The sequence below is a fragment of the Armigeres subalbatus genome, chromosome 3 (genome assembly GCF_024139115.2).
Source record: "Armigeres subalbatus isolate Guangzhou_Male chromosome 3, GZ_Asu_2, whole genome shotgun sequence".
Classification (NCBI taxonomy): domain Eukaryota; kingdom Metazoa; phylum Arthropoda; class Insecta; order Diptera; family Culicidae; genus Armigeres; species Armigeres subalbatus.
Window position 1 is genome coordinate 305,409,836 of NC_085141.1, and position 456,922 is coordinate 305,866,757.

General features: G+C 41.7%; 7 protein-coding genes, 1 long non-coding RNA gene and 1 other non-coding gene across 15 annotated transcripts; 5 read left to right on the forward strand and 4 right to left on the reverse strand.

The window, feature by feature from the left end:
- Window positions 1–19,724: 19,724 nt before the first annotated feature.
- On the forward strand, window positions 19,725–399,246 carry LOC134225108 (igLON family member 5-like). Of its 6 annotated transcripts, none has more exons than XM_062704890.1 (11): window positions 19,725–19,864; window positions 21,196–21,479; window positions 337,634–337,864; window positions 370,992–371,190; window positions 371,260–371,401; window positions 371,462–371,627; window positions 371,751–371,819; window positions 372,012–372,259; window positions 372,338–372,499; window positions 396,393–396,460; window positions 396,548–399,246. In XM_062704890.1, exons 2-11 carry the CDS (start codon window positions 21,413–21,415, stop codon window positions 396,789–396,791), a joined length of 1,596 nt encoding a protein of 531 aa, XP_062560874.1. In that variant the 5' UTR covers window positions 19,725–19,864; window positions 21,196–21,412; the 3' UTR covers window positions 396,792–399,246. The 6 variants fall into 6 exon arrangements, with proteins under 6 accessions (XP_062560874.1, XP_062560878.1, XP_062560875.1 ...); XM_062704891.1 differs by having other exon boundaries at window positions 19,835–19,974; XM_062704892.1 differs by lacking the exon at window positions 19,725–19,864 and adding an exon at window positions 20,015–20,201.
- Window positions 121,686–123,282, forward strand: LOC134220629 (uncharacterized). The gene is made up of 4 exons (XR_009981984.1): window positions 121,686–122,366; window positions 122,429–122,522; window positions 122,583–122,798; window positions 122,855–123,282. It is a non-coding gene; the product is annotated as an uncharacterized LOC134220629 (long non-coding RNA).
- LOC134225110 (uncharacterized) lies at window positions 124,698–129,735 on the forward strand. 2 transcript variants are annotated; one of them, XR_009983169.1, is made up of 2 exons: window positions 124,698–124,868; window positions 129,099–129,735. XR_009983169.1 is itself a non-coding variant. In XM_062704897.1 (2 exons), exons 1-2 carry the CDS (start codon window positions 125,358–125,360, stop codon window positions 129,152–129,154), a joined length of 942 nt encoding a protein of 313 aa, XP_062560881.1. In that variant the 5' UTR covers window positions 125,262–125,357; the 3' UTR covers window positions 129,155–129,735. The 2 variants fall into 2 exon arrangements, 1 of the variants encoding a protein (XP_062560881.1); XM_062704897.1 differs by lacking the exon at window positions 124,698–124,868 and adding an exon at window positions 125,262–126,243.
- Window positions 204,934–223,856, reverse strand: LOC134219722 (secreted protein C-like; the record flags this gene model as incomplete). The annotated part of the gene is made up of 2 exons (XM_062698560.1): window positions 223,803–223,856; window positions 204,934–205,779 (listed from the first exon to the last, which is right to left on the reverse strand). Coding segments are annotated over exons 1-2 (900 nt in total), but the record flags the coding sequence as incomplete, so codon positions are not given.
- LOC134220630 (uncharacterized) lies at window positions 262,570–265,387 on the reverse strand. Its single transcript, XM_062699731.1, has 4 exons — window positions 265,220–265,387; window positions 264,060–265,037; window positions 263,194–263,511; window positions 262,570–263,102 (listed from the first exon to the last, which is right to left on the reverse strand). The coding sequence occupies exons 1-4, from the start codon at window positions 265,271–265,273 to the stop codon at window positions 262,875–262,877; spliced, it is 1,578 nt and encodes a 525-aa protein (XP_062555715.1). The 5' UTR covers window positions 265,274–265,387; the 3' UTR covers window positions 262,570–262,874.
- Window positions 274,793–277,135, reverse strand: LOC134219727 (uncharacterized). Its single transcript, XM_062698564.1, has 6 exons — window positions 277,024–277,135; window positions 276,796–276,913; window positions 276,503–276,630; window positions 276,146–276,439; window positions 275,508–275,691; window positions 274,793–274,872 (listed from the first exon to the last, which is right to left on the reverse strand). The coding sequence occupies exons 2-6, from the start codon at window positions 276,911–276,913 to the stop codon at window positions 274,793–274,795; spliced, it is 804 nt and encodes a 267-aa protein (XP_062554548.1). The 5' UTR covers window positions 277,024–277,135.
- On the forward strand, window positions 357,988–358,061 carry Trnaa-agc (transfer RNA alanine (anticodon AGC)). The gene has a single exon. It is a non-coding gene; the product is annotated as a tRNA-Ala (tRNA).
- Window positions 384,906–395,833, reverse strand: LOC134219742 (uncharacterized protein K02A2.6-like). Its single transcript, XM_062698605.1, has 3 exons — window positions 395,241–395,833; window positions 393,514–393,961; window positions 384,906–386,357 (listed from the first exon to the last, which is right to left on the reverse strand). The coding sequence occupies exons 1-3, from the start codon at window positions 395,306–395,308 to the stop codon at window positions 384,906–384,908; spliced, it is 1,968 nt and encodes a 655-aa protein (XP_062554589.1). The 5' UTR covers window positions 395,309–395,833.
- Window positions 399,247–415,164: 15,918 nt separating the features above from the next.
- LOC134220636 (uncharacterized) lies at window positions 415,165–416,478 on the forward strand. Its single transcript, XM_062699739.1, has 2 exons — window positions 415,165–415,734; window positions 415,789–416,478. The coding sequence occupies exons 1-2, from the start codon at window positions 415,302–415,304 to the stop codon at window positions 415,884–415,886; spliced, it is 531 nt and encodes a 176-aa protein (XP_062555723.1). The 5' UTR covers window positions 415,165–415,301; the 3' UTR covers window positions 415,887–416,478.
- The last annotated feature ends 40,444 nt before the right edge of the window (window positions 416,479–456,922 follow it).

Consider the following 456,922-nt stretch of genomic DNA (forward strand, 5'->3'; position numbering starts at 1 on the left):
CAAGGTTTTCCTATACAAATTTCTGAAGGAATACGTGGAGAAAATTCCGAACTAATTCTTAAGGGAAAATACAAGAAATACCCGAAAGATTTTCAGAAAGACTTTCTGGAATTCGTTTTCGGAGGAGTTTTTGTCTAACTCCTTGAGGCAATTTCTGATGGATTTACTGGACGAATCTACTAAGGATTTTCTGGAGGAAATTGCGAATAGATTACTGGAAAAAAATCGGAAGGAATTCTAGGAGAAATCTAGGAATTACGTCAGAAATACCATAAGACGTTTCCTCTGAATATTCCTTATATTAGCAATTTATTCTTAAATTCCTTTGAGAATTGCTCCTAAAATTCCTTCAGAAATTGTTTTGTTGATTCATTTAGGATTTCTTTTGGAAAGTCTTTTAGAAATACTTTCAAAATATCTTCAAGCAGTTCTTTCAGGAATTGTTTTCGAAAATCCTTTCAGGTTCTCTTTTGGTAATGCCTTCAATAATTCATTTGGAAATTCCTGCACAAAGCCTTCCATGATTTTTTTTAAAAACTCCTCCAAAAGTTCATTTGAAAACTGGTCCAGGGCTTTTTTCCTCAATTATTCCAAAAATTACTTCCGTTACTAATTCAATTTTTAAAAGAATTCCGAAAATAAACACTAAAAGACTTTTAAAAATAATTGTTGAAAAAAAAATCTGTGTGTATTACTGAATGATTTTAGGAGAGAACTTATAAAGGCATTTTCGAACTGAAAGAAATCATGAAAATATTTTAGGGGAATTGCTGGGAGAAGTACTGACGAAATTCTTTAGCGAAATTATGAAGGAATTCCTTATGCAATATTTTGAAGAATTTATTTAACCCGTTTCGACCGGGGTTACGATTTCAAATTGCAAAATCCACCGTTCACTTGTTTTTCGACCGATTTGCATGAAATTTGGAGGAAAAAAGCACCATATTTTTGTGTAGATGTATTGATTTGGCGATTGGGTCCTTGGGTACGGTTTAATTGAGGAGGTCCCCTGGGTCTAATGGGGTCAAAAATAGGTCAACTACCTTTTAATCGTAGATAACTAGTAGTAAATGCTCTCAATAATGATGCAATCGTTTTTATTCATCATTTTGCAATAGTGGGAATGGAAACTGCACGTTTGGACCTCCAACATCCAGTTACAGATGTTCCGGGAACCAGGTTCCCTCAGGGAAGTGGTCACTTTTTGAGTGGTTCTGAAACCCAGCTTTCGACACATCAAACTTCATAATTTTGCAACACAAATACATGTGAGGATTTTATTGAACACCCCTGCCACGATTCCTCTATTTTATTACTATAAGCTACTATGATTTGTACTCCTCTTGATTGTATGTAGTTTCGGTTCGGATGCCAAGCTGAATGCAGCTGGCTATTATAATAAAAAGATTGAAGTCGTTTCGATTGTGTAATCCTCAGCGATTAGAGAAATTCCACATACAATAGGAGGCATTTGCAGAGCATCTGTGCACATTCGCCACTTCCGGAGGTTTCCTGGGAACCTGGTGCCCTCAGGGAAATGGTCACTTTTTGGTTGATTCTGAAAACCAGCTTGCGACACATCGAACTCCATGATTTTGCAACGCAAATACAATAGAAGACATTTGCAGAACATCTGGGCACATTGGCCACTTCCGGAGGTTGTCTAGGAACCTGATGCTCCCTGGGTGGTGCGGATAGAATCGATTTGGTTGTCAAACTGAAGCCAAAAGTTTCTATTGTGCCGGAGCCAAACATTGAAGATTGTGGTTATGTACGTTTAAGATCTTATATTGAGAAGTATTGTTATTATTTGGGAAAAATACAAAAATAATCTCAGTTTGAGTTTTATATTCTTTGTAACAAATATTTTCACATTATATTTCGAGTGAAAAATTAGTAAGAATGCATTCAAAAAGCATTCGTTATAAAATTTCGCGAGATTAAACAGCTGACTGGAGCAGGAATGTATGTAAACCATCATAAAGTCACGTAGAGTCTCGCGCATTTGAGCGCCCTCAGCATGGAAAGAGGAATTCGAAGAGCGGGAAATGTTTGACAGCTAAGTAACTGCAAAATAATTTTGCTTATGGGAGTGATTTCAAACTATCCCTCTACTTGCTTGAGAGCAGAAAAACGGCTTTATCCGCAGCACCAACTTCTTGAGTGGTTCTGAAACCCAGCTTGCGACACATCAAACTTCATGATTTTGCAACACAAATACAATAGTAGGCATTTGCTCAGCATCTGAGCACATCGGCCACTTCCGGGGGTTCCCTGGGAACCTTATGCCCCCAGGGAAGTGGCCAGCTTGCGAAACATCAAACTGAAAGATTTTGTTTTCCCCAAATAATCTACTGTGTGTTTCGGAGCATCATTTCCTGCATAGGCTGACCATACGTACCGTATTTAACGGGATAGTCCCGTTTTTTAGGCCTTATTAAGCTGTCCCGTCGTAATCTAAAAAATCCTCAATTTGTCCCGTTTTATCATTGATTCTTCCAAAGATTTTTGAAAACTTTATTTTCGTGCTTTTTTATGGGTATAAGTTCTTCCAAAGAGATCCAAAATATTATTCAAACAAATTCAACATTTTAGGCAGGAATCTAAAGCTAAATACAAACAAAAGTGGACGCAACCCATAAAAAGTGTGAGATGTTATAAGTGTTGCTTTTAAAAGAATGCTATTTATGCCGTTATGTATTTTGAATGGATCGACTTTTCTCAAGGTTTTAGACAGTTAATGACAACAGGTGACAACGGGAGATTTTTTCATACAGTTTCATTCCAATTACCTTTTTCTGCTCATTTCGAAGGCGTTAAAATTTGGCCAATTTCATGAGTGGATTGATTGGAACCAGTAACTTGGTAGGAAGTTTATCCTGAAAATCAGGTCAAATTGAGTCAATATAATGATGCGCAGGTACATCGATTTCAAACGATTGATTCTTTTTGAAACATTAAGAATTATTCAAAGTCTTCCCGAATAATTCTGAATATATTGAAATCATCCACTGTGAAACGACGACATACAAAAATAGTTTATAGGTGAATCAGCTGAATAAAATCGTATTTAAGGCAGTTTCAAACCGAGGGAAAAATTGTTCGGATTTCGGACCTTACGTACTTTGAGGCTAGTTTACAGATCAAGAGCTTGTCTGCAAATTTCGCTTCCATATGTGTGGGCGGGATTTATGGGATTCTGTTGTAGAAAATTAGAATTTCGGCCCGATTCAAAATACAATCCGGCGGAAATCTCCGAGAGACCGAGCTGTAAACCCTTCTATAAATTAGCCACGGTTTGTTTTACTTTTCACCTCGAAATTGCACGAGTCCCGCCTTTTTGGAAGCACATGGGAACAAAATCAATGGACAAAATTCCCGAGGTGTGAGGCTACTTTTAGCGTCATTTAAACCAATTTCGATCAAAAAGGACTAAGAATTGATTAGATTCGACATGTGCCTACCATATTCTTGGAAATAAATAATATTACATTTTATTAAATTTTATTAAAGTTCATTCCTTGTTAAGATTCTTCTTATTCTTATCCGTAGATTTTCCCGCACTTATATTCATGAAGAAGGATTTCAGCACGGGAAATCAATATTCCACCCTAGGGGCCATCCACAAAGTACGTCACGCTCCAAGGGGGGAGGGGGGGTTTCGAGCCGCGTGACGACTCATACAAAAAATTTAGATGTTTCATACAAAAAGTGTGACGAAGGGGGGAGGGGGGGTTGAAAATCGCCATTTTTTGCGTGACGTACTTTATGGATCTTCCCCTATTGCTCTTCTCGCATTTGTCTTTTGACATTTTTTTTCTTAAAATTATTTTTTCTTATCTCTCTAATGTCCAGACCTGCTTTCGACAGAGTTACTTTGACTTTTTTTTATCATTTTCAATTGTTTAGAATTGGAAAAGTTTTATATTGGTCAGTAATAAAATCCATGTTCAAAAAGAATAAAATAAAATATTTCAGAATACCACATTTTTTACAATTTTTTGAAAAATGCTTAATATGTTGTTTCTTTGTGTTTTTTCCGCACCCTTTTGAAGAGTGAAATGTTTGTAGTTTAGTATTTTTCCACAACTAACTTAACCCTTAAGTCACTCTAAAAAACTTCTTAAACGAAAACTGAAAATCAAGCTCAAAGGTTTTGAAATTTCCACAGCTCTTGAATTTTGTCACAAGTTTTTTTTGACATGTCCCGTTTGCAAGTGCGTTTGTCCCGTTTTTCCGCCGAAATGATCTGGTCAGCCTATTCCTGCACCTTTCCAGCTTTGTTCAGCATGGTCTTGCTTTTTAGCCGCGCATCTTATCGCACGGCTAAGGAAGGCCCTTAAATATCATATAGCATATTTACCGGTAAAAATTAGTGGCCAATGTATCTAGACGCTACGTATCTTTCATTGGATCTGTGTTACAAAACCATGATATTTGATGTATTGCTATATAGCTTTCAAAACCACCTAACAATGTCCACTTACCTGAAGACCAGTGGCGTAGCCATGGGGGGGGAGTTTTGGACATAACCCCCCCCCCCCCCTAGAGACAAATTTTTTAGAAGAAAATTTATTTTCGAACCCTCCCAAATAATATTTTTTCAGAACCCCCCACAGCACAGATGCTCTGCAAATGTTTTCTGTTCTATTAGTGTTGCATAATCATGAAGTTCGATGTGTCGCCAGCTGGGTTTCAGAATCACTCAAAAAGCGACCACTTCTCTGAGGGCATCAGGATCCAAGGGAATCTCCGGAAGTGGCCAATGCACTCAGATGTTCTGCAAATGTTTTCTATTGTATTTGCGTTGCAAAATCATGAACTTTGATGTGTCGCCAGGTGGATTTCAGAATCACTCAAAAGAGGTTCCCAGAGAACCTCCGGATGTGGCCGATGTGCCCAGATGCTGAGCAAATGCCTTCTATTGTAATTGTGTTGCAAAATCATGAAGTTTCATGTGTCGCAAGCTGGGTTTCAGAACCACTCAAAAAGTGACCACTTCCCTGGGGGAACTAGGTTCCCGGAACATCTGTAACTGGATTTTGGAGGTCCAAACGTACAGTTTCCATTACCACTATTGAAAAATGATGAATGAAAACGATTGCATCATTATTGAGAGTATTTACTACTAGATATCAACGATTAAAAGGAAGTTGACCTATTTTTGACCCCATTTGACCCAGAGGACCCCCTCGATAAAACCGTACCCAAGGACCCAATCACCAAATCATACGTCTACACAAAAATATAGGGTGTAATGCATCTTTCCTCCAAATTTCATGCGAATCGGTCAAAAAACAAGAGAATTGTGGATTTTACTATTTGAAATCGTAGGCCGGGCCGAAACGGGTTAAGGAATTCATGGAATAATTGCCAAATAAATTTCAAAAATAGGAATTTCCGAAGGAATTCTCAAGGAAATTTCCAAAGGAATTGCTTGAAAAAAAATATAAGCAATTTCTTAATTTCCATAAGTCCTCAACCTTTTAAGTATACATTCCTTAAAGAATTCCGAAAAAAAAATCGTTAGACTCCGGAGAAATTTCGTAAGGAATTTCCGAAGAAATACATAAAGAAATTTCCGGAAGATTTACTGAAGTAATTTTCTAAGGAAACTTTTCGGAGTAATTTCTGGAATATTTTCCATAGAAATCCCTGGAGGAAATTCCGAAGTATATCTAAAAAAAATGTCAAAACGACTTATTTGAATATTGTCAGGAATTCCAGGAATTGGAAGCTTTTTTAGAAACATTTGTCTTAAACAACTTTAAGACAATAAAATATACACTCAACCCTCATTTTACGGCAGTTTTTCATACGTCACTTCATTTTATTTATACCAAGTGGTTTTGTCAATCATATTTAAAAATTGATTTCCTAATAAAAATTAGTTATTCGGGACAAAAAAAGCTGGAAAAGCATTCACAAGGGATTTAATTATTTTGCTAAATTTGCTAAATTTTGCTGCCAAATAAGTCAACTGTCCTAATAACACAAATCTAAAAACAAAGAAAACTGGCCAGGTTGATTTTAATAAAAAATAAAGCAAGGCCGTTACAAATATTTATTTAATTTTTTGTCCTACTGGTCTCCGAAAGGTCAAGGGGAGGGATAATAAAAAATAAATATTAAAATTAAAAAAAAAAAACAAAAAACTCCTCGGATTTGTTAAAGAATGTTTTGAAAAACCTCAAAATTATCCGAATTTTATTTTGTTGCCCCCTCAAAAATATCATTTTTTCAAAATCGACGGCGGTGGCGGCGTGAGTAAAACCACCGGCGGCGGCGCACAGGTCTAATCCTGTTCAGGGGGCATTCAATTCTAAAAAGCAATCGTAGAAGCATGTAGACCAGCACCAAGATCACCAACGGTCTCGGTTATGTGCATAATAAAGGCACCACTATCGCTAGGGGAATTATTCAGGTTTTATTTTACAATAAATCAAATCGTCTAAGAAAGCTTCTGCAAAAGTTAAGTGGAGGGTGCGGCGGTGATTGTAACGTTAGGATTTACAATCAAGTGCTCTGCAAATTATTATTCCTTTTTCAATAGACATAAACAGCTTTAAATTAATGATTTTGTGTGTGTTACTTCTACGTGAAGTTAAACGATTTACAATGATATGGAAATGCTAATATCATCTTCCAAACTCAGACGTACATGTTCATGATAGAATTGGAGGCAAAAGTATAGAATTGATAGTTCTGTTAGGATACGGCAGGCATGAAGAATGTTTTTATAGAAGTCGATTTGAAAGCGAGCGGAGGGCAATATTTGTGATGGCACATATCTCACACGACCTTCCTTCTGCCAAGCTCCCGTATGAATGGGGAGGGAAGAATATCAGTGTGGAAGCTGGTATATATCCACTGGCAAAAAGAAGGTGGTTTGACTTGCTCATATGCCATCGCGTGCGAAAGGATTTTCTATCGACGAGTACTGTCTCCAAATTTCTAATATGACATCAGCATCTAGTCGAATAGGATTTCTATTGCACAGTTCTGTTTTCTCATTGCGTCCGTCTCGTCGAAACCAACTTGGCTGCCTCGGAGAGAACAAAGCAGAGAAAGGCACTGCTGCTGTACCGTCGACCAATAACAGCTGAATTGATGGATGCCCCACCAAGGGTAGGGTAAAAGGGTAAAAACATTCTTCATGCCTGCCGTATCCTAACGGAACTATCAATTCTATACTTTCGCCTCTAATTCTATCATGAACATGTACTTCTGAGTTTGGAGGATGATATTAGCATTTCCATATCATTGTAAATCGTTTAACTTCACGTAGAAGTAACACACACAAAATCCTTAATTTAGTGTACTACCCTTGGTGGGGGCATCCATCAATTCAGCTGTTATTGGTCGACGGTACAGCAGCAGTGCCTTTCTCTGCTTTGTTCTCTCCGAGGCAGCCAAGTTGGTTGCGACGAGACGGACGCAATGAGAAAACAGAACTGTGCAATAAAAATCCTATTCGACTAGATGCTGATGTCATATTAGAAATTTGGAGACAGTACTCGTCGATAGAAAATCCTTCCGCACGCGATGGCATATGAGCAAGTCAAACCACCTTCCGACGAAGGTCCTTCGTAGCTTAGTTGGTTAAAGCACCAGTCTACCGTACTGAGGGTCGTGGGCTCGAGTCCCATTGAAGGGAATGCGGTTACCCCCAATCTTCTTTTCTTATTGGCATTACATCCCCACACTGGGATAGAGCCGCCTCGCAGCTTAGTGTTCAGTTCATTAAGCACTTCCACAGTTATTAACTGCGAGGTTTCTAAGCCAGGTTATCATTTTTGCATTCGTATATCATGAGGCTAGCACGATGATACTTTTATGTCCAGGGAAGCCGAGACAATTTCCAATCCGAAAATTGCCTAGACCGGCACCGGGAATCAAACCCAGCCACCCTCAGCATGGTCTTGTTTTGTAGCCGCACGTCTTTCCGCAGGCTAAGGGGTAACCTCTAAAACATTTTGACGTTGGACAACGTCTTACCCGAAGGTATTGGGTGTCAAATCAGAATCTAAAATTGGAGACCGTCACGAAATCATGTAAGATTTTGAACGATAATACAACCTTTATCTTTCAATGGATTTTTGAGATTTATATATCAATCGACTCGGAAACTTGTCATCTCCCCGCCCGAGGAAAGGGGGGAGTCGCATGAGACGAAGACAAAATAGGTGGAAAGAAGGTGTACTGATACTGGTCCCATTGATCCACTTACCAATTCTGCCTACAAACCTGGTTCGAAATAAGTACAGCGAAACCAACAAAAAAGAAGACGAATCGAGTCATCGTGTTCCAAAGCAAAAGTATAAATTTTACATGCAAAACTGTAGGTGATGTTTATTAAAGTGTTACTTATATCCTAGGTGTACTTACATTCTAAGTTTTAGTACTTATCCTACTGTATGGTGTCCGTGTCGTGCGTGTATAGTGTAGGTGGATTACAAAATGGTAAGAAAATTGACCCATACCTTCGTTCCGTACACTAGACTAGAAGCTCAAAAATTGCTTCCGCGGTACAAAAAAAAATCAGTAGTAGTGCGCAGGTTACAATACCCCCACACCAGACTGCAATATGGGATTTGTCTCAATATAGCAGTTACTTTCTTACCATGAGCTATCCATTCATGCATTTGACCCATGTCGACCGTGTAGAATAGTGTATGGTGTCGTCAAGTATAATCAGTAATTCAATACAAAGATCATTCTTGTCAGAACAACTTTAAACTCTCATATGCTTGTGGATGTTTGCCAGACGGCTCTTAGTTTCAGTGACTAGTTTAAGTACATTTTATTCTTTAAATTATTGAAGCAACCATCAACCAGGAACAGATCATTGATCATTCGTAGTTATTCGATGGGCTCAGTTCAACGCAACATGTTGAGCTTTATGGATGATGCCTATCCGCATTCAATCTCTGCTTGTATTCCGGACTCAAATACACATTTCTATAATATTTTCACACATTTCCCTCTTAACATTCAAACAATTTTCACATTACACTTTCATTTGGCTTGTGACTGCGTGCACATTCTTACTCGTTAACTTTCATTCTATAATCACACTTACCCATTAATTACTACGCGAACACTATTCTCAATTCAATTTCTCTCATTTCGTTTGCTTCCCAATACTCCGCAAACAAACATTTTCCATAACTTAAACGAATCATTTCACTTAGATACTACGCAAACACTTTACTCGTTTCCTATCCTTTCATAACCACGCTTCCTTATACTACGCAAGCTCTCGGTGATCACCATTTCCTCAAACATTCTAACATAATTCTCTATGGCTTATTCACACATGACTATAATTACACATCTTCCAGTCCACCACTCTAATATAACTCATCCTTATACACTTTTCTTAAACATTATTCCGGAATCAAATCTTGCGCGGCAAACAACCCCAAATTCCTCCCTTCTTCATCTTCTAGCTCATACGATGTTGCTCCTCTTCGGGCTATGATTTTACACGGGACATAAACAGGACCAAGTTTAGCTGAATAATGATCAGCTGCACTTGAAATTTTAAAATTCCTTTTGTATACCTTTTGACCTATGTTGAAGGTGGGTGGTAAACCTTTGTGCCTGTTGTCATAGTTCTTTTTATATTTTTCAAACTGTTTTTTATTGTTCCTAATGACTTCTTCATATACATGAGCCAACACTGTATTCCTGCTCTGAATGAACTGGTCAGCTGATGGATCAGAAGTGCACCTATCTTGAAGATGGTCCCTTCCATCAACTACAGATTCAAATCCATGAGCTAAGAAAAACGGTGTGAATCCTGTCGAAGAATGTTTGGTGTTATTGATAGCAAATTCAATCTCAGGGACCTGAGAATCCCACATGCGGTGATCACTCTGGCAATATGTTCGAATGCACGCCAGAATAACCCTGTTTACCCGCTCTACTGGGTTGTTTTGGCAATGTCTTCTAGTATTTTTGAAGTGATGTACATGGAATCTTGATAACAAATCCTGGAATTTGTTGGCCAAAAACGTGACCGCGTTATCGGAATCCTCCTTTAATTTTCCCTTCTCTGATTTTTTGCCTCACAAAATGGACATTCCTCGTAATGGAACTCAGGAAGACCACATATGCAGCAAAATACATTGCGCCTCGAGAAACATTTCGTAAAATGATGACCACTTTTCCTACAATTAAAGCAAATTCTTCGATCTGGAATTCTGTACCGCCGCAAAATCTCATCTACTGACAATTCTCTCCACCCTCCTTCTGCCTGGCGTTCTTGTTGAAAATTTTGATTCCTGTCAAAGTTTGGATTATTCCTGGCTCTATCGTTTTGACGGTTTGAGTATTGATTTGTATTTGCTTGATTATGTCTGCTATTGCTTGGATATGGAAGTTGAATTTGTTGTGGATTTGATTGATTGCTATTTCTAGGTGGAGTTCTGGCATTGGAATTTGTACTTGATCTTGTGTTACAGTTAGTTTCGATAATTTCGTTGATCTTCTGATTTTCGAACGAAAGTACAAATTTATTCATAATTGATTCACTACTATTGTCAATCCTGCTGCACAATTGTTCTAATGTGTGCAAATCCTTGACGTCTACTAAGGCCAGTCGGTCTCGGTAGATGGGCCGCATTGTGTGCCACATTATATCAAATTTGTCTTGATCAGACATTGGAGTGGTTCTGCATAAAAAGAATTGCTCCATGCGCACCAAAAAGTTTGAAAAAAGTTCATTTTTCCCCTGGAACATCGAAAACGATCGCACTTTCACGTAGTGATCGATGTTACTCGGCAAAAATTGGTGCCTTAAAGCATTGATAAAATAGTCCCAATCCTTGTTGCGTAATATTGGCCATTTCGCAACGAACCAGTCTTGTGCAGGTCCTATTAAAAGAAAATGGGCTGATTCAAAGAGATCTTCTTTTGACATTTTCTCAGAATGAGCAAAAAACTCCACTCGTCGAAGAAACAGATTCAACCCTATTCCGTTGTCATTGCCGGCATACTTAATTGGCCATTGCGAAATCGGTAATGATTTCCTATTATTCATATGACCATTATTAAAATTAAAAAATAAAGGATTATTCGCCAACGCTGGATTTGAAACCTGGGAATAAATGTTGAATCCCGGCGGTCGAAAAATATTTGAATTTTGCTGTTCATTCTCTAACATCACATTAGGATTCAAATTTAGGTCTAAATCCGGTGCACCACTTTGCTGTTGAATCTCCGGTGTCCTATTTGACGCAATCTTCTTTTTCGTACCTGTGTACGTTTCACACAGTCTTGCTCGATCATTATTGCTATGAACGATTTCACTTTGCGTATTATTAACACTTGGCATTACCGGTGGAGGAGGAATTACCTGTCTCCTATTATCTGCCATTTCCTCTCGCGCGCGCTCATTATTATCAGTTTTAACCACCGAATCAACCGTTTGTTTCGCTTTGTTTTCATAAACTTGGTTTAATCTGTCCCTAAAGGAGGGAGAGATTGTGAGTCTTCCCCAGTTCGAGACAGCAACACGTACGGACGTGTTTTTTGCTCGCGCATTTTTTTCGAAGTGTTTTTTCTCGTTCGTTCGCTGTTTACGTTTTCGCTTGTCGCGTTGGCGTTATTTTCTCCCGGACCCGTCATGGGAGAGTCGGTGGCCGATTCGGTCGCTGGAAAAGTGCCTAAGCGCACTGCTCTTGGAGGCGCGGGTAACCCCTCCAAGCAGCTTTTGCAGAGCAACGTGTTCTCGCCGTTGCCGCTTGATGACGCCGGCAATCCGCCGAAAAAGAGGAAGAAGCAGCAATCGCAGCTGCCGCAGGTGCAACCGGAGCGGAAGGAGAAGTGCCCGCCCGTGTTTGTGAAGGGCGATCCGCCGGATTTACGCTAAAAATTCGCCAGCTGATCGCTAAGGGGCTGAAATGTACTTTTCGGCTCTGCAGCGAGGGCGTGAAAGTGATGCCGGCCAACAGGGACCATCATCAATCCGTCGTGGAGTTCCTCGAGGTCCACAAGTATGAGTACTACACTCATGACCACCCCGGCACGAAGCCGCTCAAGGCTTTGCTGCGAGGACTTCACGAGATGAAGGAGGAAGAGCTCCAAGCAGAGCTTGAAAGTTGCGGACTGAAGCCAGTAGCCGTCCACAAGATCGCTCGTCACGACAAGGCGAGGAAATATCGCGACCAGCTTTACCTGATCCATCTGGAGCACGGCTCCACTACCTGGAAGGACCTGAAGCTGGTTGGCGTTATAAATTACACCGTCGTTGACTGGGAGCGATATCGGCCAGTGCACCGCGATGTCACGCAATGCACCAACTGCTTCAATTTCGGGCACGGCACCAGGAACTGCCGCATGAAGCCGCGCTGCAACAAGTGTGGCGAACCCCATCCGACTGACGAGTGCGACAAAATGGAGGTGGCCGATCCCAAGTGCGCCAACTGTGGCGACAAACATCAGGCCACCACAAAGGGCTGCCCAAAGCGAGCCGAGTTCCTGGAAATCCGGAAGAAGGCTTCCACCAGGACCATTCCGAAGAAGAACCGTGTTCCTGTAATCAACGAGGTTAACTTTCCAGCCATCCCGGCTCCCCGTCGTGTGATTCCAATACTCCCACCGCTACAGCCGCATAAGCGACTGGCAGCGGCAGCTGCATCGGTCCAAGCTCCAGCATCGTCGGTACCATCCACCAGCGAATGGCCCCCGCTTCCTCCTCCTGGGTTCCGTCGGCAGTCGGAGAACGAAGCCGTCCCACCGGAAGAATCTGCCCCGCTGTACACTCCGGAGCAACTGATGCCGATCTTCGCGCAGCTCGCCACTCGACTGCGCGGCTGCAAAACCGATTCGACCAGGTCTTCACACTTGGCATGTTCATCATTGAAAATGGCTGCTAGGGTGGGCCTGGTCAACTGGAACGCTTGCTCGCTAAAGAGCAAAACAATCGAGCTGAAGGATTTCCTTGAGGAGAAGGAAATAGACGTGGCGTTCATCACCGAAACGCACCTAAAACCGGAGGTGAACATCAACATCCCGGACTTCCGCATCGTGCGACTCGACCGGCCGACCAGGGGAGGTGGTGTGGCCATCGCTCTTCGCTACAACATCAACTGTCGTTTGCTTCCAAGCTTCCAGCTCAGTGTCATCGAGGCCATCGGTGTCGAAATCACCACTTCGGTCGGCACAATCGCGCTCATCGCGGCGTACTGTCCAACGCAAGCCAAAGCCGGCGATGGATCATCGGCTGCCCTTCGGAGGGACATCGTCAAGCTGACGCGGAGGCAAGGCCAGTATATCATTGCCGGCGACTTGAATGCCAAACATCAAGCCTGGGGCAACAGTCGCGGCAATCGAAACGGCACCATCTGGAGCAACGACATGGAGGAAGGCCACTACACGATCCTGAGCCCGGATTCCCCACTCGGCTGAGTCGGTCCGGTGCCCACGCAACGCTCGACCTCTACGTAACAAACCTGAGTGACCACGTCTCGCAGCCGGTTGTATACCAGGAGCTCAGTTCGGATCACTATCCGGTGGTGGCGGAACTGGGCTCCTCGGTCAATCGGCACCAGCAGTTACGGCGGAACTACCACCGAGTGAACTGGCAGCGTTTCCAGCAGAGCGTCGATAACACCGTCGACTACGAGGTGCGTCCGGAGACGCCGGAAAGTATCGACCGCCAGCTGTGCGCTATCGAGGAGGCGATCACGGCGGCCCGAGAGCAACACGTACCGACGGCTCGGCAGGTAAGCAACTCCTTAAACATCGATACACTCACCAAAGATTTGATTCGATTGCGGAATGTCACTCGCAGGCAGTTTCAGCGTACTGGACTGCCTGAGCTTAAGGCACGCTGCAATCGAATCACAAAATTATCAAGGCCAGAATGGTGGACCTCAAAAATAACGACTTCTCGAATAAGATCCGCACTCTCCCAGATTATGCTAAGCCGTTCTGGAAAATGACCAAAATTCTAAAATCCAAGCCTCGGCCCATTCCACCTTTGATCCCACTAGACAATAATGGCTCTAAGGATCGCTTGATAACTCCTGCAGAGAAGGTCGCTGAAATAGGTCGTCACTTCGTCAGCTCACACAATCTTGGGCAGAACATCGTCAGTCCACACGAAGCAGCCGTCAACGAGCATGCTAACAACATCCATTTGATTCCCAACGACTTCTCGGAGGAGTTGGAGATCTCAGCTGACGAATTGACGGCCTATATCAAATCGTCAAAGAACATGAAGGCCCCAGGCTTCGACAGCATCCTGAATCTCGAGCTCAAACACATGAGTGCTCCGTTCTTTGAGCACCTCTCGCTGATCTTTAATCAGTGTCTCCGGCTTAGCTACTTCCCATCGTCCTGGAAGTCAGCGAAAGTCATCCCCATCCGGAAGCCTGGGAAGGATCCTTCCTCCCCCAAAAGTTATCGACCCATCAGCCTTCTCTCAGGGTTATCCAAGCTATTCGAAAAAGCTATTCATCATCGGTTACTTGAGTCTGCCGAAAATCTCAACATCTTGCTCGAGGAACAGTTTGGTTTCCGACGCGGTCGGTCAACTGTACACCAACTGACCCGAGTTACCAACGTCCTCAGACGGAACAAGTTTGTCTCGAAAACATCCGCCATGGCCTTACTCGATGTCGAGAAGGCATTTGACAATGTATGGCATGATGGCCTGGTGTACAAACTACAACGCTACAATCTTCCCAGCTACCTGGTGAAAATCATCAACAATTACCTGTCGGCAAGGACATTCCGGGTCTCAATCAGCGGAGCGAGTTCCAATGCGCACAACATCGTCGCAGGCGTTCCCCAGGGCAGTATCCTCGGGCCCCTGCTTTTCAATCTGTTCACCTCCGACATGCCAGAACCTCCAGAAGGCGGCATTCTGTCTCTGTTCGCAGATGACACATCCATCGTCTACAACGGTAGAGTGATCAGAGCGCTAGTGGCAAAACTCCAACGAGGCCTGGATGCCCTGACAGAGTACCTCACCAGCTGGAAGATCTGTATCAACGCGGCGAAGACCCAGGTCATCATTTTCCCCCACTCCAAATCCCCTAAACTTGTTCCGCCTGGGGACTGTAAAATCATCCTCAATGGCACGACCGTGGAATGGGCCAACGAGGCCGGCTACCTTGGCTTGACCCTCGACAGCAAGCTTATTTTCAGGCAACAGGTTGACAAAACGGTGACAAAGTGTAACGTCTTGTTGAAACTACTGTACCCTTTGATCAACCGCCGGTCGTCATTGTCCCTGAAAAATAAGCTTGCTGTCTACAAGCAAATCATCCTCCCTGTGATCGAATATGGCATGCCGGTCTGGGAGAGCTGCGCTTAAACCCACCACCTCAAACTTCAACGGGTCCAAAACAAATTTCTGAGGATGATCCTCAACACCCCTCCCAGGACAAGAACATCCGAGGTCCACCGTCTGGCCGGAATAAAAACCTTACATGAACGCTTTGGTGAGTGTAAAGAAAAGTTTAGGGTCCGTTGCTTGCACTCGGACCAAGAAGCGCTTAGGGCGCTAGTTCCAATCTAGGTTATCAAATTTTTATTGTAAATATTAGTGTACATAGTAGTTAGGTTATCAAATTTAAAAAAAACACACTAGCGCCTCCTGAAGGCCGTCATGATACATTATATTTTAAAAATTTAAGTAGAAACATAAAAGTAATAATAATAATAATAATTAAAATTGAAGTTGGAGGGCCAAGCCGGCCGATCACTGTACATGTCAAAAATAATTGTAGAACAAAAAATGTGTAAATAAAGAAGAATTTTACTACTACTACTATTGTGAGTCTTCGTATTTCGCGATTACTCATCTTTTTAATACTCATTACCGGACTCTTTTCGTCTTCAAAACCAAGTAATTTGTCCGCGATTTCTTCACATTCTCTGCTGTACGCCATTAGTGTCCTTTCACTTTCACGATTAGTGTCCTTTCACTTAATTGATTCTTCAATAATATTAAACGGTATGATTACTTTTGAGATCGGCCAATCAACATTATCCTAAAATTTGTAATATGTAATATTATGGAAAGTGTGAAAAAATCAGTGAAATGCAATAAAAATTCAACTAAATCTAAAATTTCAATTAACTAATTCAACAAAATACACTATCTATTTAAATTTCTTAAAGGTATTAATTTATGTACATATTTACAATTCCTTGCATAAAAATTCAACTAAAAATAAAAAAGCAGGAATCCAATTTAAAATCATTTCAAAATTCATCTCAATTCAGAAACCATTATGTGTGAACAATAAACCTAGAATAAAGATATATACAATAAACAATAAACATCCACCATTGCATGTGAAAATCTAAATTTGCTTGTTATAAGCGAATGACTCCATATCTGAAAAACCTCGTCAAGATGGTTATCCACTGTACAATCATATTTACGTTGGGCGCCATTTGTCATCTCCCCGCCCGAGGAAAGGGGGGAGTCGCATGAGACGAAGACAAAATAGGTGGAAAGAAGGTGTACTGATACTGTTCTCATTGACCCACTTACCAATTCTGCCTACAAACCTGGTTCGAAATAAGTATAGCGAAACCAACAAAAAAGAAGACGAATCGAATCATCGTGTTCCAAAGCAAAAGTATAAATTTTACATGCAAAACTGTAGGTGATGTTTATTAACGTGTTACTTATATCCTAGTCCTAGGTGTACTTACGTTCTAAGTTTTAGTACTTATCCTACTGTATGGTGTCCGTGTCGTGCGTGTATAGTGTAGGTGGATTACAAAATGGTAAGAAAATTGACCCATACTTTCGTTCCGTACACTAGACTAGAAGCTCAAAAATTGCTTCCGCGGTACAAAAAAAATCAGTAGTAGTGCGCAGGTTACAAACTCTCCAGCAATTTGTCAATTTCATTGAAACTTTTGATTATTCACGATAAGCTACACTGAATTCTGTTTTACACGATTTACATTTTCTCAATTTTCTACTCATCCCAAATGGTCAACGTATAATCATTATCATGTGATTTTTCTTTGATTTATTCTGGATTTTTTGAAACATGTTGCGAAGAGTTTGGTGGCAAATTGAAGCCACACGATCAAAAATACGAGCGAAAAAAAATCGTGTAAAAACAAAATCCTGTGTATTAGAAATTTAAATTCTTGTCCTACCCAGTAAAAATATCAGAATCAATCAATCCCGTTCATGCATTCCCAATACGGACATCAGAATGATATAAGTCACGGACCTTTTGACCCACCGTTTAATTTTCTCTGGGTATAAATAGACCCGTGTTTCGCGCCCGCGCGTCATTTCGGTTCGAGGATCCACGGAGAGCGGATAGAAAGATGGCAGTGAAGTGCATCTGTAGCGGCTCAGCGGCAAACAGACTATCGTCGGCGTCATTGGCACTCTAGTGAAAATTTCTCGCATGGCTCGGGAACTGGATTTGTTGCAGTTAATTTGGAAGGCGCATTACTCGAAATTAATCGGTTCTTTTCAGAACCTCAATTTTCCAAAAGAAAAGGTTGAGCAGAATACATTTTCATCAAAGACAAATCATCATCGCTTGGCCACAGCGGAAATTGACTTCGGCAGCAGAATCACAAGCGCACGTCGGACTATTGAGTGGTTGCTGTTAGTAATTCGGAAGGCGCATTATTTATATTATTCGGTTCTTCTCAGGGAGTGAAAGGAAGAATTTAGTTCAAAGTGAAAATTAATTGCTTGTCAATCGCAGAAAGTTTCCGTCCATAGCACGCGTCGGAGGGAGATGCTGCCGCATGGATGACATCAGTATCAGTAATGTGTAATTTTATTTCAAGATACTGATTTGGTTTTGTTGCTATTAGTGTTCGGAAAGGCGCTTTATGGAGAATAATTCGGTTCTTTTCAGAACTACAATTTCACAAAAGAGAAGGTTGAGTCAAGAAAATTGGTCTTCAAAGTGCATATCATGATCGATTTGTGATGACAGAAAATTTCCGTCTGTAACAGAATCACAAGCATGCGTCAAAGGGAGAGACTGCAAAAATGTATTTGCATGCGGAAATGTACTCCACCGCGCTGCTTCCACAAACGCCAGCGGACTAAGCAACAGATACAGTAGACGTTCGATAACTGCAATGCTTTTTAACTGCAATTCGATAGTTGCAACAGTTTTGCAGTTATCGGACCGCTACACTTCAAACTGACGTCAAACTCAATTACAGCTGCATTGCGCTGCACATTTAGATGCACTTTTATTGCATATGACGTCGATTGACAACCGTTTGACGTCTAAAATGCGTTGCAGTTATCAAACGGCATTCGTTAACTGAAAAGTAAACATTTTGCAGTTATCGAACGGCTACTGTAGTCCGAATGCTGCGAACGAAATGGTGCAACAAATTCGAACAATGAATGAAGTTCAAATCGGTAATTACCCTCTTCCAGTGATTATTAGACAATCAATCCGCTTCATTTTCTCAGCGGCACCAAGCTAAATGTAACTCGAATGCTGATGCCCTGTGAGAAAACCGATCTATATTTTTTTCAAGTTCGTTTATTTGGTAGGCTCAGGCGTGTATAACACTTTACGGAGCCACTTTTCTTTGTGATATGTACAATCGACATATCTTATTATTAGATTAGTAAGAGAGGGAAATAAGCCAACGTACTCGTGGTGACTCGAGGTTAGGTTTATAATGTTTATGGATGGACGGGATTTATGATTCGGGAATCAGGGAATCATCGTAATCAAGGAATTTCAGCTCATCCGGTCATTTGGCGTCAGGATCGATGTGGTGTGTCGTCGTGCTCGAGGAATGGTTCGAATGGGAGCATCTTCCGGACAGCCAGAGCAACGGCGCTCTACGGGACACAAATACAGAAAAAAAACAAAAAACAAACTTTGAGGAAAAGAAAAAAACAAAAGTATTAGACATTTATGTCAGAGGAACAAAGAAAACTAAAAATGGCTTGCATATAGACCACATCACGATTCCCCAAAACACCTCTTATCTCCTGGAAGGGTTGTTTACCTCGGGCCACTAGGGTATCAAAAATTCAAAACCGATCTATATCGGTAGACGTATTTTGATTTCCTCCTCCAGCGCTTCCGCTTCTGCTTCCGCTTGCTGTTCTCCAAAACTGTTGCTAGTTCCTTGCGCTTTTCCTGCTTACGACCACTCATTTCGCAAGAAGTGCACGCGTCTGATCGCATAAATAACGTTGTCCAAAGTCTACCTTGCGGTCGTGTCTTGTACACAACCCTTCTGATTTTTTCAAATCAAAATCTTCTACATAATGTACATATTCACATCTGAGTTTTCAGAACATTGTAAATTAATGTCTAAGTCGGGTGGTTTGATACCCGGAACATAGGAAATTAACTTTGATTGAAATAAATCTGCTTATTTCCATGAAAACACTAAAAATTCCCTTGTGTCTTTAACAGTTGCACGTTGCACATGTAGGGGTATGACTTTTTTGTGTGTACGAAGTACTATCGTGTATCAAAGAAGCTCAGCGTGCAGAGAGAAGAGCAACCATTCACGTTAGTCTCTCTTGTGCCTCTCTATCTATGTTGAGGCGCATACCGCGCGCGTACAGCGTGCCGCGTGACTGACTCACATGCTGCCGTAGCTCTAGGTGCAAACAACCGTCTGATTTTGAATGATCGCCGTGGCCACACCACGCGAGTTATTAGCAAAAGGGGATTCGCGCGCTCCCACTTGCTCGCTCGCCAGTTCACGTCCACAGCACGCCTCACACTTCACTCTTCGTTATTACATACGGCTTGGAAACCGGTGGCGGCATCGGCACACCAACGTTAGACGAGTTAGTTTAGTGTCAATTTTCCTCCCGTGCGGATCAGTTGGTTTGTTCGGTGCTGGCTGCACAGAAAATCGGGTTTGTTGTTTCGCAATATTTATTCTCGGACTGTGCAGTGTGACCTTTTCTACTGGCGTTGGAAACCGTGCGGAACGTTCCGTGGCTCGCGCGGGTTCGATACAGTTAAGGTCCGAGGAAATCGTTGGGAATTAATCAACGACTGGACGGGTGTGGGGCAACTCCGTACTTTTATTGCCGCACCTTCCAGAGTTCCGTTGGAGAGTTATCCTTGGCGTGGACTAATTGGCGACTTCATCGGGAGGACGAGTTATTGAGAAGAGGGGACAACTGTATTTTTTTGCGTTGGGAGACTGGTGAACTAGTGTCTAGTTGTGTGCTAAGCTGGGCAGACGCGGTTTGTGAAGTGTTTTTCTATGCAAATTAATAGTTATTTAAATCTGTGACGTGCCGGTGGTAATGAAATAACACCGTGTTACAAATTAAAAGATTTAGTGTATATGTTCACGGACATTTAGTAGGTCTTTGGCTAATAAAGTATATCCTGAAAACGCAAGTATATCCTGCCAAGTAGCTACAAAAGCTAATTAAGTGTATTTGTGCTTATTCTTTAAAAGATATTGCGATGATTATTATATAAAAAGGGATCATATTATTATTTAAAAAATAATTATTTTTTAAATTTTGGAGCACATATGTACCAGAATAAGAATTCATTTTATACTAAATAAAAGTCTAGGGTACTTAAGAAAACTTCTTTTCGTAATATAGAATATACAACGTGTTTTACTAAATTTGTGTTTCATACTTTGAAAGCATTTCAATTTATTTTGTGCCTTGCGGCAATAGAATGACTAGTTTCACAGACGATTCTGATCAGAAAAGCGATATATGGTTTTCAGACTGTACTCCTACTAGCCGATAAAATCTCAAACAGCCCGTTCCAAAAGTCTAGAACCAATGTAAAACCGTGAAAAGAAGTGTGACCAGGACTAGAAGCCGCATATTCTAGGCCGTTTTTCGCTGTGGTTGTTTGTACATATATCAATGTGTTCAGTGTGGCGTTATTATTAGAAAATTTGTCTAGTTCTTCCCGAAGAGTGGTCTCCCAACGAACTACGTAGTGCATTGCTGCGGGCCAACGAATGCCAAGATCGTGCATCAAATTTGTGGATTGCGAGAACCGAGAAGAAGGATGCTTGCCGCAAAACGTGCAAATTCACTATCGTTATTAAAAATCTGACGAAAAGCGCGAGTGCAGTTTGGGGATTTGGTTACGCTCGTGGATCACGAAAACTTGATCGAGTTTCTCGGCCCAGAAGACGACTGTCGATTTCAAGATCAAATTAATGCCTTCAACATTTTATGTTAATTTTCGATTCTGTTCTTAGTTTTCCTGTTTCAGTTCGTCAAATCGGATAAAACATATCGCGAGTGAGTGAAAAAGAGAGTGCAATACCGGGAAAAGGGTTCTTTTTTTTTGGAGCGTTTGTGAGTGTCATCAGTGATTCCCGCGACCGAGGTGATTAACGTGATACAAACTGCAAAAAAAAACACCCAGAGGCAGAACAACCATCATCGTCGGCAACAAACAACAGCACGACCAACATGTGTCAAGATCGAGTAATTAAGCTGCTAATATTCGGCATTATCGCCGGCTTCCTGCTCCAAGAATGTAAGTTGATCGTTCTCATAATTCTACTCATTTAGTAGAGGCGCACATTGATATATAAAATGGGTTGTTGGATGGGTGCGGCGCACTTATGTGTTCCATATGGTCGCGTCAATCGCACTCAGTTCATCTGAAGTGTGGAGTCAGCATTTAAGGCCAGGGATGATCCCCGGAGAACGATGGACTAGTAGGACTGTGTGCCAGTGCGATTGCAATGCGGTTTAATGGGATTATGTCACATGAAAGGTCACGCTCGATGTGGGCGACTGATGCACTTTTTCCTGATGCTCGTAATTGATGCGATGACTGAAGAGTATGAAGATTAATTGGGACCATTACTGTTTGGATAAAGATAAAGGCTACGTCAGTTAGAACTACAAATTCCACCGTTCGTTATGATAACTACATTTAATATGGGATAACTTTTGTGAATGTATTATTTAGATGGAAGGCTAGGTGAAGAGAACTACTCACGCGGTATTTTTTGTTTATGCAATTATTTTGTTAAATTTAAGAAGTGTTTCTTTAGTTGTTTGGATTCATTGCAATTTGATGGTAAGTAATCAAAAAGCAATAATTGTTTCATAATTTCGCCAATTTGGCAAAAGTAAGTAGTGCATAGTCCTAGCATAATATTAAATAGTATGAGCAGCTATGGATATCTGCATGTCAAATACGAGATGCTGAGATCAACCTTACTGTTGAAATGGTCCTCTCCATTACCCTGAATAAGGCACTACCCCGAGAGATCAGTTCAGTTTTTTTTTCTGAGAAAATTCCAAGTCAGATAGTCACTCAAAGCTTCGTCAATGATTCATACATTTAAATGATCGAAGTTAAACAAAGTATCGAACTGCATTGTAGTGAACTCACATTTGAAGTCGGACAAAACTGTTTCAAAGCATAGTTTGATTGGTAACGCTTCATGGGCCTAGCCAGGATTTCGAGAAGGGGGGGGGCAACTTTTTTTGGTCTTCTAAATCGTAGTTTTATAAAAACACATGAATATTAACACATGAAACCAAATCCAAACCAAATCGAAACAATAATGGATTTAAAAATGCGTGATTTATTGCTCATCAGATATTTTTAAATAAAGTGAGAAAAATATTAACGAACTTAGTATTCAGAAAGAATATAAAATCGGCTATAACAATTATTATAAAAATCCTGCGTTCTTCCATAAGTTTAAGAAAACTAAAATCATACATCTGAATTTCTAAAGAAATCCTCTCTGAAATAATATTTATTACAAAATAGGCAGACAAATTAATATGCAAGCTTTCTCCAGGAATTCCTTCGAGAATTGCTCCTGGCATTCTATCCGAAATTCTATCAGGGATTCTTTAGGAATGCCTCCAGCAACTTCTTCGGCAGTGTCTTCAGGAATTCCACCATAAATTTTGCCGGGAATTGATCCGAAAATTCCACCATTATTTACTCCAAGGAAATCTTCACGAACTTCTTTATAAGTTCTGCAGAATTCTCTGCAATAATTCAAATAATTTCGTGCGGTTTCCCATAATTTTTAAGAATAAGAATATTCCGTGGAAACTTCGCAGAATCAGTGTTGGTAAAATCACTCATAAATCTCAATCAACGAGCGCTCCCGTGCGAACGAAATCGCCTGCGATTTTAAAGGAATGCATCACGCTTGAATTTTTCATGCTAAAACGCATCATTTCACTCATTTGCCAAAAAATCATTTTGGTTTAAAAACGCATTCGAAATCAATTTGGGGGCAATTTATTGCTTATACATAAAAGAGTGTCTAATATTTTATGCGACAAACGTCAATTCACTGTTTTTAACGAAGGAGAACAAAAGAAACCCTTATTGATGATTCAAATGGATGATTCAACTCATCCATGAGTTTTTAGATGCTGAGTTGGATGCGTTTCAACTCACGCTTGATTTGAATCATCCATGAGTTTTGAGATTTTGAGTTTTTACCAACACTGCGCAGAATTGCCAGTAAACATTCCTGAGAATTTCAAGAAATATTTTGGAATTTCTTGTGTGAATTCCATAAAATTTTCCGTGAATTGTTTCGAATAATTTCTTGTGAAAATTTCAAAGAATTTCTCCAGGAATTCCACCGGAAATTTATACAGAAATTATACCGAAAATGAAATCAACAATGGAATTTTCGGAGGAATTCCTAGATAAATTCGCAATGAAATCCTGAAAGAATTCTGGTGGAAACTTCAAGATTTCCACTGGGAGATCCTCCAGGAGTTTCTCCGAAAAGAAAAAAACTTATACATCGCATTAGCCACATACATTCCAAAATTTATACTTTTCATTAACTTATAAATGTTATTAGCTTTTTGATATGGGATCATTCATTAGGTGGCATAATGAAGAGTATAAGTATTTTCGAATGGGTTTTTGCCATAACATATAAGGTTATTTTTTTACGTGTAGGAGTTTCCGGAGATATTATCAGAGGAATTCTCGGAGGAACTGTCGGTGGAACTTCTGGAGGAATTTATTGAAGAACTACAGGAAGAATTTCCGGAGGAAATCCTGGAGGAACTCTCGTAAGAATTCTAGGATGAACTCCCAAAGGAACTTCCGTAAGAATTCCAGGAGGAACTCCTGGAAGAATTCCTAAAAGAACCTCCCGGAGGAATTCCCGTAAGAACTCCCAGAGAAATTATCCGAAGAACTTCTGGAGGAATTTGTAGATGAATGCCTTAAGAAATGCTAAATGAATTCCTGGAAGGAAGCCTGATTGAATTCCCGAAGGAACTACTGGTGGAACTTCAGAGGAATCCGGTGGAATACCTAGAGGAAGAGAAAAAATATTTCTGAAGGAACTTCCGAAATCCCATTTCCCGTGAAATGCCTGCCAAATATCGTCCAGGAATTCCCTGTGAAGTTCCTGGAGGTATTACCGGAGAATTTCTTGGAAAAATTCCTGGAAGAACTCCCGGAGGAACTCCCACAAGCACTTCCGGAGGAATTCCTACATGGTAGTCCTGAAATAATTCTTTGGGAAGTTCCTAAAGGAATTTCCGAGAAAATATCTGAAGTAGTTCCCAGAAAAATACCAGGAGGAATTATTGCAGAAATTCCCAGATGAAATCCTGAAAGTATTCCCAGATGAATTGCTGAAGAAAATACCTGCTGATTGTTCCGAAGAAATTTCTGGAAGAACTCTTGGCAGATATCAGAGTAAATTCCGAGTGAAGTCCGGAAGGAATTCTAGTACACTTCCGCGGAAAATCTCCCGGAGAAATTTCTGAAGGAATTCCTGGAGAAGTACCTGAAGAAACTCCCGAAAAAATACCTGGGGGAATACTGGGGGAATACTTGGACGAATTCCAGGAGAAATTCATGAAGATATTTCTAGAGGATTTCTTGAAGGATATTCTGAAGTAATTGCGAAAAGAATTCCAGATTGGAATGCTAGATAATTTCGCTATTGTATGGTTGGAGGTATTCCCGGAAATTTTCCTGGAAGTTATCCCGGAGGAATTAAAGGAAGAGTTCCGAGAGGAATGCCCGGAGAAGTTCCTAGAAGAATTTCCGAAGGAATTTCTTATAGATTTACAAGTGAAATTATGGAGCTAAATCGGAGGATTTCCGTCATAAATTTTTGAAGAAACTTCTGGTAGAATTTTGGGAAGAAATTCCGTATGTATTCTTGACGGAACTCTCGAATGCATTCCTGAAGGAAATGCCGGATTCTTCCTGAAGAGAGAATAGCCGAAGAAATATCTAGAAGTAAATCTTGGAGAGAAGAAAAGAAATCTTCAAGGAATTTCCTCGTGAATTTCCTAAAAAAATAGTGGGGGGCTTCTAGATAAGGAGGAATAACAATTACATGAGAAGGATTTTCGAACGATTTTCAGAGGAATTTGTGGATAACTTTCCGGAGGAATTCAGAAGTTCCCAGGGGAGCTTCTAGAAGGATTTCAAGGAGAATTTTTGAGCCCGAAATGTTTCGAGTTGTTTACCGGTTGAGTACCGGTTTGGTTACTAACTACTTACATTTGGTTACTAATTACTAACACTTAAGGGGCCGATCACAAATTACGTAACGTAAGGGAATCATGCGTTATGGTTATTACATATAAATAAAAACCTCCTCAAAAATGGAGAAGGAGAAGGAGAAGGCTGATGGGACAATATTCATGGCTTCCAGACGTTGATGACTTTTGTTGACTTGCAGGATTATGGAAGTAGTTGAGTCGAAGGCACTGATTAAACATTAGCAAGAAAATCAGGTTCTGGTTGCTGTCGATGCCTAGGGCTTCATTTTTTTTTATTGATTCGATATAGGTCAACAGTTTGTTAGCGAAGATCTTCAGCTTCTCCGAGAAGTCATTGTGAGTCGAATGAATGTTGTTCGCAAGCTAGTTACCTACTGCTTCATGTGGACTAACGATGTTCTATCCAAGATTATGACAGCTGTCATATTGACGATCTATTCCGTTGGCATTCTCTGTAGAAGATATTAAGTGATCCGTAGAGCCAATCTTAACTAAAGGAATCACAGGTAGGATGGTGCGAGACTTGGATTTCGCACAGTCTGGGAGAGCGCGGATCTTATTGGAAAAATCAGTATATCTAAGATCCTCCATTCTGGCCTTGATAATTTGTGTCATGCAATTGCAACGTTTTTTTTAGCGCAGGCAACCCAATACGTTGGTACTGCCTGCGAGTGACGTTTCGCAGACGAATCAAATGAATCAAATAAGTGTATCAATGGTTATAGCCTATTCAGATTGGGCTGTTTATGACTTTGTTAAGTGAGAGGGTATCCAATTATTACGAGGTGTTCAGACTGCAGCAAGATAATATATCTTGACGTTTCCATGTTTCCTCATTTGCACGCTAATACAGGGTTGAATTCAAGGAGAATTTAAAATTTAATTTGCGAAATCAAGCATTTGTGTGGCGACAATCGAACATTGTTTTCTACAAAGTTTCTACGAAAAAAAATATAAAAAAAATATGAAAAGGGATTTTTGAAGAATATTTGAAGCTCTCATTAAGGATAATGAGCGAAGCTACATTCATTAGATGGGTGCGCCGTTCTTCGGGGAATCAGACTATTCCTCAATTTATTTTTAAGTTTAAAAAGTATTTTGATTCTGTACTATGATCGAACGGAGATTTGATAGAAAAATTTAGATACTTTTGGGAATTCTCACAAATAAATAAAAAAAGGACGATTGGACCAATTTTCAAGAAATATTATCGAACTAAAATGTATTTCCACCAGTATCTCCATGTATGAAGGGCAACTCAGCAATTTTTTTTTTTTTTTTAAATGGAAACTGAACCATTGCGTTCTACTCGACAATCAATGATACAGTTTCTAACAAAATCGAATCGTGTGAATGTGAAAAATGTTGAAATCCAAAGTATATTAAGCCATTCAAGGAGCAGAATTGAAAAAAATTATGAAATCATGTTTATTCATCAAATATATTCGTTTTACAACCATTCCTACGTTTTAAATTGTCTTCCGCATTGGCCCTTGAACTTTGAAAATTTATTCGATTTGTTCTATTAGATCTAGGTTTAAGTTAAATACTTCATGTTAATTCTAGAGAGCATCTGTTTTTTAAACAATTCATATTGAATAAGTGGAGAATAAATAATTATCATCATTATTTTTCATCATATAAAATGCTTTCCACAAAACCATCACAATCCGAGTTATTCTTCAGCGCTCAGAAGATTTCCATCTAATACTATCGACAGACATATGATTTCCGCACAATGATTTTCGTATCACGCTGTACGCGTACAGTAACAAGATGACACACATATTTTCTTTCCAACCGTTGTATCTTTTTGACAGCTTGTTTTGAAGCTGTTTCTACCGCTTTCCAAAACTATATTTTTCCTCAAAATGTATAGAAATCATAAACTGTTACTGTAATGTTTATGAGTATTACACAATATTTACCCATATTTTTTAAATAAATTAGCGTCAGCAGTTCATTCATCGATATGGAACGTAATAGTTTTCCAATTCTTCGTATGGTATTTTAGCAGAAATATGCGAGTTCTTGTAAATATTCCACAGGGCAATTATTTCTGCTTACGTTAGTCACTCTATTCTATGGATTGGGGTGATTTCAGTGCAAACGGCACTGATCGTTTAATTCATTTGGACATTTTGAAGGATAAAGCCATTACCGTTCAATTTGGTCATAGATACAATTTCAAATTTGTCCAAAACAACGGTCAAAAATATTCGTCCCATCTAAAAAAGTAGATGCTGACCAGTGTTGTCCTACACTCAGTGCAAAAAATTCTGCTCTTTGATTTTACTCCATCTAAACGATTTTATAATCTTATCTAAGTAAGTGTAACTAATAGAGGGATATTTGAATTTTCTAAATGTCATATCAAACTATTGAAAAAATGCACACCAGAGCCTCAGGAGCGCGCGCACTGAAAATACACTGGACTGTTTCACTGGAGTGTATTTTCAGCGCGCGCGCTCCTGTTGCTCTTGCGTGCATTTTTTTGACAGTTTGACATGACATTTAGAAAATTCAAATATCTTTCTATTAGTTACACTTACTTAGTTAAGACTATAAAATCGTTTAGACGGAGTAAAATCAAAGAGCAGATTTTTTCGCCCTGAGTGTAGGACAACACTGATGCTGACTAATGGCAAATCAAAGATCCCGCATCCTTCCCAATCCCCAGATCTCATTCCAATTAAAACCCATGGGATCCTTGCACAAAATGTTCGAAATCACACGATAAAGAACTCAAACCATTGAATATCATGCAAAAGTGATGGTAGATCTTCCCGGAAACAACCTAAGAACTGGCAAAATCAATAGGAAGACATCTTCAGAGCGTAATTGTAGCAAATAATGGGCTTACGAATAATTTGTTTGCCAATGTTGTGAAAAGTATCATCGGAAATTGCAGAAAAACAATTTTTACTCAGTCAACTTGCAAATGTTTGTTTTTATTTCGTATGTCAAACGGCGTATTTGACATTTCAAACAACAAATTATGTTCTGTTTCGTACAATACAACGGTCGAATGGCAGGGTACAGAAATCATCGTGCTATCGTGATACCAGCGTGATTTTGGGTGACAGACATATGATTTTATGCTGTACAGTGATATTGGTATCATATATGTGTCACAAGTATAACATGCATTCGACCCTGCTGCGACAGAAACAGCATGACTGTCAACTACGAAACGAAATGAAAACAGAGAGAATTTTCTCTCTGGCAAAGAGAGCGTGACGCTTGTCAGTTTTGTTTTGTTGAATTTCTCCCTGCATCCCAGTTAGAACGAAAGCTCTCTAGTAATAATTGTTCGTAATAAATTCTTTATGACTCTTTTTAGCGAGTATCTTTTGACAGCGCAAAATGTATGGAATATTACGTAAATAATGACATCATAAAGCGTATTTACCCTGAAACGCCAATTATTATGTCATTAATGGCGTAATCTGAATAGGCTATTAGGGTGTTGCTTGCTTGGCGCAACGTTCGTTGATACGTGTTGCTCACAAGCTTGTGAAAGCGCCTTTTAGATGGTGTGGAGTTGCTTATCGACGTCTTCAAGAATGACCGTGTTAGGCTGGCAGTCGTTGCTGTTCACTCTTGGAACTGAGCCCAGACCCTGCCGGGATAGCTGACGCCGACTCACCGAAGTCCCAACTTCGTTCACCACCGGATAATGATCCTAGCTGATCTGGCGAACTATCGGCGTGGTGATGTGTTCGTCCATGCTGGAGATAAAGATGTCACGCGTTGCATGGGCAGGACATCCGTTTCAACCGGGTGGAAGTGTCAATTCTCAGAATTGTGTTGCGACCCACCAGCTCATCGTTGCACCAGATCATGCGATTTCGATTGGAGCGAGAGTTTCCCCATGTTTGTTGTTTGACGTTGACGTCTTCTGCGGTGATGAGCTGCCATGTGAACTTGACGATGTCCCTTCTTTGATCATCCGATGTTCCATCGTAGACTTTGGCTTGCATAGAACAATCAGTCAGTATAAACGTGATGATGTCGACGGATGGAGTATCTTCCACTCCAACGACTTCGATGAAGTATAGCATGAAGCTCAGCGGCAGGTGGCAGATGATATTGCTTCGTAATGCGATGGCAACCCAGGTAACCAATAAGTATTAAAGTAAGCATTTAAAAAACCTGTCTATTCTAAATAAGCATTCTCAAAGAAATCATGAGAAGCATTCTTATAATAGCATTTTGAATGCACAGTGTTGTTTTTCGTGAAGTACAATGAAACAGCTACATTATTGCCACTTTAAAGCGTTTAGTGTTCATACGTCGAACGTTTTTCAACATGGAATCATATACAATTCGAGAATCTTTAGAACTAATATTAGGTTATTCTTTTTCAACGGCTCAATATTTGGGTATCGGCAGGTATTGCCGACAGGAGTCGTTTTCACAACATTCACGACTTAGAATACAATTTCTCAAGAGTTTACGAAACAGTTTGTTGACAACATTATGTTCAATGGGTGTTTTGACCCTTTCAGGCCCACGGGGTCATATATGACCCCAACAGAATAATGGATATATAAAATCGCACGATGAATAAAAGTGAACACTCTCTTCAGCAAAATTACTTGAAATTAACTCCCCTATCAGGGAAAAATATCAGGCATGGGCGATCAAGGCCTAACGACAACCTAGAACGTCATGAACAAGGTAAAGTTACGAAAGAGAAAATTTTAGGTGTATTGGCAGCGAATTGTATTGTTTGTATGCGGATTGTATCAACATTTTTATTCAAACGTATCCGTAGAGTTACTATGATGTACAATACACTATTTTTTAAGTTCCTTCAAATTTCAAATCTTCAGCTGCAAGAAAATGGTTTTTCAGTACTGAAAGCTTCAATATGCATTCAATTATATCCATTACACCTCCCGGGAGGACAAAGGATATCCTAGGATAGTTTTGAGATATTCTCGGCAATCCAAACTGTCTTTGAGTTTGGAACTTGAGATCTACAGCTGCTAAGAAGCTATTTTTGCTACTCAAAGCTTCACTATTCAATCGATTATATCCATTACACCTTCCGGGAGGTCAACGGATATCGTAAGATTATTTTAAGATATTCTGGGCAATCCAAACTATCCTTGAGTTCGGGACTTGAGATCTACAGCTACTTAGAAGCTCTTTCGGTAATCAAAGCTTCAATATCCGTTCAGTTATATCCATTACACCTCTCGGGAGGTCAACGGATATGGTAAGATAGTTATGAGATATTCTGGGCAATCCAAACTGTCCTTGAGTTCGGGACTTGAGATCTACAGCTGCTTAGAAGCTCTTTTCGGTAATCAAAGCTTCAATATCCGTTCAATTATATCCATTACACCTCCCGGGAGGTCAACGGATATGGTAAGATAGTTATGCGATATTCTGGACAATTCAAACTGTTATTGAGTTCAGGACTTGAGATCTACAGCTGCCTAGAAGCTATTTTCGGTACGTAAAGCTTTAATATCCGTTCAATTATATGCATTACACCTCCCGGGAGGCACTACTGTAGCTGTTTTATTGCACCTGGGTATGACGTTTGTGATTATTGCATGCTGAAATGAGTTAGATTAAGTTTCAATGTTCCTGAATGTTTATGCTGGGCGGCAAAATTATTCCCACTACCACTTCTGTCTTATGGGCCAGCTTTTTCTTTTTCTTGAGCAAGGGTAAACGGCAAATAGACACCTGAGGAGGTTAACACAGGTAGTGTGAAGATGGGATCAACCGACCCTCTAAAACCAAAACCCTTTCGCCAGTCCGTATTCCCCGGCCCCGGTTGTCCGGGGTTGTATCCATGCCGCTGACAAGCAGCATGGCATTGCGTTCAACATCAAATCGTGGACATGCAAACATCACATGCTCTGCCGATTCTACCTCACCTACACATCCCGAGCACTCCGCAGAATCTGCGAACCCGAACCTATGCAGGATCTTTTTAAAGCAGCCATGTTCAGACAACACCTGTGATAGGTGGAAGTTGATCTGACTATGCTTCCTACTAATCCAATTCGATACCTCCGGAATCAGTCTGTCGGTCCAACGACCTTTGACTGCAGTGTCCCATGCTCTTTGCCATTTGAGCAACGAAGCTGCTCGTCGCACTTGCACCGAGTCCCCGTCGTTGAAGCACTCCACATCTTCCTCCAGAAGTATGTCTATCGACATCATCCCAGCAATGACGCATACCGCCTCATAAGATATGGTGCGGTACAACCCGCAGACACATCAGCCGGTGTACCCTGATTAATTTCTTAACATTGCACCCGACCTCTAGTGCTTTGAACCATGCTGGTACGCCGTATCGGATAATAGACAATGCTACACGCGCTATAAGCCTACGCACCTGACTTTGCACCGCCGATCCGTTGGACATCATTCGCGATAAAGATTTTATTGTCAATGACGCCCTTTGACATACATAATCGACGTGGCTCGTAAAATTGAGCTTATCGTCGATCAACACGCCCAGATGCTTTAATGACCTCATGGAGTTAACCGGCCAGGTCCCTACGTTTATCCTCGCTTGCTGCAACCCATGGTGGTTATGTACCACAACAACCTCAGTCTTGTGATGTGCTAACGCCATCCTCCTTGAGTTGAGCCATTCTTCGACTCTGCTAAGCGCATACGACGCTTTCAATTCAACTTCGTCGAGAGTGTCGCCCGTGACCTCTAGCTTTACATCATCCGCAAAGCCTTCTATTTTCACACCAGCCGGGAGATTTAAGCGTAATACTCCGTCATACATGATATTCCACAGAACCGGTCCGAGATCACCTGCTGACACTTCAATCGACTGCTGACCAGAGCGTCGGTGTCAACTAACAATATCCTGTTCTGAAAATAGCTTTTCAGAATTGCTTCGATGGCAGAACGGTTGGTTGATAAGCCACCAGCACACTCCGTATAGTCCGTCAATCTATTCAGGATCACCTTCTCTAACAACTTACCAGTTGTGTCGAGTAGGCAAATTGGTCTGTATGCCAAAGGCTCTCCGGGGGATTTCCCAGGCTTAGGTAATAGCACCAACTTCTTCCGTTTCCAACGATCTGGGAAGTTCCCTTCGTCCAGGCAACGTTGGAGGCAGCTCCTGAACATATCTGGAGCGGCAAGAATCGCGTGCTTAAGGACCAGGTTAGGAATACAATCCAGAACTGGTGCCTTGTTTAGCTTTTGTTTTCTTGCAACGGCGATAAGCTCATCGTTAGTCACTAGCGGTACCACGTTCGCTGACTCGTACGGTGTGGCCGGCCAGTCCGATGAGTCATGCTTCGGAAACAAACCTTCAGCGATCCTGGCTAACGTCTCGGGGGATTTTACAGGAGGTGTGATTGGTCCTAGCCATCACTATCCTGTATGCATCCCCCCATGATGTATAATTGACCATCCAATACAGCTCTTCAAAGCGGGTCCGCGACGTTAGGCATAAGTACGTTAGGCATAAGTACGTTAGGCATAATGGATGTTAGGCATAACGGACATTAGGCATAATGTACGTTAGGCATAATGGACGTTTGGCATAATTCTGCCTTCTTTATGTCATGGGCTGTTCTTTGGGTAATTTTATGCCTAACGTCCATTATGCCTAACATACATTATGCCTAACGTCCGTTATGCCTATCGTCCATTATGCCTAACGTACTTATGCCTAACGTTTTTATGCCTAACGTACTTATGCCTAACGGGGTATACCCCTTCAAAGCAGGCTCTCTTACTATATTTGATTTCTTAGGTCTTCCGAGTGCTCCCGGCGTCTTTCTAGCCTGTCCGCTTCGATTCTAGTACGTCGCAACCTTCTTTTAGCTCTAAGACAGGTTCTGCGAAGATCAGCTATCGTGCTCGTCCACCAGTGCACCGGTTTGCGGTTGCCGGTTGGCATAGTCTTCCTGGGCATTGTCACGTCACATGCTTGTGTTAGGACATCGGACAACTCATCACCGCTAACCCAACTAACAATTTTGGTGCTAAAAGCTTCAACTTCTAGCCTTTGGCTGTATAATATTTGAATAAAAGCAGCCAATGCTGAATAATAGAAAAGCCTCCGCAAATAATCCATTAAACTTCAACTCGACTATTACCCAAATATCTATCAGCTAGTCAGTTTGTACCGAATATATTTCATCTTTTATCGTTTATGCAGCTTTTATATATTCATAAAACAGCTATGTCTGAATTAGCAACAAAGCTCATCGGTTAAGAGCTCATGTATGTAATTGAGTTGCTTGTTAGTAACTTCCCATATTACGGTGAGTAGCATTCACAATGAAAACGTTTTCGTTGTTGTTATAGCACTAACAATATTGCGTAATGGCGCTATAAATGAACCAACGAAGCTTTCAGGCAACTTCTGTATCTATGAAGATTACACAACGTTTAAGTAAACCTTATACTGCTTCTTTTAATAGCTTATCAGTATGGAACGTCAAAACCGCAATGTTTACATTTGATTTTTGTTGCCGGAGCTGTGTATGAGCTATTGATTTCTGTAATGCAGCTACAAAGGTTTTCACCTGCTCTTATAGCAACTGACAAAGCGCTGTCATTAATGCTAGCAGATAGTGTAAGAAAACAAGCCACTTAGAAGCGATATTTCTGTTGACGGCTACTGTTAAACGATTAGCAGCAGAGTAGCATCTATACAGATCGAGAAAATGATGCCTAAAAACAATTTCAGCGATTGATGATGCATAAAAGTAGCCAACAGAACATGCTGATAAATGTTTGAATAATGGTTGAAATAATGCTGAAAGCAGCTTATGTGCTAAAAGCAGCATGTAGGCCTCTTTCTAACATTTATACAGCATGAATCCGAAAATAGCGTTAGCAAAATAACCTATAGGATATGCTAAGAAGCACATCCATAATTTTCTTTGTTATTTACATATGTCAAACTGACGGTGATGACAGAGCAGCGGCCATTGAATCAGGAGATCAGGAGTTCGAATCTAGGTAGCAACAACATTGATATTGCAGTTTTCACAAAAAAAACATTAAATAAACTCCGAAATTTACTCTCCAATCAAATAATATTTAATCAAATTGAATTCAGTGGCTGTATAAAACTTATTTAACAGATTCAAAAAATCTGAATAGGCGCCATTGAAGCGAATTATATTACTGAATGGTTTAGTAAAGATTGAGAAAAAATTGTGTAACATGCTGTAAAGTAGTTGTGCAGGCACGTCAAATAGATTCGCCAGATTTGCTGGTAAAGGAATTGAATAGAAGTTCTTGATCATATGTATAGCACACATATTCAGCTTGAAGCCGTATAGACGAGTTGAAATAACATTTACATTGACATTAAATGTTAGTTGGGAAGGCCTAGAGTCCCATTTTCCCACCGTAGTGATTCTTCTAGCAGTTCTGGATCGAACTACGAGGTACGACATCCTAGATCAACCTTACTGACCCGCCTCGTGGTTCTGTTGGTGGTTCTGTTGAGCGTCTGTTCACCAGGAGATGCGGTTCAAACAGCGTCTGCCTGGTACCCAGCGGCTGATCAACGAAATGCTGTATCGCGTCAGCTATACCTAAGGTGGCAGCCCCACCAGCGCGATGTAGGTAACGCGACCCCGGTAAGGTAGCTTACTGAATCCTCTAAAATACCACGAAAAATGGAGTTGGGGGTATAACTGAAAATAAAACGTATTTCCTTATGGTCACTAGCAGTATACCCTTCGTGAACCCTTCATTCAGGCACCTCCGTCCATCCAGCGCTGCAGGAGGTCACATCGATGCATGACTCGCCATTCGGTCCTCTGAACGTTGACGCTTGGCCCTCGTTCAGCAGGACTACGTTCAGTACCGCTACCCGAGTAGCACACGCAACATCTTCCAAAAAGCACTTTGTTTCTATTTAGTTTCATTAAAGGCATTGAAAAAACATCAAAGTTCAAAAAAGTTGCATCAAGATGTCAAAAACGTTCGAGTTGTGAACAATGTTTCATTAACATTGCATTGCAATGCAGCACGTGCTTGACATTTAGAAACAAACAACCAAAGAATACTGCACTTTATGTTGCAAACACGAAGAAAAGTCATCAAGTTGCATTTCAAGACAAAATTTTTAAAACGACTTATCTGCTTTTGTAAACAAAGATTCAAACGACGATTTGACGAATCTGATAGATCTCCCACGCAAACCAACACCACCAATAGATAGGTGAAGGATTCCGCTACCTGATGATGGTGTTGGTTTGCGTGGGAGAGCTATCAGATTCGTCAAATCGTCGTTTGAATCTTTGTTTACAAAAGCAGATAAGTCGTTTTGAAAATTTTGTCTTGATTTGTTTTACCATGTAACTTCAATGCGTCTTTCAAAATTTATTTGTTTGTTTAAATTACGTTGCAGATAAGTTGAGTGTGTCTTCATGTTTAATTTAGCATCGTTCGACGTTTTGACAACTCATTTTTTTTCCAGTGATGGTGCAATCAAATAACGGAAAAGCCGAGTACAAAACCTCATAATCGTATGGTTTTTATGGCGAGTCAACATGCAGTCCCTTCGAAGTGTTAAATGGTGCTGTGGTAGAGTGAAGGACTATCAATTACAAGTACCATAAATCGAATCCAGGGTTAAATTTTTATTTTATTTTTCTGCTAAAGTATTTTGCAACATTATTACAATTTTACTGCAATCGAAGGATGTTTGCGTATGCTCCACCTCTTGCGCTTTTTAGATTACAAGAGAGTTATATTTGATGGCACATACGCAAAGATGGTTTCTTTCCGAATAGTTGCAACACAGTGAAATGTTCAATAGTGAAACAAGTTGTGCTGCTTGGGGATATGACCTCTAGCGTTAGTGAACCGAGAGGCCCAATCCACGTCACCTGCTACAACTAATGGTTTAAGACCAGTTAGTCTCGCTACAAGATTATCTAACACCCTAGTATACTGCTCTATGCTCCATCTTGGAGGACAGTAGCAGCTGTCAAAATAAACTACGTTTACCTTCCTTCCTTCCAAGAAGGCGCATCCCTTCTTGACCAATCGCGCCTTATGAGCCAGCTGGAAAGGGCAATGTAAGCTACAGCGCCGGGTGGCAAGAGCGCGAGTTCGAATCCCGCTCGAAGAGAGTAAAAATTGTATTGAATATAAGATATTAAAAAATTGAAATGAATATGAAAATATTTATAATAACGATATAATATAAAAAAAACCCTGATTAATCCACCTAGCGGTGATGGTGCCTTTCTCGTCCATTATAAAAAAAAAAGCCTTATACCGGGCATCCGCGTTCTTTTAAAGCAGGTATTATCAACTCCTTTCGCCTTATACCGGGCAGATGCATTCATTTAAAGAAAGCGTTACTCCTTGCTTCGCCTTATACCGGGCAGACGCGTTCTTTAAAAAAAGACATTATCAACTCCTGTCACCTTACACCGCGTAGACGCATCCATTTGAAGGAGGCATTATCCCTCCCTTCGCTATATCGGGCAGACGCATTCTTTTAAAGAAGATACTATCAACTCCTTTCGCCTTATACCGGCAGAGGTAATCGGGTTTGGTTCGGGTTTGGTTGGATTCGAGTCGGGTCCGGGTTTGAAGGAAATTTACTAATCGGGTTCGGGTTCGCAAAATGCGAAACCCGACCATCTCTAAGGCAGACGCATTCATTCAAAGTAGGCATTATCTTTTCCCTTTGCTTTATACCGGGCAGATGCGTTAATTCATAGAAGGGACTACCTCCTTCCTTTTCTTTCTACCAAGCAAACGTGTCCAATTCAAGAAGGGATTGTTTTCTCACTTTGCGTTATACCGACCGGATGCGGTCATTCAAAGAAAGCATTACCTTCCTTCATTATTTAAATCACAATCCAAAAGAATTTAACCCGGAGCCCGGTAATTAAGCAGAAATCGGTAAATATTTCAATGATAATTATTCTAACTGAATTCCGCCAAATGGCATTCCGCGGAATGGTTTTCGGTGAAAAGGTACATTCCGCGAAATGTCTTTCGGAAAAAAGGTGCATTCCGCGAAATGTGTTTCGGAGATTTGGTACATTCCGCGGAATGTCGTACCGCGAAAAAAAATCCGCTAAATGTTTTTCGGCGAAATAGTATACAACCATGGGGAAGGGTCGTTTGGCCGAAACCCATTCTGCCGAATGCCACTAGGCCGAACAAACCATTAGGCCGAAACCCATCTGGCCGAAAGTCAGCTTGGCCGTCGTCCGGCCGAATAGGTCATTTGGTCGAAAAGGTCGTTTGGCCGAAAAGGTCATTTAGCCGAATAGGTCATTTGGCCGAATAGGCCATTTGGCCGAATAGGACATTGGTCCGAAGACGTCTCACTAGTCACTTCTCACTATAAAAAGTCAGTAGTGCGAAGTGAGAAGTTGGACGTCTCACTTCGCATTACTCACTTTTCAGAAGTATGAGATGAGGAGTGAGTAGTGAGACGATTCACTTCTCACCCCTCATTTCTAACTTTTTACTTCTCACTGCGTAAAGTGAGAAGGGAGATGTCTCTCTTCTCACTTATCACTTCTAACTTCTTATTTCTCACTTTTCACAGTGAGATGTTAGATGTGAGACGTAATGACACATTCGGCCGAAAATTCAGCAAAATGACATTTTGGACAAATGGTTATTCGGCCAAATGACCTATTCGGTAAAATGATTTATTCGGCCAAATGGCCTGTTCGGCCGATTGACTTATTCGGCTATATGGCCCTTTCGGCCAAATGACTTTCCTGTCGTAATCTTGAAAAGTTACGTAACAGTCATTTTAAAACATGCATGTTTTCCATTTTTCTGTTAAAGAGCTCGATGAGTAGTAATCGTTAACACCATTTTTGGAAAATGGCGTATACGTCACTTTTCCAAATTACGGCAGTATCGGCCTAGTGGCCTTCGGCCAAATTGCATTCGACCAAACGGCCCTTCCCCGTCGAATTTGCCCTTATCAGAATTTTACTAGAGGACAATGATGGGTGCTTTATTCGATAGGATATGAGAAGAATCCGCAAAACCTAGTGAGAGTATGATACTATTGAAAAATGAAGCAAGCATCTAATATGTGAACCCAAGCAAAAGAGAATAACAAATTTTATATCTTACTGTATACTAACTCGGGAATTTTTTACCGAACAGTTGCGGAAACGGAAGCAGAATTTTTAAGTTCCATCGTATTTTTACATTTTTCTGATTAACTATTGCATGAACCCAAAATTGTTACAATTAAAATTGCAGCTGGGTCACAAGTCCCCCACATGATAAGCAACTAAGATAAGCTGATGTTGAATGCACTTAATATCGTTGACCCTGCAAGCTTTTTTAATCATCATTGTATAGAAAAATAATGCATCAGTTTCCACAGAAAATATGAAATTTATTCCATTCTTTGTTGAAGGTTTCGTCTATCAGTTTTTTATATTGTTTATATTCTTTATAGTTTTAATCAATTGTAGTCAAACAAAACTTTTCCATGCTCCAATAACGCCATAGGAATTGATATCTAACTACCTGCAATTGATAAAAATGAGCTTGGAACTAACACATACACTAAACCAGCCACTTTTAATGCCAGTTACTGGAATCGTACGATAGTCTTCTGCTCAGCTGTGCCGTTTCAAAGGAAAGTAAAATCTATATCTAGTTCAAGCACATACCATCCAGCCCCGTTGCATCATCGAGCGCAGCCAGTTCATGATAATGGGAGACACGGCCGTAAAATTCATTTATCATCGTGGCAGGGAGTGAACTCTCCATACTAATAACAACTGCACCAGTCCAGTCGGTCGAAGGGAAAAGGGGTGCCATACCCGAATACGGCCGCAGCTCCCGAAGGGCACCCATGCAGCGAAAGTTAATGCCGAAAGGCCCAGCACAAAAGGGGGAAATAGATGTGTATTAATTTATTTAATGTATTTCTCCAATAAAAAGAAATTAAAGGCCCTGAACTACCCATCGGAATTATTTATAGAGCACACGCGTGAGGAGCTGCTGCCACCGAGGAAGGAAACGGTCGGCATTACGCGGCGCAACGTAAACTTGGCGTGTCTAATTGGGACTTTCTGAATTGTTTGCAAACCTCTCCCGAATGAGAGGTAATCGCCTAGAAAGTGATTCGAGTTCGGCAATACTTACTCATACTAACATATTCTTGCAATTAGAAGAAACTGTTCTGCTGTTGTTATCGCGATGAAATCAAACAATCTGTCTTCTAGATAGGAGCAGTCTTTGCCGGCAATTCAATGAAATTAAAAGCACTGATAAGCGACTGCGAGCATGTCGATGATACATCTGGGGATTACAGGCGACCCGGAGTACAAGTTTGTTCTTCCAACTTTTGTACAACTGTGAACAAACAACGGATGTGTTTGTTTTACAAGCATCGTCAGCAGCCAGCCAGCCATGTGCTCCATTCGTAATAGAGGCGCCTAAGTTGCGTCATTTAAAAAAGATGTTTCTATCGTAGATATTTATTTGTGAGACCATCAGAGCAGTTGCGTTGGTTGTACGCAGGTGTATTGTCTAAATTTTGGGACCGCATTTTTCAAAAAACCCGATGGAAGCAGCTCAACGCCCATGTAGAACACAACCATTGAACGTCTGGTAAGACTCGGATTGTTGGTAATTGCAGGCCAGACTGTCGCTTGGCCAGGCTCGAAATCGTTTTCCAGTCGCGTGTAATCGAGCGCATCACTTACAGAGTAGCAGTTTCCATGTCAGACCAGACATTTATGGAAGTGCAAACAGGCAGCGCGCGAACGCCGTTCGGTCCGCCCCGTAGTGGGAGCATCGTTTTGTCGTAATTGAGATAAAAATACGATATAAATACCATCCGTATCCGTATTTCATAATAATAACGCCCACCAGTTTTGACGTCGGCAATCATCTCCGACCAGAAGTCGAGAGTACGGTGAACATTTATAGGTGAGGTGCACTGTCGGGGATGCCTGACTTCAGTAGGTCGGACGGAGAGTGGATGACGCGTTTCGGCGCTATTCATTTATTTTCGTCCACTGGATCACTTGACGCGGGGCTATCGAGTGCTGCGCATGAAGGAATGCCGATTCACATCTGGCTTGTCTGCCGCTGGCGTTATCTTCGCAGAAACTTCATAGTTTTTGACTACATGCTGTGATACCATGGTTTCAATCATTATCCAAGTGTCCACGTCATGTGAGCGTAGAAGATAGCAACAGCGCTGAAGTCTAATTCATATCAACGAATATTTGCAATCCGATCGATAAATTCATGTTTGTTCTAGTAACAAACTTAACTGAAAACAATATAATTAATAAGGTCATTACTCAAATAAGTAATATAAAAAATTCTTCCAATTACCAAAAGTAAACATTTCTTCGAAGTCTGTATCAATCTATGAATAATATTTGTATTTCAGAGGTTCTAGAATTAGTAACAAAATAGTAGAATCATAGCGAAAGCATAAATTTCTGGAAATTGCATCGGCAATAATCTTGTCATTTGAGACATCTTTCGACAATACCACGAAACTTATAACCGTTTGTAGCTTCAGCTCGAGGTTTATTAAAAACCGCCACTTCCTGAATCCGGAAGACCACCGGTCGAGTTGTATTTGCCAAACTAATTCTCGACTTCTCTCCTCAGGGGTAGACCTGTGCGCCGTCGCCGCCGGATTTTGAAGGATTTTTAAGCCAGTAGGTTTATGGGTTTCGTACATTTTGTTAAAAGTTCATCCTATTGGAAATACATATTTTCCATTAAGTTCATATTGTTCAAAAATCAACGGTGACCTACCCACAACTGTAACTAGCATTAAGTTAATTTTGCTCAAGTATGCTCGGGCAAACTTAAAAATATTTGTTCTAAGGCTGCATCTTATTTCCCGAATTATTATACTCAACTTAAATTTATAAGTGACATATGAATAAACTTCGAATAACGCTGCTCACACAACAAGTTTACTTTTGACAGATATCGAATAGTTTTGACAGATGCCTTATCGGTCTTATTGGAAAGCACCTGCGATTTTTATAACTGGGTGATTTTTTATTTCAAGTTTAATTTGATTTCAAATCAGGAAATAAGACGCAGCCTAAGAAGTTCATTGTTTTTCTGGAATTCAAGGAATTACTCCTAGATTTCTTCGATGTTTTGGTTCGAAATTTTTACAGAACTTCAATTAAAACTCCAATGAATTTAATTTGGAAAACCAAAAAGATTTTTTTAAATCTGTATATAGGGGAACTGCTCCTGGATTTCATCTCATGGCTCCGATTTTCATCTCATCAAACGAGTTTGTACAATCCCATTATATTTCGACCTCAACTGTAAGACCGTCTTCAGTGTTTCCCCTATAAAAATGAAATGGTCTGTGTTCGTATCCGCATAACTCGGAAACGGATGGACGGATTTTCTTCATTTCTTCAGCTGATATGTTCATTATAGTTTTCGACGTGTTTATATGATCTTTCCAAGTGTGGAAATCACTAGTCGAGTTTAGTAAATCGTAAAAAACTAGAATTAAGCTTCGTATGGAAATTTTGTATGCGTAGTTCACTACGCCTACTATGCAGGACAACGACTGCTGGGTCAACTAGTTTTTTACAGGGAACGGGCCATTTGGCATAAAGTCATTTGGCATAAAGGCCATTTGGCATAACGGTCATTTGGTATAACGAACATTTGGCAGTATTGTGACCAGCGTCAAAAGTGAGGGTCTTTTGGCATAACGGACATTTGGCATAATTTTTCCTTGCGTTAGCTAAATGGTGACTAAGTGGTGCGGGAAACACCCCGGAATAGTAAATATAACACCCGTCGATAACAATATTAAAAAGACGTTATCCATCGTGGAAATAATGCATTTGCAATGCAATGCTAAAGTACCGTGGGGCATCGAAATCCGTACACTTAAGCACCTTAGTATATGAAAAAGTCATTAGAAAATAGGAATCGAATGTAAATAAAACGTTTGCCATCGACACAGGAGCATGAAGGCTTCTACTTTTGAAGTGTTTCACATTTACTCATTAAAAACTACGAAAAACATGATAAAATAATGAATTAAATCAACTACTCTTGACTCGAAATCCGTCCACCGTGGACGGATTTCGAATCAAAGGATCAAAATCCGTACAGCTATTATTTAACTAAATATTTAAATTGGAACAGTCTAATTGGCTAAGCTACCACTGTAAATAGTTCGATACGCACCTTGAGAAGCGATCCCTTCGATGTGTATTCCGCTTATCTTATGTAATGATTCGCAATTAGCAATTAAAACACAGTTACTTTTGGTGAAATTATGCTCTACCCGAAAACAAAATGGCGGCACAAACTCCGCGTTTGGTGGGATGAGATTTGTTTTTGATTTTTGTTGTTTTATTATCAAAGCCGTCTTTCCAATTCTATGCCCCAAAAGCCTACTGCCAAGAATCTGAACAGGATAAGATGTATTATTTCTACATTAATTACCTTTAACCCCCTTTAATTTATTCATATCTCATGAGGTGGACGGATTTCGGTGCTGTACGGATTTCGGTCCCGCACGGTAGGCGCATGCCCGAATTAGAGTGATCCCTTCTTTTAGGATAAGCATATGCGGTATTTCGAAAAATTTCGTTTCAGGTGGTTCGAAACGAAATTCCGCGGAATTTCGCGGAATTTGAGCATGGCGAAATCTGATTTCTTCATTTCGTTTCGTTTCGTAAAATTACAAAAATTTCGCTACAAAAAACCAGCTTCTCACGAAATTTAACGGAATTCCGCGGAATTTCGAAACAAATTCAAACTTAAACCATACTTTATATTATCAAAAATTTTGGCTGCGCCGCTGAACTAAATCATAAAACTATCTTCAAAACTTTATGTTATACTTTTTGCCTTTCTCGTACAACAAAGTTGTACCGAAAGGCTATATGATTGCTTCAAAACAGAACTTTTGATAGAAGGCCCGGAGACCCATAGTGTTATATACCGATCAACTCAGCTCGACGAACTGAGGTGATGTCTGTATGTGTGTATGTATGTATGTGTGTATGTATGTATGTGTGTATGTGTACAATTTTTGTAGACACACTTTTTGGAACTTAACATTATCCGATTTACTCGCAACAAGTTGCATTCGACGGGGAATGCGGTCCCATTGTTTGCTGAAAATTGGCTCGATCGGACATTGCATTTCGGAATTATTGAAAAATGATTGTTTTTTTCCTAAGGGTCCCCCCTTGGAAAAAAAATTCAAAACAAAAAAAAAATCCCGAAAATGGAGGCGATGCATTTTAACTAATGCAAAAACATGCAAAATGATCGAAAAAATGTGATCCATTCTCTTAAAAAGCTTTTTTTACCTTTCTAATGTCATTCTTTCAATATATTTTATAATGCACGAGAAAGGCATCCTCACTGCTAGGTGGATTAATCTGGTTTTTTTTTCTATTAAAGTCACTCCTGATAGAATCCAAGTTTCAAAGTGCTCGCGGCACACCACTCGATACGGTGGCGGCGCACAACTGTCATTTTTGTTGATTTAGTTTTGCTGCTGAAAAAATAAAAATGACAGTTGTGGGTTGCTTCCGTATCGAGTGGTGTGCCCCCCCCCCCCAAAACGCGAGCACTTTGAAACTTGGATTCTGTCAGGAGTGACCTTAACGCTTACTTCTTCTTCTTTAATGGTTCTACATTCCAACTGGAACTTGATCTGCTTTTCAACTTCGTATTCTATAAGCACATCATCAGTCATTAGTATGTATCTTGTGTGGCAAGACAATGGATACATTATGTCCAGGGTGTCGAAAAAATTTCCAACCCGAAAACATCTTTGACCAGACCGAGAATCAAGCTCGCCATCTCTGGATTGGCAATCCTACGCTTTTGCTCGCATAGCTATTTGAGATGCTTACTACATAACCCCGTTCTGAGTCGACAAATACTAATACACTAATACTAATACAAATACTAAGTACTAAGTACTACTCTGGATTGGCAATCCTACGCTTTTGCTCGCATAGCTATTTGAGATGCTTACTACATAACCCCGTTCTGAGTCGACAAATACGTATTTAGTTTTCTTCTATAAAACGTCTTCAGTATTTTGTTAGAAATATCTAACAGAAAACAAAAAGTATCTGTAACTATTCTATCCTATTTGTGTTAACGTAACCAGCTATGAATCAGATCAGTATAACTATGTCAAAGATGCAAAGTCGTGTCGTGGATTCCAAGGGCTCTTTTGAAGTCATTTTTCAGCGCCTCTTATTAATAACCGATTTATTCATCTCCACTTCGGCCTCATACCATGTTTAAGAACATGGGTAAGCACCACTTAAGAGTTGAGAAGGCTCTAAGAGATAAGTTGACTGTAAGCACATGTCATGAATTGGAAACTCCGAAGCAAGTGAATAACTTTTTTTACCCAGAGTAGATTACACCCAGTTCTTTTTTTACACTGTTGATTTTTACTCGATTACGACCTTCAGCGTCAATGAAACTATGAGTTAACCCTATGAAAAAAAATCACAAAAAATTAAAGAAAATTCAGGTGAAATTAGGTTTTTAACGAAATTCCGTACATAATATAAAACCAATTTAATAAAAATTCCGCGGAAAAAAATTTAATTTCGTTTCGTTTCGAAAAATTTCGAATTGAATGGTCCCTGATTTCGTATCGTTTCGAAGACTCGAAAGTAAATCTATATTTCGTTTCGTTTCGTTTCGAATCAACATAGACATTTTAAATTTCGTTTCGTTTCGTTCCGTTAGGAAAAAGTTTGTTATCGCATACCCTTATTTTAGGAAGGCGTTTGGCCGAATTATGGCAATGGAGGATATGATCCCTTCTTAAAAAGTAGGCGCATGCCCGGATTAAGGCAATGGTAGATGCGATTCCTTCTTTAAAAGTAGGCGCTTGCATAGATTATGGCAATGGAGGATGTGATCCCTTCTTTAAAAGCAGGCGCATGCCCAGATTATGACAATGGTGGATGTGATTCCTTCTTTAAAAGAAGGCGCTTGCCCGGATTGAGGCAATGGTGGATGTGATCCCTTCTTTAAAAGTAGGCGCTTGCCCGGATTATGACAATGGTGGATGTGATCCCTTCTTTAAAAGTAGGCGCTTGCCCGGATTATGACAATGGTGGATGTGATTCCTTCTTTAAAAGAAGGCGCTTGCCCGGATTAAGGCAAAGGTGGATGTGATCCCTTCTTTAAAAGTAGGCGCATGTCCGGATTAAGGCCATGGTGGATGCGATCCCTTCTTTAAAAGTAGGCGCTTGCATGGATTATGGCAATGGAGGATGTGATTCCTTCTTTAAAAGAAGGCGCTTGCCCGGATTGAGGCAATGGTGGATGTGATCCCTTCTTTAAAAGTAGACGCTTGTCCAGATTGAAGCAATGGTAGATGTAATCCCTTCTTTAAAAGTAGGTGTGTGGCCCGAATTGTGGCAATGGTGGATGTGATCCCTCCTTTAAAAGTAGGCCCTGCCCGGATTATGGCAATGGTGGATGTGACTCCTTCTTTATAAGTGGTAGATCATCAATCATCATCAATGGTAGATGCGATCTATTCCCCGAGTAGCACAATTTAGATTGATTTGATTTCAGTAACTCATATGACTTGATTGGTTTTAGTAACTCGTCTACGACAAGTGTATTGCTTAAGTTGAGCGCTTGCCCGGTGTTGAGTATGCCACCTTTGGCGCAATTGAAACACCCATTGAAACCCTAGCAGCACGCTTGTTCCTCATTGGTTACTGCAACTGATATGTGACCAGATTTAGTCACAATCAAGTTGCTGCAACCTTTTTTGTCTGACTTGTGTTGCTCGGGAAGCAGCTTCTTGTGAGCAGCTTCAATGCTGTATATGAATAGATTTTTTTTAACAAATTTTCATACAATACAGTCGACTCTCCACATCTCGATGTTCTATATATCGATATCTCTCCCTATGTCGATGGTTTCCTCAGTCCCTTCAATCTACATACATTTGGGCTTTCTACATCTCGATAACCTCCCTATCTCGATATCTCTCTATCTCGAAGGGTTCTGATCATATTTTGTTCAGGATTCACTCTCCTTATGTCGATATGTTCAAATTTTTAGGCTACTAGACCATCTTTGGACAATAACAAACACATCAACAACAGGAAACGACATTTCTCGCTTAACTTTTCAAAAGGACCTAAGTAACATTTTTTTCATGAATTAATTTGAATACTGCAATCAATAGCTTTCATGTTGTTCTGTTGATTGCGCTATTCAAATTAATTCATGAAAAAATGTTACTTAGGTCCTTTTGAAAAGTTAAGCGAGATTTGTTTTGTTGTCGTTTTTCATAGCAACGAGCTTTTTTGGATCTAGTACCCATTTCAATTTTCCTTCCATTCCTCGATCTCTCCCTATCTCGATGGTCCCTTCAATATCGAGATGTGGAGCGACTGTATTACTTAAAACTACTTACATTTTAGTGCACAAATCGCGATTTGCCAAAGGCAGATTCGTTTCACACCAACTTTGAATTCATACTGATTTATTTTACCTTGAACAGTGTTGCCAGTTTCACAGAACTAATTACTACCCCAACACCCGGATTAAGAAAATGGTGGATTTGATTCGGTCTTAAGGCGCATGCCCGGATTGAAGCCTACTTTTAAAGTAGGCATGTGGCCGGAATAAGTCAATGATGGATGTGATCCATCCCTCGGAAGTAATTCTGCCGTTTTGTTATTTCGTTCTTCCGGAAAATGTCTACCATCAGTCTAAATTTATCAGAAAACAGCCTCGACCTACTTTATCTACGCTAAATAATAAGGCTTGATCGCGACAAAATCTGGACAAAAAACTTTGAGAACAAAAATAACCTGCTGTTGGTTTATTTTGGTACGTCTTTCACTTCAAATGGCTTCATTCCTCATCGATGCTTCGATGTATGCACGAAACCTGGTGACATTTGAATTTTCTAAGAAATAATACGTGCCGAAAGATCTGGCATCCTCAATAGAATCGTATCGAGCTCGTTTCCTTCTGGTGGCTCATAAAATCCGTTTTTGTTCCACTCTCTGACGTTTTAGACATTGTCAAACAAGCATCGACAAATTTTAAAACGCTTTGAGCAGTGTTCACATAAAAACAAAATGTTTTTAGTCAGTTTCTGGATCGAGAGACCCGAATTTCAATTGCGACTGCACACAATTCTTTCCGAACCTGCAATTCCTTCGACGCCATTATTCACTACGTACTTGTAACACTTATAAGAAATATATTTTCAGAAAGTACAGACATACATTCATCAATTTACGAAATATTTCACTAATTGATGAGCTATTTCAAAAGTTATACGTGTTTAAAGGTGTCCAGATTTTGTCGCGTACAAGCCTTACATGAAATATCCCATTCGCTTTCACAGTTCGAATTTATGCCAAATGTCCGTTTTTATACAATTGTGTTTGAAGTAATTTCCGCGAAAACTCCTGGGGAAACTCGTGGAAAAGAAGGTAGGAGTTTTTGTGGAAAAATTGTCAGGAGCAAAATTTGGGTGGAAGTGCCAGGAAAAAAAAATTAGGAAACTTTTGAAAAGGATTTCTGTAAATGTTTCAGTGAGGATGGCCGGGAAAACTTCAAATGTATAGTTCATTCAATGTTAATTGTTTATATTCCGGGTATTGAGTCACCCGGAGTGGTTATTAATTACTATGTTTGAAACTCGATTTATGGATATGCACAACATGTGATAGAATTAGGGGAAATGCTCAGTTTTCATCTCATCCCGAAACAAAGAAATACGGCGCCAATTTCGCCAAAATTGGAAATTTTGTAGGATTTCCGAAAAGAATTTTTAGAGGAATTTCCGGAGAAATTCATGGAGGAACTTCTGGATGAGGTCCTGGAGGAACTTCCTGGAGAATTCCTGGAGAAACTTTCAGACAAAATCCTGGAGGAACCTCTGGACGAAATCCTGGAGGAACTTCTGGACGAAATCTTGAAGGAACTTCCGGACGAAATCTTGAAGGAACTTCGGGACGAAATCCTGAAGGAACTTCCTGATGAATCCTTGGATGAACTCACGGAGGAAATCCTGGAGGTACTTCCGGATGAAATCCTGGAGAAACTTCCAGGCGACATCCTGGAGGCACTTTCGGACGAAATCCTGGAGGAATATTGGGACGAAATCCAGATGCAACAGCCGGACAATATCCCAGAGGAACTTCCATACGAAATCATGGACTATCTTCCGGACGAAATCCTGGGGGAACTTCTGAACGAAATCTTGAAGGAACTTCCGGACAAAATCCTGGATGAACTTCCGGATGACATCCTGGAGGAACTTTCGGACGAAATCCTGGAGGAACTTCTGAACGAAATTTTGAAGGAACTTCCGGACGACATCCTGGAGGAACTTTCGGACGAAATCCTGGAGAAACTTCTGGATGAAATCGTGGAGGAACTTTCGGACGAAATCCTGGAGCAGCTTCCGGACGAAATCCTAAAGGAACTTCCGGACGAAATCCTGTTGGAACTTCCTGAGGAATTCCTGGATAAACTTCCGGAGGAAATCCTGGAGGAACTTCCGGAGGAAATCCTGGAGGAACTTGCGGATGAAATCCTGGATGAACTTCAGGACGACATCCTGGAGGCACTTTCGGACCAAATCCTGGAGGAACTTTCGGACGAAATCCTGGAGGAACTTCCGGACGAAATCCTGGAAAACTTTATGGATGAACTTCCGGACGAAATCCTGAGGCACCTTCGGACGAAATCCTGGAGGAACTTTCGGAGGAATTCCAAGATGAACGTCCGGACGAAATCCTGTGGAACCTTCGGACGAAATCCTGATAGAACAGCCGGATAACATCTCGGAGGAACTTTTCGACGAGATCATGGACTAACTTCCGGGCGAGATTATGGGAGATCTTCTGAACGAACTTCGGACGAAATCCTGGTGGAACTTCCGGACGAAATCCTGGAGCAACTTCCGGATGAAATCCTAAAGGAACTTCCGGACGAAATCCTGTGGAACTTCCTGAGAAATTTACTGGATGAACTTCAGGACGACATCCTGGAGGCACTTTCGGACCAAATGCTGGAGGAACATTGGGACGAAATCCTGATGGACAAGCCAGACAACATCCCAGAGGAACTTTCCGACGAGATCATGGACTAACGTCCGGACGAAATCCTGGAGGAAATTCCGGACGACATCCTGGAGGAATATCTGGACGACATCCAGGAGGAACTTCTGGACGAAATAGTGGGGGAACTTTCGAACGAAATCCTGGAGGAACTTTCGGATGAAATTCTGGAGGAACTTTCTGAGAAATTCCTGGATAAACTTCCGGAGGAAATCTTGGAGGAACTTCCGGAGGAAATCCTAAAGGAATTTGCGGATGAAATCCTGGATGAACTTTAGGACGACATCCTGGAGGCACTTTTGGACCAAATCCTGGAGGAACTTTCGGACGAAATCCTGGAGGAACTTCCGGACGAAATCCTGGAAAACTTTAAAAATGAACTTCCGGACGAAATCCTGAGGCACCTTCGGACGAAATCCTGGAGGAACTTTCGAAGGAATTCCAAGATGAACGTCCGGATGAAATCCTGTGGAACCTTCGGACGAAATCTTGATGGAACAGCCGGACAACATCTCGGAGGAACTTTTCGACGAGATCATGGACTAACTTCCGGACGAAATCCTGGGGGAACTTCTGAACGAAATCTTGGAGAAATTCCGGACAAAATCCTGGAGGAACTTCCGGATGACATCCTGGAGGAACCTCTGGACGACATCCTGGAGGAACTTCTGGACGAAATCGTGGAGGAACTTTCTGACGAAATCCTAAACTTTCGGACGAAATCCTGGAGGAACTTCCGGAGGAATTCCAAGATGAACATCCGGACGAAATCCTGGGGAACCTCCGGACGACATCATGCAGGAACTTCTGCTCGAAATCCTGGAGGACGTTCCGGAGGAATTCCTGGATGAACTTCGGGAGAAAATTCTGGACGAAATCCTGGAGCAACTTCCGGAAGAATTCCTGGAAATACTTCCGATAAAATATCTGGAGGACCCAACAAACAATTTTAACTGAAGAAGCTAGTTTTTTAGCTGAAAATGATTATGTTGTGTCATATTAGTGGTTTACTCACGTCTAATGTTTGTGGGGGAGTGTCCAGAAGAATTTCTTGATGATCTTCATCGAACTCGTGGAAAAAAAGGTTGAGGTACTTCTGAAGAAATTTCGGAGAATTTTTGACGCTTGAAATTAATCCACGCCGACCCACACCGCCGCTGCTTGCTGAAAATGATCTATCACGCCGTCGCCAGTAAAATTTCAGTCGGCACACAAGTCTACTCAGGGGTCACACAAACGGTCGCAGGCTGAAACCGAAAATTACGCTTTACGCCAAGTGCTTTCAACAACTTGGCCACTTCCCAAATTATTTTACTTTCCCTTGAACTCTCAGACTCTTTCTATCCGCTTACAAATCCCGGCAGAAATTCTGCGAAGTGGATAATCGAAGTAGGATACGGAATGAAATGGAAAGCAAACGGGATGATCTTCCAGCGATTGCTCCAAAAACTAAAACGGAACTACTTGATCTTCTTTCTCAACAATTCTTTAGGTTTATTTGCTTCGGGTTGAACACAGTTTTGAGTTGGTACGGTAACGGAAATGGGTTTAGTTCATGGCCATGTCTACACACTACTCACATATCTGCGCGGGTTTTCTTCTTCGTCAACTTACTGGTTTTCGCCGGTTCGGATCGTTGACGTCGAACCTGTTCGTGGCGATGGCGGCGAATCTGTTCTTGACGATGGCGGCGACAGAAGAATCCATGCAAATATGGCCAAACTATTGTTGCGAAGTGGGTAGTTAGTTGGACGGATTGATCTTCCCCTCCGGACAAAGGCCAACGTACCTCCGCACGGCTTCGCTTTTTACGACTATGACCGCCCATAATGAAATGAACCCTCGCCTTCGGTTCCAATCCGGCACTGTGGTACGCAATTGACGACGTACTTCACACGCCGAGCGCTCTTTAAACGGTCCGTAGGGTTTTGAGCGCAGTAGGACCACCATCGATTTATGAGCTTACGACGGTTAACTTTTCGCTTAACTTTTCAAACGAAACTTCACCACACTCCGTTTCGCTATCCCGAAGAACGGGCCTTGATGAGCCGCACGGACTCCACCAAAACTTTTTTGAAGATTACGAGGCCGAAATGCCGAAAACCCCATGTCGTCGACTCCGAAAATTCCAGTCCGTACCAAAAAAAACGCCAAGCGCTGGAAGTCCAACACGAAACATAAATTAACACAAAAACAATAGTGCATCGGTCATGCATACATGAACCGATGTTATATAAATTCTGATAATAGTCTAAGTCAGTAAAAATGATATTTTAGTGTTTGAGACTTTTTAGAACATGTTTTGGACTGAGCAACGTCTGTTGATGAAAAGGAAATAACATATCAAAACGAATAAACCATCACCCCAAAACGTCAGGGCCATGTATTAACTGTCAAAGGTTGAGTCAAGTGCCCTGCGCGGTGTTTTGCTAGTGCCTTTGAATCATATTATTCCATACGTCAAACGTCAAACAAGACCGAAAATGACGAGTAGGGGAAGGGGGGGGCATTATTCCCTAGCTAAGCAAACACTGCTTTATTGTCTTATTTGTAACGCTATTCATTCATGCTATTTTTACATTATGCAACAGTTAAACAAGAGTTGATGCCATTCAAAAATTGTCAAAAATCTCAATCATATTGATAATATTCACATTTCAAAAAAGTGGTGATATTCTGTTGCCGGAAAAGTCATGAGGTAAAACGCCTTTTAGCTGGAAGCTCCTATAGGGAACAAAGCACCACGCGTCGGCGAATCAGCATTCTGGTATGAATAGTGCGTGGAGACGCAATTACATTGTAGGCTAGTGCCACTAGGGTGTTTTGCCTCGCCAAAATGTTAGATGTTTCTTCAAAATGTGGAAATTTTCAGTTTTTCCGACCTTCCCATACACTATTCTAGAACTTTTTTCGCCTAACCTACATAATTTTAGATCTAGTTTTGTTACGGCCATCTTAATGACGGTAAATGTGAGGGAAACCACAAAAGGCGTTTTGCCTGGGGGGGGGGGGCGTTTTGGGGCCTGCTTGCTTTGTTTGTTTTGGAGGAAATCAAAGGTGTTATCGTGTACTATGAACTTGGTTTGCGGTGATTTGATTTGTCATTTGGCATATAAAGCACTAGTGCGACAACTGGTGCTATAGCCACAACTGGTACACCTAGCCTATACTTGATTTTGTTTAAAGAAATAAAAACATCTGGAGTTACTAATACATACGCAAATTTTAACGAAAAACCGGAAAAATGTAAAACGTAACGTAACTTCTTCGTGAATTTCTCTTTGCATTTCAAATGAAGACTCTGAGGGCAGGGCTGATCATCTAGAACTTCCCTGTTATAGTTTCCATCAGACGATATTGCATATGTAGATTTCAGTATACCTCCTCCCCGCAATACAACGACTGTCAACTGGCAGACTGCATATCGTTTAACCGCTGAAACCAAATGTAGGAATAATAAATAACAACATCCCGTGGCAAATCCCCACATGCGATTGTCAGCATTATATGAGAAAATTGCAAACAAGCGTCGTCGCCGAAGAGTAGGAAATAAAAACAACGCTCAATAAACGCAACAACATCACACCCAAAGAATATATATTTAAGACGCCCCGATCGGAGAGATGGTGATGAGGAAACCGATCATCATCTCCGTTTCTTCCACCCGACCCCGCACTCAGCCGGTTGGTCTCCACCGGGACCGATGATCCCATGAAGACGCATCTCAGAAATTGTTATTCCCAAATACATCACCCTGCGCTGTGCACCGCATCAGCAGCGCACATGTGACAGCTCTGGTTCAGAAAGGAGGTGAAAGAAAAGGTTGGGAAAGGGTTTCCTCTTTCGGATGCTGATTGTTGTGCAATTTCTGCTGCCTGAGTTTATTTCTGTTGTTTATCCACACCGGGAAAGGCCCCGCAGATATTTTGTTTTCAAACCCCTGGGAAGCGTAAACTAATTTCCATACGAGTATAGCTTCAGGGATTACCAAAGGGAGCAGTGGATGATTGATTCATTTCACCGATTCGATCCCTTGAGGTTTTGCACAACCAACTGTTGAAAATCATTCGTTACAGAAACGGTTTTAATCAATCATATGGCCTTGATGTTCATGATTGAGGTTAATCAATCGACTTTCAAATGCTTCCTTAATATTGCTGGAGTATTAGAAAAGGAACTCCATATCATTATGAAAATATTTATTTTAATAACAAAGCTCCGTGACTTTCCTAAATACATATCGGAGCTGATAGACACCTCCCTCATTTCTGGAAATACTTTATTATATAATGAATTTGTGTTTAATAATATGGCGATATGTTTTTACGAGGACAAAGGTCTTTCGTTTATCAAATAAAATGATACAGAAGCATTCCATTTTCTAAGAACTAGCTTCGAATACTTCGTGTGAAAAATATGTCAATACAAGTCAAAACTTTTAAACTCCCAAACATTCATTCTAAGAAGAATCTATCGGTTAATACCATTGCATCGACGCCTCTACCCTCTAAATAATATGAACAGGATCAACAAGACCATCTGCCGTTTTTCATGTTACTCACAGACCGAAAGAAACTCGCCAAGAATGCAAAAACTTTCAAACCCGCTATTTATAATTCAGTGCGTTGTCGACGTCGTCTGATACGCAGAGGAATTCACCTCAAAACCTTGAGTAACCTGCCGCCCGCGGTGTGTCCACTTAAACGCCGGGAGTTAGAACGAGGTAGCCGAAAATATGTGTCATCATGCATACGTGCCATTGGGCACAGACAATTGGACTCATTATTGGGTGAATGCCATACTTCGTCTAAATTCTATAACTTTTGGATAAATTGATCGAATTTGCAATTGCAAAAACAGCTTTTTCCGTAGTACCCAGATACAATTTGCCCATTAATGAGTAGAAAATAATAAACGCCAAGGAGATGAGCCAGCCTAGGGCTGAATGTCTCCTTAAGCGTTTTTTCAAGCTGCGTGCACGTCGCGTCCACGCAAGGTACCCAGCATCAAATGTATTCGTGCACACGTTTACGTGTGCATTACTCCAGAGGTTCCCAAACTGTGGGTCGCGACCCCCAGGGGGGTCGTGGGCTGTTCAGTGGTGGGTCGCGAAAAACAAATCTTAATTCACAATTTTGTTACTATTTTGTCCCACAAATCTATTCCATATTTTGAATTAGGATCTAAGTAATGATTGGATGATTAAAAAACAACAAACCTGACGATGTCAACGGCCTTTTTTTTTGTTTTACGATATTTGGGCAAGTGGAAAGAAATCCTATACAATCCAAATCTTAACCCCGAACAAAATCCAAAACCAATCCTAATCCAATTCGAATCCAATCTAAATCAAATCCAAATCTATTTAAAATCCAATCCAAATCTAATTCAAATCCAATCCAAATCCAATTCCAATCAAATCGAAATCCAATTCAAATCCAATCTGAATAAATTTCAAATCCAATCCAAATCCTACCCAAATCCAATTCAAATCCCATCCAAATCCAATCCACATCCAATCGTCAGCCGAATTTTGGCAACGAGTGTTCTAATATTGTTCAAAAAAGTTTTGGTTGATTGTGTCACTATACTAATGAAAATAGTGAATTTAACATGAATGCTAAAATAGTGTGATTGTTATCCGTTTATCTAATGTACGAAAATAGGTAAGTCCATTCCAAAAACTACTTTACAGGCAAAAGAAAAATCTCTTGCACTGCCTGCCTACTTAAGTGGTTGCTAACAAACCGAGTCAAAGCAATTTTTCACGCAGATTTATTGCGTTTATCAATTGAAGAAGTGCATGAATCTTGCGTATTATAAATAAAGTCGGCTTGATACACTTTTTCAAAGAAGCATTGATAAATATCTCTCTACAAAACGATGTATTATTGTTGAATTATTGATTAATTTGCACGATGAGCCAACGTTGCATCCAGGCCTAACATTACATCCCGTTACCCTATGATGGGATAAAAAGCAATTTATTATGATTTGTCCATCTTACGCGAACTCATTTTTAACTAATTTCACAAAATCAATGCATTTGGTACCTGGTGGGTCGCAAGCAATATGGGATTCTGTTAGGTGGGTCGCATATCCAAAAGTTTGGGAACCTCTGCATTACTCCATTTGATGCTGGGTACCTTGCGTGAACGCGGCGTGCACGCAGCGTAGAAAACCGCTACGTGGACATCGGCCGGAAGAAAAAAAAAACGCCTATATCAATCGTAACCATTAATCTACCGTTAAAAGCTGTCAATAATAACCCTCATACTAAATCCAGATACTTACTTACTTGATACTTGATGGGCTACAACTTTTCGATGAACCTACGCCGAATGAAGTATCTTTCTCCCCTGGACTCGATCCTGGGCCAATCGCTTCCAGTCGCCCTGAACATTGAGCGCCCTCAGGTCCTCTCCAACTGCAAAAAGCCATCGTGTACACAGCCTTCCACGAAGCCTGCGGCCTCATCCGGGTTCTCTACTAAATATTATCTTCGCTTGACGTTCTTCCGGCATATGAACAACGTGTCCAGCCCACCGTAGTCTGCCGAGTTGTATAAGCTTAATAATATCCAGCCGTTTATACACCTGGTACAACTCGTGATTCATGCGACGCCGTCAGGAACCGTTCTCCTGTTTACCGCCGAGTATTGTCCGCAGCACCCTACGCTCAAACACTCCGATTAGCCTCCTTCAACGTCCATGTTTCATGGCCGTATAAAGCCACCGGCAGAATCAGAGTAGAGTATCATTCCCTGTGTCGCATCGGACCGAGTCAGACGCATTTAGTTTGGATCTCTTCACGCGAATTCGATCAAGTGCTTTTTTAAGTTTACTTTGCCAAATATGCAAACGGCACCGAAGTTTCGCAATGTGAATTCCTGGCGACCAGAAGGAAGCGGGCTGTAAATGGTAAATTACCAATCGGTAATCATTACAGCGCCGTGAATATCAGCATTCGGACAGAGCATCATCCATCCACGTACGACGACGGTCGTAGGCACTTACAAAGGCAGCAACAAAACGGCTAAGTAAAAACTTTGTATTCGCTTTGGATTGTTTGCATGCGGTGGAGTTGGGTACACTTTTTTCTCGACAGAAAGAATCGGACAGTGCAGAAAGAGTGGGAATTAGCCTGGTCCAAACAATTTTGTTTGACGTAAACTACGTCTAAGGGGAAGACTCGAATAAAATGAAAATTTCAAAATTGGGGACCGTCACGAAATCATGTAAGATTTGTATCATTAATAGGTCCTTTATCTTTCAATGGATTTTAAAGATTTATATATCGATCGATTCGCAAACTGTCCACCAATTTGCCAGTAGTATTGAAACTTAAGAGTATCAACGCTAAACTATTGAAAAATTTAGATCTTTCAAGCATCATGCATCCTCTATGCAGCGCGTTCCAATACTTGATAATTGCCTACTTTTAGGGTATTATCAATTATTGAACTGATGTGTATGAATGGGTGGCCCAGCTGCTAGACAGTGGGGTCCCTACTCCCTCTCAGAGTGGGAGATGCTGCTAAAGCTGGGTAGTAATGTCGGTGGGATAGTTCCTTCTATTTTATATAGAGCGGAATAATGGGTTCAGTGTACTATTTGATTTAACGTAGTTTACGTCGAGCGGTTGTGTCTTGTATACAACCCCAACATTTTTTCTTAAATAAAGTTTTTTTTTTCTTCTCTTTGATATATGGACGAAGTGAGTGGAGGCGTAACGCCTCCCAAAGGCAATGTCGTTCGCATGCGATTCTACCAGGTCACAACACTTGGTCTCTAGTCCATAAGCTTAACCGGAACAAACTACGTGTAACTTCATCTACATATCAGGATGCAAATCCTATCGCAAAAGACCAACTGTATAGTGTAGGATATTTGGTTTTTGTGCCCTCGCGGGATGTCGAAATTAAAGGCGTTATCAACGCAGCGAGCCGGAATTGCAAGGAAGTACTTGCTGAAAAAGGTTGTTTGAAGAATGCTTTGGAATCTACCGTGGACATTCTGGATTGCAAGGAATTGCATTCAGCAGCTATGGTAGATGGTAAAAAAGTATATTCGAAGTCAGGTTTGCTACGGGTAACGTTTGCCGGTTCGATACTCCCAAAATATGTAGATATCGAAAATATGTTGTTTCCGGTGCGTCTTTTTGTACCAACTGCAAACATTTGGGGCACACTGCCGAGTTTTGCGGCAACAAGCCCCGTTGTGGCAAATGTTTTGAAAAGCATACGGGGGAGTCCTGTCAACAACAAGCTACAAAGTGCGCTTATTGTGGCATGGACCCTCTCCATGGTTTGCTAGAATGCCCGGTGTATAAAAAGCGCACCCAAAAGGTGAAGCTGCCGTTCAAGTAAGTGATTTTTATGATGTCATTTCCAAAGAGGAATCGGAATCTGGCTTAGCTGATATGGATGATTCTGCGGCGGTACACGTACCCGAAAAGAGGAAGAAACTATCTTCCCCGGGATTGGAATATCTCTGAGCAGAGCAGCTCGCACTTCCAAAAAATGAATCCCGTCCAAGCAAAGATTGATATCTTTTAAGGACCTTGTGGATCGTTTTTTGAACTTATTCATTTATCCGAATTCATTGAGGCCAATCATTGACCTCTTTATTCCAACAGTTGAAAGATATTTCTTTATTTCTTTATTATTTATTTTATCCAACTGACATTTTATTCTTATTGAACATATTGTAACTTACAAGCTAAAACGTAATCTTAAATTCATATAACATCATCTTCATAACATCATCTTCAAACAAATTCACACTATTAAGCAAAACACATTACTACATACTATAAATCTTGACAGCAGTCATACATTTTCATTATCACGCAAAATTAAAAATCATTTTTACGGCTCCCAAGTACAATCTAAACGGTTGATAAATTCACGAAACTTTAATCCTTTTGGCCATGTAGTTGTACAAAGGGCTTTTGAATCTTGATCGTAGTAGCCCAGGCTTAATGACAAACGTGTTTTTTGCAGCAAATTTTTTTTTCGCTGTCGAGACATTTTTCGCGGCTTGCAAACACTTTAAAGTTCTCCGATACGGCTGGTGATGAATGTGGATGAAAGCCCTATGTGACCCCTGGTGAACCGACTACAAGGATCGAAGTTACAGCTTTCAAAGATGATGTTTCGCCCGGGCACTCCGTTTGATCCTGTCAGAAGAGGGACTTGACGTCATTACGACCGAAACGACAAAGAAAATTGAGCCTAATTACAAGCAAAACTGGAATCGCGATTAATACTGGAGACCTTTTAATACCTTTGGACAAATACGGAAGCTACGTTACTACGTTTGAAGCTTGTTAAACATTACTAAGACTAGAGAACTGACACGTGTTGAAGGTGAAGATACCCGCTATGACCCTTACTAATTTTCTCTGGGGCAGTAAAAATTCTGTAATGCTAAATCACCCCCTCCCACCTGTCTTGGAATATGAGGAACTGGTCAAGCTTTTGGAACTGTAATAGTGGAACAAGCGCTTGAGAGAAGATTCGATGAAGTTTCAGTATTTTAAGAAGACTTGGTGATAGCACAGCTGAACGGAAAAGGGTACTACGTTTCCGGAAGTCAGGATTCAAGATTTTTTACCTTCGAACGACTTCGGATATCTGGTTCTTCAATCAAGATATTGGTTCGAAATAAAATATACCCTCAGGATTAGTCAGATTAGGATATTTAGTCTACATCTAAACAGATAACACTGAATCAACAATTTGACGCTACAATACACGGTTCGAGGCCGCATCTCTCCATCCTCGAATACGCCCCACGCTCGCCAAGTCGTTCTGCACCTGGTCTGCCCATCTCGCTCACTGCGCTCCACGTCGTCTCGTACCTGCCGGATCGGAAGCGAACACCATCTTTGCAGGGTTGCTGTCCGGCATTCTTGCAACATGCCCTGCCCATCGTATCCTTCCGGCTTTAGCTACCTTCTGGATACTGGGTTCGCCGTAGAGCTGGGCGAGCTCATGGTTCATTCTTCGCCGCCACACACCGTCTTCTTGCACACCGCCAAAGATGGTCCTAAGCACCCGTCTCTCGAATACTCCGAGTGCTTGCAAGTCCTCCTCGAGCATTGTGCATTGTTTCATGTCCGTAGAGGACAACCGGTCTTATAAGCGTCTTGTACATGACACATTTGGTGCGGTGGCGAATCTTTTTCGACCGCAGTTTCTTCTGGAGCCCGTAGTAGGCCCGACTTCCACAGATGAAGCGCCTTTCGTATTTCACGACTAACGTTGTTGTCAGCCGTTAGCAAGGATCCGAGGTAGACGAATTCCTCGACCACCTCGAAGGTATCCCCGTCTATCGTAACACTGCTTCCCAGGCGGGCCCTGTCGCGCTCGGTTCCGCCCACAAGCATGTACTTTGTCTTTGACGCATTCACCACCAGTCCAACTTTTGTTGCTTCACGTTTCAGGCGGGTGTACAGTTCTGCCACCTTTGCAAATGTTCGGCCGACAATGTCCATGTCATCCGCGAAACAAATAAATTGACTGGATCTGTTGAAAATCGTACCCCAGCTGTTACACCCGGCTCTCCGCATGACACCTTCTAGCGCAATGTTGAACAACAGGCACGAAAGTCCATCACCTTGTCTTAGTCCCCGGCGCGATTCGAACGAACTGGAGTCGTCCATAATTTTCCATAGCTCTACGCGGTCTATATTGTCGTATGCCACCTTGAAATCAACGAACAGATGATGCGTTGGGCCCTGGTATTCACGGCATTTTCGAAGGATTTGCCGTACAGTAAAGATCTGGTGCGTTGTCGAGCGGCCGTCAACGAAGCCGGCTTGATAACTTCCCACGAACTCATTCACTAATGATGACAGACGACAAAAGATGATCTGAGATATCACTTTGTAGGCGACATTAAGGATGGTGATCGCTCAAAAGTTCACACACTCCAGCTTGTCTTGTCGCCTTTCTTGTAGATGGGGCATATAACCTTTTCCTTCCACTCCTCCGGTAGCTGTTCAGTTTCCCAGATTCTGACTATCATTTTGTGCAGGCAAGTGGCTAGCTTTTCCGGGCCCATCTTGATGAGCTCAGCTTCGATACCATCCTTACCAGCTGCTTTATTGGTCTTTAGCTGTTGGATGGCATCCTTAACTTCCCTCAAGGTGGGGGCTGGTTGGCCTCAATCGTCCGCTGAACTGACGTAGTCATCTCCTCCATTGCCTTGACTTTCACTGCCTGTACTCTCAGCGCCATTCAAATGTTCCTCGTAGTGCTGCTTCCACCTTTCGATCACCACACGTTCGTCCGTCAAGATGCTCCCATCCTTATCCCGGCACATTTCGACTCGCGACACGAAGCCTTTGCGGGATGCGTTGAGCTTCTGGTAGAACTTGCGTGTTTCTTGAGAACGTCACAGCTGTTCCATCTCCTCGCACTCCGCTTCTTCCAGGCGGCGTTTCTTCTCCTGAAAAAGGCGGGTCTGCTGTCTCCGCTTCCGTCTAGAACGTTCCACGTTCTGCCGGGTACCTTGCTGCAGCGCGACCACCCGCGTTGCGTCCATCTGTCTGCACTCTTCGTCGAACCAATCGTGCCGTCGACTTCGACCCATATACCCGACGTTGTTCTCCGCTGCGTCGTTAATGGCTGCTTTAACTGTATTCCAGCAGTCCTCAAGAGGGGCCCCATTGAGCTCACCCTCTTCCGGCAACGCTGCCTCCAGATGCTGCGCGTATGCAGTGGCGACATCAGGTTGCTTCAGTCGCTCTAGGTCGTACCGCGGCGGTCGTCGGTACCGAACATTGTTGATGACGGATAGTTTTGGGCGCAGTTTAACCATCACCAGATAGTGGTCAGAGTCGATGTTAGCGCCACGATATGTCCTGACGTCGATAATGTCGGAGAAGTGCCGTCCATCAATCAGAACGTGGTCGATTTGTGATTCAGTTTGCAGTGGTGATCTCCAGGTGTACCGATACGGGAGGCTGTGTTGGAAGTAGGTGCTGCGAATGGCCATATTCTTGGAGGCAGCGAAATCAATTAGTCGTAGGCCGTTTTCGTTCGTCAGCCGGTGTGCGCTGAACTTCCCAATAGTCGGTCTAAACTCCTCCTCTTGGCCAACCTGAGCGTTCAAATCTCCTATGATGATTTTGACGTCGTGGCTTGGCCAGCTATCGTACTCACGTTCCAGCTGCGCGTAGAATGCGTCCTTATCATCATCAGTGCTTCCGGAGTGTGGGCTATGGACGTTGATTATGCTGAAGTTGAAGAACCGGCCTTTGATCCTCAACCTGCACATTCTCTCGTTAATCGGCCACCACCCGATCACGCGCCTTTGCATATCGCCCATCACTATGAAAGCTGTTCCCAGCTCGTGTGTGCTCTGGTAGATGGTATGATTACCTCTAAATGTTCGCACCATTGATTCCTTCCAACAAACCTCCTGCAGCGCTACGATGCCGAATCCACGGTCCTTGAGCACATCAGCGAGTATGCGTGTGCTCCCGATGAAGTTGAGAGATTTGCAGTTCCACGAACCGAGTTTCCAATCGCTAGTCCCTTTTCGTCGCAGTGGTCTTCGCCGATGGTTCCGGTCCGTACTCTCTTGTTGATCGTAAGTTTTTTTTGGCTGTCTTGCAGGGCCTGACACCAAACCCTCTAAATTTCCGGAGGACCATTCCTCCTTATTAACGGTGGACCATGGTGCACAGTTTCACTTAGAGTCCCTCGCTGGCACTCGGACGATGATCAGCCGCCCCTAACATGGAGAACAGACGCTGTTGTGAGCCGATCCTGACATGGAGAACAGACGCTCAGTAAGATTTGCATCTCCGGAAAGGAGCAAACCCCCCCCTTCCCTGTCAGCATACTACCAAAGTTCCCACTGGGGTTGGTTACCCGATCTTCCTTAAGGTTGCTCGTATCCCGGCCAGCACCACGGGGAGGTAAGGATAGGAGTTGCTGGGTAAGAGGCTAAGGACCGCGAGATGGGGTCTATTTTATTCCTTCAGGTACGCGAAGTACCAATGGTACGCTTTACCCAGCATTTGACGTGCCAATTGACAAGATTGATATAGGAAGTGGAAATGTCTTGCAGACTATTTTCAAAAGAACGCATGACTTAAAAAATAATTTTCAAAAATATCGGTTCTTGTTGGCAAGTTAGTTCTATAAATTTGGAGGATGAAAGAGAAATAATTGAAATTTAACAAATAAAAAATCAATTGATTGAATATGTCAGAATCGATATCGTATAATGCTTGTAATGCCCACTTATCTATGCTTGGCGCAGCGTAAAGCTAATGGTCGCTGGTCGTCGGCCGTTCGAATGGCGTAGCCGCGAACACATTTCAGTAGTCAAAAATCATTAATTGCACTTGGTATATTTAGGCAGGGAAAGGAAGCCAGTCGTTGACCGAGTGCGGAAAGTGGAGCACTCGTCGATGTCTAAACAGAACGCGTATTTTTATCTCTATCCGATGTTTTTATGACCCGGTGCGGATAGTTTACTCCATTTGTTTTTTTTTTGTTCTCGCGCTTTAACGGGGTGTTTGTTGAGTTGTGTCCGCCGTCTCGAAGGTGTGCGACACCACAGCATGATGGTGCTTAAGAGAAAATTTTAATAAGTGCATTGGTGAGGCATCATTATTGAATTGTGCCAAAACCAAATTGAAGACATTTGAAAACATTTCTGAGCTTAATCTTCTGCCTGTGAGATTTTTATGCAAGCTTGTCATAAATCTTAGGCCTTTTCTTGTTACAAGACAAATTAATGGAGGAGCATGGTTTCTCATACATCGTTATAGATAGCACTTAGTCCGAAAAATGAAATTCAGTTTTTCAATAAACTATTTAAATAAGCTTAGAAAATCACATGAGAAGTTTAATAAATTACGTTAATATGTGGTGATTAGGTTCGAACCTCTAGTTCAACAATTCAACAATATCAAATGCATGTTTAAAACTATTGTAGAATGCAGCAAATACAAATTAATACTTTTGTTCTCTTGCAACATACATCAAGACACATTTACGGTCCCCCTTAAGATGGAAAAAGAGCCACAAATGAACGAATCCAATTAACTATACGCAGTCAACCATCACCTTAAAAAATTCAGATATTTGCGTTGTTTTTTGTAACATTTTGCTCCGAGTCGTCGCCACTACATAGTTGTTTGCATTACAGTCTATTTGTCTGTTGAGTTCTCGGATGGTTCACAAGCAAAGCAACGCACGATGCTGCGAGATAGCGATAGAGGTAAGAAAGATGAACGAGTTTCATATCTCGCCTGTTGCGTCACATGGCTGGGTGTCAAGCAAAACAGTACATAACCATTGGATGTGATAAGATACCATTTATCTGATGTTTGCTGAGTGGGTTGAAAATATACTTTTTTACAATTTACATGCGGAAGATTTCCACAATCATGCAGATTCTAGTAAAAAACATCTTGAACTGTAAATACTAAAGCTTTTTTTAAACTAGTTTGATAAATTTATTCACGCGCAATTCGTTTTAAAAATTGACATTGTTATGTTTAACTTTAAACAAGAACTACATAATATGTAATTACCCTTAATACAGATATTCACAACCCATAATTCCCACCTGCTGCATGATTGTTGTTCCCACTTCATCTTCTCTAAGCATGTAACAAATTGTTCGCGTTGTTCATCATTACCATTTGTAGCAGAGTGACAAAGTGACGGCCCTCCGTCGCACCAGTAAATGTGTCTGCGTGCCCAACCAGAACCACAACGTAATTGAATAATTGGGCACTCTGTGGAACATGCGGTTATCGGAAATGGACGCCCAGCTCTGGCCGATGGATGTCGCGTGTTTGGTTTGATGGAGTAATTGCTCAAACACTTGACGCCCGCACTCGACTCGAATTGGTCTGTCATTATCTGCGATTATCGGGTCCACAGACGCGTTGGATCTCCTTCCCGTGATCCTATCTTTGTAAACAAATGACGGCTTAATTCGTCTCCTATGACCGGTTAATGACGATGACAGGTGTGTCTTCCTACCCTGTGGTGAATTTGTTTCGCGTTTAAAGGGGAACCTTGAAATCGGCATACTCGGGGTGGGCCCTAGCGAGATCTGTTTTGTAAACGTGGCACAACGTACGGAGATCAATCATCATAATACGGCGACCATTCAGTGCTCGAACATATGGCTCATTCGAAGCAGGTTTGTGTCCGAATTGTTCATTCTAATTTTAAAATTATGAAAATTAGGTAACTGACCCCCAATTGCTTACGAATTCCTCCCAATCGTCCAACTTGTAGTGGCAGAGAAAAACGGCGGAGTGAGCGTGAAAAACAAACTTCCACCATGATCATGAGGGCTGCGAGTGGATGTTAAATATTTATAACAGAATTAGCATAAATTTGGTACGGTTGCTAATAGTTGGAGTTTACCGCTCAAGTTAATGCCTAAACGCTCAAAGTTGGTGAGAATCGGTGCTGTCTGTTTGCCTCCTGGTCGATTCGCTTCCAAGTACACTTAAAAAGTGGATTATCCACCATTCCATCGTGAATGAAGACATTCCTAATAGAGAGCGAGAGAAACCAAATTATTCCGACCACGAACTCCGGAGGCAAAAAGCACTGTTGTAGCTACCAGCTCCCCCAAACGAACACCACATTAATTCCGGTCGGTTTTGTCGCCCGCAAAACAAAGCCAGTTGTCGTCCCGAAGCCATGGCGCTGCCGCTGCTTTGTTTGCGGAAGTGTCTCTCGAAAAGTGTCCGGATGGAAAGTTCTCCGGCTACACTATGCTTGTCGGAAAAACTCTTTTCCCTTTTTTTATGGCCCAAGATACATTTATTTGCCTGCTGCACTCAAAATGGAAACGACTAAAACAACTATGGTACGCGATATGTGACTTTTTTATTCAGAGGATTACTTTTGCATATTGTTATCCGAATTTTGGGTATACGGGCACTTACGTTCGTCGATTGTTAATACTGACAATTTGTTCTGAGATGCCTAGTATCAGAAATGAATGCATCGTGTGCATCAACCACGGATGAATCCGATTCTTTAATAACTAATGCATTTGACACCCTTACGAATTTGTGCAATGTACATAAAAAGGCAGCAGGTACGTGAGTAGCTACCACACCACTATTCCACAAAGAGCATAAAGGAATCATCAGGATTCGGCCCGGTTTACCAGATCCAAACCGACACGTTCTTCTACTTTTCACACAAACGACCGACCGACCGACTGTTCCATGGATGTTGTTCGCCAGGAAGGTACCAACTCAGCTGAGCAACAACTGCGGCAGGCAGCGACAAGGACGACCAGACGAACCCGACGAGATAGGATCCGATCCGGAGCGAAGGGGAACAATCGTTGAATAACACTGGCGCCACCAGGACGTCTCCCCAACTCCCCGTTTCGACGGGCATCCTCCGCTACCGCTGCTGCCTGCTACTGTTGTTCTGCCAACGAGCAGTATTCCTTCCCCCCCCCCCATCATGACATGTTTGTTGGCTTTGCAGTGCTCTCTCGGTTGGATTCGTCCTTGCACTTATGGCAGCAAGCAGCCAGCGGTGGCGGCAGTTAGGTCCAGTGCTGAAGCATAAAGAAAATGGAAAACTTGCATGAAGTGGTTCACTGTTGATGTGGGAATTTTCCGAGCGGATATAAAACTCGGTACGGTGGTATGTTGCAGCTTTCTGTTTTTCTACGTTGGCGATAATTTTATCAAATTCATATCAATCTATTTCAATTGGATACAGCTTTCTTGTTTTGTCCTTGTGTTTTGTATGTGTTCTGAAGTGAATATTGAAAATCGAAAGAAATAAGATGAGTATTGAGCACTGCAACAAGAATGCAATTTTATATAATTTATGAACACTTCTTTCTAATGAGTAAATTTGGTATACAATTTTCAGCTCACTCTTGTTGGGATTCATTTTTATATGCGGACTTCCATACCAATTAGACTAAACATTAATATACAGCATACCGCATACATCGCTTCAAATTTCGTTGATCTGTCTATCGAATATAGATAAAATACATTTTTTTATGATTGGATCCTTGACACATGGCTATGAATAATTTATTTTTATGCATTTTCAAGAGAATTTTTCTCAAACTTTACAATAATATCAATTTGGATCAGAAGTGGTGCCAACTGTGTTGTTTTTAGTCTACAATATAAAATAGCATTTATCTGGTATTGAGCATATTTTGTATGTAATAGAAGGGGGAGGGTCGTTTGGCCGAAACCCATTTGGCCGAATGCTATAAGGACTAGGTATAGTTCATTTGGCTGAATAGGTTATTCGGCTGAGTAGGTCATTTGGCCGAATAGGTCATCTGACCGAATAGGTCATTTGGCGGAATAGTTTATCTGGCCGAATAGGTAATTCGGCAGAATATGTTATTTGGCTGAATAGGTCATTAGGCCGAATAGGTCATAAGACCGAAAAGGTCATTTGAGTCATTTCATCACGGAGAATCAATAGATGAAGTTTGGAACTAACATCATCTTCAATGTGTAAGAACAGGTGACCTAAAACTAAGCAATACCAGCGCCGACCGTGTTCGAATGCAGGTCAATTAAGGAATAGGTGAGAAAAAGTTGACATGATACTCGCGACCACACACGCGACCACACTCGATAAAAATGTTTACTTTCTGATTAATTCACTCACCCGCACAAAGCAGAACAAAACTGATGACCGACCGATCGTTCTGCTTGCTGAAGAAAACGCGACCGTACTTGATGTCAATTTTTACTTTCTGATTAATTTACTCAACCGCACAAAGCAGAACAAATTCTTGATGACCGACCGATCATTCTGCTTGCTGAAGAAAACACGACCACACTCGATGCAAATTTTTGCTTTCTCCGAATAGGCCGAATAGGATATTTGGCCGAATAAGTCATTTAGCCGAATAGGTCATTTGGTCGAAAAAGTCATTTGGCTGGACAAGTCGTATCGCGAATAGGTCATTTAGCCGAATAGGTCCTTTGGTCCGAATAAGTTATTTGGCCGAATAGGTCATTTGGTTGGACTGGTCGTTTCGCCGAATAGGTCATTTGGCCGAACAAGTGATTCGGTCGAATATGTGATTTGGCCAAATAAATCATTTGACGTCTCACTTCTCTCTTAATCATCATTTTTAATTTCTCGCTCCAAAAGTGCGAAATAAAAAGTAAGTAATGTTTAGTGAGAAGACTGGCGCCTGTTTTCTTACTTTGCTCTTCCCTCTTTTCACAGTGAGAAGTGAGAAATAATTAGTGAGAAGTGAGAAGTGAGACATCTTACTTCTCACTTCGCACTAATCGTTTATCACTTCTCACTGTGAAAAGTAATCACTACTTACTTCGGACTTCTCACTTTCCAAAATGAGAAGTGAAAAATGTGGAGTGAGAAGTGAGACGTCTCGTTCTTCCTTCGCACTAAATTCTCACTTCTCACTTTTTACTTCTTACTCTTCACTTCTCATTTTGCATTTGTTTTAGTTCTCACTCCTCATTACTGACTACACTCTTCTCATTTTTCGCAGACAGAAGTGAGAAATGAGGAAAAAGAAAAGAGTAGCTAAAAATGAGACGTCCCACTTTATATTTCTCATTTCACACTTTTTACATTCACATTTTTTTGGCCAAACCACATCGATTTTTGGCCATTGAGAGGTATTGTTCAGGAAATATAAAATTCAGTGTAATTTTTAACCGATTTCAACCAAGTTTGGTACACATATTCTTTATCGTGAGATTATATGCCCAAGGAAGGGTCATTTGTAAAAGGGGGAGTGTATGATTTCAATCAAATTTGATTTACATATTCTATATACTAAGGAGATGTTTATAGAAAGAACAGGAGGGTCATGAGGAAAAGCGGATGGATGTAAAGAGAGGAGAATTTGTTAGAAAAAAAATGCAATGTTGCTTTTTAACCCCTTGAATTATTTCTATTTTGTTTTTTTACACTCTATGCATGGAGACGATTATAGGGAATTGAATTATAATTGAGTAAGAATGAAAGAATAAGAGTTCGACTAAGGTAAAGGGCCGTTTGGCCGAAATCCATTCAGCCGAATGCCACTAGGTCGAATACACCTGATTCTTTTTTTACACGTGGGATGTGTTCCGTGTAAAAAAAGTTTTATGATTTCTCGACGAATTATGCAAAATGGAGCAACTTTGCGAAAAAATCCGGGTAAAAACAGAATCGGGTGAATACCATTTGACCGAATGGGTCAATTGACAGAACAGGTTATTTGGTCTAATAGGTCATTTGGCCGAATATGTAGGTCATTTGACGTCTCACTTCTCATTTCTCACTTCTAACTGCAAAGAGGAACGTCTCATTTATTACTTCGCTCTTCCCACTTTTCACAGTGAGAAGTGATGAGTGAGAAAAGAGGAGTGAGCAGTGAGGGGGTCTCCAGTAGAATACTAAGTTGAAAAGCAGGCCAAGTTCTAGTTGGAATGTAGAGCCATCGAAGAAGAAGAAGAAGAAGAAGAAGAAGGAGAAGAGCAGTGAGACGACTTATCACTCCTCATTTCTCACTTCCTACTGAAAAGTAAGAAGTGGGAAATAAGAAGTGAGACGTCTCACTACTCACTTCGCACTTCTCCCTTTTTGCAGTGAGAAGTGAGAAATGAGTAGTGAGATATGAGACGTCTTTTTTCTCACTTCGCTCTAAAATTTCTCACTTTCACTGTGAAACCGAGAAGTGAGTAGTGAGACGCACTACTCACTTTTCACAGTGAGAAATGAGAAATGATTAGTGAGAAGCGAGAGGTCTCACTTCTCACTTTTCACTGATCATTTCTCATCTCTCACGTCTCATTTTTCACTTCTCACTAATAATTTCTCACTTGTCACTGTGAAAGGTGAGAAGCGCAAAGTGAGTAGTGAGGGGTCTCACTTTTTACTTCGCACTACAGTGAAAAGTAATTAGTGTGAAGTTCTCACTAATCGTTACTCACTTCTCACTGTAAAAAGTGAGTGAAGCGAAGTAAGAAGTGAGATGCCTTACTACCTTACTATATGAGGAGTGAGAGGTGAGACGTTTCTTTTCTCACTTCTCACTGTAAAATGTGATAAGTGTTGAGTGAGTAGTGAGTCGTCTCACTTCTTACTTCGCATTACTCACTTTTCACAGTGAGAAGTAAGTAATGTTTAGTGAGAAATTCGCACTACTCACTTTTTACTGTAGTGTGAAATAAGAAGTGAGAAGCCTCAACACTCACTCCGCACTTCTCTTTTTTCACAGTGAGATGTGAGAAGTGACAAACTTTTAGTGAAAAATGAGAAATGAGAAGACAGAAGTGATTAATTGAGACTTCTCATTTCTCACTCCTTATTTTCCGCTTCTCGTTTCTTACTTCCCACTTTTCAATTACAGACCCCATTCGATGTTGGCAACACAAATTTTTATTTTTTTTTATTTTTGATATTGCTTATGAACCACGTAAATATCGTAATCCTCGTAAAAAAATGGTTAGACCCCTAAACCGACGTAAAAAAATTGTAAAAAATCGAGTAAATTTTTCTTTCAACATAAACGCCTAAATATCGAAATTTTCGTAAAATAAATTGGTTAGACCCCGAAACTGACGAAAAAAAAATTCGCGTTAAAATTCGCGTTAAAAAAGGTCAGGATGTGTCAAGCGTCACAAAAAGTGAAGAAATGTTGAAGTATCATGAGAAAACTAAAACCATTCGATTTTGGCAACATAAATGTTCCGAACGTGTTGGCAAAATCGAATGGGATCTGTATCAGTTTTCACAAGTAGAGGCGTGCGCTGGTACAGGAATCATCGATCGCAGCGTCTGCCGTGATGTAGCTCTGCGGTGACAAGGAGTCGTTTTAGCCGGCGTCGTAGCAATATTTTATTGAATTTGAATGCCGGTTTTTTTTACAGATTTCTCCAGGATTTTATTTTCTGAAATTTGTTGAAATATGAAAAATATACCCCACAGTATGATCAAAAACTCTAGAATTCCTTTCGAATGTGACGAATTTACCTCCGTTAGACAGTACAATCAAAACAATCAAAGCTAATTGTCTATATTCCGGGTACTGACCCCCAGAGTGGCTTATCCTATTGAGCAACAAAGGACCTCCATCGTCCTCAAACAGCTCTGAAAGCTACTGATAAGATCAAATTTCCAACACCACTCCGTTGACGGAAGCTAAACTATAACTTTCATTTATTGAACGGCTACTCAGTCTTGCACTTATTACAACGAGCTTTTTATTTACCCGTCGGGTAAATAAAAAACTCGTTGTAATAAGTGCAAGACTGAGTAGCCGTTCAACAAATGAAATTAAAACGTACAGTCGATCCATAATCAGTAAGCTAAACTATAACTTTTTATCCCATGATCAAAAACCTCCCTCCCTGCGCCAAAACCTGGTTTCAGGAATTGATCAAACATTTCTGGACGATTGACGGAAAAGCCTCGTTGTACCCATCCCCAAGAATAACGTTTTCTCCCAAGATGCGGTCGATGAGGGACAAATTATAAGCCGATGGTAGGTTCGGCTACCCCCAACACGCGTTCCGTCCGGGCTATGACACGGGAACATATTTTATATTCCGGGGAAATGTGCTGCAGAACGCCCACAACGACGGCAAGCACGTGGATCAAGTTTCCTTGGATATCTCCAAGGCCTTCAACAGGCATTGGACCTCCTACGTCCTCCAGCAGTTGAAAGAATGGGCATTTTCCGGCAACCTACTTGCTTTTGTTCGGAATTTCCTCACAGGGCGCTCTTTTCATGTTATGATTGGTAATCTAAGTTCGAGGACCTTCCCGGAGGAAACAGGAGTTCCACAGGGATCTATTCTAGCCGTCACGTTATTCCTCGTGGCTATGAACGGGGTGTTTCGTTCCCTCCCCGCCAACATATATATCTACATCAGATGACATTCTGTTGGTTGTCGTTGGCGACACGCCCGGGCGTACTCTGATCATGGCACAATCTGCTGCCAGTGCAATCCTCCGTTGGGCCAACTCGGTAGGTTATACTATGACAGCCAGCAAATGCGTGCGAGGACACGTCTACAAGTGGAGACATCAGCTGTCTGGACCGAGCCTTAAGTTGGGTGACCAGTCCATCCTCAACAAAAAAATGTGAAAGTTCTCGGAGTCTCCATTGACCGGAGCCTCTCGTTCCTCCCGCACTTCCACGAAGTCAAAGTAAATTGTCGGACCAGAGTCAACCTGGTTCGGACCTTGTTCAAGCCTCATCGAACCAACAACAGGAGGCTCCGGTTAAAGATCGGGGAGGCTATCATTGATAGCCGTCTATTCTATTTATGGCCTAAAACTGACCTGTATCGCTCACTCAGTCACTGAATTTTAATTCCTACGTTCGTGCCGCCTCAGGACTGTTACCCTCAACACCAGCCGAGTCTGCCTGTACCGAGGCAGGCATCTTGCCGTTTCGCCAACGTGCGGCCATCTGCCACAAAGCCGCCTCTTTCGCTGCAGCCACTTCCGGAGAATATAGGACCCCTCTCCTCACTGAAGGGGACCGGATTCTGCACACGATGACCGGCGTGGTGCGAGTCCACTGGCATGATGTGAGGAGCTGGCACTCCTCAACAACCACCATAAATAGCTCCATAGTTTGCAACTTCCGCAGAGGTGACAAATCCATGGCTCTTAGAAGGTCGGTGGCCGATCTCCTTAACAGAGATTTCCCCAACAGCAAAAACAGGTTTACGTATGGGTCGAATTCGGCCCGTGGAGTCGGAATTGGGGTCACCGGGACCGGTTTCACTGTGTCAGACAGCCTGCCGGATATGTGCAGCATCTTTTCGGCCGAAACAGCCGCTGCATTTATCGCAGCCACCTATCCATCCAGGAAACCAATCCTCGTACTGTCTGACTTTACCAGCTTCTTTTCCGCACTTCAGAGCGACGAGCCTAAGCACCCCGAACACGACCTTTGCTTATATTCCAGGGGCTTTGCGGATTGCCTGGAAACATCACGGGAGATCTCCTTGCCGGAGTCGGATATCAGGGCCAGTGGTTTAGGACATACGTCCCATTGGGAGACGTAAAAACCTGGATAAAGAAAGCCGTACGACAAAACTGGGAAAGTTCCTGGTTTGCCACAACATCTGGAAAAAAAAATTAAGAGGACCTTCGGAAAATTAAGAGGACCACATCGGCCTGGACAGACCTATCCAACCTGAAAGATCAGCAAATCATGTCCCGGCTCCTAACCGGACACACGCGGCTCTCCCATAACTTCGATGGGAGCCCTTTTCATACAACCTGCGACGTCTGTGATGTTCGCAACACCGTTGAACATTATGTCTGTCGATGTCCCAAAAATCAGGCTCTCAGGGATACCTACGGGATACCTGCCAGCACCGCCGCCCTTATCTCGTTCTTAAAAGATGGTTGCCTATACAAACTAATTTAACGGTTTCACCGGCTTCCCGAGGTCAATCGTGGAAGTAAGCTCCCACAACACGAGGTTTTCGGGCATTCCTTGGTTACCCCAAGGCTATAAGTCCCCACCCCTCCAGTGAGAGGGCTGCCCGGGAACCCCAACCCGGGTTCCAAGTCGCTCACAACATAAACTACCGATTTCAACAAGGACAGCAGGGCGGAGGGGGCTCGCACTTCCCCAATTCCATTCCTGTCGCCTCATCAGCATAGTCATAAATTATCTCGTCTTTTACCACAGCAATGCAAGAACGAATATGCTGCTGTCAATCAATTTCAGAGCTCTAAAGCTGATATCCAGCGTTCTGATCTTATTAAATTCCTTTTTCTGCGTTCTGCATACTTTAAATTACGGTCGGATACATCTAAACATTTTCGGAATTTAATTTCCGTTCGGAATTTGGATGACCAGAGGAAATAAGAGGCTTGACCGCGACAATTAGGATTAGTCTTCCGCCTCAAGTCGTTTCAATTATCTCAAAATTTCGATGACCGGTCGATCGTTTTGCTTACTGAAGAAAACACGACCACACTCGATACAAATTTTTACTTTCTCCGAATAGGTCATTTGGTCGAATAGGTCATTTGGTCGAATAGGTCATTTGGCCGAATATACCATTTGGCCGAAAGGGACATTTGGCCGAAAGGGTCATTAGGCCGAAAAGGTCGTTTGGTCGAAAGGCTCAATTGGCCGAAATGGTCGTTTGGCCTAAAGGGTAATTTGGCCGAAAGGATCATATGGCCGAAAGGGTTGTTTGGCCGAAAGGGTCATTTAGTCGAAAGGGCCATTTGGCCGAAAGGGTCATTAGGTCAAGGGTCTATTCGGCCTAATGACCCTTTCGGCCAAATGACCCTTTCGGCCAAATGACCCATTCGGCCAAACGACCCATTCGGTCAAACGACCCTTTCGGAGAAATGGTATATTCGGTCAAACAACTTTCGGCCTAGTGGCATTCGGCCAAATGGCTTTCGGCCGAATGGGTTTCGGCTAATCGACCGTGATATGGCCAAATAAATTATTTGACGTCTCACTTCTCTCTTAATTATCATTTTTCATTTCTCACAGCAAAAGTGCGAAATAAGAAGTTAGAAATGTTTAGTGAGAAGACTGGCGTGTGCTTTTTTACTTCGCTCTTCCCTCTTTTTACAGTGAGAATTGAGAAATAATTAGTGAGAAGTGAGGCATCTTACTTCTCACTTCGCACTAATTATTTCTCACTTCCCACTGTGAAAAGTACTCACTACTCACTTCGGACTTCTCACTTTCCACAGTTAGAAGTGAAAAATGAGGAGTGAGAAGTGAGACGTCTCTTTTTAATCATTTCTCATTTCTCGCTCTTCACTTTTCACTTCGCATTTCTTAGTTCTCACTTCTCACTCATGATTATTGACTTCACTCTTCTCATTTTTCGCAATCAGAAGTAAAAAAAGATGAGAAAGAAGAGAGTAGCTAAAAGGAAGACGTTTCACTTCATATTTCTCATTTCTCACTTCTCACTTCTCAATAATCAATGAGTATTTCACACATTTAACATTCAATTTTTTTCGGCCAAACCACATGTTTGGCCATTGGGTGGGTAACTGGGAAAACGAGGAGGGTTTGGGGGAAGAGGTATTATTCAGGAAATAGACAATTCAGTGTAGATAATTTTTGAACCCGTGGACCGATTTCAACCAAGTTTGGTACACATATTCTTCATCGTGAGATTCTATGTCCAAGGAAGGGTCATTTGTAAAAGGGGGAGTGTGTGATTTCAATCAAATTTGATATTCATATTCTATATACTAAGGAGATGTTTATAGTGAGGGCAGGAGGGTCATAAGAAAAAGCGGATGGATGTAAAGAGAGGGGAGTTTGTTAGAAAACAAATAATTAAATGTTACTTTTCAACTTCTTGAATTATTTCTATTCAATTTTGTACACTATATGCATGGAGACGATTATAGGGAATGGAATTGTAATTGAGTAAGAATGAAAGAATTAAAGAATTAGAAAGTGGATAGATTATCGTAAGTAACTTAGCGACTTGAAGAAAGGTAGAGGAAAGGTGCAAGAAAATGGAAAAAATGTTGGAAGAAGGCTGCGGGCTAAAAAATGATGAAAGAGTAACATAAAGAAAAAACCCTGATTAATCCACCTAGCGGTGTTGGTGCCTTTCTCGTGAAAAAAAAAATACTAGAAAATATGAGTGAGTGTTTTTTAGCGTGTTTTGCGCATATAAAATAGTATTTGGCCATTACTTCTGATCCCATAGTCCAATCTGGCCAATTTTCAATAGCAAACAATGGGACAGGATTCTCAGTCGAATGGAACTTGTTGCGAGTAATTCGGCCAATGCTTAGACCTGTGCGCCGCCGCGCCACGCCGCCGCCGCCGACACTTATTGACGTACGCCGACGCCGGTCAAGGTGTCGGCGGCGCGCCATACGCCGGTTGGCTCCACGCCGCCGAATTTCGTATTTCACGCCGATGTTTGGCCAACACAAAAATCACATTATGCGTTCGCATCTGCCGAACCAAGGCAACATATCAAGCATTAATTAAATAGCTATTCTACCTTTAGCAGATTTGTTTACTTTTATCCCTGTCACTTCAACCCGCTTTGGCGTGTTAAATGTTAGGTCATCCAAAAACTTCTTGGCTACAGATCTACAAATCAATGAGCGTGGCGATGAACTTCTAATCTCATATGTAACTTCATGTGGAATAATCACATTCTGGTCGCATTGGGTGGTTCATCATCTTTTTTATGTTTGAATGTTACATATCTTAATAGGTCCAGTGCTTACAAACGCGGCTACGAATCAACACCATAACGAATGTTGGATTTGCATTCCCAGTCTCGTAGGATTTTTCTAGCTTCCCTGGGCATGGAGTATCATTGTGTTAGCCTCATGATATGCGAATGCAAAACTGATCTTTTGGCCTGGAGCTGGAGCACGATGGGGCACTTGACCCACCAAATTAAACATTTCCTTCACTCTTCTTGTTATTGCTAGAATTGTTCTAAAAAAAAATTCTTTCGATTTGTTTCGATAAACAGTTCCCAAAGAAGTTTCTTGGTTTTTTTTAATCTTGCGTTTATTTGGAAGGCTCAATTGCCATTTGGCGTTACGGAGACGTATTTTTTTGTACAACTCATTTTACAATTTCTGCTAATCTTCTTATAACTAGAGTGAGTTTGGGTAACAGACGTACACGCGGGTGACTCGAGGTTAGGGATTACAAATATTATTTCTTGGTTTTCTTGAAATAATCTCCAGGAAGTCCTGGAGGAAGTTCTGAAGGAATATCTGAAGAAAATTCGGAAGGAATTCTTGGAGGAATGTCCAAAGAAATTCCTTAAGAAATTTGAGAATGTCGGTAATTCCTTTAGGAGGTCCTTTGGAAATTGCTTTAGGAATTCGTACGGATATATCTGAAAATTCGTCCTAGAGTTTTAGAAGGAAATGGCGTTGTAAATTCCGAAAGAATTACTAGATTAATTTCCGAGGGAATGGAATACCTGGTATGTATGTTGTTATCCATCACCCTGGCTTGAGTCTTGCTCTGCATGTGGCTCCACCCAATAGCACAATCGAATTTAATTACCATTCTGCTTCCAATGCACTTCTGTGTGAAGGGCAAAAAACGGAGGTGGCGGACTCGTAAGCAGAGACACTTACGCGAAGCCCACAAGATAGAAAGAATATCCTTTCAGCAATGTAATCAGACTAATAAATAGATTCGCAATCCTTTTTGGGCTTTCCGAAGAATGGCTTCTTTGAGGGTCACGTCGAATCCATTACAACTGTGGGGAAGTGTACCCATCTACATAAGTAGAAATTATTAAAAGTATTCCAAAAAAGAATTTCTGAAGGAATTTCTGATGGAATGGTCAGAATTAATCTTATAAGAATTTTTGAAGAAATTTCCAGAAGAATTCCTTAAGCAATTTCTTAAGGTCCTAAGATGTTCCAAGCAATTCGTGCGGTGTATTTCAAAGAAAAGCCTGGTTTCATTTGTGGAGATTTTTTTAAGGACTTCCTGAAGAAATTCTCGATCGGATTCCTGGCGGAGTTTTTGAAGATATTTTAGAATGAGTTTCTTAATGACTTACCGAATCAATTCCTGAATATTTTTCCTAGGGAACTATTTGAGGTATCTATGAAAATAAAATCTGTAGAAATTTTCGAACGAACTCGTGCAGTAAATTCCCAAAGAATTCTTGAGAATACAGAATATCTAGATATTTTGGGAGTTTTTCTTGGCATGTAGTCTTGATTTTAGAGCCAAAACTGAGTTTGTTTTACTACTTTCCGGACTTTCGAAGGAACTCCTGGAGAAATATGGGAATTTCTTCGTAAATTACTTTCAGAATTCTTTCGGATATTCCTTCAGAAATTCATTGAATTTTTTTTATTCTTTATTATAGAGTTAATGTGATACTTTCGACTGTTGTGCTCAATTTTGTTTGACTATTATCGGCTCTTTCAGTCATATAAAACAGCTAAAACGTTGTTGCGTCTATTTTCCGATGTTTCGGTGTATATTTCACCTTCTTCAGGGACTTAAAGGCTACTTTTTGTTGTATATGTGTGTGTCCTGTAAGAAATAACGTTGTCAATTAAACGGGTCCGCGACGTTAGGCATAAGTACGTTAGGCATAATGGACGATGGGCATAACGGACGTTAGGCATAATGTACGTTAGGCATAATGGACGTTAGGCATAATTCTGCCTTCTTTATATCATAGGCTGTTCTTTGGGTCATTTTATGCCTAACGTCCATTATGCCTAACGTACATTATGCCTAACGTACTTATGCCTAACGTCTTTATGCCTAACGTACTTATGCCTAACGGGGTATACCCCAATTAAACAGATAGATACGCCGTCACTAGTGCGCGGGCCATAAATTCACAGAAGTTTTTATCGAAAGTGTAGGTGGGAAATAGCTTGACCAACATCAATAAACATTTCAGAAGCCACAGTGAAGTGCAAAAAAATAGACGTGTGAACGCCATTGTTAATTGACAACGTTATGTCATACAAATAGAGGTAGTAAACTATAGAGGACGGTTGTCGTGGAGGTTTCCTTTCTCGTTCCCAAACAAGTTAGGTACATATCTGTCAAAATGTACTGAGTTTTTCTTTGTTGACATTTAGCACCAATTCACCACCAGCAAAAGATATTTTGCCATTGACGACAGCGACAGTCTTCCTCTATAGTTTATTAGCTCTATTGTCATACAGGGCACAAACATGCCCAACATAACCTCTAAATCGCTGAAGAAATTGAAATATACACCAAAATGTCGGAAAATAGACGCAACAACGCTGCTTTATAAGACATAAAGAGCCGATAATAGTCAAACAAAATTTATTATAGAGGTTTTCAGCCCTTGACTGGTTCACCTCTTTGAAATTCATTTAAAAATTCTGTTAGAAAAACTTTTCAGGTTCTCTTTCGGTTATTCCTTCAAGAATTGAGGAATTCCTTTTTTTTTAGTAGTACCTCCAGGAGGTCCTTAGGAAATGCCTTCAATAAACCATACAAAATTGATACTGGAATAATTCCGGAAAGAATCCTAATTTGGAGGAATTTTCGAAGAAATTTCCTAGGGTATTTGAGTGTTCAACTTATTTTCAATTAAAAAAAAAACACTTAAACAACGGTTCAAAAAAATTAAAGGAATTTACAAACGAAATTTCCGAAGATTTCTCAAAAGAATTTCTGAAGATATTCCCGAAAGAATTCTTAAAGGAATTTTAAAAGAAATTTTTGAAGTTCTACCGGAATTTCTGGAAGAGTTGCTAAAGGAACATCCGGAGGAATGTCCGAAGGAATTCCTATAGGAAATTCAGAAAGAATTCCTGGAGAAAGTTCTAAATAAATTCCAGAGGGAAATTTCGAAAGAATGCCAAAAATATCTTCTTAGAACTTCCGAAAAAATTACTGGAAGAATTTCTATTAGAATTTTTTTTAACCTTCTGTCTGTGCTCAAAAAAACTTACGTTGTCTGTGCTCTGGGGTCAAATTGACCCCAAATTGAAATTGCTATAACTTTTTTAATATTTGGCCAATTTCGGATTTATGGGGCTGTTTCGAAAGATAATTTTATCATCTTTCAGGTCGTTACCAAAGATTGACTATTGGTGAGCGGGTACATCGCGGGGAGGGGTTTTAGTGAACATAGGTATAAAATCAGTGATTTTTCATGATTATTTTATTTATATCCGAAAATCCTACCCATTTTGAACTGCACCTTTTTTAAAAAGATTATGCAGGAAGGCATGTGCTCTGGCATGAGGCGTTGATAAGTTTAAAACTCGGCCGCCAGGTGGTGGTATATTTGAATTCATTATTTTGGACTACTTAAGATATTCCGCGATATATAGAATTCTCCTCAGTGTAAATATTCTTATCGCACAAATTCAAAAATTGGAAGACGTACTCATTATATTGAGCACCGCTTTGTAGTGCTAGACATCCTGAACAATGTTGCCGAATACAACTTGAGTGTAGGTATGAGGGATCTCAATCTAAAGCAATATTTCATATATGCAAGAATATTGCAAGTACGCTAGCGCCGCCTACTTGTAAATTTCCTAATTATTTATTCCGTCACATGACAGTCCATTCCCACCAGACGAACTTTATTAAAGACGTCATCTTTACAAATTTCAAATTTGTGCGATAAGAATATTTACAATGAGGAAAATTCCATATATCGGAATTACTTGAGTAGTCTAAATTAATGAATTCAAATATACCGCCACCTAGCGACCAAGCTCTAAACTAATCAATGCCTCATATCAAAGCACACGCCTTCCTGCATAACCTTTTTGAAAAGGTGCAGTTCAAAACGGGGAGAATTTTCAGATATAAGTAAAATCAGCATGAAAAATCACTGTTTTTGTACCCTTTTTACGAAAACCCCTCCCCGCAATGTACCCGCCCACCTATAGTCAATCTTTGGTAACGACCTGAAAGATGATAAAATTATCTTTCGAAACAGCCCCAAAAATCCAAAATTGGCCAAGCATTAAAAAAGTTATAGCAATTTCAATTTGGGGTCAATTTGACCCCAGAGCACAGACAACGTAAGTTTTTTGAAAAAAGTACTCTGTAGCGCATATTTTCAAGATTTTTGAAGTGAATTTGCACATAGGAATTAGATCTCGGCGAGTTTTACCAAACTACCAAAAATTAGGAGAATCGGTTGAAAACTAAAAAAATGGCTGCCACTCAAAGTGGCCTGGGGTCATATTGACCCCAGAGCACAGACAAAAGGTTAAATAAATTCTTTAAGGAATTAAAAAAAAACTAAATCAAATTCCGAAGGATTTCTACTAAAGGGATTTCCGGATATATTCCTATAACAGTGTCCGTAGGTATTCCGATGGAAATTCATGAAGGATTTCCTATGAGTATTTTCTAAAGAATCTTTAAGGAATCCCTAAAAAAGTTTTCGAATGAATTTCCAAAGAAATTCTTAAAAAACACTGTAAAGGAATTTCTGAGGCAATCCCTAAAGCAATTTCCAAGAAAATTCCTGAAGAAACTTTTGGAGAAATTTTGGAAAGAATTTCCGAAGCAATATTCAAATAAATTTTCAAGGGAATTCTTGGACAAAGTTCTGAAAGAATTGATAGAAATCTAAATTAGTTTTCCGAATTTCTTTTTCGAATTTTCTGAGAAATATCTTATGTGCTGTGATGCGGCAATATCCTAGTGGAGCATAAAATGTAAACCCTTGCTGTGGAGATACAAGCTGTAGCTATTAGCATGTTCACCATATCAGTCTGTCTGTAGCTAGCAATTGTACAAAAACCCTAAAATTCAATAACACCATGATAGGCTTTGCTGCGTGATTTTTTTTCTCAGCCTAAAATTATTCACGCCGATTCACGCCGCCGCCGTCGAACATTGCTGACGGCGTGACGCCGCCGACGCCGCCGCCGCCGGTGTAAAAATGGCCTTACGCCGCCGCCGTTCACAAATACTTCGGCGCACAGGTCTAATGCTAAGTCTTAAAAAGTGTGTCTACAAAATTTTGTACGCATACACACACACACACACACACACACACACACACACACACACACACACACACACACACACACACACACACACACACACACACACACACACACACACACATGGGGGCAGCAGGGACTTTGTCCAAGGGCTTGACGACCCCTCCCCATGGCCACTGCGAGTCAGACCGGGACCATTGTCCCTAACCCCTAATCCCAAGGCGTCAAGCGACCCGTGCCGAGGGGATGCATGGCCAGGGGGGTGAAATAATAAGCTAGGCCTTTAACGGAGCCTGTGGGGTACCTGGGCACCCTCCACAGTAATTGTCCCTTACCGCGTCATGCTGGGCTCTGGCGTGGTGGACCTTTTTTCCCGAGCAACTCGTGGGACCAATATGGAAAACCAAGGCAATTCTTCAACTAGTGGTAGTAGTGCAGGCGACAACCCCTTCGCAAGAGGTGGGTTGTTCAGGTCTCCGCCTAGGAGGCCAGAGGCAATAGTCGGCAGCTCAGTGCGCAGCGCCAGCGTGGGTCACTTAACCTTCCTCTCGGCTAAAAAAACGCCGGTAGAGGTTATTGACGGCCCATGGCTTGTGGAGGCGATGAACCGCAAACGCGATGGGCTTTCGGCCTTCGAGGTGGCGACGGAACAGCTGGACGCCATCATCGACTTTGCGTCATCGAAGCATAATATCAGTAAGGACCTCAAGAGGAGCTTGCAGAAGCTTCGAAAGTCGATGTTGGACGCCAAGCTGGAAACGGCGGTCGGGACGGCCAAGTGCGAACCCGTGAAATCCATGGAGTCAAGGTCTACCCAGACTGAGGCCCAAGAATTCGCGGATTTGGGCAAGGTCGAATCGACCGAGGACGTGCCAGCGAAGACGGTGGTGCCAAAGTCTATCCAGACCGAGGCTCAAGTATTCGCGGGCACGTCGGGGGTGGCTGCTCCAACGGAGCAGACACAAAAACGGGGGAGCCGCCCCAAAACGCGGAGGGTTACTACCCCGAACAAGGGTAGTGGGGCTGGGAAGCCGAACCCCGGCCAGGTACCTCCAAAACCGGGGGAGGAAGGACCTGGAAAGGTCCGTCCACCCAGGAAAGACGGTGGTAAGGGGTTACGGCAGGCTGAGAGCTCTCAGCCGCCCCAGACCAGGGAAATAGAGGGGGATGACGCCTCCTGGACCCTGGTCAAGAATAAGAGGAAACCGAAGACGTCAAGGGCCGAAAAGAAGGCCCAGGCGAATGAGGGTAGCAGAAAGTCTAGGGTAGGCGCCAATCGCTCCAGGGGCGATGCCCTAGTCATCAAAACGGACGAGGCTAAGTACTCGGACGTCTTGAAGGCGATGAGGAGTGACGTCAAGCTCGGTGAACTCGGCGCCGACGTACGTCGAATAAGACGTACCCGGATGGGCGAGATGATCCTCGAGCTAAAGCGGGGCGTCTCGCAAAAGGGCGCCGCCTACAAGAAGTTGGCGGAGGAAGTCCTAGGCGAGACGGTCAAGGTGAGGGCACTCACGACGGAGGTGAATCTAAGGGTTAAAGACCTGGACGAGATCACCGAAGTCGAAGAGCTCGTCACGGCACTGCGGCGACAGTGTGAAGTGGAGGCGTCCACCGCAGCCGTTCGGCTACGGAAAGGTCCAGCAGGGACACAGGTAGCATTGGTTCGGCTACCTGCAGCTGACGCCTCCAAGGTAGTCAAGTTAGGGAGCGTCAAGGTGGGGTGGTCGGTATGCCCTGTGGGCATATACGAGCAACCCGAAGTTTGCTTCAAGTGCCTGGAACCAGGGCACAAGCAATGGGACTGCAAAGGCCCTGACAGAAGCAAGCTCTGTCGACGCTGCGGATTGGAGGGACATAAGGCACAATGCTGCACGAACCCTCCCAACTGTTTGATCTGTTCCAGCAAAGCTGCGAACAGCAAGCACCCCATGGGGGTTCGAAGTGCCCGGCGTTTAAGCGTGCTGCAAAATCACAGTGCAGGTAACGCAGCTAAACCTGAACCACTGTGATGCAGCCCAGCAACTGCTGTGTCAGACAGTTGCTGAATGGGGACGGATATCGCCATCATAGCGGATCCTTACCGGGTACCCGCCAGGAACGGTAATTGGGTCACCGATGGGTCTCAAATGGCGGCGATATGGACAACGGGAAATACCCAGTTCAAGAGTTGGTGTCTTCGACACACGAGGGCTTCGTCATTGCCAAAATCAACGGGGTCTTCTTCTGCAGCTGCTATGCGCCTCCTCGATGGTCGATCGAGCAGTTCGGTCGAATGCTAGATTGTTTGACGGCTAACTTGATGGGGCGTAGGCCGGTGGTGATAGCGGGGACTTCAACGCTTGGGCCGTGGAATGGGGAAGCCGATCCACGAATCAACGGGGCAGATCCTGCTGGAATCACTGGCCATGTTGGATGTGGACTTGGCTAATGTCGGTACCAAAAATACCTACAGCTGGAACGGTGCCGAGTCGATTATCGACGTTACGTTCTGGAGCCCTGGCCAAACGAGTAGTTCGAACTGGAGGGTAGATGATGGCTACACTCACAGCGACCACCTGGCGGTTCGCTACAGTATCGACTATACGACCAGCATTCAGCGGACGGAAGAAGGGCGAGGCTTAGTCCTCGTATGTGGAAGACATCATACTTCGACGACGAGGTGTTTAAGGAAGCGCTCCGCCGCGAGCACAATACTCTCGGTCTGAGTGGCGAGCAGCTGGTAACAGTACTCTCGCGTGCATGCGATGCCACCATGCCTAGGAAAGTCCACCCTAGGAATGGGAGACCACCGGCTTACTGGTGGACTCAAGCAATTGCGAACCTGCGCCGCGCCTGCCTACGGGCAAGGAGGCGGATGCAGCGAGCACGCACAGAAGAGGAGCGTGTTGAACGACGGGTGGCGTTCGTGGCTGCTAGAGCCGCTCTGAAGACTGAGATTAGATCAAGCAAAAAGCCTGCTTCGAGGGCCTGTGTCAAAGTGCCAACGCGAATCCATGGGGTGACGCCTATAGGGTCGTAATGGCCAAGACACGTGGGGCGATGGCCCCTACAGAGCGGTCTCCAGAGATGCTGGAGAGGATCATCGCGGGGCTCTTCCCACGTCACGACCCAAGCCCCTGGCCTCCCTTCGTGGAGCTGCCAGGAGCCAGGGTGGCCGACGAGGGAAGAGTAACTGTGGCGGAACTTGCGGGGATTGCACAGTCCCTTAGTGTAGGTAAGGCGCCAGGACCGGATGGTATTCCGAACCTGGCCATTAAAGCGGCCATTGCCGAGGCTCCCGAGATGTTCAGATCTGTCATGCAGAGATGCCTGGACGAGGGAGTCTTCCCTGAAGCATGGAAAAGGCAGAGCTTGGTCCTATTGCCAAAGGCAGGAAAACCACCGGGGGATCCGTCGGCATATAGACCAATATGCCCTCTTTGATACGGCGGGGAGGTGCTCGAGAAGATTATCCTCAACAGGTTGTTGATAGGCACGGAGGGTGCGGATGGTCTATCGAGTAACCAGTTTGGCTTCTGAAAGGGTAAGTCGACCGTAGACGCTATCTTGTCGGTTACCAAATCCGCGGAGATAGCTATCCAGCGTAAGAGGAGGGGAGTTCGCTATTGTGCAGTAGTGACTCTCGACGTGAGGAATGCTTTCAATAGTGCCAGTTGGGCAGCTATTGCAGATGCGCTCCTGCGTCTTGGAATTCCCGAGTACCTGTACAAGATTCTCGGAAGCTACTTCCAGAATCGAGTACTGGTATACGACACGGAGGCGGGTCGGAAGTGCGTTGACATAACCTCAGGGGTTCCGCAAGGTTCCATACTGGGTCCGGTGTTATGGAACGTCATGTATGACGGTGTCTTGAGGTTGAAGTTCCCGGTGGGCGTGGTAATCGTCGGCTTCGCTGACGATATTACGCTGGAGGTCTACGGCGAATCGATCGAAGAGGTGGAGTTGACTGCAGCCCACTCGATCGCAATTGTGGAGGAGTGGATGAGTTCCAGGAAGTTAGAACTGGCTCACCACAAGACTGAGGTGGTTGTTGTTAACAACCGAAAGTCGGAGCAGCAAGCGGTGATAAGGGCAGGCAACTGCACGATCACCTCTGAACGCTCAATTAAACTCTTGGGGGTAATAATCGACGATAAGCTCACCTTTGGTAGCCACGTCAATTACGCCTGCAAGCGTGCCTCCACAGCTATAGTGGCATTGTCCCGGATGATGTCCAATAGCTCTGCGGTTTATGCCAGCAAGCGCAAGCTTCTGGCTAGCGTTGCTCTGTCCATACTGAGGTATGGGGGCCAGCACGGCACGGCCCTGCGTATTAACTGCTACAGAACGAAGTTAGAAAGTACGTATAGGCTCATGTGCCTAAGAGTTGCGAGCGCGTACCGTACCGTGTCGCACGATGCACTCTGCGTCATCACCGGTATGATGCCTATTGACATCGTTATCGGTGAAGACATAGAGTGCTTTGAAATGCGCGGCACGAGAGGCATCCGCAGGACTGTCAGGTTGGCCTCAATGGTCAAATGGCAGCGTGCGTGGGACAGTTCCACTAAGGGTAGATGGACACATAGGTTGATACCGGAAATAGGTACGTGGGTCAAGAGGCGCCATGGGGAAATCACTTTCCACCTGACCCAGGTCCTTACAGGCCATGGTTGCTTCAGACAGTACCTACACCGGTTCGGACACTCGGCCTCGCCCGAGTGTCCGGTGTGCGTTGGTTTAGAGGAAACGGCGGAACACGTGTTGTTCGTGTGCCCGCGTTTTCGCACAATGCGTGACCACATGCTTGCCACATGTGGTCTGGACACTACCCCGGACAACCTAGTTCGGAGGATGTGTAAAGATGAAGTTGGCTGGAACGCCGTTTTATCGGCTATCGTCCAAATCGTCTCGGAGCTACACAGAAGGTGGCGCGTGGACTCGAGGGATGGCTAGTTCAGGCGCAAATAAGAGGTGGTCCAAGGGTTCGGAGTCGGCTTCATGGGTCATACCGGTGCCCTGTGGTCGAACTCGATCCTTTTATCGAACAAGTGGCCGCGTGAAAAACAACATGGTATCGTCGCTTTCGCGGCGTCGGTCAACCAGGCGGGTTCCGAGCCCGAGGACGGAAAGGGGTCCTCGTCAAGGCTGGGGCAGGCGTAGGCACCGCGTCGGCAAGTCCCTCTGTGTGCTGGCGAATAGGCCCTATCGCAGAAAGGTCAATTTGGGGTGCACGCGGCATCATCATTCTTGATACCAGTCGTGCAGAGGGAAGCAGGCGCGAAGTCGACCCTGCCCACCTTCCGAGGACATAGGGCGTGGTAAGGCCACCTGGAAAGCCGGCAATGCGCTGGCACGATACCATGGTGTTCTTCTAAAAAGCGAGTCACGATGTTCGATGCTGCAAGGACACGCAGCTAACCTCGAGGGTGCGTTATGCACTGGCCCCCCTTTGAAGCATTACTTTCTGGTTGTACCGAAGGGACGATGGGCTTGGCGGCAATGGAAACGGTTTAGCTGGTCGGGGATGCAGTCCTGCCTCCCTCATTGGAGGTGGCCCCTAACCCAGCACTTCCTGGTCAACCCAGGATGTCTGTTGAGCAGATTCCCCCTCCATTGTTTAGGAAGAAAAAAAAAAAAAAAAACACACACACACACACATACACACAAACAGACATCACCTCAATTCGTCGAGCTGAGTCGATTGGTATATAACAAAGTGGGCCTCCGAGCCTTTTATCAAAAGTTTGGTTTTGGAGTGATCATATAGCCTTTACGTATACTTAGTATACGAGAAAGGCAAAAAAGAAGGAATGAAGAAATGGATGAAGGAAAAATGAAAAAGGAAAAAAGATGAAGGAAGTAGGAAAAATAATGACGAGAGATAAAGATTAATCCTAAGGACAAAACAGAAGGAAAAGAAGAGGGTAGAAAGAAGGAAGTGAGAAGAAGTAAGTAAAGGTTAGTGAGAACTTCAGAACGTGCTACTGGCGAAGTCAAGCTGTGGCACGTTACCAAGTAGTTAGAATGTTTTTCCTGTAATTTGAATATATGTGCCAGAACAATGATTTTCCGCCAATTTTTAGAATCTTTAAGAAATTTCCAAAAGAATTCCTGGATACATTTCCGAAGAAATTCATGGCAAAAATTTGAAATTATTTCTGAAACAATACTTGGAGAAATTTAAGAACTTTGTTGGAATTTTTTGCGAATTTCTTCAGGCATTCCATTAGAAATTTGTTCTGAAAAATCTTCACGGAATTGCTTCGGAAATTCCGTTTTGAATTTCCTCGGGAGTTTCTTTAGGAATATGTTTTGAAATCTTTCCAGCCACTGCTTCCAACATTTCATCGAGAATTTCGCCTTTTTCTAATTCTTCCATACATTTTTCCTTCCTCCTTTAGAAAATTCCGCAGTTTTTTATTTTTCGAAAAATCCTCTCTGATTCTTTTGGAAATTTATTCAGGAAAGCAATTGTAATTTACTTCTAGAATTCTTTCGGAAATACCTCTAGAAAAACCAGATGGAAATTTTCAAGTATTATGTTGCAAATTATTTTAGGTTACTTCTGGATTTTATTAGAAAATTTCTTCGAAAAATCTTTTAGAAATTTATTTAGCAACTCTTCCGGAAATTCCTTCTGAAATTTCTTTTAGAATTCGTTCGGGTATTCGTTTCTGAATTTCTTCCTTGAATGCTTTGAAAATTCCGATAGGAAATTCCCTCAGAAGTTCATTAGGAATTTCCTTCAAAAATTTCTTCAATATTCTTTCCTAAGTTCATTCAGGTATTCTAGCTGAGATTCCTCTAAAAAATCCTTCGGAAAGGAATGTTTTATGAATTTCTACAGGAATTAAAGAAAAATTATGAAATCTCAAATGAACAAAATCATAAACGATAAAAACATAAACGCCAATTCCCATACGTTCAATTTTCTCTTTCCACTTTAACACGATATTCGACATTGTTGTTTCATAAAAGTGAAAGTCGCAAACGTAAAAATTGACTTCTTCTGCTGAAGATTAGAGACTTCTGGCGGTATTTTCCACTTCCTTTCGATAGAAGGCGCGGAGCGCCACCAGTTCCAAGTGGTTGTTAGCTGGGAGCGGTCCTAGTTTTCCAGGAATTTGCAGGAAAAGGCATTGTTTACGTTTGAGACATTCGCCCTTATGAAACAACAATGTCGATTTAGTACGATAAATGGCGTAATCTGAGTAGGCTATAATGCGAAAATTGCTGGTGAATGGCAGATAAACTTTTCCCAAATAATTTTGTGTGGGCAACGTTATAAAATTACAGATCCGTTTCTCTTAAGCCTTCATACATTAATACTATCTATGTACATGTTGCGGTAGAAAGTAATACAAAAATACATATTTTCTGCAATTCCTGTTCACAATACCTGGTTAAGAGTTCGTCTTTGAATGATAAAACGGCCTACTTTTCTATACCAACGGAATGCTGGTGCTTTACAGAATATTATGTAACTCAAATGGGTTGCATAACATTCATTAGAGCACTTATTTGGGTGCTATTTAATGAAAAATCAACATTAGGACAGTAGTAACATGACTACATTGTGCTGAATTAGCTTGGATGAGTGTTCAAATAGTGTATTCTCTGCGTCTCGTTATAAATGAAATAGTTTGATGGACATGACATCAAAAAATTTCGAAGGCAAGTTATCGCTTCATGGCTTGTTAAACTATGCAATTGATACAATAACATGGAATCTTATTGTTGTTTGCAGCAACATAATTTATTGGCATGAATGATCATGTGGAGTAAATTCGATTGTACAATTTTGGTATAGATTTATCATATTAAAGCCCATTTATCGTTATTGCAAAAAATAGCGGGTGCAACTCGATTTTTTTCAGCACTCGTAGTATTCATCGTACAACTCGTGCTAAAAAATCATCTTTTTGCAACTAAGTAGTTGCACAAACTACTATTTTTAAATTGACAAATAACTCGATTCAAAACATGAGTTTTTTTTTTCAATGTCCTTTTTTCGTATTTTGCCAAAACAGTATTTTCCCGATTAGCTCTAAACAAGAAATATTTTATCCCATCACTGTCTACGTTCTCTTTGATAAACGCCATTCGCCTCGCCTCACTGTCTCCGGAGCTTCGCGTATCTTATTTATATGGGCAGCATACAGGGAAAATAAAGACGACAGACGTTGAAGATGATACTTGTGTGTATCGTTTGATAGTCACAGAGTTGTTAACCATAAAAACTAGGGCAAAGCATTTTCATCATCGAACGAAAAATAACAACCACAAGAGAAAGAAGCACCACAGCATCTGTACAATCGTCACTATACGGAACGACCACACTAACAAGATTCCTATCGCTCCTGAATCGAAGACAAGTTTTCCTTCTCTCACGCGTGGGGTGTGCTTCTGGCCGTGGAAGCGGCAGAGGAAGAAGATGCAAAAGTGCATCGACGAGCGCCGATGATGTCATAGGATCTGCCACTCTGCCAACCCAAACCCAAACCGTCGTCATCAGATCTGGTGGTGCCAACCGAGTGAGTGAGTGCTGGAAAGGTCTCGCTGTGCAGTAATTTGATACATAATCGATTCCCATTGATGGGCGATGAGAACACACATTCCATTAGCAGTGTGAAACGGCTCTTTCCGGTCGACTTGCAGCGATCGAAGCCAAATGTAGGTCAAGTCCCGCATTGATACTCGCTGTCGCTAATAGAACAACAAGACTCAAACCCGATTCTTCCAACCCGTACTCCTAAGGATCGTCAATCATCGCCCTCGTCTCGGTCGACGTAGATGAATGAAGCTCGAACTACTCGAGAACAAGAACGACAACGGGGACTTCCATTGATGGGATCTGATCGGAGCCGGAATCGTTTTACGGTGCTACACTGCTGGCTGATGGCGATGGAATGCTCCTTTCTTCGTACCACAATTCGTTCGAACGGAGTTCGATTGCCTCTTCGGCGCAATTTGGCGTGCCTCTTTACCACTCTGTCCAGATCCAGAGCACCCTTCAGGGCAGGGAAATGCGCATCCATTCATCGTCCGGACCCGTTCGTATATTTGTACAATGAATCTCTTTCTCCTTATATCGCCCGCCACCCGATAAAACATCTCCACATTGATGCTGGTTGCTAGCTGCTAGCTGGATAACTAACTCTGGACTGGGGAGAAGTATAGAAGAAGAATCGAGAACGAGGAAATTGCATTTCATTTTGATCTTCATCGGTTAGATTGGATTGGATGAATCGAATCGGCGAGGAGCAACTGCAAAGGGTAGTATAGGCATAGAGAACGAACGTCCACTGTTCGTTTTGAAATATTTCGTAATCACAATGTGACTGATATCCTAAACTGATTGATCGTGAGCGTTTTTTTTTGCTCTAAGGTCAATTCATATTTTGAAAGAATTTTTATTTGGACTAGTATGTCTGTTATCTGTGGTATTCAAACTGTCTGTTCGGTATAGAGAAAATAAATATTTTCAGTAATGAAGAGAGTAGTCTTGTATCTACTTGCTGTAGGTTGCAAGCAAACGGGAATGGTTCGTATATCATAGGGCACAGAGTATAATACATCACCATTGTATAGCAATTGAAAGGGCTGCGAAGTGCATCAGTTCAGACGGAAGAAGACTGCCGAATGCTTTGAAAATATAATCAATAACTATCAGAAGTTTTAATTGAATAGAATCCTTGTTGAGGAGCCGTAATAGCATACACAAACGAGATATTGGTTGAAGGATATTGAAAGACTGGTCCTAAATTGGAGCTGAATTTATGTAATTTAGGCATACTCCTGTCAAGAGATGTGAAACTTTTCCGCTCTATCGGTTCTTAAGCTAAATAACAAAAAAAAACCTTTAGAAACAACGGATTGTTAACATCGGATTATATTCAATGCCGGTTATAAGATTACACAATCTTCAATGCAATCCCATTTTGCTTTCTTTGTCTTTCCCTAAACTATATATGTATTCCTGGGGACATGGACCTATAGGATTGTGGAAATTACTTGGTCCTGATTTCAAACACTAAAAACATTTTCCGTTCTCAATTTATGGGTTTCCCATTTCAATGCACTAATCCACTCAGGGATAATGAAAGATTATTCCAATTCATTGGTATTGTGAATGGAATAAGATAATCGCGAATTGTCAGGAAAACAGGTGCTTTGCGTTCACTTTTAAGCCTTTCTCGTACAATTAAGCCAAAAGACTATCATTTCACTCCAAAAACGAACTTTTGATTGAAGTTCCGCAGACGCTTAGTGTTATATTCCGTCAAATGTCTGTCTGTTCATTTGTGTCAGGCCATTTGTGAAAAGTGAGTAATAAGAAAACTGAATTCCATAATGTGTATAGCAAGAAGTGAGTAGTGACACAATTTCCACAACTCATGAGCAATACGAAATAAGAAATGAGAAGTGAGAAGAAAAAAAATGATAAGTAAGAAGTGAGAAGTGGGAAGTGAAAAGTGAGGAGTGAAATGTGAAAAGTGGAAAGTGAAAAGCGAACAGTGAGAAGTGAAGTGAGAAGTAAGAAGTAAACTAGAAAGTGAGAAGCGAGAAATGAGAAATAAGACATGAGAAGTGGGAAATTGAGCAAGAAGTGAGAAACGAGAAGTAAGAAGCATGAAGTTCCTTCTCCCTTATTCATCCTTCCTTTTTTCTTATTCTTTCTTTCTCTTTTCTTTTTATTTCTTTCTTCTTCCTTCTTCCCTTTTTTTTCTTTTTTTCTTTCTTCATTTTCCTTCCTTCATCCTTTTTACTTCTTCTTTCTTCCTTATTCCTTCTTCCTTACTCCTTCTTTCTTTTTCTTCTTTTCTATTTCTTCCTTCTTCCTTAATCTTCCTTCCCTGTATTTTCTTCTTTCTTCCTTCTGCCATCTTCCTTCTTTTATTTCTCTCCTTCCTACTTTCATCTTCCTTCTTCCTTCTTCTCTTTTCTCATTGTTTCTTCCTTCTTTCTTCCTTCTTTCTTTCCTCTTCTTTCTTCCTTCATTTTTCTTCTTTCTTCATTCTTCCTTCTTCTTCATTCTTTCTTCTTCCTTTTCCCTTCTTCTTTCTTGCTTCTTCTTCCTTCCGTCTACTTTCTTTTCTCTTCCTTTTTCCTTCTTCTTCCTTCTTCCATTTTCCTTATTGCTTCTTCCTTCTTCTGTCTTCCGTCTTCTTCTTTCTCTCTTCCTTCTTCTTACTTGTTTCTTCCTCCTTGTTTTTCTTCTTCATTTCCTTCTTCCTCCTCCTTTTTCCTTCATTCTTCTTCTTTTTTCCTTTTTCCTTCTTCTCGCCACTGCACTCATTTCTCATCTCTCAACACCTGGCTTCTCACTTCTCGACATCTCTCATTTCACTTCCCAATTTTTATCTCTTACTTCTCACCTCTTGCTTCTGTTTTTCTCCCCATTTCTCACTTCACTTGACTAATCGGCCAAACGGCATTCGGCCAAAAGGCGTTCAGCCAAATGACCATTTCGATCAAATGACATTCGGAGAAATTATCCTAAACCGTCTGTCCGTGTACATGTGTTTTTTGCTGTGGAATGCTTTAATCACACGTGCGGTGGTAGTGCCAGAATGTTCAGCCGGGAATTTGTAAGGAAATGACAATATTTGAACTGAGGGTCGTGGGTTCGAGTCCCATTGAAGGAAAAGTGGTTACCTACAATACATTTTTCAAATGAATATCTTCCACATAATGAACATATTTATTCACATATGAGTTTTCACAACATTGTAAAAAAAAATTTGAAGTTTATTGTAAAGTACAGTACTGTAAGAGTTGAAATTGTGGTCCTGAATTTCAACCGTTTCACCATTTTGCATTCTACTCACGTTTTGATCCAAAGATCCGATCCGCATGAAAGATCCGGATCATTAGAATGAATGAACCAGATCTGATCCGTTCAACGAAGTGATCCCATTTTGCCCATCTCTAACACACTAAACCAATTTTGGGCTCCGACCACTGACTGGAGGCGCTAAGCTAGGGCATGATAGGGCACGTGACCCACCAAATTGAATATGTTCCCTGACTCTCACTAACTCGATGTTCAGTAACCCGATATTTTCTCTTACTCGATGATATTCAAAGTCTCTTGAATCTAACATACTGCGTTCCTCCGTAATTCGATATTTCCCTTACTCGATAATATTTTGCAATGCATTTTCACCTCTATAACTCACTGAGAAGTGAGAAAAGAGAAGTTAGAAGTGAAAAGTTAGAAGTAGGAAGTAAGAAATGGGCAGTAAGAAGTGAGAATGCGAGTAATGGGAGGTGAAAAATTCGAAGGGCGAAGTGAGTAGTGGGATATGAAAAGTAAGAAGTAAAAAGTGAAAAATGAGAAGTAAAATATAAGAAGTGAAAAATTTTAAAATTTGAAAATCAGAAATTAGACGTCGGAAGTGAGACATAAGAAGTTATAAGGGAGAAGTGAGGAGTGAAAAGTAAAAAATGAGAAGTGCGAAGTGAGAAGCAAAATGTGAGAAGTGAGAAATGGGAAGTGAGAAGTGAGAAATTTGAAGTGCGAAGTAGTAGTGAGAAGTGGAAAGTTAAAAGTTAGAAGTGAAAAGTGAAAAGTAAGAAGTTAGACGTGAGAAATAAGAAGCTATAAGCTGAAAGTGAAAAATGAGAAGTGAGAAGTGAGAGGTGCGAAGTGAGAAGTGAGAAATTACTTACTAGTATGTGAGAAAAGTGAAGTTAAAAATAAAAAGTGAGAAATTTGAAGTGAAAGGTGAAAAGTGAGTAGTGAGAAGTATGAAGTAATACTTGAGAAGTGTGTGGTGTGAAATAAGAAATGAGAAGTGAGAAATTCGAAGAGCGAAGAAGTAGTGAGAAGTGAGAAATAAGAAGTCAGAATTGAGATATTAGAAATTATAAGTGAGAACTGAAAAATGAAAAGTAAGAAGTGAGAAGTACGAAGTGAAACGGAAGATGTTCGAAGTGAGAAGGGATAAATGAATAGTGAGAAGTGATGAGCGGGAAGAGGGAGGTGTGAAGAGAAATGTGCGAAGAGAGAAGTAAGAAGTAAATAGTGAGAAATGAGGAGTGAGAAGTAAGATGTGAGAAGGAAATAGTAAGAAGTGAGAAGTGAGGATCAAGCAACAAGAAGTAAGGAGCGAAATTCTTTCTCTTTCCTTCTTTCTTCATTCTTCTTCCTTCTTCTTTTTTTTATATCTCTCCACTCACTTCTCACTACTCAACATCTCGCTTCTTACGTCCTAATTATCATCTCTCATTTCTCGCCACTTCTTGCTTCTGTTTATCTCACTACTCACATCCTACTTCTCACTTCACTTTTCACATCTCAAGAAATTTCTTCGGAATTTAATTTGCGCATTCTTTCGGAAATCTCTTCAGGAAATCCTTTAGATTTTCTTTTAAGAATGCTTCGTAAAATTCCATTTGGAAATTATTTTGGGAATTTCTTCGAGATTTTTAAAAATTACTTACGAAGTTTCTTCAGGAAATACTTTGAAATTTTCCTTTTAAAATTTCTTTAGGATTTCTTATTTCATTCTTCCCATTTTCAATCCTGCGTGAATTTTGGAAGGAATCTTACATCGGAATTTCTGAACAAATTTAAAAAGGCTTTTCAGGTGGTTTTACAAACTCCAAATAATTTTTGAAGGAATTACTGGAAATTTTTTTGAAGAATTTCGTAGAGGCATTTCCAAATGTATTTCATGAAGAATTTCGGAAGAACAATCTGAATAGATTTGAGGCAAGAATTTCTAAACGAATTTCTGAAGGAATTATTGAAGGAATTTCATAAGAACTAATTAAAGAATCCAAAGGAATTTCCAAACAAATTCCTAATGGAATTTTCATATATTTGTTTTAGATTTCTACAAGAATTCTTTCTGGAACATCTGAAGGAATTCTGTCAGGAATTACTCCGAGAAGTCCTTCGAAAATTTGGACAGCAGTAAAACAAAACCATGTTTTGGATCTGGAATTAAAACTTGCCAAAAAAAAAAACAAAAATATCGGGTTTTAGTCGATCTATTATCATACTTCTTTGGAATTTTCGATTCGATACAATTCGAATTCATTAGGAATTTAGTTCAGGAGTTGCTTCGAGAATTTCTTCAGTAAACATTCAGGTGATATTTTATGAATTTATTCAAAAGTTCGTTCGGAAAATTTCTCTCAGGAATTAATTCGGTTAGTCGCGCAGAAAATCTTTAAGGTATACATTCGAAAATTCTTTCAGGAATTTCATCATAAATTTCTTCTCTCCTTGAATTTCTTGATAATTCCTTTGCAAACAAATCTAGAAAAACCTTCTAAAGTTTCTTAAGGAATTCTTTTGAAAATTCATTTAAAATTTGTGTCTAAATTAGGGGAACTGTTCCGTTTTCCATCTCACTGAACATATATTCATCTCATCGTGAAACAAAGAAATACTGCACCAATTTCGTCGCTTCTTTTTACTAACATGCGTGCTCACTGCTGAAAAAAATCCCAAAAATAATAAACAAATCAAATACCTTTTCATTGATTTGTTTTTTGTGAGACCAATATCGGAGCTATGAGATGAAGTCCAGGAGCAGTAACCCTATTTGATATTATTATTTTATAAACCCTTCCGGAATTTCCTTCAGAAATTTCATTGGCAATACTCCCAGAAATTCTTCCAGTTTTAAATGAGTTTTGATATTTCATCTTAACTCGCTACCATCAAGAGATAGAGAGTTAGTGTATTCTTCAAAGTTGTTTGTATTTTCATGCTCTATCACTAGAGGCTCAATTTTTTTGCATGAAAATAAAAAAAAAACAATATTTTGATCACGAATGTTTTGGTCACTCTAATGTTCCAAACGATAGCTTATTTTTTGGTAAAATTTTCTCTCGAAGACACCACCATTGTAAAATCAACCGTTTGCACGCAAATAATAAAAACACGCGTACTAGAAAGTGCACATAATAAGAAAATTGTTGCGATAGAAATACGTAGGAGTTCTTTCAGCGATGACCAGTTAACTTAATTGTTATTTTGATCAGCTTAAAGCTAGAAAAGAAGCATTTTTATTGCAAGATAAGTTTTTCATAAATTCGGTGTATACTTACATTTTAGTCTCCTTATAACTTTTCAACTACCACAACATTCAAATCCTAGGCTTAAATTTCAGCCTTTGCTTTCAATTATAATTTCAATTGCTCAATAATTCAATAATATGAATCACTATTTTTCCATCGTAATTTTCTTATCTAAAATCGTTCATTTGCTTTTCTGTCTGTCCTTAAGTCTTGACACATGACAGCTGACAGCTGTCAGATAGTGGTTCACGTTAAGATACATCAGGGCTGTTGCAGCGAACAAAAATGCTTTGATTTTATGGTTCTGATCATTTTTATGGAAAGTGGATCTTCCATCAGTAGGACAAGTCGCCGCCGATGGGTCGTCATTTATAGATGCCTACACTCAGAATAAAATGCATATTGTATATATGTGCCCCGCACTTATATTTTGACCAGTGTACTTTGCATTTTCAAAATATGTGCGGCGCTAATAGAAATATTCCGATTCAATGATCATAAGTTTTATGTGCGAATGTATTGATTTCTTCATTAGGGCTGCACTTATAATTCACGAGGAAACTAATTCGCTCCTAACCGTTAGGCTTGCACATATTTTCCATAATCATACATACTGGCTATAATTTAACAGTAATAAGAATGAAATAATTGTTTATTCAATGAATTTAGAAAACTATTTATTTTCAATTTTTTGTTACATTTTTACGTATTTATTCCCATAACGATAAAACTACGCCATTTCCCAGCCGGAAAATCCCGAACATAACACGCAAAAACACTGTATATCACATGCGGGACGCGTTTTTTGGGGAATGTGCCATCTTTTCCGTCATTTCTCGGCATGGAAAAACTAGTACCTTCGTTTTTTTGCTTCTATTTCATCAGGAATTATCTTCCTTGTGAAAATATATGCCTTTTAATGTACATTTTTTCAGATTCCTTATGATCATTGGTTATGGTGAGATGATCGACATAACTGGTCCAGTAAGAACGTGCTCAATCCGGATTCTAAAAGCAAGGAATTATTGATTCAATATTTTGTAAAATACATATATTTTACTTCCTACATACCTCACAACTATTTTTGATGATTTTGTTGATTTTGAAATGTAATCCTTGAAATAAACCGTTGAAATAAACTGTTGAGCAGCTTGCCTTTTGCGTTGTTTTTTTAAGTTTTGTTGTTGACGAAGCCACTCAAGATTCGTTGACTGCCTTCGTAATAAATTTTAAGTGCGGTGTATTATAGTTCAATTTCAATATCCTATGCACTTAAAATTATTTCAAATTAGTAATGCAGTTCAATATGACCGCACATATTTTTCATAAGGTGCACTTAACCCTACAGCCTGGTACCATAAATAAATTCTATGCGAGTTTCGCACATAGCAATTATCATTCGATTTATTTGAGTGTATCCTCTCTTTACATTGTAATTGACCCTTCAAAAATTGTTCATCATTGACAAACATTTTATTAACCTATGATTAAATTGATGTGCAAAATTTTATCTGCATACCTTTCATACAAGCTACGAAAGAAATTCAACAAAAAATGACATGATTTTAATTTCATAAGGTAGCAGCCCCCGCACTCTTAGTGCAAACAAAGACAAAACAACGAAAAATAAGCCGAAAATAACCCCTTTATGAATATTATTTATATAGAAGATGGTTATTAACAAAGGAACAAATAGCTGACAACTATAACAAGTTTTTTTTTCTTTTTTTGCAGGTACGTACTCAACAACTTGTTAGGTTTTCGATTTACATCATTATCCAATATCAGGAACGTGCCTCCTGAGCCGACGTTCTGATATCAGGTACAGTGCACCTATCTAAAATAGTCGAAACTTGAATTTCTTCTAGTTAAAATTGTGTTACATAAATGTTCTGATTGAAATTTTGTCATCATTTAGTATAAATTACTTCAACTAGCCTTTTAACTTTTAATGTAATTGAATCCTGAATACACTAATTAATCTACCTAGCTGTGTTCGTGCCTTACTTGTGCGATGTAAAGAGTCAATTACATATAAGAACTTCGAAGACGCATCATGGTTGGAAATCGTACATTAGTCTCTGTGAGGTGCATACCGGTTTTATTACGTCAGTTTCCTTACCCATGGGGATAAAACACAAAGTCAACCGACATCCGACCCGGCATCAGCAGCGAGGGAACGCAAGTGACGCGTCCCGAGCAGTCATAGCAATTCGGTGCGCAAATAGTGAATTATAATTTGTAGCGAATCTACATTGGCGATCCTGCCAGTTTAATTATTGGTATATTTGTAGAGTGTTAATCAAAAACTGGTTGATTCAAGGAATACCAGATCATCTTCGACAAATATCTATTCCCTCACTTTTTTATGGAAAATATGAACATGTCAATTGCAATAACAGATATTTCACTGATGGTTCTCGCATCAACGGATCCACTGGCTTCGGTGTTTTCAATGTAACTTCAACCACCTTCCGAAAACTTCAGGAACCGTGTTCGGTTTATGTTGCTGAGCTGGCAGCAATTAACTTCGCTTTGGGGATAATTTTCAATCAGCCAGTAGACCATTATTTCATCTTCTCGGATAGTCTTAGTTCTATCGAGGCACTCCGGTCGATGAAACCTGTTAAGCACGCATCTTACTTTCTTACAAACATAAGAGAGCAGATGCGTGTTTTGGTCGAAAGATCATTCAAGATTACCTTTGATTGGGTCCCATCTCACTGCTCAATCTACGGCAATGAGAAGGCAGACTCGCTGGCAAAGGTGGGCGCACAGGAAGGTGAGGTTTATGATAGACAATTCTCGAGTAACGAGTTTTTCCCATTAGTCCGTCAGAGTACTCTTCAAAGTTGGCAAAGGAATTGGACACACACTGAACTCGGACGGTGGCTATTTCCATAGTTCCAAAAGTTTCTGGGCGAGCGTGGTTCAGAGGTGAGGACTTAAGTCGAGGCTTCATTCGCGTGATGTCGAGACTTATGTCCAATTACTATTCACTAAACGCACATCTGTACAGAATAAACCTTGTCGATAGCAACTTATGTAGGTGCGGAGCCGGTTATGATGACATCGATCACGTAGTTTGGTTCTGCTCGGAAAATGACGCCTCCAGAGAGCGACTATTGGATACCCTAGTGGCCCGAGGTAAACAACCCTTCAGGGAAATTCGAGGTGTTTTGGGAGATCGTGATGCGGTCTATATGCAGGCCAGTTAATGTTTCATTTGTGATGATGACATAAAAATCTAATTTGTTGCTTCTTTTATCAAAGTTTTTTTTTTGTACTGTCTCTGTTTCTCTGTTCCGTAGATCTCCGTTACTATGGCCAACCGGAAGATGCTCTCAGTCGAACCAATCCTCGAGCACGACGACACGCCACATCATCCTTTACGATAAAGGCCCGGATGAGCAGCCGAAATTCCCTGATCCCGAATCCTTAGTCCCGTCCATCCTTAAATATTGTAAACTAACCTCGAGTCACCACGAGTACGCTGGCTCCTATCCCTCTCTTACTAACTGAAAAAAATGACATTGATTGTATATATCACAAAGAAATATGACTCCGTAAAGTGTTATACACGCCTGAGCCTACCAAATAAACGAACTTGGAAAAAAAAAAACTGGTTGTGGATTAAGCTATTCGATGCAAGTTAGAAGCGGAATAGGTAAGATGCTTGTAGAATAGAAAAAGAGTGACAAGAGAATGATTTTTTTTTTGTTTTCGGTAATGAAAACCGAATTAAAAAAAAACTGTTCTTTTGAATAGTTAAAAAAGGTAAGGAGGTAAGGAAAACCTCCTCATCGGTAGTGAAAACCGATGGAAAAGAAACATTTCAAATGGTAATGAAAACCATTTGGGAGATAATGAAAATCTCTTCATCGGTAATGAAAACCGGTGAAAAAAAAAAAAAAGTGGTCATGAAAACCATTCAAGAGAATGGTAGAAAAAACCATTCGGGAGGTAAGGAAAACCTCCTCATCGGTAATGAAAACCGATGGAATAAAACATTTCGAATGGTAATGAAAACCATTCGGGAGGTAAGAAAAACCTCTTGATCGGTAATGAAAACCTTCCAGGTGGTTATATAAACCTTTTAATCGGTATTGAAAACCGACAGAAAAAAAATCGAATGATAATGAAAACTATACGGGGGGAGGTAAGGAAAACCGGTATTGAAAACCAATTAAAAAAATGGACTCATTTAGAACTGTATAGTGAAAACCATACATGCGGCATTTAGTGCTTAATCGGGTAATATTAACTCAACATTTAACATGTTAAATTTCAATGAAAACTAATCTGGAGAAGAAGGAGAACTCCTGATCGGTAATGTAAACCGATGAAAAAAATATGTTGAATGGTAATAAAACCCATTTGCAAAATAAAGAAAACCTTTTGATCGGTAAAGACACCACACACACTGCTATGCTTCTGGTTTCAGCATATAATACACGATCTTATTTTGCTATAGGCTTAATTTTCTGAGACTTGTATTACCGAAAATTAAATTAGTTTCACACTTTACCAACATGATGGTAATGAAAGCTGGTTTGAAGATTGGGAATCAAACATATTTTTTAGCCATGAAATACGTAGTACATAACGATAAAAGTCGTAAATTCGATCAAAGCGCTTGATGTACAATAATCAGTTCATCCTAGAAAATTGGACCCGCAAAGGTGTTTTGTTAGCAAACGCTGAACTCCAGAGATGTTGGCCGACATGCGTTCCCATTGGAAGGATGGGTGATGCCAGTAAGGTGAGACAGCCGGTAAAGGCTCAAAAAATGGTTGGGTTAGTGAGGATCATTCAAAGGAAATTCTCTCGATCGGCACCAAGCGAAAATAATCTCCTAAAAATATGGTATTGTGTAGTTGAAACCTCTTTTGTTAAATGGTAGGAAGAACTATGTTCATTGGTTATGGAAACCCTAGAGAGGATGACTAATTTGTCTATCCATCATTTATTCAAAATAGCGTCCAATGTTTTTGTTCTTATTTCGGTAAATTAATTAATTTATCTATTGTCGGCGTAGCACCAAGTTAGAATTCGGAAGTCGGGACTTCCGAACCGAACTTTCTTCCGAAGTTTTTTCTGTCAAACTGGTTGATGCGTTGTTTAGCGCATCTTTAGGCGAATCCAGCGCACTACTTCCGAAGTTGGGAAAATTGCCTGTATCTGGAGAAAAATCCAACTTCGGTATGAAAAGTGGTATAAATTTGTTCCGGATAGACAATAAAGCTTTGAAGGTATCTACTTGCTATTATTCGACATATGATATACAAACAAAAAAGGCTCGAACAAATTTAGCTAATTGCAAGTTTTTGTCGGGAAAAACTAAATGCCGATAAATTAGCACTTACTACATACGTGCCAATGGTCCAAAATAAGTAGTTAAATTAGGGTATATATGATGTTGAGTAGAATGGCATTGGCGTTTCACCATCCTGTGGAAACCATTTGTATTCATTCAGCTCAAAATTGTTAAGTCCGTGGTGCGCTGAATATCGAAGCTTCAGATATTGTTGAAATTCACTCGTTGATCTCTTGTTAGTTAGGTATTCTCTGGTTAAGTCGTACCCAACAAGAAATTTGGGTTGAACAAGCTAGTTTTTTAGCTGAAGAATACTACACCCAATATTTTTTTTACACGGTTGGTATTCTTTAATTTCCCGGTTAACCTGATTTTTCACAGCTTTTGAAATACCACCTGAATTTTCTTTGATTTTTTGTGATTTTTTTCATGGGATTAACTCATAGTTTTATCAACGCTAAAAGTCGTAATCAACTAAAACCCACCCGTGTAAAAAAAGAACCGGGTGTATTTTTGGCTAAAATGAGCAAGATTAGCGGTAACCAAATTGATACCCGAAAACAGTGACTGGTACGGAAAAGAGTAACTAAACTAAAATGACAGCGTGGTGCAGGTGATCAAAATACTCGCTCCCGGTAATGATGCTGTGATTTACCCGTTTTCTAAAGTTGGCTGGGTAGACCGAATACAAAGTATTTTCGGATAAAAGTTTGTTTCACATTCCAAGCGTCTACAGATAATACTAGGTAGGTGGAGCCGCCATCTTGTTTCATATCTGAACGTCAAAAACGATTGCATTCCGGCTTGTTGACATTTTTATGCGCAATGAATAAACTTCAAGTTCGACAGTTTTTCACTTTGTTGTTCTCTGGTTATAGGGTTGCTAGCTGATAATTGACAAAGAGTTTTATACATTAGTTGGGATGAGATTGTCAATCAATTAATGAAACGTGTCTGTACTTGTCATGTTCAGTGAGAAATATAGTAAATTGGCGAAACATTGGCATTAGATGCCCGACTGGCTTGAAAAGGAATGACAAAGAATGCTCTGAAATTTTCAAGCTCAAAACATCGCATGGGTCCGTTCTACCAGGCGAATGGCTTGAAATAAGAACAGCAATGGAGACCTACGAAAACAAAATATCGGATTCGTTGATTAAAGGATAATTATTGGGTTGCATTTAGAAACGCAGAAAGATCCTCAATAAGCATTTATACATCCTAATATTTAATTAATCAATGATAAAAGAATAAAAATAGGAAGAGATGAGTAAATATCTACTGCACTTCGCACACTTCGGATTTTTTTTAAATATTTGATAATAGTGTTACATATGTCTATAAATTGAACCGCGGATATTTTTTTATAGAGGAGAAGGAGAATGTGAGGTGCATACCGGTCTTATTACGTCAGTTTCCTTACCCATGGGGATAAAACACAAAGTCAACTTTATTATGTTGGAATCACTGACTGACGCAAGTCGATCGCGAGCAAGCCGAGGATAACCATATCGCCGGCCGGCTTCGTCCGACCCGGCATCAGCAGCGAGGGAACGCAAGTGACGCGTCCCGAGCAGTCATAGCAATTCGGTGCGCAAATAGTGAATTATAATTTGTAGCGAATCTACAGTCTCCGCAAAACGTTCTGATTGAATATAATTCGCCGCCGTACCAAACTGACTATCTACAAACCACTCAATAAACTGGTAGTCCTCCATGGAGACGAGACCTGGACAATGCTCGTGGAGGACCAACGCGTACTTGGAGTTTTCGAGAGGAAAGTATTGCATACTATCTATGGCGGGTGCAGATGGAAGACGGTACAAGGAGCAGGCGAATGAACCACGAGTTGCAACAGCTGTTGTTGGGAGAACCATCGATCGTCACACCGCAAAAATCGGACGGCTGCGGTGGGCCGAGCAAGTAGCTTGAATGTTGGACAATAACCCGGTGAAAATGGTTCTCGACAACGATTCGACGGGAACACCAAGGCGAGGAAAGTGGATCGATCAGGTGGAAGACGATTTGCAATCTCATCTCCGCAGACTGCGTGGCTGGCGACGTGCAGCCATGTACCGACTACCGATTTGAAAGGAGAAGACTATTAAGTACTGCACAAGCCATTTCGGTCTTAGTCTGAGCAAATGTTAAATATTAACAAATCTAGTTCTACAAAACTTATTCTTCAATACTAGATATTATTCGCAGTAAAAAACATGTTTGATTTCTGCGATATTTTTATCCGTGTGCTCTTTCGATTCCACCTGAGGCATTGAAGGGTCTCACCAAAAAGTAAAAAAAAATGAAGCATTTGACCGCGATATTTATGATAATCTTGAGCCGTATCGAATTAGCCGAGCCGCTAATTAATAGCACCAAATCGAATGCTTGTTTACGAGAATCGAAATATATCCATATAAAGCGGCTTCTTCGTTGTTGCAGGCAACACAGCGCCACACCGCAGGAATCTTCTTAATAGCGAACAAGTTGGAGGAATCTTCTAGACCGGTTCGGTTCGTTAATTATCCCCATTGAAAGCATAATAGGGAGAAATAGATAGGAAGAAGTGGAATTTTTAGCGACCCCTAATAACTCAAACCGGATTTGCAAAAGCGGAATGTGTTTTTAATAAGGTAGAAAATGCGGGAAATTTCTAACATTTATTCTAAAGCAAAGCTTCATCCATGCGAATGTTCAGGCATCATAAAAATCACAGCAATGGTGAAAATTAATGGCACCAACCTATCTCCACTTACGCTTTCACCAACATTATTTCAACGTGAAGCAAACAACGACAAAAAAACAACGCGTTTACCCATTCGAACGCAAACCGAAGTAATGATGGAGGAACGTTTGAATCGCGACCAACCTAAATATTCGCTTGGCGCGAAATCATTGTGAAAGTCGCGTGTTCCGTTCACGACTCGCATAATCTAAACATTCCACCGACGCACTTTTTCCCGTATGTACGTTTGGCCTGGCGCCAATCCGTGGCACGTGGTTGGACATTCTATACGTCGAAACTCGATTTTGGGGAAAAATTTACATTGCCCGATTTGACGTAAGCTCAATGCTAATGGGATGTAGAAAATTGGATTTCGAGCGAACTATCCACCGCTAGTTCCGGTTTCATCAGCTGATCCATATATATTAAGCAACGGACCATCATCTGTGTCGATGCCCGAAGGGCATCAGTGGGCGACCTCCCGAAGGGATGCCGATGTAAATAAAACATTTCGTTGAAAAAATATTCGTATTGGGTGTTGAAAGCTTGATGATCAATTTTTATGAAGCCAACTGTGCGGGGGAAAATCCGATCATGCTGGACCGGGAACGGCGGTTTCATTCACACCCGCCCATCATCAGCGACGCCTCGTGCACAGTTTCCTTTTAGTTTCTCGACGGAAAGGTAAATAAACAGTTGGAAAATTAATGCGAGGAAGTTGAATTAGATTGGGGGAAAATATAGAGAAAGATAAAAAATGTTGGTTGATTTTTATTCGAATGTACGGTATTGAAATAAGAATACTTTTGAGCTCATCTGCGGTGGGCCGAATACGTAGCCAGAATGTCAGAGAGTAGTTCGGTGAAAATGGTTCTCGACAATTATCTGACCGGAATAGTAACAGAAGACCCAAGAACAAAATTGTCCCGACGTTCACAAATTTGTGTTTGGCTAGAAATCTGCATATAAAATAACAAATTAAACCCCACAGTCGTTTTCCAAAAAAATGGTAATAACAATGAAATCGTTTTATTAAGGTATTCAAATTAGATTCCAGGAGAGATTCTCCTGAATTAAATACAGTTCTAAGTTTTTTTTTCTCAAGATCGACATATGGTCATGTGATCATGGTTCTTTAGTCTACACAGTGTGCCGTTTGGATTCTCTCTGGAAGGAATCACCCCAAACATTAGATATGCAACTTACCCAGTCCGCAAATGAGGCAGTATGAATGCTTCCTGTTGTCATGAGCTGGTGTCGGCATTCAGTCAAGGGATACCAACATTACTGTTACTTCACAGTATACTGTGTATCATTCACTGTGCATTATTCGAGTCCAAGACAATGCCATCTATATCTCACACACAGGGATATATTTAAAATTTCAAAGGACCAAAGATAATTCTTGGAATTTGTTTTCATGCGGCTAAGTTGAACGAAGAAATATTTTTTCGGATATATCTTCTCCCTAAACATATTTTCTCCCTATCAATGACCACCAGAAATCAGGATAAATTTAAAGTACACAAAAATACAAGAATGAAATAAAATAATGGAAAGACTTAATCAAATAAATTGTATGATACTTAATGATTTTAACGGGATCTTTAATCTGAGACAATTAGGGCACTAAGGATATGTGGTATTTCGAAAAAAATCATTTCAGGTGATTCGAAACGAAATTCCACGGAGTTTCGCGGAATTTGAGCATGGCGAAATTTGATTTCTTGATTTTGTTTCGTTTCGTAAAATTAGAAAAATTTCGCTAGAAAAAACTAGTCTCTAACGAAATTTAACGGAATTCCGCGGAATTTCGCAACAAATTTAAACTTAAACCATACTATAATATATTATAAAAAAAAATTTCTGTGGCGCTGAACATCTTCTTCTTCCATGGCTCTACATTCCAACTGGAACTTGGCCTGCTTTTCAACTTAGTATTCTATTAGCATTCCTTCAGTTATTAATTGAAAGTTTTTCTATGTCCGCCATTCCGCCGCTGAACTAAATCATGAAATTATTTTCAAAACTTTATGTTATACAATTTTTTTATAACGCTTACTTTTTCTTTCTCAATGGTTCTACATTCAAACTGAAACTAAACCTGCTTTTCAACTTAGTATTCTATTAGCACTTCCTTAGTTAAATATCAACTGAAAGCTTTTCTATGCCCGCCATTGCATGAATATGTATCTTGTGTGGCAAGTACAATGGATACACTATGCCCAGGGTGTCGAGAAAGTTTACAACCCGAAAACATCCTAGACCAGACCGAAAATCGAACTCGACATCTCCGGATTGGCAATCCTACGCCTTCGCTTGCAAAGCTACTTGAGACGCTTACTACATAACCCCATTCTGAGTCGAACAAATTTAATACGTATTTATTTTTCTTCTATAAAACCACGCCTCAAACCTCAAACGTCTCAAACTTTTCTTTAATTTAAAGTAGATTATACAAAATTTGCTGCATCTCGATCGAACGATGTGTACGGTTAATCAAACTAAGCTAAGCACTTCTTTAATTATTTCCACAATATGTACGGAACATTGCAAATTCGTGGGCATTTCTAGATCTTTGCATTAAATTTGCAAAAAACAGAACGGGTTAGAAGATCAATAAAATTGCTGTAAGGACTTCACTCAAGATTGCTTTCAGCACTTAATTGAAGTTGATTGATCGGTTTTTGCATATCTCATATGCACAAATACATGTACAAGGACAAACAAACAATAGTGCCGTCCAATGAGCAGCTCGAAGTAGCTCGAAGTTGTTCCCGTCCTGCTCGTTCTTTTTTGTCAACAAATGGGCATGAGCAGGACAGGGAGAAACTTCGAGCTACTTCAAGCTCTCATTGGACAGCACTAATAGCTCAGTTCGTCGAGCTGATTGTATACACTGGGTTCTGTTTTTACTTTTGTTTACTATTTCTCAATTTTGCACCCATCCTAAATGTTTAACGCATATTAATTACCATGTGATTTTTCTTTGAATTATTTAAGATTTTTTGAAACATGTTGCAAAGATTTTAGTGCCAAATTGAAGCGAAAATTGTGTAGAAAAAGAATCGTGTGTATAAGACTATGGGCCTATAAAAAGTTTAAATTTGGAAGTAATGATAGCCTTTTGATACAACTTTTTGTATGAGAAAGGAAAATTATTTCATATCTGCTGTAAACTGCTGCCGTAAAAATGTTGCGGACACATTTGTGAAAAACAATCTGGAATACATATCTTTGTGCATTTTTAAAAGCTTCACATGATTTTTCTAGTCAACAAATGTATACGGTACACCGGGGCAAGTTGAAACGGTTTTTTCAAAGTTGAAATTCGAAGTGCTCTCAAAAAATCACCCTTTGATATATTTTGAATCCGTTTGCGGTGTTTGTCGGGCCAAATATTATACATAAAAAACAAGCAACCTTAACAAACTTTTTGACGCAGAACTACGTCTGTCTTTTTTATATTGGGGTACACTTTACGATTGCAAAAAATCGAAAAACGTCACAAAAATATGATAGACTTTGATCGTTAATATCTCAGCCGTTTCTGGACGGATTTTCAAGTTTCTTGGACCATTCGATTGAGGAAGAGTCAACGCTTTATTCCCGATGTACACTGAAGTCGTTTTTTACGCGGTGATTTTTTACACTAATTGCTTTTTATGCGATTTTTTTCACTCGAATTTTGGAATTTCTGCAGTTTAGTCAGATCCCGTAATCTTCATCTCGTAGATCTATCGCAAGCTTCTTCTTCCATAGCACTACATTCCAACTGGAAATTGGCCTGCTTTTCAACTTAGTAATCCATTAGCATTTTTTAGTTATTAATTCAAAGCATTCTATGCCCACCATTGCATTAGTATGTATCTTGTATGGCAAATACAGTGGATACACTATCTCCAGGGTGTCAAGAATGTTTCCTACCCGAAAACATCCTAGATCTCCGGATTCTGCGCCTTTGTTCGCAAGGCTAACTGGAGACCTCAAGCCAGCATAGACGTCACATTAATGCAACTTACAGGGATTTTAGCTGGTGCAGTTCGTATCTGCTAACTTACAAGCGCGTTTTCTCTCGAAAGCTTGGGGGCGTTTGATGGCAGCTTCTCATTTATGTCTATTCATGCCAGTAGAGGGGCTCGGTTCAAATGTTGCATTTACCAATGCTTCGAATCGAGATACAATTATCGAAAGATTCTTACTCTCTATAGCGAGTTTTTATCAAATGATAATTTGGATATGTGATCGCTTGAGAGTGTTGTGCATCCTCGATTATTGGAAAATTTTATTTTTATCATCCTTTTTAAATGTTGGTCTAAAAATTATATACATCACCAGGGTTCGTAATTCTCACTCAAACTCAGGAGCACAGTATAAACAACGAAAACAGATTCATCTGGCATGTACAACACTTGTTTTGGTCTCATTGAAAAGAAAAGTCGAAAACCTGTACATTATATACAGCTAAGTAGTTCAACGTCACCTTTGCGTACAACCCGACTGGGTTGCACCTTTGAGTTTTTATAATTTATTTTATTTATCATCAGACTAAGGCCGGAGTGGCCTGTGCTGCACATAAAAGACTTCTCCATTCAGCTCGGTTCATGGCTGCACTTCGCCAACCACGCAGTCTGCGGAGGGTCCGCAAGTCGTCCTCCACCTGATCGATCCACCTTGCCCGCTGTGCACCTCGCCTGGCTACGTGCCCGGCCCACCGCAGTCTTCCGATTTTCGCGGTGTGAACGATGGATGGTTCTCCCAACAGCTGATGCAACTCGTGGTTCATTCGCCTCCTCCACGTACCGTCCGCCATCTGCAACCCACCATAGATGGTACGCAACACTTTCCTTTCGAAAACTCCCAGTGCGCGTTGGTCCTCCACGAGCATCGTCCAGGTCTCGTGTCCGTAGAGAACTACCGGTCTTATAAGCGTTTTGTAGATAGTCAGTTTGGTACGGCGGCGAACTCTATTCGATCGGAGCGTCTTGAGATTTTATAAATATTTTGTATAAATAAATTATATTTTTATATGCATTGTTTCAACTTGCACCCGCGTATCGGGGCAAGTTGAAACACTGCGTTATATTCAGACATAAGCTAATTTTGCCGTATTAATAACAAAATGTATGAATTCAATGAGAACCAAGAAGCACTTGGTTGTAAAGGTGACTATAATACTGCCAGGATTCGCATAAGAGTCCCATGTAAGTTAATGACGCTTTTGATTTTCATTCAGAAATTAGCTTAAAATTGTCTCCTGTTTAAGAAAAACTGATGAAATAGTAGGCTATGTACTACAAATTCGAAAACAAATCCCACTTTAGTTGTGTCATGTTGATATTTACTCGCATAAAAATCACATTCCAGATTTTGAAAAAACGAGCAATGGGTAATGTTTTCAACATAACCGCGAGTAGACGTAGGACTTGTATAAACGTAGCGTATTTACATTTAACTTCAAACTTTTGGATCTGTGGAGTTTGATTATAGTATTGATATTGGAAACGACAACTTCCATGCTGTGTAGAATTATTAACAATTTGTTTATTCAAAGCTTCGGAAAATAAAACTAATAATTAAGTACATAATTAGAATTCCTTTGTTTCTAACTATTAAGCCCTTATTTACTCAAGCAATCGTAGTACATTTATAGATTTCTTTTTGATGATAGTATTTGAAGTTTAAAAATTCTATTTATAAAATTTTCAAACTTGGGCAAAATGAGCTAGTTTGGGGGAACTATTCCGTTTTCCAAACAAAAAAATACAGCACCAATTTCGTTCCTTATTTTTGCTAACATGCATGCTTACTGCTGAAAAATTTCACAACAATAAGAAACAAGTCAAGGAGCAGTAACCCTACTAAAATAGAGGAGGTACTGCTAATACATCAACGAAAAATTATTTAATGTTTTGATTTCAAACTCCGAGTCTATGTCAAATTTAATAATACAATTTCTCAGAAAATGAAAAACAAAGAATAAGATAAAGTTTAATTAAATATTCTTCTGAAAATTATTTTTTGCGGATTTTTTTAAAAGATTTACATTTAATACAGTGAAATTTCCTAATCTAAAATGGATATTAACACTATTGCTGATTGTGCGTCTTTAATTGCTAATGTCTATTGCAAATAAATGAAATAATTATTTGAATCAAATTTTTTCAGTGTAGTTGATTTTTTTGCTGGGGAATCAGAACGGTTATAGTATAACCATGTTTTAATGTACGTGTCGTTTAGTACCAAGCACAACTTAACATATGGTCAGTCATGTGACATGACTCGTACCAAAAGATATTTTAGTTACCAGATAAAGATTGTCGCTTCGGTTCCCTTTGTTCTGCTCCCAAGCAGCACAACTTGTTTCACTACTGAACATTTCACTGTGTTGCAACTATTCGGAAAGAAACATTCTTTGCGTATGTGCCACCAAATATAACACTAAAAAGCGCAAGAGGTGGAGCCTACGGAAACATCCTTCAATTGCAGTAAAATTGCAATAATGTTGCAAAATACTACAGCGGAAAAAAAAATAAAATAAAAATATAAAACTGGATTCGATTTATGGATCTTGTGATTGATAGTCCTTCACTCTACCACAGTACCATTCAACACTTCGAAGGGACTGCATGTTGACTCACCTTACGATTATGAAGTTTTGCACTCGGGTTTTCTGTTACTTGATTGCACCATCACTGGGATAAGTTGTGAGTTGTCAAAACGTTGAACGATTCTAAATTAAACATGAAGACACACTCAACATATCTGCAACTTAATTTAAACAAACAAATAAATTTTGAAAGACGCATTGAAGTTGCATGGTAAAACATATGTAGCTTGATGATTTTGTTTCGTGTTTGCAACATAAAGTGCAGTATTCTTTGGTTGCTTGTTTCCAAATGTCAGACACGTACTGTATTGCAATGTTAATGAAACATTGATCACAGCTCGAACGTTTTTGACATCTTGATGCAACTTTTTCGTGCTTTGATGTTTTTCCAATGCCTTTAATGAAACTGAATAGAAACAAAGTGCTTTTTGGAAGATGTTGCGTGTGCTACTTGGGCTGTCCAAAACATGTGTGGTACCTAACTGTCAAATCGTATGTATTTTTCCTTCATTGACATTCAGATCCGCTATCTTCGCCAGCAAAAGATGTTCCGGACAGCGACGATAGCGACAATCTTTATCTGGTAACTATAATATCTTTTCTAGTACCCATCCCGGATCATGTGGATTATGAAACTAATCACCTGGATGAGCAGACCAAATATCTCTAATTTTATTCTTCTTCATCCACCTCCACTGCCCTGGCTGCCTTAGCCATCATCGGCTACTAGTTGTGATCTCCGAGCGATGCGATGGGCGATTGCATCCATCGCAACCGACCCTCATCAAGCACAGAATGACAAAAAATGCGCCCACTTCTTTCATGCATATTCGCAGACCCACCGGCAGTTCTACCGCTGGTGACTGCATGCTGTCGCTGTGTAGGTAAACAGCGAACGAACGAACGAAACGAAAAATGCGCGAGCAAAAAGCACGTCAGTACGTGCTGCTGTCACAAATTGTAATGACTCGCACACGGCAGGCACTGCTTCTTTTATATACAAAGAAAATCTTCCGGTAGACCCGAAGGCCCGTGACATACCGCATTCTGATGTCCGTGTTAGGAATGCACGGGATTGGTTACATATGAAATTTTACTGGCTTTGACAAGAATTGAAATTTTCAATAGCTTATCGTTAATAATTTTAAGTTTCAATGAAATAGGCAAAATGGTGGAGAGTGTCCGAGTCGATTGATATATAAATCTTAAAAATCCATCGAAAGATAAAGGCGCTAGTAGCGTTCAAAATCTTCCCTTCCAGCGTAACGCTCTCGATTTCCAAAAATCTAAATGACACCCAGTATAGTAAAGAAAGACGTAAGTCCTACGTCAAAATAATCAGAGCAGTCGATCATTTCTTATCTAAATTACAGCTACCGTTTCAACTTACTCCGCATTTCAACTTGCCCCGGTGTACCTTACTATTATCAATTCTCTATCTGCGTATACTCACGTCGGAGTATCCCACTGGACAAAAAATAAAATCTAAGCATTTATTTTCTAATTTCAAGTTAGCTCAATACCATAAAACCACGCTGATAAGTGAATATGAAGTATGCTTCTGTATAATCACATAATTCTTAAGTGAAATAAGGTTTTTGACGAAATTTGAAACGAAGCATCACAAAATTTCTATATTTTTATATACTTACTAATATAAAACTGAACTGATCGATCAGTTTCGGAAGCACACGCTCCACGATGTATTCCATTCAAAGCGGCTCAAATGCTGGGGTATTGTCTTATCGCCAATGGTATATAAACGGGAACGTGGCGATTTATAACAGACTGCTTCTTCTGTTATAATAACTCTATTGGTCGCAAAACAGTTAGTTGACTATGAAAAGTGAAATGAAGGTTCCGTACGTAATGTGGAACCAATTTAATAAAAATTCCGCGGAAAAAAATTAAAATTTCATTTCGTTTCGTAAAATTTTGAATTAAATGGACCTTGATTTCGTATCGTTTCGAATTCTCGAAAGTAAATCTATACTTCGTTTCGTTTCGTTAGGAAAAAGTGTGTTATCGCATACCCTTATAGGGCACCGCTATTTCTCTTCGTTTATCAGAATTTTCCTCGTTCGTTCCAAAGTTTCATTCTGGATTGTGTTTACCAGGTATTCAGCAGTGTGTGGCGATAATCTTAGTGGCAAAGGTTGCATGAATAGTGATTCGCGAACTTAAGTTCTTCCTCTATGGGCTGGATTTCCGGAGTTCTGAAATATCCAAAAGTAGGCTGCAGCGTTTAACTTTTTTTGCATCATCAAAAAACACGTCAATCACGCTCTAAGTAAATATTTTCAGAATATTTACACAAAATGTAGTTTTTCGGTCACGCATTTACTGTTAATTAGTGGAAATCGCTTAAAACTCGTTGCTGTAATAAAAAGTAAACCTTTTATTGCCAAATTTGTGCCACAATTAGCGATTCCAGGAAAACAATCAAGATATTGGCATTTTGGCAAAGACATTAACATCTAAATTTCTTTCTTTCAATGACTCTTCATAAATCAATCGCATCACTTCCCACTCTGTAGATCCATTTGACTAAATAATGGGTCTTTGCTGTCGAACAAAAGACAAAATTCCTACAATATCGACATACAAACTGAATTGTATTCAGACTGTTTCGCAAATATACGCACCATTATCTCCTCTTCACCTTACTCGTGGAGTGTGGTCCCATCAGTTCGCACCATTCAGTATAATTTGAATGGCATAAAAATAAGCCCAAATGTCTTCATCAAACTCAACGGGTGTGCCTCTATTATCATCATCATCATCACCATCGTCGTCAGTTCCGTCCAACCAATCGATCCAATGTACAACAAATTGAACCGCCTGATGACCGATGATGATGATGATGATGGAAGTCCATCGTCTACCCATGGCGGGGAACTGCCGACGACACCACCGATTGACCGTCTGGAATTCGATGACGTAGCGAAAAATTTAAAGTTGACCCATGCTGGAATGGGCGCATGATTCTATGTATGTAGCCGTTGTTCGTGACATATGATCTGGATTCCATTTACGGCAGTTTGTTATTCTATGTGCGCGACTTCGTTCCCGTTGTGTCTGTCAAGTGGAATCAGCGGGTTCCTATCTGATTTCCGCTGACGCCGCTGAACTCGATTGTTTTGACGCATAGCCATAGCGATCCACCCGTAAGATTGACGCCTGGATGGTCGTTCGGAAGTCGAATGTTAACCGGCAAAGGTTTACTCATTCATCAATTAAGTATTACCCACGCGTTGTTGGCTGGCAGCAAACTGGCTCGAAAGCATAAATTCAAAATTTTATCCATATCTACGCGAAACAATTGACTGATTTCTCGGAAAGATTGTCCATTTCCAAGGTTCAAGTGATTTTAATCAACGGTGAGGCGCATGCCCGTCCATTCTGTGAAGAGTTTTTTTCGCGCTCTCATTGCTTAAACCGGGCACGTTGTCTCCGTTGTCTGTCCATGGTATGCCCATTGACTGGAAAATATTCCGCTCTGTTACATTTAGAAGCCATAAAATGTCTAGCGGATTATGTTATTTGTATTAACATCGTGGCCTTTCGAAGGATATCGATTTATATTTTTCTATATTATTACTACTATTTTTTTGACCCTTCCTTCGGAAGTGTATATAATTTCGCTTTGTATGCGTTACGCAGGCGTGTTACGTATTAATCTATCAATAAATCTCTTAAATTATGAAGTAAAATGTATGGTATTTGGAACAAATTCACTTTAATATTGAAAATATAATTATGACAAATGATATGATATGGAAATATGCATATTTTTCTTATTTGTTTCAAAGAAACAATTAATTTATATTGAGTAACATATAGAAGCATGTACCAAACAATCTTCTCAGAAAAGCAAAAACGTAAAAATTTAAAGGGATTTCAAAAATTTCTTCAGTGGAAGCTAGATAGCAAATGTGAGCATGTTTTGAGACGCTAATAGACCACTTATATGCATGTATGTGTGCGTATGTGTGCAAATTCTGAAATTTACTAACATAAAAATCTCACTCATTTTTAAGGTATTAAACATGATTAGTATTACAAAATTAGACATCCATAAGGCGAACTATATGTTATTATTGAACGCTATTAAGTTTCGTTCAGATCAATGACTGATTTAATTAGTTCTGGATTAATTAATATCGAGGTCTCTGGAAATTACGAGTATATGTATATGCCGCCAGCGTTACGCTAGTTACTAACCACGTTACAATAGCTATTCAATCCGACGAGCGCCTAATAGATAGGCAGCATGACGTACAGTGCGTTTTCATTCATTTTGTTGTCACTCTACCCAAAAAATCCGCCTTTTGGTAGGCAATTAATTTGTCACTTTATACGTTCAATCACCGTGGGAAGCTCAGTTGTTTTAGCTCGTTTTAAATATTGGAGTCTGACAATATTTTCTTATGACTAAGGAAGGGTCAAAATCTCACTGTAGGTGGATCAATCTGGGTTTTTTTTATAAATTTCGGGTAGTTCAGAAATAGTGGGTCACATATAAAATGAAGTTCCAGCAGTGAAGTAAGCTGTTGTCCATGCAAGGGGGAGGAGGACTATGTTTTTTGTGGCTCAATAATTACTGCGGCATCGAAACCTACATATGATTCTACAGCTTTTATGAAATTTTAATATGAAATACCTGATTATTGATTTCACTGGTGAAAAAAAACTTTATTTTCAGGACTAGGTACTGGAAGATATCAAATTTGTGCTTGAATAGCCATCAAAATCGGAATCGGTATCAATCTCAATCTGTCCGTTCTTGAATCCGTCCGTTTCGATTCTATAGATCTGAGAAGTCCGATCAGTTTGTTTGCCGCAAAAGCTCCTCGTATTAGTTACCACAGTTAGTTGGTCGCGATTAAGCGACACAACGTAATACGGACCTAGGATACGGGCAATCTGAGAAGCACAAACTGTCAAGCGAGATGATGGGGCAATAAAAACAAAGACAGTGCTAATAAATTTCGTCTCATTCATTTTAACGCCGAGTATTAAGTCTAGTCAGCCATTTTTGTCCTTTTCCTTTTCCATGCCGAGTGTCATAAACTTTCGACGGAATTCCACGTGAACCTTCTGGCAGAATTCTCGTATGAACTTCCGGCGGAATTCCCGGAGAAACTTCCTTAGGAGCTTCAGAAGGAATTCTCGGAGGTACTTCCGGAAGAATTTCTGGAGACTATGTAGAATCGGACTGACAGTGAGTGGGCGGCTGGCTGAGAAAGTTACCTGTAAGTCAACTCTCAAAGTTGGACACTTTTTCGACATCGAAAAGAAGAACAGCGTGCGTATAATATCCTAAATGTAACCAAGTGGTGATCATAAGGGGGAAATTTGAAACAGTACTACTTTGATAGCATGATTATTAGGGGTGTCCGGATAGCCGACCGATATGACGGAGTCATGTACCTTGAAAATCTGTTCACTCGAACTCCAATGCTGTACGACTACGTTCATCAACAAATAGATGACTAGAAAAAAGGGGCGTTATTAATTAAGCAGAGGCGAAGGAAATCGAACGATTGGATCTTGCCATTTGGAGTTGTCGTTTATGAGAACATGCCAGTTATCTAGAATGCAGCGAAAAAGGTTGATGGAGAATCACTGAATACTACGTTAATCAAGGACCTGGATATCTTGACACCCACCGTTATTGTCTGTTGTTTCCCTACCGATAGTATCGAGTGTCAGTGTCAACAGATGTCAAAGAGATGTTCTTGCTGATCTTTATCTGAAAGGCGGATCGCAGTGCTTTACCATACAGAGATTCCCCAAAGTTGGCGATGAGTAGCATAGTATCTGATGTTGCGATATTTATAGCATCGAAAGCTTGAACGCTTCAGAATAAGAAGCGGAATAACTACGCGGGGTAGCGGCAGTGAATAAAAGGCATTGCATGGATGATTACGTCGATAGCTTTAATAACGCGGCGGAAGTATTCGGATGTTGAAGGACGTCAAGTAACAGGAGCGTTCTGTTACCGGAAAAGAAGTCTAGCTTGAACGAACGGCGTCGATACAGGCAAAAGACGTCTTCTTCCGTTGCAACTTTCCGTAATAATGTTTACCCTGCTTGAAGTGAACACGATCCCAACAAAACGAGAGTTATTAAAACTCATCGTGAGCATCTGATATTAATGGTACTCTTCGGTATGCAAAGAAATATTTTTATCCAAGAAGTTTGGCGGAGCGACACAGACTGGGATTGCAAAAATTCAGCAGAGATTGCCAAGCGTTGGAAGCAATGGATTGCGTTGCTTAATAAGATGGATGATATGCGAATTGCTCGGTGTTATTTTCTGGGATACGATCTGAAGAGTTTCAAATTGTATGAGCAATAAAGCAATCGGTACTGCCTCTTGAAAGGAGGCTTCCGAGCCTCTTGAAAGGAGGCTTCCGAGCCACTTGAAAGGAGGCTTCCGAGCCTCTTGAAAGGAGGCTTCCGAGCCTCTTGAAAGGAGGCTTCCGAGCCTCTTGAAAGGAGGCTTCCGAGCCTCTTGAAAGGAGGCTTCCGAGCCTCTTGAAAGGAGGCTTCCGAGCCTCTTGAAAGGAGGCTTCGAGCCTCTTGAAAGGAGGCTTCCAGCCTCTTGAAAGGAGGCTTCTGAGCCTCTTGAAAGGAGGCTTCCAGCCTCTTGAAAGGAGGCTTCCAGGCCTCTTGAAAGGAGGCTTCCAGGCCTCTTGAAAGGAGGCTTCGAGCCTCTTGAAAGGAGGCTTCCTGAGCCTCTTGAAAGGAGGCTTGAGGCCTCTTGAAAGGAGGCTTCCAGAGCCTCTTGAAAGGAGGCTTCTGAGCCTCTTGAAAGGAGGCTTCTGAGCCTCTTGAAAGGAGGCTTCCGAGCCTCTTGAAAGGAGGCTCTGAGCCTCTTGAAAGGAGGCTTGAGCCTCTTGAAAGGAGGCTTCCTGAGCCTCTTGAAAGGAGGCTTCTGAGCCTCTTGAAAGGAGGCTCTGAGCCTCTTGAAAGGAGGCTTCCAGGCCTCTTGAAAGGAGGCTTCCAGGCCTCTTGAAAGGAGGCTTCTGAGCCTCTTGAAAGGAGGCTTCCGAGCCTCTTGAAAGGAGGCTCTGAGCCTCTTGAAAGGAGGCTTCTGAGCCTCTTGAAAGGAGGCTTCCTGAGCCTCTTGAAAGGAGGCTTCTGAGCCTCTTGAAAGGAGGCTTCTGAGCCTCTTGAAAGGAGGCTTGAGCCTCTTGAAAGGAGGCTTCCGAGCCTCTTGAAAGGAGGCTTCCGAGCCTCTTGAAAGGAGGCTTCCCAGCCTCTTGAAAGGAGGCTTCCTAACCTCTTGAAAGGAGCCTTCCCAGCCTCTTGAAAGGAGGCTTTCTAACCTCTTGAAAGGAGGCTTCCGAGCCTCTTGAAAGGAGGCTTCCGAGCCTCTTGAAAGGAGGCTTCCGAGCCTCTTGAAAGGAGGCTTCCGAGCCTCTTGAAAGGAGGCTTCCGAGCCTCTTGAAAGGAGGCTTCCGAGCCTCTTGAAAGGAGGCTTCTGAGCCTCTTGAAAGGAGGCTTCCGGGCCTCTTGAAAGGAGGCTTCCGGGCCTCTTGAAAGGAGGCTTCCGGGCCTCTTGAAAGGAGGCTTCCGGGCCTCTTGAAAGGAGGCTTCCGGGCCTCTTGAAAGGAGGCTTCCGGGCCTCTTGAAAGGAGGCTTCCGGGCCTCTTGAAAGGAGGCTTCCGGGCCTCTTGAAAGGAGGCTTCCTGGCCTCTTAAAAGGAGGCTTCCTGGCCTCTTGAAAGGAGGCTTCTGGCATCTTGAAAGGAGGCTTCCAGGCCTATTGAAAGGAGGCTTCCGAGCCTCTTGAAAGGAGGCTTCCGAGCCTCTTGAAAGGAGGCTTCCGAGCCTCTTGAAAGGAGGCTTCCGAGCCTCTTGAAAGGAGGCTTCCGAGCCTCTTGAAAGGAGGCTTCCGAGCCTCTTGAAAGGAGGCTTCCGAGCCTCTTGAAATTTGCGATTTTTGGACTGCCAAATAACACAAAGTTTGCGTTGAAACTTCGTTGAAAAGTATTTTTTTATTTATGTATTGCCTTAGAGGAGGGTATAATATACCGTTTTACCCTACGTAGGTATAAAAGCCTGGCACTTTCTTATTGGGTTTAGTTTAGGCTCAATGGTAAGATATAAAACACATCCAGAGAGAATATTCGAAAAACATTGTAACTTCCGCACTGTAATCAAACTGGTTCAACTATGGTGTGGCTATCGAATAGAGTAAACACCATACTATTTGCTAGTCTCGCCAGTTGAAGGGAATGCAACTATGATGGATCAAATTTATTGCTCATCCACCCTGCTGATAAATTGGCTTCTGCAGTAGCTCATCACAAAGTTGTGAAATATTAATTGCAAAATGCTGTTCAGCATCGCCGCCGAAAGTTCCGCCCTACGGATCCCGCTCTGATGCCAGAACAGCAACCAGACACCGACCAAAACCACCAAAGAAGGTGCATTGTGTGGTGGTGGTTGGTGATGAATAAAATATTTCGTAAAGCCAAAACATTGCTCAACTCACACATCTCAGCGCCGCACGTCAATCACATGCCCAATGTAAAGCTCTGCAACAGATGTTTGGATCCGATGTTTCGTACTTGGTTTGCATTTAGTTTAGAACCTCACGTACCTTACTGGCCTTTCAAAATTTTTGGATTTGAATGTCCATCGCATCGTATATTGAAACATTCTGCTCCCATCTTTCCTCCATCCAGTGTCATTGCCGGTCTTAGAAGGGGCACCTCTTCGTCCGACCCGCCCCATGTTTCGATTGTAACGGTACCCCCTTGATTTGTGAGATAGATTGACATCTCCTGACCAGAACATTACGGGCTTGCTGCAGTTGCCGATCATATGCATGAATAAGCCCTATTTTTAGACTTACGCGCACGCTATTGAAATTTCAAACTAGCCAGAGCCAGAGCAGTCCGGTGGGTTCAGTTTCTAATGGTCGTTCTAACACTTGGAGATTAGGGGTCTGCCATTTCTAAGCACGTAGCTACCAACATACACACCGACATGTAGCTCGTGGCTTGGGACCAGATTGTGGCCAGCAGCGTTTGAGTGGTCGAAACAAATCACAGCTGCACCGCCTTCTTCATCACCCGAACAACGGGTTGTGTATTTGATGAAGGTTTCAGACAATCTTTAGAAGATGTGTGATAGATTGTTCTGCTCGCTGTTGCTGCTGCTGCAGGTCGACGGGGTCGGTTCAAGAGCTCACACTTGTTCACAAAAGACAGCTCCTACTTCTGGCTTCTGATTTATTCAGTACGCACATTTGCTCATTTATCACATGAATGGCTCCCACCACTAATCCACACAATTGATCCTTCATGCTCTGTGCGGAAACTTCACTTCAAAGGCAAAGGAAAACATTGAATACTGGTTGTGAGCTCAAAGGAATTCCTTGCTTCCATCAGGCGGTTACCACCGCCACCCATACAGAACCACTTCTGAGCCTGGAAGACGGAATGGCAGCTAGACTCTGGACCGGCGATCGGTGCAGCGAGGCATGTGCAATGCAATGAATGCTTGGCACGAACTGGCCAATCCAGCAACAAGCACAGAACGTTATTGCTTTCATATTCAAAGTACCCAGCGCTCGCTGGGAAGAAAAAATCTTGCTTACCTTCCACATAGCGTCATTCAGAATATGTGCTGGGAGATCACTATCAAATGAATTATGCATACGATTTACGAATGAAAGGCATCCAGTTGGATTGTGGTTTGTTGAAATTCCTGATAATAGACTGTACTTTAACTTTGTAAGGGTGGTTTACACGTTGAATTCTTTATTATTTTAGTACCGATTATTTGATAATTTGTCAAGTATTTTTCAGAGGCACACATATATTCCTTGATGCTGTATTTTGATATTTTAACATCTGAGTTTCAATGTGAATTTTATTATTTTAAGTATTGATTTTCAAACAAGAATTAATAAAAAAAATTGGTAACTAGAACTTGAAAAACTTCATTCAATACTTTGATTATTGTATGAAAACTCGATGTGCATATCCACATACATGTGAAAGATTCAGTTCGAAAGTGTTTTAAGGATTAACACTTTCCTTCGATAAGATTCGAACCCACGATCCTCAATATGCTACCGTCGGCCTCTGAAACTTAGCGGCTTAGCCGTACTGAGGGTCGCGAGCTCGAACCTCACCGAAGAAAAGTGAATACCATCAACACATTTTTCGAATTGAATCTCTAAATTGGAACTCTACCTCAGGGAGAGACGCCGTCCGTGGAAAATGTTGGAATAATGAGATAATCATTTTTTGGCAATAAATAAACGATCGATGTTTAATTTCAGAAAAACATAATCATTTATTGTTGTTTTTTCAAAAACAAACCAAATCATTGCGTAAACAATAAACCCTTTTTACTGTGTCACAATGAAGGAGTGTAATAATAGTGGTAAAAAGCTATAGAGGAAGAATGTCGATGCGAATCCTTTTGTTCTCGTTCTCAAACATGTTGGGTAGACAACTGTCAAAACCAGGGGGGTAATATGCGGTGCATCGCGCCTCCTCTGCATGTAGTATGAATCAAATGTAAATAAACAATCCCACAATTTTTTCGTTTGTCAGCAGTAGTGTAGGTTACCAATATCCTACAAGATTCCAGTTCGAAAAATGTTACACTTGCCAAGCGGGGTGGCCCAGGGTGGCCTGCCTTTCCCAAGCGGCGAGGCCCGGCTGATACATCTTAGGTAGGCTTGATTTGTTCGTGGATGACAGGCTTACTCCCCCCTGGTCAAAACGTACAAACGTACTTATTTTCAACAGATTTGTTTGGACCAGATCGGATTATGTGCTTAGAAGTTATGGCCAAAATACAATTCTTGCCTTTTTCGTAAACTAAGTACAGGCACACCTCGATAGTACGTACCCTGGACCCTCGATTGTACGTACCCTCGATTGTACGTACCCTCGATTGTACGTACATTTTGTTACGTTTTAGTTTATTCGTATGTGCTAACGTAAAAAACGTAATAAAATAGTCTCATGACACATTAGAAAATAACAAAGTAAAATCAAAATACGCACTGTCCCGTGTATCACAGTTCGGACACCCCTGTTGAACACTTTGCTGAAATCCTGTCCAGCTAGCCACAGAAACATAATCGCCTCGCCACAGTATGACTGATATATGCAACACACACAAACTCACACGGATGCGCGTTCATCGAGAGTAACGAAACGCAACACCATTTATCGCTGAAACGACACCGATACAAGCACACATTCGTGTGAAGTAATGTTTGGCTGTTGTACATCACCACCGCTGCTCGCCAAACCAACACGAGAGACGGAAGTGAGAGAACGTGTGGCCAGAGAACTCTCACGCCTACCTGCACTCAGCAATTCAAGTGAGTCTCCGCTCCGACGACTAGAAGCAGGCGTCGCCGATCGCAGGTCGGCACGGACGTCAGAGCAGCGAGAGAAACAGTTCGCACTAGGCCCCGCGACAAATCGTACGTCCATTGATTTGCACGAAATTTGCAGAAAATTGCAACCGTACATTTTGGCCTACTAGCGTGAGGTGGCAAAAGTCGTGAAAACGAAAGAAAAGCCGGAAGTGGTACTTGAGGTGCCCTGTGCATGATTGTAAAGTCGCATAATTCCTTGCAAGGAATTCGAAGCATAATCGGGTCATCTTGTGTGACGGTAAGCCAAAAAATCTTTTGATCTCGACTGGAAACCCAAGGACCGGCCATTTTGTTTTCCAGAATCTACGAGCGCGTGGTCTGGAATAGGAGCCGTTTAGAGGGCACTGATTTGGAAACTAAAACCCGGACCATCAGGGAAATAGTTGTCTGACAGGTGAGCAGAACACTACTGAATAAAACGGAGCATATTCTAAAAACATATGTTGTGATTCAGGCCTCTCCACTCTCCGGCACCGAATAAAACTCCGATACGTGACGGCAGCGGTTGCTTCAGTTGCAGGCCACTGCGTAGGTCCCAATTCAGCCAAGGCAGGGAGCACGTCGGCGCTTGAGACCCCGTCAACCAGTGGATACCCGCAAGCGCACCAGACGCGAAAAGGCAGTGGAGCTTGGATTAGCATCGCCCGCAGGAAGAGAAGCCCCATCAAGGGTAAGCCCACGGTAATTGAGATCGCAGGCAGCCTATTAATGCTCCACCGTCCGCAGGGCTTCTTTCGCAGGTTTGATTTTCGTGTCGGGAGCCAAGCGGTGAAACGGGGCGAGTGGTGACGGAACGACGGCAGTAGGCCACGACCTTTGGACGATTTCGAGATTCTGTCGGCGAGTGAACCTAGCGCGAGACGGAAGGAGAATAGCAGGGCTAGCTGGCTGTGCGAACGTTCGGCATCGAAGGCTCCGCCCGAGCGGCAACGCGTGACAGGCAAGGCGCGCGCTGAGAAGAGCGCGGCCAGGCCGCTCGGTCAGGCAGGGCTGGCACGGCCCTGAGCAGCCACTATGATGCAGCAAATCGTGAGTCAGTGCACCTAAATAAGATTAGAATCTCACAGAGTAGGAGAAGTAGGAGCCCAGAGCAGGGAAAAATGAAAAGCGTTATGAATATAATGTGTTGAATCATGAGACTGTTGTTTTTTATTTGGTTGTGCCTTTAGCCCTCAGTGTTTGTGAGTAATCCACTTGGGTAGCTACTTTACCTTGCTCTACCGTAACGGGAATTTCATAACAATTTTACTTCGATAGTACGTACACCAAAAAAACTTTTTTCGCTCAATTTTCTGTACGATTTTAGAAGTAGAAGTTTGGATATGTTTTGATGGCACTTGCGTGGGGTCCTTCATACGCTACGTCTGATTTATTTATGACACTATTGTAATAACGAATTTAGTAGGAAAACTTTGAAAAAGCAGCGAGTCATAAATATTTGGCTGGGATTCTGTTGAAGTTTGTTCGAAATATCCATACAGGTTTTCACTTGATATTCAATCTGGAGTTCAGATTCAGGACCTGTGCGCTGATATAAATTTTATCGGCGATAGATAATTTCGCTGATGATTGGCGGCGGCGTGAATTCCTTCAGAAGTTCCTCCAGGAGTTCCACTGTATGCTCCTACAGGAATTCTTCCGTAAGCTCCCCCAGGAATTCCTCCGGAAGTTCCTCCGGGAATTTCTCCGTAAGTTTCTCCAGGAATTCCTCCGGAAATTCCTTCAGGAGTTCTTCCGGAAGTTCTTCTAGAAGCTTCTCCGGAAGTTCTTCCAGAAGCGCCGGTCCGAGAATTGGCGGCGGCGGCGTTTTCGGCGTCACGCCGTAAGCCATTTTAGCCGGCGGCGGCTGCGGCGTGAATCGGCGTGGATTTTTTTTACGTTCGTTTTTTGAAGATTTTTTTCGGCATTATTTTGGAATGTTTTTAAGACTTCAACGGAAGAATCTTCTGAATTTCAACGGAAAAATCTAATGAACTTCTCCCGAAAATTATTTAAGCTTCTCCAGAATATTTATTTGAAAATAGTTTTCGGATTCTCCATGGCTACTACTTTGAAGTTTTGATAATTCTTTGGAATTTCTAAGGAAGCAGTTTGAAATTTCTAAGGAAAAATGTTTCAAGTTTCCACAGGGAAATGATCGGAAAATCCAGGGAAAGTTTCTGTTAAATGTTCTTCGAAATTTACACAGAAAATTCCTCAAATTTTCCGCGGGAGACAGGTCAAAATGTGGACATTAACAAAAAAAAATTGGCAAATTGTTCGAAATTTTTAATAGGAAATTCATTGGAATTTGCATGGGATTTTTAAAATTTCTATACAAAATTCTTCGGAAACGGTTATACAACGGACATACTGCCGCATTGGTAATTTGGCCGAAAAAACACTTTTCTCTAACACGTCGTTTGGCTGAAACGGTCGTTTGGCCGAATAGGTTATAAGGCCGAAAATGTCGTTCGGTCGAAATGGTTGTTTGACAGTGTTGTGAATAACTTGAACACCCCTATCGTCATTTGAAGTCATCGCTCATTCGAGCGATCGGAACAGCCGATGGGCTTAAAACTGATTGCAATAAACGAGACGAGTCAGTTGATTCGGAACCTCCAAACGTATCAGATCGCTCTATTCCTTGTCACGTATTCACGGTTCCCATACGTCTCGCATTCTTCGCTTTGTCTTTCCACCTGGTTGGACTGTTTCGCGCTAGTTCTTGGCAGTACATAAAAGTGGCGACGTGGATTAAGTAAGTTCAACGCGTGTAAGGTGAAGTTAAACCAGTGTAGGAGGTGAAAACAAGAACCGGAGTACAGCAACAGTCATCAGCATAAAACCACATTGTGTAATTTCTTTATCGACTTTGCTTCATACGGAGTATTCAGCGAGCGAATAGTCGACGTTCTGGGAATTCCCATACACTATCCAACGGGATCAAAACATCGGAGAAGGCGGGTGAAGGTGAATCCTTCTATTGTCCTCGATTGCGAGCGAAGTTCGGATTCGGACGACTCCAGAGGTGGTTTTGAACCGGAAGGTCGGGAAAATTTTCGACAATTGGATTTCCTTTTCGTGATTATTATTTATTTATTAGGGTTTCCATTTTTTTATCTACCGTATAATGAGTACCAGTGTAGCGTATTCGTTGGAACCCTACCGCAAGGGAACATCCTTTAATGACTGGTTTACCCGGTTGAAGTACCTTTTCCGGGTGAACAATGTAAAAGAAGAAGATAAAATGGCATTTTTCATCACCATGAGTGGTCCGGTGATATTTGCCGAGATCAAACTGCTCTTTCCGACAGGCAATTTTGAAGAAGCTTCATTGGACGATATTGTGTCAAAGCTCAAAAACCGCCTGAATAAGACGGACCCTGATTTGGTACAAAGGTACAAATTTAGTACCAGAGTACAAAACCCAGACGAAAGCACGGAAGATTTCATTTTGAATTTAAAGCTTCAAGCTGAATTTTGCGGCTTTGACAACTTTAAGGGGGTTGCTATTCTGGATCGGTTGATAGCGGGTATTAGAGACAAACAACTTAGACAACGACTTCTAGGGGAAGAAGCTTTAACTTTGGCAAATGCGGAGAAGATTATTGCCACATGGGAAGTAGCTCGAGTTAACGCAGGTACGGCAGATCAATCAAATATAGGACATCCGGGAATGATAGCTGCAGTGAATTCAAGATCCTATGAACAACGTGGAGTAGCGGCGGCAAGATTGTCTCAAGTTTATGATTTATCTCGAAAATATCAGGGCATTGGGAACAATGAGGGCAACACTAACAACAGGGGACCGGTAAGAAGCCGTTTAGGGTTTAGACCTGCGGAAAGATGGCAGCAGACAAATCGAGTTGGACGCGGAAACGAAGCAGTCAATTATCGTACACAAAATGGACGTCGACAGTGGGTACGACCAGACTATTCCCAGATGATTTGTAACTACTGCGGTGTCAAAGGCCATATCCGGAAGAAGTGTTTCAAATTAAAAAATTTGCATCGGGATGCGGTGAACATAGTCGATTCTTTTAAACCGGGGCCATCGGCAGACAGGCACATTTCAGAGTTGCTAGAAAGGATGCAGACCAGAGACGATGAAGAGGATGATGATAGCGACACAGGTAATTTGCAATGCATGATGGTGGCGTCTATTAATAAAATAAACAATCCTTGCTTAGTTCAAGTAGAGATTGAGGGGAAATCCCTAAAAATGGAAGTCGACTGTGGAGCGTCTGTGTCCGTCATAAGCAAAGGACGGTATTTATCGAAGTTTAGTAATCCTTTACACAAATATAGCAAACCATTGATGGTTGTGAATGGAAAAAAAAATAAAAATTGCGGGGGAGGCAATGGTTTCAGTAAAATTTAATGGTAAAGAGTCGCTTATGCAGTTATTGGTTCTTGATTGCGACAATGATTTTTATCCGCTATTAGGTCGAACTTGGTTGGACAAGTTTTATCCGAATTGGAGACACTTTTTTACAAATGGCTTGAAAATTCATAGCATAAAGGATGAGTCAAATGAAGCAACAGTTGTCGAACTGAAAAATAAATTTAGGAATGTATTTGAGAAAAATTTCTCAACGCCTATAAGGGGTTTTAAGGCAGAACTTGTAATGAAAAACGAAACCCCTATATTTAAGAAAGCATATGATGTGCCTTACAGACTTAAGGATAAAGTTGCTACATATTTGGACAAATTGGAAAAAGAAAAAGTAATAACACCGGTAGATACCAGTGAATGGGCTTCACCAATTATTATAGTAATGAAAAAGAATAATGAAATACGCTTAGTTATTGACTGCAAAGTTTCAATTAACAAAGCCATTGTTCCTAACACATACCCTTTACCTACCTCACAGGATATTTTTGCAAATCTAGCTGATTGTAAGTTTTTTTGTGCACTAGACCTTGAGGGTGCATATACGCAGTTAGAATTAACGGAAAGGTCAAAAAAATTTGTGGTTATTAATACAATGAAAGGACTATACAAATACAACAGATTACCTCAAGGAGCATCATCAAGCGCCTCAATTTTTCAGCAAGTCATGGATAAAGTACTAGAAGGGATTGAAAAGGTTACATGCTACTTGGATGATGTATTGATAGCCGGAAAAACCGTTGAAGAATGCAAAAGCAAACTTTTACTAGTGTTAGAGCGTTTAGCTAATGCTAACATAAAAGTTAATTTTGAGAAGTGCAAATTCTTTGTGAAAGAGCTAATTCATTTAGGACACATTATTAGCGGTAAAGGGCTCAGGCCGTGCCCTGACAAAATTTCTACAATAGAGAAGGCTAATGCCCCTAAAAATGAGACAGAATTGAAATCCTACTTAGGTTTGTTAAACTACTACCATAAATTTATTCCAAATTTATCTACCACTTTGTATCCATTGTATAACTTGCTGAAAAATAACGTGAAATATGTTTGGGATGACAATTGTCAAAAAGCGTTTACAGAGAGCAAAAATTTATTGGTAAAGACGGACTTTTTAGAGTTCTATGATCCGGCGAAACCATTAGTGGTAATCTCAGACGCTTCAAGTTATGGTTTAGGCGGCCTAATAGCCCATGTTGTAGAGGAGCTGGAGAAACCGATTAGCTTTACATCTTTCTCTCTGAATTCGGCACAAAGAAAGTATCCTATTCTTCATTTGGAGGCGTTGGCTTTAGTGTGCACCATTAAAAAATTCCATAAGTATCTTTATGGACAGCCGTTTACAGTGTATACTGATCACAAGCCATTGGTGGGAATTTTCGGTAAGGAAGGAAAACATTCAATTTATGTAACAAGACTACAGAGATTTGTGTTAGATTTATCAATATATGAATTCGACATTGTGTATAGACCCTCACATAAATTAGGGAATGCAGATTTTTGCTCCAGATTTCCATTACAGCAGGTTGTTCCTGAGGAACTGGATGCTGCAGCCATCAAAAGTATTAACTTTAGTAAAGAAATACCCATAGATTCAAAACTAATAGCTGAAGCAACCAAAAAAGATGAGTTTTACAATTAATAAACAACATGCTCAATGGCTGGCCCGAAAGAGTGGAGAAACAATTTACAAATGTTTTTTCTAACCAGTTGGATTTGGAATTGATTGACGATTGTCTTATCTTCATGGATAGAGTAGTAATACCATCAATTTTTCAAAAGCAAATTTTAAAAACGCTACATGCTAATCACTCGGGTATAATTAAAATGAAACAATTAGCAAGAAAAACAGTTTTTTGGTTCGGTATTAATTCCGATATTGAAAGATATGTAACAGAGTGTTACTCATGTAATAGTATGGCAATAGTTAACAAGTCAAAAGATTTATCCAAATGGACGCCGACTACGAGACCTTTTAGTAGGATACACATAGACTTTTTCTTCTACAAGCACAGTACTTTTCTGTTGATCGTAGATAGTTTTTCCAAGTGGATTGAGGTCGAGTGGATGAAATATTCGGACAATGGTCCTCCTTTCAACTCCTGGAATTTTATAAACTTTCTAGAGAAGCAAGGGATAAAAGTTATGAAAAGCCCTCCATATAATCCGTCCAGTAACGGACAAGCGGAGAGGTTAGTAAGAACGGTAAAAGAAGTGCTCAAGAAATTTTTATTGGACCCAGACATCTTGGAGTTAGACTTGGAGGACCAGATAAATCTATTTTTATTCAATTTTAGAAACAATAACTTGACTACAGAGGGACATTTTCCAAGTGAAAGGATATTTTCATATAAACCGAAAACTATTTTGGATTTAATTGATCCCAGAAATAACTATAAGAGACATATGGAAGGTTTTCATACAGATGATGATGTCAAAATAGAAAGGCAGAGCGGATATATTCCGAAAGTATCGGAAGACGCTATTGACAATCTGATGGCGGGGGATGAAGTGTGGTATAAAAATAACAACCCACATAACCAAGCGAGATGGATAAAGGCAACATTCATTAAAAAGTTTTCTTACAATGTCTTTCAGATATGCGTTGGAAGCGCGGAAACAATGGCGCACAGGACGCAGATCAGAGTCTGTAAGGGGAACGATTCGTGGCGAGGGCCTAATGTTTGGATCACCAGAAAGAAGCACCATGACACGACGATAGACGAAGGCTTAGGAACACCTGTAATTGAGCCGCCCAATGGCGAAGAAGAATTGGAGCAGGCTCCGAAGGGAGGTAGAAAGCGGAAGCGTCGTGAATCGATGAGTGATCTAAGAAAGCCCCGAAGGTCCAAGCGGCCGAAAAAAGTGAATCGTAGTGATGATTATTATTACAATTAAGTTTTCGGATTTATTGTGAATTATTTGTTTTCAAAGTATGAATTTGATATCGAAATGTTTTGATTTTTATTAGATTAACTTCAAGTTCTGATTATAAGTAAAACTTTGTAAAGGGGAAGAACTGTTGTGAATAACTTGAACACCCCTATCGTCATTTGAAGTAATCGAATACACATAAACGTCATTCGAAGTCATCGCTCATTCGAGCGATCGGAACAGCCGATGGGCTTAAAACTGATTGCAATAAACGAGACGAGTCAGTTGATTCGGAACCTCCAAACGTATCAGATCGCTCTATTCCTTGTCACGTATTCACGGTTCCCATACGTCTCGCATTCTTCGCTTTGTCTTTCCACCTGGTTGGACTGTTTCGCGCTAGTTCTTGGCAGTACATAAAAGACAGAAAGGGTCATTTGGTCCAACAACCGAATGTTGATTACTGAACGGATAATATGGTCAAAAATATCCAAAAATTCCAAATGGGCTTCATTTATTGATAAACCGGTGAAATTTGCAATTTTTTTAAATGAAAATATTCTTTGTTTTAGATAGTGCAACATATTTTGGACCCACGTATGTACACATTTTAGACACCCCCCTTTAAGTCTTTTAAAAGTCAAATTATCAGTTCGCTCTGGTCAATTGAGCCGAAGCAAATCCTTATCTTTCGATTGGCATACATAAATAAGATGATTCCTGCATTATAAATACTAAATATCGACATGAACTTATTGTGTGCATTTTGAGATTTTCAGCTATGTATGCTTTAAAGCGTAACGCATTGTAACACTTGCCTTCTTTCCACAGGAAACTAGTTAAACAAAAGAAGAACAACATTATTCTCTTGAAACCAGTGATGGAATTAGCAACGGCATTGATTTTTGGTCAGAATTCATGAAAATGTCACCAGGAGGGTCCAAAATCTGTAGGTGTCTAAATCAAGTTGCTTGCCCTATGTCCATTTCAGCTAAATAAAAAAATGAGTACAAATGAGTTTTGGCCTAATGGTTTGTTCGGCCAAATGACATATTCGGCCAAACATCTTCCGACCTTGTGTCTATCGGCCAAATCGCCCTACCTGTCGTTTGCCCGAAAGTCAAGAATAACAGGTTAGGCCAAAAGCCATCTAGCAAAATTCCATTAGGCTGAATTAAACGTTTGTCCAAACGGTATTAGGTCGAAATGGTTTGACCGAAAATAACATTTGGCGGAGAGCGACAAACAGCCGAAAGGCTCATTCGGCCGAATTGGTAATTTGACCGCAAAAGTTGTTTGTCCTAACAGTTTATTTGGCTGAAATTGTAATTTGGCCGAAAATGTCGTTTGGTAGAAATGGTCGTTTGGCAGAAAGAGTCATTTGGCTCTACAAAACAAACATCGTAGCCAAACAGCTTTTTCTGCCAAATAACCTATTCAGCTAAACGGCTTTTTTGGCAGAGTGACCAATTCAGCCGAGCGACACTTGCCAAATGACCAAATCGCCAATTGAGGGAGGGGGGAATGACTTACCCCTTCCTAGAAAAAATAGCCCCCCCCAGGATTTGTAAAGATAATTTGAAGGTGATATAAATTTTTAACATATAGCCGAACGAATTACTGAAAAAGTTTGAAAACATATTCAGCCTATCATAATAAAATGAGTGGAGGAAAAAAGAAGTTTTTTTTTTTTTCATTTCTGAGACAGATTCCTGTGTGGCAGTGTGTGAAATTGCACTTGTTGATAATTATGAAAAGGCAATACCTATCTAATTGATTTGAAAGCATCAAAATAAGCTTAATATGAACAACAACGGAGAGCTACTAAAATATCAATCAAAGCAAACGTGATATTTTGCCAGAAAGCAAAGACATGTGGTCAACCATCACGGACTAGAGTGACAGTTTTCCAGCAGACTTCCGCTTGCCTACCAGCATGATAATTTCCACAGATCCCATCAGCATCCGAGAAGAATTCTCATAGGAAACTTTAAAGAATTCCATTGAGAATCATCGAAATATTCCAACCGGAATCCAGAAGAATTCACTTTGGATTCCTATCGGTATCGTTGAGGGATACTTTTGGGAATCTGTGGAAGGATTTGTTTCCCAATCTCTCGTTAATTTGCTTCGGAATCCCTCTGGAGTCATTCGAAATTGTTCGGAGATTTGCTTCGGAATTCCTTGACGATTTGTTTCAGAATACTTCGACGATTTGCTTCAGAATCCCTTGAATATTTATTTCTGAGTCTCTCGACGTTTTGCCTCGTAATCCCTGAATGATTTGCTTCGAAATCCTTCGACGATCGTAATCCCTCAGATGATTCGCTTCGGTATCCCTCGACGAATTGCTTCGGAATCATTCGACAATTCGCTTCGGAATACTTCGACGGTTTGCATCGAAATTCCTAGAAGATTAATTTCGGACTCCTTCAACGATTTACTTCGGAATCCCTTAAAGATTTGCTTCGGAGTCCCTCGAAGAGGGAGGATTCCCTTCGGAATCGCTGGAGAATTATTTACGGAATCTCTGGAGGATTGATTCGGAGTCCCTCCACGATTTTTTTCAGGATCCCTCTACAGATTGATTCGGATCATTCGACGATTTGCTTCTACATCCCTGGAACATTGCCTACGAAATCCCTGAATATTCTCGTCAGATTTCCTGAAGGATTTTATTCGGAATCTCTAGACAATTCTCATTGGAATCCCTAGAACATTCCTGTCGGAATCCTTGGTGGATTGCTTTCAGAATTCCTGGAGGTTCACTTCAATCATCGAAATCCTTGGAGGAATCCCTGTCGGTATCCCTGGAAAATCTACAGAAGTTAACAGAAGTTTCAATTAAATGTCCAAATGTTAATGGAAAATTCTGCGGATTGCCAAAAACTGTCGGCGGCGGCGCACACCTCTACCTCTAGGAATTCCTCCAGGAGTTCTTCCAGAAGCTCCTCAGTAAGTTCCTCCAGGAATTCCTTCGGAAATTCCTCCAGGAGTTCCACTACATGCTTCTCCAGGAATTCTTCCGTAAGCTCCCCCAGGAATTCCTCCGGAAGTTCCTCCGGGAGTTCCTCCATAAGTTTCTCCAGGAATTCCTCCGGAAATTCCTTCAGGATTTCTTCCGGAAGTTCTCCCAGAAGCTCCTCCGGATTTTTTTCCAGAAATTCCTCCAGGAGTTCCACCGCATGTTCCTCCAGGAATTCTTCCGTAAGTTTCCCCCAGGAATTTCTCCGGAAGTTCTTCCAGGAGTTCCTCCCGAAGTTCTTCCAGGAGTTCCTCCGGAAGTTCCTCCAGGAGCTCCTCCATAAGTTCCTCGTAAGTTCCTCCAGGAATTCCTCTACGAGTGCCTCCGAAAGTTAATCCAGGAGTTCCTCTTGGAGTGCCTCCGAAAGTTTCTTCAGGAATTCTTCCGGAAGTTCCTCCAGGAATTCCTCCGGAAATTCCTCCAGGTATTCCGCCATAAGTTCCTCCAGAAATACCTCCGCAAGTTTCTCCAGGAGTTCCTCCAGAAGTTTCTCCAGGAATTCTACCATAAGTTCTCTTAGTAATTCCTTGGTAACTTCCATCAGGAGCTCGTCCGCAAGTTCCTCGAGGTATTCCTCCGGAAATTCTTCCAGGAACTCCTCCGTAAGTTCCTCCAGGAATTCTTCCATAAGTTCCTCCAGAAATTCCTTTGAAATTCCTCCTGAAATTCCTTCGAAATTCCTCCAGAAATTCCTTCGAAATTCCTTCAGAAATTCCTCTGGAAGCTCCTTCATAAATTCCTCCGGAAGTTCCTCCAGGAATTCCTCCGGAAGCTCCTCCAGAAATTCTTCCGGAAGTTTCATCAGGAATTTCTTCGGAAGTTCTTCCAGAAATTCTTCCGGAAGTTCCTCCAGGTGTTCCTCGGGAAGTTCTTCTAAAAACTTTACAATGACTCAGGAGTGCGCTAGTAATATTTCTCCAAATTTCTTGAAAAATTCGTCTACAAATTCATCTACCTATTTCTTCCTATTGCTGATTTTTTTTAAACTATTTCGGAGTAGCCTCCAAAAATTCCCCTAGAAATTTCTCTAGAAATTGTTCAAAGATTCTCCCCGAAGATCCTGCCGGAGTTCTCAACGTTTCTGCGGATACTTCGCCTAAAATTTCTACAAAAAATCATCTAAAAAGCCCTTCAAGATTTCCCTAGAATTACAGGAATATCTTAAAACAATAACTCTGGACATTCTCATAGAAACTTTCCCTCTTTTTCTTCAAGCAATTCCTCAATAGAATCTCCCAAAAATTTGGTCAAGATATTCCCCAGAAATTATGTCAAGAACTCCTCCAGAAATCCATTTAAAAGTTCGGAGAATTTGTTTTTGAATTCCCACAGAAATTTCTCAAGATATTCTGCAGAAAATTCCTCCAAGAACTACTCCGGGAAGTTTCTTTTTCAGCTACCTAGTGAAAATCATCAACAATTCCCTTTCGCAAGGACATTCCGAGTCTCAATCAGCGGAGCGAGTTCCAATGCGCACAACATCGTCGCAGGCGTCCCCCAGGGCAGTATCATCGGGCCCCTGCTTTACAATCTGTTCACCTTCGACATGCCAGAACCTCCAGAAGGCGGCTTTCTGTCTCTGTTCGCAGATGACACCTCCATCGTCTACGTCGTCTGAGGGCTGTAAAATCATCCTCAATGACACGACTGTGGAATGGGTCAATGAGGCCGACTACCTTGGCTTATTTTCCGACAACAGGTTGACGAGAGGATGACGAAGTGTAACGTTTTGTTTAAACTACTGTACCCTTTGATCAACCGCCGGTCGTCATTGTCCCTGAAAAATAAGCTTGCTGTCTACAAGCAAATCATCCTCCCTGTGATCGATTACGGCGGCATACCGGTCTGGGAGAGGTGCGCAAAAACTCATCATCTGAAACTCCAACGAGTACAAAATAAGTTCCTGAGCATGATCCACAACACTCCTCCCAGGACAAGAACATCCGAGGTCTCTAGTAGCAACGAGAGTCGGACTAACAATCCTTCCATTCCTATATGACCATAAGGACGTGGCTGGCGCCATTATTGACTTTAAATATTTGAGCTCCCGAAACGTGTACATTGAGAATAAGTAGCTAATCCCAAGCCTTATTCATTGTGTTCTCTGTACAATTTCCCAGGTTCAGTCAATCACGGAGTAGCAACTACGAATTGTGCGGTCATAATGCTAATGCTCAAAAAAACTGATCCGATAAGAGATTTCTTCTATGTACAAAACATAATCGGGTAGTTGCGGCAGAAAAATCAATCGCAACGATGTCATTACGCTGGCCAACGTCTACCTTGCCTTAGGGTAGCGGTTCTCAACCTGGGGTACATGTACCCCTGGGGGTATCTTCGCTGACCCTAGGAGGTACCTCGGACAAAAATGCGTAATGACGGACGTATAACAAATCAAATAAAAAATCATTGATAAAGTTTAAATAATTGTGTATTCTTTATTTCAAAATTTTGTCTTGTACATAATATTCAATGCGATCAATAAATCAAAGCCGATTGATTCCTGCCTTCCACAACCAGTACAATGTATAAAGGGCTGCGGAACAAAACGTCGAATGAACTTTTTTTTTCTTTAATGCAATCTATATACCTGTTCGAAACAAAAGTATGAATAATATGTTAAGAATATGCTTCTGAACTAAAATCGAGAATCTAATGGCTCGGAATCATTCGTTTGAGAGACATGAAAGGAAGCCTCCTCGGAAAGCCTAGAAGCCTCCTTTCAAGAGGCTGAGAAGCCTACTTTCAAGAGGCTCAGAAGCCTCCTTTCAAGAGGCTCAGAAGCCTTCTTCCAAGAGGCTCTGAAGCCTCCTTTCAAGAGGCTCAGAAGCCTCCTTTCAAGAGGTACAGAAGCCTCCTATCAAGAGGCTCAGAAGCCTCCTTTCAAGAGGCTCAGAAGCCTCCTTATAAGAGGCTCAGAAGCCTCCTTTCAAGAGGCTCAGAAGCCTCCTTTCAAGAGGCTCAGAAGCCTCCTTTCAAGAGGCTCAGAAGCCTCCTTTCAAGAGACTCAGAAGCCTCCTTTCAAGAGACTCAGAAGCCTCCTTTCAAGAGACTCAGAAGCCTCCTTTCAAGAGGCTCAGAAGCCTCCTTTCAAGAGGCTCAGAAGCCTTCTCCCAAGAGGCTCTGAATCCTCTTTTCAAGAGGCTCAGAAGCCTCCTTTCAAGAGGCTCAGAAGCCTGCTTTCAAGAGGCTTAGGGCCGATGCCCACGTAGCGTTTTTTCAACGCTGCGTGCACGTGGCGTTGAAAAAACGCAGGTGTGCATCGGTGCGGCGACGCTGCGTTACCGCTTTTTCCCGATGCACACATGCGTCCTTTTAACGCCGTGTGCATGCAGCGTTGAAAAGACGCTATGTGGGCATCGGGCCTTAGAAGCCTCCTTTCAAGAGGCTCGGAAGCCTCCTTTCAAGAGGCTCGGAAGCCTCCTTTCAAGAGGCTCGGAAGCCTCCTTTCAAGAGGCTCGGAAGCTTTTTTTCAAGAGGCTCGGAAGCCTCCTTTCAAGAGGCTCGGAAGCCTCCTTTCAAGAGGCTCGGAAGCCTCCTTTCAAGAGGCTCGGAAGCCTCCTTTCAAGAGGCTCGGAAGCCTCCTTTCAAGAGGCTCGGAAGCCTCCTTTCAAGAGGCTCGGAAGGCTCTTTTCAAGAGGCTCGGAAGGCTCCTTTCAAGAGGCTCGGAAGGCTCCTTTCAAGAGGCTCGGAAGGCTCCTTTCAAGAGGCTCGGAAGGCTCCTTTCAAGAGGCTCGGAAGCCTCCTTTCAAGAGGCTCGGAAGCTCTTTTGAAGAGGCTCGGAAGCCTCTTTTGAAGAGGCTCGGAAGCCTCCTTTGTAGAGGTTTGGAAACCTCCTTTCAAGAGGTTTGGAAACCTCCTTTCAAGAGGTTTGGAAACCTCCTTTCAAGAGGCTCGGAAACCTTCTTTCAGAAAGCTTGGAAGCCTCCTTTTGAGAGGCTCGGAAGCCTCCTTTCAAGCTTACTTTGAAGAAGCTCGGAAGCCTACAATGGTCATCAAAGTCTTAGGGATGATTCAAATATGACGTCTACTACTTTTTGAGATTTCTAGACCCCCTCTCCCCCCTCTGTCATGCTTTTTTGTATACCTAGTATATGCACTGTCACAAAATCTTAGAACCCAAAATCTTAGATAAAATATCGAAAACAAAAGTGTGCATAAAAATTGCCTCGCCATAACGAAAAGGTGGTAGAGAATTAACACTGTTGTTTACATTTTAGAACCAAATCCAGATGTCGCACATGTCGGGGTAGGGCTTCAGTGCTCCGCGTTCTCCCCCTGCAAAAAAAAACAATGAATGTAAAATATCGAAGGGGTACCTATCAAGGAAAAGGTTGAGAACCGCTGCCCTAGCGTATTTTTTATTATAGATTCTCTAGACAAATGACCTTTATGTAGTGAGTTATTTTTTGGATTGACAACCGTATTTATTCTGCAGGGCGGTTTGTATGTTTTGACCTTCCTAAAAAAATTTTTGTTGGCCACGCAAAATTTGAACAACTTTTCATAACAATGACCAAATGCTTTCGTTTTTGCACAGCACAAAGCCATAAATATGCTTAATGATCTGTACTGATGAAAATGTCAACATTCCATCAAAGTTTTAGGATTTTTGGATTTGAAGTTATTGCCTCAATATGGGGACACTTGATCCCCATACAAAAATTTGGCGAAAAAATTCAAAAAAATATAAATCTGTTCTCAGGCTTCTATTTTTTGATGAAGGGTTGGCAGGAAAAATTATTTATTGCGTAGATATCATAGAAAGGGGATCAAGTCTCTCCAAATTTTAAAATTGCATGTGCTGTCGAATTCAATAACAAAAATCGTTCAGGTATACGCACAGCTATTCGAAAATTCCGCGTATTTTGAAGGAAAAATATTTAAAAAATCTGAGGGCACCTTTCAAATTTTATCAAAGCAAGTTCTTGGAGAGGAATCAATTAACCCCCGAATATTTTAAAAGTCGATTTTTGACAGCACTCCAAAAAATCGATTGTGTGTCAATAACAACAATAATTTAAGGACTGTCATACATCAGTAAAACTAAATATTTTATGTCTCAGAGAGTATGTGTGGAAATCGCGGATATTTATTTATTTTTGGCTGTGACATATCGGATATCAGAAAAGGGGATCAAGTCTCCGAATTGTCTGTATTGCCAATTTATTTAATTTCTTTCTCAATTCATCTCCAGCAATAAATACTCCCAATAATTAAACAGCAATAATTTACTTGCAATATTCCTGATTTGTTTGATTCGACTATCTTTACACTTATCATGTAGGATGAAAACAACTTTTTTTTCTAATTACCTCATAATAGGTAATTTGAGTCTCTCGCATGTTCATGGGGCTTTGTTTTAACTACGCTATCGTACTACTGAATGAATAGCTCATACTGATTACATCATCGTAGTTTTGCAAGCATTATTAATCTAATTTTCGAAATTCTCTTATCTTTACAGGTACGTATGAGTTTGTGACGTGTGTATCGTACAAATAAATAAACATATGCAACAACTGTGGTAAGGTAATCTGGATTAATCCCAGCGCCCACGAGTACCCGAACGGCCTACTAATCTTATCTCAATCTACATTCAAGATTGTTAAGATCTGCGTGAGTATTGCTGAGATGCTCAATGTCGTAAATCACTCGCGTGCCTCCATTCTCTCTTTGGGAACGATCGTATTTTATTCCTAATTTTACGAGCTATACAATTCGATCATCATTCTGGTGATTCACCGCAACAAACAACATATTAAAAAGCTTCCGTTATTAGAAATTAAAACAGCTCTGTTAGTTGGACGTGCTCAAACTCAAATATCCATTAGCCGCATCCATCGCTTCAATGCTAATATTTCTATGGCTAACTTTCGAATCAATCCAATCAAGATTAATTCACGTTTGCACGATGATTTAATAACCAGTCGGCAGCAGCGGTACGACGCGTTCAGATCCTGCTGGAGTTGTTGATTGCATGATGCACATAATCATTGTTTGGTTATTAATAAATAATGATAGCCACTGTGCAATTGTAAACTGACATACAAGCCCCTTCATCGGAGTCATGATTCTTACTCCAATCGGCGACGTGAGGGAATCTAATGAACGTGCGATGTCGCGACTCGCGAGACTGCCGCCATGCGATTCACTTTAAAACATCCGCCTGCAGCCCGTGCCCTTAGGAGTTTCAAACGTGTATTTTTGAGCTGTCGCATATTACTGCTATTAACACTCTGAACAGCAGATTGTGGTCCCTAATCTCCGATCCGAACGAATTAAAGTTCAACCGGCAAGTAGTTGTTGTTCAATCAGGGCTGCCCCACGCAATTAGTGCGGTGTTGGGTAATTTGTGTACATGTAATTTTTCGGAACGCCTACGAATGTTCATTTGAACACAAGTACGCGTTTAAGACTGACCACAAGGTGACATTTCGCTTGATTATAAAACTGTTACACTTTAGTAATTAAGTGAGGAAACTGGCGCGCACACACGAGCTCTGCGATAACCTTTAGATGAGTTTGAGAGGTTCGAGACGATCGAAAAGCGATGTAACCATAAAGTTGCTCGTTCTATTGAGTATGGTTATAAATGTAAATCTGGCCTTGATGTTTTACACGATGAATACGACAGAAACAGCATCCAAAACAACAATGATGATGACGATTTGATGCAGCAATCAAATTTTATGGCCCACTGTCATGCCGAATTGACAAGCTTGTAAATGGATGCCATAACCGAGCGGTGAGAATTTCCTATTTCTATTTATCTTCTGAGACAGCTGAGCCTCTGCCTTATTTATACCAATAATAACAAACTCGCGGCAGATGATTGAAGACGCGCGATCACCTTCACATTATACACAGATTGTATTAGAGCCAGCCTAACCCGTAATAAATGTGTAGGGCTTAAGCTCGGCTTACGGTTGTTCGATTGAAGTCGTGATTTGATATTGATTTGGCGGTTTTCGAATTATGGAAAATGAGAGTGTTTCGAAGAAGCTACTGCATACAAAAGCCTTGAATAGGTATATAGAGCTTGCTCTGGGCTGTTTGTTATAGAAATAATGAGGTGAAAATATTAAATTTGTATTTACTTACTCATAATGCGCAAAAGGAAGCCTTGATCTATTGCCAGATCGGATTACTGTCAATTTTTACAATATGTTATTGAGACTACAAGGATTGTTTCGATTCATATACACTTTTAGCTCTATCATTATGACGCAATTGCTATCGGTTTTTGGTCGCACCAGCGATAAATCAGGGATCTGTTGTTGAGCACCGACAATTTTTGAACTTTTAGAATAGTATACAATTCGATAAAAGGTATTTGGGCTATTACTAGAGTCAAGGCCTTTTTTGCATTCGTTTATTTTGATCGTTAGTTGATTATATTGCAGGTCTAGAAATGTGTCTTAAGCGGGAGTGCTACATTAGAAGGCTTCCGCGCGTTAGACACAAATGTTTTGGTAATTGTCGCTCAAAATGAAAAAAAACAACCGCGCCATGCCACACGTTAGCCACCGACAATTTTCAGTTACGTCGCCGCTGACATTTTGGCATCGTAATTAAGGAAAAACTTTAACAGAGACTAAAAACAATTTTCTATCAAATCTTTACCTCGGAAATTCAAAATAAATATTTATGAAAATTTTTAAGATTTTTCCGACAAAAATCAAAACAAGAGAATTTTCCGTGGAAAATTAGAACAGAAGACTTTTCAGTAGAACAGTAGAACAAAAGAAAATCCTCTGATAATTCAGGAGAATTAGTAATCACAAAGAATCGCACATGGGAATTAGAAGGAAATCCCCTTCGAAAAGTAAAGTAAGTTTCCTTAGAAATTATAAGAATTTTTATTCTTATTTTGGGAGATGGTTATTCAGTCTTCCGTTAAAAAAAGGCACGGAGGCCTCTGCGATCTACACCGATGATGTCGATGTTATCCGCAAAATCAAGGATTAATGAATTATTCTGCTTCGATAGCAGATTGAAGAGCACATTGCCATCTAACGATCAATTCGGATAACTCACCAGACATTCTGACGCTCGGTTTAGACCCATACAGCGGCGCAAGTACTTCGGATGTTCTAGAAACATGATTCATGCTTACATTCGAAGAAGTATTATCTGTTTTGTCATGGGCTCTAGATAGTCTACCAAGACCATAGAGCCAAGATCTCCCGATCAATCTTCCTAAAAAAAGAAGTCATTGAAGAATTATCAAGTTGTATTACTGCATTTTGGACTACGTCTGCATTCCAAGTTATTTTCGTTGTTGTCATTGGTCGAGTTCCATAGAGTCAAAATGTGCAGAACCCGTAACGAAGGCAGTTATTAAAGAACTAGTTTATTTGTGGACGCAGTAGCGCCCGTGGCAATATAGACGTCTGTTGTCTGCGATTTTATCATCAAATACTATGTCTGGTTGTCTAAGGTTGTTACTGGTTTTGTTTTCTGCATCTGATAGTAACAAAGAATTGAAGTGTCAAATATTTTATTTTTTGTGAGAACTTCAACGCGTGCTTCGTCTGGTTGGCTAGTCACCGGAGTCCGGACAGACAAACAGGGCTATTATATTTATGATTTGTAAAATATTAGACTCCATCTTGCATCATCGGAATTCCTGATGAATCTTCGAAGATTAGTTTCGGAATCTTTCGAAGATTTGCTTCGGATTTCCTTGACGATTTGCTTAGGAATCCCTCGACGATCTGCAACCATTTGACGATTTTCTTCGGAATCCCTCAACAAATTGCTTCGGAATCATTCGGCGGTTTGCTTCGAAATCCGTCGATGATTTGCTTCAACATCCCTGGAGGATTCCCTACGGAATCGCTGGAGGATTCTTTTCGGAATTCCTGGAGGATCATTTCGGAATCCCTCGACGGTTTGCTTCGGGTTTCCTCGAAAGATTGCTTCGAAATCCTTCGACGATTTGCTTCTACTTACCTGGACTCTTGCCTACAAAATCCCTGGAACATTCACGTTGGAATTCCTGGAACATTCCCGTTTAAATTTCTGGAATGTTCCCTTAGTCTCCAGTAGCCTTGTAGTAATATTTTCGGGTTGGAAACTTTCTTGACACCATGGGTGCATAGTGCATCCATTGTACTTGCCACATAAGATACATACTCATGAGCTTTCAATTAATAACTACGGAAATGCTAACAGAATACTAAGTTGAAAAGCAGGCCAAGTTCCAGTTGGAATCTATAGCCATTGAAGAAGAAGAAGAAAGTTGTGCGAGAAATTCATTATTCCTAAAGCTTACAGATCAAGGGCTTACATGACTATTGGATGCTTCCGAGCCTCTTGAAAGTAGGCTTCCGAGCTTCTAGAATGCGCCCTTCGAGCCACTTAAAAGAAGACTTCCGAGCATCTAGAAAGGAAGCTTCTGAGCCTCTTGGAAGAAGAATCCTGAACTTCTTGACAGGCAGCTTCCAAGCCCGTTAAAAGGGGCTTTCGAACCACTTGGAAGATGGCTTCCAAGTCTCTTGGAACTAGGCTTCCGGGCCTCTACAAAAAATGTTTGCGGGCCTGCTAGAAAAAGTTCGCTGGCTTCTTGAAAGGAGGCTTCCGAGCCTCTTGAAAGGAGGCTTCCGAGCCTCTTGAAAGGAGGCTTCTGAGCCTCTTGAAAGGAGGCTTCCGAGCCTTCTGAAAGGAGGCTTCCGAGCCTCTTGAAAGGAGGCTTCCGAGCCTCTTGAAAGGAGGCTTCTGAGCCTCTTGAAAGGAGGCTTCTGAGCCTCTTGAAAGGAGGCTTCTGAGCCTCTTGAAAGGAGGCTTCTGAGCCTCTTGAAAGGAGGCTTCTGAGCCTCTTGAAAGGAGGCTTCTGAGCCTCTTGAAAGGAGGGTTCTGAGCCTCTTGAAAGGAGGCTTCTGAGCCTCTTGAAAGGAGGCTTCTGAGCCTCTTGAAAGGAGGCTTCTGAGCCTCTTGAAAGGAGGCTTCTGAGCCTCTTGAAAGGAGGCTTCTGAGCCTCTTGAAAGGAGGCTTCTGAGCCTCTTGAAAGGAAGCTTCTGAGCCTCTTGAAAGAAGGCTTCCGAGCCTCTTGAAAAAGGAGGCTTCCGAGCCTCTTGAAAAAGGAGGCTTCGAGCCTCTTGAAAAAGGAGGCTTCCGAGCCTCTTGAAAAAGGAGGCTTCCGAGCCTCTTGAAAGGAGGCTTCCGAGCCTCTTGAAAGGAGGCTTCCGAGCCTCTTGAAAGGAGGCTTCCGAGCCTCTTGAAAGGAGGCTTCCGAGCCTCTTGAAACCAGAGGAAAAAATTCTAACTGCCAGAGGCAATTGAAATGTATTAATAATAACTAAAAGCGTAACATAGCAAATAAGGATGTTAGTGTTAAGAAAACACGGAACACCTAGTCTAAGAGATGAATGCATGTATTAGAGAATTAGCAAATAAAATTAGCTAAAAAAAAAAAAAAAAAAAAAAAAAAAAAAAAGCACTAACTACGTACGAACCATTCACCCAAAATGAGCGCTGCATTCGGGTATACTACCCAGAAACTGGGTACCAAAAACAGAAGTACCAAAAGCGATGTTGGGTAGAGTGCCAATGTACCGCGGATGACAGGCGTTTCACCCTCCTGCACACGTTAGCCACCGACAATTTTCAGTTACGTCGCCGCTGACATTTTTGAATCATAATTAAGAAAAAACTTTTTCAGAACAGAAGAAATTCCCCTGAAAATTCAGGAGAATTAGTAATCACAAAGAATCGCACATGGGAATTAGAAGGAAATCCCCTCGAAAGGTAAAGTAAGTTTCCTTAGAAATTATAAGAATAAAAAAAGGATTAATGATGATTATTCTGCTTCGATAGCAGATTGAAGAGTACATCGCCATCTAACGATCAATTCGGATAACTCACCAGACATTCTGACGCTCGATTTAGACCCATACAGCGACGCAAGTACCAACCTAATGAACAAATGAGACAAATTTGAATCGGTTTCAGAGGTTTTTTTTATAGATGAACTAAGAACTTCGGATGTTCCAAGAACATGATTCATGCTCTCATTCGAAGAAGTATTATCTGTTTTGTCATGGGCTCTAGATAGTCTACCAAGACCATAGAGCCAAGATCTCCCGATCAATCAAGTTGTGTTACCGCATTTTGGACTACGTCTGCATTCCAAGTTATTTTCGTTGTTGTCATTGGTTCTAGGGAGTCTACGAGTTTCATAGAGTCAAAATGTGCAGATCCCGTAACGAAGGCGATTATTAAAGAATTGGTAAAATATTAGACTCCATCTTGCTATATGTTTGCATTCCAAGTAGTTCTTGTCCACTGCCGTGAATCGCAAGTCAGTCCCATCTGTATATGGCATCCATATTCACGGCAGTTCAATTCAATCAAACGCATTAGCGTAAAAAAAGGGGGCTGGGGGGCTCCCTAGAAAGAAAATATCCCCCCCTAGGATTTGGAATTCACACTTCATTTCGGTATCGTTGAGGTATACCCTTTGGGAATCTGTGGGGGATACCCTTCATAATCCATGAAGGATTTGCTTCAGAATGCCTCGTTGATTTGCTTCGGAATTCCTGGGGGAATCTTCGAAGCTTGGTTTCGGTATCATTCGGAGATTTGCTTCGGATTTCTTTGACGATTTGTTTCAGAATCCTTCGACGATTTGATTTGCAATCCCTTGATGATTTAATTCCGAATTCCTCGACGATCCTCATCCCTTTGACGATTTGCTTCAGAATCCCTCGACAAATTGCTTAGGAATCATTCAACGGTTCGCTTCGAAATCCGTCGATGATTTGCTTCAACATCCCTGGAGGATTCCCTACGGAATCGCTGGAGGATTCTTTTTGGAATTCCTAGAGGATTATTTCGAAAACCATCGAGGAATTGCTTCGGGTTCCCTCGAAAGATTGCTTCGAATCCCTTCGACGATTTGCTACTCTTGCCTTTGAAATCCCTGGAACATTCACGCTGGAATTCCTGGAACATTTCCGTTTAAATTTCTGGAATGTTCCCCTAGTCTCCAGTAGCCTTGTAGTAGTATTTTCGGGTTGGAAACTTTCTTGACACCATGGGCGCACAGTGTATCCATTGTACTTGCCACACAAGATACATACTCATGAAATGGCGAGCAAAGAAAAGCTTTCAATTAATAACTAAGGAAATGCTAACAGAATACTAAGTTGAAAAGCAAGTTGAAAGGAGGCTTCCGGGCCACTTGAAAGGAGGCTTCCGGGCCTCTTGAAAGGAGGCTTCCGGACCTCTCGAAAAAAGGCTGCAGGGCCTCTTGCAAGGAGGCAACCGAACCTCTTGAAAGGAGGCTTCCGAGCCTCTTGAAAGGAGGCTTCCAGGCCTCTTGCAAGGAGGCTCCCGAGCCTCTTGAAAGGAGGCTTCCGAGCCTTCTGAAAGGAGGCTTCCGAGCCTCTTGAAAGGAGGCTTCCGAGCCTCTTGAAAGGAGGCTTCCGAGCCTCTTGAAAGGAGGCTTCCGAGCCTCTTGAAAGGAGGCTTCCGAGCCTCTTGAAAGGAGGCTTCCGGGCCTCTTGAAAGGAGGCTTCCGAGCCTCTTGAAAGGAGGCTTCCGAGCCTCTTGAAAGGAGGCTTCCAGAGCCTCTTGAAAGGAGGCTTCCAGAGCCTCTTGAAAGGAGGCTTCTGAGCCTCTTGAAAGGAGGCTTCCGAGCCTCTTGAAAGGAGGCTTCCTGAGCCTCTTGAAAGGAGGCTTGAGCCTCTTGAAAGGAGGCTTCCAGGCCTCTTGAAGGAGGCTTCTGAGCCTCTTGAAAGGAGGCTTCCAGCCTCTTGAAAGGAGGCTTCCAGGCCTCTTGAAAGGAGGCTCTGAGCCTCTTGAAAGGAGGCTTCCAGCCTCTTGAAAGGAGGCTTGAGCCTCTTGAAAGGAGGCTTCCAGCCTCTTGAAAGGAGGCTTGGAGTCTCTTGAAAGGAGGCTTCCAGGCCTCTTGAAAGGAGGCTTCCGAGCCTCTTGAAAGGAGGCTTCCGGGCCTCTTGAAAGGAGGCTTGAGCCTCTTGAAAGAGGCTTCCTGAGCCTCTTGAAAGGAGGCTTCTGAGCCTCTTGAAAGGAGGCTTCCTGAGCCTCTTGAAAGGAGGCTTCCGAGCCTCTTGAAAGGAGGCTTCCAGGCCTCTTGAAAGGAGGCTTCTGAGCCTCTTGAAAGGAGGCTTCCTGAGCCTCTTGAAAGGAGGCTTCCGAGCCTCTTGAAAGGAGGCTTCCGAGCCTCTTGAAAGGAGGCTTCCGAGCCTCTTGAAAGGAGGCTTCCGAGCCTCTTGAAAGGAGGCTTCCGAGCCTCTTGAAAGGAGGCTTCCGAGCCTCTTGAAAGGAGGAAAAGCTTTCAATTAATAACTAAGGAAATGCTAACAGAATACTAAGTTGAAAAGCAAGTTGAAAGGAGGCTTCCGGGCCACTTGAAAGGAGGCTTCCGGGCCTCTTGAAAGGAGGCTTCCGGACCTCTCGAAAAAAGGCTGCAGGGCCTCTTGCAAGGAGGCAACCGAACCTCTTGAAAGGAGGCTTCCGAGCCTCTTGAAAGCAGGCTCCCAAGCCTCTTGAAAGGAGGCTTCCGGGCCTCTTGAAATGAGGCTTCCATGCCTCTTGAAAGGAGGCTTCCAGGCCTCTTGCAAGGAGGCTCCCGAGCCTCTTGAAAGGAGGCTTCCGAGCCTTCTGAAAGGAGGCTTCCGAGCCTCTTGAAAGGAGGCTTCCGAGCCTCTTGAAAGGAGGCTTCCGAGCCTCTTGAAAGGAGGCTTCCAGGCCTCTTGAAAGGAGGCTTCCAGGCCTCTTGAAAGGAGGCTTCCAGGCCTCTTGAAAGGCCTCTTGAAAGGAGGCTTCCAGGCCTCTTGAAAGGAGGCTTCTGAGCCTCTTGAAAGGAGGCTTGAGCCTCTTGAAATGAGGCTTCCGGAGCCTCTTGAAAGGAGGCTTGAGCCTCTTGAAAGGAGGCTTCCAGGCCTCTTGAAAGGAGGCTTCCGAGCCTCTTGAAAGGAGGCCTGAGCCTCTTGAAAGGAGGCTTCCGAGCCTCTTGAAAGGAGGCCTGAGCCTCTTGAAAGGAGGCTTCTGAGCCTCTTGAAAGGAGGCTTCCAGGCCTCTTGAAAGGAGGCTTCCGAGCCTCTTGAAAGGAGGCTTCCAGCCTCTTGAAAGGAGGCTTCCAGGCCTCTTGAAAGGAGGCTTCCTGAGCCTCTTGAAAGGAGGCTTCCAGGCCTCTTGAAAGGAGGCTGAGCCTCTTGAAAGGAGGCTTCCTGAGCCTCTTGAAAGGAGGCTTCCAGCCTCTTGAAAGGAGGCTTCCAGCCTCTTGAAAGGAGGCTGGAGCCTCTTGAAAGGAGGCTTCTGAGCCTCTTGAAAGGAGGCTTCCTGAGCCTCTTGAAAGGAGGCTCTGAGCCTCTTGAAAGGAGGCTTCTGAGCCTCTTGAAAGGAGGCTTCCGAGCCTCTTGAAAGGAGGCTTCCAGGCCTCTTGAAAGGAGGCTCTGAGCCTCTTGAAAGGAGGCTTCCGAGCCTCTTGAAAGGAGGCTTCTGAGTATTTTGGAAGAAGGCTTCTAAACCTCTTGAGAGGAGGCCTCCAGGCCTATTGAAAGTTGAAAGGAGGTTTCCGAGCCTCTTGAATGGAGGATTCTGAGCGGCTTGAAAGGAGGCCCTGAGCCTCTTGAAAGGAGGCTTCCGAGCCTCTTGAAAGGAGGCTTCTGAGCCTCTTGAAAGGAGGCTTCCAGGCCTCTTGAAAGGAGGCTTCCTGGCCTCTTGAAAGGAGGCTTGAGCTCTTGAAAGGAGGCTTCCAGGCCTCTTGAAAGGAGGCTTCCAGGCCTCTTGAAAGGAGGCTTCCTGAGCCTCTTGAAAGGAGGCTTGAGCCTCTTGAAAGGAGGCTGGAGCCTCTTGAAAGGAGGCTTCCAGGCCTCTTGAAAGGAGGCTTCCGAGCCTCTTGAAAGGAGGCTTCCGAGCCTCTTGAAAGGAGGCTTCTGAGCCTCTTGAAAGGAGGCTTCTGAGCCTCTTGAAAGGAGGCTCTGAGCCTCTTGAAAGGAGGCTTCTGAGCCTCTTGAAAGGAGGCTTCCTGAGCCTCTTGAAAGGAGGCTCTGAGCCTCTTGAAAGGAGGCTTCCAGCCTCTGAAAGGAGGCTTCTGAGCCTCTTGAAAGGAGGCTTCCAGGCCTCTTGAAAGGAGGCTTCCAGCCTCTTGAAAGGAGGCTCTGAGCCTCTTGAAAGGAGGCTTCTGAGCCTCTTGAAAGGAGGCTTCTGAGCCTCTTGAAAGGAGGCTCTGAGCCTCTTGAAAGGAGGCTTCCGAGCCTCTTGAAAGGAGGCTTCCGAGCCTCTTGAAAGGAGGCTTCCGAGCCTCTTGAAAGGAGGCTTCCGAGCCTCTTGAAAGGAGGCTTCCGAGCCTCTTGAAAGGAGGCTTCCGAGCCTCTTGAAAGAAGGCTTCCAGGCCTCTTGAAAGGAGGCTTCCGAGCCTCTTGAAAGGAGGCTTCCGAGCCTCTTGAAAGGAGGCTTCCGAGCCTCTTGAAAGGAGGCTTCCGAGCCTCTTGAAAGGAGGCTTCCGAGCCTCTTGAAAGGAGGCTTCCGAGCCTCTTGAAAGGAGGCTTCCGAGCCTCTTGAAAGGAGGCTTCCGGGTCTCTTGAAAGGAGGCCTCCGAGCCTCTTGAAAGGAGGCCTCCGAGCCTCTTGAAAGGAGGCCTCCGAGCCTCTTGAAAGGAGGCTTCCGAACCTCTTGAAAGGAGGCTTCCGAACCTCTTGAAAGGAGGCTTCCGAGCCTCTTGAAAGGAGGCTTCCGAGCCTCTTGATAGGAGGCTTCCGAGCCTCTTGAAAGGAGGCTTCCTGTCCTCTTGAAAGGAGGCTTCCTGGCCTCTTGAAAGGAGGCTTCCGAGCCTCTTGAAAGGAGGCTTCCGAGCCTCTTGAAAGGAGGCTTCCGAGCCTCTTGAAAGAAGGCTTCCGAGCCTCTTGAAAGGAGGCTTCCGGGCCTCTTGAAAGGAGGCTTCCGGGCCTCTTGAAAGGAGGCTTCCGGGCCTCTTGAAAGGAGGCTTCCGATCCTCTTGAAAGGAGGCTTCCGGGCCTCTTGAAAGGAGGCTTCCGGGCCTCTTGAAAGGAGGCTTCCGGGCCTCTTGAAAGGGTGCTTCCGGGCCTCTTGAAAGGGTGCTTCCGGGCCTCTTGAAAGGGTGCTTCCGGGCCTCTTGAAAGGGTGCTTCCGGGCCTCTTGAAAGAGGCTTCCCTTTCGCTTGAAAGGAGGCTCTTGAAATTAGGCTGAACAGCGCCTTTCGAGCCTCTTGGAAAAATAATTTCGAGCTTCTTGATAGGCAGCTTCCGAGCCCGTTAAAAGGGGGCTTTCGAACCACTTGGAAGGTGGCTTCCAAGCCTCTTGAAAAGAAGCTTCCGGGCCTCTTGAAAGTAGGTTTACAAGGCTCTTCCAATGAGGCTTCCGTGTCTCTTGAAAGGAGGCCTCCGATCCTCTTGAAAAGAGGCTTTCGGGCCTTTCAATAGGAAACTTCCGAACCACTTGAAAGGAGGCTTCCGCTCCTCTTGAAATAAAGCTTCCGGGCCTCTTGAAAGAAGGCTTCCGAGCCTCTGGAAAGGAGGCTTCCGAGCCTCTTGAAAGGAGGCTTCCGAGCCTCTTGAAAGGAGGCTTCCGAGCCTCTTGAAAGGAGGCTTCCGAGCCTCTTGAAAGGAGGCCTACGAGCCTCTTGAAAGGAGGCCTCCGAGCCTCTTGAAAGGAGGCCTCCGAGCCTCTTGAAAGGAGGCTTCCGAACCTCTTGAAAGGAGGCTTCCGAGCCTCTTGAAAGGAGGCTTCCGAGCCTCTTGATAGGAGGCTTCCGAGCCTCTTGATAGGAGGCTTCCGAGCCTCTTGAAAGGAGGCTTCCTGTCCTCTTGAAAGGAGGCTTCCAGGCCTCTTGAAAGGAGGCTTCCAGGCCTCTTGAAAGGAGGCTTCCAGGCCTCTTGAAAGGAGGCTTCCGAGCCTCTTGAAAGAAGGCTTCCGAGCCTCTTGAAAGGAGGCTTCCGAGCCTCTTGAAAGGAGGCTTCCGAGCCTCTTGAAAGGAGGCTTCCGAGCCTCTTGAAAGGAGGCTTCCGAGCCTCTTGAAAGGAGGCTTCCGGGCCTCTTGAAAGGAGGGTTCCGAGCCTCTTGAAAGGAGGCTTCCGGGCCTCTTGAAAGGAGGCTTCCGGGCCTCTTGAAAGGAGGCTTCCGGGCCTCTTGAAAGGAGGCTTCCGGGCCTCTTGAAAGGAGGCTTCCGGGCCTCTTGAAAGGAGGCTTCCGGGCCTCTTGAAAGGAGGCTTCCGGGCCTCTTGAAATGAGGCCTCCGATCCTCTTGAAAAGAGGCTTTCGGGCCTTTCAATAGGAAACTTCCGAACCACTTGAAAGGAGGCTTCCGCTCCTCTTGAAATAAAGCTTCCGGGCCTCTTGAAAGGAGCCTTCCGAGCCTCTTGAAAGGAGCCTTCCGGGCCTCTTGAAAGAAGGCTTCCGAGCCTCTTGAAAGGAGGCTTCCGAGCCTCTTGAAAGGAGGCTTCCGAGCCTCTTGAAGGCTCTTCCAATGAGGCTTCCGGGTCTCTTGAAAGGAGGCCTCCGATCCTCTTGAAAAGAGGCTTTCGGGCCTTTCAATAGGAAACTTCCGAACCACTTGAAAGGAGGCTTCCGCTCCTCTTGAAATAAAGCTTCCGGGCCTCTTGAAAGGAGCCTTCCGGGCCTCTTGAAAGGAGCCTTCCGGGCCTCTTGAAAGAAGGCTTCCGAGCCTCTTGAAAGGAGGCTTCCGAGCCTCTTGAAAGGAGGCTTCCGAGCCTCTTGAAAGGAGGCTTCCGAGCCTCTTGAAAGGAGGCTTCCGGGCCTCTTGAAAGGAGGCTTCCGAGCCTCTTGAAAGGAGGCTTCCGAGCCTCTTGAAAGGAGGCTTCAGGCCTCTTGAAAGGAGGCTCTGAGCCTCTTGAAAGGAGGCCTCCGAGCCTCTTGAAAGGAGGCCTCCAGGCCTCTTGAAAGGAGGCCTCCAGGCCTCTTGAAAGGAGGCCTGAGGCCTCTTGAAAGGAGGCCTCCAGGCCTCTTGAAAGGAGGCTTCCTGAACCTCTTGAAAGGAGGCTTCCAGACCTCTTGAAAGGAGGCTTCCTGAGCCTCTTGAAAGGAGGCTTCCAGCCTCTTGAAAGGAGGCTTCCTGTCCTCTTGAAAGGATGCTTCCTGAACCTCTTGAAAGGAGGCTTCCGAACCTCTTGAAAGGAGGCTTCTGAGCCTCTTGAAAGGAGGCTTTCGAACCTCTTGAAAGGAGGCTTCCGAGCCTCTTGAAAGGAGGCCTGAGCCTCTTGAAAGGAGGCTTCTTAGCCTCTTGAAAGGAGGCTTCCAGGCCTCTTGAAAGGAGGCTTCCGGGCCTCTTGAAAGGAGGCTTCCGGGCCTCTTGAAAGGAGGCTTCCGGGCCTCTTGAAAGGAGGCTTCCGGGCCTCTTGAAAGGAGGCTTCCGGGCCTCTTGAAAGGAGGCTTCCGGGCCTCTTGAAAGGAGGCTTCCGGGCCTCTTGAAAGGAGGCTTCCTGGCCTCTTGAAAGGAGGCTTCCGGGCCTCTTGAAAGGAGGCTTCCGGGCCTCTTGAAAGGAGACTTCCGGGCCTCTTGAAAGGAGGCTTCCGGGTATCTGGAAAGGAGGTTTCTGGGCCTCTTGAAAGGTGGCTTCTGGTCCTGCTGCAAGGGGGCTTCCGGCCTTCTTGAAAGGAGGCTTCCGGGCCTCTTGAAAGGAGGCTTCCGGGAATCTTGTTAGGAGGCTTCAGGGCCTCTTGAAAGAAGGCTTGAGAGCCTCTTGAAAGGAGGTTTCCGAGGCTTTTGAAAGAAGGCTTCTGAGCCTCTTGAAAGGAGGCTTCCAGGCCTCTTGAAAGGAGGCTTCTGAACCTCTTGAAAGGAGGCTTCTGAGCCTCTTGAAAGGAGGCTTCTGCCCCTTTTGAAAGAAGGCTTCTGAGCCTCTTGAAAGGAGGCTTCCGAGCCTCTTGAAAGGAGGCTTCCGAGCCTCTTGAAAGGAGGCTTCCGAGCCTCTGAAAGGAGGCTTCCTGAGCCTCTTGAAAGGAGGCTTCGAGCCTCTTGAAATGAGGCCTGGGCCTCTTGAAAGGAGGCTTCCGGGCCTCGTGAAAGGAGGCTTCCGGGCCTCTTGAAAGGAGGCTTCCGGGCCTCTTGAAAGGAGGCTTCCGGGCCTCTTGAAAGGAGGCTTCCGGGCCTCTTGAAAGGAGGCTTCCGGATCTCTTGAAAGGAGGCTTCCGGGCCTCTGGAAAGGAGGCTTCCGGACTCCTTGAAGGGGGGCTTCGGGCCCCTTGAAAGGAGGCTTCCGGGCCTCTTGAAAGGAGGCTTCCGGGCCTCTTGAAAGGAGGCTTCCGGGCCTCTTGAAAGGAGGCTTCCGGGCCTCTTGAAAGGAGGCTTCCGGGCCTCTTGAAAGGAGGCTTCCGGGCCTCTTGAAAGGAGGCTTCCGGGCCTCTTGAAAGGAGGCTTCCGGGCCTCTTGAAAGGAGGCTTCCGGGCCTCTTGAAAAGTTTCTACCAAATAAAGAAAGGAATAAGAAAAATGCTCCAGACATTAGTACGGAAGCATATTCTTAACATATTATCGATTAGGATTTTTTTTAATTTGTTAATTCGACGTTTGAACCTCTTGATCTGTTGTCCCACAGCCCTTCATACAATGTGCTGGCTTTGATTTACTGATCGTTCTGCATATTATGAACAAAACAAAGTTTTGAAATAAAAAAATTACATTTTATAAATAAGTTTTGATTAGAATTGTAACGCATCCGCCGTTACGTATTTTTGTTCGAGGTACTCCCTGGGGCCAGCGAAGGTGCCATGGGCTCGAGAACGTTTTTTAGAACCATGAGCATCTCGTATTACTGAAAATTGATCACTGACTTAACGTTCAGGATGACTAAGCTTGATTGAGTAATAAACAAACAATGTGGTATGTGGATATCTAGGTCTTCAGGGTACACCCAGGTTTTTTTACGCGGTTGAAATTCATTAATTTCTCGGTAAACCTAAACTTTAACAGCTTTTTAAATACCCTCTGAATTTTCTTTGATTTTTTGTGATTTTTTTCATGGGATTAACTTATTGTTTCATTGACGCTGAAGGCCTTAAACGACTAAAACCAAACCGTGTAAAAAAACCTGGGTGTATATTCAAACTATGTCTCCAATACTTTTTCTATAATGCCAACATCCTGATCAATAATTTTGTTGAAGAAAATTGGGACCTAGCACTCTTCTGTGATTTTACACAGCCAATCTATAAAACTGGGCATATATGAACCCGCATCCGTCAGTGCATTGCAATGGTGTTCGAAATAATACTTATTTCATGAAGGTAACAACAAATAAATCAATCTTCCAATCTCACACTTTTCATATTTCATTAGCATTAGTGAATACGCCTCGCCATGTCTCGCCACAAATTAAGAGCATCACACAACTCTATTTCGGATTTTTTCTGCTTCCATCAAAGCGAATGAGGCGATTTTATACCGTGTTTCAAATTAATTGAAGACTGCATATTGTGACTGTCCTTGTAAAAGTTCGGCTTATAATACGAATTCATTTCGTAATAACCGTTAGTGACATAATACACTGCCAAATATAAAAGATATCAGCTGTTCCAACAAAACTACTCAGCCTTCTTCCACCACTCCTTCCATTGGATCCTCCCTTCACTGGCACTGGCCAAGAGCAAGACTTCACAGTCACATGGGAGCCGGTTTTTATTGCACATTACCCACCCATCAGCCGGTTCGATGCGATGAAATTCAAACAGAAGTAGCTAAAACCTACAGCCAACAACGTCCGAAGCTCCAAGGTTACCGATGACGCTGCCGACCTCGCCGCTGGATGGCTTGTTGATGCGGTAGACAGATATATCTAACTGAACGTTTGGCCATCGCCCAACTACGGGATATTGTTCCTTTAATGAGTCATAAAATGCGTATCGTATTCCAGCCGAATGCGGGGAAGATTAATTCGATCTTTGACCAGTCCTCCTCATCAATCATAACCCTGAACTTCCCGCATGGCTGCCGCGGCCTGAATAGTTAGATGTGTGTTTTCGCTTGATGGCTCTCGGAATCTGCTGGGAGATAGCCCGGCGGTAAAAGCATCATCGACTGCAATGGCATGATACTATCGTTCAACAAATCTGAGAGGTTTTTGCCGTCGAACACGATTCACACACACACAGACAGTTCCAATAACATCCGAACATCGAAACTATGAGTGCGAGGATGACGTTAACGATCTACAAACAAACGCCATCTAACCGTTTTAGGCCCGGGCGCGATTAGTAGGACAGGCCCAGCGCGTCAAATGGATGTCGGTCGTTCGGTTGTTTGTTCAGTTAATTTACATCCTAGTGTGAAAATATGCTCAGCCAGCGCACAGCTCTTTAGCAGGCGAGCTTGGAGATGGGAGGCTTCAGCGTGCTGCTGCTGAACAACACCATCGTCGACGACGTCGACGATGATGCCACGTGCGATGTGAAGTCTCTGTGAACGGCGGCCGTGGTATCTTGAGCGAGATCCGTCCATTCCGAGATGTGATAATGCGGCGGACCCGGGGTCCTCCAATTATCATCTAACTAGAGGACGCACCTGGAAAGTGGGTGTGAGCGAGCGGAAAATCGTTTATGATGAGCATGAGATAATTTGACCGAGACGCGGTCATGACAGATAGCATGCCGGATACCTACACAGGATTCGTGATAGAAATGGCGGAGAAACAGACTTAATGAGGTAGCACAGACAAACCGGCAAAACACTCAGGCCAAACACACTGTAAGCTACATAAAGCGGTATTCGCGATAGATTTAGTTGGAAATGATTGCGCGCTGTTTGTCTTTCGCGATAGTAAATGAGAATCGCAGTCAAGATTGCTATGCGGCCTATTATCAACAAGGGAAATCGCTCAATGGTACAGGTTCCTCACGTTGCGCACCCTGTGGGTGCAGGTAATTAACTTTGATATTGAGATGATAAAGCGATAAATTTCATCACGGGTTTCCCTTAGCTTAGTGGTGGTACCATAATCTTTCTAACTTATCGAAAAAAAGCTAGCACCATTCAATGAACAAATACCATTTGAAACGGCTCTGAATAGTTAATATGTGTAGCTCCAATATGCTCTACCAACTGCTGTCGAATTGTCGATTTTTTCAAATCCAAATGTAGCACACTCATCGTATACATTTTTCACCCTCGCCTGCCCGTTCCACATAAAAAAGCATTTACCCGCGGCCAGGAGGTCAAAATCTTGAATGAATTTTAATTTCTATTTAAATACCGGTCGCACACACCTGCCTTTGCGGCTCTACAACTAGTTTCTGGCGAGGACTACGAAGCCCCTCACTGACTTGCTAAATTGTGCCTACTGAATAACACGCTCGGGTGTGATCATAAAACCGGCTCTTCGTATGTGGCGGACTAGCCGGCTTGCCCTCTTTCTTTTCTTCTTTCCTTCTTGCTTCTTCACCTCTAATGATATACATATAAAAATTAAAAACAACAAACATAAACATCACCTGAGTGCCAGTGACCGCCAGCAACATTTGCTACCAACAGTGGAGATCGCCCAGTAAGGTACTACATATAATACTGTTCGACACAGAGTAGGCAATTGTGGGGAAACTTCCATCAACCGGCCGATGCGATGATCAGCCGGATGATAGCGGCCTGAAGTGCGCAGACACCGAGTCTCGCTCACCATGGCTCAAATGAAAAAGCTGAATGAGAGGGTCTCGAGTTCAAGGAGAGTGTAAAATTTTTAACCTCTGTAGTAGGATTACATCGTAATATTGGAGATTAAGAAATTCTCATCTTTTACGGACCTATGTGTGATTTTTTAAAAAGATTTTTTTAAATATGATTCAACGATTCCTCTTCGATTCGTGTCGAGTTCGCGCCTGCTTCCCTCTGCACGGCTGGTATCAAGAATGATGATGCCCCTAATTGACCTCTCTGCGATTAGGCCAATTCGCCATCACACAGAGGGACCTGCCGACGCGGCACCTACGCCTGCCCCAGCAGGTACCATGTTGTTCTTCGCGCGGCCACTTGTTCGATAAAAGGATCGAGTTCGACCACAGTTCCTCGTGTTTCGCCGTTTCCTCTAAACCTACTCACACCGGCCACTCGAGCGAGGCCAAGTGTCAGAACCGGTGTAGATACTGTCTGAAGAGCGATTCCAAGCAACAGCATCAAAATTTAAGAAAATTTTTAATTCATGATTTTCTATTGAGTTGAAACTTTGCACAGTTTTTCAATTTCATCTAAATCGTCATTTTTCGATATCAAATCTTCATATTGAGTCACGACTAACTTTTCAAAAGGGTGTATGTGAAAATGGTTCAAAAATATTTAAAAAGCTGCACAGCAAAAACGGAATGTTCGATTGTTATGATTTTTTCAGCAAAGTTAGACAACTAAATGGTGATTCTTAAGAAAATGTGCACAGTAAAAAAAAATTTGTTTGCCTTTAAAAATATCATTTTTGTCACAAAAACTCAAATATCTCAAAACCCTATCTTTTTTCGAACGTAATTTTTTAGGGAAAACGGTCCATTATATTAGCTATCTACCATAAAAATTTGGTGATGGTAAACTAATAAACAAAAAAGTTATGACATTTCAAACATTTCACAATTTTCACATATAGTAAACAAAAACAAAATTTCCGTGTATTTTTTTTTTCAAGAATCGCAGTTTGATGCTGATTTTATTGTTAAGGGCCTTGCGTGAGTTAAACAAGTTGTTTGTATGATATTCCATATTTATGTATTCATCGATATTATGTATATTATATGTATAAATATTATATGTATACATAAATAAAAATGAATTAATATTATCCTAAGTATTAAATTAAATGTGGCAGTTACACAATGTTGTTATAGAAACTCTAAGAGTTTTGGGTTTGAATTTTGGTATGGGTTATGATATCATGAAAACAGTTTATTAATACTTATTTTTTATTAATTTTTATTCAAATTTTTTAAAATATCGAACACTTTTGAATTATTATCAGCACAGTTTGAGTATAGTTTTGCTTTAATTTTATTTTCCGACAATGGAATGAAACAGTGAAATTTTTGGGTTCCTTGGATCGTTTTCGCGTTATTAAATTGCTCGCTGAGCTCTGAAGCCTTTATTTCGTACTCTTCAGTAGTAGTAAAACAAAATGATAATTTGGTTAAATCTTTTTCTTTTCTACGATTTGCCCAATCAAAAGTTCTTTCGCAGTTTTAATTGGAGGCTCACGTTCTTAGGCTAAACTTGCTCTTGTGGGCATGCACTTTATGGTTCCTCCAAGAGCATCACAAGGACCTTTGCCATGTGATGTAGCAAAAAATGCCATTCTGCATCAATTCCGTACATTGATTTAAATTGACATAGGCTCGAAAAATTCTTACGATTTTTGTACTGCGACGCTGCTCCATCAGACATGAAATATATCTTTTTGACTTCTTTATGCTTATCAACGCGTAAAAAGTTAATCATTTTTTCAATGAACAAGTTTACGGATACTGAATCGTGTCTTAAATCTTCGGAAATTATAATAAAACTTAAGTGTTCAATTTGCGTACTTCCATTAAAATAAATAACGAATGGATGAATTGTAGCTTGTTGTACGTTCCAGTGATGGGACTGCACTTCATCTTGCAATACAAAGCTGTAAAAATTCACCATTTTGTAATGTATTTTTCGTATTTTTTAAAAATCTGGATTGTTCTGTTTTAATGAAATCGTGAGGGATTAAACTTTCTAATTTCAAGCAAAAATATGACACAAACTCATCTACAGGTTTTACAATAGTTTCTATGTCACACCTATCCGTGGTCACCCATTGCTCAAATGATAACTGATCAATATATTTTTCTTCAAACTCAGCGAATAAAGTATTTTCCAATGATGAAGAATCTGGACAATCCGAACAAGATCGTAGATAGCAATTTGATGTTGTATTTTCACACAAAAGACTACCAGTTAACATTTTAATATCCTTTGTTAAATTGATTCTTTTCAAACTATGTAAAATAAGATTAATATTCTCATGGGTTGTGCACACACACACATTATGTGTTCCTGAATTGGAAAGAAGCTTACATTGCCTTGGCCGAAGGCTTGCAAATGAGGAAAACCTATTTTAATATTATCGTGAATTTCCTTGAAGCGTGTGTACGCTTCTTTCAAAGTCGTCATCATTAATCGTTTTTGGATTGCTTGACGCTTTCCATCTTTTTTACTGATACATAATCTTTTTGACCAGGCATAGCTCGACTTACTTCATCATCTTCAAAATATTGAACTACTATTTCTTTTGTCTCATCTGTTAATGCAGTACTAGACCTAGTATTTTTGGTTGAAAGACAGTTATTCTTCAATTGTTTTGCCTCTTTTACTGTATTTCTATTGATTTTGAACTCATCAATGGCATCCTGAATAGACCACGAACTTGGCAGCATCGACAAAATCAATAATTTTTCTTTCCTTGTCGTGGCTGCATTCGAGAACCTTTCCTTCATATTTATAATTACCTCATCGTAGTATGTATTTTCCACATCATCAGGTCCTAATTTGAAGAGGTTTCTTCGTACAGCTTCGTTTATTTCACGGTATTTTTTCTCCGGGTAATAAACGTAGTCCATCTTACTCCATTTAATCGGAGTCACTTTTATCCCAGCTATGCCCTCGTTAGAGCGTTCGATGTTGACCATCTTCCGATTGATTTGTTGAAACAGATTGCTGATGGTACGGTGGCAAGGCTCTCAGCACTTAATACTTCTGGTAATTCCTCAGTTTTTGTCGATACATCTGGCAATTCCTCAGTTGCTGTCGTTTTCGAACTTCCTGCGCTCTGCTCAACCGATGATATACAGATTGCTCTTTTGTCAACGTTTAGACGACAGGACGTGCAAATGCGTAAATTTGTATTCAATGTGGACATTGGAGCATAACCAGTCGCTTTCAGTTTATCTATGGTGCTTTCGGTGAGATTTCGTAACTCTTTTGAACACTTTTTCCATCAAACGGCCTACAATAGTTGAGAAAGCGGCTACTCATGTTGTTCGTAATATTTCAATAAACAAAATCACTTTTAAGTTTTTACTGACTAGTTTGGTGTCATTTGCTTGATTGAAGAAAAAAATTACTATAAGATCTTTAACAACCTTAGTAGTAGTAATTTTTTTGCTTTTTCGTGAGCATTGTCATGGTATGTACCTATCATGCATTTGTTGTTGTTGAAGATACCCGTTTCCTCCCGATCATAAAGTCTATTCTCTAAGAGGTATATTTTTTGCAGGTAAACTATAGACGTACACGTGTATGTAAATCTTTGATTTTGCAGCTTTTGTCTTAAAAATAACATTTCTGATATGTTTCTATCAACGTTATTATCAACAGGTTTCAACACTATTAAAAGAATTTTTCGCCAGTCACGTGCAATGAAAATTATGACACTATCAATACTTTCGATCACAACACTGGATCGTGTCTAAGTTTTTTATAGATGCTATGAATAATTAAATCAAAATATCATGAAAACAACTTGTTTAAATCACGTCCCTTAACAATAAAATCTGCATCAAACTGCAATTCTCGAAATAACTTACACAGAAAAAAATCTTTTTACTAAATGTGAAAATTGTGAAATGTTTGAAATGTCATAACTTTTTTGTTTATTAGTTTACCGTCACCAAAATTGTATGGTAAATAGCTAATATAATGGACCGTTTTCCCAAAAAAAGATTACGTTCGTAAAAATATACGATTTTAAGATATTTGAGTTTTTGTGACAAAAATGATATTTTTCAAGGCAAAAATTTTTTTTACTGTGCGCATTTTTTAAGAATCACCATTTAGTTGTCTAACTTTGCTGAAAAAATCATAACAATCGAACATTCCGTTTTTGCTGTGCAGCTTTTTAAATATTTTTGAACCATTTTCACATACACCCTTTTGAAAAGTTAGTCGTGACTCAATATGAAGATTTGATATCGAAAAATGACGATTTAGATGAAATTGAAAAACTGTGCAGAGTTTCAAATATTTTCGAAATGGTCGCTCAGGATCGACTGACATGCCCCCGTGGAATGCCTCTTAAAATGTTCTCTCCGAGGCAGCCAAGTTGGTTGCGACGAGACGGACGCAATGAGAAAACAGAACTGTACAATAAAAATCCTATTCGACTAGATGCTGATGTCATATTAGAAATTTGGAGACAGTACTCGTCGATAGAAAATCCTTCCACTCGCGATGGCATATGAGCAAATCAAACCACCTTCCTTTTGGCAGTGGAGATATATCAGCTTCCACACTGATATTCTTCCCTCCCCCTTCATACGGGAGCTTGGCAGAAGGAAGGTCGTGTGATATGTGCCATCACAAATATTGCCCTCCGCTCGCTTTCAAATCGAATTCTATAAAAACATTCTTCATGCCTTCCGTATCCTAATGGAACTATCAATTCTATACTTTCGCCTCTAATTCTATCATGAACATGTACGTCTAAGTTTGGAAGATGATATTTGCATTTCTATATCATTGCTTTTTTATATTTCTTTATGAAATTTTTATATTTCTTTATGAAAATTTTCTTATTTTTTTATTGCTCTTTATTGATCATTTTGTGGAAATTTTTTATTTTTTTATGGGAAAAATATATTTATTTTGTTTAAAATTTTGTAATTTTTTATTGCTATAATTGTTTTATTTATGGAAATTTTGTATATTTTTTTCGTGGAAAATTTTATTTTTTTATGGAAAATTCTTTTTTTATAATTGCAATTTTTGCTTTTAAAAGTGCTTATTTATTTTTGTTTTGTTGAAAAATTTTAATTGTTTATGGAAATTTTGTTTTATTTATGGAAATTTTATATTAATTTATTGCTCATACCCTGATTTCTTTATTGGCAATTTTCTATTTTTTTAGGGGGAGTATTTATTTTAGTCTAGTGGAACTGTCCCATTTGACCATTGAGGCCAACCTGGCAGTCTTACGGATGTCTCTCGTGCCGCGCATTTCGAAACACTCTATGTCTTCACCGATAACGATGTCAATAGGCATCATACCGGTGATGACGCAAAGTGCATCGTGCGACACGGTACGGTACGCGCTCGCAACTCTTAGGCACATGAGCTATGAGTATATACGTGCTTTCTAACTTCGTTCTGTAGCAGTTAATACGCAGGGCCATGCCCCAAGCTGGCTCACATACCCTCATTCAGGCATCTCTGCATGACAGATCTGAACATCTCGGGAGCCTCAGCAATGGTCGCTTTGATGGCAAGGTTCGGAATACCATCCGGTCCTGGCGCCTTACCTACACTAAGGGACTGTACAATCCCCGCAAGTTCCGCCACAGTTACTATTCCCTTGTCGGCCACCCTGGCAGCTCCACAAAGTGAGACCAGGGACTTGGGTCATGACGTGGGAAAAGCCCCGCGATGATCCTCTTCAGCAGCTCTGGAGACCGCTCTGTAGGGGCCATCACCCCACGTGTCTTGGTCATTACGACCCTATAGGCGTCACCCCATGGATTTGTGTTGGCACTCTAACACAGGCCCTCGAAGCAGGCTTTTTGCTTGATCTAATCTCAGTCGTCAGAGCGGCTCTAGCAGTCACGAACGCCACCCGTCGTTCAACACGCTCCTCTTCTGTGCGTGCTCGCTGCATCCGCCTACGTGCCCGTAGGCAGACGCGGCACACGTTCGAAATTGCTTGAGTCCACCAGTAAGCCGGTGGCCTCCCGTTCCTAGGGTGGACTTTTCTAGGCATGGTGGCATCGCATGCACGCGAGTGTACTGATACCAGCTGCTCGCCACTCAGACCGAGAGTATTGTGCTCGTGGCGGAGCACTTCCTTAAACACCTCGTCGTCGAAGTACGATGTCTTCCACATACGAGGGCTAGGCCTCGCCCCTTCTTCCGTCCGCTGAATGCTGGTCGTATAGTCGGTACTGTAGCGATCCGCCAGGTGGTCGCTGTGAGTGTAGCCATCATCTACCCTCCAGTTCGAACTACTCGTTTGGCCAGGGCTCCAGAACGTTCCAGCTGTAGGTACTTTTGGTACCGACATTGGCCAAATCCACATCCAACATGGCCAGTGATTCCAGCAGGATCTGCCCCCGTTGATTCGTGGAACGGCTTCCCCATTCCACGGTCTAAGCCGTGAAGTCCTCCGCTATCACCACTGGCCTACGCTCCATCAAATTAGCCGTCAAACAATCCAGCATACGACCGAACTGCTCGCTCGACCATCGAGGAGGCTCATAGCAGCTTCAGAAGAAGACCCCGTTGACTTTGTGTGTCGAAGACACCAACTCTTGCACTGGGTATTTCCCCGTTGTCCATATCGCCGCCATTTTAGACCCATCGGTGACCCAATTACCGTTCCTGGTAGGTACCCGGTAGGGATCCGCTATGATGTCGATATCCGTCCCCCATTCAGCAACTGTCTGACACAGCAGTTGCTGGGCTGCATCACAAGGGTTTAGGTTTAGCTGCGTTACCTGCACTGTGATTTTGCAGCACGCTTAAACGCCGGGCACTTTGAACCCCCCATGGGGTGCTTGCTGTTCACAGCTTTGCTGGAACAAATCAAACAATTGGGATGGTTGGTGCAGCATTGTGCCACATGTCCCTCCAATCCGCAGCGTCGACAGAGCTTTCTTCTGTCAGGGCCTTTGCAGTCCCATTGGTTGTGCCCCGGTTCCAAGAACTTGAAGCAAACTTCGGGTTGCTCATATATGCCCACAGGCATACCGACCACCCCACCTTGACGGTCCCTAACTTGACTACCTTGGAGGCGTTCGCTGCAGATAGCCGAACTTGTGTCCCTGCCGGACCTTTCCGTAGCCGAACGGCTGCGGTGGACGCCTCCACTCACACTGTCGCCGCAGTGCCGTGACGAGCTCTTCGACTTCGGTGATCTCGTCCAGGTCTTTAACGCTTAGATTCACCTCCATCGTGAGTGCCCTCACCTTGACCGTCTCGCCTAGGACTTCCTCCGCTAACTTCTTGTAGGCGGCGCCCCTTTGCTTTAGCTCGAGGATCATCTCGCCCATCCGGGCAGAGCTTAAAATATTCATATTCATGAAGCAACTTCGGTCCGAATTTTGACAAACATCGCATGAATATTCAAAACATAGAATGACATAGTCAGACGACTACTCCACGAAATCATTCATTCGACTGTCACTGAATGTGTTTACTATGTGCAGAAAAAAACATAATTAGCATTGTTTATGTTGATGTTTACCGCTGAAAGTGCCTCGCGGATGAAAATCGGATTCAGTCCTGTGTGATAAATCACTTTACTCATTTGAAACGTGTTCAGATTTCAGATAATTTATCAATTTGTAAAATGTGCATAAATATTCAATGACTAATATTCAACTGAATATTGATTATCCAGAGCCGACTATGAATGTGTCGGAAGTGAACTGACAAATGAAGAAAATTGGACTTCACTAGAAATTTTCGATTATTTTACACTCTGCTTATTCGACGTACGTAGGCGCCGAGTTCACCGAGCTTGACGTCACTCCTCATCGCCTTCAAGACGTCCGAGTACTTAGTCTCGTCCGTCTTGATGACTAGGGCATCGCCCCTGTAGTGATTGGCGCCTACCATAGACTTCTTGCTACCCTCATTCGCCTGGGCCTTCTTTTCGGCCCTTGACGTCTTCAGTTTCCTCTTGTTCTTTATCAGGGTCCAGGAGGCGTAATCCCCCTCTATTTCCCTGGTCTGGTGCGGCTGAGAGCTCTCAGCCTGCCGTAACCCCTTACTATCGTCTTTCCTAGGTGGACGGACCTTTCCAGGTCCTTCCTCCCCTGGTTTTGAAGGTACCTGGCCGGGGTTCAGCTTCCCAGCCCCACTACCCTTGTTCGGGGTAGTAATCCTCCGCGTTTTTGAGCGCCCCCCAGGGAGCTCATCCCCTGGAGACTGTCTCCCCCGTTTTGTGTCTGCTCCGTGGGAGCAGTCACCCTCCACGTGCCCGCGAATACTTGAGTCTCAGTCTGGGTAGACTTTGGCACCACCGTCTTCGCTGGCACGCCCTCGGTCCGCGAATCCTTGGGCCTCAGTCTGGGTAGACGTCGACTCCACGGATTTCACGGGTTTGCACTTGGCCGTCCCGACCGCCCTCTCCAGCTTGGCGTCCAACATCGACTTTCGAAGTTTCTGCAAGCTCCTCTTAAGGTCCTTACTGATATTATGCTTCGATGACGCAAAGTCGATGATGGCGTCCAGCTGCTCCGTCGCCACCTCGGATGCCGAAAGCCCATCGCGTTTGCGGTTCATCACACAGCCCCCCCCCCCCCACAAGCCATGGGCCTTCCATAACCTCTACCGGTGTAGCCGGGAAGAAGGTTAAGTGACCCACGCTGGCGCTGCGCACCGAACTGCCGACTATTGCCTCTGGCCTCCTAGGCGGAGACCTGAACAACCCACCTCTTGCGAAGGGGTTGTCGCCTACACTACTACCACTAATTGAAGAATTGACTTGGTTTTACATTTTGGTCCCACGAGTTGCTCGGGAAAAGAGGTCCACCACGCCAGAGCCCAGCATGATGCGGTAAGGGACAATTACTGTAGAGGGTGCCCAGGTACCCCACAGGCTCCGTTAAAGGCCTAGCTCATTATTTCACCCCCCTGGCCATGCATCCCCTTGGCACGGGTCGCTTAACGCCTTGGGATTAGGGGTTAGGGACGATGGGACCCTTGGTCGCAACCACTCACTCTAGCTGATGTCAGAAGGACAACAGTGCCCAGGCTGCATTACCAGCTAAGTACAAAACCCTTAGCTGGCGGTCGATTGTCATCGGAAGACCCGTGGAAGCGTGAGATTGGAACTTGTGAGGACCAGAGCTGTGTAGGTCGCTCCTTCCCAGATGTCAGCTCACCATTTCGCAGCCCGTGTGTGTGTGTGTTTTTTTACAAGGGTTTAAGGCTTTGGAAAAATCTGCGCGACAGACATCTGAGCATCCACACTATGCTCGAAGGCGAACAGGGATGGGCTCCTCCCGACCTGCTAAAAATGTGCCTTCCGGATAAACCAGGTCCCTTACTCCGATTGGCTTGCTGAGATTCACTGCAACGTTGTATCGATCCCTCGGCGGTCGTGCCGCAAACTTCCTCACTCGCGAATCCTACTGACTTCCTCCGGCGTCGAGGGTGGTCCTCCAGTTCCGGTGAAGGAAACTTCCGCACTGATGGTGCCCCGACAACCGGCGGCTATCGCAGAGGACGCTTTCGCGCATTGCGCCGACTTCGTCTTCGGGTTGCAGAGGTGGTCCGACAGTTATGGTGGTGGATGACGTCCGCACTGGCGGTATCCTACATACCCGAAGCACTTCCTTCTTCTTTCTTCTTTCTTCAGCAGGTTGGCTGATCGAGTGCCGAAGTCGGTCCGACGATTCCGATTGGCCGAAGACTTCCGGTTCACCGGCGCCCCGACGACTCGAGGCCAAACACTGCTCACTATGCTGGATTTTCCTCCGAGCCGACGCTTATTTGCTGGTCCCTTCTCCATCTACGCTGCAGCTCTGACACTATTTGCCTCACGACTCTGCTTACCGCATTCCATGTATCTTCATCGTGACACATTCGCTCTGCGATGTTGTCCACGCTTAGGGCAGGCATTCCTCTACGTGCTTCCGCAAACCTCGGACAATCGAATAACACGTGCTCTGGAGTCTCCTGTACGTTGATACACGCCGGGCAGAATGGCGATAACGCATGGCCACATCGGTGCAGATATTGGCGGAAACAGCCGTGAGACTTGCATACCTGCAATGGTGACTCGGACTTCATCTTCGTACGGTGCAGGCGGCCACATCGTAGAATCATGCTGCGGGAAAAGACCGTCAACGATGATCTTCAGCTTGTTGCTGGTTGCTTCGTACAGACCCTAGCAACGTGTCCTTCTTCGCCACATTTTCTACATTCTACGTGTCTTTTTCGTTACACATTCGCTCTGCGATGTTGTTCGCCCGTAGGCATTCCTCTACGTACTTCCGCAAATCTGAGCCGGTGAATCCACCTTCCATTATCCGCATGGTCCCACTCCTGCTGCCACTTCACCATAGAGTCCAGTCTCACCATTTTCCTCACATTTCTGGTATTTTTTCCTTGGTAACACTCGATATCCACTGCTAGGGTTATGCAGAATGGAATCTTCCCTCCGATAACGCAAGCTACCTCCGACGAAATGGTTCGGTACGCACTCGCGACTCGAACGGCCATTAGGCGAAACACGCTGTTCAACTTTCTGCGGTTACGTTTCGTCTGGAGCGCAGCTCTCCATGCTGGAGCTCCGTACCTCAGTATCGAGGATGATACTGCTGCCAGAAGACGTCTACTGCTGCTTTTAGGACCACCCACGTTCGGCATGACCCTTGCAAACGCACTGACCATTTTAGCCGCCTTTTCGCAGGAATAGTCCACATGGGTGTTGAAATTCAACCGGTCGTCGATCATCACTCCTAGATGCCTCAAAATCCGCACGGACGGTATGTTGTATACTCCTACGGTAATCTGGAACCGCTGGATCTCTCGGCAGTTGCTAACCAGCATTACTTCTGTTTTGTGGTGAACAAGCTGCAGCTTGACCATTCATCCAGTTTTCAACTGCGTCGGTCGTTTCCACCACCAGCATTTCTACTACTTCCAACGACTCTCCGGTTATCGTAAGGATGACATCGTCCGCGAATCCGAAGATCTTTACGCCTTTGGGCAACTTCAGTTTTAGAACTCCGTTGTACATAATGTTCCACAGCGTTGGGCCTAGTATGGAACCTTGCGGAACACCCGTCGTAACCCTAATTGACTTCTGCCCCGAATTCGTTTCGTAAACCAGAATCCGGTTCAGGAAGTAACTCTTAAGGATTCTACACAGGTAGTCAGGGATCCGCATACCGTGCAGCGCTGCGGCGATGGCCTCCTAGCTGGCACTGTTAAAAGCGTTTTTGACGTCAATCGTTACTACAGCGCAGAATCGATTGCCGCGCCTCTTCTTCTTGGCCGCTCTCTCTGAAACGTCAATGACCATCCTGATTGCATCCACTGTCGATCTGCCTTTTCGGAATTAAGGATAATCCGATTAAGGATAATCCTTTTTAGAAGCTTTCAGGCATATGGGCCTATACGATGCTGGATTCCCCGGCGGTTTTCCTGGTTTCGGCAGCAGCACTAGTTTCTGTATCTTCCACCTATCCGGAATGTTACCATCTGCTAGGCATCTCTTCAGCACCATCCTGAACAAGTCTGGAAACGCGAGTATCGCAGTTTTTAGAGCCACGTTTGGAATTCCATCCGGAAACGGAGCTTTCTTCATCTTCAGACTTTTCGCCACTGATGACAGCTCATCGTTGGAGACTTGCATACCTGCAATGGTTACTCCGTTTTCATCTGCGTACGGTGTAGGCGGCCACATCGTAGAATCGTGCTGCGGGAAGAGACCGTCAACGATGATCTTCAGCTTGTCCGGACACATTTCCACTGGCGTCGCTGGACCCCTGATCCTCGCTGTTACGACCCGATAAGCGTTGCCCAAGGATCAGCGTCAGCTTCCCGGCACAACTCCTTGAAGCAGTTGGATTGGCTGACTTTTGTCTCTCGTTTGAAGGCCGATCTAGCTTCACGGAAGATTATCTTACGCTCCTCTCTGACTGTTTCAGACCTTACTCTCTGAAAGCGTTTTCTGGCTCTGAGACACGCAGCACGACAAAATTTATCGGAATTTCAGTGGCCACATGTAAAAGTCTTCTGAAGTACGCCTAACATTCGTCGTTGATAAGGGGCTCTATTTTTATGTGGTCCATTTTAACGCATTAAAAACTACTAGACAGAAGCTGTACGACCGTAATCAGTTCAAATTCAATTTTATTAGCATATCGGTCTCGATGCTGCTCGTATAGAGGAAGGGAGCATCGTGTGTGCGAAAGCAGATGGGAAAGAAACGGAGTCCGAATGTTATCGCTGGGCATTGATTGATCTTACTTTGTTCTTGTTGTTCACTCTTACTTTATTCATTGCGAATTGCAGTTCAAGCACAGTCACTATGGTACAATTCTGGTCAACACGCAATCATGTGACACCAGAAACTTTGCGTTTACTGGGTGTCAATTTGTTTTTTATTTGTGTTTTAATTTCAAAGCCTACTTTTTACTTCAATGACCAAAAAGTTTACTGTCAAGTACTCGAAATTGTTTGGGACAAACGGGCAGTCAATGTTATTAGCTAATCATATACTTCTGAAACGTAATCATTATTGTATAGGAAAAAATCAATAACTTTATGTTTCAAATCGTAAAATTTATTCTTTGTACATTTAAATGTTAAAACCAATGGGGTTAGATGAACCCATGCTACACAATAAATGGTCCCCACGCATCGTCCCGTCATCAGTGAGATGTGCGTCCATGCATAACTGGCGTAGACAGTTGATATTTGTTTCATTGAATTTTACCACGCGTACGCCAACGTCAGCAGAATTCCGTGTGGAACCTGATGCAGCAGAAGTACAACTCATACGGGAAATTATCGAAAGGGACACACCCTTTCTCCCAGTTCGGTCGCACTTCTGTCCGTGTAGCGAGTTGCAACCATCATTGGAACATTATTAATCGAACAATGACCGCGGGCGGGCGGCGGTGATGTCGCGTCCATTGGTCACCACAGCAACGAACGGTCAGCAGCGTGGTGGTGGGTCCCCTCCTGCTAGACGGCTGAAGCTTTTCTTTCGACTCACACATCCATTTGCGGTCATGTTATTCAGTTCGGCAGGGTTAATGCTCACAGGGAGGGTGACATTAACCGCGGGAACACCCTTCGGCCGAGTGGACGGTTGGTTGAGTATTGCATGTGGGATGGCTGATTAATACTTTTTTTCTAGCTGGGTGATGAGCTTGATGAGCTCATTGCACGGATCATTGGCAAGCATTACGTCCATCCATTTTTCGGTCAACAACACCCGCGGAGTTTCGGAAAGGTGAGCGTTAGTCACCTGGATGATTTGAGACTGTTTGCTATCGCTCAGAGATGAGTAATTTATTTGCCAACTAAATAAATGCAAAATCGAAGTCTACAAATCGGCAATAGCTAACAATTCGTCATGGCTGGGATGTTTAACAAACTAAAACAATTTTCAGATTAAGCAAATAAAGAATGAAGTCATTGTTGTATTCCCAAAATATGAGTGATGTTCAATTATCAACCGAGAATGGTACTGTTTATGTGGATTTCCTAACTCACAACAAACTGAGTAAATTGAAAATTGTTCTTAACTATTACTATTATTATTTATAAACAAGTTCGACGAAAATATGCACTCCATAAAAAATATGTTTTAATATACTGAAACGTTCTTACATACGCATAAAATATGCCGCATAATTACGCAATCGTTGATACAACAAAGTAAATCATTGAGATCCCTTTGGACGCGCAACACCGCAACGTTCAGAAGAACAGAACATTGTTCCTTCCAATCATAACTCATCGCGCATAAATAATCTTCGCACAAAAAGTCATGCTGCGTTGGGTCCCCATTAGGGAAAAGTCAACATCGGAATGGGCCCATCAGCTGCAGCGGAGGAGGAAACTGGCAACATCAACAATCCGCGCCCGCAAAACAACAGTCGACTCATTTGTGAACTGCTGCTTCCAGGTCTGCTTGTGAACGACCATTCTGAGCTCAGCCAAGTGAGAAAGAACGCTCTCTGCGCCGGGGAAAAAATACGGCCAGCCGGGCATGGGAAATGAACGCGGAAAAGAAAACAAAATATCCATAAAGTCTAAAAACTCGATAAACAGAGCAAAACGAATGAACTTTGCTGATACTCCATTAACAGGAGTTGAACTCTCGACATGCGGGACAATGTGCGCGGAGTGTGAAGGACGACGCAGAGGTTGAACTCGGCGAAGTTGTTGTTGTTATTCACACATCTCGGGTGCCGCACGCTTTCCATTGAACATGAATATGACGGACTTGGAGATGGTGGAAATGAGAACTTGTCCGTTTGAATGGGAAGGCATTGTATTCTAAGGGACACGGTGTTGTAGAAAGTGACAGCAAAAATGCGACTACCATGTAAAATTACTTCACGACTGCCTGGTGCTACGTGAAGTGCCGGAGACCACGACGGCGACGGTTCATTTGCATCATTATTGTCGCCCATGGTTGTTGCCGTCGTTGTCGAGTGGTGACTGTTGAGTTATGATCGTTTTGTAGCACCCCCAAAACAACAGAGGCGAAAGTGTTTATACGGAGAAATTAGTCCCCTCGGAACCGACCACAGTTGGGTTTGTTCGTTAATGAGTTTTTTTTTTAAATATTTTTATTACCTTTAGGTGTTTCGATAAAAAATGTACACTGGGCAACGGTTGAATTGCATCAGATTACTAATTTTATTCAACATCTTCTGATTAGGTTATAACCAATCTAAAATCCAAAATGTTGGTTCAATTCACCCAGCCTCGCATATTCGAAAATAAAAAAATAAAACTCTCAGTTGAATTGCTAATATAATGCATTTCAACTATCAGATTTATATATTTTCACTCACTGCAAGATTCTACGTCGATTGCAATGCATCGTAAGCTGATACGTGCCAAACTATAAGTGAACTTCTCAAACAAGTATTGCTAATAAAAAGAAAATGAGCATAATATTGATTAACCTATTGTCCGATCCAGCTCATTACAATACACAATAGTACGACAATCAAGGATGCTATCGATCATTTAGTAGTTTGCAAATAACTCATTCAATATCCTGAATTTTAAAATATGTTGTATGGCATAATTATATTATCGCATAATTATTCGTGGTTTGAATTCCACTAATAAGGAAGTAAAAGCCCTATTTGCAGTAACTCAAACAATATTGAAGTTTTGTTATCATTTAGTATAAGTAACTGCAACTAGGGCTTTAACTTCGTTATTAGTGGAATTCAAACCACGAATAATTAAACAGAGTTGTAGAAAAACCTTTCCATTAGAAGTCCATCATACAGTACCCATTCCGGAAAATACTTTGGGATTTCCTCTAAAAAGTTATTCGGAAATTCCTCCATTAAATAATTCAGATTTTTTTCCGGAAAATTCCTCAATTTTTTTTTGGAAAATTCTTTAAAATTTTCCCCTGGAAACTTTTCGAAATTCTCTTTGCAAAATTCTTTGGAGTTTTCTTCAGGAAATTCTTCAAAATTTTCTCAAGGAAATTCTTCTGAATAATCCTCTGAGAAATTCTTTGAAATTCGCCAAGGAATTCTTTGGAATTTCCTTCCGCAAATTCTTCACCATTATCGCCGAGAAATTCTTCAGAATTATGGGGAATTCTTCGGAATTATTCAGAATTTTCTTCGGAAAATTCTTCGGAATTTCCTCCGAAAAATTCTTCGGAGTTTCCTCCGGGAAATTCTTCGGAATTTCCTCAGGGAAATTCTTCGGAATTTCCTCCGGGAAATTCTTCGGAATTTCCTCCGGGAAATTCGTCGGAATTTCCTCCGGGAAATTCTTCGGAATTTTCTCCGAGAAATTCTTTGGAATTTCCTACGGGAAATTCTTTAGAATTTCCTAGGGGCGATTCTTTGGAAATTCTTCGAGGATTTTTTTAGAATTTTCCTCGGGATTTTTTTAACTACCTTTGGGAAATCCTTTGAAATTTCCTTTGGGAAATTCTTTGAAATTTCCTTTGGGAAAATCTTTTGAATTTCCTTTGGAAAATTCTTTAGAATTTCCTTTGGAAAATTCTTTAGAATTTCCTTTGGAAAATTCTTTAGAATTTCCTTTGGAAAACTCTTTGGAATTTCATTGGGAAATTCTTAGGAATTTCCTTTGGGAAATTCTTAGGAATTTTCTTTGAGAAATTCTTTGGAATTTCCTTTGGGAAATTCTTAGGAATTTCCTTTGGGAAATTCTTAGGAATTTCCTTTGCGAAATTCTTTGGAATTCCCTTTGGGAAATTCTTTGCAATAAGCTTTGGGAAATTCTTTGCAATAAGCTTTGGGACATTCTTTGGAATTTGGATTGGGAAACTCTTTGGAATTTCCTTTGAGAAACTCTTAGAAACTTCCTTTGAGAAATTCTCTGGAATATCCTTTGAGGAATTCTTTGGAATATCCTTTGATAAATTCTTCAGAATTTCCCTTGGGAATTTCTTTGGAATTTTCTTTGGGAAATTCTTGAGAATTTCCTTTGCCAAACTCTTTGAAATTTCCTTTTGAAAATTCTTTGGAATTTCCTTTGGGAAATTCTTAGGAATTTCCTTTGAGAAATTCTCAAGAATTTCCTTTGGGAAATCCTTTGGATTTTCCCTTGGGAAATTCTTTGGAATTTCCTTTGGGAAACTCTTTGGAATTTCCTTCGAAAAATTCTTTAGAATTTCCTTCAATAAATTCTTTGGAATTTCCTTTGGGAAATTCTTTGGAATTTCCTTTGGGAAATTCTATGGAATTTCCTTTGGGAAATTCTATGGAATTTCCTTTGGGAAATTACTTTGGAATTCCCTTTGAGAAATTCTTTGAAGTTTCCCATGGGAAATTTTTTGGAATTTCCTTTGGGAAATCCTTTGGAATTTCCTTTGGGAAATTCTTTGAGATTTTCTTTGGGAAATTCTTTGGAATTTGCTTTGGAAAATTCTTTGGAATTTCCTTTGGGAAATACTTTGGAATTTCCTTTGGGAAATTCTTTGGAATTTCCTTTGGGAAATTCTTTGGAATTTCCTTTGGGAAATTCTTTGGAATTTCCTTTGGGAAATTCTTTGGAATTTCCTTTGGGAAATTCTTTGGAATTTCCATTGGGAAATTCTTTGGAATTTCCTTTGGTGAATTCTTTGGAATCTCCTTTGGTAAATTCTTTGGAATTTCCTTTGGGAAATTCTTTGGAATTTCCCTTGGAAAACTCTTTGGAATATATTTTGGGAAATTCTTTGGAATTTCCTTTGGGAAATTCTTTGGAATTTCCTTGGGAAATTCTTTGGAATTTCCTTTGGGAAATTCTTTGGAATTTCCTTGGCAAATTCTTTGGAATTTCCTTAGGAAATTCTTTGGAATTTCCTTGGGAAATTCTTTGGAATTTCCTTGGGAAATTCTTTGGAATTTCCTTTGGGAAATTCTTTTGAATTTCCTTTGGGAAATTCTTTGGAATTTCCTTTGGTAAATTTTTTGGAACCTCCTTTGGTAAATTCTTTGGAATTTCCTTTGAGAAATTCTTCGGAATTTCCTTTTTGAAATTCTTTGGAATTTCCTTTGGGAAATTCTGTGGAATTTCCTTTGGGAAATTCTTTGGAATTTCCTCCGGGAAATTCTTTGGAATTTCTTTTGGGAAAATCGTTGCAATTTCCTTTGGAATATTCTTTGGAATTTACTTTGGGAGATTCTTTGGAATCTCCTTTGGGAAATTCTTTGGAATTTCATTTGGGAAATTCTTTGAAATTTCCTTTGAGAAATTCTTCCGGGAATTTCCTTTGGGAAATTCTTTGGAATTTCCCTGAGAAATTCTTTGGAATTTGGGAAATTCTTTGGAATTTTCTTTGGGAAATTCTTTGGAATTTCCTTTAAGAAATTCTTTGTAAGTTCCTTTGGGAAATTCTTTGGAATTTCCTTTGCGATATTCTTTGGAATTTCCTTTGGGAAATTGTTTGGAATTTCCTTTGGGATATTCTTTGGAATTTCCTTTGGTAAATTCTTTGGAATTTCCTTTGGTAAATTCTTTGAAATTTCCTTTGGTAAATTCTTTGGAATTTCCTTTGCAAAATTCTTTGGAATTTCCTTTGAGAAATTCTTTAGAATTTCCTTCGGGAAATTCTTTAGAATTTCCTTTGGGAAATTCTTTGGTATTTCCTTCGGGAAATTCTTTGGAATTTCCTTTGAGAAATTCTTTGGAATTTCCTTTGGGAAATTCTTTGGAATTTCCTTTGGGAAACTGTTTGATATTTTCTTTGGGAAATTCTTTGGAATTTCCTTTGGGAAATTCTTTGGAATTTCCTTTGGAAAATTCTTTGGAATTTCCTTTGGGAAATTCTTTGGAATTTCCTTTGGGAAATTCTTTGGAATTTCCTTTGGGAAATTCTTTGGAATTTCCTTTGAAAAATTATTTGGATTTTCCTTTGGGAAATTCTTTGAAACTTCTTTTGAGAAATTCTTTGGAATTTCCTTTGGGAAATTTATTTGGAATTTCCTTTGGAAAATTCTTTGTTATTTCCTTTATGAAATTCTTTGGAATTTCTTTTGGGAAATTCTCAGGAATTTCCTTTGGGAAATTCTCAGGAATTTCCTTTGGGATATTCTTTGGAATTCCTTTTGGGAAATTCTTTTGAATTTTTCTGGAAAAATCTTTAGAATTTCCTTTGGGAAATTCTTTGGCATTTCCTTTCGGAAATTGTTTGAAATTTCCTTTGAGAATTTCTGTTTTGGAAATTTCCTTTAGGAAATTCTTTGGAATTTCCTTTGGAAATTTTTTTGAAATATCCTTTGGGAAATTCTTCGGAATTTCCTTTGGGAAATTCTTTGGACTACGCTACGAAAAATTCTTTGAAGTTTGGGAAATTCTTTGGAATTTCCTTTGGAAAATTCGTGGGAATTTCCTTTGGGAAACTCTTTGGAATTTTCTTTGGGAAATTCTTTGGAACTTTCTTTGGATAATTTTTTGGCATTTCCTTTGGGAAATTCTTTGGAATTTCCTTTGGGAAATTCTTTGGAATTTCCTTTGGAAAATTCTTTGAAATTTTCTTTGGGAAATTCTTTGCAATTTCCTTTGGGAAATTCTTTGCAATTTCCTTTGGGAAATTCTTTGGAATTTCCTTTGGGAAATTCTTTGGAATTTCCTTTGCGAAATTCTTTGGAATTTCCTTTGGGAAATCCTTCGGAATTTCCTTTGGAAAATTCTTTGGAATTTCCTTTGAGAAATTCTTTGGAATTTCCTTTGGGAAATTCTTTGGAATTTCCTTTGGGAAATTCTTTGAAAATTCCTTTGGGAAATCCTTTGGAATTTCCTTTGGGAAATTCTTTGGAATTTTCTTTATGAAATTCTTTGGAATTTCCTTTGGGAAATTCTTTGGAATTTCCTTTGGGAAAGTCTTTGGAATTTCCGTTGGGAAATTCTTCGGAATTTCCGTTGGGAAATTCTTTGGAATTTTCTTTTGGGAAATCGTCTTTTGGGAAATTCTTTGGAATTTCCTTTGGGAAATTCTTTGGAATTTACTTTGGGAAATTCTTTGGAATTTCCTTTGGGAAATTCTTTGGAATTTCCTTTGGGAAATTCTTTGGAATTTCCTTTTGGGAAATTCTTTGGAATTTCCTTTGGGAAATTCTTTGGAATTTCCTTTGCGAAATTCTTTGAATTTGCTTCGGGATATTCTTTGAATTTCCTTTGGGTAATTCTTTGAATTTTCTTTGGGAAATTCTTTGAATTTTCTTTGGGAAATTTTTGAATTTCCTTTGGGAAATTCTTTGAATTTTTTTTGGGAAAATCTTTGAATTTCCTTTGGGAAATTCTTTGATTTTCCTTTGGGAAATTCTTTGGAATTTCCTTTGGGAAATTCATTGGAATTTCCTTTGGGAAATTCTTTGGAATTTCTTTTAGGAAATTCTTTGGAATTTCCTTTGGGAATTTTTTTGGAATTTCTTTGGGAAGCTTTTAGGAATTTCCTTTGAGAAATTCTTTGGAATTTCCTTTGGGAAATTCTTTGGAATTTCCTTTGGGAATTTCTTGGAATTTCCATTGTGAAATTCTGTGGAATTCCCTTAGGGGAATTCTTTTGAATTTCCTGTGGGAAATTCTTAGGATTTTCCTGTGGGAAATTCTTAGGAATTTCCTTTGGAAAATTCTTTGGAATTTCCTTTGGGAAATTCTTTGGAATTTCCTTTGGGAAATTCTTTGGAATTTTCGTTTGGGAAATTCTTTGGAATTTCCTTTGGTAAATTCTTTGGAATTTCCTTTGGGAAATTCTTTGGAATTTTCTTTGGGAAATAATTTGGAATTTCCTTTGAGAAATTCTTTGGAATTTCCTTTAGGAAATTCTTTGGAATTTTTTTTGGAAAATTCTTTGTAATTTCCTTTGGGAATTTTTTTGGAATTTCCTTGGGAAATTCTTTGGAATTTCCTTTGGGAAATTCTTTGGAATTTCCGTTGGGAAATTCTTTGGAATTTCCTTTGGGAAATTCTTTGGAATTTCCTTTGGGAAATTCTTTGGAATTTCCTTTGGGAAATTCTTTGGAATTTCCTTTGGGAATTTTTTTTTGGAATTTCCTTTGGGAATTTTGTTTTTGGAATTTCCTTTGGGAAATTCTTTGGAATTTCCTTTGGGAAATTCTTTGGAATTTCCTTTGGGAAATTCTTTGGAATTTCCTTTGGGAAATTCTTTGGAATTTCCTTTGGGAAATTCTTTGGAATTTCCTTTGGGAAATTCTTTGGAATTTCCTTTGGGAAATTCTTTGGAATTTCCTTTGGGAAATTCTTTGGAATTTCCTTTGGGAAATTCTTTGGAATTTCCTTTGGGAAATTCTTTGGAATTTCCTTTGAGAAATTCTTTGGAATTTCCTTTGGGAAATTCTTTGGAATTTCCTTCGGGAAATTCTTTGGAATTTCCTTCGGTAAATTCTTTGGAATTTCCTTCGGAAAATTCTTTGGAATGTCCTTTGGGAAATTCTTTGGAATTTCCTTTGAGAAATTCCTTGGAACTTCCTTTGAGAAATTCATTGGAATTTCCTATGGAAAATTCTTTGGAATTTCCTTTGGGATATTCTTTGGAATTTCCTTTGAAAAATTCTTTGCAATTTCCTTTGGGAAATTCTTTGGAATTTCCTTTGGGAAATTCTTTGGAATTTCCTTTGGGAAATTCTTTGGAATTTCCTTTGGGAAATTCTTTGGATTTTCCTTTGGAAAATTCTTTGGAATTTCCTTTGGGAAATTCTTTGGAATTTCCTTTGGGAAATTCTTTGGAATTTCCTTTGGGAAATTCTTTGGAATTTTCGTTTGGGAAATTCCTTTGGGAAATTCTTTGGAATTTCCTTTGGGAAATTCTTTGGAATTTCCTTTGGGAAATTCTTTGGAATTTCCTTTGGGAAATTCTTTGGAATTTCCTTTGGGAAATTCTTTGGAATTTCCTTTGGGAAATTCTTTGGAATTTCCTTTGGGAAATTCTTTGGAATTTCATTCGGGAATTTGGAATTTCCTTTGGGAAATTCTTTGGAATTTCCTTTGGGAAATTCATTGGAATTTCCTTTGGGAAATTCTTTGGAATTTCCTTTGGGAAATTCTTTGGAATTTCCTTTGAGTAATATTTTGGAATTTCCTTTGGGAAATTCTTTGGAATTTCTTTTGGGAAATTCTTTGACATTCTTTGGAATTTCCTTTTGGGAAATTCTATGGAATTTCCTTTGGAAAATTCTTTGACATTTCTTTTGAAAAATTCTTTGGAATTACCTTTGGAAAACTCTTTGGAATTTCCTTTGTTAAATTCTTTAGAATTTCCTTTGGAAAATTCTTTGTAATTTCATTTGGGAAATTCTTTGGAATTTCCTTTGGGAAATTCTTTGTAATTTCATTTGGGAAATTCTTTGGAATTTCCTTTGGGAAATTCATTAGAATTTCCTTTGGGAAATTCTTTGGAATTTCCTTTGGGAAAATCTTGAGAATTTTCCTTTGGGAAATTCTTTGGAATTTCCTTTGGGAAAATCTTGAGAATTTTCTTTTGGGAAATTCTTGGGAATTTCCTTTGGGAAATTCTTTGGAATTTTCTTTGGGAAATTCTTTGGAATTTCCTTTGGGAAATTCTTTGGAATTTCCTTTGGGAAATTCTTTGGAATTTCCTTTGGGAAATTCTTTGGAATTTCCTTTGGGAAATTCTTTGGAATTTCCTTTGGGAAAATCGTTGGAACTTTGTTTGGTAAATTCATTGAAATTTCCTTTGGGAAATGCTTTGGAAATACGTTGAAATTTTCTTTGGGAAATCCTTCGGAATTTCCTCTGGAAAACTCTTTGGAATTTCCTTTGGGAAATTCTTTGGAACTTTCTTTTGGGGAATTCTTTGAAATTTTCTAATGGGAAATTCTTTAGAATTTCTTTGGATTTGTTTTGGGAAATTCTTTAGAATTTCTTTGGATTTTCTTTGGGAAATTCTTTAGAATTTCTTTGGATTTGTTTTGGGAAATTCTTCGGAATTTCCTTTAGGAAATTCTTTGGAATTTCCTTTGAGAAATTCTTTGGAATTTCCTTTGGGAAATTCTTTGGAATTTCCTTTGGGAAATTCTTTGGAATTTCCTTTGGGAAATTCTTTGGAATTTCCTTTGGGAAATTCTTTGGAATTTCCTTTGGGAAATTCTTTGGAATTTCCTTTGGGAAATTCTTTGGAATTTCCTTTGGGAAATTTTTTGGAATTTTCTTTGGGAAATTCTTTGGAATTTCCTTTGGAATATTCTTTGGAATTTCCTTTGGGAAATTCTGTGGAATTTCCTTTGGGAAAATCGTTGAAAATTCCTTTGGGAAATTCATTGGAATTTCCTTTGGGAAATTCTTTGGAAATACGTTGAAATTTTCTTTGGGAAATCCTTCGGAATTTCCTATGGAAAAATCTTCGGAATTACCTTTGGGAAATTCTTTGGAACTTTCTTTTGGGGAATTCTTTGAAATTTTCTTATGGGAAATTCTTTAGAATTTCTTTGGATTTGTTTTGGGAAATTCTTTAGAATTTCTTTGGATTTTCTTTGGAAAATTCTTTAGAATTTCTTTGGATTTTTTTTTGGGAAGTTCTTTGGAATTTTCTCTGGAAAATTTTGTGTAATTTCCTCTGGGAAATTCTTTGGAATTTCCTTTGGGAATTTTTTTTTGGAATTTCCTTGGGAAATTCTTTGGAATTTTCTTGGGAAATTCTTTGGAATTTTCTTGGGAAATTCGAAGAAATTTACATCCCTTCTTCCAACAACAATTTGGTGTGATTTCCGCTTTCTACAAGTATCCTGCAACCGATGTCTACGGTTTTTAATTCGGGCCTGATGACCTCACAGTTGAGCCTCGAATGCTGAGCTCCATCAACGATGCCAGTAAAAACCGATATCAACAGAAATTCGAGAGTATGAATGGAAGTGGAACAGCCATATATTACGAAAGGCAGGAAACGAAATCTGCATCCAAGCGCGGGACTGGAATCTCGTGGCGACGTAACCTCACTAATATATCTGGTGGTGAACGACTTCTGAAACCGAAAAAAAACTGGGGCGTAGCACCAGCTGAATTAAAAACTTTACGAAATAATGATAGGGGGATGATGGCTTTGGCATGTTTTGTTCTATTATTGTCAGGGGGTTTTTTATGACTGATTATGCTCAAATTTGGCCTAAATATTCTTTACATATAAAAGAATATTGTGGCCAAATTTCATAAAATTTGGTGGACAAAAACTTCCTGCCAATAATAGAACAAAACCTGCCAAAGCCGTCTTTTCCCCTACCTAAATAAAAAAAATCACTGTCAGAAAATCAAACACAGCCCAGGCTTACTTCGATCAATCGTTTTAATTGCTATTTGTGACATCCACCAAAAGACAAGTCTAAAGTAATGAAATCTGAATCGCATGAAGGATGGCGTGTGGATTAGTAGCTAATTGTCATACAATAACTGGTAGTTTTGCCATCAACTATCATTTTGATAAACAACAATCGAAGTAGTAATCTTTCCACATTTTGAGTACTTCTAAACATGTTCCTCAATTCTCGCTAACCGGCAACATGACCGCAGCCGGTGCGACGATGGCAAACAAATGTCTCCATTCATTCATGCTTTACCGGCCAGCCCACCACAAAGCATCCTCTGGTTCTTTCATCTCTTGTGGACCACAAGTTGTGGTGCATTGTCGAGCTCACCTCGCCCTCGCCACCATTCCGGAGCATCTGTCTTTGCTTTGCGCCGGCACGACGGCACACTACCTCGGCGTTCCAAGAGCTAAGATAATCTCTGTGCAGCTTCCTTCCTTCCTTCGGTTTTCTTTGTTCAGCGACTGGATTTGTAACAGATCTCGCGGTGCAACATCGCTGCAACAGCCAGCCGCCCTTCATTCAAATATTTACAATGTTTGTTCGACACACTGAAGTCCCGCCAAAAGATCATACAGTTTTCGAGGAAATTCCCATCACCGGAAAATGACGGCGAGCGACGATGCACCGCCGCGTGAGCCAACCTTCAAAACGATGAAGCCGTCTGTATTGTGTCATTATTTGAATGGCGGGTAACAGTGTTATTGATATCTCAGCAGTTGAAAGTAATCGGGGCTTGGCATAAATATGTTTCAAACAGGAACAAGTTGCACTTACAAAAATGCATAGAATTCAGATTATGTCAACCGTTCCATTAGGCACCGTCCAGTGCATCAGACGTCTGAATGTCAATTGATAGCTCTCTGTTGGCAGATAATCCATCCAGTTGGTTGCTTTCTCATCGTCGCGTCGGTAGCCGTGCTTGTATCGAAACTCTAAATATCGTGACAGGGTCGACTTTTCGATGACGATGATTATACATTGAAAGCGAGTTCAATATAAATTGATATTCAATTAGTTTTGTCCAATTGTTGGGCAGAATCAATTCTTCCCATTCAGCGTAGCTGAACGCTCGTTTTGTTGAGACTGGCCGTCATGGCCTTTTTGTATTGGGAGGAATCAAAAACAGAAGGGGGGCCGTCAATAGATAATAAATTGATATTGAAAACAGCAGATTGGATGGGAAAGTTCATTACCAGTATGGTCTATGTTGATGGGATTGTAATGGAAATTTTAAGTTGAATGACATTTGAAGGTTTGAGAGCAGATTGTTGTAAATTGTCAATGTTATTGAAATTGGAATCCGTTTCGTCTATTACGATTTTTCTATGTTAAATGTTTGAACTATATTTTACCTAATGAACGGATTGAGCGGATTTACAAGATCAAAATCTTTTTCTTGTCACCCACAAAGCTAAAAATTTATAATTTGGCTTCCTGTAAAAATCGTAACCGAACAACTTTAGGCGCGTGTTTTTCAGCATAAACACCGACTCATTCATATATCAATAAGATTATTTGATTATTCCATTCTAAACGATGACTCATGGTGGCATCAATCATAGCGGAGAATGTATAATTAGCCTAAACCATGCTGTAATACATGTCCCCACCACTGAACCCATCAACCTTGGTGCCAAACCCTAACCCAGAAGCTTTGGAGCTGTAAATCATCCGGTGGAATGTACAAACAAAGTGACTTTTATTTGCTCTATCGTCGGTGTAAACTGGCTATGATTATTGCCACTGACTGCGACTGGCAGCCTCAGCTCAAAATAACGCAATCGAACTCGATCCGATTCCAACAAGTTCCCTTCGCATATTACAGCAGCAGCGATGTCTTCGCACGCTACACACTCTATGGCTATGCTGATGTTGAGGCTGATACGGACGGCGATGACGGAAGCTGTGTAAATTTCTGCAGCTCAATACAAATATTTACTTCACCCTGCCCGTGCGAGACCGGTACGAAAACAACGACAATGTTTTCACGAATAAGTGAATAAATATTAGGCAATCCGACTTAGATGTTTTCGAATTTCAGCTGAAACTTGGAATCGATGCGAAGGTCGAGTGCCTTAGATAGTGCACCATCTTCAGATACATATTGCGACATTGTTTAGACGGAAGAAGAAGATTTGAAAACGATATAAGTCGCAAGTCAGAAGCTTCTGAAGCGGATTGTCAGCACGTTGTGTGATGTGGGTGTAATCAATCGAACGTGCTAACGATTCAGTACCGTTCGCAGTGCCATGTGAGGGGCCCCATCTTTGTCAAGCAAAGCGTCATAATGGTTTCCTGTTTCGATTTGAGTTCCAAATTTTCGAATTCAATGGGTGATTTAATAGCAAGTATCACACTGTTATGACACGATGATATTGTTGGTTACTGGAATAACAGTACATACCGGTTTTGACTCAAATTCCGAACATGACTAATATTCCAAACACTCGATATTTAGAGAATAGTGTGTAATTGAACCTTCTACTTTGGAAATTTTACCCATTCTCTAACCTAATAAGCAAAACGCGGAAGCACCAGAGATTCTAAGAGAAATAAATCTAGCTGTATGTTTACAAAGATCAAATTCTCATCCAGTTTTTTTTGTTTATTGTCATCAATCATGTTTGTAGACCGTTTGATACAGATTTAGTCTTATAATATAGTTCTCCGTTACTTAAAATTACTAAACACTTTTATCCGATATGAAAATTATACACACCAAGCATTTACTGAGTACGCAAGTATTGTTTCAATTTAGTCTTAGATGTATTGAAATCAATAGCATTCCAATGTTTATTATAAGCAGCCATCATTTGATTTATGGGTCCGAATTTCGCATAGTTTGTACGATGACTACTACAGGCAAATAAAGTTCGATTTCGCAAAGGTCTTTGTGGGATATAAAAATTTAATTTAGATAATATTGCCTCTGAGTCGACCTTGTACGAGATAACATCATTAATGAAAGATACCATCGCATATTCCCGTCGTTACTTCAATGTTTGTATACTAATCAGCATGCATCGTGCTTTATAAGACGGGAGTGGATGATTAATACAAGAAGAATCTTTTGGACTGCTGTATAGTTTCGAGATTCCTGTCTGGTTAAAAATGAGTTGATCTCCATAATTTATTTAATGATTGTAATGCATATTTACAAGCTTGATATAACCAGGACACAACTATTCGACACAACTAGGGTTACTGCTCCTGGGATTCATCTCATAGTCATAGCTTCGATATTTATCCCACGAAAAAAGGAATTTCTTATTTTTGTGATTTTTTAGCAGTGAGCATTTTTAGCATTTGCCTTCCTACTCACCCGATTTGTATTGAATTTATCATTCGGTATGGTCCATCTTGAAATCAACAGCCATCAAAACACCGAACATATTATCGAGACATTTGAAATCTTGTCACAATCGTCAAAAATGTGTGAAAAGTATCTGTATAGAAACGTACGGCCATTGTGACACGATCGTAGGCATACAACTCAGCGGTTTTTTTTTTAAATGTGAACAAATTCAGCTTGGTTTATGTAGTTCGATTATAATAACATGCAATGCATGCTGGTTCTTTAATTTATTCCAAAAAATATTTAAAAACCTGTCTTGTTGTACGGATAATTTGCAGACACCCTGTACATATTTTTAGTTAAGTTTATATTGCATTTATCTACTTGCAAGTAGGTAATTGTTTTGAAAGATGCCTTATCGGCATTATTGAAAAGCACCTGCGATTTTTATGACTGCGTGATTTTTGTCTATCACTTTCAAGTTTAATTTAATTTTAAATCAGGAAATGAGACGCAGCCAGATAAGTTTATTTGTTTTCCATTTAAAACTTCAATTCATTTAATTTGGAAAACCAAAAAGATTTGTTTAAATCTGTATATGGTCGGGGTTCTGCCAAATCGCACTGATTTTTCTGTCAAATTACTCATTTTTCTACTCGAACTCTCGGTTAGCAGATTTAATTGATCACAAATCGTATCGTATATCCCTCAGCCTCATAACTGTGGATATCCTACAACAGCGGTTCTCAACCTGGGATACATGTACCCCGGGGGTACCTTCGCTGGCCCTAGGGGGTACCTCGGACAAAAATGCGTAATGGCGGACGTGTTACAATTCCAATCAAAACACTTTGATAATTGTGTATTTTTTATTTCAAAAATTCATATTGTACATAACATGCAATGCGATCAATAAATTCCAATTGAATTCTGCCTTTCACAACCAGCACAATGTATAAAGGGCTGCGGAACAAAAGATCGAACGAGCAAAATGTCGAATGAACAAAATGATTTTTTTTTTTCACTAATGCTCGGATGCTTCGTTGTAAGAGGATTAGAAGCATCCTTCTACGCATCTCGGAAGCCTTCTTCCAAGCAACTTGAAGGCCTTCTTACAAGAGGCTCGGAAGCCACCTGGGCACTTCAGAAGCCTCCTTTCAAGTAATTCGGTTGCCTCCTTTCAAGAGGCTCGTAAGCCTTCTTTTAAGAGGCTTGGTAGCCTATATTTAAGAGGCATGGAAACCTCCTTTCAAGAGATGCGGTAGCCTCCTTTCAAAAGGCTCAGAAGCCTTTCAAGTGGCTCAAAATCCTCCTTTCAAGTGGCTCAAAATCCTCCTTTCAAGAGGATCGGAAGCCTCCTTTTAAGAGGCCTAGAAGCGTCCTTTCAAGAGGCTCGGAAGCCTCCCTTTCAAGAAGCTCAAAAGACTTCTTTCCTAGAGGCTCAAAAGCCTCCTTTTCTAGAGGCTCAAAAGCCTCCTTTCAAGAGGCTCGGAAGCCTCTTTTGAAGAGATTCAGAAGCCTACTTTCAAGAGGCTCAGAAGTCTTCTTTCAAGAGGCTCAAAAACCTCCTTCCAGGCTCAGAAGCCTCCTTCCAAGAGGCTCGGAAGGCTCCTTTCAAAAGGCTCGGAAGCCTCATTTCAGGAGGCTCAAAAGCATCCTTTCAAGAGGCTCAAAAGCCGGAAGCGTCATTCCAAGAGGTTCGGAAACCTCCTTTCAAGAGGCTCGGAAGCCTATTTTCAAGAGGCTCGGAAGCCCCCTTTCAAGAGACTCAAAAGCATCCTTTCAAGAGGCTCAAATGCCTCCCTCTAAGAGGCTCTAAAGTGTCCTTTCAAGAGGCTCGGAAGCCTTCTTTCAAGAGGCTCGGAAGCCTTACAAGAGGCTTGGAAGCCTCCTTTCAAGAGTCTCAAAATCCTCCTTTTCTAGCGGCTCAAAATCCTGCTTTCAAGAGGCTCGGCCTCCTTTCAGAATCTTTTCAGGAGGCTCGGAAGCCTCTTTTGAAGAGGCTCAGAAGCCTACTTTCAAGAGGCTCAGAAGTCTTCTTTCAAGAGGCTCAAGAACCTCCTTCCAGGCTCAGAAGGCTCCTTCCAAGAGGCTCGGAAGGCTCCTTTCAAGAGACTCGGAAGCCTCATTTCAAGAGGCTCAAAAGCATCCTTTCAAGAGGCTCAAAAGCCTCCTTCTAAGAGGCTTGGAAGCGTCCTTTCAAGAGGCTCGAAAGACTTCTTTCAAGAGGCTAAAAATCCTCCTTTTCTAGAGGCTCAAACTCCTCCTTTCAAGAGGTTCGGAAGCCTCCTTTCAATATCCTTTTAAGAGGCTCAGAAGCCTCCTTTTAAGTGGCTCAGAAGTCTTCTTTCAAGAGGCTCAAAAGCTTCCTTCCAGACTTATAAGCCTTTTTTCAAGAGGCTCAGAAGTCTACTTTCAAGTGGTTCGGAAGCCTTCTTTCAAGAGGCTTGGAAGCGTCGTTTTAAGCTGCAAAGGAAGCCTCCTTTTCAGGGGCTCAAAAACCGCCTTCAAGAGGCTCGGAAGCCTCTCTGCAAGAGGCTCAGAAGCCTCTAATGAAGAGGCGCGGAAGTCTACTTCAAAGGGATTCAAAAGCTTGAAGGAGCTTCCCTTCAAAGGGCTCGGTATTATTCTTTCAAAAGGATTGGAAGCCTAATTTCGAGAGGGGGTACCTCAATTAATGCAAAAGTTCCAAGGGGTACCTCTCAAGAAAAAGGTTGAGAACCGCTGTACCTACAACAAATGTACGCTTGAATTTATATGAAATGTTGTCCGAATCTATAGCGAAATTTATAGATGTATTCTTGAAGTAATATCCGCGGAAACTCCTTGAGAAACTCGAGGAAAAGAAGGCAGGAATAATAGCTCCTATGAAATATCTGATCTCCAGAGAAAATTTTGAAGGGATTTTGGAGGAATTACTTCAGGAACTTCAGGGGATTCCGGACGAACTCCCTGAACAACTTATGTAGGAATTCCTGGAGAAACTTGCAAGAAAATTCTTAAACAAACTTCCTGTAGAAAACCGTCTAAGACGAGTTTAGTACTCTCCTTTTAATTCCACTAATTATTTCGTTATCTTTGCCGTATTTCGACTACAACTGTGTGGTCGTCTTCACTGTCTAGTACTTGACTCGACTTGTACGAGTACGAGACACTGAAGACAACCACACAGTTGTAGTCGAAATACGGCAAAGATAACGAAATAATTAGTGGAATTAAAAGGAGAGTACTAAACTCGTCTTACACGGTTGAATACAATCCACTAAAAAGAGCTTAAAATATTTTTTCTTCCTGTAGAAATTTTCATGGAAATTTTGTAGGAATTCCGGCAAAAAATGTAAAAGGAATTTTCGGATGAAATCCCGGAGAAAAATTTGGACGAAATCCTGGACGAACTTCCGGACGAAATCCTAGAGGAACTTTTGGACGAAATTTTGGAGGAACTTTCGGACGAAATTCTGGAGAAACTTCTAGACGACATCCTGGAGGAACTTTCGGACGACATCCAGGAGGAGCTTCCGGACGAAATCCTGAATGAACCTCTGGACGAAATCCTGGAGGAACTTTCGGACGAAATTCTGGAGGAACTTTCAGACGAAATCCTGAAGGAACTTCCGGACAAAATCCTGGAGGAACTTCCGGGCGAAATCTTGGAGGTATATCCGGAAGACACCCAGGAGGAACTTCCGGACGAAATCCTGAAGGAACTTCCGGACGATATCCTGGAGAAACTTTAACACGGAATCCTGGAGGAACTTCCGGAGGAATTCCTGTAGGATCTTTCGGACGACATCCAGGAGGAACTTTCGGTCAAAATCCTGGAAGAACGTCTGGACTAAATCCTGGAGAAACTTCCGGATGAAATCCTGGAGAAACATTCGAATGAAATTCTGGAGGAACGTCCAGACGAAATCCTGGAGGAACGTCCGGACGAAATCCTGGAGAAACTTCTACACGAAATCCTGGAGGAACTTGCGCACGAGATCCTGGAGGAACTTCTGGACAAAATTCTAGAAGAACTTTCGGACGAAACCCTGGAGGAACTTCTGGACGAAATCCTGGAGAAACCTCTGGAAGAAATCGTGGAGGAACTTCCGCACGAAATCCTGGAGGAACTTTAGGACGAAATCCTGGAGGAATTTCCGGACGAAATCCTTGAAGGAAATCCTGGAGGAACCTCCGAACGAAATCTAGCAGGAACTTCCAGACGAAATATTCCGGACAAAATCCTAGAGCTACATCCGGACGAAATTTTGGAGGAACTTCCGGATGAAATCCTGGAGGAACTTCCGGATGAAATCCTGGAGGAACTTTCGGGCGAAATCCTGGAGGATCTTCAGTACGAAATCCTGGGGGAACTTCCGGACGAAATCCTTGAGAAGCTTTAGGACGAAATCCTGGAGAAACTTCTGGGCGAAATCCTGGAATAACTAACGGACGAAATTTTGGTGGAACTTTCGCACGAAATCTTGGAGGAACTTTTGGACGAAATCCTTGAGGAATCTTGGAAGAAATCCTGAAGGAACTTCCGGGCGGCATCCTGGAGGAACTTTCGGTTGAAATCCTGGAGGAACTTCTGGTATAATTCATGGAGGTACTTCCAAAGAAATATCTGGAGGTATATGTCCAGATGAACTTCATGATGAACTCGTGGAAAAAAAAACCTCCCATCTAAGGGAAAGTGGTTACCTCCAATACATTTTCCAAATCAATATCTTCCACATAACGTACATATTCACATATGAGTTTTCATAACATTGTAAATAAACCCAAGTAGTTGTTCTTTCGGAAAATGCACCAGTAATTTATTCTAAAATTCCTAGAAAAAAAAACCTTTGAAGATTACTACAGGAATTTCTTGGACGATTCCTGGATGGATTTCTTCAAAATATCTTCCAGAAATGAATCCAGTAATTCCTTCGAAAATACTTCCAGGAATTCTTTCGGAATATCCCTTAGACATAAAGTCAATACTTGCACTGCACATCGATTTTTTTCTTTAATTTCTTTCAAGACATCCGGAAATACCTGCTAGAATTCCTTCGGAAACTCCTTGGGCCATACTTTTAGAAATTATCCCAAGAATTTCTCAAAAAATTGTAGAATAAAATTCAAAGAAACTCCTGAGGATTTTCTAAACGAATTTGTAAGTGTTGGTTATGTTATGTGATGAGTGTTGCCGAGAAATTCATGAAAATGTAGTCTAATGCGTGAATTGTTTGTGAATGGCAGGTAAAACTCGTCTTTATGTGTAGGTTTTCCCAGTACTTCAGCAACTGCAGTAGAGTAAAGGCATGATTAGCCTCCACCACCCTATAAGACCGCATCCAACCACTCACCATAGCCCTCCAACCCAACACCAGAAGGCCAGAAGCACCTTCGTTAAAGGGGTGGCGTAATTGGATCGATACTATGAGACGACTATGGTGACTGACCTGGAAAAGAAGCCCATGATCCTGGGATGCGGTTACTTTTCCAAAGTATTTTGAAGCGAACGGATGTTTCAAAGTTACCAAAGTTGGAAGTTGAAGAGTAGAGAAGAAAGTGTGTGGAACAAAAGAAGACTCCATTGTTTTTGGGTTGAAAACCCCAACAAGAACGGCCGTCATTCCCTTGTTCCGTAATCGGCCTAATCCGACATTGTTTCTGCCGATAGTCGAATAGTCGATCGGCCTTCCTATTGGTCGAGTTGCCACGATGCAAGGAGCGAGGAAGATCCCAAGGCCAGCCCGGCGATACCACCGGTGAGCCCGCAGCGAACAGAGTTGGTCGCTGCCGGGTCGTCGGCCACAGAAGAAAGGATGGAAGAAGAGGGAGGAAAGAAATGGAGTGGTACAGTGCTCGCAAGGAAGATGGGCTCTAAAGACACACAGAAAAAAAAATAATGAAAAATAAACAGCGCGTAAAACTTGACATGCGGAAATTTACGCTATTCTACGCTGAAATGGCCCTCTTCCTAACAATATTTCTTACAACTTGTATGTAATATCGACGATTCACGTCAAATATTGTATACATTTAGGCTACTTCTCGTGTGGAAGTACGCTAATAATGACGTTCCATTTATGTGCATGATTTTCAGCGTAAATTTCAGCGGATTTTTCTATCTGTGCAGGTTAACTAGCAGAAGAAGACAGAAGTGAATAAAGTGTCGCAAAGTGAAGCTTTGTGGTTTTCCCTGCATTTGACTACGAGAGTTCACTGTTCGCGAGTTGCTTGAGGTGAACGTGCCGACCCTGAGGCCATTGGTTCAGGGAGTCTCAGCATAGAGCTAGGCATACTTATCCGATAATTACAAATTCCTGAAGGTTTTTTAAATTGAACTCCGGAACGAACTGAAGGTTTTTCTTCAAAAATTCTCCCAGTTCAACTCAATGGATCAGTGGTCCTACGCCCCAACAAGAAAAAAGATTTCCAGATGTATTTCCGAAGTTTTGTCCGAAGGATTTTTCAAAGAATTTTCTTTGAAAAATCCTTCGGACAAAACTTCGGAAATACATCTGAAAATCTTTTTTTTTTTTATGGGGCGTAGGACCACTGATCCATTGAGTTGAACTTTTGTGGTACATTGCTATTTGCTATAAACTCCGCCTCTTTGTAGGTTGATCACCATTTCTCAAGTAAACAACATATGACGCGTCTATCCCCAGTCCGGCAAAATTGAATTAATAAAACTCACTATCTTTCCAGGATTTGCGTTCTAAATTTCATTTGGTTGCATAAAGCCACTATTTAGAAATTTGGATCTACATATGTACAATGCATAACAACTGCAAAGCAGATGTTCCGAAGTTTCACGTTCCATGTTACAGAAACGACAGATATCATTCTGAACCTGGCCAATATTTTTCAAATGATATCTACTCAGGCAGTGTCCGGTTATTAGGCCAGTAAAGGTACAAAGAGCCCTCTTATCGAGCTTCAAAAGCTTGTTGATTATTGAAACATTGGGAATTTTAAATCTCTTAGTGATCCCAGGATTTCAATTCCATTTTTATGGTACAGTACAGAGCGTTAATGAATAAAGTTTCCAATGAATGATTAAGTTTGTTATGATTAAATCATTGAACTCTATGATTAAAGATTATGATTAATGATTTATTCATTTTTGACATTGACTAATGATTATGATTAACGATTAAATTATTTTTTGACAATGATTAACGAATATGATTAATGAATAAAACGTTTGAAGTATGATTAACGATTACCGATCGTGATTAAATGTTGACACAATATGTGTATGATTAATGATTAACGATCCATATGATTAATGATTAATGATTATGAATAATCAAATTAAATGATTTGCATAGTGATCAATAATCAAGTAACCTTTCTACCAAATTATGTTATTAAAGGTATAAAAATTGTATGATTATGATTAAAGATTAATGAATAAAAGCGATGTATGCAATGATTAAAATTGATGATTAATGAATAAACTTAAAACAATCATGAATATGATTAATGATTAATGATTAAATGCAAAAATATGTGATTAACGATTAGTGATTAATGATTGAATCGTATTTTTTGTATGATTATGATTAAAGAATAATGATTAAAAAACCCATTATTCATTAATCATGATTAAATCTATGATTAATCATTAAAGCTCTGGTACAGTATTATATACCACAGGAAGGTTCTGGGCCAATGAACTGTATGTTTGAACTTTGTTTCGCAAACTAGTCTGCCTTTTCATTATCTTCAATGCCACAGTGTCCCGGAACCCAGTATAGGTTTACGGAGTTCTCTTGGTTCACCTTTCGCAATGAAAGAATGCATTCCCAGACAAGTTTTGACGTACATTTAAAGCTACTCAATGCTTTGAGTGCCGCTTGACTATCAGAGAGAATACAAATATTTGCATATCTATAATCCCTTATAAGACAGACATTAGCACATTTCATTATAGCAAAGATCTCCGCTTGAAACACTGTTGGATAGTTTCCCATTACCACTGAGATCGCTACCCCAGGGCCGAAGATGCCTGCTCCAGTTTTTGTTCCAATTTTTGAGCCATCTGTAAAGAATTTTATGAAACCGTCACGAGCAGTGGGACCTCCGACTTCCTAATCCATACGTGATGGCTCACTGGAATGACATAGTTCTCCACAGGTTTCATCCAGTCTCCATTCATATTCATTACTGACCCATATTGGAAGTTTTGTGAAATACTCAAGTGGCCAAATAAGGCTCCTAGCTTGAATAATTTCAATCATTTGAGTTTATGCATATTCTTTTGTTCCAGAGGTGAGCCAGCCTAGGGCTGCAAGCCTCTTTAATAAAGAAATAAAAAAAAAAAAAAACATTTTCTTTTCCGCTTCTAACAGCACAAATTCTTGCAATGGTAGCATATTTAGAATTGCAATTAACGATTTTGAAGGAGTGCTACGCATCGCTCCCGTTATAGCGGTGGACACTAACCTTTCCGTTTTGGTCAGCTTCTTCTGTGCAGTAGCCTCTTTTGTTTATGGCCACCACACAAGAGCAGCATATGTCAGTTTTGGACGAATAATGGAAGTGTAGATCCAATAAATCATTTTTGGTCTCAGGCCCCATTTTTTCCAAATGATTTAGAACTTATCCAGAACGCACTGGTTGCCTTATCGATCGCATACTCAATTTGAGCATTCCAGTTCATTTTGGAATCCAGAATAACTCCCAGGTATTTGACCTGTACACTAAGTTGAATTTCTTGAATTTCCTCAAATCTATTAGACTAAATTTCCTTCTCAATCGTTTTTAAATTCCAGAAAATTTAAAGAACAAATTTTAAGAATTACTTCAGATTCAACCTCAGGAGTTCCTTCGGAATTCAAACTTCCTCCTCGGAAATTATTCGAATCATTCATTTTGAAATGTATTCACGAATTTTACAACATTCTACGGAAATACCTTCCGAAACTCCTTTAGAAATATCTACGGAAAATATTTTAGTAATTCTTTCGGATATTCCTTCGAAAATTTCTTTGGGGATTCGTTCTGGAATTCCTTTACAAATTCCTTCGGAAAATTATTAAGGTTTTTTTTCTAAATTAAAAAAGGACTTTAACAAAAAAAAAACAGGATTTTCTAAAAGTCCTCCAGAAATTCCTTCAGAACTTTCTCCAGCAAATCTTTCAGAACTTTCTGCAGTTTTCTCAGCAACTCTTTCAGAAATTTCTTTGGAAGTTCCCATGGAATTTTCTTCAGAATTTCCAGAATCTCTTTAAATTTTTCTGAGGACATTACTTTTGAATGTTTTTCGGTAATAACAGCGAAAAATCCTTCGAAGAATTCTTTAAATTTCTTGGGAATTCCTTTTTGAAATAGTTTGGAAATACCATTTGGAATTTCTTGGGAAATCCCTTTGGGAAATCTTTGACTATTTGGTGAAAATTCCATCAAAAATTCGTTCAAACATTCTGTCGGAAATTCCTTCAAGAAAATATTAAAATTTTATGAAGAATACATCCAATAGAATTGGCTTGTATGGTTTTATTGAAGAAAATAATTCCTAAAAGAAACTCTGAAAAAAATATCAAAGAAAGACCCGATGAAAGAATCCTACATTTCTCCAGACTTTTAACCAGGAACGGAAAAGTTCCCCTATTTAATGTTTTCATTGCGAGGACATAATCAAACTGAACAATTGAGTTATTGTTTAAGCTGAATGTAATTTATTGAAGGTTAATTTTGAATCATTTCAAGTATTTGTCCCGAATAACCAGTAATATTTTGTTTAAAATTATATTGCTGAAGTATTTCAGAGGAGAAGAAGAGGATTTCGTATTGTTCTAATCTGTATAAATAAAAATTAAATTGTCTGTGTTCGTATCGGCAAAACTCGAAAATGGTTGGATGGATTTTCTTTTCCCCTTCAGCAAATATGTTTATTATCATCTCCGACTGGTATATAGGGAGAAGTGACATGATGTAATGTAATGTGATGTAATGTGAAGTGAGAAGTACGATTTGAGTAATGAGACAAACCGAAGCAAGGGGTGCGAAGTGAGAGATAATAATTGGGAAATGAGAAGCGAGATGTTGGGTAATGAGAAATGAGTGGATATAAGATAAAAAGAAAAAGCAAGACGAAAAAAGGAAGAAGAGAAAAGAAAGAAGGAAAGAAACAAAATACAGTTACCTCTCGTTCTTCGTTCTTCACTTATCTTACTCTTACTACTCATTTCTCACTTCTCACTTATCACTTCTCATTCCTCATTTTACACTTCTCACTACTTATTTCTTACTTCTTCGCACATCTCGCTTCTAATCTCCTTCTTTTATTACTCACTTCTCACTTCTCACTATTAATTTCTCAATAATCACTTCGCACATCTCACCTTTCATTTCACACTTCTCACTTCTCAGTTTTCACTTCTCACTACTCATTTTTTAAATCTCACTTCTAACTTCTCATTTCGCATTTATCACTTTTCACAACTAACTTCTAACTTTTCACTTTTCACTTCTTACTACTACTTTGCATTTCGCATTTCTCAATTCTAACTTCTCATTCCTTATTCCTCACACTCGTCTACTCACTTCTCACATTTTATTTCGCACTTCTCATTTCTCACTTCTCACTTCTCATTCCTCATTTCTCACTTTTTATTTTTCACTTCTCAATTTTAGCTTCTCTATACTTACTTGCTCTTCTAACTTTTCACTTATAATTTCTCACTTTCCACTGCTCACTTCTCACTTTTCACTTCTTATTCAAATTTCTCACTTCTCACTTTTCACTTCTCACTTCTCATTTCTCACTTCTAACTTCTTATTTCTCACTTCTCACTTCTTATTTCTAATTTCTAGCTTATCACTTTTTACTTCTAACTTCTAACTATATCGCGCATGTGAACTGATTCTGACAACATCGAGTTAGCAAGGTGAAAATGCTTCGAGAAATTACTTCTACTGAGAGAATATCGAGTAAAAGAGATATCGACTTTTTACGGAGGGAACGCAATATGTTAGATTCGAGGGACTTTGAATTTCATCGAGTAAGGTAAAATATCGAGTTACAGAACATCGAGTTAGGTAGAGTTCACTGTAGTTTATTCTTGACTCGACTTAATGAATCTTGATAAGAAAATTATTTTTTAATTTTTTAATGGAACGTATTCACTTGTCATTCAGTTAGCCTTCAACGGCAACAGAACCGGCAACGAATAAAGGAAATTAAAGGAAATAAATAACTCTATGAAAGCCTTGATAAGGCCTACGGAGAGTGCCCAACACACGATGTAAAGATTGTCGCAGATCGGAAGAAAAAAGTTTCTTTCGCCCTGCCATTGGTACGGAAAGCCTTCATTCCGCTACCAACGATAATGGTCTGCGACTTGTGACCTTTGCTGCTGCTAGAGGTATGGCAATCAGCAGTACTTGCTTCGCACGTAAGAATATCCGCAAACACACCTGGCAACATGCGAGTGGAGACATTTGTTCACAGATAGACCACGTGCTGATCGACAGACGATATTCTCGGATGTTAGAGTTGTAAGGTCCTTCAGAGGCCCGAACATTGACTAGGATTACTACCTTGTAGTTGTAAAAATTCGGGAGCAACTTTCCAGCGACACGAAATCACGAAGCAACAGAACGATGCGATTCAATAGCCAACCCTTATCAGTTGAAGGACTTGCTGAACAGTACCACCAGAAACTGGACGAACGGATAGGAGATGCCACCGGATCTTGCTACGTTAACAGATTGTGGGAACATATCCACGAAGCTGTGACAACAACAGCGCAGGAAGTGTTAAGCACTGCACAGCGACGCCAACGAAATGGTTGGTTTGATGAGGAGTGCCAGCGAGTGACGGACGAGCAAAATGCTGCTTGGAGTCGAAAGCTAGTGGCTTGTACCCGTTCCAACAGAGAGCGGTGCAGTGTAACAAGCCCAGAAGAGAAACGAATCCACCGCAGAAAAAAAGGCAACACGAAGAGAGTGTGATAGCTGAAGCGCAGGAGAACATTGAGCATGAGCATGATTGACCGCCCACGGTTGCTACTCCGTTATTGCCAGGCCAGCTGTAATTACACAGAGAACCAACAGATGATGTTTGGGACTAACATCATCCTCAATGTGTAAAAACTGGTGACCCAATATAAAGCAATACCAGCGCCGGCCGTGTCCGAATGCAGGTCAATTAAGGGATGGGCAGGAAAATGTTGACGTGATACTCGCTTTGATGGAAGCCGACGAGTCATCTGCACTTCCACGAGAAATCACTGGGATGTTGGAAAATATGGGGTAGGGCATGTAGCGTGGTTCGTCTTGGTAAACGGCATGCTGTGTATAACGTGTAGTTTTACTATCGCGCACTAATTCGTTCAATTATTGACCGCACTAAGTAGAACAAAAATTCCGTGATCTCGAGACGGTTCTGTTTCAAACGAACACGTCCGATCGCGCACTTAATTATTTGAAGAACTTGCCGCACAAAGCAAAACAAAAATCTGTGGCCTCGAGACCGTTCTACTTTTTATAGTGAACACTATTTTTAAAACTCTTTCGCCTTCATGGTATCGCGACAAAAAAAACTAATACAATGCCGGCCCGATGGCTTCTACATACTGAGGATCGCGCTTCTACGACCGAACCGACGCATACTCAAGAACTGTATCAACTTTCATTTGTTATTTGGATTGTCCCACAATTAAGAGAAAATCTCGCACAATGTAAGTTTGCTAACTTTTGCATACCGAGAAACGCGTAACTTAAACCGAACCGACGCGCACTTTAACACGATCTTTCAAGCACTCTGTGTTGAATTGTGAGGATAAACAATCACTCAAAGGGATCGATTGTTCATTTGAATATGGACTTAAACGTCAACGCCATCGTTATTGCTTTAACGCGAGGATATGAAAAGCTTACTGTGAAGGGGCGACTATGTAATAAAGAAACCATTTTTCAAATTTTAAACTAAGCAAAAAAATCATCATCATTAAAACTAGGGCTTGTTAGATTATACTCGTCATCCATCCATCCCTTTTGGTGTCGTAATCCCTTAAGAATGTCTTGCTCCTGTTGTCTACCGTTAAACCCCATTCGTATGTCATCCTCTCGTGAATATGAAATAGGATTTGAATTAGTGATAAAGTAAGACAAAAAATACTGGAAAACATGTTTAACAGAAATACTCCGTTGTTGTTTGTTGTGTAGCATCCGTTTATAATGCATACCAGGTTGGATAATTAAGCTGTAATTGAATTTACGAATTTGTATAATTATAATCCATTTACTGAATTATTCGGGTTTGTCAGTATAATGGCGTTTTCCGTAGCTCTAAAAATTTAAAGGATTAATATCTATTAGTGTAACTACTACATGTCGGAATAAGTCTTCTTTGTAAACTGACATTATGTGCTCATTCCATAAGATTTCACTCTTACATTACTAACACTAAACATAGCAGTCGTAGAAGTAACAGTTTTTGACCTATCATCTCGAATTTATGTAATAATCATATCTATAAATGATTTATATTATATTGTCGTATTATTTCATTGATTGTTGTATGCTGTTGAATAAATGAAAAATATGTTGATGGAAATATATGAATCACAACTGATAACACGATGAGTATTATGAGAGAAGAGAATTGTATACCAAATAGAGTCAAATGTTCACTCAACATATTAAACTTTTACACGAAATGCTAGTTTCAGGTCTGAATCTATAAGGGTAGTCCAGGTAGAACCGGGAAAATCTTGTCCTAATTAGTGTATTATCTTGTAAGCCACTCAAACTTACAAACACTATAATCAACCGATTCTTCCATAAAACGATTATCCAGCTTAAACTCTTTTACTTGACATGTCTAGTGCAATGTGTCATAAAACATCTAAAATTGAAAAAGTATAATTTTATCACAGTATGAATGTTGGAATTGTACACACATTAAAATGGAAGTTAAATTTATTAAAGTTAACGAGAGACAATATTTCAAAATTCAATAAATTCAATATGAATATGACGATTTTAAAATTCTAATGTTTTGTTAAGTGAAATGTCTACAAAACGTGACATTTAAAAACAGTGATTACGCATTAAAAACTAAAAAATTGAAGATAATAATTGAAGGTTTTTTAGTAAGTGTGAACTTACCTTGTTGAAACTTCTGTAAATAATTGCCAGCCGTATACATACCACTTGTACAATCTTTTGGATGCGATCCGTTGGTAATCGGAAATGAAGTTGGCAAGTACAAACTCCAGCTTACTCCAGATGACGACCTGCTACCAAATGTTAATGGTCTCAGAAAATCCATCAGCTGCATTAATTGTCTGCCAGTTACTGATTCGGAGGTCTGTTCTTGATCAGGAGGCTGAAGAGGCCTTACCACAAAATACGTAGGATTTTCACTGCTGATATGATTTGTCCAACACTTATTCCAGTCCGTAAGTAGTGCGTATTGGAAAACAGGACAAGCTCGAATAAGAATGTTCGTGTAGAGCATCGAGCCGAACTCGAGAACATTGATAGAAACTATATGCGGAGGTTTTGCGCAACTGTCAATGGCGCGCGGCATAAGACTGCGCCAGTGCCCGCCATGTACAATGACCGAGAGGGGAAATTGCTGACAGACAAGACTATGGTGGCAGCCAGGTGGAAGGAGTACTTCGAAGATTTGTTGAACGGTAAAAATGAAAATGTATTAAGGAGCAGGATGGACATAGTCGGCGACGGTCAAGCTGTAGAATCACAAACGCTGGACGAGGTAAAAAAGCCTCTAAACGAGCTGAAAAACAGTAAAGCTGCTGGGAAGGACGAGATCCCGGTCGAGCTTTTCAAACACGGAAGTGAGCAGTTGCATCAATCAATCCACCACATTATCCATAAAATATGGGAGGATGCACAACTGCCTGCCGGCTGGTTGGATGGCCTCATATGCCCAATCTATAAGAAAGGGCACCGACTAGAGTGTGCCAATTACAGAGGGATCTCCCTTCTGAACTCAGCCTACAAAATTCTGTCGCGTATCCTGTTTAACAGACTGAGACCGCATGACGAGTCCTTCGTCGGCGAATACCAGGCAGGTTTCCGTGAGGGTCGATCAACGACGGATCTGATGTTTAGCCTGCGGATAATCTTTGATAAATACCGGGAGTACAACTTGCAGACTCACCATCTGTTCATTGATTTCAAAGCCGACAGATTATGGAGCCCTGCACACTTAAAATAAATCGCCGAATTCGGTAAAATTTTACCGAAATCTCAACAGCAGAACTGTTCGGTAAATAATTTAACTGATTTTCGGTGATTTTGACAGTTGAGCAATGGAAAAAATTACAAAAAAACTGTAAAATAAATTACCGAACAGTTCTGCTGTTGAGATTTCGGTAAAATTTACCGAACATGGTGAAATGAGTTAAGTGTGTGCAATATGACAAGACCGACAATTATGGAGCCCTACAATATGACAGGCATGGGTGTATCGACGCTGTAGCCAACCAGGTATCCAGGGTTTGTATTATTCTTACTATGGGATAGATAAAATACTAATCGTCTTTGGTTAAGATGGGGTGTTTTGCCCAGGCACAGGTTGAAATCCATTTTTTCACGACTTTCCAAAAAAGCTTTATTACGTAATCTCTGTAATATTTTTATATAACTGTGAATGCATTTGCGACTTTTTGGATTACCAAATATCACAAAGTTAGTATAGATAACTTATAGATATTGCCATTATAATGCCTTACCTCATTACTGGAAAAATCGACCAATTTTTTATAAAAATACACAAAGGCTGCAGATTTGATTTGCAACCGAGGGAGCTTTGAGAATGAGCTAAGAGATTGGTGCTGTATTTCTTTCTTTAGCAATGAGATGAATATATGTACGTTCAGTGAAATGGAAATAGGAAAAGTTCTCCTATTATAATATTTTGTAGAATATTAGAATACCCTCAGGTCGGGTTTCAGAACAAAACCTGCAAAAGCAGTCGTTTCCCATATACTCAAAATGTAACAAAAAAGTTAAAGTGAAACAAATGTCAACACAACAAACTCCAAAATATGAGCATAGCGTGAATCATTATAATTTGCCAATGGCTCACCGTCATGCATATTTAGTACCATTGTCGCGCCACATTTTCCGTGAACCACAAAAACCCAAAACATAAACTATGTAGGTATGTCGTATCCAACCATCGTCGAAAACAAAAAAAAAACATCGAACGATACTCACTCGGTAATCCACCACCCAGTCAATGAGTCATGAATCATTCTCTGTTTCTCTGGTTTGCACATTTTGCCCTTCCCCCATTTCACGAAGTACTGAAAGGCTATGGGTTCACTTTGGGTTTCCTTTTTTTTTTGGTACAAAAAGTTTTTAAGGTTTATTCAATCGACTGCAATCGATTTTTCAAACCATTCGGAAAGAAAAAGAACGACATGAAATTTAGAGAAATTCGGGACAAAATTTGCTTAGCTCAAAATTCTCGATAAGATCAATGTATCGAATCACAGAGGAAGCGGTGGTGGTGCCTTCGTTTATCGTAAGAAAAATAGCATTACCGATAGTGCGATAACTCGTTTTTTTTATTCTGTGCTTATTTCAATTAGAGGGTGTGCTTTGGATGAAGTGCCCATGCATTGGAATTCTGCCAGGAAAAATCATAAAGCGATTCCGCTGGCGACACGGACCCCCCAAAACAAAACAAACCAGAGCCGACCCCACGACGGGCAGGCAGTCAGTCGGTGCCCTCGGATAGTCCCAAAGTCAAGCCAAGATTGAAGCCGCTCAAATAATGCCGAAGGCAATAACCACATTTTACTTATTATTTATCGTACGTAGAAGTAAATGCGACCAGGAGGGTGCAAGTTGGACGAAATGCAAATTTTTCAATGGTCTTTGTTGCGTTTGGAAATTATGCGGCGATTGATGGTTTGGCCTGCGGGTTTTCAACTGAACTGAAATATTAGGGTGATTGCACCAGTATTGAACATAGTTTGTAATTTTGGGCGAGCTGCTACACCCCCGGAACTAATTATAAGGTATTCGCTAAATTTCATACAAAATGGTCACGTTTGAGAAACAAAATCTCGATTTCTAGCGATTAGATTGAGGACATATTCGGCATCCCCGCCTAAAATGACCTAAATTTTCAATTGATGGTGGTTTAAAGCTGGGATGCCAAATATTCCCTCAATCTAATCGCTAGAAATCGAGATTTTGGTCCTCAAACATGATCATTTTGTATGAAATTTAGCGAATATCTTACAATTATTTCCGGAGTGTATGTTTCTAATTTTGGCTGCGTTTTGATAAAATCATTTTAGAGTGACGATTCTCAAAAATATGATTCCATTCCGTGACGGGAATGACACACCTGCCAGCCATTTATATTCACTATGACTCACTTAATCGGGGTACTAAGTTCTGTTAAACTTTTTCTAGATTTTGTGCCTTAAAAAGCTTTTGGTAAAAAGGGTAATATTGATTCTTTTTCTGCCGATTCGAAATACATTTATCTCTATAAAGTATGTTTTAATAACTTTAACTTCTTCGATGTCCGTCGCCTTGTTTTGCGGATTTCTGAGAATCTGCGTCATCATCTGAATGATGTGTAGTTAGCACTTCATCGTTGACTAGTCTTTCTTACTTCCATAATTAGCAAACCCTTTCCACAGAAAAGAAAGCAAACGGGCCATCCCCGATGCAGACCACGTCATTCATGCTCATCATACAAACTTTCGGAAGAATGTGATGTGCAGTGTGCCCAATGACTGTAGAACAATCACCATTCTGCTATCGATGAAGAATCTCATTCAATTCAGAAATCAGTATTTGGAAACTGTCGCCGCTACTAAATACTTCCTTAACAATTACAGACTATTTTAGGGGTATTAGGATGGATTACTGATTGAATTTTAAACACTACTTAAAAGGTATGCTGGCGAAAATTCGGCGAGTGGCATGCGTGACACACATTTGATTGAAGCAGGAACAGACAGACCTCCTCCACCAGCACCAAGTGGACATGCGATAGTGAGTCGCGTCGCATTCGGTGAGCCATCGTCCACCAGTTTCGATTGCCAAAATGCGCTGGCAAGTGGCACGTTCGATCGTTAAAATGATGGATAGTCGTAAAACATATATTGCGAATAATCAAACGGAATTTTGTGACATCATATTTCGAATTCGACAGTTAATGACGGAATGGTGAGTAATAGATAAACGATGACGGAAGGCGCCGAAAGCGCAAGGTGATAGTTTGTCGATTCATTTCTTTTAGAGCGTTTCCACAACAAAGTTTTAAAGTCGATGCGCTTCTTTGGAGGTATTCAGCTCACTGATCAATCCCCCTAAAAGTGAGATGAAAAATTACTTTTTTTTCTACTTTACAACATGCAAGGTATATATGTTTTCGCGAGAGTTGTGGCAAAAGTTCTCCTGAAAAACTTTGTCGAAGACACCAAGTTCGTAATTTCATTACTTTCGGACAAGCTTTGAACATGTTCGACGTATAAGCATACAAGCGTATGGAGACGCATGGTGCATTGGTTCATCAACTCCTTCTGATGGAAGATTGATTTCTGCTTTGCATAGTAGGAAATGGCTTTTGATGAAACATCCCTTACATTCACTTACAATTCTACAGTTCAGGTATTAATTTGAAGTCAAGAATTACTTGAACTTTGTTATGCGTATGGGATTGACAGCCACAATTTGCCCGTTGTTAAGTTCTCCGGTGAATTTCTGGAAGAATTTTTAGGAAAATTTCTAGAGTTCCTGGACACTCTTTCGGAAGGATTTCCGGAGGAACATTCGCAGGAGTTTCCCGTGGAATTCTTGTAGGAGCTTCTGAAAGAAATGCTTCCGGTTGATGAGCAGCAACCGGAGGAATTGCTGGAAGAACTTCTGGTGAATTGCTGAAGGAGATTCCGAAGAAGTTCCTGAAAAAATGCAGAGAAACGTTTAGAGGAACCTGGAGTTCCTGAAGGAACTTTCAAAGGAATTCCTGAAAGAATTTGCAGGGGAACTTCCGTGGGAACTCCTAAAGGATCTTCCGGAGTAACTCCTGGAGGAACTCCCGAAGAACGTCTTGGAGGAACTTCCGGAGGAACTTCTGAAGGATATTCCGGAGAAACTTCTGAAGGATCTTTCGGAAGAACTCCTGGAGGAACTCCCAAAGAACATCCTGGAAGAACTCCTGAAGGATCTTCCGGAGAAGCTTCTGGAGGATCTTTCGGAGGAACTTCCGAAGAATCATGCGGAGGGCCTTCTGGAGGAACTCCCGGAGGAGCTCCTGAAGGAACTTTAGGAGGAACTCCTGGGGGAACTTCTAGAGGAGAAGGAACTCCCGGAGGAATTACTGGAGGAACTCCAGGATGAACTTCCGGAAGAACTCCTGAAGGAACTTCCGGATCAACTTCTGGAGAAACTTCCGGAGGAACTCCTGGAGGAACTTAAGAACGAACTACTGGAGGAACTTCCAGAGGAACTCCTGAAGGAACTTCCAGAGGAACTCCCGGAGAATCTTCCGTAGGAGCTCCTGGAGGAGATTCCGTAGGAGCTTCCGGAGGAGCTCCAGAAGGAGCTTCCGTAGGAGCTCCCGGAGGAGCTTCCATAGGAGCTCTCGGAGGAGCTTCCGTAGGAGCTCCCGGAGGAGCTTCAGTAGGAGCTCCTGGAGGAGATTCCGTAGGAGCTCCCGGAGGAGCTTCCGTAGGAGCTCCCGGAGGAGCTTCCGTAGGAGCTCCCGGAGGAGCTTCCATAGGAGCTCTCGGAGGAGCTTCCGTAGGATCTCTAGGAGGAGCTTCCGTAGGAGCTCTCGGAGGAGCTTCCGTAGGATCTCTAGGAGGAGCTTCCGTAGGAGCTTCCGTAGGAGCTCCCGGAGGAGCTACCGTAGGAGCTCCCGGAGGAGCTTCCGTAGGAGCTCCCGGAGGAGCTTCCGTAGGAGCTCCCGGAGGAGCTTCCGTAGGAGCTCCCGGAGGAGCTTCCGTAGGAGCTCCCGGAGGAGCTTCCGTAGGAGCTCCCGGAGGAGCTTCCGTAGGAGCTCCCGGAGGAGCTTCCGTAGGAGCTCCCGGAGGAGCTTCCGTAGGAGCTCCCGGAGGAGCTTCCGTAGGAGCTCCCGGAGGAGCTTCCGTAGGAGCTCCCGGAGGAGCTTCCGTAGGAGCTCCCGGAGGAGCTTCCGTAGGAGCTCTCGGAGGAGCTTCCGTAGGAGCTCCCGGAGGAGCTTCCGTAGGAGCTCTCGGAGGAGCTTCCGTAGGAGCTCTCGGAGGAGCTTCCCTAGGAGCTCCCGGAGGAGCTTCCGTAGGAGCTCCCGGAGGAACTCCCTGAGGAGCTCGTAGAGGAGCTTCCGGAGGAACTCGTGGAGGAACATTCGGAAGATGTGCTCCCGGAGGAGCTTCCGTAGGAGCTCCCGGAGGAACTCCCTGAGTAATTCGTGGAGGAGCTTCCGGAGGAACTCGGAAGATGTGCTGGAAAAACTTCCGGAAAAGCTGCTGGAGGAACTTCCAGAGGAACTCATAAAGGATTTTCAGAAGAAACTTCTGGAGGAACTGTAACCGTTTGGTTACAAATTGTTAATTTTTGTTTTGGTATATTGTTGTTTGTTTCGGAGTCTTCACGTTTCTCGTGTAATACCAGCAGAACTACCACAGAAGCGTTAGGGTTTGGTACCGCTGTAAAGACATGAGGATGCTTTCAAATATCCAACATGGCATCATGATTCTGCAAATGTCATGTTGGATGAAAAATGCAATAAAAATAAGCGGAAAATATGGAGGGAATTTGGTGTAAAAGAGTAGCCATAGCCAATCAGGCGTCCGTGTGCTGTGAAGTGGAAGTAAAGTGCAGTATTCCAAGTGAACCCCCCTTCTAGTGGAAGCTAGTGTGAGCTCCTGGGAAAAAGTGTACAGGTAATCCCCAATCCTGTACTATGGAACTTGGAATTAATTCCTTTGTGTCCTTTAGGACCTCTTTTCCTACGTTTCTTTACAAACTGCTTTCTGTCCAGCACACTGCAAAGGATTTTATCGTCTATCATCGGACAAATCCTCAGGCCGCGGGCCTTAATCGTAAAGGAGGATTTCCCCTCTCGGCCGTCCAAGGTGGCTAAGCCACGGCTGGCCGAACGCGCCTACGAGGGAAGACGCCTGGGATTGCCGGAGAGTCTCTTGTGTCCTGGTCTGGCCTCACTATTGCATATTGTCGATGTAGTTTCAGAACTTCTGGAAGAACTCCCGAAATAATTTCCGAAGGAACCGCTGAAGGAACTATCAGAGGATCAACTTCTGGAGAAACTTCCGGAGGAACTCCTGGAGGAACTTTCGGAGGAACTACAGGAGGAACTTTCGTGATAACTCCTGGAGGAACTTCCGGAGGAACTCCTGGAGGAACTACAGGAGGAACTTTCGTAATAACTCCTGGAGGAACTCTTAGAGGAACATCCGGATCAATTTAAGGAGCTTCCGGAGGAACTCCCGGAGGAGCTTCCGGAGGAACTCCCGGAGGAGCTTCCGGAGGAACTCCCGGAGGAGCTTCCGGAGGAACTCCCGGAGGAGCTTCCGGAGGAACTCCCGGAGGAGCTTCGGGAGGAAGTTCCGGAGGAGCTTCCGGAGGAACTGCTGGAGGAGCTTCCGGGGGAACTGCTGGAGGAGCTTCCGGAGGAACTGCTGGAGGAGCTTCCGGAGGAACTCCTGGAAGAGCTTCCGGAGGAACTCCCGGAAGAGCTTCCGGAGGAACTCCCGGAGGAGCTTCCGGAGGAACTCCCGGAGGAACTCCCGGAGGAGCTTCCGGAGGAACTCCCGGAGGAGCTTCCGGAGGAACTCCCGGAGGAGCTTCCGGAGGAACTCCCGGAGGAGCTTCCGGAGGAACTCCCGGAGGAGCTTCCGGAGGAACTCCTGAGGAGCTTCCAGGAGGAACTCCCGGAGGAGCTTCGGAGGAACTCCCGGAGGAGCTTCAGGAGGAACTCCCGGAGGAGCTTCCAGGAGGAACTCCGGAGGAGCTTCGGAGGAACTCCCGGAGGAGCTTCAGGAGGAACTCCCGGAGGAGCTTCCGGAGGAACTCCCGGAGGAGCTTCATGTGAACTCACGCAGGAGCTTCCGGAGGAACTCCCGGAGGAGCTTCCGGAGGAACTCCCGGAGGAGCTTCCGGAGGAACTCCCGGAGGAGCTTCCGGAGGAACTCCCGGAGGAGCTTCCGGAGGAGCTTCCGGAGGAACTCCCGGAGGAGCTTCCGGAGGAACTCCCGGAGGAGCTTCCGGAGGAACTCCCGGAGGAGCTTCCGGAGGAACTCCCGGAGGAGCTTCCGGAGGAACTCCCGGAGGAGCTTCCGGAGGAACTCCCGGAGGAGCTTCCGGAGGAACTCCCGGAGGAACTCCCGGAGGAGCTTCCGGAGGAACTCCCGGAGGAGCTTCCGGAGGAACTCCCGGAGGAGCTTCCGGAGGAACTTCCGGAGGTGCTTCCGGAGGAACTTCCGGAGGAACTCACGGAGGAACTTCCGGAGGAACTCACGGAGGAGCTTCCGGAGGAACTCCCGGAGGAGCTTCCGGAGGAACTCCCGGAGGAGCTTCCGGAGGAACTCCCGGAGGAGCTTCCGGAGGAACTCCCGGTGGAGCTTCCGGAGGAACTCCCAGAGGAGCTTCCGGAGGAGCTTCCGGAGGAACTCCCGGAGGAGCTTCCGGAGGAACTCCCGGAGGAGCTTCCGGAGGAACTCCCTGAGGAGCTTCCGGAGGAACTCCCGGAGGAGCTTCCGGAGGAACTCCCGGAGGAGCTTCCGGAGGAACTCCCGGAGGAGCTTCCGGAGGAACTCCCGGAGGAGCTTCGGAGGAACTCCCGGAGGAGCTTCCGGAGGAACTCCCGGAGGAGCTTCCGGAGGAACTCCCGGAGGAGCTTCCGGAGGAACTCCCGGAGGAGCTTCCGGAGGAACTCCCGGAGGAGCTTCCGGAGGAACTCCCGGAGGAGCTTCCGGAGGAACTCCCGGAGGAGCTTCCGGAGGAACTCCCGGAGGAGCTTCCGGAGGAACTCCCGGAGGAGCTTCCGGAGGAACTCCCGGAGGAGCTTCCGGAGGAACTCCCGGAGGAGCTTCCGGAGGAACTCCCGGAGGAGCTTCCGGAGGAGCTTCCGGAGGAACTCCCGGAGGAGCTTCCGGAGGAACTCCCGGAGGAGCTTCCGGAGGAACTCCCGGAGGAGCTTCCGGAGGAACTCCCGGAGGAGCTTCCGGAGGAACTCCCGGAGGAGCTTCCGGAGGAACTCCCGGAGGAGCTTCCGGAGGAACTCCCGGAGGAGCTTCCGGAGGAACTCCCGGAGGAGCTTCCGGAGGAACTCCCGGAGGAGCTTCCGGAGGAACTCCCGGAGGAGCTTCCGGAGGAACTCCCGGAGGAGCTTCCGGAGGAACTCCCGGAGGAGCTTCCGGAGGAACTCCCGGAGGAGCTTCCGGAGGAACTCCCGGAGGAGCTTCCGGAGGAACTCCCGGAGGAGCTTCCGGAGGAACTCCCGGAGGAGCTTCCGGAGGAACTCCCGGAGGAGCTTCCGGAGGAACTCCCGGAGGAGCTTCCGGAGGAACTCCCGGAGGAGCTTCCGGAGGAACTCCCGGAGGAGCTTCCGGAGGAACTCCCGGAGGAGCTTCCGGAGGAACTCCCGGAGGAACTCCCAGAGGAACTCCCAGAGGAACTCCCAGAGAACTCCAAGAGGAACTACTACAAAATCTTCAGCAGGAACTTCTGGAGGAACTACTGAAGAATTTTTTTGAATTCCTGAAAAAACTTCCGGAGGAGTTCTCATAGGAACCTGGAGTTGCTGGATGAACTTTCGGAGCAATCTCTTGAGGAACCTGCGGATGACTCCTTACGGAAGGACTCCTTACTTACGACGGAACTTCTGGAGAATTTGCTGGAGGAACTTCTAAAGGAACTCCTAGAGGAACTTCTGGAGGAATTTTAGGGAAAAACTCCTGGAGGAACTCCTGGAAGAACCTTCGGAGGAATTCTTGGAGCTTCTGGAAAAACTTGTGAAAAAAAAATTGAAAAATTTCTGAAGCCTGAAATTATTTCACGCCGACTCACGCTGACGCCGATCACCTACTACGGACGCCTTGTATGAAGGCAACATCAATGAAATCGGGAAGGTTAGTGGGCGTGGGTGATGTACGACGGAGATGCGTGGGCATTGACCGATATCGAAAAATTATTGCTCCAGAATATTAACCCTTAGATATGCGGCCAACAAAAAAAACACACGTGGATGGCCGACAGGGTACCCGTGTTCCCATAAATTGATATTCTCATAACTTCAACAATTTTCAACCGATTGGATAATTTTGACAGTTTTGGAAACAGAAACTCATATACTTTTTGCCCATTGTCAAGGTTTACAGCTTCTGCTCATGATTTTACAAGAAATCTTTGAAGTAAGGCTTAAGAGTCTACACGCGTAACCAAAGGCCATTCAACCAGTTTCAAATATGCAACAAGCTCTTTATGCTTCTTAGAATTGAAGGTGTTCACAGTATATGCTTCGAGTAATGCAAAAATCCCTGAAATGAGGTCTTAGTCATCCGAGAAATCTCTGGAGTAAAGCCTAAAGATCTACTCGCGTAACCAAAGGCCTATTATACAAATTCAAATACGGTACATGCTCTTTATGGTACTTAGCATAGAATGCGTTCACAGTATATGTTCCGAGTCATCCAAGAAATCTCTGGAGTAAGGCCTTAAGGTTTACACTCGTAGCCATGGGTCTATGAACTTGTCTCAAAAGTGGTACATGCTCTTTGCGCATCTTGAAATCAAATGTGATCACTACATATGTTCTGCGCTATCGAAGAAATCTCTCGGATAAGTCCTCTGGCGCCTTTATTGCATATGTTCATGGTCATCCAAGAAAACCCTGGAAAAGGCCTTCAGGTCTACACGCGTAACCAGAGATCTTTTAATTGTTTCAAAAGTGGTGCATGCCCTTTTGGTACATAGAATAGAACGCCTTTATTGCATATATTCATGGTCATCCAAGAAAACCCTGGAAAAGGCCTTAAGATCTACACGCGTAACCACAGATCTTTCAGATTTTTTCAAAAGTGTTACATACCCTTTGTGGAACATATAATAGATTGTGTCCATTGCATAGGTTCATGGTCATCAAAGAAAACCCTGGAAAAGGCCTTTAAATTTGCATGGGTATTTAGTATTGGGTATTTAGTATTTAGTATTATCTGGCTCCTACACACTTGCTTTATCACCAACGGCGCTCGATGAAGTAGGGTTGTGTGAGATTGTGCCAGTTGGTCGTCAGATCCCAACCCGACCACATAAGCGAAGAGAGATCGCCTTTCGAGTTCAGTACATTCAAAGTTTATTGCCTATGTTCCGGGTATTAAGCCACCCGGAGTGGACATTAATTACTATGTCTGAAACTCGATTATGCATATGCACAACATGTGATAGATTAAGTTCGGAAAAGGTATTGTAGGAAAACCGCTACCCTCCTCCCAATTGTTCTTCACTAAATGCATCCATTACGAAGGTTGATCCACCGACCTTGACTCTATGGAGTTCGTAGACTACCTGGAGCCCACGACAACAACAAGAACTACATGGAATACAAACATATACCAAGAAGGGGTCACGCTACTTGTTTATTCTTCGATAACTGCCTCCATTACGAAGATTGATCCACAGACCTTGACTGTGTGGAGTTCGTAGACTTCTTCTTCTTCTTCTTATTGGCATAACATTCCCACACTGGGGCAGAGCCGCCTCGCAGCTTAGTGTTCATTAAGCACTTCCACAGTTATTAACTGCAAGGTTTCTAAGCCAAATTACCATTTTTGCATTCGTATATCATGAGGCTAACACGATGATACTTTTATGCCCAGGGAAGTGGAAACAATCCGAAAATTGTCTAGACCGGCACCGGGAATCGAACCCAGCCACCCTCAGCATGGTCTTGCTTTGTAGCCGCGTGTCTTACCGCACGGCTAAGGAGGGCCCCTCACAGTTCGTAGACTACCTGGAACCAATGACAACAAGAACTACTTAGAATACAAACAAATACCATGAAGGCGTCACACAACTTGTTTATTATTCAATAACTGCCTCCATTACGGAGGTTGATCCACAGATCTTGAATCTATGGAGTTCGTAGACTACCTGGAGCCCACGACAACAAGAAGTACTTGAAATACAAATATATACCAAGAAGGGGTCACAAAACTTGTTTATTCTTCAATAACTGCCTCTATTACGAAGATTGATCCACATACCTTGACTCTATGAAGTTCGTAGACTACCTGGAACTTATGACAACAAGAACTATTTAGAATACAAACAAATTTCATTAAGGCATCACACAACTTGTTTATTCTTCAATAACTGCCTCCGTTACCAAGGTCGAACCCCATACCTTGACTCTATGGAGTTCGTAGACTACCTGGAGTCCTCGACAACAACAAGAACTACTTGGAATACAAACATAAACCAAGAAGGGTCACGCAACTTGTTTATTCTTCAATAAACGCCTCCATTACGGAGATTGTTCCGAAGACCTTGACTGTATGGAGTTCGTAGACTACCTGGAACTCACGACAACAACAAGAACTACATGATAAACAAACATATGCCAATAAGGAGTCACAAAATATGTTTATTCTTCAATAACTGCCTCCATTACGGAGGTTGATCCACCGACCTTGAATCTATGAAGTTCGTAGACTACCTAGAGCCCACGACAACAACAAGAACTACTTAGAATACAAACATATACCAAGAAGGGGCCACGCAACTTGTTTATTCTTCGTTAACTGCCTCCATTACAGATATTGATCTGAAGACCTTGACTTATGGAGTTCGTAGACTACCTGGAATCAATGACAGCAACAAGAACTACTTGAAATGCAAACATGTTTTAAGAAAAGGTCATTGGATGACCCGGAACATATACTGTGAAAGCATTATATGCTAAGCACCATAAAGAGCATGTAACGTTTTTGATTTTACACGATAGACCTTTGGTTACGTTAGCAGACCATAAGATCTTATTCCAGGGATTTTTTGGATGACTTAGGCCTTACTCCAGGGGTTTTTGGAGACCCAGAATATATACTGTGAACACCGACTATTCTAAGAAGCGCAATGAGCATGTAATATATTTGAAAATGGTTGATAATCCTTCGGTTACGTGCGTAGACTCTTAAGCCTCACTTCAAATATGTCTTGTATAACCATAGACAAAAGCTGTAAACCTTGACAAAAAAGGCAAAAAGTTTATGAGTTTCTGTTTCCAAAACTGTCAAAATTATCTAAATCGGTTGAAAATTGTTAAAGTTATGAAAATATCAATTGATGGGAACACGGGTACCCTGTCGGCCATCCACGTGGTAATAAAAATCAGATGCCCCTCCCCACGTCCCTCCTCACTGTATCAACGTGATTTTCTCACAGATGCTACATTTTATGGAATTCTTAGATGTCACCGAGTTTCAGCTTTCAGCTATAAAAAATCATTGAAATATCACCACTTGAATTTGAAAAAGGAACACGGGTACCCCGTCGGCCGCATAAGGGTTAAGCAACCATTGTCCGCAAAATTGATGCATTAGAAAATAAAACTGCGCTATTTCGAAAGTTTTAATCTTTTCAATAAATATTTTTAATAATCTTCTTTTCTTATTCTTTCTTTCCAGGTCACGGTATGTTATCATTAAGTGCATGAAAATGTAAGTTCTTTGTTTAAAGTAGACAATTGTTTGAATCTGCAAACACAAGGCAGAGTAACTGCAACATAAACCGCAAACTAATGTGAATTTCAATTTGAAAAATCCATATTTTATTGTCGATTAAAGCTAAGGCCTTTATCACCTTTAGAATATTCTCATCGCTAATTTGGCACTATTAATGTGAAACAACTGGTGGAGGGTCATGGTGCTTTGTTCGAGCATTAAGTAGGAAAATTGTCATGTTCTTCTTCGCCTCCCTATAATCCGAGCTATTCCCTGTTCCCTTCTGTCGCAGAATTTATTGAATATGGATATTTATGTTTGCTTGTTTGTCCATTCTTCAACCGATATCAATGGATACAAAGCTGCGAAAAAAAAAACATCTAGGAAGGGAACACCAACTAAGCTACAAGAAAGACGATTTCAGTGAAGGAGTGGTTCACTGGCGGAACCGCAATGCTACATACCGCCCGTGCCGGGTTAGCCGGACATGGTCTCCTTCTTTCGTTTCTAGGAAGCATTACGATAGTATCAGGGTCGTCGGTTGCTTATTGTATAAAAACTAGGGCATCGCGAACTGCACAGAAAACGGTTTGATGGCGCTTGACGTGTCAAGTGCGTCGGAAAAACATGGTCGTCGAGCAAGCGACTAGGGCAGTAAACAAAAATGGACATTTCGAAAGCCAGCAGGACACCCCTCTTATCTGATTGCGATTAATGGGTAGCGTTTCGATTCAAAGAAGTCGAAGTCGTTGAGGCGATAGTTTTATTGATTCGCTGAAAGAAATTGAGCGCAGTTTTTTTTCCTATGTTGGAACACGTCCATGAACGGAGTTTAGCCACAACGCACCCCTAAATATGCGTGAAGGAAATGTAAGAATCTGCAAGGGTTTCCCCCATTATGATGCGATGACTCCTTCGCTTTCACCCCTATCTGTTTGGAGACAGAATTGTGCAGGATCGAAAGCATTCCAGCTACGCGCCATCATTTGTCCCACATTTGTCAAAGTCATTACTTCGTTTTTATGTGCCACTAATGGAGTTATGGAAATATGGATAATTTGCACCCTTCCTTTTCACAATTTTTCGTACATACGTATTCGTGAGTGGAAATATACTCTGCACTAAAAAAATCAATAAACAGTTTTATTTGAATTAATTATTGTGTAAAGCCGTCAATTTCGAAATGGAACAATTTCAGGAGGAACAAATCTCAACAATTAAGCAAATTTGAAAACAATTTTTCGTCGCTTCTATGTGCAGTTCATGTATGTTTGAAAACATGATTTTCAATTATGTCGATCGACAGCCATCAAAAACGCGAGATGAGGATTAAGTCGGCTTTTAGCTGTAGGCCTTTTACCATTCCTATTTCGTTGTGAAAATAGTTATAAATCAATGGTGGCGTTGGCTATAATTTTGAACTCGAAACATTTTATACACATACCAATACCTTATTTCAACTGACAAAATCCTAGGTTGCTTGAAAAAAAAAACTTTCAGCTATTTTTCGTCCAACGTTTGCAAATGTTGATATATTTGCGATTTGATGATAATCTCCATTTAGTTACATAAACAAATATGAGGCTACAAAAACTTCTTTCAAACCGCCTCGAGCATTTCTCGCCTCCATTTAAAGCATTATCAAATGTTGTCAAAAGTTACCCCCGTTGTCGACACTTTCGAAGCTTCAACGGACACCGAAGTGCTTGTTGATAACCATTCATCAAATTGGTCTTCCAAAACCAGTAACGCAACCACTTTCGACGATATCCATTTATGGTTACCGAAAATTTAACATGGCCAATTGACCGTCACTGCATGAACCTACCTGGCGATCGGATGCGTGTGTGCTACTAACTAGTTCCAATTTTGGGGGCCCTTCTTCACCCGTTCGCCGTTTGTTTGCATAGGCATCACAATCTGATCACTATTCCGCCGTCCACCGCGCGTGCGTACAAAGCAAACAGTGCACTGTATTTGACGGGTCCGGACCCGTGGCGCTGTGTATTCAAACATTCCACCCGAATGGTACCGAGACTCCCTTTTGCGATCAGTCAGCGTGCCCCGCGCCCGGGCCGGTTCCACTCAATTTGGTACCGAGACGGACCGTTATTGTGTGATCATTATCGACCCTTCGATGATCGATCCGATCGCATTATGGTATGGGGTGATGGATGGTGGTGCCTTCCATACCGTCGACAGATTGTGGCTCAAATCGAAAAACCTGATCTTCCACGGTCAACTGCACAGACCAAGGTACTGATGTGCCGACATTACATGTCATATTTTATAAGTACCTTTGGAGATTTTTGAGCATATATTTGCCTACACCGAATAACGCACGATCATTCAAGAAACATATTATCCGACTACAACACGATTGTGCGGCGTGTAACTTCAAAGCTTCACTATGTTGACTAGGTACAAAAAATACACAAGTTTTTTATTTACCAAACGATCGCTGTATTACAGATTTAAGTTTTTAACTCTGGCGAAAGGAGTAGACCATTGGGGTCTTGAAGCACTAGAACAATAATTGAATTATTCAAACATTTTCCTACGATTTCAAATGCTAATTGGTGCGGCTTCACAGAAAAACAAAGCTACCCGAAAGTGGATTGTTTTCACTCGAAACTGTACCTTGGGCCAATAATCCAAATTTAAGGAAATTGACTTTTCTACTAAAGATACTATTTATATTTATAGTGTTTAGGGCAAAAGACCCAATAGTGGAGGAACTAAGCTAGTTGAACCACCATTTGTTCGTTCACACCACTTCTGTACTTTATTTCGCTTACCTGAAGTATTTATTCGGAAGCTTCTCAATTATATTTCAATCTAAAAATGGTCTAATCGCAGTAGAATCCATCGTTGTTACCTAAAATGATACCTCCAATTATTGGTGCAATGTTCCAATAGTTGCGGTATTTTTTAACTTGTGTTCCTATAGTTGCGAATCCCATTGTTTTCATATGATACTCGCAACTATGGGAACACTACCGCAATTATTGGTGCAAAGCAGAGACAAAGATAAGGTATTTTAGTGATACTTTACCGATTTTGATGCGATTTCCAACCTGTTTTATTTTATTTCACTTAATGACAGGTCAACAAATTGAATATTCACATGGGTTGCTGTGTTTAATACATTAGTTATGTGAAAATAACACTACCGCAACTATAGGAACACCCACGACTATGGGAACTTTTACCCTATAGTGTCTTAATTTTCTACCACTTAGGTAGTTTGCCTTTAATCACATGCAAACAATTTACCCTGAAGCTAAGTTTATTTTTACCCAAAGTGGACTTTGATCAACTAAAAAATGAGAAATTTGATTATATTCAAATTGGATTTGTTGGGCCGAACCAAGGATATTATCGATCATTTAGTAATTTGCGTTCGATCATTTAGTAGTTTGTCAATAATCCAATCCAGAAGCTGGATTTCAAAATGTGATGTATGGTGGACTTCTAGTGCAAAGGTTTTTCTACAACTATGCCTAATAGTTTTTTGTAAGAATTCAACTAATAACGGAAGAATAGTAACTTAAAGTAAATGGTTGGAATTTTGTTATCATTTAGCAGGGATTGAATCCTAAAGAGAAAGAGCAAGTCTCTCACTTATCATCTCTGTATACATATACGATATGTAGCATACCGCGAGAAACTTTTTTCGCAAGCTGTCATGATAGAGGACTGATTCGGGATATTATACCCCATGATAAATTTCTTTTAGAAAGCTCCAAGTGTGGGGAGCACTGGCTCTGATGATGCATTTCAACTTGTTCTACACAGCTGTGCAGTAACCAACACGAAAGGAGCGAAAATCACCATTTTTCTGTGGGGGCTGTTTATCCGATTCTGTTTTTTCGCACTTGTATACAAGTTTGATAAATTTGTTATCATGGCTTGTTATGATTCGGAACAGTTTTTGCCTCTCTTTTATCGTTGTTCGTTATCTATTGAGAGCGATTTCTGCAAACCCTGTCATTTAGTCTAAGTTACTGAAATTCTAGCTATAACTACGTTACTAGTGGAAATCAAACAACGAACCACTAGGCAGAGTTGTAGAAAAACCTTCGCACGTGGACTAGTGCATAAAACACATTTTGAAATTCAGCTTTTGTAATGAGTTATTGACAAACTACTAAATGATGGATAACATCCTTGGGCCGTACTACCCCGGTGTGCTGCTTGCATCTTGCTCTAGTTTCGACAACAATCATGGGAATAAAAGACAAAACTACCCAAATTTTGAGTAAATTTTGTTGTTTCCGGAGGAATTCCTGGAGGAACTTCCGGAGAAATTCTTGGAGGAATTCCTGGAGGAACTTCCGGAGGATTTCCTGGAGGAACTTCCGTAGGAATTCCTGGAGGAACTTCCGTAGGAATTCCTGGAGGAACTTTCGGAGGATTTCCTGGAGGAACTTCCGAAGGAGTTCCTGGAGGAACTTCAGGAGAAATTCCTGGAGGAATTCCTGGAGGAACTTCCGGAGGAATTCCTGGAGGAACATCCGGAGGAATTCCTTGAGGAACATCCGGAGGAATTCTTGGAGGAACTTCCAGAGGAACTTTCGGAGGAATTCCTGGATGAACCTCCGGAGGAATTCCTGGATGAACCTCCGGAGGAATTCCTGGAGGAACTTCCGGAGGAATTCCTGGAGGAACTTCCGGAGGAATTCCTGGAGGAACTTCCGGAGGAATTCCTGGAGGAACTTCCGGAGGAATTCCTGGAGGAACTTCCGGAGGAATTCCTGGAGGAACTTCCGGAGGAATTCCTGGAGGAACTTCCGGAGGAATTCCTGGAGGAACTTCCGAAGGAATTCCTGGAGGAACTTCCGGAGGAATTCCTGGAGGAACTTCCGTAGAAATTCCTGGAAGAACCTCCGGAGGAATTCCTGGAGGAACTTCCGGAGGAATTCCTGGAGGAACTTCCGGAGGAATTCCTGGAGGAACTTCCGTAGGAATTCCTGGAGGAACTTCCGTAGGAATTCCTTTAGGAACTTCCGAAGGAATTCCTGGAGGAACTTCCGAAGGAATTCCTGGAGGAACTTCCGAAGGAATTCCTGGAGGAACTTCCGTAGGAATTCCTGGAGGAACTTCCGGAGAAATTCCTGAAGGAACTTCCGGAGGAACTTCCGGAGGAATTCCTGGAGGAACTTCCGTAGGAATTCCTGGAGGAACTTCCGGAGGAATTCCTGGAGGAACTTCCGGAGGAATTCCTGGAGGAACTTCCGGAGGAATTCCTGGAGGAACTTCCGGAGGAATTCCTGGAGGAACTTCCGGAGGAATTCCTGGAGGAACTTCCGGAGGAATTCCTGGAGGAACTTCCGGAGGAATTCCTGGAGGAACTTCCGGAGGAATTCCTGGAGGAACTTCCGGAGGAATTCCTGGAGGAACTTCCGGAGGAATTCCTGGAGGAACTTCCGGAGGAATTCCTGGAGGAACTTCCGGAGGAATTCCTGGAGGAGCTGGAGGAATTCCTGGAGGAACTTCCGGAGGAATTCCTGGAGGAACTTCCGGAGGAATTCCTGGAGGAACTTCCGGAGGAATTCCTGGAGGAACTTCCGGAGGAATTCCTGGAGGAACTTCCGGAGGAATTCCTGGAGGAACTTCCGTAGGAATTCCTGGAGGAACTTCCGTAGGAGTTCCTGGAGAAACTTCCGTAGGAATTCCTGGAGAAACTTCCGTAGGAATTCCTGGAGGAACTTCCGTAGGATTTGCTGGAGGAACTTCCGTAGGATTTGCTGGAGGAACTTTCGGAGGAATTTCTGGAGGAACTTCTGGAGGAATTCCTGGAGGAACTTCTGGAGGAATTCCTGGAGGAACTTCCGGAGGAATTCCTGGAGGAACTTCCGGAGGAATTCCTGGAGGAACTTCCGGAGGAATTCCTGGAGGAACTTCCGTAGGAATTCCTGGAGGAACTTCCGTAGGAATTCCTGGAGGAACTTCCGTAGGAATTCCTGGAGGAACTTCCGTAGGAATTCCTGGAGAAACTTCCGTAGGAATTCCTGGAGGAACTTCCGTAGGAATTCCTGGAGGAACTTCCGTAGGAATTCCTGGAGGAACTTCCGTAGGAATTCCTGGAGGAACTTCCGTAGGAATTCCTGGAGGAACTTCCGTAGGAATTCCTGGAGGAACTTCCGTAGGAATTCCTGGAGGAACTTCCGTAGGAATTCCTGGAGGAACTTCCGTAGGAATTCCTGGAGGAACTTCCGTAGGAATTCCTGGAGGAACTTCCGTAGGAATTCCTGGAGGAACTTCCGTAGGAATTCCTGGAGGAACTTCGGTAGGAATTCCTGGAGGAACTTCCGTAGGAATTCCTGGAGGAACTTCCGTAGGAATTCCTGGAGGAACTTCCGTAGGAATTCCTGGAGGAACTTCCGTAGGATTTGCTGGAGGAACTTCAGGAGGAATTCCTGGGGGAACTTCCGTAGGATTTGCTGAAGGAACTTCCGTAGGAATTCCTGAAGGAACTTCTGGAGGAATTCCTAGAGGAACTTCCGGAGGAATCCTCTGTCTTTCGCGAAACGCACCCGAAGTCTCTTTGGAGCAAGTGACTGATCTTGCAAAAAAACGCTAAAGTACAGAAAACATTCAAGTAGCTAGACTGGTAGTAAAAGGGAGAGACGTTAGTACGCTCTCCTTTGTCTCTTTTAAAGTCACGATGAATGCGGAATTGAAACAGAAAGCACTCTCTACCTCAACCTGGCCAAAGGGAATAGTGTTCAGGGAATTCTCCGGTGATAATGCTTCTGCAAATTTTTGGCGACCAAAACCATCATCCGTGATCAACGACCCGTTGGGATTCCTAACTGTAGAAGAAATCGAATAATACCTGAACCAATCTGCGTTGGATCACCGAGACGCCAATCCACAACTCTTATGGAAGTCCTCCATGCCCTCAACACAGTCAAGCCTTTCCTGACAACGCCCAACAGCCGTCCCGGTCCTGTGTCTGAGTACGGAGATGGGGCCTTCCAAAATCAATTTCTGGGCAAGTACTATTTCTCTGTGATCGATTTGCTCTCTGAATCGTTTCAGATTCCAGCCGTAACTCAAATAACTAGCCTGCTAAACATTTTTCGAAATACGATGTCAAATGGCCAAAGACTGCCGCTATTCGAAATCTGAGACCCAATCATTCCGCGACCAACCCCACGAGCAGTGACCATCAGAAAGGTTCACCAGATAGACTAACCGGTCATCTGTTGCCATTTTTTGCCGCCTGTCAACCGAGACGCATAGTAAAAAGTATTTTGGAAGCCTCCGGTTCCTCGGCTTCAGTCGCGCCTAATGCTGCCAGCGTTTTTCACATTCGCCTCGGTCCTGACAGCTGAGATAGACCAGGGATCTTCCAGCCTGCTTGCACAGGCAAGTACAATGACAGTCCAATCCCTCATCCACCTGATACCGACTCGAATTTCAGCCGCCTTGTCAGTCATCGGAGCTCCACGCTATCCATCCTGTATTCAAGCACTAGCACACCCGATCGCCATCATGAAGTACTTATCTACTATCAGAACGTAGGTGGTATCAACAGCAAGATTGACAACTATCGCATAGCAATTTCTGATTCTCACTGAAACATGGTTGGACTCACGCACGCTCTCCAGCCAGATATTTGGCAACGATCAACGGTCTGCGAATAATAGTCGAAAAGCTACAGTTGCTGTTAATAAAAAACTTCACTCCAACTCAATCGAGAATCAGGAATGGAACTGCTTGGAACAGTTGTGGACACCAATCGAATTCGGAGATCATACATTGTTCCTCTGCGCGCGTAGCGAACGTAGCGTTATTAAAACTCATTGTCAATCTGCTTCCACTATTCTGGAAAAAGCGGAAGCCTCCGATGAAATGATTGTGATCGGCGATTTCAACCTCCCAGGAATTTCTTGGGTGAATTCTTCCAATGGATATCTCTTTCCGGATGTGCGCCACTGCGAAATGGTGAGTTGACATCCGGGAAGGGGCGTCTAACATAGCTCTGGTCCTCACAAGTTCCAATACTCACGCTTCCACGGGTCTTCCGATGACAAGGGTTGCGTACTTGGCTGGTAGTGCAGCCTGGGCACTGTTGTCCTTCTGACATCAGCTAGAGTGAGAGGGTACGTCCTGTGGGGTCTGCCTAGGATGTGGTGGGGTTCGACAGTGGGCTCTGTTGAACTTCTATAAAAAGCTGCATGTGTCCCCAAGCAGGCCCTATCAAAGCGACCGTGTGCCGCTCACAGCGCACTAGCCTAGTCCTGGTGTTGGGTGGGACTTTAAACAAATTGACCCGACTGACCAAGCGTCTGTTCACCAAGGAGGTGCGGCTCCAACAGCGTCTGTTCTGGCATCCAGCGGCTGAGTATGAAATGCTATTACCCAGTAGCTATACCTAAGATGGCAACCCCATCCCGGTGGATAGGGAACCTTGGGCCAACAACCTACTGTTCCCGAAACATCAATTTGTTCGAGAATCCGAAAATGAAAGAATACGGACTGATTTTACGGCGACGACTCTTAGCGCGAAACAACGGACACGAATAGGAACATGGAACGTTTTAACCCTAGCCCAGCAGGGTAAATTGGCACAACTTGCCAATGAGGCACGCCGCATGAAGCTTGAGATCCTGGGACTGAGTGAAGTCCGTTGGCCAAACTTTGGAGAACACAGAACGCCGTCGGGACAAGTTCTGCTATACTCTGGTTTACGAGGTGAACACGCTCCCCGGCATCGCGGAGTTGGCTTCATACTAAGCGCTCAGGCACACTCTGCGCTTATGAAGTGGGAACCTATAAGGATAATCGTTGCCAGATTTAGAACACGGGTCCGAAACCTTACTATAATCCAATGTTATGCGCCAACCGATGCTGCCGATCTGCAAGACAAAGAGAACTTCTACAGTCAACTCAATGCCGTCGTAGATAGAATTCCGAAGGGTGATATGAAGATCTGTTTGGGCGACTTCAATGCGAAGATCGGATCCGACAACTCGAACCATGAGCGCATTATTGGACGCCATGGTCTCGGAGAAATGAGCGAAAACGGAGAGCTGTTCGCAGAATTTTGTGGTAACAACGACATGGTGATCGGGGGATCGCTCTTCCCTCATCGACCGGTTCACAAGGTCACGTGGGTCTCCCGTAAAGGCTTTACAGAAAATCAAATCGACCACATCTGCATCAGCCGAAAATGGAAACTAAGCCTTCTTGATATACGGAATAAACGTAGTTCCGATATCGCGTCTGATCATCACCTCCTCATCGGCGAAATACGCCTGCGCATTGCGCGGATTCGTCGGCAGGAGGAAAAAGTTGGACGACGATGCAACACATGCCGACTGGAAGATGCCACGGTGAAACGGTCCTTCGTTGAAGAACTGGAGACGCGTGCTGCAAATATTCCGGAAGGTGGCAGCGTGGAAGACCAATGGACCGCCATCAAGAATGCCTTCATCACCACCAGCGAGAACAATCTGGGCGAACTACGCACCCAGAGAAAACAATGGATCACCGATGAGACCTGGAGAAAGATAGAGGAGCGAAGAGAAGCCAAAGCCGCGATAGAGCGATCGAAAACCAGAGGAGCGAGCGTCTTAGCCCGTCAACGATACGCGGCTCTTGAGAAGGAAGTAAAACGCTCATGTCGACGGGACAAGCGAGCGTGGGCAGAATCTCTGGCCAACGAAAGAGAGAGAGCCGCCGCAACCGGGGACATTCGCCTCCTCTACGATATCTCACGACGCTTAAGCGGGGCAAAGATGAATGCAACGATGCCTGTGAAAGACGCGAATGATCAGTTATTGACCGACCCAACTGACCAGCTGAAACGCTGGTTCGAGCACTTCGAACAACTTTTTCAAGTGCCAGCCAGACCATCACAAAAGGGCAGTCAAAAGGACGTTATTTATACCGACCTAACAGCAGCCTTTGACAAATTAATTCACAGCATAGCTATTGCTAAACTGGATCGCCTCGGAATCAGTGGTTCACTCTAGTTAGTGGTTTCAGTCGTATTTAACCTGTCGCAGCCCGCTACCTCAGGCATTCCTCAGGGTAATCACCTGGGACCACTAATTGTTTTGATCTATTTCAACGATGCCATTCTGACAATTAAGAGACTACGGCTTTGCTACGCAGACGACCTCAAACTGTCTCTCCGAATTTGTTCCATTGAAGACTGTCACTCTCTGCAACGCCAACTGAATGCCTTTGCAAGTTGGTGCGTGCTTAACAGAATGGAGATTAACCCATCTAAACGTTCGGTAATCTCTTTCTCGCGGAAAAAGGGAAACAATAATTCACTAGTATTACTTTGGTTGACACAGAACTTGAACGAGTCAATCAAGCTAAGGACCTGGGAGTTTCCTACGTTGTCAGCAAAGCATCAAAGGTTTTGGGTTTCATCTTCAGCATTGCCAAAGAACTCACGGACATTGCTGGACTGTCTAAAGTCGTTGTACTGTTCCCTAACTCGTTCCGTTCTGGAGTACTGCTCGGTCGTCTGGTCTCCACACTATAATAACGGCGCCGAAAGGATTGAATCCGTCCAGCGTCGTTTTCTGAGATTCGCATTGCGCAGATTACCGTGGCAAAACCCTTTCCGTTTTCCAAGCTATCAAAGCCGTTGCCGTTTGATTGATCTGGTACCCCTTTCCGTCCGCCGAAACACAACGAGGGCATTACTGATAGGAGGTCTACTACAAGTACGACTCGACTTCCCTTCTCTTCTGGAACAAATCAACTACCACGTCCACTTGCAACCCCGATCCCTTAGGAATAATTCGATGTTCAGAGTCTCAGTGCACCGAGCGAACTACGGTGTGTTCGGTGCTATCGGCGGTTTTCAAAGACTATTCAACAGAGTTGCATGGGGCCCTCCTTAGCCGTGCGGTAAGATGCGCGGCTACAAAGCAAGACCATGCTGAGGGTGGCTGGGTTCGATTCCCGGTGCCGGTCTAGACAATTTTCGAATTGGAAATTGTCTCGACTTCCCTGGGCATAAAAGTATCATCGTGTTAGCCTCATGATATACGAATGCAAAAATGGTAACTTGGCTTAGAAACCTCGCAGTTAGTGACTGTGGAAGAGCTTAATGCACACTAAGCTGCGAGGCGGAAATGTCCCAGTGGGGGATGTAATGTAAATAAGAACAGAGTTGCATCTCTTTTTGATTTTTACTTGTCCCGTCAATTAATTTGCTAAAGGCTCTGTACTTTTTTTAGAAAATAGTTGATAATGATACTTGACCATATAATGTAATTTCGCATTTTGTAATTAATTATAAGTAAGCATCATTGGGACCAATACAGCCTGTTGATGTATCATATGAGCAAATAAACGCTAAACAGACCTGACATGACGGCCCTCCGACGAGATAGGAGGGCATCCCCGCAACTTCAATGTCGTGGCGCTGCAGGTGATTTGCTGGACAGGGCAGAAAGTGTGGACAAGCGGGCATCGAGCGGCTACCTTCTACCAAAGCTGTGGCACCACCAACGAGCTGGGAATCGGTTTCATAGTGCTGGGCAAGATGCACCAACGCGTGATTAGGTGGTAGCCAAACAATGCAAGGATGTGCAAGCTGAGGATGAAAGGCCGTTTTTTCAACTATAAGCATCATCAACGTGCACTGCCCACGCGAGGGAAGACCCGACAATGAGAAAGAAGCGTTCTACGCACAGCTGGAGCAGACATACGATGGATGCCCACTGCGGGACGTCAAAATCGTCATCGGCGACATGATCGCTCAGGTAGGAAGGGAGGAAATGTTTTGATCGGTCATCGGACCGGATAGTCTGCATACCGTACACTGCCGAAAAAAACCTTTCGAAGTTCATTAACTTGCCTTATGAAATTTCGCCACAAGAAAATACAATGAAAATCATAAGGTTGTCTTATGGAACTGGATGAACCTGAAATGAATTGAAGCTATAATGAAGCATTATGTTTATCTTAAAGTTACCTTAAAATTTTCATTGGTTAACCTTATGAAATTTCATAAGTTTCGTTATGAAATACTTACTTTTCTACATATGAATATTTTTAAGCTTTCAATTGAAAATCAAATTTGAACTAAAAAATGATCATACAGTATTTTTGGAAGCATTAATAGCATTTATTTCATTTTTTTCTTGATCTGATAGTTGATCGGAAGCAAACCCTGTCAAGTACTGACACGTACCGATCTTCCGCAATCGAAAGATGTCTATAGGGAAACTGGACACACATGATCCCCACTTTTTGTTTAGCATATTTCTCGATGTAACATGCACAGATTTGCAAGCTTCTTGATGGACTTGATAAAGAATTTAATAAGCTATTTAAAAACGTCATTGGAAGCAATTATTTGATCATTAAAGTCGAGTTAAAGTTACCAAAAAATCGATTTTGCTGAAAGATAGAAATTTTGGCATTTTCAAAACTTGCGGGAGACTTGATCCCCATATAGGGGGAAATTGATCCCTTTATGAGCTGAACATGTTTAGGTTCTTCCAAGTCTAATGAAAGGTTGAATTAGTCTAGCCTCAAATCCTAACAATTCTTCATAGTCTGCCGTAATATTAGTCGTGCGAAAATTAAATATTGTTAGTATTAAGCAAGGCAAGTATTTTAGTTCTCGGATAGAGTAATAGTGAAAGATAGAAGGTCTGCTATAGCAACAAAATTTGCATGGTGATGATGGTTTATCTGTAAACCATTCACTCCACTAAAAGACTCCACTAAAAGACAGTAAGACTATAGTCATATCACGACAACCATGATGTTCCCAAGAGGATCTCTCTTTGTGATTGATACAGTTATGATATCAAAAATGGTTGATCGATACATAAATATATCTTTGTAATTTTAGAATCTTATTATTCTATTAAATCTCTGAAAATTGGCCACACTGCAAATGCCATGGCCAATGGTAAATATTCCTGAGTACCTGTTTTGGGACCAATAAAAAAAGAGTGTGACAATGGGTCTGAGGGTGATAATCGGTCATCGTTCTCACCGGCAGTCTAGAGGTAGTAGAGCAAATTTGTTCCAAAAACTCTTATATTTTGGTCTTCTTGTCCTCAGATGCATTCAATCTCTTCTACAAGCATTCTAAGTAGCTGAAACAGTGACCCATTCTCACCCCTATTTGACCCATCGCCTCTCCCGACGACGGTACATCGAGATCGTCGGACTACTATCAATACCACAACCGTAATCATACCAGGTTGATGACTTCATACATCAATATGCTACTGTCACACATAATCATTTTTGTAGTGCGTGTTATTATTACACAAATGCAATCTCTCTTAAACGACTGAACAAAAGATGTTGAATGAGCCTATTATTAAACATTCTCTAAGAAGATTTACAAATAAATGGTGATTGTAAGCAAACTTCTCCTAGTTCAAACGGAAAAAAATTAATACCAGATCGAACAATACTGGTCTTAAGCCCTGTGATTTGTTGAGTATTTTCAAAGCCTAATTTACACTCTTTTTCATTGAAAATAATGTTAAAATGCATTTAATAAAACTAATCAAAACTAAGTATGTTCATGTTCAACTACACTTTTTTTTGGTTAATGAAATAAGCCTATTGAGAAATTCAAATTGCGCGTGTATTGTCTGATTGACAAAATTAAAGAGAAATTAAAATTATTGATACTTTTTAACTAGTTTTGTTTTTGTATTCAATGGAAAATAAGCAATAGTTAATTAAGTGAATTTATTCAATTCTACAATAATAAAACTTTGTCCAGTAAACATTTGGTACGTTTTGGTTGGACATATTAAAAGTTATTAAACTTTTCTCCTTTGAAGAAAAAAAAGGATTGAGAATGCTTAAATAATAAAACCTCTCTAAAACTCATATACATAAAGTAACTAATATCAAATGTTACTCAGATTTAATACTCTATCTAACGGATTCGTTTGAATATATCACTGGTATGAAAATGTGATTAGTTTTCGAGAAAACAGGGGAATCATGTGACCCCGGGGATCATGTGTGTCCAGTTTCCCCTACCCCATCGCTGTCCACAACCACTCGCTTCTCCTCCTGAACGACCGAGAGGTTCATGTTCACCCGGTTCAATCGCGCGGATCGTGTCCAGTTTCAGCTGTTCGAGAAATTCGTTTCGTTTTCTTATCGTCAGCAGCAGCCGATCCATTATCCCTCGATGGGCAGTTGTACCAGTGTGGTCGCCCTGTTTGCGATCCCGATAGGACTTCGCAGGACGTTTAACAGCATACAAACAGATGATTGTGCCTGGTTGTGATGCTTAGTTGGGTGGCAGCCAACTTCACCTTCATACTACGAGCGTCCGTTGAGAAGCGCTTGTCGGTGATGTCGGAGTGCGAACATAATGGAAATTTAATTGGGGCGACCAGTTGGGACGGATCAAACGTAGGATTTAGTAACACGGGCGCATTGGGTGGAAGAATGCAGAGCAGTGGATGAAGGCCTTGAGTCTCGTAGATTTTTCGGGTTGCGATTACTTCGTACGTGGATGGGTCCGAGGATGGGTCACACTGGGAGCACAACTGCTTCATCGAATCCTTCAGACTGCAGCTGAACTCAGTGGATTGCTGGAGAACTGCAGCGCTGCGGAAAGGATAAAATGTATATAAGATGGTTTGTTGGTGTGGTGTATGTGAGCTTCCAAAATTAACAATCGATACAAATTCTTTTGTATCAAAAACAAACTAAATCTAAACTAAACCGTGACTTACCTTCCCGGCTATTTTTTCTTCCCGTCACTTAATGTATTCGTCGCGATCAATGTTTTGTCCCGCATTATCTACTGTTCGGTGACCAGCACTTTGTACTTCCGACACAGGGCGTTCAAATCGGCTTGAGACTTGGCGTAGCGCTGCAGTAGCTGGAATAGCGGATAGTTCGTGCATTGGTCATTCTGGTTCAGGGAAAATTGAAAATCGACGTACTGAGAAAATAGATATCGACCGTTCACCGAGGTCTAAATCCTCTTCATCGTGGACATCGATTGGAACGTCTGTCAGAAGTAATGGTTCTAGTTTGCGTTTTCGCTTCATTCGAACTATCGGAGCACTCGAGGAACAGTAGAGCGATTCCAAGCAACAGCATCAAAATTTAAGAAAATTTTTAATTCATGATTTTCTATTGAGTTGAAACTTTGCACAGTTTTTCAATTTCATCTAAATCGTCATTTTTCGATATCAAATCTTCATATTGAGTCACGACTAACTTTTCAAAAGGGTGTATGTGAAAATGGTTCAAAAATATTTAAAAAGCTGCACAGCAAAAACGGAATGTTCGATTGTTATGATTTTTTCAGCAAAGTTAGACAACTAAATGGTGATTCTTAAGAAAATGTGCACAGTAAAAAAAAATTTTTGCCTTTAAAATATCATTTTTGTCACAAAAACTCACATATCTCAAAACCCTATCTTTTTTCGAACGTAATTTTTTTAGGGAAAACGGTCCATTATATTAGCTATTTACCATAAAAATTTGGTGCTGGTAAACTAATAAACAAAAAAGTTATGACATTTCAAACATTTCACAATTTTCACATATAGTTAACAAAAAAAAATTTCCGTGTATTTTTTTTTTCAAGAATCGCAGTTTGATGCTGATTTTATTGTTAAGGGCCTTGCGTGAGTTAAACAAGTTGTTTGTATGATATTCCATATTTATGTATTCATCGATATTATGTATATTATATGTATAAATATTATATGTATAAATAAATAAAAATGAATTAATATTATCCTAAGTATTAAATTAAATGTGGCAGTTACACAATGTTGTTATAGAAACTCTAAGAGTTTTGGGTTTGAATTTTGGTATGGGTTATGATATCATGAAAACAGTTTATTAATACTTATTTTTTATTTATTTTGATTCAAATTTTTTAAAATATCGAACACTTTTGAATTATTATCAGCACAGTTTGAGTATAGTTTTGCTTTAATTTTATTTTCCGACAATGGAATGAAACAGTGAAATTTTTGGGTTCCTTGAATCGTTTTCGCGTTATTAAATTGCTCGCTGAGCTCTGAAGCCTTTATTTCGTACTCTTCAGTAGTAGTAAAACAAAATGATAATTTGGTTAAATCTTTTTCTTTTCTACGATTTGCCCAATCAAAAAGTTCTTTCGCAGTTTTAATTGGATGCTCACATTCTTTGGCCTTGAGGAAAAACCTATTTTAATATTATCGTGAATTTCCTTGAAGCGTGTGTACGCTTCTTTCAAAGTCGTCATCATTAATCGTTTTTGGATTGCTTGACGCTTTCCATCTTTTTTTACTGATACATAATCTTTTTGACTAGGCATAGCTCGACTTACTTCATCATCTTCAAAATATTGAACTACTATTTCTTTTGTCTCATCTGTTAATGCAGTACTAGACCTAGTATTTTTGGTTGAAAGACAGTTATTCTTCAATTGTTTTGCCTCTTTTACTGTATTTCTATTGGTTTTGAACTCATCAATGGCATCCTGAATAGACCACGAACTTGGCAGCATCGACAAAATCAATAATTTTTCTTTCCTTGTCGTGGCTGCATTCGAGAACCTTTCCTTCATATTTATAATTACCTCATCGTAGTCTGTATTTTCCACATCATCAGGTCCTAATTTGAAGAGGTTTCTTCGTACAGCTTCGTTTATTTCACGGTATTTTTTCTCCGGGTAATAAACGTAGTCCATCTTACTCCATTTAATCGGAGTCACTTTTATCCCAGCTACCCAACTAACATTTAATGTCAATGTAAATGTTATTTCAACTCGTCTATACGGCTTCAAGCTGAATATGTGTGCTATACATATGATCAAGAACTTCTATTCAATGCTTTTACCAGCAAATCTGGCGAATCTATTCAGCTGTTTTTGGCGTGCCTGCACAACTACTTTACAGCATGTTACACAATTTTTTCTCAATCTTTATTAAACCATTTAGTAATATAATTCGCTTCAATGGCGCTTATTCAGATTTTTTTAATCTGTTAAATAAGTTTTATACAGCCACTGAATTCATTTTGATTAAATATTATTTGAGAGGAGAGTAAATTTCGGAGTTTATTCAATGTTTTTTTTTGTGAAAACTCAAATATCAATTTTGATGCTACCTAGATTCGAACTCCTGATCTCCTGATTCAATGGCCGCTGCTCTGTCATCACCGTCACTTTGACATATGTAAATAACAAAGAAAATTATGGATGTGCTTCTTCGCATACCCTATAGGTTGGTTTACTAACGCAATTTTCAGATTCATGCTGTATAAACGTTAGAAAGAGGCATACATGCTGCTTTCAGCACATAAGCTTAAAAAGTATGCTTTCAGCATTATTTCAACCATTATTCAAACATCTGTTTGCATGTTCTGTGGGCTAACTTTTATGCATCATCAATCGCTGAAATTGTTTTTAGGCAACATTTTCTCGATCTTTATAGATGTTACTCTGCTGCTAATCGTTTAACAGTAGCCGTCAACAGCAATATCGCTTCTAAATGGCTTGTTTTCTAACACTATCTGCTAGCATTAATGACAGCGCTTTGTCAGTTGCTATAAAAGCAGGTGAATACCTCTGTAGCTGCGTTACAGAAATCAATAGCTAATACTCAGCTCCGGCAACAAAAATCAAATGTAAACATTGCGTTTTTGACGTTCCATACTGATAAGCTATTAAAAGGAGCAGTATAAGGTTTACTTAAACGTTGTGTAATCTTCAAAGATACAGAAGTTGCCTAAAAGCTTCATTAGTTCATTTATAGCGCCATTACGCTATATTGTTAGTGCTATAACAACAGCGAAAGCATTTTCATTGTGAATGCTACTCACCGTAATATAGGAAGTTGCTAACAAGCAACTTAATTACATACATGAGCTCTTAACCGATAAGCTTTGTTGCTAATTCAAACAGAGCTGTTATATGACTATATGAAAGCTGCATAAACGATAAAAGATGAAATATATTCGGCACAAACTGACTAGCTGATAGATATTTGGGTAATAGTCGAGTTGAAGTTTAAGGGATTATTTGCGGAAACTTTTCTTTTATTCAGCATTGGCTGCTTTTATTCAAATATTATACAGCGAAAGGCTAGAAGTTGAAGCTTTTAGCACCAAAATTGTTAGTTGGGTATGCCCTCGTTAAAGCGTTCGATGTTGACCTTTTGGATACACTCATCTTCCGATTGATTTGTTGAAACAGATTTCGCTGATGGTACGGTGGCAAGGCTCTCAGCACTTAATACTTCTGGTAATTCCTCAGTTGTTGTCGATACATCTGGCAATTCCTCAGTTGCTGTCGTTTTCGAACTTCCTGCGCTCTGCTCAACCGATGATATACAGTTTGCTCTTTTGTCAACGTTTAGACGGCAGGACGTGCAAATGCGTAAATTTGTATTCAATGTGGACATTGGAGCATAACCAGTCGCTTTCAGTTTATCTATGGTGCTTTCGGTGAGATTTCGTAACTCTTTTGAACACTTTTTTCCATCAAACGGCCTACAACAGTTGAGAAAGCGGCTACTCATGTTGTTCGTAATATTTCAATAAACAAAATCACTTTTAAGTTTTTACTGACTAGTTTGGTGTCATTTGCTTGACTGAAGAAAAAATTACTATAAGATCTTTAACAACCTTAGTAGCAGTATTTTTTGCTTTTTCGTGAGCTTTGTCATGGTATGTATCTATCATGCATTTGTTGTTGTTGAAGATACCCGTTTCCTCCCGATCATAAAGTCTATTCTCTAAGAGGTATATTTTTGCAGGTAAACTATAGACGTACACGTGTATATAAATCTTTGATTTTGCAGCTTTTGTCTTAAAAATAACATTTCTGATATGTTTCTATCAACGTTATTATCAACAGGTTTCAACACTATTAAAAGAATTTTTCGCCAGTCACGTGCAATGAAAATTATGACACTATCAATACTTTTGATCACAACACTGGATCGTGTCTAAGTTTCTTATAGATGCTATGAATAATTAAATCAAAATATCATGAAAACAACTTGTTTAAATCACGTCCCTTAACAATAAAATCTGCATCAAACTGCAATTCTCGAAATAACTTACAAAGAAAAAAAAATTGTTTTACTAAATGTGAAAATTGTGAAATGTTTGAAATGTCATAACTTTTCCATCACCAAATTTTTATGGTAGATAGCTAATATAATGGACCGTTTTCCCTAAAAAAATTACGTTCGAAAAAAGATAGGGTTTTGAGATATTTGAGTTTTTGTGACAAAAATGATATTTTCAAAGGCAAAAAAATTTTTTTTTTACTGTGCACATTTTCTTAAGAATCACCATTTAGTTGTCTAACTTTGCTGAAAAAATCATAACAATCGAACATTCCGTTTTTGCTGTGCAGCTTTTTAAATATTTTTGAACCATTTTCACATACACCCTTTTGAAAAGTTAGTCGTGACTCAATATGAAGATTTGATATCGAAAAATGACGATTTAGATGAAATTGAAAAACTGTGCAGAGTTTCAAATATTTTCGAAATGGTCGCTCAGGATCGACTGACATGCCCCCGTGGAATGCCTCAGTAGCGTAATGAGCTGTAGTTTTCGAACAACCACCATTTACCAGTGGTCATTAAACAGTAATCGAATTTGTTCTAACCTTTTGTGGCAGGTTTCCGGCACTGAATGGCCCCATGTGTTGATGAGAATTGCCAAGTCGATATCTATTGGACGATTTACGGTCACGTCTTGGTAGATCTGTTAGGCGCGTTATGTGGCGCAGAACCAGTGCAAGGTTTTTCATCATTCCGTGATCTCGACACTCTGGTCCATGCAGTAACGCCGCAGTAGTCTGATCATTTAACAACACCATTGCTCCTGCGCGGCATTGGTTTCTATAAGACCATGTAGGCTTCCGAGACGTCTGGTACGTGTTTTGTAGACTTATGTATTGAGACATGCTACTGATGTGTATGTCGTGAGTGGAATTACTCGTTGTTTCTGAAATAGTCGATAATCTGAGGAGTGAAATGAGAAGCTAATATCAGGTACTTACAGGTCAACAAATGGATCAGAATCACTCGTGCAGTTGAATTTTGAATGGTGGTGAACCTGTTGTTTAGTAACCAGTTGACGAGCAGCTTAAAGTCATTCAACTGTGTGCTCCAGCGCCAAATATATCCTGCTCGCGCTAAATATTTATATCCTTCTTCACTGGCTGCAGCAGAGACACCAACGAAGAATGCTCGCTTATTTTTTCAAAAGGACCTTAATAACATTTTTTCGTGAATGAATTAAGCTTAAACACGATATTATACTCGATTAAGTTGAAACCCGGTATACGGGACTAGCGAAGTTGGATTTTTCTCGCAATCCGTACGTTAAACCTAACTTCACTAGTGGCGCGCTAGTCTAATTAGGGCCTAATTAGACTAGCGCACTACTAGCGAAGTTAGGTTTAACGTACGGATTGCGAGAAAAATCGAACTTCGATAGTCCCCCATTTCGGTTTTCAACTTGACTAGCGATATAAAGCAGATCCTTCACCGAATTGCAGCTGAAGTCTTCGGCATATTCGTTTAGACAATCGATCTTATTTGACAATCAAGTTTAAATTGACATAAATGTCATAAAATCACGTCAAACAGATTCAACATTGTCTGTATGAATTCGATGCCGTATAGATCTTCCTATCGAGCCATGTTAAAAAACACCTTCAGCAAATAGCACAAATCCTTCGGTGGTATCCTTACTAAATCATTTCTGAATTTCTCCTTCGGATGATCACCAACGCAAGTTTTGCGAAAGTCTTTATTAATTGCTGATCAACTTCATGTTGAGTTAGTCGAAGTGCAGGCAAAGTTTTCACAGCGTATCTTCATATGTAGTCAATCGAACCCCGTCAGGAACTGCCACATACCGGTTTTCCGTAATCGAAAAATTTACTGTGCGGCACGGACCAATTCAACTCCAAACAATTTCGTGCGCTTTCGTAGCACAACATTTCTCACGTAGAATACGGTGTGCTTTATTAGTCATGCCACCCTCTTGGCTGACACACTGCATCGTATGTGCACTAGCCCATTTCCCAGCAACATATCCAAATGCGATCGACTTCAACATTGTATATCTCCTCTTCGTCTAACCGTAGACTGTCGTTCAACTTCCAATCAGTTAATGCGCGAAAAACTTCTTGAGCCCGATATGGAATCCGAGCCGTCGCTGTCCACTATCATCCACATCTCCTGAACGAACCCATCCAGAGTGGATTGCTGGAGAACTGCAACACTGTGGAAAATATAAAGTATATTTAAGACGGATTGTGGATGTATATATAGCTTCCAAAACTTGCATAAACATAAGATTCTTTTGGCTCAAAAACATTGAGAAAAAAAAACAACCAAGGATGACCAAACAAAAATATAAAAGCGTGACTCACCTTCCAGTATCTCGTCTCTTCCAGTATCTTCGTATCTTCTCATTACCACAGATATTCGCGTCGGGGAAATTTTTGTTCCGTTATCCACAGCTCAGTAAAATATATATAGCTCTTTTAGTGGAATGTATGCGTCGAGTCAAGTACAAGACACTGAAGACGACCACACAGTTGTGGTCGAAATACGTATCTGCAAAGATAACGAAAATTAACTGGTGGAATTAAATGAACAGTACTTGATTCGTCTTAGACGGTTTCACAGCTCAGTGTTCAGCATCACTGCGTAATAGTTTCGTTTTTGTGGGGGAGATGCTTCAAACGATTCGTTAATCGGAATCATGATCTTCCATATATTTGATGATCCCTGAGTGCTGATCCGCCTTGTATAATTAATCGTACTTTTACCACCCTTTCACTAAAATATAAGAAAGGAAAGTCACTTGTTCGCTCGTGGTGGTTTTGATCAAAACATCAATACTTACGCTAATGGTGGGTGAAACTATCGGTGTGGTCTGAAAAAAAAAAACACCTCAACCTAATTAATTTGCAGGAAAATTACAAAATGTTTCCATCTTTTTTGGAAACGATAAACGCATCATTTTTTGACAACTTTCAGGGTGAACACTGAAATGAACAAGGCCTGTTCATAAGAATGCCTTATGAAACATATGCAAAAGAAAAAACTATGCATTTAATAAGGCAGACTTATGGCTTTCAATAGTGTCGTATGTCCCATCTACAAAAAGGGCGATAAGCTGGATTAAAGCAACTACCGCGCAAACACATTGCTGTCCGCCGCCTACAAGGTACTCTCCCAAATTTTATGCTGTCGACTAGCACCAATTGTAAGGGAGTTTGTGGGGCAGTACCAGGCGGGTTTTATGGGCGAACGCTTCACGGACCAGATGTTCGCCATTCGCCAAGTACTGCAGAAATGCCGCGAATACAACGTGCCCACACATGATGATGATGATGATGATGATGGTCCCGCCACATACCCCTACAAAGGTTTGAGCTGGACGAGTTATCTTTAAGATAATTAAATAAGATCAATGTAATCGGTTTTGCAAACAAACGATCCGATTGTATATACAGATATAAAATCCAAAATAAAATTCCATACTGTACAGCAAAAATAAATTGGTAAAATGAACTAAAGAACTACACCTAGAATTTTTGTAATCAACAGTAGTGATACATGGAGCTCATCAAAAGCTAAACTTGTGAAACCTCTCGCACAGATTTCAAAAGCTCCGCCAAACATCGCGTTCTTTTCACAAACCAATATCGCAATCTAAAACTCACATGTATCTGAACATGGATCATTAGGTTCGACAACCAAACATCAAAACTTGTGTAACCGCTCCGTCGATAACAAAAGTTTCGGAACAACCGCGAGTACAAAATAATCTACCAGAAGGCTTACTACTAATTCAAGAGCATGATTCAACAGTAGACTGGCCCAGGAAACAAAAAGTTATCTAATTCCACGGGGCACCCCCCAGAATTGTGTCTTTGGGTGAGAAAATCAATCTCTGAAAATTTCAGCTCAATCGCTTGTTGCATAAGCTGGCGCATTTGATTTGAAGTTTGTATGGGGATTTCAGCCAAAATGTATAGGAAAATACACCTCCGTCACTCATTCGATCTGGAAATTGGTTCTGATTGCTCGATTGACTTCAGAATTGCAAAAACGGCAGTAGGTATGCTACAGAACAATTTCACAGAACATTGTATGATGATTGAATAAACTTTTATATGGGTTTCGACTGATGCGATTCGATCAAAAAACCCAAAAATACACAAATCAGCTCCTAATAATTCAGCCGAAAATTATATAAAAGTTCATTTAATCATCATGTAATGTTCTGTGAAATTGTTCTGTAGCATACCAACTGCCGTTTTTGCAATTCTGAGGTCAATCGAGCAATCAGAACCAATTTCCAGATCGAATGAGTGACGGAGGTGTATTTTTCTATACATTTTGGCTGAAATCCCCATACAAACTTCAAATCAAATGCGCCAGCTTATGCAACAAGCGATTGAGCTGAAATTTTCAGAGATTGATTTTCTCACCCAAAGACACAATTCTGGGGGGTGCCCCGTGGAATTCGACAACATTTTTTTCTCCCCATAGTAATCTGGGCCAGTCTATTCAACAGTTCGAAATATGCAAGTTTTTAAATAAATTCAAAATCATTCATATCTGTAATCCGCGCGCGATGCTCAAACTTTTGTAGACTACACAAAGAAAGGTTCAAAAATAAACTACGTCAATAAATTAAAATCCATCATCATCATCGAGGCGAACGTTATAGCTTATTAATGCCTCAATAAATAATAAAAATAAAAAATGGTCCATAAAAATCATCCGTTGTTAAAAACTTCGTCAAGATACATGTGTTAACGGGTAAAAAATTGCCGGGTAGCTGTTCAAGAGTTTTGTGAAGCGCCATACAGAAAATAGGGTGTTCTCACATTATCCGCGTGTCTAGTATTATAACTATGAATATCACTTCCTCTTTCAATTCGATCACACAAATATCGAGGCAGTAAACCGTTTATTACTTTAAAAATGAACACCATAGTCAAGTACACTATTCTTTGCTTCACTGACAGCCATTGTAAGGCGTCCAACAGGAAAGTTGAGGAAGTGAATCTATCACATTTTAAAATCAAACGCATTATTTTATTTTGTAAGCGCTGCAATCTCGATATTTGTGTTTCGTTAGCCAAGAAAAGGATGGAAGGGCAAAAATCCAGATGAGGAGAGATGATTGATTTATACAAGAGTATTTTGCTACCAATAGTCAAATCGTGTTTTAATCGACAGAGCATTCCATACTTCTTGGCTATTTTCTTGATAACATTGTCAATATGTATGTCAAATTTTAGCTTGTCATCAATAATCACGCCAAGATATTTAATATCGCGGACGCGATCAATTGTCTCATCATCAATTTTAACAGAGACATCCTCATTTACTCGGGTTCGCGAAATTACCATGTATTTTGTTTTATTAATATTCAATTTCAATTGCTTGTATTTCAACCATCTACTTAGAGAGTGTAAATCCTCGTTCAAGCGTGAAACGGCATCTGCTAAATTTTTAGCTGCAATGAATATCACGGTGTCATCAGCAAAAGATTTATATCACAAAATCGTAAGACTCGTCGCATGTCATTTATATACATAATGAATAAAATAGGCCCTAATACACTTCCCTGTGGCACTCCTAGCGTGTTCTCCACGGGACTAGAAACAGAATCATTAAAAGCAGTCCTTTGAGATCTGTCAGACAAATAGCTTTCAAACCAATTGTATGCAGATCCCGAAATTCCAAAGCGCTTGATTGTGCTCAACAATAAGGGCCGAGAAATTGTCTCAAAAGCGCGTTTTAGATCCAAGAACACAGCAACAATCGTATCTTTACGCTCTACATTTTCCTTCCATTTAGCTAATACCAAGTTCAATGCGGTTTCACAAGAATGACCTTCTCGATATCCCGATTGTTCCGGTATCAGCAAGTTATTTCTATTCAAATACTCAAGCAGCTGGCCTTTTACTACAAGTTCCAAAATTTTCTCTAATGTGTGCAACATATTGATAGGACGAAACTCTTCGGCTTTAATCGTCCCAGCAACTTTTGAATCGGAATCACTAGAGATTCCTTCCAAACTTGTGGCACGTGCCCAGTTCGTAAAGATTCATTTATAAGGTCCAGCAAGTTGTGTCCGATGACATCAAAGCAGTCTTGTATTACCTTGGCATTAACATTATCTACTCCAGCCGTTTTTCCAATTGAAAAGCAAATATTTTCAAGTTCTTCTAATGTTATTGGGTGAAATCCATCAAATCTACAATTAAAATTAATCGGCTGTTTTATTTCGTCAGGCTCATCAACTAACTCAATTGACTGGTTAATCAGTGAGACACTGTTGACAAAATATTGATTGAATTTATCTGCAATAACTTGTTCTGACTGTTCTACTGTGCCATCAAAGGTTATGGATCGCGGTTTGCTACTATTAGGTTTTAACAAGGATTTCAAAATTTTCCATAACTCTTTGCTGTTGTTTTGATGCTGATCAATTTTCCTCTGAATATATTCGCATCTCGTTTTTTTCAACATATGCGAATATTTATTACGCGCGACCTGATACCTTTTCCAATGAATAGCATTATTACTTCTACAAAATTTTCTGTACAATTTGTCCCTTTTACGTTTGAATCGTAAAAGATCCAGATTGTACCAGCTGTTCGAGTTTTTCAGAGATACATATTTATGTTCTATTAGATTATTGGTACAGGTTTTCAAAACGTCAGTAAGAACAGCTGATTTTTGATCTAACGAACCGACGTTTGATTGAAAATCCACGTTTCTTGCGACAAGACCCGAGATAGCTTGTTTTGAATATTTTCTCCAGCACTTTAATTTGATAAGATCACTATTATTATCACTATTATCATCTACGTTAATTACTAGAGTTTCATGATCGGTTATTTTCAAATCACAAATCGTTACCGTACTAACGGAATCGAAATTAGAATATACATGATCAATTAAAGTTCTACTGTGCTGAGAAATACGTGTGTAATCGAAGACCTTTTGTTTCAAATCAAAAAGTCTGCTAACCGTTTCAAATGATTCGAATTATGGATGTCACACCAATTGATATTAAAATCGCCAGCGAGTATATTTAATTTACTAGGATCTATGAACATCTCCAACCAGTTCTCCAAAATTTCAACAAATCGCTGGTCATTTGAACTGGGAGAGTGATATAAAACTCCATAGTTACCCATCTTCATGCCACGTTCAACTGCAATGCCTAAGAACCAGTTACCATCACAAACTTCGTTCAATTGAAGCTTGAATTGAACCGATTCTTTGACATAAATAGCAACACCGCCAGTGTGTCTTGAATGTGATAAACAAGCAGCTACACTGTAACCCGGGATACTGTACTGTTCGAAAGAATCACTGTCAACGATATGCGTTTCAGATAAAAAGACTAAAATGGACGTTTATCTTCTACAAGCTGACGTAATGCAACGTAGTTTGTAGAGAGACCTGCAATGTTCAAATACAAAATATCGAATTTATTTACATTCATACTTGAACTTGGTTGCTATTCATTGAAATGCAAGCTGCTCTTTTGCGATCAACTAATCTTTTATACACTTTGCATTCAGTACTGAATGCTCCGTGTTTAACGTCCAAATTCGTTTTACGTTCTTGATTCATTTTATTACAATTAACACATTTCAATACAGATGACGTGCATTCAGATGTCTTGTGAGGTCCACTGCACTTAGAGCACGCGATAGCGTTTTTGCAATCTGTGCTCATGTGCCCAAATTCTCCACATTGGAAACACCTAAGAATACTAATCTCAGGAACAACAAGGCACCGATCAAACCTTATATTTACTTTCTTCGCGGTCAACAAACAGCTATGACTGTCTTTATCGACTTCAATCACAACGTTGTACTTGTTGTATTTGAAACGAGGATTTTCAAACACCCGTATTACTTTTACATGTCTTCATTCTGATCTTTTAAAATCTGAATGAAGTCATCGGAGGAAAGTTTCTCGCTCATGCCCATCACTTTTAACCTTGGCACCGATGAGGGAACAACAGCATTGTAATTTTCACCCAACTCGCTTTGAATGCCTTCTTTCACAACATTAATACTATATCCTGTTGCACACTCAGCAATAATAGAGCCGTTTTTCCCGTTTCTAAAGTTACTGATTTTGTGTGTTTTGGATCTAATTTGGTGGTCAAAATTTCCGAGTATCATCGCTACTCTGGTTGGACTCTTTCGGTTTTATCACTATAACCGGACGAGCCTTACGAACAACCTTCACATCATTAGCGGTCGTACTTTTTGTCTTAGCTTTATTACTACTATTACTTTTCATCCCAGTGCACTTCTTCTTAACAATATCCGCGAAACTAACCTTTTCATTAAAAACATCATCAGACGCGTCGTCTGCTTCCTGAACCTTTCGCTTTTTACCTCTGGGATTAAGTGCCGACTCCGAAGTCGAACGAGATGAACCTTGCATTACATTCATTGCAGCTATATTACTGCGCGCATCAAATTGTAAAAATGAACCTTTCATATTTTCCAACTCATTTCCAATTAAATCCCGAAAACCAGAGACTGCATTGTCTAAGGCATTTTGTACCTTTTTCCCCAATTGCTCCATCCCGTCTTTCAACGCGATGTTTATCTGAGCAGCAATATTGTCTCGAATACCACCGATCGAATCAGAGAGTGAAGAAATCTTCTTCATCTCTTCTTCCAACTTTTGTGTATTCGAGAACAGAATATTCTGCTCGCCACAACACTGGCTTGATAAACATTGATCACACTTGAACACAACATTTACATTCTCCGTGACCAGCTTTGCCAATGGTTTGGTCATGGAAGTGCACTTGTAGTGGTACACTTTAGCGCAACCACAACCCGAACAACTCATAGGCAAATCGCTGGGCAGGACCCCCATACCGCACTCACTGCACTCAACCATCTCGCTACTACCTTCACACAGCTCAAACGGTACCAATGCAGACGACACAAAACACAAAGAAACAATAAAGGCGCAAAAATGTTACCGGCCGCCAGCTGCTGCTGGGGCAGAAAATCCACAATTAAACGAAAATAACCAGCAGCGACAACCTGTCGGCTAGTTATTTCGATGCAGAAAACACTTGGGCACGCAAAGGAAATGTATTTCCCGCGGCACTTGATCAATTTCACACGTTAATTGATTTTTATTTATCACTGCACTGCAGAAACAAACTACACCGTTCACCGTTTCACCAAAAATTCATCGACTTCAAAGCCGCATATGATACAATCGATCGGGACCAGCTATGGCAGCTAATGCACGAACATGGATTTCCGGATAAACTGACTCGGTTGATTAGATTAGAGGGTTACGGCAAGGTGATGGTCTTTCGTGTCTGCTATTCAACATCGCTTTGGAAGGGGTATTACGAGGAGCAGGTGTTAACACGAGTGGTACAATTTTCAATAAGTCCGTCCAGCTATTTGGCTTTGCCGACGACATAGATATTATGGCACGTAACTTTGAGAAGATGGAGGAAGCCTACATCAGACTGAAGAGGGAAGCTAAGCGGATCGGACTAGTCATCAACACGTCGAAGACGAAGTACATGATAGGAAGAGCTTCAAGAGAAGACGATGTGAGCCACCCACCGCGAGTTTGCATCGGTGGTGACGAAATCGAGGTAGTAGAAGAATTTGTGTACTTGGGCTCACTAGTGACTGCCGATAACGATACCAGCAGAGAAATTCGAAGACGCATAGTGGCTGGAAATCGTACGTATTTTAGACTCCGCAAGATGCTCCGATCGAATAGAGTTCGCCGCCGAACCAAACTGGCAATCTACAAAACGCTCATTAGACCGGTAGTCCTCTATGGACACGAGACCTGTACGATGCTCGTGGAGGACCAACACGCACTTGGAGTTTTCGAAAGGAAAGTGCTGCGTACCATCTATGGTAGGGTGCAGATGGCGGACGGTATGTGGAGTAGGCGAATGAACCACACGGATAAATAGAAAAAAGCTATTTAGCTTACTATTTATGTGTTCTAAAGCTTTCTTCGATTTTATTCATTACAAGGATTATGAATAAATCTAGCTAAGCTTGCTTTTAAAGCATTGAAATGATTTACTGAAATATAATGTTGGGAATGCTTAGCAAGCTCGCATTGTTACTCTTAGAAGTTGAGAAAAAATATCATTGTACTTTCATCGTTCAGCAAGGTAGGTCGAATTGCAGCCACAGTAAATATTTTAAATTTTTCTTTGAGTTTTTCCCAGCTTTTAGGACTAGGTCAGTTCGATGGCTTTGCGCAGTCTGCGATAAGTGTGAAATAGAAATATCCACCAAATGAGACTCTTTTTGCGCACTATCCGAATCGAATCGATTAGCTGCACCGAATCAACAATGCGACCCCACAAATTCAACTGGTTTTCTCATTATACGCAAGTTTAGTCTAGCCTACGATAAATCTGCAAAAAATCGAATCATAACGAACGGCACAAGTTTTTCCAAGCCGAACCATCCTGAAAAGGACGGAACATCCCATCCGTGCAGTGGGATATGTCGTCTTTTTCGGGATTTTTATGTTTGGGAAAACTTGTGTCGTTTGTTACGGTTCGATTTTCGCAGATTTGTCGCTGATTAGTGGTTCTCCTTAACCGCTATCGTTCTCTTTGACCGTAACCACTCACTTTTCGCAATCGTTCTTTTTACGGTTAAATCGATTTTCGAATCCTTTAAAGATCCCGTCTTTTACCACAAAATTTCTGGTGCGACCGGCTACCACGGCTTAACGGCATTTTTTTGCAAATTGGCATTCCGAGGCACAAAGTTGCCTTGTTGGTTCTGATTTACAGATTTGCATTTTTTTTTTATTTTTCTCAAAATGTTGACATTTGGTTGTAAATAAATAATATGCACACCGCTGCTTAAAAAGCATACCCAAGAAAGCCTTGCAATGATTAAATCAAATTTAATCTTCAATAGATTAAATCAAAAATAATCCTTGCAATGAGTGGATAGACCGAATATGGTTTTAGATTAAACTTTAATCTATTTAGCTTTTAAAATTTTATCCGTGCACGACTTGCATGAGCTGCTTGGAGAACCATCCATCGTTCACACCGCGAAAATCGGGCGACTGCGGTGGGCCGGGCACATAGCCAGAATGTCGGACAGTAATCCGGTGAAAATGTTTCTCGACAACGATCCAACGGGCAAAAGAAGCCGAGATGCACAGCGAGCAAGGTGGATCGATCAGGTGGAGGAGGATTTGCGGACCCTCCGCAGACTGCGTGGTTTGCGACGTGCAACAATGGATCGTGCTGAATGGAGAAGACTTTTGTGCCCTTCACAGGCCACTCCGGCTTTAGTCTGATAATAAATAAATAAAATGATAACATTATGATCGATTAACTTAGATATACGGATTTCCAACGAAAAAAAAATCTCTTTGATGTGCTTACGAATCCCTCACCATGTTTGTTTGCTTCCACTGGAGGAATAAAAACTCGAATTCTTGTGGTGGCATTTAGCCATAACGTTCCTTATGATCATTCGCAACGCTTGATCATGATCGTAAAGTAAATTTTGAGAAATTGATTTTCTTGTATAAACCATCTACATCCCAGTCCAGGAGAGTGCGAAATGGACTGAAGTAGGTATTTATGTATAGTGGAAACGCAGCGTGACCACGCGCTAGCGTCAAGAACCATCATGCTCGAGCAATCATGCGCACATTCCGATCGAAAAGAACGCCAAGCCACGCTTCGTTGTCGTGATGGAGAGTTTCGTCGTTCGGTGGTCGTCACATGAATACTAATTGACGGAACCGTCAAGCCGTGCGTCTCGGATCGGCACGATGGAGTGAACCTCCTTTTTGCATGTTAAGTTTTTTTTAAGCAGATCAAGGGCAAAGACAGACAGTCCTGGCACAATCCCTATTTTGGTTAGAAAATTTAATATGTAGGGGAAAATACCTATTCTTGGCAGTCTAAGACATTCGCCAAATTGAATGATAAAAATAATGAATAATTACACTAAAACACAGGTATAGTTCAACTGGTATACATTCGTATGCTCTTCCTTTGATGATTGGTGTTCACTTAATATAATATCTTTTACCACAAACTTAGTAAATTTAATATAAAGTAACAGGTCAACGTTTCTTCTATTGGCATAGCAATTTCTATTATCAGCAATGATTTTGCTCCCTTCAGCAACTAGACATGGAAGTAGAAAACTAGTAATGTCCTGGTGCCAGATGCTGGTTGTTTATATCCTCTAGTAGTAAAGTTCATTCATAATAATCGGCCGCACGCTCATCTCGCTTCACTCAATTTTGGAAGAAATTTTATTAATTATCAAAACTGGCTTAAAACAAAACATGAATTCTAGCTTTGGCATCAATTTTATGTCACGTGGAAGATAGGCAAAAACATTTAAACACATTGTAAAACAAATTTTACCCCTTATGCGGCCAACAAAAAACAGACGTGAATGGCAGATAGGGTACCCGTGTACCCAGATATTGACAATTTCATAACTTTTACCATTTTTAACCTATTTGAATAATGTTGGCCATTTTGGAGAAGGGAACTTACATACTTTTCGTCCACTGCCAAGATTTACATCTTTTGTCTTTTGTAATGCCCTAGAGTCTTCACGCGTAAGCAAAAGTCTATCAACCAGTTTCAAATATACAACTTGCTCTTTACGGTCCTTAGATTTGAAGGTCCTTACATGATATGTTTGTTTCATCAAAATAATCATGGGGGTGGTGTACAACGATGTAAACTATGTAAAACCAAATCTATACACATAAGATTGAGCTGGAGCCACCTCATTCGTACACTACGTTTCACAGTTGAATAATTGATAATACCCTAAAAGTAGGAAATTATTTATGGTTGAAATGCGCTAAGTAGGAACGGGAATGGTTATGATTTTTTTTATGAGCTTGGAAAGTATTAAAGTTGCAAAAGGAAAACGGTTCTGTCAGCCACATAAGGCTTAAAATACTACGGTGTGGCTATCACTTTTGATATAATTCATGGTCTGAGTAAAAATCTGAATAGAAGCATTTGTATTCTAACACTTTTTTAAAATAAATGCCAACGCCAGATAGGGTTACTGCTCCTGGACTTCATCTCATAGCTCCGATATTGGTCCTACGAAAAACAAAGCAACGAAAAGGTATTTGATTTGTTTATTATTTTTGTGATTTTTTTCAGCAGTGAGCATGCATGTTAGCAAAAAGAAGGAACGAAATTGGTGCCGTATTTCTTTGTTTCGCGATGAGATGAATATATGTACAGTGAGATTGAAAACGGAACAGTTCCCCTATTTTGTTCGTAGTTTTGCTAAAATCAAATCACATGGAATTGTGCGTGGTATTTTTTTAGCGTGTGTTTGATATGCTCACAAACACATTCTCTCGCTCTATTCCGAAGTGCGCTGCTGCCAAAGAAAACGAACAGTCCCAATTTTATTTAGTGAAATATAGAGCAATTATTGGATAAATTTGCTATTTATGGTGATAATCAAGTGGTAATAAAGTGTAAAAAGTAGTTTACGTACCTAATTTGTCGTATCATACACGATAAAGAGAAGAAACAGGTGATCCAAAAAAGTAAGTAACAGTTTGCTTTTCGTCTGCTGCTTTCTTGGGCGATGCAATAATGGCAAGGATTTCGTAGGTGCAAATTTGTTTCGGTGATTAATTCGTCAAATCTTGCTACTTTTACACAAACAACTTATTCAAATGAAAGCCTAGACTTGAAATTGTGTGATTGAATCAAATTTATGTTCATAAATAGTGTATGTTTGCTGGAAAACGCAAATATTGTTGAGGGTGCCAACAAATATCGCACCCTGCCAAAGCCGTATTCTACCCTATATAAAAGCGATTTTTTTTTATCTGTCACCTCATCGCTGGGATGTTTATACAAACGCTCTTATTTATAATCATTGGTGATGTGTTGATCTATCTAAAATTGTTGATATTGCGAAATGTGCGTAATGCAGAAGCATATGACACGTTCATAACATCTGTGAACAAGGCTATGGTTCCAAATTTTTCAAAAAAGCTCTAACTTGTTTTTTTTTTGCAGAAGATTTCATTCAACTCTTACTGAAATAGCAAAGCCGAAGTAGTGTTCAACTGACCACATAAATTAGAGTCACTTTACTATACTCTGATCCATTTAGCAATTGATCGTCCGTAAATAAGAATACGTGTGTATGTATCGGATCGGCCACCTTACCTACACGGACATCTTCAAGTACCCATTAATGGGTACTTTCGTACCTATTTCGAAGAAAAGCGGCATAACTCATTTAATGAGTAAACTCGATTTACCCATTAATGAGTACGCTTGCGAAACTTCAAAAAAAGGGTAGTTTTCACTCCTAGTTTTTATTGATAAAATGGGTAAAAAAGGCCCAATAAATTGTTTTTTTGTTTGTTTGAGGTTATGTATCAAATGCAATGAAAGAAAGCTAGTAAATACATTTAAACAAACAATTAACATAACATTTATTTTCTTAAATCCTGCGTCATAATATAAATGATTATGCTTATAATTTTCTCAAATAATAATGTTGAAGACTTTTGCATGGTGCATTTCCACTATAGTATATATAATAGAGTGGGGCGCAGTTGTATGGAAAAACGCAAACTTCGTCCGATCAAGTGAGATCAAGGTTTTTCTGAATCGTTTTGGGACCTCAATCAATTGTGCAAAATATGGGCTCGATTGGTTGCGACCTCGCATGCCGCATCGCGTTTTAATTTTACATGGAGATTAGTATGGGAAAACGTACTTTTTAACATTTTTGCACTTAGCGGCTTCAATTTATCATCAATCACGTGAATCAATACTGTAGCATATAGCCTGGAAGATGCCGAAAGACTTTTCCGAAGAAGGTACGCAGCTGGAAGGCCTACAAAAAATGTTATTACGTTTCGAAAATTGATTGTTTAAACCATATGCAAGAAATCAATGTTTCTGCCAGCACTACCGGACAACCTGAAATTGTCAGAGGGCAAACCCCATTTTCCTTCTAGTCGGAATTTTTACTTTGTGAAATCATTCTGAATATCTCCCATTAGCTCCAAAGTCCTATAAAATCAATAATTTTGAAATAACACACAGTTAAATTATTGCTCCACGTAGTTCGGCAGTGCTGGCAGAATAAATGATTTTTTGCATATGGTTTGAACACTCAATCTTCAAAGCGTTATAACTTTTTTCGTGGACGTTCCAGCAACGTGCCTTCTTCAGCAAAGTTTTTCAGCATCCTTTAGGTTATACTTTAACGTAATGTGCCACTTGGTTTGCGATGAACTGAAACCTCTAGTAGTAGAAATGCAAAAATATGCGTTCTCCCATACTAATTTCCATACAAACTTCAAACGCGATGCGGAAAGCGAGGAAGCAACCAATCGGTCCCAAATTCTGCACAGTTGTTCAGGACCCAGAATGGCTTCAAAAAACCATTGATTTGAAAAAATGACCATGACGCCCCACTCTAATATATAACATCCAGCGTTTTCCTCAGTGGATTGATCCGTACACAGCAAAATCCATTCATCTGGCGATGCAAAAAGTATCAGGGAAGGGGTAGCACACGGTGTCTCATCCTGCAGCCAGCCATAAATCTTAATGATTGGAGCGGCAAAGTTGCTCTGAATAAGATCAACATCATCCGAAATCCCCCAGCCGCGTACTGGTTTCTAGAACAAAATAAACGATTACAAGTCAGTAGAGATGCGTATTTCGGTAAAATTCTGGGTAAATTGAAATTCAAACAAGCGTATTGCGTAAAATAAACTTACCTTCTTTGTTTTTCTTAGAATAAAAGGGAAATCCATTATTTTTTCACGAAAAAATATCCAACGCGTCGAAGCAGAGCAAAAATGGCGTTAAGATTTCATTCTGAAATGAAGCGTACAATTTACCCATTATTGTTAGGAAACAATGAACTTCAATAAGAGGTTTAAATACCCATTATTTGTATTTAAAAAAATACCCATTGTTTGACATTTCAGTACTGAGACGAATAATGAGTACATGAAACCCAATTAATGGGTATTTTCAAGCTTCCGTGTACGTAATGTAAATAGGGCTACCCTAGGGATCCTATATTAAGAGATGTGCGAATACTTTGCCAGACGATTTAGCAACGCTGTTATTTTCGTAAACAAACGCTGCCAGCACTTGCCGCAGTGAAAAATGTTTAGGCTTGCACATGACTTTACATTCGAAGACACTTTTTGATTACTTTGTCTATCCTCTAGCAGTGCATTTTCGCTAAAATTAAAGAGCAATACGAATGAACACGATATAAGGCATCAACTAGATTACTTTTACTTACGAAATCAAAACAAATTGTTTATTCGATAAAACTTTTCATAAAATCTATTTCACCAAAATCGCAATACCTTTCGATCTGCAACAATAACGATGTTCATTTGGCTCAGACTTTGACAGTTCTCAATGCTCGATTGGCTCAAGATGGCCGCTTTCGCATATCTCTGAATGTAGGATCCCTAGGCTACCCCTTCTCGATCAAAGTTCAATGCAGTGTTGCCACTTATTTTTCGAACCTCATCTTCATTTTCAGGCGTAAAAATCTTTTTCATCTTTATTTGTGAGCAAAAAATCTTGAAAAAAATCTTATGTACTTAAGGCTAAAGCGCATGCCATCGTTCGTCATTTCGCCCGTCAAATTTGACATTTTTCCCGTGGATAAACTGTCAAATTCGACGGGTTGATTGGCGAACGGGTCTTTGTGCTCCAGGCTTAAACTTGAATAGGTGCTTAATAGCTGAAATATTCACTTTTTTTAAATATACAAATGTTTTTAAATCTGTTGGGTTTTTTAGAAGCAGGTAGATATTTGTAATGAGAGTATATTTTGAAACGAGTTTCGAGGTATTTTTGTACCATCCCATTTATTGCAAATCAAGGTGATCAAAAGTTAAAAACTTTTCAGGTTTGTAGTGTGAATATTTTGACTTTTTGCATTTTTAATTAAATTGCAACGTTAAAGCCATCTTTGCAACTCCTTTTTTTTAACATAACATTTTTGAACGCAAAATAGCATTAATCGTGCTTGTATACCATATATATATATATATATATATATATATATATATATATATATATATTCAGTCGGTTACTAACCAAAGTTTTAATAAAGTTATTTGGCCAAAACAGCCTTTTGACAGGAGATGAAAAATGTTGATGAACTTTCTTAATAATGGAAATGCCAGCTTTCCTTCTCGCCGTTTACCGCCCAGCGATGTCTCCCAACTTTTCGTCGTATCGGCTTGCTCTTCGATCTGATTTTGCAAATATTTGCACCCCTCAGCTCCCGCAAAAGTTTGGAAACTTCATCAGGATCGAACTGAGACTGGTAATGTTCTCCAAATTTTTTGGATCGATGAGTCAAGCTGTCTTAAGAACGGGATCATTCAAGAGTTTGATTGTTTGTTTCACCAGCTCCACATAGAAATTACATGCGAGAGAATAGAAAGTTTCCTTCAGCGGTTATTCAAGATGTCCTGCCAGATTATCTGCCGCTAGCCCTACGTTGGTCTTCATTTTCTCGCGAAGATGTTGTTCAAAGTTTTGAAAGCCATTTGTCTATGATATTTTTAAGAAATTCATCTTTCTAGATGTTGGAAAGGATAATCAGAAAGCGATTTAATTTCATTGTACATGTTCGTACACTCAGGGCTTTCCGATTGGAAAATACGATTGACTAAATTAACAAGCAGTAGGTCATCCCGAGTAGAAGAAAATAGCTGAATAATATCAAATGTTGATAAGATAGTAAAATGAGATATAAACATGATTGATATAAAAGATAAAAGATCAAACGACAATATCAATATTTTGCATTAAAATATCATGTGGAGATCAATTTATGCTATTTATAATAAGAGATCAGTATCATGTGCCATTAGTTTGTTCTTATCCATAGCATATCTTGATATTTAAATGATATTTCGGTGCAAATTTTTGATATTGTTGCCTGTTCTTTTATCTCTTATATCAATCAAGTCTATATCATGTTTTTTTATTCTGTTCATGACTTCTACCCGGGATGGGATCGTTGAGGTGACGAAGGTGGCGCTGGGCAGTTTAATAATTGTCACAGTTCGAATAGAACGTAAAGTACATGATTAGCTTTGAAAAACGATCAACATTCCGTTTGACTACTGAGTCAAGCGATAGCCATCTGGTAGCTGACGGATTTTACTGAGTGAAAACTGCCTTATCGGTCATGATATCGGATTAAAGTATAGCATAGCATAGCATAGCATATGTGATTGTACAAATCGTGGGTGGCTATACAATGCTCAATTGAGCAATCTACTGTATATTGTCGCAAATTGGTACTTGGGATTAGTACCTTTTCCTATACAGTAGCAGTTGTATACCTGGCCACGTCCTTACAATCACGGAAGGAAGGGAAGGAATGTTAGTTCAACATCTACTAGTGAAGATGCAGGGAACCCATACTACCTTCATAGATGTCTCGGGAAGGAAAATTTGTGTTAGTGGGAAAGGTGAATAATAGGGAGCTCTATTCGACAATATAGAGCGTTTGTCAATAACAGTATATGCTGTAAAAATAATAAAATATATTCATCAATTTACTTACGAACCGTCCTAAGGAAAAACAAAACAAAACACAAAATTTCGGCAAATCGCGCGATCGTTCCGCCGTCCGAAACAAGAGCCAACTCGCACTGCACTAATTAACTTTATTACCGGTCGCGCAATGCAAAACACAAAATTTCGGCAAACCGCGCGATCGTTCCGCCGTCCGAAACAAGAGCCAACTCGCACTGCACTAATTAACTTTATTACCGGCCGCGCAATGCAAAACTCAAAATTTCGGCAAATCGCGCGATCGTTCCGCCGTCCGAAACAAGAGCCAACTCGCACTGCACTCTCATGATATCGGATTAAAGTATCGGCCAAAAATGAGAAAAAAAACACAGAACACTAAATTTCAAAATGCACAAAAATCTTAAAAAAATCTTATTTCTTCGAAAAAATCTTTAATCTGTATATAAAGATATTTATTATTGTTATTATGGATCCTGTACACCTCCGGTGGTGCATAGGGCCGACTTGAAAGATCTCCATCCTGAGCGATGCCCGGCTATCGCTTTAACCTGTTGCCAGGTTAGATTTCTTGCTTACAGATTTCGTTTCCGCCCATACGTAGAGTGTGGCCGACCCAGCCCCACTTCCGATCCCGAATTTCTGTTGTTATCGGCCTCTGGTGACAACGACGATGGAGCTCGTTGTTTGAGATTCAGTTGTGAGGCCACCAGGCCCGAATTATATACCGCAGGCATCTGTTAATGAACACCTGCAGCCGTTGAGTGTTCTCCACTGATACACACCATGCTTCGCTAGCGTATATAAAGATATCTTCATCAAAAAAAAAAAAAATATATCTTTATCAAAAAATATTAAAAAATCTTTATAAATAAGATAAATCTTTATATGTGGCAACACTGGTTCAATGCAACATGGTTCGCTTGTTATTTTTGTGCGAGATCCGTGGTCATAAAGCAGACCCCACACGACGGAAAAAGTTTGACAAACTCTTGATTATTGAAGAAAAAGATTGATCGTGTGAGTACGAACCCAAAATATTGAAGTAAATATTGAGGGAAATCAGAAAAGTTTGATATTCTTTTCAATATTTTCCCTCATCTCCCCCCGCAGTTTACCCACAGGAGAGGATGACGGTTGAGTGTGTGCGTGTTTTGTGCGTTATACCGCTATTTGATTCGTATTAATTCAAGAAAAAATTGAGTTTTTCTTCAGCTACGGCCATGCCGGCTAATCAGTGAAAATATTGAAGAAAAGTTTGATGAAAAGTTTGACGAAAAAAGTATTGTCAATATATGCCTCGTGTGGGGTCTGCTTAACCTCCACAACCATCCTCCTTTACAAAGTCTTCAAACCCGTAGCTCAAGATCTCAATAGTGTGTGCAAAATAAATCTCATTACATACACACAAACCTTAATTCATTCCATACTTCATTTACCGGACTTAGATTAATTTGCATTTATTTTCTTCTGTCATTTCAGGTGAGTACTTCAAAATCTTCATCCACAACTGCTTTCGACGTATAACGACTGGACAAAAAAGTAAGAACATCAACGCCATCATTTCCCACGACAATTAATCTCTTACCAGTCAATTGCGCTACTCCACACATCCACGCTTTGACGCTTCCAGCACAACAACTTATTGAATCGATTAATTGTATAATTGCATTCCACGCTGCTGCAACGGCTCCGGGGGATGCAGAGAATGCCGCCATCGTCCCAACTTGAATTCAGCTGCCATTGCTTCGCATGCAATCTCTACTACAACCACAAGCCATTACCAGTTTATCAATTGACTCAATTGAACATACTCGATCGAGCAATCGAAATCTACACGAAAAAAGTCCAACAGGCATTCAAAGAATTCCCAACAGCTCCCAGATGACTTTCTTGACACGAGCAAGCCCATAGACGATCATCTCGATCTTGAAGAAATGAATATTTATACGAATTAAATTAATTCTCCAAGCGCATAAATTACTACTTGCGCGCGTTTGACTCTGCTCTATTATCCGTCACGCCTCGTTAAATCTCAACCGCATCTACGCGCGACTACGGGATGCATGCTCGTTGAGCTGTCAAGACAGCTTTGCTCGAACCAGAGCGATAACATCTCATTATTAAAGAATCTAAGCAGAACCAACACCTAGACTAATCGCTCCATTATGAAGATGCAGGAAAAAGTAGTTCATCCAGTAACAACCAACTCAATTAGAAACATGAGATTTATGGCAGCTACGATGCACTTCCGTATGCGATATATCAATCTGATACGGCCAGTAGCTATGGCGTGGCACTCCCCTTTCCGATCAAGCCTAGTATGCCACAGAAGAGAGATCACGCTTTAAACCCATTCTGCATGTAAGTGATCCGCGGGGCAACAAGAATGTGATTTATCAAAATGTGTCACCCCGAAGGTCTCCTTTGGCTTCCCGGTGCCGCCGCCGTGTGCTTCTGATGTCTGCTGTGCATACATGCTGCTAAATGCAGTCCGTGGCAGCACCACATTCCAAAACAATTCCCCATAATCGACTGTTATGGAGCTGCATCCGTAGCAAATTCATAAACCATTGCGAACCGTCCGGGCAAAGCGATCGTGACAGTTGCGGACCGCGTGCTGCCAACCGGGTGCTGTGAAATATGATCACCGGGAGTCCAGTGTTGATGATGCTTTGCTGGAGGATCTCGTTTGTGAAGTAAGTCGTCAGCGATTCACACATTCTCTAATTGAAAATAGAGATGCTGCCCTGAGTCCATGCTAATGAGAAATGCTTTTGCGTTGTTATGTCGTATTGTTTTAATTTGAAGTTTTTATAGAGTTCCCTTTAAGTTAAAAGAAAATGTTCCAACAGGTTATGAAAATTGTTTTATCTGATCTATGTAATGTGATTTGGCAGATTAATAATAAGCAGAGCGGTACATAATTCGTTTAGGTTCTACCACCTTCTTGTTCAGTAAGAAAGTGCAGGAAGCCCTTCAATGCATTTCTCATTTCATTTTGAAAAATGAAAAATCATCATATGAGATTTGAACGCTCAGGTTGGCCAAGAGGAGGAATTTAGATGTACTATTGGGAAGTTCAGCGCTCACCAGCTGACGAACGAAAACGGCCTACGACTAATTGATTTCGCCGCCTCCAAGAATATGGCCATTCGCAGCACCTACTTCCAGCACAGCCTTCCGTATCGGTACACCTGGAGATCACCACTGCAGACAGAATCACAAATCGACCACGTTCTGATTGATGGACGACACTTCTCCGACATTATCGACGTCAGGACATATTGTGGCGCTAACATTGACTCTGACCACTATCTGGTGATGGTTAAACTGTGGCCAAAACTATCCGCCATCAATAATGTTCGGTACCGACAACCACCGCGGTACGACCGAAGGGCTACTAAAGCAACATGATGTCGCCACTGCTTACGCGTAGCATCTCGATGCAGTGTTGCCGGAAGAGGGTGAGCTCGATGGGCCCCTCTTGAGGACTGCTGGAGTACAGTCAAAGCAGCCATTAACTACGCAGCGGAGAACAACGTCGGGTATGTGGGACGAAGTCGACGGAACGATTGTTCGACGAAGAGTGCAGACAGATTCTGGAGGAGGCGCTGCAACAAGGTTTCCGATCCCGGCAGAACGTGGAACGTCATAGACGGAAGCGGAGACAGCAGACCCTCCCTTTTCAGGAAAATAGATGATGTTTGGGCACGTTGTATTCACGGCATTTCTGCAATACCAGACGTACGCAAACACCTGGTCTGTGATAGAGCGTTCACCCACAAATCCCGCCTGGTACTGCCCCACGAACTCTCTTGCGATTGGTGTTAGTCGGCGGCATAAAATTTGGGAGAGTACCTTGTAGGCGATGTTCAGCAATCTGATTGCGGGGTAGTTCCTACAATCCAGCTTATCGCTCTTTTTGTAGATGGGATACACGACACCTTCCATCTTCTCCTGCGGCAGAACCTCATCCTCCCAAACCTTGGTATTCACCCAGTGCAGCGCTCTAGCCAGTGCCTCTCCACCGTGTTTAAGGTCACTCCTGACGGAATCCAAGTTTCAAAGTGCTCGCATTTTCGGGGACCCACCACTCGATACGGAAGCAACGCACAACTGTCATTTTTATTATTTCACGCATGCTGCGACACAGCAAAGCTAAGTCAACAAAAATGACAGTTGTGCGCCGCCTCCGTATCGAGTGGTGTGCCCCCGAAAACGCGAGCACTTTGAAACTTGTATTCCGTCAGGAGTAGGGTGACCATATCATTTTTTTCCAAAGGAGGACAATTCACCCGAATCGTAGCGAAAAGGGAGGACATTTGGTCAAAAAGGAGGACATAAAAAAACTTCGTCGATTGTTAAATTTTAATATGATTAAAAATATTATATGTGTTAGAAATTTGAACATCTAAGTTTATTGGAAGTAGTTTTAGTCGAAGCAAATACGGCATCTTCTTCTACTTCATTAACATTACATCTCCAGATGGAACATTTGCGACTCTCATCATAGTGTACATAAAGTACTTTCTAATTATGAATTGCAAGCGCCATCTTTATATAGGGAAGATTTTAGTGAACAAATGTTGAATATCATTATGTTGGCCTTTTCGGCGATATTCCACAGAATTTTAACAAGAAAAACTCATCGCATTCTGAACCAGCAGCAATAGACACCTGACCGAACTGTAGGTTATATTAAGAACGAACACAATATGCTAGGTAGACTAGTGACAGTTTTTTCTTTAATGCTATTGAAAATCACAATGTGAATGAGAATCATACCGTTAACTGTAAGACCAGTCCTTAAAGCCCTCAACTGAAGTAATTCAATACTGTTTAGATTTAGACTAAAGAAACTTCAAACTTAGATTTCCATTCCATTCTAGTTATTTATCCATAGCTATTCTTTGCGTCACATATTCAAGAAACGTACCGTGTGATGCGTTCAAAAGGCAAATCGATTGGTGAAAAGTATTTTTTCTAATCCATTTCTCACATTTCCGACTCTTTTTGATATCTTTGACACCTGTATTGCTGTAACTCACGGATTTATTTTTCGATATGTACATTGAATTTATTCGAAACCTTGTTATAATATTAATATAATATAATATAATAATATAATATAATATAATATAATTAGAAAAGGTTATTCATGAAACTGTTTTCTCAAAATATCTGAAAAGGAGGACATTTTAGCGCAAAAGGAGGACATCTGAATTTTAATGAAAAAAGAGGACATGTCCTCCTTTAGGATACCATATGGTCACCGTAGTCAGGAGTGACCTTAAACATCTCTGCTGGTAGTTGGTCAACTCCAGGCTCTTCGTAGTGATGCCGCCACCTTTGGATCACCTCACGCTAGGCTGACCATACGTATCGTATATCGTAGACCTTATTGCGCTGTCCCATCGTAATCTAGAAAAACCTCAATTTGTCCCGCCTTTTCATTGATTTTTTCAAAGAGCTCAAAAATATGATTCAAACAAATTCAATATTTTAGGCAGGAATCAAAACCAAATACAAAGAAATTGGACGAAACCCATTAATAATGTGAGATGTTATGTTAATGGTGTTACTCTCAAAAGAATGCAATCAATGTATTTTGCCTAGATCGATTTCTTCATGCAGCTTAATTTCAATGACTTTTTTTTCTGTTTTTTCCAAAGGCATTAAAATTTGGCCAATTTCATCAGTAGTTTGAATGGAACCGATAACGAAAATAATCGATTTCAAGGCAGTTTCAAACCGAGGGAAAATTTGGTCGGATTTCAGTCCTCTCGTACTGTAAGGCTAGTTTACAGATCAGGAGCTTGTCTGCAAATTTCGCCTCCATATGTGGTCGGGGTTCAGCCAAACCGCACCAAGCGGCTTTTCGACTGGCTTGTGATGTTTTATTCGTTCAAAGACAACGGAAATAGTTTCATACAAAATTAAGCGTACACTTGCAGTAGGATATCCTCAGTTATGGGGTTGAGGGATATCCGATACGATTTGCGACTAATTAAATCTGCTAAACGAAAGTTTGAGCAGAAAAATGGGTAATTTTTCGTTGGCGCTTGGTGCGATTTAGCTGAACCCCGACCATGTGTGGACGGGATTAACGAGATTCTGTTGTAGAAAATTAGAATTTCGGTCCGATTTAAGGCTCAAATTACCGTCATCCAGTCATTGACGAAAAGACAGCCCCGTGCTCGTACCAACCCCCAGTAATAAAACCACCCACCGAGGAGAAAAAGCAGTCTCCAGCAGGATGGGAGTATTTTTATTTCAAAACTACATCATCCAGTAGCGAAGACATAATTTTATCCGGTGGATGCTTCATTTGCTTGAATTTCGCTTTAGTTTTCAAAAAAAAAACTGCCTTTTGCAACATATTTTCCCAAGAGGGGAAATCGACGATTTACTCTCACGCTCTCGTATATATAAGATATCCCCAGTGATGTATTCATTCGACCACCTCTGCCAAAAATGCTGCATCCGTTTTTGTACTAGCTGGTACCGCGACCAACTTATCTCTCTCAGGTCACCATACAGTGGTTCTGCTACTGCCGTCAATTCTCGTCCAATTAAGAAGTGCACAGGGCTCAGCGCTTTGTAGTCGAATGGATCGTCGGTCATCTCTCGTCAGGTAGCTCTCATTCAAGGTCTTGCTCAAATGCGACTTCATGCATTTTATATTAGCCTCCCATATTCCTTCTTGATGTGGTGCTTTGGGAGGATTAAAACTCTATTTAATTCCTCTCGGTTGGCAAAATTCGTTCACCTTGCTGTTCAATATCTGGGCTCGTAGTTGTTCGATCAGTTCAGATAGTTCCCGTTCTGCTCCACGGAAATTTGTTCCGTTATCGGAAAACAATTCGGAAGGGTTTCCACGTCGGTCAGTAAAACAGTGGAGCGCCGCCAAAAAACCATTTGTAGTTTGAGCACACTAGTTCAAGATGTATGCATTTCGTTGCCATGCATATGAAAAAACAGACATACACCTTCACGTCATATTCAACAAGATTTTCAGTAAAAGTTATGTGAATTTCAGGCGAGCATTACTAACGTCACGTAACAATCGTCGTTTGTTCAAGACAGATAAGTTACGTGATTTTTCACGTGAATATGACGTGATGATTTTTCAGAGTGTAGGCTAGCCTAAGACTACGCGCAGCAGCTAGAAGTGGCACTCTCAACGGAAGAGCAGCTAGGCGCAGCGTCTCTTTTATTTTTTATTTATTTATTTATTTATTTATTTATTGGGAGCAGGGAAAAGCCCGCTTGAGTTGAACAATTAGAAATTCATTAGCTCTCACTAAAGCGGACGCAAAACCTCCTCATCTTTTCTATGCATCAACAGATTACAATAATATCCAAATGATACAATTCGGCTTCAAACTACATCCAACAATAGACCTTAATCTAGGCCTAGCTACTACTGATTGTCGTTTAGAAGGTGAGAAAAGTTCGTACGAAGAGTGTCACGAGATGAATGGGAATCGAATACAATGGAGCAGTTATTGAATTTACGGCACATGCTAGTAAATGGACTAAACCACGATGACGTCACGCGTCGATTTTCAGTAAGAAGAAAACCTCATCTGAGGGCAAAGTTTACGAAAAATGAACATCAACGTGAACATCCGGTGAACTAAAAGCTCCGAATTCACTCAAATGTTCATCGGCCCGCAGCGGATGTCATTTTTTCGAGCGAAAAGAAGAAGAATCGTGGAAAAAGAAGACGCTCGTGGTTAAGTCCATGGCTCATTGTGACCATAATTAGTTAGTGTCCAATCTACGAAGTATACCGTAACAACGCTAACGCTAACGCATTGTGACCATAATTAGTTCGTGCACCATGAAGAAAGAGGAGAGAATGAGAGCGAAGATTCCTATGGCTAACATTGATATTTAGCATGGAAAGCAGTGGGGGACAGTCGATTCTCGATTGCAAGAGGTCTGCAATGAATATCGCCCGAGAAGTATTGCGACGGACTGTTAACAGCTCTAAATCTATAAGCTTGCAACGGTCTTCATAGCTGGGTAAATTTGAAGGATCTCTCCATGGAAGGCGGCGTAAAGCGAAGCGTATAAATTTGCGTTGAACGGATTCTATTCTAGCAATATTGTTCTGGTAATAAGGAGCCCACACTGCGGAACAATATTCTAAAATCGATCTGACTAAAGAACAATAGAGTGCTTTGATGCAGTGGGCATCATCGAAATGCTTTGCAATTCGGAATATAAAGCCAAGGGTGCGAGCAAGGTGAATACAAACAGGTGTAGCAGTATGCCAATTACATGATTCAGCCATCTTGGATTTTTATATGGGGCAGCCACCGAGTTTGTTTATGTTTTGCACTGAAAATGAATTTTTCACCCCCGCGCTAGTCTCTCCCATCTACTGTCAAAGTGAGTGAACCCTGATATAAGAACCCTGGGTGCGAGAGGCTTTAGAAGTTACGTACGCAATATGCTCTCTAAACGTTAGCTTAGAATCTAACATCACCCCGAGGTCTCTGACAGAAGATTCTCTCTCTCTTGAAGATGGCTGGAATTCTGAATATTGGATCCGCCATTGGTAGCACCGCAACTGCTGCACTTGGCACGGTGTCCCCGGATCAGAGAAACGACTGGTATGACGGTGAATGTGAGCAGTTAGTTGAGGACAAGATTGCAGCATGGGCGAGATTGCTGCAACATCGCACGAGGGCGAACGAGGCACGATACAAACGGGCGCCGAACATAAAACTCGATTTTTCAGAGGAAAAAGCGCCAGCGGAAGGAAGATCGAGACCATAAACAGACGGAGCAACTGTACCGCGCTAGTAACTCAGGAAAGTTTAATGAGAAGTACCGTTCACGTCAGGCCACGTACCACAGCCCCATATGTGTAAGGACATAAACGGGAACCTTATTATGGACGAGCGTGAGTCTAGGCTGACCAGATCGTTTCGGTGAAGAAACGGGACAAACGCTGTTACACTAAAATAAGATAAGAAAATGTAAATCAATATATAATTTGCGCCCTCTCTTATTTCAGTGTATTGGAGAGTTTTGGGTACGCGATTTGTGTAGTGTGTAGAGTTTGCTCGACTAGAGCGGAAATGGGTGAGAAGAAGAAGAGGAATAAAACGTAAAAAGGTTTTGACCAGTCTTCCCAAATGAACATCAAACTCGCTGAGTACAGCTGTACATGTACTCTGTTTGTACCCTCGCTTCGTGTTTGTACAGATACGCACGAATGTAAACTTGTACCCGAACAGACGTTCGAGTTGCATTTTGTACTTATGTACAGTACACATGTTTGTTTCTGGCATATTCGTTTTTGTCCGCTATTCTATACTGACGTGTTATTGATATGACTGTGTTCAATATTATGATAAAAAGAAAGGAATACGTTGTTCTGCACCTTTTTTGCAATTGGATTCTAGTGATTTTTGATAAATTGGTTTTCACCGGTTAGTGAAAAATATAATACCTAAACCAATAAATGATTTGCAAAATCATGGTCGTTAATCAGCGAAAAAATTCGCTTTATTTTCTCATAATAAGCTGCAGAAGTTAGAAGTCATTTAGCGGAAATAATATGTGGATATATTAATGGAGAACCTCACTCTGGGAAAAATCGTAGCGCAGCTGCCATATGATATGTGCAACGAATGCCCAACCTCGTACCGCTAACCGTTGTCATTAAATTGCTCCTAGAATTTCTTAGAAGAATTTAAAAAAAATCCGTGCTTTGCCGTGCAATTTTTTTCAAATATCGTCCTTCGACTTCTTCATTTTCATGCCACCTTTATTCGCCAATTTCAATTTGTCATCCGAATGCGTCTAAAACGTCTGCGTATAAAAAATCTGGGAGATCCGCTTTGCACTGTGTGGAACGTTCCCGACTGTAATTTTGCTCTTTCTTTTGCTCCCTTTTCTGCCAGGCAGATCTGAACGCAAGTTTGTACATCCGTTTTGTACTTATGTACGAGTTCGTTTTCACAGGTACAGCGTACAATGCTGTACATGCGAACGTCGATTTTTTGCGTACGGTGTTCAACACATGTTCAAGAAAAAGTACTTGAGTTGTACATCACACATGTTCGTGGGAAGACTGGTTTTGACACTCGCGGTGTTAAGACGTGTTTAATTTTCGTTCGATAAAGTTTAAAATTTACAGTCCACTTTGATTTTTTCCGCTGACCATCGGAAGAACATTTTGGTCCAATCGAGCCGGATGAAAAATCTTGATTCATTGATTCATGGTTGTGCGCGAACCGTGAAAGAATTGACGCGAATTTCGGCGGTTGCGACGGTCGGAAAACGCGAAGAGAATCAACTGCGAAAGTGCTAGAACGAACCAGAAGAAGAAAAGAACAATTACTTATGGTGAGATGTTCCTACATTCTGGAAAAGTGAGGAAAGTGTTATTTCCTTCGACGCCATTTGTAACGCCAACCGGTGTACCCATTGTGGCTCGTAGTGTGCGTGAGCAGAAGGACGAAGCTGAATATCGGTTGAAGAAAAAGAAAATGGCAGAAAATGTGGAGGCTTTAGATCAGTGTTGCCAGGCGGAAAAGTCGAAAGTGAGTCGTATTAGGTCGGCCATTTTAGCTGCCGATCAGGATGCTAGCAAATTTACGCACCATGGATTGAAGCTTGAGGATTCTGCATATGAGGAGTATAACAACTTTCAGAACCGTATTTACCTCACGGATCCCATGAGAAGAGAGGAATTCGAACCGAAATTCATTGGATTCGAAGAACTGTACGAGTTTGTTCGAATTTCTTTGTGTGAGATGATCCAGCACTTAGGATATCCAGAAGGTTGTTGCAAAAGAGACAGCTTTGAAGTGGGAAAGGGAACTTTTCGTCGTGAAGCGCAATGCAGTATCCTTGGATGAACGCGCTGGTACTAGCAGCGAACAAACCAGTAGCTCACTGTATAGAATGCCACCATCTCTGTTTTGCAACAAACACCGTTGCCGACGTTCGATGGTCGGTACGAACACTGGTATAAATTCAAAACAAGATTCCACGATATTGTAGACCGGTGCACACAGGATTCACCAGCGACGAAGCTCCACTATTTGGATAAGGCATTGGTAGGAGAAGCGAAAGGGGCAACTGATGAGCAGACCCTAAACGACAACAATTACGATGGCGCTTGGAGGATTCTAACTGAACGGTATGAGAATCTTCCGATGGTGATCCATGGCCACGTCACGAAGCTGTTGAATTTGAAACCGATGGCCAAAGAATCGTCTGTTGAATTGCGAGCGTTGATCGACGACTGTACTAAGCGTGTGGAGTGCGGGGCCCTCCTTAGCCGTGCGGTGAGACGCGCGGCTTCAAAGCAAGACCATGCTGAGGGTGGCTGGGTTCGATTCCCGGTGCCAGTCTACGCAATTTTCGGATTGGAAATTGTCTCGACTTCCCTGGGCATAAAAGTATCATCGTGCTAGCCTCATGATATACGAATGCAAAAATGGTAACCTGGCTTAGAAACCTCGCAGTTAATAACTGTGGAAGTGCTCAATGAACACTAAGCTGCGAGGCGGCTCTGTCCCAGTGTGGGGATGTAATGCCAATAAGAAGAAGAAGAAGAAGCGTGTGGAGTACCTGGAGTTTCATAAACTCAAGATGGACAAGATGTCCGAGGCCATTATAATTGCGTTGCTGACATCGAAGTTAGACCCGAGCACCCGAAGAAGCTGGGAAGCATCTTGCGAACATGGTAAGTTACCAGTATTCAATGATACGATCACATTTCTGCGGAAACATTCCCACGTCCTGGAACGTTGTGAGCAAAACGTCATAACAGTGAAAACCAAAACTGTGACACTGAAAAACCAGACGCCTACTATCACTGGCAAGATTCACACTGTGAAGGTTCAGAAAGAGAATGATGGATGTCCCGTGTGTGGAAACGCCATAGATATAATTATCAAGATGTTGGAGTTAGAGCAAATTAGTACTCATTTTATGGTTCCATGTACTAATATTTCGGTACCCAGTAAAATGAGGCAACGCCTCAAAATAAATTTTCATTGTTCTAATTTCATACTGTTGTCAAGCTTATCAACCTAACTGTTTATTTATTATTTTCCAATGGTTTGCGGATGTTCAAGGAATAAGATTATTTAGGTTTTCCTAAACTAAAATATTTTATTTGTTTTCCAGATAATCGCTAATGTAAACCTACTGTTTTGCAGATTCAGTAATTGCATGGTTAGGCAGAGGTGAATGGCCGAGTCTTTGATCGTTTTTCCCATGGAAATACGAAAAGTGTTCTCGTCAAGGTTCCCGTGGAAATGAGGATTTTTTGTCTGCGGGGAAATTTAGTAGAATTTCTTCTGAAAGCTCAGAGGTCCGATGTCCTTCCAGAACTTCCTCGGCATCATTATCCGCCGTCGGATAAACCACTCTAGGGCAATCGACTGTGAAAAATCTTATCATTAGCGTACTACACTTTTGTTTTTCCACTTTGCAAACATTTTTACGTTTAAGTATTTAATGAATCCAATCCAATATAATTCTACTATTAAACAGCGAGCATCCAACACCTGTACAGCAACACGTGCATCGATAATAGCTTAGTGTTTGGCAGCAAAGATCCACTTCGGCACTTGATCTTCCGCAATTTTTCATCTTCCCGCTTCAGATTTCTATCTTTACCCTCGTCATATTGGTCTGCCAATGCACATACATTGTTACCCTCATAATCACCTAACTTTAGTAATGGCCAGTTCCGTTGCGTCTTAGCTTTGGACGTCATAGTTCGAGGTCAACAAATCCACCCTCTGATACCGAGCCGTCTCCTCCGCTGTATGATAAGAAAATTTGTTGTCTTCATCATCACCTTGTGAGAGTCCTTGATTAATTAACTAACTCCAATAATTAACTAACTGCAAAATTACTCTTGAGTTGATGATTCGCTTGGGTGACGGTTCAAATCGAGCTACCGTCATCATTCTATCATCATCCATTCCTGAATCGATTTCGACATCAGATTTGCCCATGCGGTCGCGCCTGGCTTTGAAATTCTGAAGCATTTGCAGCCGCTAGATGGTGGAATTGGTCAACGATTTTGCCACCTCCTTCAAACCATCGGGCGAACGTTCCGGTTTATGAAGTGATGCTGAACACTGTCCGGAGAGGCCTAGAACTGTTGCTAGAACGGAAACTTACTTTGGGCATCTTGTCCTGATTGTTGTCGAAAACTTGCATAGGAGCAAAAATACGAGTGGGAATGACACCAAATGAAGAATAACTTTAATTTTCTGTCCATTTGTCGATATCAATGATGATGGGTGAAAAAAGATACAATAAGATTTTTGGAGATGTCAAAGATTCAATATTATGTATAGGCACCTATAGGCACATATGACTGTACCGTGCTGTGCCCTTATTCTTATGCTGTGCGCCTAATTCCGTTCACGCAAGACAAAATGATAAATAATAAAAAGTTTTTGTCTAAAAACAACAGAAAAATATCCTTGTATTTTTCTATGGTTATGTATGCATGAAATGAAATGAAAACCAGCGTTTTTTAGCGAATAATAGTGAAAATTTAAACAAAATATGTTGGTCGTCACTACCAGCGCCATTTTGACTGTTTTCATTAACCCACTTGCTAAGAACGTCTGTCATAATATTTAAGCATTTTTAAGTGAAAATTTGCCCAGGATTTCGAACACAGCAGCATAACAAATCAAAACAGGTAACATTATAGCGTATTACCAAATTGTTGCCTGTATTTTCCCGACAGAAAATGCTAAAAAGTGTAAAATATCTTGACCGGAATAAGGGTGCATCTAAATCTACTCGTTCCTTATTCCGTTCATTGGGTTTGGAGGATGGATTCGGAAAATTCTGTGTTTGAGAATAAAATCTATGAGCAAGAAAAGGTACATCGTACATGAAGCCATATGAATGGTGAACATATGAAATTCTATCCCGCAAGCAGGCAGACCGAAAGGAATTCCGTTAACGACAGGTTATGGGACCTTTTTCAACTCGTGCCGGGAAAATACAGTTTTTTCAGTTAATGATTTAATGATGATTTATAAAGTGAATGCTGGACAATGTTAAGAAAGGGTTTCCGGAGAATACGGACAGTTTTAAACAGCACAATCCATAATTGCGGCTTTCTTGTTTATAAGTTTTATCCGGAAATTTCTTGGCGAATTTCTATTTTAAAAACTGCCCTCTCTGAGCTGCTAATAAGGTTATGTTTTACCGAAATCCGTTAATACTTCGTAGGAGTAGGGTTATCCGGTACTTTAAAGAACCGGAACTTTAAATAATATTCAATTTGAACTAAACAGAGGTACGAACAATTCCAAACAAACAGAGACATTGCTTTGGAAGGTTCAGGTCAGAATTCAAGGCCTAGTATCCAGGCTCTAGTCAAAATTACGTTGAGGATAAGGTGTAAAACTCCGATAAGGAATCGTATATGTCCTTTTCTGTGGTACCTAATGCAACTGGGCAGCTAGCATCAATGTTCATGTTGAATATATCTCGAATGGTAAGTGAAACAAACGAAAAAACGGTCAACTTGGCTATACCAAGGAAATGTCATTCATTGTATTTTAAATTTGGAAGGAAATTACATTTTAAGCTTTTTATTTGCAATATTATAATAAATGAAAAGATGGATTTGTGAGAAAAATGATGCTTGGTATTAGCATCTTCAAGAAATCAAATGTTTTTCGGGTGATTGGAATTAGGAACACGAATGAACGGAGTTAGGAACAATGCCATTTCAGATGATTGGAATTAGGGCCACAGAATTGCTCAAGTTTGTTCTCACTATTCGAACCTAAGTCTATGAATGCATCCCAACATATTTTATTTTCAATTGTATATAGCAAATGATACTATGTAGCGAAATTGCAGTTTCAAAATACTAAACGGCTGTTTTTTAGAGCTTTTAGACATAGCGCATTGTCTTAGGTGAACGGAATAAGGGCACAGCACGGTACATCCACGTAAACAATTATGTCCAAAACCACCCCCGTGGCTACGCCACTGAACCTATTGTAAATAATTAGAATAGTATAGTTGCCACTACTTCATAAAGGGTTTAAAATCTTATAGAAAAGGTCTAGAATAGCACTTCAGGGGGATAATTCTCATTACTCTCAATAATTTACATTTTATGCAATCATTAGTTCCAATAACATGTTTTATTTCAAAATTGGAAGCGCCTAAAACAATATCAATATGTAAAACAAAGTAACTTCTTGTATCAATTACAGAAAAAAGTGGTCGCGTAATGTTCACGCACGAATCGTTAATGCAATAAAATGAATCAAAGGACTAATAACAGTTGTGAACAATATTGATAATAACTTCACCAACAGTGTACCAACTCTTCTACAGATTTGTAAAATTCGTTTTAACGAAGAAAACAAAACAATAAACGTTTGTCATTCAATAAAATCAATGAAATGTTCATCCTGTTCAGACAGATCATTTAGCAGTTGTTCTTCGCTTCTTCTGCTTTTTTCCGACAGCAGCAAGACGGCGCACAACCCGCTTGGGTTCCACCACTTCCCCGTTCAGTACGAACGTGCAGGATCGATTGGCCGACGCTATTTTATCGGCCGAATCCTTCGGCACTTTTCCTTTGCAGACAAGCACCTCCAGCCGTCGAAGCGACGATAGAGTTATCACGTTTCGCAGCAATTCGAGGTTTGTCTGAAATGTGAAATAGGTTCTTAGTAAATTTTAACCAAAAAGGTCCCAAAAAAAAATACACGCTTATTTAGGCGAGAAAGTTCATGTTTACCTTTGCAAAAGTGTTCGCCGTGATGACAAGTTTTTCCAAGCTGAACAATGTTTTCAGTTGATTGATTATGCTCGGGTGGGCACGATCCATAAACAGCGATAATTCCTTGACATTAGGAATGGATTCGCCGAGAAACGTCGTATCGTGAATATTGCGAACTGTCAGCAAAAGTTTCTGAAGATGCCAAAAATTGTACAAGATTTCGGCCACCGGAAGCTCAAAATATACGCCGATACATTCTAGTTTCTCCACCGACTTTATTCCTTCCATGAAATAGATGGATCGATATTGGACACAACAGTTCTTGAGCGCTAGTTCCTATTGGTTTATAGAAAAGATCATTATTAGAGGTGGATAACAATAGTGTGGAGTCCAGAACATATAGAGTTGGTGATCACCGAAGCATTAGGATAAGTACATTGGGCACTCGTGATATTCGCTTCTTTTTAGTTGTATGTCCAGTTTGGATCCCAAAAATGACGGTTCAATGAGATCTCGTTATTCTATTCACCAGACTATACTATAATAAAGTGACCAAAAGCCAACTGAACTTTGTCATTTAACTCAAAATATGCAAATAAAAATTAGGAAATCAAAAGTGGGTGCTAGCAATTGATTGCTCTAATATGAATTTTGTGAAGGTACTGAGAAGATTGAAAAGATAATTGCTCAACGTCATACCGACTGGACAATTTCAATACAATTTCGTACGCTTATTCAGCGTCGGGATTGAAATCAACCCAGGTTTAAACCGAAATGACATTAGAAAACGTTTTTCCAAAAAAAAACTCGATTCAGCCTCATCTTCTACTCAGCGAGTAGTTTAAGGCCAACCATTCACCAAATAGCGTAATTCAACGTTCTACCTTCAAGTGTGTCATCTTCTCCAGACCAGAGAGAGCCGTCGAAATGTCGCCGGATATTTGCAGCTTCTGGACGCCCGGCAGACCCTCAGCAACCGCAGGGAACATGTCATCGTAATGGCAGAACGACAGCATCGCCGTTTTCAGTGTTTGGCAGCCGAGCAAAAAATGCTTCAAATTATTGTTATCGCAACGTGCATTCAGTTTGAGAACCAGTACGTCCAACGCGGGCAGCTGTACGGTCAAAAATGCGTCGATGGATTCCTGGAAGACTTTTACCTTCAGTACTTTCAAGTGTGGGGCCATTTTTCTCAACAGACACACGCCCGTCTCGCGAGCAACAATTTCAAGCTCGGTCACATTTGGAAAGTGGGGAAGGAGGTACAACCTCACGTTGTGCTGATCCTGAATGCTTAAGCCCAGCGACTTGATACCAGGAAATGTCGGACCGTTCTCCTTTATAGGGTCATCTTCATCAAGCCGAGTGAAGTGCATCGTACAGGGTAGAGCATTTTGATCGAAAACATTCAAACGATGGCGCATGTCGAGGGATGTGTTGGCATGGACGGTCCGCGTTGCTAATTTCATTATTTCCATCAAATCGGAAGGATCCCAGTTCAGGTGTATGCCTTTGATACACAATTGTTTCAAGCGGGGACACAACTTCAGCATCTGCAGCAGATCCGACAAATCAATGGCTTGCAGTGTCAGCTTCAAAGATTCCACATTCGGTGCCAGCTTTTCGAAGATTTTCATGATTTTAGAGTAGCTACTTAGCTCCAGCGATTTAAGATGTAGATTCTTGTAGATTCGGTCCGGAACCATTCTGATCCCTCTTTTGGGCAATTGTTCCTTATCTCCCAAGGTGAGCTGGAAGCGATGAGACATGTACCTGAAGATAAGCTGATCAAAGCGCTTGCAGACCAACGATAGCTGCAGCAGACTGTGGGTATCCACGTAATCGAATATTCCGAGCAATAACTGTGGAAGTGAAAATGAAACAGAATTGTATACAAAGTTGTTTAGAGCAGAGGTGCAAAAATTTGATTCAGGCGGTGTTGCTTTAAAATGTAACACTATACCAGCCCTGGTCGGACCCATAAGCCGTAAACCGACTCGCCAAGCTGCAATTTAAAATTATCTGAAATGAACTTCCTACGTACCTCATTCGGTAATTTTGCTCCTGAAACTGAAGATCTGTCATTGTCACACTCCATCCTGAGCGATTTTTTAGTTTAAAAAGCCACTTTTCGGAATAATTTCAAATTTTAATTTGCCAGGAAAACACTGAAAATGAGCTAACGATCGCGAACACAAACTTATCTAGATCAATAAAAATGAGAAAAGGAGAGATGTCGCGAATTAATCGATTCGCATTGTTGTGATAATCGATTAATTTTGAATCGATTAACGATTAATCGATAAATGCGGATAAATCTCGCTTAACTTTTCAAAAGGACCTAAGTAACATTTTTTCATGAATTTATTTGAGTATGTATCGGAATCAAAAGCTTTCATATCTGTTGATTGCACTATTCAAATTAAATCATGAAAAAATGATACTAAGGTCCTTTAGAAAAGTTAAGCGAGAAATCTATCAACATTTGAAAAGGGCGTAACAGCCAAAATATATTCCTTCTGATTCTTCGTCCACATATTACTTGATTCTCTCAAAATTGCACCCGGCGTACCCTTCAGGAAAGGTATTGTCAGGTTTTCTGGATATGATACACTATGCGGTGAATAACTGTCGAAATGCTATTCACCCATACACACTTAAATCATATCACAGATTTCGGTGAATTTTGCTTCAATTCACCGAAATCTCAACAGCAGATTTGTTCGGTAATCATTTCTCGCTTAACTTTTCAAAAGGACCTAAGTAACATTTTTTTCATGATTTAATTTGAGTGCTGCAATCAAAAGTTTTCATATTGTTCTGTTGATTGCAATATTCAAATTGAATCATGAAAAAAATATTACTTAGGTCCTTTTGAAAAGTTAAGCGAGATTTCACCGATTTTCTACGGTATTTTCCTTTCTTCAACTGTCAAAACCACCAAAAAATCTGTAAAAATTTTACCGAACAGTTCTGCTGTTGAGATTTCGGTGAAATTTCACAGAAATCTGCGATTTATTTTAAGTGTGTACACTACTAAAAATCCACACATATTTATTGGCAAAAATCCATAGATTTAATCCCAGGATTTAACTTTATGATGCATATCAGCGCACACATAACCACCCAAGTAACCATTAAGCCGTTAAAATCGACTTTACTTCGGCTCTATAGTCGCATTTAAACCCTGTCAACAGTGCTTATAAGACTTAAAAGATTCTTTAGTGCTGCTCAAAAGCCGCTTTTGGCGAATTATTTGGCTGATATAGTGCTTGCCCCTACCTATTTTTCCACGCCTATGCCAAAATGTCAAAATTTTTAGACGAGTTGGAAGGGAACGAAAAAAAAAAATGAAATGGAAAATATTTGTTTATTTTTTAATGCGTTCTTTCTTTTTTCTTCCCGTTGGGGAATCGATGATTTTTTTGATAATGATATTTAACTCCGGGCTTGAACGCTCGAACTGTGTTTGATGGTTTTGGTTTAGATTGGCCGCTCAGTTTACCGTATGATCCATCACGGATTTGAATAGATGTATTGCTGGGAAGGGATAAAAAGCAGAAGGATTTCATCTGCCTCTATATCATAGGCGAGAAAGCATAGAAAATGAAACAATAACAATCCAAGGAACAATCTGTAAATAAGTAGATGGAACTTTTTTTGTATTCAAGAAGAATCTTCCAGGTGAAGATTAATAAATATTGCCGTAGAATAAATTCATAGCCCATTAAACATTTATCCGGCATTCTCCATGTTATGTAGATACCACTGAAAAGCATACACGACAGATTCACACAAGATTTCTAGATTTCTAGTGCGAGTAAAAGAGACAGGTTGTTCTTATTATTGAAACTCTAGGTGTTGTTGTTATTGATTCTACCAAAACGTCATAGAAAGTAGCTCTAAATTGGTAATAATAATTTCCTTATTCGGCTTGTATCCACAGGGCTGGTGAGCATTATATCGAAGCGTTATATACCGATATACGGCTTCTTTTACTGCTTGAAGTTTATATTGCTAATTAGCACTTGAAAATCAAATATACAGCTTATAGGCACTGAAATGTTGTTATATGGTGTATATAAGGCTTATTAAAGTGCTTAATGGTTACCTGGGCATTCTCCACGCGAACTACTAATAAAATATAAATTCAAATAAACTTTATGTGGTCTCGAATCAGTAATAATTACTATTATTAATGAATCGCCTGCTTTGAGCGTGCTTACAGCGGTTCACTAGGAGTTAACTTTCTGAAATCAGTATGGCGAACGGCATCTAATGCTACGTTTAGACAAGGCAAGTGAATTGAGCAAGTCGCTTGAATCGAGCGCGAATGGAACGTGTAAACACCTTAATTCAACTCACTTGAACGAAAAGAAAGTTGAACATGTTCAACTTTTAGCAAGTCAATTGAATTCAACTGAGTTGTTCAATTCACTTGCCCTGTCAAAACGTAGCATAAGGCTCGATTTCTCAAAATTAAGCACCTAAGTCGAAAAAATATTTGGTAGGCGTAGTAGCGGACACCATCCTTCATCACCGGTTCCAAATAGTTTTTCATCAAAAGTTCCTACTTTTGAGAAAAACCGCGTTAGATGTCTTTCGCCATACAAATTTCTGTCAGTTAAATCATGCTGGCTATTTTCGCATATACGATAGCGCCTGGATTTGGAAGTGGCGGGTAGAAAATCAGCCACTGCCAATAATCGGTAATTGGTGCCCTCCAGTCTGTCAATGGTTTTAGGATTTCTTCCAAATTCTCTCGGGATTTTATTTATTGGAAAAGCCCTATACATATGTTTTTTGTGGTTTCATTTGAAAACTCTCCGGATTATTTCGGATGTTGTTACAAATTTTTTTCTCCGAGACATCCTTCAGAGAACAAAAACTGTGGAAGCATTCCTGCTGGAATTTGTCAAAAGATTCTTGTGGGAAAACTGGTGGCAATTTCATGAGGAATTTCTTCGACTGCAAGTATAAATCCCCGGAAGAAATTCCGGAATAACGGTGAAAAATTTTACTACGACGGGTCTTCAGCTAGTCTTGGGATCAAAAGCGTAGAATTGCCCTCCGGAGGTGGCGAGTTAGATTCCCGATTCGGTCAAGGATGCTTTCGAGTATACCTATAGGCAGCATGGGTCTATGAAGCTGGCAATCTCTCTCCATCCTCCGCTACCGGTGGACCAAGTACTATGAATTTGATGGGAATTTATTAATCGCATTATAGTTAGATAACATTAGGTAATAACAGCAAGAATACTCACTTATCTCATTGTAAACCACATAAACCACTTGATCTAGTAGTGGAAAGTGTGGATTTGGCTGTTGTTATAGTTGTACAAGAGAAACCAGATCGTGTTCCAAATCTTTATCGGTTGGCAACTTCCACTGATTGGAACCTAATCCAATTTCCGCCATACTAATTGAAGAGGAAGTCATTCGGGTTACGATGGAAGATGTGCACCAGATGGTTGATATTGAGGGTTCCTGCTGTGAGCTTTGCTGGAATCCCATGCAGTTCTTCCATTACATCACTCACCACCCGTTTCCAATATACGGAATCTAAGCAAGATTTCTTTTTCAACCCGCTTTATCACTATAAAATCACGAAAATCACGGAGAAAACTTGAATAAAATCAACGACAATAATGAACAAAAATGTGACAGTTATTTGAAAGAAGAAAATGAACTCGACCAAAACCACAAGATAATTTCATAAGTTCTTTTAAGTTTTTACACAATATTGACCAATGAATTTCATAAGGCATATTATGAAATTCATACTTAAACATAACAATTTCGTAGGGGGCTTATGGAATCGATTTCTAATGAACTCATGCGGTTTCATAAGGCAATAGTTATGAAAATCCTAATTTTATTTCCGCCAGTGTATGGGCTCCATGGGCATAGTTGTCAGTTGTCACACAAAATACATACGCATGCAATGGGGGACACAGAAACGCTTTAAATTAATAATTGATGAAATGCTAATAGAATACTAATTTCAGCAGCTAACCAAGTTCCAGTTGAAATGTAGATCCATTGAAGAAGATGTTGACTACTTTTAGCAACGCCCGGTGGGAACTCAATATGTTTACGAAGTCGCTATATACCTAAAACGAAAACCACCGGTGGGAAGATGGGGCGCTATCCTAAAATGGCACTCGGGAGGGAGCGCTATAATGAGAATAGCGATGAGGACTCCCGTGGAGGTGCTCTTAATGAGGTTTAATAAAGACAATAAAAAAAAATCTCTTCGTCGACTTCCCCTCTTTTGAATAAAAGTGACAAGTCAAGCTCTATCTGGTTAAAGGGCGAATGTCGCAAGAGAGAATTTATCTCTTGCGACACGCAGAAAAAAGTACGGTGGAAGTAAACATATTTTAGTTGAATACAAACATATCTTCAGTTTGTTCTGGCATCAAAAATAAAGTTGATTCAAAATAAACATGCTCATCGTTGAAAGCTACTAAATTTTCTTGTTTGAAACAAAAATATTCAAAGTTTGTTTTGATCTGAAATATATTTGATCCAAACATAAATATTTTTATCACGATTTGACATTTCTCATAATAAACATAAATATTTTTATCTCAAACATGTGGACCATTTTCTTTCAAACATCTTTATGTTTGAATCAACCGTGAAGTATTTTTAAAACCATAATGTATTTTCTGGCTTGGTGCATCCTTCATCTGATTTTCGCGTGCTTTTATGAAAGGTCCCATATGTTTCATCGATATAAATTGATATGTTCATCTGGTAATTGAATGTCTTGTTAACCGTTTTTCTAATCGAAATGTTATTTTCTAGGCTAAAATGAAAGGAATTTATTGTGCACATTCATTTGTTTTTTAAAAGTTCTTTGAATCAAAATAAACATACCAAATTAAATTACGATGAAAGCATAAAAGGACTAGGAATAGTACTATAGATCTCGCAAATGTTCTTCATGGAATCAAAATTTGTTAAAAGCTATTCGAAAAAAAATAGAAAATAACAGAAGCACTAAAGAGTGTTGTCAATGTGCGGAAGAGCAGGAATCATGATAATTAGACCCAGGTTTTTAGATTCATTTGATTTAATGAATAAACTATCACTGATCATATTATTTCAGAATTTCAAATCACTAATCCAGGAGATAAATAATACAATAAGAACAATCGACGTAGGTTGTAGGTAGGTAGCAAAACTCTCAATTAAACAAACTTAAACATCTTTTAATCAGTTTACAACACTGTTCGGTACAATGTCATTGATATTATAATAATTACATATCCTCAAGTACATAGTATCATTAATAGTATGTATGTTGATTGGCTTGGTCTCAAACTCAGCGATTCGTACAACTTTGTATGAAAGACACTTTTCTACTGCGTAGGACTGTAAATGACTGTTAAAATTTATGGCCTTAAACATATTACAAAGTAACAGTAATTCCTCTTTTTCATTTAAAAATATTTCCTCGATCTGATAAACATTTAGACTTATTCCTAATTGTAGATAAAACAATGTGCCTTTACTGTAAATTGCACCACTTTTTTCGAAACATGACAAAAATGTAACGGACCCTACTTGAACGGAACACGAAATGCAGTTAATGGAACTCTCATGTTTTTGATTAAACCTGGATATACACCGTGTGCCAACAGACAGATTAAGTTGTGGAGTGATAAATGATTTTCTCATTAGATGATCAGCAAATTTCAAATTAGCTTTTATGGAAAGCGAACTGGACAAATTTTGACGATGCTGATTAATTTTGCTGTACTGCTTTGATTCTTTATGTTTGGACTCAAAGCGCATTGCCCAATGGGATCGTAGAGGCCCACCTCTCAAGATGGCCGTCGGATAATGCGTCAAGTTATGAAACTTTGGTTTTAAAGTATCGTTAAATAAGTTCATGTACTGCTCATGATGGTATTTGATCAACGATCGTAGTTCATCTACTAACTCGTATGGAACGCTGTTCAAAAGAACTATATGCAAAATTTTTACTAAACTGCAAAAAAAGATCCATATTTCGTCGTCCTCCGGAATCAACGACCCTATCATAAGAGGCAGAAACGTTACAAACTGCATACTCTCGCTAGCAGTGATCTTTAGTTGCTTATTTTTTATGTTGCTTTCCCTGAAGTCGTCCAGTATGTTATCGGAATTCAAGCTACCATAAACAAATAAGTTTTTCCTGTGATTCAGATCAACTACGGATATGTACTGTTTGACGTTCACTAAGTAATATAAAATATGCTGTAGATCATACAGAGCTACGCCTTCTAACACATCATGCATAACATCGAAATAAAAGTTGTGAATGACATGGAACGATGGTATGTTATTAAATATACTTCGTGCCTTTAAACCTGTTCGCGATACGTCATTGAGTTCTATGTCCTGTTCATAGTTCTCTACAGACCTCAAATAATTAGGATATTCTAAACAATCTGATTCTGTCTGAACACGAGTTCGTTTACAAACGCGACAGAAATGATTTGCTCTAAAACATTCAACGTAATCTAGTATTCCGTTAACGCCAAGATTATCTCCTACGACGAATCCGATAACAAAGTATGCCTTAATTGTATTTCCATTTGATTGTATATCTAGTCCATCGATTTCCAAATCAATTAGGTCTGCAATAATTTTCTTCAATGTTTGGTCGTTCCTAAAATCCTTCTTGTCCTGTGTTTTAATAAACCCTGCTGTAAGGATATTACATAATCTACCGGACAGATAGCGAGGAGGCATGCCACACTTAAATAAACACCGCACATTGACGTGGACCTTGCATGGGGTGACGATGTATCACCGGTAACGAAATCGTCGAAGAAGATGTTTATGGGTATGACCAATCGGTCCACCATCGCTGCAGTTCTCGATTGCCAAATAGAGCCATCTACTAATGACTTGAACGACCCATCGGTTGAAATCTTCAGGCCATCACGGATTGCCTGAAGGACGTGATCCTATGCGAGGTATTGTTGCAGCATAAATTTTATTGGCATTATTACTCCTGGATTTGATCAACAACCTAAATAAGAAGAAATTATTATATATAATACATAAGCCAATGGGAGAAATGTCGTTATTAATCACCATTTGTTGTACATTGTCAATCACGGCAGGTTTGAGTTCTTCACTTATCGTGAAAAAGAAAGGATCTTCGTAGAGATTGTGGTCTTTTAGTTGCTGGATGAACTTGTATTCGGATATAAACTCAAAATTGTCCAGTAGCTCGTCCAGAAGATACTTGCATGTATCTGGTAGCATACCGGACCGAAACATCAGCTCCACTGTCTTTCTTATTGGTTCAATGACAAATTTTCCAATATCCTTTTGAATATCAAATGCTGCTTTCCTAGATATTGAGTCCTTACTCAGCCAGCTGAGCGTTAAAAGCAAGCGCATGCGCTGGATCTCTTCTCTAATTTTCTCAACATCGAAAATATTTTCCGCAGTTTTTTCCCCGTCTGTATCATCAACATAACGGTGATTTTCTCCAGTTGTGTCCTCAGTAGGGTGTACGATAGAGGGATTTGTTTTGTCGACGAAAATGTTTGAATTTTTTTCTCTTTCGGAAATTTGTGATTCGCAAGAATTATGGTATTTGATTAAGTGTTGTCGCAGTAATTTCAACGTTGAAAATTTGGAATGGCTTTTTTCGAAAACGCAGTAATAACCATTTATCGTCTCATGCATACGTGAGAGGTGTTGAATATATCCATCGATGGAAGGTGCCTGCCACATGCACCCCTGGTATGCACAACGTATCATTTTAGATTTTTACAGCAATGGCACTAGCAATTGAAATCACTTTAGCCTTACTGTCACTTTCTGGTTCGAACCCGTAAATGCAGTGGCCCAATAAATTCCATACTCCAGCTGCCGGCCGTGGGAAGGTTAATCCGTAAACCTTGTATGTTTTGAAGCATACGTCCAATGCTTTTTGAAACGTGGGAAGTTTGTAGTATGATCCAGCACAATAAACCAGGAATGTAGTAATTTTCTTTATATCCGAACCCACCACAATTACTAGAGGGCGTTGAGGTTGGTCGCAGCGTTCAAACAGATGAATGATTCTGGTAATTTCCGTCTCCAATTCTTCTAATCCTTTGATCCAAAGCACAAAACTTTCTCGGACATCCATGTACGTTGGTTTCCATTTTTTACGCTCTCGAGTGGTCAACATTGGGCATGGTAGCAAATAAGCCAACAAACTCGCAGTTAGCCAGTCGCATGTATCTTGAATATAAAAATAAGAGTGCTATATGATCACTGAAGTAATGTTACTATGAATATTAAATGTTCCACACTGATAGTACAATATTGTATTTCCAGATGAAAACGAAAGTAAGCTCTGGGGATGATTTTGTAACTAGGGATGATTTTGGAACTGGAAAATATTCAGAGCGCCAGAGCTTACTTCGGTTTTCAACTGGAACTGCAATATAAATATAAAGTATATAAGTTGGAAATTTTAAACCGGATAGGAAACCAGTAAAAAAAACCTTGCAATAACGTTTTGCTAAGAACGCATGAGGGGCCCAGCTACAATAGTAAAAGCGGAGCATGGCGTTTTGACAGTTAATCCATGTATTTTATGTCAAAATGCACCGCTCTTCTCACCATTTGTAGCACGGCCTTTAGATAAATGAATCATCAAAATTCACTTCGTGACGCGAGATGCGACCATTCTAATCTTGTCATTAGTAGTGAATATCATAATCTTCTTCAAATTTGTACGTTGAATCAAACTTTGGAAAAGACGTGTTGTATTGCGCACAGTCATAGTAAAAATTATCCCATTTCCAAAGTTAATTCCAACGAACAGATAGTTCGGAAAATCCAGTTTCGTTAGTCGAATTATTCGTATTTTAACTGAATTGAGAATATAAAATGATAATTTATTTTAGACACTGATTACTTTTCGCATGACATCGTTGAAACTAATGAATATGATTTGGGTTTGTCTCTCTAATGATTACGACACTATATGTAGTAGGTAATTAATGCGAGGTTTGTATGCATGATTAAAAATACTCCTTCTCTGTATATGTACAATAATACAAATTTCCTTACCTCCGTCTAATGAATCGTCTTCCAGTATGGCCAAAATAGATTTTCCTGTCGAGTCCGTTATGTCAGACTGCAAAATGGATCTGATGCTTTTCCGAAAATCATTCCAGTGTCCGTAGAGCAAATTGTGATGGGTTGGGAATTTGTATTTGAAATCGATTTTAATAAGCTGATAACCGTCTGGTTTTCGGAGTGTTGGAAAGGTGCAAAAAATATCTTCACCAGACCAATTACTGTGCTTCGAGATTTCAAGGAGCCGATGAGCACTTGTAGCAGACCACTTCTCCTTAAGGTGATTATAGAATGAAGCCCGTGGTGAATTTCAAATTCACCACACTTTTATCTACATATATTTCCAAAATCCCAAATCTGGCGTAATAGTTTTCGTACAGTGCCGAAACTAAAATTATGATTGTTCAGCATAACTAAGCAAACGATCTACCATTATTTCAGCCCCATACGCGTTATGGACCTTTAATCTAGTGCTCTTGAAAAAAATATTGGAAAAGCACGTGCTTTACAAAATGGCCGATTTCTGGCTTCATTCTATAATCACCTTAACGCTTTCCCATTCGTCTTCGTTGTGACGTATCCAATTTTTGATCTGCTCGTATTCTGCGACTATGATAAGAAAAAAATAGAAAGAAAACATATTAAAATCACTAGGTCAACTGAAACGAACAATTATAAATTTATGAGTTGAACAAGCTATGGTCTTGGTCTATACACATCTGCAATAAGTAGCGGTTATGTATTTACTTTCGCAACATAGCGGTAAACACACAAGGTAAACCATGGAGTCAATTTCAGTAGGTAAACTGCTTAGGGTGTGCTTCATAGGTAAACTCAATAATTACGTCAAATCACACATCAAAATTTATCTTTGAATTGATAAATTTCGGTTAGTAACACTTTTTACCCATTGTGAAACTATTATTACATAAATAAATATCTGGAGGGTGTGGTTATCACAAACTTTTACAGTTTGCTACAAGGAGGTGGAGATTGAAACAATGTTTTTTCTAACTCACTTCAAAATAAATAATACCAGTGAAAATAAAAAGGTTGACGGAGGATTTCATTGCAATTAAAATTCATTCAAACCTGTTGGAGCAAAAACATTTAAACTGCGAGAAACTAATTGCAGAAATTGAAAATCTCTTCGATAAAATAAATAAACACATAAATAGTTGCAAAACAATGGTACTGCTAGATTACAGTTTGTTATCATTGTACAGATTAGGATTTAAACTTACTTGCCGCTTCAGACAGAAGGTCTCGTTCCTGTGATTGTTCCGAATTAGAAATTTGGAGTTGTTGGTGTTTGTGATGCTCAGCTTTGTAGTTTAAATTCCTATCATACAGACATCCTTTTGCCAATTTGCCCAATCGGATTTTCTTAGCGCCTTGGAATTCCACTGCAGGTTGATACCATGTATACTGAAAATATTATATGGAAAATGAAATAATGAAAAATAAAATAGATATGGGAGCATCCATAAATTACGTAACGCTTAGAGGGAGGGGGACGCGTGACAATCCATACAAAAAAATTAGAGGCTTCATACAAAAAGTGTGACATGAGGGGAAGAGGGGGTTTGAAAATGGCCATTTTTTGCGTTACGTAATTAATGGATCCTCCCTATTTACGACAGCTTAGGGTTCATTCACAAATTACATAACACTAAAATTGACTATTTTCAACCCCCAGCCACCCCCTCGTAACATTTTTTGTATGGAAGGGTTCTAAAATTTGTATGGGCCGTAACGCTCGGACAGACACCCTCCCACACCCAAAAGCGTTATGTAATTTGTGAATGGGCCCTTATGTACATATTTATGCTGTACTTATAAAATATTGTTGTTTCAGGAGACGGTATAACTAATCACTTACCTCCGATTCAGTGGGAAACAGTTGTTTGAGTTCCGCTGCTCTATTTTTCAATTCACTGCTCGTAAGCTTTCCAAATACGTCCTTGAATTCGTCTACGACAATGTGAGTGATCGCTTTCTTCTGCGCTTTCGTCAGGATGTTTGTGCTCCCATATATTTCAATAATGGCTCTTCCCCTCGGTGACGAAGTAATCAGAAATCTGGCCGTATAATCTTGGCGCTGCAAGTTTGTTGATCGATTGAGTTTGATGGGACTTTTTGAAGGATCGGATGGCGTGGAGACTGGTGGCAGACCCTGTATATAAAACAGACATATTTTCGGTTTTAGATGCGACGATCAAATACATTTTTTTCTCACCTGTTCTTGTCTCCACTCGTTGAGAGCGACAATTAATTTCGTTCGATCAGCCAGATGGGGAGGACCGATTATGTCTTCAATCTCCCTTCGCTCAATATTTTTTAGTAATTCCACCGTATACCCGTTTTCTGAAAATAATTGAAATAATGATTATAGCCTTAAGAGCCCCGCACATAGGATACGTGTGCGTTACGTTTGACAGTTTTCTTTGGGAAATAAGGCAAACGCAACGCAAACGTATCCTATGTGCGGGGCTATTTACAGCGAAGCTGAAGCGAAAATGTTTAAGTTACCCACGAATTCCGTCACGAATCGGTCGGATAAACCAAAAGAACTCAGCAGATTGATGATCTCAACACTTTCAACGTCCAGTTCCTCGTACAACACTTCAATTTCTTCTTTGCACTCCATCTACGATTAGACAGTATGTATATGAAACAAGTGGCAATTAACTACACGCTTTTTGCTTGCTTATATAGTTATTGCATAAAAAAGCGAAAGATTTGTCTATTTATACATACAGTTTTCCCGTCAGTTTATAAAATCGGTTTGAACTTAAAATTATACACTTTAAATAATCACGTTAATCGGACTTCAAAAATGGTATACTTTGCACCGCAAAATCAACACTTTTATTTTCTTTCTTTTTTTCCTTTTGCGGCACCTAGGGGCACCTGAAGTGATAATATAATAGCACCGGGGGCTCTCCAAAAGAAATTTTAGAAACAAATATATATTTTGGTTTATTTTAAATGTATATATGTTTTGTCCAAATAGATTCTATATTTATGTTAAATGAATATGAATAAACATTATTATTGTTGATTCAAATAACCGAAATTTCTGTCCGTGGACATTCGCCCTTTAACCAGATAGAGCTTTACTTGTCATTTTTATTCAAAAGAGGGGAAGTCGACGAAGAGAATTCTCTTTTGCGACATTCGCCCTTGTACCAGATAGAGCTTGAATTTTAATATTTATTGAAGACATTTGAAGACATTTTCGAGACATTACTCGATTAACTTTTCAAAAGGACCTAAGTAACATTTTTTTCATGAATTAATTTGAATAGCGCAATCAACAGAACAACATGAAAGCTTTTGATTGCAGTACTCAAATTAATTCGTGAAAAAATGTTACTTTAGGTCCTTTTGAAAAGTTAAGCGAGATTTTTAAACATGTGAAGAAAGACATTTGATAATATCACCTGGCATCCCTGATTATCATAACGAAAAATCGATTAATCGAAGTAATCGATGAATTTGCGACATCTCTAGTTCAAGACAAAATTTTCAAAACGACTTATCTGCTTTTGTAAACAAAGATTCAAACGACGATTTGACGAATCTTATAGCTCACCCACGCAAACCAACACCATCAATAGGTAGGGGAAGGATTCCGCTACCTGTTGATAGTGTTGGTTTGCGTGGGAGAGTTATCATATTCGTCAAATCGTCGTTTGAATCTTTGTTTACAAAAGCAGATAAGTCGTTTTGGAAATTTTGTCTTGAGTTGCAACATTTGCACTTGCACTTGCACTTTGCTCCTCTGGCTCTCAACCGTTTTTGTTGTTTATCAATGTTCGGTGTTTAGTTTCACGTGGTTATTATGGTTTATTTAATGTAGAAATGGAGAGTGAAAATTATTCGAAACCGGCTCCAGCGACCGGAGTACCCATTCAGGTAAAGTAAATACAAAATTATTTTAAATGAGCATGCTTCTTCCAAGCTTAGTCAAGCTTCTCCTTTTTCACGTCTGCGATATGTAGCGTGTACACACGCTCAAACACGTTGGACCAACATTGACTCCACCCCAAGAAAACGCTTCGGTTGCTGCTTTGTTTGACCGTGTGTATTGATACACACCAGTCAAGCAGTTTGACGAACATTGACTCCGCCCCCAAGAAAACGCTTCGGTTGCTGCTCTTTTTAAACGTGTGTGAAGTTGTTCGAACAACCATTTGACAGTTGGCGGCTCGGTTGGAAAAAAATAAACCTTTTGATTTTGGTTTGAGTTGTCGGGGGTGGAGTCGAGGTTCGCTGAACATGTTTGAACATTTGTAGTGAAGTTGCACAAACCCCCATATATTAGTGCTGTCCAATGAAAGCTTGAAGTAGCTCGAAGTTTCTTCCTCTCCTGTTCATGCACATTTGTTGACAAAAAAGAACGAGTAGGACGGGAACTACTTCAAGCTACTTCGAGCTGCTCATTGGACAGCACTATTGTTGGTCGAATAAATTTATTGTTCGTGTCGCTGTTGGTGAAACTTGATGGATGTTTGAATAAACGAGAGGTGGAGTCAATGTTGGTCAAACGGCTTGACCGTGTGTACGTTCCATTAGTCAAGCTTTTCCTTTTTCACGTCTGCGTACACACGCTCAAACACGTTGGACCTACATTGACTCCGCCCCCAAGAAAACGCTTCGGTTGCTGCTTTGACCGTGTGTGAAGTTGTTCGAACAACCATTAAATTTTGACGGTTGGCGGGGCGGAGTCAAAGTTCACCGAACATGTTTAGTTTGAGCGTTTGTAGTGAAGTCGCACAAACCCTCATTATATTTTTCATTTTCCCGTGCCAAATATTTATTCCTTAGCCTAATTTAAACCAAAGTAATACGGTTGTAATGCGCCCTAAAATGTTTCCCAATATGGCCCTTCTTTCTTCTTCTTATTGACATTACATCCCCTACCGGGACATTGCCGGCTCGCTGCTTAGTGTTCATTACGCACTTCCACAGTTATTAAGCGCGAGGTTTCTATGCCAAGTTACCATTTTTGCATTCGTATATATCATGAAGCTAGCACGATGATACTTTTATGCCCACGGAAGTCGAGACAATTTCCAAACCGAAAACTACCTAGACCGGCACCGGGAATCGAACCCGGCCACCCTCAGCAGGGTCTTGCTTTATAGACGCGCATCCTACCGCTAGGCTAAGGAGGGCCCTTCTTTCTATTCCAGTTGATTATTGTATTCTTTCTTATTCAGGTGTGGCTCGAAATTTTCGAATACATCGACAGCTACACCCTGCTCCAAATGACGCTAGTTTGCAAACACTTCAATCGGCTGATTTTCAACTATATGACCCATCGCTTCCAACTGAAGTTGGTTTCCCGGGAGCAGAAGTCGCCTCCAAATGGAGTTAACCTGGATCCAGAGCGGATTTACAAACATCTACACATAAGCGCAAGCACCTTAGACAGTGTGACGCTAATGGTTATCGTGCGACACGCACCAAATTTGCTATCGTTGAAGCTGAGTTTAGTTTCGCTCAATCTGAAGGTATTGATGTACGTGCTGAAAATCTGCACTCGGTTGACCGAGTTAAGCATCGAGGGCCGTAACTTCAAACGCTCATTTGACTTTGACCAGCTGTTGTGGCTTGGAAAAGGAAAAGCCGCTCTCGGTGTTAGTTCGCTCGATTTGGAATACAAAAAACTCATACGGTTCGACAAAGAGCTGGAACCCTGCAATGTGATTGTAGCGGAAATAGGAGAATTTAAGGCCACATGTTTCTTTCCTACTGTCCTGTCAATGGGTTTGGACATCAAAACTGATCTGGAAAAATTTGAATGCGATTTCCTGTCTTGCTTTCCGAATATAACGAGACTCGAAATTGTGGCCCGCGTCGAAGAACAACGCATTGTTGAACGGTTGGCGCCAAATTTGAAGGTTCTGAAAATGGAGGTGCAAGATAAAGCAGCTGCCGGAGTCTATCAAGTACGGTTGCCTACATTGGAGGTGCTGGCACTGAAAATACGTAGTTCGTACCAAAAAGCAGTCCTTCAAAACTTTCTGCTGGGTTGTGCGTCCTTGAAGACAGCTCTATTTGTGTTCAGTATGAGCGACGACTTCGGAGTGTTTCCTATGGTAGCACAAAGCCTCCCACTTGTCGAAAAGCTGCAAATAACCGACGACTCGGTTATCACGCTTGATGAACTGCATCAGATGTCTCATTTGAAGGTAAGTGCATGATGAGAGCTAATACAGGTGTAGCAGGATAATTAGAACTATTGTTATTCAAAACGAATGTGCACATGTTGCCAGCTGAGAGCTGATTCAATTCATGGTTCAACCTCCGTGTAAACCTGTTCGCCTTTGTAAAAATGATGAAAACTTTCTGTAAACAAAGGAATGAACAATTTTGAATTTTGCAGGTACTTTCAATAAAGGGGGCCAGCATAGTCGGGGATAGCTACGCTGAACTGTCGCCGTCGTTGGAGAAACTCGAGTTCCACGACGTAATGTTCACCCGTGATATGAGCGACGTTTTCTATCGTTTTCCGAACCTTCGAAAAATAGCGGTGACAAAATACGAGCGGCACTTTTCGACATACCAACACTTCGACAAAAAGTTCTACAAGAGAGCGCGCAGCCTCAAGGAATTCAAGATCACGCTGTATCGCGCTGGCTCGGACATTGTCAATTTCCTACAGACACTGACACAGTTGGAGATGCTCTCAATCGATGCCCGCATCTTCGCTAAGGTACTCAGCTCAAAATAATGAAAACTATCTTTCCAAACTGATCCGCCCTACTCATTTCATTTCAGTCAAACTTCGGATATCTCAAGAAACTGATGTGTATGCCGCTGCTGAAATGTTTAGATGTTCGAACCGAATCGGAGCTTCCTCGAGAACTTGTTGGTAGAGTTGCTGCATCGAACCCGGCATGTAGGTTTGTGCTTAACGGAACCCAGGTCGAGCCAGTTTGGAGTTCATATGAAAGCGCGAAGCGTCTAAAGCTTGATTTTACTTCCGCTTGACTTCAAGAAAGTGAAGTTTATTTTATTATTATTAAATGACAAATTCGTTTTATCTGTGAAAATAATTCACACTCTGAGGAAAATGCTTGAGTAAATGTACTGAAGAATCAATGTTGAGTTATGTAAAGGTTTTTTATGTTGCCTAATAAATAGGTCTCGATAACGTATTTTAATTGGGAGGTGTCCCAATTTTTCATTTTTCAGGCCACGATCACATGGGAACCGAACAATTAGTATATTTCATAACATCATGCTTCTGAGAATGCACATTGAGGAAAATCGATTTCAAAGGTAGAATAACTCACAAAGACGATCGAGGGTGTATTCAGAAGGTAATTGTCCAAGAAATTCAGTAAGTGTATTCATATTTTAAAAATCCCAAAATAAAGTTTTTTTTAAATCAGTTGACCCTCGTTAGCAAAAGATGTTTCGACCAGAAACGACAGCGACAACCTCTCCCTTTAATTTATAACCTCTTTCACTGAATGCGGCCGAATAATAAACGGCACGCCTGAAATCACAAAATAGGGATTTGTATCAACTTACTGAATGTGACGAGAACCCGTTAGAAACAAATTACCAACCAATTCAACACACCTCTCCAAAATCGGAAAATACCAACCTAAATCATTTTTTATTATCGTTGTTTCATCATTCCATTGCTGTAACAGTTCCCCATCAGCAGCTTCGTCTATAATTCAAATGTTTATTTGAATTATAGTCCGAATCTAGAACCATTTCGCGTTTCATCGCCACATGTTGCTGGTGAAAGCACATCTGAAACTGCATCGAATCTTAACGGTGCGGGAAGGAAAGTGAAATCCAACGGATTTCCGATGTTGCTGATGATGGTGCGGTGTGGCCACGCACGGCGCGAGAATTTCGTCACCATGTTTGTGTGCTGTAATTCTCTTCCTCCCATCCCATCTGCCGGAGCGGATTGAGGATATACAAAATCACGTGTTCGGCGGAGATGCAAACGTGCGACCGCGAGCCAACATCTGGTTGAATATATGCAGAACACGATCGCAACATCTCTTTTCGTCGGTAGAAATTGGGTCACAATTGTAAATGTCGCAATTCGGATTATACATGATAGGATTATCAATTTCTGGATTTCGATGAAAGATTAATTCGGAATCAATTATTTTAGGCCACGTGACTTGAACATGAAACCACATTTAACGTAGTTATCGTCGTCGGGGGTGACAGTGGGTCAAACGGGGGTAAGAATGGGTCACTGTTTCAACTACTTACAGGGTTTGTCAATAGATTAGGAACGAAGATAGAAGAGAGCCAAAAACCTCTTCGAATCATATTTAACAAGCCATGAAGCAAAACTATCGCCCTTCTATTATACAAGTTGGAAAAAAACTGTTTCGGATAGGCGGCCCCCACCGAAGGGGTTTGATAAAACGATTTGTTCTCGCTTATTTTATGCTTATTTTTCGCACAGCTGTGTAAAACAAGTTGAAACGCATCATCAGAACCGATGCCCCCCGCAATTGAGGCTTATTAAAAGAAATTTATCATGGGTTAAAGACACCCGAATCAGTTCATTATCGTCAGGGCCGTTTTTGAGCATCGTAAACATTTTAATGTGGAGATTATGACTTTGAAGGAGGAATAATTTGGTTCTACATTATTGTCACTCGATTTGATAATAAAATTTCATTTTGGTAGAGTATGGCAAGCAAAAATATTTTTCAGCATTGTTTCTTATGCGAAACACACCTATAAAACATGTAATCTCGTCGAACAATCTAAATTTTAAACATTCTTAGTAATATAGTGAAAGTATCATAAGTTATGTAGGCGATGTTGTACTAACTGCGTTGAAATAAATAAATTTGATAGAAAATTAGACATTTTCACATGAACTTGCAAATGGGGCAAGATGGGTTAGCTCAGCACATACTAAAGGACGTAGTTCATATTCAACACAATGTAAACATTTTGCTATGAAATTCCATCGGGAGAAGCTACCTTACAGTCCTATGATTTGAATACATACATTGGAAATGCTATGTAAAGTAAAATTAGATGATTTTTTTTAATTCTATAAAAAATAAACACGATAGTGTCCATTATAGGAATATTTTCCGCACTGGTGGTGCCCCGACTACCGGCGGCTTTCGCAGGGGACGCTTTCACGCATTATGCCGACATCGTCCTGGGGTGCCCTGCGCACCCGAATCGCTTTCTTCTGCAGGTTGGCTGTTCGAGTGCCGAGGTCGGTCCGACAATTCCGGTTGGCAGAAAACTTCCGGTTCACCAGCGCTTCGACGACCCGAAGCCAAACACTGCTCACTGCGCTGAATACTCCACAGAACTGGCACTTATTCGCTGATCTATTTGACCTATATCTATTCGCCTTCATCTACGCTACAGCTCCGACAGTATTTGTGTCACTGCAATCAATAGCTTTCATGTTGTTCTGTTGATTGCGCTATTCAAATTAATTCATGAAAAAAATGTTATTACGGAGAAAAAGAAAAATTTGGATGGCTCCGCGGAAATAACGCGCAGAGGACAATCCCCGCATAGAACAAATCATGCATAGTGTGCTTTGAATTGAGCTCAAATTATTAAAGCAAATCAACTGTTATGCAATCCAATCATTTGATGCAGTGCCCATAAACATAAAAAGATCAATTATTAGTTCTCTGTCTAGGTTTTGAATTTTATTTTCAGTGGGTTCAGTTAGGTTCATTCAGTTTTCAGGGAAGCTAATCAATGAAGTATTTTACATAATCTCAACTTCATATCAAATTTGAAATGATGCTTCCATATAGTCACACGTCCCAAAGCGTTTACAATATTCGTAATAATTGGTTTTACAGCGTCTCATTGAACATGAAATGACCTTCTCTTTCGCCCGAAGGTCTTCGTGTCGGTTCGGTTAAGAAGAGACCCACCCAATACCAAGATTTCGACATTGTTGTTTCATAAGGGCGAAAGTCGCAGACGTAAACATTGACTTCTTCTGCTGATTGCAGGAAGATTAGAGACTTCTGGTGGTATTTTTTACTTCCGTTCAATAGAAGGCTCAGAGCGCCACCAGTTCCAAGTGGTTGTTGCCTGGGAGCGGTCCTAGTTATTGAGGAATTTGCAGGACAAGTCATTGTTTACGTTTGCGACATTCGCCCTTATGAAACAACTGTGTCGATTTGTACTAGTGCGTTCTGAGCGAAACGCTAACGCTTTAGTTGAGCCAGTTTGCAGGTACATACAGAAACACCCTGCCAAAGGTTACCAGAGCCCGCAGTCAAATCCTGCCACAAATCGCAGTGCTTCTGCTGACCCCTGAGATACACAAAATTTCAAAGCTTTTCAACATTTCATTAAATTTTGTGTTTTCTGTTCAGTGAAGCATATTTTCTAGGAATGTCATAATTATGAATAAAGCAAAACATCGCAAATCTGGCATTAGCTGCTTTGATCACTAGCCTGGAAAATATTCATTGGAGGCGCTTTGGATTTTCCAGGGCTTCAAATTTTTCTTGCAATGCGTAATACTTAGGTCCGTTTGAAAAGTTAAGCGAGATTTCTCTACGAATTTCCGCAAACCGCGGACAATAGAACACCACATGCTCCGGCGTCTCTTCAACATTATCACATTCTGGACATAACGGGGAATTGGTGTGTCCGAATTGATGTAAATACTTCCGAAAGCATTCGTGGCCCGACAGAAACTGCGTCAGGTAGAAGTTTACTTCGCCATGCTTTCTGTTCATCCACGTCGACAGATTTGGAATGAGCCGGTGGGTCCACCTTCCTTTCTCCGTACTATCCCACTTCTGCTGCCACATCGCCATCGAACGAATTCTCGCCACCTTTCTCATGCTTCCGGTGTCTCTCCACTGGTAGCACTCGATGTCTTTCGCCAGGGTGATGCAAATGGGTACTATCCTGGCGATAACGCATACTGCCTCCGACGATATCGTTCTACACGCACTTGCAACTCGTATGTCCATCAGCCGGAACACTTTTCAGCTTTTCCCCGTTCCGCTGGGTTTGCAGTGCATTGCCCCAGGCAGGAACCCAAGTATCGATGACGAGACACTAACTAAGACGCCTCGTGCTGCTTCGTGGTCCGCCAACGTTTGGCATGATCCTCGCTATTGCGTTCATTGCCTTTGCCGACTGTTCACAGGCGTAGTCAACGTGGCTGTTGAAATTTAGCCGGTTGTCGATCATCACTCCCAGGTGCTTCAGTGATCGCTTCGAAGCGATCGCATGTCCTCCGACGACGATTTCCGTCCGCTGGATCGCCTTGCAGTTGCTGACTAATAGCACCTCCGTTTTGTGGTGAACTATGTGTGTGTATGTGCGCAAAAGTTCAAAAAAAGTCTAGCCCATTTTTCAGGCACTTACCCTTAACCGATTTGCTCGCAACAAGTTGTATTCAACGCAGAATCCTGTTCCATTGTTTCCTATTGAAAATTGGCCGGACCGGACTATGGGCTCAGAAGTTATGGTCAAAATACGTTTTATTTAGACAACAACGAGTGGAAAAGTCTAGCCCATTTTTCAGGCAACTACTTACTTATGGATCCTGTGCAAAGCGCCGACTTGAAAGATCTCCATTCTGAGTGTTGCCCGGCTATCGCTTCAACCTGTTGCCAGGTTAGGTTTCGGTCGACTTCTTTTATTTCTTTATTGAGGCTTCGCCGCCATGAGCCTCTGGGTCTGCCTCTGCTGCGATGTCCCGCTGGGTTTCAGTCTAATGCTTGTTTACAGATTTCGTTTCCGCCCCTACGTAGTAAAGCCTCGTAAAGGCGCCCCACATATTCTCGTGATTGAGACGGCCGAAAGCTTTTTCGTAGACAATGAATACCAAGGGACTCTTGGAATTCGTTGATCTGCTCCAGAATGATGCGGAGCGTGACAATATGGTCCACACAGGATCTTACGGCACGAAATCCAGCCTGCTGCCGCCGAATAGTCGCATCGATCTTCTCCTGAATCCGGGCTAGGGTAATTTTGCATAGAACTTTGAGAACCGTACACAGCAACATAATGCCTCGCCAGTTATCGCATACAGTCAGGTCACCCTTCTTGGGCACTTTCACTAAGATACCTTGCATCCAGTCGACCGGGAAAGTTGCGGTGTCCCAGATATTACGGAATAAACGATGCAGTAGTTGAGCGGATGTCATGGGGTCAGCTTTGAGCATCTCGGCTGATATGCGATCGACCCCTGGGGCTTTATTCGATTTCATGCTTTGGATGGCTGTTTGAATCTCTAGCAGTGATGGAGCTTCGGTATTGACGCGTGTTATACGTCGGATCCTAGGCAGATCATGCCGAGGTGGTGATGGCCTGGCTGGCACTTGAAAAAGTTGTTCGAAGTGCTCGAACCAGCGTTTCAGCTGGTCAGTTGGGTCGGTCAATAACTGATCATTCGCGTCTTTCACGGGCATCGTTGCATTCATCTTCGCCCCGCTTAAGCGTCGTGAGATATCGTAGAGGAGGCGAATGTCCCCGGTTGCGGCGGCTCTCTCTCCTTCGTCGGCCAGAGAGTCTGTCCACGCTCGCTTGTCCCGTCGACATGAGTGTTTTACTTCCTTCTCAAGAGCCGCGTATCGTTGACGGGCTAAGACTTTGGCTCCTCTGGTTTTTGATCGCTCTATCGCGGCTTTGGCTTCTCTTCGCTCCTCTATCTTCCTCCAGGTCTCATCTGTGATCCATTGTTTTCTCTGGGTGCGCAGTTCGTCCAGATTGTTCTCGATGGTGCGGAGAAGGCATTCTTGATGGCGGTCCATTGATCTTCCACGCTGTCACCTTCCGGAATATTGTGGTCGATTTGATTTTCTGTAAAGCCGTCACGGGAGACCCACGTGACCTTGTGAACCGGTCGATGAGGGAAGAGCGATCCCCCGATCATCATGTCGTTATTACCACAAAATTCTGCGAACAGCTCTCCATTTTCGCTCATTTCTCCGATACCGTGGCGTCCCATAATGCGCTCAAGGTTCGAGTTGTCGGATCCGATCTTCGCATTGAAGTCGCCCAAACAGATCTTGATATCACCCTTCGGAATTTTATCTACGGCGGCATTGAGTTGACTGTAGAAATTTTCTTTGTCTTTCAGTTCGGCAGCATCGGTTGGCGCATAACATTGAATTATAGTAAGGTTTCGGACCCGTGTTCTAAATCTGGCAACGACTATCCTTTCACTTATAGGTTCCCACTTCATAAGCGCAGAGTGTGCCTGAGCGCTTAGTAGGAAGCCAACTCCGCCACGCTGGGGAGCGTGTTCACCTCGTAACCAGAGTATAGCAGAACTTGTCCCGACGGCGTTCTGTGTTCTTCAAAGTTTGGCCAACGGACTTCACTCAGTCCCAGGATCTCAAGCTTTATACGGCGTGCCTCATTGGCAAGTTGCGCCAATTTACCCTGCTGGGCTAGGGTTAAAACGTTCCATGTTCCTATTCGTGTCCGTTGTTTCGCGCTAAGAGTTGTCGCCGTAAAATCAGTCCGTATTCTTTCATTATCGGATTCTCGAAGCAACAGGAACAGTAGGTTGTTGGCCCAAGGATCCCTATCCACCGGGATGGGGCTGCCATCTTAGGTATAGCTTCCGGGGAATAGCATTTCATACTCAGCCGCTGGATGCCAGAACAGACGCTGTTGGAGCCGCACCTCCTTGGTGGACAGACGCTCGACCAGTCGGGTCAAATTTGTTTAAAGTCCCACCCAACACCAGAACTAGGCTAGTGCGCTTTGAGCGGCACACGGTCACTTTGATAGGGCCTGCTTGGGGACACATGCAGCTTTTTATAGAAGTTCAACAGAGCCCACTGTCGAACCCCATCACATTCTAGGCAGACCCCACAGTACGCACCCTCTCACTCTAGCTGATGTCAGAAGGACAACAGTGCCCAGGCTATACTACCAACTAAATACGCAACCCTTAGCTGGCGGTTAATTGTCATCGGAAGACCCGTGGAAGCGTGAGTAATGGAACTTGTGAGGACCAGAGCTATGTTAGGCGCTCCTTCCCGGATGTCAACTCACCATTTCGTAGCCATAGGCACTTACCCTCATCCAATTTGCTTGCATTCGACGCAGAATCCTGTACCATTGTTTCCTATTGAAAATTGGTCGGACAGGTCGGACAATGGGCTCAGAAGTTTTGGCTTAGGAACTTATCCTTAACCGATTTGCTCGCAACAAGTTGAATTCGACGTATAACCTGTCGCGACCAGACCAACCAAAGCTCCTCATCGGAGCTAATGCTGCTACCTCCGAACGACAATTTAAGTAGAGAGCAGTTCTACCCGCTCTCTGACTTAATCGTCATCGGGAACTGCTACCTCCGGCGACATTTCGACCAGCAGGGGCGGTGCCACCCGCTTACCCGCTGCCTACCAATGCCACCGGGAACACGGACCTACTCCTGTAGGTCCTCCTCCGCTTGGACCTACTCCTGTAGGTCCTGGTCCAGGAATGGGCACTACGCTATGGTAGTCTCCGCCCAGGTGTACGTCCCACCTTCGATGCGTTCCAACACATCGGTCAAAAATTCAAAACATTCTTGCCTGTTTTACTCATATCTATGGACATATGAGACATGGTCCACTAGTGATGAGTTAACACTCCATTCGTGCCATTCATACCTTGTTGCCATGTCTTACCATTAATGCCTTCAAGCTCATTAGTTGCAATATAATTGCCTACATTTTGGCGAATTGTCAGCAATACGCACTGAGCTTTCATAACTTGGTTACATCGCATGTTCAAGAATTTGTGATATGCAAAGATGTATAACATTAAAATAATATTGAATTTTGCTTAACTTTAATTTCTTAATATTTTTTAAATAACCTCATTGCTACCACTACAGATGATATTGCAATGCTAACTAACTGTTATTTTTTTGTTTTTTTTTAGCTATTTGCTAGAGCAATGTGTGTTATTATTTTTGCTAGTTTAGCAACTATATCAAACAAACTAATGTCAGATTTTGCTATTAAGTTATTCATAGTAAACATTGATACATATTTTTGTTAAAGTAGCACAAATAATAAACAAATTGATTAAACGCAATTCTTTTTGATTTCTAATTTATTTAATAAATAATTAACTGTATTTGATTTTTTAAGAAACTTTTGATGTTAGTTTTGAAAGAAGTATAGTTATTTATTTCTTTTGAGATTTCGAGGCAGTTTGTTGTACTTTGTTGGAGCTATGAAGGAGAACCTATTTTGGCCAAAATTAGAAGATATTTTTTTGCTGTTTTCTTCTACCCGGGTACACACCCGTATATCATGTGAACCATTGTTGTTCCTTAGTTCCGATAGTTGTCATGATCTATCATTCTTCGATCTAGAAAATAACAATGGCACCGACAGAGATTGAGCCGAGGCATACAGCATAGAGAGGCATGCATGCTTACCACTCAACCAATAGCGCCATCATTTTAAAACCATTGGAAACCATTATTTTATAGCTCAAATGTCCGAATTCTTCGTTTTTTAATTAAAACCTATAAGACAATCGATGACTGACTTGACATCTTTAGTTATTGAAAATGACTAGCCCAAACCAGGTCTCGTTTGGGAATCAGTCACCTTCAGCATGCTGCTTTGTAGCAATGCATGGAAAGTTTGGGCGCAAATAGCAATATTATAATCTCTATTTCTCCTGGAATCTCCAATAGCCTTGCGAGTGAAGGCGTAGTGCCAATCCGGAGATGGTGAGTTCGATTCTTGGTTTGGTCTGGGATGTTTCCGGGTTGGAAATATTCTCGACACCCTGGGCATAGTGTTTCCGTTGTACTTGCCACACAAACTCACTCATACATACACATAGATAAGATACATACTCATTAGGGTGGTTCAAAAAATCGATTTTGCTCCACAGTGCTCATCTGATTCTTTACCATGTTCTGAGTGTCCTCTGAAAATTTGAGCTCATTTGGATTAAAACTGATTTAGCACAAGCCGTTTCAAGTTTGCATGCAAATTAGTATGGGGAAATTTATTTTTTCATTATACTGATAATGACGCTTCCTCATTAAGCGCAGGTTAAAAGAAAACCTACATAGCTAAAAGGAATACTCAAGAGCTTTCACTCAGCTAATGCTGCTACCTCCGAACGACAATTTAAGTAGAGAGCAGTTCTACCCGCTCTCTGACTTAATCGTCATCGGGAACTGCTACCTCCGGCGACATTTCGACCAGCAGGGGCGGTGCCACCCGCTTACCCGCTGCCTACCAATGCCACCGGGAACACGGACCTACTCCTGTAGGTCCTCCGCCGCTTGGACCTACTCCTGTAGGTCCTGGTCCAGGAATGGGCACTACGCTATGGTAGTCTCCGCCCAGGTGTACGTCCCACCTTCGATGCGTTCCAACACATCGGTCAAAAATTCAAAACATTCTTGCCTGTTTTACTCATATCTATGGACATATGAGACATGGTCCACTAGTGATGAGTTAACACTCCATTCGTGCCATTCATACCTTGTTGCCATGTCTTACCATTAATGCCTTCAAGCTCATTAGTTGCAATATAATTGCCTACATTTTGGCGAATTGTCAGCAATACGCACTGAGCTTTCATAACTTGGTTACATCGCATGTTCAAGAATTTGTGATATGCAAAGATGTATAACATTCAAATAATATTGAATTTTGTTTAACTTTAATTTCTTAATATTTTTTAAATAACCTCATTGCTACCACTACATAACCCTGCTCCATTGTTTCCTATTGGAAATCGGCGGACTATGGGCTCAGAAGTTATGGCCAAAATACATTGTTTTATGCCGATAACTCTAATTCCAAACTCACTCATTTTTCAGGCACTTGTATTCAACCGATTAACCCGCAACAAGTTGTTTCTATTGAAAATTGTCCAGCTTGGACTATGGGCTCTCAGGAGCTATGGTCCAAAAACATTGTTTGCATGTTTGCAATTTTTATTCGACGGGGAATTTTGTCCCATTGTTTCCTCCTCGAGCATTGTCCATGTTTCATGTCCGTAAAGGAGTACCGGTCTTAGCCGCGTCTTGTACATGACACATTTAGTGCGGTGGTGAATCTGTTTTGACCGCAGTTCCTTCTGGAGTCCGTAGTAGGTCCGACTTCCACAGATGATGCGCCTTCGTATTTCACGACTAACATTGTTATCAGCCGTTAGCAAGGATCCGAGGTAGACGAATTCCTCGGCCATCTCGAAGGTATCCCCGTCTATCGTAACACTGCTTCCCAGGCGGGCCCTGTCGCGTACTCCTTTAGAAGTTTCCGAAGAAGTTTCTGAATTCATTTGCGAAAGATTTTCAAAAGAAAGGTATTGGAATTCCTGGAATAATTTTTGATAGAAAATCTAGAGGATAGGGAATTTTTTGGATGACTTACCGAAATAATTCCTGGAAGGCTTTCCCATAGAATTGTAGAAGTATTTACAAAAAAAATGTCTAGAAGACTTCCAAAGAATTTCTGGATAAATGTATGATGAAAATTGCTGGTGAACCAACATTACCACAACTATGGCACCGCCAGCGCTACAGCTCAATAATTTAAAATGTTCTGAAAAATAAGAAGTCATTAATATTGAACTGATTCTATGTTGAAATTTTCAACAGAGTTCAATAAATAAAATGCGAAAACGGTAGTATCAGTGTTGGAAATATGTAATTACTGTTACCTATCTTCAGACCGCATCGTGCTGTGCGGTTCTTTCTCTCTTTGCGGAAGGAAGTTTTTAATACTACCCGAAGCTATTTTAATTTCAACGGTGCTTCTTAGCGCTATTTGTACCCACTGATCCCGTTACGATCTTTGCAAGGACCCGTGCTTTCGTTTTACGTTGGACCCGTTTGCGGAAGTAAAATTCCGACAAGCGGTGGTAATCCTGCAGGGACACCGTTCTGGGAAAAAACCTCTTAGAAGGTCACGTCTCCACGCTCAGCAATGAGCATTAATAAAAACAAGAGGAAGGGGGAGTCTCTGAATTCTCCACTTCCTTCAAAGAAACAAGGTTTCAAGACCGTCCTGCCAAAGCGCGGAAAAAATATAAGGAAGCTGGAGAATTCAGATATTCCTTCTAACTCTAATATCGGAAATAATTCTTCTCCAATCGAACTGAGCAATCAGTTAGATTTGATTAATGATGAAATTGAGCAAATCGAATATACCTCTAGCCCATGTGATTCGATTCATGCGAAAAAGCAAAGGATTCTGCCAATTGTGGTATCTGTTGGCGAGTTTTCTGGCTTCCGGAATGAGATTTTGAGTAACCTTCAGGGGATCAAGGTTTCATTTCAGATTGCTAGGAAGGGTGACTGCCGCGTTTTGCCGGGATCCTTTGACGATCGCAAACGTCTTCTTCAGTATTTAACTGAGAAGCGCCATAAATTCTTCACATACGACGACAAAACTGAGCGATTGTTCAAAGTCGTCTTGAAATTTCTCAATTAGGCCGATACAAATATTAAAAATCTATTTTGTCTCCCCCCACTCGGATTTTTTTTGCCAAAAAATAATATTTTGAGGGGGCAACAAAATAAAATTCGGATAATTTTGAGGATTTTCAAAACATTCTTTAACAAATCCGAGTAGGTGGTTGAGGGTTCGTGTCCCTCCAAGACACGTGGATCCTTTTTTCGCAAATTTCATATCAATTTGTCGATTTCGAAACATATGCTGACAGCCAAGATATTTAACAAAAAAATCCGAGGGGTTTTTTGATTTTTTTGCCTTTCTCGTATTCTAAGTATACGGTAAAGGCTATATGATCGCTTCAAAAACAAACTTTTTATAGAAGGCCCGGAGACCCATAGTGTTATATACCGATCGACTCAGCTCGACGAATTGAGGTGATGTCTGTGTGTATTTATTTTTTTTTTTTTTTTTCAAGGGTTAAAGGCCATCAAAAATCTGCGCGACAGACACCTCGAGCATCCACACTATGCTCGAAGGCGAACAGGGATGGGCTCCTCCCGACCTGCTAAAAATGTGCCTCCCGGATAAACCGGGTCCCTTATCCTCCTTGCCTCGATCCCCCCGGGACCACTGGATGCTGCGACTACTTCGGGGGGGGCTGTGCTCATGCACTTCTTCTAAAATTCCGGCCCCTAACTTAGGCTAGTTCGCCGACTGGCTTGCTGAGATCCACTGCTACGTTGTCTCGATCCCTCGGCGGTTGTGCCACAAACTTCCTCACTCGAATCCTCCTGACTTCCCCCGGCGTCGAGGGTGGTCCACCAGTTCCGGTGAAGGAAACTTCCGCACTGATGGTGCCCCGACTACCGGCGGCTATCGCAGGGGACGCTTTCGCGCATTGCGCCGACTTCGTCTTCGGGTTGCAGAGGTGGTCCGACAGTTCCGGTGGTGGATAACGTCCGCACTGGCGGTGCCCTACATACCCGAAGCACTTTCTTCTTCTTTCTTCAGCAGGTTGACGGTTCGAGTGCCGAGGTCGGTCCGACGATTCCGGTTGGCAGAAGACTTCCGGTTCGCTGGCGCCCCGACGACTCGAGACCCAACACTGCTCACTGTGCTGGATTTTGCTCCAAACCGACGCTTACTTGCTGGTCCCTTCTCCATCGACGCTGCAGCTCTGACATTATTTGTGTCACGACTCTGGTTACCGCATGCCACGTACCTTCATCGTGACACATTCGCTCTGCGATGTTGTCCGCCCTTATGGCAGGCATTCTCCTACGTGCCTCCGCAAACCTCGGGCAGTCGAATATCACGTGCTCTGGAGTCTCCTCTACGTCGATACACGCCGGGCAGAATGGCGATGACGCATGGCCACACCGGTGCAAATATTGGCGGAAACAGCCGTGTCCGGACAGGAACTGTGTGAGGTTAAAGTTCACCTCACCATGCTCCCTGTTCACCCACGTCGACACATTGGGGATGAGCCGATGGGTCCACCTTCCATTATCCGCATTGTCCCACTCCTGCTGCCACTTCACCATAGAGTCCAGTCTCACCGCCTTCCTCACATTTCTGGTATCCCTCCGTTGGTAGCACTCGATGTCCTCTGCTAGGGTTATGCAGACTGGAATCATCCCTGCGATAACGCAAACTGCCTCCGACGAAATAGTTCGGTACGCACTCGCGACTCGAATGGCCATTAGACGAAACACGCTATTCAGCTTCCTCCGGTTACGTTTCGTCTTGAGCGCAGCTCCCCAGGCTGGAACTCCGTACCTTAGTATCGAGGATGATACTGACGCAATAAGACGCCTACTGCTGCCTTTCGGACCGCCGACGTTCGGCATGATCCTTGCTAACGCACTGATCATTTGAGCCGCCTTTTCACAAGAATAGTCCACGTGGGTGTTGAAGTTCAACCGGTCATCAATCATCACACCTAGATGTCTCAGAGTCCGCACCGACGGGATGTCGTGCCCTCCGATGGTAATCTGCATCCGCTGGATTACTTTGCAGTTGCTGACCAGCATCACTTCCGTTTTGTGATGAGCCAGCTGCAGCTTGACTCCATTCATCCAGGTTTCTACTGCGTCGGTCGCTTCCGCCACCAGCATTTCCACCTCCTCCAGTGACTCACCGGTTATCGTTAGGACGACATCATCCGCGAATCCGTAAATCTTTACACCTTTGGGCAACTTCAGCATCAGCACCCCGTTGTACATCACATTCCATAACGTCGGGCCTAGTATGGACCCTTGTGGAACGCCCGCCGTAACCCTGATCGACTTCTGCCCCGAGTTCGTGTCGTAAACCAGAATCCGGTTCAGGAAGTAGCTCCTAAGGATCTTACACAGGAAGTCGGGGATTCGCATTCCATGCAGCGCTGCGGCGATGGCCTCCCAGCTGGCACTATTGAACGCGTTTTTGACGTCAATCGTCACTACCGCGCAGAACCGATTGCCGCTCCTCTTCTTCTTGGACGCCCTCTCTGCATCTTCAATGACTGTCCTAATTGCATCCACAGTTGATCTGCCTTTACGGAATCCGAACTGTTTTTCCGATAAGCCAGTCTCACCCTCCGTGAACTGTGTAAGCCTATTAAGGATAACCCTTTCCAGAAGCTTCCCCAGTGTATCCAGCAGACATATGGGCCTATACGATGCTGGATTCCCCGGCGGTTTTCCTGGTTTCGGCAGCAGCACCAGTTTCTGGATCTTCCACGTGTCCGGAAAATTACCGTCTACTAAACACTTCTGCAGCACCATCTTGAACAGATCCGGGAACGCCAAAATCGCGGATTTTAGAGCAACATTTGGAATTCCATCCGGACCCGGAGCTTTTTTCAACTTCAAACCTTTCGCCACTGATAATAGCTCGTCATTGGTGACTTGCATACCTGCAGCGGTTACTCGGTCTTCATCTTCGTACGGCGTACGCGGCCAAGTCGTAGAACCGTGCTGCGGGAAAAGACCGTCCACGATGATCTTCAGCTTGTCCGGACACATTTCGGCTGGCGTCGCTGGACCCCTGATCTTCTTTGTCACAACTCGATAAGCGTTACCCCAAGGATCAGCGTCAGCTTCCCGGCACAACTCCTTGAAGCAGTTAGACTTGCTGATTTGGATCGCCCGTTTGAAAGCCGCTCTAGCTTCACGGAAAACTATCTTTCGCTCCTCTCTGACCATTTCAGACCGTGCCCTCTGAACGTGTCTCCTAGCTCTGAGACAGGCAGCGCGAAGATTGGCAAGATTTTCGTTCCACCAGTAACTTGGCCGTCGGCTATTCGTTGGCTCAATTTCCTCGGCATCGTCGCATCGCAAGCCCTCGCTAGCGTTTCCGTCAGTTGGTCTGCGTCAAGGTTTGTAGCGTCGCTGTTCACTCGAAGTGCTTCGATAAAAGATCCTTATCGAAGTCCTTCGTCTTCCATCTTCGCCAACTAGACCTTGTCTCCCGTCGTACCGTCGGCGTTCGCGTTCCAACACTATATCGGATCGCCTGGTGATCGCTATGGGTATATTCTTCACAAACTCTCCAGTTCATGTTCCTCGCCATCGACGGACTGCAGAACGTGACATCGATGATGGACTCCCTGCCATCTCTGCGGAATGTACTCACGGTACCTTCGTTGCACAATCTTACTTCCAGCTTAGCCAGCGCCTCCAGCAAACTGTAACCTCTGGCGTTAGTCAGTCTGCTTCCCCAATCCACTGCCCAAGCATTGAAATCGCCTCCGATGATCACTGGATTTCGGCCGATCAGCTTCTCCGTGAGTGAGTCCAGCATCCGGTTATACTGCTCCAAAGTCCACCTTGGGGTGCGTAACAGCTACACACAAAGATCCCGTTAATTTTGGCGATTACGAAACCCTCGCTTGAACTGTCTAACACCTCTTGGATAGGAAATCTGCCCATCACATGGATAGCCGCAATCCCCGTAGCATCCGCCACCCAGTTGCCGTTATCAGAAGGAATCCGGTACGGCTCAGCAATAATTGCCACGTCACACATTGCTTCTGTTGTCGACTGCCACAACAGCTGCTGTGCGGTGTCGCAATGGTTGAGATTCAACTGGATGATCTCCATTAATCTCGGCCCGCCATCGCCTTCTTGTAGGCAGGGCATTGGAAGCCACCCGTCATGTGGTCGTTTCCATCCTCCGGTTTGCAGAGCAGGCATCTTGGTTGCTTCGTGCAGTCCCTAGCAACGTGTCCTTCTCCACCACATTTCCTACAAAGACCGGATCTGTCTGGGCCACTGCAGTTTCGCGCCTGGTGTCCAAATGCCATACATTTGAAGCATCGCTCCATTTGTTTGGTGATTCGAGGGTGAGTCTCAACGGACACATAGACCATCCGACCTTCACCTTGGCCAACTCCACCATTTTGTTGGCGGCATCTACCGGTAGTCGTATCGCTGCTATTTGTGTACCACCGTACGCTTTCCTCAACCGAATGGTCATCTGAACTTCGCCCAGCATGCATTGTGAGATCAGTGCATCCCTCAGTTCGTCTATCGTAGTGATCTCGTCCAGGTCTCTGCATTCGACCACGGCCTCCTGCGTTAAAGCCCTTACGTTTCCTTCACTACCTAAGGAATTGGCAATGAGCTCCCGGAAGGCCGAGCTCTTGACCGTGGGATCCTTCTTCAGCTCGAACAGCAATTCCCCCTTCTGAGTTCGCCTAGTCCTCACCACTTTTTCACCCAAGTCCTTGAGCACCGGGTCTTCTCTCACCTTCCGTAATATCGCTGCGTATGTCGTCTTGTCGCTCACTTCGACTATCAAGGCGTCCCCCTTGACCCGCTCACGAGAAGAGCGATGTTTTTCTTTCTTCTTCTGCTCCTTCTTCTTTTCCACGAACTCCTTCTGCTTCTTTCTCTTCTCTCGCTGACTTTCCACGGTTTGCCAATCACCGTTCTTGACGCCTTCCTTCAGTACGCTAGCACTATCTTGCACGTTCCGCTGCTTCTTCGGGATTTCCTGCTCTCCTGGAGAGTCCCTGCTTCGCTTCTCCGTGCGAGTATTTCGGGAGCTCATTGGTGTTTGCATGTCTGTGTGTATGTGTGTGTGTGTGTGTGTGTGTGTGTGTGTGTGTGTGTGTGTGTGTGTGTGTGTGTGTGTGTGTGTGTGTGTGTGTGTGTGTGTGTGTGTGTGTGTGTGTGTGTGTGTGTGTGTGTGTGTGTGTGTGTGTGTGTGTGTGTGTATGTGTGTGTGTGTCTGTGCGCACCCCACCCAAAAAAAAATGTCACTCATTTTTCAGGTACTTATCCTTAACCGATTTACTCGCAACAAGTTGCATTCGACGCAGGATACTCTACCATTGTTTCCTATTGAAAATTTGCCAGATCGGACTATGGGCTCGGAAGTTATGGCCAAAATACCACTTTTTTTTATTAAAAAAATGAGTAAAAAAATGTCACTCATTTTTCAGGCACTTATCCTTAACCGATTTACTCGCAACATGTTGCACTCGACGCAGAATCCTATCCCATTGTTTCCTATTGAAAATTGGCCAGATCGCACTATGGGCTTAAAAGTAATGACCAAAATACTATTTTAATAATACACGAGAAAGGCACCATCACCGCTAGGTGGATTAATCAGGGTTTTTCATTTCAATATTTATTTTTTATTAATCCCCCCTTGACTTTTCGGAGACCAGTAGGACAAAAAGTCAATTAAATATTTGTAACGGCCTTATTTGGATTTTCACCAGTCCAAGTAATTAAGTTGAAAAACAAATCCCACTCTGATACTTCCCAAAGTGGCATTTCTCAAGAATTTTATTTAGTTCGTTTTAACAAAAGTGAACTAAATAATATGAAAAGTTTGGAAAAGACATGTATTATGTCCCATGTCCGTGTTACATGGGAACATTTCCGCAGGCCTGGGGGAAATTTCCAAAACCCCACCCAGTGCCGTAAGTGCCAAAAGTGGGGTCATGGAACCAAACATTGTCACATGGATGCTAAATGCATGATTTGTGGTGGAACCTCTCACGCCAAGGACGCATGTCCTGTGAGAGAAGATTCCAATAAATTTAAATGTGCAAATTGTGCGGGCAATCATAAATCCAATTTCTGGGAATGCCCGCTTGTCAACGGGTAGCAAGCACTTCAGTAAATTCCAATTTTTCGAATGTACCTACGTATGCAAACATCGCTGCTGGTAGACAAAATTTCTCTTCTCAAAATGAGGTTTATACCCACGTCCCAACGGAAAATAACGCTCATGTTGCCGATTCAGGTAGCGTGACTGCTTCCGATTTTGATTTTTTAACTGAACAATTGCATCACATGATTGATGCAATGTTCAAAGCAAATACCATACCAGAAGCTGTTCAGGTTGGTATAAAGTACACACAAAAAATTGTTATCGGACTCCGTTTTAATGGATCTAAATAATTGTGTGAAAGTTCTAAACTGGAATGCCCGCTCTCTAAAGGGTAAGGAAGATGAATTGTTCAACTTCCTTTCAGTTCATAATGTGCATATTGCCATTATAACTGAAACGTATTTAAAACCAGGACTCTCCATTAAAAGAGATCCAAACTATTTTATCTACAGAAATGATCGTCTTGACAGCGCCTGTGGTGGGGTCGCCATTGTCATCAATAGACGTATCAAACATAAATTATTTTCTTCGTTTGAAACCAAAGCTTTTGAAACCTTGGGAGTTTCTGTTGAAACAAATTTTGGTCAATTTTCCTTCATTGCAGCCTATTTGCCTTTTCAATGCAATGGGCAGCAAAAGAATTTGTTGAAAGCTGATTTTCAAATTCTGACTCGCAACAAATCAAAGTTCTTCGTAATTGGTGACTTCAATGCCAAACACCGTTCATGGAATAATGCTCAAAGCAATTCCAACGGCAACATTTTATTTGAAGATTGTTCTGCGGGATATTATACTATTCAATATCCCAATGGCCCAACTTGTTTTTCATCCACTCGAAATCCTTCGACAATTGATTTGGTTTTAACGGATTCAAGTCAGCTGTGTGGCCAATTGGTAACTCATGCTGACTTTGACTCTGATCACCTTCCTGTGACATTTGAAATCTCACAAGAAGCCATTTATAATCCAATCAGCTCTACTTTCAATTATCATAGGGCTGATTGGGATTTATACAAAACGTATATCGATAGGAATTTTGATGTTGATATTCCTCTCGATACCAAAAGTGATATTGATAATGCTCTCGTATCTTTGACAAATTTAATTGTCGAAGCCAGAGGCATTGCAATTCCGAAATGTGAAGTTAAATTCAACTCCATTATTATTGACGACGATCTTCAGCTACTGATCCGTCTTAAAAATGTGAGGCGAAATCAATACCAAAGAACTCGCGATCCCGCGTTGAAAGTTATTTGGCGAGATTTGCAAAATGAAATTAAAAAACGTTTCGCTATTCTGAGAAATACCAACTTTGAGAATAATGTCTCGAAGTTGAAAAACATTTAATTAACAAAAATTCTTAAAAAAAACTCAAAAGCCAATTCCAGCGCTTAAAGAGGGAAATAAAATTTTATTTACAAATGGCGAAAAGGCTCAAAAACTTGCTCAGCAGTTCGAGAGTGCCCATAATTTTAGTCTAGGTCTCACTAGTCCAATTGAGAATCAGGTTACACGAAGCTTCGAAGACATTCTCAATCAAGAGAATGTTTTTGACCCTTCGTTGGGAACCAATTTGGATGAAGTGAGATCTATTAGGGTAGAATACGGCTTTGGCAGGGTGCGACATTTGTTGGCACCCTCAACAATATTTGCGTTTTCCAGCAAACATACACTATTTATGAACATAAATTTGATTCAATCACACAATTTCAAGCCTAGGCTTTCATTTGAATAAGTTGTTTGTGTAAAAGTAGTAAGATTTGACGAATTAATCACCGAAACAAATTTGCACACACGAAATCCTTGCCATTATTGCATTGCCCAAGAAAACAGCAGACGAAAAGCAAACTGTTACTTACTTTTTTGGATCCCCTGTTTCTTCTCTTTATCGTGTATGATACGACAAATTAGGTACGTAAACTACTTTTTACACTTTATTACCACTTGATTATCACCACAAATAGCAAATTTATCCAATATTTGCTCTATGTTTCACTAAATAAAATCGGGACTGTTCGTTTTCTTTGACAGCAGCGCACTTCGGAATAGAGCGAGAGAATGTGTTTGTGAGCATATCAAACACACGCTAAAAAAATAACACGCACAATTCCATGTGATTTGATTTTAGCAGAACTACGAACAAAATATCCGGCGTTGGCATTTATTTTAAAAAAGTGTTAGAATATAAATGCTTCTATTCAGATTTTTACTCAGACCATGAATTATATCAAAAGTGATAGCCACACCGTAGTATTTTAAGCCTTATGTGGCTGACAGAACCGTTTTCCTTTTGCAACTTTAATACTTTCCAAGCTCATCAAAAAAATCATAACCATTCCCGTTCCTACATAGCGCATTTCAACCATAAATAATTGCCTACTTTTAGGGTATTATCATTTATTCAACTGTGAAACGTAGTGTACGAATGAGGTGGCTCCAGCTCAATCTTATGTGTATAGATTTGGTTTTACATAGTTTAAGTCGTTGTACACAACCCTCATGATTATTTTGATGAAACAAACATAACTGTCGCGACCGAACCATTGAAGCTACGATTAGCAGTGAGCGATGTAGTACGCTACTTGCTATCGGAGCTAAGTCTGCTACCTCCGACGGCGATTCGATGGCGGAGCAAAATGCGGTGCTATCCGCTTGCTCGCCATCGAAGCCATCGGGAACCTCTGCTTCCTCCGGTGACATTTTTGACCAGCAGAGGGCGGTGCCACCCGCTTACTCACTGGCCTTATCATGTCACCGGGAATCGCTGCTACGTTGATCGAACCTACTCCTGTAGGTTCTGGTACCAGTTGGTGATGCCGGATGCCGGATGCCGATACGATGTGTCCTAACACATTCGCCAAAAATACTCGAAGTTGCTTAGTGCATTTATTCATATCTAAAGGTATATGACACATGTTCCGGTAGTGATGGATGGGTACGCTTATGTTCGATGTTTATACATTGTTGCCGTATTTCATTATCAAATTTCAAACCAAAGAATCGTAAGCGTTACGTTACGTTGCTTACTTTAAAGTTTATAGCCATGAATATCGAGCTTTTCAGGGAGTTACGCATATACACTGTATGTCACTTTTTCAAACCAGCTTGTTTTTTACCAAATTATTCATATGACTTGAATTTATATTATATGCTGTCAATTTATTCTACACACTCTCGGGCTAACACTACAATATCATGTAAGGACCTTCAAATCTAAGGACCGTAAAGAGCATATTTGAAACTGGTTGATAGACTTTTGCTTACGCGTGAAGACTCTAAGGCATCACAAAAGACAAAAGATGTAAATCTTGGCAGCGGACGAAAAGTATGTAAGTTCCCTTCTCCAAAATGGCCAACATTATTCAAATAGGTTTAAAATGGTAAAAGTTATGAAATTGTCAATATCTGGGTACACGGGTACCCTATCTGCCATTCACGTCTGTTTTTCGTTGGCCGCATAAGGTAAAATTAGTTTTACAATGTGTTTAAATGTTTTTGCCTATCTTCCACATGACATAAAATTGATGCCAAGGCTAAAATTCATGTTTTGTTTTAAGCCAGTTTTGATAATTAATAAAAATTTCTTCCAAAATTGAGTGAAGCGAGATGAGCGTGCGGCCGATTATTATGAATGAATTTTACTACTAGAGGATATAAACAACCAGCATCTGGCACCAATACATTGTTAGTTTTCTACTTCCATGTCTAGTTGCTGAAGGGAGCAAAATCATTGCTGATAATAGAAATTGCTATGCCAATAGAAGAAACTTTGACCTGTTATTTTATATTAAATTTACTAAGTTTGTGGTAAAAGATATTATATTAAGTGAACACCAATCATCAAAGGAAGAGCATACAAATGTATACCAGTTGAACTATACCTGTGTTTTAGTGTAATTATTCATTATTTTTATCATTCAATTTGGCGAATGTCTTAGACTGCCAAGAATAGGTATTTTCCCCTACTAGAAAATTTAAAAATATGAAAGCCCCGGGTGATGATGGTATTTTCTACATACTTATCAAAAAACTTCCTGAGAGCTCTTTATCCTTTTTGGTTAATTTATTTAACAAATGTTTTCAATTGGCATACTTTCCAGATAAATGGAAAAACGCCAAAGTTGTTCCAATTTTGAAGCCGGACAAAAATCCAGCTGAGGCTTCTAGTTATCGCCCAATCAGTTTGCTTTCTTCAATAAGCAAACTGTTTGAAAAGATTAGTTTAAATAGAATGATGGTTCATATTAATGACAATTCTATTTTTGCTGATGAGCAATTTGGTTTTCGCCATGGGCATTCAACCACTCATCAGTTATTAAGAGTTACGAACTTAATTCGGCTCAACAAATCTGAAGGATATTCGACTGGAGTTGCTCTTCTTGATATAGAGAAAGCATTTGACAGTGTTTGGCATGAAGGTTTGATTGTAAAATTGATGAATTTTAATTTTCCGCTGTACATTATTAAACTGATCCAAAATTATTTATCAGATCGCTCACTGCAGGTAAACTATCAGAATTCTAAATCTGATAGATTACCTGTAAGGGCTGGTGTCCCCCAAGGCAGCATACTGGGGCCCATTTTGTATAACATTTTTACTTCTGACTTACCTGATTTACCACCAGGGTGTCAAAAATCTTTGTTTGCAGATGATACAGGTCTCTCAGCCAAAGGGCGTAGCCTTCGTGTCATTTGTAGTAGATTGCAAAAAAGTTTGGATATTTTCTCCACTTACTTGCAAAAAATAGAAAATTTCCTCGAATGCTTCCAAAACTCAGCTTATAATTTTCCCACATAAGCCGAGAGCTTCTTATTTGAAACCTTCTAGCAGACATATTGTCACTATGAATGGGGTTCCAATTAATTGGTCTAGCGAAGCTAAATATTTAGGACTTCTGCTAGATCAAAAATTAACTTTTAAAAATCACATTGAAGGCCTTCAAACCAAATGTAACAAATATATTAAGTGTCTATATCCACTTATAAACAGAAAATCAAAACTTTGTCTTAAGAACAAACTTTTGATTTACAAACAAATTATTAGACCTGCCATGTTGTATGCTGTGCCAATATGGACTAGTTGCTGCAATACCAGAAAGAAGGCACTTCAGAGGATTCAAAATAAAATTCTGAAAATGATTCTGAAGTTGCCTCCGTGGTATAGTACCAATGAGCTTCATAGAATTTCTAATATTGAGACATTGCAACAAATGTCCAACAAAATAATTTCCAATTTTAGACAAAAATCGTTGCAATCTTCTATTGCATCGATTAACTCCTTGTACCCTTAGTATAAAATAGGTTAAGTTTAGTTTAAGTTGAAAACATTGTAATTCCTACATGGTTCAATTCAACCAGAGGAAAAAATTCTAACTGCCAGAGGCAATTGAAATGTATTAATAATAACTAAAAGCGTAACATAGCAAATAAGGATGATAGTGTTAAGAAAACACGGAACACCTAGTCTAAGAGATGAATGCATGTATTAGATAATTAGCAAATAAAATTAGTTAAAAAAAAAAACTGTTACCTATCTTCACCGTAACTAGGGAGAGGAAGGAATTGTTGATGTGGTACTTACTTAACAATAGGCTACCGACTTAGCAGCACCCTCATAAGTATCATGGAGTTGGACAATGAGGAAGGTATTCATTGGGTCAGGATTTGCCTGTAGCTGGAAATGTAACCGTGATAGATCTTACCCCGTAATACACCACGAAACGGTGTCTACCCAGCGTTACGGGTGTTGAAAATTAGGATATAACAAGACCAGTGATTATAAATTAAGACGGTTAGTGGCTTTGTTGTTTTTTCTATGCATTGAGAAAAGACTGCGGAAGAGCGCCGAAATAGGGCCAGCCAAAATTTTTGAGCGAATCTACGGAATTGATGTTTAAGCAATCTGGCATCGCTGGCGCTCTCTCAGAATCGAGGTGTTTGGTAAAAGGCTTTCGGCGAAATCTAATCTCCCTCTTTAGCTTTGATCGATCACTCATACTAATTTTATTTCGCTGGAAATCAGCATTTTTTTGCTGATTAATGGTACGTGCATGCAACAGATTTTCTCCATGATTCTCAAGCAACTTCATTTTAAAATCTGGTTCTTAGAGAGCAGCCAAAGTTCATGCGATTATGTCGTGTATCGACTTGGGTATATGCAAAGATTTTCAAGTACAAGATAGTCCACTCTTGATTATCCCATACAAGTCACTGGCGAACACTTTTTCTGTAGCGTAGCGCCAACTGGTGATTAAAAGTCTAACTGTTTCATCGAAAATTATCAAAGTAGCTTTGAATTTTTGCTGCCGTTTAGTAAACAACAGAATCAACAACAATGTTGAAAGAAATCGATCCTCGACTGTTTGACCGTCAAAACCTCTTAGCATCGGAATATCCGCACCACATAAAACGTTACCAAGGCGGATCACAAAACTGGCAGAAGCAGATTAATTGCGTTAATATTTCTTCGTAAATGCCTACGTCCTATTAACCCATTTAATTTGATCGAATGATATGCTTCTCGGTGGAAGGGTCAAGCTTTGCAACGTTAACAACGTTTGTGATCATCGTACACAAAATACATTATGTCAAAAATAAAATCTAGATCGAAAATTAGATTCATTTTATTTCATGAGCCCTCTAATGAGATATTTGACTGTTTTTGTGTACACATTTATATACCTATACCGACAGACATTTCATCGAGCTTAGGATCTTGATATTTTCTACATTTCGAGAGACTGCATTTGTGAAGGTACCGAAAAGTTTCCTGTATAGTTTTTGCTTGTCTAAGGCGGACTATTCCATTTTTTTCATATAGTATTCAGTAGCCAACAGAACAAAGAGATCTTTCATAGTAAGGGGGAGTTCCTCATACCTTTTTTGAATAGCTAATAAGTCTTATTTCTCTCAGTAGTCAATCAATAGAGCAACAACTTCACTCATGTTACACAACACCATTTATATATTTTGAACAAATACAATCAGTTTAAAATTGATTTAACTTTATTATTAATATGCCGTCACCGAGGTACGTTGAGCTTAGAGTTGATTATCCGTTCTTGATGACCAGGTAATCGTGGAGTAATGATGAACTAGGGATTCTTGTTATCTAATGTCCATTCATGGATGTGAAGATTATGATGACACCGATGACAGTTCAGAATGGATAGTGTTGAACCTATTGGAGTAAAGAAAATCTTTACGGCGATATAGTGTCGAGTCGATGATAGCACAACGATGACCTTATCTGGCTACTGCTGTCGTCAAATGATTGTGGTTAAGGACTCGTTACAGTCCTAAACACATGAAAAAAAACTGTTTCGCTCCTTGAAAACTTTCAAAGAAACTGTAGTATCAATAAACTGAAAAAGTATGACGTTTGACATTTGATGTTTAAACTGTTATCGAAGCAACGATGCTCTTTCACGCGTTGCTGTGATTGAACAGTTCGACCGCCATACGCTGGAGCGCTGGCGTCGTGTGTTCGCCCGTTTTTAGCTAGAGTGGACTATATTGTTAATATATTATATTTGGTATATGACTACAAAATACAAAAATAACAGATATATTTTTTCATTACAGGAATAAAGAATTATTCCTTACTTTGCAAGCTTGGAATTTGCAACAAAATCTTTTGAATTAATATTCATCAAAGGTGAAACAAAATAGTTCATCTGCATCTTTATTATCCTTTGTTCTTCACATTTACTTATGACATTGACAGAAAATATTTGACATTTGATATTGCCATATTAATTGCTGAACAAGCAGTAGAAAAAAAAGCTGATGCCGGAATCACAACTAACTATTAGATTGCTGGATACACTTCAGCAATTCATTCTGCTCCAACTAAAATTCAGATTTTGGTGTGTACGTTCTGGCTAGTGGAAGAGGCAGAAGTGATCGGATTTTAAGTTTCGTTCCGTGATGTGTGTTTGAAGGTGATTGTTTTCAATCAGGATTGAGGCCAACACGTATGGCAGACTTGACATGACTAAACTGCTGATTAAATTTAGTTCAATAATTCGAATAATTCAAGCCGAAGTACAAGGACTGCTTGAAGAAATATTATCACGCACGGGAAGTAATTTCATTTAATGTGAACTGGTTAGTAAATTTGAATATGGAACTTTTTTCGACGCTGTTCGATGCATTCGAATGTTGGTTGGAAAGGGGTGGAAGAGGGCTAGGGTTGACCCCAGCGATGCCAGATTGCTTCAACATCCATTCCGTAGAATAACTCAAAAAATTTTGCTAGCTCTATTTCGGCGCTCATCCACAATACAAGATAACAATAAGACCACTAAACTTCAACATTTATAGTTACTGGTCTTGTTATATGCTAATTTTTATGAAAATCGAAACAGATTACTAGACACGGTGCCCTATACAGATTTCCACACTCGTCAGGCAATTGGCTGTTGCTATACATATTTTTGACAGCAACTGTTTCCAACGCTGAGATTATCATTTCCGCATTTTATTTATAGAACTTTTATTGATTCAACATAGAATCAGTTTAATATTATCGACTTCCTAATTCTCAGGACAACTCCAATTATAAAGCTCTTTAGTGCTAATAGGTTTGAGCATTCTTAGATATCGACCCTACATGGGAACAATCCCGAGAAAAGTTTTCCTATTTTAAAGACGGAAATGCTCCGATGAAAATCCGTAACTACGAAATAAGCAAGGATAGCGTTGGGCCGAGCCCAACACAATGCCTAAATTGGATTGCTTTGCAAAGCTGCATAAGAGTAAGACTGTACAGATAGAAAAAACTGGATCCTTTCTACTGATTACACCTGTTGGAGTGAATTCAGTTGGGCTATGTTACTGGTAGTTTAGTTTTCTCAAATTTATGCAGATCTCTCTTCAGTTTGGGCAGATAATGAAGTTTTCATCACTTAGAAGATCATCTTGACCATTGTAAATTAGTAATGGCGGTGCCAGAGTTGTGATAATGTTCGTTCACCAGCAGTTTTGACGTAATTAGTTCATTCATAATTTGGCCAGTACAGAAGTTAAACAAAACTCTATTTTGACGCTGAAATTAAGATAGCAACCAAGCAATTACCCTAATATATCGACATTATAATCCATATTTGGTGCAAAAATTCCTCGAAAAAAAATCTTGGAATATTCATCCTGGTGTTATTTCAAAAATTTATCCAGAAATGCTTCGGAAAGTCTTCCAGGAAATAGGGTTACTCATCCTGGACTTCATCTCATAGCTCCGATATTGGTCCTACGAAAAACAAAGCAATGAAAAGGTATTTGATTTGTTTATTATTTTTGTGATTTTTTTCAGCAGTGAGCATGCATGCTAGCAAAAAGAAGCGACGAAATTGGTGCCGTATTTCTTTGTTTCGCCATGAGATGAATATATGTACAGTGAGATTGAAAACGGAACAGTTCCCCTATTTAAGATAATTCTATATGCAATACTCCCACACGCAAAAAAATATTGCAGTCGAAACAACCATTCCGATGGTCATTTTAGGAATATGCACCGACAGTTTTCAGCACATAACAAACCCGTTTGATTTTACCATGCGCGCAGTAAAAATCAACTGTGACGTGGCCCATGCGGAATGTTGTCACATGAACTGAAACAGTGGTAAATTTCTCTGAAACCATGGTAAAATTTACTGAAATTTAATGTTGTACAAAATAGTAGTTTTTACCAAGGATTTTTTTTCTGTGCAGGAATTAATTCGGTAAGCCATACACATATTTCTACCTTCAACTTTTTTTAAAGGAATTCCTTCGGAATTTAGGTATTTCATTAAAAAATATTCCAGGAATTCATTTTAAAATTCCAACAGGACTTCTTTTAAAAAATTCTCCGCAAATGAATTCAGAAATTGTTATCGGAAACTCACTAGTTTCCGAAAAATTTCTTCGGAAATTTCTATAGGAAAACCAAATTCCGCAAGGAATTCTTCTGGAAATTCGTTCAGAAATTATAAGGATTTTTAACGGAAATCTTCCAAAAAGTCCTTTTGAAGCATTTTCAAAAATTTCTACAGGAATTCCTTAATGCTACGTTTAGACAAGGCAAGTGAATTGAGCAAGTCGCTTGAATCGAACGCGAACTGAACGTGTAAACACCTTAATTCAATTCACTTGAACGAAAAGAAAGTTGAACGTGTTCAACTTTTGGCAAGTCAATTGAATTCAACTGAGTTGTTCAATTCACTTGCCCTGTCAAAACGTAGCATTTAGAAATAATTTCATAATTTCCCAGAGCAATCGCTACAGCGAAAATTATATTTTATCTGAAATTTATCCAGCTGAATTCCCTCCAAATAGAAATGATTTTTTTTAGGAATGGATGAAAAAATGTTAAGACGAAATTCTATGAATATCCGAACGAATTACAAAAGGAATTTCTAAAGGATTTTTGTAAAACAATTTTCGAAATTCTTAACCTTCCGGGAATCGCATGGTCCTGGATCGGTCCGCCAATTCCGCCTCTGTTGTAAACAACACGCCAGATTTTTTGCGGAGGTGTTGTACTTTTTACAACGATGCGAGTCCTGGAAGGTTAAATTTCTTCAAGAATTCTTTGGATATTCAGCTAAGAGTTCTCCTCCATAGATTTCATGAAATTACTCCAAAAATAATTCCTGAGTATTCTTGGGAAATTCCTCCAAATATTCATTTGAAAGTCTAATAATAATTCTTCAGAACTGCCTCCAGCATTATTATTTTAGATAACCTTAGGCAGTTTTATATGCATTTCTTAGAATTTTCAGAGGATTTCCCGTAAAATCTTTCGAAGAATCTTCTGGAGAAATTCACAAAGGATGTTGAAAGGATGAAAGAATGTTCAATGGAAATTATTTGGAACTCCTGGTGGAGCTCCCGAAGTATTTCTGAAGGAATTTACAAATGATTTTTAGAAAGATTTTCCAAAGAAAAACCCGAACGTATTTTCTAAAAGTATTTCTAAAGGAATTTATGAGAAAATTTAAAAAGAAATTTTGGATGAAGTTTCTAAAAGAATTCTTTGTGGAACTTCCGGATGAATTCTTGAAGGCATTTTTGAATGAATTTACGATGGAAGGTCTAATGGAATGCCTAGTTTCTCCAGATATTTCTTCGAAAATTACGTCAGGATTTCCTCCAGGAAAATTTCATTTTCTCATCTGTGTGTTCTATATTTATGGCACTAGGTAGTTAGAATTAAACGATAAATAAAAATTAAATATAATAAAATAAAATTAAATCATTAATAAATTAAAAATCACAGATACTCCAATTGTAATTAAAAGCAAACTTTAAAAAAAAATCCGTAGATTTCCGCAGAAAGTTTCAAATTTCCGTAGTTTTTACCTACGGATCCGTAGATCCATAGAAAGCACTCAATTCCGTAAATCTACGGAAATTTCCGTAGATCTGGCATCGCTGGTTGACCCGTTGGTCTTGGGTTGATCTTGGTACTCTTCCAATTATGTCCTTAACTGAAGACATCACTGCTGGTCCATTCTGCGCGCCAGAAAGTTTAATCTGGAAAGTATAAAGTGTTTGAAAACGAATCCGATAAAAAAAATAATGGTGCTCTATTGTCCACCACAACATTGTTGAATCCGCATACCGAATGGATAATTCTTGATGGCTTCCGTCGAATACATTGTGTGCAGTGCACTTTACGGTTTTATTGCCGCTGCTCACTAATGGGAGACGGCATCATTGCTTTCAAAAAGCACGAACCAACTACCCTCGACATAAAATGGTTACATTGTCGATGGTTTTGTTTCTATTATGGATCCACTACAATCTGACTATTTTAATGATAGCACTTTTTAGTTTGGACCCTATAGAAAATTTGCACATCGTTTAAGCTGAAAATATTTTAAAAGGCTTTTGGTACATGACTATGGAATGATGCTGAATTGAGTAAAGCAAAATGCAACAAATGGGAAACGGTGTCGATGTGAAGAACTCAGTTAAAAAGGCTATCAGAAATTGGTCTCTCAGATATCCATAGAGTTCATTGAATATCAAATTCAAAGTGAACCTCGTTAATATGAATGAATAATCCTATAAAATGTTTCTTAACCTTTTGAATTCCGATCAAACAAAAATATGTTGTTAGGAAACACCTTCGTTTTGCAAGTATCAGTTACGAAAAATCAACTGTTAACCAAAACATCCAGCTCTTCGAATAGGGTAAAAGACCCAATAGTGGAGGAACTAAGCACGTTCTATTACTATTTGTTGGTTCACACCAAGTCCATACTTCATTTCATTTACCTCGAGTGTGCATATAAAAGGTTATTCATTAAATTTCATCCAAAAACTTAGCTAATTGCAGCAACACCCGTCATTGTTTCCTAAAATGGTACCTCCAATTATTGGTGCAGTGTTCCAATAGTTGCGGTAATTTTTAATTTGGGTTCCTATAGTTGCGAATCTCCTTGTTTTCATATGGGACTCGCAACTATGGGAACACTACCGCAACTATTGGTGCAAGGCTGAGAAAATTCTAAGGTATTTAAATGATACTTTACCGATTTTACGGGAAATCCATAACTGTTTTCTGTTATTTCGTCTTTTGACATGTCAACAAATTGGTAGACTAGATGGGTTGCTGCGTTTGAGACGTAAATTTTGTAAAAATAGCACTACCGCAACTATAGGAACACCCACGACTATTGGAGCTTTGACCCTACCTCCGGAAAATAATTGAAATGTGGACACCCTTTCCCGAGCTGTCATTTCAATTTTCTGAATAAGCTTGGCCCAATTCTTTGCTAGGTTTAGTTCACATCATAAAAAGATAAAAATCCATTTCTTCCACGATAACTAATTCATGGGGAACTATCCCTTTTCCTGGCGCGTTGGGTGTGATACTTCAAAGGATATAAATTTTCATTTCCCCTTTCGTAAACAGCTGTGGGCATGTTTTCCGGTCCCATTTTTTCTTCTTTTCCTGGTATTGTACACAAACCTACACGTTGTTGCCGCCGCCGGAAGGTGTGCTTGCGTGACATCGGCAATGTGTAGCAAACCAAGACACTGAATTTTTACTCTTTACTGCCAAGTACGTACTAAGAACAAGGATCTAAGCATATCCAATGTATACTGAAATCAAAATACATTATTCTTAGAATATGTCCGTGATAACCTAAATTATCTGAACTAAGCTTGCTATTGGGCTATAGATTATCGCAGGAGAGAATGTGATATTCAGGAAAAGTTCCAGTGGAAATTTGGCAGGATTTTCTTTAATAAATTTCTTCGGAGTTCAATCATATTCTCGTCGAAAATCAGAATAACTTTTAGTGGAACTTAAAAAAAGAGTAAGTTAGCAGAATTGTTGATATTAAGAAGAATTTTCCTTTGAAACGTCAATTCGGTGTCGGTTCCCCTGACCTCCAGCAATGTGAAAAAGAGCAAAGCTTGATGGATGGTTTTGAATGAATTTTCCAGATGATCTCATACCCAGATGTCTCACCGTGAGCACGTGTCTTCCCAATCGAACAATAATCGCGTTACTCGAGATGGGTGTCAGTTTGTAAAATTCTAAAGCGTTGCGGTGCTTCTTCTTCTGTGTAGGTGGTGCAGACAATAAATAATGAATCGATCTTCATTTCTCCGATTGGAAAAATCGCATTCGTTTCACACACGCCCGCTATCGAAAAGTTCCCAGTGGACTAAATTTAGAATTTGACCACCAGGCCCCATAAGCCAAAAACCACGCTGCTCGCCATCATGATGGAATGGTATCGAATAACGTCGTCGTCGTCAAAAGGAAAACACGTCAACGAATGGTGGAAATCGTGGTGGTTCGTATCAAAATTCAACGGCACTTGTTTGGCCTGGAACGTTTTCCGAGCGTGTTGGAACGGAAAACCGATATCCAGTGGGAAAACTAATCGGAGAATACCGACACAACGGTATTGGCTTGAATTTATTACACCGAGGGATGATAGAAGCAACGATAGATTCATGGCGCGTCAGCCAGCGCTGATTTGCGGTGGTGGTTCTTTTTTGGGTCGAACTACACAACTGGGGCCCTCCTTAGCCTAGCGGTAAGATGTACGGGTCTAAAGCAAGACCATGCTGAGGGTGGCTGGGTTCGATTCCCGGTTCCGGTTTAGGAAATTTTCGGTTTGGAAATTGACTAGACTTCCCTGGGCATAAAAATATCATCATGGTAACTTGGGTTAGAAAACTCGCGGTTAATAACTGTGGAAGTGCTGAATGAGCACTCAGCAGCGAGGTGGCAATGTCCCAATGGAGGATGTACAATGCCAATAAGAATAAGAAGAAGAACACAACTAATACTGGGGGAAAGGAATTCTTTGCCGGAGCCAATCTGGCTAGTGACGACATTGAAAAGTGCACTTGGGAATATGATATCTATCGTGGGTAGGTACCTTTACGCAAGAATAGCGATGAGACATGTTACAACATGAAAGTGAAACTTTTGAGCCGGAAAAGAAGGTGAAACATTGTGTTTTTTTTTCATATGAAATAAAGTGAAGGTGAGCATCATTTCATGGTTGAAGAAGGGTACAGGCGATGATGGTCCCTCCTGAATGGATAGCTATTTGTCATGCAATGAACTGAAGCATGATGCTTCATTAGTGATGTTCGTTCTGGTAAAAGGGTTAAAAGCACCATGAAATATGAAATATACTGAAATTAATCGGTAATACAGAGCTAAGCACTATTATATTTTGCCGCTTATGTTCTATCTATTACAGTCAACAAATATCGATGATGTGATATGGTTTATTAACTCGCCTGGAAAGACAAAGGATTTATAGATATAAATAATAACAAAAAGTAACAAAAGTATTTAACCCATTTGTTTATCCTACACATACTAAATCTTTATCTTTATCTTCATTTGGAGCCCGCTTGAGTAGAGCAAAATCCCTTCCTCAAATGGGCGCAAAACCTCTTCTTTTAATATCAACAGAAATTACAATTTCCAACAGATACAATATTTTTTATTTCTATACAATTTTACAATTTGAGAATACTTGACTAACTATCTATTAGAGGGTATTTGTGTTAAGAGTAGCAAGTATTCGGAAATACATTTTCCGAAGATTGGAACGAGAGGTGAAAATCATATTCAATAGCACATCGATTGAAGATACGGGTCATGCTGGTGAATGGCTCGTTATGTCCATAACTTGTACGAGCACCCTGAAAGATCAAAAAAGAATTAAACCTAAGAGTGAAATCAGGAGTGATTCAGTTTCATTCCAAATTTCCATCGACCAAATCGACCACTATTCTAGTTTGAATCTGGTGCGAAATAGAACAAACACGCCCCAGCAGTGTTCCATTCATGTTTTTCAAATTTTCAATTTAATGAAATCATTATGTTGCTGCCAAGAAAGGCGCCGTAACTGCAAAGTGAATTGATCCGTAGATAAAATGACACGTTCATACTCCAAAACAATTGAAAAATATTTGAATCTCGTGATTCATTCGTGGTTCAAATCTGCAGAAAATAGAACGGAGCGTTATACCAGTTTTATTTTTTTGACAGTTGACTGGTATAAAAAATGAATCTAGAACAGCTGCTGGAAAAATTATTGTTTCAGATTCATATTCAAACTGACAGCCCCGAACGATTTGAATCACTGGAATCTGGAACATTAATTATCCCAGCAGCTGTTCTAGATTCATTTTTTATACTAGTCAAATGTCAAAAAAATAAAACTGGTATAACGCTCCGTTCTATTTTCTGCTGATTTGAACCACGATTGAATCACAAGATTCAAATATTTTCCAATTGTTTTGGTGTATGAATGCGTCATTTTATGTACGGATCAATCCACTTTGCAATTACGGCGCCTTTCTTGGCGCCAACATGATGAGTTCATTTAATTGAAAATTTTAAAAACATGAATAGAACACTGCTGGGGAAACCAGCGAGTTTGTTCTATTTGGCTCCAGATTCAAACTAGAATAGTGGTCGAAAATTTGGAATGAAACTGAATCACTCCTGATTTCACTCTGCAGAAAATAGAACGGAGCGTTATACAGTCGCCTCTCGACATCTCGATATTGAAGGGACCATCGAGATAAAGAGAGATCGAGGTATGGAAGGAAAATTGAAATGGGTACTAGATCCAAAAAAGCTCGTTTCTATGGAAAACGACAACAAAACAAATGTCATTTCCTGTTGTTAATATTTTTGTTATTGTCCAAAGATGGTCTAGTAGCCTAAAAATTTGAACATATCGACAAAAGGAGAGTGAATCCAGGACAAAATATGATCAGATCACATCGAGATAGAGAGATATCGAGATAGGGAGGTTATCGAGACGTGGAATGCCCAAATATATGTAGATTAAAGGGACCGAGTAAACCATCGACATAGGGAGAGATATCGAGATACAGAACATCGAGATGTAGAGAGTCGACTGTACCAGTTTAATTTTTTTTAACAGTTGACTGGTACAAAAAATGAATCTAGAACAGCTGCTGGAAAAATTATTGTTTCAGATTCATATTCAAACTGACAGCCCCGAACGATTTGAATCACTGCTGATTTTACTCTAAGCTGACGACGAGGCGCATTTAGGTTCAAAAGCGAGAGAAAATGTGAGCAATCAATTCTTGATTGTAGAAGGTCGGAGATAAATAAAGCCTTGGATACATCACGATGCTCACTCAACAATTCTAATGGAACGTACACACGGTCAAGCAGTTTGACCAACATTGACTCCACCTCTCGTTTATTCAAACATCCATCAAGTTTTACCAACAGCGACACGAACAATCAATTTATTCGACCAACAATATCACACACGAACGACCGAAGCGCCAAGTTGAGCACCAACCATCAAAAAATATGTGGGGGTTTGTGCAACTTCACTACAAATGCTCAAACATGTTCGGCGAACCTTGGCTCCACCCCCGACAACTCAAACCCAAATCAAACCGTTTTAATTTTTTCCAACCAAGCTGCCAACTGTCAAATGGTTGTTCGAACAACTTCACACACGTTCAAGCAAAGCAGCAACCGAAGCATTTTCTTATGGAACGTACACACGGTCAAGCAGTTTGACCAACATTGACTCCACCTCACGTTTATTCAGACATCCATCAAGTTTTACCAACAGCGACACGAACATTCAATTTATTCGACCAACAATATCACACACGAACGACCGAAGCGCCAACTTGAGCACCAACCATAAAAAAATATATGAGGGTTTGTGCAACTTCACTACAAATGCTCAAACATGTTCGCCGAACCTTGACTCCACCCCCGACAACTCAAACCAAAATCAAACCGTTTTAATTTTTTCCAACCGAGCCGCCAACTGTCAAATGGTTGTTCGAACAACTTCACACACGTTCAAGCAAAGCAGCAACCGAAGCGTTTTCTTAGGGGCGGAGTCAATGTTCGTCGAACTGCTTGACTGGTGTGTACGTTGCATAATGCAGCGTACACACCAGTCAAGCAGTTTGACGAACATGACTCCGCCCAAAGAAAACGCTTTGGTTGCTGCTTTGTTTTGCCGTCTGTGAAGTTGTTCAAACAACCATTTGACAGTTGATAACTTTTTATTTTTGACTCAAATTCATTTATTTTTGATTTTTGTTTGTTACATTATTTTTGACATTACAAGTGTTTGGCCACCTGGCCCTTCATCTTTGATTCGGTTCAATAGCAATGGTTAGGATTTAAGTATAATTTATAAAGTTTATCTAATGTATCAGAATAGCATTAAGGTGGCATTGATTAATTTAGAAAATTTGATAACCTAACTACTATGTACACTAATATTTACAATAAAAATTTGATAACCTAGATTGGAACTAGCGCCCTAAGCGCCTCTTGGTCCGAGTGCAGGCAACGGACCCTAAACTTTTTTACACTCACTGCAGCGTTCATGTAAGGTTTTTATCCCGACCAGACGGTGGACCTCGGATGTTCTTGTCCTGGGAGGGGTGTTGAGGATCATCCTCAGGAATTTGTTTTGGACCCGTTGAAGTTTGAGGTGGTGGGTCTTAGCGTAGCTCTCCATACTGGCATGCCGTATTCGATCACAGGGAGGATGATTTGCTTGTAGACAGCAAGCTTATTTTTCAGGGACAATGACGATCGGCGGTTGATCAAAGGGTACAGTAGTTTCAACAAAACGTTACACTTTGTCACCGTTTTGTCAACCTGTTGCCTGAAAATAAGCTTGTTGTCGAGGGTCAAGCCAAGGTATAGTCGACCTCATTGGCCCATTCCACAGTCGTGCCATTGAGGATGATTTTACAGTCCCCAGGCGGAACATGTTTAGGGGATTTAGAGTGGGGGAAAATGATGACTTAAGTCTTCGCCGCGCTGATATAGATCTTTCAGGTGGTGAGGTACTCTGTCAGGGCATCCAGGCCTCGTTGGAGTTTTGCCACTAGCGCTCTGATCACTCTACCGTTGTAGACGATGGCGGTGTCATCTGCGAACAGAGATAGAACGCCGCCTTCTGGAGGTTCTGGCATGTCGGAGGTGAACAGATTGAAAAGCAGGGGCCCGAGGATACTGCCCTGGGGGACGCCTGTGACGATGTTGTGGCATTGGGGCTCGCTCCGCTGATTGAGACCCGGAATGTTGTTGTAGCTGGAAAGATTGTAGCGTTGTAGTTTGTACACCAGGCCATCATGCCATACATTGTCAAATGCCTTCTCGACATCGAGTAAGGCCATGGCTGATGTTTTTGAATCAAACTTGTTCCGTTTGAGGACGTTGGTAACTCGAGTCAGTTGATGTACAGTTGACCGAGCGCGTCGGAAACCAAACTCAAGTAACCGGTGATGAATAGCTTTTTCGAATAGCTTGGATAATTCTGAGAGAAAGCTGATGGGACGATAACTTTTGGGGATCAGGAAGGATCGTTCCCAGGCTTCCGGATGGGGATGAGTTCCAGGACTTCCAGGACGATGGGAAGTAGCTGAGCCGGAGACACTGATTAAAGATCAGCGAGAGGTGCTCAAAGAACGGAGCACTCATGTGTTTGAGTATGCTGTCGAAGCCTGAGGCCTTCATGTTCTTCGATGATTTGATATAGGCCGTCAATTCGCCAGCTGAGATCTCAAATGGATGTTGTTAGCATGCTCGTTGACGGCTGCTTCGTGTGGACTGACGATGTTCTGCCCAAGATTGTGTGAGCTGACGAAGTGACGACCTATTTCAGCGACCTTTCTCTGCAGGAGTTATCAAGCGATCCTTAGAGCCATTATTGTCTAGTGGGATCAAAGGTGGAATGGGCCGAGGCTTGGATTTTAGTATTTTGGTCATTTTCCAGAACGGTTTAGCATAATCTGGGAGAGTGCGGATCTTATTCGAGAAGTCGTTATTTTTGAGGTCCACCATTCTGGCCTGGATAATTTTTGTGATTCGATTGCAGCGTGCCTTAAGCTCAGGCAGTCCAGTACGCTGAAACTGTCTGCGAGTGACATTCCGCAATCGAATCATATTTTTGGTGAGTGTATCGATGTTTAAGGAGTTGCTCTCCTGCCGAGCCGTCGGGACATGCTGCTCTCTGGCCACCGAGATTGCCTCTTCGATGGCGCACAGCTGGCGGTCGATACTTTCCGGCGCCTCCGGACGCACCTCGTAATCGATGGTGTTGTCGACGCACTGCTGGGACCGCTGCCAGTTCACTCGATGGTAGTTTCGCCGTAACTGCTGGTGCCGATTGACCGAGGAGCCCACTGCCGCCACCTCCGGATAGTGATCCGAACTGAGCTCCTGGTAGACGACCGGCTGCGAGACGTGATCATTCATGTTCGTTATGTATAGGTCGAGGGTTGCGTGGATACCGGACCGACTCAGCCGAGTGGGGAAATCCGGGCCCAAGATCGTGTAGTGGCCTTCTTCCATATCGTTGCTCCAGATGGTGCCGTTTCGATTGCCGCGACTGTTGCCCCAGGCTTGATGTTTGGCAGCCAAGTTGCGAGCTGCGCGATTATCGGCATCAGTTGCTCCGGAGTGTACAGCGGGGCAGATTCTTCCGGTGGGACGGCTTCATTCTCCGACTGCCGACAGAACCCAGGAGGAGGGAGCGGGGGCCATTCGCTGGTGGATGGTGCCGACGATGCTGGTGCTTATGCGGCTGTATCGGTGGGAGTATTGGAATCACACGTTGGGGAGCCGGGATGGAACACGGTTCTTCTTCGGAATGGTCCTGGTAGAATACTTCTTCAGGATTTCCAGAAACTCGGCTCGCTTTGGGCAGCCCTTTGTGGTGGCCCGATGTTTGTCGCCACAGTTGGTGCACTTAGGATCGGCCACCTCCATTTTGTCGCACTCGTCAGTCGGATGGGGTTCACCACACTTGTTGCAGCGCGGCTTCATGCGGCAGTTCCTGGTGCCGTGCCCGAAATTGAAGCAGTTGGTGCACTGCGTGACGTCGCGGTGCACTGGCCGATATCGCTCCCCGTCAACGACGGTGTAATTTATAACGCCAATCATCTTCAGGTCCTTCCAGGTAGTGGAGCCGTGCTCCAGATGGATCAGGTAAAGCTGGTCGCGATATCTTCTCGCCTTGTCGTGACGAGCGATCTTGTGCACGGCTACTGGCTTCAGCCCGCAACTTTCAAGCTCTGCTTGGAGCTCTTCCTCCCTCATGTCGTGGAGTCCTCGCAGCAAAGCCTTGAGCGACTTTGTGCCGAGGTGGTCATGAGTGTAGTACTCATACTTGTGGACCTCGAGGAACTGCACGACCGAGTGATGATGGTCCTTGTTTGCCGGCATCACGTTTACGCCCTCGCTGTAGAGCCGAAAAGTACATTTCAGCCCCTTAGCGATCAGCTGGTGAATTTTTGAGCGTAAATCCAGCGGATCGCCCTTCACAAACACGGGCGGGCACTTCTCCTTCCGCTCCGGTTGCACCGATTGCTGCTTCTTCCTCTTTTTCGGCGGATTGCCGGCGTCATCAAGCGGCAACGGCGAAAACACGTTCGCTCTGCAAAAGCTGCTGAACTTAATCCTAAAATTAAAAAAACACATTAACAAAGCATAAAAAAAAAATGCAATAGCTGCTAAGAGGGGTTAGCCGCGCCTCCAAGAGCAGTGCGCTTAGGCACTTTTTCAGCGACCGAATCGGCCACCGAGTCTCTCATGACGGGTCCGGGAGAAAATAACGCCAACGCGACGAAGCGAAAACGTAAACAGCGAACGAACGAGAAAAAAACTTAGAAAAAATGCACTAGCAAAAAACACGTCGGTACGTGCTGCTGTCTCGAACTGGAATGCTGTGCTCCTGTTCGGGAAAATTGCCGGTCGGAAGCCTCTCGTAACCGGCGAATGGGTCGATTTCAATTACCTTTGCTGACCTACCGTTTATGTACTGCCTTTTTGAAAAACAGGAAAAACATAGGAATTTTTCCAATGATTAGCGAATGTTCCATTTCGAAGCGATAGGTTGAACAGTTTTGATAAAGTTTTGAAGCACTTCTTCTTCAGAACGAATGCAGGAATACCATCGAGGCCGAAACTCGTTGAGGCCTTAATTGAGCAGCAAATATTATCAACCATTTCAGCATTGACGAACGGATGATTACCGACTGGGGGACGAACAGGAACGTTGATAGCAGCTATGCGAACTTGATCCGCATCAAGAGCTTCTTGAGTATAATTCATTTATTTGGCTTACATCTAAACAGATAACACTGAATCAACTATTTGACGCCACAATACACGGTTCAAGGCCGCATCTCTCCATCCTCGAATGCGCCCTAGGCTCGCCAAGTCGTTCTGTACCTGGTCAGCCCATTACGCTCGCTGCGCTCCACGCCATCCGGCGTTCTTGCAGCATGACCTGCCCATCGTACCTATAACCCCCCAGGCCAGCGGTTCTCAACCTTTTTCTTGAGAGGTACCCCTTCAAACTTATGCTTTATCGAGGTACCCCCTATTTAATTTCGCTGTTAATGAAAATAAGCGTATTTCAAAGGATATATTAAAAACAACCCTCTTGAAAAGAGGCTTCCGAGTCTCTTGGAAGGAGGCTTCCGAGCCTCTTGGAAGAAGGCTTCCGAGCCTCTTGGAAGGAGGCTTCCGAGCCTCTTGGAAGGAGGCTTCCGAGCCTCTTGGAAGGAGGCTTCCGAGCCTCTTGGAAGGAGGCTTCCGAGCCTCTTGGAAGGAGGCTTCCGAGCCTCTTGGAAGGAGGCTTCTGAGCCTCTTGGAAGGAGGCTTCTGAGCCTCTTGGAAGGAGGCTTCCGAGCCTCTTGGAAGGAGGCCTGAGCCTCTTGGAAGGAGGCTTCCGAGCCTCTTGGAAGGAGGCTTCCGAGCCTCTTGGAAGGAGGCTTCCGAGCCTCTTGGAAGGAGGCTTCCGAGCCTCTTGGAAGGAGGCTTCTGAGGCTCTTGGAAGGAGGCTTCCGAGCCTCTTGGAAGGAGGCTTCCGAGCCTCTTGGAAGGAGGCTTCCGAGCCTCTTGGAAGGAGGCTTCCGAGCCTCTTGGAAGGACGCTTCCGAGCCTCTTGGAAGGAGGCTTCCGAGCCTCTTGGAAGGAGGCTTCCGAGCCTCTTGGAAGGAGGCTTCCGAGCCTCTTGGAAGGAGGCTTCCGAGCCTCTTGGAAGGAGGCTTCCGAGCCTCTTGGAAGGAGGCTTCCGAGCCTCTTGGGAGGAGGCTTCCGAGCCTCTTGGAAGGACGCTTCCGAGCCTCTTGGAAGGAGGCTTCCGAGCCTCTTGGAAGGAGGCTTCCGAGCATCTCAACGTCACTCGATGATCCACCTGTAACGGGATACTTTAAGGTGCAACATATCCATCAGCATAACTCGGATTGGTGAAAGTCACAAACAGTGCCTCATGATGGAACCACTCAAAGGCCACACGGTTCACACCCAGTCCGGAGCAATAGGCATATGCGGTGCATATGAACCCAATTTTCTTGAATACGAGATGTTTAAGGTAATCCAAAACGTTCTCCAGTTTAACCCAAGTTATTTACCAGATCAACCACAGGTGACTGCAACTCATATGTGACCAGATTCAGTCACAATCAAGTTGCTGTAACTATTTTTGTCCGACTTGTGCAGCTCGGATAAGCTGGATCATTGGAAAGGTCAAGCTGAGCTCCATAACAAGAAGAGCCAAAAAGGGGTCAGTAATACAGCCGACTCTCGAGATGTAATACAGTTGAAATCTATATGTGGAACCGAAGTTCCTTGGAAAATTGTTCGAAATTGTAATTCCGATTATCAATAGCAGTCAGTTCGTTTGAAAGGAAATTATTCTGAGTTCTTTATTCCTGATTCTGAATGGGTGTAGTGCTTCAAAACAACGGAATCCAAATCTCTCTCACCCATTCTGTTTTGTAATTGCGTGTATAAGCTGATATAAATACTGCCGTCATCTTGAATTGTATCTTGGAATTAGATGCCTAATATCGAACCGGCAGAACCGGTGTCACCGCGTGTTGCAAATGTTTCTAACAAACCCGTCAATGGCTCATGGCCATTCTGCATACTATTATTCAGCGGGTGTTACAATACAAACGGCAAATAAATCTTCCCCGCATGGCGAATAGTAATTCAAACTGTCCGCAAGTGAGGAAATGTTCGAGACACTATACGGCGGCTGAGTAGCAATCGCGCCCATTACATCCAACCAACATTCATTGACTCACTCGAACCATTTGCCACCCTCGAAGTGGCCTGACCGACTCCAACGTTCGTAAACACAACCAGTTAATTATCATATTTTACAGCATGTAACTATGCATCATAAAATCAAACCGAATGGCACACCGTTCCTTCTGTGTGTAGCATTCATACCTAATTGATGATGGGCCTTTTGAGTTGAGTTGAGACCTCAGCTGTAGCGGGAAGGGTGCACCTTGCACTTGCTTGGCTGAGTAGAGCTTCACCGCAACTATAGGTTCAAAGGAAAACCGAAAGTGTCACGCGCCTCCATTGGACGAGTGCGCCACCAAAAAGCTGATAGTTACCAGTAGACATTAGAAGTGGGAAAAAACGTGACCATAAATTTCGACAGGCACACGACCATCCAAACTCGGATGGTACAACACCGTCAAAGTAAAGGGGCAAATAGCTCTATGATTAATTTTCGTTCCATCCGTTCATTGATTCATTTATCATATTCTCGCAGTTTTGCAGGTGCTGGCAATATGTCGGCTTGTCAACGAATAGTGGCACAAAATTCGATTGAGTTGTTGAACGAGATCTACGAACAAATGTTAACAAATTTCACCATCTTGTTTAACTGTGGCAGTATGTCACATGCGACCCATGTACTGTAGTTTGAATATTACTTTCACCAAATGAAATAGTAAAATGGAAAGACTGAAACAATGTCCGTGGAAATTCGGAAGAACCTCTCGTGAAAATTAGGAATTAGGAACAAACATCTTGTAAGAACTCAAAAGGAATTTTACCGCGTCCTCGTCCTCGTGGAAAAGCGAAAGCATATTCCGTGGAAATTTAAATGATTTTCCTGTGAAGACTCAAACAAAATTTCCGTGGAAATATAAGTTAAATTCTAATCAAAATTCGAAGAAAATCTCCGTGAAAATCCAAAGATTTTTTCGTACATTAAAAGTCCATATATGTTCAGGACGCTGCCTCATTGTACTACATTATAGATGTAACATTGGCGTTGACCAAACACTTGGTAAGCCTCACTTTCCGCAAAAACAATGTCTGTCAAGCTCTAGAAATGGTCTATGCTGTCCAGCTTGCTTTCAGGTTGTTTATGCTCTTTTATCGAATCATATTTATATTCACATTCAATTTATCACCATGTCACCTAACACCCAATTATTTTGCTACAACTCGACTGGTGATCTTGCAAATTTGATCATGAAAAAGCCTACGGCGTACAGAAGAAACCTAATCCGATTCAATTCATCGTTCCGGATGTCGTGCTGTAAATAATGCCACAAGCGGATTCAGATCCATTATTTCGACAAGGATGATAAAAGAAATCTGAACCTGAATCTAATATTCAACATTCCAATTTGTAAGCTTTGTCCTCTATCGCTATTCTAAGAATGGTTGAAGAATTATGTCATCAATCGAAAAGCAATGATTTAATGTGCGATGTAGAGGAAAGTAGTTTTTTTAAATCCTTTGTTAATATGACACACGACTAAGTAGGCGTACCTTGCCGAAGTGACATCACTCGACCATCCATCAGGTCGACTCAAAATGTTATCTGATTCTAAAGCCTAGTACGCAGTTCTCAAGGAAAATGGTCAAGGAAAATTTGATCAAATTACCAAAGTAATATTGACGTAATATGACGTAAAGATACAGTAGGCGATAAAAACATTTTTGTCTGTCATTAAGCAGGTAAGAAATTGGAAATAAACAGTTGCAATTTGTTTTCTAAAAATAATAATCTCTTGAAGCATCTCCTCGCCCGCATCGCCGTTGGTGTTGTAATGTTTGACTAACCCCGTGGCTGTACCCTCTCAGGATCGGCGAAACTTGGTCGGATTTCCTTACCAAAACTTGTCGTCGTGCATGGGGAACTACATATACCTTCCGCCCGGGGTTTTTGTATCGTAGAATGGCTGCGAGGAACCTATCTTCCTCACTCTCCCGTTCCATGCTGGGATAGTTGTAGCTAGAATTGTTCGTCGTGTGTGGTAAATCTTGAGGCTTGATTCTTCCGGCTGCAGTATCAGTAACGATCTTTTACTTTTCAGCCGTGGCGTGTGGTCCAAAATGGCGCCCTTTATGTCCACATGGAAGACTGTTTCGCTATAGGGCTATAGGGTGGCTCCAGAGCCCAATTAGGGCATGATTTTGTGGATGTGTAGAAATGACCAGTTCACATGCTCGTCGATGCCCTCTCATCCCCCCTCTGACCCAGGTCCGAGCTCGATAGCAACTGTCCGGGTTTCACTTGTTTCGACCCGTAGACAATGCGAGAATTCACTATGTAACGTTTTAGCTGAAGTTCAGTACAAACAGCGGCTCATGCGTCACTTCCTCAAATAAGGAAGACTGCTGATGCTATTTTGGGATCCGGGCTATGAGACCTTCTTCTAGGGCGAGTCTTTCAATGGCTCAAACACTACGCGAAATCTTGCACCCGAACGGTGAATAAACTTACCTATTCAAACCCACCGTGCAAACCGAGAGAACTCTTTAGTCTACAGGAATTATAAATTCAAAAGGTTAAATGAGAAAGAGAATAAAAATAAACGTTGAATTCATTTCAATTGAGATGTTAATCAATGCAGAATAAGCTCCTACGGGTATCTACTTGGGACCAATGCACGAATGAAGATAATTAACTTGATTGGTCCAATTTCAGTGTTCACATATTCTCTCCTAGCTACCCTGCCTTCTCTAAACCTAGCTATGTTGCTTATGAGTACTTGCTGGCGCTGAAGGTCCAACGACGGTTGATCGAGACCCCGATAAGAATCGAATTCTGCTGACTCTCACGTTCTCTCCTCTCCGTTTTCTACGCTTTGAACCAGGTTGGACACCAAATCTGGTCACATATGTGTTGCAGTAACCTGTGTAAGATGTGTGCTGCTAGGGCAGTAATAAAATCAATTTTTGTTTCAAAACTACAACATCTAATAGCGAAGACACAATTATATCCGGTGGATGCTTCATTTGGTTGTATTTCGCTTTATTAAAAAAAAAACTGCCTTTTGCAACATTTTTTCCCAAGAGGGGAAATCGACGATTCACTCTCACGCTCTCTGATATAGATAGCATAGCATAGCATAGCATATGTGATTGTACAAATCGTGGGTGGCTATACAATGCTCAATTCAAGCTCCATCTGGAATAAGGGCGTATGTCGCAAGTAAGGACTCTCCCCGTCGACCTCCCCTCCCATAAACAAAAGTGACAAGAAGCAGATCTCTCTGTGGTTTATCACCTCAGAACGAGAGAAAACAATGCGAACTTGCATTCTGAGGTGATAAACTACAAAGAAATTCCCTGCCTGTCACCTCCATTCAAATGAGGGGAAGTCGACGAAGAGAACCCTCTCCCGCGACACCCGCCCCCTTACCAGACAGAGCTTGAATTGAGCAATCTACTGTATATTGTCGCAAATTGGTACTTGGAATTAGTACCTTTTCCTATACAGTAGCAGTTGTATACCTGGCCACGTCCTTACAATCACGGAAGGAAGGGAAGGAATGTTAGTTCAACATCTACTAGTGAAGATGCAGGGAATCCATACTACTTTCATAGATGTCTCGGGAAGGAAAATTTGTGTTAGTGGGAAAGGTGAATAATAGGGAGCTCTATTCGACAATATAGAGCGTTTGTCAATAACAGTATATGCTGTAAAAATAATAAAATATATTCATTAATTTACTTACGAACCGTCCTAAGGGAAAAACAAAACAAAATACAAAATTTCGGCAAATCGCGCGATCGTTCTGCCGTCCGAAACAAGAGCCAACACGCACTGAACTAATTAACTTTATTACCGGCCGCGCAATGCAAAACACAAAATTTCGGCAAATTGCGCGATCGTTCTGCCGTCCGAAACAAGAGCCAACACGCACTGAACTAATTAACTTTATTACCGGCCGCGCAATGCAAAACACAAAATTTCGGCAAATCGCGCGATCGTTCTGCCGTCCGAAACAAGAGCCAACACGCACTGAACTAATTAACTTTATTACCGGCCACGCAATGCAAAACACAATATTTCGGCAAATCGCGCGATCGTTCTGCTGTCCGAAACAAGAGCCAACACGCACTGAACTTCTCACGCTCTCTGATATAGATGACCGAAAATAATCTTCTTCAGCTAAAATTGTTTGTTGAGAACCCACCTTGCAACGTCTCAAACTTCATGATTTCGTGAAACGAACCCAAAAGAGTCTACTTTTAGGTACCTGAATGGTGCTGGTCACATTCAGTGGCATTTCAGGAACCTAGTTCCCCCGGGGAAGTGGCCACATTTTGAAGTGATCTGAAATCCATCTTGCGACGTCTCAATCTTCATGATTTCGCGAAACGAGCTCAATAGTGCCTAATTTAAGGTGACTGAGTGGTGCTGGTCAGGTTCCATGGCATTCCGGAAACCTGGTTACCTCCTGGAAGAACTTCCAGAAGAACTACCAGAGGAACTTCCGAAGAAATCCCTGAAGAAACTTCCGAAGAAATTCCCGAAGAAACTTCCAGAGGAGTTCCCGAAGGAACTTCCGGAGTAATTCCCGAAGGAACTTCCGGAGTAATTCCCGAAGGAACTTCCGGAGTAATTCCCGAAGGAACTTCCGGAGGAATTCCCGAAGGAACTTCCGGAGGAATTCCCGAAGGAACTTCCGGAGAAATTCCCGAAGAAACTTCCGGAGGAATTCCCGAAGGAACTTCCGGAGGAATTCCCGAAGGAACTTCCGGAGGAATTCCCGAAGGAACTTCCGGATGAATTCCCGAAGGAACTTCTGGAGTAATTCCCGAAGGAACTTACGGAGAAATTCCCGAAGGAACTTCCGGAGGAATTCCAGAAGGAACTTCCGGATGAATTCCCGAAGGAACTCCCGAAGGAACTTCCGGAGGAATTCCCGAAGGAACTTCTGGAGGAATTCTCGAAGGAACTCCCGAAGGAACTTCCGGAGGAATTCCCAAAGGAACTTCTGGAGGAATTCCCGAAGGAACTTCCGGAGGAATTCCCGAAGGAACTTCCGGAGGAATTCCCGAAGGAACTTCCGGAGGAATTCCAGAAGGTACTTCCCTAGGAATTCTCGAAGGAACTTCCGGAGGAATTCCCGAAGGATTTTCCGGAGGAATTCCTGGGGGAACTTCCGGAGGAAGTCACGAAGGAACTTCCGGAGGAATTGCCGAAGGAACTTCCGGAGGAATTCCCGAAGGAACTTCCGGAGGAATTATCGAAGGAACTTCCGAAGGAACTTCCGGAGAAATTCCCGAAGGAACTTCCGGAGGAATTCCCGAAGGAACTTCCGGAGGAACTTGCGGAGGAACTTTCAGAGGAATTTACGGAGGAACTTCCGGAGGAATTCCCGAAGGAACTTCCAGAGGAATTCACGAAGGAACTTCCGGTGGAATTCACGAAAAAACTTGCGGAGGAACTTCCGAAGAAACTTCCGGAGGAATTCCCGAAGAAACTTCCGGAGGAGTTCCCGAAGAAACTTCCAAGGGAATTCCCGAAGGAACTTCCGGAGGAATTCTCGAAGGAATTTCCGGAGGAATTCCTGGAGAAACTTCCGGAGGAACTTAAGGGGGAAATCCTGGAGGAACTTTCGGAGGAATTCCTGGGGGAACTTCTGGAGGAATTTCTGGAGGAACTTCCGAAGGAATTTCTGGAGGAACTTCCGGAGGAATTCCTGGAGTAACTTCCGGAGGAATTCCTGGAGTAACTTCGTGAGAAATTCCTGGAGTAACTTCCGGAGAAATTCCTGGAGGAACTTCCGGAGGGATTCATGGAGGAACTTCAGGAGGAATTCCTGGAGGAACTTCCGGAGGAATTCCTGGAGGCACTTCCGGAGGAATTCCTGGAGGAACTTCCGGAGGAATTCCTGGAGGAACTTCCGGAGGAATTCCTGGAGGAACTTCCGTGGAATTCCTGGAGGAACTCCCGTGGAATTGCTGGAGGAACTTCCGGAGGAATTCCTGGAGGAACTTCCGGAGGAATTCCTGGAGGAACTTCCGGAGGAATTCCTGGAGGAACTTCCGGAGGAATTCCTGGAGGCACTTCCGGAGGAATTCCTGGAGGAACTTCCGGAGGAATTCCTGGAGGAACTTCCGGAGGAATACCTGGAGGAATTCCCAGAGGAACTCCCGGAGGAATTCCTGGAGAAATTTTCAGAGGAATTCCACCGTAAGTTCCTTCTGGAATTTCTTCGAATGTTCTTTCAGCAATTACGTCGAAGGTCCCTTCAGAAATTCGTCCAGATGATCGTCTCACAAATCTTTCGGAAGTTCTTTCAGTAGTTCCTTGGAAAATTCCTTCAGGAACTCTACAGGAATTCCTTGGGAAGCTTCATCTGGCATTTTTCGAGAAAGTTACTTCATAACTTAATCCAGGAACTTCTAAGGAACAAAATGGATTCCTTAAAGAATTCTTCCAGGAGATCAACCAAAAAGTTCAATCCAAGAATTCACCCAGAAGTTCCTGCAGGAATTTCTCTAGAAGTGTTTTCAAGAATTCCTTGGGAAGTTCCTTCAATAATTCCTCGGGATGTTTCTCCAGGAATTCCTTCTCAAATTTCATAAGCAATTCTTCGTAAAAGAAATTTCAGGAACTCCTCGGAAAGTTCAGGAACTACTTAGGAAGCTAATTCAGTAGTTTTTCCTGAAGACCGATCAGAATTCTTTCGTGAGTTTCTACGGGAACTGCTAGGGTAGTTCCTTCAATAATTTCTAGCAGCAAAATACGAACCGATTTTGTTGCTGTTACTCAAATGTGAACGATTTCAGGTATATGTAGAGGTAACAGAAACCTACATGCCACATGTGTACTGCTCAGATAAGGAAGTTCTTCCAGAAAATCCTTAAAGTATTCCTCAACCCAACTTCCGGGAATTCTGCCGGAAATTTCTATATATATTCTATTGCGAATTCAACTGGGAATTCTTACACAGAAGTTGACCAAAAATTTCTTCAAGCACTTCTCAGCACCACAACAATTCCCCCTTGAAATTGGTTCTAAGATTTTTTGGTAGAAAACCCGGAGGAAATTCCTCTGGAAATTCATCCGGTTCTTCAGGAACTTCAGAAAATTTGCGTTGCGCAAGCTTTCAGGATCTTCGGAAATTCAAAAATTCTTCAAGTACTTTAAAAAATTTCCTCGAAAACTCCTTCGGAAATTGGAAATGCCACCAGAAACTGTTTAAGAAATTCCCACGAAAACTTTTTGTATAAAAAAATTCCTACTAGACTTTTTTTTAAATTTCCCATGCTGTTTCCCCCTCAATCAAAATCCCTCAAAAAATTCTTAAGGATTTATCTCTGGGAAAAGTATTCAGGAATTTCCTAGAATATCCTAAAAAAGTACCTCCGGAAATTCTTCTTGGAGTTCTGTGTTTTTTCAACCACGAACTCTTCTAGGAATTCTTCCACAAAATTCTCCCATAAAATCCACCAGGACCACTGAAAACATTTCTACATATTCTCTTGGGAATTTCTTTAAAATTTCATCTGAACATTCGTTTTGAAATTCTACAGAAAGGCTTCTAGGTTATCTCCAGAAACAGTTCCAAAAAATTGCTTTTTCGAGTAGAATTCACGATGGAATTTTTGTTGAAAAACCGAGGGAATTCCTGAATTATGCCAATCAACTTTCAGGAAATAACATCGGAAAGAATCCTGGAAGAGTATTGAAAATCAGGGAAAATTCGCAAAGGAGTTCCAAAGACAATTGAAACTAAGCTCAGCTCGTCGCGTGGTAACGATCATGTAAAGATTGCGCAGGGTGTGAGTCTGAACTGTTAAATTTAATAAGCCGCCAAATAGAGTTGCTGTAGCTGAATAGCCGTCGTGCGTAAATAGGCGCTTTCCGGAACAATTCAACGGTGTTTGATTTAGATGATAACGATATGAGTGTTTATAATTTTGCGATAATAGTTGGCATATTTAACAAGGTGAATGCTGGTCATGGCGTACAATGCGTATATTGTGTACTTGAAAAATAAGAACAAACCTATATAAATATGCCCTTAGCTTCCGGCCTTCCTTGGCCTTGACCAATGACCATGAGGGGTTTATTTATCTTTGCATGTGCTAATCAGATCAAGCATATTTAAGTTCACCCAGCAAGTGCGGCCTGTTCGTCTGATCATCGTCCGAATTCTTGCGAAAATTGTGAACTAGCTTTTCGAGAATTCAGCGGTTTGGCGCCCGTCTTGCTAGCTAGCATTTAAAAATATAAAGCAACGATAAATTAATCACCCAGATAATACGGACCGGAACAATCACAGAAACCACAGTGACGATTAGGGACCAGTTATTAGAAGATCGGTACGTAGAACTGCAAATCGCTTAATTTCATAATGTGGAAAACACATTTGCTGATGTACTGATGAATTCGTTATCGTACCACTGCAGGAAGTGTGTTGGAAGGGGTCAATGGTGTGAATGTTTGAAGCAATCATACCATTTACCAGAGACTACGACAACACATGCGAGCTGGGCTGGGAACAGCTTCCATTTTTGACATACAGGCACACTGTGGAAGCACTGATGATGATAGCATTATACACGCAGTCCAAACGCGAGTACGACAGTGGCTACGCCATCAAAATTTTCATGGGGTATTCGAACGTTCAAGTTTGCCAGGTGGAGTCAGTGCTTTTTGGTTGAGAACGGCCTTGTTTACTCCGCTGCATCCATGAACTTGCCCATTGGCAGCACCGACTTCCAACATTGCTTCCCGTATCACTAACTTGAAGATCACCACGGACGAAAAAATGGTAGACCTGAAATTAATCGCAAACAAAATAAACAGAATGGAGAAAAGAAATCAAAACGTCATTTTACTTGCGGAATAATGCATCAGTGCATTATTCCGCAAGGGAAGACGCCAGTCTGTGTTTTGTTCACTGAAAAACGCCTGCTGTTGCCTAATTATTCGATTTCCTTGTGAGCTCCGTACTGTTTAAGGAATTTCAGTAGCGGAATCATTTCTTGACCACTACTTGTCCTATCTATTTTCACAGTACTTTAGAAGTCCATACCACCCTTAAAAGTAAAGATATTTGATGGAACAAACAATAAAAAAACATTTGCACGACTGTCAGATTTGGGCGCCAATCGAACAAGTTAATCCGGGTGGCAAAGTGTGCCTGGCATGGGAGTAGGACCATCGTATTACAAATTCCGAGCGGTTGCCCAAAGCGAGGGCACGTTCAATAATTCATCAAGTGATTCGCTGCGAAACGTGTTGGTGATCCCCACCCCCCTGAAATGAGATGTAGTTCTTGAAGCCGTCTACCGATTGGGTGGCGCTAGTGTTGCCTTTCCTATTTTAAGCTCCGTTCATACTGCCGCGAGAGAATTTGCGATTGGCGCTTTGATGTTGCATGAAGAAGAAGAAGCAGAAAGATGATAATCAAAATTATTCGCACGGAAAAACATACAAAGAAATTTTTGAAACTCTTCTTTAAAATTCTAGAAGCAATTTAATTAAAAACGGTAAGCAGTATAACCCCGACTTGTTTCCTACTGCACAATAAACACAATATTTCAATTTCAATTTTTACTCTGCGATATCATACTTAATACACCGTATAAGAAAAATCCAACCCCGTACTGTTTACCGTTTTTAATTAGATTGCCTCTAGAATTTTAGAGATATCTTCGTATGTTTTCCCGTGCGAAACTTTTTAAATATCATCTTTCAGCTTCTTCTTCATGAAACATCAAAGCGCCAATTAATTACGCCGAGAATCACGCAACAATGCAATACATCTCGTTGAATATAATTTAACAATACAACACATGTCGCTTACGCATCCGATTTCAACGTACTGACTTCGTGTGTTTATTGCTTAACCGGCAATGTTTACATCCAGCACCATGTTGCAGCACCATGTTTTCGGCTTCAGCCGAGTTGTTCGTGGATGACAGCCGTTTCATGGGGGTGGTGATCCCATTTTGCAGGATGGTATTGCGATTCTTTTCTAAAATTAGCATACTGGCTCACCAGTTACGCGCCGGGTCCCATGCGCCGAGTTGTGCGCCATGCAAAAAGTAAATAAACCAATGTCAAATAGATGTGAGCTTTCGGTAAGCTTTTCCACATTCGCTTGTAAGGTATGTAGCATATTGTCGTCCCTTTACGAAAAGATATTTTTAAGTGAAATTGTTCGAGGTTTAGTAGTTTTTTGCTTTTCTTTCGCCTGTGTTGCGTTCAGGATATTGTTTAAGTGGATATTAGTAGTGCAATTATGTTTAATTTGTGATGTAATATTCTACACTTAAATTGAGTAAAGTACCATAATATGACACAATACCTTAGCGGCGCACAACTAAGCGAGGCAGAGGTGAATGAGCAAAATGCTATAATATCTCGAGAATCACAATAAATTATTCGTTTGATTCGCGCTTGGATGGTCGGTCAATGTTGTCACGTTCGCTATATATGCATTTAGATGTGCGAATGAATATTCGAATTATTTTGTAAAACAGATCTGCGTGGAATAACAAATCGTATTGGAAAACGCAAACAAATACAATACAAATACAATACAAATACAATACAAATACAATACAAATACAATACAAATACAATACAAATACAATACAAATACAATACAAATACAATACAAATACAATACAAATACAATACAAAATAATAATACAAATACAATATAATACAAATAATACAAATACAATACAAATATAATACAAATACAATATAAATACAATATAAATACAATACAAATACAATACAAATACAATACAAATACAATACAAATACAATACAAATACAATACAAATACAATACAAATACAATACAAATACAATACAAATACAATACAAATACAATACAAATACAATACAAATACAATACAAATACAATACAAATACAATACAAATACAATAAAAATACAATACAAATACAATACAAAAACAATAAAAATACAATACAAATACAATACATAATATAAATACAATACAAATACAATACAAATACAATACAAATACAATACAAATACAATACAAATACAATATAAATACAATACAAATACAATACAAATACAATACAAATATAATACAAATATAATACAAATACAATACAAATATAATACAAATACAATACAAATACAATACAAAATATAATATACAAATACAATACAAATACAATACAAATACAATACAAATACAATACAAATACAATACAAATACAATACAAATACAATACAACATAATACAAATACAATACAAATACAATACAAATACAATACAAATACAATACAAATACAATACAAATACAATACAAATATAATATAAATACAATACAAATACAATACAAATATATAATACAAATACAATACAAATACAATACAAATACAATAAATACAATACAAATACAATACAAATACAATACAAATATAAATACAAATACAATACAATAATACAAATACAATACAAATACAATACAAATACAATACAAATACAAATATAATACAAATACAATACAAATATACAAATATAAATACAATACAAATACAATACAAATACAATATAAATACAATACAAATACAATACAAATACAATAAATACAATACAAATACAATACAAATACAATACAATACAATAATAAATACAATACAAATATAAATACAATACAAATACAATACAAATACAATACAAATACACATAAATACAATACAAATACAATACAAATACAATATACAAATACAATACAAATACAATACAAATACAATACAAATACAATACAAATACAATATAAATACAATACAAATACAAATATAATACAAATACAATACAAATACAATACAAATACAATACAAATACAATACAAATACAATACAAATACAATAATAAATACAATTATACAATACAAATACAATACAAATACAATACAAATACAATACAAATACAATACAAATACAATACAAATACAATACAAATACAATACAAATACAATACAAATACAATACAAATACAATATAAATACAATACAAATAAATACAATACAAATACAATACAAATACAATACAAATACAATACAAATACAATACAAATACAATACAAATACAATACAAATACAATACAAATACAATACAAATACAATACAAATACAATACAAATACAATACAAATACAATACAAATACAATACAAATACAATACAAATACAATACAAATACAATACAAATACAATACAATACGTTCAATAATTCATCAAGTGATTCGCTGCGAAACGTGTTGGTGATCCCCACCCCCCTGAAATGAGATGTAGTTCTTGAAGCCGTCTACCGATTGGGTGGCGCTAGTGTTGCCTTTCCTATTTTAAGCTCCGTTCATACTGCCGCGAGAGAATTTGCGATTGGCGCTTTGATGTTGCATGAAGAAGAAGAAGCAGAAAGATGATAATCAAAATTATTCGCACGGAAAAACATACAAAGAAATTTTTGAAACTCTTCTTTAAAATTCTAGAAGCAATTCAATTAAAAACGGTTAGCAGTATAACCCCTGACTTGTTTCCTACTGCACAATAAACACAATATTTCAATTTCAATTTTACTCTGCGATATCATACTTAATACACCGTATAAGAAAAATCCAACCCCGTACTGTTTACCGTTTTAATTAGATTGCCTCTAGAATTTTAGAGATATCTTCGTATGTTTTCCCGTGCGAAACTTTTAAATATCATCTTTCAGCTTCTTCTTCATGAAACATCAAAGCGCCAATTAATTACGCCGAGAATCACGCAACAATGCAATACATCTCGTTGAATATAATTTAACAATACAACACATGTCGCTTACGCATCCGATTTCAACGTACTGACTTCGTGTGTTTATTGCTTAACCGGCAATGTTTACATCCAGCACCATGTTGCAGCACCATGTTTTCGGCTTCAGCCGAGTTGTTCGTGGATGACAGCCGTTTCATGGGGGTGGTGATCCCATTTTGCAGGATGGTAAATTATTCGTTTGATTCGCGCTTGGATGGTCGGTCAATGTTGTCACGTTCGCTATATATGCATTTAGATGTGCGAATGAATATTCGAATTATTTTGTAAAACAGATCTGCGTGGAATAACAAATCGTATTGGAAAACGCAAACAAATACAATACAAATACAATACAAATACAATACAAATACAATACAAATACAATACAAATACAATACAAATACAATACAAATACAATACAAATACAATACAAATACAATACAAATCCAATCCAAATCCAATCCAAATCCAATCCAAATCCAATACAAATACAATACAAATACAATACAAATACAATACAAATACAATACAAATACAATACAAATACAATACAAATACAATACAAATACAATACAAATACAATACAAATACAATACAAATACAACACAAATAAAATACAAATCCAATACAATTATATTATAAATACAATACAAATACAATACAAATACAATACAAATACAATACAAATACAATACAAATACAATACAAATACAATACAAATACAATACAAATACAATACAAATACAATACAAATACAATACAAATACAATACAAATACAATACAAATACAATACAAATACAATACAAATACAATACAAATACAATACAAATACAATACAAATACAATACAAATACAATACAAATACAATACAAATACAATACAAATACAATACAAATACAATACAAATACAATACAAATACAATACAAATACAATACAAATACAATACAAATACAATACAAATACAATACAAATACAATACAAATACAATACAAATACAATACAAATACTTTTCATTATCCTAACTTATCGAGGTTGTGTTCTCACTGTTAGATCCTATTATACAAAATACCATATATTACCACCCAAATTGCCTGTGAGCAACCTCCCCGTCGCTCGTTCCTTCATTTGTGTTTAGGAACAAAAAGCGAACAATTGCGGAAATTGAGTCATATTTAACTCTCCGCAAGGCAATAAATTATGAACGTTTTCGCACCCGTACATATATTATTTTCGCCAAAGCCTCCCGACTGTGTCGCATGGACGAAAAATCACAACCGAATCATGTGGGTTACGTATACGAGCCGGGAAGGCCATAAAAACGGAAAGGAATACATACAAGTTGACCTTTAGGCCCGTTTTTGAAGGTACCTATGTACCATTTGAAGGACGTACCATTTGAACAGGGGTCAGCTTGCAATAGAAGGAAATGAATCGAAGTTGCACTTCAATAGAATCCCGTATGTTGTGACACAACCAGCAGTGAATTATTTTGCGGTCAGCTCACATAGGAAAACTGCTGCATTCTCCTGTGTATATGCGGTCCGAAAACAGTCAGTCGTTCTCAACTCTCAACAACCAATCAAGCGACCAAATAAAAACATCTTTTTATTATTGTCCGTTCCCAGTTCAATTTCCAATCATATTGGCGTAATTATGGAGATGCTTGTAGAACATTTTTAGACCCAAGAGCAAGAATTGATTATTTACGACGAACTGAAACACGTGGTATGTATTTAACGCGATTTGCATTTTGAAAACTACTGTGCCGGTCGCAATTGCAAGGCTTCTAAGGCGAATGTATTTCACCTGACACCTTTTCACCACTCGAACTCGAACTACGGGGTGGATGTTCCACATAAGGGCGATAACTCTCGGTGACTAATAGGAGGAAAGAGGAACTAAGACTGAATACTTAAAAGCATAGGAAAAAAGTTAGGGCGCTGCCAGACAGGCCGACCCCGACCGTGGCCACGCAACGGACCACGATTCCTCTATGAAGGTAAATGTCACACGATGGAAGCCGCCCAGTCAGTTGGTCGGTGTGTCGCGTGTAATGTGACCTGAGCTGAGCCGCCATAAATCGACCATAACCGGAGGGATGGTCAAATCTGATTTGCGTTGTTTGTAATCCTATGTGTGCGACATGATTATATGGATAATCTTTAATGGAAATCGTGTTCGCTATCTTTAAATAATTAGAGGCAGACGCGGTATAGAATTGAGAGCTGGACTAAACTCGCTGAAACAAACCGCAGCCAATAACCCCTACTTCAGCATAGAGCGGCCATCTGTTTTGCATGAAACAGTATAAACGAGATTAATTAGTTGAGATATCAAACTTCTAAAAAAACTGCCGAACGTTTATGCTTAAATAGATAACTCGGGACGACTTGACCGTAACAGACATCTTCCAGACCAATCCCCACAATCATGACAAGTGATGTCTAATTTCATTTTTTTTTTCTCTCTTCCTAATTCCAGCATCACCCCATCCGGCCAGCAGTAGTAGCCTCTCGAAAGAACGGAGGGGAGGCACGACGGCCGAAGAGGACGACTACGACTACGAAGACGAGGATGAACCGTCGAAGGAGCGTGGGACTAACGATGTCAACGGGAGCGACTTCAACACGATGCTGCTGACCAAGAATCAAACCGTCGAGACGGAGATCAACGAAACGGTGACGCTGCCCTGCCGGGTGAACAATCCACAGAGTGAGTATCGTTCTCCGTTCGGTTTTCATTCGATTTCATTAGCGCTGCCGGTTTGCTATATTGGTCGCTATCTTTACCGTGATTGCGTTGGAATCGTTCGGTAGCTGCTGAGATTGAGATGACCTTTTTATCAATCATCGTTTTTGGGAAGCAAAAGCGCACTGCAAAAAATCCACACATTTTTAATGGCAATCATCCATAAATTTAACTCATGATGCCTACTATACTAGTGCACACATAACCGCTCTCCACGCGAAGTACAAATAAATTCTACAATCAAATAAAATTTATGTGTGGCCTCTAATGATGATGATTATGATGATACTACCATCTATTGTAGCAAGGCACCTGCCGATAGCACTGGCCATATCTGACAAACGATTTGATCATGATTATACTACTGTTTGTATTTCATCAGACTCCTGTATGAAGGGCCAACAATGGGTGGGGTGGTTCCATAAGCAGAGACACTTATGCGAATCCACGGGAGGAATAAGAAATTTATGTGTGGCCTCTAATATGCAGTTATTGAATTTATTATATTATTATTATTATTATTTTTATAGAGTTTTGGCACTTCCTCAGCAAGCGTGCTGGGAATTTTAACGTATCCCGGGCAATCTGAATGCCGCAGGGGATTAGGCTCTGTGGATCTCATTCGCCGGTTGACTTAAAATCCTATAATAAACGTTTGGATGTATTAGTTATGGTGGTTCAGGAATCTTCTTACGATGTTGCAAGTTCCAAGAACCACTGTTTTTTGGATGCTATGGAGGTTATGAGATAGTTCCAGCTCTCCTAAGGATCTCAGAAGAGATTTCGGGACGATTCCGGTTGCTGAGATAACAACCGGAATTATACGCACGTCCTCCAGGTGCCACATCTTTTTTTTTTTTTTTTCTTGAGCAAGGGTAAACGGAAATCTGCAACCAGACACCTGAGGAGGTACTCAGGTAGTGTGGGGATGGGTATGTCATGTAACTCTTACCCGACCCACTAAAACCAAAACCCTTTCGCCAGTCTGTACCCCCGGCCCGCAATTAAGCAATACATCAGGGGGGGACTATTGAGAACGCTCACGCCTATGCTAACGCACTTGACGTCAATACACACAACATCGACTTCAAGGGTGGCTACCTCACCACCCGTCGATCGCAAGCTATGATAGTAACCTAACGGTCCGTATCATAATCTCACGTTGGAGACGAGCACCCCGACAACAACCACCGCGCGTGAACCGCAATGACCTCTATATCTACATACTGAGGTCCCCGCAGCCCACCCACGACATGTTGGTTGTCGGGATGAGCAAAGTGTTCACTGCATCACAGGTGCCCTTACTGCACACGTTGGTTTTGTTCAAGACGCCACCACCGCTGCAGTTTCGACATAATCTGTCGAGATGCTGTGTTCACCGCATTCCATATAGCTTCCTCCCGGCACATCCTCTCGACGAGGTTGTCCGGGGTTGTATCCATACCACTAATAAGCAGCATGGCATTGCGTTCTATCTCGAATCGCGGGCATGCGAACATCACATGCTCTGCCGATTCTACCTCACCTACACATTCAGGACACTCCGCAGAATCTGCGAAGCCAAACCTGTGTAGGAATTTCTTAAAGCAGCCATGTTCAGACAACACCTGTGTTAGGTGGAAGTTGACTTGACCATGCTTCCTATCAACCCAGTTGGACACATCTGGAATCAGTCTGTGGGTCCAACGACCTTTGACTTCGGTGTCCCATGCTCTTTGCCATTTAAGCAACGAAGCTGCTCTCTTGACACGTCGCACTTGCACCGAGTCCCTTTCGTTGTAGCACTCCACATCCTCCTCTAAGAGTATGTCGATCGGCATCATTCCTGCTATAACGCACACCGCCTCATATGATATGGTGCGATATGCGCTCGCGACACGTAAACACATCAGCCGGTGTACTCTGATTAATTTCTTTACATTGCACTCGGCTTTTAGTGCTACGGCCCATGCCGGCACGCCATAACGGATGATAGACAATGCTACGCCAGCTATCAGCCTACGCACTTGACTATGCACCGCCGATCTGTTGGACATCATTCGTGATTTTAGATTTTATCGCCAATGAAGCCCGCTGACATGCATAATCGACGTGGCTCGTAAAATTGAGCTTATCATCGATCATCACGCCCAGATGCTTGAGAGACCTCACGGAGTTAACTGTGCAGGTCCCTACTCTTATTCTCGCCTGTTGCAACCCATGACGGTTATGCACTACCACGACTTCCGTCTTGTGATGTGCAAGGGACAACCGCCTCGAGTTGAGCCATTCCTCCACTCTGCCAATCGCGTATGAAGCCTTCAGTTCGACTTCGTCGAGAGTGTCTCCTGTTACCTCTAGCATTACGTCATCCGCAAAGCCTTCTATTTTCACACCGGCCGGGAGACTTAGGCGTAATACTCCATCGTACATAATATTCCACAGAACCGGTCCAAGGATCGATCCCTGTGGAACACCCGCGGACACTACGATCGACTTTTGACCAGCATCAGTGTCGTATAACAGCATCCTATTCTGAAAATAGCTTTTCAGTATCCTGCACAGGAAATCCGGAACTCTCAATCGGTGCAGGGAGTCAGCAATTGCTGCCCAGCTAGCATTGTTAAACGCGTTTTTTACATCAAGTGTAATCAACGCGCAGTACCTAATACCGCTTCTGTTTAAACCTCTCGCTATCTTGGCCGTATCCGTTACCGCTCGAATTGCTTCGATGGTAGAACGGCCCTTACGGAAGCCATACTGGTTGCTAGATAAGCCACCAGCACACTCTGTATAAGCCGACAATCTATTCAGAATGACCCTCTCTAGCAGCTTTCCAGCTGTGTCGAGTAGGCAATTGGTCTGTATGCCGAAGGATCCCCGGCTGTTTGCCAGGCTTCGGTAATAGCACCAATTTCTGCCGTTTCCATCGATCTGGGAAGTTTCCTTCGTCCATGCATCTCTGGAGGCAGCTCCTGAACATATCTGGATTGGCAAGAATGGCGTGTTTAAGGGCCAGGTTTGGAATACCATCCGGGCCTGGCACCTTATTGAGCTTAAATTTTCTTGCGGCTACGATAAGCTCTTCGTTAGTCACTAGCGGTACCACGTCAACTGACTCGTACGGTGTAGCGGGCCAGTTCGATGATTCATGCCTCGGAAACAACCCGTCGACTATTTTGGCCAACATCCCCGGAGATTTCTCAGGTGGCGTGGTATTGGTCCTAGCCATCACCATCCTGTATGCATCTCCCCATGGATTGTCGTTTGCCATCCTGCACAGCCGCTCGAAGCAGGCTCTCTTACTACATTTGATCTCGTAGTTCAGAGCTCTGCTCGCTGTCTGGAACACCCTGCGTCTCTCGACCTTATCAGCGTCTGTTCTGGCACGTCGCAGCCTTCTCTTTGCTCGAAGACAGGTTCTACGAAGGTGTGCAATTGTGTCAGTCCACCAGTACACAGGTTGCCGGTTTCCGGGAGGTTTGGTCCTCCTAGGCATCGTCACATCGCATGCACGGGTTAGTACATCGTCGCCATTTAATCCCGTTGTTCGCGTCTCCCATCGTAGTGATTCCTCCAAGAGTTCTGGGTTGAACTGCGAGGTGCGCCATCCTAGATCGGCTTTGCCGATCCGCCTTGTGATTGCTACGGGGGTATACCGGATCATAAAACGAATTTCCTGATGATCGCTGGAGGTATGCCCCTCATGAACCTCCCATTCTGGCTCCACCGTCCATCCCGCGCTGCAGAAGGTCACATCGATGCATGAATCACCGTTCGGTCCCCTGAACGTTGGCACTTGGCCTTCATTCAGCAGGACTACGTTCAATACCGCTAGCGACTCTAGCAGGGTATGACCTCTGGTGTTTGTGGACCGGGATCCCCAGTCCACTGCCCACGCATTGAAGTCGCCTGCTACAACTAACGGTTTTAAGCCAGTTAGTTTTGCTGCAAGACTATCTACTACCCTAGTAAACTGCACTATACTCCACCTGGGAGGACAGTAGCAGCTACAAAAGTAAACACCGTTTACCTTTGCTATAACGAAACCCTCATCATCAGGTGATGATACTATCTCCTGGATGGGATATCGCCCGCAAGTCCAGATGGCCACCATCTGAGACTTATCCGCAATCCAACTACCGTTACCGGCAGGGATGCGGTATGGATCGGACAGCAAAGCTACATCAGCTTTACACTCAGTAACCGACTGTTGTAGCAGCAATTGAGCCGCCTTGCAGTGGTTCAGATTCAGCTGTGTTACCTGCGTGTCTGGATCCTTCTAGAGGCCGGACAAGCCTGGACACCGGTGAGGTGTCTGTTGTCTGTATCAGATTGGTGTCTGTTGTCAGATCAGACACCTTGGTGCAGTCTGACAGGTGCGAGCTTGGTGGCCTTCAGCTCCACACCTACGGCATAGCTTACTGCGATCAGGTCCTTTACAGTCATAAGACTTATGACCGTTGCCAAGACACCTGAAACAGGTCTGAAGCGGTTGGCTTATACTTAGCGGACATACCGACCAACCCACTTTCAGTTTAGCCTTATCCATTACCTTTTTGGCCTCAGCCTGAGGTACTTGGAATGAGGCAACCTGCATTCCCACGAAGCTTTTGCGTAACCGAACCGTAGATTCCTGGATCTCGACATTGCACTGATCTCTCAGTGCGTCGACCAGGTCTCTAGCCTCGGTTACTTCATCCAGGCCCTTGCACTGGATGTTCGAAACTGGACATAGGGCTCTTACTTGAACCCCATCGCCCAGGACTTCCTCCGTCAACTTTTGTACTCAGTACTCTTCTGAGCAGCATCCCGCTTCAAGACGAGAATCATCTCGCCTCTCCGCGTCCTTCGGATGCAGTTGACATCCTCTCCTAGGCCAGCGAGTTTGTCATTAACTCTCATGGCCTTCAAGACTTCGGCGTAGCTCTTGTCGTCAGTACTGACGATAATCGCCTCGCCTCTGTCTTTACGCTTACCACTGACATTGGAAGGCGCACCCGTCTCCTTCTGGGCTCTACCCTTCTTAACAGTGGCGCGTATCGCTCCGCCTGCCGCTTTCTCTGCCGCCTGCTGCCGTTGCCTTCTCGCCTTCTTGGGATTCACGACCTCCCTCCACGGTAGATCTTCCTCCCGGCGAGCTTCAGTGGTCCTCGATGGTGGGGGCACTGGGTTCACCGGCTTGGGATGGCCATCCTTCTGCTCGACCTTCTTCCTTTTCTCTGGCTTCGGGCTGCGGACTTCTCGACAGCTGCTTTCAGGTTCGCCTCCTGCGTAACCTTACTCAGCTTCGAGGTCGCCCCAGTTACAGCCATCCTTTTGCGGAGTTCCTCGACCTGGCTCTCCGCCAGTCGTTTGCCCTCGGACAGGAGACGAATTTTCGATTCTGCCTCCTCTTTGTCCTTATCCGCCTGCTTCCGCTCCTTGACAAGTTTGCGGAGCTCTCTCTTGCTGGCCTCTAGTAGGGACCTCCACTCCGATTTGGCCTCAACTACTAGGGCACAGAGTGCCTGCACAGCAAGTTTCAGATCCTTGCTGTACTTAACCCGGTTGTCTAGGAACGACATAATCACGTCGGATACCTCCGTGACTACCTCCATCGTGTGACCACCGCGTTCTTCGTGGTTCGCCATCACAGATTTGATGACGCGGGTCAGGGTGGGGCCGTCCATCTTTACTTCAACCGGCACCTCCTCAGACCCTCCACGGGCTTCTCCATCGCCTTCCCCCGGCGATCTTTGGGGAGACCTTTCAAGGCCGCTACGTCTGGTGAAAGGGTTCTCCTTACCACCATTCGCCTCACCTGCATCCCTCGCCGTTTTGTGTATTGTGTTGTTAGAATTCATCGCTGTTGGGTCCCCCTTGCGGCTGCTGTCGAACCCTGCTGGTGTAGTCGCCTTCGCGATCCCATGGTTATCTATACATACCTTGCGGCATGCAGGGAGGCCATGCGAGGGTTGACACTTTCGTGTTCAGAGCCAGATCAGCGCTAGTCAGGAAAGAGCATCTGAGCCTACTCCCACTCAGCTGCCAGCTGAGCGACAAGATTGTACCGCGTGCTACAATGCCCGCCACGGTTTTAGGGGACGGAAGACAGCCTGGCCATTAGCCCATTCGCCGTTTCAGGTCGGTGTCACCCGGCCTTACTAAGAGAATAGAATAACCAGACTACCAGCCCTCGCGTTCACAATATCTCAATATCAAAAAACAAGACCAATAACATGCAACCAGTATACCATAATCAGGATCTTACTGGGATCGATCCTGATGTGCCAATGGCACTCCCTGGGCTTGTGCTTTTGAAGCGGCACACAGTCGCTTTGATAGAGTCTGCTTACGAGTCTGCTTTGATAGCAGAGCCCACTGCTAAATCCCACCACGCCCTAGGCAGTTCTCCCTGACTCACAGACAGCTGGGGAGGGGTCGTCAAGCCCTTGGACATGGTCCCTGCTGCCCCCTGCTGCCCTGGTGCCACATCTGCTTCAACTCCTCCGCCAAGTCATGGTACTTCGTTATCTTGTTGGAGAATGTTGTTTGGACATTATGGTCTAGCGGTAATGTAAAGCAATGTCGATGAGGGTTACCCGCTTCATCCTCGTCGTAGACCACAATATCGGGCCGATTGGCACGAATGAGGACATCCGTTATGATCTCGCGATCCCAGTACAGCTTCACGAAACTATTTTCCAGAACCGGGACAGGCACATATTTGTAGTAGGCGACAAACTGGTTAACCAAGTTGTGCTTTAAAGCAAGCTGTTGGTGCACAATCTTGGCTACTTCGTTATGACGACCGAGATAAGCTGAATCAGCTAAGGCTGAACACCCGGACACGATATGTTCGATCGTCTCTCCTACTGAATTGCACTTCCTGCAGCGGTCCTCCACGTTTTCGTGCAATATATAGTGCCGATAGTTCTTCGTCGCAATTACTCGGTCCTGGATGGTTACCATGAATCCTTCTGTTTCTGAGAAGAGTTCACCCCGCACCAGCCACGTATTCGACGCCGCTTTGTCGATATATTCCAGCTCCAGTTGATGGGGGTGCGTCCCATGCAACTCCTGCTTCCACGATGCGATCATCTCGTCGACAGTTTTGATGTCACAATTCAGCTGATAGTCCTCCTACGCCAGATGCAGGGCACTGAATCCGTGGTCAGCTTCACACATACCCGAGCAGCACACATGTTGTAAATAGGTTTATATTACTCATATATGACCAAATTCAGTCATATATGAGTTACCACAACCAAATCGGCTTGAATTGTGTTGCTAGGGTAGCGCGATAGATTTCGTGGCAGTTCTGGTTTTCCAGAACTTTATATATTCGCAACTGCTGGATCTGGGAAACACATAGTGTTTGTATATCGGTGACGCCTCTTCCTCCTACTGTACGTGGCAGGGTGACTCTCTCAATGGACGATTTTGGATGGCGCATGCGATGCTTAGTGAACGCCACTCGTACTGCTCGTTCTAACGCCTCCAAGTCAGTCTTGGTCCACTTTACCACCCCGAAACTGTATGTCAACAAGGGCACAGCAAACGTGTTTATCGCCTTCACCTTGTTGCCGGCCGACAAGAGGCTCTTCAAAATACTGTTGACACGATGCAAGAACTTTTCCTGCAGCTCTTTCTTGATCGTCGTATGGCGAATTCCTTTCAGTTGCAGGAAACCTAGGAACTTGTACATCTCGTCTTCAATCATGTTCCGAATCTCCTCCTGTTCGTTGACGCGGAAACTGTCGGCATCCACCAGGTGACCCCGGTGTAGATGTATGGATCGACATTTATCGATACCAAACTCCATCCGGATGTCGTTGCTGAATACCGTTACAAGCCGCAGAAATTGGTGAGGCTTCTCCACAGATTCCGCAAACAGCTTCAAGTCGTCCATAAAGAAGGTGTGGATAATGTTTGTACTCCTTTCCCCACTCTTCAAATGATAGACATAGTTGTGTTGGTTGAGTGCTCTGCTAAGAGGGTTCATGGCAAGGCAAAACCATAGAGGACTAAAGGTATCGCCTTGGAATATGCCCCTCCTGATGCTGAAAGTCCTGGACCGTAACACCTTTTCTCCATCGGTAATGTGTAGGGATGTTATATATATATATTATTATTATTATTATTTATTCAGACTAAGCCCGAAGTGGCCTGTGCGGTATATAAGAGTCTTCTCCATTCGGCTCGGTTCATAGCTACACGTCGCCAACCACGCAGCCTACGGAGGGTCCGCAAGTCATCTTCCACCTGATCGATCCACCTTGCCCACTGCGCACCTCGCCTTCTTGTGCCCGTCGGATCGTTGTCGAGAACCATTTTCACCGGATTATTGTCCGATATTCTGGCTACGTGCCCGACCCACCGCAATCGTCCGATTTTCGCGGTGTGAACGATGGATGGTTCTCCCAGCAGCTCATGCAACTCGTGGTTCTTTCGCCTCCTCCACGTACCGTCCGCCATCTGCACCCCACCATAGATGGTACGCAGCATTTTCCTTTCGAAGACTCCAAGTGCGCGTTGGTCCTCCACGAGCACCGTCCAGGTCTCGTGTCCGTAGAGGACTACCGGTCTAATGAGAGTTTTGTAGATTGTCAGTTTGGTACGGCGGCGAACTCTATTCGATCGGAGCGGAGTCCAAATCTTGCGGAGTCCAAAGTATGTACGATTTCCAACCACTATGCGTCTCCAAATTTCTCTGCTGGTATCATTTTCGGCAGTCACCAGTGAGCCCAAATACACAAATTCTTCTACCACATCGGTTTCGTCACTACCGATGCAAACTCGTAGTGGGTGGCTCACATTGTCTTCTCTTGAACCTCTTCCTATCGTGTACTTCGTCTTCGACGTGTTGATGACTAGTCCGATCCGCTTAGCTTCCCTCTTTAGTCTGATGTAGGCTTCCTCCATCTTCTCAAAGTTACGTGCCATAATATCTATGTCGTCGGTGAAGCCAAATAGCTGGACGGACTTATTGAAAATTGTACCGCTCGTGTTAATCCCTGCTCTTCGTATTACCCCTTCCAAAGCGATGTTGAACAGCAGACACGAAGAATCATCACCTTGCCGTAATCCTCTGCGCATTTCAAAGGGACTCGAGAATACCCCTGCCCAAGTAGCACACGCAACATCTTCTTAAAAGCACCTTGTTTCTATTCAGTTTCATTCAGGCATTCAGGCATTGGAAACACATCAAAGCACGAAAAAGCAATGCAGTATGTGTTTGACATTTGGAAACAAACAAACAAAGAATACTGCACTTCATGTTGCAAACACGAAATAAAATCATTAAGTTGCATTTTTTTACCATGTTACTTCAACGCGTCTTTCAAAATTTAATTGTTTGTTCAAATTAAGTTGCAGATAAGTTGAATGTGTCTTTGTGTTTAATTTAGCATCGTTCAACGTTTTGACAAGTCACATTTTTTTTCCTGTGATGGTGCAATCAAGTAACAGGAAACCCGAGTACAAAACTTCATAATCGTATGTGTAGTATTCAGAGTAAGCGGCTAATGAGTTTTAGTTTATATAAGTGATTCTAGACTATGATTTGATTCTGCTATTGTGGATAGTACATTAAGGTTCAAATGTCATACATCAAATCGACTTCTTTTTCTTGCTGTTCGCTTCTTTTTTTTGCGGAGAGCCTACTCATTCGCTCAGATCTGATTTTATACAAAGTACACAAACATTTCAAAAGGTATCAAACACTATATATTTCCACAAAATATTAACGTCCTTTTCAATACCTGTACAGCGCACAGATTATAGTGATACGCCTAAACAACCTCAAACATGCATATTAGATTGATTGGTTGTGCATCCTTCTCCTAATTACACAATTTCCTACATGCATGTAAAATTATGATGCAGTTGACTACCTTCTCAAATGTTCGTCCAGATTCAATGGATTGTTTACATGACCATATGATCGGTCTTCTCTCTGTGTACATGAAAAGTGATGCCGTTTTAGCATTACATTATTGTTTTAGCATTACATTACATTATCAACACTTGAATTATGAAAAAATAAATAACCTGCGTTGCTTATGAATGCTTGCGTTTGTACAGTTCTAGCTCACATCTAATATTTAGTGTCAATATATAGCATGAAAAGCATCATTTTCATAGATTATTGCTTGATGTTTACGTACATATTCGAGAAAACAAGCATAACATATAGAACAAATCAACACGCAACACTGAACGATGATTTTCGAGTATCTGCAAAGTATAAGAGAGCGTGAGAGTAAATCGACGGTTTCCCCTCCGAGAAAAATATTTTTTCAACTTTGCAATATTTTCTGCAAAAGGCAGTTTTTTCAAATAATATTACGAAATTCATCCAAATGAAGCATCCTACGGATGTATTGAAGTCACCACTATATGTTGATGTAGTTTTAAAACAACAGTGCTTCCCCGATTCAGCTGGGGAATGCATTTTCTCCTCAGTGGGCGGATTTTTTCCTGGGGGTGGTACAAGCACGTGGCTGTTTTCTTGTCAATGACTGGATTACGGTAATTTGGGCCTTAAACATAAGCAGTCAAATATACCAATCGTGAAATCACATATTTCGCGTGCCCCAATTTACCGTACAATGTGGCAAGTTTTACATTAGACTTGATTCGAACTCTCAATGTTGCATATGCACTAATACTGATCTCTATCGTGAAAGAATCTGTGCATGATTGAGTATTTAAGAGTATGGAGAGCAACATATTGAATTGTCTGACGAACTTTGCTTCATTTAAGCGTGTGCCTATGAATCGGTAGCTTGTGAGGGGCTGAGAGAGGTTGCGCGGCGGGGTATGGCAATGTTAGCACATTGCCGCCACCGCAGCGTGAGATGGTGTTGGTAGCGCCATCGGGTTGAGTAGCAACGACGAAGATTGCACTGGCAGTTTGTTGTCGAATTTAAAAACTCATTAGCCGCTTACTCTGAATACTACATGCAAAGTGGTCACAGACGTAGTTCGACGTCAACATGTCTGGAGTTCTACTCACATTCACTAAAAAAATGCCTTGGAGTCTGCATTCGCAAAGTGTACTCCTCTATAGAATACATGCAGTCCTACGTCAAAATGTCTCTGATGTTTACTCGCTCCGGAATGAACACAAAATGCCTTGGAGTCCTGCTTTGCATTTTCAGAGTGTACTCTTATTTTGAATACACAGACGAAGCCCTACTCCAACATGCCTCGGAGTTCTACTCGCTCCGGAATAAACACGAAAATGCCTCGAAAGTCTGCTTCGCATTCACGAAATGTACTCTATATAATACACAGCCGTAATATCACATCAACATACCTCGGATTTCCACTCGCTCCGGAATAAAAAAAATGCCTCGGAGTCCTTCACATTCGCAAAGTGTACTCCTCTATAGAATACGAAATAATATATCTTTTCTATGCATTATATTAGATAGAGATCGGTACAAGGAAGCAAGAGCAGCCGAAAAACGAACCCACCGCAGGAAGAAAAAAGAGTACGAAGAACAAGTGATTAGTGAGGCGCAGGAAAAAATGGAGCAGAACGATATGCGGAGGTTTTATGAGTCTGTCAATGGCGTGCGGAGAAAGACAGCGCCATCTCCCGTCATGTGCAATGACCAACAAGGGAATTTGCTGACAGATAAAACTGAAGTGGCTGCCAGGTGGAAGCAACACTTCGAGACTTTGTTGAATGGAGGAAGTGACGGTGCATCGGTGAACAGAATAAATATTAGCGACGATGGACAAGCTGTGGAGTCACCTACACTAGATGAGGTTAAAAAGGCTGAAAAACAATAAAGCTGCGGGGAAGGACCAGCTCCCGGCTGAACTTCTCAAACATGGCAGTGAGCAGCTTTATGAAGTTCTGCACCATATTATGTCGAAAATATGGGAAGACGAAGAAATGCCTGCTAGCTGGTTGGACGGCCTCATTTGCCCTCTCTTTAAGAAAGGGCACAGACTGGAGTGCGCCAATTACCGAGGAATAACCCTCCTTAATTCGGCGTACAAAATTATGTCCCGTATTCTGTTCAACAGATTGAGACCGCTTGAAGAGTCCTTCGTCGGCGAATACCAAGCAGGTTTTCGTGAGGGCCGAGCAACGACGGATCAAATGTTTACCCTGAGACAAATCCTTGATAAATTCCGGGAGTACAACTTGCAGACACATCATCTGTTTATTGATTTCAAGGCGGCGTACGATTCAGTGAAACGGAATGAATTATGGCAAATTATGCTTGAACATGGTTTTCCGGCGAAACTGATACGGCTGATTCGTATAACGTTGGATGGATCGAAATCAAGTGTAAGGGTTGCGGATGAAATATCGACGTCATTTGTTACCTTAGATGGATTAAAGCAGGGTGATGCACTCTCGAATCTACTGTTCAATATAGCGCTCGAGGGAGCGATTAGGAGAGCTGGTGTGCAAAGAAGCGGTACCATTATCACAAAATCGCATATGCTCCTGGGATTTGCGGACGATATCGATATTATCGGAATTGATCGCCGTGCCGTGGAAGAGGCTTTTGCGCCTTTTAAGAGGGAGACAGCGAGGATTGGACTCACGATCAATACCAGCAAAACGAAGTACATGGTCGCTGGCAATCAACGTGGGTTCATTAGTGGTGGTGGTAGCGAATAAGTGCTGGATGGTGAAAAATTTGAAGTGGTAGAAGAATTTGTGTATCTTGGTACATTAGTGACGTGCGATAATGATGTTACCCGCGAGGTGAAAAGGCGTATTGCAGCTGCAAATAGGGCTTATTACGGACTTCGTAACCAGCTTAAGTCCCGTAGTCTGCAAACGAAAACAAAACTCGCGCTGTATACTACTCTGATTCTTCCGGTGGCTTTATACGGCCATGAGACATGGACGTTAAAGGAGGCTGATCGGAGAGCTCTCGGAGTGTTTGAGCGTAAGGTGCTGCGGACAATACTCAGCGGTAAATAGGAGAACGGTATCTGGCGGCGTCGCATGAATCACGAATTGTACCAGGTGTATAAAGGGCTGGATATTATTAAGCTTATACAACACGGCAGACTACGGTGGGCTGGTCACGTTGTTCGTATGCCGGAAGAACGTCAAGCGAAGATAATATTTAGTAGAGAACCCGGAAGAGGCCGCAGGCTTCGTGGAAGGCCGCGTACACGATGGCTTTTTGCAGTTGAAGAGGACCTGAGGGCGCTCAATGTTCAGGGCGACTGGAAGCGATTGGCCCAGGATCGAGTCCAGTGGAGAAGGATACTCCATTCGGCGTAGGTTCATCGAAGAGCTGTAGCCCATCAAGTATCAAGTAAGTATATTAGATTTCCATAAATGGCATCAGTAGCATTCATGTGGAATTTCCTCTCCAGAATCTGATTTTAGTTGGTTGACTGCTATTGATGCCATCAATATGAATAAAATCTTGCAGCGCCTTTCTCCGACACGCGTGCTCATGATTCTGCTGCCATCAGCAGCAAAACCAAAATCAGAATCTTGAGAAAAGAATTTCACTTGGATGTAGAGTTGTCGTAAATTAATCGATTACTTCGATTAATCGATTCATCGTTGTAATAATCGATTAATTTTGAATCGATCATTACCTAACGATTAATCGATTCAATAATCGAGAGCGATCGAGAGTAATCGATTTGTTACTAATCGATTAATCAGGATTTTACGACATCATAAGGATGTCGCAAATTAATTGATTACTTCCATTAATCGATTCATCGTTGTAATAATCGATTAATTTTGAATCGATTATTATCCAACGATCAATCGATTCAATAATCGACAGGAATCGAGAGTAATCGATTAGTTACTAATCGATTAATCGGGATTTTACGACATCTCTACTTGGATGCTGCTGACGTCTCCCTCTGACGTGCGCTATCAATCCCGAAAATTCTACTGGATTACCGCTACGGACGCCACAGTTCTTTTCACTCTTCGTTCCCACTCTCCGTGCTCGCTCAGAGTGGTTTCTCGAACACAAATGACGCTAAAGCGCGAAACACGGGTCTTTTTATGCCAATAGAAAATGGAGCGGTGGGCTCAAAAGGCCTGTAACTTACATGGATTTGATGTCTGTGTTGGAAATGCGGTTGTGACAAGAATTGAAATGTTCAATAGTTTATCGTAAATAATTGAAAGTTTAAATAAAATTGACAAATTTCTGGAGAGTTTCCGAGTCGATTGATATATACATTTCCAAAATCCATCGAAAGATGAAGGAACTATTGACGTCTCACATGATTTCGTGACGATGCCCAATTTTAGAATCTGATTTGACACCCAGTACCTTCGGGTAAGATGTTGTCCAACGTCAAAAGGCAAAGAAGAGTCGTCAGCAAGCCACAAGGAATGCGGCAAGCGGAGCGAAGTATGCCACGGCTAAGAAAGGTCGAGCCCATGAGAGAAAAGGTGCGCCTTCTAATGGCAGCGGCAACCGCAAAGACAGAGATGAGGCGATTATTGTCACGATTGTTTGACGATAAATTGACGTCTTGAAGACTATGAGAAGCAACAAAAACTCTCTGGCGCAGGAGGGGCCATCCAACGATCCGATGCATCCGACGAACGCGGAGGCAAGGTTCTTGTCTTGAAGCGGGATGCTGCGCAGAAGAGTTATGAGTTTACAAAGTTGACCGAGGAAGTTCTGGGAGATGGGATTGTTGGCCGGAGAAGGGAACCCCCTCACAAAGAATAACAAAATACTAGAGTTCGCTCTCTGCATCACGGCAGGCTACTGACTGATATTTCTGCCAGTAGTTGCAGTTCTCTTTATTCAATAATAGGTATATACAATACAACCAATATTTCTTAATCTACCCAAGAGCAACTACAACCAACTGGCGCATGCTTCCTTACCATCTTCGATCTACAGCGAAACGTCGCACACTACCCGATATTCCAACAGGGATTCAAGTAAGAGCCCTATGAGGCCTAACTGAGGCCGGAGACCTGATCGACGCACTGAGAGATCAGTGCAATGTCATGATCCAGAAATACTTGAATCGGTTACGCAAAAGCTACGTGAGAATGCAGGTTGCCTCATTCCAAGTACCTCTGGGTAAAGCCAAGAAGGTACTGGATAAGGCTGAACTGAAAGTGAAGTTATTCGGTAATGTTTGCCGAACATAATTCAACCGCTTTAGGCATGCTACAGGTGGCTTGGCCACGGTCATGAATCCTATGACAGTAAAGGACCTGATCGCACTAAGTTATGCATGCCGTAGGTGTGGAGCTAAAGCCCACCAAACTCGCACCTGTCAGTCCGCACCAAGGTTTCTGATCTAGGGCACAGACACCTCACCGGTGTTCAGGCCTGTTCGGCCTCTAGAAGGGTCCAGACATTCAGGTAGCACAGTTAAACTTAAACTACTACGAGGCAGCTCAACTGCTGCTGCAACAGTCGATTATATCGAGTATAAAGCTGGATTGCGGACAAGCCCGGAATAGTGTCAATTTGGACTTGCGGGTGGTACCCTATGAGATAATATCATCTTCTGACGATGAGGTTTTTGTCATAGCACTGCTGTAATCTGAAAAAGTGACGTATACTCCATTTTTCAAAAAAAAAAAAAAAATGGTGTTAACGAGTACGACTCATCGAGCTCTTTAACAGAAAAATGAAAAACATGCATGTTGTAAAATGGCGGTTACATCACTTTTCCTGATTACGGCAGAGCAAAGGTAAACGAAGTTAGCTTTTGTAGCTTCTACTGTCCTCCACGATGGAGTGCATAAAGCAGTATACTAGGGTAGTCGATATTCTTGCGGCGAAACTAACCAGTATAAAACCGTTAGTTGTAGCATGTGACTTCAATCCGTGAGCAGCTAGAGCCGACGCTGAAAGGGTAAATAGACTCCGGGTGTTCCAGATAGCGAACAGAGCTCTGAACTACGAGATAAAATGTAGTAAGAGAGCCTGCTTCGAACAGCTGTGTAGGATGGCGAATAACACTCCATGGGGAGATGCATTTAGCATAGTGATAACTAGGACCAACAGCAGGCCTCCGTTACGCCCTTTTCAAATGTTCATCTAGAAATGAGGCGGTGTGCGTTACAGCTGGTATGATGCCGATCGACATACTCATAAAGGAAGGGACTCGATGCAAGTGCGACGTGTCAAGAGAGCAGTTTCACTGCTCAAATGGCAAAGAGCATGAGACACTGCAGTTAAAGGTCGCTGGATCCACAGGCTAATTCCGGATGTGTCAAATTGGGTTAATAGGAATCATGGTCAGGTCAACTTCTGAACATGGCTGCTTCAAAAAGTTCCTGCATAAGTTTGGGTTCGCAGAATCTGCGGAGTGCCCGAAATGCGTAGATGAGGTAGAATCGACAGAGCATGTGATGTTTGCATGTCCGCGATTCAATGAACGCAATGTCATGCTGTTTGTCAGCGGCATGGATACAACCCCCGACGACCTCGTTGAGCGGATATGCCGGAAAGAAGTTATGTGGAATGCGGTGAACATGCAATCTCAACAGATTATGTCGAAACTGCAGCGATTGTTGCGTCTCGAACAAACCCAGCAGCTGCAGTAGGGGAAGGTGGGTAGACTTGATCCCCGGGGAGACTTGATCATCCCCTGTTTTATCGAGGCCTAAAGTAGTTTTGTTCTAGCGTATTTTTTAGTATAGATCCTCTAGACAAATTACCTTTATGTGGTGAGTTATTTTTTGAATTGACAACCTTATTTATTCTGCAGGGTGGTTTGTATGTTTTGACCTTCCTAAAGATTTTTTTATTGGCCAAACAAAATTTGAACAACTTTTCATAACAATGTCCAAATGCTTTCGTTTTTTTCACAGAACAAAGCCATAAATATGCTTAATGATCTGTACTGATGAAAATGTTAACACTCCATCAAAGTCTTAGGATATTTTGATTTGAAGTTATTGCCTAAACATGGGGACTTTTCCCAACAAACATCGGAGTCAAGTGAAGCGCTTATTCAGCCCAAAATAGCCTTCTTCAGCTAAAAAACTGGCTTGTTCAGCTGGAATTGTTTGTTGGTTGATCCCTCATTAGTCACCCATACAAAAATTTGGCGAAAAAAATCAAAAAAATATAAATCTATTCTCAGGCTTCTAATTTGTTGTAGATTTGACAGATTTGATGAAGGGTTGTCAGGAAAAATTATTTAATGCGTAGATATCATAAAAAGGGGATCAAGTCTCCCCAAATTATAAAACTGCATGTGCTGTCGAATTCAATAATAAAAATCGTTCACGTATACGCACAGCAATTCGAAAATTCCGTGTATTTTGGAGGAAAAATATTCAAAAAATCTGAGCGCACCTTTCTAGTTTCGATTTTTGACAGCACTCTAAAAAATCGATTGTGTATCAATAACAACATTAATTTAAAGACTGTCATACATCAGTAAAGTTTTTTTTTTTGTGTCTTTATTAAAGAGACTTTCAGCCCGAGGCTGGCTCGTCTCCGGACATCAGTAAAGTTAAATACTATATTTCTTAGAGAGTCTGTGTGGAAATCGCGTATGTTTATTTATTTTTGGCTGTGATACATCGGAAATCAGAAAAGGGGATCAAGTCTACCCAGTCTTCCCTATTGATTACTTTGATACAGACAACAAACACGTGGCGGGTGGGCTGCGGGGACTTCCGTATGTAAATATAGAGGACATTGCGATTAATGCGCAGTGGTTGTTGTCGGGGTGCTCGTCTCCTACGTGAGTTACTGATAGAGATCGCTAAGCTATTATCATAACTTGCGATCGACGAGTGGTGAGGTTACCACTCTTGAAGACGATGTTGTGTGTTATAATGACTTGTGCGTTAGAATAAGCGTAAGCGTTCTTGACAGTCCCCCCTGATGTATTGCTTATTGCGAGTCGGGAGGATACGGACTAGTGAAAGAGTTTTGGTTTCAATGGGTCGGGTAAGAGTATCATGATATACCCATCCCCACACTACCTGAGTTAACCTCCTCAGGTATCCGTTAGCAGATTTCCGCTTACCCTTACTCAAGAAAAAAAATGTTAGAAGATAACGATATTGCATGATATGCAAAATAGCCTATTCGTACTAAACATGAGAAATTGATAGACTCTTAGATAGGTAGATAGGCATTTACTTATGATTAACGGTGAATCACTCCTGATTGCTCATCTTTTCACATTGTCGCACGATTGACCGTAAATGATGGAATTCTTTACTCATCCCAAGCGAAACCATTGTTGGACATATTCATCAATGTTCATATTTATTATTGATTCGTGACTCCAGTGCAAATTGAAAACCCGCGCGCGTGAAGGAAGACAAGTGGTCCTCGGCAGGTGTACAACGAGACCATCATCGTACGATCGTTTGGATTAACTATTGGTCAGCAATCGCACTCGAATGTTTGCATACTCATCACAATGAGTCACATTTACATGGAATAATAATAAAATCGCGGAGGCATTTAGCTGCCTTTCTACACATAATTGTCTCATGTTATTTCTAAACGACGTCTGCCGCACTGCTCCGGCTGTCGTCCTAGTTGACCAATCACATCATTTCTCCATCACACTCCGAGACTAAGGTTCTTGGGTGTTTAATACGTCAGCATAGTGCAACGAGCACAGAAGAGAAATAACATGTGTCAACCATGCGTAGAACGGTCGTTAGATGTAGATGCAAATAGTGCCAGGGTAAAACAATGCAATGAGAGCGCTGCCCAGAATGGATGAAAATGCATTTTTCCCCTTCACTGGAGCGTCCATTAGAACGAGTAGCAGCCGCGTGGTCTGCCGGCGCGGTGCGGCCACCATAAGCAAACAATTGGCAATGCTGTCATCGGCTGGATGATTGATGGTACTCCAGACAGTCTGCGGCTGGCTGCTACTGACCTAGTTTCGAGGTTAAACCCTTATATAGGGCGTATGACAATCGTGTCAATATGGATTAAATGAAAAGTGGATTTAGATTTATCAGTTTATAGGAAATGCGGGAAGAATAATCGGATCAATTTGTTTAGCCATACAACTGTCCAAGAAAATTGTTCTCTCGATCGGTACACTAGCAGCTATGATGTGGAGGACAACACTGCGATAAAGCCGGCAATTATTCAAATTAATTGAAGGAAATATTTAATCCTTGTTCTTTGTGTGGCAAATTGCACTTGCATATGCTTGGTGTTCCCCTTTTCTTGGGAGGATTGTTTCTATATGCGCTTTTATATAATAGTCCGCATAGGTAACAAATGTACGTCAAGGTGAACCAGTTTGATTGCTCATAACGGTAGTTGTTTAGTTGGTCACATTGCGTTTTGGAATGCCATAGCAAATTAGAGCCAGGCTCTGTATAGAATGCCACTTACACTACCCGCCAAAAGGACGGAGTCGCTCAATCCAGGCGTTGGGGTGCAGAACTCCAAATTAATTTCTATGAAGGAATGTCAAGATTTTATTCAATTAGTGATGGTACAGACATCGCATCGCTATCAGAATAATCATGGTGACAAACTAAGAAAAAAAAAATCCTTCGAATAAAATCTGTTGAGTCCAAGTGTATTAGGAATACACCCCAGCGCTGATTTCCATAGAAAATGGTCAAATTCGAGAATCAACATCTCGATTTCCAGCGATTATGTTGAGGATATATTTTGCCTCCCAGCCTAAAATGAACTAAATATTCAATTAATGACTGTTATTTGTATACACGTTTTCTGAAATGGTTTATTTCATTTGGAAATTGTTTTAAATGGGACTCCATACAATTGTAGTGGCTTTACCTTAGTTGTATCCGTGACAATTATAGCTGCCATATCAGTGGTAGCGCGGTCCTTTCGGGTTCTGCCAAATCGCACCAAGCGCCAGATTCAATTTTGTGAAAACTCAGATGTGAATATGTACATTTTGTGGAAGATTTTGAATTGAAAAATGTATTGGAGGTAGCCACTTTCCCTTCGATGAGACTCGAACCCACGACCCTTAGTACGCTAGACTAGTGCTTTAATCAACTAAGCTACGAAAGGCCTCCGTCGGCCTTTTCACAACTTAGCGGCTACTGAATGAGGCTACGGTCTGAGCTTGACGACCGACTGGCAAATAGCACACACAACCTTATTTGATCAGTACAATTGTAGATGAAGAATGTGTGTAGCCACCAGAGGTCCTTCGTAGCTTAGTTGGTTAAAGCACCAGTCTAGCGTACTGAGGGTCGTGGGTTCGAGTCCCATCGAAGGAAAAGTGGTTACTTTGTTACATGCGCCCATGTCCCATTAGTATTTAATTAAAGCGAAAATAAATTTATTTATTTATTATCAGATTAAGGCCGGAGTGGCCTGTGCTGCACATAAAAGACTTCTCCATTCAGCCCGGTCCATGGCTGCACTTCGCCAACCACGCAGTCTGCGGAGGGTCCGCAAATCGTCCTCCACCTGATCGGTCCACCTTGCCCGCTGTGAACCTCGCCTTCTTGTTCCCGTCGGATCGTTGTCGAGAACCATTTTCACCGGATTACTGTCCGACATTCTGGCTACGTGCCCGGCCCACCGGCGGTGTGAATGATGGATGGTTCTCCCAGCAGCTCATGCAACTCGTGGTTCATTCGCCTCCTCCACGTACCGTCCGCCATCTGCACCCCACCATAGTACCATCAACACACCATAGTACAGCAACACTTTCCTTTCGAAAACTCCCAGTGCGTGTTGGTCCTCCACGAGCATCGTCCAGGTCTCATGTTCGTAGAGAACTACCGGTCTAATAAGCGTTTTGTAGATAGTCAGTTTGATACGGCGGCAAACTCTATTCGATCGGAGCGTCTTGCGGAGTCCAAAGTACGTACGATTTCCAGCCACTATGCGTCTCCGAATTTCTCTACTGGTATCATTTTCGGCAGTCACCAGTGAGCCCAAGTACACAAATTCTTCTACCACCTCGATTTCGTCACCACCGATGCAAACTCGCGGAAGGTGGCTCACATTGTCCATCTGCGTCTGCCACATCGCCATTCAGGTGTTCTTCGTAGTGCTGCCGCCACCTTTGGATCACCTCACGCTCGTTCGTAAGAAGGTTCCCGTTTATGTCCATACACATATCAGGCTGTGGCACGTGGCCCTTACGTGAACGGTTCAACTTCTCATAGAACTTTCGTGTGTTATTAGCGCGGTACAGTTGCTCCGTCTCTTCACGGTCTTGATCTTCCGCCGGCGCTATTTCCTCCGGAAAATCGAGTTTTGTCTGTTCCGCGCCCGTTTATATCGTGCCTCGTTCGCCCTCGTGCGGTGTTGCAGCAATCTTGCCCATGCTGCATTCTCCTCTTCTACTAACTGCTCACATTCGCCGTCATACCAGTCGTTTCTCTGATCCGGGGGCACTGTCCAAGTGCAGCAGTTGCGGTGCTACCAATGGTGGATCGAATATCTCTCCAGCCATCTTCAAGAGACGCTACGCCTAGCTGCTCTTCCGTTGGGAGTGCCACTTCCAGCTGCTGCGCGTATTCTTGGGCTAGTCTACCGTCTTGTAGCCGCCCAATGTTAAGCCGCGGCGTCCGACTTCGACGCGTGTTGTACGCCGTCGAGAGTTTTGAGCGCAGGCATACTGCAACGAGGTAGTGGTCGGATTCAATATTCGCACTGCGGTAAGTGCGGACGTTCGTGATGTCGGAGAAGAATTTACCGTCGATTAGAACGTGGTCGATTTGGTTTTCCGTTTCTTGGTTAGGTGATCTCCATGTGGCCTTGTGGATATTTTTGCGGGGTAAGGAGGTGCTTCGGACTACCATTCCGCGGGAGGCTGCGAAGTTTATGCATCGTTGGCCGTTGTCATTCGATACGGTGTGCAGACTATCCGGTCCGATGACCGGTCTATACATTTCCTCCCTTCCTACCTGTGCGTTCATGTCACCGATGACGATTTTGACGTCCCGCAGTGGGCATCCATCGTATGTCTGCTCCAGCTGTGTGTAGAACTCTTCTTTCTCGTCGTCGGGTCTCCCTTCGTGTGGACAGCGCACGTTGATGATGCTATAGTTGAAGAAACGGCCTTTAATCCTCAGCTTGCACATCCTTGCGTTGATTGGCTGCCACCCAATCACACGAACGCGCATCTTACCCAGCACTATGAAGCCGGTCACCAGCTCGTTGGTGGTGCCACAGCTTTGGCAGAAGGTAGCCGCTCGATGCCCGCTTTTGCCACACTTTCTGTCCTGTCCAGCAAATCTCCTGCAGTGCCACGACGTCGAAGTTGCGGGGATGTAATTCATCGTAGATCATCCTGTTGCAACCTGCGAAACCTAGCGACTTGCAGTTCCATGTTCCAAGCTTCCAATCGTGATCCTGCATTATCTCTTATATTGTTCGTACTGATTGGTTTTCCAGGCGGCTTATTGAGCCTGCGCAAACCTCCTGTCTCGTCGGAGGGCCGTCGTTTAGCGTCCCACCTAACATCAGGACTTGGGCTTGTGCGCTTTGAGCGGCACATGGTCGCTTTGGTGGGGCCTACTTGCGGATACATGCAGCTTTTTATAGAGGTTTAACAGGGCCCACTGTCAAACCCCACCACATCCTAGGCAAGCCCCACAACTCGCAGATGGCCTGGGGAGGGATCGTCAAGCCCTTGAACATAGTCCCTGCTGCCCGCTGCCTGCTGCTGTTCTCCAACAGTGTTTTTGCGATAACTCCGTAGCGACCAAATGACAGCATTCTCTGTCTAATGAAAAACACATCATTCTGCATCAAATGCATTTCAACGCATCAAGCGCATCAACAACGCGAAGAGGTCTCCTACTTACGGCTGCGGGCAGTCACTAACTTATTATGCATTTATTAAAAGAACAATTTTGCAATATATTTCAACCCATGTAGTGGTGACATGATGTCATGTAGCTTTCACTAAACGTTCATGTAATTAGTACGTAGAAATCACGAAAGTTCACCTAATCAAACACGTAACTATTTTTGAACTTCAAGTCATTAGTTCTGGAAAATCCAGTGAGATTCACCTGATAAATCACGTTACTCATTTATTTCATTTATTTAGTCTACATCTAAACAGATAACACTGAATTAACAATTTGACGCCACAATACACGGTTCGAGGCCGCATCTCTCCATCCTCGGATACGCCCCACGCTCGCCAAGTCGTCCTGCACCTGGTCTGCCCATCTCGCTCGCTGCGCTCCACGTCGTCTCGTACCTGCCGGACCGGAAGCGAACACCATCTTTGCAGGGTTGCTGTCCGGCATTCTTGCAACATGCCCTGCCCATCGTACCCTTCCGGCTTTAGCTACCTTCTGGATACTGGGTTCGTCGTAGAGCTGGGCGAGCTCATGGTTCATTCTTCGCCGCCACACACCGTCTTCTTGCACACCGCCAAAGATGGTCCTAAGCACCCGTCTCTCGAATACTCCGAGTGCTTGCAAATCCTCCTCGAGCATAGTCCATGTTTCATGTCCGTAGAGGACAACCGGTCTTATTAGCGTCTTGTACATGACACATTTGGTGCGGTGGCGAATCTTTTTTCACCGCAGTTTCTTCTGGAGCTCTCACAGTGATCGTTCGCTAATTGGGGCGTTTTGATAAGCGTCAATGTTGTTTAATTTTTGCATCGAACTACGCGCCAGAAAATATCGATCCCGCCATTTTTGACATCACATTCTGACGTTTAGCTGCTTTTTAATTGGGTTTCGCCCCAATTAGCGAACCCCCAACTAGAAAAAAACCCAATTAGCGAACGTTCACTGTAGTAGGCCCGACTTCCACAGATGATGCGCCTTCGTATTTCACGACTAACATTGTTATCAGCCGTTAGCAAGGATCCGAGGTAGACAAATTCCTCGACCACCTCGAAGGTATCCCCGTCTACTGTAACACTGCTTCCCAGGCGGGCCCTGTCGCGCTCGGTTCCGCCCACAAGCATGTACTTTGTCTTTGACGCATTCACCACCAGTCCATCTTTTGTTGCTTCACGTTTCAGGCGGGTGTACAGTTCTGCCACCTTTGCAAATGTTCTGCCGACAATGTCCATGTCATCCGCGAAACAAATAAATTGACTGGATCTGTTGAAAATCGTACCCCGGCTGTTACACCCGGCTCTCCGCATGACACCTTCTAGCGCAATGTTGAACAACAGGCACGAAAGTCCATCACCTTGTCTTAGTCCCCGGCGCGATTCGAACGAACTGGAGTGTTCGCCCGAAATCTTCACACAGTTTTGCACACCATCTACCGTTGCTTTGATCAGTCTGGTATGCTTCCCAGGGAAGCTGTTCTCGTCCATAATTTTCCATAGCTCTACGCGGTCCATACTGTCGTATGCCGCCTTGAAATCAACGAACGGATGGATCGTTGGGACCTGGTATTCACGGCATTTTTTGAAGAATTTGCCGTACAGTAAAGATCTGGTCCGTTGTCGAGCTTGTCGCCTTTCTTGTAGATGGGGCATATGATTCCTTTCTTCCACTCCTCCGGTAGCTGTTCAGTTTCCCAGATTCTGACTATCAGTTTGTGCAGGCAAGTGGCTGACTTTTTCCGGGCCCATCTTGATGAGCTCAGCTCCGATACCATTCTTACCAGCTGCTTTATTGGTCTTTAGCTGTTGGATGGCATCCTTAACTTCCCTCAAGGTGGAGGCTGGTTGGTTTCCATCGTCCGCTGAACTGACGTAGTCATCTCCTCCGCTGCTTTAACTTTCACTGCCTGTACTCTCAGCGCCATTCAAATGTTCTACGTAGTGCTGCTTCCAAGATGCTCCCATCTTTATCCCTCCACATTTCAGCTCGCGGCACGAAGCTTTTGCGGGATGCGTTGAGCTTCTGATAGAACTTGCGTGTTTCTTGAGAACGACACAGCTGTTCCATCTCCCCACACTCCGCTTTTTCCATGCGGTGTTTCTTTTCCTGAAAAAGGCGGGTCTGCTGTCTCTGCTTCAGTCTTTAACGTTCCACGTTCTGCCGGGTACCATGCTGCAGCGCCCGCGCTGCGTCTTTCTCCTCCAGAATCTGCCTGCACTCTTCGTCCAACCAATAGTTTCCGTCGACTTCGTCCCACATACCCGACGTTGTTCTCCGCTGCGTCATTAATGGCTGCTTTGATTGTATTCCAGTAGTCCTCAAGAGGGGCCCCATCGAGCTCACTCTCTTCCTCACGCCTTCCTCACGGTTCACGCCACCATTATCGAGCGCAAAATACTGGATATGTTTTCCAGAGGTAAAAAGTGCGTTGAATTGTGCTGGTCAGAGTTCTACAAAGTGCTCATTGGGCCCCAATTCCCCCAAAAATAGCAATTTTTAGATATGCGTTGAACTTACTTACTTATACTGCCGTTATACGCATAACTGTCCTATGTATATAGGAACTCTCAGCAAACATGGGACAAATATGCGTATAACGGCAGTATAGGTCATGTACACCTCCAGTCAGAACAACAGGCAGGTCAGAAGTGGGAACCTAAGTGAAATGTCCCACAAGGGATGCCAGAGCGAGGTTGGCATACAAGCCAGACCCACATGGCATGAGAAGGGTGGGCACACAAGTCAGACCCACACGGCATGATAGAGGTGCAACAGAGCATGTAGGGTGTGTTAGAGGGTGCGATAGAGTGAGCACCCAAGTAAGACGAAGTAGTAGTGGGAGGTAGTTCCTGGGGGAAACGACGGCGGAGCTTAGTCGGTATTACCGGTACGGTCGAGTCTGACGCTCCAACACACTTCCGTGTGGTAGTTTTTTTTGTAAAATCATTTATTTAGAACACATTTACAAATACACATATTTAATACAATACATTCATATTCAATTTTCAGGAAATAAACATCGTACAATCTATTACGAAATCTAATGCTTCAGTTGTAAAGCTTTCTTTCTCTTCTAATATAAAGTTAACGTATATGATGAACAATTTAAGTGCTTTGTTTTTTGAATTACTGTTTTTAGCTGTGGTAAAGCGAAATCTGAATATTTTTGTCTTCTACCTGTAATTATATCTAATTTAAGAAGAACATGATCCCATAAATGCTTTACTCGAAGGCACAATGCCAATTTATGTTCAAGATCTTCGTTTGCGTTGCAGCAGTTTTGGCATATGGGGCTCTGCAATCTATTTTGCCGGAATAGCAAAGTAGCATGAGGAATTTTGCCGTTTACGAGAAGATAGTAACGAGATTTTTCATGAGAAGTTAAAGCTTTACATCTTATGTTACGCCATATGTTATTCCAAGAAATCGTTGAATTGTCTATTACAACTTTCGGTGTCGCTAATCTATTTTTATAAAAGTTGTGGAGAAAAATAGCTGATATCTGATTTATGATGTTTACAGGAATGTATGGAATTTCTCTGCCGATCACCTTAAGACAAGGGTAAAATGCGGGAATAGCTTGAATATTAGGTGGGTTGCACAGCAAGTGTTGGAAAGAGTTGGCAAATGGTACATCTCGAGTACATTGTAGGAAACGATTGACTAACAAAGCTTTGCATTTATGCATTGGCAACTGAAGATTTAATCCTCCTTTATCAAGAGGAAGAGCCAGCTGCTCCATAGCTACACGAGTTGGGTATCTACCCCAAATGAAATATCCTATTTGTGCCGTCATTCTAGCAATAGAGGCATTTGTAATACTCAGAATGGAGGCAACATACCATAATTTTGAGGTAACAAACGTATTCAAAAGAATAACTTTTTGATGTAGCGATAGTATTCTAGGTTTGTACAGCCACATTAGTCGTGATGTACTTCTTATTACTTCTTTCCAGTTGTGTTCAATTGTGTTTTTAAGTATATTAAAAAATGTAATTCCTAAGATTTTAACTGAATCTCGTACGTTCAGCCAACCAATATTCCTAATTTCCTCATTGTTTACCCCAATGTTAATAGCGACAGTTTTCATAAGATTTAAAATTGCCCCTGAACATATCGTAAAGTCTTCGAAAGCTCTTTTAATAATTTCAATTTTATGATCATCAACTATGATGACTGAGATGTCTGCAACAACGAGTTCTAGCCGGTTATCACATATTGAACGTAACTTCTCAATAAGCGGATGCAGGTAAATTACGAACAAATGCATGCTCAATGGGTCTCCCTGACGAATTGATCTTTGAATTGGAAAAACCTGGGACAAATGACCATTAACAAGAATTCGCGATTGTGAATTGTTCATTATCCTTTCAATCAATGTAACTAAACCATTGTTAAATTGAATTTCTCTCATCACACTAAATAGATACCGTTGATCTACACGATCAAAAGCGTGGTCTAAATCAAATGAGATAAGCCTCCCGGACTTCTGCTTACATTTTATCTCAACTATCTTATCTTTAATGCCTAATACGGCTTCGAAAATGTTCTTACCTGAATTAGAACATTTTTGATTATCGTTTAAAATGTGATTAACTGTCATGATTTTCTCTAGACGTAATTTTAAGATTCGAGCAAGTAATTTATAGTCTGAATTTAATAATGTAATAGGTCTATACGATTGGATGGTAGAACAGTCTGTTTTTTTCTTACACAAAACTATCACTCCTTCCAAGAAACCTGTGGGCAAATTTCCTTGAATGGCCTCGTTTAGTATCAAGTTCAATTGACGATGGATTATATGAAATGCTTTAGAGTAAAATTCTTTAGGGATCCCGTCGCTGCCTGGCGACTTCTTTGCTGCCGAACATTGTATTGCAAAAAAAATATCTTCAGTTGTAATCTCATTCATTGCCTCATTATTTGCTTCACAGTCAACAGAAATTCTACGATTACTAGGAAAATTTGTACTTGATTGATATTCTTCAGATTTGTATAGCTGACTGAAATAAGTATATACCTGTCCCTCAATATCAGCCGAATTGCGCAAGGTTCTGTCATTGTGAGTTATTTCAGTTATGGTACCGTCAACTGGGGGGAAGATGATCATTTTGAAGACAAAACATGCAATAACAATGTGTGTTTACATTTTAAATCGAAACAAATATTTTCAAAACAAGTACTGCTATACGTTGCAATAATCAACAACTTTAGTTTTCTGAAATGCGGTCGCATTTATTAAAATAAAATAAATTATCACACTTTTTTTGAATAATCTGGTTTGGGGTGAAGTTGATCAAGACAGCTCTACTAAAATCATTATGACCTAGTAGTCAAAATACACTAGGTTATTTGAATGAATGTTGAATTTACTACGTAAAGAAGTCTACGAAGTCAATATTTGAAACGAAAATAGCGTCATTTATGACTATCTCTCTCTTTCTTCCACAAAATACATTTTCATGAATATAATCGAAAAACTCGGATTTCTACCTAGGGGTAACATTACTTGAATGGAGAATATTGTTGACTATCGTTACATAAAAATTTTTGGCACTTTTGACTGACACATCAAATGATCATCTTTACCTCAATGATCATCTTCCCCCCAGTTGACGGTACTATTTTTCTTTCGTTTGAAGCGGTCCGCTAGTTGGAAAGTAGAAAGTTTCTCCCCCGAGATTATTTTGTCGTTCAATCGCTCAAAAGTTTGTGAAAACTGATTTTGCAACAATAGCATTTTTCCTTTAATTTTGTTTATCTCAGCCATGCCTCCGGGATTTTGGTATAGATTATCATATGCTGTACGTAAACGACGATATAAAATTTCATTTTCAATGTGAAACGCACGGAAAGTTTCATTTGTTTTCCACCGAAAAAAAACTTCTTATCTTAGGTTTAGCGTAACTAACCCACCATGACACGTTCCATGACTACGTTCTCTTAACCAGCGATTCCATTTGTACTCGAATTCCAGCATGTTATCCTGTGTCAAAACATGAGCACGAATAGACCAATAGCCGTTTCCGGAGGATCTGCCCTGATTAGGCAAAAAGCAACGAATTTTATAAGATTTACGATCAGAGAATGAAGTTGCGAAAAATTCTGCTGTCTGTAAGTGTTGTACTAGAGATTCAGTTATGTATATCCTATCAAGACGTGATGCACAATTCGGTCGGATGTAGCTGAATTCTACTTGGTTGGGTCTCTTTAAATCCCAAGTATCTTTTAGATTTAGACTGTTGACCATGTTTCCCAAAGCTGGACTGAAATTGCTAGAACCAGTGGCATCTTTCTGTGCAACAACACAATTGAAATCGCCCCCCAAGATTAAATGTTCAGTGGATGACTGTAGATAAAAAGGCAAAATATTCCGGAAGAAATCCTCTCTTGTAGAGTAATTTGCTGTTCCCAACGGCGCATAAATGTTCACAATCTTAACACTATCTCCTAAAGTGACCGTTACTACTCGACTGTCTAAGCTTCTTTGTACGTTAGAGTACGACATATGCGATCGAATGGCTATAGCAGTTCCACGTTTTTGATTATCCACGTTTGTTATGATATTGAATCCCGGGATAGGAAGGTATGGATCTTCAACTTCTTGTAATAAAACTATGTCTAAATCTGCTAGTTTGATAAACGATCGTAGGGATTGAATTTTAGTGCGATACGCAATTGCGTTTGTGTTAATACTGGCTATATTATAACTATAGGCGAGATTTGTCATTTCTTCAACTGTACAACTTTTGCTTCTTCGATCGACTCTTTCTTACCGTGGTGAATTGTTTATCCGAACATTCGGATGAGTTTCCCTCGTTCTCCGATATCTCCATAGACAATTCATTGTTTTCATCAGTTGACAGAGGTTTTTTGAATGAACCAGTTGGGCTAATGTCCGATCTTACCTGTATTGGTACATTTGTTCCTGCTGTCTGTACCTGTTTCACTTCTGCTGTTTCGCTTCGTTGGTCACTCCGTATGACGTCGTGCACGTCCACATGTGGACCCTTCACATGGCTCTCCACCGTGAGAGTGTTTAGGCTCTCTACTGTGTCGTCATGTTCCATCTGTTGGAGATGATGGACGTTCTCATCCTGCTCAGCAGACGCATCCGCAGTAGAAGATGATGGTAGTGTTGTAGTTTGGTGCCCATGATCCGCGTTCTCAGTCGCTGCCGTCTCTTCCGATGGCGAGTCCGTCAGTGTATTGGCAACGGCTGCAGTCCGGTGGCTGAGTTCGTTCAAAACGACGTAATTTGTGGATAGAGGGTCTTGATCTGGTGGTGGGGAGTTGAGCACACTTGCGTAGCCTTGACTTTTCTGCCGATCCGCATTCAGTCTGTCATTAAGGTCGGATTTTTGGCCGATTAGTTTTTTGTTTTCAACGCATGAAATGCCTGTATGTATGGCATTCATACAGTGTTTGCATGATTGTGGTTGACCTCTGTACGTGATTAGTGTTTGTTCTCCCTGTATCGTTACAAACGACTTGATGTGTCTTCGTAAGATCATTTTCGATACTCTTACACCCGAAGGTCTGCACTTGAACATGTAGTTATCTCCCCACATTTGCTCCTGGAAACTGAGAACGTCGCCATATTGTTTCAGGTATGCCACAATGTCATCGTTTCGGACATTTTCAGACAGGTCGTGGATTTTAACCTCCACTCCGCCGTCTTCCATTACTAATCGAACTTTAACCTTGGTTTTGTTGATAATGATCTCGTGCTTACCATTATGCATGTCCACAGTGTCCTGTGCGATTTTTAGAGATGCACACTTGTCGTGTACACAGTTCTGCACATGATTCATTTGTAGCCTTACAACCTGCTGCAGGCTCAGCGCAAGAGCATTGTGCAAATCTTCGAACGAAGGACGTTTGGGGAAGTTTGTCAGGTCAATCCTGAATGTATTTTCTCGTGGTTTCACTTGTGCCATGATGTGCTGTGCATTCACAAATGCCAATCACTACTTATGTCGCCAGAAACTGGCGCGAAAAAAACCGTAACACTACACCCTATGTGTAGAACCGAAAAGGAAACGACCGAACTGTATCAGCGTATTTAAATGCGTCTTTACGCACCGAACGCTCGATGCAAAACTACTGGATATATTTTCCAGAGGTAAAAAGTGCGTTGAATTGTGCTGGTCAGAGTTCTACAAAGTGCTCATTGGGCCCCAATTCCCCCAAAAAATCGCAATTTTTAGATATGCGTTGAACTTACTTACTTATACTGCCGTTATACGCATAACTGTTCTATGTATATAGGAACTCTCAGCAAACATGGGACAAATATGCGTATAACGGCAGTATAGGTCATGTACACCTCCAGTCAGAACAACAGGCAGGTCAGAAGTGGGAACCTAAGTGAAATGTCCCACAAGGGATGCCAGAGCGAGGTTGGCATACAAGCCAGACCCACATGGCATGAGAAGGGTGGGCACACAAGTCAGACCCACACGGCATGATAGAGGTGCAACAGAGCATGTAGGGTGAGTTAGAGGGTGCGATAGAGTGAGCACCCAAGTAAGACGAAGTAGTAGTGGGAGGTAGTTCCTGGGGGAAACGACGGCGGAGTTTAGTCGGTATTACCGGTACGGTCGAGTCCGACGCTCCAGCACACTTCCGTGTGGTAGTTTGGCAACTACAATGCACGTGTGCTGGGTTAGTGTGTAAATGCATTCTCCCTTGTAAAAAAAACACCTCCAGTCAGTGGTTCAAAGGGCCGACTTCTAAGATCTCCATCCTGAGCGAAGGCCAGGTTGCGCCTTTATGACTCTCTAGGTGTGCCTCTGCTGCGATGTCCCGCTGGGTTCCAGTCTAATGCTTGTTTACAGATTCCGTTTCCGCACCTACGTAAGGTGTGGCCGACCCAGCCCCACTTCCGAACCCGAATTTTTGCTGCTATTAGCTTCTGGTGTCAACGACGATGGAGCTCGTTGTTTGAGGTCTAGTTTTTGGGAAAGCAGGCACGAATTATGTACCGCATGCATCTGTTGATGAACAACTGCAGCCCTTGAGTGTTTTCCACTGATACATACCATGTTTCGCTAGCGTATAACAGCACAGATTTTACGTTAGAGTTGAAAATTCGGAATTTGGTGCGTTCACTGATCTACCTGTTTTCCAGATATTTTTTAAACTCGCAAAGGCAGACCTTTTCTTTCTTGAACCATGCGCCTATGTCGCCATTTCAACCGCCACGCCATTTGACCACCAAGATATTGGGAGCTTTCAACAATCTCCACTAATTGCCCGGCTACTGTGAAACTGGAACGATTCGCCGTGTTTACATCCAACGTGTTGACTTTGATGACTAAACATGGTGCAGAGGAGCCAATTCGAAGTCGTTTAGGTGCTCAATGGTTATAGGCTACCATAGAAGTCCGCGGTTTGGTTCATGGCCAATCCCACCTTCCAGAATATCGTCGATTACGATATGGAGCAGTAGCCGAGATAGAATGCATCATGTGCAGCACTCTACACGAGAAGGCCTCATACTGTGGCCGATGGTTTTCTCAGGAACCCCCTTGCGTCTTAGGGCGCCCCACATATTCTCGTAGTCAATGAATACCAAATGAAGGGACTCTTAGAACTAGTTGACTTGCTCAGAATGATACAGAGCGTGACAATATGGCCCACACATGATCTTACAGCACGGAATACGGCCTGCTACTGCCGGAAAGTCGCACCGATCCTCTCCTGAATCCGGGCTAGGAGAACTTCGTATAAAACTTTGAGAACGGTACACAACAACATAATGCCAAGTTATCGCATACAGTCAGGTCACCCTTTTTGAGCACCTTCACTAAGATACCTTGCATCCAGTCGACCGGGAAAGTTGCGGTGTCCCAGATATTACGAAACAAACGATGCAATAGTTGAACGGAAGTCATGGGGTCAGCTTTGAGCATCTTGAGTTAAGTCAGGCATTTTCGGTTTTTTGTCATAGTCTCGAAAACAAATAAAAGAGACACTTTTCTGCCAAACTCATCCATACCAAACCGTAAGCTCAGGAGAATCGTTCTGCTATAGTGGAGTTCTACCAATTGGATGTTGCTTTCGTTGGTTTTAGCCCCTACGACGATGGACGGAAATACCTGCCGTGTCCCTACATTGGGCTGTGGACGATTTTCACTGTTAGGTGATTTATTAGTAATATTTTATTTATTATTTTTCACATATTTTTTATTTTTTTCAAATTTTAATATAGTTGTAAATAATTTTGATAATTTGCAGAAACGGTGCAAACATAAGTAGTGAAATGAGAATAAAGGTTTTGTTTTCATGTAAAAACAATTTTACACTATGACTCACTCTTTGATCCACCAATATCATCTTGATCGTGCATTTTACTACAGCATTTGTTCTCTTTTACAGACAATACAATCGTCATGTGGTACAACACCACAATCCTGCTATATGTTCGAGATAACAAGCACTCCAAAGATCCTCGGCTATCTCTTGGCAGTGACAATTCACTAACGATTCAGGGCGTAAAAGTGGAAGATGACTCCATCTACAAGTGTACCGTCTACCCGGTTACCAAGTCCGCCTACATAACTTTGAAAGTTAGAGGGTTAGTTCTTACAGTGGAAGCACCATTCCGTAAACCCATAAGCTTATGAAAATAAAAAAACTATTTCAGTTCCCCGTACAATGTGATGATAACCCACGGTAACAACGACTACACCAACCGGAATTTGGAAATCCAACAGCACGACCGCAAGTTCATCATCCACTGTCGAGCAGCTGGCTTCCCCACCCCACTGATTTCGTGGTCCTTCCGGGTAAGTGCTTTGCGTCTCCATTGAACGAGTGATATTTTTAAAGCGCACATTAACCTCAAGGGCAAACATCTGGACGAGAGTCACGCCAAGCAGACCGGGATCACCGTTCGTAAGGAGTTCCTGGAAATCCACGACGTCAAGGCCCATCATGCTGGAGATTACGAGTGTTTGGCACAGAATGGAATTGGCGAACCAGTGAGTGCCGTTGTGACCGTGCAGATCAAATGTGAGTATTAATTTACGAGAATGAATGTCCGAAAAATCATCAACGTAACTCATGCTGAAATTGTGTATTAACCATCATTCATCGTCACTGACATCTACTTGTAACGAACTGAACCCCCTACAGCCAGAGTGGTGCTGCTTGGACCAAGCGAAGACGACGACAGCAGCGCTGCGCCACCGGAAGACAAAGAAGGTTTATGGACTTCATTAAGCCCTTGTACATATAGAGCCCTAGTAGAGTCAGTAGAACAAACCTAGCTTTCACTATTAGAATATTAGCGCCTCTTCTGTGTTCCATCCATGCACTACGCCCTTATTTTTCTAAATCGATCCGCTAGTTTCATGGAAAGTGTCGTAAAATCTAACTGTCTTTCCAACATTTCAGCAAGCCCCTCGATCTCTAAGCACATCGACTACCTGAATACGGCTATCGGAGAAACCGCCGAATTGGTTTGCCTGTACCACAGCAACCCAACCGCCATCAAGATCCAGTGGTTCCGAGGGGATGAAGCCCTGCACGATAGTGCCAAGTTCTCGATCAGTCGGGACCGCCATAATCACCATCTGAGAACGCGGCTGACCATCCGGGATGTCGAACAGAAGGACCTTGTGTCTTATGTGTGCATGATTACGGTTAGTGTGAGACGACTGAGCTTCAAAGAGAAGATGTAGATATTGTAGAGTGGCACATTGACCTGTATGCTATTTCAGAACAACCTGGGTGAAGCGACGGCCAAGACTACCTTAGGATTATTGCCAGGTGCCGCACATCTGGCAAACTTCAGTTATTCGGACGGACTACTGCATACCATCTGGAGGGTACGGAGCGTACAGCCTCTTTCCGATCTGCAGATCCTATATAAGGGTGAAAACGTAAGTAATGTACCAAATTGTTGGAAGACATTTTAAAAAAATCCAAGAAACAAAAATATATTTAATTTAATATTTTTTTTTTTTTTTTTTCAAATTCGTTTATTTATTAGGCTCAGTTGTGTATAACACTCTGCGGAGCCAGTATCATGTTTTGTAGTATTACAAAAATTGAACTTTATAACAAAAACTATTCGTGATAAACCTCAATTTGGTCCACCCTTAAATTGTACGCTGTTGCTATCCTCATTTTGTCGTCTTCTATTATTAGTTTACGCTCGTGTTCATCCTCAATCCATTCGTACGTCGGTACACTGAACCGTCTCTTTCCGAGTGGTAGGTCCGGCGAGTGCAGAGTGGGACTGTTGTCTCTCTCGCTTGTAGAAGGGTTGAGTACATCGATTACTACATCTGATTCTGATGAATGCTGTTGCTTGGCTTTTGTTTTCTTTGCTTTCTGTATCAATTCCGTTTTGCACTGTTTACTGCCACTATATTCAACAACGCTAATCCCGGTGGCTGTTTCGGTTTTCTTCTTTGCACCCTGCATCGTAGTGTCGGGTTTCCCTATTGGCATCTGCTGTTTCGCACTCTGCTTTTCTTTAAGCACCGGGCAAACTTTTTTTACGTGTGCTTCAGATTTGCAAGTAAAACACTTAACTTTCATTCCATCGTAATGGACTCTACCTTTACGGTGATGGAAATAAAGCACCTCTGGTATTTCTTGTTCTATGTCCATGTAGAGTCCACGTACTCCAGTGAACATATTCAGCTGGTATTCCGCTGGAAATCTTTCGCGTACGGTACGTTTAACCTTGCCGAATTTGGACAATACAGCAGACACATCGCGATCTGGTATCTCCGGTGGCAAATCGTAAACCCGCACATAGCGAGAATTTCCTGCCACGGACATGCGAACCTGAACTTTCTTCCCATTTGTGTAATGGAAAGGAAGCATTTCATTATTGTTCTCCAAGGAGTACTGCATGGCATCTTCGGTTTTAAACCGAATGAAAACCGATTTTTCGTCGGAAATTTTGTATGCAGTTTCCATCTGCGATTGATCACCGGTTAGAGATTTCACAAAGCGGCCCATATCCGCCAGAGAAGGTTGAGCAGCATTCTCGGGGAAGAGAAATGCTAACGTGCTTTTAACCGTTGCTTCACTGCACATTCCGACCGGTTGGTAAAATTACCGTACACGATTGAACAAAGCACCGAAAGCAAACGCGCGAGTGAACCAACAACGCGTCTGTTCACATAGAGATGTGATCGTCCACTGTAATTTAATATTAAAAATATATTCTTTTAAAAGTAAAAATGCAATTATAAAAGAAGAATTTTCCATAACGAAATCAAAGTTTTCAAAAAACCCAGGCCCGATTCCACGAAATCGCCGGCCCCTACCCGGTTGTCTGTTGAATATTGTTTTCGCTATTCTTTCTTCCTATATTCGCACTAAGCGACCAGCCTACTGAAGTCTGCCGTATTTTGTACGATTCACAATATTTTCTTATTTGTATACTTGATACAGCTCATGATTTATGCGTCTGCGCCACACACTATTTTCGAGTTTACCTCCGAGTATTGTACGCAGAACTTTTCGCTCGAAAACCCCGAAGATCTTCATTCCGCCTCTTTTAACGTCCTTCATGCTTCATGTCCATAAAAAGCCACTGGTAGAATCAGAGTTTTATATAGAGCAAATTACATTTCCGTCTGCATGTTGCGGAACCTAAGCTGGTTACGTAATCCGTAAAAGGCCCTATTCGCAGCAGCAATGCGTCTTTTCACTTCACGGGAAACGTCATTGTCACATGTCACAAGCGTTCCAAGGTAAACAAATTCTTCAACAACTTCAAGCACTACCTCTGCACCTACACCACTAGGTCTTCCCCTATCCCTACCACCATGTACTTTGTCTTGGTAGTGTTAATGGTGAGGCCTATCCTCGCCGTCTCCCTCTTTAGTGGGACAAAAGCCTCCACTACTGTTCTGCGATCAATTCTAATGAGGCCAATATCATCAGCAAAGTCCAGAAGCACATACGACCGTGCGATAATAGTGCCATTTCTCTGCACGCCAGATCTCCTAATAGCACCCTCGAGTGCAATGTTAAATAATAAATTCGAAAGTGCATCACCCTGCTTCAATCCGTCTGAGGTCACAAACGAGGGTGACACTTCGTCTGCAATCCAAATACTTGATTTCGAGCCATCCAGCGTTGCACATAGCAGTGTAATCAGTTTCGCCGGAAAACCATGTTCGGACATTATCAGTCACAGCTCTTTTCTTTTCACTGAATCGTACGCTGTTTTGAAATCAATGGTGATGGTGAGTCTGCAAGTCTCCTGCGCTCCAGCTATCACACTCTCTTCGTGTGGCCTTTTTTCTGTGGTGGATTCGTTTCTCTTCTGCCCTTGCTGTACAGCTCTCTGTTGGAACGGGTTCGAGCCACTAGCATTCGACTCCTAGCAACATTTTTCTCGTCCATCACTCGCTGGCACTTTTCATCAAACCAACCATTTCGTTGGCGTCGCTGTGCAGTACCTAACACTTCCTGCGCTGTTGTAGTCACAGCTTCTTGGATATTTTCCCACAATCTGTTGACATCGCTAGATCCGGTGGCATCTCCTATCCGCTCGTATAGCTTCTGGTGGTACTATTCAGCAACTCCTTCAACTGACAAGCGTTGGATATTGAAACGCATCGTTCTGTTGTTTTGTGAATTCGTGACGCTGGAAAGACGCGCCCGGATTTTTGCAACTACAAGATAGTGATCCGAGTCGATGTTTGGACCTCTGAATGTTCGGTGTTCGGACCTTACATCTATACCATCCGAGAAATGTCGTCCGTCGACCAGCACGTGGTTTATCTGTGAGCAAGTGTCACCACTCGGATGTTGCCAGGTGTGTTTGCGGATAGTCTTACGTGCGAATTAGGTACTGCTTAAGACCATCCCTCTAGCAGCAGCAAAGTTTACAAGTCGCAGACCATTATCGTTGGTAGCGAAATGAAACTTTCTCTTACGATCTGCGCATTTGCATCCCCGATGACAATCTTTACATCGTGTGTAGGGCACTCTCCGTAGGCCTTATCAAGGCTCTCACGTCATTAGGCTTATCGTTCGTTGGGGCATAGATGCTGATCAGGCTATAGTTGAAGAATTTGCCCTTCATTCTCAACACTCAAATGCGGTCGCTTATCGGCTTCCACTGTATAACATGCTTCATCTGCTTCCCGATCACCATGAAGCCAACTCCTCGTTCTGCTCTGCCACCGCCGCTATAGTAGATGTGGTACTTGAATGAAGTGTTCGCGATGGGATTCACCGCCCGAAATTCACGTTCTCCAGTTCTGGGCCACCGTATTTCCTGGATTGCTGCACACTCACGCCAACCTTCTGCAGCTCACGAGCCAGCAGCCCATCACGTGCGAATTCATTCAAAGTTCTAACGTTCCAAGATCCGACTATCCAATTGTTGTCCTTTATTCGTTGTCGGGTCTGTTGCATTTGAATGAACCCGTTTGCTCTACTTTTGCCTTTCTTGGTAACTGTAGAATCTTCGGTACTACCTTAACAGGGTGGGTTGCGCCCCCTACATCGCGTTGAAGGGGCTATCTTCTCGCGAAGCAGCATGATGTGCACAGTTTTGTTTAAAGTCCCTCGCTGACACTCGGACGATGATCATCCTCTCCTAACAATCCTAACATGGTGAACAGACGCTCGATCAGATTTGCACCTCCGGAGAGGAGCAAATTCCCCCTACCCTGTCAACATACGACCATAATTCCCACCGGAGTTGGTTACCCGATTTTCCCAATTTTATTTCTATTTTATTCTTACAGGTACGCGAAGTACCAATGGTACGCTTTACCCAGCCTTTGCCGTGCCAGGGTGCCAGGCCTTATTGTACTTTGCTTAAATTTGCATGGCATATTATTTTGATTAAAATATAATCTTCTTGGATGATAAAATATCCAGCAACACTGTGTGCAAGATCTTTCACTAGTTTGTTGCAGCTTTATGCATTTAGCGATATCAACGCAAACTGCAATATATACTTGTATATGTGTACCGTCGTGCGGGGCTTCTTTTGAAAAATCGGGGGCTACTTTGGACATTTTGAAACAAGAATTATAACGTAAACTACTCTCAAATTACCATTGTCACCATTCGGGTGTCTTGCTAATAGTTGGATGGCAACTTTCTGTTTCGAATTTGGATTTATTTACTTTTAGTTTCTTTAGAAAATCAAAAATCCAAAGTAGCCCCCGGAATCAAAAGAAGCCCCGCTCGACGGTATATAAGTTCCAAAAGAAGAAGCGAAAATATCAAAAATGTGCACCACCGAAATATCATAAAATATCAGGTTTGCAAGAACTGATCAATGTCTTGAGCTATAAGTTTGTTGTTATTCATAGCAAAATTTAATATTTTAATGATATTTCGGTGCAAATTTTTTATTTTCACTTGTTCTTTTATCACTTAGTTAATATCATGTTTTGTAATCAATAACATAGATCACAGCTTCTACCCGGGATGCTACTTTTATGAGCCATCATATGCTAGCGGAGTTCTGTGATGGTAGACCAGGGACAGCGACAGCAGAAAACAGCCTACCGGATTTCAGAATAGAAAGCACGAAAAAGAAAAAGGACATGTGAGAAATACTTTCGGAAAAACTTTATTAAAATCGAGCGGCCCTAATGGCTTCGTAAACACGCCTGCTAACATCTCCTCCGTTGGGCAGTATTGTAGAGCTATCTCCCTAACAACACACAGCTCGTGCACGAACCGTTGCTTCGTGTCGATGTCCTTGGACCGACGACTTTGTCTCTCACTCTACACGAAGGTTAAGCATGACTGATTGTCTCCCATGATAATCGTTGGCTTCACTTGTTGCTCCCCAAACTTCTGCAGTAGCTTCCGCAGCCAAACGGCCTCTTGGTAGGCCACGCTTAGAGCCACATACTCCGCCTCTATGGACGAGAGTGTGACACTAGATTGCCATCTGCTAGCCCAAGACACCAGTCCACCAGCGAACAAAAACACTGAACCTGAAGTTGATCTTCTCGTGCTTACATAGCCCGCCCAATCAGAATCGGAATAGCCGACCAAATTCTGCTTTGGATCTCCTCCTATCGTTACTGCATAGTTTTAAGTTGCTTTCACATAACGAAGTAAACGCTTTGCTGCAGTCCTATCGATTTCGGTGGGTGAACAGAATTTCCGCCCTAGAATCGCTGTGCTGGCTACAATATCTGGCCTAGCACCAACACCAAGGTAGAGCAGTGCTCCTACGAGGCTTCGGTATCCCGTAACTTCGTCCCGTAACATCGAGGGTTCGGTATCCCATAACCTTCGGGTAGCCAACATCCATTGGCGATTTCGCTGGTTTTGCGTCGACCATGCCGTATTTATTGATCAGGTTTATCGATGTAGGTTCCCAAGCGTGTCTTGAAATGATCACCGTCGCCATCCACCTCCATGCTTAAAAAATGGCATACTTGACCTAGGTAGGTCATTCGAAAATCGTTTTGCAGACTCTCGAACAGTTCCACAATGTCTGCCTCCTCAGATGATGCGATTAACAAGACATCTACGTAGACCAAAAGAAACACAGTAGTTGAAGATGTTCTCCTAATAGAGACATGGATCGCTTTGAATCCGTATTTCGTTAGGATCTCTTTCAATTTCCGTTGCCGGCACCTTGCTGACTGACGCAAACCGTAAATGCTCCGTTTGAGCCGACACACCATCTCCTCCTTTCCCTTTGCTTCGTATCCGCCAGGCTGCTTCATGTACACATCCTCGTCTAACGTTCCGTAGAGGTAGGCGGTTTCAACTTCGAAGTGGTGGACGATTAACCTTCTCTTGGCAGACATGACATGACACGTTACCGGTGCAAATGTTTCCTCGAAGTCAGTGCCATGGCGTTGGGAGAACCCCTTGGCAACGATTCGAGCTTTATGTTTCACCACTTCATAACGTTCGTTCAGCTTCAGGCGATACACCCACCGTGAACCCACGGCCTGGTGGCGACGGGACGAGGCTCCATGTTCCGCCCTCCTCATGTGATTTCATTTCGTCGTCCATGGCCCGACGCCATTGCGAGCTTTCAATGGCCTGTTGGAAGCAGCTATTCCCGCATCGTAATCCAACACAAAATCATCGAAACGTTGCGGAACCTTTCCGCGCGTTTCTTGACGGGATCGTCGAACGTCATCGGCAGCTTCTGTTTCCTGATCCGCAGCTTTAAAATATTCGTCAGTGCACGAATTGTCACTTTCCGCATGCTCTTTAATCTCCTCCTCGAAGGTTCTACCAAGTCCGTTTGTGGTTCTAGGAAAGGGTTGTTAGAGAAACTTTTTGCTGGGGGACTTTTGTCTCACCCCTTGTCGTGACCTCAGGGTCGTTTATTTGCTCTGAAGAGGAATTGGAGGATCTTTGGCGGAATAACTTCCCTTAAACAAAGAGTCTAGGTGGATCAATCAATTTACCAGAGAACAAAGAAAATGGATTTGGCTATCGTATTCAGAAAATAAGAAAATTGTGAATTTCATTTCTTAACCGGTCGTTTCATATTTAATTATCCCATTTCATTATATGGTTCGAATCGTGAATATAAAGGAAAGTGGATGATAGGGTACATTACCGTGACGTAGACCTCATGCTGCATGCGAGTACCACACCGTCGTTTGTTCCTAGCCGTCGAGACATTGCACTTGCACCGGGTCGCATGCTTCCGGGTTCTTCGGACACGGGTTGGTGATTCGTCGGCCAAGCTTTACTAGGGTTCGAGAGAGCTTGCGATCCGTTGACAGCTGGTGATGTACACTCGTTCTTCATTCGGCACGTCGGTGATGATGTTACTGCTCGCCAAGGTGTTGGTTCCGGGTCGGGAAAACGTGGATTATCTCCGAAGGGTTCACTATCCAGTTGGGTCTTTCGCACTTCTCAGCGGCGATAAAGCTACGCCTTCCACAATGGCGAAAACAAGCCACTTTCTTCGCACGGCGGCCAATAGAGCAATCGTGGTCTACATAGCTACTATTCACTTCTCACACACACACGGAACGTTCTTTTGTACAATCCTGCCGGGTCTAAGAGTGGAACACCGGCGGCACTAGAGATTCACTGTTGAAAGAAAACTTGTTTTAGTGACTAGCACGAGGCGGTGAAGATGGTGGTTCACCTGGAAGAGAGCTTGTTTGTCCGATGACAAACAGTTTTATCTGTTTTTTTTTTTCGTTTAATCGTTTCGGCGCCTTCGGTGACTGGGCCGATGGAGATGACAGTTGCAAACAACTGTGGCTTTCTGGGGGTCGCGCATAGGCGACGTACGGTTTATGTTCGAAACGGATTAGGTGGATACAGGGATGTTTCCAATTTTCATTTTAGGTTTTATTTTTGTAGTTTAATTCGATTCTTTCAAGTTAATTTCTAGCTTTAATATTTTAGGTAATAGTTTACGTAAATAGTAGAATTTTATGAATAATAAATTATGTATAGTAAATTTAGGTAAATTTCTAATATAAGCAATTTGGCAGGTTACAGGGTAACCCTTGTGCTTTTCGAATAGCCTACGAACACCAACTTCGTAGCCTTCTGGTCCATTTTACTACGTTTGGCATTCGGAACATGGACGTAGGCGTAGGATCCAAACACCCTCAGATAGCTCAAGTTCGGCTGACGTCCCCACCATAGCTTGTGCGGTGTCTTAGGTACTGACCTGGAGGGTAAACGGTTCTGCAAGTAGGTCGCAGTCAAAACCGCCTCACCCTAGTATCGTTTGTCAAGTCCAGCATCCAACAACATGCACGTGGCCATTTCCGTGATTGAACGGTTCTTCCGCTCGGCCACTCCATTCTGCTGCGGAGAGTATGGTGTGGTGAACTGCGGTTTGATGCCTTCTTCTTTATAGAACCTGCAAAGATCACCGTTGTCGAACTTACCACCCCCATCCGAACGCACTATCTTCGATTTTCAACGGTTGCTGGACGAAACGATTACTGCTAATAATTCGGTTCTTCGTGATACAGTAACACTCGAGCAAGAGGGGGAAAATCCACTTGAAGACATTCATTATCAAGATTGCTTGAATAACAGTCAGTTAAGTGAAGACATTCCTCAAGTTGATCCAGCCGCGCTCCCTTTGCAACAAGATCCTGGTCAGAACCTTGATATGGTGGCCTCGAGGCATAGCGAACGGAAGCGCAAGCCACCTGGTAAGTTTCGAGATTTTTTCACTGGAGGACTTTTTACTGCCTATACAAACCCAACAGAACAACAACCAAAGGATACGCGGGATGTCCCTCTAACTTTCGATGAGATTTCTGGTCGAGCTGATGAAGAAAGTTGGACGAAAGCAATCGAAGAAGAACTGAGCTCTTTACATTCGAATGGCGTGTGGCAGTTAGTGAAACGTCCAGATAGTATCAGACCGCTGCAATCAAAATGGGTATTTCGGATAAAAGAAGATGAGTATGGTAACCCAATCCGTCACAAAGCTCGTCTAGTAGTAAAAGGTTTTCAGCAAAAAGCTGGCGTCGACTATGGGGAAACATACGCTCCAGTAGCAAAGCTGAGTACGATAAGGACAGTACTGACAGTAGCAGTTCAAAAGAAGTTCCATATCCACCAAATCGACGTCAAGACTGCTTTTCTGTATGGCGATTTGAAGGAAGAAGTATATATGGCTGTTCCAAAAGGTGTTCAAGCACTGAAGGACGTTGTATGCAAACTGAAAAAATCGTTATATGGACTCAAGCAAAGCCCAAGATGTTGGAATGAAAAGTTGAATGATTTACTGGTAAATAACAAATTCGTCCGCTCCAAGCATGATTATTGTTTGTACACCAGAGTAACCCTTGATGGAATCCTGTACGTGATAGTCTACGTAGACGATCTGCTCGTGATGGGAGACCCGGAGACAGGATAGAAATGATTGACCAATTGAAGCAACTATTGTCAACGAAATTTGAGATGTCCGACTGCGGCAAAATACGACATTTTCTTGGAATGGAAACTTGTAATCCAGTGAAGATACCCATGGAAAAAGGCTTAGTTACGGGAGAAATTAAAAAAGAAACTCAAGAACCCTATCGTGAACTGTTAGGCAGTATGATGTACCTCATGCTATGCGTAAGGCCTGACATTTGTTTTGCTGTTGGACACATGGGTAGATATCAACAACATCCATATGACACTCACTGGCAAAGCTTGAAGAAAATTGTTCGGTATCTTAATGGAACCAAGACAATGAAACTGAAAATAAACCGATCGCAAGAACTCAACTCTCCAGTACTGATTGGCTATGCAGACGCTGATTGGGGTTCTGATACGACTGATCGGAAATCTGTTAGTGGATATCTGTTCAAGGTATACGGAAATACAGTCTCTTGGGCAAGTCGAAAATAGCAAACTGTGGCAATGTCATTCAGTGAAGCGGAATACGTAGCTCTTAGCACCGCGGCGTCTGAAGGAATTTGGTTGAAAGGATTACTGGAAGATTTAGGAGAAATCTCTACAAAACCCTTAGAAGCAAGTCGATTCCGTGAACTGAGGTCGTTTATAGGATTAGCCGATTAAGAGGGGGTGTTGAAGATCGTAGTAATCAAGTGCTACCCTATCAATGCTAAGAAACTACCCTAGTAACCCGATTGTTTGGAAGGATCAACAAAAGAGAAAAAAATGTGTACCCAGACAAAAAACTATTCATTCTTGTTTTAACCTCCGTCCATTACACACGTAATATATTTGTTCCCTAATTCAAACCACTGTGTCTAACTCTATATCAAGACAAAATTTTCAAAACGACTTATCTGCTTTTGTAAACAAAGATTCAAACGACGATTTGACGAATCTGATAGCTCTCCCACGCAAACCAACACCATCAACAGGTAGATGAAGGTTTCCGCTACCTGTTGATGGTGTTGGTTTGCGTGGGAGTGCTTTCAGATTCGTCAAATCGTCGTTTGAATCTTTGTTTACAAAAGCAGATAAGTCGTTTTGAAAATTTTGTCTTGATATCAAGACTCCGGAACATACTTCACTTCCGTCATCGTAATTCGGACTGGTTTGTTATCGGAATCGACACCGAACAAAACTCCTCTGCCTTCACCCTGAATCTGGGTCTTTTTGCCATCGGCTACTGTTATCCAGCCGCCGGGAAACTCCCGCAGCTCCTCGAAAAACGACCTGTCATTTTCATTTATCATATGGGCACTCACCCCGCTGTCAACAGTAACTGCTACGCTGCGACTGTCGCTGTGGGCGGCCTTCGTCCCTTCGTTTTTCGGCTCACGTCTTGAATTACAAACAAAACTTCTTCTGGAGGCTGTCACGAACGGATCTGGACGTCTTCTGATGGTAACTTTTGAATGCGTCGAAAACATCCTTGGCGTGCAACTTTCCATTCGGAAAATTCATCTTCGTCGACTTCGTCCTCAACGGAGGCAGCTTCCTCGATGACACGGCAAAGGTCTTCTCGGCACAGCAGCATCTCTACCCGTACACACCATGTTTGCCAACTCGTCCCATTTAGTTTTGGGATCATAAACTTGGCGTCACTCATCGTTTCCTTCCACTTTTTTCCGCGGTCAAAAATTAACCTCACTCCGAGTCGCAAAGTTCACGTGGAGCGGAAAAATCACTGCTAATGGAACGTACAAAAGATATTTTAGTTACTAGATAAATATTGTCGCTGTCGTCGCTGTCCGGAACATCTTTTGCTGGTGAGGATAGGGGAGCTAAATGTCAAAGAAGGAAAATCCATACGATTTGACAGGTATGTACCACACATGTTTCGGACAGCAGAACAAAGGGAACCGAAGCGACAATCTTTATCTAGTAGGTAACTAAAATATCTTTTGAACGTACACACAACGCATTATGCAACGTACACACCAGTCAAGCAGTTTGACGAACATTGACTGCACCCCCATGAAAACGCTTCGGTTGCTGCTTTGTTGGAACGTGTGTGAAGTTGTTCGAACAACCATTTGACAGTTGGTGGCTCGGTTGGAAAAAATTAAAACGGTTTGATTTTGGTTTGAGTTGTCGGGGGTGGAGTCAAGGTTCGGCGAACATGTTTGAGCAATTCTAGGAGAATTTTTCAAATGGGCGTAATTGATTTTGACCTTGATTTTTAGAATAATGATTGTGTTCTTAATTCAAACTATTTTAGTCAACTTATGTACTCAACAGAAATAATAGATTGCGATCTATCAGGTAGTAACGTCAGTTGCACGAAATATGCTGAATAGAGAGAGTAGGAGTCATTTCAAATTTCAAGGTCAAATACAATTACGCCTATTTGAAAAAAGTTCCTAGATTTGTAGTAAAGTTGCACAAACCCCCATATATTTTTTGATGGTTGGTGCTCAGGTTGGTGTCGTAGTCGGTCATCTGGATGTTGCTGTTGCCGCTGTACTCGTTTCCTCTCAGTGGCCCTGACAAAGGGCCTTTGTTGTTGTTTTTTTTTGTTGCTGCCAACAGACAGCACGTAAAGCCGTTTCCTCGGTGGCCCTGATAAGGGCCGATGTTTTTTTTCTCAGCAGTATCGCCGCCGCCGAAGCTTGGCAGAAGACCGTTGGGTTGGTATAACGAAGCTGCCGCTGCCTCACATCAACGAATGCGACACAATGAGATTCACCCCCAACGCCACTGCCGTCTCGGGCTAGGCTCCGCTTTTTGCTCCCACGCTACTGCTAGTCCTCCAATGCCAACACACAAGCAGTATGGCCGCTCATGTATGGCCGCTCAACGTCGCTATCCTCTCGGGCTCGACTCCAGCAAGGCAGCCGCTTCTCGTTTCCGCGCTACTGCCCGTCCTTCAATGTCAACACACGAAAAGGGGTCGAATGTGTACGGGTGTTCCGCTTCCTGCGATGCTTCGTCGTTCGCTTTAGACTGATGAATGAGCTTGACAACGGAACTGCTCGCTTTATATAGTTGCGGGCTGACACGATTGACCAATCAGCATCAACGGAGGGGAAACAGCAAATGCAAACAAAATTGTTTTTCTTCTTGTTTTTTGTTTGTTTTTTTTTTTCGTTTTCAGCAGAACTGCATGCAATAGGGTGACCAAGGAACCAAATTATACAGTCAAACCTCCATGAGTCGATATTGAAGGGACCATCGACTCATGGAAATATCGACATGTGGAATAGGAAATCTTTGGAAATCTGTTTGAAGGGACCATCACAGTAACCCAGAAAATATTTTTTAATATGGGATAATTTGCTTCCATGAGTCGATATCGAGTCATAGAACATCGACTCATGGAGGTTTGACTGTAATTTTCTTTCGTTGTTAAATAATTTTAAACACAATTTAATTTAGTTCAACAATTTTATTCTACATGTCGCTTATTTACTCTACAATGCTTTACACCTCTACTCTTCAGTCGAACACGCAAAATAAAACCATATCATCAAAACGCGATGGTTTTTTTCTCGTACGCTTAGGTTTTTCAATCGGCAACTCGTCTTCTTGCAGATAAATAGGAGGTTCGACTTCAGCAGAGTTCTCGTCCAAATCTGATGTTTCCATGTTGCGATTTTCACGAAGGTTGATCGGAACTTTTTTAACATCCTGAATATTTTTTGAGTATTGTACACCTCTGTCACTCTGTACCACAATTTTTGCTCCGTCTCTGGTTATAACAGTGTAACGATCTTCTGAAAATGTTGGGTCACCTTTCTGTTTAGTGCTTTGTGCTAGAAGCACCCTATCCCCAACGGAAATGTTCGATTCTCTTGCTCCTCTGATCAAGTCAGCATATTGCTTGCTATCCATCTTAGATTTTGCATCTTTCTCACGAATGTCTGTTCGATCCAGATGATCTGCCGGCAGTGCTTCCCAGAGGAATGGGAACGTTCCTCTAAATCTCCACCCCACAAGAAGTTCGAATGGTGTTACACCGAGTCTTGAAAGAGGTCGAACCTTGTTGTGCATATGCAAATATTGTTCTAGAGCCATTTTCCAATTGACCTTGTCTATCTTTGCAGCTGCAAGGGTGTCTTTCAATCCCTTATTTTGGCGCTCTACGGCACCATTCGACTGAGCACTTAAGGGGATTGCTTTTCTTATTTTTACTCCTCTGTTTTCCCACGTCTTGATGAACTTTTCTCCTTGGAATGGAGGACCGTTGTCGCTGTGGATAGCAATGGGATATCCCCAGACTTCGAAAATCCTGCTTAATGCTGCATTTGTGCTGTCCGCATCTATTTGTTTCATTTCTACAACATGTAGATACCTAGAATAGACATCTACCACAACCAGAAACTCTCCCGATCCACAGTCCTTGAATGAGAAGAAATCCACCTGCATAATTCCCCATGGCCCGTCAGGTAAATCGCAACTGGTCAAAGGAACTGGTGGATTCTTCTTAGACAACCGGAAACATGTTTCGCAGCCCATCACGAACGTTTCTACATGTTTGGACATGCATGGCCACCAGAAACAATTTCTTAAAATCTTCTTCATCGAAGATGCCCCCATATGTCCTTGATGAGCGGAACTCATAGCACGCTCTCGAAGAGCATACGGAAGAACCACACGATCATTCTTAAAAACGAGGGCCCCGAGTACCCTTAGATTCTTTGCTTCTGATTCATACCTCTTTAGATTCTTTTCCCAACAGTTGGTTCTTATCGACTCACGTATCAGGATTTGTTCTGCGTCTCTTTCAGCTTCGGTCTCTATGTCATCCCAGGTAAACTCCATTGAGCCGGTATCCAGATAATAGAGAAGGTGTTTTTCGTGGGATTCATCGAAAGATTCAGTCGCCTGTGATTCTGTTACTAAACGAGATAATGCATCAGCCATGTTCAATTCTCCTGGTACCGTCAACTGGGGGGAAGATGATCATTTTTAAGACAAAACATGCAATAACAATGTGTGTTTACATTTTGAATCGAAACAAATATTTTCAAAACATGTACTGCTATACGTTGCAATAATCAACAACTTTAGTTTTCTGAAATGCATTCGCATTTATTAAAATAAATTAAATTATCACACATTTTTTGAATAATCTGGTTTGGGGTGAAGTTGATCAAGACAGCTCTACTAAAATCATTATGACCTAGTAGTCAAAATACACTAGGTTATTTGTATGAATGTTGAATTTACTACGTAAAGAAGTCTACGAAGTCAATATTTGAAACGAAAATAGCGTCATTTATGACTATCTCTCTCTTTCTTCCACAAAATACATTTTCATGATTATAATCGAAAAACTCGGATTTCTACCTAGCGGTAACATTACTTGAACGGAGAATATTGTTGACTACCGTTTCATAAAAAAATTGGCACTTTTGACTGACACATCGAATGATCATCTTCACCTCAATGATCATCTTCCCCCCAGTTGACGGTACCCGTACAACCTGCATGGAATAGTATCATTAAGTATTAGTCGTGTTTGTCTGCTTTTTTTTTTAATGAGCTATCATACCTTGAAGTTATACGGCTGAAGTCTCAGAGCCCACGCCTCTGCTCTTGAAACTGCCCTCTTGCCGATTCTATGTGAACCCCGAAAATAAATTCGTTGGATTCCGCGTCAGTTCGAATTGTGAAGTGTATATTCAGGAGATACACGGAAAACCGCTCAACGCCCCAGACCATGGCTAGGCCCTTTATTTTGCGTTTGCGGATATTTCTTCTCAGCCAACGTCAATGCCTTCGATGCACATGAGATGATCCTAGGTTTAGATTCTGAGTCGTATTGTACTAAAATGGCTCCTAGCCCATATGGCGAAGCGTCTACGAACAATTCGGTTTCATCGTCACGGTTGAAATATCCCAGGGTTTTAATATACTTCCACGCACTGGTTTTCAAGTACAGAAACTCATCTTCAAGCTCTTGATTCCAAGCACATGTAGAAGTCCTTTGCTTTGGATAATTCTCGCAAATGACGAGTCTTATCTGCCCTTTGAAAAATAAATCGATCGATGAACGTTACGAGGCCCAAAAAACTTTTCACTTCTGCTGGTGTTTCTGGTCTTCGTGCATCCTGGATCGCGCTGATTTTCTCGCTTTCTACTTGCCAGCCCTCATTTGTTACTTTGAAACCTAGAAATTTGACAATTTCTTTTCCAAAGAAACATTTATCTTGATTGATCATAACATTATGATCCTCAAGCTTCTTTAGGACCTTCTGAAGATTGCGATCATGTTCTTCAATCGTTTGTCCGAACACCATGACATCATCTAGGTAATTCACAGTTCCTTCGCATTCAGACAGGATTAGGTGCCCGCCAGAGTAAACGCGACGAGCGATGCGACGCGACGCGACTCACGTAAAAGAATAACAATCATTATCAACAGGCTGTCAAATTGCACTGTCGCGTCGCGTCGCATCGCACGTCGCGTTTACTCTGGCTTCGCCCTTACAGTTTGCATGACTTCCTGGAAAATGTCGGGTGCGTTTGTTAGTCCAAAAGGTAGCCGACAGCATCTATAGAGCGCATCGCCGGCGAAGAAATTTGTAAGGTGTCTTGTTTTTGGGTCGAGCTCAATATGAAAAAACGCGTTTTTCAAATCTATGGTCGAAAAATATTTTGCGCCATGCAACTGTAGCAAAATCGACTCAAATGTCGGCATCTTGAAAGGCGTTCTGATGATGCATTTGTTTGGTCCTCTAAGGTCCACTACAAGCCGGATGTCCGACTTACCCTTAGGGATGACTAGCAAGGAAGAACAAAAACTCTTGTCCATGTCGTTCGTCACCTTTTCTATGATACCGGTCTGTCGCAATTCATTCAATTTTTGGTTAGTCAACTCCTTGAAAGCAGCCGGAATGTGAGTATAAACATTCCTCGACGGTGGCATAGACTTGTCATAGCTCAGAACTACTGCAGGAACGTTGAATTTCGGAAATTCAGAAAAGCATGCATCGATGCTATGTAAGTTGAATTCGCAGGGCCAATCTAGCTCGTTATTTCCTTCAACTGATACTTCTAGGCCTACCTTCAACAGGCTGTATCGCACCGCTGTGTTGAATCCCAGAAGAGCTCTCTTTTCACGCACTACGTAAAATTTTTCCGTGGTTACTGGTCTTTCGTCTGATACGAAAAGCTGTGCCGAGAAGGTTGCAACCACGTCAATACTTCCTTGAGTAGCGTATGCACGTAATGTCTTATCCGATCCGTATGTTAGTTCATGCAAATTTTTCTTCGAATGTTTATCTCGAAGAATCGCATTTAATGATTCCATCGTAATAGTATTGACCTACACCCCAGAGTCAATAAAAAATTAAACTTGTATTCCGGCTACGTATGCTACGATGTATGCTGCTTTTTCGATATGACCCTTCCAATATCAGACTTTATCGGATCAGGCGGTATGATATGCGATACCTGTAACAATTGTATCATGCTATTAAAACATCAGACTAGTTTCGATTACTTTCGTAGTTCTCATCTTTTATTTCCATTAATTTAAATTTTAACAAGTTTTAACAAAGAAAAAAATCAAGTTCAACGGCTTAAAAAAAAATGTGAAATTCAGCTTCAGATAAATTAACTAATTTTAAGCTTCGGTTACCTTTGTATCAAGCATCTCTTCTTCCGTTTTATGGACCGCAGCAATCTTAGTCGGGGGTTCACTTTCGTCTCCCGTCCATCCACGCTTCATCGGTTCCGGCTTAACTTGAGCTGAGCATGCTCTAGCAATGTGGCCTCGCCGATTGCAATTACGGCATACTTTGTCGGAGTGGAAACATTGTTCGGGTGAGTGATATGCACTCATACACCTCCAACATGTTTGAGCCAGTCTTTGATTTCGCATTGGACCACGTACAAAAGATCCTCTACCCCGACTATTGTTGTATCCCCTGGATGCTTCGTATGGACCACGTCGTCGTTGGACATATTCATCTGGTCGTCGCGAGATAGCCGCCACCGTAGCCGACTGGGGCTGGTGTAGCCTTCTATAATCTTTCTCGTTCTCTAATTCGACCTCACGGATGCGTACTTGGTCGATCAACTCGTTCAGAGAACCGCCCTCGGTAAGGACTCGATAGGCAAGGGTTCTGACTCGACTATCCGTTGATCCTTTGGTTACTGATCTGGAAATTGCTTCAAACTCTTCATCGGCCTTGTAGTTTCATAGTTTCGCTGCCAGAGCCACTCTTTTCACAAACTGGATGTTCGTCTCTCCGCTCCTTTGCAGGGACGGGAACGGTTGACATTTTTTTTATCATTCAATCTGCCACGAAGTAAAAGAAAAACAAAAACACGGCAGCCGCTGCAGCAGCCACGACCAAGCAGACGACAGTCAGCACATGATTTTATTATTTTCTCTCCCCACAATTAATGTTTCTGTACGCTCATTTCATGACGTATGACCGTTTTTGGAAAAGATATTTTAGTTACTAGATAAAGATTGTCGCTGTCGTCGCTGTCCGGAACATCTTTTGCTGGCGAGGATAGGGGAGCTAAATGTCAAAGAAGGAAAATCCATACGATTTGACAGGTATGTACCACACATGTTTCGGACAGCAGAACAAAGGGAACAGTAGCGACAATCTTTATCTAGTAACTAAAATATCTTTTGTTTTTGGTGGTAAATGATTACAGTCCCTTCCCGATTTTGGCAACACGACCGGATTTTAATGTTGCCAAAATGGGGATGTTGCCAAAAACGGGAAAAAAATTTCATACAAAATTTCATTTTTTTTTGTTTGCATGATTGAAGCTAAATACTTAGAATATGTACTACAAAGTATGTGGAGTGTGTTTAGGTGATGCACGTGCATCATAATTGTCATTTTCGCGATATTATTCATAACTTGGAGATTGTAGCTGAAACAAAATTAAAACAAGCTCAAGAATGGTAATCAATACATAATGTAACTAATTAGCCAATTTCATAATACAAATTCAATAATAAATAATATTTGAAATTAACAATAGCGTCGGCCATGTCCTTACAAAAAAAGTATTAATAAAAAATGTTTCTATATTAGTCCATTGAAGTGCTGACTTCAATCTGACATCTTCTATATAATAAAAATGAAATGGTCTGTGTTCGTATCCGTATAACTCGAAAACGGCTGGATGGATTTTCTCCATTCCTTCAGCAAATATGTCCGTTATCGTTTCCGACGGGTTTATATGATATTTTCTCATGCGAAAATCACGAGTAAGGTTGAGTAAATCGTGAAAGACTAAAATAAAGATTCATAGGGGGAATGACGGCTTTGGCAGGTTTTGTTCTATTATTGGCAGGGGTTTTTTTATGACTGACTAGGCTCAAATTTGGCCTAAACATTCTTTGAATATCAAAGAATATTGTGGCCAAATTTCATAAAATTTGGTCGACAAAAACCCCCCTGCCAATAATAGAACAAAACCTGCCAAAGCCGTCTTTCCCCCTATGTAGATTTTGCACGGGCAATTCACAACGTGCATTTTCGCCTACTATGCAGGACCACGTCTGCTCTGCCGTAATCTTGAAAAGTGACGTAACAGCCGTTTTGCAACATGTTTTCCATTTTTCTGTTAAAGAGCTCGATGAGTACAGTAGGAATTCGCTGGTTGGGATTTTAATACTTGGGTCACTTTTTAGTTGAGCCTCCGCTGGTTGGGCCATGGCCCAACTAAAAAGCAACCGTACGTCAAAATTCAATGTAAACACGGAAAACGGGATTGGGCGTCACTGGACATCATTTGTGATGTTCAAGTCGAAATACACGTGTTCAAATGGCTGTCAGTTGGCCCAACTAAAAAACCGAATTCGTTAGTTGGGCCGAGGTCGTGGCCCAACCAGCGAATCGCGACTGTAGTACTCGTTAACACCATTTTTGGAAAATGGCGTATACGTCACCTTTTCAGATTACGGCAGTGCTGGGTCAACTAGTTTCATATAAATTTTAGTCCACCGAAAATGCTTGTTTTATATAAATCAAATAGCGATCCGACGGATACAAGATGACTAAATGTGCTACAAATTTCGGATTCTTATATAATGGATTTTTATGGAGGCAAACTTTCTTGTGGTCGGTGTGATTAAGAGTAAAGTTCTGTGCACAATTTTCGCTGACATTATGAAAAAACGAACGCAAGGCATAATACCGTCCACTGTTTTGGAAAATGGTAACGGAAATCTCCATTCTGCACATTGCTCAAGCGTATCCAATGTAGTGTGAGTATGGGTTAACTACACTCGACTCACTAAAACCAAATCCCTTTGCACTAGTCGGTCTCCTAGCACTCAACCCAGGAATATTTCAGGCGGCAATGATTGATCCATGCGCACTATGTGCACCTCGCACTACGAGTGATAGTGTGGCCAAGTGGAAGCTGGAAGACCATTTGCGGCATGCCACCTCTGACACTCGATAGCAGTCAACCTACTGGTGCTCGCTGCAGCTCATCGTACTCCAGATCTCCATGCTAGTGATTAACACGTTGAAAACGATGTAGGATCAAGAGAAGGCAACGGCTATTCGACAAAAAACAAGGTGGTTGAAGAATTCGTGTACTTGAGCTCACTTGATCTCCGATAACGATATCAGCAGACAAATTCGGAGACGCCACGTGGCAGGAAAGCGTACGTACGAAATCTGGATAATGCTTGTGGAGGACCAACGAGCACTTGGAGTAAAAATGGTTCTCTACAACGATCCTTAGGTAGATCGATCAGGTGGAAGACGATTTACGGACTCTCCGTAGACTGCGTGTCTGGTAACATACAGCAGTAGACGGAGACGACTGTTATGTACTGCAGTGGCCCCTCCGGCCTAAGGCTGAATAAATAATAATAAAACCACATGTGACGCATCACTTCACAGGAGGTACTCCACTTCTGATACTTCGCCATCACAAACATAACACACGAGAGCAGGCATTGGAAATGTGAGTGAGCATTGTGAGCATTGATCTTTTGCAAGCTATGCTATGCCAATCACTAGCAATTAAACCCACGGGGGTTGCTTGTTCCTGGATCACTCATGTAGTATCGGTTGCATTGTGATGTAAACAGCGGACTTCGCTTTATAGGTGTTGTACTATGTCGGTGTTAGTCAGCTTATCGACGACAAAATCAATGAGATGCCAAAAAATACGACATTCTACGGTGGGCTGGTTAGATAAGGGTAATGTGAATAGGGACAAGGAAAACGTGAATAAAAAGAGCAGAAAAGTTTCAATAGACATTGTTTGCAATGAGCGGTAATACGGGTGGTGGTTCATTATTTCAGTGAAAGTGTCCACTATTCGTACAGAGCCCAGGTTGTTGCCAAAATCGGGAAGAAAATGTTGCCAAAAACGGGTGTTGCCAAAATCGGGATGGGACTGTATTTCCTTACTACTTGCTCATTTCAGAGACTAGAACTAATGAATTAGTACCAACGGCTAGCATTCTTTCTAGGCTTTGCGCCACAGGCAATTAAACTCGATTCTGTTCTGTTTGCGCTGCGCACGAACCGAAACAAGAAATCTGCTGACTGCACCGACGGCTCGACTCTCACGCAGCAGCAGGCAGGAACATACTACTAGTTTAATTCACCCAACCTCGAACATCCGTACGGGAAGCCAAAATTGAGTAAGCAGGGTCGAAGTAGTTTGCCTTTACTCCCATGTTAAAAAAGTACCCAACGGAAAATTTATTGACCCAAATTTAAGTTTAATTCACTCAATTTCGACCTCAGGTAATAAAACTCAAAATTGGCTTCCCGTATTGAACTGGCGTCGTTGGATTGTTTGGCTCTTTTGTTTTTGACAACAAAAGAAAGAGTGGATGAAAGAGAAGAGAAAAAATAACTCAAAAGTAAGTTTAAAAATACTCAATTTTGGGTACTTTTTTTCTTCCGTGTACAAATAGTTTGCCTCATCGGTAAAAAAAATGTCGCATTGAGGCGTACATTTTTTTTTTTTGGAAAACGGTTTCGGTTTGTGCGGTGCGTGAAATTTGACCGGATAAAATGTAAACATTCGCATAATCACAGTGTTTTACTGTACATTTCCCAACACTGCCTTGGGACCATGTTAGCCAACTTGCTTCTCTGCGACAACATGTAAGCCCTTGAGCCGAAATGAGCATCGAGTCTAGCAATTGCATTCGAGTATGGGAATTCTCGCTCGTTCGGCATGTCGCATTGTGTGGTGGCTCGTCAACAGCTTGAATGAGATTCAAGGAAGCGTTCAGTACATTCTTCCAGTGATCGTAATCTCGCTTGCTTAGCTCCGATTCACCTGTTGCAGGCACGCATTCGGGGATATTGAGACTGCCCAATGACATATTGTTCATTGTCATAAGTAGCGTCTCATTGGCAGAATGTTCCTCACGAATTGTGCTCGATCTGGCTTGTGCAAACTCGTTATCCTCTTGGCCTTTAGTTGCCAGAATCCGGCTTAACTCGTCCTTTTCCATTCGGGTTTTCTCTAGTTCTGCCTTTACTTTTGAAAGTTCCTCCGCAATTTTTGTAGCTGCCTTCCGTTTTATTATCCTGTAGAAGAGAAATAACATCTTCTTTATAAACATTACTTCGTTTCGAGAACAGTTTCGAAATTCTTAACAAAAAAACAATCGACCATTGGCTTGGCTTTTTTTTTCTCAGAAAATTTCCATTATCAGGATACCGCCTTTTCAATCGGGATCTCGTTTTCAGTAACCACCGTGTTTCTACTTGGGTTCACAGACTTACGCTCATATTTACGCCGACCAGCACCTTTCCAATCGAGGTCGCATAAATACAGACTTCCACCTTCCCAATTCGAGTATTGTTACCGCAAACCACCGCCTTTCTAATCGGGTTCGCATACAGACTTCTGCCTTGCCAATCGGAGTCTTATTAACGTTGACCACCGCCTTTCCAATCGGGGTCACACACAGACTTCCGCCTTTCCAATCGGAGTCTTATACCATTGACCACCGCCTTTCTAATCGGGGTCCAATAAACAAACTTTCGCCTTTCCAATCGGAATTTTATTTCAACTGAACACTTTTCCTTAGGGTCTGTTCACAAATTACGTAACGCAAAAATTCGAGTTTTTGACCCCCTCCCTCCCCCTTGTAACAAAAAGTAATATTTTTGCTACCCCCTCCCTCCCCCATGTAACGCGTAACTGTGAAAGGCAGATTTGTTTCCTTCACTGAAACATGTGGGTCTTGCTATTTTTTAACAGGTGTTAAGTGGTTGAGCTAAAATGCAACTGCTTAGAATGAAAACTCTCTGGGTTTCCTCTGTTAACTTTGGCTTAGTTTGGAAGTTCCAATCATGAAACACAATACCAATCAAAGCGACGTTCCTGAGGTCGTTCCATCAAATAATATAATCTGTAAAAATCGTGAATATTCTTCGTGAGACAAAAAATCCTCGAAATGTAGCAACAATTTTTCGAACAAAGGTGGATGTCTTTTAGAATTAAAAAAAAACATCAAATAGCCAGCTCTGAGATAAAAAGTAAAAAACTACAAAGACTAACATGGGACATTTATGGTTAGTATGGTTTTGAAGAGGATAGGTTGATGCGTATTTATCGTCTTGATCATGACATGTCAGCAATTACTTCAATCAGTGTTAAAAACATTTAAAATATTTTTTATTCGCGTTATGCGTAACATTTGGTAGTACCCACCCCCTCCCCCACCTTTTAGTGTAACAAAGTATAACACAAGTTGAACCTCCCCCCTCCCCCCAAAAGCGTTACGTAATTTGTGAACAGACCCTTACCTTTCTTTTTTTTTGTTGGTCGATTGTTCTTTAAACATTTTTTTTTACTCACTTGATGAACTTCTCTGGTGATTCGGCCCTCCTACCGGTTGCGCCATTGTCGTAGTCGGATGTCAGCATGTTGCTGTTGCCGCTGTACTCGTTTCCTCTCAGTGGCCCTGACAAAGGGCCTTTGTTGTTGTTTTTTTTTTGTTGCTGCCAACAGACAGCACGTAAAGCCGTTTCCTCGGTGGCCCTGATAAGGGCCGTTGTTTCGATGATTTTTTTTTCTCAGCAGTATCGCCGCCGCCGAAGCTTGGCAGAAGACCGTTGGGTTGGTATAACGAAGCTGCCGCTGCCTCACTTCAACGAATGCGACACAATGAGATTCACCCCCAACGCCACTGCCGTCTCGGGCTCGGCTCCGCTTTTTGCTCCCACGCTACTGCTAGTCCTCCAATGCCAACACACAAGCAGGGGTTGGATGTGTATGGCCGCTCAACGCCGCTATCCTCTCGGGCTCGACTCCAGCAAGGCAGCCGCTTCTCGTTTCCGCGCTACTGCCCGTCCTTCAATGTCAACACACGAACAGGGGTCGAATGTGTACGGGTGTTCCGCTTCCTGCGATGCTTCGTCGTTCGCTTTAGACTGATGAATGAGCTTGACAACGGAACTGCTCGCTTTATATAGTTGCGGGCTGACACGATTGACCAATCAGCATCAACGGAGGGGAAACAGCAAATGCAAACAAATTTGTTTTTCTTCTTGTTTTTTGTTTGTTGTTTTTTTTCGTTTTCAGCAGAACTGCATGCAATAGGGTAACCAAGGTACCAAATTATAATTTTCTTTCGTTGTTAAATAATTTTAAACACAATTTAATTTAGTTCAACAATTTTATTCTACATGTCGCTTATTTACTCTACAGTTGGCACTTCGGTCGTTCGTGTGTGATATTGTTGGTCGAATAAATTGATTTTTCGTGCCGCTGTTGGTAAAACTTGATGGATGTTTGAACAAACGAGAGGTGGAGTCAATGTTGGTCAAACTGCTTGACCGTGTGTACGTTCCATTATGCACACACTTAACATTCTGGAGACCTCAAATTTTAAAAGATTCTAATGAAATTCGTCCAACATTGATTTCAAAGAGAAGCCAAGAAAAAATATAGAAATAAACTTATCGACTCTCGTCCAAGCCTGAACTAAATATATTGTTTTCTTTACAGACCAAATACACCACAGTTGATGCTACCATTTTGGAACAAAACAAAGAAGAAAATGGAGAATTCTGGAAGTAAGTACTGAGCAAAGCGTTCACATTTCCTCTCTGAAATTGATTGTTTCTAACTCAACAAAACCCCTCCCACATGTTCTTCCGCAGCATCAAACGCTCGATCCGACTGCCCGAAGGCGAGTGGTTCATCACGGCACGTGCCAAGAACACCGAAGGCTGGGCCTACACCGAAACTGTCCCACTGCAATTCCAAATCCCCGGTGAAGTCTCGCTGGACAACCGAGGCTCCGGTGGCAGCTCGACGGGCTCTATCCGGCACGCTTCCTCCCTCGCCAGCCTGGGGGCGCTCTGTGTGGTGTTGTACTCGCTGCTGATCAGTAGGATCCATTAGGTTTACAGTGAATGAGAAATGCTACTGTTTCGGAATATTATTTTTTTCGGGTGGAAATTACACGTTGAATGGTGACTATTTATTTTGGAGGAAATTCGAAGATCTGCTAAAAGCTAAGAGACGCTTTGTGAGTAGGAAAGCGACGCTTAGTAATGTATAAAAAACAATTAGAACTTGTAGTTTAGCCAACGCCGGAAACGCACGGCAATGCCTTGTATCACCAAAACAAAAACTCACATAAAAAACGCACCAACCAGAAAATTTAAACCGAAGAATCCTATAAAAACAACTGCATGTATTAAACCGGTTATGAATCGTCCACGCTTTTACCTGGCGCGCAGCTTCCAGAAATCCGAACCAATCGAGAGTGAAACAAACGTTTTGTACACATTATGATTGTTTTACAGATCCACTCTGTTGCAATAAGGTCAATAAATTACTATTCCTTTGAAGACAAAATGAGCTGGTTGGATTTGAATCCTCTAGAATAAAACAAAAATAATACAATTCCTTTTCAGTTGGCCTGCCTGAGAAGATGGTACTTCTGAACTTCTGGTGACTGAACCATTGGGTGCCTAATCAACCTAAAATAAAATGTTGGTTGAAATAAGCCAGATCATGGTTGAGTTTACCATATTTTCTTCTACGTGATGTTGACCCATGGTCGTTGTATGTAGTATACTTTTATTCTTATGTTTCTGCTCTCAACCGTGTGACTACAAACGCAATTCAGCGGAATGGCGACGGAAACGGAAAATCTGACAAAAAATAGATGGACTAATTGCCAATTCTGCCGTTTTCGTCGCTGTTCCACTACATTGCGTAGAAGGCTTATGCTAACTTACGTTCGGATGTGCTTTCGAACGAAATTAAATTTACGCCCGTTGAGTCACATACATCGAGGTAACTTTTGGAACAAATCAGGGGTGGCATTGCGCACCTCGACTCGAAACGAGCAAATCATGCATACTGTCATACGAAAGAGCTGTCGAAAGGAGATGCGCAATGAGGCCCCAGATTCGTTCAAAAGTTTCGGTCGTCCCTAATGCAACTCACTCATGCAGGATGCGAACATAACCCGTATTCTTGACTACTTGACTACGGACGACCGAAACTAATAAATAGAATCCGAGAATGCGTTTGAAAGTGCATTACAGCCTAAACTATAATACGAGTGATATGCATGGGTCAGCTCAATTCTATATTCATCGGATAAACCTTACTTGAAATTTAGGACTTCGAAAGTACATTCTGTAATTCAATTTTAATGTGTATATTGTAAATCTAGTTGGACAAATCTAGGGTTAGACTAAAACACAATATCAGCGCAGAAAGAACCAAATGAAAAACGCTTACGGATTAATTCTTATGTTATAGTCTTCTTATACATATTGTTATAATTTAGTCATTTTCATTTCATGAGTTATGTTTTCCTTTCCAACATTACTTTTCACTAAAACTAGAATTAATCACCTATTTTTCCTGCCCTTTGTTGTAAATTTGAACTACTGTTTAAAATGTATTGAATGTAGGTTCGTAAAACAGTTTCCAACTTTGTGTAAAATATTAATGAAGAAAAGAAATCTAGTACATATTTCTATATTTCGTAACAATACACGACGTACTAATGTTAGCATAAACGGAGATAAATCACTGGAAACTATACCTACTTAAACGTTGTATGATCTAGATCAAATCCAATTTAGGTTCCATTAGCCGTGCACACCGATACACAAATATGAACACACGTAAACAAAAAAATGAATACTTGTTTAGGGTAGCTAGCTGAATAATTGTTAAATGAAACAAAATGCGGAGTACAGAGTTTCAATTGAAAGAAATACGCGACAAACGAGAAAAGTCTTTCGATAGAGAAGCATTGATGCACGAAAAGTAGGCCATATTTATATTTATTACCCCTGTACCGTACGACAGTGCGAAACTATATTCCGATAGAAAATTATTCTCTCTAATCTGACAAGTTACAAACACCTTTTTTCCGGTATCACAACAACCACTCAAAGTACATATGTATAAGAGCCAATTCACAGATAATTGCTGTTCATAAAAGCAAGTGCAGTTGAACCGAAAACAGGAAATATAAAACTACGTATTAGGGTAAGATGCGGTTGGCTATGAATCGGATAGGAGAACATTGGAATTTGGCATTAAGATTGGTACGGTAGACGTTCGATAACTGCGTCTGCAAATCATTTGTCCATGTCGTTGCATTAGTGCAATCAGATGCACTTTTATTCCAACTGACGTCGACTGACAATTGCATGACGTCTATTTAGAATGCGTTGCAGTTATCGAACGGCTAGTGTATAACGAAGTAGGTTTTAACTTGTAAGATAAACTAAATGCAGTCAGATGGATGATATGTGCTAGAGGAGTGAAATTGAAAAAATAAACTAGCAAAAATAACAAACAAAACTCGTTTGATTTGAGCCAATTTTCGTTTATTTATTTCCTTAACCAATGCCGATGTAACGTATGCTGTTTTATCCAGTCCACGCTGTTCACACTGTGCGTCGCCAGTTACGCTTAAGGTGAAGGTGGGTTGAGTACCAAAACAAAGCTTTGAAAGTATTGGTACAATAAAAACTGTCATGTACTGTAGTAGGATTGGTGTCGTATTTATAAAAAAAAACAAAGAATATTAGTAGGGTGGTTAAAAAAGCTAGCTCCACCACGCTCACACGATTCCGTCCCATGCTCCGAGTGTCCTCCAAAAACCGATTTGAACAAAAACTGGTTGAACACTAGCCGGTTCAAGTTTGTATGAAAACTAATATGAGAAACTAAACCTTTCATTACATTGGCTACAGCGCCTCCCCTCCAAACGCTGGCGAAAAGAGACGACTTCATTGAACGAAAACCGCACCGCAGGAAAGATCCATTGATTATGTAACGCAAAAAATAAGCCTAATTATCATGCTAATGATTCGCAACATCGATTAAAATCGACTCCCAGCCATTGAAACGACCATTCAATGTCCATTGTCTATGGAATTAAAGCTCTTGAATATTTCATTCAGTCATATGGTCTCCCCGCTCGCCAGCGCCCAATGACGGAGTGCCACAATCAAAATAATGTAAAATTCAACCTCGCCATATTAACTATCATACAAACCTGAAACGACCTGTGCACGGTAAACCTCTATTCAAACCAACCCAAACCATCGGATGACACCCAAATTATGAATCATAATCGACTGAGCGCGGCGCAGCAAAATCATTTTTTGAACCACCCTATGTATTAGTTTGCTGCTGCCGCTGCCGGTGTTTACATTCGCTCCGCGGTCAGTTTTTAATTGTTTTTCTCGGGCAAAAATAGCAGTTTATATTAAGTTTTCGGTTGAAACGAGTGACTGATTTCAAAAAGTAATGTTTAATTTGCATTCTATCAACATTTCGGGCTGCTCATGTGCGGAGAAGTGAGTGAAAACTTGATTTTTCTATGCCCTTTGAGAAGAAGTGAAGTGCAGTGATAAGCCCACCGAATCGCGAACGGCTATTAAATTGGCACGAAACTGCTGATTTATGATAAAATTCGAGCCGAAATTCATAGAACTCTTTGAAGAAACATGTTTATTATCACGGGAAGTGAATAAATATGCTGTGAACAGGTTAGTAATTTGAATATTATACTTTTGTTCGATGCTGTTCGATGCATTCGAATGTTGGTGGAAGAGGAGTGCGGGAGGTGTGGGGTTGACCCGTGGAAGGTCCGGTGCCATATTGACTGCCATCTTGGTACTCTTCCAACTATGACCTTAAACTCGCTATACCTAAAATAAAAACCACCGGTGGAAAGATGGGGCGCTATCCTAATAAAGCACTCGAGAAGGAGAGCTATAATGAGAATAGCGATGAGGGAGGTGCTCCAAGAAATGAATGTCAACTAGCACGGTTCTGGGAAATTGAATCGTGCCGCACGCTTAGCACTCACTCCGTAGAAGAAGCTGAATGTGAGAAGTTTTTCGAAAAAACAGTCGAAAGGGATCAGTCTGGTCGTTTCATCGTCGCTCTACCGACGAAGTCGTCGGTGATTTACATGCTTGGGAGTTCTAAAGATATTGCAGATCGTCGTTTCTATTCGCTCGAGCGTCGGTTAAACGCTACTCCTGCACTGATTTCATACACGAGTACGTGAAGCTCGAATATATGCAGCCAATATCGGATGGAGAAACCCATACACCACAGAGAACAGACGTTCATCTTCATTCGCGTGCTTGTGTAAAGTTTTTACTGGTCATTTTGAAGTAGGGTAAGACACCCAGAAATCGCCCTCCCCCCAGTTTTCGCCCACCTATTTTACAATCTTCATTTCTCGTAAACTAGTTGTTGAAAACAGTTACAGTTGAAGTTTTTCCATACAAGCATCAATCAATTACGAAAAAACTTGAACTTTGACTGTTCACAACAACTAGTTTTCGAGAAATGAAGGTTTTAAAATAGGTGGGCGAAAACTGGGGGGAGGGCGATTTCTGGGTGTCTTACCCTATGTCGTTATGCCCCCGTTGCGCGGTGCTAGTGTGCTGATAAATATGGTTAAAATTTGCCGTGTTTTACTTTTTAGCGCTAGTGTTCATTCCGAATTGCTCCTAGGCTCGCTCCTAGGTGGCAGCACTACATTGTTTATGTAGTGTATGCCAACGCCATCACTTGGTGAGATTGAGTTTTTATGTCGGGCAGCCTGCGTTGGCGGCGCTGAGGTGCGATTTAAATCTTTACACACGTTTTTACCGAAAATTTGTTCGAGCATCCATGTCTGTTCTCTGTGCATACACTTCCATCGTACTATCTGCCTCACCACTGCATCGTCAGACCTGATAGTATCACCACAAAATTACGTGTGGTTTTCGATGCGTCATGCTCAACCGACAGCGGTGTCTCACTCAACGACGCGCTTCTGGTTGGTCCTGTTATCCAAGACGATTTGCTGTCCATCGTTCTGAGATTCCGGATGCCACAGTTTGCAATCATCGCCGACATTGAAAAAATGTACCGGCAAATCAAGGTGAGGATGTCTGATCATCCATTACAACAGATACGATGGAGAGATTCCGCAACCCAACCGCTGCGAACGTTTCAACTTACAACGGTTACGTACGGAACATCTTCGGCTCCGTACCTTGTGTGGAAATGGAATGAGCACTAAGTCACCCCTCGCTCTGTAAAACACATCGCATTGTTATACTTTATTTGTCTTGAGCCATACTTGTAGTAATATACATAAGTTAGTTATCAATAAATCGTCATAAAGGAAGGTTTTGTTCGTCTTTTTTGTTCTCCATGCGTCTCGAGTTTCTGTTTGCTTTTCCAGTAGTAAAGTCCGTTTCCCGGGTGAATTCCTGTTCTTTGCTCATCAGGTTATGGGCCGCAGTATTCGGTGAAAGTGGACATTAGTAGAGAAAAGCTGTTTTCCGGAGGAATCGTGTTTTTCCCCGACGATTGTGACTGTGCATCGTGGAGAGAGATAAAAGATGGCCGATAACGTAAAAGTGACTTTTTCAAAATTGAATGGCGGTAATTATGTGTCATGGAAATACCGCATGATGACGATGCTGGAACGGGAGGAAATTTGGCATGTGGTAGAGGAGGCAAAGCCAGAAGAAGTCGATGCAGCGTTTCCCCAATGGCAGCGCGATGACCGAAAGGCTCGTACTACTATCGCCTTATTCGTAGAGTACAACCAGCTCAGATTCGTGAAGAAGGCAAAGTCAGCAAGAGAAATGTGGTATAACCTCAAAACATATCACGAAAAGGCAACCATCGGCAACCAAGCGCTCCTGTTGCAGCAGTTGTGTGCTTTGAACCTGAGCGAAGGGGGTGATGTGGAACGACATATCGAAGAGATAGAAAATCTGTATGAGCGGCTAGATAACGCAGGTGTCGAATTGAGTGAGTTGCTGCGAATCATTATGATGTTGCGGAGCTTGCCCCCATCGTTCAATAGTTTCGTCACGTCACTGGAGAACCGACCGCAGGAGGATTTAACCACAGACAAACAGACGTCTCACTCAACACATGTTCCATAGTTCACCTTTTTAACGATTGATTTAAATTTTTGTAGCTGGTCAATCGGCCACCGATGGCGCTTCCATCGGTTTCGCTTGTGTTTGACGTTTGCTCACTACAGCCATCTGGTTGCCGCTTGGCCACACACAGTGATTTCAGCATTGGGCGGCAATGTTTCCGCAACAATGATTTTGATTGCATTTTGTTCCAAGTGAGACGTCTGTTTCTATGTGATTTAACCATGGATTTGGTAGTAGCTCGGATGCGGGATGAATGTCAGAAGCAATGCGCAAACCAGCCTGGAGCCATCGGTGATGAGGAGAAAGCAATGAAAATAGAAGTTAAATCGAAGTATAATAAACGAAAGTGTTTCTTCTGTAACATGCCAGGTCATCTGCGGAAGAACTGTCGGAAGTTTGTGGCCGCGAAGAAGGAGGAAAGTACTAGTTATCGTGTGTCAAGATCCAGTGAGCAGGAGGAGCGATTCCTGGTGCATGGACGGTGGATAGCGGTTGCACATGCCACATGACCAACCACCGTGGTTTTTACAACGAATTGAAAAGAGATGTGGTCATCGAAGTTACACTAGCTGATGGTACCACAACTAAGTCAGCTGGAAGTGGCAATGGCGTGCTAATCGCCGTGAATAATAAAGGTAATCGAATAGCGATCAGGTTGGAGAATGTTTTATACGTGCCGTCTCTCGAAGGCGGTTTGATATCAGTTCGGAAACTGGCTTTGAAAGGATTTGCAGTGGTGTTCAAAGTGGATTGCTGTGAGATTTTAGCGGATAACGGAGCTGTGATAGCGGTAGGAGAAACGGTTGGTAACCAGTACAAACTCAAATTGGCAGAGCAGTGCAAAGCAGTGACAAGTGCAAAACACAATGGCCAATGCCAACACATCTGGCACAGGAGGTTTGGCCACCGAGATCCAAGTGTCATAAGTGTCATAAAAACGAAAGAGCTGACGAGTGGATTCAATATTAAGGACTGTGGTGAAAAGATCGTTTGTGAATGTTGTCTTCAAGGGAAGTTGGCACGGAGTCCATTCCATCCTGTGACCGACCGAAGATCTAAGAAACCTCTGGATCTGATTGACAGTGATCTGTGCGGACCGATGGAACATCAGACACCGAGTGGCAATAGGTACCTAATGACCATAACCGACGACTATAGCAGATTTTGCGTGGTGAACCTCTTAAAATCGAAGGCTGAGGCAGCAGAAAAGATTCGTGAGTACGTGCGTTGGACTGAAAACATTTTCGGTCGGAAGCCTCGGGCCATCAGATCAGACGGCGGAGGGGAATATACCGGGAACGAGTTGCTCCATTTCTACAAAACAGAAGGCATCGAACCACAGTACACGGTTCCCTACTCCCCCCAACAAAATGGGGTAGCGGAACGGAAAAATCGTTCACTTCAGGAAATGGCCAATTGTATGTTATTGGATGCTAATTTGCCGAAGCGATATTGGGGAGAAGCAGTATTAACTGCTGCTTATATCCAAAACAGAATGCCATCCCGCGCCATTGATCGTACACCACACGAATTATGGACAGGTTCAATACCGGATTTCGCTAAATTCCGAGTATTCGGGTGTCCCATGTTCCAAGCAACAAAAGGAAGAAATTTGACCCTAAAGCAAAGAAGCTCGTATTCGTTGGTTACTCGGATCACCATAAAGGATTTCGTTTTCTTGACCGTGAGACCGACCGAATTGTGATCAGTCGTGATGCACGATTCATGGAACTGGTCGAAGGATCGACACCATCAAATAGTGAGGCTCAGCAGCTGCGAAATGATAACCCGGAGGCAGCTGATAATGAGTGTGAAGTGATACTAAATGGCGGTTGTGAAGAAAACATTGCAATTGAAGAAGAAGTCCGCTGTGAAGATTCAGTGTATGAAGACGCTAATGATACGGATGACAGTGAATTTCCGGGTTTTGAAGAGGACAATGAAGAAGATAATACTGCAAGTGATGAACAATACCTAAGAAGATCTGATCGACAAACTCGCGGAGTTCCACCAAAACGTTTTGGAAACTATGTAGTTGGACTTGTAAACCATAATGAAGAGCCGGACGATTTCCGACAGGCATTAGCATTGCCAGAGTGGAATAGTGCTATGAAAGATGAAATGAAAGCCCACGAAATGAATGGGACATGGGAACTCGTGAGTTTGCCGATTGGAAAGAAAGTGATTGGTGTGAAATGGGTTTTTAAACTCAAACGTGATGAGACTGGTAAAGTGATTAAACACAAAGCCCGAATCGTAGCACAAGGCTACGCACAGAAGTTTGGTGTAGATTTCACCGATGTTTTCGCTCCGGTGACGCGACAAACAACGCTACGCGCATTACTTGCTGTTGCTGAAAAGAGAAAATTGTTCCTAAAGCAGTATGATGTGAAAGCTGCTTATTTGAACGGCATCGTCGACGAAGAACTGTACATGCGTCAACCACCAGGGTTTGCTGCAAGCGGACAGGAGGAGTTAGTGTGTCGGTTAAAGAAAAGTATATACGGCCTGCGACAATCAGCAAGGTGCTGGAACAGAGTGTTAGATGATGTACTTCATGAACTTTGTTTCCTGCAGTGTGATTCAGACCCATGTCTATATATCCGGCGAGATGGATCTGATACAGTATACCTACTTGTGTATGTCGATGACCTGATCATTGGATGCATGAACGAAGCTGAAATTGATCGAGTGTTCAGCGCTCTTCGCGACCGATTCGAAATTACTGATCTCGGTCCGGTGAGATTCTTCCTAGGATTCCAAATAGATCGCACAAACGGATATTTTTCGCTACGGCTCACTTCGTACATAGAGCAATTAGTTTCTAAGTTCGGTATGAAGGATTCGGCACCAGTAAGAAATCCAATGAATCCAGGTTATGTGACGGTGAATAACGACAGCAAGCAATTTTTAGAAGTAGCTCGATATCGCAGTCTTGTAGGGGGATTACTCTATCTGGCTGTGAACGCTCGTCCTGATGTATCCATCAGCGTAGGAATCTTGGGTAGAAAGGTGAAAGACCGAAACCAGAGTGACTGGGCAGCCGCTAAACGCGTACTCCAATACTTGAATACAACGAAGTACAGGAAACTACGATTCGGTCCTGGGCAAGGCTGGAAGTTGCTAGGTTATTCGGACTCAGATTGGGCAGGCGATCAACGCACAAGAAAGTCTACCTCTGGAAATGTTTTCTTCTTCGGAGAAGGCCCTATCAGTTGGACTAGTAAAAGCCAGGAGTCTGTGGCGCTTTCCTCGCTTGAAGCAGAATATAACGCGCTAGCCATTGCATGTAAAGAAGCTATTTGGATCAGAAGGCTGTTACATGACCTGGGCGAATGTCAAGATGAGGCGACAACTATCTTCGAGGACAACCAAGGCTGCATATGTTTTGCCAAGGCGGAACGTATAAGTGGCCGAGTGAAGCATATAGAAACTAAAGGTCATTTCATCAAAGAGTTGTGCGAGCGTAAAATCATCGTATTGACTTATTGCCCTTCAAGTGAAATGGTTGCCGATGCCTTAACAAAACCATTGGGACCATTGTTACACAACAAATTCGTTGAGCGAATCGGACTTACGGCTTAGTGGTAATTCAGGAGGAGTGTGGAAATGGAATGACCACTAAGTCACCCCTCGCTCTGTAAAACACATCGCATTTTTTCCAAGTTCGTTTATTTGGTAGGCTCAGGCGTGTATAACACTTTACGGAGCCATGGTTCTTTGTGATATATACAATCAATATCATTTTATTATACAGTTAATAAGAGCGGGGAAGGAGCCAGCGTACTCGTGGTGACTCGAGGTTAGTTTACAATGTTTTAAGGATGGACGGGGCTTAGGATTTGGGATAAGGAAATTTCAGCTTCTCATCCGGGCATTTGGCGTCGGTGACGATGTGGCGTGTCGTCATGCTCGAGGAATGGTTCGACTGGGAGCATCTTCCGGATGGCAAGAGCTATGGAGCTCTACGGAACAAAAAGGCAGAGACTAAACAAAAAAAAAACTTTGAATAAAGAAGAAAAAAAAACAAAATATTAAATTTTGATGTCAGAAGCACAAAGAAAACTATAAATGGCCTGCATATAGACAACATCACGATCTCCCAAAACACCTCGAACTTCCCTGAAGGGTTGTTTACCTCGGGCCACAAGGGTATCCAATAATTGCTCTCTGGAGGCGTCATTTTCCGAGCAGGACCAAACTACGTGATCGATGTCATCATAACCAGCTCCGCACCTACATAAGTTGCTATCGACAAGGTTTATTCTGTACAGATGTGCGTTTAGTGAATAATGATTGGACATAAGTCTCGACATCACGCGAATGAAGCCTCGACTTAAGTCCTCACCTCTGAACCACGCTCGCCCAGAAACTTTTGGAACTATGGAAAATAGCCACCGTCCAAGTTCATTGTGTGTCCAATTCCTTTGCCAACTTTGAAGAGTACTCTGACGGACTAATGGGAAAAATTCGTTGCTCGAGAATTGTCTATCATAAACCTCACCTTCCTGTGCGCCCACCTTTGCCAGCGAGTCTGCCTTCTCATTGCCGTAGATTGAGCAGTGAGATGGGACCCAAACAAAGGTAATCTTGAATGATCTTTCGACCAAAACACGCATCTGCTCTCTTATGTTTGAAAGAAAGTAAGATGCGTGCTTAACAGGTTTCATCGACCGGAGTGCCTCGATAGAACTAAGACTATCCGAGAAGATGAAATAATGGTCTACGGGCTGATTGGAAATTATCCCCAAAGCGAAGTTAATTGCTGCCAGCTCAGCAACATAAACCGAACACGGTTCCTGAAGTTTTGGAAGGTGGTTGAAGTTACATTGAAAACACCGAAGCCAGTGGATCCGTTGATGCGAGAACCATCAGTGAAATATCTGTTGTTGCAATTGACATGTTCATATTTTTCAGAAAAAATGGAGGGAATTGAAAGATTTCGAAGATGATCTGGTATTCCTTGAATAGCATGTTTCATGGACAGATCGTATTCAATTGAGAAACTGTCATTGGTGAAGTCAACTCGAGGGGAGTATAACATGGAAGACAAAGATCTGACGATATGTAGTTGAGATAAACTCTTAGGAATCTTGACCGATGAATCAGTTCAAGCATATTATCGAAGTTATGTAAGACAAGTTTGTTACTTGTTCCACATTTGATTAGTATTCTTAATGAGAGCTCCCAGTAACGGTGCTTTAAAGGAGTGACTCCAGCAAGCACCTCCAGGCTCATGTTATGCGTTGAATGCATACAGCCAAGGGCAATACGCAAACAACGATATTGAATTCGTTCCAATTTAATTAGGTGGCAATCAGCTGCTGAGAGGAAGCAGAAAGAGCCGTACTCTAAAACAGAGAGAATAGTCGTTCTATAGAGTTTGATGAGGTCTTCCGGGTGAGCACCCCACCATGTTCCGGAGATAGAACGTAGAAAATGGATCCTTTTCCGGCATTTTTGTATCAAATACTCAATGTGGAGTTTCCAGGTGCATTTGGAATCAAACACGACCCCAAGGTATTTAGAAGATAAAGATTGGTTGATGTCATCATTCAACAGCTTGAGTTTCAGTTGAGCAGGATACCGCTTCTTAGTAAACACAACCAAATGAGTTTTTTGCGGTGAAAACTCGATCCCTAAATGTCTGGCCCAAACAGTCAGATTATCCAGGGTACTTTGCAATGGTCCTTGCAAGACAGCTGCACTTGGACCTCTTAGAGAGACCACGGCATCATCTGCAAGTTGTCTGAGCGTGCATTGTCCTTCCAAACAATTGTCAATATCTTTAACATAGAAATTATAAAGCAAGGGACTTAAACACGAACCTTGGGGAAGGCCCATGTAGCTATTTCTGGAAGTTGTCAGAGTGCCGAGTGTGAAGTTCATTTGTTTTTCTGACAACAAATTGTACAAGAAATTATTCAAAATAACGGGTAATCCACTACTGTGCAGATTGCCTGACAGTACTTCTATGGAAACTGAATCAAAAGCGCCCTTAATGTCCAAGAATACTGAAGCCAATTGCTCTTTGTGCGCAAAGGCCAGTTGTATATCTGAAGAAAGCAACGCTAGACAATCGTTTGTTCCTTTCCCTTTTCTAAATCCAAACTGAGTATTTGAAAGCAATGCATTTTCTTCGACCCAATGGTCGACTCTTGAAAGGATCATTTTCTCCAATAATTTTCTCATGCATGATAGCATGGCAATCGGTCGGTATGAATTGTGATTAGACGCTGATTTTCCAGGCTTTTGAATAGCTATTACTTTCACCTGTCGCCATTCAGGTGGCACAATGTTGTACTCCATGAAACAGTTGTACAGGTCAAGTAATCGTCTTTTTGCGATATCTGGGAGGTTTTAAGAAGATTGAATTTGATGTTATCGCATCCCGGAGCAGAGTTATTCGATGAAAGAAGAGACATAGAAAGTTCCAGCATTGAGAATGGTCCACCCAAAGAACCGGGATCAGTGACTGATTCTCGAAATAGCGGTTCTGCTGGTACGGAATCTGGACAGACCTTTTTTGCGAAGTTGAATATCCATCGATTGGAGTATTCTTCACTCTCGTTGGTGGAAATGCGGTTCCGCATGTTGCGGGCCGTTTTCCAAAGTGTTGTCATTGAGGTTTCTCGTGATAGTCCCTCGACAAAACGTCGCCAGTAGCTACGTTTTTTTGCCTTGAGAAGATTTTTGAGCTTTCTTTCGAGCCTCAAATACTCTTCAAAAAGCTCGGACCTTCCGTGTTTACGGAAGGCCTTGAAGGCATCAGATTTCTCAGAATACAACTTAGTACATTCATCATCCCATCCAGGAGTGGCTGGTCTTCTTATGATAGATGTACTTGGAACGCGTCGTTTCTGAGCTTCTAGTGCGCTTTTTTGAATCAACTCAGTAAGGAATCGATATTCATCCAAAGGTGGAAGAGTATCAGTTGATTCAATACCAATTTTTACCGCCGATGCAAATTTTGGCCAGTCAATGTTTTTCGTGAGGTCGAAAGGAACATTAACTGGCTCAGATTGTTGATAGCTACTTTTAATTGTGGTAACTATCGGCATATGATCACTACCATGGGGATCTTGAATTACCTTCCACGTGCAATCTAATGATAGTGAATTTGAACATAAAGACAGATCAATACGGCTTTGTTGACCATTTGGTCCTATTCGAGTTACTTCACCAGTGTTCAAAATATTCAAATTGAAATCGTCACACAAATCATAGAAAATAGGCGCTCTATAATCGTCATACGTTTCGCCCCATCCAATACCATGTGCGTTCATATCACCCAATATCAATACTGGAGATGATAGGAGGGAGACTGCGCTCCAAAATGTCGACGATTAATAGAGGCATTTGGAGGAATGTACACTGAAGCTATGCAAAGATCTTTATTCTTTACATTTACTTGGCATGCGACGATTTCTAAGCCGGGAACAGTCGGAATTGGAATTCTGTAGAAGGAGTAGCATTTTTGATCCCCAAAAGAACGCCACCATAATGATCATCCTGATCTTGGCGAATAATGTTAAAATCGTGGAAGTTGATTTCATCTTCAGAAGAAAGCCATGTTTCACAGAGTAAATATATCGCAATCGGAATTGCGAATCAAAAACTTGAACACGTCTAATTTATTTTTCAGACTGTGACAGTTCCACTGCAGCACAGTGATTGTATCTTCGGTGTTGGCCGTATTATCCATCGAAAGATACAATTTCTGCAAGAAGGGCCATGAAACAGTCAATTGCTTCAGATAACTTTCAACTGTTGGAATAAAGAGGTCAATGATTGGCCTCAATGAATTCGGAATATTGAACAAGTTCAAAAACGGTCCACAAGGTCCTTAAAGGAGATCAATCCTCGCTTGGACGGAATACTTTTCTAGAAGTGCGAATTTGTTTTTTTCTTTCGTTGATTCTCCTAGCCGGATGTTTCTTCGAAACATCGGATTTAGGCAATGGCGGGAATGTCTTACTGCAACTAGGATCAAAAGAAGCAGTAGGGACAGATTGCTTCGGGATTTTAAATAAACCCCCATTACCTTCAGATTTTGACAAGCTTTTATGGATGACTTTTGTTCTCTTACGGCGCGATCCCGGGGAAGACGGTTGCTTCCTCTTTTCGGGCACGTGTACCTCCGCAGGATCATCCATATCGGCTGCGTCAGAGTCCAATTCATCAATGGATATGGAATCATAATAATCACTTACACGAACGGTGGCTGAAATAGCAGTCGATGCAGTGGCTGTGGCGGATGTGTCTTGCGACCTAACCATTTCCGCATACGACTGCTTGGAGCGCTGTACCAACGAGCGCTTCACTTTTTGGGTGCGTTTTTTGTACACCGGGCATTCTTGCAAACCATGGGGAGGGTTCAAACCACAATAAGCACATTTTGTTGCTTGTTGCTGGCAGAGCTCCCCCCGATGTCTTTCTGAGCATTTGCCACAACGTGGTTTGTTGTCACAAAACTCGGCAGTGTGACCAAGTTGTTTGCAGTTGGTACAATTAAATACCCTTGGCACAAAAAGACGCACCGGAAACAACATATTTTCTATATCGACATACTTTGGAAGCATCGAACCGGCGAATGTCACCCGAAGGGAGCCTGACTTGGAATAAACCTTTTTGCCATCTACCGTGGCTGCTGAATGCAATTCCTTGCAGTCCAGAATATCCACGGTAGATTGCAGGGCGTTCTTTAGGCGACCTTTCCCTGCAAGCACATCCTTGCAAGTCAAGCTCGCTGCGTTGATTACGCCTTCTATCTCGACCTCCCGCGAGGGCACATAAACTAAGTATTCAACATTGTACGCCCTGTCGCCAGCAATTTCATTCGCCACCTGGTATGTAGGTGCGGTGATGCGTAGTTTGTTCCTGTTGATTTGGCTGAATTCAAGCTTCGTAAAACGACGCGTCAAATCTCGTTTTATGCCCAGAAAATCTAGGCTCTTCACTTTCTGCCGAAAGTAAACAACCCAAGGCCCAGGCGAAGCCGCATGGTACAATCGTGTGCGCCCTGCATCTTTTGGAGGCCCATTGCCTTCCACAGTCTCTGTCTCCATTCTCACCCCGCAAGGTGGAAGGATGATTTTGCTTATGTTAACTTAAGACTAATAGCTAATCAGAAAAAAAAAACTTCAAAAAAAAACTAATTTTAATTATTCTATCAGTCCCACTCCGAATCAGCAGATGGGAGAACAATAAAAACGTTTCTACTTATCTGCCCCTGCTGCTGTAGGTAGCAGCAGTAACAATAGCCTGCTTCACTGGCGTCGCCAGAAGCAACTACTTCCCCTCGCCGACAGTGATCGCCTTGGATCCGTAGGTAGGATACGCACCACACAATACAACTCGCACTACCGAACACAATCCGCGATGAGACACAGCACACACGTCTGGCTCGTTCGAACTATCGGCACGGAATGAAAAACACATCGCATTGTTATACTTTATTTGTCTTGAGCCATACTTGTAGTAATACATAAGTTAGTTATCAATAAATAGTCATAAAGGAAGGTTTCGTTCGTATCTTTTATTCTCCACGCGTCTCGAGTTTCTGTTTGCTTTTCCAGTGGTAAAGTCCGTTTCCCGGGTGAATTCCTGTTCTTTGCTCATCACCTTGCAACCAAATGTCTTCAGAAGTTAGCTGAAGATGGGTCAGAAAGTCATCCAGCGGCAGCAGTGGTTCTTAGGCGTGACTTTTATATGGATGACATGCTCACTGGAACAGATAGCATCGAAGAAGGTCAGGAGCTCTGTCAACAGCTAATGAACCTGACTAATTCCGCTGGTCTACCCCTGCGGAAATGGGCGTCGAACAGCGCGGCTGTTTTAGCAGTCATTCCACCAAATTCCAGCCAGTCCCTCACGTTGGAAAACGTTTGTCGCAAATAGGTTTTCCGAAATACAGCGTATCACAGCGGATGGCATGTGGTCACATGTTTCTGGCTCGAAAAACCCGGCAGACATAATCTCCCGAGGAATGTGTCCAGAACAGCTGCAAAACTACACAGTCTGGTGGCGTGGACCAGATTAGTTATCGCAACCATCACGATTTTGGCCGCCACTGGGGCGGCCGACAAACCGAAACTTCAGTCCCGAAGAGCTTGAAGAACGAACGGTATCGCTTCCTGTGCAAATGCAATCACCAAACGAGTTATTTTTGTTGTATTCCACATACTTTAAGCTTGTTCGAACCGTAGCTTGGATACAAAGATTTGCCCACAACGCAAGAACCAAAAATAAAGTAAACCGTCGTAATGGATTTCTCTCGACCGCGGAAATCAAGGATGCTACCCTGCTACTCGTCAAACTCGCTCAACAGGAACACTTCGCCCAAGACTTGGCGGAAATCTCTCGAAATGGACAAGTGAAGTCAAATTCTCGCTTGAAGTCGCTGTTCCCAATACTCGTAAAAGGTGTGATCCGTGTAGGTGGCCGGTTACGCCACGCCCCTGTTCCGTACGAGTAGTTGACGCATGTACAAAATGCTTCCGGTGCAAACCCAAGGTCTTAGAATAGCTAATGGGAGAACTACCGGTAGAACGTGTTACACCCACCTTCCCCTTCGCTCATACTGGAGTGGACTATTGTGGTCCATTTTCATATCGACCAACCCGCCGTGCTACTGCCATCAAGTGCTATGTCTCTGTGTTTGTCTGACTCGTAACAAAGGCAGTGCATCTGGAATGCGTATCCGATTTGACCACTAATGCATTTATCGCGGCACTCAAACGATTCGTGGCACGTCGGGGCAAACCCGAAATGATCGAGTGCGACAACGCCCTCAACTTTCAAGGTGCTAAGCGAGAGCTAAAAGAGTTAGCTCGCTTGTTTCGGTCGCAACAGCACCAGGACCAATAACGGAATAACTTTTAAATTCATAACTCCCAGGTCCCCGAATATCGGAGGAAATTTCTGGGAAGCCGCAGTAAAGTCGATGAAGAGCCATCTACGCAGAACTGTGGGCAATGTGATCCTCTACCAGGACAAATTTCAGACTGTTTTAGCCCAAGTCGAAAGCTGCTTAAACTCTCGTCCGTTGACACAGCTAACATCTGATCCAAATGATCTGGAAGTGCTCACACCGGGGCATTTCTTGGTGCACACCGCTATACCGGAGCCCAGTCTAAACGACATCCCGACAAACCGACAAACTACATAAAGGTCGGAACTTTGGTTCTGGTGAAGGAGGAGAACCTTCCTCCACTGAAATGGAGAATAGGGCAGATCACGAAGATCTTCATGGGAGACGATAACTGCATTCGAGTCGTCGATATGCGAACGAAAGACGGCGAATACCGCCGTGGAATATCAAAAATCCGTGTGTTGCCCAATCAATTCGACGATGGTGACACTGTCGACCAACCTCGAGGAAACTGAAATCCTTCCATCAATCGCAGTGCTCCACTGCGCACCAAAGGGGAGGGGAGGCGGGTCGAAAGACCTTCCGTCCATGTATGTCGTTTTGTTTAAAATATATTTCAAAAAAACTAATGGAATGTTTCGTCTCCCTGCGTTGTAAGTTAGAGTTTAGCTTACGTAGGAATATAGAACATGCGACTCACCTTTTGGACTCATCCCAGGGGCAATCTAGCTTTCCTAGCCAAGTGTAAATTTCTACGTTGGGAGAAGGGCTTCTCCTTTCTGCCGCCTGCCGTTGTAACCGTGTCACTCCGCACTATCGATCAAACTCGACCCGTTCACGTGTTTCTTCCTTGGACGAGGAGGTATTCCGACAACGAAAGATCACGAAATTTCACAATTCCACAACAGTTTTGCACTACGGGAGATGTATAGGAGAAATCTTCACTCGCGAATGTTGTAGTGATTTTTGGCACTGCCTCGTGGATCTTCAACCACGCCCTATGGACCAGTCTCTTCCACGATCGCGTGGGGATTTTTGCGTTAGTCACTACACTCGTCTGATAAAACCCCTGGTTTTGGACAATTCGCGAATAAGAGGGCTCTTCACTTGTAGGGAACGCCACGTCGGTCACGAAACGGAACGATCTCACCAGTAACTTTGGAGGATACTCGACCACTTTTCCGAGATTTTTAGAAGTTACACGTCTTATCGCACTGACGACTCGAACAGAAGAGACTGAACTTCGTTCGCTTGATCCACCAGAACCCCCCTTGTAGACCGAGTTTCATTCGTTTGGGCGGAAGACACCTCCCGAACATTTTTGGCATTGCGTTCTTCGGCAATTTCGTACTGTCGGAGTGGGATGTCGGTGGCGGTGATACCAAATAACATTTTTTTTAACAATAATAACAGTTTCCTAACTCCTAACGAATAAATTTTATAATAGGTTTTAGATAATTTTAAGTTTGTTATTATGGGACATTTGTTGAAATGTAACAGCGTCTTTGATGGCATCGCACCAAACCACCCCAACGAGAGAGGTTCTGACGGCTATTCGACGGTCTGCAGCGGACCCAATGCATTCACGGTATGTCTGATAGACTTGTGAATTTGCTAAGTGGAATGCAAGGACCTGAGGAAGTTAGTTCAGTAACTACCTGGTACCAACAACGAAGTCGAATCAACCTCGAAGGAAGCCCAGTTCGCCGCTCGAAGGATGACTTGCTCGCCAAATCGTCGCCAGAAGGAAGCTCAGTCCGCCGCTCCAAGGCTGTCTTGCTCGCCAATTCGTCGCCAGAAGAAAGACCAGCTCGCCGCTCGAAGGAGGTCTCGCTCGCCAAATTATCGCTAGAAGAAAGTGCCTACAATTCATCGCCCGCAGGAAGTCATGCTTATCATGTTGGCGCTCGAAGGATGCGGTCGCTGTTCGCCCCATCTCGCACAAGTACGCTCAGTACTTCGCTGCCAACGGTCATCGTCCGGAAACGGACCCGTGGAGGCCGGTTGCCTCCGCCCCAGTTAAGTGTTGTTTTTTTCTCCTTTACTGTTTGAAAAAGCCGTCTATGTTTGTTTGCAGTTAGAAGTCTACGCGAGGATCACACAGCCGACAAATCCGATGTGAAGGAAGAAGAAATGCGTTTTATCAATAGCCCAGTCACCTCGAGATACAAATGAGCAGCAGCCAGCTGAGAGATCGACCAGGCGGCCGAGTAATCACATGGTGTCGATCCGTTCATTGCCGAAGAGTAGCCGAATTAGCACGTGTTACAGTCCATCGAACGGGTTCGAAGTAACAGCTACCTGCCGTCGCGACGCAGAGAAAATCATCGTCGTATGAAGTATTTAGAGTATTATAATAGAATGAAGAAAATCAAAGTGAATTAGACGTAGTTTATAAGAGTTGTAGCCTAATCTTATATTCCCTTGCAAGTAGGATATTATGGAGTAGTTAAATATGGCATTTTCACGGTGGCCGGCATGTTGAGTCGATAATTATCAGATTACTGGTTCCGGATGGAATGAATTGCACGAACAGCTCTCATATAGTATCTCTCTCTATAATGTGTTATCAGTAGGCAATCGGATAGCCGATGGCTATCAGGCTATCTTTATAGCATATTCGTATTTAGCCGGGTATACCCCGTTAGGCATAAGTACGTTAGGCATAGAGACGTTAAGCATAAGTACGTTAGGCATAATGGACGATAGGCATAATGTACGTTAGGCATAATGGACGTTAGGCATAAAATGACCCAAAGAACAGCCTATGACATTAAGAAGGCAGAATTATGCCAAACGTCCATTATGCCTAACGTACATTATGCCTATCGTCTGTTATGCCTAACGTCCATTATGTCTAACGTACTTATGCCTAATGTCCTTATGCCTAACGTACTTATGCCTAACGTCGCGGACCCTATTTAGCCATATAACCGTAGATCAGTCGATACAACCAGTTAGTTGCAAATAAAACGTTGAGGGCTTCAAATCGTAATATCGTTGTGTATACTCCGTTGAGCGAATTAAAATTGTCGTGAAATTAGTTATCCAAAAGTCGTAGCACAATTATTCAAGTTCGAAATCCTACAGTCACCTTACCACCGTTAAATTGTAAGTGCATCAAGTAAAGTGTATCTGATACCTGTTTTACAGAATTCACCTGAATTTTCAAGTAGAAGATAAGTGTGCTGTCGGTTCAGTGTGTAAATATAATTATAAAATCAAGCTCTATCTAGAATATGGGCGAATGTCACAAGAGAGGATTCTCTTCGTCGACTTCCCCTCTTAAATAAAAGTGACAAGCAGCTGATAGCTTTGTGGTTTATCACCTCAGAACGGTAGAAAACCATTGCGAACTTGCATTCTGAGGTGATAAACTGCAAGGAAATCCTCTGCTTGTCACGTTTATTCAAATGAGGGGAAGTCGACAAAAAGAATTCTCTCTTGCGACATTCGCCCTTTTACCAGTCAGAGCTTGAAATGTTCTACCACAGTACAAAAAAAATCTAGATCATCCTATATTGTAGTTTACTCACGGCACAAAAGAGAAGACCATATACTTTCGTGTGGTTGGTGTTTCAGAGATACTGATTTTAACATTTTCCCCATAGATACACCGTAATCTGATAGCGCAAGACGTTGACTGGGCGCTATTAGCTCATCTAGTCCAGTGGAGAAGGATACTCTATTCAACGTAGGCTAATCAGGAGGACCTGTAGATCATCAACTAATACATATTACAAAGACTTAATCTTCTTGGATCATATTCTTATTATCTACGATTTTACTATTTACAAAATATGTTTGTTTTGCTAACAATTCAATTTCCTTGTTCCGATAGCACAAAACGGTCGACTGGATTCTTCGAAGGTGTCAATGAGAGACGCCTCACAAACTTCATCACTGTTCTAATCGGGTTTCCTAATGTTTTACTACTGCCATCTTGCTCGAGAAAGTTGAACTCGTCCTGGCACTGCTGTTGTCTCTTGGTGTTGAATACCTCATTCGATGTAGTATTACGTCGCTTCGGAGCGTGAGATTTAATTTGCTGCAGCTGGTCCATTGGCAGGGTGTTTTAGACAGTTGTAGTATGTTTGAGATATTATTCGAATATGATTGGCTACATAGCAATGTGAAGCTTTTATACTCAAGTCAAGTGACACGCCATGTTGTAGGTACGGATAATTATTTGTTTAGGTATGAACAATGACCAGACGAGACCCATAAGTGAACGTTCTACGGCTATGGCTGACCAGGTATTCATCATTTGCCAAATATTTATTATTATTTGTAGGTATACATACATTTGCCGGAACCAAACACCATCTTTACAGAGTTGCTGTTCGGCATTCTTGCAACATTCCCTGCCCATCGTACCCTTTCGGTTATCACCGCACACGAGATATAAAAGATACGATGCCGGTGAAAGCTAATATAGCATCTATTTTGCCCAGCACCATTGAATTAGGCTATCCATGAGGACATTAAGCGATGGGACTGACAATCGTAATCAAAACAAAGTGTGTATGCAGTTGAAGGCAACTCACATCTAGTGTAAACAGCGCTTAACAATTTTCTTTGGATTGTTGTGTCAGTCCGGTCAGAAACTGTCTTGGTAAACAAAAATCGTCAGCTGATCGCAGCTGTCTTATGGATTGCCTTATTGTTGAAAAGCATTGTTCATACCTTTCACTTGTTAGCCATTTTGACTAAAACTGAATTGGTACAAGTTTCAATTCCAAAATAATGAATGTTTAAATAGCGGATAGTTATTATAATAAATCTTATTATAAATAAATTAAAGTTTACGGGACTAACGATAGATTTTAAAAAAATAAACTAGACTACATACTAGGGTTGCTACTTCAAGACTGACTTTTATTAATTAATCATAAACCTGTTTGACCTGCCTTTTGCTCTGGGTGTCTACTCATCTACAAAAACAAAATTCCCTGATTTTTTCAGGTTTTTTTTCAAGTGTTTTACATTAATTTCCAGGTAAAAACAAAAGATATTTTAGTTACTAGATAAAGATTGTCGCTTCGGTTCCCTTTGTTCTGCTGTCCGAAACATGTGTGGTACATACCTGTCAAATCGTATGGATTTTCCTTCTTTGACATTTAGCTCCCCTATCCTCGCCAGCAAAAGATGTTCCGGACAGCGACGACAGCGACAATCTTTATCTAGTAACTAAAATATCTTTTATAAAAACATATCTTGGTGAAACGGTGATCGGTGTAGTTTGTTTCTGCAGTGCAGCGATAAATAAAAATCAATTAACGTGTGAAATTGATCAAGTGCCGCGGGAAATACATTTCCTTTGCGTGCCCAAGTGTTTTCTGCATCGAAATAACTAGCCGACAGGTCGCTGCTGGTTATTTTCGTTTAATGAATTATTGGCAGTGGCTGATTTTCTACCCGCCGCTGTCACATTCAGGCGCTATAGTATATGCGCAAATAGCCGGCATGAGTTAATCGCCAGAAATTTGTATGGCGAAAGACATCTAACGCGGATTTTCTCAACAGTAGGAACTTTTCATGAAAAACTATTTGGTACCGGTTATGTAGGAAGGTGTCCGCTACTACGCCTACCAAATATTTTTTCGATTAAGGTGCTTATTTTCGAGATATTAAACAATTAAACATTCGTCATACTGATTTCAGAAAGTTAACTCCTAGTGTGCCGCTGTAAGCACGCTCAAAGCAGGCGATTCATTGTGGATTTTCTGCCCCAGCAGCAGCTGGCGGCCGGTAACATTTTTGCGCCTTTATTGTTTCTTTGTGTTTTGTGTCGTCTGCATTGGTACCGTTTGAGCTGTGTGAAGGTAGTAGCGAGATGTTTGAGTGCAGTGAGTGCGGTATGGGGAAAACACTTTTTCAATTTTTTTGATGGGCCGCCTTCTTATTCGGTTCTATTTGATGCCCTGATGCTCTGGACAAAATTTCAGCCAAATCGGTCAACGATTGGGTGGTGCTAAACTCGTTGGAAGTTTATATGGAAAAATGTATGCAGAAACATCCAAAAACAGTGATTTGCAGTTGGACGGCACAATTTACGATCAAGAACAATGATACTCATTCAGTTCTTGTAGAATTAAATACAGAATGGTGTGCTGAAAACCGCGAGAAGATTAGAGTTTATTAGGCAAAGATATTAGCATTTTACTGGAGTGTTGTAGGGGTGATTTTATTTCTTTTCAAAGGTAAAAGAAACGAAATTTGCTCAAACCCCACTTCAGAGAAATGCTAATAACTTAGCCGGGCAAACTCTAATCTTCTCGCGGTTTTCTGCATAACATTCTTTATTAAATTCTCGCAAAAATCATTGCTCTTCTTCGTAAGTTGTGCCGTCCAACTGCTATTCACTGTTTTTGGATGTTTCTGCATACCTTTTTGCATATAAACTTCCAACGAGTTTAGCACCGCCCAAACGTTGACCGATTTGGCTGAAATTTTGGCCAGAGCATTTTTCATTTCATTTATTTAGTCTACACCTATACAGATAACACTGAATCAACAATTTGACGCCACAATACACGGTTCGAGGCCGCATCTCTCCATCCTCGAATACGCCCCACGCTCGCCAAGTCGTTCTGCACCTGGTCTGCCCATCTCGCTCGCTGCGCTCCACGTCGTCTCGTACCTGCCGGATCGGAAGCGAACACCATCTTTGCAGGGTTGCTGTCCGGCATTCTTGCAACATGCCCTGCCCATCGTACCCTTCCGGCTTTAGCTACCTTCTGGATACTGGGCTCGCCGTAGAGCTGGGCGAGCTCATGGTTCATTCTTCGCCGCCACACACCGTCTTCTTGTACACCGCCAAAGATGGTCCTAAGCACCCGTCTCTCGAATACTCCGAGTGCTTGCAAGTCCTCCTCGAGCATTGTCCATGTTTCATGTCCGTAGAGGACTACCGGTCTTACATGTCTTGTACATGACACATTTGGTGCGGTGGCGAATCTTTTTCGACCGCAGTTTCTTCTGGAGCCCGTAGTAGGCCCGACTTCCACAGATGATGCGCCTTCGTATTTCACGACTAACGTTGTTGTCAGCCGTTAGCAAGGATCCGAGGTAGACGAATTCCTCGACCACCTCGAAGGTATCCCCGTCTATCGTAACACTGCTTCCCAGGCGGACCCTGTCGCGCTCGGTTCCACCCACAAGCATGTGCTTTGTCTTTGACGCATTCACCACCAGTCCAACTTTTGTTGCTTCACGTTTCAGGCGGGTGTACAGTTCTGCCACCTTTGCAAATGTTCGGCCGACAATGTCCATGTCATCCGCGAAGCAAATAAATTGACTGGATCTGTTGAAAATCGTTCCCCGGCTGTTACACCCGGCTCTCCGCATGACACCTTCTAGCGCAATGTTGAACAACAGGCACGAAAGTCCATCACCTTGTCTTAGTCCCCGGCGCGATTCGAACGAACTGGAGTGTTCGCCCGAGATCTTCACACACAGTTTTGCACACCATCCACCGTTGCTTTGATCAGTCTGGTAAGCTTTCCAGGGAAGCTGTTCTCGTCCATAATTTTCCATAGCTCTACGCGGTCTATACTGTCGTATGCCGCCTTGAAATCAACGAACAGATGGTGCGTTGGGACCTGGTATTCACGGCATTTTGAAGGATTTGCCGTACAGTAAAGATCTGGTCCGTTGTCGAGCGGCCGTCAACGAAGCCGGCTTGATAACTTCCCACGAACTCGTTCACTAATGGTGACAGACGACGGAAGATGATCTGGGATATCACTTTGTAGGCGGCATTAAGGATGGTGATCGCTCGAAAGTTCTCACACTCCAGTTTGTCACCTTTCTTGTAGATGGGGCATATAACCCCTTCCTTCCACTCCTCCGGTAGCTGTTCGTTTTCCCAGATTCTGACTATCAGTTTGTGCAGGCAAGTGGCCAGCTTTTCCGGGCCCATCTTGATGAGCTCAGCTCCGATACCATCCTTACCAGCTGCTTTATTGGTCTTTAGCTGTTGAATGGCATCCTTAACTTCCCTCAAGGTGGGGGCTGGTTGGCTTCCATCGTCCGCTGAACTGACGTAGTCATCTCCTCCGCTGCCTTGACTTTCATTGCCTGTACTCTCAGCGCCATTCAGATGTTCCTCGTAGTGCTGCTTCCACCTTTCGATCACCACACGTTCGTCCGTCAAGATGCTCCCATCCTTATCCCGGCACATTTCGGCTCGCGGCACGAAGCCTTTGCGGGATGCGTTGAGCTTCTGATAGAACTTGCGTGTATCTTGAGAACGGCACAGCTGTTCCATCTCCTCGCACTCCGCTTCTTCCAGGCGGCGTTTCTTCTCCTGAAAAAGGCGGGTCTGCTGTCTCCGCTTCCGTCTATAACGTTCCACGTTCTGCCGGGTACCTTGCTGCAGCGCGACCGCCCGCGCTGCGTCCTTCTCCTCCAGAATCTGTCTGCACTCTTCGTCGAACCAATCGTTCCGTCGACTTCGACCCATATACCCGACGTTGTTCTCCGCTGCGTCGTTAATGGCTGCTTTGACTGTATTCCAGCAGTCCTCAAGAGGGCCCCATCGAGCTCACCCTCTTCCGGCAACGCTGCCTCGAGATGCTGCGCGTATGCAGTGGCGACATCAGGTTGCTTCAGTCGCTCTAGGTCGTACCGCGGCGGTCGTCGGTACCGAACATTGTTGATGACGGATAGTTTTGGGCGCAGTTTAACCATCACCAGATAGTGGTCAGAGTCGATGTTAGCGCCACGATATGTCCTGACGTCGATAATGTCGGAGAAGTGCCGTCCATCAATCAGAACGTGGTCGATTTGTGATTCTGTCTGCAGTGGCGATCTCCAGGTGTACCGATACGGGAGGCTGTGTTGGAAGTAGGTGCTGCGAATGGCCATATTCTTGGAGGCGGCGAAATCAATTAGTCGTAGGCCGTTTTCGTTCGTCAGCCGGTGAGCGCTGAACTTTCCAATAGTCGGTCTAAACTCCTCCTCTTGGCCAACCTGAGCGTTAAAATCTCCTATGATGATTTTGACGTCGTGGCTTGGGCAGCTGTCGTACTCACGTTCCAGCTGCGCGTAGAATGCGTCCTTATCATCATCAGTGCTTCCGGAGTGTGGGCTATGGACGTTGATTATGCTGAAGTTGAAGAACCGGCCTTTGATCCTCAACCTGCACATTCTCTCGTTGATCGGCCACCACCCGATCACGCGCCTTTGCATGTCGCCCATCACTATGAAAGCTGTTCCCAGCTCGTGTGCGTTGCCGCAGCTCTGGTAGATGGTATGATTACCTCTAAACGTTCGCACCATTGATCCCTTCCAACAAACCTCCTGCAGCGCTACGATGCCGAATCCACGGTCCTTGAGCACATCGGCGAGTATGCGTGTGCTCCCGATGAAGTTGAGAGATTTGCAGTTCCACGAACCGAGTTTCCAATCGCTAGTCCCTTTTCGTCGCAGTGGTCTTCGCCGATGGTTCCGGTCCGTACTCTCTTGTTGATTGTTCGTTGCTTATGATTTTTAAAGGCTGGCTTGCAGGGCCTGACACCAAACCCCTAAATTTCCGGAGGACCATTCCTCCTTATTTCCGGTGGACCATGGTGCACAGTTTCACTTAGAGTCCCTCGCTGGCACTCGGACGATGATCAGCCGCCCCCAACATGGAGAACAGTCGCTGTTGTGAGCCGATCCTGAAATGGAGCACAGACGCTCAATAAGATTTGCACCTCCGGAGGGAAGCATACCCCCTTCCCTGTCAGCATACGACCATAGTTCCCACCGGGGTTGGTTACCCGATCTTCCCTAAGGTTGCTCGTATCCCGGCCAGCACCGCGGGGAGGTAGGGATAGGAGTTGCTGGGTAAGAGGCTAAGGACCGCGAGATGGGGTCTATTTTATTCCTTCAGGTACGCGAAGTACCAATGGTACGCTTTACCCAGCATTTGCCGTATCAAGCATCCAGAGCATGGCCAGAGTATCAGGGCATCAAATAGAACTGAATAAGAGCATTGTAAAAAGTTTTTCCCATACTAATTTGAGCCACCCTAATGGGGGTCATGCCCAGCGATTTGCCTATGAGTTGTTCGGGTTGTGGTTGCGCTAAAGTGTACCACTACAAACTACAAGTGCACTTCCATGACCAAACCATTGACAAAGCTGGTCACGGAGAATGTAAATGTTGTATTCCAGAGTCTATTATATAGAGTTGCGCAAAGAGGATCTTCTTACACTTATTCTGAATGATCTTCTTGTTATTCTGTTTGCAATTTTCATTTTTGTTCAACCCTTAAAGTGACTTCATGGGAGTGTTCACTGCTAAAGTTTTTTTAATTCGATAACCAAGTCACCCACAGAGTGCAAACACGTGAGTTTCTTTTTGCTACTTTATTGGGGGGTGTATTGAAGTTTTTTGAAGCTGTTTCTAGAACAAATCTAATACATTTCAATTCATGCGTTTAAATATTGCTCAGATAAACATTGCGTTGAAAGACGGGATGGATCAATTGGGGAAAAAGGTACAAAATGCCTTAGACAATGTAGTCTCTGGTTTTCTGGATTTAATTGGAAATGAGTTGGAAAATATGAAAGGTTAATTTTTACAATTTGATGCGCGCAGTAAAGTAGCTTAAGCGGGGCGAAGATGAATGCAACGATACCTGTGAAAGACGCGAATGATCAGTTATTGACCGAACACTTCAAACAACTTTTTCAAGTGCCAGCCAGGCCATCACCACCTCGGCATGATGTGCCTAGGATCCGACATATAACACGCGTCAATACCGAAGCTCCATCACTGCTAGAGATTCAAACAGCCATCCAAAGCATGAAATCGAATAAAGCCCCAGGGGTCGACCGCATATCAGCCGAGATGCTCAAAGCTGACCCCATGACATCCGCTCAACTACTGCATCGTTTATTTCGCAATATCTGGGACACCGCAACTTTCCCGGTCGGCTGGATGCAAGGTATCTTAGTGAAGGTGCCCAAAAAGGGTAACCTGACTGTATGCGATAACTGGCGAGGCATTATGTTGCTGTGTACCGTTCTCAAAGTTCTGTGCAAAATTATCCTAGCCCGGATTCAGGAGAAGATCGATGCGACTCTCCGGCGGTAGCAAGCCGGATTCCGTGCCGGAAGATCCTGTTTGGACCATATTGTCACGCGCCGCATCATTCTGGAGCAGTTCAACGAATTCCAAGAGTCCCTTTACTTTGTATTCATTGACTACGAAAAAGCTTTCGACCGTCTCAATCACGAGAATATGTGGGGCGCCCTGAGACGCAAGGGGGTTCCTGAGAAAATCATCGGCCTCATCGAAGCACAACACGAGGCCTTTTCGTGTAGAGGGGTACAATGGGGTCCTGTCCGACCCTATCCGGGTCGTAGCTGGTGTGAGGGAAGGATGTATTCTATCACCGTTACTGTTCCTCATCGTAATCGATGAGATTCTGGTAGATTCGATTGACCGTGAACCAAACCGCGGGCTGTTATGGCAGCCTATAACCATGGAGCATCTAAACGACTGCAAATTGGTGGATGACGTTGCACAACGACCTTGCTGAGCGCTCCTCTTCGGCAGGTTTAGTCATCAACGTCAACAAAACCAAATCGTTGGATGTAAACACGGTGACTCCTTCCAGTTTCACAGTAGCCGGGCAACCAGTGGAGAATGTTGAAAGCTTCCAATATCTTGGTAGCCAAATGGCGTCAGACGGCGGTACCAAGATCGACATAGGCGCACGGATCAAGAAAGCAAGGGCTGCCTTTGCGAGTTTAAGAAATATCTGGAAAAACAGGCAGATAAGTGAACGCACCAAAATACGAATTTTCAACTCTAACGTGAAATCTGTGCTGTTACAGTCCCGATTCGCTGGTTGGGCCACGACCTCGGCCCAACTAACGAATTCGGTTTTTTAGTTGGGCCAACTAACAGTCATTTGAACACGTGTATTTCGACTTGAACATCACAAATGATGTCCAGTGACGCCCAATCCCATTTTCCGTGTTTACAATGAATTTTGACGTACGGTTGCTTTTTAGTTGGGCCACCGCCCAACCAGCGGAGGCCCAACTAAAAAGTGACCCAAGTATTAAAATCCCAACCAGCGAATCCCGACTGTATACGCTAGCGAAACATGGTGTGTATCAGTGGAGAACACTCAACGGCTACAGGTGTTCATTAACAGATGCCTGTGGTATATAATTCGGGCCTGGTGGCCTCACAACTGGATCTCAAACAACGAGCTCCATCGTCGTTGTCACCAGAGGCCGATAGCAACAGAAATTCGGGATCGGAAGTGGGGCTGGGTCGGCCACACTCTACGTAGGGGCGGAAACGAAATCTGTAAACAAGCATTAGACTGGAACCCAGCGGGACATCGCAGCAGAGGCAGACCCAGAGGCTCTTGGCGGCGAAGCCTCAATAAAGAAATAAAAGAAGTCGACCGAAATCTAACCTGGCAACAAGTTAAAGCAATAGTGTTTCGAATGCTTCTATGGTTGAAGCTATCGCAGAATTATTCCGCTCGCACTTTTGTAGTGTCTTCACTGATGAACGCCTATCCAGGGATGACAATCTTAAAGCTGCTTCCAGCAATTTTCAGTATCCAGCATTTGTTACGGTTTATTTTATTTTACTCCTTCTAACCCTAAGTGACAAATGTTGAATGGAATTGTGTACAATAAAAATTATAGATAAGAGAGATACAGACTGTATATTGTTGGCGCCACATGGCACAAAATTATTCAGGGTGCCCCAATAGGATCGGAATCCTACAACAAATAGAGTTATGTATACAACGGCTTGGCTGTTGTAGACAAAATGCAAAACGCAATAAAAATATATTTGCGAGATTTGGCTGATGGACCAAAATCTCATATGAAACCTCGTCATTTCCCGCAGTGGGCACCACGAAGCCGTCTCTCTTAGGGCACCAGGAGAGAATGTGCATTATTTTAATTTGTTATTTGTTCCATGTTGCTTGAGCATCTGTATAAAATGTTTGTATAAAATAATACTAACGTGGGGCTGTTACACTGGCGCCCAACGTGGGGCTTGTTACACTGGCGCCCAGCTAAATAAAATAGTTTGGTGTAGGATTCAGATCCTATTTGGGCACCTCAAATCAATTAATGCCATTTGGCATCAACGATTCGATGTCTGTGTCTAGAACAAACTTGGGACAAATCACAACTAAACATTTTATTGCCTATTTTTAGACTTTCCTCTTGAGTCCAGACACAGAATCAACCTATAAAACAGGCACTATCCAACACAAATGAAACAAACTCAATCGATCATTGACAACTATTCAAACAAGATAAAACCAACCGTAACACATTTGAAAGGTTATCAACGGTCACGATTCAGGAGGTTGAATCGACTGGCAGAAACTTAAAAATCTCGACGAAACCTGGCCCCGATGAAATTCCTTCAATCGTACTTCGCAAGTATATAATCTCCGTCCACTTGTAACAATATTTAACCTATCACTTCGCAATGGTATTTTCCCTGACATCTGAAAGGAATCCTATGTTTTTCCAATCTTCAAGAAAGGGAACTATAGAGTAGTTTCAAACTATCGTGGAATAGCATCTTTAAGCGCGGCGTCGAAATTATTTGAGAAGTTAGTTCTGGATTACATGACATTCAATTGCAGCAGCTACATTTCTGAGCATCAACACGGTTTTACTTCCAATAGATCAACGGTTTCGAACCTGATATATTATACTTCCTCGATTGTTCGTGAGATGGAAAATGGTTATCAAACAGATGCCATCTATACTGATTTCCCTGCAGCTTTTGATAAAAATCAATCACCAGATTGTAGTAGCAAAGCTGGCACGTCTCGGTTTTAATGGAGATTTTCTCAAGTTGATTGAATCATATTTGACCAAACGCTGTATGTCTGCAAAAATCGGTAATCACTGCTCGTCTACATTTGAAGTCACATCAGGGGTTTTTATTTTATTTATTTATTTATTTATGTATTCAATCTTCAACGTAAAGTTGTACAGATGTTTCTTAGCTAAACTAGGTTTGGTATTCTTGACTTATAGGCCTCTTTACTAATATTAAAATAAAACACGTGACTTACTTCACTAAACGTGCGGCAGCACATGCTACATGGATCATTGTATCCATAGTTTGTACGGTGAGTAGACTCGGCAAGAAGTGTGTAATGCCGTAGTTGTCTTCGAGGAACGTTGATGTGTACTTTAGCTAGGAGAAAGCCACAGTCTACATCTCCAGCGAAAATTCCGAACACGAAGAGTCTTTGAAGAAGTTTTCTTCTGGCAGCTAGCGATTCCAGATTTATAGGCATACACCGTTCTTCGTGGGGGGCAAGCTAACCGTATCGTTCCAAGGTAGTACCCGGAGAGCATACCTGATGAAGTTTCGATGAGTCGCTTATATTCTGTTAGTCAGTGTTGCATGAAAGGGTGCCCAAACAACGACTGCATATTCTAGAAGACTGCGGACGAGAGCACAATACAACGCTTTTAGTGCATATATGCCCTGGAAGGCATTTGTGTTTCTTTTCAAAAATCCCAGCATAGCCAACGATTTGGCTGTGATCATCGTTAAATCTGACTTTAGAGTCAATAATGACTCCCAAGTCTTTAATCGATGAAACTCGTAGTAAACAGCTATTTCCAATAAAGTAATCAGTCAGCAATTGCTCTCGCAAACGGCAGAATGTTATGGAACTGCATTTAGCAACGTTGTCTTCAATACCATTTAATGTGCACCATCGTAGAAGTGTATCAATGTCATTTTGGAGAACGTAGCAATCCAACCCAGTCTCAATTTCACGATATATCTTTAGATCGTCAGCGAATAAAAGCTTAGAGGAGTGAAGACTATTGCACAGGTCATTAACAAACAAAATAAAAATTAACGGTTCTATGTGACTTCCTTGGGGGACACCTGACGGAATGCCAAAGTTCGATGAATTAACTCCGTTGATGTGAACATATGCAGAGCGGTCTGTCAAATAGGACTGGAACCAAGTCATTGCCCAGTCAGGTATTCCCATGTGCCTCATCTTATCGATAGCAAATGAATGTGGAACCTTATTGAAATCTTTACTGAAGTCCACGTATATGGCATCAACTTGTCGTTTTCTCTCTATGGGGATGATTACTGTGTTGGCAAAAACCATCAGGTTAGTCGCTGTCGATCGTTTCCGGACAAATCCGTGTTGTTATTCGGAGATTTTAGGGCGAACCGCTTGGTACACGACTTTGTAAACCATCTTTTCGAACGTTTTCGGGAGGCAGCTGAGGATAGAAATCCCACGATAGTTTTCTACATTGTGAATATTACCGGATTTGTGAATAGGAGTAATTGAGGCGATCTTCCATGCAGTAGGGTGGTTCAAAAAATCGATTTTGCTCCACAGTGCTCATCTGATTCTTTACCATGTTCTGAGTGTCCTCTGAAAATTTGAGCTCATTTGGAATAAAACTGATTTAGCACAAGCCGTTTCAAGTTTGCATGAAAATTAGTATGGGGAAATTTATTTTCTCATTATACTGTTAATGACGCTTCCTCATCAAGCGCATGTTAAAAGAAAACCTACATAGCTAAAAGGAATACTCAACAGCTTTCACTCAGTGAAAACCGCATCTCAATTAATCGTTCCAATAATTAGTAATCGAATTTAATCTATACCGTGGTTTTCTGGAGCTAATTGCATAACTCATCAACAGGCAACATTGCTGCTCGTGGCGCGAAAGATAGCACACACAAATTCAGGCTACTATGTTGCACTGCACATTTCAGTGATGCCCTCAAAGAAGTTTAACGATCATGACTAAAGATTCGCAACCTGTCTTAAAATCGATTACTAATTATTGGGACGATTAATCAACATGCGGTTTTCCTTGGAAGAAAGCTGTTGAGTATCCCTTTTAGCTAAGTTGGCTTTTGGGGAAACGTCAATAACAGTATAATGAAAAAATAAATTTCCCCATACTAATTTGCATGCAAACTTGAAACGGCTTGTGCTAAATCAGTTTTATTCCAAATGAGCTCAAATTTTCAGAGGACACTCAGAACATGGTAAAGCATCAGATGAGCACTGTGGAGCAAAATCGATTTTTTGAACCACCCTAATGGGTATTCTACTGGATTCGAAATTAACGTTCAAGGACCACATTTCATACGTAACATTGAAAGCATCGGCTCAACTAGGCTTCATCTTCCGTGTGGCTAAAGGATTTAGAGACGTATATTGCCTGAAAGCACTGTACTGTACTGTTCCTTAGTTCGTTCTATACTCGAATACGGCTCGATTGTGTGGTCTCCATTCCACCAGAATGCCATTCAAAGAGTTGAAACAGTGCAGAAAAAGTTCATTAGGTTTGCGCTTAGATTTTTGCCGTCAAGCGATCCAGGAAACCTCCCTCGATATGAAGATCGATGCAAATTATTAAATTTGGATGTTCTTCACGTTCGTCGAAACGCATCAAAAGCAACTTTCATCGCTGATCTCCTGACGCATCGAATCGACTGTGCTGCTATACTAGGACAGCTTAGCATCAATATTAGAAGGCGAATTACGAGAAATGCTGAATTCCTTCGCTTACCTATCATGAGAACAAACTACGGGTTTAATTCACCTATCAATATTATGTGTCGCGTTTTTAATCGGTGTTACAGTGTTCTTGATTTTAATTTGACCAGAGCTAGTGTTAAAACATATTTTTTACGTTTATTGTCGCGGAATTGTGATTAGTTAATTAGTGTATGTTTGTTGCTTTCAAAATTTTTATTTTATATATAGTTAAGATAGTTTTGTCATTAGGAAACTGTATTCTGTTGATAGAAAAGATGATAGGGTTTTGCGCCCATTTGAGAGAGTTTTTATATGCTCATCTCGAAAGGGCTTTTCCCTCCTCCCAAAATATAAATATAATATAAATATAAATTAGTAAGCTATCATATGCCACAAGAACCCTAAATTATTACCACATTTAAATTAAAACTAATTATGCCATCATTAATTTCAAGTCGAGTTACAGTTACAAGTCAAGTTGAATACATTTCAACATGTGAATTGAGACTGTCAAAGTCAAACAATCAAACCACGTTTCCACCAAAACACGTTTCCGATGTATACTACAGTCATCGGTTGGAATTGGAATACAAGTAGCCTAAGCAATTCACAAACATGTTTTTAAAGGCGAATGCCCTTCGCATCACTGTTGCATAATATACCAGAGCGCCTAATTTAAAGCTTAGCATTGATACTTGTATGAAATTAGAAATTATATGATTGTAGAATAGAACTTACGAACTAATTGTGATTATTTTCTTTCGACATTCATTACGCAACATATGCTATTCAAACTTACAATTTATTTCAGTCATTTATATACATCTATATACAGTATTTACACTTGATTTTGTAGATTAAGCTACTACGTTTCATTACTTATCCAAAGCCATTTTCAACCACGTTTTTAACCAACTTTTCAATCGACGGGAAACAACAGTCACTTTGGACCGCTCCGTAACAGCATCTCGCGTTTTATTTCCAACGAAACCAGTAATGTTCGCATGCTGCTCCTGAATTTCCACAACTTCCTCACTTTGTAGCTGCTGCGAATTGGCAGTTGACCCAATAATCGTTTTGAATGATTGTCCCTGCAGACGAACCAAAGCCAAACTGCGATTCATGGCGACTCTTTTAGATGAAGTGCGTCTATCGTTCGTTAAAATTTGAATCTGTTCGATTTGATGTTCACGATACACTGATGCCTCTGCCGAGCAACGAGCAAGTATTTATGCAAGAAACACCTCCAGTCCAGTGTTACCTGTTTTGTAGTTGAACCGATGGAATAGCTATGCATACTGACATTATCGAAACCTGAACGAGCGAACCAATGTTGGGCGGTATCTGGGGTCAGGTAACACACAAACAGTGTATTGTTCTGTAGGGAGGATTATCCGGTGGCGTGATGATTAGACCACCAGCGCCAGCGGGGATCCCTCAAGGAGAAACCCGTTTTGTTGCAAAAATATTGCCGAGGTGTTATTTGTTTGTGAATGGATCAGAGAAAATCGGCAGTTTGCCGGTCCCGATAATAAGAAAAAAGTTAAGAATGATGATACACAAAAAATAACACAAACTGGCAGGCAAATAGAAATGTGTTAACTTTCCTTGGGGAATCCTCACACCTCACGAACCTTGTTCGAGGGATCATACTCTCAAGTATTAAAAAAGTGGGATTTCGACAGGAAAATCCGAAACCGTTAGCTAGAAACAATAATGATGATCCACACCACTCGTCGTCAATTAGCCTTAACCGCCCCTCCTAACTTTCAGCATTCGCTTTACCGCAGATAATCATTTGGATCTAATCACCAGCTTTAAATGGAAGCAAGGAATCCTTCAATCAATAGCAGGTATATGTCCTGGCTACGTCCTTTCGAATGCTGCGGAACAGTAAAGATGGTTAGTAGCTGGGAGCTGCGGATAGAGTCAAAACGAGTGTCAAAGAATCTCCAAAGTAAGCTGTCAAAAAGTATCCATCGCATCGAGAGAGGTTTTGTGCATTCTGAGCGCAGGCGAGAGAGTACACGTATAAATCAACTCATACTAAATATAGCTCCTTTTTAACAAATTTCAATTTTACGGCGTCATTTTAAATATATCGACGGATTCAACATAAGTAGAGGGTATGAATTAATTTAACATTCGATACGTTAGTTTATACGATGCGGCAAATTGACGAAATCTTTGTAATTAATATTTTAAAGATAAACATAATGATAATTCAATGTGAGAAAATCGTAACGTGTACAGTGAACACTGAGAGGAAATTTGCGAGTTTCAAGCAAAATATCTTGAAAATTGGATTCGATTGAGTCCGCAGCTCCCAGGTTAGTAGATGGTAGATGATGAAAAAAATTTAATGTACTTTACCTTAAAAATTTGCTTTTTATGGCAAAAGTATGCAAAAATGGTAATTGATTTATGGCCCAAAAAACTCAACATACAAATTTTCACGCCACACAGTGGCGGAAAGCCGGACAAAACCTCAATTATTTAGTGATTTTTGTGATTATCATATATATTGAATGTGCTAGTTCGAAAAATTTTTGATTGTAGCTTGTAAATTAAATTTTTGGTGTCTTGTAGAAGTTCATTTCGTAAAGTGTCTCCCGAACAAATATGTATGGGAAAATGAGATTTGGCTAAAATTTTTTTGGGAAAGATTCGAAAAGATCTGGTATTAGGGTAACTGTCCTGTTTTGGACCCCTAGACGAAGTGGATCCCAATATATGCTTACACGCAGAAAAACATATTGTAGAAACAACAATATTTCGGTTTGAATTCAACAATAAATATTGTTAGCTCAGGGCTAATAATATTTTCATTTTGAAACAATCCAGAATATTGTTGTTTCTACAATCATGATTTGAGTTGCATTATTGTTGTTTCAACAATATTATTGTTGGAACAATCATCAATGTGATTTTGTTTCAATGACACAAACATGATTGATTCAACAACAATTATTGTTGAAATAATGAAATGTATAACCAAAATTACCTTTTTCATGCAAAACAAATAAACAATAGACGAATCCAAGTAAAAATAAGAAGAAGAGACACGACGGTGTTAACTTTGACAGATCCTACAGCGCAGCATAGGAAGATTATTTTAAAATGCTTATTATAAATTCTAGACAAATTGTAATTAAAATCTGATTGATGTACGATACGGAAAAAGTTCTGAATTACTTATTTGGAAACTTATCTCATTTTTTTTTGTATATTTTCCAAAAATGTATCTATCATAAACTTCGGAACTTTTTCCGTATCATACATCAATCAGATTTTAATTACAATTTGTCTAGAATTTATTATAAGCATTTTAAAAAGATCTTCCTATGCTGCGCTGTAGGATCTGTCAAAGTTAACACCGTCGTGTGTCTTCTTCTTATTTTTACTTGGATTCGTCTATAACCATACGACGATTCAGTATAAATATATCAATTTTATTTAACATAATTTATTAATATTTGAAAACCGTACAACATCGCCCAATGAACGTACTTATTGTTGTTTCCGAAATACACGTCCTCCATGGTTAGGTTTATGCCGGTTTTGATCCTTTCTTCCGGTCATCGTTATTTCCGTAAATCTTCTGTAAAACTAACGGAAGAGTTATTTAATATTACAAAATATTTGGAAAATAAATTTGATGTATTACCTGTATAGTCCATAAAATCTGTTGTTTTTAAAATAGTGTGATGTGGCGAAGTTTCTGTTACGAAATAACTTGACAGAACAATTTTACATTTCTCGTTCATCTCACAGCAAACAGCAAACGGAACTACACTTCAAAGAATACACGCTGATAGAAATTCATGCAAGTTAAAATCAACAATAAATATTGTTGAAATGACAATTATTTTGTTGATTCAAACAAAGAATATTGTAGTTTCAATAATATACATTTTTAAGTTCAACAATCGACCGTTTATTGATTCAACAATAATATTGATTAGTTTAATCATACAAAATTTCGCTGCGTGTATATCTATTGAAGTACAGGTTCGATATGGGCGGAAATGACACCATTTCAAAGATGAAAGTCTTATTTATGAAATAGAAATTCGAATTGAGCTTCAGTTATTAATAAATCAGTGAAATTTGCCATTTTCTGAAATGAAAATATTCTTCATTTTGGACAGTGCAACATATTTTGGACCCCCAAATGTACACATTTTTGACACTCCCAATTCAGTCTCTTCAAAGTCGAATTTCCAATTCACTCTGGTCAATTGAGCCGAAGCCAAGTCTTATCTTTCGATTGGCATGCATCAATGAGAAGATTCTTGCGTTTTAAATTCACAATTTCGACAAAAACTTATTGTGTACGTTCTGAGATTTTCATTGATGTATACTTTTAAGTGTAACGCATTGTAACGCTCGCCTTCTTGAACAAACTAATTTCCTCGAAATTTCATCTAATTATCACTTTTTCGCACGGGAAGCCAGTGAAACAGATACTGAACAATATTAATTTCCTGCAAATGGAATGGAATTAGCAGCGGCATTGTTTTTAGTTCAGAAATCAGAAAAATGTCGCCAGAAGGGTCCAAAATGTGTAGGGGTCCAAATCAAGTTGGTTACCATATGTATCAAAATCTATTTTTTTTCTACTCTCCGGTGGTTAGTGTGGTGAATTGCGCATAGCTGCGCCAAAGCTGGTAATTGACTGGTGCAATGTAAGAATGAGGACGCTGTCTTTGTTCTAGATCCTAGGGCCTGAGCTTGCGGAAGCCCTTGGATAACATAAAGTATGACGGATAACCATTTTAGCCTCAAAATGAATTCAACGTTTCAAAATTACTCTGTGGTGAAGTTTTGAACGCAATCTCAGGTTTTGTCCGAGATTTGTATGAGGGCCCGCCACTGTGCATAGTAGCACTAAGAGTATGTACCATATTGTCTATCCGGATCAAAGTTAGAACGCTTTTTATACCGAAGTTGGATTTTTCTCCAGATACAGGCAACTTTCCCAACTTCGGAAGTAGTGCGCTAGATTCGCCTAAAGATGCGCTAAACCTGGGAGATGCGGATAGAGTTAAAACGATTGTCAAAAAATCTCCATTGCAAGCTGTCAAAAAGTATCCATCGCATCGAGAGAGTTTGTGAGCATTCTGAGCGTAGCCGAGAGAGTACACGTGTAAATCAACTCATACTATTTATAGTTGATTTCTAACAAAACTCAGTTATTTGGTGTCATTTCAAACCTATCGAGGAATTTCGATAAGTGAACAGCATGGTTTAATTTTACGATCGGAACAATAATTTATGCAATGCGCCAAATCGATGAAATCTTTGAAATTAATTTTTGAAAGATAAACATAATTATGATTCAATGTGAGAAAATCGTAACGTGTACATTGAACACTGAGAGTAAATTTGCGGATTTCAAGCGAAATATCTTGAAAATTAGAATAGATCGAGTCCGCAGCTCCCAGCGCTAAACAAAGCATCAAATAGTTCATTCATTTTTTATTTTTTTAGTCTACATCTAAACAGATAACACTGAATCAACAATTTGACACCACAATACACGGTTCGAGGCCGCATATCTCCATCCTCGAATACGCCCCACGCATCTTTGCAGAGCTGCTGTCCGACATTCTTGCAACATGTCCTGCTCATCGTACTTTTTCGGTTTTAGCTACCCTCTGGATACTGGGTTCGCCGTAGAGTAGGGCGATTTTTTTGTATTCCTTTATTTATTTGTTAGGCACTCTGTGTTACTTAACCGCTACTGTGCCGAGATCTACTGTGGTATTCTGCTCTACAGAATCCACACAGAATCTATTTTTAGATTTCCATTACCATTAGGCTTTCAGCGATCGTGTACGTACACGCACGTTTCACTCACACTTTTACTCGGTTTGTTTGCAACCACGAGCAGCTGTCACGGCAAAATCAAATGGGATTGTTTGCAACCACGAACCTGCGTTCGTGTTGGTAAGAAATGTCGGCGAGACCCTAATTATTGTTGTCGTTGCCAGTCCATCTCATCGTGAGACCATTGTGTCCGTTTGTCCATGTGGTGTATTCAATGATCGTTGCATTGTTCGGTTGCCATTAATCCGGGTAACGTTGGAGGAATGCCTCCGAGAAGAACAAGTTGTCAGTCGTCATCAGGCAGCCGTGACGGTAAGGCGCGTACCCCAAATGCCACCGTATGGGCTGCGGATCTGGCGACTGACGAGGGTTTGGTGGAGGGGCTGGGAATCGAACCCATGACCATTCGCTTGTAAGGCGAACGTGTAGCCAACTACGCTACGGGACCCCCGTGAGAGAGTTGGGCGATCTCGTGGCTCATTCTTCGCCGCCGCACACTACCAAAGATGGTCCTAAGCACCCGTCTCTCGAATACTCCGAGTGCTTGCAAGTCCTCCTCGAACATTGTCCATGTTTCATGTCCGTAGAGGACAACCGGTCTTATTAGCGTCTTGTACATGACACATTTGGTGCGGTGGCTTTTTTGTCCGCAGTTTCTTCTGGAGCCCGTAATAGGCCCGACTTCCACAGATAATGCGCCTTTGTATTTCACGACTAACATTGTTATCAGCCGTTAGCAAGGACCCGAGGTAGACAAATTCCTCGGCCATCTCGAAGGTATCCCCGTCTATCGTAACACTGCTTCCCAGGCGGGCCCCGCGGCGCTCGGTTCCGCCCACAAGCGTGTACTTTGTCTTTGACACATTCACCACCAATCCAACTTTTGTTGCTTCACATTTCAGGTGGGTGTACAGTTCTGCCACCTTCGGCCGACAATGTCCACGTCATCCGCAAAACAAATAAATTGACTGGATCTGTTGAAAATCGTACCCCGGCTGTTACACCCGGCTCTCCGCATGACACCTTCTAGCGCAATGTAGAACAGCAGGCACGAAAGTCCATCACCTTGTCTTAGTCCCCGGCGCGATTCGGACGAACTGGAGTGTTCGCCCGAAATCTTCACACAGTTTTGCACACCATCCATCGTTACTTTGAACAGTCTGGTAAGCTTCCCAGGGAAGCTGTTCTCGTCCATAATTTTCCATAGCTCTACGCGGTCTATACTGTCGTATGCCACCTTGAATTCAACGAACAGATGGATGGTGCGTTGGGACCTGGTCTTCACGGCATTTTTGAAGGATTTGCCGTACAGTAAAGATCTGGTCCGTTGTCGAGCGGCCGTCACCGAAGCCGGCTTGATAACTTCCCATGAACTCATTCACTAATGGTGACAGACGACGGAAGATGATCTGGGAAATTACTTTGTAGGCGGCATTAAGGATGGTGATCGCTCGGAAGTTCTCACACTCCAGTTTGTCGCCTTTCTTGTAAATGGGGCAAATAACCCCTTTCTTCCACTCCTCCGGTAGCTGTTCAGTTTCCCAGATTCTAACTATCAATTTGTGCAGGCAAGTGGCTAGCTTTTCCGGACCCATCTTGATGAGCTCAGCTCCGATACCATCCTTACCAGCTGCTTTATTGGTCTTTAGCTGTTGGAGGGCATCCTTAACTTCCCTCAAGGTGGGGGCTGGTTGGCTTCCATCGTCCGCTGAACTGACGTAGTCATCTCCTCCGCTGCCTTGACTTTCACTGCCTGTACTCTTAGCGTCATTCAAATGTTCCTCGTAGTGCTGCTTCCACCTTTCGATCACCACACGTTCGTCCGTCAAGATGCTCCCATCCTTATCCCGACACATTCCGGCTCGCGGCACGAAGCCGTTGCGGGATGCGTTGAGCTTCTGATAGAACTTGCGTGTTTCTTGAGAACGGCACAGCTGTTCCATCTCCTCGCACTCCGCTTCTTCCAGGCGGCGTTTCTTCTCCTGAAAAAGGCGGGTCTGCTATCTCCGCTTCCGTCTATAACGTTCCACGTTCTGCCGCTGCGTCCTTCTCCTCCAGAATCTGTCTGCACTCTTCATCGAACCAATCGTTCCGTCGACTTCGTCCCATATACCCGACGTTGTTCTCCGCTGCGTCGTTAATGGCTGCTTTAACTGTATTCCAGCAGTCCTCAAGAGGGGCCCCATCGAGCTCACCCTCTTCCGGCAACGCTGCCTCGAGATAGTGCGCGTATGCAGTGGCGACATCAAGTTTCTTCAGCCGCTCTAGGTCGTACCGCGGCGGTCATCGGTACCGAACATTGTTGATGACGGATAGTTTTGGGCGCAGTTTAACCATCACCAGGTAGTGGTCAGAGTCGATGTTAGCGCCACGATATGTCCTGACGTCGCTAATGTCGGAGAAGTGCCATCCATCGAACAGAACGTGGTCGATTTGTGATTCTGTCTGCAGTGCTGATCTCCAGGTGTACCGAAACGGGAGGCTGTGTTGAAAGTAGGTGCTGCGAATGGCCATATTCTTGGAGGCGGCGAAATCAATTAGTCGTAGGCTGTTTTCGTTCGTCAGCTGGTGAGCGCTGAACTTCCCAATAGAGGGTCTAAACTCTTACTCTTCGCCAACCTGAGTGTTCAAATCTCCTATGATGATTTTGACGTCGTGGCTTGGGCAGCTGTCGTACTCACGTTCCAGCTGCGCGTAGAATGCGTCCTTATCATCTTCAGTGCTTCCGGAGTGTGGGCTATGGACGTTGATTATGCTGAAATTGAAGAACCGGCCTTTGATCCTCAACCTGCACATTCTTTCATTGATCGGCCACCACTCGATCACGCGCATATCGCCCATCACTATGAAAGCTATTCCCAGCTCGTGTGTGTTGCCGCAGCTCTGGTAGATGGTATGATTACCTCTAAACGTTCGCACCATTAATCCCTTTCAACAAACCTCCTGCAGCGCTACGATGCCGAATCCACGGTCCTTGAGGACATCGGCGAGTATGCGTGTGCTCCCGATGAAGTTGAGAGATTTGATGTTCCACGAACCGAGTTTCCATTCGCTAGTCGCTTTTCGTCGCGGTGGTGTTCGCCGATGGTTCCGGTCCGTACTCTCTTGTTGATTGTTCGTTGCGTGAGTTTTTTTTGGCTGGCTTGCAGGGCCTGACACCAAACCCTCCTTATTTCCGGTGGACCATGGTGCACAGTTTCACTTAGAGTCCCTCGCTGGCACTCGGACAATGATCAGCCGCCCCTAACATGGAGAACAGACGCTGTTGTGAGCCGATCCTGACATGAAGATCAGACGCTCAGTAAGATTTGCACCTCCGGAGAGGACCACCCCCCCCCCCTTCCCTGTCAGCATACGACCATAGTTCCCACCGGAGTTGGTTACCCGATCCCCCTAAGGTTGCTCGTATCCCGGCCAGCACCAAGGGGACCAAGGACCGCAAGATGGGGTCTATTTTATTCCTTCAGGTACGCGAAGTACCAATGGTACGCTTTACCCAGCATTTGCCGTGCCAATGTAGATGAAACTATTTGGTAAATTATTAGGATGGGAACAGAGGGGTAAAATAGATCTCCAAATAAATAAAAAGCTACAAAACCAGATGATCGTAACCGCACTTCTTAGATTTGATTATTCCGATCCAACTAGCAACTAAATATAGCACTGAACTTCAGAACAATTTGATCTAGCGATTTTGCTAGTTTGCTTCGAAATTCTTAGTGTAGTATTTTTATGGTTTTTTATCTGTCAATAATTAAATACAATCTCTCAATCTCAAAAAATAACGTCAACTAGTCATGTTTTTTACATAACATCGCGCCGTCTTAAACTTCCGTCCAAAAATATTGTCCCACCAGTTCCTCCATATATGGGTGACGTCTTAACTGCAAGAACGATGGTTCAAAAACGATGTAAAGCACAATCCAATGCTTTAGCTAGTTTCCATCCATTCGAAAGTGTGAACATTTGTTTTGGTACTTCAACACGGTAGTCTATTCCTCGGTGAAAAAAGCAATAGTTAGATTTCTCAAAAAGTATTGCAAGCTGTTACTACCCAAGTACTACTTCTTAGCAAATCACACCTTGGATGGTTGTTTGGAAATATGTTCATATAAGGTTAGAAAAGATTTTAGGAGAAAAACATAGAATCGAGGGTATCCCATTACCTATGAGATAAAATTGGCCAACCCGATACCCGATTAGAACTGGTATAGTCCATTCAATCAAACATTTTGTTTAGATTGTATCTCTGTAATATTAGGTTTGAAGGTTAGTAATTCAAAATGTAAGAATGGTACACGGTTTGACGTTTTTGACAATAAACTGATGGTTTGCAGAATTAGGTTTAAATTGATAATGATGGAGGATAAAGGGCCGCACAATCGTTAGATGCTACAAAAACAAGCCTATGGTAACCTGATGCAAGTACAAAAGAAAAATATAATCTGAGAAGCAGCTCCACCAATAAGCTATGTTTAAACGCTACGAAATTGCTCATTTGTCGTTAAAAATAATTGTTTGTTTTTCGCATAGCTGTAAAAGCAACCAGTACCGGTACCCCCAGTAATTGTAGCTTATTCAAAAAAAACATCAACAAGAACTTTCCCCGAATTCGTTCATTTTTGTTTTAGTTTGCGAAAGACGTGCTTATTTTGGTACTATTTTACTTCTGTTGTTCTGCAAATAGTTTGTTATCTAATATAGATCAGTGAAGAATAAACATATCTATTGAGACGAAAAATATAGATGCATTGAAAGGAAGAAGAAATAGTGTTTTTAAACTTATGTATTTTCTGCTAGAACTCACATTAAAAACATGATGTATTTTTTGACATTTATTTTTAAAGGACTATTTTACCCTAATCTCCCTTAATGAAAAATCCTGATTTTTAATTTCTACTTAGACAAAAAAGCTTGGACAGTTTTCACCAGATCAAAAAACATCAACATAAGTAGGGTCGAAATTTTTAGCGAACTTTCTTTTGAATAAACAATGCTGCAGAAAATTGCGATTTTCTTAGAAATTCTTGAGTTGGTGCTTCTGAATTATATATAAGATGAAAGCTCTTTAGTTCTTTAATTGCCTTGCGGGTTTAGTTTTTTATCCTAGATCTGTTGGTGAAAATTATTCACTTTGAAAAAGCGACAATTTTTTATCGAAAAAGTCCATTTTCTCCAAAAGTAAACAACTTTATTTTCCATATTAACCACTTGGTATGAAGTACTAATTGAGTAGAAAAAGTGTGCAAAATTAAAAAAAAATCGGTCAGTCATTGCCAAAGTTATTGCATTTTTTCGTTTTGTCGATTTTTGAACAATAATTTTTGAAGAGCCGTTTTACCCCTCTTCCCCTCAATGAAAAAATCTGGAAATTTGCAAAATGTCTTCTCTTACATATGTATATGAACAAATCCTGAAAATTTCATCTAAATCGGAGAATATCAATAGAAGAGGCAAGTAGCAACCGTGGGCGGTCAATCATGCTTATGCTCATGCTCTAATATGGATCACGCCCTTCCATACAAACGATTTGAAATTTGGTGAGGGGATTCCATTGTATTTATTATTAACGTATATTGAAACTATATTATGTTTAAAATAGAAGGGGAAGAATGGGATCGCCAACTTCCTATTGTTGACATTTCGTGGGCAAACGGCGGGCTTTTCGTCCCATCTATTGGGTCAATCTGGGAAACGAGGGCTTAGTTTTTTTTATTATTAGACAATTTTAGTAACTATACACACCATCACGTAGCCGATACATCTATTAGTAGTAAACGAGGGCTTAGTTGTATTATCGATTGTATGAACTTTCTTCTGGAAGGAGATTCCCTACTCATGCCGTGAATTTTCATAAGTGTCTTTGCTTAAACCACCCCACCCATTTTTGACCCTTCACACAGGAGTTTGATGAAATGCATTCAATAATGTAAACAGGATCAAATCGTTGTCAGATATGACCAGTGCTATCGGCAGGTGCCTTGCTACAATAGATGGTAGTATCATCATCATCTACCCGGGCAAATTCGGTTAAAAAATGAGAGCAAATTGTTATTAAGCTCTGCTTCTGAGATTATATTGAAAACAGAATTTGATGTCAAGGTGGACAAAATGTTTTCCTCCGACGTGGCCCATCGTGCAGCATCACTCATTTTTTTACCTCTGCTTCTAGCGTTTTCACCGCGTTCGAGCGTATGGGTAAAAACCGAAGGGTAAACAAGCGAAGGTGAAGAAAAAGGCCCTGGTAGCTATATAATATAATATACTAATTATAATCAGGGATGCCAGGGGATATTTTCAAATGTCTTCACAGTTGAGTAAAAATGTCTTCAATATCAAAATTATGATTATCAGTGAAAAAATTTCAAAATCCAATAGATTTGTAATTTCAATCATCTCCTTGTTTTATGCATCGTTTATTTTTACACACTCAAATTGTTAGAATTTAAGAGAATATTCTTTTAAATCTTCATGAGTAAGGGAAATGACTTTCCCTTGGATTTCCTAATATTCTTTAAATATAATTCCAACGGATTTTTCTAACTGAATTTCCTTGTGGAATTCTTCAGAATTTATTTTTGAAGAATTGCTTGTAGGGATTCGGAAAAATTCACCGTGAAATGGCCAATACCGACTTCCATAATGACCTGAAAAAAACTTCCATAAGATTTTCTGAAGAAATTTCCGGAAGAATTTCTGGAGAAACTTCAGGATAAATTCTGGTAGATTTTTCAGAGACTTCCAAAAGGAATCCCGGGAGGAATTTCCGGAGGAATTGCTGTTGGAACATCCAAAGGATTTTCTGAAGGAACTTTCAGATAAATTTCTGAAAGAACTTCTGGATGAAATGCTAATGGGATTTTCTGGAAGAATTTCTGAAGGATTTTTCTGAAGAATTCCAGGAGGATTTTCCTGAGGACTTCCTGAAGGATTTTCCTGATCAATTACCGTCGTTCGGGGTGACATTGGGCCTAGGGGGTAAGATTGGGTCAAAAACGAAAAATGTTTCAACTCCTAATATCTCAGAAACTGTTACGAATTTTAATGAAAACTTCAAACGGTTCGAAATTATATTAAAATTCACGTCTAGGAAATCACAAAACAAATTCCAAGAGCTAATTGTGCTCGTATGATAATGATTGGAATTTGAATGTAAAACTATTGAGCGAATGAACCCGTATTAAAATAGTGTCAGTAATACCCCACAAATCTATTACATAACTAGTTTTTAGATCGATGGATACCTGGTTATCATGTTACGATAATCTGTTGTTGTTTTATCGAATTTTATTAATATTTATATAATGGTTCTGGTTTTTCGTAGCAACGAGCAATGCACGCAAAAAATGGGGTGAGATTGGGCCAAGCCTTCAGTTGATTTGCCTTACATAGTTGGTAAGAGCCGTAATGTAGGCAATTATTTTGAATTAACGATTGAATCGTTTCATCGTCACCGCTGAACTATTTCATTTGGCCCAATGTCACCCCCTGTGCGGGGTGAGAATGTGCCAATTTTGAACAACATATAACTTTGAAGAATTGCCATAATTCATTATTTTTCCCCAAACAGCGGTAAATGTATTATTCAAGCTTGTACCAAACTAATTAAAACTTGATTCCAATGTTAACTACTAGAGCTTTGTAACATTTACTTGGAGCATACCACATTTTGGCCCAATGACACCCCCGTTGGCGGTACTGAAAAGATTTCTGAAGAAATATCTGAAGAAACTTCCGGAAGAACTTCTGGATAACTTTTTGGAGGAACTTCCTGAGGTATTGCTCAGGAATATTGCGCAGGAATTTCCGGAGGAAATATCAGAGAAATTCCAGAGTACAGTTCAAGAAGTATTATTGGAGAATCTTTCGGCAACATTCTCGGAGCATCATCAAGAGGAATTCCTGGAGAAACTACCGAAAGGATTCTTAGAGGAATTTCCGAAGGAATGCCTGCAGGAGCTTCGAGAGCAATTCCTGAAAGATCTGCTGAAGGAAGTCGTGAAAGAAACAAACTGAGGAATTTCTGAAGGAGCGACTGGAGGAATTTCCGACGGAATTCTTGGAGGATCTAACGGAGAAATTTCTGGACGAACTTATGGAGGAGCTGCTAGGGGTACTTCCAAAGGAAACTCTGGAGAAATTTTCTGAAAAATCTCTAAAATCTCTAAAGAAATTGCTGGACGAATTCCTGGAGGAATTTCATGGGAAATTTCAGAAAGAATTCCAGAGATGTATTTACTGGAGAAATTCTTGGAGGGATTCCCAGTTAAAATACTGGAAGAGTGCCCAAAAATATTTCTTGAAAAAATATCAAAGGAATTCATGGAAGCATTCAACCATGAACTGTAACGAGTTTACCCTGAACTTTCTACTGAGTCTTTAATAAAAACTCTGGCGGTTTTTCTTAGGAAATTCCTCTGATTTTTTTCAGAATTTTCTCCTGAACAAATAAAAATAATTTACGGTGGCTATTCTGAGAAATATCCATTTAACTCCAGAACAATTTCAATTTCTTGTCGACATTCGTAAGAATTTTCTATGAGAACTAAAGAAAATTTTCTGAGAAAATGAAACTAATTTCCTGTGAAAATTTTCGTTTAAATGTGGTAGAGTAGAGTGGGGCAAGAGTGCGCGTGGGGTAAGAGTACGTTTTCGATTTTTTGAAGTAATAAAAAAAGATAAACTAGCAGCACTGCATCAGTTTGACAGGTATTCTGGCCAACCATTATCATGTGTAATTGTAAACGATTTGAATAAACAACAAGGGAGATATGGAGTTAGATAACTTTTTGGCCATTTTGCTAAAAATAATTGGATTTCCGCAACTAGTATTTCATTACCATATATACGTTCAATCAGGTGAACATTATACCATTTCGATAACCTATTGTATAGAGTACTTTATGGTACAGAACACCAATCCGGTTGGTTTTCCAAGAAGTCAAAACCATTACTTGAATATTTTTTGGGACTGTGGGGTAAAAGTACGCAGGAACCGGTGGGGCAAGAGTACGCATATGAATCTTCAAGTTATGATGTCGAACCCGTATCTCCGGCCGAAATAAGATTTCTTACAAAGCGTAAAGATCCACAACTAAGAAAAAAGGGACAGAATTCGAAATTATCACAAGTTTTTAGGATAAGTTGAAGTAGTTCGGTGTTAGAAAGGACTTAGCGAACAAACCACTGAAGCGAAATAATGAAATTGTATTAGGACTTGTTGTACACCTAAACATAGTACGAAAACACAACTTCATCTAAATAATAATTTCATTTATTAAAAAGAAACATTCATAAATTACGCAACGTTTAGCTGGGAGGGGTTGCGAGATGTGTGACGATCCATATAATTTTTAGAGGATTCATACAAATAGTGTAAGATAGGGGGGGTGGGGGAGGTGTGATGAAATAGCCAAAATTTACGTTACGTGATTGGTGGACTTTCTTTAAGGAAAATCCCTTTGTATACGCCACGCGAAACCTGATATATTTTTACTTCTGCAGTTTTTTGTGTATAAAATAACAATGGCTTGTCGTATGAAAGTTCACATTTCTAGGACCCCCCCCCCTTTAAGAGTTACGTAATCTTTAAACATTCCCTAATATATGCTCATTAAACATCAATTAAATGTTATTAGCGTTATTAAATGTTAAACATCAATTAAATATTATTAAATGTTATAAGCGTGTGAATATATACTTAAAGCACATGATTGGATAAATGCGTACTCTTACCCCACCCGATGCGCACTTTTACCCCACCGGTGGGGTAAGAGTGCGTTTTTCACTTGTCTTGCAATAAAGGTTCTACTAAAACGAATCTCAATAATTCCAATATTTTTTTCACTGGGTAACATAAAGGAAGAGTATATGAATCATCGACACTGATTTGATATCCAGAAGCTTGCTTCATAAGGGCCACATGATCGATTGAAAACTAAGTGCGTACTCTTGCCCCACTCTACTCTACATTAAAAATCCGAAGATACATCCCTTAACTTCCAAATACAAATGATACTCCGGATTTGTATTTGAAAGACAGAAAGACAGACAAATTTAGACAAATTTCTTCTGGAAATAAGCATGAATTCTTTGAAGGAGCTCAGATGATTTTCCTGCAAGAACTTGAAAATAATTTTGTGGAAATAAAGATGAATTTCTCGTTTAAATTTTGGGGGAATTCCTTTACTGCCCATACTGAAATTATTATAAATTTCCAAGATAATTTGAAAAGAATTTCCAATTTCAATTCTCTTGAAATTTTATGAGAAATTCCTCGGACTATTTATGGGAAATTCTCTTTATTTTACACGATTTTTTGGGCCCCAAAATGAAGAATCGATATTCAATTTCTTTCAGAGAACGATGAAGTTCATTTTAATTTGAAAAGTTTAATTTGAAATTTAAAAATAGATGAAAAATGCTTCCTCGACTTTTTCGGTCTTGTTTGACGTACGGAATAATATGATTCAAACGCACTATCAAAACACCGCAGGACACACACACACTCAACCTTTGATAGTTAAAATATGCAAGGGCCTCATATGCCTGTCACTGGCGAACAAAGCTCGTGTTAACATCGAAGCTTAGAACCGGTGTTTGGGCGCAATCGTTAATGTGAACATTTTTATGTTCGGTTAGTTACTGCAAATAAATTCTTTTTCGAGTGCCTATAATCAAGAAGGTATCTCAAGCATATCACATCGTTATATCGAAAACAAAAGTGTGCATAAAAATTGCCTCGCCATAACAAAAAGGTGGTAGAGAATTAACACTGTTGTTTACAGTTTAGAACCAAATTCTGATCCAAACCAGATCCAGTACATGTTGCGGTAGGGATTCAGTGCTCCGCCTTCTCCCCCTGAAAATATGGGCCTGAAGTTTTGGGCTGATGGTTCATTCGTTCTGAAATGTTGTACAGCCCAAAATTTGCCTTGATATGTCTTAAATAAAAAATATTATTTTTACTGATTTAGACTTTCACCAGATTTTTTTTAACTTCGGTTCAAGTATTCCTGACTATCGTTTGCAATCATAAACGAGGTAGGGCTTTGGGACCCAATTCTCCTTATTTTACACAAATTAATTTTTTAAAACGAATTTCATTAATTTTTTTTTTTTGAAATCCAGGGAAAAATCATCGAGTTCTTTAAAATTTATTCTTTTTCTCGACGGGTATTCTGGGAATCAGAGCTTTAAATAATCGAATATTTTTGGTGAAGCCCATCGGCCTTCTTTGACACCCTCACCTCGTACATATTCATATTCGGCTGAATATTGACAATTTCCGATCAAATATAAGTCAGTGAGTATTTATTTAGGTTTCGTAAACTAATAAATTAACTGCTAAACTAAACCAAAACTAAACACTTAAATGATAATTTTAACAATTAACCACATAGATTTGACCCCGACGTTTAACTGAGGATCATTTTTAGCGCGAAAGTCAGCATAATCAAGGCCAATTATGTTTCCTTTAAATGCAGTGACCATTCTCAGTACCAATTAAATTAATGAATATGTGAAAATGAATACTGAGTAAGTCATTCTATGTTTTGAATAGTCATGCGACGTTTGTCAATATTCGGTCTGAAGTTGCTTCGCGAAGGTGATTATTTTATGCTCTGCTGGGAATATCAAAAAGATCAGATGAATTATAAATAAAGTCTTTTTTTGCCGTTTGAAATAAATTAGATTGGTCATTGCGTTCTGATACAATGATCGAAATACCTTTTTAGCAGACACGTCGAAAACGCCACCGCTACCAAGGAAAATTTAAACGAATGCTGCCATCGGGAATTTTTTAACCAGCACATAACTAAAATGTGTTGCAATTGTTAACCTTATCAACCGGCTAGTGTAAATGTGTTTTTACGTTTGAAATTTTAAGAAACATTAGTCTATTATATATAACTTTTGAAATATTTATATGATCTGCATATAGAAGTCACAAAATTCGTAAGTTAGTCGTCAATTTACATTTTCTATTCGCTGGCTTATTGATTGTCTTCAAGTATCTTTAAATAAGAAGGTAAGTCTTCAAATATTTTGAAAAGTCTTCAAAATGTCTTCATGAAATAAATGTCTTCACAGAGATTCAAATGTCTTCAAATCGAAGACATGTCTTCAAATCTGGCATCCCTGATTATAATAGCCCTGTTTGTCTGTCCGGTGACTAGCCAACCAGACGCAGCACGCGGGGAAATTCTTACAAAAAAAAATATTTGATACTTCAATTCTTTTTTACTATGAGATGCAGAAAACAAAACCAGTGACAACCTTAGACAACGTAAGACGGTATAATATGCCCCCCCTAAGGCAAGTCCTTGATTACTTTTTTAGTTTTCAACGCAATTTATGCAAACTTTGTTTTATTTGGTAGTCCAGGAAGTCGCAAATGCATTGCCCGTGAGTAGTCATATAAAACTATTACAGATAACACGTAATAAAGCTTTTTTGAAAAGTCGTGAAAAAATGACCCTTATTTAGTTGTAGTTTTCTAGAAATCAAAGGGGGGCGTTTTGGCCAGGTGGGGCGCATTATACCATCTTACCCTATATTATAGTGGATGAAAGGTGGGGTTTGGGTGGTAATATGCCCTAGCTAAGCAAAGACTGCACTGTTGTTTAACTGTAACGATTTTTATGGCTATTTAAACCTCGTGCAACAGATAAACAATATAGCTAGCTGATGTCATCTTAAAATACTAGAAAATCTCAATCATATTGATAATATTCACGATGTAGGAAAACCTTTTTTAGTTAACAGCTCTTTGGGAACAACGTACCACGCGTCGGCGAATCAGCATTCTGGCAAAGAAAGTTGTTTCTTTACATCTTTATTAGCGAGACTTGCAGGTAAGTCTCACGTTAGTTAGGGCGTTTTGCCTCGCCGAAATATTAGAAGTATCATCAAAATGTGGAAAATTTTGTTTTTTCCAACCTTCCAATTTATTATTTTGACACTTTTTTTGCCTCACTTACATAATTTTGGGGCTAGTCTTGTTACGGCCATCTCAAACACGGTAAACATGAGGGAATACCCAAAACGCGTTTTGCATGGGGGGGGCGTTTTGGGCAGGGGGGTGAAACGCCTGTCATCCGCGGTACAATGGCACTCTACCCAACATCGCTTTTGGTACTTCTGTTTTTGGTACCCAGTTTCTGGGTAGTATACCCGAATGCAGCGCTCATTTTGGGTGATTGGTTCGTACGCAGTTAGTGCTCATTATCGGCATTTAACTTCTCCTGACGAAAACTTGCAATTGGTTGAGGTACATCGAGCCTTTTGTGTTTGTATGGCTTGGGCCTATTCCCCTAATCACTCCATCTTGCTTCGTCGAAGCAAATTCGGAAAGGCGTAAAAATGTCGCCTTTGAGGTAGGTGAGAAGAGGTCCGCCTCATTGAGTAGGGATCTCGTATTCAGTGTGAACGCGACTGAGTAATAACAACCGCAATAAGGAATCGCCCAGGTAGATCTATTTTATCTTCTTTTCAACAATAACAATTCTCGATTAGCTTAGATTTTGATTACACTTATTGGCTTGTGCCCATTGGCTCGAGATTACCGCCTCTGATATATACTAGAAATACTACAATAAGAGATCGGCGAAGACGCCATCTTGTTTCCAATCGAACCGTCAAAAGCGGTTCCAATTCGACTTGTTTACTTTTTGCATCCATAAGAAGCAAGCAAAAAGTTCAAGTGATGCCGGTATTATTTTCACTATTTCATGCATTTTCATACGTTGCCATTTCGACAGTTTTTCATTCCGCCGGTCGCTGGTTATAGGGTGGCTAATATATACCGAGTAAAAGAAGTTTAGAAGGTGAAGGTAAAAGGTACCAACAAAAGGCGTAGATTCGCCTTTTGTTTTCTGTGGGGAAAGCGTGTGAACTCACATTGTATATACAACAGCATTCAGTACACTTTTTTCAGATATGTTTTTTTTTATCAGAGCGTTGATAATTAAAGCAGAACGTTAAATATTAACGTTTAACTCATGTTTTGAGAATGTTTAACGATGACTAATGAATATAATGTTTTGAGCATGATCGTTTAACGAACGTGATTAAAAAACGATGTGTATGATAAATGTGGGACCTTCCTTAGCCGTGTGGTAAGATGCGCGGCTACAAAGCAAGTCCATGCTGAAGGCGGCTCGGTTCGATTCCCGGTCCGGGCTAGGAAATTTTCAGGTTGGAAATTTACTTAACTCCCCTGGGCATAAAAGTATTAGCACAAAACAAATAGGCATCATAGAACATAGAACTGCAAGTTTAAAAGTGGGCTCTTTATGTATCAACAATCGACGAACGGCTCTCCCGGATATCCTAGGCAAAAGAAAGGAACAGAAAAGCATGCGTTGCTGCTCTGTCTCATGCGCGTTGTTCAGTATAAAGCTTGACTTCCACCGCTAGGTTCGCTAGCGTTTCCAAAAAATGTCTTTATGTCATGAGGTATTATGATATACAAATGCAAAAATAGTAACATGGTTTCGAAACCTCGCAGTTAATAACTATGGAAGCGTTTCATGAACACTGCGAGGCGGCAATGTCCCAGTGGGGGATGTATGCCAATAAGAAGAAGAAGAAAGAAGCAGTGTATGATTAATGTTTAGCGATAGATATGGTTAATGAATAATCATAATTATTAATCAGTTATTTGCATAGATACTTGGTTAATACGAGGTAAGTACCATTTAAATTAATTGAGTACACATTGAAATTGTGCTTAGCTTCTCGTAATAGTCTCATGTAAAAGATTCTCAACCGATTTCATTGACGCTAAAAGTCTTAATCGACTAAAACCAAACCGTGTAAAAAAACCTGGGTATATAATTATAAAGCGCCAGCAAAATCAAGTGAGAAAATAATTCATTCCATTTCCACCTCAGGTACAAAAGTAAAGCACGCTAGCTTTGGTCGATAGGTAAGTATGCATGTTGCATATTGCTGATGGTTTTTCCTTGGTCGATCGGGATTTCCTTTAGAATTATTGTATTGGAGGTAAGATTTTAGGCGTCTTCCTATTGGTTTCGCCGGTTTAGCTTACAGTGATCTGATATAAATATTCGCGGTCTCAAAGGAGACCATCATTCAGTTCGAAATCTTACAACAGAGAATATCTTCATAATCACAGTGTTAAGTATTTGAATTAATCAAAATGAACCGAACATTAGCATTAGTTCGCTTGCAAGGACCGTCGTACAAGGACATGATCAGGCCGGCCCAATCCATTCAGGAGCAACAGCGGCAGAAGCAGCAGCATAATGATATAATGATAGACATCCTTCTAGCAGACAATCCAAGCGAAGCAAAGATAGCCAAACCTATGGTTGTAGAAGATCGGAAAAGAAATTCAATGCCATTGAATGCGTGGACGTTGCTAAAACAGATATTCTCCAAACATTGATGTATGCTATTGTAGTTTAGTAGTTAAGTAATACATGTAAATAGTACTGTGGAATAAAAACTGAAATAAAATAAAAGGACATAAATTATAAATGTATTATTTTTCTTACAATATTTACATTTTCCAAAGAAGGGGCAGTGCAAAAGATATTTTAGTTACCAGATAAAGATTGTCGCTTTGGTTCCCTTTGTTCTGCTGTCCGAAACATGTAGGGTACCTACCTGTCAAATCGTATGTATTTTTCCATTTTGACATTTAGATCCCCTATCCTAGCCAGCAAAAGATGTTCCGGACAGCGACGACAGCGACAATTTTTATCTGGTAACTAAAATATCTTTTGGCAGTGCACATACCTGATTTACAGAAAACACTGAGAGGGATGTTCACCTATCAGGTTGGCTACAGCGTCGATGTACCTGGCGAATTGTAGAGCTCCATAATGGTCGGTCTTGGGCGATGTTCCTCCAGCTTCCTCGAACGTTTAGGGTCCCCAGATTCGTGCAGCCAGCATGTTCATGGCCTTCAACGAAGTCGCCGGCCTCTATCCTTAGTTCAAGTTTTATTTATTTCAAATATTAGAAGTATATTATTCAGAAGATGAAATTACAAACGTTTATGATCATTTGGATTGAGAAGGAAAATAATTTTGAAAAAACCTTCGAAATAGCAAAATAGTGGAAAGATAAGATTATGTTATACTAATATCAAAGGCTATAAGCTTAAGTGCTCTAGCAAAGGGTTTGATGATGTGGCGCATCCCTGCTAAAATTTTGGGAGAGCACGCTGAAACCAATTGTTGAGTTGTTCCATAAATGCAATAAATTGGACATTTTCAGTTGAATGGAATGGATCTAAATTCAGCATCATCTTCAATAGTTGATTTTGTTTCACTTGAAGTTTCTTTCGGTGGTTTCGATTCAGTGTTCAGATGTGAACGTCGATTGATGAGTGGGTAAAGCATTTCGGTGAGCTTGCTGCACTTTACTAGGGTGTTCTTGGTGTGGGTGGCAAAAGTCAATTTCCTATCGAGATTTAGCCCAAGGTATCCAACGTCGTTTGACCATGGAATGCGGCTTGCCCTATGGAGATTTCATTTTGAGGAAATTTACGAGGGCTTCTCCTGTTTTACCCACGTTAGTCTCTACCTTCCACCTTCTTTCATAATTTTTAATGGCATTTCGGGCTGCTTGTAACTTAGAGAGCACGATGATTGGGTAGGAATCAGACACAATAAAACCGGTATCATCGGCGAAAAGAAAATGTTTAACTCCGTCGAGCATTACCAGGTCCGCGGTTAAGATGTTGTAGAGCGTGAGACTAAAAGACAGCACCTTGCGGAACGTCAAATGGAATATAGTAGCGATCTGAATTTTGTCCGTTGACAGTTACATGGTAGGTACGGTTTGTTAGGGAAGAGCGGCTAATTTTAAGAATATATAAAGGAAACTTCCCAAGCAACATCTTATGCAGAATTGCATCTTGCCATACGGAATCGTAGGCTTACTCAACATCAAGAAGTACCATACCTGAAGATCGACCCAACGCAAAATTGCTACGTACTTCCTTCACAAAACGAACGAGCTGATGGTTGAGTGTCCTTTTCTGAATCCAAACTGTGCATCAGGAATAAGTCGTGTATTTTCCAATTGCTGTTCGATGCGCTTCAGTATTACTCGTTCAAGCAGTTTGCTAAAGGTAGGAAAAAAACTTATAGGTCTGTAGTTGGACGCTTTAGTACAGTCTTTGTTTGGTTTCGGAACGGCTGTTACTATGCTATGGCATGTTTCCAATTGGTCGGAAAGTATCCAAGACGGATGCAAGCAGAATAGGAAGATGTGCGCCTTTCGAGGTAGTTTCTTTATTACACAGTTCCGGAGCGTGTCTTGTCCAGGAGTCTTTTTGGATTTAAGTCGCCGAATAAGCTGAGCTACCTCCTTCGGACGAATCAACCAAGAGTGTTTCCCAGTCAGGAAGGATTGGTCGATGTTTGTAACTGAGTAGTTCATCGCTGCCACGGTTTCGGGATCGTCTGCCATTTGGTTGGTCTCGGACCGTGAGAAACTCAAAGCTAGCAGTTGAGCTTTCTTCAATGATGAAGTAATGATGTTATCTCCTGTGAGGGTGAGATATATTGGCAACCCACTTTTAGAGTGTATTGATGACAGATATGCAAATATCGTACATCGGTTTGGTTGCCAACACTGACTAGTGAATAGCAAGCCATGGCTTTGCCTCTTTCCTCGTCGGACAACGAACGGAGTCGCACGCGCAATAAGACAGCACACGCCGTGACGGATAGCTCGTTCGGCAGAACTAGGCCGCACATTTGGCGATCCTGCCAGGTTGTTCCTGGTTGGAAATTATTGTTTTGTAAGTATCCTGTGGGCGTGATCGGGACCTTTTTTCATCGGTGTCAACTTGTAGTGTCGAAGACGGTCTTGAAGAGTGTCGGATTGATAGATTTGCTCATCGGTTTCGACTTGCAGGAATGGATGATTTGCTCATCGGTTTGGACTTGTAGTGTCGAAGACGCTCTGAATCTCTGATTTGCACATCGGTTTCGACTTGTGATGTCGAAGACGCTCTGGAAGAACTTCGGAATGAATGATTTGCTCATCGGTTTCGACTTGTAATGTCGAAGACGCTCTGGAAGAGCGTCGGATTGAATGATTTGGTCTATCGGATTAGACTTGTGATGTCGAAAACGCTGTAGGAAGGCGTCGGAATATGTGATTTGCACATCGGTTTCGACTTGTGATGTCGAAGACGCTCTGGAAGAGCTTCGGAATGGATGATTTGCTTATCGGTTTCGACTTGTGATGTCGAAGACGCTCTGGAAGAGCTTCGGAATGAATGATTTGCTCATCTGACTTGTAATGTCGAAGACGCTCTGAAAGAGCGTCGGATTGAATGATTTGTCTATCGGATTAGACTTATCATGTCGAAGACGCTGTGGGAAACCGTGGGAATGGATGATTTGCTCATCGGTTTCTACTTGTAATGTCGAAGACGCTCTGGAAGAGCGTCGGATTGAATGACTTGTCTATCGGATTAGACTTGTGATGTCGAAGACGCTGTGGGAAGGCGTCGGAATGAATGATTTGCACATCGGTTTCAACTTGTGATGTCGAAGACGCTCTGGAAGAGCTTCGGAATGGATGATTTGCTCATCGGTTTCGACTTGTGATGTCGAAGACGCTCTGGAAGAGCGTCGGATTGAATGATTTGTCTATCGGATTAGACTTGTGATGTCGAAGACGCTGTGGGAAGGCGTCGGAATGAATGATTTGCACATCGGTTTCAACTTGTGATGTCGAAGACGCTCTGGAAGAGCTTCGGAATGGATGATTTGCTCATCGGTTTCGACTTGTGATGTCGAAGACGCTCTGGAAGAGCGTCGGATTGAATGATTTGTCTATCGGATTAGACTTGTGATGTCGAAGACGCTGTGGGAAGGCGTCGGAATGAATGATTTGCACATCGGTTTCAATTTGTGATGTCGAAGACGCTCTGGAAGAGCTTCGGAATGGATGATTTGCTCATCGGTTTCGACTTGTGATGTCGAAGACGCTCTGGAAGAGCGTCGGATTGAATGATTTGTCTATCGGATTAGACTTGTGATGTCGAAGACGCTGTGGGAAACCGTGGGAATGGATGATTTGCTCATCGGTTTGGACTTGTAGTGTCGAAGACGCTCTGGAAGAGCGTCGGAAAGAATGATTTGCACACGGGTTTCGATTTGCGATGTCGAAGACGCTGGATTGACAAATGTGTTGTATCTCAACGGTTTCGACTTAAAAAAGTTGAAGGAGCTCTGAAAGAGCGCCAGCATAAATGATTTGTTTTCTCATCGGTTTCGACATGTGAGATGGTAGAGCGCTGGATTGAATGTTTTGGCTTGTGACGTCGCAGACGCTCTGGAAGAACGCCGAAGCAAATGATTCGTTTTCTTATCGGTTTTCACTTGTAATGTCGAAGGTGCCAGATTGAATGAGTTGTTGTTCTTATCGGTTGCGACTAAACATGATTTGTTTTCTCATCGGTTTTCTGCTTATGTTGTCGAAGATGCTCTGGAAGAGTATCGCATTGTTGCAGCTTTTGATGGTCGCGTAAAGAAACGTTAATGCGGATCAGCAGTACTATTCAAATTTGAATTTCGAAGGTGTTGTGTGAGAGTAGCGGACTGATTGGCTAGAGCTTGAAGGGCCAATACAGAGTATGTTTGAAGCGCCACCGATATTGGTTTGATTTTCCCATTGGAAGGCCATCAAATTGTATTGGATATGGTCTGCCGGATCGAATTCTATTGGTTTTGGATAGCAATGCTGGAAATATTTGCAAAAAAAGAAGGAATACAGCTGGAGGATCATAAACCTAATATAGTTGACATTTTCAGAAGGTTAAAAAAAGGCTAGATTAATTTGTTTAGTAAATATGCATTTGCGTATTTGTATATGAATTGAAATATTGAATTTAGATTGTTTTTGGTTGGTTTTTAATAAAACATTTGATTTTTGATAATGGGTGAGGTAACATGATTATTAGATTTGAAAATTGGAATTGGCTTGGTTACAAATATTGAAATTATTATTATTTTAGAATCAACTGCTGGTTCTAGAGATTGTATTTGAAATTGGATTAAAATATTAGCTATGAAAATTGGATATGAATATGCATAAATGAATACTTATACAAAATACTTAATCATGCAATGGAAGGCATAAATAAAACTTTCGATTAATTACTGTGGAAATGCTATAGAACACGTAAATAGTAGAACAAGAACCAGTTGCAATGCAGAGCCATGGAAGATGTGGAGAATAAAAATACTTGACTATTTTATATGAATGTTTGATTTTGGTATTCCATTTTAAAAAACGTTCCAATGTTGGTTTGGGATTAAAACTTTGTTCATGGAATATTGGAATACTGGATTTGCTTTTCGGGTTCATACATTGAATTTGAGTATCAGATTGGAAAATCGTATTGAAATATTTGAATTCCAATTTGAATTATGATGATTTTGAATATGGGAATTGAGTACTGATATTGGATACTGGATTGTAAAATTAGACTGTAATAAAAAAAATGCTATGTAAGTAGTTGCTTATGAAAATCCTAAGTCAATGGTTTTTTTTTCTCTTTTTTAGTGAGAGAAGAAGGGGAATGTGAGGGTGAGATATATTAGGAATTGGCAACCCACTTTCAGAGTGTATTGATGACAGATATGCAAATATCGTACATCGGTTTGGTTGCCAACACTGACTAGTGAATAGCAAGCCATGGCTTTGCCTCTTTCCTCGTCTGACAACGAACGGATTCGCACGCGCAATAAGACAGCACACGCCGTGACGGATAGCTCGTTTCGGCAGAACTAGGCCGCACATCTCCTTGTCGTAAGGGTGCACTGTACTTAGTCGATTTCCA

Excerpts from the sequence above, each read along its gene's own strand:
- LOC134225110 (XM_062704897.1), top strand. The coding sequence starts at position 125,358 with ATGGCATTTTTCATCACCATGAGTGGTCCGGTGATATTTGCCGAGATC. Across the intron at positions 126,244-129,098 it reads GGATGATGATAGCGACACAG|ATATGCGTTGGAAGCGCGGA; the intron begins GTAATTTGCAAT and ends AATGTCTTTCAG.
- LOC134219742 (XM_062698605.1), bottom strand. The coding sequence starts at position 395,308 with ATGCTGACATCCGACTACGACAATGGCGCAACCGGTAGGAGGGCCGAA. Across the intron at positions 393,962-395,240 it reads TCACCAGAGAAGTTCATCAA|GATAATAAAACGGAAGGCAG; the intron begins GTGAGTAAAAAA and ends TCTCTTCTACAG. Across the intron at positions 386,358-393,513 it reads TTACATGTTGTCGCAGAGAA|TTGACGGTACCAGGAGAATT; the intron begins GCAAGTTGGCTA and ends TCTTCCCCCCAG.
- LOC134219727 (XM_062698564.1), bottom strand. The coding sequence starts at position 276,913 with ATGGAGTGCAAAGAAGAAATTGAAGTGTTGTACGAGGAACTGGACGTT. Across the intron at positions 276,631-276,795 it reads ATTCGTGACGGAATTCGTGG|AAAACGGGTATACGGTGGAA; the intron begins GTAACTTAAACA and ends AATTATTTTCAG. Across the intron at positions 276,440-276,502 it reads ACGAGTGGAGACAAGAACAG|GGTCTGCCACCAGTCTCCAC; the intron begins GTGAGAAAAAAA and ends TTTTATATACAG.
- LOC134220636 (XM_062699739.1), top strand. The coding sequence starts at position 415,302 with ATGTCTGATAGACTTGTGAATTTGCTAAGTGGAATGCAAGGACCTGAG. Across the intron at positions 415,735-415,788 it reads GTTGCCTCCGCCCCAGTTAA|TTAGAAGTCTACGCGAGGAT; the intron begins GTGTTGTTTTTT and ends GTTTGTTTGCAG.
- LOC134220630 (XM_062699731.1), bottom strand. The coding sequence starts at position 265,273 with ATGGAGTGTGACAATGACAGATCTTCAGTTTCAGGAGCAAAATTACCG. Across the intron at positions 265,038-265,219 it reads GAGCAAAATTACCGAATGAG|TTATTGCTCGGAATATTCGA; the intron begins GTACGTAGGAAG and ends TCACTTCCACAG. Across the intron at positions 263,103-263,193 it reads CGGCGAACACTTTTGCAAAG|ACAAACCTCGAATTGCTGCG; the intron begins GTAAACATGAAC and ends TTCACATTTCAG.
- LOC134225108 (XM_062704890.1), top strand. The coding sequence starts at position 21,413 with ATGTGTCAAGATCGAGTAATTAAGCTGCTAATATTCGGCATTATCGCC. Across the intron at positions 371,191-371,259 it reads ATAACTTTGAAAGTTAGAGG|TTCCCCGTACAATGTGATGA; the intron begins GTTAGTTCTTAC and ends AAACTATTTCAG. Across the intron at positions 372,500-396,392 it reads TCCTATATAAGGGTGAAAAC|ACCAAATACACCACAGTTGA; the intron begins GTAAGTAATGTA and ends TTTTCTTTACAG.